Source organism: Podarcis pityusensis, assembly GCF_964106645.2.
Source record: "Podarcis pityusensis genome assembly, chromosome: 9".
In the NCBI taxonomy this organism is placed as follows: domain Eukaryota; kingdom Metazoa; phylum Chordata; class Lepidosauria; order Squamata; family Lacertidae; genus Podarcis; species Podarcis pityusensis.
In genome coordinates this window covers 6590271-7117592 of record NC_138034.1, presented here as the reverse complement: position 1 = coordinate 7117592, position 527322 = coordinate 6590271, and the positions used below count along the sequence as shown (strand labels likewise).

Below are 527322 nucleotides of genomic sequence, written 5' to 3'. Positions count from 1 at the left end.
CACTTGCCTGTGAGCGCTCCAATTGGAGAACAGCCTTCACCAAAGGCTTTGAAGACACTCGAACTCAGGACGCAAGGGAGAAGCGTGCTAAGAGGAAGGTACGCTTGGCAAATCCACACCATGATCAACTCCCACCAATGTCCCCACTGTGGAACAGCCACAGTCACTTGCGGACTCATTGTTAAAACCGTGTTTATGGAAGACAGTCTTACTTAGCTACGAGCGATCGCCAAAGAAGAAGAAGAAGAAGAAGAAAACAGCAACCCAACCCAACTCTGATCAGCTCCAGCCAGTGTGGCTGTTTTAAACTGCAGGGGATGGCTTGTGTTAGCAGAAAACATTTCTACCCTTTCAAGACTTAAGTTATTTCTCCTATCTCTCCAAAATTTCAAATAAAATTTCTACATTAACCACATTACAGTGGTACCTCGGGTACCACTTAATTCGTTCCGGAGGTCCGTACTTAACCTGAAACTGTTCTTAACCTGAAGCACCACTTTAGCTAATGGGGCCTGCTGCTGCTACCGCGCTGCCGGAGCACGATTTCTGTTCTCATCCTGAAGCAAAGTTCTTAACCCGGGGTACTATTTCTGGGTTAGCGGAGTCCGTAACCTGAAGCGTATGTAACCTGAGGTACCACTGTAGTTGGTTAATACATTGTGAGCAAAATAGATCAAAACAGAGCCATAGTTTTCAGACATTGCACTTTCATGGACTCTGAATTGGGTATGCATTCATAAACAGTGCTGGCCAAGATTCTCAAGTTGCATTGCATTGCCACTTTGTATGCTCCATGTGCATGTACTACAATGCATCTAATAGACTGTAGGATTCTTGTGTTGAATTTTATTGCATGCTACATTGTGGATTATATTCCTCACATGCATGCACATGGTACCTTTAGTGTAAATGCACTTGCCAGGATTTCAGACTATTGGTGCTGGCCATTGCTGCAGTACCAGAGCTCAGCTAACTTAATTTCATTATTTTATGATTGAATTGGTTGTAAACAGCTTGCTTGGCTCCGTGTATAAGACAAACCACTAGTATTCATGTCTTCAGAGTAAGTCCCGCTGATGCCAACTGGACTTCTTTCCAAATAAGTGTCCCTACCACCGAGACCTGAGCTTCCTTCATATCTACAGTTTCTCCTTTGCAAGAACGAAGCAGCTGTGTTCAATTCAGTCCACAGGGCTTGCCTCTGGCTAAAGAGTGGGGAGCTGCATTTAGTCGGCCTATGTCAAAAGAAAGCCAGCCTCTGTACCCTTAATCAGGGAAACAGAAATCCAGATGATTTGACTGCTCTGGCCTTACATGTGAGCACAGCTGCTCATGTGTTTGCCTAGTGAACCGGCCAGCATTAGCTGCAGGTCCACAGCTCACTTATATAGACCTCAGGCAAGTGATTCATGTTGGACAGCAAGCCTGGGTTGACTTGATTGCCAGGAGGAGGCGACAGAAAAAAATATATATACCGAAATACAATTCCTAGGTTTTCATGCAAGACTGGGGTCTCTTCCCTACCCCCACCCCTTTTAAGGGGTGACTGAAGCTTTAGCACAAGTCTTTTATTATTTTTATTTATTGGAATGGAATCTATCAGTGCCCACTTGCCTTTGATTACTACAAATCAGTTTGAGCTCCTTGTTCACATGCAGTAGCCTTGCCAGCAGCCCCACAAGTCTGCATGCCAGCGGTGAACACAGATTGCACAAGCCTTAGCGATTGTGTTGAGAAAATGCTGGTACAATGAACATCCTACGGTCTTCCCTTTGTGGTTTGGGCAAAGTTCAATTCCCGTCCCTCACCCGCAAGCAAATTGCAATTGCAGTATAACTCTTCAGATTTAGATTGAAGGTGGGGGCAATTGAAAGACTTTGATTCAAAGTCCTCTTTGTAACTATAAATAATGCACCTTTGTGTCCCAGTACAAATAGTTTCCTATTCACTTGACCCTATGCTGTAGTAAGTAAATGGTCCAGTTACATCCGCAGATTCATTTTAGAAGATGATACTCTGTTTCTTCTCATGGCTATAATTGAGTTTCCACATTTTGTTGTTGCAATTATGATACCTGGTGACAGATGAGGGAAGGATGAATTCTGTATCAAATATGCCACGGAATACTTTTTAAAGGAAGATTGGGGGTGGGAGGTATAATGTAACAAACTTGATCTTCGGGGGGAGAGATTTCACATACAAAAGTCCAGCTCATAAACAAGATAAATGACAGTTGCTTAAAAGATTTTGCTGGATAAGGAATAAAATTCTAACTCTCGTACTCTTTCTGGGTCATTTCAGCCCCACGCTAGAGAATTGTACAATATGCTCCAAAGCTAGACCCAGGTGTTAGTGCTATTCCTCAGTGTATGTGTGTAGAATGGCAGCTTAAATATCGCCCACTTAAATAAGCATCAGGTTTGAGTTCAATATATTTGCACCTATGAGCTCAACAGCAGTGGTTGAATGCAGCAGCAGCTACAGTAATATAATACAGTAATTATTTTCTGACCTGTCTGCATTGCCAACTCAATAGGAACACCCAGTTGAGCTGCAGATCTTAGAGGTTTCCTCCACAGTGACCCACTTGATTTCATTAGGATTTAAATGTAGCTAACTTGCTCTGGATTGGGGAACTTTGTCTTAAATAAAATCACTGCTTCCTTCAACAGAAGATATTTGAATGAAATCTTCGACTCCAAATGACTCAAAGTCAAAATTCTGATAGTTCTTCCGAGTAGAAACAAGCATTATATTTATAACACGACACTATGGTTTAGAACTGTTGGCCACTGGGGGTAGATTACAGATTACAGTATATATTTCCTGTGCGGTAATTTAACATGGTTGTCTGGTAATCACTTGGCAGATTGGTTGTGTTAAGTGGTGAAGGTATTTTATTGCTCTCCTGATTTGTGAGTGACTGTGGGGGTGTGGTAGAATTCTAACATGTTAAAACACTGCTGGTATATTATGCACAAACCCGGAAAGCTGTCTGTGGACAAACACCAGCTCCCTCAGTGTGAGATGAGCGTCACACCCCATAGTCGCCTTTGACTGGCCTTAACCATCCAGGGGCCCTTTGCCTTTGCCACAAACCATAGTGAGTGACTGTTAGTTGGCAGACAACTATTTGGTGAACTGCTATCTGTAGCCACCCAGTGTGAAACTAAGAGTCCAGACTGAGGGCCAAACTAATTAGAGCAGTTGATACTTTCCATACTGGGTGTTGTGACATGTTACTGTGTTGGCCGCAGTGTTTAGGTGTATCATGCGAAAGCTCTTATAAAGGGTTGGTTTAACATTTGATTTGCTAGTACAGTGGTACCTCGGGTTACAAACGCTTCGGATTACAAACTCCACTAACCCGGAAGTAGTTCCTCGGGTTAAGAACAGGATGAGAATGGAAATTGTGCGCTGGCGGTGCGGCAGCAGCGGGAGGCCCCATTAGCGAAAGCGCACCTCAGGTTAAGAACAGTTTTGGGTTAAGAACAGACCTCTGGAACGAATTAAGTTCGTAACCCAAGGTACCACTGTAAAACTGAATTACTGTGTCGTGAAATGATGCGTGTCTAAAAGTGTGTCACCAACATGAAAAGTTTGGAAAGCTCTGCTTTATTCAAATATCCTCCCCATTCTCATATGAAGAAAGATTTCATTCTTGTGCCTGGGCTGACAGGAGGTGACTTCATGATGTCACAAAGGCCAGCCAACCATTGCTGTGCACAGCTGGCTTCTGCTGGGAACTTTCTGAACCAAATTTCTCTTGACCTTGATCCTACAGTGGAAATTGACCAAAACAGGGCGAGTGCAGGTCCACAATAGCTTGGTATCTCAAATGAATTTTGTCTATGTGCGTTCTCAGCCAGCCAACCACCCAAGGCTTTGCTTTCTCAAGGTTGCTGTTGGAGAAAATAAAAGATGCAAGTTGAGGCCATTTGATATTGAACCATCCCTTCTCTTTACAGCTTCATTGAAATGCCAGGTGTCAGGGGCACTTCCCAGCCAAAGGAATGTGCACAGCAGATAGTTAAGTACAGTATTTATTGTCAAAGATAACACAGTTGCTCTTGTCTCTTGTCTAGTACAAGAGTTTCAAAAAGCATGGGGAAAATGCAGAGAATACTTCACAAAACAGTGCCCTAAAATACATACTTGGACTTAATGTCTGCAGGAGACTTTGTGAATATTTAAGTTATAATTAGAAAAATCTTAATAATGATTCATAAAGGAATAATATAAGAAGTAAATAAGGAGTCCACATACAGGATAAAGGAAGTCTTTTATTTGATTGTTTGTATTGTTGTATGTTATGATCACGTTTAATGAGGGTGGATTTGTGTATTGGGGGGTGGGGGGGTTGTGTTATGTTGTATATAAAATTCCAATAAAAATTAAATTAATTTAAAGATAACACAGTTGCTTCTACAGCTCTCCAGCACACCAGTCTAAAGGCTAGGCAGCTAATTTCAGGTCCATGCTCTATGGACCACTCTCTACCAGTTTATGTACCTTTTCCTGATGGGCTGTGTGCATGCAGCTGGAGACTGTGTCTGCGTGACAATTTCCTCTGCTCTTCCCTCTTCAGTCCCTTCTTGGTTCTGGGAAATAGTGGTGCAGGAGAGTGTGGGGAAGGACCCGGTCCTTCAATTGCCTCGCCTGTTTTTTCCTCTTCTTCTTCCGACCCATCCTGTGCTCCACCCTCCAGCCCTCAAGTCTCCACTGCCTCAGATTCTTGCCTCCTGGCTGGTACAAGTCTCCACAAACCACTGCCCCTCTCTCATGAGACAGACTCCATAAAAAAATTACTTCCAGTAGCACCTTAGAGACCAACTAAGTTTGTTATTGGTATGAGATTTCGTGTGCATGCACATGAAAGCTCATACCAATAACAAATTTGGTTGGTCTCTAAGGATGCGGGTGGTGCTGTGGGTTAAACCAAAGACTTGCTGATCAGAAGGTTGGCAGTTCGAATCCCCACAATGGGGTGAGCTCTCGTTGCTCAGTCCCTGACTAAGCCGCTTCTGGCGAACCAGAGCAGCACACGGAAACGCCGTTTACCTTCCCACCAGAGTGGTACCTATTTATCTACTTGCACTTTGACGTGCTTTCGAACTGTTGGTTGGCAGGAGCAGGGACCGAGCAACGAGAGCTCACCCCATTGCGGGGTTTCGAACTGCCGACCTTCTGATTGGCAAGTCCTAGGCTCTGTGGTTTAACCCACAGCACCACCCGTGTCCCCACCTGTAGCAGGAATCTACTGATAAAAACTGTGTCTTGAGGTGGTAAAATGTTGGCAATGATGTGAAAAAGCAGGAAATATATGACAGAAATTCTTAATCTGATAAGATGTGAATCTAGCCACAGAGTCATTTCAATTTCCATTCAATTTGTCAAATAAGGTAGTTTTATGCGTAATGGAAATTACAATGAAGTAATCTAAAAGCAACAGGGCATGTAACAGTTCTCTTTAATAGTACATTCTCGGCACAGGAGGAAACGGAGTCTTACTTCTTCCTGCCATTGTTCTGAGAACTAATTGCTTGCTGTGAGGCAAATGGATGGGGTTGGAAACTAGACCTATCTAATTAGGAAGAAAAATGAAAAGCTGAGACTATATTTGGCCTTTAAATGCCTACATTCCCTCCTGAGCTAATGTACGTAGCCTTAGCATTTCTGTTTAAAAGACCATTTTTGAACTTCAGGTGGATTTCAAAAGGAACCAATTTGCCTGGGAACATAAACGCAAGCCTATGCTAGCATCTGAATGGGAGCTCAAGAACGAGACAATGTCAAATCCCCACCCCTTTGTTAAATCACCTGGTAAATGACGCTGAAAACTTGCACATCTGTACAAGATCAGTGTAAGGTAAAGGTAAAAGGTAAAGGACCCCTGGACGGTTGAGTCCAGTCAAAGACGACTATGGGTGCTCATCTCGCTTCTGGTCTTGAGAGTCTGGGTTTTTACCTAGGTCAGTGTAGATAAAGGTAAAGGGACCCCTCACCATTAGGTCCAATCATGTCCAACTCTGGGGTTGCGGTGCTCATCTCGCTTTATTGGCTGAGGGAGCCGGCGTACAGCTTCCGGGTCATGTGGCCAGCATGACTAAGCCGCTCCTGGCGAACCAGAGCAGCACACGGAAACGCCGTTTACCTTCCCGCCGGAGCGGTACCTATTTATCTACTTGCACTTGGACGTGTTTTCAAACTGCTAGGTTGGCAGGAGCAGGGACCGAGCAACGGGAGCTCACCCCGTTGCAGGGATTCGAACCGCCAACCTTCTGATCGGCAAGTCCTAGGCTCTGTGGTTTAACCCACAGCGCCAGCACTGTGGACTTTCATAGAGATGTGGATCTGATTCAGATTAATTCCAAATCCTGTGGCAAAGAGGTAGGGGGTGTTCCGAAGAGATTTTTGGCTTGCCAGAGGTAAAACAGGATCCATATGAGGTGGCACATCAAATTGGGGACACTTGAAGCACTTCATGGTGCCTCAGCAACCTAAATATATGTGTATTTTAATGCCATAGACAAGCATTTGCCAAAAAAGCAATGCCTCATGTAGGGCTGGGCGATATCTGGTTTTCAACATTGTGATATATCATCAGCTAAACATGATATACTGATATATCACAATGTAAATAAAGGTTCACAATAATAACGGGACTACTTTTGTCCAGTAGTGAAAATATAAATGAACATTATAATCTGCTAAAAAAGGAAAAAATCAAAGATAGATATCTTCATTAAATGGCTCAAATAAATCTAGCAGCTGGTTAGAGCTGGATCTTGCATATCAGTTGTCCTAATTAGCCTTTTTATTGAGGGTTTTTCTCTCTCTCTGCTTCGTGTTTTAATTTGCTCGAGGACTGGAAATGAAGCGGGGAAGGGGAGGGAGAACCAGATTAAAATAAAAAGAGTTGTGCTTTGAAAGACTGGTCTGCTGATGCTGAGATTGCCTTGAGAAACCACCAACGCATTTGCCATCACAGTGATCAGTTTAGCCTTTATCCAGTGTCACCCTGTCACAGATTGAAACATTGAGGAGACACTTGCTGCATGCAAATGCCCATGGAACACCAAAGATTTATCATGAATAAAAATGCTAGTGTTCCATTATTGACCTGGCAACTGTAAAACATGTTCAATGCAGTTTAGTGGGGAGTCCTCTGTGAGGAGGCAGTAAACTTACCATATTTTTCACTCCATAAGACGCACCTAGTTTTTAGAGGGGGAATGCAAGGGGGGGGGGATTCTTTAAAGGGAGTGCTGAACAGAGCCTCTGTGCATCCCAGGCTCTGCTTAGCGCTCCCTTTAAAAAGCCGCGAGGAGCGTGTGTGCGGGGCTTGCAGGCTTTTCCCCAAGGACGGAGAAGGGCAGCTCATCACTGACTTGGGGGCTTTTCCGGGAGGTGGGGGAAGGGGCTGAGGGGCTGCCCTCTGTCCCTTCCCCCACTTCCCGGAAAACCCCGCAAGAGCCACGCTCCCTTTAAAGAGTGCGCTGAGCGTGTGTGCGGCTCTTGGGGGCTTTTCCCTGAGGAGGGAGAAGCCTGCAAGCGCCACACATAGCTCCACACGGCTCGTGAAAGGGAGTGCTGAGCACAGCCTAGGATCCATACAGGATCTGCTCAGCGCTCCTTTAAAAGAGCAGCGTGGAGCGTGTTTGCAGCTCTTGGGGGCTTTTCCCCGAGGGGGGAGAAGGGACTGACGGGCTGCCCTTCTCCCTCCTCGGGGAAAAGCCCCCAAGAGCCGCACACATTCACTCCATAAGACGCACACACATTTCCCCTTAGTTTTTAGGAGGGAAAAAGGGCGTCTTATGGAGCGAAAAATACGGTACCCACTTCTCGGGTAGTGTGGTGTGATCTCAGCCACTGGCGGAGGAAGAGGGGTGCGGGGGGAGGGCACCGCCCCCGGCAGCGTGATCCTGGAGGGGTGCCATCGCAGCTGCCCCCCGCCACACCTCTGCAGATGGTGTGCCATGCCCCCAGGACACGCTGCGGGCGGCACACCACGCCCCCGGGACTCGTGCCAAGACCGGGCTCAGGGTGGGTAACAACCAATAATAAAAACAAGTTGATTGAAATACAACTTAAAAAACAAGATTAAAATACAACATTAAGACGTTAAAATGCAGCCTCATCACAGGAGGAGAAAGAGGGGGGGGGAAGAGGGGGAGGGAATAAAATTGATTCCAAGCCAAAGGCCAGGCAGAACAACTCTGTCTTACAGTCCCTGCGGAAAGAAATCAGATCCTGCAGGGCCTTGGTCTCATGAGACAAAGTGTTCCACCAGGCTGGAGCCAGTGCTGAGAAGGCCCTGGCTCTGGTTGAGGCTAATCTGACTTCCTTAGGACCCAGGACCTCTAGGGTGCTGCTGTTTATGGACCTTGAGGCTCTCCGTGGGGCATAACGGGAGAGGCAGTCCCGTAGGTACGAGGGTCCTAGGCCGTGAAGGGCTTTAAAGGTCAAAACCAGCACCTTAAATCTGACCCTGTACTCCACTGGGAGCCAGTGCAGCTGGAAAAGCACTGGGTGAATATGCCCCCATGGCAGAGACCCTGTGAGGAGCCTCGCTGCAGCATTCTGCACCCGCTGGAGTTTCTGGGACAGCTTCAAGGGCAGCCCCGCGTAGAGCGAATTACAGTAGTCAAGCCTGGAGGTGACCGTCGCATGGATCACTGTGGCCAAATCAGGGCAGGAAAGGTAAGGGACCAACTGCTTGATGCAGCGAAGGTGGAAAAATGTCACCTTGGCTGTTGCTGTAACCTGCGCCTCCATGGAAAGGGAGGCGTCAAGGATTACACCCAAACTCTTAACAGAAGGCAATGGTACTAATTGGGCCCCCGCAAGAGAAGGGAGTTGGTCCCTCATCCCCATGCCATCCCGACCCAGCCAGAGGACCTCTGTCTTCGAAGGATTAGATCTATTCAGCTCCAAGTACTCTTCTATCTTCTTTTTACAAAAAAAAAAAAAGTTCCTGTAGCAGAGCAAAGAGAGCTAAAAGTTAGTAGAGGTGTGGGAGTTGGGAAGAGGAGGATTTGATTTTCCCAGGGATGATGTTCTTGGAAAGGATGCAGCATGTAGAAAAACACAACAAACTATTGTGTACGGTACAATTCTGATAGCATAACAAGACAATGGGTAAAACTGGTGGGAACTGGAGCCCTACATTATCTGGAAAGCCACATATAATGAATTCCCATCCTCCCACCTTGTGAGAATTTGCCTTGTTTTAACCAAAGCCAGGTTAGTTCTTTGTCACCATGTTATGTCTCCTTCCTTTTGACCCATAAAAAGCTTCTCCCTATCTTTACCAAGAAGTAATTGCAGCATTCCTTGCAGTATCACACAGGAAATACTAATCCATTTGGCCAAAGAAAAGGTTTGTGTGCTTTTCTGATTTGCAAATTCTCTTCAATTTGAGATTAACGAAGAGGGAAAATTCCTCCAATTAGGCTAATAACACATAAATTAGCCGGTAGATATTTTCCCTTTGGAGACCATTTGGATCAAAATAATTGCATAATTCCACTGCCATCAAAGCATTCATAAATCTGGACTATATTTTGTCCTAGCCAATTACAAGGAGTGACATCATCAGATCTTAGAATGCAACTAAGGCAGTATGTATATGAAGTTTAAATGAGACAGATTAAAAATTAGCTCCTGTAAACCTCTTAGTGCTGTTCAAAAAGCTAATCATGAATGACATTACAGGGCTTCCCGGAATGGACTTGGGAGGCAGACAAACTTGCAAGAAAAGTTTGCAGGGAAGTTTTTAATGACTGATGTTTTAATGAATTTTAAATATTTTGTTGGAAGCTGCCCAGAGTGGCTGGGGAAACCCAGCCAGATGGGCGGGGTATAAATAATAAATTATGATTATATTATTATACCTAAATCCTGTGATATTTTATTTTATAACATGTTAGCACTACTCTGAGCTGCGAAACCAGAAAATTTCCAGTTAATCTAGTCTCTTTCAGAAGTCAGCGTTGTAGGGTTGTTACTGTTCCTAAGTCTCAGCTTCAGACTTACAATGTGGGATAGGATCTCTGAGCTATCTTAAAGGGCTGTTTCTTATCATTCCATATTTTTTTTTACTGAACTTGCAAGGTTCAATATCACCCAGTGGGGCCACCCATAAAGAAGGTAACTGATTCTATATAGTGAGAAGTCTTCCCAGACACAGAGAAGTGTATTACTGTATTTTCCTGTGTATAAGACTATATTTCCCCTCAATTTTTTTAAGTTTAAAATTGGGGGTCGTCTTATACACGGAATGTTGCAATTATTTCTTAATTTGGTTCTCAAAAAATAGGGGTCATCTTATACTGTACATGGGAGCGTCTTATACGTGGAAAAATACGGTAGCTTGCAAATTTAAAGTCACAACCCTGCATGTGTTCCTGAATGCATGGCACCTGACTCCCACTGCCATTGTGCCCGCTGTTTTTGCCCCTTGACCTCCTCATGGAACATCTGAATGGGAAACCTGTGTACCTGACAGTTGTGTGTGCATTAGCTATTCCATGCACATTCAGAAACCAAGCAGTTGAGGTTCCCAGTTGGGTGGAGGAGCCAGGGCTGTCCCAATACATTTTGGCACAAAATGGTGCTCCCCTCCTTGCCAGGGAAGAAAGGGTGAGAGAAGATCTACGACAGGAACAAGGGAGGAATAAATATCTGCATTGGGATCTGTTGCCCCTGTGGATCTTGCCGTCTGAAGCAGTCATCATCATCATCATCATCATCATCATCATCATCATTTTTAATTTGTACAGTGGTACCTCGGGTTACAGCCGCTTCAGGTTACAGACGCTTCAGGTTACAGACTCCGCTAACCTAGAAATAGTACCTCAGATTAAGAACTTTGCTTCAGGATGAGAACAGAAATCATGCTCCGGTGGCACGGCAGCAGCAGGAGGCCCCATTAGCTAAAGTGGTACCTCAGGTTAAGAACAGTTTCAGGTTAAGAACGGACCTCCAGAACGAATTAAGTTCTTAACCCGAGGTACCACTGTATACCGCCTTTCTATCTTACAATACTCAAGGCGGTTTACAAGCTGAAGAAACAAAAAATGTGCATCTTATAACGATCTAATGCAATACAAAAATGTGATAATAAAACGTAACTTTAAAATAGGCAACCTCCATCAAAAAAGTATCATTCAACAATCATTAGAATAGTATAAAATAATAATATCAACATATAAAAGTTAAACAGAAATCCACTCAACAGTTACAATAAATAATTTCTAAACTATAATCAATAAAACACCAGCAAGCCACAGTACATAAAACAATACAATACACATTGAGAAGCAGAGACTAGAGGGTGGGGGAAGGCAGGTGCAAGGAGGCCTTGCCTGATGGAGTCTCTCCCCTCACTTTGCCTCAGGTGTGGGCCGACCCTGGGAGGAAATTAAATACGTTCATCTGCACGTAAGTTAGCTCCCCATCCAGATCTTTTGCACAAAGCACGGAGGAGCTGGAGGGAAAGTTGTTGTTGGTGTGGGGAAAGTGGAAATCACCTCACTTTCTTCTCCATATGTTCATAAAAATGTGTAGGGGGAATTCTGAAATGGTCTATACTAAACTATGAAATGACCCTAAGATAACCCCAAGCTTTTAATTCATTCTAGTGATTGAAAGTGTAGAAAAAAATGAGGCAGGGTTAAGATGAGCGTTTATTAGTTTTCAGTTTGTGCAGAATAAGAGTGTAAATTTATTTATCTGTTGCAACACTGTAACATCTGGCTAAGTGCTAATTAGGATGTAACTTCCTCTAAACTCAGTTATTTTTACTTTCTAACTGGCAGTCTACCCAGGTATGAAATGCAAGGCACATGGGCTATGTTAAGAAAAAAGGGGAGGGGGGAAATGGAGAGGAAGACAGTAATAAAAGCTGTGCCCCCCAGGAACAAGGAGTGAGGCTGCAATTCTATACACATTTGGCTGAAAATAAGTTCCACCTAATTTAATGAGGCTTATGTCTGAGTGGCACTGTGGTCTTAACCACTGAGCCTTGGGCTTGCCAATCAGAAGGTCGGCGGTTCGAATCCCCATGACGGGGTGAGCTCCCATTGCTCGGTCCCTGCTCCTGCCAACCTAGCAGTTCGAAAGCACATCAAAGTGCAAGTAGATAAATAGGTACTGCTCCGGTGGGAAGGTAAACAGCGTTTCCATGCACTGCTCTGGTTCACCAGAAGCAGCTTAGCCCTGCTGGCCACTTGACCCGGAAGCTGTACGCGGGCTCCCTTGGCCAGCAAAGTGAGGTGAGCGCCGCAACCCCAGAGTCGTCCGTGACTGGACTTAACGGTTGGGGGTCCCTTTACCTTTACCTTTATGTCTGAGTTGGCATGTGAAGAATTGTTTTGTCCCTTATTGCCACTGAACAGGAAACAGTCACGGGCCGGGGGGAAACATGAGGAAGCTTATAATTAAAGTTATAGGGGATCTTAATTGAATAGGACTTATTTCTGACTAGTGATACAGCTGAAACTTGAAGTGTATCATTTTTTATGTCAAGCCTAGTAGCTTTCTATTTCTTAAATGTATAACAAGCACTGGCTACAATCCCTGAAATGTTAATATTTTCATAATACAAATCGAGATTACAAGTTAATTTATATTTTCTATGCCTTTGAACTCTGCGTGTGTGTTCTTAGAATTTATCATTAAAATAATATTTACAACTTGCCTACCTGAAGCTACAGTTGGTGAAAATGGCATTTTCGTTTGCTGCTGACCTATTGGCCGTTCTCACCACAATGCTTTTCGTTCCCTGTCGCACTGGTAATGCTACAATGCACACTAAGCTACTGTATTCCATGCAGGGCTCCAGTAGAGAAGTAAAATGCATATTTGGAGAAAGGTCTATGTTGTGAGACTAGAGAGGGGTTAAACTATGCTGGTTTTGGTAGTAGGGAAGGTTGGTAAAATACAGTGTGAATTTTAATTGCATGGTGCTTTTATGTATGCGTTCAGGGACAGGTCCTAACCCAATTCTGTTGAACAACAGGGGGGAAGCGTGCCTCTGCAAATCACAGTTCAAATTACATACAATTCCTTGAGTTTCTCCAAAGCTTCCCCAGTCCCAGAAGCAAATGTTCTCAAAAGAATGCTCAACTAAAATGCATTACGTTTTGCTGTGTATCAGATTTAGGCAGCTCACTCCAGGAGCCTCACACGGCTGCTGAAGTTAATCATAGAAACTGATGCTCAGAGAGGCCCTGTCAGGTTAATCCTACGATATGTCGGCCAATCTTGAGTTACTTCTTGTATCAGTAAATCTGCTCTGCATGTGCTACAGAGGGAATCCATGGGAGACTTTATCCCCCTGCACTCTTCAAAGATAGTGAATAAATTACTCCAATTGTTTGACTTTATTTATTTATTAGGCTTCTGCCTTCTAAACCTTTGAGGACTTGTTTGTATTTGGCACAATGATGCCTGAATCACATTCTGAGTCCTGTCATGAAAGAACATGTAACATAAAGCTACTGCTGCATTAGAGTCCAGGTTTCTTGGTACTTAACCAGGCTCGGGCTTTCCTCTGGGAATGAGGCACAGCAGAGGCTGTAGTGTCTTTATGGCATATGGTTTAGTTACACAAATATACAACCTGAGTCTGCTTATGGAAGGGCTGACAGAAGCAGCATCTCAAAACGCACCAGCTTACTCCATAGTAACAGCATCAGTGTAACAGCACTGTCAGGCATGAAATGTTCAGAGTGAGGAATTAATACTTGATTTTCAAAAGTAGACTTACAGGTTAAGTTTGACATGTCTATCTGTTCTACATCTCTCGGCTACTTCTAGGTTTTCACCCAATGAGGCAATTGTGGACAGAAAAGGTGTTGAGCTTTTCTTTGGCAAAATCGCAAAAAAACAAACCATTTTTGAGCTGTTTTTATGGGGAAACGGCACTACCGACATGGGTTGCCATATTGGATTTTAATAATAATAATAATAATAATAATAATAATAATAATAATAATTTATTTTTATTCCCTGCCCATCTGACTGGGTTTCCCCAGCCACTCTGGGTGGCTTCCAACACAATATTAAAATAAAGTAATGTATTAAAAGTTTCCCTGAACAGGGCTGCCTTCAGATGTCGTCTAAAAGTCTGGTAGCTATTTTTCTTTTTGACATCTGGTGGGAGGGCGTTCCACAGGGCGGGTGCCACTACTGAGAAGGCCCTCTGCCTGGTTCCCTGTAACTTGGCTTCTCTCAGTGAGGGAACTGCCAGAAGGCACTCGGAGCTGGACCTTAGTGTCCAGGTAGAACGATGGGTAGAACATTATTTAAATGTTGCAAATGGTCCTGAGGTCTCTGGAGTCAGGAGGCAGGGCACACATTTGAAAACAAAATAAATCTGACAGGCATAAAGAGACCGGAAGAACTGTCAAATCTGCTTTGAAATACAGTTATATGTTTTTGAGATGTAGGAAAACGAGAATGTCAGGTAAAGGGGCTACTTTGTTTTAAATGGTTTGGCCACTGACGTCCTTATCACTCCTCGCATGAGCATTACGAAATAGGATGGTCCGTTTTTCCATTTGGGTCTTGTTGTTTCTGCAGAAACCAAATCTAGCCCTGGTTGCTTCCTACATCTCCACTCTTGCATCACAAGAGGACATCCCTGAACTGGGAGGGTTTCAGGTCATATGCTGAAGACAGATGCTTGTTTGTTATGGCATGACTGGGCCACCAGTTTGGCACTAAGAAGGCTGCATTCTACATTATTATAATATCCATCCTTTTTCATCTCTTCCAGCTGCCCAGCTAAGAAAAACAGACCTTGTAGAGGACATTGACATCTGGTTTGCTGCAGATATATGTGCTTCCCCTTATTTAATTCCTATTTTCTCTGTTTCTGATGTACCAATACGTCAGGATGTCAAATCCTGCCGGTGGAAATAAAAACACAAATTGCCGAAAATCACGAGGGGAGAACAACTCACAATAGCGTACATGTAATCCCTTGTCATTTCACATCTTTATTTAGCTGTGAAGCCTGAAGAACAAGCTGTGGCTTTCACTGAATATGAAAAACAATGAGTATAATTTTAAATCTTCCATGATGAGTTGTCATTTTTATCTTGCCTGGTTCTGAGAGGGCAAAGAGAGCCCAGCCTAAAAACAAGGCCCGTGTGGGATGACACTTCCCAAGGGATTACAAAGTGATATTCAGCTGGGTAAATTTCACTCAACATGAAAGCATTCCTTGCTAGTGTGTGTGTGTGTGTGTGTTTTGACACAAAGTGGACAAATGAAATGCCTACAGCCAAATGTTCATTTCTCCGTCTGAGGTCAAATGAGAAGCTGATCGTTTTTCTTCTGAAAGTTTCCCTTTCCCACCCATTTTGCACTTACTGAATTTTCAGTTTTTAACGAAAAGAAATAGGATTAGGAAGCTGGAGTTGTCCAAATGGAATATACCTATATTCATTCTGCCACTTCAGTTTATTTAGTTTATATATTATTTCGTTTATATTCTGCAGACTCTAGACCAAGGATGCAAGTTCCTTCAGATGGTCCAGGGCACATCGGTAAAAATACAATTTAAAGTCATACGGCATCTAGCACAGCTCATTACAACTTCTACAACAGGCAAAAAAATCATCGTTGTCTGGTTTATCATGCAGTGGTACCTTGGTTCTCAAACTTAATCCGTTCCAGAAGTCCGTTCCAAAACCAAAGCGTTGCAAAACCAAGGCATGCTTTCCCATAGAAAGTAATGCAAAATGGATTAATCCATTCCATACTTTTAAAATACCCATAAAACAGCAATTTAACATGAATTTTACTCTATAACAAGACCATTGATCCATAAATGAAAGCAATAAACAATGTACTGCAGTCACACAATCAATCAATCAATCAATCAATCAGTAGCCGAACTGGGTTCCACACAGTCACAAAAACAAAAAAAGAGAGCCTCAAAAACAAAAATGCAAAATAAATCGCAAAAGCAGACAGACGCTCAAATCGGAAGTGTGACACTCAAATCGGAAGTGAAACACTCAAATCGGAAACGCAATACTCAAAATGGAGCATATTCGGCTTCCGAAAAATGTTTGCAAACTGGAACACTTACTTCCTGGTTTGCAGGGTTTGGGTTCCAAGTTGTTTAAGTACCAAGGCATTTGAGAACCAGGGTACCACTGTATAGCAAAATAAAGTATCCAAGAGGCAGTACCAACACAGGAAACCAGCCAAAGTATGATAGGCTGTTTCACCCAACCCAGGCTCCACATTTTACCCCAGCGTTCAGCTCTGTAGACTCTATTCCCCTCTCACTACATCAGGGCTAACAAACCGTGAGCCATCAGTGGTACCCCCTGCCCTACCAAGGGATCCTGACAATGCAGTTATCTCAACAACAGGATGCAGGAGCTTGCTTGTTTTCACAAAATAAAGACGAAAACCTCTAATGCAGCTCACCAATAATGCTAGGTGAGTGTTTGTGAGCGGCATTTGTGCTCTCAGCCCAGGTGCAATTCCACAGCATCCCACCTCTCACCTGGAAGTCAGGTTGACACAAGGGGTTCTGGGTTCGAAAACACCCATTCTGTGTTTCAATGTTTCCGGCTGTTCTATTTTCCCCTCTCTCTCATGAGTAAAGATAAATATATCATAGCTGTCAATGTTCCCCGTTTTTAAAGGGAAATTCTTTTATTCCGAATAGGATTCCTCGCAAGAAAAGGGAAAAGTTGACAGCTATGAATATATGGATGTCTTAAGCACTCAAATACTATGGCAACCAGTTCACAGAAAAGCCCATGAGGAATCTAATAATTTTGTATTTAGAGCAGTGTCAGGGCAGCATTTGCAGTAAAGAAGACATGGAGGTGCATAAAATGAGATGAGATTATTATATGTTCTGTTTGGAAAATATATGTAAAAACTAATAAAAAATGTATATTAAAAAAGAAGAAGACATGGAGGTAGAGTACAGGCTCACAATGGGAAAAAGCAATGTTCAGTTGATGGGCACTGGTGATGATTTTTATTTTAGCGAGTAAGAACATTTGTGGAAATAATAAGCAATGCTACCCTTTGTGCTGGATTACTAAAAAAAAACCACACACACAAAAACCCACTGAATTCAAATTTCAAGTTGACACCGTTCATCAATAGCTTTCAGCTACTGTCCTGAAAATAATTACGCTCAGTCTTTTGTTCCTAATTTGAATCAAGGTTTTCAATGAATGGGTTATTGCTGAGTTTATTCCAATAAATTAACGACAAGCATTTTAAACATTATTTCTCAGACTCTCAGACAGCTGCAAAGTATGCTCCCTATGGTTCTTTCTGTTCATATTCATTACATGATAAATGCTAACCCCTAATTCAAGAGTCAAGGAGAATGTAATGTAAACCCATGAAATGACTGTCTAAATTGGCATATTCCTGAAATCTTGGAGGTCTGGTTTTTATGAACTATTGCCTGAGAATCCAATCCAAAGCACACTTGCTTGGGAGTAAGCCCCAGTCAACTCAGAAGAATTTATTTCTGAGTAATGCTTAGGGACGTAGGTGGCGCTGTGGGTTAAACCACAGAGTCTAGGACTTGCCGATCAGAAGGTCGGCGGTTCAAATCCCCGCAACGGGGTGAGCTCCCGTTGCTCAGTCCCTGCTCCTGCCAACCTAGCAGTTCGAAAGCACGCCAAAAGTGCAAGCAGATAAACAGGTACCGCTCCAGCGGGAAGGTAAACGGCGTTTCCGTGTGCTGCTCTGGTTCGCCAGAAGTGGCTTAGTCAATGCTGGCCACATGACCCGGAAGCTGTACGCCGGCTCCCTCGGCCAATAAAGCGAGATGAGCGCCACAACCCCAGAGTCGGCCGCGACTGGACCTAATGGTCAGGGGTCCCTTTACCTTTACCTTTAATGCTCATGGCTGGGTTGTGAGGCTATGACCCTAAGCATATTTACTAGGGTGCAAGTCTAACTGAATGCAGTGTAAAAACATTAAAACTGAAGCTTTGTGACATTATTTATCCGAAGTATGTCCTCGGCCACAACATCCATCTGTCATGGATGCTCTAGCTGAGATTCCTGCATCACAGGGGGTGACTAAAAGACCTTTGGGTCCCCTCTATGATATAAAGGATAAGTTAAGAATCCAGCATTGGTGCCCCAAGGCAGCCACCCAGACATAGCTGTCAACTTTTCACTTTTCCTGCGAGGAATCCTATTCGGAATAAGGGAATTTCCCTTAAAAAAAGGAAAACGTTGACAGCTATGCACCCAGATTGTCCACCCCCAGCCTACATGATTTCATTGTTGCTTCACAGTGACTGGTAAAAATTATTTTGTATTTTTTTTATAAATAAATAAAAAAGATAATGGACCTTGGTCAAATTTACCAACAACAGGTTTTATTATCCACTTGGTAAAAGAAATAAACCAATTACTCAGAAAGTAACCTATATGTATTCCTTAGCCAAAGCCCATGTGAGTTAAAATCTTTTGGACTGTGCACCATATCAATGTACATTTTTATTTGTAAACTGTTTATAGGGATAAGATTGACTTCCCTTACAATATAGATAACACTGACCTACCTTATAGTAATTGCACAATGTATGTATAGCACTCTGGACATATAAAAGCAGCATCAAACTATTATTATTATTATTATTATTATTATTATTATTATTATTACCCAAACCACATTGTGATCATCCTTTGCCTCAAATGTAAGAACTAGTCTACTCAGATGTAACACCAGCTCCCTAAAATCACTGTGCATAGATGCATGTATGTAAAGTTTCTCCCTTCCTGACCACTTCCTTGCAAGGGTTTCAGCTGTAGTCTGGATTTTAAATTGAGGTTTGAAGTGGAGTGGAAGAAAGAACCTGATTAGCATTATTCATTGTCAGCATCTGATAATGGAGAATTTTGTAGTGGGGAGCGGGGCAGCCAGAGGAGAGGGCTTGCTCAGTATGGCCCTATGGCTTGTTTCCCATTTGCAAACCAGACTATATGTCTGCACTGGGCAGCTGAGTGGATTTATGCAGATTTTGTATGTACAACTACAAGTGCAGGCATGTTCCAGCTTGAGCCACAGTCGGTGCTCCTCAGTTTAGCAATGATGCAGCAGGCAAGAGTTTGCTACTGTATGCTGAAAACTAGTGAAGTTGGGAAAAGGAGCAGCATGGTTTAATTTGTTGTTGTTGTTTAGTCGTTTAGTCGTGTCTGACTCTTTGTGACCCCATGGACCAGAGCACGCCAGGCACTTCTGTCTTCCACTGTCTCCCGCAGTTTGGTCAGACTCATGTTTGTAGCTTCGAGAACACTGTCCAACCATCTCATCCTCTGTCGTCCCCTTCTCCTTGTGCCCTCCATCTTTCCCAACATCAGGGTCTTTTCCAGGGAGTCTTCTCTTCTCATGAGGTGGCCAAAGTATTGGAGCCTCAGCTTCAGGATCTGTCCTTCCAGTGAGCACTCAGGGCTGATTTCCTTAAGAATTGATGCGTTTGATCTTCTTGCAGTCCATGGGACTCTCAAGAGTCTCCTCCAGCACCACAATTCAAAAGCATCAATTCTTCGGCGATCAGCCTTCTTTATGGTCCAACTCTCACTTCCATACATCACTACTGGGAAAACCATGGCTTTAACTATACGGACCTTTGTTGGCAAGGTGATGTCTCTGCTTTTTAAGATGCTGTCTAGGTTTGCCATCGCCTTTCTCCCAAGGAGCAGGCGTCTTTTAATTTCGTGACTGCTGTCACCATCTGCAGTTTAATGGTTTAATACAATGTTATTAAAACTTAACTTGCAACTCAATGCTATGCAAAGTAAAGCATGCCAAAAAGTTTAGAAATCAATGGTCTTTTTTCCAATTTTTTTTAATTGATTTTCCAAGTTTATAACAAACAAAACACACAAATAAAGAAAAAAGACATTACAATACTATAAAAGGCAACAAAAACAAACATGTAAACACCTAATACTTTAAGACCTAGTTTAATTTTCATTGTTAACTGACTTCCTCGAACCCCTCCTTTACTGAGTTTCATTGAATCACTTTTTAACAGCTCTCCAATATCCTCTTTCTAATCAAATTGACACCTTTAATTTACAATCTTCTCTTTTCATAATTATCTAAATCCATAGTATTTTACAATTCATTCTTACTCTAGTCCTAGGCCCATTTGATACTTTCAAGTAACTTCTACTTATTGTATGTTACAATAAATAGTCTTTCTAAATTTCTTCCAATCTTTTGCTAAATAGTCTTTCAATTTCTTCCAATCTTCTCGATATTCCTCTTTTTTCTGATCGCGGATTCTTCCAGTCAGGTCGGCTAGCTCCAAAAAGTCTAACGTCTTCATCTGTTGAAATCAATGGTCTTAGGGAGGCCTAACCCCACACAGAGTTCAGACTAAGTATGCATTTGCATTTCAGGAAAGGAAAAAAAGGGGGGAAGGATGCCACAAACTCTTCTGGGTATATGTAGTATTTTATTTTTATTTTTATTTTTAACGTCATTGCTTAAGGTTTAAAGAAGCAGCTTTGTATGCTGGCTTTCAGACCTAAGCAACTTATTTCAAAGTAACTCTGTGAAAGCAACTATCACGTTTGGTTTATAAGAAAAGGACTAGCTGCTCTGATTACCTGTCAAGATTACAGCTGCAAAACTCCCCTGGCTGCTGTTCCCATTTCTAACCATGACTTGAGTTTGGAAATCAGTGTGACTGCCTATAAGGTTGAACAAACAGCCAGGCAGAGACGAGCAACGCGCCTCTTCGTTTTCCTGAGATACCTTTGTGTAAAGAATTGGGAAAGTACATATTTGTTGCTCCTCATCCATGCTCTGGCTGTTCTGTCCCCCGTTTTTTAAAGCTTGGCTTCCTAACATTTATTGGTGTTTGACTCAGGGTTAATCCTGTGACTGAAGTGTAAAAGAAGGTGTGGCCTTTTAAAATTTTATTTTAAGGGCACATCGTAGTGGTCTTTGGGAGGTTACAAACATCTTTTGGAAACCGTGGCAGTGGCCAGTAAAAAAGAGTTTGGTTTTTTAGTACTACATTTTTAAAGAAATGGCAAATTGCTGTGGGACAGAGGAGTCACCGGAAAACTTTTGGCATCACCGTATCATAGCAGGGAACATACAGGAGCAGGCAGTAAAATAAAATAAAAAGTTAGTAAAATAATAATTTGAGGTGTCTTGGGGGCCAACGAAAACCTTTTGGCATTATGACATCACAGAGGTGGGCCCACTGGAACAGAGATATAGATGATAGATAGATAGATAGATAGATAGATAGATAGATAGATAGATACCTAGATAGATGATAGATAATACAAATTGAGTAGGGGTTTATGTGGCCTTCAGTTTGAAGCTTAGGAAACCCTACTTGGAAAGACAATTTGTAAGATCTTTGCTGCACATATAATGGAATGTGGAGAGAGAGATCAGACCCTCTAGGCAGTGTAGTGTAGTGGTTAGACTGGGACCTGGGATTCCTACCTGGCCATGAAGCTCACTGGGTGGCCTTGGGCCAGTCACTGCCTCTCAGCCTAACCTACCTCACAGGGTTGTTGTGGAGATTAATTGAGGATGGGGAGAACTATGTACACCACCTTGAGCTCCTTGAAGATGCAAGGTGGGCTACAAATGCAATAGTTACATATCTGGACATCCAAACCTCTCCCATCAGCTTCCCCAACCTGGTGCTCTCCAGATAGTCCAGCTGGTTAGAGCGTGGTGCTGATAATGCCAAGGTTGCAGGTTTAATTCCTGTAAGGGACAGCTACATAGTCCTGCACTGCAGGGGGTGGACTAGATAATTCTCTGGGTCTATGATATCTATGATAGTAGGGTGTGCCTATTGCAGAATTTCTGGGCATTTGATAAGATGAGAATGACAGTTTGCATTTCTTAGTACAGAAACTATTGATCTGATGTGTAGAGATCTTTCCTGTTCAGCTTAGTTCAAGAGGGTTCTGGAAGGTTTCTTCTCTATGTGAAAGAAGGTTCTTGTTTGGGTTATTCCTTCTGAAAAGCAGAGTACAGCTGGCTTAAACTTGTTCGGTTATCTCTTTCTGTCAAGGTCATACTGATTATAATAGCAAGGGCAAAAGGAACCTGGATCTTTACTTGCCTTCTATTTCTATCTCTTTGTTCTGATGTGATGTTTTGTTCTGTATATAGTGTTAAGGTTTAGTCTTATTATAAGTTATTGCAAGTTTAAGTTAAGTCTGCTGCAACTGGATTTCTTAAGGACAGTGCCAATCATGAATGTATTGGATTTGTGACCATTATGCTCATTTGCCTTCAGTAGCAGTAAAGCTCTGCTGGATGAAATACAATGGCCTCTGGTCTATTGTTGGGAACTCTACAACGTGTTTAAGATTTTCCTCCACACACGCGGCAGAGAACCCATTCTTCAGATGTTTTGGAGCATAACTTCCATCTGCCCCAGCCAGTGACTTTGGTCAAAAACACATCTGGAGGCATCAGGTTGGGGAAGGATGCTGCACATGGTTTAGGACTGCATAAGAGCCTAGGACTTGCCGATCAGAAGGTGGCCGGTTCGAACCCCGTGACGGGGTGAGCTCCCGTTGCTCGGTCCCAGCTCCTGCCAACCTAGCAGTTCGAAAGCACGTCAAAGTGCAAGTAGATAAATAGGTACCACTCCGGCAGGAAGGTAAACGGCGTTTCTGTGCGCTGCTCTGGTTCTCCAGAAGCGGCTTAGTCATGCTGGCCACATGACCTGGAAGCTATGCGGGCTCCCTCGGCCAATAAAGCGAGATGAGCTCCGCAACCCCAGAGTCGGTCACGACTGGACCTAACGGTCAGGGGTACCTTTAAAAAGAATAAAGACACATGAAGCTTCTTTTAAAAGTAATAAGAAGTTTACTCACATTCAGTTCACAGCTGGATCCCTGAAGGCAGGCTTTAGCTTGTAGTTACAGACAGTGTAGCCTACATCCTTGTAAGGATGGGCCCATGTGCTGCTGGCAGAGAGCCAGCAGTGTAGTCCAAGAGAAGAAAAGGCAGCAAAAGAGGAAGGTAGCTCCGTGACTGGCCTTTTGTGGGGTCTGCAAGGGTCATGCCCACCTACCTGGTCACATGCAGGGAGAGGATGCTCCAGACCAGGTGTAACAGGAAGTTCAACTGGCTGGATCAATATCCTCCTGTCTGCGTCCACTCTAGGCAAACAGGAAGTGATGTACTTGACTGCTTATGTTACATCCCACAAAATCAAGCACTAAAAAGCAGCCCATTGGATCAAGTGGTTTCTGGTGCTTCTGGTGAGATCTCTCAAGAGGTCTGTGGGACCTCGCTGGAACCTGCAGTTGCTTCTCCTTGCTTCTCCCCCTGCCAAGGAAGAAGAGCTGACAGTGAAATTTGAAGCATTCAAGGGTAAATACGGAAACCAAGGAATGGCAAACACGGGAAATTGATGGATAAAGTAATTTATGATCTATGTTAACATCTGCTCCCCTTCCCAGGTTGAGCACACAATAAATGAACTATTTATTGCCTTTTGCAGTTAGTCGCGGTCCTTTGTGGAGATCTCCAGGGGGATCAATCCTTTGAACTGCTCCTTGCTTGCTTTTAAGTTTGCATTCCTGGCTGGGGTTTGGGACTGGACTCCGCAGGGCTCCCTTCTGAGCAAACGCACACAGAAGCAGCCTGCCAGGCGCCTTCCCCATCCACTTGCAACCAGCGACGGACCTACATTTTAGGATCCCAGAACTGATATGGGGCTTCCCTTCACAACCAGCAGCAAGGTCTGGGGAACCCCTGTTGTTTCTTTCTATGGGGTTGTTCCACGACAGATCACCACATTTATTTTTTTAAGTAAAAAATTAGCTACTACATCTCAGATTTTGATTAAAATGGCTGCACTGGATTATCTCACATGTCAAAGTCACTGGTGTGAATAAAAACGTCCCATGCATTATAGTTTTCGAGTTATGAGGATGGATGAAAATTATGGAAAAATAGGGAAATGTAATATACATGCATGAAGGGACGTGGGTGGCGCTGTGGGTTAAACCACAGAGCCTAGGACTTGCTGATCAGAAGGTCGGCGGTTCGAATCCCCATGACGGGGTGAGCTCCCATTGCTCAGTCCCTGCTCCTGCCAACCTAGCAATTCAAAAGCACGCCAAAGTGCAAGTAGATAAATAGGTACCGCTCCGGCGGGAAGGTAAACAGTGTTTTTGTGCGCTGCTCTGGTTCGCCAGAAGCAGCTTAGTCATGCTGGCCACATGACCCGGAAGCTGTACACTGGCTCCCTCGGCCAATAAAGCAAGATGAGAGCCGCAACCCCAGAGTCGGCCACGACTGGACCTAATGGTCAGGGGTCCCTTTACCCTTTACCTTTTAATATACATGCATGAGGCACTTTTTTAAAGCAATTTTTTAAAGCGATATGGCCTAAAATTAATCCGGGGCCCCTCTGGGATTAGAGGCCCTGAAGTTTAAGTTTCTGCCTCTACTTGCAACCCCACGTGCACTTGGGAAATGCCTGTGCTCACCCCCTCCCAAGAGAAGCACATATAGGAGCCAACTCCTAGGGACTAAGGTCCCTTCAGCCCCCCCCACTAAAATATTTGAGGTGGCCACCTCCCCCCCCCCAAAAATTGATGGGTATTCCCATTCAAACGTCGTGTGTGCACTGCACCATGTGATCCATTATGTGGGGCGGGGCTTACCTGGGTCCCCACAATATTTTATTAAAGTTGGCACCCCTGGCATGGGGGGGCAGGGAGGAGCATCTTCCCCCCCATCAATAAAAATCAATAAAAATACATAGCTAACTGAGGTTCTCTCCCACCAACAAAAGGCCTGGTGATGTGAAAAAACACTTAGAATTTGGGTTTGGGGCCTCACAGGGGTCCGCTACGGTTGGAGAAGACGGGTGATTTCCAACCAAGGATTGAAAGAAACAAGTGGCTTTTCAAAAGCACAGATCCTTTATTCGGTTGCAACTGGGTTCCCCACGCAAAGGTGAAAAAGCGTATGAGGACCCCACCCAAAGCCAAGTTCAGAATACTTGGATACAATTATAAAAACAGAGATAGGGTAAATTGAGGAAATAGAGTAATGGGCATGCAGGGAGGAAAGAAAAATGCTTTATTTGACAATAAGGGGGGGGATTCGAAGGAGGGGAATAACGGGAGAAGCGAATTAAAAGGAGAGCAGGCTAAAGGCAAAATTGAGGAAAAGGTTTATATATGTCTCTTAGGTTGCCTTCATTTGGTTTATTTGGTCTTGGTTTTCAGCTTCTTTAGCTATTTTTCTACATCACTGGCTACGCCCACGACCCCTGGTATGCAACCTGCGCCCGCAGGGGCCCCAATCCCGCTCATTTCCACGAAGCTCCTGCTCCCCACCCAGGAAAGCTGCCCGCTTTGCGCCAGGAATTGCGCCCCGGCCTCCTTGCGCCCCACGGGCTCTAACTTCCAAGCCTGCCCGGTTCTCGCTTCGCATCCCTCGAACACCCCAGCTCGACCCACCCGCTTTCCCAGGCGCGCTCCCTGCGCAGGTGGCTCGAGCCCGCAACGCATCGGAGAGGGGCGGGATCGCGCTCAGGCGAGCGCGCGAGCGCGTGGCGGGGAAGGGAGGCCCGGAGGCGAGCAGATGCCGCGCGCAGGGGGCGGAGAAGCTGCAGTAGCAGCGGCAGTAGCAGCGCGGGCGCGGCAAGAGCGAGTTTTTTACGCGGCTGGAGCCTCGCTCGCGGCGAAGGGGCGGGTGCCTGCGACCCGGGTGAGTAGCCTGCGCCGCGCCCACCCCCCTCTCCGGATTGCGCGCTCGGGTTGGATGGGGGACCCCCCTCTTCATGCCCAAGCACGGGCCGGTCCCGGGGTTCCTAGGGCGGTAGAGCTTCTCCTGGGGAAAAGGGCGCAATTCTCGGGACTTTGCGCGCATTCCCTCCCCACCCCCAAAGAAAAGCGAAGCTGTGCAGCCCCGAGGGCACATACCGTGGGGAGCCTCGAACTCGGCGGGGCTTACTCCCGAGTAAATGCATGCGAGGCTCGTGCTGCAAAGACACGCTTCTTCTTGGGAGATGGAAACAGGCGCACCCCGAGGCTGCCAGGGCGCTTCCTTTCTTCCAAGGGGCAGCGAAGGGGTCCCGGCAGGAGTTAATTTCCCCGGGCAGGGCGCGCGCCGCTGCTCCGTTTGCTTTAAGGCGAGGATTCCCGCAGGGCTCGCTTGCCCAGAAGGTGCTGCTGCGCCCTTAGGCGGGCTTGCGCTGCGCAAGTGAGCGCCGCTGTCGAGGGAAGGACAGGGACCCGGGTGGAAAGCGCCGTGGAGGGGCTCCCATTTCTCGCTGCAGGCTGAAGCCTCGCGCAGAGCCTACCCTGGGCATTGCGGGAAGAAGAGAGCTGTTCGACAGCGCAACTGACTGGTAGTCCTTCCTTGGCGGCTTTTAAACAGAGGTTGGATGGCCATCTGTCATGGATGCTTCAGTTGAGATTCCTGCATTGCAGGGGGTTGGACTAGATGACCCTTGGGGTCCCTTCCAACTCATAATTTCCTTTCACAGCACCTTTTGGAGCGCATGGCAAATGTGTGACATTGACTGCCTTTCCGTGCATGTTTAGAAGATTGCTGCAGGTTGTGATTCACCAGTGCTACACGCGCGGTGTTAGAGGAATTCATAGAATCATAGAATCATAGAGTTGGAAGAGACCACAAGGGCCATCGAGTCCAACCCCCTGCCAAGCAGGAAACACTATCAGAGCACTCCTGACATATGGTTGTCAAGCCTCTGCTTAAAGACCTCCAAAGAAGGAGACTCCACCACACTCCTTGGCAGCAAATTCCGCTGTCGAACAGCTCTTACTGTCAGGAAGTTCTTCCTAATGTTGAGGTGGAATCTTCTTTCTTGTAGTTTGGATCCATTGCTCCGTGTCCGCTTCTCTAGAGCAGCAGAAAACAACCTTTCTCCCTCCTCTATGTGACATCCTTTTATATATTTGAACATGGCTATCATATCACCCCTTAACCTCCTCTTCTCCAGGCTAAACATGCCCAGCTCAAAAGGTTGGGACTCGCTGCCTGAGAAGGGTTAGATTTGAGCTGTTATCACTTAGTACGGGAACAAGCACAGGAGTGAAAGGGAGAAGGGAAGGGACTTGGAGATCTCCCCTCCTTTTCTGCTTTGCAAATTGTTGCCCACAGTGAGGTAGTCAAGAATTTGAATGTGTTTGGGTTTCATAAATTCTCCTAGGTCAAACCCCCCCCACAATCAGCCTTGGCCGCTTCCAGATGACCTGTTTACTGAGCATTCCTTCCTGATATGCTGGCAGGGGGATTAGAGGGCAACTGCTGTTTAATGATCATTCACTCTCATTTGTTTGTGGGGAGGTTAAACAGCGTTGCATCAAATCAAGTGCATTCCCTTCACTTTCCTCATTGCAAAAAGTTTGATCTTTTGAGGAAGTGGGTTTGTTCCGCGGGACATTCAAATCCGCTTTAATCACACAACCTGAATTTGCCAGTATGTGATTGAATCTCTCTCGCAAATTGTGACAGTCACACTACTGGGTTCACATCAATTTTTTATCCAGAGACTCTTGAGTGTCGTGCAGCAGGTTGCTTGTGGAAAGGAATTTCGAAGTTGAGCAATATCCAAGGCTAGTTTAGGTGAGTGTCTTAAATGCCTTAGCTGGAGATAAGGTTAGTAGGGTGCTAGTCTGTACATGGAGTAACTTTCGGGAAGCTGCTGTTTTTTAGATGGAAAATTTTCAGTTATGGCTTCCACTCAGATAGCTTTGGAATTGAAAAACTGGGTGTAGGAGCACTGGGTCAATCTGAAATGTTAGTAAGTACGCATGAAGTCGCTTTAGATCGTGGGTAGGCAAACTAAGGTCCGGGGGCCGGATCTGGCCCAATCACCTTCTAAATCCGACCCGCGGACAGTCCAGGAATCAGTGTGTTTTTACATGAGTAGAATGTGTCATTTTATTTAAAATGCATCTCTGGGTTATTTGTGGGGCATAGGAATTTGTTCATTCCCCCCCCCCAAAAAATATAGCCCGGCCCCCCACAAGGTCTGAGACACAGTGGACCGGCCCCCTGCTGAAAAAGTTTGCTGACCCCTGCTTTAGATTAACACTGTTTCAGTACCACTGTTATAGGGTAGGAGGACTGCGTTTGGAATCCTGTTTGCTTTACAGGAGGTGCCAGCCACCCCAGCTCTCTGTGGGATGAGCATGTCTACCATACTCACAAATACGGTAAAGCTCTTGGGAGCTGACATGAACTGGTTAATGCATAATGGGCAGGTACAAATATTGCTTTCCCTTGGCAGCAGAGAGGACTCTCCCACCCTTAGCACCTACTCTGTGTGCAGGTGTGTTGGTGTCCCTTCTGAGCTTGGTGGAAAAAGGGAAGAGATAAGCCTCTTCATTCCTTGGTGCTGCCTGCGCAGTGAGAGTTAGGCTTCCTCGCCCTTGTTAGCAGTTACGAAAAGGTAGATAGGCAGTTGCCTGCTCCTTATCTTAAGCTTATGCCTTTTTGGCTCATAGAAGATGGACCCTGTGTATAGGTTAGTAGTATCTATTTTCTATTCTCTGTCTATTCCAGCTGTCTAATTAATCATACCAGGGATCAAATCTGGGGCCTAGGGCTTGCAAATATGTGCTGACACACTGAGCTATGGTCTCTCCTAAGTACCTAAGTACAGGAGGGACGCGGGTGGTGCTGTGGGTTAAAACACAGAGCCTAGGGCTTGCTGATCAGAAGGTCGGTGGTTCGAATCCCACGACGGCATGAGCTCCCATTGCTCGGTCCCAGCTCCTGCCAACCTAGCAGTTCGAAAGCACGTCAAAGTGCAAGTAGATAAATAGGTACCACTCCGGCGGGAAGGTAAACGGTGTTTCCGTGCGCTGCTCTGGTTCGCCAGAAGCGGCTTAGTCATGCTGGCCACATGACCCGGAAGCTGTAAACCAGCTCCCTCAGCCAATAAAGCGAGATGAGCGCCGCAACCCAAGAGTCGTCCGTGACTGGACCTAATGGTCAGGGGTCCCTTTACCTATGTACCGTTATCCAGTTTGGTACTTGATAACAAAGAACATCTACTTTCCATGCACAACTTCATGCTGGATTTCTCAAGTTTGCACCTCACTTGTTATGGAGGAGCTACCCTTTTAGCCCAGCCACTTGTTTTTATTAAAGGAATGTATCCTCTTCCTCCTTGTTAAATGTGTATTAGAGTGTTCTCACCACCTTAAGTGTTGGCCAATTTCTCCCAAACCCCAAGGTTATTAAACTTGGTACTTTTCCTGCTCTTTGCCCACCATAATTGTATAAACAGAAGTCTGGGTTAAGGCCCAAACTCAAGTGATAAATAATAACTAATTTAAGTTCTTAAAAGCATTGTTAAAAATGTTTGCTAGTTTGAAAGATAAACTACATAACATTTACGTTAACCACTCCTCTTACCTGTGGTACAAAAGAAAAAAAAGATTTCGTTCAGAAAAATTATTACCCTTGGATCTTAACCTTATCTTTTTTACTAGCTCTGGAGAACTAATGGAATACTTATTACTGCTACCAATGTAGTTGCTCAGTCCCGGTGATATATTTAATTTTAATTTTGTTATGTTTATGGCGAAGGCTGTGACTTTGTTTCAACTTTATTATTTCATCAGACTGTCAGAGATGTAGTTTTGGGTCTTTGTTTTATTTTGTTTGTTTGTTGTAAAGCTCTATTTAATACCGCTTAGGCGTAGCGTACTTACGGTAACCAAATTTGTGTCATTGTGAGAGCAATAGTGAACTTTTGTCTCTAATTCCAAAAATTTAATTAAAATTGTGATTTATTTTTATTTTTTTAAAGTGAGGTGGCAGTTGCTGTGCTGCTGACTGGCCAAAAGTAGTCCATAAGAATCGCCAGATCTTCTCTCCACTCTTCTGAGTTGAATTGTCTTCATGTTACTTCATTATCCAGCTTCAGTTCCATCTCAGCTTTTCGGACTGTAAGCTACTTGCAGGGCAGTGACCTCTCTCTATTTTTGCCTGAGATTAGCACACTGGCTAATTGACCAGGCAAGGGCTGTCAATTGACCACCTGTTATTTAACCATTGTCACATATCCCACAATGCCGAGAATGCTGCAGTGTTAATGGAAGCTTTAAAAATTTTTCCTTGTAACGCCACACAATAGCAAGGCCCAAGAGCAGGGGTAGGCAACCTAAGGCCCGTGGGCCAGATGCGGCCCAATCGCCTTCTCAATCCGACCTGTGAATCAACGTGTTTTTACATGAGTAGAATGTGTGCTTTTATTTAAAATGCATCTCTGCGTTATTTGTGGGGCATAGGAATGTGTTCATTTTTTCCTTCAAAATATAGTCTGGCCCCCCAAAAGGTCTGAGGGATGGTGGACCGGCCCCCGGCTGAAAAAGGTTGCAGATTCCTGCCCAAGAGCAAGGGTTGAGCCCCCATAGTCATGCGAGAGCAAACTTAGCAGCCAAACTATCCACAATAACAGCAATCTTCTCCCAGCAGAAACAGAATCTTTGAACAACTGAACCAACTTTGCTGATTCTTTATAAATTCGATTAAAACAATTTCATGCTTTTCTAATATGTTACACTAACTGCAAGCACCAGCGTTTTTCTTTTTGTGCTAATAAAATTAATATTTGACCAAATCTTTCTTCACAAGTCACTTGAACAAAACCCTATTTTGACTGATGAAATGCCCAATCCCAGGGCGTTTATTTTTTCCCCAGGTGGAACTCAGTTCTGGCTCCTCTCAGGTGGGCACCATTGCCATTATAAGAGAACAAGGGAGGTGTTCATGGTGAGTTCTGGCACCTCTTTTTCTAGAAAAATAGCACGACACAATTCTATTGTCTCTTTTCATCCGTGGCCCATGCAATGTAATTCCTTCATGACACCTAAGTCAAGTGGAAACTGAAACAGGAAAGTGGGTGATGCCTTCAAATTGCAAGGCCAAATTGGGCGTAATAAAGTGTTGTAAATTCCCCAAAGTTACTAGCCTGTGATTTTGTTTTTTCTAGCCATCCTGCCACCCAGTCCATATAAAAAATGGCAAGTCTTTTCTTTTAAAAAAGTTTTTATATTTATTTTTAAAAGCAGGATAAGCAACAACAATGTCTAGAGGCATTTCTTACTGCCAATTGGCACGGGGCTCTTTGAGAAGCCTTGAGAAAGAGGAGGACTGATTCACACAACTGAATTTGTTTTCTCCTCGAAGTCTTTCGTTTCTTTTCTCTCTCTCCCTGCCCCATCTCTGCTCCCCCAAGTGAGTTGAAAGCCCTCCTCCTGTTTTCCCTCTTGACATTTTCTAGGGATGATATTATGTTGCTTATTAATGTTTCCTCACTTGCTTCGCAGTGCCCTCATGGGGTGTGCTTTATAAATAATAATTGACTTTATACCAATTAGCAAAACTATAATCCCAAGAATTTTGGAAGCTGACTGAAATTCAAACCAGCTGCCAGTCTGGAGATGGCTGAATCTTGCTTCTGGAGATTATCACTCTTTTGATGCTTTTACCGTGCTTTAATAAGCCAATTATAGCGCAGCTCATCTTTTACAAAGAGGGGCTTCCAGTCTTAACAGAGACTTGAATACCATTTTTGAAAACGTCACCCAGCTCCTAATCATTCTGTTAATTCTTCTAAAGCAGGGGTCAGCAAACTTTATCAGCAGGGGGCCGGTCCACTGTCCCTCAGACCTTGTGGGGGGCCGGACTATATTTTGGAAAAAAATAAAAAATGAACAAATTCCTATGCCCCACAAATAACCCAGAGATGCATTTTAAATAAAAGGACACATTCTACTCATGTAAAAACACTATGATTCCTGGACCGTCCTCGGGCCGCATTTAGAAGGCGATTGGGCCGGATCGGGGCCCTGGGCCTTAGTTTACCTATCCATGTTCTAAAGTGATCTCCAGCAATGCTTGATCACTCAGCTGAGAGGCGACCAGGTACCCTCAATTATCATTTGTCATTTATTTACTTATTTGATATTTATTCCTCTCTTTTGATAAATTCCCCATGGCCCAGGCTGATGTCAAAAAATTAAAGTTACACCACCACAATATGAAAGAGCAGTAAAAACCACCACCACCCCACATTATTGCATTGTTTTCAAGGCTAAATTCTCCTTGTATTCCACAAGTTGCAGCTTCTTGAATCTTGGGCAATCCCAGGAAGAGGTTCTGTTAGTTCAAGATGCATTTGTGTGTGTGTGGGGGGGGGGTGATTTCCCAGTCTACATATTTATTTTACTTCTTTATTATAAATGAGTGCATAGTAAATGGACTTGTAAAGCCACAATTCTTCAAATTGCTGATTTTGTGGTGGTGTTAGTTTCCTGAAATGAGTTTCCTCATCTTAATTAATCTGTGGCGATGTGGGTGTAAACCACAGAGCCTAGCACTCGCCAATCTGAAGGTTGGCGGTTCGAATCCCCACGACGGAGTGAGCTCCCATTGCTCGGTCCCAGCTCCTGCCAACCTAGCAGTTCGAAAGCACATCAAAGTGCAAGTAGATAAATAGATACCGCTCTGGCGGGAAGGTAAACGGTGTTTCCGTGCGCTGCTCTGGTTCACCAGAAGTGGCTTAGTCATGCTGGCCACATGACCCGGAAGCTGTACGTCGGCTCCCTCGGCCAATAAAGCGATATGAGCGCCGCAACCCCAGAGTCGGCCACGACTGGACCTAATGGTCAGGGGTCCCTTTACCTTTACCTTTATGTGCAACTACATCTCTGAAGATGCTAATTCAACGCAGATGATAGCCATTATAGTGGTCATGAAGCTGACTGAGGGTTAGGAAAAAAGAGGGGAGCATCTTATACTAATACTAATACTTTACCTTTTTTTTTTTTTTACTACTAATAATATATTATTTATACCCCACCCATGTGACTCCAGCCACTCTGGGCAGCTCCTAGACTAGGGGTCAGCAAACTTTTTCAGCAGGGGGCCAGTCCACTGTCTCTCAGACCTTGTGGGGGGCCAGACTATATTTTGAAGGGGAAAAAAGAATGAATTCCTATGCCCCACAAATAATCCAGAGATGCATTTTAAATAAAAGGACACATTCTACTCATGTAAAAACACGCTGATTCCCGGACCATCCACGGGCCGGATTTAGAAGGAGATTGGGCCTGATCAAGCCCCCGGGCCTTAGTTTGCCTACCCTGGCCTAGACTGTGAGTTCCTAGACTTGCAGTGTTTCTCAAACTTGGGTCCCCAGCTTTTGTTCGACTACAGCTCCCATCACCCCTGACCACTGTTCCTGCTAGCTAGGGATGATGGGAGTTGTGGTCCAACAACAGCTGGGGACCCAAGTTTGAGAAACACACTTACAGAAGAATGGCAGGATGAAAGCGTAGCAGTTACTTCTTAATATGCCTTTACTCTCTCATCCCCGGTCCATATTTAATTCCTAAAACTTGCTATCCTTCATTTGTTCTATAAAACATAGATGACTTACTCTAAAGTAAAATAAATGCTGCGGGGCTGGATTCTGTCTGTTTTGCAAAAGCATGCCCATGTGATTTGAGAATTCCTATGCCTACATTTGATCCTTCTTGGTTATCCTTGCATCTCCCATTCTCCCAGGGCTGAAGCGTAGATTGTAAACTCCTTGTTGAATTATTGATTGTGATTAGGGCTGGGCGATAAATCAGTATATCGTCCAAAACCAGTTTGAAGCCCATATCGTGATATTGGCTTCATAATTTTTGACCCGGCAATATATTGTGAACCTTGGTTTGTGTGTGTGTATGATATGCAAAAAACACAATGTTGGGAAAACCATGAAGCCAGCCAATGTTTCTCTCGATTCCTGCAGCCCCTGCTAATTCTGCCGACTCAGCTCTCCCCTGCCTCATACAGGGGGCAGCCAATCACAAGAGCAGGCGCCGGCAAAAATCACGATTCAGGGAAAATCATGAAGCCAGCCAATGCCTCCGTCCTTATTCCAGACCTTTTGATGCTATCAGTTTATCACTGTTTAGCTGCTGATATATCATGTTGTTGAAAACCAGCTATCACCCAGCCCAATTGTGATGCAGACCAGGAAGCCCCTGGTTTCAAATCTTGCCTCTGCCATGAACTCACTAGGTAGCCTTAAGCAAGCTGTTCCCTTTCTACTGCCCCCTCCCATGTAGTATGAGGGATAATGATGCCAACGGGACTGCTGGTTGGGTGATAACAAGATAATGCATGAGAAGCAGCTCTGAATCCTTGGAAGCTCGTTTGAATGTTAAGTGTGCCTCAGTCTGGAAGCAGGGCCATCTTCACCTGGGGTGCAAGGGGTGCGGGACACTTGGGCGCCGAATTCTGTGGGGCACCAGACACCCTGAAGCCACCTAAGCTTTTAACTATCTAGGTATCTGTGGTGCTCATCTCGCTTTACTGGCCGAGGGAGCCGGTGTACAGCTTCCGGGTCATGTGGCCAGCATGACTAAGCCGCTTCTGGTGAACCAGAGCAGCGCACAGAAACGCCGTTTACCTTCCCGCTGGAACGGTACCTATTTATCTACTTGCACTTTGACGTGCTTTCGAACTGCTAGGTTGGCAGGAGCAGGGACCGAGCAACAGGAGCTCAATCCGTCGCAGGGATTCGAACCGCCGACCTTCTGATCGGCAAGTCCTAGGCTCTGTGGTTTAACCCACAGCGCCACCCACGTCCCTTTTTTTAAACTATCTACCTGTTATGAAATAATAAATAATTTTGATCAAGCTAGAAAAACAAAATACATATATACCTAGGTATTTCCAAAATGTATACCTACTAAAGGACTTTCGCCTTTGTGTGCTCATTTACCAAAGATGCGCCACGCTAGTGGCGGCGCTTTTCATTCATAACCGCGGCGCTTGACTCAACGATGACGCTTGTCATTCTCAACGGCGCCGTGCACGCCAAATTAACTCTTACATCAAAATATTATGTTACGTATTGTATTGAGCTGCTATGCGGCAGCAGGGTCAGTGGCACCTTTGACACGACTGATGTTTCTCCTACGTAGGTGCCTAAACAATACTTATAAGTTTAAGTGTGGTGGTGTTGTATACTTAAATATAAGTGTATTGTAAATAAATGAGCAAATTAAAAAGTTTGTTTCTTTTTCCTCCCTTCTTTCGTAAACAAGAGATCAGGCGTAAGTGTGGTGTCTGACATAAGCATAATAAAAGTTAATTTGGGGGCTAAACTAAATTTGGGGGCGCTGGGCGGATCTTTGCACCCCGGCAGCACATATGCTAAAGACTATGGTGTCTGGAAGTGAAGGCTGTGTGGTCTTGTGTGATATATTAAGATTGTTTACATGCTTTAATATTTCAGAGGACTTGTCTGATATTATGGAATTTAAAATTGGTAAATTAACATTTGCTCCAGAGCTCTGTTATTAAGACTCAGTGTGACTCTGCAGCTGCTAACTTTATTCTTAGCTACGCTTTCTCAGTTTGTAAAACAGTGTACCTGCTATGCCCTCAGATCTTTTGAAGGTCAATTAATGCCTGCTGGTATGGATCGAATGTGCTTTGCATCTAGGCAGAAGTAAACAGGAAGTGTTATCAGCATGTTGTATAAAGAGCAGTGGAATGTAGGTGGAATGTTTGTAGCAGAGACACAGACCCTCCAAGAGTCCCTATTTTCCAAGGACATCCCGAAGTTTACAGAAGCCGTTACGGTTTCTGAGTTGATCTTGGATGCTTTTCCTTAAAAGGTAAAGGCACCCCTGACCATTAGGTCCAGTCGTGGCCGACTCTGGGGTTGCGGCGCTCATCTCGCTTTACTGGCCAAGGGAGCCGGCGTACAGCTTCCGGGTCATGTGGCCAGCATGACTAAGCCGCTTCTGGCGAACCAGAGCAGCGCACAGAAACGCCGTTTAGCTTCCCGCCAGAGCGGTACCTATTTATCTACTTGCACTTTTGATGTGCTTTCGAACTGCTAGGTTGGCAGGAGCAGGGACCGAACAATGGGAGCTCACCCTGTCGTGGGGATTCGAACCGCCGACCTTCTGATCAGCAAGTCCTAGGCTCTGTGGTTTAACCCACAGCGCCACCCGCGTCCCTTTGCATGCTGAGTTGCTAACTATTCTTGAGGATAAGTTTGATACTATTACACTGGCTGTAGCAAAATTCCTCTCAGAGGCAGTAAATATCAGAAATCAGTATGTACAGGCTAAAGCTCCTCTGTTGGCTACCAAGGCTGATCTTACACCTTAGTAACTGTTGAGATTTACTATTGTTGTACTGTGTATTTTGGGCCTACGGACCACAGTAAAGCTCTGTGTGTGAACTAAATACATTGTCAGTTAAAAACATTATTTATATAGCAAAACTACCCCCTTTATTTTTGCTGTCATGAAGTAAGCATGCTGTTGTTTTCTGCTTCTAAGAATTGATTACTCTTTGTGCATTGGTCAGACACACTAGAGAAATATGCTCTTTTTATTACAGGTTTATCTTTACACTTGGGAAAAGAAAGTACACATTTAATGGCTCGAAAACCTTATTATCCAAGTAACTGGAGAGGCTGGGTAAGTAGGATTTTTATTTAAGAAATTAAATGCCAAAAATTGAAGCTCAAAATTACTCTTATGTTGTGTGGAGGTTTAGGTACTGAATACGCTGGGTAGATAACCTTTTCATATGTAATCAAGTTTAATTTCCATTTGAAAATAGTCTGGGCTATGACTATCTTGCCTTATATACTGTACATATAAAAAGGTAAAGGTTAAGGACCCCTGACAGCTAAGTCCAGTCGCGAACGACTCTGGGGTTGCGGCGCTCATCTCGCTTTACTAGCTGAGGGAGCCTGCGTTTGTCCGCAGACAGTTTTTCCAGGTCATGTGGCCGGCATGACTAAGCTGCTTCTGGCGAAACCAGAGCAGTGCATGGAAACACCATTTACCTTCCCGCTGGAGTGGTACCTATTTATCTACTTGCATTCCTGCTTTCGAACTGCTAGGTTGGCAGGAGCAGGGACCGAGCAACGGGAGCTCACCCCGTCGTGGGGATTCGAACCGCCGACCTTCTGATTGGCAAGTCCTAGGCTCTGTGGTTTAACCCACAGTGCCACCTGCGTCCCTACTGTACATATAGTCAAGGGATTATCTCTACTAGATCATATGTATTTGAGAACTTAACAACCTACAGGGCAATCCAAATTCCAGTCCACTAAACTTGGAGGGGGTTAGAATGCAGTTGAGCTATCTTCTCATGAGTGAAAGCTACTGCAAGCAGTAGCTGGTGTAAACAGGACAGGTGGAGCTGAGCCAGCCAAGGACCCACTGGATCCAGTCCAGCTAGCCGTGAAAGACCAATTTGGTTCTCTCTTCTGTGCCAGCCTGGAGGTGATTCAGCACCCAGCCCTCCACTTTCTGCCCAGACCAGGGTAAGTTGCAGTGGTGACTCTGCTGCTGTATTCGGCCCTCCTGCTCCCAGCTGCAAGGCAGGATTGCTTTAGCAATGGGAAGAGCATTTGATACTAAAAAGAATTCTAAAAGAAATGCTTAAAATAATTACAGTGATATCAGAATGGCCATTTCATAGCCTATATCTCTGCATATATGAGCTATATGGCCTAGGCCCAGTAGACCTGAAGGAATGTCTCCATCCCCATCGTTCTGCCCAGACACTGAGGTCCAGCTCTGAGGGCCTTCTGGTGGTTCTCTCACTGCGAGAAGCGAAGTTACAGGGAACCAGGCAGAGGGCCTTCTCGGTAGTGGCACCCGCCCTGTGGAACGCCCTCCCATCAGACTATCTGACTTTTAGAAGACATCTGAAGGCAGCCCAGTTTTTAATGTTTGAAGTTTTATTCTGTTTTTAATGCTCTGTTGAAAGCTGCCCAGAGTGGCTGGGGAAACCCAGCCAGATGGGCGGGTATAAATAATTAAATAAATAAATAATAATAATAATAATAATAATTATTATTATTATTATTAAACATTTGGGTTTTTTGGCATAGGAAAAAAATATTTTCAGCCAGTTCTATCTCTGCCACAACCAAACATCAGACAAAGCAAAAGAGAGAGAGGAAAAGAACTGGTGGTGATAAAATGACTGATGCTGTGGCCAGGCTTGAGAGTGCCCTATGCAACGAGCGTCTGAGCTTCTCCCTCTTTTGTTCAGGCAAGGTAGTGGCTTGAAAGATTTCTGGTTTCTGTATTTTTGTCTGTTGCCTGTCATGGACTGACCGGAAGCAGAGAAGTGGTGGGAGGCAGTATCTGGGGAACCCCCAAGGGAAGAAGGCTCAGAGCCCAGGGGGTGGTGTTGGTGGGACATCAGTGAGTGGAGAAGAGGGAGCAGGCTGGGAGGAAGAGGTTGGAAGCTGAAGGGGTAACAGGACTTAGTGAGCAGGAAGCACCTGTGGCAGAGAACAGTCCAGAAGCAGAGGCTGGAGAGGATGGGGCGAAGAGGCAGAAATGAGCCAGGCTACTGAAGAAATCACCTTCTCCCTGCCCTGGTCTCCCAGCACCCACTGCGGGTGGAGCAAAGAGACAAGGAGAAGAAAGAAGTCTCAGTTTGCTTGGGAAGGACCTAGGGGAGGAGAAGCTCACTTAGCGTGGTGTTCACCTAGCATTTACTCCTTTGAGTTCAGTGGGAAGGGGTCCGTAGTTAGGCAAACCATTAGGATACAGGGGAAGGACATTTGCCTCTAAGCACTTCTCTCTTCTTTTACTGGATTAAGAAGAGAACCTTTTAATGAGGGTGAAAGAGGAGAGCACAAAATATGGTCTGAAGCTCAACATCAAAAAACTAAGATCATGGCCACTGGTCCCATCACCTCCTGGCAAATAGAAGGGGAAGAAATGGAGGCAGTAAGAGATTTTACTTTCTTGGGCTCCATGATCACTGCAGATGGTGACAGCAGTCACGAAATCAAAAGACGCCTGCTTCTTGGGAGAAAAGCAATGACAAACCCAGACAGCATCTTAAAAAGCAGAGACATCACCTTGCCAACAAAGGTCCGTATAGTTCAAGCTCTGGTTTTCCCAGTAGTGATGTATGGAAGTGAGAGCTGGACCATAAAAAAGGCTGATCGCCGAAGAATTGATGCTTTTGAATTATGGTGTTGGAGGAGACTCTTGAGAGTCCCATGGACTGCAAGAAGATCAAACGTATCCATTCTGAAGGAAATCAGCCCTGAGTGCTCACTGGATGGACAGATCATGAAGCAGAGGCTCCAGTACTTTGGCCACCTCATGAGAAGAGAAGACTCCCTGGAAAAGACCCTGATGTTGGGAAAGATGGAGGGCACAAGGAGAAGGGGATGACAGAGGACGAGATGGTTGGACAGTGTTCTCGAAGCTACCAGCATGAGTTTGACCAAACTGCGGGAGGCAGTGGAAGACAGGAGTGCCTGGCGTGCTCTGGTCCATGGGTTCACGAAGAGTCGGAAATGACTAAACGAATAAACAACAACAACAACTTCTCTCTTCAATCAATTGCTTGCTTGAGCCAACTGCTGGTGGAAAGGGGGAGTGTGATGAGATGTTTCAGTTGTTCTCACTCACAAAGGTTACCCAAATATATATGCCGTCCAGATAAATTTTTGGCAAACCAGAAATGGACTGCCTGCCAACTGGAGCTTAATTTGCCCAGCTGTGTATTAGGAGAGAACTTGAAACTGCTTTTCATGTGCTGGATTAGAGCTTACTAATATAAAATGCATATGGTTCTTGGCTTTGCTGTTAAGGTTAGTAAGGTTTCCTCTCCTGGGGGCATTTTGGAGAATTTAAGTACTTTGATCTTTAACCGGTAAACTAGCAAATATAGTTTACCATTTAGAATGGGGGGCAATTATGTCCAGCTTTGAAAAGAAAGCAATGGGATGAATGAACTGTGAAGCTGAATTCGATTCATGATTCTTGTCTACTTCCAAAGTCTACTTTTGGAGGAAACTTGGCAGAAATTGGAGGTGCTGGATAGGGACCCAGTGAGACAGAAGGGACCATATTAGGGCTCTTCAGTGTGTTTAGCCTGACTTAAGCTTTGACTCAGGCAGGCACTCTGTGTGCGCTGGGCTTGCTTTTGGGATGAACTGGAGGAGGGCATTAGATTGGGATATATGTTGATGCTTAATGATTGGGTTCATTTCTTTGCAAAGAGAGCTTATTACAAATGCATCTTTAACCACTTCCCTTCCCCACCTGGCCCCCAGGAGACTTTGAATGTCGTGTGTGGATGTCTAGTGAAGGTTGGAGGATGGATAGTTGTCAATGGATTGAGGTTGAAACCCAACAAGATGGGGGGACGAGGGGCAGGTGTAGAGGACTCCCTGCTCCTGAATGGGGTAACTGTGCACCTAAAGAACCAGGTGCGCAGCCTTGGGGTCATTCTAGACTCACAGCTGTCCGTGGAGGTGCAGGTTAATTTTGCATCCAGGATGGCTGTCTACCAGCTCCATTTGGTACGCTGGCTGAGAGCCTACCTGCCTGTCTTGCTAGAGTGGTTCATGTTCTAGTTATCTTCTGCTTGGACTACTGCAATGCGCTTGGAAACCACAACTAATCCAGAAAGTGGCTGCTAGACTGGTGACTGGGATAGGCTTCTGGGACCATATAACACTGGTCCTAAAGGATCTACATTGGTTCCCAGTACGTTTCTGAGCACAATTCACAGTGTTGGTGCTGACCTTTAAAGCCCTAAACGGCCTCAGCCCAGTGTAGCTGAAGGAGAGTCTCCACCCCCATCGTTCAGCCCAGCCACTGAGATCCAGCACTGAGGGCCTTCTGATGGTTCCCTTGTTGCGAGAAGTGAGGTTACAAGGAACCAGGCAGAGGGCCTTCTCGGTAGTGGCACCCGCAATGTGGAACACCCTCCCACCAGATGTTTAGGAGATAAACAGCTATATGACATTTAGAATACATCTGAAGGCAGCCCTCTATGAGAAAGTTTAAATGTTTTGATGTTTTACTGTGTTTTTATAATTTGTTGGAAGCCACCCAGAGTGGCTGGGGCAATTCAATCAGATGAGCAGGGTACCAATAGTAAAATCATCATCATCATCATTAATGGGAAATGCTGCTTTAAATTTTAGTTTTTCTCTTTCAAAGACTCAGTGTTGCACAAAACAATTCTGAGCAATCTTTACCCTCCCTCTTTACAGTAGTGGAAAGCCCCATCTTTCAGTGTTGCACAGATGTTTAGTTTTCCAACAGGGCAGTGTGTTAAAACGTTACAGGCGACTGCGTGTGTTTCACACTGTTATTAGGCTTCCTTGTGGGTTGAAATGCCATTTAATAAACAACTGTTTTCTCTCATTGCCAGAGATGGAGCCCTAACTGAATCCTGCGAAGAGCTGCCAAAAAAGCCTTCGGAAGCAAGTGCGCATTCTGGATTGAGGAAACAGCCGAGGAAAGACTCCTGTTTTGCTTGGCGGATCTGTGCAGAATATTTGAGCCCCGCTCCCCCCCAACCTCTACCTCATTTTATGCATTTTGGTCAGTCATGGCTGGGGAACTGTGTCTACTGCTCCTGTTACTGTTTTGTGGAAGAACGATTTCCGAAGTGCAGCCTTTATACCAACCGCCTTCCGAAACTCTGGATTTTGGGTTTGTTCCTGCAAAGACTTATGACACCGCAGCGTACCACGAACCTGGAGCAATAGGGATTTTGTTTCGATTAGTCCATACTTTCCTCTATTTAGTGCAACCAAATTATTTTCCTCAAGGTAAGTCTTTAATATTGAACTGTCCTAAAGCATGTGTGCTGGTTGAGGCTTTAGTTTAGCATGGCAGCTCTTATCACAGACTATGGTTTGTGAGCGTACCTTCAGAAAATAATAATAATAATAATAATTAATAATAATAAATTACTTTTTATTAAATTTGTATAGCACCCTATACCCACAGCTCTGAATGCGCTGGAACTGCAGTTGTCTTTTAATAATAATAATAATAATAATAATAATAATAATAATAATAATAATAGATGAGGTGAAAAAACTTGCAACGGGAATGTAGACAGCCCTATAAGTCAGCAATTTAGAATCAACATGTGATGGGCAGTCCATTAAATAGTACGAGTGTGGAAGTTTCTTTAGTCTGTTGCAGATTTTTTTTTCTTGTAGACTTCTCAATATGTAGATGAGAGCAGTGTGCTTTAAACTTCCTAAACTGGGGGAGCCAGTTGGAGTGGGTGCATAGACCTTCTTGTCCATAGGTGTAAACCTTTTAAAATAAAAATATATTACACTAATGATAGACTTATGTATTGTGGAATTAGTTGGTCACCTGAAAGCCCATTCTAGAGTACAAATTCTAACTTCTTTTGCCATACTTCAGATGTTACACTTGTCTGCACCATTATATTCTCCTACATGGGTTCTCAGTGACCTCTGCAGCAAGATTGCACTATAGAGCAGTAGTGTGAGAATCTTTTGGACTGCAATTAATAGATTCAGAAGATTGTCAGTGATGTCTCTTCCTCCAGCTGGTTAAGGGTCAGGCAAGTGAGAGAGGAGCAATTAGATCTCTTTTGATTTCTCTTAAAAGTAGTTGTAGGGGTTGTGGAATTTGAACAAGAGTGTGGTACTAAGGAAATGGTGTTGTACCCTTTTTATCCTTCAATGTTCTCCCCCTCCCCTGCCCTGCTTTTTGTTCTGCTGGGGGGAAATCATGCCCATATGTTTTCCATAAAGGAGCAGCTGGATTTGGATCTAGATTGTGAAACTGGGGAGAAAGGATCACCACCACACAGGCACATTCCTGATCCACTTTGAGAGGTCCATGTTGCTTCTTTTAAGAGATATCTTGGCATCTCGTCTAACTTGAACTTAGGTAGTATACAACAACAATAACCCAGAAGTTGTTTGAGGGATCAATATGGCTTATGTTCATCTTCTAACAATGGCAGACCTTCCCAGAGTTGTGTTGGCAGCCCTTTTAAGGTATTGTGCAACCTCCTCCTTCTGCCTGTCCCCTCGCCCAGATTCTGATCCATAGCACGAGAACCATCCCATTGGCTTAAAACATGGTTCTGTGCTTCTCTCAAGGTTCTTAATCTTTTGCTTTCTTCCTTCAAATTCGAAAGATAGGCCCTCTGGAAATTCCCACCTAAAAAAAAGGTTCTTTCTCCTCAGAATATCTGTCAGGTCCCTATACTGGGATCTCAGGTTCAAAAAATGCCTAGGAACCTCTTTGAAGAGCACAACGGATTTATCGAGGACTTTGAGGCCTTTTTTATAATGATGCCCCAGAATGATATCTCTTGGTTCCCTGGTCTTAAAGACCACAATACAATCGTAGGTTATTTTAGTCTCTTTTTTTAGGACCAAATCTGTAAGCTTTCTCCACCCAGTCTTCCACTTCCTCTTTTTTTCAGATCCCAGAATTCCACAAAATATCCTATCAAAGATTCTCTGAGTTTATCCTGATCCAGATAAGGGAGCCCTCAGATAAGATTCTTTCGCACTCAATTGGAGAAACTGCAATCTCCTCCCACCCAATGCTGGTCAATGGGGCAAGGGACAGGGGTGTTGATTGAGTGGCTGTCTGCCACTGATGGAGTGACACTACACTTGGTGTCACTCGTTTGATGCAGACCTCAATGGATGGAGCTGAGCTGGATCCCAAGCCACTCTCTTAGCCAGCCCTGGCTGACAAAGGGCCAGGGACCAACCTGAAGCTGGTGTTGGGAACTATGCTGATGTGCCTGCCCTTCCTGACCTCCCATAGCTGCTGCCAGGTTGTAGATGCTGCAATAACTCCACTGCTCTTCACAGTCTTGGTGGTGGCAGCAGCAGGTTAGCATTGCTTTGCGCATTCTTGTGAAAGTGCTTGGCACAGAGCGTTCTCAAATTATAGAGCAGGCCCTAGGGATGTTGATATGTTGATAGTGGCACAGGCTGCCAAGGACAGATAGGATCTCACAGCAGGGCAATGCTAGAGACCACTTACTTCCTACAGCATCTGGTATTCCCAGGCTGTCTCCCATCCAAGTACTAACCAGGCCTGACCCTGCTTAGCTTCCGAGATCAGACGAGATTGGGCGTGTTCAGGGTAGTATGGGTGGCCAACTAGCTAGGCGAATCGTGGGAGCTGAAGAGAGGCAGAGAGCCTATGGAAGGACTGGTCAACCTCATTCCTTGGCTGGCAGACTTTAGCAGGGAATCTGGTGTGCCCTGCTCCCCTTCCTATGGGATTAGTGCTCCAAGCCAGGATCCTGGACTGCGCGGAGCATTTTGCCTGCAAAAGAAATGACTACCAGGAAGTTGAGTTGATGGGTTCATAGGGTAGCATGTCTTTTTAGAAAGGGAAGGGGGAATTGAAAACATTTGAGCAGGAAGTACAGCAGGAAGTCGGGGTGAACAACCTGCGTCCCTCTATATGAACTTGGACTCCAGAGTCCCATTAGTTTCAACCAGCATAGCTGGGGATTACAAGAATTGCAGTCTAGCAACATCTGCCGAAGGGAGTGGTTCACCAGCCCTAGCATAAAAGAGAGTCTGCCATTCTTGCCATTCCATTTGCTGCTTTAATGTGTTTTCCTTTGGGTTTAATTCTCCTTGGTTGATTCAGCTAATATTTAAGATTTCTCCTTGAAAGATTGCCCTTGCATGCTAATTACTTGAGCAAGCTTTTAATTCATTTGCATCTCTTTGAAGACTTCTATATAACGAGCCATGCAAATATTGCACAGAGGGTTCCCATTCATTTTTGCTGGTCTCGATCCGGGGCGTTTAGCTCTGCAGCATGTTGTGCAGAATGTTAGCAGGTGAGACTTTTCTTAGGAGGGATATCTTGGGTGAGGAAAGCTTCTGCCAAAGTGCCAAGCTAGGGTTAAGGACGTCGGCAGGGTTAGTTAAGACCCGGCCATCTTTACTGCAGAAAGCAAATAATGGCAATTAGTTGTTTGAGCTAGCATCAACAGCAAACACAATACCTTGCTGCATCCATCTCCCTCCATCTTAGCAGTCATGTTGGAAGTAGTGGACAAATGTTTGCATTGTAGGTGGTTTCCGCAGCCCTTCCACTTTAACAAACTTCAGATGTTACAGGAATACAACTGGCCACCTGCTCTGACCACCGGCTGAGGGCAATTGGTCTGCAACAATATCTGGAATGCACCATGTTAGCTATCTCTAGTGCAGACACAGTACTGAGCTGGCAGGACAAATGATCTGACAGCTGGCATATTTGATCAGATTTTGTGCATGGTGGCATTCTCAATGTGCCCTTAAATCACAGGAGGCCTTAACTGGCCGTACAAAACACTTGTGACGCATCCTTTCTGTTTTAAAGTGCTTCCTTGAATTATTTGGTTGCTTTTCAATAAATCCTATAAGATTGACTTTAATGCATTCAAAGTGCATGCCTGGATCACCTGCAAATGTTTTAAATACAAATGAGAGGATTTGAAGATATGAGCACTCAAGTTTATTATGCTTTCAGTGTGACTTGAAGCTGACTTTGTAAATTGTTAACTGAGTGCTTTAGTTGCGGTGCATGCAGATCTCATGATTCATGGTTCTCAACCTTTTAAACATATTAAGAAGTTTATGGTAAAAGGGTTAAAATGGAAAGCCTTCAGCTGTGATTTTAAGACCACAAGTAGAAGCATTTATTTGGCAAGGGAGGGGTACATACAAGTGATGATGAGGTGTGCTTTCTATCTGCTTCTGTTTAGCTATGCATAACTTTGTAAGAGAATTGAAGTACAAGAAACAGAATACATGGAGTTCTGTGTCTTTATTTTCATTTATCTAAGGAGTTTGTGTAAAAGTTTTGCAGCAGTTATTTTTTTAAAAACCAAGCAATTCAAGAAGGATGCCTGCCTGAGTTGAGGGCAGCTGTGGAGAAGCTGCTTAACTCTTTCCTCACTGGTCATTTTCCAGTTCAAAAGCTCCTCTTTCATTTCAGGGTGGGGGAAGATGGCTTTCTTGTATCCTTTCTGCAGTGGGTGGAAAGCAAGTTGGGTAGCGTTTGAGTTGAGAAATGACTAGTGCGTAATCTTTTTAAAATAGATTTTTGGATATCATGACATTTGCAGGATGAATCCAAGAGTGAGCTCTAACAGCAAGTTGCTAAGTAAGAATTTGACAGACTTACTTAGGTTTGAGGTTCCAATAACTGAAAGGAGTAAATCTAAAAATATATCACGTTTACATCATTCCTTATAGCAAATTTGGTGTGTGAGTCCTGACAGGACAGAAAACCTGAGTGGGTTGATCAAATTGGCTTTCTTGAGACTTTCATAGCTAACTGTATTCTGGAGAAGGACCTAGCTGGTTAAAACTCTGGACAGGAACTCTCTTGTTTGTGGGTGAGATATGCTGAAATTCAGGCATAGGCAAACTTGGCCCTCCAGATGTTTTGAGACTACAACTCCCATGATCCCTCGCTAACAGGACCAGTGGTCAGGGTTGATGGGAGTTGTAGTCCCAAAACATCTGGAGGGCCGAGTTTGCCTATGCCTGCTGTAAGTCTTCAGGTTTCATCATCTGAGCCGTGGACCCGCTATATATCTTGTAGTGGGATCATGAAGTGGGTGATATTCTTAACAAGGTAGCATGGAATTATGCATGGTTGTTCCCAACCGTAATCTCTTCATCTTTAAATTCCTGGCTATGTAGTATTTAGCGCCAGATGAGCTTTGTAAGGCGTTCTGTGTTGGAAGAGATGTGATCATGTTGGCACGTGATGGCCATGCAAGGTTTGGGGAAGGTAGTAAGTAGATAGTATTAACAATATCATTGGTTAAAGGTAAAGTTAAAGGTACCCCTGCCCGTACGGGCCAGGCTTGCCAGACTGTAGGGTTGTGTGCTCATCTCACTCTATAGGCCGGGAGCCAGCGATGTCCGCAGACACTTCCGGGTCACGTGGCCAGTGTGACGAAGCTGCTCTGGCGAACCGGCACCAGCGCAGCACACGGAACGCTGTTTACCTTCCCGCTGGTAAGCGGTCCCTATTTATCTACTTGCACCCGGAGGTGCTTTCGAACTGCTAGGTTGACAGGCACTGGGACCGAACGACGGGGATTCGAACCGCCGACCATGCAATCGGCAAGTCCTAGGCGCTGAGGTTTTACCCACAGCGCCACTCGCGCCCCTCTCAATACTATTAAACTATTTTGAACCATGGACAATCATTGTATTAAAAAGTCCAGTTATTAATAGCTGTCAGATACAAGCTGCAAAAGCATTGCAATGTGGAAATGATTCAGGGCTGGTAGGAGCAAATATGGGAAGTCATTATGGAGAAAACTTCCTCCAGTTAAAGGGAATCGCATTGCATGGTGCAAAGTATTATTTCATTTTTAAGGAGTGGGTCCTTACCTTGATCTTCATAGACACTTCAAAATCCTTATGTAAGTGACTGGCAAACCTTTGGCTCATTTCAGGATATCAGTGGATAATGTTTCTTCTCCAAAGATCAAGATCTCTCCTAATTATTGTAGCAATTTTGAAAGCAAAGTTTTAATTTTGAGTTACCTTTTTTATGTGTGTGTGTATTTCTTCGTTTTTCGCCTCACTTTATTGAGAAACGTGTAAAAAATTGCAGAATTTAAAAGGTTTCAAAACATACAGTGCTACCTTGGGTTACATATGCTTCAGGTTACATACGCTTCAGGTTACAGACTGCGCTAACCCAGAAATAGTATCTTGGGTTAAGAACTTTGCTTCAGGATGAGAACAGAAATCGCGTGGCGTCAGCAGGAGGCCCCATTAGCTAAAGTGGTGCTTCAGGTTAAGAACAGTTTCAGGTTAAGAACGGACCTCCGGAACGAATTAAGTACGTAACCAGAGGTACCACTGTATTACTGTTTCGGACTCGGATAACAGTTATGCAACTTAGAGCAGAATTATAACAGCAAGCGGCTGAACAGTTGAAAGCTGGGGCTGATTGCCTTTGTGCCAGGCTCGCTCTTTCAAAGGCCTTGAGCAGTGAAAAGATCTTCATCTGGTGCTAATAAGACATGCACTGGGATCAGGTGAGCATCGTGCAGAGAGTATTACAAAGGCCATGTATATGGGGGAGCAGGTGATAGTGCAGAGTACAGGCAGGTTCATGCAGTGGCGTAGCGTGGGTTGTCAGCACCCGGGGCAAGGCAAGTAATTTGCGCCCCCTAACCCGTGGATTTTAGCACCCGAGTGCGAGCGCGCCCCCCCCCATGTTGCACCCGGTGTGGCCGGCACCCTTGGCACCCCCCACGCTACGCCACTGTTCCAACGTTCAGCTTCACTGGATGCCCACGAGTTATATTGTACAGAGAGAGGGATAAAAACTTTCCTCTCTGTCCACTCTCTCCTTGCCATGCCTTAGTTTTGCAGGCTTCTCTCCTGTCGCCTCTTGCTTGCCGCCTTTCCTCAGGGCACCGGCTCCATCCCCTTGCTTAGATTCCCTCTACCAAAGCTGAAAGCAGCCTGAAGTTCCTCCTGATCGTGAATGGGAAACAGCTGGCGAAGCCGGCGGCCTGCCAGGGAAGGGATCTCTTCCTAACCTGCTCCACGGAGCCCGTTCCTTGCAAGCGCTCCGTCTCCCTCGGATGGCGAGCGCCTTTGGAAACGCGGAGCAGGCGCTTGCCGGCGAGCAGCCCCCCCCGCCCCTTCCCAAGCTAATCCTTTTAAAACCGAAAGCCCCTTAACCCGCTGGTGAGAGGCTTAGCCGGGCCTTGCCCGCCCACTGGCTTCCTCTCGGAGGTTTTTGGGGAGCGCAGGGCGCGGCGAGGCCCGGCGGCGCGTCGGGGTGCGGAGGCTGCCCGTGCCGGCCAGGCGGCGGCGGCGGCGGCGGCGCTGCTGCAGCGGCTGCTCCTCCTGCGAGCAGTGAGTGGAGCGCAGCCGCAGCGGCGGCGGGGGGCGCGCGCGCGCTAGGGCGCAAGGCTGGCGGTGGCTGCGGGGAGCCCGGCGGAGGAAGGAACTTGTCCCTTCCCTCTGGATTCGCGCCCCCCCGATGTTGCGCCCGGTGCGGCCGGCACCCTTGGCACCCCCCACGCTACGCCACTGGGTTCATGTGAGAGAAGGCAACCCCTCAGGTGCCCAGCTCTCAAGCTGCAATAGAGGATTTATTTTGTAAAAGCAAGCACCTGCCCTCTGAGTTTTTCTCAGAGATGGATGAGCCACCAATGAAGTTGTTTTAAGAACCAGCACAATCTGTTCCCACCACCAGTTTTCAGCCAGCAGCCCAGTAGCTACGTTTTGGAAGAGTTTAAGCTGCCTGTGCCCTTCTGCTTCCCAGTCGTACCTCGGAAGTCGAACAGAATCTGTTCCAGAAGTCCGTTTGACTTCCGAAATGTTTGACTTCCAAAAGGCGGCTCCTGATTGGCTGCAGGAAGCTCCTGCAGCCAATTGGAGGCCGTGGAAGCTTCCAGAAGAACATTCAAAAAAACAGAACACTCACTTTCAGTTTTTGAATGTTTGGGAGCCGAGATCCGACTATAGTCCACCTAGGCTGCTTTATATTAAAAAAGAATCACCATTTCTGATGACAGAATTAGCAAACCCCATGGAACATATATTTTTAGCCTCAGGCTTGCATTCTGAATAAAACATTAGAGACAAGTCTCTAGAATTTTTATTCAAAATGAAGTTGGAAATGAAGGCAATGAAGAAGAACACATATTACAACGAAGCAAGATCTCTAAAACCCAATGATTCCGAGGCTTAGTGTATCATGGATATGCTAACTGCTGGTGGGAAAACTAGAGTAAAATGGCGCAAGGAGAAGCTTGCTGTTTATGAAAGATTGGCATATGTAAATTTTCATATGCCGGAGGCAGTGTTAGTAACTCAGATATATAATCTAGGTGCCAAATGGCTCTTTAAACCAGGGCTACAGTCGCCAAAGGGACATCCTAAGGTGGCGCTGTGGGTTAAACCACAGAGGACTTGCTGATCAGAAGGTCGGCAGTTCGAATCCCCACGACGGGGTGAGCTCCCGTTGCTCGGTCCCTGCTCCTGCCAACCTAGCAGTTCAAAAGCACGTCAAAGTGCCAGTAGATAAATAGGTACCGCTCCGGCGGGAAGGTAAACAGCGTTTCCGTGCGCTGCTCTGGTTCGCCAGAAGCGGCTTAGTCATGCTGGCCACATGACCCGGAAGCTGTACGCCGGCTCCCTCGGCCAATAAAGCGAGATGAGCGCCACAACCCCAGAGTCGGCCACGACTGGACCTAATGGTCAGGGGTCCCTTTACCTTTACAGTCGCCAAAACAGAATGCCTCGTTGCTATTTTTTGTTCCAGAAATTCATTTTGATTGTGCAGAAAATATAACCGATAGAATTCTACAGGATGTGTTGCTAGTGTGTGAAAACAGTCAAGATCCAAGGATCTCCAGGCAAAGCACCACCAGGTGATGGGGACAACAAGCGCCATCCTGTGCTCAGGCATCTTCACTTGGTTGCAAGTGACCAATAGCCAGGTGCAAAATGCGCCTGGCGAATTTCAAATGCTGGCAGGGGATGCTCTGTACTTCAGAAATTGATCTGAAGCTTGAAGGGCTTAAACGCTTGGTGGGGGGAGGGGGGAGGAGAAATGGAAACTATAATGTTTGTGTGTGTGTGTGTGTGTGTGTGTGTGTGTGTAAAAGGTTCCTTGCTTGCTGCACTTTCTGAGTAAGCATGAATAAGTTAACTTGCCATTGTGACTCCTTGATATGCTAACATCTGCAGCCCAGGGCTCCTTCAGGAAGAAGAGTGGGATATATATTTTTATATAGAATAAATAAATAAAAATTGCTACCAGGCCCTGCAGTTCCTTCCAGTCTATGAGTAATCCAATTAATAATTTTGATAGCAATGAATAGGATGAGAGCCCAATAAATATTGATTTTGGACTGAAGCTTGAAAGTGCGATCTTAGTGGATATTGAGCTGGCTGCTCATTCAATAAATTATGTGCTTAATGGCGCTTGGGGAGTAGCAGGAAAGAGAAGTGAATGAGACTTGGAGCTAATAACTGCTTTGATGAAAACTTTTCTTGGCATGTTTTAACATATTTTGCTCTTTTAGAGGGAACTACTGGAGTTCTCAGTGGCCTCTGCCTTCCCTTCCCTTCCAACCCCAACCCGGATCATGTGGATTTGAGCAACGTCACTTAATTGGCTAATCCATAATCTCTCTTGCCATATGTTGCTCTGTTTTTCTTTCTAAGTGTGTTAGTGACACAGAGGTATTTTTGGACTGCTTTCTAAATGAAGTCTGATGTCCAACTGGGTTTGAGCGAAATAATGGAGATCTATTATACACCACTCTGAAAATTAAGGCGACTCAGCCCTGCAAGAGGTTTGCTGCTGTGTCTGTGGGCAAACCATGTCGGAGCAAGCAGGTTTCCACGGTGGCAGTGTGAAATGAGAGCAATCTGGGATTCTGCATGCATTATTTGGTTGTTAGGTGTGCCCTTCAGGCTTCTGTGCCAGACTTAGGCAGCATTCTTAACCATGTCTAGGTAAAGGGACCCCTGACCATTAGGTCCAGTCGTGGCCGACTCTGGGGTTGCGGCTCTCATCTCGCTTTATTGGCCGAGGGAGCCAGCTTATAGCTTCTGGGTCATGTGGCCCGCATGACTCAGCCGCTTCTGGCAAACCAGAGCAGCGCACGGAAACGCCGTTTACCTTCCCGCCGGAGCAGTACCTATTTATCTACTTGCACTTTGACGTGCTTTCGAACTGCTAGGTTGGCAGGAGCAGGGACTGAGCAACGGGCGCTCACCCCGTCGCGTGGATTCGAACTGCCGACCTTCTGATCAGCAAGTCCTAGGCTCTTTGGTAAATCCCACTGAATTACATGGGGCTTAATCCCAGGTAGATTAGGAGATCATCATTCGTTTATCAATGTGCTGCTTTTCTAGTAATCAGCAAAAGCAGTTTCCAATATTAGACAGCATGGTGAACAAAAATAAAACACTAAGAAGAAATCAGCAACGGCAGTGGTGCAGCAATAAAACTGCCAGCACATTTGCAAAGCTAAGCAGGGTCTGGTATGATTTCAAATTGGATGGGGAACCAGATGTTGAGATTCCTGCATTGCAGCGAATTGGACTAGATGACCCCCAAGGTCTCTTCAAACTCTACAGTTCTATGAATCTAATTATCATCAGAAGTACAGCTAGAGATGGAAATGTTTGTTGGTTGAAGTTCTTTCAGTTCCTCATGTTTCCAATTTTCAGTTCTCTATATTTTGAAGCAGTTTGTGGTTTTTTAAAAAATCTTCATGAAAGTTGATCAGCATTTTAGTGCATTTTAGGTCTGTGTATGGATGAAGACTATGGAAAGCGGGTAGACTATGGGATGCGGGTGGCACTGTGGGTTAAACCACAGAGCCTAGGACTTGCCGATCAGAAGATTGGCGGTTCGAATCCCCGCGACGGGGTGAGCTCCCGTTGCTCGGTCCCTGCTCTTGCCCACCTAGCAGTTCGAAAGCACGTCAAAGTGCAAGTAGATAAATAGGTACCGCTCCAGCAGGAAGGTAAACGGCGTTTCTGTGCACTGCTCTGGTTCGCCAGAAGTGGCTTAGTCATGCTGGCCACATGACCCGGAAGCTGTACGCCAGCTCCCTCGGCCAATAAAGCGAGATGAGCGCCACAACCCCAGAGTCAGCCACGACTGGACCTAATGGTCAGGGGTCCCTTTACCTTTATGGATGAAGACATGTAGCATTCTTATAAGCTACCTTGAGATAGGTTCATTTTCAGAGTTCTTCCTGATGCTTCTCAGAGTGACAGGTGCCATTGGCCCAAGGTGTTCTGGATCACGGCAGTGATGGAACAAATGTATTTGCCTGCGTGTGACCATTTCAGTAGCCTTCCTGTCTCCTGATTGCAGTCTCATATGCCATGATATAGAGTTGGTACATAAGTCAATTGACCACCTAATAATTATGATTTGACCATTGCCAAATAATTATTGTTTGTTTGTTTGTTTGTTCCCCGCCCATCTGGCTGGGTGGCTTCCAACCGAATATTAAAAACAATACAGCATCAAACATTAAAAACTTCCCTAAAGCCTTCGTTGTCTTTTAAAAGTAAAATAGTTGCTTATTGCCTTAACATCTGCTGGGAGGGTGTTCCACAGGGCTGGGGCCACAACCAAGAAGGCCCTCTGCCTGGTTCCCTGTAACCTCACTTCTTGCAGTGAAGAAACCACCAGAAGGCCCTCGGCGCTGGACCTCGGTGTCCGGGCTGGACGATGGGGATGGAGACGCTCCTTCAGCATTCCAAGAATGCGAAATTTCCTTTTATAAAATGTCATTAGCTCTCCAGGGCTGCTTTGTATGGCCCTGGGGCAGGGTCAAGTCTAGCTCAGTCAGTAAAGCATAAGACTCTTAATCTCTGGGTTGTGGGTTCGAATCCCACATTGGGCAAAAGATCCTTGCATTGCAGTGGGTTAGACTTGGTGGAGCACGATGCCTCTCGATGCGGACATCCGCATCAGGCATGTGAAGAAATTTCCAAAGTGTGCATTGCAACTCTGCAGGGATTTCTTTGAAGTGAGAAACTAGTACCGCTGGCATGAGATGAATTGGAAACTGTCCGTAGGAACCTGGGAAGAAAAGTGTGGCAGAGGGCACAGAAAGGAGAAACTTAATGTTTCTAGGTTTGTGGGGTGGGGCTTGCTGTGGATCTTTTGTGGTTGGAAAAGATTTGTGGTTTCATAAGCTTGAGAAACACTATCCAAACACAGCGACGGAGCAAGGGGGGGGGGCGGTCCGCCCCGGGTGTCATCCCTGGGGGGGGGTGACGTTCAGCGCGCCGAGTGCCCATAACTCCCGAGCCGTCGGGAGAAGGGGGGAGCTGCACTGCTTTGCCAGCGGCGTCCCCCCCTTCCCCCTTCATTTTGACACCTGGGGGAGGCTGGGGAATTGCAGGCGGGCTGGCGGCACACCAAATGTCTGCTATTGGCGGCTTGCTCCACTCCTGTGGGTGGCTTGCTCTGCCCCCAGCTGCAACGCACAAACACTCCTCCGTGCACCCGAGTGGCTATCCCTCGCCTAGGAGGGCACCCTCTGCTCCCCTCGGGAGTGCGCTCGCCCTGGGCAGCGCGGGCATACGCTCTGCCGCTGTCCAAACACTTTTAAGAGAATAGCATTTCAGAAAGTGTGATTTAATCTTCATCGGAGTTGTTGTCATTGGTAAAAGCAGGAGAAGACCTAGACCCAGTGCTTTTTTTCAAAAAAAAAGGTTTAGCGGTACTCTCACTTCCGTCTGAGATTCAGAAAACACTGGGAAAGGAAATTAAGCCACCATCGGGGGTATCAACGGAACTGACCTTGCTAGAAATGAAACTTTTTTTAAAAAAAAATAGTTTCTTCTCCCATTAGATTCACAAAATGTTTAGGGGCATGCGTACCCCTGGGTCCCCCCAGAAAAAAAGTGCTGCTGTTATGTACTGAGTTGAATAGGATCCAAAATGCAGCAGTCTGATTGGTCCTGGAGCAATGCAGCAGTATGATTGGTCCACAGGAGCCACCCAGTCCAGCTCCAGATGGAAGTGAATCCACAACCCGGTTGGCCTACAGGTTCCCATTGTGTAAATAATTTATATAAAGCAGATATTGTGGGGGAACTTCCATTCCTCCTCACCACTATGAGCTGAATAAAGAGCATGAAATCCACTCTCGACTCTGAGTATATTTCACCTGCCTAGACCTAAATCTAAACCAACATCATTAACTAGTAAAAAATAATAATGCCTGAAGGGAATTATTTTGGAACGGGGAATATTTAAAAGGATACATTGCTACCATTTCAGAAAAACTCTTTAATAATGGCTTCCATTTACACTTATATCATTCCACCTCTTCCAGCACCCAAGTGCCAACGGAGGTAGAAGCAGAATCTCTGTGCTAAGTAAATGTTCTTTTTAGTATCCCATTGCCTCCTGAGATATCAGAGCAGTCGAGCCACACTGGAAGTGTGCCATGCTGAAAATGTACCAGCCATTTATTGCCACAGGAGTTGTATTCAGGAAGAGCCATCCTATCTGTAACTCCAGATGATACAAAAATCATAGTTCTTGAATTTACATTCTCAAGATGAAGGATCGCAAAGCGTGGGATATCAGAGCAAAGCTGTCGCCTAAGAGTTGCTGAAATGAATGCGTGCCTTTATACTGGCAAGTTGGCTGTAAGAGTGAGAACAGGCAATCTCTGGTTCAAACCACACCATAATGGGCCATGAACTCTCTGGAGGCTAATTCATGAGCCATGTGTATGAACCCAAATGTTCATTGTGTCCCGTCCCCCCGTCATTGAAAGTGCTTTAACCGCCCTCCCCCACCCCCCATTTTCTGAACTACGTCAGGTAAGCTCAGAAACCTTTGCTTGTTATTTGCTTCCTGTAACTTTATGCTTTGGCTGTTCTTTGGAACAATCGGGAGATATTGTATCTCTGTTAACTCACACACCCCTTGGCCAAAGATCTGAGCACAGCTGGAGAGAGTATAGTGCTGGGGTGGAAGGAAAGGAGGAAAAAAGAGGCTTCAGTTCTTTGCTGGTACCACTGTGGGGTAGGAAAGGCAATTGTGTCCAGGGCAGCTGTGTCCCAGCTTCATCTGGTACGCAGGCTGAGACCCTACCTGCCCACAGGCTGTCTCTACAAAGTGGTGCATGCTCTAATTATCTCCCACTTGGACTACTGCAATGCGCTCTACATGGAGCTACCTTTGAAGGTGACCCGGAAACTACAGTGGTACCTTGGGTTAAGAACTTAATTCATTCTGGAGGTCTGTTCTTAACCTGAAACTGTTCTTAACCTGAAGCACCACTTTAGCTAAGGGTCCTTCTGCTGCCACCGCACCGCCGGAGCACGATTTCTGTTCTCATCCTGAAGCAAAGTTCTTATCCCGAGGTAATATTTCTGGGTTAGCGGAGTCTGTAACCTGAAGCGTATGTAACCCGAGGTACCACTGTACAACTAATCCAGAATGTGGCGGCTAGACTGGTGACTGGGAGTGGCCACCAAGACCACATAACACCGGTCTTGAAAGACCTACATTGGCTCCCAGTATGTTTCCGAGCACAATTCAAAGTGTTGGTGCTGACCTTTAAAGCCCTAAACGGCCTCGGTCCTGTATACCTGAAGGAGCGTCTTCTCCACCCCCATCGTTCTGCCCGGACACGGAGGTCCAGCTCCGAGGGCCTTCTGGTGGTTCCCTCCCTGCGAGAAGTGAGTTTACAGGGAACCAGGCAGAGGGCCTTCTCGGTATTGGTGCCCGTCCTGTGGAACACCCTCCCATCAGATGTCAAGGAAATAAGCAACTTCCTGACTTTTAGAAGACATCTGAAGGCAGCCCTGTTTAGGGAAGTTTTTAATGTTTGATCTTTTACTGTGTTTTTAACATACAATTGGAAGCCGCCCAGAGTGGCTGGGGAAACCCAGCCAGGTGGGCGGGGTATAAATAATAAATAATAAATTATTATTAACATTATTATTATTAAGGGCCCAGGTGCAATAGACAGGGAGTGAGTTAAGGAGCTCTTGAGGAATACTGCAGCACATATTATAGATCAGCAATGAGGAAGAGGAGGTGGGGGAAGTGGTAGGTGGCAAAGCAGGCAATTTGAAGCCGCCATTTGAAAATCGCATTTTGCACCTGGCTATTAGTCTCCTGCTACCAAGTGAAGATGCCCAGGTGCCAGGATGGTGTCTGACCTCTCCACCATTTGGAGGTGCCTGCCTGGGGATCCTTGGATCTTGATTGTTTTCACACACTAGCAACACATATATAACATATAGTGTTATATCCCTTATATTTTATCTGCAGAATCAGAATGAATTTCAGGAACCAAGAAGTATTGAAAAATAAGACTTTTGAGCCATCTGGCTCAGAAATGGCAACTAGGCATTCTGTTTGGGGGACTCTAACCCTGGTTTAAGGAGTCATTTAAGGAGTTTCTATACCTGAGATACCCTGGTTGTATACCTTGGTTTCAAGGAAACTGGTTTAAGGAGTTTATATACCTGAGATTCTAACACTGTGTGAAGCTGAAGTGACCTGCTTTCCTGGCAAGGGAATTTGTTTAGGAATGTGGGGCAAACTTAGAGCGGGATTTGGGTGGAAAGAATGCCTGGAAACCATCTTACAGGGTCAACATGGTGGAGTGTGTGTGTGTGTGTTTGTGTGGAATATATGAGGAATTCCCATTGCAGACTCTCTTCCTGTTAGGGAGAACAACCATGTCCCAGACAAACTGTGCAGTGATGGTTGGAGCTGTTCATTTCTTTCACAAAAAGCAAAAGCCCATGGGGTATTGGGGAGGTTTCTGTTGGTTTCTATTTCCCTCACTGAGCAGCAACTGCAGTCACAAGACATTGTTTTGCATTCCACAGTCAGAGTTACTGTTGGATTCCCACGGGAATGGGAGACTGGATGTGACGTACACTGGTTTCCTGTTTTTCACTGTTCTCTCGGTTTCTTTGTTAGAGAGACAGTTGCTTCTCTGCTCTCACAGAGGCAAGATGCATGTTTGTATTCTTTCAGCATAGAGTGGAAATAACGTTAAGAATGTGGCACATACTGCTTATCCTTCTGCTGTGTGGACTACTCTGCTTGGGCTCAAGATAAGACGAGCCTGTATCAGCTTCAGATGGGCCGAAGCTGGTCAAAATCTCACAGTTTCCTTCCACAGAAGTGCTTGCTTCTTCTGATGAAACAGTGGGGGTGGGCAGCTTGTGGGGACTGCTGGTGGTGTGTGGGAACAACTGCATGTGCAGTCTCTTGTCACTCTCACTACCCAGCTCTCTCTGTTTGTCTTTGTCAGGGGGCAGCAAACTTTTTCAGCAGGGGGCCGGTCCACTGTCCCTCAGACCTTGTGGGGGGCCGGACTATATTTTGCAAAAATAATAATAATAATAATAAATGAATTCCTATGCCCCACAAATAACCCAGAGATGCATTTTAAATAAAGCACACATTCTACTTGTGTAAAAACACGCTGATTCTTGGACCGTCTGCAGGCCTGAATTAGAAGGCGATTGGGCCGGATCTGGCCCCTGGGCCTTAGGTTGCCTACCCATGGTCTTTGTGGTTGACACCCCTGCTGATGGTTTGCAGCCCCCAGAAGGGTTGCAATTGGGCAGTGCAACCCTTAAGCTGAAAAAGGATAATAAACCCTTAGGCTCTATGCAGCCAAAGGAAAACTACTGTTCTATGAGTTCTTGTGCGTCTGCAGGCTGTTGACCTATACATGCTAATGGTAAAGGTAAAGGTAAAGGTAAAGGTAAAGGGACCCCTGACCATTAGGTCCAGTCGTGACTGACTCTGGGGTTGCGGCAGTCATCTCGCTTTATTGGCCAAGGGAGCCGGCGTACAACTTCAGGGTCATGTGGCCAGCATGACTAAGCCGCTTCTGGAGAACCAGAGCAGCGCACAGAAATGCCGTTTACCTTCCCGCCGGAGCGGTACCTATTTATCTACTGGCACTGGCATGCTTTCAAACTGCTAGGTTGGCAGCAGCAGGGACCGAGCAACGGGAGCTCACCCCGTTGCGGGGATTTGAACCGCCAACCTTCTGATCGGCAAGCTCTAGGCTCTGTGGTTTAACCCACAGCGCCACCCGCGTCCCATAAGCCAGTATACCTCTGCTCTAATAATGTTGTGTCAGCTAGGAGCAGGGCCTCTACTGCTCTAGGCGCCACGTTAGGGAATGATTTCTCTATTGTGCAGAGATTTATTTAATTATGTATAGCCACCCAGGAATAAATATTCCCTGGGCTGTTTACAAAAAAAGATCCTTGTAACAGTAGGCTGTAAAACAATTTTCAGCCTGGATTTAAAATGCAATATAGTGGTACCTTGGTTCTCAAACTTAATCCGTTCCGGAAGTCCGTCCCAAAACCAAAGCATTCCGATACCAAGGCGTGCTTTCCCATAGAAAGTAATGCGAAATGGATTAATCTGTTCCAGACTTTTAAAAACAACCCCTAAAACAGCAATTTAACATGAATTTTACTATCTAACGAGACCATTGATCCATAAAATGAAAGCAATAAACAATGTACTGCAGTCATGCAATCAATCAATCAATCAATCAATCAGTAGCTGAACTGGGTTCCACGCAGTCACAAAAACAAAACAAAAAAGCCGCAAAAACAAAAACCCAAACTAAATAGCAAAAACAGACAGACTTCAGTGTAACACTCAAAACAGAAGTATGGCACTCAAAACGGAGCACGTTCAGCTTCCGAAAAAAGTTCACAAAGCAGCAATGGTGGAGAGCAGGCGGGGGCAGGGCTAGCGCGCGTCCCGGGGGCGTGGCATGGTGCCCATAGGAGCGGGGCGCCCAGCGCGAGCGGGGGAGCAGCCGCGATGGCACCCCGCCAGGATTACGCTGCTGGGGGCAGTGCACTCCCCCCGCACACCTCTTTCTCCGCCAGTGCAAAGCAGAACACTTACTTCCAGGTTTGCAGTGTTTGGGTTCCAGGTTGTTTGAGTACCAAGGTGTTTGAGAACCGAGGCACCACTGTATAAAAGCATGGGTGAATGAAAAGGTATTCACCTGGCACTTCAAAAGACCACAGAGAAACACCAGGTGAGGCTTTATGTGTGGAACCTATTGTATTACCTGGGTACAGTACCAGAAAAGTCTTCTCTATGGTAAGGTTAAGATTTTTTTCAATGAATCCAGGGGACTTTTCAACTTCAATTGATTTTGTATGGGGACTGATTTGTAAATCCGGGAACTGTCCCCAGGAAACGGGGATGTCTGGTAACTTTACTCTATGGTGGTGAACCATAACACTTCACTTGGGGTGGGGAACAGAGAGCAGGCTCCCCAAAGAGGATCTTAAATTCTGGGTTCACATATATGGGATGGATCATTCAGGTAACCTGGTCTCTCGCTATTAATGTAGGTTAATACCTACACGAGTCCCATTTAAAGTGCCTGGTTTTAACCATGAAGCAAAAAAATTAACCCACTTTTTGAAAAGGCTGCAAAACATCTAATCGCATTTGGCTGTGTTCTTGACATGTTCTTTACTGCTTTACCTATTCTGGTGATGTAGAGGTATGTTTTAAAATTATACATATGTTCTGTGCATGGTGCTTTGGGCATGCTTCAAAAAGCAGAGTAGAAATGTGCTGGACTGAACCATCAGCTATCACTGCAAAGGTTTCTTGTTTCCTACATTGTACATATTAAATCCCCTTGACTGTCATGATGGTGAAACTACAGTGAATTTACAGTAATCCCATGAAACATTACCAATATTGTGTTTACTAGTCACTTAGATGCATATTTATAGCAAATCCTATCAGTGACATGCAAATTAGAAGCAATGTGGCACTGTGGTCTAAACCACTGAGCCTCTTGGGCTTGCCAATCAGAAGGTTGGTGGTTCAAATCCCCGCGACAGGGTGAGCTCCTGTTGCTGTGTCCCAGCTCCTGCCTACCTAGCAGTTCGAAAGCACGCCAGTGCAAGTAGATAAATAGGTGGTGGGAAGGTAAATGGCGTTTCCGTGCCCGCTGGTTTCCATCATGGTGTTCCGTTGCACCAGAAGTGGTTTAGTCAAGACAGGGGTCAGCAAACTTTTTCAACCGTGGGCCAGTCCACTGTCCCTCAGACTTGTCGGGGACCGGACTATATTTTGGGAAAAAAATGAACAAATTTCTATGCCCCACAAATAACCCAGAAATGCATTTTAAATAAAAGGACACATTCTACTCATGTGAAAACATGCTGATTCCTAAACTGTACACGGGCCAGAATTAGAAGGCAATAGGGCAGCATCCAGCCCCAGGGCCTCTGGTTGCCTACCCAAGTCAAGCAATGTATGCTGTTTGTGCAATTGCTGAGTGGGTGGAAAGTATGCATAGTCTCCCTTGACTATTGCAGCTTACTATGAGTTGAAATGGGATGCGGGTGGCACTGTGGGTTAAACCACAGAGCCTAGGACTTGCCGATCAGAAGGTCGGCAGTTCGAATCCCCGCGACAGGGTGAGCTCCCGTTGCTCGGTCCCTGCTGCTGCCAACCTAGCAGTTTGAAAGCACGTCAAAGTGCAAGTAGATAAATAGGTACCACTCCGGCGCGAAGGTAAATGGCGTTTCCGTGCGCTGCTCTGGTTCGCCAGAAGTGGCTTAGTCATGCTGGCCACATGACCCGGAAGCTGTACGTTGGCTCCCTCGGCCAGTAAAGTGAGATGAGCGCTGCAACCCCAGAGTTGGCCACGACTGGACCTAATGGTCAGGGGTCCCTTTACCCCTATGAGTTGAAATAGTTATTTAAGAAGTGAGGCAAACTTCATCTGATTCTTAGCTTGCTTGGAATGTCTTAGTGGTTTCTGCTTTGTCACTATGGAAACCAGGTGCTCTTCCAAATAAGATGATGCTCATCTGGGATATATTTTTTTTACAGTAGGATTTGCGCAGCAAGTCCTCAGCTCTACTTCATTTCCTGTAGCTGAAGTGTGAAGCATTGTTAAGGGGGGCGTGTGACAGGATGAATGCTTTGTTCCATATATTTTTCTCTCTGTTTAATATGTTCCCCCATAATAGAATTAAACCTTCTAGGTCAAACACCTGCAGGATCTTGAAGTCAACATTCAAAGGAGAATTTGCCTGTGTGATTCAACATTAGTTGAACCTTTGCGTGCCCAGGCAGAGAATCCCCCAGCCCCAAGAGACCGCCAGAAAGAATAATAACTTGTGACGTGTTATGGGATTAAAAATTGGCCACAACTTCATCAAACCTTTCAGATGTAGGAAGACCTTGGCTTAGGCATTGGGTGTGTATCCCTCCCAGTCCGCAGCCAGGGAACTGGGGCTCCTCAAGGTGAATGGGATATGGGAGGGTGCACTGCAAGATGCTTGTGTATGTAGGCAGCCTACCCCATATCCCTGCAACACAGGAGAGTTCATTGACAACCTTTCAGTGTATGGCCAGTGACTCCCTATTTGCAAACCCCTTTAAGAGCAGACCCTGGAATTGCTGCTGTGGGGTGTGTGTGTGTGTGTGTGTGTGACCACTTCACCACACCACCCCCCATTTAGGGAAGATAGACTCAAGGATTGCCTTTACCTTCTTTCAAACTAAATGACAAAATAAATAAAAATTATTCAAGTCAACCAAGGGTGACGATTCTAATGGAGTGTTTGTTATAGTCAGTGTAGTTTACACATTAGTATTAGGCATACTGGGATGCGGGTGGCGCTGTGGTCTAAACCACTGAGCCTAGGGCTTGCCGATCAGAAGATCGGCGGTTCGAATCCCCACAACGGGGTGAGCTCCTGTTGCTCGGTCCCTGCTCCTGCCAACCTAGCAGTTCGAAAGCATGAAGTGCAAGTAGATAAATAGGTACCGCTCCGGCGGAAAGGTAAACGGCTTTTCCGTGCGCTGCTCTGGTTCGCCAGAAGCGGCTTAGTCATGCTGGCCACATGACCCGGAAACTGTACACCGGCTCCCTTGGCCAATAAAGCGAGATGAGCGCCACAACCCCAGAGTCGGTCACGACTGGACCTAATGGTCAGGGGTCCTTTATTAGGCATACTAAAGTTTTAAAATGTTGTAATAAGACATGCATTAGAAAATATCGTTAGCCTAAGACTTTGAAGACTTATTTAAATCAGGATTCAACTGCTATTGCCTTCAGCATCTTAACAAGGGACATTTTCCCTGGCTGTTCAACATTACTGACCTAAGGGAACACAGTCATCAAATTTACAGATGATGAATATCTTGAAAGGAATGACAAATACCGAGTATGGTGCAATTTTAGCATTAAGATTAAAATTCTGAAACAATACCCAACTCAGAAGATAAATCACAATGAAACTTGATCAGAACAAAAATACCATTTGGCATGCAGGAAAGAAGGGGCAAAAACACAAACCCCACATGCAAAGCAAGATAGTTTCAGGTACACTGGGGGCTGGGGGAGAGAACATATCTCCCCCAGGGGCTTTCTGTCTACACGGGTGAGATAGTAATCTCTTCACTTCATTGGAGGATACTAGGGGCCTGCCAGGAGTATTTTTAATGTCGGGGCATTGAATAGGTGGGAGTGCTCTTGACCTCAGACTGGCTTAAATTGGATATAAACGACGGGCAAAATGCATGCTTGCATCCAATCCATATTCATTAAAAGTACCGTATTTTTCGCTCTGTAAGACACACCTTTTCCCTCCTAAAAAGTAAAGGGAACTGTGTGGTGTGCGTCTTATGGAGCGAATGCAGGATACGCAGCTATCCCAGAAGCCAGAACAGCAAGAGGGATTGCTGCTTTTGCTGCGCAGAGATCCCTCTTGCTGTTCTGGCTTCTTCTTCTTTTTTTTTTTAAATAATATTTATTATTTTTCCAAAAACTTAAACACTAAAAAGAAGAAAAACAATACAATACAACACATCAAATTAACAAAACAAAACAAAGACAATAAAATAAATCAAACAATTTCATTATCCCATCTTTCATTCACTTATTTCCACGACCTCCTCACACCTCCCTTTTTGTATTCCACTTCTGTTAATTATTTCAGCAATTCCTTTCCATCTTCCTCTGTTTTCTACCCTATAATTATCTTAACTCATTCTAACCTTATTTTTTCCTTTAATGCTCTATTAACCTATCTGTACTTAATTCCTTATAATATTTCTACTAAAGCCATATATCTTCATTCCAACATTTTTCTAGCATTCATTAATTTTACAATATTTCTGTAGATAGTCTTTAAACTTTTTCCAATCTTCTTCCACCGACTCTTCTCCCTGGTCTCAGATTCTGCCAGTCATTTCCGCCAGTTCCATGTAGTCCATCAGCTTCATCTGCCATTCTTCCCGGGTGGGCAAATCTTGTGTCTTCCAATACTTCGCGATGAGTATTCTTGCTGCTGTTGTTGCATACATAAAAAAGTTCTATCCTTCTTTAACACCAATTGGCCGACCATGCCCAGGAGAAAGGCCTCTGCTTTCTTCAGGAAGGTATATTTAAATACCTTTTTCATTTCATTATAAATCATCTCCCAGAATGTCTTAATCCTTGGGCATGTCCACCAAAGGTGAAAGAATGTGCCTTCAGTCTCATTACATTTCCAACATTTATTTTCGGGCAAATGGTAAATTTTTGCAAGCTTGACTGGTGTCATGTACCACCTATAAATCATTTTCATTAAGTTTTCTCTTAGGGCATTACATGCCGTAAATTTCATACCTGTGGTCCATAACTGTTTCCAGTCAGCCATCATTATATTATGTCCAACATCTTGTGCCCATTTAATCATAGCTGATTTCACCGTTTCATCCTGAGTGTTTCATTTCAACAGCAGGTTGTACATTTTTGACAAATTCTTAATTTTGGAATCTAGCAATTCTGTTTCCAATTTTGATTTTTCCACCTGGAAACCAACTTTTTTGTCCAAATTATATGCCTCCATTATTTGGTAATAATGGAGCCAATCTTGCACTTTATTTTTCAATTTTTCAAAGCTCTGCAATTTTATTCTGTCTCCATCTTGATCCAGAATTTCCCAATATTTCGGCCATTTGACCTCCATATTGAGTTTTTTCTGTGCCTTCGCTTCCATTGGTGTTCTGGCTTCTGGGATTCAGAATATTTTTTTCTTGTTTTCCTCCTCCAAAAACTAGGTGCGTCTTATGGTCTGGTGCGTCTTATAGAGCGAAAAATGCGGTACTTGTCAAACATTTGTTGCCATCACGAATGGCAAAATTTAAATGTGAACCTGCGTTGCCAAGGCAAAAATTGCCAGTGTTGCTTTGGGTTATATTAATAGATATACCATATCTGAAACTTAGAATCATTGAATCATAGAATTATGGAGTTGGAAGGGATCCCAAGGACACTGGAGGAGGAACTGGGGTGCGGAGGGAGCGGACCGCCCCCGGCACCACTATTCTGGTAGGGTGCCATCGCAGTGGCCCCCCAGGACACGAACCGTGCACCCCCCCACTTGCCAGGCGCCACGTCCCTACAGACAGCACGTCATGCCCCCAGAACGTGCGCCATGCCCCTGCGGGCAGCGTGCCACGCCCCGGGGCATGCACCACACCCCGCGAAGCGCCAGCTATACCCCCGCCTGCTCTCCGCCCCTGGTAGCAGAGCATGCAGCTTCGCCACTGCCCAAGGATAATCTAGTCCAACCCCCTGCAATGCAGAAATCTTTTGCCCAACCTGGGGCTTGAACTCACGACCTTGAGATGAAGAGCCTCCTGTTCTACCAATGGAAAAAGAAGAAGAAGAAGAAGAAGAAGAAGAAGAAGAAGAAGAAGAAGAGTTTGGATTTGATATCCCGCCTTTCACTCCCTTTAAGGAGTCTCAAAGCGGCTAACATTCTCCTTTCCCTTCCTCCCCCACAACAAACACTCTGTGAGGTGAGTGGGGCTGAGAGACTTCAGAGAAGTGTGACTGGCCCAAGGTCACCCAGCAGCTGCATGTGAAGGAGCGGAGACGCGAACCAGATTACGTTCCCCAGATTACGAATCTACCGCTCTTAACCACTACACCATACTGGCTCTGTAAGAACGTGCTCTGTACATTCAGCACGTTCAGGGTCTCACTTGAAATATACTGGGTGCAGTTTGAGATTTTTGTCCTTCCCTCTCTCTCTCTCTCTCCCCCCCCCCATTTATATTCAATAAGCCCGCAACTTGCGCACATTTAACTTGTGCACATTCAGCTTTGTGCACGTGGCAAAGTGATGAAAAAGGGGGCAGAAAGGGGACGGGGTTCCAGGAAAATTGGCGTTGGCAATCCCACTCACCATGGAACCCAATGGGTTTTGACTATATATGATTTTGGGTTTATCCGTGGTCCCCAGAACATAACCCTCGCATAAATTACGAGCCTACTGTACCAGCCTTAATCAAAAAGCTGCAAGGTGCTTTATATATACAGTGGTACCTCGGGTTACATACGCTTCAGTTTACAGACGCTTCAGGTTACAGACTCCACTAACCCAGAAATAGTACCTTGGGTTAAGAATTTTGCTTCAGAATGAGAACAGAAATCGCGCAGTGGCAGATTAGCTAAAGTGGTCTTCAGGTTAAGAACAGCTTCAGGTTAAGAACGGACCTCCGGAACGAATTAAGTACTTAACCTGAGGTACCACTGTAATTTTTTTAAAAAACCAGTTGTATCAATGGAGTTCACAATAATATGCAATGCGCAGTAATTCATAATACAGTCGTACCTTGGTTTTCAAACTTAATCCATTTTGGGAGTCCATTCGACTTCCAGAATCGTTCAAAAACCAAGGCGCAGCTTCCGATTGACTGAAGGAACTTCCTGCAGCCAATCGTGAGCCGTGTCAGACGTTCAGCTTCTGAAAAATGTTTGCAAACCGGAACACTCACTTCCAGGTTTGTGGTGTTCAGGAGCCAAAACGTCAGAGTATCAAGGCGTTCAAGAACCAAGGTCCAACTGTGTAATATAGTACGTAATGAGAAACAGTGTCATGTTACCTTAATCTTCTGTGAAATACAGGAGTCAGTTATTATATATTCATCTCAGGAACAGCTATAAAACATTATTATTATTTATTGAATTTATATACCGCCCTATACCCGGAGGTCTCAGGGCAGTTCACAGAAAAGAGCAACATAAAAACCACAATATATATAATCAAAATAAAAGCAACAACCCAATAACACCCCCCCCCAAAGAGCCACATTTTAAAAGGGTATAGGATGTCAATCAGATCAACCTAAGGCCTGGTTAAAATATAATATTGCTGCAGCATTACAAAAAATAAGGGGGTAAGAAAAACAGGCAGCAGCATAAGCAACATCAGCAGTAGAAACCACATGCAAAATGCACATACCTCTCTGTATACAAGATTAGCCCTTAATCTAAGGTTACCAGATTTTTTCCAAAGAATCCGGGGACTCTTTTTTAAAAAAAGATATATATATATATATATATATATATATATATATATATATATAGTAATATCTTCTCTTCTGTGGTCTCCTCTGTCACGCGGCCTTCCTCTGGGTGCCACCCTGCTCTCTTGGAGCGCTACCTGCCATGGAGTAGGTTCGGGTCAGGCCTGGGCTTGGCCACGTGTCCTTGCCCTCCCGGTGCTCTCCTGCCTCTCCTCAGTAGTGGCGGTGAGGCAAGGTTAGGGCTCCCCTCTTTTTTTCTCCTTCCTTTTTCTCTCTCTTCCTTCTCCTCCTCTCCTCCTTCTCCCTGCATCAGCTCCGGGGTTTTTACTGGCCTAGGAGCACACTGGGCAGTTAGCCAGGTGGCCGGGCGCTCTCACTCCCGGCTCGATTTGGGTAATGGGGGGTGTCAGCAGTTCCCCCAGTTGATGCGCCAGGCGTCCCCGGTTCCCCCTCAGCAGTGGCAGCAGCAGCGGCAGTCTCAGCATCCCGGAGCCAGCCTGGTAGCGCAGTTGGCTCTGGCTGGCTTCAGGAGCTGCTCGCTGCCGTGGCGCCCGCCATTTTGCCTTGCTGGAAGTCCCCCATATGATGTGTCTTGTGCTGTTGAACCAATCACGCAACATTCATTCCCTACTAATAAATCGACAACACTTAAAATATAAATCCGGGGACATTAAATGAAATCCAGGGACATTCCGGGGACGGATTTGTAAATCCGGGGACTGTCCCCAGGAAATGGGGACGTCTGGTAATCATACCTTAATCACACCCTCCCCCCACAAAATGACAGGTGCTTCCAGTTCTCAAGGGAGCTGATTCCCATTTCCCAGTCTGTCACCTCAGGAGATCTCCACTTCCCTGCTCCTTCCGCTATTGATTTTCAGCCTCTGCCCCCAATGACTTCCAGAAGGTAGGACACCAAAGGGAAGTTCTTCCTCACCTGACATTGGCCGGCAACTGGGTGGCCTGCTGCCTGAAGCATGCCTTACTGACTTCTCCCGATCCTGAACCATGTGCTCAGGGTGGGTAGAGTCCAGTGGGCCCACAGCTTCAAAGGCGTTAACTGGTACCGCCCTACATATCAAATTAAATTGTCTCATGCTGGCATCGCACCTCTGAAGGCCAAGAAGTTCTAGCCTGAGCAAAGAGATGGACACCTCTCTGCTCTCATCAGCATGGTGATGGGGCTCCAACACCACCATCTGCTTGGCATTGTTGTTTTAAGTGGGACACAGCAGTCAAATTTCTGGGAGGCTTTGGGGGTTGCTGGAAATCACTTGGGGGGCCAGATGTGGCCTGTGGGCATTGAATTGGCCACTCCTGCTTTTGGGGAAATGCAAATGTATCCAGAATAGTTCATCCCCATCTTCTTGAATGAGAGTAACCACCACAAACCTCTATTTTGACAGAATTGAGTTTTAGTTTATTGGGAGGGTGGGGAACTGCTGAATGTATAGATTAAAAATCGTTTTATGGTTCTGGAGAGAGAATCCAGGGCAATGAATAGTGAAAAATATGCTTTTTGAAACTTTAACCAGTTGAGACTGGGCATCCTGAGTGGCACCCTCATCTGAACTCTTGCCCTTAATCTATTGCAAATCCCTACCAGATGGTGGCTTGCAGAAAGAACTTTGGATAGCCATGATAAGCAAAATATAATGATGGGGGAAACTTACAGAAGTGTAAACAATATGGAGTGGCTATTTCTAAATATGTGTTGGCTGTCTTCTTCAAAATAACGCTTGAAAAAGAGGATTGTAAGGACCTTGTATTTAATGCTATACTTAATTTTAGCTAAGCAAGCATATTGTAGAATACAGTCATACCTCAGATTACAGACTCTTCAGGTTGCGTTTTTTCGAGTTACGGACCGCCGAAACCCGGAAGTACCGGAACAAGTTATTTCCGGGTTCCGGCTATAGCACATGCGCAGAAGCGCCGAATCGCAACCTGCGTGTGCGCAGATGCACCGCTGCAGGTTGCAAACGTGCATCCCGCACGGATCACGTTCGCAACCCAAGCGTCCACTGTACTGGGACAAGCTTTGTCTGTCTGTTCTCAGCTTCAGTAGCAGTGGGAAAATAACCTGGTTGATGGGGGCAGGCAGGCAAAAAAGATTTGTCTTTCCACATAAGTGCCAGCTCTATGACACCTCAGCCCCCTCAAAGTATGTGGGGATGGGGCAGAGCGCCCCCCCCCCATCTTGAGGGACTGGGCTTCCCTCTGATGGCAGGCCCCACTGGGCCTCCTTCTGACGCACATGACATCACACGTGTGACATCACACACACATGACAAGGCCCCCCTCCCAATATCGGGCAGATAGTATGTCTTTCAATCAAAGTAAAACGCTGAATCATTTGAAGCAGTCTCTCCCCACCCCACCCCCAAATTTTGTAGCTGTGCTATATTCCTCTAGTACCAAGCTGAAACATATTTGCAAGTTCCCCTTTTGTTCTGCAAATTGCTTTGATAACTTTTTATTGAAATGTGGTATATAAATATTACATATTAATGTAGGGAGAAGAAATGTGGGAGAATAATAGGCTTGGATGTGTTCAAGGCCTGAGATGGTTAACCTACATGCAAAAACTGTTGCCCACACCCAGAAAAGTTAGCATGTTAAGAAGAGATCTGTGTTCTAATTCTCCTCCAAGTGGTAGCTTTCTACTTGCAGAGGATTATCTGCATAGAGTACTGTTCAACTCAATGTGAGCCCTCACCTGAAGTGTACATTCCCAATTCAGTTTTATCATGTAAGTGAGAAAGAAGTTGGCAAAATTTAAAGTGCAGACTCTCTATTGGCTGTTTCACATGTTATATGGTTTGTCATTGAGCGTACGCTCATCAAGGAGCTGAAGGCAATCCCAAAGTATCCCAAGAGTCAGTGTGGTGTAGTGGTCAAGAGCGGTAGACTCGTAATCTGGTGAACCGGGTTCGATTCCCCGCTCCTCCTCCTGCAGCTGCTGGGTGACCTTGGGCCAGTCACACTTCTCTGAAGTCTCTCAGCCCCACTCACCTCACAGAGTGTTTGTTGTGGGGGAGGAAGGGAAAGGAGAATGTTAGCAGCTTTGAGACTCCTTCAGGGAGTGATAAAGCGGGATAGCAGATCCAAACTCTTCTTCTTCTTCTTCAGTTATGCTCAAGTATCCAACAGGTTTGCCATTTTATACTCATGTTAGATATGTAAAAAGGTACAGGACCCCTTACAATTAAGTCATCATGAACGACTCGGGTTGCGGCGCTCATCTCGCTTTACTGGCCGAGGGAGCCAACGTTTGTATGCAGACAGTTTTTCCGGGTCATGACTAAGCCGCTTCTGGCGAACCAGAGCAGCGCACGGAAACACCGTTTACCTTCCCGCCGGAGCGGTACCTATTTATCTACTTGCACTTTGACGTGCTTTCGAACTGCTAGGTTGGCAGGAGCACGGACTGAGCAATGGGAGCTCACCCCGTTGCGGGGATTCGAACCGCCGACCTTCTGATCGGCAAGCCCTAGATTCACTGGCTTAGACCACAGCACCATATTAAATATATGAACTGGACCTTTTGAAATTTTCAGTTATAAAGGCAAAAGGCTCTGCAGGATTATGGGCTGTCCAGTACTCCTGATGACTTGAGGCTGTGCTGATGAGCGTTCAAGGGTCTTGTTTATCCTGGACTCTTGCTTTCACAGTAGTGAGTTGTTTGAAGTTTCCAATTCTTCCTGATAAGGTTGAGTGTGCAATTTCAGGTCCATATTTACTGGCCTACCCTTGTAAGAATGACTATGGATAGGAAATGCTCCAAACACTCTAAACCAGGGGTCAGCAAACTTTTTCAGCAGGGGGCCAGTCCACTGTCCCTCAGAAGTTGTGGGGCGGGGGCCGGACTATATTTTTTTTGGGGGGGGGAATGAATTCCTATGCCCCACAAATAACCCAGAGATGCATTTTAAATAAAAGCACACATTCTACTCATGCAAAAACACCAGGCAGGCCCCACAAATAACCCAGAGATGCATTTTAAATAAAAGAAGAAGAAGAAGAGGAGTTTGGATTTGATATCCCGCTTTACCACTCCCTGAAGGAGTCTCAAAGCAGCTAACAATCTCTTTTCCCTTCCTCCCCCACAACAAACACTCTGTGAGGTGAGTGGGGCTGAGAGACTTCAGAGAAGTGTGACTGGCCCAAGGTCACCCAGCAGCTGCATGTGGAGGAGCGGGGAAGTGAACCCGGTTCACCAGATTACGAGACTACCGCTCTTAACCACTACACCACATTTTACTCATGTAAAAACACACCAGACAGTCTGGATTTAGAAGGCGATTGGGCTGGATCTGGCCCCCGGGCCTTAGTTTGCCTACCCATGCTCTAAATAGTACCGCCTAAATGCTAAGATGGTTGCTACTTTTAATTATTTTTTTTAACCCTTATTCCTAGTTTCTTGTCATCCTGACCAGTTTCCTCTGGTCCATGAGAATCAAAAGTATAGTGCAGCTTAATGTCTCTTCCCCAACTCCAGCTTAGAAGTATCTTGGAATGCAGGATCCTGTTTCAACAGGGTGACGTAACCTTAAACTCCAGGGCAAGAGGGGTTTAAAAAGCTTCTTTGCTGATGTAAGCCCATGGCACATCCAGATGGGAGAATTTGTATACCCTGAGAAGACATTGTTTATTAGCTAAACTGTTTACCTGTCATCCATTCCTGTAAAGCTCTTTTGGCAGAGGAATGACAAACCAATTTTTTTGTTGGTGCTTAATGTCTAGAGAGATTATTGCTAAGCCCTTGCTCTTTCTTCCTATCTCTTAGTCTCTGAGCGATGTGGTGTGGCAACGCAAACCTTTTTTAATTTATTGATGTCCCAGTTCTTCTGAGTGTTCGAACACTGAGTGCAATTGTTAGTTCAGATAAAGTTTTCTTTAGCACTTTATCAAAGCGATTCACACACATGTATGCATATATGTATTCAAAAAGTATCAGTACTTCATTGGGAGCATTGTGTCTGATCAGGCAGATGGCATCCTTGAAAACGCAAGGATACCAGGAAAGCAACTGAGTAAAGAATTAATGTAATTAGTCCTTCCAGTAAGCTCTAGAAGATAAATCCCTTTTAACCTCTGTTATAAGAACATGTGCTGTGTCAAAGCCTTGGGTTATTAGTCTTTCAAAACGAGCTCCTACTTCATCTGTGGCATAGAGCAAAAGTAATTTAGTTAATTAGTAAATATATGATGTCATCGTCCTCACAATAAAGCCATTTTTGGTTTCCAGCTTTTCCGACAGACCTGGTTCTGACCTGGTTTTTGCACATAGCAGAATGAGATAGTAAGTAGACTGCAGGTGGAGGGTTATAATACTCTCTGTATAAACACCCTGCTAGGAGAAAAGTAGCTTAACAGGGAGACATTTTAAGCATTTCTCTCTCTGATGAGATAGTCATTTCAGAGAGTCTCTTTTCATGTTTATGACCATTCAGAAACGTAGTCTTCTACTCATTCCAGCTCATTCCACAGGGTTTCTTCCACCTCATTCTGCTACATGTATATATCTAGCTTCTATTATTATCACCCAGTCAAGTGGTCAGTATTGGCTTCTACTTTGGGGCAATGGGAGGAGCTCTTTTTAATAATAATAATAATAATAATAATAATAATAATAATAATAATTTTATTAAGTTTTCAATTTTACATTTCAAAATAAACATTTTACAAACTTTAAAGGATCCAATGACTTTCCTTCTTCTCCTTCCATGGTTCATTTTACATATCATACATTCCTGAATATTTTACTATAACCATTCAAATCAGTTTTCCACTTTAGCATCAAGCACAAATTATTTATTCTGTTGAATTTATCTTAGTGCTGCCAGCATTTTCAGTTGTATACCGTCTCTCAGCTGTATAGAGTCTCCCGGACTCTATATCAATTCTTCCTAAGAATGCGGTTCATGTCCAGGTGGAAAGATCCAAATTAGAAACAGAATTGTTAGAACCCAAAACTAAGAATTTGTCAAGAATGTACAACTTGCTGCTGAAATGGAATACTCAGGATGAAACGGTAAAATCGGCTATGATTAAATGGGCACAGGACGTTGGACATAATATTATGTTTGCTGACTGGGAACAGTTATGGACCACAGGTATGAAATTTACGGCATGTAATGCCTTAAGAGAGAATATTATGAAAATGATATACAGGTGGTACATAACCCCAGTCAAGCTTGCAAAAATCTATCACTTGCCCGATAACAAATGTTGGAAATGTAAAGAAACTGAAGGTACATTTTTTCACCTTTGGTGGACGTGCCCAAAGATTAAGGCTTTCTGGGAAATGATATATAATGAATTAAAAAAGGTATTTAAGTATACCTTCCCTAAGAAACCAGAGGCCTTTCTCCTGGGCATAGTCGGCCAAATGGTGTTAAAAAAGGATAGAACTTTCTTTATGTATGCAACAACAGCAGCAAGAATACTCATCGCAAAGTATTGGAAGACACAAGAACTTCCCACACTGGAGGAATGGCAGATGAAACTTATGGACTATATGGAATTGGCGGAAATGACTGGTAGAATCCGTGACCAGGGAGAAGAGTCGATGGAGGAAGATTGGAAGAAATTTAAAGACTATCTTCAGAAACATTGCAAAATTAAGGAATGTTAGAGTGATGTTGGACTGAAAATAAGCGGTTTCCAGCTGTACAGGTTAAAGCTAATGATAGACTAAGATTAAAGATTAGGTTTAAAGATGTTTAAAGAAATGGAAATTTGATATTAAGAGGAAAAATTTTAACATTATATGATACTAAGACAAAAGATCAGGTTTAAAGAAGTTGAAGTTATATATTTTAATATTTTATTAAAGCTAAAGATTGGGATTAAAAAAGTGGAAAAGAAATTGCTGGACAAACAATTTGGATTGGAATACAAAAGAGGGAGGTATGAGGAAGTCCAGAAAATAAGTAACTAAAAAACGGAAATGGAAAAGAGATATTGTTTATAATTGTTATCTTTTTTTTTGTTTTTGTTTTTGGTTTTTTTTATTGTTGAATTTTGTTCTGTTTTTCGTGTGTGTTTTTGTTATGTATTGTGTATGTTTTTCTTTTCTTTTTGTTGTTGTTTAAAACTTTAATAAAAATTATTTTTTAAAAAAAAAGAATGCGGTTCATGAAACTTTTATAGATTTTAGCCTTCCCATACCAAAGACATGCATGCCAGCCAAATTTAAAATCATGACCTTCTAAATCTAAAATGTCTGCATTGTCCAATACAATCCATTCTTTTAACCAACACAAACAAGCTGCCTCATAATGCAATTGCTAATCTGGCCTCCTCTTTCTTTTGTATCTGTCAGAATTTTATATTTGATTCTTGGCCTTTTTCCCTGCCAGATGAATTTAGAAATATAGTTTTTCCATTCCTTGAAGCAGTTTGAATTATTTACAATCGGGATTGATTGGAATAAAAACAGTATTTTAGGGAGTATATTCATTTAAATGGCTGAAATTCTACCTAAGAGGGAGTTTCATTCTCCCCTATATCTCCAACTCTTTCTTAACCTTTCCCCACAATTTAATATAATTATTTTCCAATAGGTTGAGCTTTCTTACTGTCAGCCAAATTCCCAAATACTTTTTTGCCTATTTTTAAACCAGACATCCTTTCTAAAAAAATTTTTGACTGCTCATCCATGTATTTAACCAAAATTTTGTTTTAATCTGAGTTTATTTTGAAACCCACCACTTCTCCAAACCTTTTAATTTCTTCTAATGCTTTGGGAATGTTCTCCAAAGGTTGTTCCAGGGTCAACACCACAGCCCCCACAACACGTCAGTAAATGCCCTTAATTTATAGACTCTGTGTCCCACCTCAATACCTTTAATTTCCCCATTTCGCCTTATATTCTGAAACAGTGTTTCTAATGTTATAATAAACAAAAGTGGAGATAAGGGACAGCCTTGTCTCTATTTGGCATTTGTCTGAAAGAATATTGTTTACTAATATATTTGCAGATTGATCGGTATAGATTGCTTTCATTCCTGCTAGGAAAGAATAACCTATTTCCATTTTCTCTAAAACCTTAATCATAAATGACCATGAAATATTGTCAAAAGCTTTCTCCACATCTAGGAAGATTAATGTAGCCCGTTTTTCTTTTTTTTACTTCCAGGTACTCTATTAAATTGATTATATTTCTTATATTGTCTTTCATTTGTTGGCCTGGTAAAAATCCACACTGGTCTCTGTGGACTGAGTCAGTCAGTGTCCTTTTCAATCTATAAACCAAGATTGTAGCAAATAGTTTGTAGTCACAATTCAGTAATGAAATAGGTCTATAATTTTTTGTCTTTGTTAAGTCTTGTTTGGGGATCAATTCTGTTTATGGTGTCCTTAAGTGGTTCTGTAAGTGCTTCCTAAAACTTTTTATAATAAATTGCAAGAAGTCCATCTGGCCCAGGTGCTTTTCCCATCTTCATTTGGTTTATTGCCATTTGCAATTCCGATATCTATATGGGTGCATTCAAAATTTGCCGATTTTCCTTAGATACTCAGGATATATTACAATTACCTTAAGAGTCCATTGTCTTAAAGTTCTCCTTCTCACAATGATATAATCAAGTATATTAAAAAAATGCTTGTCTTATCTCTTTTGGGCTAGTCAAATGCTTATCCTCATCTACAATATTATTTATGGTCCTATTCTTCCTTTCTTTTTTGAGCTGCCATGCTAAAAGTTAACCCAGTTTATTAGCAAATTAAAAAAAATTCTGTTTCATCAATTTGCTGTATTTTTCGCTCTATAAGACACACCTTTTTCCTCCTAAAAAGTAAGGGGAAATGTCTGTGCGTCTCATGGAGCGAATGTGTGGTCGATCGCTGGCTCCCTTTCCGGCCCCGGCCCCTTGCCCAGGCCTCCATTGTTGAATGTTCTGCAGATGGAGGCTGTTTGTTTCCCCAGTGACATGTGACTGGCTGATTAGATTATCTGTCTGGAAACTGTAGAAATGGCTCCCTTTCCTTTCCTAAAGAAGCTGCAGACCTGTGAGCTGATCCCCCCAAAATGGGGCTTTCCCCCTTTCCTCCTCTAAAAACTAGGTGCATCTTATGGTCAGGTGCGTCTTATGGAGCGAAAAATACGGCACTTTTCATCTCTTGATTAGCTGACATTGAAAATTGTGCTGCAATAGCTAAAGAGCTCTTAATGCCATCGACAACGATAAACGTTGGGCTGAATCTTTGTACTAGCCAAACTGTAGGGATTACTTTTGGATCAGTAGCGATGGGTATGAACTTAGTTGATTCTTCAGGTTAGTCACCATCTAGTCGCTTAGACCTGGCCTACATATGTGACAAAATGAGCTGGTAAAATCCTGAAGTGAAGTGTACTATTCCAGATGTCAGGAGCTTATCAAATTTTTGAATGCTCTCCAAGTAACAAAAGGCCTCCCTGCAAATAGAGACTGGCATAACAGGGAGGGAGTTGAGCCACAGCTTATCTCCGTGATATTTTAATTCTTTCTTCCCGTGTATGTGTGTGCACCTTGGGCCAGTCACTATCTCTTAGCATAACCTATAAATGGAATAAATAAATAATAAATAATGCCTATCTATATGTTTCAGAAATACGACACGCATCTCTATGGTCCGAGTGGTACAGTCCACTCTAGCACTTCATTTTCTGCTGTAAATAGGGAGTTTGTCGAAAGACCTCCCAAATTTCGACAAAGTCAAGCTGATAAAGGCTGGGTAACACGTCCCATAAAATGCTTACCTCTAAACATTTTAGCAAAATTTATTTCCCTATGTCTCCAAGTGTAAAACTGCATATGTAAGCAGAGACTCTTGTATTTCATCAATAACCACCAATGATATTTGATCAGCATATTTTGTTTGAATGGTTTTTAAATTTACAAAAATCTTGAGTTTATTCTCTAAAATTTGGAAATGTTCTTGCTTTTTTTCAGATCTTATCAAAAAACTAGCACAGCAATCGTTTGGCAAAAACCCTGATGATTATCAAAAGGTAACTCTTTCACTTGTATTTATTATGGTTTGCATATGACTGTGTGTCTGCATTTGTGAAGCTGATCTTTTTAACAACAACAACAACAGAGCACAGTATGTTAACTTTGCCACATCTGCTTCTTGTTTATCTTTTAAATAGAAAGTTTCCAGATGCAAGTGTGTCAAAACTGCATGATAAGGTTTCATTTTGCTTAGCTTCACATCAAATATTTTCCAAGAAGATTTTGGGGGATATTTTTGATCAGTGTAAACAGAAACTCTTGCTTCCTTTGCATAGGGTTTTCTGTGACATTTCATCTGAACGGCTGATTAAGATACTGATGAGTAAAGATTTTTAGGCAAACCGAAATATATGAACACGTTAGTATTTCCCTTTGTGGCGTAGATTTTATTTATGTAGCCCATGTCTTCCAGTTCTGGAGACTGGATATTAAGCATCTGATATTGGTCCATATCTTGTTCCCCATTGCATTATCAGCTCCAGAAAACACACACTACACACTGCACTCCCCATTTTAAAACAACTACTCCTTTTCAGGGAGCATCTTCCAAGTAGGGGGGAGGGGGGTGTGCCATAGGCACAGGCAAAGATAGGATGAACGTCACTGAATGGCTTTCAAACTGTATTTCTTGATTATACATTCAGGAAGGGTAGACGACTGTCTTTGAAAGACAGCTTGCCCACTACTTCCAATCTTTCCCTGTGATTACTGGCTACTGGGTCTGTTCCCGAGTGCATGCTCAGTTCATGAAGGGTGACAGTGAGGTTCAAAGCTGGCTGTGCCCTCTAAAACCTATTCCTGCATCCTTTGCAATATGCAGGGTTGGAATGGAAGACTGCAGAAAGTGTTCCCTAAAGGCGGAAATCTTGAAAACCCACTGGCATAAATTTATTTAAAAGATTAGTTGATTCTAACTTGGTGATTAGAATAAGTGCTGTGGGTTTATGCACCTCCTTTAGTTTCTGGTTTGTAGGCAGTCTTTAGCTAGCAAACCATTGTTTGTTCAATTTTGCCTTCGCAGCAAACTATGGTTATCTCACATGGTGGTAGGGAGGGGAGATGCACACAGAGGTCTTCTGATCGCCAAACCATGGTTTTTGATTGGCACAGTGACTTCTGAACTGAACCAGTCCTTTTACCTTTTCAAAGAGCATTTAAGTGCTTGTTTTGGGTGAAATGCTACCTGTAATTTTGGAAGCCCACAGCTGTGGATGTATTCACCCATTCTGACTAATCAGAACATAGTAATTATGGCTTCAGAAAGGCATGGTCATGAGCAGTGGCTGCAGCTTGCAAACCTTTGAGGGCTTTTTTGTTATTTTGGAAAGAAGGCGACTCGAATTGCGTCATGCAAAACAAAGAGAGAAAATCACTTGATAAACTTAATAATGCTGGTTGTATCAATCACAGCATCATTCAGGTGCTTTTAACCATCAGTGTTGGAGTCAGTAAATCATGGGCTCCTTTTGAAAAGTTTTGTAGGTAGGAAATAGTAATAGTCGTGATTCCTTCAGGTTGCAGTATTTCAAAAAGTATAAACCAGGAGCTTCTTAGAAAACAAAAATGCCCCCCCCCCCAAAAAAGGCGAACTTTCAATTGACTTGCCAGGACAAAGCACCGCCTTTTGGAAATCCCAACTGGACATCAATTCCACCTTTGAAATCCCGGTAATGTCCTTCTTTTGACAGTCTATCTCCTGATGACCTCTTTGCTCAAATTGCATTGGGGTTTGTACAACTGGCCAGTAGCAAGCAGTGCAGTGGGACAGAGAGGCTTACCTGACCTCCAGGCAAATCAGTTGCTGCTGCTTACCAAGAGACACAAGGTGGTGGGCAGTATCAGCATGCCATCAGGACCACCAGATTGGCCCTGCTGCTGTGTTTGCACCATGCTGACCACTGGCTTGCTGCTGCCTCTCCCAGTAAGCACCAGTGGCTTACCTGTTTGAAAGTCAGGTAAGAATCTCTGTCCCATTACAGTGTATGCTGCTGCAAATAGCTATAATATACTTGTCTCCTGTGTGGTTGTGCTTTGTTGAAAAGAAACCATTATCGGAAGTTTCCCAATATCCAGGCTTGAGACAGACTTCAGAAATTTGTAAAAGCCTGCATTAAATGATAAGTGAGGTTGTGAAGTCATTGAATTCTCCCAAGCTTGGATAAACAAATAGAGGAGGAAAGTTTGTCTCTTTGCTCCTTCTTTTTTCCTGATGCACTGGGTTTCAGTGCTGTGTGGTTTAAAACTCAAGGAATCATGGAAGAGCAACATCAATCCTAGTGTCCAGGCTTCGTGCCCTGGTGCACTATTCCAGAGACAGAAGGGGACAAATCACCCTTTATGCCTTCATCACTACCACCACGACTGGGAAGGGAAGGGGGAGATTTTCCCAAGCCAGACAATAGGGTCAAACACAAAAGATGCCCTTGATAAAGAGTGACTTTCTCAAAACATGTTGGGAACATCAAGACCTGTGCACATGTGCTCTTGTGTGTGTGTAGCATGCTGCTTGCACAACTGAACATCACCCTCACTTCAAATTCTGACTCTTCCTTCTACTTAACACTTCTCCTCATGCAAGGTGATTCCTTCCCTGGTTTGAGGCAAACAGCAGTTTGCTGCTCCATTTGCCCAGCTGCTTCGATTAAATACCACAGGGAATTCAATTCCCTAGATAAGGTTGTGCAGTTTTAAAGGTGGTAAACAACACGTCTTACGTAACCGTGTTTATTCAGAAGCAAGTCCTGTTGAATTCAATGGGACTTACTCCCAGATAAATGGGGTTAGGATTGCAGACTTAAGTGTAACGTTCTTCAGGGTGTAAAAATAAATAAATTCCACCCCTTTTGTGATGGAAAACAGTAGTCCAAACAGTAATAAAAATGTTTTGTAGTGTTCAAGTCAGAGGAATTGGGAAGAAAATGCAAGCTATTCTGCATCTGGCCCTCTTTAACAGAACACAAAGTGTAATAATAATAATAATAATAATAATAATAATAATAATAATAATATTTTTTATTTATATCCCGCCCTCCCCAGCCGAAGCTGGGCTCAGGGCGGCTAACAACAATAAAATCGTACAACATTCTAAAATCATTTCACTATAAAATTAATTCAACTCAAATTGATGGCAACCATTAGGCTAAAGTTCTGTGAAGATTGCCAAAGGAGGGGGTCAGACTGTGCCCTGACCAAAGGCCTGGTGGAACAGCTCTGTCTTGCAGGCCCTGCGGAAAAATGTCAAGTCCTAGGGTCCTAGTCTCTTGTGACAGCGTTCCACCAGATCAGAGCTACAGCCGAAAAAGCCCTGGCTCTAGTTGAGGCCAGCCTAACCTCTCTGTGGCCTGGGACCTTCAGGATGTTTTTGTTTGTAGACCGTAAGTTCCTCTGTGGGACATACCAGGAGAGGCGGTCCCGTAGGTACGAGGGTCCTAGGCTGTATAGAGCTTTAAAGGTTAAAACCAGCACCTTAAACCTGATCCTGTACCTCACAGGGAGCCAGTACAGCTGGTATAGCACCGGGTAAATTGAATACAAATAAGTAAAAACCATGAAAATCCTAAACCATTTGATTTTGCAAAATTGGCAAGATGCCTCTGGAACTACACTGCATCATGGTTTTGTGTGTGAATACCTGATGTGCTAAACTGCTTACTGACCTTGTACATTGTTTTTTACTTTGATGGGCATCATACACATTATCTTTGGGTGCTTAATTTATTGCTCACCTGCATTCTTTTTATGCATGCTGCCTCTGCATCATATATACTTTCCATCTGCCTTGACTTCCACAGCCAGAAAATGTTGTCCTCACCCTTCAGGTAAAACCTCTTATTGTTTCCGATGCACACTTTGTTTGGAAAAAAATATATTCTCAACTAGGGTTGCCATATTTCAAAAAGTAAAATTCCTGACACCCGCAGGTGTTGAGCTTTTTCTAGGAGACCACCAAAATTGGGGGGGGGGGGGGCAAACCCAAATTGTTGAGCTTTTGGGGGGAAACCTACCCTCCCAATAGTGATTTTAAGCTTTTGGGACTTTTTCTGCTGCTTTTTCCATCGCGATGCCAGACATTTCACCAATTTGGCAAAATTCCCCCCCGACGCCATTTTTAGATCCGAAAACCAGGACATGTCAGGAATTTTCCTGACGTATGGCAAGCCTATCTTAACTAACATGTAACCTCTTCTGATCATGGGTTCTAACGTTCTAGGTGGAGTATTTTCAGAATTGTTAATTTGGTTAGTTGATATATTTTGTTGTGGTTTACGAAAGGAACCTAACATTCCCATTTCCCGCTATCTAACAAAAACCCTTAACTCTCCTTGTTACTGTAATTAGGTCACTGGTATAAATGGCCATGTGTTGCAGTTGTTTGCACTTAGAGCTATTTTCATTGAGGAAATGGGGGGATCTGAAGCAGATTCACTGAGAGTAGAACTGGAGCATGAGTAAATGTAGCTGGTGGGAAACTGGCTTGCAACGAGCCCTGGAGGAAGGTGTCCGACTGCTCTCCCCCCCCCCCCCGTGCTTTTAATAGGCGGGCACTCACAAATGTGTAATAGCAGTGGGAGAGAAGCCAGCTAATCTACAAAACAAAAACATTTTCCAAGTTGGTAAATGAAAGCGATTCACATAATAGTCACGAGGACAATGCACTGCCCAGCTGGCATCAAAAATCAAGGAAGGGTCTTCAGAACATGCAGGTTTCCTGCTAGATCAAAGGGTTGTCTAGACCAGGGGCCAGCAAACTTTTTCAGCAGGGGGCCGGTCCACTGTCCCTCAGACCTTGTGGGGGGCCGGACTATATTTTGAAAAATATATATACTGTATGAACGAATTCCTATGTCCCACAAATAACCCAGAGATGCATTTTCAATAAAAGGACACATTCTACTCATTTAAAAACATGCTGATTCCTGGACCGTCCTTGGCCAGATTGAGAGGGCAATTGGACTGGATCCGGCCCCCGGGCCTTAGTTTACCTACCCATGGTCTAGACCATAGCTGTCAACGTTTCCCTTTTTTAAAGGGAAATCCCCTTATTCCAAATAGGATTCCTTGCAAGAAAAGGGAAAAGTTGACAGCTGTGGTCTAGACCAGCTTCAAGGTTTTCAGCTGTGACCAGCCTGATGCTTCCACAAAGTCTACAAGTAGCATATGAAGTCATTGGCTTTGCTCTTTCCTGCCCAGAAACGGAAGATCCTGAGTTTTGCTTCATTCAAGGAAAAATAGGTATATAAAAAGGAGAATTCAGGAAAAAGTATTCAGCAAAGTGTGGAAATATAGACTGTAAAGGGGCCCTTTAAAGTGAGTTCCAAAGCTTCCCTCTTCAAAGGTCAGATTGACGTGCTTCAGAAAGTTGCACAGGCAGTAAAACTAGGCTTAGTTAGATTGGTGAAAAGTCCTAAATTATTGGTATAGGAACTCAAGAGTGGCTTGTGAGAGCCATGTAGTGTGAGCTTGGAGCAACCAGCTCAGACCTCCTCACATGCTGAGCTTGTCAGGTAGACTGAACGTTGAAAAAATAAGCCAGATTGCCCATTTCCTCCCAAGGCCAGGGGAAGTGAGCTCACTAAACCGGGCAGAACAGCTTACTCTATGGTATGAGCTCCTTCATGCATTATTTAGATTTCAACATGTTAGTTATATGAGGTTGGTTATCTTACAAATTGTATAGTGCTGTCATAGCTGACAGCAAACAATGTCTAGCCCCTTTCATAAAGCTACAGTGGTACCTCGCAAGACGAATGCCTCGCAAGACGGAAAACTCGCTAGACGAAAGGGTTTTTTGTTTTTTGAGCTGCTTCGCAAGACGATTTTTCCCTATGGGCTTGCTTCGCAAGACGGAAACGTCTTGCAAGTTTGTTTCCTTTTTCTTAAAACCGTTAATACAGTTGCGACTTAACTTCGAGGAGCAACTCATAGAACGCGGTGTGGTAGCCTTTTTTGAGGTTTTTGAAGACTTTGGCGATTTTTGAAGCTTTTCCAAAACTTTCCCGACACCGTGCTTCGCAAGACGAAAAAAACCGCAAGACGAAAAAACTCGCAGAACGAATTAATTTCGTCTTGCGAGGCACCACTGTACTAAGGCAGAGGTCACCATCACGTCTTCCAGTTGCGAATTCCCCAAGTTAATTGCATTGTGCGAAGTTTATTCCCTTCTGACCTTAAGATGAGCTTCTTCTGTGACCCCAAGTTCTTCCCAGGCATTCTTATTTATGTGTGCAAGACGTGCACACCGGTGCTTGGCTTCAAGGCATCCAGCTACCTTTCCTCATGGTTGCATTTCAATTTGTAGGGATATTTCCATTCCTAGTGCTTAAACTGCAGTACTCTTGAGTTCCTATTTCTGTCTCTTACTTGGAAATCCCTTCACGCACTGCTGAGCTGTACTAGTGTGGCTCTTGCTACCTCTACAGTTGCTTTCATGCTGTTTTAGGTTATTTCTAAAAGTGCTGATCTGGATCCTGTATTTACATACCACATAAGCAGGTGGTATGTAAATAGTTAGTTTAAAATTACTGTTAGAGGACAAGAATCCCAAGACTACATTAAATGTAGCCAAATTCTGTGCGTCTGCAATTAATCGCAGGAAGCAAGTGGTATCCCATAATGACCAAACCCCCAAATGCTAATTATAGGGGGCACGCTAATAATTAACTTTAATTTTTTATATTTAAATCCTTGTTATATTCATATTGTCCTCTGTATTTCTGATATTTTTTTTATTTTTATTTTTTTATGATCTGTGATATTGTGTGTGTTGACGCTGGTCTGTGACTGTATTAATAAATTCATTCATTCATTCATACCACATAAGCAGTGTACCTCTAAAGGCAGGTACCGTATTTTTTGCACCATAACACTCACTTTTTTCCTCCTAGAAAGTAAGGGGAAATGTCTGTGCGTTTTATGGAGGGAATGCCTACGGGTGGCATGCCTACGGATTTTCCTCCTCTAAAAACTACGTGCGTGTTATGGTCGGGTGCGTGTTATAGAGCAAAAAATACGGTAAATGCCAAAGAACGAGCCATGTGGGTGGATCCATTTACACCTGAACTGATGTGGGGGGAAACTGCAGAGGCAGCAACACCCATGCTGGCTTAAGTTTATGTTGAAGTACATTATTGCAATTGTGTGAAATGTCAGAAAACAGCCTAGAGTGGTTTCAGTGTGCAGTTCTGCTCTGCAGCGCTTTTCCTTTCTGGAGCTAATTTACCCTTAACATTTTATTAATTAACTCCTCAATCACATGCGTCCATGTGAGGTTGCTTCAGAGGAAACAGGCTTGAAGGAGCAAGGGAATGTTCACAAGTATGAAATAAACCAGCCCTATGTCTTGCATTAAGGGACGCGGGTGGCGCTGTGGGTAAAACCTCAGCGCCTGGGCTTGCCGATCGCATGGTCGGCGGTTCGAATCCCCACGGCGGGGTGAGCTCCCGTCTTTCGGTCCCAGCTCCTGCCCACCTAGCAGTTCGAAAACACCCCTAAGTGCAAGTAGATAAATAGGTACCGCTTTATAGCGGGAAGGTAAACGGCGTTTCCATGTGCTGCGCTGGTGCTGGCTCGCCAGAGCAGCTTCGTCACGCTGGCCACGTGACCCGGAAGTGTCTCCGGACAGCGCTGGCCCCCAGCCTCTTAAGTGAGATGGGCACACAACCCTAGAGTCGGACATGACTGGCCCGTACGGGCAGGGGTACCTTTACCTTACCTATGTCTTGCATTGGGACGTGGGTTAAACCACAGAGCCTAGGACTTGCCGATCAGAAGGTCGGTGGTTCGAATCCCCGCGATGGGGTAAGCTCCCATTGCTCGGTCCCTGCTCCTGCCAACCTAGCAGTTCAAAAGCACGTCAAAGTGCAAGTAGATAAATAGGTACCGCTCTGGCGGGAAGGTAAACGGCGTTTCTGTGTGCTGCTCTGGCTCACCAGAAGCGGCCTAGTCATGCTGGCCACATGACCCAGAAGCTGTACGCCGGCTCCCTTGGCCAGTAAAGTGAGATGAGCGCCGCAACCCCAGAGTCGGACACAACTGGACCTAATGGTCAGGGGTCCCTTTACCTTTACCTTTTTATGTCTTGCATTGGTCCTCATAACCTGGGGAGGGTTGCTGACTAGGATCGCCAGTGGTCAAGGATGGCGCTGTAGTGTGTCTTGCTACAACTAGCAGAAGCAGAATAAATTAGGCAAAATAAGAGAAATTGTGTTAAATCTATGATTGAGTAGAATCATATAGTTGAAAGTGACCCAAGCATCATCTAGTCCAACCCTCTGCGATGCAGGAATCTTAGCTAAAGCACCCATGACAGACGGACATCCAACCTCTGTTTAAAAACTTGCAAAACTCAGGGGGTGTTTTTTTAGTGCAGAAAGCACATAGTCTTGTATCAGTCAAGAAAGCCTTTAGGCATGACTCCCTTTGGTTTAATGTAGGATTTTCCAGACTGTGTCCCTTTTTGCAGCGCTACAGTGTGCACTACAAGAACTCCTAACACAGACGACTTTTCAAAGTGTATTTTAGGGGGGACGGGACGGGACACTTAGTGCAGCGGTGTCCTTCCTGGCCTCCAAATTAGAACTGCCAGCTCGCTTCTTTCTTGGACTAACAAATGTATTGTTTTTATCATTTTCCAGAACAATGGGAAGGATTCTTCTTTGCAACTCCAGGATATCCTAGTTAATAATTTTCTAGTACCCCATGTTCCAGTTTGTACAGTTGCAGCACAAGGATGGGATTATGCTGCTGCTAGACTTTTCCTGCCCCTCTCCTCTGTAGCGTGGGCTGCATCCGGGAATGTGCATCATTCACCCCTTGGGATGATGTCAGTTCCTTTAGCTGAGAAAGCCGGATCAATACTGCACAGTGCCTCTCCAATCGGGCAAAAGTTGTACTTCCATCCAGCGTGCTGACTTAGTTAGTCAGCCCCTTTCATCGCACAGTTCTTTTCCTCCAGCATGTAGTCTGAGTTCGGTTTTGAAACTATGTCTGTAATGTGAATCTCAGTTATAATATATCTGCTTTTGCTATTGTTTCTGTCCGCATTGCAGGCAGTTTACTATGAGATCGGTTTTATAGTCTCTGCTGCTCTGGGAGTGCTGTTTGTTCTGTTGCTGCCTCTGGTGGGGCTTTGCTTCTGCATGTGCCGTTGCTGTGAGAACTGTGGTGGGGAAATGCACCAAAGACAGAAGAAAAACGCAGACTGTCAGAGGGGCTGCTTTGCTACAGTACTTTTCGTTGCCGCTTTAATCATCAGGCAAGTATAGCCAAGCTGCTCACAGTGTGAATTTTGCTTTGCCATATAAGCAAGGTGGGTTAAGTCTGGTTTATTATTTATGGAGTTTTTATTGGGCTGGGAATAATGTGCACAAGTTTAAGGGAGATAAAAGTCACTAATTAAAAGAGAGCCGCTCTGTTTGATGACCACAGGCTGACTGCATAACTATACTGAAAGATCTGGAGCCAAGCTACAGGATCAGCAGGCCCATTGGATGTGTTTAGTTGTTAGAATGTACCACTTTGTACTAATGATAGTTGAGGATATAGAATATTGTTACAAAAGCCACTCCCCCACACTCTCTGCCAGATTCCAGGGGGTTCCAGGCACTCACCCAGGGTCTGCGTTCCTTTGGAGAACTGAGACACGGCAGAGACTGTCATGCTTTAAGAAATATGGTTTACACCTTCAGTCTGCACGGAGGGAGTCCAGATCTTACAGCACGGTCATTTCAAAAGGAGCTTGTCTCCCACAGCAGTGAAGCCCTGGAGTCCAAGCCATCTTGGAGTCTCAGCCAGCCTTCAGCCAGCCTGCCCAAGATGGATCCCATTCTTTCTTCTTCCCGGAACACGTTACTGAAAGACTCCCTTTTCCTGTCATCTCACACCCAGTTACCCCGGCCCCATCAGTCTCCCCAGGCCAAAGTATTCCTCTCAGATGGCCCATCAACACCTTTTGTCATGTTAACAGATTTGCTCTTCAGAAGGCCAGCCAGGCTGGTTTGCATAAGTCAGGGCTGGGATTCCTTGTCTGACAGAGCTCTGGAGCTTGTACTTTCATCCATATCCCAATTAATCAAAATCCTACAGTTTATTAATTTCCAGGGTTTAGTGGGGTCCCCCTCAAATCTATCTTTTAATACATTCCCACTCTGCAATAGCAATACCAATACCAAGGAAAAGGTTCTAGGATAGCTAATGTTGTTTATGTAGGATTTGAATGTGAGGAGACGGTAATTCAGTCAGTCCCCCAGGTGAAGCCTACAGTGGTACAATACAGAAGAGAATAACATCATGTGAGACTGCTGACCATACAGCTTCTCTCTATGATTGATTATTGTTCTGGAACTGAGCGCGCAAGGCTTTTGCCCTTTTTTTTTTAATAAGAACTGCCTGTGCTAGCTTTTTCACTGCAAAATCAATGTATCATACCTGCATCAATTTTAATTTTGTATGTCATAGCTTTCTTGAACAAAAGGCTGCTTCCGTTTTCATTCTGAATGTATCCGTTTTGTTGCTGAGGATGGGCAATGCGAAACTTGATCCTGCTTTTTCCTTATGAGCTAGAAGCGGTCGGAACCCCTGGCCCCTTCATGACTAGACTGTACTCTCTAACATAACAAAACGTGTTTCCCAGTGTGGGCAACACAGCCTAACTTACCAATATATAGCGCTTCATGGTTGATGGAGCTGACTCAGGATTCCAGAATTAAACCCTGGTTTGAGCTTTCAGTCACCTTGAGTCATGTGGGCAGAAAGTAGATTGTGGTCCACAGGTGACCCACAGGCCATATTATGTTGGTTCACCTAGCATCCTGTTCAGTGCTGGACTTAAGGTGATGAACCAAACTGTTTACCAGTTTTTGGGTAATGGTCTTAACTCATTTCTGAGCCAGTCCAATAGGAACCAAGGATAGCCTGTCTCTAAAGGAAATGAGCAGCTCTGCTCATTTTGTCTCTTAACACAATTGATTCCCATTAGCCTCTGTGGGTTACCTCTGTCCAGGGCTGCAGTCGGGAACATTCCTAAAATGTCCTCTGTTCTTGTCCTTTCGTTCACCAGAGTTTTGGAAACAGATATCAAGGGTTATGCATGTATATGCACACAATCCTCAACATTTTGTCTAATTGTAGCTCTTTGTTTTCACCTAAAGAAGCAAGTGGTTTCCATTATCTTGTATGGAAGATGTAATGGATTTAGGGGTTGCTCGTGCGTAAGTTGCCGCCACTGCTGGCGAGGTTACCTGGTTAAACCCTTTCTGACTGAACAGCCTCCAGCATCGTGACTGTCTCAGTCGCTGGCAGAATCCGTCAGTGGGCGTTTCTTAAACTTCTTCCAGCACAAAAGTTCCTTGACGCCTAGTCTCCGCCTAGACTCCCTGCGCGGAAGCCTTCTGCGCAGGGAGGGTGTGGGCAGTGGAGGACCTGTACTCTCTCCGCTGGTCTCCGGCAAGGAGTCTTGGAGCCTCCTCTCCGATTCCCCCATCTGCCCCCCTTCTCTACTGGTGTTACGCTGATTTCCTTCCCCAGCGGACAGGCTGCCTCTCTCCCTACTGGGACCCTCTCCGCCATCCCTCTGGAGCCTTCCCTCTGCCTCTAGCTCCGATAGCAGTTCCCTGACAGAAGAGAATAAAGGGTACATTTGTGGTTGCAAGGACCCATGGAAAGGGGGTCTTTCCAATTGTAGCCCCATAGTCTGCTGTCTTTGAGTGAGTAAACACACATGTAGGAGCCTTTGGCTTCTGGTGGAAGAGAGACAGAACCCTTGAACATTAAGCAGGCTTATCTAAAATCTTTTGTTCCCCTTCCACGAGGGCAATTGTTGCCAGAAAAGAGGCTTCTGGGTATGTCTTTCCTTCTGAATCCTGCCCTTGTGCTGATTGTGGGAATGTTCAGGATGTCAGGAGAGGATATATTATTTATTAATATCCTTCCTAACTTGCACTAGCAAGTTCCTTTATGGAGCAGAGTTACATTCCCCTTCTTACATGCACAGCAGATAGCTGGTTGCAGGCTCGTGTGAGCCTCTCACTATTACACAGTTCAATCTGTCTCAGATTGAATTGTACGTTCCTGGTAAATTCCCTTGAATCCCTCTTAAAAGAATAAAGACACCACAATCTTATTCCAAGTCAGTAAAAGAAGTTTACTGACATCAGTTCATAGTTGGATTCCTGAAGGCAGACTTAGTTACAAATATGTACATGTGGATCTACCTCATATGGGGGAATAATCCCAGTGCTTCTGCTAGCTGAGAGCTAGCAGAGCAGTCCTAGCTAAAAGCTGGTCAAACGAAGAAAGAAGTCAAAAAAAAGAGGGAAGTGTGCTGCGTGACTCGTCCTTTTGTAACCTGGACAGGTAAAGTCACGCCCACTTTCTATCACATGCAAAAGGAAGGATGCTCCAGCCAGGAGGAACAGGAAGTTTTGACTGGCTGGACCAAACATGTCTTCTCTAGCATTACAAGGAATGTTGTACTTGACTTCTTCTCATGGATCACATCCCACACCGATTTGGGGCAGAGGCAGGATTTCTGTCTCTCTCCACCCCCCACCCCCCAGTAATTGGCACTTGGGTCGCCATACCAAAGTATGTGCACCCACCACCTCTTTGCTGAACATGTACTGTATATGGAAACATTTTTATATATTTAATGAAATCTTGCACTTGTGCATGGGCCAGTTGGCTTCTCAGAGTGTGATTGAGTAGCACACTCTCCTCATTTCTGGGAAAGCAAGGTCTCTAGTCATCGCTTTATTAAGGAATGTTAAGCAAAAGTTTGCTTTTCATATCACCAAACATGAAGGAGAAGTCTGTTTAATAGTCTTCATAAATGTGATCAGTGGGGTGACTGGTTTTCCTCGTTTTTGTAAAGTGTTTTTCCCACTCTGTCGGAGAGGCTCAAAATGAGAAATTATCAAAGTTTTGCAAACAGAAAACCTTCATGGTGCATTGAGCTACTGACCTTTTTGTAGTGTGAGCACAAAGACCGAAACAATCGCCTCCAAAGAACATAGTTGTTACTGTAATTCTAGCCATGTGAATTGGAAATACACTTTTCATCTGACTGTCCATTGTGAAATGTTTTCCTTTTTAGAGGCAGCCAAGAATAGATAATAACCCCCAGTACAGACTGTGCAGGCAGCGAAACTGGAAAGCATTGCTTACCCTTGTAGGTGTCCAGTTCTGTGCCCAAGTCTCTGCCTTCTGCCAAATCATCTTGAGATAGTGGCATCCGCAGAGCACAGCCCCACGTAAGAGTCTTTGCTGAATCTTACCAAAGTCTATCTATTGCACCATCATTTCCAACTGTTAGAAGCCCACAAGCTGGATAGGAGGTTACATGAAACACTGTGAGGCAGGTCTAAGCAGCTGATGCCACGCAAGCCAATTGGACAGCTTTTAAAAAAATAAAATCCTGGGCTAATCCGTGGGCTTTAGTTCATAGCAAGTTGTACCCTGTTAGATTCAAAGTACATATGAGAAGCTACAAAATCATGTCAAGGCTTTTTCCAGAGGTGACTTCTTTTTGCAACTCTAGATCAGAACGTAAGAGATGTCTTCATCCCCATCCTGCCAAGCTATATCAGAGAGAGGGATAAGCTGTTCATTTTCTTGTAACCCTTGACCTATGGACACAATTTCTCCACTCACCTGAAGATGGGAGGAATCATTGTGATTAAAAATAAATGGGTTGAGTTGGCCTAAGGGCACAGGCTTCTCTGCTATTCTGTACCTTGAGGGCTTACAAAGGAATTATTAAGCTGAATTTGTGGACCACTACAAGTCCATATTTTAAGTCCCTATGTCCTTTAAAAAAATAAAAGCTTACTTATTCCGGATAGCAAAACATTTCCCACTAATTTTGTTGCTGTTTATGTATAGCTCTCAAGCTTTCCATTTGAGCGAATGCTTTAGTGTGTGCCCAGATTGTGACAAAATACATCATGGAAAACAATTTTGCAAAATCTGGTTGAATATATCTGGATATGTGCATGTTGAGCCCATGTTGTGACAGATCCCTTGAGAAGTGGCAGTTCATGTTGACTTAGCACAATGAGAGTTGTTAGGAGAATCATGGCAACTTCCCAGTTGTCTTAACTTCCTCTTTTAGTTTGCTAGTCTTTAGCCTATGCATTCTTGGGAACAGGAAATATAGACATATGTCTGACAAGTTGAAGTTAAAACTATTCTGGTTAAATAATTGGCACGAATGTCCAGTTAACTCTGTCCCAGCTACTTCTCTGACCCACATAATGGTTAACAATCGATTGTGTCTTGGAAGTTTGAATGTGCATTTTTATGTTCTTCATCAGATATTGTTCTTTTTGTGAATGTTAATAGTTTTACTCTGATTTGAAACTAGAACTATTTGGCAACAGTAAAGTAAAATCTTTGCTTTCCCTCCCCTTTTACACATAGTATTGGTGTTCTTTTTGCTTATGCTGCTAACCAGCACCTCACAAGTCAAGTCAGAGGAGCAAGGAAGCTGGTGAACAGTAATTTCAAAGACCTGAGGATTTTCCTGAATGAGACACCTGGGGTAAAGTGATACTTTCTTCGTTATAGCAATTAAGAAAGAAAGTGGGCACAGCAGTAATGCACATAGCAAAATTGCAGATTTCGGACATTTTATCAAACAGCGGCTTGTGCTCACGGTATGGTAGAACCCAAGCCATCATGAGTAGGTTTGCAAGTAACACCAAGCCAAACAATTCCTTAGTGTGAATGTGCAAATGTATGGGCTCCCAGAAATGAACATGTCTGTTTTTCTTCTCCTCCTGGTTCTGCTGCTAGTGCTCTTTTGTGAGCCAACTCATGGTTTGGCTTAGTGTTCTGTCTGAACCTGGGTTCACAGTTTGTCTCGCACCAGGCAAGCTGTAAGCTCCCTATCCAAGAACAAACCTTATTTACAACTCGCAAAAGGGCCTGGGGGAATGTGTGGGTTGACTCCACCCTCCTGATGCTGCTGCTGCACACACTGACAGCACCCCCAAGCCAACACGTGATTGGCTGAGTCAGAAAGGAGTACCACTTCGTTCCAACATGAGGATGGGAGCCTGACCAGTCCTTCACAGAATGAAGGTCACCCTCCTTCAGACAGAGCTTGGGACCATTTCTGATGTCCACAGCATCATTAAAGGGGTTGAGTTCACCCTGCACATTCCAGAGGAATCCTTGCCAGCAAACACCAGATGCAGAAAAAAGATCAAGCTTTTATTTACCTTTCTAAAAGATTGTATATGCCCATGGCAACTGGAAAACCAATACAGCTTGTTTTGGTGTGGTGTACATATGTTGGACATAGCTGTCAACCGTCCCTTATTTGGCAGGAAAGTCCCTTATCCCAGCGCTCTGTCCCGCTTCTCTCCCTGATTGATGATGTCCCTTACATTTCCCGGGTTTCAAAGGAAACAGCTCCTCTCCCTCCCTCCCTGCCTGCCGGCCAGGGAGGAGGGAGGCTCCAACTGTGTTGCTTGGCTGCGTTGCTCACCCAATAAGGAGTCTAAGAACGACTGGGGGGTGGAGCTTGCATGCCTTGTGCCGATCAAATCGGCCGCATTGCCTGGGGACTCGCCTTTGCTCAGCGCTTCCCAGCGGAGAGGTGACGGTGGTTTTCCTTGCTGCATCCCCTTTGCTGGGTTGCTGCTCTGTGGGAACCACCACTTGAGGCTTCGTTTGGCTGCTGGCTGGGCTTTCTGCCTTTGGCTCGGAGGGGCTCAGAAGTTGAACATACCTGTGCTCCAAAAATCCCTTATTTTGGCTGCTGATCCCTTATTTTTGAAGCTGCTGGTCCCTTATTTTCAAATCTGTAAGTTGACAGCTATGATGTTGGATAGAACTATATAGTTACCGTATTTTTCGCTCTATAACACGCACCCGACCATAACACGCACATAGTTTTTAGAGGAGGAAAACAAGAAAAAAAATATTCTAAATGAAACAGTGGATGTATGATTTTTGTGGTTCATGCTATGGCCACAGACATGTGATCTGACGGTGAGTTTGGGGTAGCCCAATGCAAAAATCCTGAGGATCCATGTGGATCCATGCTTTGTAACCGCATTTTTGCACCACTGCAGGCCCAGGCAACAGTGGGTGCGTGATTTTTTTGGTGCAAGCTGTAGCCATGGACATGCTATGTGATCTGATGGTGAATTTGGGGTGACCCAGTGCAAAAATCCTGAGGATCCATGTGGATCTGTGCTTTGTAACCACGTTTTAGGTGGGGAGGGAAGGAAAAGCACTCAAGGGACAAGGAGCACACGTGGGGTGTGTGGAGAAGGATGCTGCTAATAATGCAGGCGAGGGGTTTAAGGGGAGAAGGAACACGGGTGGGGTGGGTGGAGAAGGATGCTGCTAATAATGCAGGCGAGGGGTATAAGAGGAGAAGGCTCCTCTCTCCCATTTTGCTCCTTTGAAGCAAGCAGGCTCTGCTTCTCTCCCACCTCCCCGGCTTAGCAAGCTGAAAAACTTTGCTGCTATTTAGCAAGCTGAGTGGGGAGGAGAGAGGGACAGAGAGCCTGCTTGCTTTAAAGGAGCCAACCGGACAGGAGCCGCTTACACTCGTGTAAGCGGCTCCTCTCCTCTCCCGCTTTGCTCTTTCAAAGCAAGCAGGCTCCCTGTCCCTCTCTCCTCCCCACTTAGCGGCTCTTCTCCCGCTTTGCTGTTTCAAAGTGAGCCGCGGAGGAGGGAAGGAAGGGGAACCATGGATCCTCTGCTCACGACTGCAGCAGATCCCCCCGCCATCCGTAGGCATTCGCTCCATAACACGCACAGACATTTCCCCTTACTTTCTAGGAGGAAAAAGTGAGTGTTATCGTGCAAAAAATATGGTAATTGAAGCTTACTGCATAAAGCAGTTATTCTTGGATGTGTTTTTAGGTTGCAGAATGCATTTCGAAAATCGGACTGGTTGTTGTAGGGGACAACATTTTTATAGAAGCCAAACGTATAGTTGTGCTTGATTTCTTGCCACCTCTTCAGGTGTTCATTCAACAGGCCACTCAACAGAATAATCAAGGCTGTCTAATTAGTACATACATTAGAGAACACCTTGTCCCAAAATGGAATAAACTGTAGGAAGGAGCTTGCTGCTGATATGTATTGGGGTGTTCTTCTATATGTATAAAAAGTAGCATTTAAAATATTTATTATTTTATCTTGCAGCAAATTGACTATTTGGTGAGTCAGTATGACACTACCAAGAAGAAAGCACTTTCTGACCTTAATAGTAAGTATAATCAACAGCATTTCATTGGCGTACTTAAAACTTTCCTTAGGGAAACCACTGTTCTCTCAATCTCAGCTCCCCTGCATGAAATTTGGAAACCTTACAGCTGAAATACATCATATAAATTCTAAATACAAGTTATAATAACCAAGAAAATACTGAAGTATTAAACAGCAGGTTTATGTGTTAACAGTTATTACCAAGATCTGAAACAAACTTGTGGTTGTAAGTGGATTATGTTAAACACCAAGAAAAATTATTTGGGTAATATCCAGCTAAGTTACCTGGAGTAAACCCATTGAAAACCCATTGGACGTAAAGTTACTTGAGTCCATTGATTCCCGTCAGTCTATTCCGCCTATGACTAACATTGAATATCACCCTTTATAATGAAACAACATTAGCATTGCTTTGCTCCAGTCGTGCTCAGTTTCAGCTAGAAAAGTAAATTCTTATCTGCTTTTTAAAGAAGGGATTCTCTGTGTGTTCCTTAGGGAATTCTCTAGCACAGCATGAAAGTCATACCTGAGCTCTTGAAATGGAGCGTATGCAGGGATATTTTTCATGCGAGATAACAAGCAGAAGAGAACCACTAGCTACTGTAATTTTTATCGTTTATTAGAATTTAGAATGCAAACCCTTGCCATTTTATATAAGCATCTTCAAGGTGACTTGCAAGCATTAAAAAAAACCCTATTAAAATAAACAACAATAAAACCGTTGGGATAAAAGCCTTCTTTATGGTCCAGCTCTCACTTAGACGATACTAAGGCAGCCAATACTCAACTGTCTTTCAGCTGCAAATTGTGTCATAGTTGCAAATAGCACTGCAACTTTTAAAACTTTTAAATGACAGCGCTCTTCCTGCTTCCAGTTTTCATTCTTGATTTTTTATGGGGGGGGGGGAGAATATAAAAGATACCAGCTCTATGCAGTGTAAAATGTGCTAGTCCAGTCCACTAGCATTTAATCATTGCATGCCATGTTGGTGATGCCTGTGGTGATCACACAGGGTCCCCGGATGTTTCACCGTCTATTGATCCCTGTGCCACCACTTTATTTCTCGCTGCCACGACCCAGGCCCTACCTGGGACAATACTGAGTCCAGTCAGGGTTAAATTGAAACATAAACTTTTGTTTATTTATTGCAGTTTAACAAGCGTGTGGTTTCATAAACAGTATCAGTCAATTACATTCATGGGGTGCCTATCCAGACCTATAACTTCCGCTACCTGCTCTCCCTCACTCAACCACCTCTCAGATATTTACTCGTCTTCCTAGCTCCTAACTGTTCCTGACTCAGCCTATTTCACTACACTAACTCAACCTACCCACAGACTCTGTCCCAGTTCACTCCCACTCCAACCAACTCCCAACGAACTCTTCCACGAACTCCCCCCAGAGCTGGTTTTATAGTCCCTCTGACTCCACCCCCCTGGGTCCTGATTGGGTAACTTGTTTAACTATTTCACCTCCAGCACTCTCATGTTAACGTCACAATGTCCAACTGTATCAAGCAGCCATTTAGATCGGATTATTTCTTCCTGTGTCCCTTTCTAACAGATGTTGGGCCATTGCTTGGGAGAAGAGTGCAAGAGCAGCTGGCAAAGGAGGTGCGCCCTGCGCTCGATGGAGCCCTAACCATGGCAGGAGGTAAAGAGACCACTGTCATTGCCAATCCCCTTGTCCACTTCATAGGTTCTGATGGGAGCTTCTGCAATACGGCCGGGATCAACTCATTTTATGCTCCCCGGGCTCCCAAGTTGGTTGAATGCCAGCCCCCCATGCAGCTTGGACTGCACGCACTTCGAAATATTTCTTTATGTGTTCATAATGTAGTCCTTTGGGTTAAAAATCCACAAGACCGTCATTTATTTATTTTAATAAATTAAACTTTTAGGAGTGTGCAGCTGCTTAACCTTGCTTCACCTTTCCCCTGAATGGGATTCTGGAGGTGTGACTGTCACATCATGGGTTAAACCAGGGGTAGGCAACCTAAGGCCCGGGGGCCAGATCCGGCCCAATCGCCTTCTCAATCCGGCCCATGGATGGTCCGGGAATCAGCGTGTTTTTACATGAGTAGAATGTGTCCTTTTATTTAAAATGCATCTCTGGGTTATTTGTGGGGCATAGGAATTTGTTCATTTCCCCCCAAAAAATATAGTCTGGCCCACCACATGGTCTGAGGGATAGTGGACTGGCCCATGGCTGAAAAAGGTTGCTGAACCCTGGGTTAAACCCAGTGCTTTTTTTTCCTTAAAAAAATCTTTAGGGGTACAGTGGTACCTCTGGTTAAGAACTTAATTTGTTCCAGAAGTCCGTTCTTAACCTGAAACTGTTCTTAACCTGAGATACCACTTTAACTAATGGGGCCTCCCGCCGTGCCACCACCACACGATTTCTGTTCTTATCCTGAAGCAAAGTTCTTAACCCGAGGTACTACTTCTGGGTTAGCGGATTCTGTAACCTGAAGCGTTTGTAACCCAAAGCGTTTGTAACCCGAGGTACCACTGTACTCTCATTTTGACTCAAGAAAACCACCATTTTATACAGTGGTGCCTCGCAAGACGAAATTAATTCGTTCCGCAAGTTTTTTCTTCTTGCGAGTTTTTCGTCTTGCGATGCACAGTTTCCCATAGGAATGCATTGAAAATCAATTAATGCGTTCCTAGGGAAACCGCTTGCCAGGCTGGCGGTGCGGAGAAGGGCTTTTCTCCCCACCGCAAGCCTTCAGGACAGGTACGGGAACAGAGGGGAAGGCGCGCAGCGCTTTCCCTCTGTTCCCGGGGCTTGCGTGGGAGGAGGGTTTTTCCTCCCCACCGCCAACATTCAGAACAGCATTCTGAATGTTGGCGGTGGGAAGGAAAACCCTCCTCCCACCCCAAGTCTTCAGGAAAGCCATCCGATGCCGGGCGGCGGGAGAAGGTGTCCCCGCCCCCCCGCCCGGCATCGGAGCTTCATTCCGATGCCGGGCGGCGGGAGGAGGCGTTTCCCCCCGCGCCCGGCATCGGAGCTTCGTTCCGATGCCGGGCGGGGGGGAGGAGGCGTTCCCCCCCCGCCCGGCATCGGAGCTTTGTTCCGATGCCGGGCGGGGGGGAGGAGGCGTTCCCCCCCCGGCATCGGAGTTTCGTTCCGATGCCGGGCGGCGGGAGGAGGCATTTCCCCCCCCCCGCCCGGCATCGGAGCTTCGTTCCGATGCCGGGCGGGGGGGGAGGCGTTCCCCCCCCCCCGGCATCGGAGCTTTGTTCCGATGCCGGGCGGCGGGAGGAGGCGTTCCCCCCCCCGCCCGGCATCGGAGCTTTGTTCCGATGCCGGGCGGCGGGAGGAGGCATTTCCCCCCCCCGCCCGGCATCGGAGCTTTGTTCCGATGCCGGGCGGCGGGAGGAGGCATTTCCCCCCCCCCGCCCGGCATCGGAGCTTTGTTCCGATGCCGGGCGGGGGGGAGGAGGCGTTCCCCCCCCCGCCCGGCATCGGAGCTTTGTTCCGATGCCGGGCGGGGGGGGGGAGGAGGCGTTCCCCCCCCCGCCCGGCATCGGAGCTTCGTTCCGATGCCGGGCGGGGGGGGGGGAGGAAGCGTTCCCCCCGGCATCGGAGCTTCGTTCCGATGCCGGGCGGGGGGGAGGAGGCGTTCCCCCCCCGCCCGGCATCGGAGCTTCGTTCCGATGCCGGGCGGCGGGAGGAGGCGTTTCCCCCCCCCCGGCATCGGAGCTTCGTTCCGATGCCGGGCGGGGGGGAGGAAGCGTTCCCCCCCCCCCGCCCGGCATCGGAGCTTCGTTCCGATGCCGGGCGGGGGGGGGAGGTCCGAGGACAGTGGGGAAGACGCGCTGCGCTTCCCCGCTGTCCCGGAGATTTCCCTATGGGCTTTCGTCTTGCGAAGCAAGCCCATAGGGAAATTCGTTTTGCGAAGCGCCTCCAAAACGGAAAACCCTTTCGTCTAGCGGGTTTTCCGTCTTGCGAGGCGTTCGTCTTGCGGGGTACCACTGTAGTTCAAATCTGGAAAAGTAAATACAGTAAATGGACAAAAGTACAGAGATTCACAAAATGTTTAAGGGCATGCTTACCCCTGCATCCCCAAGGAAAAAAACACACTGGGTAAACCGTTCTGAAACCTCTGGGTTTAGGGTGGTATATAAATTCAAATAACAATAACAATAATGGCAGTTTTGGGGTAGGTGGAGACAAAGTTAGGGCTGGGCAATATCTGGTTTTCAACATTGCAATTTATCACCAGCTAAGTGTTGCCATATATTGATACATCACAATGTCTGAAATAAGGATGGAGCTGTGAAGAGGCTGGCTGGCTTCATGGTTTTTCCCACATCATCATTTTTGCATAGCGCGCGCACACATGCACACCATGACTCGCAATATATTGCCAGGTAAAAAATTATGAAACCAATATCACAATACAGACTTCAAAACGGTTTTGGACAATACACTTTCAAGGTGTTTGGAAGCTTATGTTCCCAGACCTGGTTCTGCTGCCAAAACCATAGTTTCAGATATGGTGTGTAATAATAATAATAATAATAATAATAATTTATTTATACCCCACCCATCTGGCTGGGTTTCCCCAGCACCTCTGGGTGGCTTCCAACCAAATATTAAAAATACATTAAAACACCAGACATTAAAAGCTTCCCTAAACAGGGCTGCCTCCAGATGTCTTCTAAACATCAGATAGTTGTTTTTTCCTTTGACATCTGGTGGGAGGGTGTTCCACAGGGCGGGTGCCACTACCGAGAAGGCCCTGTGCCTGGTTCCCTGTAACTTCGCTTCTCGCAGTGAGGGAACTGCCAGAAGGCCCTCAGCGCTGGACCCCAGTGTCCGGGTAGAACGATGGGGGTGGAGACGCTCCTTCAGGTGTAGTGGAGCGAGGCTGTAATTAGACTCTATTCTGTATGAAGGTAATGTCCTGGTACAAGATACCTTAAATGGTTTTGTGTCAATGGAGAGGCATCTCTTTCTCTCTATGATTATTATTATTTTGCTGTGTGTTGGCAACTGTGTTTGCATACCTCACCAAAACCTTTTCTCATTCTCCGCTCTTTGCTTTATTTCTCTGTTTGTCTTGAAGTCAAAGTGGAAAGGGCCATTAAAGGTAAAATATCACAAATGACTCGTGTTAAATGTCTTCCTTGCTTAATCCCCCTTGTGCAGTTTGTTTCGTTGTCATCTTTCTTTTTTGTTCAACCCTTTATTGTTTTGGCTCCATAGGACGGATCCCAAAAGCAAAGGCTAACCAGTTATCGGCTGCAAACTATAGCTAATATACTCTGGGAAATAACTCTGATGTGGAGTAAGCAGGCTGTGGATTGAAGCTATAGGACTTGTAGTCTGTGGGTAATAACTTGTACACCAGAGCTTTCCAAACTGTGTGTCGCAACACGTTAGTGTGTCAGATGCAGTGTGAACGTGTGTTGTGTGAAGGCTCCTTGCACTCCTCACAGGGCTGGAAAGAGGTTAGTTTAACCTCTGATTTGCTGGTAAAACTGCATTACTGTGTCACAAAATGATGCATGCCATTAACGTGAAAAGTTTGGAAAGTTATGTTGTACAGTGTCAGTTCAGCATAGCAGATACAGTCGTACCTTGGTTTTGGAACAGCTTAGTTCTCGAACGTTTTGGCTCCCGAATGCCGCAAACCCAGAAGTGTTCCAGTTTGCGAACTATTTTTGGAAGCTGAACGTGTGACGGGGCTTCCGTAGCTTCCAATTGGCTGCAGGAGCTTGCCGCAGCCAATCAGAAGCCACGCTTTGGTTTCCAAATGTTTTGGAAGTTGAACAGACTAGTGAAACGGATTCCGTTTGACTTCCAAGGTACGACTGTATATGGATAATGGGAGTAATGGCAAGCTAGCTAGAGTTCACAGTCAAGTACACTGGTTTTGTTTCTCTTGCAGTAAGCAAGTTGGGTTTTGGCTGGCAATAAATTGGATGAACAGGAATGGGAGGAAAAACATTTTTAGGGTAACAAAAAATGGGGGGATGTTGTTTCCCTTCTTCGTGTTTTTCCCGGTGCAGACAATAGTCAGCACTTAACAATGGTTGATGGCAGTCATGGCTTCTTGCTGCTTTAACCCTGATTAATATTGTGAAATGTCCAGTGAAACCATTTATTTTTGGACGAATCCCAGGGGGCATGCAAAGGAAGTGAGACTTGCCTGTCACTTTGCAGCCAGAGAGGCTAGAATGCTGGTTAACACAACTACAGTTAATAAACACACTTCAAACCATTGTTTCATGTGATCAGTTGTTAATTATGGATTAGATATTAGATATGGTTATAAAAGGGTTGTTCATGTTTCTGATTCCAATAAACGTAGCTTGCAATAATATGTTTATTTCAGTGGAAGTTGACATTGTAGCTTATTTGGCATCTAGAAGCTCCTGAACTTGTTCCGCTACCCTGAAAAGAGCTTGCTTGGCCCCATTTAGCAAGCAACCAAGAAGCAGAAAACTGCAGGGACAGTTTACTTGCCAGCAGACAAATTCAGGAGCAGGTCTTGAGGCTCCAGTCCACCATCCCTTACTTGCTTTGTAAATGGCCGTCCTAGAGAAACTGGTGCTAACTGGGGCTCTAGTGATAGAACATGATTAGAGGACTTCGGTAACAAATGTGGCTTGTGAATTTCAAGCTCTCCTTCCAGAATTGTGTTGTTCTCTTAATTGTAGTATTGGTACATTGATCTGGCAGTAGTCCTTTCTGTGTAGCTAGATGATGCACAGAGCTGGTGTCTAAGCCATATGGTAGGGTTGCCAAAATTGGAGAGCAAAAAAGAGGACAGCCTGAGTCAGGGAAAGAGATGTGCAGGCGCGCGAAGCCACCGCATCTTCATGCCTCTTTTCCCAGCTCGGGCTGGCAGCTGCTATAGCATACAGAGCAGCCCCAGCCCAAGCTGCCCAAGCCTGAGCCCACCCCCCAAATTAAAAAAACACCCTGTACATTTCCTTTAAAATGTAAAAATCCACCCGGATTGGAATGTTGCCCCCCCCCCCAAAAGAAGACATGTCCAGGTTTTCCCGGACGTATGGCCACCCTACCATATGGCTAAAGTTCTTGGGTGTTTTTTTGTTTTGTTTTGTTTTGCATTCAATCATCGCAGCTATTCGAGAAACAAAGGAGGCTCTGGAGAACGTGAGCGTGTCTGTGGAGGTCTTGCAGGAGGGCACTGAGAGGCTACATGCCAACCTGACAGATGTTAAAGAGCACCTGGTCAACACACTCGGGGATTCTGCTTGCACAGCTGCCCAGGCAGCATCCACCTGCAACGTCATCAGGAATTCCTTAGATCAGCTAAACATCAATGCCAACTTCAGCAAGGTAAGGGAGATATTCCATCAGCATTCCACCAGTTCTTCTCAGCGGCCTAATTCTCACTCGGAAGCCAGCCTTTTTTCTGGCCATTGAATGAATGAATGAATTTGCACGTCACCCTTTGTCTGAAGTTCTCGGCATCAAAAAAATACAAAATAAAAAAACAAAATGCTTAGTAAAAAAATTGGAGCAACAACAAAACAATCGCACCTCCCAGAAACACATTTAAAAGGCCATAGAATGTCAGTCAGCCAAAGGCCAGGCTATGGAGAAACATTTTCACCTGGTGCCTAAAGATGTATAATGGAGGCATCGGGCAAGAGAGAGACTTCCAGAAATGGGGAGCCACTGCAGAAAAGGCCCTCTGGATCTCTAATGGGGGAGGCACATGACGAAGGGCTTCTGATGATGATTACAGAGTCCAGGTCAGTTCACTCAGACCGAAGGTAGGGCCTCATGTGACCAAGCACCTTTCCAGACAAAAATGCTCATTGGGACGTGGAAAACAAGGTGCTAATGAGTAGGGGTGGTTCTCGTCTAACCTTCTCTCTGGTGTGCAAGTTTTTCCTTGACCAGAGAATGTTTTTTATGTGCAGGAAAACTCATGTGAGCCCCTATTTGCAGTCTGATGTGGTACACCATGGGTTTACCATGTCAGTGAGACCTAGGCCAGCATAAAAAAAGGTAAAGGTAAAGGACCTCTGACAGTTAAGTCCAGTCACGAACGACTCTGGGGTTGCGGCGCTCATCTCACTTTACTGGCTGAGGGAGCCAGCGTTTGTCCTCAGACAGTTTCTCCGGGTCATGTGGCCAGCAGGACTAAGCCGCTTCTGGTGAACCAGAGCAGCACACGGAAACGCAGTTTACCTTCCTGCCGGAGTGGTACCTATTTATCTACTTGCACTTTGACGTGCTTTCGAACTGCTAGGTTGGCAGGCATAGCACCTCCTTAAAAACACTCCACCCTTTAGAAACCTCTTCCATATTGATTTGCCTTCTGTGGAGCCTTTCTTCCTGGATAGCTCAGTCGGTAGAGCACGAGTATCTTGATCTCAGGGTTGTGGGTTTGAACTCCATATTGGGCAGAAGATTCCTGCAAAAGATTCCTCACGGTCCCTTTCGACTCTAAAATTCTGTGATTCTATGTTGCAGCAGACTTGGGATCATATTTTAGAATGTATTCTCAGCACATGCAGGGCAGCTGCCACGTACACAACATGCCCAGTGCTTTTCAGGGGCTGGATATTGTAGGGGAAGGTTGGTTGTTGTTGTTGTTTGCCATTATTTAACCATTTTTTGCGGGAGAGGGAAGCCCACAGGATGATATTGGGGATTACAGTGAAGCTGAACAAATGATGCAAAGAACAAAGGAAGACTTGACTTTACAAAAAAATGATGCACAGACTAAAACTAACTTTAACATCTCTTTTCTTCCCTTCAGTTGCCGGGAGTGAATGCTCAACTTGCCAAAGTCAATGAAGTCCTTAAAACAGACCTCTCTAGTCTGGTTCAAAAGGTATGTTACTAGAAGGTATAAATCCATTTACTCTAATTACAGGGTAACACCTGGTGCTCAAGAAGCTGTCGAATTTTGCACCTTAAGAAAAGGTGTCAGCAAATAGATGCTCCGGGTATCTTTGTGTACCAAGGAACATAGGACAAGAGGAGGTGCACAGCCTCTGTGCCAATGTTACACTTTCCTAAAGTAAAATTGGAGGCATGCCTTATTTATTAAATTTCTATCCCACCTGCTGATTCAGAAGGACTCCCATGGCAGCTTACAAAAAAACAAACAAAAAACACTATATTGGGGCTGTTTTACCTGCTCTGGTACTTACAGTGAGGGAAAAAAGTATTTGATCCCCTGCTTAATTTGCTCATTTGCCCTCTGATGATGAAATGACCATAATTTTAATGGTAGGTTTATTGTACCTGTGAGAGACTGTGAGGTCCCCTTGCTCAAGACAGCACACGTACAGGCTCGTCTGCAGTTTGCCAATGCACATCTGAATGACCCAGAGGAGAACTGGGTGAAAGTGTTGTGGTCAGATGAGACCAAAATTGAGCTCTTTGGCATCAACTCAACTCGCCGTGTTTGGAGGAGGAGGAATGCTGCCTACGACCCCAGAACACCACCCCCACTGTCAAACATGGAGGGGTACATATTATGCTTTGGGGGTGTTTTTCTGCTAAGGGGACAGGACACCTTTCCCACATCGAAGGGACAGTGGATGGGACCATGTATCGTCAAATCTTGGGTGAGCACCTCCTTCCCTCAGCCCGGGCATTGAAAATGGGTCGAGGATGCGTATTCCAGCATGACAGTGACCCAAAACACAGGGCCAAGGCAACAAAGGGAGTGGCTCAGGAAGAAGCACATTAAGATCCTGGAGTGGCCTAGCCAGTCTCCAGACCTTAATCCCATCGAAAATCTGTGGAGGGAGCTGAAGGTTCGAGTAGCTACACATCAGCCTTGAAATCTTACTGACTTGGTGAGGATCTGCAAAGAGGAGTGGGACAAAATACCTCCTGAGATATGTGCAAACCTGGTGGCCACCTACAAGAAATGTCTGACCTCTGTAATTGCTAAGAAGGGTTTTGCCACCAAGTACTAAGTCATCTTTTGCAAAGGGATCAAGTACTTATTTCACTCATTATAATGCACATCAATCTCTGACTTTTGTCTTCTGGGTTTCTGGGGTTTTCCCTGTTGTTATTCTGTCTCTCACAGCTACAATAAACCTACCATTAAAATTATGGACTGGTCATTTCTTCGTCAGAGGGCAAACAGGCAAATTTAGCAGGGGATCAATTCCCCGCCCGCCCCCTCACTGTAGCATCAGACCTGGAGCCAGACGCATTTAAATCTCCCACCTGTAGACAAGGGATGTGAATGGCAGGGCAGACACAATTGTGGATGCCTTTCTGTTGATGTTTAGAGTGTCAGTGCAATTGCTAGGCCTCTAAGTTATCTCTGAAATCCCCCCATGGGTTGCAACAAGGCATGCCAGCTTGACATACGTTTCCATAATCCACATAAGCAAAAATATGCATTCCATATAATACACAGGCAGTTCAGGGCAATGAAGCTCATAGATTCTTCAAAGAAGCATTATCCCTACACACCTCCAAGAATGCGTAAGCCAAGTATTCTATAATGATGTCTACTCATGTGATACCACCCACCCCACTGTGAAGACATGCTGGGAGAGCAAGCATGCACATGTCATTTGTGTGATTAGGCATCTGTGTGAGAACTGAGGTCTCCACATTGTTTGAAGTGTCTGATAGGAGAGAGAGGTGTTCTCTCTAGCACCATGGGAAGGCTGTCACTGGTAGCATGAACCAGACGTATAGTGAGTGTGCATCAGCACTATGAAAGCTTGTGGTACAGTCTGATAGAATAAACCCAGCTTCCAGGTTAGCCCAGCTTCCTTTGCAAAAAGCTAACTTTAAAATGTGGTGATACAAACTTTTTGGGTGTGTCCCTTTTAAAGGGTAGAAATAAGCATACTGATATTTTGTTGTCAAGACACTGTTGGACATCTCAGTTTTTTATTCCAGGGTTATGCAGCGTTTAATGACACACCTGATTTGGTGCTCAATCAGACAAGGAACATTTTATCAGGTAAGGAGGATGAGATAATTAGTTCTCCAACTGGATTGGTTAAAATTATTGGCATGAGCTATCATTTTAGTATTATCTATTTTTTAATTAGGGAAGTTCTTATCTAAATCAGAACTATTAAAGAGAAGCCATTAAAATATAGGTTGCTCCTGTCCATTTGGGCAATGCTTAATCATAATATTGACTACTTTTTATTGAAGAGTATTTCCTTGATTGCGGTGGGTTGAGGGAGATCTTCACTGCATCAAGGCTATGGCAAAGGCTTCATTCCAGGGAAAGAAGAAGGAAGAGATGGATGGGTGGGTGGTGGTGGAGTCAGTAATCCAACCATCACTTCTTAGTAGGTGACCCAGGAGCAGTGGAATGCCATGACCTGAAACACTCTCCCAGCTAGGAGAGGAATTCATAGTCTAATCTACTCACAAGTGAGGCTTTGTTGATAAGATGAAGGGAAGGGGCACCAAATTGTGGCTTAAGAGGGCTGACTGTGTCCATACAATGTAGGGAGAGGTCAAGGAGCTCTTTGGGTGAAGGCAATTGTGGAGGATGCTAAGTACCAGAAGGAACATGAATAATGTGGGAGGGGAGAGAGGGAAGGTTGGAAGAAGAGTATAAGGATCTTACTGTGGTGTGGCAGTGGTGAGGTACACTCCCCCCATCTTTGTACACTGACATAAGACCAAAAAAACACAATGGCTTAGCACTAGCATTCAGTCTTAGTGCAAGGTAAGGGTAAAGGGACCCCTGACCATTAGGTCCAGTCATGACCGACTCTGGGGTTGCAGCGCTCATCTCGCTTTAGTGGCTGAGGGAGCCGGCATACAGCTTCCGGGTCATGTGGCCACATGATCAAGCCACATCTGGCGAATCAGAGCAGCGCACGGAAGCGCCGTTTACCTTTCTGCTGGAGCAGTACCTATTTATCTACTTGCACTTTGACGTGTTTTTGAACTGCTAGGTTGGCAGGAGCAGGGACCAAGCAACGGGAGCTCACCCCGTTGTGGGGATTCGAACCGCCGACCTTCTGATCAGCAAGTCCTAGGCAGAAAGGTAAACGGTGCTTCCGTGCGCTGCTCTGGTTCACCAGAAGCGGCTTAGTCATGCTGGCCACATGACCCAGAAGCTGTACGCCGGCTCCCTCAGCCAATAAAGCGAGATGAGCACTGCAACCCCAGAGTCGTTCGCGACTGGACCTAACAGTCAGGGGTACCTTTACCTTATGCTCACAACCGATATTAACTTACCATGCTAACATTCAGAAGTTCATGGATGTTGAAAAGGTTTTCCAGGCGAAAACCTTTTCCAACTGGATCTAATGGTATGGGGTCCCTTTACCTTTACCTGGAGAGGAGAGACTGCCACACCAGCAAAAGAGGGCTGGCATTAGCACTCTCTGAGAGTTGAACTGTTGGCAAATGTTTTTCAGGACACAAATGCAAGACTGTTTGTCTATTTCTAGCAAGAGGGGGCTCATGGCTTAGGAACATGGGCGCCATAGGCACAAGTAGGCACATTTAGAAATGATATACACGTCACAAATAAAACCTGAAGAAATGTAGACTATCTCTTAATAAGTGCAGGTTTCTTCCTTTTCAGTTAAGCTCTGCACTAACCCATAAATGTTCCAGAACTAAGCCCCCAAGCACTATTAAAATAGCTAACATGCTAGCGTTTTCCAGATGGGCATGGGTTGGTGTATCCAGAGTGCGAAAATATTTATTAACCTCTCTCAATTTTTATTCTTGCATTGTGGACCTGTTCTACCAATATAACCAGCCGTACCTTGTAAGTTTGCAAAAAGCAATTCACAGTATGTATATATGCATATGGCATACTGTGCAACTCATCAAGAAATGCCAAGCTTTTTTCCCCAAAATGTCATGTTCCTCCTTAATTTTTCAACCTGGGGGACTTTCAAAGCAAGATCATTATTTCTCAGTTACTATTAATATGCATTAAGCTTTAATAATCTTCATGCTCCTGTACCTGAGAAGGGGAGTAAAAGCAAAGGGCAGAATTATAACAAAACTAAGCTTGTGAAGCACCACTGTTTTCATTCTTCCCATTGAAATTATTGGGACTCGAAACTGTTCAGCACTGGGTGAAGACAGACATGACCTGTATAGAGTGGTGGGAACAACGGTGGAAGTAGAAAGACCTACATTGGCTCCCAGTACGTTTCCAAGCACAATTCAAAGTGTTGGTGCTGACCTTTAAAGCCCTAAATTGCCTTGGTCCAGTATATCTGAGGGAGCGTCTCCACCCCCATCGTTCAGCCCAGACATTGAGGTCCATCTCCGAGGGCCTTCTGGCGGTTCCCTCATTGCGAGAAGTGAGGTTTCAGGGAACCAGGCAGAGGGCCTTCTTAGTAGTGGCGCCCGCCCTGTGGAACACCCTCCTGTCAGATGTCAAGGAAATAAACAACTATCTGACATTTAGAAGACATCTGGAGGCAGCCCTGTTTAGGGAAGTTTTTCATGTCTGATGTTTTAATGTATTTTTAATCCTTTGTTGGAAGCCGCCCAGAGTGGCTGGGGAAACTCAGCCAGATGGGCGGGGTATAAATAATAAATAATAATTTTTATAATTATTATAGAAGTTGACTCCTTGCGAACCCAGACGCACACCCCCTCCCCCAGGAGCCAGGCCTCATGTTGATAGGAAAAGACACGACAACATATATCTGGGATTAAAATGGCCACAACTTTATTGAATTCAGGTGTAGGAACGCCCTGCAAGGGGCATTGGGCAGGTATCCCTCTCAGCCTTCTGCTGGGCGTCTGAGGCATGACAGGGTCAGTTAGCAGTTTATGGGACCAACGCAAAGCGCGGGTTTATGCAGCTGGTCCCTCCCAAATCGCTGAAGGTAGCTCTGTGGCCCCTCTGCCGTGCACTTGTGGACAGAGACCACCCTCATGACCCCTCTAACGGGGTACCCTGTTATCACCGTCACAGGAAGTGGGTGAGTCACCATTTCACCCCTTCTTCAGATGTTTGACTAAAGGATTCTGCCCAAGGTCTAAAGCACCAAAGTTCTGACAATTGCTATGGGGAAGGCAAAACCTACAGAGCAGGGGAAGTTCCTCCCTGGCTCTGAAGACAGCAACCATTGTACGACCAGAGCAACGCCAGCGTGCCTGGAAAGCAAAGGTTAGCTTGCAAGAAAATAAGATTAGAGTGTGGGCTGGGTGGGTGACACTCTGGGGATGACTGTGTAGCTGAGAGCAGCACCAGCCCCTTTTTGTACTCCTGGAGCAGAGTGAATGTGCTCTGATTGGCCCGTCCCACCAAGGCCACCATGGATTGGCCAGAAATTTCAAAACTGGGTTTGGCAGGAACCCAGCAGGCACTGTGGCGGCCCAGGAGCAAATATGGCGTGGCTTTGGGAGGAGGGGGAACCGCCATGCCGAGTCGCAACTGCCACCGACCCCTTTACCGGGTAAGCGGCCGTTTCTGATTAACATACATTGTGTGCCATTTTCCATGTGGTTGGTTTTTAAAAGGGGGAAGCCAGTTGTACAGTCATACCTCAGGTTACAGATGCTTCAGGCTGCGTGTTTTCAGGTTGTGCACCGCGCTGAACCCGGAAACACTGGAACTGGTTACTTCTGGGTTTCAGTGCTCGCACATGCACAGAAGCGCTAAATCGTGCTTTGCGCATGCGCAGAATTGCGACCCGCGCATGCGCAGACACGGTGCTGCAGATTGCGAATACTGTGGGTTGCGAACGTGCCTCCCGCACAGATCACGTTCGCGACCCGAGCATCCACTGTAGTTGATATTGATATAACTCAGTCCCTGAAGCAGTTTCCCAGTTATTCACGTTGGTTTTTCATTAAAGGTGATGAATTGAACGCATGTGCACAGGTGCACATGCACACATGTGTGTTATATGAAAATACTGGAAGATATATGGATTTTGATTCGCTGGTGTTCTTCTACACTTCCCCTTAAATATGTCTGTCTGTCTTCACACTTGGTCTGACTTGTGTCCCACGCTTACAGCGGATTTAGTGCAGATAAATAAAATAAGTGAGAGCAGTTCCAAGTAATTTACTTCTCAAATAGAATTATTATGGCATGTTATCTCAGTGAAAAGAGATAAACCTCGATTTGGGGGGCATGTGAACTCTAAGATTTCATGTAGAGACACTAAATTTTTGAAATGGGGTTCATTTTGGCATATGTTGACACAATGGTTGGATTTTAAAATTCAAAATTACTTTTAATGCATATTGAAAGTCACGGTTGCCCATTCTTTCCATCATAGGAACTTTAAACAGTGTGCTTATACTCCTTTTGCATGATATTGTTTTTCCAACAAAGTGGCATTAGATAGCTTTAAAAATATCTGCTGCTACTGTGTAGGCATTAGGGATGAAATTTATCATGTTTGTTGCACAGACTGATTGAAATTATTAGTAATTTAAAAGCAGCCAATGTTCATTATTTCTGTTTTCTGAGGTGGGGCTTAACGCAGCGCTCACTCTATGGGTCCGGATTACTTGTTACTTCCAGACACAACTCTCAGCCCACAGTGAATCTCCCTGTCTTGCGGTCCCACCCAATGCTGGGTTGAGAAAGTGGTAAACTGGGCTATGCAGTGTTTGCATACGTTAATTGTTTTTATTACTATTATTGGATGCTTAATCAGAGATTGTGTGCAAATAAACATGGTACAACCCAGTTCATGTATTACATTCTAGATTGGGTGAGGATTGCATGCATATCCGAAATGTGGACCAGGTAGAGATTTCTCTCTAGAAAGTAAGAGGCTTATGGTAAATTGGGATTTGTTATGTACTGAAGTTCTCACCCTGGGCCAGCAGGGGGATACTGTAGATAGTTCAGATCCACATATGCAAATAAGGGATCGAAAGTGACGTTCAATGATTTCACTCAGTGTTTCAGCTCAGTGATTCAGCTCCGCTCAGAGGGTGGCTGCATCTGGCTCTGCTCTGTTGTCCATCCATCCCATCCTCGTCACCAGTGTTAAGTTGTGGGTGAACATATCAGACGACACAGCGATTCTTCAAACAGCTCTTGTTTATTCACAGGCCCGAACAGAACTGAACTGAAGGGTTCAGCCAGCCTGATTATATAGAGCTCCACTAGAACGCAACAGTAACCATTTTATGTAACTATCCAATCACTGAACGTCACTATCGATCCCTTATTTGCATATGTGGACCTGAACTATCTACAGTATCCCCCTGCTGGCCCAGGGTGAGAACTTCAGTACATAACACCTTTCAAGTTTTTAACCTGGCGATTATAATACTGAAACTGCCTAGAGAAGACACTCTATTCTTTGATCTGGTCTCACTGAAGTGAGAAATCTGTGTCTGGGCTGTACAACTTCAGGAGATTCACACACACACACAGCAAAATCTGAAGTGGAATATCCCAGACACAGGTTTACCAGTAGACCACAGTTTCAGTACACAGAAGCAGAAAACTGTGGCTTGCATCAACATGCGCTACATTTAGCACTACATTTGTATGTATGTTTTGTGTGTGTGTGAGAGAGAGAGAGATAGTGCACATTAAAACGCCATTTTACATTGAAATTGTGGCTTGCTTTTTTCAGTTTCACTCTTCTCTTCATGCCTTATTCTGTTGCCTAGAGCTGCAATCCAACAAGCTTTTTTTTAGTATGTGACAAATCGTTTTATCTTGTGTAGCCTTATAATAATCATCATGAACACACTCATTTATTTCAGATATTAAAAATGTACTGGAAGCTGTTGGTTCAAATATCACAAGCTTTACTAAAATGCTCCCCATCCACAAGATAATAGCAGACTTCACCCTATATCTTACTCAGGGTGAGACATATGCTCAAGAATATTTTCCAGTGGTGGAGCAGTATGATTTCTACAGGTACGTAATATTATCTGGATATTGATGCGCAAAGGGCCACACTGCAGTTAGTGTGCCAGCTCACATCCGCATCATACATCAAAACACTCTTCTACCACTTAGCAGGCATGACTTCTCTCAAAGTATCCTGGAAACTGTAGTTTGTTAAAGGTGCTGAGAACTGTATCCGTGTGTAGAGTCTCCTAGCAACTCTCAGCACCCTTAACAAACTTTTGTTCCCAATATTCTTTGGGGGCAGCTATGAGTCTTGTAAGTAGTAAAAATGCATAGTGCGAGCACTGGGGATTAACACCAGTAAAACAGATACTAAACAGCTGACTGACGACTCAGCTGTACCGCTGCAAATAAAACGTTTTAAGTGTGTTGTAAAGTGCAGTGTACAAATGTGACACCTGATGGCGATGGTGAGCTATGGCAAATTCAATATATTTTTCAAAACGTTTTTTTAAAAAAGCATTTTCACAGCGGTTTTTTATATGTGTGTAGATTCCACCTTATACACAGTGTGGTGAAAGTGTCTAGTAGGGTTGTGGATTGGCTCTGTATATATCCCAAATCACAAAGCAAATCTGGGTGTCTTAGGGAAGACTTTTGTGTTCCCAACTTGGATTGTGCAATGAACAAGATGTGTTGAAACAGTTCAGGGAGTCCCCAACCCTCTGAATAGCTTTCTTTCCTTGGTTTATCCAAAATTTTGGAACACACAACCTCCCTCCACCCCCAATTTTCCCCTTTTCTTTTCTGACAAACGAAACCTAGGTGATTGTGTAAATGCACATATCTCAATGAGGGTGTGGAAATCTTATTTTGGTGGATTTTTCCAGTGCATTCCAATCACAGTGATTAAGAAGTAGGGGGTGCTGAAATAAATAAACAAAGCAGATTCTGTCACCTTGTATATATTTTTCTTCTTTCCATCTCATTTTAGGGTGCAGGACTCCAATATAGGCTTTCTAAAGCTGGTTTGAGGCTAAATTAGAGTATTCCAGTACTATAAATTCAAGGATGTACCAGTGACATTTTTTTTAATGTTTAAATGTTTGCATGCCTTTTTTCTCCCAACACACAACTGCTTTCTAACTTGTAGGTTTTCTTATCCTGGATCTGTGTTTAAATTGCCCACTGCCATGCATGTTAATGTGACAATTGTATTTTTATTGATTTGTCTAGGTGGCTGGGTTGCTTAATTCTCTGCTGCCTGGTGATATTGATCCTTGTGTTTTACTACCTGGGGTTGTTATGTGGTACCTGTGGTTATGACAAAGATGCCACTCCAACAACGAGAGGCTGTATCTCAAACACTGGAGGAAACTTCCTGATGGCGTGAGTCCTTCTTGTTTATTTCAGAATCTTCCCCAGCCTTACGCTGTCTATAACATTAGTGTCTCGCATCAAATATAACTGATCTGTAGCAAAGATTCTATGAACGGAAAACAGAGACAGCATAAGTACTTTTGTAATAACGAGAAAAATCTTTAATGAAAACATAAAAACAAAGAATGTCACCAGATTAAGAGGGCTGCATTGACAGAATAAGTTTGGAGACAAAAAAAGAAAGAAAGAAAGAAAAAGAAAGAAAACAAAAGAAATCCTTTTTGTTGCATCAATGGATGTTCTCAATATGGCGTGTGAGCTTTTGAATTCCTTCCTGAGGCAGGATATTAAATTATTTTAAAAATTAAAGGTCTTTTAAGCAAACACCGTTGATCCTTTAGAGAGCTGACTGAATTCCTAAAAAGATGGTGAGGGAGCCCTCTGCAGTCTAATGACATTAAAACGTGAGCCTTTCTAAAATATCTGATCTTTATACAGAGCAATGGAGGATACGTTGGAGAAAGTTAGTGTGGGTTCATGTGTCACAAATGATATTGTTTAGATGTGCATGCTATTTATACAGTCCTAAACATGTCACATGTAAATGTGACCAATATTTGCTTGCAGGCGCTTGTACCATACAGGTATGCTTCATCCCAGAACTCCAGGTGACTGCTCCATGTATACTTGGTGAGAAAACCAAGTTTGCTGTTGTGTGATTTATGAAGGGGCCCTTAATTAGATGTGAAGAATTAGAAGAAAAAGGGGGGAAAGATTAGAAAAAGCTCTATAGTGTCTGATCTGGCTAATTTCTTTAATAGAGAAAAGAATATTGAATCCTATTGCTGTGATGAAACTGCCTTTGGCAGCAAGCAACTATTTTTAAACCATCCTGGGAATTGAAGACTTCAGAAAAGCTAATGCTAATTAGGGTATAAAAGGAGTGTTTCACTGCAGTCTCTAAAGCAAACCTGTTTGAAGCAGGCGTTTCAAAATCCCTCTGAAGTCTCAAAGGAGGAAATCGAAAAGTGGGTGGAAGAGAGAACTTTTAAGCTGTTCCTCAAAGATTATTCTAATGCTTCCCCCCCCCTTGGGGTCCACTTATGGGAAAGTACTAAGGCTGCAATCCTAACCCCATTTACCTGGGATTAAAGGTAAAGGGACCTCTGACCATTAGGTCCAGTCGTTACCAACTCTGGGGTTGCAGCGCTCATCTTACTTTATTGGCCGAGGGAGCCGGCGTACAGCTTCCGGGTTATATGGCCAGCAGGACTAAGTCGCTCCTGGCGAACCAGAGCAGCACACGGAAACGCCGTTTACCTTCCCGCTGGAGCGGTACCTATTTATCTACTTGCACTTTGACGTGCTTTCAAACTGCTAGGTTGGCAGGAGCAGGGACCGAGCAATGGGAGCTCACCCCGTCATGAGGATTCGAACCGCTGACCTTCTGATCGGCAAGTCCTAGGCTCTGTGGTTTAACCCACAGCGCCAGTTGAGTGGGATTTACTTCTCAGTAGACATGGCTAGAATTGCACTGTAATGTTGTCTTCTTCACTTGAAAGGACAGATTGCCACCAATTCCAACCCTTAGTCTGGAAGTTCTTGGTTCCTGTTACTCGAAAGCTACGCTTGCCCCCAAGGTTCTGATTTGCCTCCTTGTTTTCACAAATTCTCATCACAGTTGACACTCTTCCCCAAACTGGGATGGGTCTCTGTGTGTGACAGATACAACAAATACTTGCTCATGTGAGCTTATATGACAGCAATCTTTGCTAGGAATGCTATGGTATAAATTTGTGTGCCGTGCTTGTTTTATTAAGAATCACTTTGCTTGTCTTTGTTTTCCTTGTCACGATTCAGTAAGCTGATTTTAGTTGGTCCTTTTCAAATGGCTCTTAAACCAACTCATATGACGTATAATTATTTTTCCCTCGTTTTGTTTCAGCGGAGTTGGATTCAGTTTTCTTTTCTCCTGGGTTCTGATGCTAATAGTAGTGGTCACTTTCATTACGGGAGGAAATATGGAGAAGCTTGTTTGTGAACCATTTGAAGACAGGAGTTTATTCAAAGTAAGATTCCTCATATCAAGGCCTTTAAGTGATCAACAACAATGGAAAAACACACTGAAGTCAGCATTGCCTTAGATAGCATAACTTCAATGTTTACCTACACTAGATAATCATTTATATTTACATAGTGCTGTTTTTTGCTTAAAGCACTTCCTCTACATCTTGTTATCCCATCAGCAGCGCTATAGGGTAAATTAGTAGTATTATCACCCTGTTGCAGTTTGGTGAATGGACCTGTGTGTGTGTGTGTGTGTGTGTGTGTGTGTTGTTCCTAGTAGAGGTGAGATCTGAACTTGGACTTTCAGGTTCCTACTTCAGTCTCTTTATAGCACCCTTCAGTCACTGTCAACTCAGAAGTTAGTCTCATTGAATTCAGTGGAGCTTACTCCCAGGTAAGTGGGTATAGGATTGTAGCCTCGTCATCTTATACCATCATCATAGTATAATCTGGTATAAGATGCTTCCTGTGTCCCTAATTGGCTTCTAATTGGCCTCAGTGCACATCTTAGTGACTATAATCTAGTCACTGTCAATTCTAGGTCACACTTAGGATACATAACAGTGAAGTCAGGGCTACAAAATAAATCTAGATTAATAACACATTCCAGAGGGGTTGTTATAGACCATGTCCAAAAATTGCATTGTTTAAAAGTGCCAGTACAGATCGTATGACTGGTTATAATTTTAAATGGGGGCAAATGCAAGCGAAACTGGATTTCAAAAGAAGTCTTCTTTCAGGTCAGCAGAGGACAATTCAAAAATTACATTTCTCCAGATCTCCAAGTCCATTCTGTCATTTGTAGATCCTTTCCCAGGTTTTTCACAAAATTTTGGGGAAGCTCAACAGCAAAGAATAAATTTCACTTACCAGACTTTTCACCTAAGCTGAGGGTTTTCTCTTTCTCAAATTGTTAAATTTCCTAAACAACAATAAAATGTGTCTCACTTGGACGTAGCAAATTCTTGCTGGTCTCACGGCCTTCATATCATCTAAAACTTCTCATATCCTAAGACATTATTATTTTAATGAGTTCCTAATCAGTCTAAATTAGGTGATCAGATTATAGAAAAGGTGTGTGTTACCTATTTGCTTATAAAAGTTTGCAGCCTCAGGTGCTAAAACCAAACTCAGGATTGGTTTAAGTCTATAACCAATTAAGACATGAATAGATTGTGCATGATTTCTCTAACCTTAAGGTCCATGGTTTTTCTTGAAACCAAACTACATTAGACTCAAGAAATCACATGAGATGCTTCAATTTTATATGTAAAGCTCTTAGAATTGTGATATAGAGAAAAAGAACATTGGTTTTTTTCGTTGTTTTCCAGGTTTTGGATACGCCATATTTGCTGAATCAGCAGCTGAAATATTATCTTTCTGGAATCATTTTAAAAAATCCAAACATTGACTTGACATTTGAAAAAGTTTACAGGTAACTCTGCATGTCTTATGATATAAACAAATGCAGTTATGGCTTATTTGAAATTTTGCACTGCTACACGATTGAAGCTCATTGACTAAACTGAGGTTTACATGTTTCAAAATGTCACTAAAACTGCCTTTTTGTGAGACCTCCTCTTTTCCTGTCTTGGGCTGCAACTCCCTTGCCATATCATTTATTTTGTTATCACCAGGTTGTGCACTCTTTTCCTTTTGGGAGAAGACAGAGGCAAAGTAGATGTTGAGAAGTTCTGCCTTTTCTCTGTCACCCAATAGTATTTCTCTTCTTCTCCACGCAGATTTACTTACTTGTTCTTCCTCCGACTTCAAACATAGACAAAAAGCCACCATTTTTATTATTTTTAACCTCTTTATGCAAGTCTGGACTCGTTCTGAGCTTTAGCCCACCTGACCTCCCTGCAATTGTTGACTACATGTGTCTTCTCCTCCTTCGTCATCTTCCATTTCTTATAGATGCCCCCCTTTAAATCTCTGCTCTCTCTCACACACACAAAAGGAAGCAAAATCAGTCAAGTACATATAAGTCAGAAGAGTCTATCAATAATAAAACTAGATTTATTGCCGAATCTGATTTCCTCATATTATTTCAATATAAATTAGTAGGACTCCTTCGGGTTTGGATGGGAATCAGCAAGGACAGAAAAATTGGGGGTGGGGGGGAGTCTGTAGTGGACTGAAAGGAAGTCTAAGAAAATTCTGATTTTTCCCATAATGACTGCTTCAATGCTTTTTTAAAAAAAAATGTTGATTTTTTTTTTTAAAAACCCTCTTTTTGTGCACCTGCTTTGCTGGTGCCCTAAGCACATGCCTCTTGGATAATCCAGTACCGCTGGCAGACCTCCACAACATATTGCAAACTGATTAGCTCCTTTCTGTTTCAAAAGAGGTGGTATATGGGTTTTCGAGGGAGGTCTGGTTGTGGATGTTTGTGAAACACAAGTGTTCCTCAGCCACCTGGAAATAGTTCTCAAGGACACCATTATTTCTCACAAGTGCATTTGTATATCTGGCATCCTTATCTGAAAAGGAGGATTTTTGATGGCCAATGTTGCCAGCTATTTTTGTTAACCTGTTAGTGTTTATTTTACATGTGTCTTTAGTGACTGCAAGGAAAACAAAGGCCTTTATACTACCCTGCGCCTGGAAAACCTTTTCAACATCCATGAACTTCTGAATGTTAGCATGGTAAGTTAATATCGGTTGTGAGCATAAGGTAAAGGTAAAGGTACCCCTGACCGTTAGGTCCAGTCGTGAACGACTCTGGGGTTGCACGCTCATCTCGCTCTATAGGCTGAGGGAGCCGGCGTTTGTCCGCAGACAGCTTCTGGGTCATGTGGCCAGCATGACTAAGCTGCTTCTGGCGAACCAGAGCAGCACACGGAAACGCCGTTTACCTTCCTGCCGGAGCGGTACCTATTTATCTACTTGCACTTTGACGTGCTTTCAAACTGCTAGGTTGGCAGGAGCAGGGACCGAACAATGGGAGCTCACCCCGTCACGGGGATTCGAACTGCCGACCTTCTGATCGGCAAGCCCTAGGCTCTGTGGTTTAGACCATAGTGCCACCCGTGTCCCGGTTGTGAGCATAACCTATAGTATAATGGGTACTTTAGTGCTGAATGTCTGCAGTCTTCTTTTAAAAATAAATAACTTAGGTCTTACCTGGATTTAGTTTATTTGTTCAGCCCGCCCGCCCATCCACTCCTCAGCTGACGTGTTACTTTTGCTGCCCCTCCGGTTGAGCTGAGTGCCATATTGATGAAAAATCAGCCCAAGCCAGCAGATCATGGGCAGGAAACCTCTTTCAGCCAAAGGCCTTCCTTCCTTCCTGGACAGCATTCCAGGGGCTGCAAGCCTAAAGAACAGCCTTTCTCAACCTGTGGGTCCCCAGATGTTGTTGGACTACAACTCCCATCACCCCTAGCTAGCAAGGCCAGAGCTCAGAGATGATGGGAGTTGTAGTCCAACAACATCTGGCATGTCCAAAGTCTGCTCTGGGGGCCTAATCCAGCCCACCAGTTGATTTAATCCGGTCCCCGTGGCAGTATATGTCCTAGCGTAAAATCCTAAAAACAGCTAAACAACTTTCAGGTAAAATCGTAAAGAAAGCTCAACAACTTCAATCCTAAAAAAAGCTCAGTAACTTTGGGGTAACTTTGTTCGGCCCTCACGCATGTTCACTTCATCAAAGTGAACCTTCTCGGTAGTGGCGCCCGCCCTGTGGAACGCCCTCCCATCAGATGTCAAAGCGATAAATAACTACCTGACATTTAGAAGGCATCTTAAGGCAGCCCTGTTTAGGGAAGCTTTTAATCTGTGATATTTTACTGTATTTTTTGTTTCTATGGAAGCCGCCCAGAGTGGCTGGGGAAACCCAGCCAGATGGGCGGGGTACAAATAATAAATTATTATTATTATTATTATTATTATCAAATCTGGCCCTCTTTGAAAAAAGTTTGGGCACACCTGAATTTTATAGTGACGGCCATTTCTGGCCATTTCTGTACACTAGTTACTCACTGAATTTTGTCTGAAAGAGGCAGTAGAGTCCTGATTTAATTAGAATAGGGTCTGGGTATTTCATAGCATGTAGAGGAGAATACATTTTTACATACAGTAAAAAAATATTTGTTAATAGAAAAGAAGCGCCTAGCACAGCACTCTCCTACAGGAATAATTTAAAAATAATATGAAATGAAATGATGCATTCAGAAAAAAATATTTCCTATCTGCAGTCTCAAGTGGTGATATTCTGTTTATTCATTTCAGAATGTTTTGTCCTGTCTTTCTTCTATGAAACACTCAAGGCAGTTAAAAAAATCGATAGAACAGAAAATGACAAACAATAACTTTACCACACTAGTTCTGCTGCATGTCAAGATGAAAGCTGTGTGTGTCTCAAATGAGAAGCTGGCAGTAGGGATTTTTCCACTTGCTGTTGTAAATGTTCTAACGTTTGGTGAGAGCTGCTTCCTCCTGCTTTTGTCTCCTATAGTACGCAGAAGATGTATCGCTGAAAATCAAGCATATTAATATAAATCTAAGCAATATAGTCTTGCTTGATGAGAGGGGAAAGGAGAATTTGATGAATTTCAGTTCCTCGGGAATAAATGAGATAAACTTTGTGGCGTATCTGTCAGAGGTAAGACAATGAGGAGGTAACTTCTGTTTTCATGTGGTGTAGAGAGGTTCCCCCCCCCAACCCCTCACCCCAGTAAATACAGGTATTTGACACCAAGGCATGCCTTTTAAAGAGATAAGCGCTCGCCTGTATATACTCATCTCAAACTGCAATGAAATCACCATAAACCTTTGAAGCAATTGATTTAAGCTCTGTGTACTAGTGCTCCCTAGTGTGGCTTGAGAGAATGGCTAGTTCACCATGAGAAATAAATTCAGTATTGAATACACCTATTGGACTTTGGGTGTGCACCTATTAGACACCTGCAAGGTCACATCTCTCTCACACTGGGAGACCAAAACTTCATTCCCTCTAAGGAGGTCATCCGCTGTGTATTTGCTGTGCAAGATGTTGTGCACTTTCTTCCAGCCTTTTCAGTTGTAAGACTCGAGTGTGCCTGCAATTTTAATTCAGAACAACAATATTGCTCAACTACCAGAAGCCTAACAATCCTCATTCTCTCAGTGCTACAATGATCTGATTTTTGCTTCTGTCTTGTGCAGATCAATAAGAGTGTTACCAAAGTGGATCTCTTGTCCTTTGCTAATGATTTGGAAGCACGAGCAGACCAATTGGTGAGTTTTGATTGGATCGACATGAAACTGTGACCAGAACGTGTTTATTCTGAATGGACTCTTATGTATTCCACTTTCCGTTGTTGAGGCGCGGCTGTAAATGGAAGAATATATTTTTAAAGTAGATATCTTCTTAGCCAAGCTCACCTAAAGCATTCTGATGACTTCCCTGGAAGACATGAGTAATACAAGATGCCGTGCGTGTCCTTACAATGGGCCATATGAGCTAGCAAAGTAGGATGCCTGCGAAAGCAGAACGTGGGTGAATTTATCTGTACTTTATTTTGGCATAAAAATAATTGCTGGCAGTGGGCATTAACCTGAGTCAGCTTTCCATGTTCCACCTGGCCAGTGTTGCTAACATGAGGAATAATGTCTTCCTGCTTGGCACTCACAGAGAGATCTCCCTTTGACATCTCATCCAGGAAAAAGGGGCAGAAAGCATACATTTGCTTCCAATAAGTATTTGTCCATAATTAAATATCTCAGTGGAGGGCGCCATTACACCTTTTGGTCTACTGGAAAAATAATTGACTTAAAGGAAAATGTATTTATCCCAATTACTGAATAAAAATTAAAGTTTACCAGAACATATTTTTCAGTATTTGAACTTCGCTTTTTCAGTATTGCAAAGAGAAACAGCCGTGTGGGGAAAGTATCTAAACAACAACTCACAAGAATTGGTAGAAGGGCGTATATTTTCTTAGAACTTTAATGGCATTTTGCTGTTTCTGACACAGAATGAGAAATGACTTTGGAAAAGAAGACTTATTTATCTAGAATTGTAAGCTGTTTAGTAACTTGTTTGTTTGTCTTTGCAGCCTAAAGGAGCATTAGAAAATGCATTAAAAGGACATGCAAATAGTATTCGCGTGATACATAACCAACAAGTTGTTCCACTGGAGCAAGCAATGGTAAAAAAACCAAAAAAAAACTTTGCAGTTATTGGGCTAGGACATGATTGGGAAAGTGTATTCAACAAGCTACAAATCAGTTTGGGATATCAGTCAAGACTGCCTCCATTCATGCTATTTCTAGACTTTAACCAAGGATGCTTCTGGTACAAAGATTTTCTGGAGTAAAGTTTTAGTGTCCTTTTGTGTGTGTAAGCTAAACTATGGTTTTATGTTTAGTGTACTCCCCTCTTATTCCCTGGCACAGCTATGAGGAAGAAATCTGAAGCTTTCTCTCCCGTTTCTGCTTTTAAAACTAAGCAGAGTTTCTTTTAACATCCAGCATACAAGTTGTGTAAAGCTGAGTTGAGCCGGGGAGGGGCCAGTTGTGGCATTTCATATCTTTCTACACGTTAGGCTATAATTTGGCTTTTCTTGTGATTTTACTGCTGCTTCAGGAAGCTATATTTTGTTTTGAAATAATTTCCTTGCTGAAAAGTACTTGTTCGTGTTCTTGTCTTCTTGTTTCCTCCCTCCCCCCTCGCTCTTCTAATTAACTCTTAATCATTCTCAATATTTCTTTTTCCAAAAACTGACTGTCAAGAAATATGTTAGAGCTAGGGTAAGTGCTTTTCCTTTCTTACACTGCACGTGGGGGCTTTGGACACATTTCAGATCAGGGACTCCACATTCAGCCTCAGTGTGATACTTTTATCAACCTGATGATGTTATACGGTACATGGCACTTTGCAGAGAAACCTAAGCAAAAAACCAGAACAGTGGGGACAGGGACAGTATAAGACAGTGGTACACTTGGTTGTAGACAGATGCTGGGTCCTTGCATATGGGTCCATAATAACACCTTGCAGCTGCTCTGTTAAATGAATATGGCATGTTACAATCCAACATCATAGTACAAAGCTGTAAAGGTAAAGGGACCCCTGACTATTAGGTCCAGTCGTGGCCGACTCTGGGGTTGCGGCGCTCATCTCGCTTTATTGGCCGAGGGAGCCGGCGTACAGCTCATGTGGCCAGCATGACTAAGCCGCTTCTGGCGAACTAGAGTAGTGCACGGAAACACCGTTTACCTTCCTGCCGGAGTGGTACCTATTTATCTACTTGCACTTTGATGTGCTTTCGAACTGGTAGGTTGGCAGGAGCTGGGACCGAGCAACGGGAGCTCCCTCGTCACAGGGATTCAAACTGCCGACCTTCTGATCAGCAGCCCTAGGCTCTCTGGTTTAACCCACAGCGCCACCCACATCCCTGGGTGTAATTACATGTTCCAATAAATTACATGTTCCAATAAATAAAAGCTGAGTTGGGTGTAATTACATGTTCCAATAAATTAGGGCTGACTCCATAAACACCAGCCCAGTCCAAGTTTCTCCCCTTCCCCTCAACATGTTGTACAAGTTACAAGATGTGCAAGATGTACAATATGTTTTGGGACTACAACTGCAACTCCCATCATCCCTAGCTAACAGGACCAGTGGTCAGGGATGATGGGAATTGTAGTCTCAAAACATCTGGAGGGCCGAGTTTGCCTATGCCTGCATTCATGTCACTAGGTTATGTTTCGTCACCAGTGACAGCCCATGACATGGAGCAGGCACTGCGGAAACTCATAGGGTGTTGATATTGGGCAGCCCGTCTTTCTCATGACATGTAATTCTGACCTTGAACTTGCAAAGCCTGGATTTAAATTGGTGTGCCACCCATGACACTGAGTGACCTCTCCCATAGAGATCTGGAAGTGTGCATGTAATCTTAACCGTGGACACCTGTCCACACTGCAGAGTCATGGAATTATGAGAGAAGGGATGAAGAAGCTTGTGATCCTCATGTGCTGTTGACTACAATCTCTGCCATTGGCTGTTGGTCTTTCTGGCCAGGGCGAGTGGAAATTGCAGTTCGTTAATACCCAGAAGTCCAAAGATTAGCAGCTCCTGGCCTAGAGCTTTGTAGTCTATAAAATGGGAGGGAGGGTAGTTTCTTAATTTTTATGCACTCTCGTTTTCCATTGCCTGAACTTTGTAGCACTGAAAACAATTTGACACCGTAAATTCATGTTCCAGCTGTATTTCAAACTACATAAAACTACACCACAAGAATGGTTTCCATTCTACTTAAAATAGATACGTATTTACAAGGCTTTACGTTCAGGAAATATGGCTTTACAGATCAAGCTTTTCTCTGGAATATGGTATAAGAGGTTTGTGTGATAGGCTTCCTTTTGTTTTGTGTCTTTAACCAGAGCACTTTAAACCAGAGCATAAGGTTCCTGCAGAAAACATCATCAGAGCTTCCTGTAAGTTTTTGTTCATTTGTTTCTTCTGAAATAAAACCCCCGTTAGGGTTGTTTCTTTAAAACATTAACTACCTATTTTGCAACATATTTGCTAGGCAGTATTTTGTGTTCATTTTACTCTAGTGAAGAGATGGAATGCTGTACATTAAATTCACCTGATAACTGAGTTCAAACATTTTCAGTTCCATTCAGACAATGCTGAGTATAGTGGTCTCTCGGGTTACAGATGCTTCAGGTTACAGATGCTTCAGGTTACAGACTCCGCTAACCCAGAAATAGTATCTCGGGTTAAGAACTTTGCTTCAGGATGAGAACAGAAATCATGCGGCGGCAGCGGGAGGCCCCATTAGCTAAAGTGGTGCTTCAGGTTAACAACAGTTTCAGGTTAAGAACGGACCTCCAGAACGAATTAAGTTCTTAACCCGAGGTACAACTGTACTTGAAAGTCCACCAGACAAAATAATCTCCACATAGGAAACTACATGTTAGGCGAAAGTGTTAAAATTTAGTGATCTCTCTGATATGCTAGCTTGTTACACAAAGGGAATTCGTTAATACTAAGAAGTTTTCAGACTACAGATTTACCACCTTAGTGAAAATTAGGCCTCCAGCAGTGACTGGATGATCCTCCAGATTATAGTTTAGAGCAGGGGTCAGCAAACTTTTTCAGCAGGGAGCCGATCCACTGTCCCTCAGACCTTTTTTGGGGGGGCAGACTATATTTTGAAAGAAAGAAAAATGAATGAATTCCTTTGCCCCACAAATAACCCAGAGATGCATTTTAAATAAAAGGACACATTCTACTCATGTACAAACACGCTGATTCCCGGACCGTCCATGGGCCGGATTTAGAAGGCAGTTGGGTCGGATCCGGCCCCCAGTACTTAGTTTGCCTATCCATGGTTTAGAGGACTGGAAATCATCCCTGTGCTCCCACCTCCCCTTATGTGTGCAGTTTATGGAATTGCTTCCTTATCTGATGTTGTGGTGGAATGTAGCAAACCATGGTTTGCTCAAACCAGGAAGCAATTAATTAAGCTGCACAAAGGGAGGGACAGGAAGGGACCATGTGAGCATAGGGCCCATTCCCGACCCTCCAACTGTGGTTTATCTGCATGCAGCCTTCAAATTTTTAAGTGTACACTTAAATATCTTCCAAAACACCACAATGTATAGCGTGAAGCTTTCACAACTGGCTTGTTTATCTCATGATAAGGAACAATCATAGCAGTGTGGCAGCCACACACAAAGCTTTCATAACTTTTTGGATGTAATATTATAATGTCCTACGTGTAGCCATTTGCCTGTCTCTCAGGACCATAAGTGATATGGGGGAATCTATGGTCTTTGGTTAAAAGCAGCTATGGAGGATGGAAGAATTTGAATCAGGGCTGTAACCCTTTTTCTAGCATTGTTTTCCTGATTTAAGTTGCCCCTTTCTGCAAGCTGCTATTAGCTGTGGAGATGGAAAAGACTTCTGCATTGTCCCTTCTTTTGACTTGCAGCTCCTGGTCGGGAGGTGTTTAAGTCAGGGAAACAGTGCTGGGGAAAGCTTACATTCCCTCGCCTGCCCCAGTCCAAATTCTCCTGCCCCTCACAGCTGCTTTCACCCAAAGAAAAAGATACTGGGAGACTGAGTTGCAGACCTCCCACATCACATGTAGTTTGACCTACATTAAGGTCTGAATAACTGACTGACATCGCATTATTTATATCTTTCCATTTATGAATGACTTCGTATGAAATACTTTGAGGCTATTTAAAACATCAATAAAAATAATGAACTATAGAAAATCAATGATAATATAAGGCTGATAGAATTGGTTTCTGTTTTGTTAGCTGCGGCTAAGATAGTTTAGTTGGAAGTAGAAGGACTCAAATGTTCTTGTAGTATAGGAATGGTCAACAAAATGTATTCAATCGGCCATTATGAATCAACTGAGTGATCTAGAAGGAAGGAAGGAAGGAAGGAAGGAAGGAAGGAAGGAAGGAAGGAGTGGCAGATGTGATCTGCTAGAGGGATGGAACTGTTTTACCAACTATTGGAATCTCAACTATGGTAATGTGAGACTAGAAGGGTATTTATTCATATAGTATATACAAATTCTACATATTTTATACTTGGTTTTAAGGTATTAGGGGATGCCATAAATTTAGAGACTTCGTATCTGACTGGAAATGATCCTTATTTTATGTGGTCAAACTGTTCTTTTATTTTTGAAAGGTCATATGTTTGAATCACTGCTTATCTCATATATATATATATATATATATATATATATATATATATATATATGAATATTGTTGTGCATTCTGTGTTCTGTATTGTAATCTATATCATTCTTTTTTTTGAAATCATTCTCTCATATATGTGTGTGTGTGTGTGTGTGTGTGTGTGTGTGTGTGTATGTATATATATAAAATTACAGAGGTACCTCTACTTACAAATGATGCAATCTGTTTTGGGGTGCTGTTTGCACACCAAAAATTCCCAAAGTAGACTGCCACTACTGCGCGTACGCGAAGCACAATAGAGCGCTTCTGCGCATGTGTGAAGTGCGCAGATCGCTTCTGCGCACAGCGAACTCAGAAGTAAACACTTCCGGGTTTGCCGGGTTCGTAACCTGAAAAGCCGCAGCGTGAAGCAAACGTAACACAAGGTATGACTGTACTTGATGACACAGTGAATCTTAGTTTTGGATTTGAAACTCTTACATATGAATGACAAGAGTCTCAAATCCAAAGCCAAGATTCACTGTATCATCAAGTAATGAGCATGCATGTATGAACGAGTCATGGGTGTCTGGGCTGTTTGCTTTTTACTCCCCTTCGTGTAATTCTGACTGTGTGTTGGAGAAATAACTGTATAATGATTAGTGGTTTGGATGGTTCAATGGCATACTTTTTCTTTCACCACCCCATAATCTTCTTTTTCCTCCTCTTCCAGGGGAAAGTCAGAAGTGTGATCACGGCTGTTAATAGTGCACAACTTCTTATAAACAACAATGCTTCGTTCGTTATTGTTCAGGTAAGTTTTAATGTTTTTTTTTTAAAAAAACCAAAAAACCCACACATAGTGCATTGTATTTGGAATTCTTATGTGTGTAACTTAATGTGTCCATTTCGTTTTTCCCTCCCAAAAGGAAACTAAAAAGTATATGGATACTATAATCGGTTACTTTGAGCAGTACGCTGAATGGGTGAAGGAATCGGTAAGATATCTCCCCACCCCCACCTCTTGGGCAAAGGCCATTTAGAGAACTTCCATTTTTTTGGGGGGGGAGGGGAAATTAAACATATTGGTGTAACACTGCTACTAGAAACAACATAGTAAATTAGAACATAACATTAATTATCCTACCAAATATTCTTAATTCAAATTGGGTATCAGAATCATATGTGTATCTTTCCAGCTTAATACAAAATGCTTCTTCTTGGGAATTTTCTGTATCTAATGTTCAGCACTTGAATTCTTTTTCTGATCTCTTGTAGATTGCTATGGAAGTGGCACCTTGTAAGCCCATTGCCAATGTGGTCGATACTGCTATAGATATATTTCTATGCAGCTATATAACAGATTCTGTGGTAATAATATTTTGCATTCTTCCAAAAATAATAATAATAATAATTGTGAAGGAGGGAGGGTTAAATCTTTTTATTTCTCTGCTGAGACAACTTATTCTAAGACTAGAGAATTGGTACATTTGCATAAAGGTAGACTTGGGTAATAAGAAAGGTACATGTGTATTACACAGTAACTCCCAAAGAGTTGCAGTTCACATGTCTTTCGGGAATTTGGAAATCACATGTCCAGAAAGTACGGTAATCTTGAGAAGCAGCTTGTTGCGTGTCGAGGTCCCCAAGCCACCCCAAGAAAACACAATTCACACAGAATTTTTGTTTAAGGTTTTTGGCATAATTTTGGCCACAACGTTATTAAAATACAAAAAATGCGAGTGGTTGCTTAGGCATTGGTTGCGACTATCTGACCCGCACGGGGACAGACTGACATTTGCACGTCTGCGAAAGTCAGAAAGGGAAAGAATTTGGGGAGAAAGATGGACCTGGGTACCATGCCCTCACCTCTCCCCAAATGCTCCCAGGGGCTCTTGCGTGGCCCTAGCCCCTTGATAGGGGTTCGGAAAAAAGCACGGCGAGCCCCTGGATTCCTTTAACGGAATACCCTTGCAGCAGCAGCATTGGAGGGGCAGGCACAGCCAATCCATACCCCTCCACCAACCAAAAAATTAAACAATGCCTAACCGCAACCTTACAAGTTGTGACGATTTGCTACGCAGTAGGCAAAAACCAAATGGCACCAGCCAGTCAGCCAAATGGACAAAATTCCTACCAGGCCCTGCCCCCAAAGCAGACGACCCCATGACAGGCATGGCAAGGTCAATGTGAGCAACCCTAAATATAGGGAGGGGGGCAGGTGATCCGCTGCGCACAGCAAAAAGAGGAAGCTCAACACTGCGCACAGGGAATTTAACTCCTCTGGCTGTCAATCACAAAATGGCACATCGAAATCTCCCCAACGACAAGGGGAGCCCAATCGCAATGGTGGTCAACTAACTTTACCCGCCCAGCAACAGTGGGGTGTCTTGTTAGCCCCCCTCTCCACGAAGGATGACACGCTTTAGCATTTATAGACACCACCCTGGAAGAAAGATGAAACAGTTAGACTTTTCCAACACAAGTGGTCTTTTCAGTGGTTCTGTCCCTTCTGAAAATCAACCTGACATGCCCTTTCTGTTCTCCTGGCCATCTAAATTATCTAAGTGCACGGGCCACTTGCCCAGATGTTCTCCTAGTCACATGGAATCTGTTCCACAGATATGCTGCTTCCATGCGGATGGGAAGGCAGAAGGCAATATGCCTTTTTTGAAATAGCACTTCCATCTTTCTGAACTTTCTGCTGATTAATTTCATTGAGTGGCCGGGAATTTTAGTGCAATGGGAGATAGCATGCATAATTTTATAGGAGCTTCGATAACCCTGAGGAAAGACAGGATATAAATCTCATAACTAACTAAATCAATAAATAAGCCCTTACAATTTCATCTTCATTCATCTCTCTCTCTCTTTTTATAAAAGTAAAAAGGCCCAAAATTTGAGCTTTAAATTGGGTTTTCCATTTGCCCAGTCTGGAGACATATGTTTGGAGCTAATCATTTTATCAAGCAGCTTATAATGAAATTTACAGTATTTAAATGCAATGGGAAACTTTCTTCTGTTGACTTACAGAAAGACATTTTGGATGCATTCCTGAACAGTGGCAGCATTCACTGATTCCTTTTGTCCTGAAATGGCAACATCTGCATTTTCTAGTTGCCTTGAGAAATGCAGAAGTTGTATATTTGTGTGAGGAAAAAAATTGGCAAAAGACACAGAAAGGAATAAGCTAAATGTTCCTCAGAAATTTCATGCAATTACTGCTAATAATTGAGGGCACCTAGAGGACCATGAGTTGTTTTCTTTGCTGCTTAATTTAGGATAGGCCTGGATTTTTCATGCATAACTGGGTGAACAAGTTCAGACTGTCTCCAGTTCTGTTGAAAGCAAAGTGTAAAACCACCTTTTTAACAGCTGGAACTAATTGGGCTGGTCTGTGTAATCATTAAATTATTATTTCTTGTATAAACAATATTTCCTGACCCAGAAAATTGCACTAAGATACCAAGGAATTTACTCCACTGAAAGCAGGGATAAAGCTACATCTGTTGTTCTTTACAGAAGGAGGAAAGCCTGGCTAGGATATTAATCTTCTGAGGCCTACGCATACATTGCGGTTTGTTGTAGGCTGGTTGGAATAAAGCAATGTGCTTGTGTGATTTATTTATTTTTTTAAGTTGTTGTAAGGGTTTCACATGCATTCCGTGTCCATCCCAGGGTAGCGCTAGACTGATGGCACACTTCGGTTGAGTTTTGCTTGGCTTACAAGTATATTTTGGTTTGGCTGCTTACGTTATAGAGGGTGAGGTGTTTCCCTGGTATATTTACTTTCTGTAAAAACTGAGCATTTGCCAGCACAGGGCTTGCAGTAGCATCCTGGTGCCTACCACTCAAACACAACACAGCAGGCAGGGCCTCAGATATTTGGACGCCTGAGGCAGAAGATCCCGTCTCCAACCACACAATGTGTGTGCCGGGGGAATCTCCGCAAGAGCTTCCCTTGAAGGAAAAGCCCTTGCAAAGACTCACCACCTCCAGGCAAGCAAAGGGCAAGCTTCACAAGGGCTTCTGGAAATGCCGCCTCTTGCGTTTCTGGCGCCTGAGGTGGCTGCTTCACTCTGCCCAACTCCCAGTCTGGCTCTGCAGTGCAGGAGCCCTTCTGCATATACTGTAGGGCTATAGAGCTTGAAAGCTGCCCTCCAGCTCAGCGCAGCACAACTTGCCATGAAGGTCAGCCCGCTTTTCTGAGGAGAATAACCAGAGGCCTGTTAAACACTGAGCAGGCTCACAGTACATGGCCAATGGCTCACATTTAGCTTAAAGGTAAAGGGACCCCTGACAATTAAGTCCAGTCGTGAACGACTCTGGGGTTGCGGCGCTCATCTCACTTTACTGGCCAAGGGAGCCGGCGTTTGTCCACAGACAGTTTTTCCAAGTCATGTGGCCAGCATGACTAAGCAGCTTCTGGTGAACCAGAGCAGTGCACGGAAACACCGTTTACCTTCCCCCCGGAGCAGTACCTATTTATCTACTTGCACTGGTATGCTTTCGAACTGCTAGGTTGGCAGGAGCAGGGACCGAGCAACAGGAGCTCATCCCATCGCAGGGATTCAAGCTGCCGACCTTTCGATCGGCAAGCCCAAGCGGCACAGCAATTTAACCCACAGCACCACCCGCAACTCGCATTTAGCTTGTTCGGTTGCAAATTATGAGGCCCAGTATATGGGCTGTTCCAGTGAATGTGGGAAGCTTCCCTATACTGAGGCCGATCATTGGTCCAGCTACTTCTATCAGCCACACTGGCTGGATACTTTTCCAGCCTTAACCTGAGGTTGAAACTTTGAACAGCACATTCCGTTACTCCATTGTTGCTGCGCATAGTAGCTACTGTCGTAGCCCCACAGCTGACTGGTGCTCTGAAGATGGTTAACTGTTGTTTAGGATCTTAAACCACCATTTAAAGTTGATTTCATGCCAGAGCAAAACTTAACTATGGTAAAAACCTTGCTTCCAGCACACTGTTTAATGCGGGAGGAAAATTCAGTCAGAGGGCACTTGCTTTCCAAAACAGTCCAATATTGCTGCAAAGCGTGTTCTCCTTCATGGAGAGCACATGTTGCGGTGGGGCCCGCCAGGACACTCCAAAGTTGGGGGCGGGCTAATTGTTCGTTGGCCACTGATGCAATTGGGGCTTCCCTTGTTGTTGGGAAGAAGTTAATGTTGCCATTTGTTGATTGACAGCCAGAAATGCTAAAACTCCTTGCACGAGGCTAGGGCTTCCTCTTTTCGACCGTGCATCGGATTGCCCGTCCCCCCCCCCCTAGAATTAGGGTTGTTCGCTTTGACCTTGCTATGCCTGTCATGGGGTCGTCTGCTCTTGGGGCACGGGCCTGGTAGGAATTTTGTCCATCTGGCTGATTGGCTGGGGCCATTTGGTTTTTGCCTACTGCGTAGCAAATCGTCACAACTTGTAAGGTTGCGGTTAGGCATTGGTTTATGGTTTGGTTGGTTGAGGGGCATGGATTGGCTGTGCCTGCCCCTCTAATGCTGCTGCTGCAAGGGATTCCGTTAAAGGAATCGGGGGCTAACTATTGCTTGTCCACTCTGTCAAGGGGGCTCGGGCCATAGCAATGAGCTCCTGGTTGCATTTGGGGTGAGGGCAGGTTCCCTGCTCCGCGTAACCCCCAAGTGTATTCCCCTATTCTGACTTTCACATCGTGCGGAATGTCAGTCTGTCCCCCATGGTGGGGGCAGATAGTCGCAACCAATGCCTAAGCAACCACTCACAAATTTGTATTTCAATAAAGTTGTGGCCAAAATTATGCCAAAAATCTTAAACAAAAAATTCTGTGTGATGTGTGAGTTATTGGGGTGGCCCTGGGGACCTCGACACGCAATTCCACATTTGTTAGGAGCCATGGCTGTTGTCCTTACCTCACTAATGCTGACGGGGTTTGATGTTGTGTTTTAATCTTGTTATCTGAGATGCCTTGATCTCAAGTGACAGAGCATTTGTGGACAGTCCCAAGCAGCTTGTACAAAAGTGGCAAAGAGTTGAACTCTTTCCATTCTTGTCATCCATTTTATATCAATCCCAGTTGAAATTTGTTGTAGTTGATGGTTCTACAGACTAGCAGGGTCCAACATCACATCTACACTGGCTCTTGCCCCACCCCCCTTCTGAGTTGGGAAGAACTTTGTAGGAAATCCTAGAAAATGTGTGAGAAGGAATATGGATAACTGAGAATATATTAAGTGCCTCAATGTTGTTTCTTGTCTTCCCTAGAATGCCTTCTGGTTTGGTTTGGGGGGCTGTTCAGTATTTCTAATCCCTGCCATCATTTGTGCTGTGAAACTAGCCAAATTCTACCGCCGGATGGATACAGAAGATGTTTACGATGAGTAAGTAAGCAGAATGCTCACAATGGAAGACTACAGAAATGCAAGAAAGCACTTTATGTGAAATATGTTTATAGTTTCCTTTTCTGATTGCGTATAGTACTGCGAATCAGAGTGTCTCAGAGCAACTCAAAGGAACAGGTTGCATGGAATTCATTATTTATCTGGGGCCACTGACGTTTACAGGAGTTTTACAGTTTCAGGGGCAAGTAGCTGCCCATTTAAATTTCAACAGCATATGAGAAGACAGAGGGAGGGGAAATGGAGGCAATAAAAAGAGGGGGGAGGAATGCGAGAAACGTAGGCAAAAAGTAGTGAATTTGAGTCCGTGCAAGGATTTCTGCTTGCACAATAAGGCTTCCTTCCTCATTATTCTCTCCACATGCACCCTACCCTGATCCATTACAAAGGGCTGGGGAACCCCTAGAACAGATTTCAGGGTGAGGGCAAGGAGAATGTTCTGTTGCACAAGCAGAAATCCTTGCACTGATGGAATGTTCACTTATTGTTCCGTTGGAGTCTACCCAGTGTTATATAGCTTTCATTTAATTCAGCAGCAGTGATTTGCTCCCTAGACAATCCTAGTCTGCAGAGAGAACTGAAAAATCTGAAGGACCCTTTTTCCCTTACAGTACTACATTTCCCTGGGTATGCCAAGAACACAGATATATATATATATATATAAAGAGTAGAATGCAGAGGTTTTTATAGATTTGGTAGGTGGGTATTTTCTGCAATGCTTACTCCCCAGGCTTCAGCTTTGGCATGTATAGTGCACAGACACACAGTAAACAGAGAGAGACAACTGGAATGGGAGGGTTTGCCTGGTACAGAGCTCTGGAAATAGCGGTTCTTCCGGATAACTCAAGACAGTTGAGGGTTTGAGGTGTAGACAGGTCCTGTCAATTCAGGATTAAACCGTTAGAGAATAACCTGCACTTAAAACATTCCATAATGCAATAGATTGGAAACTTTGTGGTAGCTATGAACTTAAAACATATTATGTCTGATCTCATATTTTCCTTTGCTTTTGTCGTGTGTAGCTATTCTGCTTCCCCTAACCAGTCTTCTATTCTTCCATTTGCAGTTCCTCTGTCTCAGGGACTTGGCATTTTACTTTATGATAGCTATTTTTACTTATTTTTCACTTGTCTTCACTTTTACCTTTTTTAAAAAACAAAACCATTTCCCCGTAAGTCTGTCCAGTGCCTTTTCCTCATTTGTTTATTTTTATTGTGTACATCACTTTGACATTATACTTTTGCTACAATAGCAGTGAAAAAACAACAGGGAAATACTGCAAAGCCAAATATTTATCACGTACCATTACTTATTAACACACATGATAACTACTTCTTTTTTATATTTTGTAGTGTTGAAACTATGCCCATGAAAAAGTAAGAGATTTTAATTGATATTATAGCATGTAAAGTGGGAGGGTCTTTTTTTTTTTTTTAAATTCGTAGATGTTACATATTTGATATATATTGTATTTATTTTCTACATTTTTTGGCATATTGCTCACCATACCTATCACAAATAGCTTCATGCGGATCATGTTGAAGTAGAGCTTTCTGTAGAATTAATTCAATGTACATGACATACAGTACAGTCCTTGATATTCTACAGGCTCCAGACTATGGACATGACTAGTTAACACTGTTTTTTAACAATATATATACTGAGGTGTTTTAGTTGTCTTATATTCTTCTGTTTTTGTTGGCTATTCTCAGCTGCTTTAGGCAAAGATTTTGGAAGGGCAACTGATACCATTTAAAACAAACACCTTGTTAATTTTTTTAATTATCATCTTTGTAACCATAGTGTGTATGGAGTTGCATCTTATCATTAACACAGTCCTTTCTTGGTATATTTATTTTATTACAGTTTGGAAAATGGTAATAATGGTTATCATAAAGAGCATTTATATGGTATACACAATCCAGTTCTGACAAGGTAAACCAATTTGAAACTGCCTGCCTTATAAGCACTCTTAATATATTGTGTATTAATCACTCACTCCTTTTTTCTGCACATTTTTAAACCACTTTTTGTTTTGCATGGTTTCTCATTGCTTAGCTCTCTCTTTCAATATATGCCTTATATCGCATTATATGCTGGCTTGGTTTAAAAGAAACTATGGTTTAATGTGAACAAGCAGTGTGCTGGTGCACAGTGCTAAAAAAAATCCTAGCCAAACTTTGATATGTTGTGTTATCTGAGCCCAAACTTATGATTTGTCTTTTCCACATAATTGGTGACAATTGAGGTTTGTTCTTCAATTATCAATCATGGTTTGCTTGGGCAAAGCAAACCACAAACATGGTTGCAGATGACACACAGAGGCGGAGCAAGGTGGGGGCAGCCTGTCCCGCGTGACATCCCTGAGGGTGACAAAATCCTGGCGGGTCCAATCGCGGCCACGCTGTATTGTACCCCCGGCCAGGCCATCACCCCGGATGGTCGTCCCCCAGTCGGGCGCGATTGCCCCTCCCCCTGGGTCAGGAGTTGCGGACGGGCGGTTAAAGCAAATGCAAATAAATTTGAGTCTGGTCACGTAAAATTGCACTTCAAGAAAGCACTTGACCTGCAGAAGGTTGTGGTAGCATCTGTGTGAAAGTAGCAAAAATTGATTTGGGGGTGTTTTCATCTTGCAGAGTTCTCCTTTTTACTGATGAAATCAGGAGTGCTCTACGTTTTATATCAGGCTCCTAAGTATAATATCCTGGTTGTTCTCTCTCTCTCTCTCTCTCACACACACACACACACACACCCCAGCCAGCCTCCTGATGCCAAGAAAAAAAGCACACCAAGAACTCAGGCCAATGTAAGTTTCTTGGTGTGCTTTTTTCTTGGTATATTTAATAACAAGCCTCCTGATTCCCCCATTTAACTTGCATAAGTGTTGGTGTACCTTGAGAGAGAATACTAAATGACACAACAAAATTGTGTAGAAGGTTATTGATTTAGCGTGATTTAATTATTTGAAATATGCCGAGAAGCAAATCGCCAACTTTGAAAACACTTAGCTTTTAAAAGATCAGTGAAAATTGGTCTAACTGAAAAGCAGGCACCTTATTTTCTTTTCCCTCTCCAAACCTAAAACTTGAATAGGAGTGGTACCTGAGACAGAGTTTGGAAAACCCTGCCTGAACTGCTTTACCCTGCTTGTCAGTGTGACAGTCTAGTCGTCTCCACTTTGTTTCCTGCTTGGCCACGCTCCTCCTATGCTTTTCCACTTTCCACTACTGCTTTTAGTTGATTAAAAGGGGCCTTGTCTTCTTGCTGTTTAAAAAAAGAGACTAAGGTCTAGATCTCCCAGTGGATTTTCTGACTGCAAATGCACGTGCTACTTGTGCTGAACGTTAACGACCTGTTTGTATTTTTCAGACCTAACTTAGCAATTATAACAGAATTGCCTAAGAATTTATATCTAGCAGCCATTGAAAGGGTGGAGTAGGAAGGGGTTGGTGATCTGAAGAGCTTTCAGAAAAAGCAGAGAATTCTTATTTTGCTTTCTTTATAAAAACAACCACCCACAATTTTCTCCATTCATTCACTTTTCTATACTGAAGTTGCCCCAAACGGTTTCATATGTCTCTCTTTCTCTCTCACATATATGTATAGCTCTGTGGAACAGTGGTAGTGCATACTGGAAATGTGATGGGTAAGTGTCATTGTTTATTTATCTGCTAAAAAATTAGCCCATTTTAAAAGATGAGCAGCTTAGCTCATTTGACCTAGCAAGTATGGCCCCTCGTGGAATTAACAGTTGCGTGTTTAGACCTTTAAACCTCCCCCTTAAATAAATTCAGATAAGACTCGAATTTTGGTTTGGTTTTTGGCAGAATTTAGGCCACAACTTTATTGATTACAGCAAGTGAGTGGTTGCATAGGCTCTGGTTCGACTAGCTCCCTGCCATACAGGTAGCGCTGACCGAGGGCACCAGCATAGGTCAGCCAAGGGTGAACACCTGGGTGAGTGGAAAGCTGGGCACAGGCCAACTCCACCACCCAAATTCTTCCCTGGACTCAGGCACGGGCACAACCCCCTCACAGGGGTTGACCAAACCATCAAGTCCCTGAATTCCTTTAATGGAATACCCTTCACATAGGGATGGCAAAAGTGTTCTCCCATCCCTATCACCTGAACCAGAGCCTATCCGCAACCTTATAAGTTGTGACGATTTGCTACACGGCAGGCGAAACCGAAATAGCAACAGCCAATCAGCTAAATGGGGAAATTCCTGCCATGCCCCTGTCCCAACGACAGATGACACACAATGGCATAGCAAGGTCAAGCACACAGCCCTAAAAGTAGGGAGAGGTGGGCGGGTGTTCCGAATGCACGCGCCGAAAGAGGAAGCTCTGGGTCACATGCATAGGTATATATAGGTCCCTTGATCCGTTTAGCCTGCGTCCCATTGGCCTGATTGAACCCTGTATCAAGGGACCTACCAACCGAATGTTGTGGCTATCCAAACGTACCCACCCACAACACAGGGTTAGGTTGCCAGGTCTCACCGCAACACGTGCCCTCTTTAAGGGAGGACCTGATTTGTCAAATGTGACCCTTTAGATCATGAGTCCAGCAGCACCAAGGGCTCTTTTCCGAGGGTCCACAGAGCCCATGTCTGAACTGACCCCTAGTTCTCCGAAGGTCACTGCATTCTATTTCCGCTCTCTTGTAAATGTGGTGGTTAGGGGCATATTCTGACTTGTCTCTTGTGGCTTCATTTTCAGCCCCGGGAAATAATCCTGCAAGTAGCTCCTCTGGGAAGCACCTTTCGCGTCAATGCTGAATTCCGAATTCTGAGCCATCTTGTCTGGGGCCTGTCTAGTAAACTAATGTTGAATGGAAAGAGAACTGTGCAATCGTATGCCATGAAATGCCAAGCCACACAGCATCTATTTGTGTGTGTGTGGATTACATTAACACGTGGAATTAGTGGCTTCCATTCTTGTTTTCTAATACCATTTTTCCACTGGAGTTTCTGTCTCTCGTCACATAATATATTTATTTATTGTAAACAGACTGGTCTCTGGTTTATATTCGTTTCTGTGGGCTGTTGTTTTTCTTCGGATTCACTGCCCAGTCAAAATTAACTCGGTTCTTGTTATCATGTCCAGAGATGTTAATACCATGTATAAAATATGTGTTTACATGAAGAATACAACCTGTGTACAGACACTTTTTTGTATCTGTGTTTTTTACAGCTGTATTGCAGCAGATTTTTTAATACTTTTTGTTATACTTCACAAGCAACCTGTTCAGCATGACCAGTGTTTCCTTGGTGCTGTTGGGTGGCTGCATTTGACTGTGAAACGTATGGAAACCTGCAGTATATTTTGTGTGGTCTTCAGAAAAGTGAATGCAATTTGGCAGATTATTCTTCCCTATTTCTGAATTACCAATTAACGTACGGTGTCATTATGACCAGAAGCATATTGTTTTCCTGCAAGCGGTTAGCTTAAAAAAACAAAAACAAATTCTGCAGAAATGTGCAATGGGAAGATACTACAATTTTATATTTGTGACCTGAATCATCATAGCAAGGAGTAAGAAAAGTGGAAAGGGCCTGTTCAGACCTTCAGCAAATTTCCTAGAGGGTGTGTGTGAAGGATGCCAAACTGCACGCTTATTGGCCTATGTTGCTCTAAAACAGGCTTCCTCAACCTCGGCCCTCCAGATGTTTTGAGACTACAATTCCCATCATCCCTGACCACTGGTCCTGGTAGCTAGGGATCATGGGAGTTGTAGGCCAAAAGCATCTGGAGGGCCGAGATTGAGGAAGCCTGCTGTAACACCCAAATGTAACATATGTGCGTACATCCCTAGCTATACATGCCTAATATGCATAATCATTATTTTTGTACATACTTTTTTGAGAGAGAAAGCTTGTACTGAGCATATATGCATAGGGATGGCACACTTACTGACCTCATTTAGATGTTACAGCGGTGTGGAGATGAAATGGCTGTGGGGCCTAATCCCACTTTGCAGCTGCTTCACCCAATTTGCCAAAGGTGTGACTAGGCCTAAAGTTAATACACTATGGCCCTGAAGAGGTGTTCATAGGTTTAACTTGTAAACCATGTTATATATATAATAAAGAATTGGCTATATTTTGCTAAATAGGTGTAAAGTGTTGAGAATATATATGGAAGCTGTTGCACCCCACTGTCCTTTTACTTATGTGTAAAAGTTGTGACTAGTATTGATCTGCACAAAAAAGCTGCCAAGAGCTATCTATCTGATGATAACTAAAAGCTATGTGAGGAAATGTGGGCTGTTGGGGGCATGGCTTTTATTGCCAATAAATTGGGGAGGGCTTTTTATCTTTTAAGGCAGTGATGGCCAAACTTGGCCCTCCAGCTGCTTTTGGACTACAACTCCCATCATCCCTAGCTAACAGAACCAGTGGTCAGGGATGATGGGAATTGGAGTCCCAAAACAGCTGGAGGGCCAAATTTGGCCATCACTGTTTTAAGGCAACAGTCAGCACTGGGGAATATGGTGGGTCTTCTAAAGTTACACATGACTTGCTGAGTTTATTAGATGGTCTCCATTCATTTGGAAACCCTTTTGGTAGAATTTCTTGTAAAGATAATTTCTGGCAATCTTAGAATTGCTTAATTGCATGATGATGGCAAATTGTTTGCCCAGTCTGCACACTTGGGACTAAATGCATTATTATGTGCCTTTTCCCCCATATCTCAGTGGTGGGAAAATGACGCACATGAAGCAGCCCTCAAACTGAATGGGAATTGGTATTATATAGGGAATAAATTAAGTTTTTCACTAGGGAAACTGATTATTTCTACTAGGCAATGAGTAGAATACTGTACTTAAAGTATGTAAGTATTATATCTCAATATCTGACATTCCAAGTTGTAGATTTTAATAAGTTCCTATTTTTAATTTGATAATGTCCTCAAATCATTTAAATAAAATACCTTGATTAACGTTTGTGTAATTTTTAAATGCAAGAAGCTAGCGCATTGCATTAAAATCGCCTCTGACCAGAGGTAAAATGGATTTCTGCCTCTTTCCAAAAGGGAGTCATTTAATTTGGAATTATTTGATTTTGGCCTACAGGTGAACCTAGTCCATTTTAAATAAAGAACTGAGGTGCATTTTGTAGTAACTGGTAAATTGAGAAACAACTTGCTTGTAGCCACCTGCATTGCAACTTACTTGTAAGCCACCCAGAGTGTCTAGGAGAGCCCAGCCAGATGGGTGGGATGGGATAAAAATAATAAAATTACTACTACTACTACTACTACTACTACTACTTGTTTAAGTTACACAGCATTTTGCTCTTCCCCCTGCCCTGAATGGCAGCCCTGTACTATACTAGAAGTTGGTTTTAAAGCTCTCCTGAGTTTGAAAAGGAGCTTGCTCCTAAAGGCAGACAACTCACCAGACTTTGCAATGCTCTGGGATTGGAGGGGTTTGCAAACTTTGGCAGGAATCACCAAGAGAGCAAAGCTGACCTCACATCTCCACACTGTTTACATCACTTGCCTCTCCTGGAACTGTTCACTTGTTCATATGGTATCAGAGTTCCCCCACAGAATGTTTCTGGGGTTTTACTGATTTTTTTACCGGTTAGAATAATTTATAAATCGCTTGATCAAAGAATCCCCAAGCTGTGTACATAAAACAATGATTATCAATATACAAATGGAAGTCCACAGAATTTTAAAACAGGTACAGGCAGCGACCGTTTTAGGCGTGTCCAATTGCCACATGATCACCGATGCGCAGGTACTTTTGGACCTGGAAGAGGGCATAACAGGGGCGGAAGGAGGGGGGCATAATGGGGCGAGGCATGTTTATGCACACTCCACCAATGCACACAAGGAACAGTAATGGAATCCCCGTGCAAAATGGTCGCCACCTGTATACATAACTTGATTACATGTCTGTGTAAGGTTTCCGAAACCGAAAAGGTTTTGCATGTCGAGGTCCCCAAGCCACCCCAAGAAAACACAATTCACACAGAATTTTTGTTTAAGGTTTTTGGCATAATTTTGGCCACAACGTTATTAAAATACAAGAAATGTGAGTGGTTGCTTAGGCATTGGTTGCGTCTATCTGACCCCACCCGGGGACAGACTGACATTCACATGCCTGCGAAAGTTAGAAAGGGAAAACATTTTGGGAAGAAAGATAGAGCTGGGTACCATGTCCTCACCTCTCCCCAAATGCTCCCAGGGGCTCTTGCGTGGCCCTAGCCCCTTGACAGGGGTTCGGACAAAAGCATGGCGAGCCCCTGGATTCCTTTAATGGAATACCCTTGCAGCAGCAGCACTGGAGGGGCAGACCGGAAGCTCAACGCTGCGCGCAGGGAATATAAAACTTCTTGGCTGTCAATCATAAAATGGCAACATCAAATTCTCCCCAACGACAAGAGGAGCCTAATCGCAATGTTGGCCAACTTCTTTTACCCGCCCAGCAACAGTGGGATGTCTTGTTAGACCCCACCACAACATGTGCTCTCCATGAAGGAGAACACGGTTTAGCAGAAATGGCACAACAAGGATATCTGCCAAACGTCAATGAACAGGTACAGTAGTTCCAGAGCACAGGCCTCATCACACTTAGGACTAGACACCACACAGATGTGGAGTGAACATCTGTATTATCCCATGGTCTTGGTGAAGGACAGCTTCCATGGGCAGAGTGGTCAAGGTGAAGGACAGCTCCCCTTCTCACTGGGGGGGGAGGATGGATGGCAGCTAACAGATTGAGGTTGAATCCTGACAAGACTGAAGTACTGTTTTGGGGGGACAGGAAACAGGCGGGTGTGGGGGACTCCCTGGTCCTGAATGGGGTAACTGTGTCCCTGAAGGACCAGGTGCGCAGCCTGGGAGTCATTTTGGACTCACAGCTGTCCATGGAGGCGCAGGTCAATTCTGTATCCAGGGCAGCTGTCTACCATCTCCACCTGGTACGCAGGCTGAGACCCTACCTGCCTGCGGACTGTCTCACCAGAGTGGTGCATGCTCTGGTTATCTCCCACTTGGACTACTGCAATGTGCTCTATGTGGGGCTACCTTTGAAGGTGACCCGGAAACTGCAATTAATCCAGAATGGAGCAGATAGACTGGTGACTGGGAGTGGCCACCGGGACCACATAACACCGGTCCTGAGAGATCTGCATTGGCTCCCAGTACATTTCTGAGCACAATTCAAAGTGTTGGTGCTGACCTTTAAAGCCCTAAACGGCCTCGGTCCAGTATACCTGAAGGAGCGTCTCCACCCCCATCGTTCAGCCCAGACACTGAGATCCAGCACTGAGGGCCTTCTGGCGGTTCCCTCATTGTGAGAAGTGAGGTTACAGGGAACCAGACAGAGGGCCTTCTCGGTAGTGGCGCCCGCCCTTCAGATGTGAAGGAAATAAGCATCTATCTTTTTAAAAGACATCTGAAGGCAGCTCTGTTCAGGGACTTTTTTAATATTTAATGCTGTATTGTTTTTAACACTTGATTGGAAGCCGTCCAGAGTGGCTGGGGAAACTCAGCCAGATGGGCGGGGTATAAATAATAAATTATTATTATTATTATCGGGGAAACCAGCTCCGATGAGAAGCAGCAGCACAATGGCTGGGAAACGCTGCTGCGGCCACGTTTGAGTGGCTAAACCCTGCCCCCAAGCCTCCAGCCGATTGAGGAGGAGAGGCTTTCTCAGAGTCCAGCTGGTTGCTGGAGCTAGATCATGTTATAATTCACTTTCTGAGCAAGGTACGACCAGTAGTACCTATCACCTTGGGCAATGTATGAAATGCCTCATTACAAAGAATCACAGAATCGTAGACTTGGATGAGGGCGGGGTATAAATAATAAATTGTTGTTGTTGTTGTTTGTTATGAGGTGGTAAATAGTTACTGGTTACTGGAAATTCCCACAACACTCATGTGCAAGGAAGCCTGGTGGAAAAGTCTCTTGACTGTGGCCAGCTTTGCATGTCATTCTGAGCCATTGTTAGTATTAAATCATGGTTTCCTCACAAGCTTGCATCCTCCTGGTTTATTTCTGCTTACAAAGCCATCGTAGTCACGATTTAGAGAATACAACACCTCGCTTGCGCCATGTGAGCACCATGCAGGGACTGGGGTGGGTGAGGGGGTGGCACATTTATTGTTAAACCATAATATTCACATCCATAAGCTGAACAAGCTGGAAGTCTGCCATAATTACATGACCCATGTTTCCTGGTTGCATCCATCTCTGACTCAGTGATAACTGTGGCATCAAAGTCAAAACTGATGCGAGCTTTTTTTTTTTCATCCTAATTGGTCCCCCACCTTTGTGTAAATCAAGAGCAACATGAAGGCCATGTCAGCTACAGTCTTTTTTGGTTTCTCCACAGATCACTTGCCTGCAACTGAGTACAGAATGCCACATCTAGAGTATTTCCTGCTTCATATGTTGAGCCCAGTGTAATTTGAGGCAGATCCACGGTTGTCACAGTGACCAAGAAATTCAAAGCTGCTCCAACCAACAAGTGGCCTTGGCATGTATGTTGAACCAAAGCACTGGGGTTGTCAACACCACTTCCAAGACTGCTTCTGACAGCTTGGTGGCAAACTAACATAATCTTAGTTCTGCGTTAAGCTAATGCCAGCTGAAGACACTCAAAACTGGTATCCAATTTTGTGCCGTTCAGAGATTGTTAGACTGCGACTACCATCAGTGCCAGCCAGCCTGAGCAGTGGTCAGGAATATTGGTAGCTCAACAACTTCTGAAGGGCACCACATTGGCAGACGGTTTGACAGCAGTATAGCACCTCTGCCTCCTTGCCCCCCAGCTGAGACTATTACTGCACTCTGTACCCTGGAAATCACACCTGGAAGAGATTTAGAACTCCCCTTCTTTCCATCTACCGTATTTTTCGCTCTATAAGACGCACCAGACCACAAGAAGCACCTAGTTTTTGGAGGAGGAAAACAAGAAAAAAAAATATTCTGAATCTCAGAAGCCAGAACAGCAAGAGGGATCACTGCGCAGTGAAAGCAGCAATCCCTCTTGCTCTTCTGGCTTCTGGGATAGCTGCGCAGCCTGCATTCGCTCCATAAGACACACACACATTTCCCCTTACTTTTTAGGAGGGGAAAAGTGAGTCTTATAGAGCAAAAAATACGGTAGGTTTCTATTACAGTGGTACCTCGGGTTACATACACTTCAGGTTACATACGGTTCAGGTTACAGACTCCGCAAACCCAGAAATAGTGCTTCAGGTTAAGAACTTTGCTTCAGGATGAGAACAGAAATCGTGCATCAGCGGCGCAGCAGCAGCAGGAGGCCCCATTAGCTAAAGTGGTGCTTCAGGTTAAGAACAGTTTCAGGTTAAGTACGGACTTCCAGAACGAATTAAGTACTTAACCTGAGGTACCACTGTATACAAGCCAGGTCAGCATCCTTAATTCCTTGACCATACTTCTGGCTACTTCTGTGTAATCTGACAAGACCTGACATGGAAGGCAACTGGCGAATAGAAAAAGTCATCTGTTAAAGATCCAATGTGATGTGTGCATGTTAGACAGAAATATTTATTTTAGTTACACAGCTGCTGTGCTGTGCTGGAGCAGCAAGATTTGTCTTGTTTCCTTCCTGAATGTTCACAGGTTATTTGGCATTCCCTTGAGCTATAAATTACAGCCATAAGCTTGAACCAAAGGAGTTTGTTTAAAAGTAAGCTGGAGTAGGAAAACAGCACACACACACACACACACACCCTTGAAAAAGAAGAGAGACTTATTTCTACATCAGCCCATTAAAGCAGCCCAATTCATCTTTCTCTTGCATGGAGAACTAAGTTTCTCTAAGAATCTCACTCTGTGCTTCGCCATGAAGACGGCCACAATCTTTTTCGTAATTTTTATCAGTTTCATGGGAGGCTTAGGGAAAAATCCAAGGCCAAAGAAAAGGAGCAACGGTGACGAAATACATTTTTATACTAAAGCGAAAGATGCCTGCACGATGAATATGAGTGGAAATGGCGAAGTGAAACTCAGAATAGAATGCAGGAGTCAAGGCAAAATTTACTGGTGTGAATATACTGGGAATCCATCGCTTTGTCGTTCTTTTAATAACAACCAAAGGCTTTATTGGAATCAGATTGCCATGGACCGAAGGAAACAGACCAACGCCTGCCAGCCCAATGCGGTTCTGAAGCCTGCCATGTGCCAGAGGACTCCTCCTGAAGCTCACATGAAGCAAGTGGCTTCCAGCATAAAGCCAAACCCACAGGCAGATACTGTCAATCAAGCAAAGCCAGTCCCGAACCCCGCGACTTCTCCAAAGCAAGTTAAAAAAAGCCAAGCAGGGAAAGCCTTGCTGAAAAAAACAGGGAGACCCAAACCATCTCCTTTGCCTCCTACAAAAGCAAGCCAAGAAGGTCAGATGTCTGGAAACGATTCTGAAGCGATGAAGTTAGCGCGGAAGCATTGCTGGGAGTCCCTGCATGACATCTGTTCCTACATCATCAGCATCTTTAGCGGCTGAGGAGGAAAAGGTAATTTTGTCTCTGTCATACTAAGATGTGGTTCTCAATTTCTAAGCTGGATCTAGAACTACAGCTTGAACCCAGGAGCATGTCTTAACCCAAAAGAAAGAAAACGACAAGATTGGTTTATTGTGATAAATTAAGAGTATGGGGGGGGATGTATTAGCAAAATCCCACTAAATTAAGTGCTTCTATATCCAAATGGGATATTAAACTCATTAAATAGTGTGTTTAATGGGAACTATTTAAGCATGTGCACTTAATTCTCCATTTGAAATCACCGTGACAAAAGATTGGTTTATCTTTAGCTGGATAAAGTTGTTTAGTTATGAACCAGGTTGTTTAGTGACGAACCCAAGCTATTTAGTGATGAAACGAGCATTTTCCAGTGAGATATATTTTCAGTTAATAGTTTTGAGGTGCGCCGAAAGTTCTACCCAAGTTATTTCTACTCAAGTTATACATAAGACCTTATTAACTGGTATTACTCTAATGCTTTTCTTATAGGACATTTCCTGCTAAAGAGCTATTCCACCAGAATACTTTGAGCTCTGTTCCCCAAGAATATAGTATTTTAACTATATTTGTTGGCTCGTAAGTTTGTTTTGTTAGGTCATTCAGCCAAAGCAGTCAAGCCAATTGTGCCTAACAGGAGAACAGGCAAAAGTTCTGTCTTTCAGTGTTTTCAGTTTTATGAAAACTGTTTCCATTTTGGTGTCAAACTGTATTAAGGAACGGGGAGGGGGAGAGAATGAAAGAGAGAGTTTCTCTCTGGCAATGGTAATTTATTGTTAAACTATAGGTTGAAAGGCAGGTTGTTGATTTCCAAATGTATTCTTAGTCAATCAGCAAAGCAGATCATTAAACATCTAAAATGTATAGTCCTAATTTTATGGCTTGAAGTTAAATAGAAGAAGTATGCATTTTAATGTGTTAAATGAATATAAAAGAACATTTTACAGAAAACTATGCTGCCAATGGTGTTCACTAGATTGACTGGAAAAACGTAGGTTCTCATCTAAGTTTGACCGTGGACTTGGTTGGTAGTTCTTAGCCAGAAATCACCCTCAGCATCCATGCTATGGTTGAAGTAAGAGCCATTTCCTTCAGAAGGGGGAGGCACATGACCTCTATACCGGGAGCCTGAAAGTGATTGTCCAAGAAAAAACCCCTCTGCTACATGTATGCTTAGGAACTGTCTTTGCAGGTCTATTCTGGATAAATGTGTGAGTCTTAAAAAGCCTTAAATAGCACTTCCCTAGAATATATGATAGGGACGCAGGTGGCGCTGTGGGTTAAACCACAGAGCCTAGGACTTGCCGATCAGAAGGTCGGTGGCTCAAATCCCCACGACAGGGTGAGCTCCCGTTGCTCAGTCCCTGCTCCTGCCAACCTAGCAGTTCAAAAGCACGTCAAAGTGCAAGTAGATAAATAGGTACCGCTCTGGCGGGAAGGTAAATGGTGTTTCCGTGTGCTGCTCTGGTTCGCCAGAAGTGGCTTAGTCATGCTGGCCACATGACCCGGAAGCTTTACGGTGGCTCCCTCGGCCAATAAAGCGAGATGAGCGCCGCAACCCCAGAGTCAGTCACGACTGGACCTAATGGTCAGGGGTGAATGCTGAAACTTTTCGATCTAGAACCCAAAACATTGTGCTTGCTGGTAAAGGCTGAAAATGGAACGATGGTACCCAATAGTCAACATTCAGGACATAAGTGTCAGGGACCCCAGAGTAGAGCAAACAAAATCCCTCATTGGAAGAGATGTTTGACAGTGGAATAGACTCCCTCTGGAAATTATGGACTATCCTTCCTTGGAAATTTTAAAGCAGCGGTTAGATGGCCATGTGTCAAGGATGTTTTCGTTGAGATTCCTGCATTGCAGGGGGTTGGACTAAATGACCCCCAGGGTCCCTTCCAACTCTACGATTCTATGAATTATGCAGCTCCTTGGAATTGTGCATGCATGAATGAGTGTGTTTATCGATTTCTGATAGTTTCCAGAAACCTGGGTTTATGCTTACAAAATGCAAGCTGAATTTACTAGGAGATTCATGTGAAGCCTCCTTTGAAATCATCAATCTGCTGCCAAAATCTTGGTACAACTTCTGATAAAATATTTGTGGTACATGAAGTACAATGCAATATTTAAATTCTATGTATTTTTATAGAAAAGAAAGATCCCGTGTCTGCTTTTAAGGAGACAGCTTTCTAAACTATTTATTTCTTCTTATTTTGCAGGGCAAAAGCCTTACAGTTGCTGAGCTCCCGACAGCATTACTTTTTTCAGCTGGGTTTATATAAACACCATTACATTTTTGCAGCTGTTCTCTCTCCCCCCCCCCCATATCTCTGAGTATTTTAAACTATAGCCGCAAAGATCTCCAGGAGGAGATAGCTACAAGTCAGTATAGCAGATGCCAATTTAACGATACTGTGCACTAAATTGTACTATGTTGAGCACACTAATGGCTCACTGAACACCAAGCTATAAATATTGTTCCAGTTTGTACAACTAATTAAAAAAAATCCATGTGTGTTTACTGAAATTGTATAATATGTGCTAAGAAAGTCAATTTCCATTTAGACAAGTCTGTTAATTGAAGTAGCAAGAGGGTGGGAGGCAATGAGGAAGCGAGAAGTGAGCTAGAAAAACATTTTTCGCTCCATAAGACGCACCTAGTTTTTAGAGGAGGAAAACAAGAAAAAAAAATTCTGATGAAACAGTGGATGTATGATTTTTGTGGTTCATGCTGTGGCCACAGACATATGATTTGACGGTGAATTTGGGGTAGCCCAATGCAAAAATCCCGAGAATCCACATGGATCCATGCTTTGTAACCACGTTTTTGCGCCATTGCGGCCCCACGCAACAGTGGGTGCGTGATTTTTTTGGTGCAGGCTGTAGCCATGGACATGCTATGTGATCTGATGGTGAATTTGGGGTGACGCAATGCAAAACTCCTGAGGATCCATGGGCCTTTACCTCCCCCTCCCAGGCAGTCTCTGCTAGCCTCCCTTATCTTTCTCCCGATCCCACCGATCAGCTGCTACCTTTCAACACTCCCTTCCCTCTTGTTTGCCTTAGTGTCTTTTGGAGCAGTTTTTTTGTTCCTCCTTTTCTTCTAATTTCTCTCCTCGTTGATTTAGTCTTCCTGTCTCCCCTCCTTGCATGTTTGCTGTCTTTACCTCCCCCCTCCCAGGCAGCCTCCTTTATTGCTAGCGTCCCTTATCTCGCTTCCAATCGCTTCCGATCAGCGGCTTTGTTTCAACACCCACTTCCCTCCTTCAAAACAAAACCAAAAAAAGGATGATCTGCTTTTTGCCCCTGGCCAATTTGACTCCAGGGACCATACATTTGCTCCATAAGACGCACAGACATTTCCCCTTACTTTTTAGGAAGAAAAAAGTGTGTCTTATGGAGCAAAAAATACGGTAATTTGAGGTGCACTTGTAAGCATGTTGATAAAGCTATTGCTGATGCACATTCTGTCCTTACCCCCAATATATCAATGTGGATGACATTTGGATTCTATTGAAGGCAGTAGTTTTTGTCCCAGACCCCTAAGAACCGAACCTCTTCATAGGGTGAAACTGAGCAGCTTATTCCTATGACCAGAAGCAGTGGCAGACGTTGGAGACTCAAATTTCAGGGGTTGCCCAATTTTAGCATTGCCCAGAGGCTTTGCGCGCAGCATGACCGAACCAATCACACTTCTCTAAATCCAGCTCTGCCAAAGGCAAAGTTCCAGACCATGCAGGAAGGAACCCACCACTGTGACTCCTCCTGCTGACATAGAATTGCCAAAAAAGTGAATGTCGGGGTTTAGGGTGTTTTTGTTTTTTTAAGCAGGTTGCCCTCATCATTTCCTTTGGACATCACAGAGCTTTCTTTCGCTAGCTAGCAAGAACAGTGGCTGCTCTGGACACTTCTATATGAGAAAAGGTGCAAAAAAAAAAAAAAAAAAAAAAAAAAGCTTTGGCCATAGATGGCTATGGGTGAATTAAGCCCTTGGGCCAAAAATGGATAGCCGCATGCTGCAAACCATGAGGAAGGGGCTTTGTGTTCATAGAAGGGCAATTTAGAGCAGGGCTGCCAACTTTGAGGAATGAACAAAATGGTTTATTCAAGCACTGAACAACCTTTGGTAAGTATTCTGGGTGGGGTTAAGGTGGTGGTATATAACATTAATAATAATGATGATGATTTTTTATTTATATCCCACCCTCCCCAGCCAAAGCCGGACTCAGAGCTGCTAACAACAGTAAAATAATACAACATTCTAAAATCATTTCATTATAAAATCAGTTCAAATCAAATTAATGGCAACCATTGAGCTAGAGTTCTGTGAGGATTACCAAAGGCCTGGTGGAACAGCTCTGTCTTGCAGGCCTTGCGGAAAGATGTCAAGTCCCGCAGGGCCCTAGTCTCTTGTGACGGAGCGTTCCACCAGATCAGAGCCACAGCCGAAAAAGCCCTGGCTCTGGTTGAGGCCAGCCTAACCTCTCTGTGGCCCGGGACCTCCAAGATGTTTTTGTTTGAAGATCGTAAGGTCCTCCGTGGGACATACCAGGAGAGGCAGCCCCGTAGGTACGAGGGTCCTAGGCCGTATAGGGCTTTAAAGGTTAAAACCAGCACCTTAAACCTGATCCTGTACTCCACCGGGAGCCAGTGCAGCTGGTATAGCACTGGGTGAATGTGATCCCACAGCAAGGACCCCGTAAGGAGTCTTCTGCACCCGTATTCTGCATTCTGCACCCGCTGGAGTTTCTGGGTCAGCTTCAAGGGCAGGCCCAAATACAGTGGTGCCTCGCAAGACGAAATTAATTCGTTCCGCGAGTTTTGTTGTCTTGCGATTTTTTTCGTCTTGCGAAGCACGGTGTCGGGAAAGTTTTGGAAAAGCTTCAAAAATCACCAAAGTCTTTAAAAACCTCAAAAAAGGCTACCACACCGCGTTCTATGAGTTGCTCCTCGAAGTTAAGTCGCAACTGTATTAACGGTGTTAAGAAAAAGGAAACAAACTTGCAAGACGTTTCCGTCTTGCGAAGCAAGCCCATAGGGAAAATCGTCTTGCGAAGCAGCTCAAAAAACAAAAAACCCTTTCGTCTAGCGAGTTTTTTGTCTTGCGAGGCATTCGTCTTGCGAGGTACCACTGTAGAGTGAGTTACAATAATCCAGTCTGGAGGTGACTGTCGCATGGATCACAGTGGCTAGGTCAGGGCGAGAGAGGTAAGGAGCCAACTGCTTAGCTTGGGGGAGGTGAAACCCCCACCCCCATGCTTCAGAAGACAAGGAAAAGAAAAGGGACATATTTTTCCTGTCACATTCTCCTGAACTGAGTAGACCATCCCACTACACATAGCAAGGTTGGGGAACTTGTGGTCCTCCAGACTTTGTTGGGCTCCAACTCCCACCAGCACCAGGTGAGCCATAGGTGAGCGGGTTGCAGTCCAGCAACATCTGGATGGTCACAGTTTTCCCATCCCTGATACAGAGCATCAAAACAACAAAATACTTCTGTTTGGAAGAGAGAGAGAGAAAATATAGGGAAAAGACAAGAGAGAGCAGTACTTAAAAAGTCTGCTCCAGACTGTTTGAGGCCATGAACAGGAGCCCTTTTCATAACCCGTGTGTCTTAGAGGGTGGGGGATACATTGGAACATTTTGATGCGAGTCCAGTGAACACAGGTGACACTGAGTACCTATTCATCATCATCATCATCATCATAGACTTTATTGCGCTAACCATAGGCCATGGCATCATTCAGAAAAATAAAAGGAAAAACATCAATAACCATAAGAATCATTAGGCACCACGCATACAATATAAACCACTGTCACAACTACTAAGATTGTTTGTTGCATAAAATAGAATAGCAGAAGATTCTCTAGTAAAATGTGCCAAATTAAATATCCGAATCCTCTTTGCAGTTGTCCGCTATTTTATCTAGTTCTTTCCTCCTGATCTTCTTAGCTGCCAACGCATAGAGTGCTACTTTATAAGTTACAAAGTCATCAGTATCGCTCAGCACCCTTTCCACCCTTTCCACCCTATTCAAGTGAGTTCCATTCGGAAACGGGTTTTATGAATTGGTCTCTTGGGTATATATATAACGGGCACTGCAATAAATAGTGGCACAGGTCCTCCACACAGGGTTGCCCACACAGACAAAGTCTCTCTTCATACGGTATACTTTGCCGTAGCGTCCATCCAACACCACCGAGGGCATCTATTGGAATTGTAATTCTTTCAAAGCGATTCTAAGCACAGCAAGTGAGAGCTTTGACAGGTAACTGGCCCGGGCCGGCTCCATTTTAATAAGTGGAAACCATGGCGAACTCTTGGTAGAAGCCATCATGGTTAGATCCCTAAAGAGACAATCTCTTAAGTGCCTCTTGTCCATCTTCATAGTCACCTGAAATTGGTATTCGGACAAGAGGCGTTGGACACTCTCCTTCCAACAGTTGGTCTGTTTCTGTTCTGTGTGTGACATAGTGGGGAATCTCTCCTCCGAAAGAAATTGAAGTCTTTTCACATAATTTAAGCACAGGTAATCAATTCTAGCCTGTATTGTTGTCACGCCAGCTTCAACGCGGAGAAGAGCAGCTGGAGTCCCATTGAGGAGCGAGAGCACTTTCCTGAGGAATTTGTTCTGCACTATTTCTAAGGCTTTGTTGGCATTGGGTCCTTGCCCCATATCACTACTCCCTGAAGCATCTGGGAAACCACTTTAGTGGCAAAGATTTTCAATAGCTGACCACCCGCCATAAAGGTTCCAATAGCTGACCACCCACCATAAAATAGAATTTCATTAATGCCCCACAAGCTTTCTGCGCTTTGAGTTTCGTAGCCTTGATGTGACCTATCCATTTGAAAGCAATACGAGGCCACCCAAAAACAAGGGAGTGGTTTCTGCATACTTGGTTGCAGGCAGGGGTGACACACCTTAGACATGGAGAAATATATATGGAGAAGCTTACATGGTACACAATCAACATCTTGGAGGTCCTAGGACTTAGAGATTGTTGATGGCTGCTGAATCATTAGGGGAAGGGGGAAGGGACTGAATAATAACCGAGGAGTTGAGCAGACTATGAGTCCATCAGGGGTGCCAACTTAAATAAAATATATGGGGGGGCAGGTAAGCCCCACCCTGCATAATTGATCACATGACATGGTGCACACACGCCTTTTGAATGGCAATGCCCATCAACTGGGGAAGCTGGCCCCCTCAAATATTTTATTGGGAAGGCTGAAGACCCCTTGGTCCCTATGGAGCCATCAGTTATGTGCAATTCAGACATGGAATGTCAGGAGCACAGAAGAAAATGGAAGGGGGGGGGAGTAGAGCAGGAATTGGTCTGCTGAAATCCCTACATTGGGTTCAATTTCTCTGTCAATAAGTCCAGAAGGAACACCCACCATAGGGACAGCCTTACTGCCATTCTTGGATGACCAGCCTTGTAAAATGATTGCACCAAGGTTCATCTAAAGCAGGCATCCCCAAACTTGGACCTCCAGCTGTTCTGGGACTAGAGATCCCATCATCCCTGACCACTGGTCCTGTTAGCTAAGGATGATCGGAGTTGTAGTCCCAAAACAGCTGGAGGGCCAAGTCTGGGGGTGCCTGATCTAAAGGTTCGTCAGCCTGGGAAAGTAGCCCATCCGAGAGAAGGAAAACTATCTTAAATCTCTGCTACCTTATGGGATATTTTCTGGGGAAGAAAAGACTAAGGAGTAAACTGTACACAAATCTAGAGTAGGGACCCTAAGATGGTTGGATGGCGCCTTGTATGCATCCTTCCAGCAACTCCTGCAGCAGGTATGAAATGTATTGCTCTGCTTCCCTTTGGACCACATCAATGAGGCCAAGCAGGGGAATCATCTTATCATCTGAGCAGCTCAGGACCTTCATACACACTGCCCAGGCTTGCACCCCAAAGAGGTCACTTCAGTGCTGCTGGCGCAGTGGTTTGGCTTCACTTTCAGAGGTGCACTCCATTGTCTCACAAGACAGATAGATGCCAACAACAACATCTAAAGCAGCAGAGCAAAGCAGTCTTGGAAGTTTGTGGGTAAAGTGGTCATTAATGGGAGCACGGATATCAATAATGTGCCCAAAGGCTAGCTAACACACTGAGCAGAAACACAGTGGCATTTGCTTGGAATGGATCTGGGCTTGTCTTGAGACTGACCCATAGAATGTTTACTTGGTCTTGGTCATATTATGTTCTACGGTTGAGATTAGTACATGACCCAGATGCAAAGATTGGTAAAAGAGACCTTTGAAAGGATCTTGCCAAGTTACTTGGTCCTACTTTTGCCCACTTTTAGCACTTGCATAAATTTAATATATGGATGATTATTTTTATTTATTGAATTTCTATACCGCCCTATACCCAGAGGTCTCATGATGTGAATATGACCTACAACTTAGTGCTACTAATTCTGTTGCGTTAGTAGGCAGCAGATAGTGGTGGCTATCATATCCTGACTGATTGTGATTCCTTTTCTTTTTAAAAAATTGTGCTGTTTTTCAGCCAAAATTTTCTACAAAATCTTCTTGCATCAGTTAACGTTTAATATAAATAACAACATTCCATGCACAAGGGATCAGAGGTTAGGGGACTTCTAGATACAAATCAAAACAAAACTACAGTCCCTGACTCTAGGCTAACATTCTAGAAAGAAGGAACAAAGTGTTAAAAGTTAGGGGAAGGTTACTATGACTGATTTGAATCAAGCTGATCTTCCTTTTGCTGGGATGGAGGTATTGTAACTATGCTCACCATTGCAGCCACAGGACAGAAACATGGATTTCTGTTTGAGAGAAAGAAGGAACCCTTCTTTGTGGTGTTCTTCCTGGGAAAGAGAGTGGGCAACATTCAAACACCCCTGATCTGATGTTCAGAGGTAGCGCCCTTATGAATCTGATTTGGGAAGGGGAATCATTCAGGTAAATTTCAATTTCATTACAAGCCTGGAACAAGGAATATTAGACCATACCTGCAGTACACCGTGCATGCAGTAGAACTGAACGCCTAGGCAGAAATTGCTTTCAGATATTTTCACAGACTGGATCTTTTCAGGTAGCTCAGTTTGCCAGCAAGCTAGTTCAGAAAAGAAAGGCTCTCTGTTGTCCCTTCACTAAAACCACTGTAGAACTAAAGAAAACATACCACAGTAGGAAAAATACATCCTGTAGATTGACTAGCCAAAGGGCTTTTATAGCACATTTCTTCAAATGGTGCTGGGCCCTGGCCATAACTCAAACAGCAGCCTTGCTTCTTTGCCTGATGCTGTACAATGTCTGTTTTGAAAGCCAATAATGACTCTCTTGTCTAACGCTATGCTTTCTGTGCCACATGTGAAAGTGGCACAGAGCAATAATTGTTTGTCCACTAGGTGACACTGCAGCTGTTGGGAAACAGCCTCCCCATTGCATAGTGTGCATTGCATGGTGTCCCTTGCAAAACACATGCAAGATTATTGGCATCTTGAATGTCAAAGAGTGAGAAGACATGGCGGCTACATGCTAATACAGGAGAACATTTCCTTTCTTAAGAAGTTCATTATGTTGTTGTTGTTTAGTCGTTTAGTCATGTCCGACTCTTCGTGACCCCACGGACCAGAGCACGCCAGGCACTCCTGTCTTCCACTGCCTCCCTCAGTTTGGTCAAACTCATGTTAGTAGCTTCGAGAACACTGTCCAACTATCTCGTCTTCTATCGTCCCCTTCTCCTTGTCTTTCCCAACATCAGGGTCTTTTCCAGGGAGTCTTCTCTTCTCATGAGGTGGCCAGAGTATTGGAGCCTCAGCTTCAGGATCTGTCCTTCCAGGGAGCACTCAAGGCTGATTTCCTTAAGAATGGAGAGGTTTGATCTTCTTGCAGTCCATGGGACTCTCAAGAGTCTCCTCCAGCACCATAATTCAAAAGCATCCATTCTTCGGCAATCAGCCTTCTTTATGGTCCAGCTCTCACCTCCATACATCACTACTGGGAAAACCATAGCTTTAACTATACGGACCTTTGTCGGCAAGGAGGTGTCTCTGCTTTTTAAGATGCTGTAGAGCACAGTTAATGCATAAAATGTTTTGCAATTGGTTATCCTATCCCTTCTATTTCCTACTCTGTAATTGCTGAATGATAACTACAATTTCCTGGTCCAAACTGAGATAGAGTGAATTGCCTAAGCTTATCCATGGTAATGTATCATTTCTGAGCTAGGAACTAAAAACGAGTCTGTCCAAAACATTAACTTGATCAAAGGGAAGAGCGACCAATAGAGAGCACTCAAGCACTCCCTGGATTAACACTGTAAAGAAGAAGAGTTTCGATTTGATATCCCACTTTATTACTACCCTAAGGAGTCTCAAAGCGGCTAACATTCTCCTTTCCCTTCCTCCCCCACAACAAACACTCTGTGAGGTGAGTGGGGCTGAGAGACTTCAGAGAAATGTGACTGGCCCAAGGTCACCCAGCAGCTGCATGTGGAGGAGCAGGGAATCGAACCCAGTTCACCAGATTACAAGTCCACCACTCTTAACCACTACACCACACTGGCTCTCCTGCACCACACTGGCACACTGGCACACAAAGAAGCCAGAGCTCATCCCTCTGCCTTTTTCAATAGTCCCTTATTAGGAAGGGAGAAGAAATTCCATCCGGTTTGCATTTGAAGCCAAATCTATCAAGTCCACACTTCGCAAAACAGTATGGGAACCGAAGCACAGCCATTCTTCCAAATTCGCACTTATCGGAATTTTGCAAAGCAATCCCAAACAGTATTTACAAGAATGTACATATCAGAGAGGAACTGCATAAAAATGAATAGATTAGTGAAAACAACATACTAAAATGCATTATATTAGGAGAAATTGCTGACAAAAGTTTACTTATTAGGAGAAATTCACACTAAAACACTGAAGAATTTTCATGAAGATTTCAAAAAAAATTCTTTCTTTCTTTTTTACAAATGGCTGCAGAAATGTGAAGAACTGGATTTAGGTTTGGAAGGGTGAGAGACTGAGAGAACCAAAGACTGACAGAACCCACCTATGAACCAGTTCAGTACACCTTACAGATGTGGACCAAGCAAACTCCTCCAGCCTCTCTAGGTGTGATTGATAGCGAAAAAAACTAGCTGGCAGTGATGCCATATTGCATAAAATCTCTGCAGAAGATTACTTCTTTTCCACTTGGAAAAAGAACAACCCATAATCCCAATTGCATGAATTTGCTTTTTGCATATGCAGGGTTATTTCTGCATCACCCTTGCAACAAATTGGGCAAGTCTCTCCTTCGCATTCTGCCTTGGAAGGGTGCGTGTTACCCACTTTCTGTAAAATTGTGAGACTGCCCTCTATCAAGAAGGGGCTCATTTTAAGGACATACATTTTAAGGCAGTCAGCCCTTCAGATTTATTTGTAAAGAAACCTCTTTGAGTACAAGTGGCTTTGCTTTGAGCAAATATGAACAAGATTGCACATTGCGTGATGTGGGAGTGATTTAAAGACATAGTCCAGCCAGAGGCATTTGTTTTCAGGTAATGAATGCTTCTTTGAACCAATCCCACCCCACTTGCAATTTACATCTGTCACCACACAGGGTAGCCTAAACTGAGGTTGTGTGTTCAGCTGAATGCCACCCAAACTTCAGCAGCTTTAGTAAACAATATCTGGCAAGAGTGGTCTGATTTTATATTTGAAAACAGGTGGGTGAGTGAATATGTATTATTGGCAAAGTCATGAATGTAGTTTTAAGATTCTTATCTTTCTCATCACCACCCATATTAAGATTTGGGTGGCCTCCTCTTTTATGTCAGGGTGATCTGGGCAGATCTACGCTTCCTGCAGAGTTTGCTGCAGGCACACCAAACATGTGCACACGAGGGTGCTGTGTACTTAATTTAACACCTGAATACACGCCTTGAGGAGCTAATCAAGGTTCCCAGATGTTAAAGACAAGTTAAAAGTTCCCAGTTTGCTAAAGAGACAAATGCAGGGTCCAGGCTGATTCATTTGGGAAGAGTGGTCTTTGGGGTCCCAAGTCACATAAGGCTTTGACAGTAATGGATCCAGAAGCACACCCAAACTACATACCTGCTCCTTCGGAGGGAGTATAACCTAGGGTTGCCAGACATCCCTGGTTCCTGGGGACAGTCCCCAGATTTGCAAATCTGTCCCCAGGAAATGTGGCAGCAGCAGTCTCAACAGCCTGGAGCCAGTCTGGTAGCACAGTTGGCTCTGGCAGGCTTCAGTAGCTGCTCGCTGCCATGATGCCCACCATTTCCCCTGCGCCACAGCAGTGAGCAGCTCCTGAAGCCAGCCAGAGCCAACTGCACTACCAGGCTGGTTCCAGGCTGCTGATTGCCGCTGCAGAAGGGGAACCAGAGACGTCCGGTGGTACAGATCTCCTTCCCCCTTCCTCCTTCCCCCTTTGTTTTGACTGATCAGGGGAGGTTCGGGAGTTGTGGGCGGGCGGCCGTTGCCCAGGAGGGGTGCAGGACACGTGGTTTCTCTGCCAGGCAAGGCACAAAGCCCTTCTTTTGCACCCTGTGAAACATAAATGTGCAGAGTTTTTAAAAAACTGGGCAACGGCCACCCGCCCATGACTCCCGAGCCTCCCCTGATCAGTCAAAATAAAGGGGGAAGGGGGCAGGAGATTGGGGGAGGCTCGGGAGTCGTGGGCAGGTGGCCGTTGCCCAGTTTTTTTAAAAAACTCTGTGCATTTATGTTTCATAGGGTGCGAAAGAAGGGCTTTGCACCTTTATACAATATGCGTGCTTGGGCCCAGGGTATTTTGTCTCACCGTCCTCACTACTGACTCCCTGTTGCTACTCAGCTTCAAAGGACAAAAAATGTCCCCGGATTCATTGAAAAAATATCTGGTAACCATAGTATAACCCCATCCGTAGGCCAGACACACATACCCCATCCAGTATAGGGAACCAGCCACTGACAGTGCCTCAGCCTGGATTGAACTGTAGTTTATTGACTCTCATCCAGTTCATTATTATAGCTGGATACCAATCTAGCACATCCATTACTAGACTAAGGTTACCAGACATCCCCGTTTCCTGGGGACAGTCCCCGGATTTACAAATCAGTCCCCTGACAAAATCCTATCATTCCTACTGAAGTTGAAAAGTCTCCCCAGATTCATTGAAAAACAATCTGGTAACCTTATACTAGACTTGCAAATGTAAAGGGGAAGCAGAGCAGCTTATCGTCAGCATACTACTGGCAATGCGCTCTAGAGCTCAGGGTGATCTGACTTAGTGGTCTCATGTGGATGTTAGAAGAAGAAGAAGAAGAAGAAGAAGAAGAAGAAGAAGAAGAAGAAGAAGAAGAAGAAGAGGAGGAGGAGGAGGAGGAGGAGGAGGAGGAGGAGTTTGGATTTGATATCCCGCTTTATCACTACCCGAAGGAGTCCCAAAGTGGCTAACATTCTCCTTTCCCTTCCTTCCCCACAACAAACACTCTGTGAAGTGAGTGGGGCTGAGAGACTTCAGAGAAGTGTGACTAGCCCAAGGTCACTCAGCAGCTGCATGTGGAGGAGCGGAGACGCAAACCCGGTTCACCAGATTACAAGTCCACCGCTCTTAACCACTATACCACACTGGCTCTCCAGTAAACAGTATGGGGGACAGGTTTGAACCCTGCAGTGCCATATTCTTGAAGGTCCATGTGTCATGGACCACGCTGAGGAGGAATGGTGGGAACCTCCCCCTGCTCCTGACCAGGATCCTGACTCTTCCCAGGAGCAGGTGGACAGTATAGATTTGGAACAGTGGTTAGCAGAGGGACATAGTTCAGAAGGCAGACGCTGGGAAGTACTGGATAGGGAACAGCTAGGAAGAGAAGCACTGGGGGGGGGGAGAGTTAACAGATTCATTGTCTCTGGAAAGCATTCATCTGCTCATCCAAAGGTCAAGAAGAGCTGGTAATGTGGCAGCACAGAAAGCACAGTGGTTATGAGCTCAGGTTACCAGATGCTGTAGTGACATGGGTGACTAGGGAGGATGTGGGTGAAACCCTTAATTGGGAGCACCATCATTCCTAGGAAATGGATTCTTTGTTCTCTCTCTGTGATCATTAAAGTTTCTAACTGGTAAGAAAACTCCTTTTCCTTTTTTCTGCTTATCTACTGCCAAAGGGGGGAGGAAGCCCGATTCCCTGAAGCCTGACACCATGTGACCAAACAACACTCCACAAGCATCAGGAGAAAGCCATCCAAGTAGGATTGGAACCACCATAAAGCAGTGCCCCACAACCCCCACTTAGAAAGTAGCTCCAGAAGAATGCAATGGTTGATGGCATTCCAGGAGCAGGGATACCATGATGAGGAGCATCTCAGATGCTGAGATTTTAGATCCCAAACCTGAGACCTAGGAGTGGTCTCTGGTGATGTCAAAAAGGGAGGTCCTGGTGATGTCACAGGGCAGCCCCAGGGGACAGATGTTAATTGAGAGAGGGGAGCAGAGTAGGGTAGACCCCCCCACACACACACTTTGTGTCTATGCCATAATTTTCAGCCAGCTCCTGCCAGGCTGCAGCTTGCAAGCTACATGCACAATCCTCTTTTTAAAAGGAAATATTAAAGGCACTCTTGCCTGCTTGGATATACAAGCCTGACACCTGGAGGGGGACAGGTAAAAGAAGACAACAGCTCAGACCTAGAGGTCTGGCAACCCTGTGGATGATATTGAAAGTGGCTGAGAGATCAAGAAGAGTTTTCAGAGACACATAACCCTGTTTGCCGTAGCCATCAAAGTATTTCTGGCTAGGCGTTTTCCCTCCAGGTCATCCGGTGCAGAACTCTGGTGTTTCAGCCAACCACTAATTCAGGAGTTGGAGAAGGTTCAAAATGCATTTGTGAAGAAAATACTGGCTTTATCTGCTGGTATTCCAGCTACTTAGGCATGTGCCTAACATTGTCTTACATTGAACGTAACTAAAAGAGACTATGATCTGAATATGAAAAGAGACATTGCATGTTCTTTTGCAATTCCAGAAAATCTTTAATAAATTTTTTAAAAAATACAAGTTTGCTTACTAAAATTTACAGAATTAAGATTTAATCTCATGCCCTCAACTTTTTGGGGTGGTTGTTATAAGAAATTGCCCCTGGAGCAGCGTCTTGTATATTCTGTAAAATTGTCAAAGATTTTGTCCATTTTATTACTCAGAGCCCAATTTATCCCCATGCAAAATATTTTGTGGAGAGTTTGCTTGCTTGTTGCTGTCTGATATTTTATGTTTCTACGCATATTCCTATATTTGCACTGCTGGCCAGGAAATTAAGAGCTGGATTTGTGGCTCAACTCTGTATGCGGATTTTTTGCTTCTGTTTTGTTATGGCTAAACAAACAAAATTATTACCTCCGTCCCTTCCTACCAACCCCTTTGTCTTGACATAGGTGATCAAACAGAGTTGCCAAGGCTGGGTCCCAACCAGACCTAAATCCGGACTGAAATGAATCTTAAAAAACCAGTCTCATCCAAGAGAGCCTGGATCTGACCCAAGAACCTTGGCCAAGAAGGCTGCCCACATGAAGGCACAGGCAAAGAGCCAACTAAACTCCCTCACCCCCAAATTGAAGAACAACAGAGGTTTCAGCAGAGTTTCAGTTCCACATCTCAGGTAAAAGAGCTTTTGCCAGTATTTCACATGGGGTGAAAAGTAGCTAAAAGTGCATTTGGGAGTCACTGAGACGAGGAGTTACAGTGGCAGCAGGACTCTTCTTGGGCCGAAAAGTAAAGCAGACGGTTTTGAGAGACCGAACAGGAGATAAGACAAAGGTGGGAACTAGAGTTTCTGCAGGTCCCTAGAAAAATTTGATCATCCTTTTTTGGGGGGGAAGTGTCCCCTCTCCTGTTTGGACTTCAAACAGGATACCTTTTTTCACATATTCAAGCCCCTTTCCTCCTCAAAACTGTATGGGCATGGGGTGGGTCCAGTGGGAGAAGGAAAAAGAGAGGCCTTTTGTGCTCCCAGAGGAGGCAGGTCGGTCAGACTCAGAAAGCGATGGGGGGGGGGTGTTGCAAATGGGACTGCTCCAGTGGAGAATGGAAGAGTTTGCAATGCATGAGCAGCAAGTCCAAAGAGCAAGATTGGAAGGTGAAACACTCAGGTAAAGTACCGTACTGCCAATCGCCTGCCCTATTGCCACTGCATCACCCAATCAACACCACCCATTGACGCAGCAACCAATAACACGTACAATAGCCGCTAGCAACCGCAGCAGCAACCAATCAAACATCCACCCTATGCACTACCCATGTATAAGACGGCCCCCATTCTTTAGCATGATTTTTAAAGAAAAAAACATAGTCTTAAACACGGAAAAGTATGATAATTTTTAGCTTCCCAATTCCCCCCTGACCTGTCCCTTATTTTGCCTGACCAAAGGTGGCAACCCTAGCCTGGAACTGCTGCCTGAATGGAGATGTAAGTCTTCTACAGCTATTGGTCCTATCCCTGGGGTGGGGATGTCATTTGATGCTCTAGTTCAGACATCGAAACATCTTGGCCTGGCGCTATATACTAGGGGCTAGATTAGCCATCCTCACTTCCAGTTGTCTGTCACCTATTTTAAGAACTGAATTAGGAAGAGCTGCCTCATTTATACACACTCTAGAATGTGGTTCAGCCTGACGGCCAGAAAGAATAACGATAATGTTGTTTTGCTGCCACCTTGCCACTCAAATGGCAACTGGTTTTTTTGTCAAGGTGAAAAATTTCCAGTCTCTGTTGCCTTCAAGCCTCCCTCTTTCGCCATTTTAAAATACGTTTCTGTGGTAGAAATTTGAACTGCCTTAACTTGTTTACCAGCTGGCATGCAAGTTAAGCCAGAATTCCAGGTAATTCCATAATGGGAACTGCAGCAGGAATAACATTCATGGCTTCCACATTGCACTTCTTTCATCTTGAATAATTAAATTGGCAGAGGTATTGCTGGTAGTTAAAAACAAGCAGATTGTTCTCTTATGTAATTATGTAATTATGAAGGTTTGCTTTTTAATCATGCCCACATATTAGATTTATAGATGTTGATGATCCAAGTCATTCAAAGATCTCAGAGAGAAAAAAATCTTTTACTAAACAATGTGTGTTTTGTATTCATTTAACAAGAACTTCTAGCAAAACTATAACTTTCACAAGCCAGTTGGTACAGGCTCATCACAATGAGATGAAGATGGAGATTTTCACTGAAGTGTAATGATCTTCAGGCATGTCCCAGAAGCCAACTCCTATGTTCTCAATTCGATGGTTATGCAGGAATTCAAACAGAACCATTTGAGATATATGCACACACACACACACACACACACACACACACACACACTGCTTAATGCCAAAATAGGCTTCTAAGTGGTGGTAGTCAACATCAGTGCTTTTTTTCTAAAAAAAAATAATGTTTAGGCGTACTCTCATTTTGACTCAAGAAAATCACCATTTTATAGTTCAAATTGGGGAAAATAAATACAGTAAATGGACAAAAGTACAAAGATTCATAAATGTTTAGGGGTATGTGTCCCCCTGCGCCCCCCCTAGAGGAAAAAAATACTGGTCAAAATAATGGAGAGCTAAGGGATGGGGAACGATGTGAGGGCACAGGAAAATGAGCAGAGGTGGCTGAAGAAACAAGTGGTGATCAGAGTGAAGGTCTCCCAGTGAAGGGTGGTCCATTTGGGCAAATGGGGCATTGCCCCCAACAACCTCAAGCAGTCCCCACCTGCCCACCTTTGTGTTTACACCTAGTCCAGGGGGCGGCACTGGTTACCATCTTCCTCCTTCTTAGTCTCAATGTCCTTTGTAGAATTCTGCCAGGAGGAGAATGGGGACAAAATTAGAATTAGTTGGTTGTGCCTGACATTGCCTCTTGCCTTCGTCTACTGTTGTTTTCCCTTCCTTCCATTCTACCAATCTTCATCGGCACCAGCCAATACCAGGTCAAGACATTTTGTTGCCTGAGATGAAGGACGAGGTGGTGCCCCTGTCCCAGGCAGAGTGAGGCGGCTGCCTCTGGTGGTCACTATTGAGGGTCAAGGAGCTAAGATGGCTGCTGCTTTCGGGTGTGGTGATGGATGCTGTCTCGTCTCCAGATTCAACTTCTAGTCCAGCCAGTTTTTGTATGTGGAATGGAAGGTGTCATTTTGTTCTTTGTCTGAGGAACAGAACATCTTGGGCAGCCTTGACCCCAATTTGATGTTGAAAAACCAGGTGGGAGCTATATGAGGACTTTTCTCACATAAGATACAGTGGTACCTCAGGTTAAGAACTTAATTCGTTCTGGAGGTCTGTTCTTAACCTGAAACTGTTCTTTGCCTGAGGTACCACTTTAGCTAACGGGGCCTCCCACTGCCGCCGTGTGATTTCTGTTCTCCTTCTGAAGCAAAGTTCTTAACCTGATGTATTATTTCTGGGTTAGCGGAGTCTGTAACCTGAAGCATCTGTAACCCGAGGTACCACTGTATATATAACCTACATTGTGAGTGGTAGGGGGGAAACCAGATATCAAGCAATTGATTGCAACAAACTGTTGAGTGTGTGCAAATTATAGGGGGAATGAGACAATAAAAGTAGACGGTGGTCATTCATTCATATAGGTAAAGGTAAAGGGACCCCTGACCATTAGGTCCAGTCGTGACTGACTCTGGGGTTGTGGCGCTCATCTCACTTTATTGGCCGAGGGAGCCAGCATGATTTAAGCTGCTTCTGGCAAACCAGAGCAGCACACGGAAATGCCGTTTACCTTACCGCTGGAGTGGTACCTATTTATCTACTTGCAGTTTGACGTGCTTTTGAACTGCTAGGCTGGCAGGAATTCATATATGAACAAGCAAAATCCTAAACTGGCAAAAGCCTTCAGTATGGGGGTTGCATGTAACAAATGTTCTGCTGCCAGAAGAAATGATCCACCAAACACCAGCATTTAATAGACACCAGACAGACCAAGCCCCAAAGTGCTAAGTGTTAAGTGACAAGATGAATAGCTGGCAAGTAAGAACTGGGCTTTGCCAATGGCTTTGATGACCAATCCCAGCAACCAGGATTGAAAATTTAGCCAATATTGCTACTCTGCAAGTAAATGAAAGCAGTCTGCCAAGTGGGGATTTCCATCCTACACTTCCGTGTGGAGCTGGGTGGTGGGATGGTTGGGAATTCTGCTGAATGTATAATGTATTTCTTGGCACTTTCACCTTGCAGATTTTGCAAGGATTTCCATGAAGACAGCTTTAGTCATGTGACGGGCCAGATTCCCCAAAAGTCATTTACATAAGTAAGAAATGCACTGTATGGCATTTCTACAAAACCATGTAGGGGTTTTCCAAATAGCTGCTCACCCGCTCCTTGCAGCAATGGGAGCAATGGGAGCCAGCGTGGTGTAGTGGTTAAGAGCGGTGGACTCGTAATCTGGGGAACCGGGTTCGCTTCCCCGCTCCTCCACTTTTAGCTGCTGGGTGACCTTGGGCCAGTCACACTTCTCTGAAGTCTCTCAGCCCCACTCACCTCACAGAGTGTTTGTTGTGGGGGAGGAAGGGAAAGGAGAATGTTAGTCGCTTTGAGACTCCTTCGGGGAGTGATAAAGCGGGATATCAAATCCAAACTTCTTCTCCTCCTCCTCCTTCTAGCATTATTGAAATAAGGACATGGGAGGGAACAGATAGAAGAGCTCCCATTAACAGGCATTTTCAAAGCAACAAAATGCAAGCTGTTATTTCCATATTATCTATATTATATATTTTGAAAAGTTGTCTGTTCACTAGACACTTGGACACCTCTTAGGAGAGAACAAAACTTTGCAGACTTTCACCCATCTTTTGATACAAGTGCATTTTGAATCAAGACAGCAGACGGAACCTTTCAAAACTAACACTGATTTTAGACTTCCGGGTTGGCGCCATCGCCGAATGGCGGACTCCCTCCGAGCTCCGGAGGGAGTCTGCTCGGCAGGGGCTGGGTCCTACTGCGCCGGCGACGCGGGGACCCTTAAAAACCACGGGCACGGAGCCCGTGGACATGGGGACTCGGCTGGCACCGCTAGCGCCCTCCCGACTCATGAAGGAGCCTTTTTAAAGGCTTCGGATCGGGTGCCGGGGAGTGGCGTGGTGCTTTGAGTCCACTGCTTCCCCTGCCGAGCGCAGCCGCATGCCATTCGACGGAGAGCGCTGACTTCTTCCATTGGAAATTCGGACTATCAACAACAACCCGTGAGTAATTGGGAAACCGGGTACAAAAGGAGAAAAAAAGAAATTTTTTCGGATTCAGCACGAGCGGGGGTGATCTAAAAAGGAAGTCAGTCCCCCCCCCCCCCGATTGTAAACATTCTAAAACAAGGACTGGGTAACCAAGATTGAAAGAGAAGTTTATTGCTGATAAAAATCATTAATTCCACGATGGGAAATTACAAGAACTGTGCTGGAGGAGAAGAGTGGAGGGTGAGAGGGAAAATGCAACCCCCCCTGGGAACCGGGGCGATTCGTAGAGCCTGGCGAAGAGAGACGGAGACTTTGACAGCTGTCAAAGTAGCTGTCAAAGCTGGAGAATATAAAGAGGACTTTGTTACAAGGACTTTGCTGGCTAATTCTGTTACAATTTGACACAATATGGATATAAACTGTCGGAAAATAAGGAACAACAATTTGACTTTTGGAGTAGAGGATATAAAGTTACTACAATCCCCCTAGAGGGGTTTCGGGACATTACAAGTGGTCGTATGTGGAAAATTACTCTGAGATTCGCACAGGACTTATCTTCTGGGAAAGCAGCAAAACTGAAATAGTATTTTGTCTACAGAGGTGTTTACATTAAAAGGAGACAATAGAATTTTCTATTGAAGAAAGGAAGGGACTGGACGTAAGTTTTTGTTCCTGAACAACAAACCTCTGTAGAGATACCAGATTTCGGAATAAGAACGTTTTAGCAGCTGAACAAGACAAGAAACCTGAGAAAGTAAGGAATAAAAAGAATAAAGGACTAACTACGACACGGAAAGAACAATGGGAGGAGCAGCAAAGACCAAGGAAATTAAAGGCCTCTATTAGACTGGATTTTTGAAGTTAAACATCATTAAATAAATAAATTAAAAGAAAACCGGCAAGGTGGAATGGGAAAAAATCTGGCCATGGACTTGAAACCTCCAGGCTGACAATATATAGACTGATGGACATGGGGAATTCAAACCGGGGAAGGGAGGGGGGAGTTTTGGAATCCAAAGGCTATGTAACCATCTTTTTGAATCTTCTTATATTTTTTATCTTCTATTTCTTTATATAATTTTTGTATATCATGGTATTTTGATTTGACATGTTTAAAAAAAGGGAATTCGTGGAAGGAAATTGGGGTAGATCTTGGGGAAAAATCTTTTTTCTTTTTCTGTTAATGATGAGGGATGATGGTAAGATTGTATAATTTAAATTGGTTAATGGGTTAAATATATTAAGCTTTAAATTGGGAGTGAGAGCTTGTGGAATCAAATTAATGAAAGGGGAATATAGTCGGGAGGGGGAGGAGGGAGTCCTAGAAAGAAGATAACGAAAGTAAGGCTCTAAATATATTCTATCTTTTCTTTTCTGTTATATTTCTATATTATTGGAAACTCTAATAAATATGATTTAAAAAAACAAAAACAAAACTAACACTGATTTTAACCATCCATTTCAAAACTACATGGATCTTCTCATTTATTAGAATTCCCAAGCAATGCCTGGTACGAAACTGCTAGTTGTTCATGTGCAATAACATCAGTGTCCTAAATCTGTTTGGGGGTTGTTTTTTTCAGTCCCCGTGGTTTTAATTGTAGAAGAGCTCTTCGGGGACACCTCCAGAGGACAGATTTATTAAGCATTCTTCCTGATTTGCTTGCACAAACCTTACACAGAGGTGAAATTATAACCTTCCTGCAAACAAATCAGAACGAACTCTCGATTAATACTTGATAGAAAAAGATCAGCAGTCATCCTGATGTGAGGTATTTGTACATCTTCCTGTTAACCATTCATTCCACACTTTTCAATGCACTCCCCCATCGCTCTCCTACCCACAAAAAGTCCATTTCTTTTTTTAAAGGGAACTTACTGCACTAGGATAAGGACCACCAACTTTTGGGGGCCAATGGGGCACCTTTTGAATTTTGAGCATGTGCCATGGGTGCCAGTCACACAGTGGCTGCCAAGGGGTTGTATAAAATGACTGCTATATATAAAAGACCAGAAAAAGAGATAGGAACACAAAATGGCGCAACAATGCCCCCCCCAGCTGCCCCATCAATAGGGGGAAAGACTAAAGACTCATTCTTTGTACCACTCCCTTTTCTGCTCAGAAAGGGTGGGTTTCCAGTCCTGGCATCCCATGAAATATGAACATGTTGTGGGGAGGTGTTTAATGCAGGAGGGGTTAAATTAGTCCAAACAGGTTCTGAGCAGGAAGAGCAAACAGCCTCACAAATATTATGGGGTTTTTGAGGGGATATCTACCTTTCATAAGGCAAAGGACCCCTGACAGTTAAGTCCAGTCGCGAATGACTCTGGGGTTGCGGCGCTCATCTTGCTTTACTGGCCGAGGGAGCCAGCGTTTGTCCGCAGACAGTTTTTCTGGGTCATGTGGCCAGCAGGACTAAGCCACTTCTGGCGAACCAGAGCAGCGCATGGAAACGCCGTTTACCTTCCCGCTGAAGCGGTACCTATTTATCTACTTGCACTTTTTGGCGTGCTTTCAAACTGCTAGGTTGGCAGAAGCTGGGACCGAGCAACAGGAGCTCACTCCATCGTGGGGACTCGAACCGCCAACCATCCGATCAGCAAGCCCTAGGCTCAGTGGTTTAGACCACAGCGCCACCAGCGTCCCTTTCGTAGGCAACATAGATGACGGTACATCAGCACCCATGGGTGCCACATGGCAAACCTTGTCTTAGGGTGACAGAGTGCTTTAATTGCATGACCTGCAATTCCCGATATGTCACTTTGGCAAAATGCTGACTGACTGGAGACGCCCTTTATCAAAAGTTGTAGAGAACAGAACTTTTAACAATCAAAGGAAATAAGTGTGGTGACTCACGTCAACCAGAGAGCGCTCTCTTTTTCCCCCCTTCCGAATGTCATTCATGTCCGTAGCAATCATTTGCTACTCCTTCTTCCCTGTTCTGATAACTGCATATATCAAGAGAGTGTTTCGACTCCCTTTGTGAGGCAAGAAAGGGAAAGGAGTTGGCACGTTTTCCTTCTTTCAAACATATATCTGCCACTGCACTGTAACCGGTGGTTTTTTGTGTGTGTGCTTTAACTGTTGCAAATAAGACCTGGCATATTTCCAGAAGGTGTGTCTGGGCAGTAAACTTATAAGGTTCTAAAATGTGCTATTGTGGAGTAATACCCTTCCGAAGGCGTGTAGGTGTGTCTCTGACTGTATAAATAGGCAAGAAGCGTCAGTACTTTGAAGGAGACGGGGATCACCTTGAGTTTTACACTTGGACAAGCGGAAAAGACAGCAGGAGGTATGTGTAATAGCTATCTTGCAATTTGTCTGCAATAGAATGCTAATCTCTCAGAACGGAGCGGCTAAATTTCTTGGTTGCCTGCTCAAAGGCAAACTACACATTACCTACAGGAGTCTTTTTCTTTTTCATTCACATTTTTAAACTAAAAAGCAGAACCTTATTAACAGACAGCAGGAGGGCAGAGGGGGCAAAGGGGAACTGGAATGGCTGCTTACCCTTTTCCCTCCGTCTTCCACTATAAACTACATTTTACAGGCAGCTTTCCCCAAGATAGTGGGGAAAGCGGCTTGGGGAGGGTGATTGCGAGTGGGCAAATAGCAAGAGGCAAAAGAACTAAGCAGTCACTCCACACCAGTAGTAGAGCATCTGCCTTGTACCAAGGAAGTCCCAAGTTCCAACCCTGGCAGCTCCATATAGGGATGTGAAAGAAGTCTGTCTGAAACCCTGGAGAACCACTGCAAGCCTGTATGGGCAATACTGACCTATATGGCCCAATGACCAGTGGATTCCATATAAGGCAGTTTCCTACGTTCCTAGCATCCTTACTGCTCTTCTGTTCCTGCTTGAGATTTCAGAGGCTCCTTTTCAACAGCAACAGCAATTAGGAAAGAAAGATGCAACTGTGTGATCAATGCCAGCCAAGGTTCACATTACTGGGTTAGATGGACTAACGTTCCGAATTCAACAGAAAGGCTGCTTCCTATGTTCGCGTTATGTTGCTTAAATCTTATTGATGCCTGTGGGATGCGGAGCCCAGTTCTTTGCCTATTTCCTCAGACATAATCCTACTGACTTTAATGGGGCTTTATCCCAAGTATGCCCATTTAAGATCTGTGTGTGCTGGTCCAGTCTTTTGCTCTGGAATAGTTCCTCTGAAGTCTGTGGGCCAAGAACTGCAGTGTTAGATTTCTGTCCCCAACTAGGCAGCAAAGAGTTGGATAGGAGAAAAACCATTGGGTACCTACTTTTGCCTTTGGGTGAGCAGTATTCAGATTAAGTAGGGAGTCTTGCGCATGAGTAAATATTGCATTTTGCTAATGTGAATGCCTTGGAAATTGTCTGTTGGTGGAGGTGTGGTAGCAAGCACTGAAGATGTGGCCAGCTTTAATAATTTCACACTAACTGTGGTTACAGATCATGCAATAACTGTCAGTTCTTACATGTAATAAATGATGCTTATCCACTCAGGGTGGTTCACCAGCAACAAGGCTCAGGTTTGCAAAACGAGTTATGGCAGCAGAACAAATTCCAAATGTACATTTCCCTCCTATCATTTTTGACATGTATCTGCATTGTAAAGGAAACACATCCCCTGTTTTTTCCCCCTTAGCATAGCATCATATTTAATATTTAATATGCAGCTGACTTGTATGTATCTCCATTGGGTTAGTCGTAAGCACACAGAGGATTGCAGCCTTTTTCATTATTTTCAGAAGTCTAAGTTGGAGAGGTACTTTTACATGAACTTTTACTCCAGTAGAGCTTTGGTTCCTGCATTCCTGAACCTTTGCGGTCCCCTCCAGTTCTACAATTCTATTATATTATGATGATCAGAGGGGAATCTGAAACACGGTTTGATTATTCAATAATCAATAAGCACAGAGCTGCTGGACTAAATATAAACCAAGCCACCCAAATTGGCATGTGCAGCCTTAAGTGTGCGTGGCAGTCTCTCTCTGGATTGAGGCTAAGAGCTATTGAGCTTTGAATAAGGAATGGCCCTGTGCTTTATACACATGAAATAAATTTTCTGGAGGGGCTTTCCCATTTGAGGATAAAGGTTTTTGGTTTTTTTACTAATAAGCTCTTCCCATGAGCATAGAAATCTGCTGTACAGATTGCACTAACCCTGCCCCCAAGGAGCTCAGAATGTTGTTTAAACCTCACAACAAACCTATCTGTGCGAAGCAGGGACGTAACATACACACCCAACATTCTAGCATCCTGGAAAACGGTGGGTACCACTTTTCCATGGGCACTCCTACACATTAGCATCAGCTTTCTGTCCTAACTTCTGTTGCCTCTGGCAGACTTTTCATCCTGTTTGTGGCTCTTTCCCTGATCCTTCTTTAACTTGGATTTGGCTGAAATGAAAGAAAAGGGATAGTCAGAAAGGGCAGTGGGAGCCAGATGTGAAACAGCTGCATATCTGAATAAATTTCAAGTGATCTTAGCTGCAAGTGATGTTCCGCCGAAAGGGAAACTGTGGACTGAAGAATCAGTTCATCTAAGCTCTCAAACACACCCCTGTTTGCTTTCTGGCTGAGTGAAAGTATCATTTCCTAACCTATATTGTCTTCAGAGGTGGGTTCGGCAGTCAGACAGATCTAGGATGAGATTAGAAATTGATATCATCCTCAAGCGAATGTGGGAGAAAGGAAACAATTTCACGTTTTGCACAAAAGTTATCCGGGTGCTCTTAAAACATAGTGCCAAAGCCAATTTTACCTTTGGGGCAGTTTTGAGATTTAACCTTATAAAGACTGATTGTGGCAACAGTCAGGTAGTCACGATCATAATATGACTTCCTGGTCAAGAAACATCTGAGCTGGTCATTTTAAAATAATATCCTGTTTGGTCCTGGCCAAATCAAGACCGATTGATGTAATATTTATTTTAAATGAGGCACCCAATTCTGTTATTTAAGTCTTTTAAAATCCTATTTGCCGATTCCTGACAAAAGTATAGTACTTTTGGTTAAGGTGCCCCTAGTTTATTGACTTGCCCCCCCATTTGACTATATGGCCATGGGTTGTACCTGACATTGCACAAGCAGAAGGCAGTTCATGCAACTGGATTTTTATTTCCTCCTCGTCCACCCTACAGCCCTTTCAGAACTACCCCAAATCCAATTTTGGGTGATCCCCTTATCCCTCATCCCTGTAAATAAGAGCCCATAATATTCAGGAGGTCTGCTATACCCTCTGTAGAAGGATTTGGGGGTGTTACTGGAGGAGGGAAGAGTTCTGCTCATACAGTCCTGGATAAAGCCCAGTTATGTCCCTCACTCTGAAAAGCAGATACTTTGTACAGGTGTTCATGCACCACCTGACAAAATTAGAAAGATGAAGGGTAAGGCTCAAGCCTACTGGCTCTGGCTCTTACCTCCACCTGTTCAAGATCTTGTAAGCATGAGACTTAGAGACAATTAGTATCCTTCAGAAATGGAGGGGATAGATCATGCATAAGGTGTCTGCTTGCATTTTGGGCAATGAATACCTTGAATTTCCAGAGGCTAAGGCATTGCAACAGAGGTTAGCACTTTTTTTTTTTTTTTTTTACAGAGATAAATCCATGCTAGAAAGATACCATGATGTGAGACACTGATCATTGTACTGCTTTATGATCTTTGCTGGTGTCAGAGTATCGATAATGTTGATGCCAACATGGCTAAAGATGAAAATATGGATTGTCATAAATTCATTTTACTCTCCCAAAACAGGTTTCAAGAGAACAGCAAACCATGAAGATCAGACATTTCGCTGTTCTGTGCGCCCTTATTGTGTTCTCCCAGGTGCTACAAGCTGACTGTGAAATACAGAAAGAGAGGAGAAGAGGGAGGACCAACAATGGAAAAGGTGAGAGGCCACAGCCTGGCTCTGATGACCAGAATGGAAGAGGTCAGAAAACCCGAGGACAGAAGGGTTCACTTAAAGGCAAGTTCGTCACCAAAGAGAAGTCTGAGTGTACCTGGGCGCTGAATGAAGCTGAGATTGCTACCTTGAAAATTGATTGCAAAAGATCAGAGAGCACCTTCTCCTGTGAATTTTCAGGCAACCCTTCCAGCTGTCCCCAGTATGCAGAAAACAAGAAGGTGTTCTGGAAGCAAATTACTCGGTCTCTAAAGAGGCAGAAGAACATCTGTGAAGACCCAAAGAGTATCTTAAAATCTAAAATCTGTAGGAAAGGGCCATCAGCTGCTCACCTTAGAATGGTGACACCAACTAGTTCCAGAGAAGACAAGCCAGTTCACCATGGACAGGAGACCGCTCTGGAACCTGTTACATCTGGAACCCAGCCAGACGAAGCATCCAGCAATTGTGTTGAAGATGTTGATTATATTGATCAGAAAAAAGTGGCTGAAGAACACTGCTCAGAGTTATGGCGGTCTCTTTGCCTTTTCGTCATTTCAATGATACAAGATAAAAAGTGCAAATAGGAATACAACAAGGTTGGCAACGTTCCTTGAGTTACTACAGGCGCACATGTAAATCACATTGTAGAAGGACGAACCATTCAGAATAGCTCTCTAATACATTTGCCCAGGAACCAGTTTCCCTGGAGACACTCAAAGGTGATTCCTTTTTCATCTCCAAAAGGGGCTGCTGCCAAACCCCATGGCCACAACTACTGATCCCACTTGCACCCTCCTTATCGCCACATAACTGTGGGGAAGAGGTCACATGATGCAACTCATGGAGGGAGATTGGACTGAGGCCGAAATCGTGCTGATTTTCCCATCATATAAGGGTGACATCTTCAAAGTGAACATTTAAAGGTCTCCCCCTCCCCCAGAAGATACTGTTTTTCTCAGGTCATCAAAGATGCTATATATTTTATTTTTCTAAAGAGAGAAATTGATTTATATAGCATGCTATATAAATGTTACCATTGGATGTTACAAGCCCTCTGTAAAAATGTACATATTATGTTTCGTTGAATATCTCCTCCTTCGCTTGAGTATTTCTAGCCAAAGTGATTATTTCAGTGCTATGCACTTTTTGTACTTTTGCTTTCAGAATTGCAGAAAATTAATAAAGTTAAATATCTACTCAGGTTTGTTCTCTATGTGTTAAACATTTCTTTCTGTATGAGAAAATTGTGGATATCTATGGTTTTAACGATAAGGACGCGGATGGCGCTGTGGGTAAAAGCCTCAGCGCCTAGGGCTTGCCGATCGAAAGGTCGGCGGTTCGAATCCCCGCGGCGGGGTGCGCTCCCGTTGCTCGGTCCCAGCGCCTGCCAACCTAGCAGTTCGAAAGCACCCCCGGGTGCAAGTAGATAAATAGGGACCGCTTACTGGCGGGAAGGTAAACGGCATTTCCGTGTGCTGCGCTGGCTCGCCAGATGCAGCTTTGTCACACTGGCCACGTGACCCAGAAGTGTCTCCGGACAGCGCTGGCTCCTGGCCTCTTAAGTGAGATGGGCGCACAACCCTAGAGTCTGTCAAGACTGGCCCGTACGGGCAGGGGTACCTTTACCTTTACCTTTATGGTTTTAACAGCCACATTTCTCTCTGTTGTGTTCATGCATTACTTGCAGTGAACATCAATTTGTTTACTCGTAAGTTAATCACACTGTGACCTGGAATCGCAGATGGAACTATATAGATGGGCTCAGCTGTCGTAGATCCCAAAATAAATGGGATACCTTGGGAACCTTGTTGGAGTAGGGGCAAACTTATTTCTAAATTATTTTTAATTTACATTTTCATATATTTAAGTGGCTGACACAGGGGAAAATTTCAAGATGTTTTTCTCTCCTTCAGTCAAGAGAAGTCCATGAATGTTCCATATTCCCAAAGTGTGTGTGTGTGTGTGTGTGTGTGTGTACACAGGGGTACCTCAGGTTACATACGCTTCAGGTTACAGACTCTGCTAACCCGAAAATAGTGCTTCAGGTTAAGAAATTTGCTTCAGGATGAGAACAGAAATCTTGTTCCAGCGGCGCAGCAGCAGCGGGAGGCCCCATTAGCTAAAGTGGTGCTTCAGGTTAAGAACAGTTTCAGGTTAAGAACAGAACTCTGGAACGAATTAAGTACTTAACCCGAGGTACCATTGTAGTATGAAATTCTAATCTACAACCCAGACTAATGGTACTATACAGGATCTTAATGTTTTTTAATAAATAAAAAAATGGTTTTTGAAGGGGGACAATTCAGCAACGTCCAAAGGCAAATTATTGGATACTGTCAAGCTTGCAAGACAAATGTGTATGCTAAGAACATTTGCTGAATTTTCAATAGACTTAAAATCAATCAACGCAGGACAAACAGGGATGTGTGCCTTTTGCATGCATGTTGAGTACGTAAGTCCGTGTAATCATTTGTTAAAAAAACAACAGTTATTCCACTCATGATGGATTGGAAATATAATTTGACCCTGAGGGAGTCTGCCTCATTTTCTAATGTTCCTTTCACACAGCTACGTTACCTGCTATTGGCTTTTTGACCAATATCTCAGCATGTCACACTCAATTTCATCCACACCAGTGGGCCTGGAATGACACAACAATGATCATCACTGTATGCCACACTTTCTGCACATACATGCACTTGCTCTCCCATGAGCCACCCATGAATAATAATAATAATATAATAATAATAATAATAATTTTAAAAAAAATTATTTATATACCGCCCTCCCCAGCCGAAGCCGGGCTCAGGGCGGCTAACAACAATAAAACAGTACAACAGTACAACACAACACAACACAACACAACACAACACAACACAACACAACACAACACAACAACACCACAACACTCTAAAATCATTCATTATAAAATTAATTCAAATCAAACCAATGGCAACCATTGGGCCAGAGCTCCACGAAGATTGCCTAAGGAGGGAGTCAGGCTGTGCCCTGGCCAAAGGCCTGGTGGAACAACTCTGTCTTGCAGGCCCTGCGGAAAGATGTCATGAAAACAGCAGGGAAGAGCTGTATGCCAGGATACCACCCCAAATGTCAACACTTTACTCCCACAATTTTCTGGGTTAATGGCGTTGCAAGCATAAAAAATTTGCTGGAAGCAATTAACACACATATAAGCACAAAACACCCACTAGATATCTATAAGTGGCTTCTACATCGTGTGAAAACTCATATATAATGTGGAAATTAACAGTTAGGGAAATCTTGTGAAAACGGAATCAACTGTTGCATGAACACAGTCTCAGACTGCTATCTTAGAATACTTCTGGCACATTCCTAAGAACAAGATGACTATGCTACGACACAAGTCCCCAAATAATCAGACATATACGCATATGCGCCTATATACACTTTACTATAAGTTCCTTGACTCAGTCAGAAATGTGGAGTCTAAGTCAGAATTGATATGAGTGGTTTTATTTTGCAAATTGGCCAGAGTAGCCTGTCATGGGTTCTATCAACTCTCCTCACAGACCAAGCTGCAATACGACTTCCGCCACTCACAATGTGACTGACACTGAGCAAAGCAGTGGTGGAGAAACAGACTTTCATCCCTGCAGGCTAGACTCTAACGTCCGTTCTAGCATGTTTCCCATTGGATTTGTCACAAATTGCATACCATTCAAGCACCATTCCTCCTGTGCTATTGCCCCAGCTTCTCAGACAACCAGAGTGGTGGTGAACTCTACAATTCAGGAGAAGGCATTTGAGAGTGATTGTGTATACTACTACGCAGTCATTTCTATATTCCAGAGAACAACCAGAGCATCAGGATATGTCCACCAAATAGGTCAGTAGGAAAATCTATCAGAATCCATCAAGAGTAAGTAGATCATCTCCCCTGTCCTGCAGAGGTCAGGTGTCAGTGAAAGTCTCAAACTAGTCTGTCCATGATAATGGCACCAAAATAGCTGTCAAGGAGTTGGAGTCAGCAGCAGATTAGCAATAAAACACCCGGTGTCAGCGAAGTTAACACTTTATTCAAACAAACCACCTCAGGTCTGGTGATCACAGCCACGCTTCCCAGTAGATCTTGCCCCAATTAAGCTGTTGCGAGAACTTACGGTCCCCGCCTTCTCACAACTGCCAATGACTCCTCCTGGTCCTTCGCCAGCAACCAGAGGCTCTTTCATCTTGTCTCTCTTTTCTCCACTATTACATTCCTTTATGTGTTCTGGGAGACCAGGGAGAAAGGGAGCTGGTCACAGCAAGAGGGGGAGACTCCCTGGCTTCTTCCGCAGCCTGCCAGATCTCTGCGTCTTGGCCCCCTCTCCTCTCCAATCCCTGATTCTGGATTGCTCTCTGCCCCAGTCTCATCCTGTTCACCAATTCCTGTTACCTCTTCAGTTTCCAACACCCCTCCTCCCAGTCTTCTTCCTCTTCCCTCTCTGACCACTCACTGTCATCCCACCACCAACCCCAAGGTCTGAGCTTTCTTCCCTTGGGAGTACCACCCACACAGGAGTAAGGCAGAAGAAACCACCCCTGTGGTTCATCATGACAGATCACTTATAATGCTTGTCACATCTCAGCTTGTGATGAAGCACACAAAGCATTAAACTTGATGTGATATACATGGATGTCCCTGTATGTTAAATAATGTGCCAGCCCTGTTCACATATAATGCAGTGGCCGGGGGAGATGTCTAATTTGAATATCAAAAGGGATAGGAAGTCTAGGGAACTGAAAGTCTGCAACCCCATGTACTTTCCTCCCAGGAGTGATCTCAGCTGGGACAAATGTGGGGCAACAGAATATGGGGCGGGAAGAGGAGAGAGTTCAGTTCCCCTCCCTTGCACATCCCTTTCCATGCCAAAAAAAGACTCATCCTTGGCCCTGCTTATTACACAAGTGGAGCAGACTAAAGAAGCTTGATTGTTCATGTCCCTTCCAGTTTGGCCCGGAACAAAAGATACAGTAATGCTGTTCTTCCACCTGTTCTGCTGCTTGTGGCAAACTAACAAATGGCTTTAGCAGGGATGGGTAATCAGTGACTCCTAGGGTTGGGCGAAGGTCTCAGTCTCAGTTTCTCTCAGTTTCTCATTTTTCCAGTCTCAGTTCAGCTCTTTACATTTTCACATTGACGTGTGAGTTGTGTTTTTCTTTAAGTCATAAAAATTCACCAGCATTTTAGTGTGAATCTCTCCAAACGTACACCAAACTTTGTATGCAATTTTGCCTAATGTGCACATTTTTGCAAAGCAATGTCCCCAATATAATGCATTTTTGTTGGTCTTTCATTAATATTTGCATTTCTTTGCATACTTGACCCTTAGCATATGTATTTTTGTACACACTAGTTGGCCATAGAACTGCACTGCAAAATTTAGAGGTGCAAATTTCAAAGGATGGCTGCATTTCAGTTCACATGGTGTTTCAGAACGCGCAAAACAGGTAGCTTCACATTTACATGTGAACTGAATCAAATTTCTCCCCTTCCCTAGACTCCAGTTCTCACCAGTCTCTGCCAACATTGCCAGTGACCAGGATTTGTAGTCCAACAATATCTGGAGAACCACAGGTTACACAGACTATAAAGGTAATGGACCCCTGACAGTTAAGTCCAGTCGCATACGACTCTGGGGTTGCGGCGCTCATCTCGCTTTACAGGCCGAGGGAAACATCATTTGTCCACAGACAGCTTTCCAGGTCTTGTGGCCAGCTTAACTAAGAAACCAGAGCAGCGCACAGAAATGCCGTTTACCTTCCCCCTGGAGCGGTACCTATTGATCTACTTGCACTTTGACGTGCTTTCGAACTGCTAGGTTGGCAGGAGCTGGGACAGAGCAACGGGAGCTCACCCCGTCATGGGGATCTGAACTGCCAACCTTCTGATCAGCAAGCCCAAGAGGCTCAGTGGATTAGACCACAGTGCCACCCGTGTCCCTCCCAGACTATAGGCACCACTGAATTCTGATACTCAGGATTTATCCTATGCATGTTTAGACAGTAAAATGTTCCACTGTGTTCAACAGAAGTTACCCCCATATAAGTATTTTCCTCCCCCTCTAGCATAAATCTTTATGACTTACATGTCTGAAGTGTATGGTGTATATGGGGTGTTAAGGAGAGGCGTAGTATCTCTAGTGGGGAACATGTTGTGCTCCTTCTGGGGTAGTTTGTCCACCTTTGGTGTCCAACCTGTACTCAGCTCCCATCTATGGCTCCTTGAAGCTCTCAGCAGGCAACAGCGGCTGGGAACGATTTTGACTGGCTGGCTAAATCAGGTAAGGGTGGCCGATGGGTGTCAAACATTCAGTGAGTTTGGGACCTCCCCTGCATGAGAAGACAGGTTCTAGCAGACGAAACCAATAGTGGGCCCAATGGTCAAGAAGGTGGTTTCTGCATGTGATGCACATAAGGGCAGGTGGACTTCTTCCATTTCAGAACGTAGCTCATCTAGGAGAAGGAAAAGTCTGGTCCTAAACCTCTGCTGCTTTGTGTGAAGAAAAGGCTAAGGAGTAAACCATACACAAATATGGAGTGGAGTCCCTAAGACGCCTTGTATGCCTCTTTCCAGCAACTCCTGTAGACAAGCTGATGCCAAATGTATTGCTCTGCTTTCCTTTGGACCACAACAGTGAGGCCAGGATGGAGGTCTTGTCATCTGGGTAGCCCAGGACCTCCATACACACTGCCCTGGCTTGCACCCTCGAGAAGTCACTTCAGTGCTGCTAACACAGCAAAAACAATACAGGGGGGAGCAGTTACTGGTCTCTGCAGCCACAGCAGGCGCTGTGATTCCCCAGCTGTTTGACTTTACCCCCAGAGATGCACTCCATTGTCTCTTGAGACAGACGGATGACAACACACATCTCAAAGGAAAATGGACTGCTGAAATGCAGTCCAGTTTTTAAATAGAGGCGGGAAGTGTTCTTCATTTTAGGAACAAAAGACGTGAGACACTATTGTGAATATTAGCTTCCCCTGCCTAATGTGTTAATGTAGGAGGTGGTGGTGCCCATCAATGGAAGGAAATGGATATTCCACTGAGATCCCCATATCCCCCCCCCCCCCGGTTGAGAAACACTGTGATAGATGACCGTTGAGGAAGCTTATGGCAGGCTACTTTGTGCCAAGTGTAAAGATTCTCAGGTGCTAACAAAGCATATTGGGAGAGACAAGAAATTGCCACTCCTTCTTTGAATATATAAAAGCTAGCAGTTATTCAGATCTATTCCTAAAGCCACATGGAACACACAGGTACCTTGTAAGGCAGAGAGCAGAAGAGGGGGAAAGGGCACTTCTCATATCAGCAATGCCAGAGATTAATTTTAGATGTTGAAAAGAATCTGCAGAAACCAGAAAGAGTAGGATATAGAGGTTTGGAAGGTCTGTTGCTTCTACCACCATCATGAAGTGTTAGAAGGCACCAGTGTGGTTTAATCGATTCTAGATTTGCACTTGCTTTTTGCTGCTTCATTTGTTGTTGTTGTTTAGTCGTTTAGTCGTGTCCGACTCTTTGTGACCCCATGGACCAAAGCACGCCAGGCACTCCTGTCTTCCACTGCCTCCCGCAGTTTGGTCAAACTCATGCTGGTAGCTTCGAGAACACTATCCAACCATCTCGTCCCCTGTCATCCCCTTCTCCTTGTGCCCTCCATCTTTCCCAACATCAGGGTCTTTTCCAGGGAGTCTTCTCTTCTCATGAGGTGGCCAAAGTATTGGAGTCTCAGCTTCAGGATCTGTCCTTCCAGTGAGCACTCAGGGCTGATTTCCTTAAGAATGGATAGGTTTGATCTTCTTGCAGTCCATGGGACTCTCAAGAGTCTCCTCCAGCACCATAATTCAAAAGCATCAATTCTTCGGCGATCAGCCTTCTTTATGGTCCAGCTCTCACTTCCATACATTCCATACACTAGCTGCTTCGTTATCAAGAGGAAAAAACCCACTCTCTGGGAACAGCCCAATAAACTGTACATTAGAAAATAGGGACTTACCGTACATATTACCAATGAATCAGCCATCCAGATCTCCATTTAGCATTTACACTGAGTTTTTGGACGCTTACAAATGTTTAACAAAAATTGACTCGGGTTTCCTTGCAAACATCCTGTTAGGTAATGAAAGATCGTTAGACTACAGACATGGGGACTGAGGAACACGGTGGCTTCCCACTCCATCCCAATGGCTCCCATAATTGTACTTTATCTGACATTCCAGTAACCATGGCAAGAAAGTTTGGGAGCCTTGGGTCTCTGACCTTTTGCATACTGCAAACTTAGTCACCCAGTTTTCTTTTCCTGTTCACACTTTCTGGTGGAAATGTTTTGTGTGTGTGTGTGTGTGGTTTTTTTAAAAGAAATCTGTTTCCACTCCTTTCATGGCCTACCTCGCTCGTTCCCTTCCTTGGCACTGGTACAAGCGACACACCTATTTCATAATCTCATTGCCTAACAGCCTGCTGGGGATACAATGAATGAGTCAATGGTGCTTTCTTCAGATACACTCCCCTTCCCAGTTAGGGCCAATGACTGACAACCTCCTGATATGGACTCACCTGCTCATGGCCAACCACTGCGGCGGCTCGGCAATCAGTCACTGTGTGCATATTATGCATTCCCCTCAGTTTGTACGTACGGTTTATGTGCTCAGATAACAAGCTCCACGCCCTCTGCTTTGTTAAACCCCTCTGCTGATGGGGCCTGAGGCAGGGCAACTCCTTGCTTGTTTCTTGTCCTGCTCCTTCCGTTGGCTCCTTGGTGTTTTTGGAGTTATTTACTTCCTCTAGGTTGTCTCCAAGCATGGCACTCCTTTGATTTCATTACAGAAAGGGCGCAAATCAGAATCCGTGCTGGAAAACTGACAGGAAATGCTGCGAGTTTCGGCTTGCTGCGCTTCCTTCCACTCATCTCGGAGGGATGGTGCAGGGAGATGTATCACCAACACGGACCTCATCCCATTGTGAGAGCTACTCAGACAGTCAGGTTTTATCCAGAAGGCTGTTCTCAGGGTCGTTCTGTCAACTGTAAGCTACAGAGAGTGGGGAAAACAATGGGTTTCTGTAGGCAGGTGTGGGTGTCTACCAACTATAGACTTCCTACAGGCAAAAGAACAGGGAGTTGAAACACCTCTTGCCCCCTTTTGAGGACTGCACACCTGCATTCCTTTCAGGTTTTCAGATAATATCCCATCAGCAGCTCAGGCACAATTTCTGTGGCTACAGGTTCATGAATTCAGACTGTGGCTTGCTTTTTATTTAGTTAAAAAGGTAAAGGGACCCCTGACCATTAGGTACAGTCATGAACGACTCTGAGGTTGCAGCACTCATCTCACTTCATTGGCCGAGGGAGCCGGCGTACAGCTTCCGGGTCATGTGGCCAGCATGACTAAGCCGCTTCTGGTGAACCAGAGCAGCGCACGGAAACGCCGTTTACCTTCCCGCCAGAGCGGTACCTATTTATCTACTTGCATTTTGACGTGCTTTCGAACTGCTAGGTTGGCAGGAGCAGGGAGAGAGCAACGGGAGCTCACCCGTCACGGGGATTTGAACCGCTGAACTTCTGATTGGCAAGCCCTAGGCTCTGTGGTTTAACCCACAGCGCCACCCGCATCCCTTATTTAGTTAAGGATGCTCAGTTGCTCCAAGAGGCTCTAAAACAGTTGACCCACAGCTTGGAGAATGCCCAGCTTCTTCTGCACAAGTGAATGAGAGCTCACACTCATCTCAGTCCTATTTGGATGCCACAGATCTTCATCACCAGCTGGAAAGAATTACCGTACATCTCCTGTGGCCAAACAGATAGAGACTCAGGCAGGCTGACTGGTAAAGAAACCCCCATCGCCTAAAATCTGTGTCCAAATTAAAAAGGGCACGTGGACTTTTGAAAACAACATGAAGCATTAGCCTGACTGACATTAAAACGTGCAGTGAGAATAAATTAAAGGGAATATTAAAGGAAAACTAGCAAACAGGTTTGAATTGGATATGCAGTGATAAAAGATCTAACACAAGTAACCACAGAAAGGGGGGAAGGGGGTCAACATTTGATGTTTTAATTTGACAGTGTAATATTTTTGTTACAATATCTGTAAACTGAGAAAATGAAAAATATAATTTTAAAAAAGTAATTATTCATAATAATAAAAAATGGAAACTATATAGTCAGTGCTATTTTTCTAGAGAAAGAGGTGCCGGAACTCACAATGAACACCTCCCTTATTCTCTTAGAGTGGCTATGGCACCCACCTGAGAGGTGCTGGAGCTCAGCTTTGGCAAAATCTGGCTGGGGAAAAAGCCCTGGTACCACCCTATTCTTCCAATTGCAAGTTGTTTTAATTGATTTGAATATTGCATTTTTACATTATTGTAACTTGCCCCGGGATCTTATGGTAAGGAGTGGATAAGAAATCTGTGAGGGTCCTTGTAAGGGCCAAGAGGTGATATGCAAATATTATTATAGATAAATATGAAGGAGAAGTAATTATAAATAAATTATAAAGTATTATAAATATGTAGCAGTAGCAGAACAGACTCCCTTTGAAGGTGGTGGACTCTCCTTCCTTGGAGGTTTTTAAGCAGAAGTTGGATGGTCATCTGCCATGGATGCTTAATAATAATAATAATAATAATAATAATAATAATAATAATAATTTATTGATACCCTGCCCATCTGGCTGGGTTTCCCCAGCCACTCTGGGTGGCTTCCAACAGAATATTAAAATACAATAGTCTATTAAACATTAAAAGCTTCCCTAAACAGGGCTGCCTTCAGATGTCTTCTAAAAGTCTGGTAGTTGTTTTTCTCTTTGACATCTGGTGGGAGGGCATTCCACAGGGCGAGTGCCACTACCGAGAAGGCCCTCTGTCTGGTTCCCTGTAACTTGGCTTCTCACAGTGAGGGAACCACCAGAAGGTCCTCAGAGCTGGACCTCAGTGTCCGGGCAGAACGATGGGGGTGGAAATCCTCCTTCAGGTATACAGGATCGAGGCCGTTTAGGGCTTTAAAGGTTAGCACCAACACTGAATCGTGCTCAGAAACGTAATGGGAGCCAATGTAGGTCTTTCAAGACCGGTGTTATATGGTCTCAGCGGCCGCTCCCAGTCACCAGTCTAGCTGCTGCATTCTGGATTAGTTGTAGTTTCCGAGTCACCTTCAAAGGTAGCTCCACATAGAGTGCATTGCAGTAGTCCAAGCGAGAGATAACTAGAGCATGCACCACTCTGGCGAGATAGTCTGCGGGCAGGTAGGGTCTCAGCCTGCGTACCAGATGGAGCTGGTAGACAGCCCCTGGACACAGAATTGACCTGCGCCTCCATGGACAGCTGTGAGTCCAAAATGACTCCCAGGCTGCGTACCTGGTCCTTCAGGGGCACAATTACCCCATTCAGGACCAGGGAGTCCTCCACACCTGCCCACCTCCTGTCCCCCAAAAACAGTACTTCTGTCTTGTCAGGATTCAACGTCAATCTGTTAGCCACCATCCATCCTCCAACCACCTCCAGACACTCACACAGGACCTTGACCGCCTTTAGTTCAGATTATTGCATTTCAAGGGGTTAGACCCTTGGTGTCCCTTCAAACTTTACTACTCTGCAACTCTATGAATTGGTATCAACAGCAGCAGCAAATTTAGCTACCTCATGTCTTGCTTCTCCCTCAGCTCAGATCCAAATCAGATTCAGGCAGTAATTGTACTAATTTATATTGATTGTTTAATTCAAAGCAACAATCAATATAAAATAGTACAATTTGAGCTGTATCTCATGCTAATAGCAACTCACAGTCAATTCTGAGACTGTTAAGCAGCTTAACAGTAGAGCATTCCAATAACATTGTGCTAAAATACCCGCTGCCTACTTATTTTTTTAAACAAATATTGAAATATTTGCTTAATAGTGCTTGAACAAAAATGTATTTTAGTGCAAACGAAATGGGATGCACGAAGGACCCAGAGGTTCAAACCCTAAACTGTATGTCAACTGCAATTCCAACCTGTTTCCAGCCGCCTCTTGCCTTCCAGTGGAAAAATCAGCACACTGCAGTTTATAAAGCTGAAACTCAGTTCGTGGCAGCAAACGTTTTGATCTCACTCCAAGGCCAGCTTTGGTTGCCCTTAAGCAGCACTGGCTGAAAAGTGTTGTGATGAGGAGGTGCAAAGTTTACATGCATAGGAAGTTTGGAGGGCCGGTGCCACCTCACTAGTTTTGATTTAGATCAGCCTTTGATCGCGCAAGTTATCTTTCTCCAATTTTGATAAATGTAATCAGTCTGTGGGGTTCCAGTTGAACTCACCATGTGGATATAAAGTCAGAAGGCAGACACATCAGCTGGACTTTGCTATGCAAGTCACTGCAAAAGAAAAATAATAATGGACTGCACTTGAGCCTTTGGCTGAGGGGGGTTTGGAAAATGAGAGCAGGACAGGGAGGGGGCCCTGCTCTCAGGTCTTACAACATAGTCAAAATCTATTTTATCTGTCAGGTTAAAAGTGCACCCAGTTTGCAGACAAGTTTCTCCACATGTACCGGCCTCTTCATGTAACTGAGTGCCAGATTGGGCTTTGAAAGATGTTTGCAGGAAAAATAAGTAGACTGTTGTCAGTGCCGGATTTACGTATAAGCTAAACAAGCTATAGCTTAGGGCCCCACTCTCTTGGGGGCCCCAAAAAATTTAAAGGGAAAAAAACCCTGGATGTACATTTCTAAAATATAAGATAAAAAAACAAATAAAACAAAACCTACATATAGCAACAGTGTTTTGTGTTGTGTAGGCTCCTATTAGGTCCATAAGTTACCATATAGCATATATTCAACACAAAAACAGTGACAATTTGTTGTTGACAAAGGACAGCTGGACATATAAAGGGCCCCATTTCCTTCAGTAGCTTAGGGCCTCATCAAACCCCATCAAACCTTGACTGTTGTTGCAATCTGGGAGACACAGCAATTTTTTTGATGAAATCCAAACCAACTTTAACAACTTTTTTTTTATGGAATCCAAACCAACTCTGGGGACTCGGGAGGCAGTGTGGTGTAAACCACAGAGCCTAGGGCTTGCCGATCGGAAGGTTGGCGATTCAAATCCCCGCAACGGGGTGAGCTCCCATTGTTTGGTCCCAGCTCCTGCCAACCTAGCAGTTCGAAAGCACGTCAAGTGCAAGTAGATAAATAGGTACCGCTCCGGCGGAAAGGTAAACGGTGTTTCCGTGTGCTGCTCTGGTTTGCCAGAAGCGGCTTAGTCATGCTGGCCACATGACCCGGAAGCTGTACGTTGGCTTCCTCGGCCAGTAAAGCAAGATGAGCGCCGCAACCCCAGAGTTGTCCATGACTGGACCTAATGGTCAGGGGTCCCTTTACCTTTTTCACCATATATTATAAAGGCACCACCTTCTCCACTGTCTCTCATTCCAAGGATACTAAAACCCTGGAGGAGCAATTGGAACCGCCTGGAATCTTGCTCTGCTCTGAGATTGGGGTGCAACAATATCTTTTCAAGTGTGAGCCAGGAAATGGCCTGCCTGGATAATCAAATGGCTCTCTCTTCCTTTTTATAGCTGTTTCTCTTCCTCCATCCTACATGTTCCCAGTGTAATTGGCGTCATTCACCACAACCACTGACTCAACCCTCTATCAAGCTACGTAAATGGCATGTAGAAGAAGAAGAAGAGTTTGGATTTGTTATCCCGCTTTATCACTACCCAAAGGAGTCTCAAAGCGGCTCATAATCTCCTTTCCCTTCCTTCCCCACAACAAACACTCTGTGAGGTGAGTGAGGCTGAGAGACTTCAGAGAAGTGTGACTAGCCCAAGGTCACCCAGCAGCTGCATGTGGAGGAGCGGAGACGCGAACCTGGTTCCCCAGATTACGAGACTACCGCTCTTAACCAATACACCACACTGGCTCTCATGATATCCACAACTTTCGTGCCAGGCAGGCACAACTACTACTGTATTGGCCCAAGTATAAGCCGCACCTGAATATAAGCAGCACCTTTAACATTCAAAGAGGAGAAAGACAACACCCAAATATAAGCCACTCCCTTAAAATTCCGCAGGCACTCACACCTGTTCCGTTTTACCGTATGTCTGTTTCAGCAGCGATATCGTAAAAGCCCTTTTTTGTAAGGTCGAGAATTTCAGCCGCACTTTAACTTTTCATGGTCAGAATTTGGAGAGGGAAGTGAGGCTTATATTCAGGCTACTACGGTATATAGCCTGCACAGCCATCACTCACCCAGCTACCTATGTCCCTTGTCCTCGGATCACCCACTACCACCTCCCACCCTCTGCATGAGAGGACCACTGTTCATGTAACAAGGAATGGGTCCTTTCAAAGGGATCGTTTTGCGTAACACCTTCCATCCCTGAGACCTTTGTTCTCCAAGGAGGGACCTCAATCTTATCTTTGGGTGTTTCTGATTGACTGGCAGGCACTCAACCACCCAAATTTGCTATTAGAGGAAATGCTTTTGCAAATAAAAGTAGCAAAAATAGCGCACCATCGTAGTATCTGCTGTTGTTGCACGACTAGTCATATTCAGCTAGAGGTGGCTCAGGACCAAAATGAGGCCATTGTCAATTATTTTTCCCCCTACAAACGTAATATGTTTAGGGTTACGGGGTGCAAGTCCTGAAACCCTGGTACAGCAGCAAGATTCCTTTTCAGGCTTCTCACAAATGTGGTTTGCAGGGCCAAATCTTACTGCGTTATAATTTTCCTTCCTGGCTCCACGTTCATCAAACAGACGTTAAATGTTTTACAGCAACACTCAAATATCCTGTTTCCATAGAAGCATCTAAGGTAGTTCAAACACTACAACAAACTTGTTGATTGGCTTCTTTGCAATCACCTCACATTCCATTTCCAAATTGTGCAAGGAAACTGTGTAAGGAAACTGCTGCATGATGCTTAGCAATATCTTGGCAGTCCAAATGAGTTTCAGGGCAGAGCTTCACATTGCAAAGAAAATGCAGAGTTCCCAGGCCTATGTTTGATTTGTAATACTTACATGGGTTGGGACTGGAAGGCCTTTGCAGAGGATCAGAGGGAAGCATTCTTCCATACAAGTCCACCAACCCTACCACCACCACTCACAAATAATAGAATTATTATTGCCGCCCAGAGTGGCTAGGGAAATTACAGTGGTGCCTCGCAAGACGAAATTAATTCGTTCCGCGAGTTTTTTTGTCTAGCGAATTGTTCGTCTTGCGAAGCACGAAATCCCATAGGAATGCATTGAAATTCAATTAATGCGTTCCTACGGTCAAAAAAAGTCCAAACAAAGCCAAATTTGGTACAACAAGAGTTTATTAAGTGCTCTTTAAAGTCACACCCACCACATAGAAATTCAAATCCAGAAATTTTTTTAAAAAACAGCAGAGTGGCCCAATGGTCACAGAAAATCATAAAAATTCAGAAAAAAACCACACAAGCTTCCAGATTCTTGCAAACCCCTCCCCAACACCAAGTCCTTGAATTCCAAACACCCCAACCCAAAATCCAAAAACCCCCAAAAAAGTTTTAAAAGTTTAACTTACCAAATGGCTGCAAAATAAGTTTTGGAAAAGCTTCAAAAATCACCAAAGTCTTCAAAAACCTCAAAAAAGGCTACCACACCGCGTGCTATGAGTTGCTCCTCGAAGTCAAGTCGCAACTGCACCTCTTCAAGCAATGCACCCTGGGTATTAACGGCTTTACGAAAAAGGAAACAAACTTGCAAGACGTTTTCGTCTTGCGAAGCAAGCCCATAGGGAAATTCGTCTAGCGAAGCAGCTCAAAAACTGCAAAACCCTTTCGTCTAGCGAGTTTTCCGTCTTGCGAGGCATTCGTCTTGCGGGGCACCACTGTATTATGATTTATTTTATGGCCTGAAGACAGAAATAAACCCAATGGTGGGAGTGGGGGAATAGTAGGAACAGGTGTGGGAGAAGAATATACAGGCAAAGCGACTTCTCCCTTTCAAGTCTCCTCTTGCCCTTACTTGGCATGACCTCAGCAAATGTCGGTTTAGAAACAAATGTTTACAAGATTAATACATGACTTATGAAAGTCATGCACCTCCCCAAAGCAATCTGGACAGCTTCTACTTGAACAATCATTTTTATAGGGAAATGAGCTGGAACCCACAACAGCAATTTCTACCTCCTAGAATTAGTAAGGTAAAGGTAAAGGACCCCTGACCATTAGGTCCAGTCGTGGCCGACTCTGGGGTTGCGGCGCTCATCTCGCTTTATTGGCCGAGGGAGCCAGCGTACAGCTTCCGGGTCACGTGGCCAGCATGACTAAGCCGCTTCTGGAGAACCAGAGCAGCGCATGGAAACGCCGTTCACCTTCCCACCGGAGTGGTACCTATTTATCTACTTGCACTTTGACGTGCTTTCAAACTGCTAGGTTGGCAGGAGCAGGGACCGAGAAACGGGAGCTCACCCCGTCGCGGGGATTCGAACCGCCGACCTTCTGATTGGCAAGTCCTAGGCTCTGTGGTTTAACCCACAGCACCACCTGCATCCCCCTAGAATTAGTGGTAAGCTGCAAATTGCTTCAAGTTCCTTTCTTTCTTCTCCAAAGTCCCTGTCCACACTTTCTCTCCCCCTCCCTCTTTCTGTGTGTATTGACTCTGAATTTTCTTCAGGACCCCCCCCCCCCACACACACACACAACTTCTGAGGTTGTGTGAATAATAGTGAGAATTGGGGTTTTCTACAGCGGTGCCCTTGCCTACTTCACCTGCTTCCTCCTTTTAATATTAATATTAGTCATTTTTTCTGTTTTAGTGCATGTGTGTGACTGTTTTAAAACTTACGTGCTTCACATTCCTTGTGTGCAATAACGTATGCCAGGATGGTATACAAATAGATTAAAGAAACCATTGATTAGAATAGCTGAGCATTTTTTTCTTCATACAAGAAAATGTGGAAATAACTGACTTTAAAAGGTAGGGATGGGCATCTGCTTATTTACCATATTTTTCTGTGTATAAGACGCCCCATGTATAAGATGCCCCCTATTTTTAAGGGAGTCCAATTTAAGAAATGTAGGGGGGAGATTGCCTCGTGTATAAGACAACCCACAGTTTTTCACATAATTGTTAAGTAAAAAAACCTACACAGAAAAGTACGGTATTTATCTTAATCAAGTTAATGGAATAATTTAGAGAGGTCTGTCAACACCTGTTAGCCACTGTAGCTAAACAGAATGTCACGTGTGATATCTAAGGGGCTTGTCCGCACTTCTGTTTGTGCCGTGTTTAGAGAGCAGGAGTCTGAATGGTTTTTCCCCCTTTCCAAAACTGCTCTTTAGCAGTAGATCAGAACAAATGGCAAGCCAAATTGAGTTGAGCGCTAAAGAACAGTTTTTAGTTTTTAGTCCCACTGGATAAGCTGGAAGTCATACTCAGAGTATACCAATGGATTTCCATGAGTCTACCCTAACACTGAATCTTAGCCCTTTTCTCTAAATACAGATGAAATCACTGCCCTTTATGCCCTTTTTGAGAGCTTGTCGGCACCTAGAAAGGTCTTTGGCTGGATCCAGCAAAGCAATTACTTATGGGGCTTCGGTGAGTGAAAAACTTGTCCCATTTGCCCTTCTTTCTTTTGCATTTTGATATATGCTTGTTTTACGACTCCAGCCTTACCAATGTAAAGGAAAATATTTTGTGTGGGTGCATTTACTCTCTGGCATCACTACAGAAAATGCATCAACTCTTAATGTAATGTAACGTCACTACACTTTGAATTGCAGTCTATAAAAGCTTACACCACTCCTTATTTCTCATACTTAACAATGCTATTTTTAATTATATTATGCAGTGCTCCAGAAGCGACTTGGCATGATAAAGATAAAGAATTTGTTGAAAGTACATCTGCTGGGATTCAGAAAGTGTTCTGATAACCAGGGGTGAACGAAGGCGCCGTGACACCCGGCGCATGTGCAGGCTGCATGCGCCATACGTAGCAACGCCGCACATGCGCTGTACATAGAGGTTTGCCGGAGGCACTTCTCCAGCGCTGTATGGACAGCTGCAGCCGCGAGCAGAGGATCTTCTACATGCAGCTGTAGTGGCGATGGAGGGACCCCACCGCCATCCGTACGGCGCTCAAGTGGCGCCGGCAGCAAACCACTATGTACAGCGCATGTGTGGCGGCGTTACGTACAGTGCATGCATGTGATGCTGCACATGCGCCTTACATAGCGGTTTGCTGCCGGTGTCGGGATCCTCTGCTTGCAGCTGCAGCCATGAACGGAGGATCTTACATAACTTGAGTTTCATTACTTTATTCCATCCCATTCATTTCAGTGCAAAGGAATCACAGTGCAAATGGTGGTGGTTTGCGGCGGGGAACATTATTTCATTATCGTTTGCAGACTGAAAGCAACAGCAGCAGCAAACATCAGGCGTTTTCACTGGGTTGACAGGAACTGCCTTGAGTCAAAAAATTTGAAACATTTCTGTGGAGTGGGCTGAAAATGAGAGAGCCCAAACAATCAAACTTTGTAATTTGACATCCATTTGAATCTGAAATGTGAATGTTGATGTCCAATATCATGATTTGAGCATGTTAAGGAATTTTGAATCTGGTTCTGAAATTTCATTTCCCTCTAGATGGAAGTTAAGTCTGGAGAGTTGCAGCTTAGTGATCCTTTCTTGATCTCCCTCTTGTGGTTAGACTATGAATTGATGGATTCCTTCAATTGGAATTCCTTGGAACTCATAATTTATTTTTTCCTCTGGACACCTTAGATTCTTGGGGCTCAGTCGCTGGGTTCAATGTTGACACCTTATCTCCTTTTCTCTTCGGTATCTTATAAGGCGGTCTTTAGGAAGTTCAATTTATTTTGAACAAGTCGGGGAGCATGAGTTCCTACAAGGTGCATATTGATCTGGAGGCTGCAGGTGATCTGTCCCTTTTTCATTGCATTAAGTTTTCTAGGCAGCTTCTCAACTGAACTAGTCCTCAAGGTGGAATTAAAACCACATCATTCAGAATCAAAAAGCCCAGCTAACAGCTGAGGATAGTGGGTGGTTGGTCGCTGTAGGAACACAGGATTTTGGACTAAGATGAGCCTTTGGAATGATCTGGAAGGACCCTTCTTATCTTCTTTAACACATCCAGTTCCTTTGCCCTTTCCTCATTAATTGTAACTGGAAGCTGTGCATGAACGATGTAGACAAATGGGCAGTTCAGGTCCTGTGAGAAAGACCCTTGTGTTGTGACTCTTGCCTTTCATGCTCAGCACCCAGCCAGGTGGGATAGTATATGCCCCCCTGCCCCCTGAAACCCTTCCCCCCCAATCCCTCCCGGAAAAGATCCTTCCGTATGTCCCCTTCCCCCCCCCCAAGAGACCCTTTTTTGCCCCCCTCCCAGCTCCGACCTTACCCCTGATACCCTTCTACACCCCGGAACACTGGGCTGAGTTCGACTAAGCTGCAGTTGTTGGTAAGTATGACAGCACAATGGGACCAGTACCTGCATCACTACACGACTGTCATTGAGCTGCCAGACCCAGTTCAAGTATAGTTGGAGCATACAGCTTAAGGCAATTGGGGAAACATGGCTCCCTGCTCTTCTCCCTTCATATGGAGCGTTTTCAAATCCCCCTGCACCCTGAGGACCCCTCAGAAATTGTTCCACTCCTCTGCTCTCTCTCCCTTCAGCCCACCCTGGAATATGCCCCCTGAAACCCTCCCCGAATATGCCCCCCTGCCCCCTGAAACCCTTCCCCCCCAATCCCGCCCGGAAAAGATCCTTCCGTATGTCCCCTTCCCCACCCTCTAAGAGACCCTTTTTTGCTCCCCTCCCAGCTCCGACCTTATCCCTGATACCCTTCTACACCCCGGAACACTGGGCTGAGTTCGACTAAGCTGCAGTTGTTGGTAAGTATGACAGCCCAATGGGTTATTGTCTACGCAGCTAACTGAAGATGGATCCCAAACTCCTGCCCAATTCATCATCTCCCATGGACTGGGTGAGTGTGACGCTGGAAAAATGGCCTTGTGGGCCAAAGTTAAACAGACCTCTGGGTTATAGTGCCATATTTTACTTTATAAATTGCTTGCTGGTCATTGACCGTATTAAAGATATTTGATTTGACCCACAAATTGGAGGATCCGCGTTTGGTTGCCTGGGATTTGCAGCCATTTGTGTCACAATGGCGGGGTTCCAGTGTCCCTGGAGACGCCAGAGAACTCCAAGGCAGTTGCAGACGGATAGAGAGATATCTTGCTGCAGGCACCAGTGCTCCCATTGCCCAGGACCCAGACCATCCCTCCCTGCCCCCCTCCCCCAATCTGCCCCCTGCCGCAATCTGCTGCCCTCCCCCCTGAGATCTTCCCCGAAGAAATCCCCCTCCCGCCTTCCCCCCTCCCCGAATTTGCCCCCTCCCCCCTGAGGTGGCTGAAAACATCCCCCTCCCCTCTTCCCTGCTTGCCCCTTCCCCCCTCCACAAATATCCCCCTCCCCCCTAAAATCTTCCCCGAAGAAATCCCCCTCCGCCCTGAGTCCCCCTCGAACCTTGTCCCACTCCTCTGCTCCCTCTCCCTTCAGCCCACCCCTGAATATGCCCCCCTGCCCCCTGAAACCCTTCCCCCCCAATCCCGCCCGGAAAAGATCCTTCCGTATGTTCCCTTCCCCACCCTCTAAGAGACCCTTTTTTGCCCCCCTCCCAGCTCTGCCCTTACCTCTGATACCCTTCTACACCCCGGAACACTGGGCTGAGTTCGACTAAGCTGCAGTTGTTGGTAAGTATGACAGCCCAATGGGTTATTGTCTACGCAGCTAACTGAAGATGGATCCCAAACTCCTGCCCAATTCATCATCTCCCATGGACCGGGTGAGTGTGACGCTGGAAAAATGGCCTTGTGGGCCAAAGTTAAACAGACCGCCTGGGAGGTTGACTTTGACCCACAAATTGGAGGATCCCCGTTTGGTTGCCTGGGATTTGCAGCCATTGAAGACATCCCCCTCCCGCCTTCCCCCCTCCCCTGCGCCATTTCTTTTTTTGGGTGTGTGGGTGTGCTCTACAACCATGGATTTTAAAATAAACCTATCAGATTTGGGCAATACTGGAAAACAATTATTTTCCCAGCTCACACTATATCATTTCCCCCTATCCATTGCCATCTTCCTGTTCTGCAATGGGAAATTCCAGCTGTTCTAGGATTAAATATAAAGTAAACTGCACACCTACAACCTAGACAGCATTTTAAAAAGCAGAGACATCACCTTGCCAACAAAGGTCCGTATAGTCAAAGCTATGGTTTTCCCAGTAGTGATGTATGGAAGTGAGAGCTGGACCATAAAGAAGGCTGATCGCCGAAGAATTGATGCTTTTGAATTATAGTGCTGGAGGAGACTCTTGAGGGTCCCATGGACTGCAAGAAGATCAAACCTCTGCATTCTGAAGGAAATCAGCCCTGAGTGCTCACTGGAAGGACAGATCCTGAAGCTGAGGCTCCAATACTTTGGCCACCTCATGAGAAGAGAAGACTCCCTGGAAAAGACCTTGATGTTGGGAAAGATGGAGGGCACAAGGAGAAGGGGACAACAGAGGACAAGATGGTTGGGCAGTGTTCTCGAAGCTACCAGCATGAGTTTGACCAAACTGCGGGAGGCAGTGGAAGACAGGAGTGCCTGGCGTGCTCTGGTCCCATGGGGTCACGAAGAGTCAGAAACGACTAAACAACAACAATTAATAATAATAATAACGTAGGCCACTGATATGCACACTTTTTATCTACCCTTAGTTACTCATCCACCTCCCTCAAGTATAAAAGCAAAATCCATTTGTGTGATGCAGATGTCCTCTACTGGCAAGAGGCAGCACTGAGACCAAATCCATTAACTTCTCCCGAGTATGTACAGCACATGATAAGACAGGCAAACATTAGAGAGAGAGAATTATTCTAGAGAGACCAAAGAGGCGTAATTTCTCCTGATAGCCAACTTTCTCTTCTTTTGTGCATGTTCATCTCTTCCTGAACAGGCTTTTTTCCCTTTAAAAAAATATTTAGGGGTATTCTCATTTTACTACTCATGTTGAAATACTGCCCCTCATTGAGACCAAATTTAGATTCACAAAATGTTTAGGGGTATGTGTACCCCTGCGTCCCCCCAGAAAAAAAGCAACGGGTTTTTGAAACGCCAGACAAAACTGTGGAGAGAGATGACCGTTGCCCTTGCGCCAACTGCCGCCCGGGCCGCGAGAGCGGCGGTTGGAAGCGGGGCGCACGCGCAGAAGGGACAGCGTCTCTGGCCGCGGTTGCCGAGCGAGAGCGCCCGGGTCTCTTTCTGTATATGGAGGAGAGAAGATGGCTCCCTTCCCTGAGCAGGTGGATGTTTCCACGGCCCCGCACTGGCGGATGAAGCAACTCGTCGGGCTTTATTGTGACAAAGTATGAGGGGAGGAGGAGGTGGTTTCTGAGGCGCGGGCGGCGCGCCGGCCATAGCCGTGGCGGGGGCGCGAGGTGGTCGCGCGCCCCTCGGTACGTGAGGCGCCGATACACGCCCCTCGGGCCTCGCTCGGCCGGCGGTCGTTCGCTGCGTGAGAGGGGATGCGCGCGCGCCCGCTGAGGAGAGAGGTGCGCCTGCGCAGCTGCCACCGCTTGGCGCGCGCCGTGACTCCTCTCGGCCACCGTCGTCCGCGCACGTGTTTCTCCCCCCCCCCCCTTCCACTGCCACATACCTCCGCTTGCAGATTTCCCCTCTTTCTTCCCCGGTTTTTATGCGCTTAGTTGCGAACCTCTTTCCCTCGCTGCGCTTCCTTAGCCGGAGACGTGACGCAGCTTCTCCACGTGTTGTTGTTTTTCTCTCTGACGCGGCTTTCTCGCCACACGTGTGCACGCACGCACGCGTGTCCCTGGCTTAAGAACCTTTTCAAAAGGCGGCACCCCCGAACGAAGCGCGGGCCTAAGTGCATTAGCCGCCGACTTTTCCCTCCGACACCCCTCTCCACTATATAACCCCTTCTCCACTGCGATTCCCAGCTATGCAGAAGGCAGAAACTCTGTAGAAGACATGATTGGACTTTTGATGACATGAACCATGCGTGTCGCATATGGACAAAGAAGAGCTCGTTCAAAAATCCAAATGTCAAAAAACATAGGTGGTTGGCACCCCTCTGTGCGCCTCCGGGGTTGAAGTGAAACTCTAGGAGAGCTACAGTGCCTGCTGTGACTGTAGAGACATTGGCATTTCTTTTCTCTGCGCTTCTCCCAGCAGTCCTTCCTCCTCCGGTCACTGCTGTGGATGAACAAGGATTCCCACATGATGAGATTAATGTTGCCAGCCTTCATGTCACATTTGCAATGCAGAGTTGGTGTGTCAGCAGGCACAACGTAAAGGCAGATTTTCTCTCCCTGTATCATTTTAGAGTGCATGTTCCTTGAAGCAGGTGTCTTTGCTTTTTAATTTGGCAGCTTAACAAGTAAGTGAGAGCAAGGAAATGCTGGCAACATTAACCTCATCATTTGGGAATCCTTGTTCATCCACAGCAGTGACCGGAGGAGAAATGCCAATGTCTCTATGGTCACAGCAGGCACTGTAACTCTCCTAGAGTTTGACTTCAACCCCGGAGGTGCACCACCTATGTTTTTTGACATTTGGATTTTTGAACGAGCTTTTCTTTGTTCATATTCGACATGCTTGGTTCACTTTTGCACATTTTGTAGAACTACCAAGGTGGGAGAGAACCCCCCCCCCCCGACAGTGGGACACACCCATGGAGTGAGAAAGCACAAACTGTTCAAGATAGGATGTGGCAGCTTGCAAGCAGCAGCCGTCTAGGAAAGGGCAGTTGTGGGTGCCAGTTGAGAAACGAGAGTGCTGCATACTAGTGGCAGAGTTGGCATTGATCCCTACTTTGGGGGTCCCAAGTAAGGAAGAAGTCTTTGTTGTCAGGCCAGATGTTCCTGGTCTGGGTGATGAGGTTTGCCTGGATGTTGCCTCTGTGGTTGTGCTGGGGCTTGTCCCTTGACTTTGGTTGGGAACACTGATACCTCAGAATAGTCCATAGTCACATATTTCTAGAGTAGAAGGATGGTTGCCAACTTATGGTAGAAAAGCATCATCCTGGGCTTTACTGCTGAATGTAGGAACTGATTTCCTTGAACTTCTTTTTCAAGACACTTCATTTTCTTTTTTTTTTCTTTTTTAATATATATTTATTCAAGTTTTTCAATACATAGACATATTTAAACAAATAACATTAATTATTTGACATCTTTTCATCATTACTTTGGACTCCCCCACGCCTCCCGCACACACTTGCATCGTTAAAAAATTGTTTCCAAACAAATTATCATTTTGTTCGTAATCTTGGATTTGATCATTAGCATATAGTTTAAACTTAAATCTTATTTAGTGGTAGACAATTACTTCTACTCTGACATCCTAATCAACATTCGGCCAAATTACAATACTTTTGCAGATAACTCTTGAATTTCTTCCAGTCTTCTTCCATCCTCTCTTCTCCCAAGTCTCGAATTCTGCCGGTCATCTCGGCTAGTTGCATATAGTCCATCAGCTGCATCTGCCATTCTTCCAACGTAGGTAGATTTTGAGTTTTCCAGTTCTTAGCAATCAGTATCCTTGCTGCTGTTGTTGCATACATGAAAAATGTTCTGTCCTTCTTTAACACACTCTGGCCGACAATGCCCAAGAGGAAGGCCTCCGGTTTCTTAGTAAAGGTGTACCTAAACACCTTTTTTAACTCATTATATATCATCTCCCAAAAGGCCTTCACTCTCGGGCAAGTCCACCAGAGGTGAAAAAAGGTTCCTTCATTTTCCTTACATTTCCAACATTTATTATCAGACGAATGGTATATTTTGGCCAATTTAACTGGGGTCATGTACCATCTATATATCATTTTCATTACATTTTCCTTCAAAGCATTACATGCAGTGAAGTTCAGCCCAGAGGTCCATAACCTTTCCCAGTCTTCAAACATAATATTATGCCCAATATCCTGTGCCCATTTTATCATAACCGATTTGACCATTTCGTCTTGTGTGTTCCATTTCAGCAACAAATTATACATCTTTGAAAGTACTTTAGTCTTAGGTTCTAACAGTTCAGTTTCCAGCTTTGACTTCTCCACCTGGAATCCTAACTTTTTGTCATTTTTAAATACTTCTTTAATCTGAGCGTAGTGTAACCAGTCCCGCACTTTATCTTTCATTTTCTCTAAACTCTGCAATTTCCAATTGTTACCATCTCTTTCTAATATCTCCCAATATTTTGGCCAGTTGGCCTCCATATTGGCTCTTTTTCGGGCCTTAGCCTCTAGGGGTGACAGCCACCTCGGAGTTTTATTCTCCAATAAGTCTTTGTATCTTATCCAGACATTAAATACTGCTTTCCTGACAATATGGTTCTTAAAGGCCTTGTTTGTCTTAACCTTGTCATACCATAAATATGCATGCCATCCAAATGCATTATTAAAACCTTCTAAATCTAATACATCCGTATCTTCAAGAAGTAGCCAATCTTTTAGCCAGCAGAAAGCTGCCGCTTCGTAATACAGCTTTAGGTCTGGCAGGGCAAAGCCCCCTCTTTCTTTTGCATCCGTTAATATCTTAAACTTAATTCTGGGCTTTTTGCCCTGCCAGACAAACTTAGAAATATCTTTCTGCCACTTCCGGAAACACTCTGTCTTGTCTACAATCTGTAGTGTCTGAAACAAAAATAACATTTTTGGCAATACATTCATCTTGATGGCAGCTATTCGGCCTAACAAAGAAAGTTTTAATCTTGACCAACTATCCAAGTCTCTCTTAATTTCTAACCAACATTTTTCATAGTTATCTTTAAATAAACTCAGATTTCTTGCTGTTATGTTTACCCCTAGGTATTTCACTTTCTTGACCACCGTTAACTCTGTCTCCCTCTGAAACCGTTCCGACTCAGTATCTGTCAAATTTTTCCCCAATACCTTGGTTTTTTGTTTATTTAATTTAAATCCCGCCACTCGACCAAAGTTTTGAATCAGTTGTAATACTCTTTTCGTACTAGATTCCGGCTCCTGTAATGTCAAAACTAGGTCATCTGCAAACGCTTTAAGTTTATATTGTTTCGCTCCGACCTGGATCCCTTCCACCAGCCGATCCCCTCTAATCATATTCAGGAGCACTTCCAGAACCGAGATAAATAATAGTGGGGAAATCGGACAGCCTTGTCGTGTACCTTTTTCAATTTTGAACTCTTCTGTAACCACATTGTTAACTATCAGTTTAGCCTTTTGTTCTGAGTATATTGCCTCAATCCCATTCTCAAACCCCCGTCCCACTCCCATTTCTTTTAAATTCCCTTTCATGAATTTCCAGGATATGTTGTCAAAGGCCTTCTCCGCATCTATAAAGATTAAAACTGCTTTAGTATTTATGTTTGTTTGCAAAAGTTCCAATATATCTATGATGTTCCTTGTATTAGCATACATTTGTCTACCTGGGAGAAAGCCTGCCTGGTCTTTATGAATTACTTCATTTAGAACTTTCTTAAATCTACGTGCCAAAACATCTGCAAATATTTTGTAATCCACATTTAAAAGGGAAATGGGACGGTAGTTCTTTAATTGTGTCTTTTCACTTTCCGATTTTGGTATCAATGTGATAAAAGCTTCTTTCCATGATTCCGGCGCCTTCTTCCCCTCCATAATTTCATTGCTGACCTCCAACAATGGTTGTATCAGGTAGTCTTTCAATGTCTTATAGTAGATGGAGGTCAGCCCATCTGGCCCTGGCGATTTGCCCTGTTTCATGTTCTGGATGGCCTGCTCAATCTCTTGTCGTGTTATTTTAGCATTCAAAATTGTTTTGTTTTCTTCTGACAGCTTTGCTAATCCATTTTTCTCCAAAAATTGTTTAATCTCAATTTCATCTTGTGGCCCTTGAGTATATAACTTTTTAAAATATTTCTGAAAACACTTTCTGATCTCTCCAGGGTTCTGAATGCTTCTTCCTTCAATCTCTAGGTTTGTTACCGTATTTAGTTTTTGTCTCTTCTTCAACTGCCAAGCTAGCAGTTTTCCACATTTGTTAGCCGATTCAAAAGTTTTTTGCTTCATTATTTTAATCTTCCATTCTATTTCCTGGTTTATCAATTTAGAATATTGTGCTTGATAAAGTTTAATTTCTCGTAGAATCGGCTGGGACTTTGGGTTAGATCTTAACTTCTTCTCTAGCTCTTTAATTTTTTCCAAAATTTTGTCCTTCCTTTCATTCTGTGATCTTTTCTTTATGGTGTTCTGTTGTATCAGGAACCCTCTCATCACGGCCTTACTTGCGTCCCATATGGTTCTTTTTTCCACCCTGGTGTTCATATTAACCTCAAAATAGTCCTTTAGAGTTTTTTGGGCCTTCTTTACAATCTCTTGGTCTCTAAACAGGCCATCATTCATCTTCCATCTAAAGGAGCCGGTTGGGATCAGTGTCATATCCATTCTCAGTGCGTTGTGGTCGGAGCATGTCTTTGGGCAGATTTCCACCTTTCTAATCTTGGGTGCCAGACTTCTAGTTATCCATATTTGGTCGATTCTTGTCCAAGTCAGTTGGGCTTCAGAGAAGAATGTTCCTTCTCTTCCCAGGGGGTTTCTCACTCTCCAAATATCAATCCAGTCCATATTGTCAGTCATTTCAAAAAAGGTCTTTGGCAGTCTTCCCTCTTTAGTAACATTTTGATTCTGTGACTTATCCATATTGGTCGATACGACTCCATTCATGTCTCCCATCATGATGATGTTGTTGTAATCCAGATAATCCAGCATAGTCTCATGCAACTTCTTGTAAAAATCCGATTTTCCTTCATTTGGGGCATAGATTCCTAATATTAGAATTTTTTCTCCTTGATGTTGTATTTCTATTGCCAAAATTCTTCCATTTTCATCTTTAAACAGAAATTTAGGTGAAAGGCTCTCTTTTGCATAAATCACTACGCCTCTCTTTTTGACTATGTCAGAAGATATAAATTCCTGGCCGAGTCTTTTATTTATTAACACTTTTCTGTGGAGCCTAATCACATGTGTTTCTTGTAAACAAATAATATCCAATTGTTCTTTTTTTAAAATGTGAAAGATTTTTCTCCTTTTCTCCGGACTGTTGCAGCCATTTATATTCCAGCTCAGAAGCTGCAGAGACATCCTGAATAAATCTGGTTATTCTTGCTGGGGTGGTACCTTGTTCTCCTGTCCCTGAGGATCCGAGGGCGCAGGCTCCCCTGAAGGTTCGGGCCCTGGTACTCCAAGTCCTTTGTGAAGATCTTCTCCGTGTGCTCCCAGAAACTTGTCTCTATCCTCCAATGTTCTAATTTTGATCTTTTTCCCTCTGAAAGTAAAAGATAATCCTTGAGGAAACTCCCACCTGAAGATAATTGAGTTGCTCCTCAACAATCTTGCTAGTTCCGTGTAGTCAGATCTAAGGTCCAACAGTTGTTTAGGGATATCCTTGTAAATTTCAATTCTCTTGTCCAGGATGTCCAGTGACTTCCCGTAGTGCAGGCCCAAAATCTTATCCCTTTCCTCCTTGGATCTCAATATAGTCAAACAATCTCTGGGCTTCTCTTTCCTCCTAAATCTTCCAAGCCTGAAAGCAGATACTATTTTAAAATCTTTTTCCTCTAACTTCCAAAACTTGGAAAGTTCTTTGGTCAAAAACTCAGTTAAATTGTCTTCTTCTACTTCTGGTATTGACCGTATCCTCAAGTTGGCCTCCCTGTTCCGCAGCTCTGTCATCAAAAAGTGAATCTGATGTTCTCCAACTTGTTTGCTGAGTGGTCTAACTTCTTTCTCCAATTCTCCCAGTCTTTGACTAGTATCCTCAGCCAATTTCCGGTTTTCACCTACAGCCTCCTTCAACTCTCCAATGGATTGGACATTCTGTGCAACTTGTCCAGTTAATCTATTCAGACTTTCTGTATTCTGGTCAATTTTAGCCGTTTGCAAATCAGCCTTTCTATCCAAAGCCTCCAATTTTTCAAAAATTTTATCTAAAACAGAAGCACTCCCTCCTGAGGCCATATCTTCCAATTGTAATTCTTCCGTTTCTCCCTCCCCTGCCTGTGACAGGGAGGCCGCCTCTGTCTCAGGAGGCAAAGTGGAAAGCAAAGCAGGCACAGATGATCTACGCTGTGAGGCTGCAGATAAAGTTAAAGTTGTTTGTTTGGTTCTTCCCCTTTTCCTTGTTCCACTCATTCCAAAGTTATCTAAAGGCCAAGGTCAAACTGAGTTGTTCCCATGAGAATGTAGAAGCCCAGATGCAACAGTCAAACAGAAGGCCGGGAAAAGGAAAGTAAAACACAGTCACTGCTGTAAGTCCAAAATCCTCTAGAGGGAGCTTAAAATGTCTTAAGGGAGAAAGTCAAGTCCAATTCAATTATAGCTCTAATTCAACATCCAACGACCTCCACAAAGTTAAATTTTTACAGAGTATACGTAAGGCAAAACAGTATTTCAGACAGTGCTTAGACTGCAGATGTTTCAAAATAACAAGTTCCAGCTCAGAATGTTTCAAAGTCTAAATTCAAAGTATCCAATGTTGCAGACTGATGCTCAATTACTCAGGCAGCTCCAGCACCTGGGATTCTTATTTAATTTGTAATCCACTGGTTCAACAGAAGAAAGATATCCTTGTTCCCAAATAAGTCCAAAAGCAAACAGCTTAAAATCTCTTTGCCCTTAGCTATTTTAAATAGGTGCCAGCAATTGATTAAAGCATCGCTTTTAGTCTCCACTCCTCCTGTTCTTTGCTTTCAAGTTCAGTGTTAGCGGAAGACGGGCTTCCTGTTTATCGTCACTCCGCTTTCAGCCAAATTCAAGATTTTAAAGGTCTCCAAAAATTCTTAAAGTCCAAATTACTCACGAGTCCAAATTAGAGTCCAAATTACTTAAAGTCCAAATTACTCACGAGTTGCAGCTTTTCTGAATTTGAAGATTGCAGGAAGAAAGGTCAGCGCTGACCGGCAACAGCAACGCGGCTTCGCTCCGTTGATTGCGCAACGACCCACAGCGCCGCTACCCCCTCCGCGATCCGGAGCCCCTTACGGGGTCCCTTCAACGTTTTGGGGGCTGCTTCTGGCGCCCGCCGGGTCCCAAGACTACAGGCTGCTGCCGCCTGTAGTTTTCCTTAATGGGTCTCCGCTTCGCCGTAGCGGACGACCCGTTTTCAGCGGAGCTACCCTCTCCTTACAAGGATCGGGCAGCCATTGCCGATCGCGCCGCCTCCGGAAGTGAAGAGACACTTCATTTTCTGCCTGCACTGGTGCTAGCATTATAGCCTCGCTGGCACATCTTAGTGTAGTATCTTTTCTAAACTAATGAATATGTCCTGGAAGTCTCTGAACCTCAGCACTGAACGACAGCACAACCCTAAAAGCACTTTAAAAGCTTGTACTCTTACCAGATTTATAATCAAAACCTTTTTTCCATAATTACAACAAAAATAATGTAAATAGAATACATTTACTACTGAAGTTAAAACTGAGGTTTTGATATATTTGCCATATGTTAAAATAACTTTAAAGGACTTTTTACCTGTAATAATAATGTGTTGTCAGGTAGGTTTTGTTTTGTTCTTAATCAGAGTTAGAAACACCTGTGGTGGGGAGGGGAAACACATTTGACCAGGGAAGTGGGATGGTGTCAAATACCTTTTTAGAGGATAACATGATTTATTGAGTATTAGCCCAGAAAGAATTTGATCATTTTTTGTTTCTTCCCATCAGCTTTCTAAGACCAACTTCACCAACAACAATGACTTCGGGGCTCTCCTCCAATCCCTATATGCTACTTTTAAGGAATTCAAAATGCATGAACAAATTGAAGATGACTACATAATTGGATTACTTCAGCAACGCGGCTGGACTGTGTGTAGTGTACACTCAGACAATAAATTCTCAGAAATGCTTGGCCTCTGAGAAAGGGTTGAAGAATGTGAAGGTGAGCTTTCAGAAAGAAGAGTGTCTGGTTTCCGGGTGGTACAATGCAAAATCCCATTTCTGAGATCATGTGTGAATTTGTGCAATCTCAGTGTAGTTCTGGTACCACACGGCTGGTTGTATATATGCTTGCTTAAAAAGAAGCCATGCTACACTTAGTGAGGCTTATTTCCCTTTCTTTCCCAGCTGTGCTCCTAACTATTTCTGGTGCTCAGAGAAGTAGTCTTACTTTCTTTTCTTCCCTAAGATTTGTACAAACCCCCCAAAGTTTCCCAACCAAACAGTATTAAAACTGCGTGGAAAATTGACATTTGTCAGTGTGCTTTAGCGCACTTCCTGGGTGAGGAAAATAAATGAAATAAATTGGAAAACTGCTGACTCTGACCTCCTCTTGGGCTGCCCATTCCTCCTTGGCCACTGTGGTGCCTCCAGGCTACCAGCTCTGACAGAGTTTATTTTGGCCAACCGACCTCTCTTCTTTTGTCTTCTTCCAGTTTGAGACCATCCAGGGGGCAGAGCCCCCAAGAAGAGGCATCGCCTTGTGGGGAGGCCTTGCAAGTGAGTTTATCCTGAGTGGTGCAGGGAGGGGAGAGAGGTTACTAGTTTCCATAGAAACACATCACCTGTAGTTTCCCTAGAAAAAAGATGTTCCTAAGAGATTTGCCCTGTACAACAAACCAGGTGCTTGGGTTTTATTGACACCCAAGGCTCTCACTGGCCCCTTTTAAGATATGTAGGCACCCGGCTGTCTCGGGAGACAAAGGAGGAGTGAGGTGTGGGAATGTTCAGGGGTGCAGGAGAGGATATATTGTGAGATTATATCCTAATCCAACTTGTGCTAACAAGTTCCCAAAATATCAGCAGAGTTTATAGACATTCCCCTTTAAGTTCGCAACGGTAACGTGTGCACAGGTTCGCTAGAACCTCTATAATAATTACTCTGGTAATTTCCCCTTTGCTCCCTCTTAAAATACAAGACATGACACAGTCTTTATAAAAGTATAAAAGAGTTTACTCACGTTCTGTTCACAATATGATCCCAGAAGGCAGACAGCTTAAAAAGGTTACATACATTCAGAATCTATCTTGTAGCAAGATAGTCCTTATCTCCTCTCTTGGCTGAGAGCAAAGAGGGCATCCTTAGATGTTTCCTCATTGAAGGAAAATGGCAGAGAGAGAGAGAGATGGCTGCCTGCCCTGTGCTTTTGTCATTACCTGCACAGGTGAGGCCACACCCACCTCTGGTCACATGCGGAGGAAGTCCATCCCCAGGAAGTTTACCTGCTTGCTGGACAGACATCCCTCCCCATGTTCTAACATGTACACTCTAGGAATGTTGTCATTGACTGCTCCTGTGTTTACATCCCACATAAGGTCCTTTTGGGGGGAAGTCAAACTGCTGGAAGGTGGCCTGCTGTGGCCGTAGAGGCTGATAGGGGAGTGACATGTTCTGTTGCATCTGGGGCAGAGGTAGGCATCCGGTTGTGCTGCTGCATTGGCACCAGGGCATTTCATCTCTCTGCGCTCCTAGCAGTCATTCCTCCTCCGGTCATTTCTGTGGATACACGACTATTAGGCATTCATGCACTGCAACCCAGTTCATCTCAGGGCTATCCATAGCCAATTGGTGAGTGACACAGAGTCACAAAGCCTTAATCAGATGAGGAACAACCCCTGTCTCTTGTAAGAGAGGACATCAGTGGGAGCTGCAAAAGCATTTCCTCCTCCTCCTTGCACTCGAGATGTTGACTTCGGTGTTTCCCGGTCACCATGCCACATTTGCATCCGAGCGAGGGACAGGTAGCACACCAGTTCAGCTCAGGTTTTGAGACGATAACAATTATGGGTGTTAAGGTAGCCATTATTTCTCCTTTGGTCCATTGACCGATAGGTAGATGCAACTGCAGGCCACAGAGAGGGATGTCTGAAGAAGTGGGGATCCTCTCTTGAGAGGCAGCAGGAGGTTCTGCTGCTCTTGCTGCCCCACCAGCAGCCAAGGCAGAAAGGAGGCTGGGGAAACCCAGCCAGATGGGCAGGGTATAGATAATAACAATAAAATGCCAGGAGATTGTCAGGGGTGGATTTGGGAAGCAGGAAGCAGACATAGGCAAAGTGAGGATCCAGGCATGCTTCTAGCTCCAGAGAATTTAACCACAGAAATACTGAAAAGGTGTGTGTTTTTTGCTTTATTCCTTCTGCTATACACAGGAAATTGCACCAAGGAGCGAAGTGCATTGCCGGGACTTGTCACACCCTCTTTCTTCAAGCTCCACTTATACCTACACCCAAAAGCAAAAACATTCCTCCATCCCCCCTCAATAACACCTGCCCGCCCACCTCTCAGGTTTCTGCCTCCCACATCCCAAAAACATTCCTTCCCACCCCGCAAAAACCCATCATTCGTACCCCCCAAGTCTCCATCTCTCTGCACCTCTCAAGAACCCCCAGGGGGTTTTTAGTTTCAAGGGAGAAAGGGGCATATTCTGGGACAGTTTAAGGGGGCATATTCTGGCCAAGTTCCAGGGGGCATGGGGGCATATTTGGGGAGGGTTTCCGGGGGAAGGGGGCATATTTGGGGAGGGTTTAAGGGGGGCATATTCCAGGGTGGGCTAGAGGGAGCAGAGGAGTGGAACAATTTCTGAGGGGGACTCAGGGCGGAGGGGGATATCTTCGGGGAGGATTTCCGGGGGGAAGGGGGCATATTCCAGGGTGGGCTGAAGGGAGAGAGCGCAAAGGAGTGGAACAATTTCTGAGGGGGACTCAGGGCGGAGGGGGATATCTTCGGGGAGGATTTCCGGGGGGAAGGGTTAAGGGGGGTAGGGGCGTATAGGAGGGAGTGGGCAAGGGCGGAGCTGGGACGGGGGTAAAAACTTGGCTAGAATATGCCCTGTGAAACTTGGCTAAAATGTGCCCCATGGAACCTGGCCAGAATATGCCCCCCGTTCCCGGAACAGACAAAATATTCAGGATAAAATCAATCTAAAAATAAAAAAGGGCTGGGTGATTGCCTGGTGTTTTTGAACTTATAATTACTTAGAGACAATATAATACAGAAAAGCAGAAATCAAAGACTTGATGACAAAAACATTGAAATTATGAAAGAAATCCCAACTCGCTTACTTAAAAAAAGAAAATTACAAAACTATCGGCACAGCACTTTGGAAAAACAGAATTCCGTACAGATGGAATTCCCCAAGGGAATCACCTTCACGTATAAAGAAAGGAGGAAGACCTTCAGAACTGTAGACAAAGCAGGAATCTTCTGGAGAAAATACAGGAAGGACCTGGGAGGAGAAAGAGTTCAGGAATTGGAGGAAGAAGGACTGGAGTAAAGAAAACTAGGAAAATAGAAGCAAAAAAATCAAAGGAAATATGACGGAAAACTGATTTAAAAATTGTTTTTATTTGTAAGGTGATTTAATTAGAATAAAATTATATGACACTTATTTGTATCTCACAGAATGTTAATGGATTAAATAACAAACGTTTAAAAAAAGAATAGAACAAATACTCAAGGGGGGGCGGCATTATCTGTTTACAAGAGACGCACATATCCAGAAAGCAAAAAAAGGTTTTGAAAAAGAAAAGGTTAGGCATATAATTTATAGCCTCAGGAATGGAAAGAAAGAGAGGAGTGGTAATTTACACGAAGCAAAATTTAGACCCGAAAATGTTCAAAGATGAGGAAGGAAGAACAATAGGAGTGGAAATAAAACACAACAAATAAAAAATAATCTTTGTAGGAATAAACACTCCCAATAATAATAAATCAGAGTTCTACAAAAAATTGGAAGAAAAATTGTGGGATTATAGTAGTTATATTACTTATGGGAGATTTGAATGGGGTAACATCAATTGAGATGGACAGAACCACCAAAGATAGCATCTCAAATGAAGGTAAGACTACTACTACTACTACTTTCAAATGGTAGAAAATTTTAACTTACATGATGCATGGAGAATTAAGCACTCAAATAAAAAGGACATCACCCATTTTTCCGAAGCTAAAAAATCAGGAGGTAGAATTGATAGAATATGGATATCGAAAAAATTAAAAAAGCAGAAATTTTAAGTAGATTAATATCCAGTGAAAATACATATTACAGTTAAAAAAACAAACGAGGGGAAGGTGGAGATTGAATGACGAGATACGGAAGGATGAACAAACAGTTAAAAAAGCTAAAGAGACGTTAATAGAATTCTTCGATATGAACACAAAAAAGGAAGGGATTGACCTTTATTTTCTTATAACATTCCCCTTTGAGCTTGAACCAGGATGTCATCTCCCATGCACTCTTTCCACATGATGGCCATTGAATCTTCTCCTGGTGATACCCCTCTTTAGCAGAAGTCTCTTAGTGAACACCCACCAATTAATTGACAGCCCCCCCCACACACACACACCACGCCTGCTGCTCCTGCCCTGGGACGTGCCCCTTTGCAGCCCAGAATAGGCTCCCTGGCCCAGAAGGCACCCCCCTCCTCACAGAGTCCTCCCCCGAACTTGACCCACCCCTCTGCCCCCTCAGCCCACCCTGCAGGACGCCAACCCTAGGAATGCTCCCATCCCTGCAGTGCATTATTCCGCTGCCTCTATTGTCAGCAAGAGCAACCAGGTGAGTGAGGGACTTCTCCAGTTATTTCCACTATCCTTTATCTTGGGAGAAGCTTTCACAGACTGCTATCTCATCAGATGCATGAAGTCTAATAATCCTATCATTATCACTACATGTTATTTGTTCTAGGAAAATCCTTGGGCTCACTTGGATTACCAAGCAAAGACACCAGCAAGGAATATAGGACTAAAACAGCAGCCAGTAGGCCTGGTCTTTATTCAAACGACTGTTGCAACTGGACTTCCACCCACCCACCCCATAGAAGCAGCAGGAAGAAGCCCACAACAAAGGATGGCTCCCACTTTTATCAGTTTTATAAAGATACCCACAACACCCCTAAAATTACATCACATACATCACAAATACATCACACATTGGGAGGGTCTGGCGACAGAAACCTGAGCATCAGGGCTTGACCCCACCCTTCTCTTGACCTCCAACATACAGGTGAAACTCGAAAAATTAGAATATCGTGGAAAAGTTCATTTATTTCAGTAAATCAACTTTAAAGGTGAAACTAATATATGAGATAGACTCATGACATGCAAAGCAAGATACGTCAAGCCTTTATTTGTTATAATTGTGATGATGGCATACAGCTGATGAAAACCCCAATTTAACAATCTCAGAAAATTCTAATTTTTCGAGTTTCACCTGTACACCCATCAAGTGATACAAGAGATATTTACATGTCCTTGTTTCCCAACCAAGTTGATCACACCCTTTTGTCTTGATTGGGTTTGCTATTGCTTCTGGAATTGCTACACTCAGGTATTAGGATGCCAGAGATTATCAATCAGGCAGAGGGGCTGCTGAGTACCTGAGCTCAGCAGATTTAGGGATTATAGCTGCCCGCACTCATGTCCCAAGCTGCCCCTTGGTAGCCATTTCCTTCCTGAACAGAACAACTTTGAAAATTGGTGGTGGTGTGTGTTATGTGGTGCTCTGAGGAGACATTGTGTGTGTGAACAAAGGGGGGATGCATACTGCGTGCTGGAGGGGCAACCCCCCCCATCATTATAAAAAATCCTATAGCAATGAGAGAGAGAGAGAGAGAGAGAGAGAGAGAGAGACAGAGAGAGAGAGACCTGAAGCACCACTTTAGCTAATGGGGCCTCCTGCTGCTGCCACACCGCCGGAGCACGGTTTCTGTTCTCATCCTGAAGCAAAGTTCTTAACCTGAGGTACTATTTCTGGATTAGCGGAGTCTGTAACCTGAAGCGTATGTAACTCGAGATACCACTGTATCTGAATCATAGTCCAATTAAAAATAATAAACAAAAATAAACAAAAAACCTGATTGTAATCCAAATTGTAATTATTAATTTTTCCAGGCTCCACATAGTCTGGACCTCTGAAGCATATCTCCAAATCTTCATTCCTGCCTCTTTTCATTGCTTTCATGTTTTCCGCTTTCTGATCGTAACACTTTAAAGTTCTCCGTCCCTGGCTATGCGATTCTCAGTCATGTCAAAAATCATATATCTAAAGGGAGATGGAAAAGGTTTCTCTCAATATTTTCTGTGCTTAGAACTCTGTACCTAAGAAAGGTTGCTCTCAAATATTATCTGCAGTAAATTCCTGTGCTAATCCTGTGCTAATCTTACTTCTGCAAATTTTGGCCAGACAGTTAGCACACCGCCAGTGACTGCTTGCAAAATTTGGCTGACAGGTCAAAAGTTCGTTTCCTGCCTAGCCAGCTAGCAAGAAACCGCTGCTGTTAGCAATAACTAACCAGACCTGCTAAATTTGGCTGGCGGGTCAAAAGTGCAGATTTAACCAGGCCTGCTAAAGAGGCCCCTTTTCCTGTCTTATGCTTACTAATGCAAAGATGAGAAAAGACACGTGTACGAAGGAAAGGGGAGGAATGTTTAGCAAGCAATAAAATGTGTTTAGCAAGCAATATAGATGTGCCATGTAAGGGAATAATTTGAGAAGGTATGGGAGGGGGGAAGAGTGCTCAGAGAGTATAAGAAAGTTTGCTGAAGTGTCTTGCTTTACAGCCAGTATATTTTCAGGAGCTATCCAGCTGGTTGTCTCTGTGTACAGATATTGTCTCTGTGCACAGATTTCAATAAACTTTTTCTCCAAAGAAGATTTTGCTTTCCTGGTACTTTTGTTCCCTCCAAGGTCCGGGGATGGCGTGGCTGATGGATCCCTAGGTAAATAAGGCTTCATTTCTTTGGGGGCTCGTCCGGGATAAGCCCTCTCCCCAATACGGACCGGAGGGCCAGGCTCAACCAAGGTGAACAGCTCAGCAGCGTTTGCAGGCTCCCGTGCGCACCCCACCTGTTTCGTGGGGGGAGCCAGCCACACTGTCCTGCAGTGGAGACATCTTGTTGAGGGAGAAAAACAAAGAGGACGGCGCCGAGGGGACAGGTCCGCAGCGGAAAAAGGTAAGCCCAAGGGAAAGGGCGTGGGCCCCCAAGGAAAAGGGGGGCGAGGTCTGATCAGCCTCACCTGGTTGGGCAGTAGAGTGCCAGCCACCAGGAATAAGGGGATTGGTTGGGCAGTAGAGTGCCAGCCACCAGGAATAAGGGGATTGGTTGCGCAGTAGAGTGCCAGCCACCAGGAATAAGGGGATTGGTTGTGCAGTAGAGTGCCACCAGCAAAAATTTGGAACAGAAGAAGGAGGGAAAATTATTTTTGTGTGTTTTGTGTATTGCATGCTGAAATTATTTTGGTGTGTTTAGTGTGTTACATGTTGAAATTATATTGGTGTGTTTTGTATGTTGTATGTTGCATGTCAAGATACTCTAGTGGCTGAATTGTCAAGTGTGGGCCAGGGCTTAGTGTCCCCTTGGCCGAGCGATTGTAGGTCTGTTGTGTGTGAAGTATCTGGAAGAAATGGGTTCTGGCCAAAGTAAAAGTACCCCTTTGAAATGCTTTTGGGGATTCAAGCTGATGAGAGGGGAGGATGAGGAATTTGTAAAAAGATTAGTTAAGTTGATAGGTGATAATAAGAACAGGCAGAACGTTTGAGAAAGTATGTGCAACCTTATGCAGGAGAAGTGGACGTCAGTCCCCATATGTTAAAAACAGCGGGATGTGTAGGGGAACAGAGAAGAAAGTGGCAGAAAGAGTGGGGAAGGCAGTGAAAAGAGTGACCCTCCATAGGGCACATAAGGCACAGGAGGAGGGCGCGGCCAGAGTGATGCCTCTCCATAGAGTGTATGACCCTCTGGCCCCCACGGGACCTAACGGGGTGGTGCCCAATAGAACTTATACAGTTCAACATGTCCCCTTCTCTAGTGCAGATGTTTGTAATTGGAAGAACCAAAACCCTTCATTTGAAGAAAACCCTGCCAAAATCATTAAGCTGTTTGAGGGAATTTTTTTTAAAACATACAACCCCACTTTTATGATGTGCAATATTTGATGGATGCCCTGCTAGCTACAGAGGAGGATAGGCGAATTCATGCTGAAGCCCGAGCACACATGAGAGCGCAGGGGGCAGGAGATCAAGCTGTTGCAACAGGATATCCTGAAACTACACTGAATTGGGATTATCAGACCATTGAAGGGCAAAATACCCTCACCACTTATCGCCAGAATGTCTTAAATGGCATGAGGAGGGCAGCCAGAAAACTCACCAACTTTGTGAAGGCCAGAGAAATAGTGCAAGGAACAGAGGAGGCCCCTGGAGCCTACTTAAAGAAGCTGAAGGAAGCCTACCGCCAGTATATCCATGCCCCTATCATAAGAACTGCCTTTGTAGCCCAAGCAGCGCCCGATATTTGCCGAAAAATCCAGATGGGCCACACCCTGAAATGGATGTTAGAAAATAGCCCAAACCACTTATAATCAGAGAGAGGAAGAGGCCCAGAAGAAAAAAGGAGAAGTACCAGGCAAAGAAGTTGATGGCCCTGAAGACGGGAGGTCCACCATTAGAAGAAGAAGAGGAGGGCGAGGCCGCTTAGGAAAGAGTCAGCGTGCCATCTGCCGAAAGGCACCTATTTCCTCTCCCAGGCTAAAATGAGGAAATGTCAGATGCTACTACATCCGCGTTAGAAATTCCAAGTCACCACAACCCTCAACCCAGCTGCCCTATTACCGGTAGGAGTAGGTGAGGAGCCCACGCATGACTGCATTGAAGTAATGGATGAGGTGTATTCTAGCAGGCCTGACCTTAAAGATGAAGCAGACCCCCAGTGGCCATCATGGTTTATGGATGGAAGCAGCTTCATTGAGGCTGGACACCGGAAGGCAGGTTATGCAGTGGTAGCCCTGGAAGACCAGGTGATCGAAGCAAAGTCACTCCCGCCTGGAACATCGGCCCAGCTGGCAGAGCTAACTGCGCTTACCAGAGCCCTGAGCCTGGCAAAGGGACAGAAGATAAACATTTATACAGATTCTAAGTATGCATTCCTGACTTTACATGCCCATGGAGCCTTATGGAAAGAAAGAGGTTTGCTTACCTCCAGAGGAAGCCAGGTGGCCCACCCACAAGCCTTGTTGAACCTTCTGGATGCTGTATGGGAGCCCGAGGCAGTGGCAGTTATCCATTGTTATGGACACAAGACTGGACCAGGAGAAGTGGCCAGAGGAAACCGATTGGCAGACAGAGTGGCCAAGGAAGCAGCCCAAGAACTGGCCCCCGCCTCGGTTATTGGAGCACTGGTCCCAGAAGAAATTTTAAGCACCACTGACAAGCCAGCTTATACGAAGCAGGAAAGGGACACTGCAGACGCTCAGGAACTGACATTGTCCAAAGAAGGATGGTACCTTACCCCTGATGACAGGATATGGATTCCAGAGTCCCTTTCTCGGCAGGTTACTCAGAGATACCATGATTCAACCCACATAGGACCAGATGCTACAACCAAGCAGCTGGAGAAATGCTTCTATATAGCCCACCTCTACCAACTGGCAGCCCAGGTTTCCAGGAAATGCCTGCTATGTCAAAAGAATAACCCCAGAACCGGACCACTAGCTCCCCCAGGAGTTCAGCACAGTGGAACTGCACCTATGGAAGATCTTGTCGTGGACTTTACTGAATTACCCCATTGTGGACTACACCGCTACCTGCTGGTGGCAGTGTGCACCTACACCGGATGGGCCGAAGCATGGCCAACAAAGACTGAAAAGGCATTTGAAGTAACCAGGTGCCTGCTTAGGGAAATCATCCCTCGCTATGGATTGCCAAGGTCCATAGGATCTGACAATGGACCAGCATTTGTTCATGCAGTCCTACAGGGACTGGCAAAAGCGCTCCAGATCAACTGGAAGCTGCATACTGCTTATAGACCCCAGAGTTCTGGAAAGGTAGAGAGAATGAACAGGACTCTAAAGAATCAGCTGTCCAAGCTGACACAGGAAACCGGGTCTAATTGGGTGACCATGTTGCCCTTGGCATTACTCAGGGTCCGCAGTCTCCCGTCAAAGCGAACCCACCTGTCACCCTTTGAAATTGTGCTTGGGAGACCGGTCCCATATGTCAGAATGTTGTCCCCACATGCTGGTCAGGATATGCAATTGAATAATTAAGTCCAGATATTCTTCCGAGTTTTCTTTTGTCTCGACAGGTGGACCCAGGCTCGCAACCCCTGTGTGTTGGCTGCATCAGTTCGAGCCAGGTGATGAAGTGTGGGTAAACGATTGGGCACGGACGCAGCTACAACCGTGCTGGAACCTTATACCGTCCTGCTCTCCACACCCACCGCCGTGAAATTCGCCGGCATCACCCCTTGGGTCCACCACACCAGAGTGACCACTATAGATTGAACTGTGCAGTTAAAATCCTGATTAACCCCTTCGGCTGACCATCTCCAGACCCTCCGCTGATGACCGCTCTGCTGATATCACACCGGAAGCTGATATCTCAACGCACAGCTGAAGAAATGGATGGGAGGGACGCCCGCGGGCAGCATCCCCAACGTGAAAACCCGTGCCGGGACTGATCCAGGAAGTCCACCAGGACATCTAATACTTTCATAAGGACTTTCTCTTTTCCTTTTTTCTGTTATATTCTGTATTGATTTGCTCTATGCCCCACAGCCCTGACCCTACCGAGCCATACCGCCCTTACTGGCCTGCTGGCCTCTGCTACGACTGGTTCGTCTTGCCGGTGGTAAGAGATGGCGTGCTCATTGACTACTGGAAACGGGTTTGATGAGGTTACTATACCAACCTCATCTGATGGACCAGGTTCTAATCTTAATCCAGGCGTTAGATGGGACGGAACCTATCTTAATGCAAGTATTGCAGGGGTGGGAGCCTTAACCAGGTGTGCATTGAAATTGCTAAACAAGTGCCAGTAAGAATTGCCACCCCAGGATTTCAGCTTCCATATGCTCTGGTCAGTAGGGAGGCAGCACGAGAGTTCAATCCACCCAACAGGGTTAGTAGAAAAGTTGACCCACATAGTGGGAGCATCAGCTCACCGGTGGGCTCTCATCCTTGAGGCTCAACAGGTAATCGGGCACAAATATTAGTGGGCTCTTCAACAATGAGCACACCCCCTGAATATTGCTGGGAGGAACCATGGAGTGATTGGGGTGGTGGATGGGAGTTATTTCAACTGCCCTTGCCACATGGATGTGTCTCTTTTTCTGCTGGCATGAGCGTCATAGGCTCTGCGGGAGACGACGACCCGATCCTTCTATCCCCTTGATGATCCTCCTAGTGTTCCTCGTTCTCCTAGTTGCAGGAGACAAGGAAGGTGCTGCACCTGGTGAACATGGTCAGATGGGGACTAGATTATTGAGTAAAATATCACGAGGAGAAAATTATCATAAGATGTGGAAAGACAATATTTATATCAAGGATATGTTTAAGTTCACTACAATGCTAAATCTCTCCAATTGTTGGCTGTGTATGCACATGCCACCTTATGCTAAATGGCCAGGTTTGATGCTACATGGAATTCCCATTGGTAACATCTTCAACATAGAGAGGAGTTTGTGTGCTAGTTCATTTTCATTGCTGTATGTTTATCCCAGATAATAATGTCAGCATTTCGGCCACAATTGACCACATGGAAACAATGATAGCTGAAAACCCGCTAAAAACTACAGAAGGTGATCCATGGAATTGGTTATATTCTTGGTTGCCCGATGGTGGATGGATGGGGAGGATATTTACTATGGTGATAGGCCCAATAATGCTTCTATTGCTTTTTTGCTTTTGTATTCCCTGCTTGATGCAATGCTTGCAGAATATGATGGGAAAGATCATGTCTCGCATGATGGGACCTCGCGTGATTGCTGTAATGAGAGAATATAGACCCCTACCCCAGAACGAATCTAAGTAATAGATTGTTCAAAAGAAGAGGAGGGAGTAAAGGGAGATGGAAAAGGTTTCTCTCAATATTTTCTGTGCTTAGAACTCTGTACCTAAGAAAGGTTGCTCTCAAATATTATCTGCAGTAAATTCCTGTGCTAATCCTGTGCTAATCTTACTTCTGCAAATTTTGGCCAGACAGTTAGCACACCGCCAGTGACTGCTTGCAAAATTTGGCTGACAGGTCAAAAGTTCGTTTCCTGCCTAGCCAGCTAGCAAGAAACCGCTGCTGTTAGCAATAACTAACCAGACCTGCTAAATTTGGCTGGCGGGTCAAAAGTGCAGATTTAACCAGGCCTGCTAAAGAGGCCCCTTTTCCTGTCTTATGCTTACTAATGCAAAGATGAGAAAAGACACGTGTACGAAGGAAAGGGGAGGAATGTTTAGCAAGCAATAAAATGTGTTTAGCAAGCAATATAGATGTGCCATGTAAGGGAATAATTTGAGAAGGTATGGGAGGGGGGAAGAGTGCTCAGAGAGTATAAGAAAGTTTGCTGAAGTGTCTTGCTTTACAGCCAGTATATTTTCAGGAGCTATCCAGCTGGTTGTCTCTGTGTACAGATATTGTCTCTGTGCACAGATTTCAATAAACTTTTTCTCCAAAGAAGATTTTGCTTTCCTGGTACTTTTGTTCCCTCCAAGGTCCGGGGATGGCGTGGCTGATGGATCCCTAGGTAAATAAGGCTTCATATCCTTTCATCCATCGAATACAGCTTTATTTGTAAATACATATTTTTTGACTGTCTATTTAACAGCACAGCTTTTCCTGACTTCATTCCAATCTTCTAATCCCGGCTGATGTCCAAGTTTATCCTTTGAAGTTTAACAATGCAGCAACTTCCAAGTTGTTAAATGACTCCAATCCAGGCTGTTGTCCAAACCTTTCTTTTGAGATTTAATGACACAGTGCCTTCCACGTTGTTGAGTTGTTACTATAGATTGCTGGGCAGACTGTTTGCAATATTGCAATATAAATGAACTGTATTCCACAGATATAAGTCATTTGGCGATCGATCAGCCTCTCGGAGACCACACAATCCCCCCCTCCGGGCCCTAGAAGGCGGGCTGCTAGACATCCATTCAGCCTTCTCTCTCGCTCATAATGAAAAACTTCTGCAAACAGCTGCGCTATATGTTGTCCCAAATTGTTATCTCAAGTCATTACAAAGTCAGCCAGCAAATATTTCCTGCTTCCCTCAAAAAAGGGAGGATTTCTCATTTTTCTGTGCTTCGTCATATTAACAAGCGCCATCTTGTTTCTTCTTTCATCTTTATCAAGTTTTTCAAGTCCGAGTAAAGCTGCGCAGTTGAATAAAGGTAAAGGGACCCCTGACCATTAGGTCCAGTCGTGGCCGACTCTGGGGTTGCGGCGCTCATCTCACTTTATTGGCTGAGGGAGCCGACGTACAGCTTCCAGGTCATGTGGCCAGCATGACCAAGCCGTTTCTGGCAAAACAGAGCAGCGCACAGAAACGCCGTTTACCTTCCCGCTGGAGCGGTACATATTTATCTACTTGCACTCTGACGTGCTTTTGAACTGCTAGGTTGGCAGGAGCAGGGACCGAGCAACAGGAGTTCACTCTGTCGCGGGGATTTGAACCGCGACCTTCTGATCAGCAAGTCCTAGGCTCTGTGGTTTAGACCACAGCGCCACCCGTGTCCTCAGTTGAATACTTAATTATAAATCCATCTGTACTCTTTAAAAAAATATATTTAAGTTTCTTGATGGGGCTTGGCATAGAAAACCAATTGTAGATATTAAGAAGAGAAAAAGGACGTACCAAACACCCCCATAATCCAAACGCCATGATGAGAATCTCTTTGAAGCCCGAGCTTAAACACCAGAAACTGTACAGTTCTGCAGGTTTTTTCTTAGTCTTCTTCAGTCCAGACTATGTTTATTGTCCAAATCCAATTATTTTATCAAACAGATATTTCCGGCCATGAGAGTGACTTCACAGAGTGCCAGCCGGTCGTGCTCTGGGACAGTGTCCTGCTGCTTGCACCTTGATGCAAGCTGACAATCTCGGACAATCTGTGGGTCTACGAGACAGTCCTCCCCCACCCTGGGGAGTTTGCCAGGGCTAATTACCTCCATATCAGCCCTGAATTACCAGCATGGCTGGGATCCGATCGTATGGGAGTCAGCCATTTCTCACCACCAGAAACAGGAAGCCCGAGGCCTAGCTAAAAGCTTGAGGTGCGTTAAAGGGAAAGGAACTGAGGAGATATCACATCTGGGCAGGCAGGAGGTCTCTTGGTCCATCACTTAAAAAGGGAACCGGGTAGCAGATAATGGGAAAGGCCCCTGAGAATTTCTGGGTAGACAATTTTGGGCTAGATGCTCTGCCAGAGTGAACAGTACTGAACCAGATGTCTTACCTGGCAGGTACTGGCATTCCTAAATGTATTGCAGGCTTGCAGCACAGGTTTTTTTTTTGTTGTTTTTTTGTAAGCAAGATCCTGCTTCATTAAGATGATGGAGGCAAGCGCATAGCTGTCAAGTGTCCCTTATTTGAAGGGACAGTCCCTTATTCCAGCGCCATGTCCCGCTGCTGTCCCTTATTGATAGATGTCCCTTAAATGATGTCCCTTAAATTTCAAAGGAAGCAGCTCCTCTCCCTCCCTGCCTGCCGGCCAGGGAGGAGGGAGGCTCCAACTGTGTTGCTTGGCTGTGTTGCTCACCCAATAAGAAGTCTAAGAACGAATGGGGGGTGGAGCTTGCATGCCTTGTGTGTGGCTAGTTAATGCAAGCTGAGGGGTTTTTTGAATGCTGGACGCCATTTTGTTGCACGTGCTGCTGCAAACTTTGCAGTGCAAAGCCAGGCCGGGGAGCCATCTTAAGTTGAGGCTGCATAGGCCTTGTGGTGCATGTGATTCAGATTCTATTCAGTTGAACCTCTGGTTACAAAGTTGGTTTGACAGTGTTCTCGAAGCTACCAGCATGAGTTTGACCAGACTGCAGGAGGACAGGAAGACTGGAGTGCCTGGAACAGGTGAGGCTGCAGGTCCCTTATTTTGGCTGCTGGTCCCTTATTTTCAAATCTGTAAGTTGACAGCTATGGGCAAGCGTTGAAAAAGAGACAGAGAAAGAGAGAGAGAGAGAGAAGGGGCATTTAGAGAAATGGATTTAATATGTAAATGAATTCCTCAGCAGCCACAAATAATTGGATATTTAATGCACCAGCACTCACACTGTACAATTCATTGCATTTGTATGCTAGGGAGGTTTCTGTGCCTGATTTTAGATGCCATGTTAAAGAATGTTGTGACCTTTTTTATGTTCTGATATTTGCCTCTTTATCTTTAAATTTTGTCTCTTAGGCTGCACCCCGCCAGGCGCTCCTGCGGGCAGCTAGCCCCGCCACAGCAGCGAGATTGCCCGGAGGGCTCTGCCCGTGGCAAGTGTGTCCGGGGGGTGCAGCCAGTACTCACTGCCAGTATTTTGCATTCATTTCTCCAATGAAAATTGGGACGTCCTGTGGTTCTCTTCATGACTTCCGCGGCTGGTCTTGGGGAAAACCTTGCCGGCTCCGGGTGTCCCTGAAAGGCGTTTGCCTCCAAGGTGGGTCATAAAGGGTTAAAATGAGGGTGATGTGATTGGCCAGTGGAAACAGATAGGAGGAGTTAGAGTTAGAGTGGGTGTGGTGTGGAAGTCAGTTGATAGTTGGGAGTTGGAGAAGGAGGAGGGAGGATATAAGTCTGTGGGTTGGTCCAGTTGTGTGGTGAGAGAGTGAGAGGAACAGTTAGGTGGAGTCAGATAGTTAGTTGGGATAATCAGTTTGAAGTTGTTAGGAACGAATAGGACAGTTAAGGAACTAAGATTAAGAAACTGACAAGAAAAAATCAACTGAAACCATAAGCTTGTTCATGCCTATAAAATAAACTTGATTATTTGTTAATGTTAACAACTGACTGGACTCCGTGTGTACCCGAGGAAAACGGGTTGGTGGCAGCGAAGAGGCAATCACAGTGGCGGCACAGGGATCAATAGACCGTCAGACGTCCGGGGACCCTGTGTGATCGCCACAGCCACCATCCGACAGTGTCCACCCACACCCCTCCACTGGCAACCTCATCCCTGGCAAGCCTGCACAATGGGCAGGCTCCTGGAGCTGAAGGGCAACCAGTTTGCAGTCACAAATAGAAGCCAGCCCACATAAATTAAGTAAAATACAAACATCGCCACCCGCCCCCACCCACTTTCCACCCCTCCACCTCTTTCCCCCTTTTCTTCCTAATGTCTCAACAAATCAAACTGATCTGTAAAAAATGTTACGGGGGGGGGGGAGGGACATTGCACATACTTTTGTAAACCAATAAAATCTTTAATAATAATAATAATAATAAATAGAAGCCAGCTTCATTTGCCTTGTGGCATCTGTTGGCACCCACATTTGAAGTCCACTGGGTCCAGTTGGGCACCTCCATGGCTGTGCTGCGCAACTTCCCTCCTCGCTTTGGCCATCAATTTAATGTCGAGGGCTACAAATGTAAGCTAGCTGACACTCAATTGGTGAATGCCAACGAGTTTGTGTTCACAAACAGCAGCCAGTTTCATCAGCCTTGCGGCCTCCACTAGCTGCTGATAGGCAACTTCCCTCCTCACAGCTGCCAAGAGATGAATTTGACATTCACAAATATCATCCGGCTTTCTCTGCCTTGCGACTTCCCACTGGCATAATCTAAATACAAATGCCAATTCCTCTGGCTTCCGCCTAGGGACATTCCCCTGCTGTCAGCTTCCCTCCTCTGTTTGGTTGCCTGTTAACAAAGAAGGCTTCCTAACCAGTTTGCATCCACATTGGCCAATTTAACCTTGCGGCTTCAACCAGCACTGAACGCAAACTCTTCCAGCAACCATCCACCTCCTACAGCCACGCCAGGTCCATTGCCAGATGCCCACCTGCTTCAGAACTGAATTATCAGTTGCCTTCAAGTTGCGATCCCACCAGTAAGTAAACTTGAACTTGCCTTCTCCTTGCTCCATAGCATCCTAGCGCTGGGCGATTGCCTCCTTCTGCCAGCCAGCTGGCTGCCACGGGGCAGAGACCACCCAGAGCTGAGTGCCACCGCTGCTCCCCATTTCTCTCTGGTATGGGCAACTGCCTTGGCTTTTGCCTTGGCCAACATTTATACCCACTCAGCTGCCAAATGTTTTTGTGGCATCACAATGGCAGCAGCTGGGGAGGCATCACCATCACCCCCTCAGCCCTCATAGTGATGGGTGCAGCTCAGCAGTCATTGGCTCCTTGGCCTATTACCAAGGAGATAAATAGCCCCCCCCATCTGTGCCAATATCTGTGAAGGTCACACCGGCAACCCAGGGGAGCAGGAGGGGGGCATTTTTCAGCCCGGTGGTTGCATTTCCCTCCACACAACACGGGCAGGGCGGGGGTCAACCGCAAAAATGAACAGAGAAATCAAAGCGACCCTTATCTTTGCATAGGAAGCTTTTCAAGGAGTGGCATGCAGGGAGAAAGTAAGCATCTCAGGAAAAGATCACTTTTTCATCAATCAATCATTTATCGTATTTGACTGAAAGCCATTACAAAGCAGCAAATCCAATAAAACCTATTAAGAAAGATCCACAAACAAGCAACCGTTTACAATAAATCAAATTAATGAACCCCTTGCACAATCTACAGCATTTTCTTTTATGTGACTAGCACAAATACTTTTAGCGGCTTTTGCCAATACTGTAAGGCTGTTTCATATGTGACGAGTGGGTCGCAGTCAGGTAATAGCCAACATATTTTCACTTCAGGGTTCTGTCCCTGTAGTGGTGCCATCATCTAAAAAGGACAGGAAAGGGGTCATTTCCTTGTGCTGTTTAACCTGCGTGTGTTTTGTCCTGCACCTGCAGCTAGTTAAGCATGTCAGTCAGCAACTATGTGAGAAGGACTCAGCACAAACTACACTAGAAATGCTGCTGTGTAGGAAGGCAAGTTTGCTATTGGCTAGAGCAGTCTCTTTGCTGTAAGGAGACTCTACCCACAACAGAATGTAACTGAATTAACCGTCAGTAAAGAAACAAAATCTTCCTAGAACTGGCTTGGTGTTTCTCTGTTCTTTTTTTTTTTTTTTTAAATGATATTTATTCAAAGTTTCATCAATACATAAAAAATCCCCAACCCTAACCCAAAAGAGAAAAAAGAAAAAATAGAGAAAGAAAAAAAAAAGAAAAAAGAAAAAATACAAATCTCAGATTACAACTTTTCATTTGCTTAATTCTTGAACCTCCTCACACCTCCCTTTTTGTATTCTAGTTTAGTTCGTTATTTCAGCAAATTCTTCCCATATTTCTCAATTTTAATTTAAATAATTAATCTTCACAATCTATCTTATTTATTAATCAATATAACCTTTCCCTCTTTTAATATAATCTGTTATTCAATTTGCCTTAATCTCTTTAACCTTATCTTGTCTTAAAAATCTTAAAATTTCAAAATCAGATCACATTCATACTTTTCTCCTTAAAATCATTTCTACTAAAGCCAATTTAGTTCCTTTCCAGCATATTCCCTCAAATTTCATTAATATTACACTAATTCCAAAATTAATATAAGAATTTCTATGATTTTCATCCAACGTCCCATCTTCCTGGTTTCGGTCATATCAGTCCTTTCTGTCTGTTACATAGTCCATCAATCTGGTGTTCTGATGTCCGAGGCCCTTAAATCTCTTCTAGGCCCCTTCTGCAAATTTTTTTGTTCTTGTTTGTGCTTACGCAGTTCTTTGTCTATTGTTGGTTTCTGGGGGAGTGGGTCTCCGGAGGGTTCCATCCAGTGATAATTTCCATTTTCCTTCATCAAATTGTCCCCTTCCCCCCAGTCCCACTCCCAATGGTGTTTCTCTGTTCTTTTAACATACTCTGCTGGCACTGGGATGGGCATTCTGCACATGCCCCAACAGGGAGGTGGCCTAAAAATGTTTTTCATGTGTTTTAAGATGGGTTGAATCCTACTTCCCCCCCCAAGCCACTTTGAGCATGCTGCTCTTTGAACGTATGGGTGTAGCCAAGCAGGTGGCCGGTGGTTTAGCCATTCACTCGACTTCCAACTACAAGCCAAATTCCAAACATGTTCTAGGTCATGTTCCCCAGGACTGGGAGTTGTAGTCCCAACACCTGAAAGGCCCCACACTGACGATCCCTGTTCTAGAAAACAATATACTTTTAATATGATATGATTGAGGGTCAGGAGGGAGAGGTTACGAGACAGTATGTGAGCAACAGAAAGAGAGCTAACATGACAAGGTGGGGCGGCAGGAAAGGCAGGGGTTAGTTTTGCTAAGGTTGGGCAGTTTGCCTGTGCAGCCATAGTGGCCTCTTTGAAGTACTAAATTGGAAAGCAGGGATACAGCCGCTCTCTAAAAAGACTAAATTCCGTATTTTTCACTCCATAAGATGCACCTAGTTTTCAGAGGAGGAAAACAAGGGGGGGGGGGGGAATTATGAACAAAACAGTGGATGTATGATTTTTGTGGTTCATGCTGTGGCCACAGACATGTGATCTGATGGTGAATTTGGGGTGACCCAATGCAAAAACCCTGAGGATCCATGTGTATCCGTGCTTTGTAACCACATTTTTGCACCATTGAAGCCCCAGGAAACAGTGGATGCATGGTTTTTTTGGTGCAGGCTGTAGCCATGGACATGCTATGTGATCTGATGGTGAATTTGGGGTGATCCAATGCAAAAATCCTGAGGATCCATGGGCTTTTACCTCTCTCCTCCCAGGCAGCCTCTGCTAGGTCCCTTATCTCTCTCCCTATCCCACCGATCAGCTGCTACCTTTCAACACTCCCTTCCCTCTTGTTTGCCTTAGTGTCTTTTCCTTAGCCGGAGCAGTTTTTTGCTCCTCCTTTTCTTCTAATTTCTCTCCTCATTCATTTAATCTTCCTGTCTCCTCTCAGTGCAAGTTTGCTGTCTTCACCTCCCCACTCCCAGGCAGCCTCCTTTATCTCTAGCGTCCCTTAACTCTCTCCCTGATTGGCAAACGATCAGTGGCTTTGTTTCAATGCCCACCTCCCTCTTTCAAAAAAGAAAAGAAAAGAAAAGAAAAAAAGCATGATCTGCTTTTTGCCCCTGGGCCATTTGGCTCCAGGGACCAGACATTCACTCCATAAGATGCAGACATTTCCCCTTACTTTTTAGGAAGAAAAAAGTGCATCTTATGGAGCGAAAAATACAGTAAATACATACATACATAAATAGATAGATAGATAGATAGAGGAGCAGGGAACCTGCAGCTCTTCAGATGTCGCTGGTCTACAAGGCCCATTGACCCTGACCACTGGCCAAGCTGGCTGGGACTGATGGGAGATGTGAGTCCAACAACTGGAAAGCCACAACTTACCCACCTGCTACTTCAATCAGCATTACAAGGGATGTGACTGCTACACTTTTTACAGTATCAAATGCACATTATACAATCTGTGTCCTGGGGAAAGGTTAGACAGATGTGCTTGTGATTGCTACTGAGCCACTTCCCACCGTCATCCTACACCCTGCCGTTTACCAATGCTGCCTTCGAAAATCAGTAAAAATGCAGTCACAGACAATTGCAACTGAGAAATGGTACAATTTTCTTTATTAAAAATAATTTACATCCATTTTAACATTTTATGCACAGTTCTCATCAAATTGAACTTTGTAATATTTCTATACAATACTTATTAATGAATGTAAAACAATTATATACTGTTTTGTTGCAGTTGCTTAAGTGTGGTTAATAAAATGCATTATTTCACAGATGTATAATTTATATTAACAGCCTCCAAATTTGATAAAGGATTAAAGGTTCGCTTTCGAATCAGAACTGAAGAGAACTTGAAAACAAAATAGATTTCCAGCTCCCATTATTTTACCCTTCCTTAACTCACCCCAAGCCTTTCTGAGCAAAATATATATTGTGCTGCTGCTAAGCAATAAAGGTAAAGGTACCCCTGCCCATACGGGCCAGTCGTGTCCGCCTCTGGGGTTGCGTGCCCATCTCGCTTAAGAGGCCGGGGGCCAGCGCTGTCCGGAGACACTTCCGGGTCACGTGGCCAGCGTGACAAGCTGCATCTGGCGAGCCAGCGCAGCACACGGAAACGCCGTTTACCTTTCCGCTAGTAAGCGGTCCCTATTTATCTACTTGCACCCGGGGGTGCTTTTTGAACTGGTTGGCAGGCGCTGGGACTGAGCAACGGGAGCGCACCCCGCCGCGGGGATTCAACCGCCGACCTGACGATCGGCAAGTCCTAGGCGCTGAGGTTTTACCCACAGCGCCACCCGCATCCCTAAGCAATGGATATAGGTAATTTCTCTCCACCCAATAGGGCCATACAGGGAACTACTTTGCATGTCAAAAAAAGATGACGTATATCCCTTAGCTCTGGTCATTCAGATATGCTTTCTGCCTGTATCAGGAAGACAAGTCCACTCAAATCCACGAGTGTGATCTCGGGGGGGGGGGGGGCGGCAGTGCTCAAGTCCCACTAAAATGATTCCAGACCTGCAGCCCAACTTAAGGCATGTTTACTTTGAAGTAAATCCCACAGAGGTCAAGGGGAATTGCTCCCAAGTAAAAATACAAAGGACTGAGCCTTGAAAACAGAATATTTCAAGTTTGGAAGGGAAGATCCAAGTGATGGCCAAAACCATCAAGGCAGCTCAAGCTGTCAGTCACATACAGCGAAAAACCACAATGGGAAGCCCTGTACTTTTAAGGAAATGGCTACTACTGATTTCACAGACCAGGAAAATAACGGCATGCCTATCTATGAGAATGAAATTGGTTTGCTTAAAGAAGCATTTGAGTTTATCAGAACAAGGGCATTAATGAAGGCGTTTTATGGGTGGTGTTTAACTTACTCCCAAAGGCATAGGGCAGCAAGAGATGAGGGATCCTGTGTATAAGTCACAAACATTTAAATGTGTCTGCGCCTTCAGGCAGGCCTCACAAATGTCATGTTCAGTTTGCTATTAGGGAATGATGGGTGCATCTGATAAGACAAACCAGCTGCACGTCTCAAGGAGCAAGTATTTTTGAGTCTGGGTCCACTGATCCCTTACACTAACAAAGAAGATCCCACCAGACCAAAAAAGTTAGTTTAGATATTACTATTGGTAAGGTATCTTTAGTAACAACTACCTTGCCTTCTGCAATTATCAGGACAGAACTCTGATGTCAAGCACTTCAATCAAACACCAATAACGCAGATAAGAGACCTCTCTCAGTATATTGGTAGTAAAAAGGTATTATTAACCTTGAGAAAAGCACCTAGCACATCATATATCGTGGAGATGATGATGATAATAAATTAATAATATTACTTATACCCTGCCCATCTGGCTGGGTTTCCCCAGCTACTCTGGGCGGCTTCCAACAAGAGATTAAAAATACATTAAAACATCAGTCATTAAAAACTTCCCTAAACAGGAAGTTTAGACAATACCGGCCTGGTTCACCTGTAAGAATAAACCGTGGCTTGTCAAACAAACTAGAGCTTGCTTCTCCAAAGTTTTGTTTTGTTTTTCAGCTGTTCATGCCTTTCTAACTTGGTGAGCTTCTGGGATGGGGTAGCCAAAGGAACTATGAATAACGAAGAGTGATGGGTTTGTGTAGAACACGAAGCTACAGTTAAAACAAAGCAAGAGTCATAAACTAACAACAAACCTAGCTTCAGATTATGGCTTGTTAGCAGTAAGTAAGCAAAACAGAGTTAAGCCCCTGGGCAGAGATCAGGCAAGCAAGCAAACCATGGTTTAATTAACCATGGCTTAGTGTTACGTGCAAACCAGATTTTTAAAGAATGCCAACAGAACTCAATAAAACTCCACCAAACAAGGGCTAAGGTGTTTATCTCACTCATTCACTGAAAAGAACAGTGGTTCAAATGGGTTAGATTCATATGCATGCTCACATACTCTTTCCTGGTCATTTAACCTTTCTTTCCTCAAAATTATTTGCAAGGATACTAGGTTGTCATTGGAGATTTTCTGTGGTGCACTATTCACTTGGAACGTATTTTTTCTGCATGAGGATGTGTTTGTTCTTAAATTGCTCTTTATACAATAAATTGAAATGGACTTTAATTACTAATGACATTTTCGTGCAGTGGAAATTTCCAAAGAGCAAAACCAATTTTACTGTGTATATCTGGTGGACTAGGTCAATCTTAAAGGTTACTTCTTACTGTAGAATAATTGGCACAGACCATGTTGTTAACTAAAACTACTTTAAGGTACAGAGTATGTGAAAAAGAATCCGACACAACTCATTTAAAACCTACCAGGCCTCTGCTTTCCCTGCTGTGACACAGAATATGCTCAATTATATAAAGGAAACTGCTTCCAGTGGCAACACTGAGAGTCCAAAAAGCAGCAGCAGCAGCAATGTCCCTGTTTTAACAGGTGGTTTGGTCCAGAATGCAAGGATCTTTAAGAACTGATCCCGTCCTGTAAATGGGAGTACAAGGCCACAGAGCTGCCTCAGCAATGTAAGTGAGTATTTAAAATATTCTTTAGGCCAAAAAATTGCAGCTGTTTTTCACTGCATACTAAAAGCAGAAGAGAAGAAAACCAGAGAGGCTAGTTAAAACAGAACAAGTTGAAACCCACTGTTGCGGCTTCCGATGCTTTCCGCCATGGTGAAAAGCGGCTCCCACACTAGCGGAGATCGTTCGTGCAGCCAATTAAGGATAATTTGAAAGTAATTATCCTTGCAAGCCCCCCGTCCCTGGTCGGGGTGTGTGTGTGTGTTTCACTCGCAGATCGTCTGATGCCTGCCTCTAGTTCTGATGGAATGTGGGAGGAAGGGGACGCTGATGAACGTATCAGTAACTCTCCAACGCGGTCACTATGAGCGGAGGTTCTTCTGTTTCTTAGGATGGATTTGGTTTTGGATCTAAGTAACAGGCATGTTCTGGACTAAGGGGACAAGATAATTTGCTAAACTAATCAGCCACTGAGTGCCAAGGCCTAATCTGGAGAGGATTTTCATTGTAACCTGATTGGTATGTAGGGGGAGGGGAGCCTTTACCCTTTCTTTATATACATTATATTTGCTGTTTTATGATTTGGCAAACCTTCCCCAAAGTATTAATTGTTAATGGATTGGAAAAAATGCAAGAGGGAATTAACGAGAACTTCATAGTTTTTATGGATTAACTGCAAGAATTGAACTGTGTAAAACATCACAATGATTTGTGGCATTGACCTTCTACGGAATGGTAAAGAAGACTTTGGTTCTGACTTATCATGGCTTTGGAGAGATACCGGCTTGTTAACGGATGGGAGAGGGATCAAAGAAGATAATTCTGGAGATCTGCCCGGGGCTATAGCGAGACACCAGACCTCTCTTTGTCTTGGATAAGCAAAATGGCGTGTGTTGCAGTGAAAATTGCAGTCCTTGAGTGCAGAAAGCGCAAGTGAAGGGAAATGCTGAGCATGGAATAGAACATGAAGAGTAAAGATGAACGAAAAACAAACATTTCACACAGAAATTTACAGGATCAAACTCCCCTTGCAAAACTAATGGATATGGAACAGTTAAATGCGAATGAAATTAGTGGCTGTTAAAATAAAGGATCAAGATCGGAACTGTTGTATTTGGACTGAGAGTATTGGAGCAGGACAAAATAAGATCATCATTCCCTGAAATCCAGAACCCGGGAAGTCATTCAAAATTGTTTAATTTGGTATTGGATAATTGGCTTTTTAAATCGTATTATAATTTGGTATTGTATTAATGTGGCTTTTATTGGATTGTTATAAATGAAAATTCTTAAAAATTATTAATCGAAACCCATTGTTGCAGCTCAGTTCCTCAGCGATTGGTAGCCCAGGTTGCTTGTTGCTTCTCTCAGGATCATAGCGGGGGGGGGGGGGGCCTAGCCTGTTTTTTTGCCCCAGGTGAAGTCTCCAGAGGAATGCCATTGAAGCTCTCAGCCTGTGTGTTTGTGTATAGAAATGGGGGGGCGGCACGCACTGCCAAACTAAATCTTTGACCAGGAGAAATAAAGTCTAGTTTTGCCCCTGCTTCTCTACATTCATTAACTCCAAAAGGCAAATGGGGAAAAGAGATTGCTGCTGTTTCAGCAAAGGGGGAGTTGAGGCCAACCCTGTAAATATCCGTACTAGCTCCTTGTCAAAAATTCACCTAGTTTTGTGTTAAGACTGCTGCGCCCTGTGTTTGTAACTTGTGGCCTTCACGCTGACTTTTGCTTTTGATTTTATGGAAACCTTAATTAAAAGGAAACTACCCATCCTCATCAAGCCAAACCATGTGCTGCCCTCAAACCAACAGACAGCAGTAAGGAAGCTGAAGTGTCAAAACTGGGGTGGGGCCCAACGACAGATAGTCTTCTGGCTTAAAATCTTCAACACAATTCAGTTTCAGGTTTCATGTCACTTTATTTACAAAATGGTCTAAGACAACCCCCTCCCGCCCATCCCCATACTTACAGCTCTCTTTCACAACACACACGTCAATTTTTTAAGCAATGTCAATAGCACCATTCGAGTATTATTTTTAAAATCCAGGCGGATCTTGCTGCAGTCACTACAACAATTCACAATCTTTTACATCCATGGACGAAATTTCAGAGTGCAGCAGGACTGTACGCAGTTCCATCGATGGAGTGAGGCCTGTGCAAGCCATTGCGGGGTTGGCCCATTGATGCGCATAGTCCCCCAAGGTGTGAGCAGGCCTCTACAACAGCCTTCGGACCATGTAGTTCAGAATGCCACCATGTTTGTATAACGTTATGTCCATGTCACTGTCAAATGCGGCAACCACATGAAATACTTTCCCTGTGTTTGTCTTTAAAGAGACAGGAATGAGAGGCAAAAGCAAGAAATATGTTAGAACTGTGTCATTTCCTAACATCTCTATACAGTGGTACCTCAGGTTACATACGCTTCAGGTTACAGACTCTGCTAACCCAGAAATAGTGCTTCAGGTTAAGCGCTTTGCTTCAGGATGAGAACAGAAATTGTGCTCCGGCGGCGCAGCAGCAGCAGGAGGCCCCATTAGCTAAAGTGGTGCTTCAGGTTAAGAACAGTTTCAGGTTAAGAATGGACCTCCAGAACGAATTAAGTACTTAACCCGAGGTACCACTGTAGTAGGATATTCTGTAACAACGACAGCATATTGCAGAAACAAAAATCCTGAGACCCTCAAGTCTTGCTTTAAACTAAACTAGTTTTATTGCTTGTGGAAGTTAATGACTTAATAAAAATACCGGCAAAGTCTGTAATGTTGGGGATCTGGGACTGAGCATGCAGATCTGCCCGTAAGCAGCAATTTGGGACTCCTATGCTCTTCACAGCTCTGATTCTAAGTGTTTCTCCTTTTCCCGTAAGTTATAAAATAAAAACAACCCCTCTGTAAGGAAATAACTGTGGCAGATACGCAAGTCATACTCTGAGCAGACCCACTGAAATCAATGGATGTAAGCTTATCATGACAAACTTAAATTGGATACCACCCCACAATAATTGCATAGGTCAGCTTCACTGGAAGGGAGCTGCACAAGAGCACAGGGCAACTGCACAGCTCCTGCTCAGTCTCTGGGGCACCTGTGCAACCGAGGCGTGTTCAACTAAATCCTACCCATAGCAGACCCACTGGATACCTAGTGAGTCAGATCTCTGCCCCTGCCCCTCACTTTGCTGCACTCAAAAAAATTATTGCCTTAAGATAGTTGCCTGTGCCATGAGCCTCTGTGTAGCCCTGCATGTGTTTGAAAATATGTCTCTTTATGAATTCAGACAAGATTGCTCCCAATTATGTTTTTGCACCATTCAAATGACCTTGACGTAAGTCTTCCCTTTATCTGAGCACCTTTCAGGACACTGAGCTGCTTAGCACAGCTTGCTTTGCATATACCGTATTTTCTGCTCCATAGGGCGCACCGGACAATAGGGCGCACCTAGTTTTTAGAGGGGGAAATCAAGAAAAAAAATCTTATTTCCCCCCCAGCCCCAAAGAGCAGCGTACAGGCTGCGCGCAGCCTCTCCCTGCCGGAGGGGTTGCGCGCGGCTATGGCACAAGCCAAGGCAGTGAGCGGGATGGATCCCGCTCACTTTCTTGGCTTGTGCCATAGCCGCACGCAACCCCTCCGGCAGGGAGAGGCTGCGCGGGGCTAAAGAAGCCATAGCCGCGTGCAGCCTCTCCCTGCCAGAGGGGCTGTGCGCGGCTATCCCTGAAGACTTCCGAACGCAGCGCAAGTTCCCGCTGCGCTCCTCAGGCTTTGGGTTCCTTTTGCTGAAGCTGGGAGAGCAAGACTCTCCCGGCTTCAGCGAAAGGAACCTGAAGCCTCCAGAATGCAGCGGGAACTTGCGCTGCGCTCGGAAGGCCTTCAGGCGGCTAACCCTGAAGCCTGGAGAGCGAGAGGGGTCGTGCGCACCCACGCCTCTCGCTCTCCAGGCTTCAGCGAAAGCAACGCGAAGCCTCCGGAGCGCGGAGGAAGCGCTCCCTCTACGCTTCCGAGGCTTCGCGTTGCTATCGCTGAAGCCAAGGAGCCTGCATTCGCTCCATAGGATGCACACACATTTCCCCTCAAATTTTGGAGGAGGAAAAAGTGCGTCCTATAGAGCGAAAAATACGGTATTTGTGCCTTAAGAGCAGTTCTCCAAGTCTCTACAGGGTGGGGAAACTGCGGTCTTCCATGTGTTGCTAGCCCACAACTCCCAACAGCCCTCATCGCTGCCTATGCCTGTCCAACAACATCTGGAGGGCCACAGGTTCCCCATCCCTGATCTAAAGGCCAACTCTGGTGCTGACTTCTCACTCAAAAGGAGACACCCCCCCCAACACAGCTCATATTAACTTACTTTACACTTCCACCTTATGTGAAATGGTGTGGATACCATAAAACTGCATCATTAGCAGCTTGCAACAGAGGACAGACCATCACATTTGCTCTTCAAGGAAAAAGTAAATCTCTTCTATTACTAACACTTGCATTCAGAAGTCAGTCTGAGTTACCTTTACATCTAGGGAGATTCCAGGGGACAACTCATGAGGAAATGAGATTGAAAACTGTTCTTTGCCTGTCAGGCCCCAAAACGTTGCGTTTTCCTCGGGGAGGAACTGGAGCGGAGCAATGCCCATTCCAATCAAGTGACTTTTATGGATCTTCTCATAGCTTTCAGCAATAACTGCTTTCACACCCTGTAGAAAGAGTTGTATCTGGCTTAGATACCATCTGAACAATAATAAAAGTCATCTTCATACAACCGCTCAACCCTTCTGTTAATACAAAACGTGGAGAAAATCTCAAGACAGAGAAATCTAGTTTATTGGAAGGTGGCCAGGAATGCAAGCCAAGAGTCATGAGGGTAGTAACAATGTTAACTAGCTACTACTGTCCAGCACAGATAGGAAAACTGTAGTCCAGCAGCATCCTGAGGGGCCACAACTCTTACTAGCCCTAACCATTGCCCATACTAGCCAGGCACTTATGGGAGTTAGGAGTCCTAGATCTGTTATTGCCACTGAAATAAAACCTCGTTAGGTCTAGTTTACCAGGATTTCTGGTCGATAAGCAAGAAGCAACTATGTTAAATCGTTGATTCAGATGTACATTAACTCTAAACTGGTCCCGGTTTGTGAATTTAATGGTCAAAACCACAAACGGGCACTCTTTAAAGCTCAGTGAAAAAACTGGCTCATGCATTTTCAGAAGGCAAGAAATGGCATGCTTTAAGCTCTATGAAAAACAGGCAAGCAAAATCCTGTCAAGCAACCTGAAGTAATAAAACACCGAGGCTTCTTGTTACTTCGAAGTTAACACAATGGAAACATACCAGTAAAAAAGGTCCTTTTGCAGCCCAGTCTCTCGAGCTCCCCAGTCCATACTTCTTGCCTGCTAAGATTATCAGAGGGATATTCTCTTTGCGATACAACTCAGCTGCATCAAATACATCTAGCTGCAGGGGAGAGAGCAAGAGAGAGAAATAGACGGGGGGAAAGGACATGGGGACATTTCTAATATGCAGCAGCCCCCCATAGCTTTGAACAAATATGTCCTCACCGTCTGTCCAGTTGGAAAGTGAATTGTTTTAGGAGCAGGTTTCCCAATGAATTTATTGAAAAGTTTTATGTTTGCAAAGGTGCCTCTTGTCATCACTGCATCGTTTCCCCGCCGAGCACCATAGGAATTGAATTCACGGGGCGTGAGGCTACGAGAGACAGCAGAGCATGCTCAGTATAAACGTGCAACCTGAAAAGTGGACTTTGCTCACAAACATCCCTTAGGGAAGTTTTCCTGTGCCATAGACTGCTAGTCAGGTGTGGAACCCTAAGAATACAGGTCAAAGTATTATATCATGTGTGTGAGTTATAAATGGATAGCAGGCACTTAAGGCATTCTGACTACCTGTTAACCCTGCAGGGACCTGCAGCCTAATATATGGAGCTCTGCAGATGACACTGAACTAAGCAGAAGGTTCGCTATGAATAAAGGTAAAGGTAAAGGGACCCCTGACAATTAGGTCCAGTTGTGGCTGACTCTGGGGTTGCGGTGCTCACCTCGCTTTATTGGCCGAGGGAGCCGGTGTACAGCTTCCGGGTCATGTGGCCAGCATGACTAAGCCTCTGGCGAACCAGAGCAGCGCACATAAACGCCCTTTACCTTTCCGCCGGAGTGGTACCTATTTATCTACTTGCACTTTGACGTGCTTTCGAACTGCTAGGTTGGCAGGAGCAGGGACCAAGCAACGGGAGCTCACCCTGTCGCGCCGACCTTCACCCTGTCACCGCCAACCTTCTGATCGGCAAGTCCTAGGCTCTGTGGTTTAACCCACAGTGCCACCCACGTCCCTTTTCACTATGAATAGGGTCCAGTAAAAACAGGACAGATTATGCAGAAAATTCTGACTATAAGCCTGAAAGAAATTCAGTTAATCCTGCTTAGCAACCTACTTTAGCTATGGCACACACTGTTCATCTGGCCAAGCAGCAACCACCACAGTAAAGCAATTTGTGAGGACCAGCTGAATTCTTCAGTTTCTTTCCCTCACAGTTCCTCTGAAGTTTCTTACCCCTTGTTGGTTAAGTATCTGGCAGCAGCGCTGCCCCTCGCAATGCTTCCTGCAGGTGAGATGTGATCTGTCGTGACCGAATCCCCCAAAAACAACAAGACGTGCGCATTTTCAATACACTGGGGTGGAAGAGGGTCTTTGGTCTGCCAGATGAATGGACACAAAAGTAGATGAATACACCCCCTCTCCTGGTTAGTTGAAAACACACCCAAAAGGCACAAAATGGAGCTAATGTCAAAAGGTAGAGATGTTCAAAGTATGAAAGCAAGAACGTGTGCACAGCCCTGGAAAAGGAGACCATCTAGCAAAGGACCAGCTTCCCACAAAGGCAAAACTGATGTTTCTGAGAAATCAACAAGCAAAGCAGGTGCCCTCTAGCTTCTCGTATTCTAAGGCATACTGTTTCTGAACACAGAAGGTGCCATTTAGCCATTAAGACTAGTAGCCACCGATAGATCTGCCCTCCAAGAACATGGCCATTCTTCTTTAATATCTCTCTAAGGAAGCGGCTGTCACATATTGTGGCAGCAAATTCCATAAATTAATGTTGTGGTATTTGAAGAAGTACTTCCTTTTGACTGTCCTGAACCTAGTTCTAGTGTTATGAGAGATCCTTTCCATTGAGAAGGACAGCAGAATGGTGTTGACATCTTAAATTGTGGTCAGAAACATTCCCCTCACTTATTAAGTTCCCTTTCCTACAATACCTAGAACACCTCAAACATACAGACTTGGTGTTACCATACTTACAAGCTTATCAAAAAAGGAAGGACATCGGATGTATGTAGACTTCGAATCCCACGTAAATAAGACTGATTCAGGCGCTTCTAGAGAATTCCACCGCTTATTTCCTTTCTGCAAAGCAGGAGATATAAACTTCTGATCATCTTCTCCTGTCTTGTACCCAAAATGCCAGTTACTGAATATAATATAGTGGAAACGCCACAACAAAATGCCACATCAACATTTCTTTTCTTTGTAACTGATAACTTTTGTTAACTCAGCCTTCCAAAAATTTCTTGCTGTCAATAATAACAATAATTTATTTGTACCCTGCCTAATTTATTTGTATCTCAGCCTAACCTACTTCAAAGGGTTGTTGCAAGGATAAAACAGTGAGAATGAAGGAGACTGTCTGAGATCCTTAGAGGCAGGTTATAAACACAGTAAATAAATCAGGACATCTGGCTGTTTATGCTCTTGCTTTTTATATTTGCTATAGATCTGGCATACAGAAGTGCTAAAGGCTAACAAAGATGTTTGAACCAGTATGCATAATTTCATTTTAAAATTTACATACTACATTCCCTGCTAGGAACATGACACACTGAGTGATGCACAGGAAAAAGCGTTTCATTTGAGTCTTGCTGAGTCAGAAAAGGAGTAGGACACCTTTTTCACCCCAAAGGCCACATTCCCTCGGGAAATGCAAGTGACCTGAGGGACCAGATGCAAAAGTGGGCAGATCCATGTTTGTGACTGTTACCTTGTCTACAGGAGGGGACATTCCAGCCATGCAAAAAAAGGAATAGGTTTCCCATGCACACACCTCTCTCCAGACAGGCAAGCGAGCGGCATTATTACAGTTCCAGGGTACCTGGTAGGCAGGCAAAAGTGCCCGAGGGCTTGGAGCGCAGGGGGTGAGGCCAGAGAAGGAGCAAAGCCTCTGGCAGAAAGTGCTTGGCCCTGAGGATCCCTATCTCTGATTAATAACAATGCCAAACTACCTCCATTTTCCCCTTCAGCTCTTTAAACATGGATGATATAACGAACTCTTCTTCCACTTGCTGAAGTTCTTCTCGAGTGGGCCAAATATCATGCAAGAAGATTCTTTTGCCATCAGGACTGACCCCTACAAAGAAATTTTGATCATGGTGATAATTGCAGAAATTACTCCTCCGCCATTTCTACCCGTCTTAAAAGCATTACGAACACCCAAGAGCTTTCTTAGCTGCACATACTGCACATAATTCGCTCTATGACACACAATATTCCCCTTAGCTCACCTGAAAGCAAATCACTTTTGCAGAAGAGAAAATTGATGAACTGGTTCACAACGATCAACTTGGTTGCTTTGTTAGAAAACATAGGTAGGTTATTTTATGGCGTAGCGGAATCTAGGCCATAATGCGTCATACACTAGGTGAGGCTTCAAACAGCGCAAGAATGGTAAGCGTTGCTCTTAGAGCAAGTTAAATGCCCTGAGAGCATTACAGGAACAAGCCAAGTCCTGGATGAAATAGGAGCTGGAAGGAGAGGGATAGTTACCTAATGGCTCAGTCTGGAAATCAATATTCACAGTTCCTGCTATAGCATAAGCCACAACTAGAGGCGGGGAAGCAAGGTAATTGGCACAGATGCAGCTGCAGAGACGGCCTTCGAAGTTTTTATTTCCAGACAAAACTCCACAAGCAACCAAGTCACCCTGAAAGGCAGAAAATTATACATTTCTCAACATCTGCTTCATTGTCATGGTTGCTTGAATTTCTGTGAGAGTTTACAAGTAGCTATAAAGGAAAAGCTGAGGGGTAACCCTTGATGAAGGATACCCTCTTAGTGGCAAGAATGATTATTCACTTCTCATATTCCTAACCTCATATTGTTCCTTAACACTCAAACTACAGTATTTGCCTTTAAACCAGGGCTGGGGAACTTGCCGCCCTCCAGATGTTGTTGGGACTAGAATGGAACTCCAATACTGGTATTAAATTTCCTAGCGCATAAAGATATATACTCCAAGAGTGTTTTCATAACCTTATGGGACAGACAGACAGACAGAAAATACTTAAGTGCACGGGGGCAATTATAGGGAAAAGGGCCCCTACTTTCCTAGCTCTACACACTTCACAGAAGATCTCACCCTCCAGCCTAAACAGTCAGCAGGGCAAAGTCTGGACCTTTTATTTTTCCCAATTGGTCAACAGGAACAAAGTCCATTATGCTACAGTTGTTAAAACATTACCTGCACAATTGCATTCTGAATGGTTTCTGGCAAAGGAGCGGTATTCCCAACACATGTGGAACATCCATAGCCAACGACCTCAAATCTAGAGCAAAACCAGGATTTTAAGAAAATGTCAGTGTTTCATTAGTGCAACCTACCTTTTCACTCACCTTTGCACTGCAGTGAAATCTTTGAAGTTCCCCTGCACGTTATGGGATCAGCTGAAGAGAGCTGCTGCATGGCAGGGCCTCAAGACTCTCTACCTAACATACTGAAATCCTTTCTGCCAGTGGGAAAATGGGAGGTCATGAAAAAGTTTGCTGATTCAACCCCTGGTACCTCCAGCTTTAAAAAAGTAAGGGCAGCAGGTGGAAAAAGACCTCTGTATTGGATCCCACTATGTTCTACTTGGAGTAGACTCACAGAAGTTAATGAAGCTGTGTTTGTCACATCTATTAATTTCAGTAGGTCTACTCTGACAAGACCTTAGTGGGATCCAGCCCCATGTCTTGAGATCCTTAAGAGCTGCTGGACTAGATGGACTCTCTCTAGACCAGGAATGTTTCTCTGATAAGACAAATAGGTTGACCGCTTATAATGCAGCTTCCCATGTTTCTGTGTGCTTGACCAAATTTTCAATAAATAAGCATGCCCCCCCAGTAAATTATGATCTGTGGGTTTTTTAAAATAAAAAAATACTATGAGTATAAATACAGCAATGCTTAACATATGCCTTATAGCAATTATTTAGCTTCTGAATGCTCAGCTGGTCAGATGTGATGTGGCTAAAAACCATGAGCCGCAGAAACTTTAAAAATGAATCAAATGCCAGTGAGTTTGCAAGCAACACACTAATTCAGAAGCTATATGATGTCTGCATGTTACTGTGTTACTTCTTTTGGATTTGACCATGTCACTTTAAGCATGCATTTTAAGCCTCTACACAGAAGATCACAGAGTCTTTAAAACTTCTACATATGAGAGCAAAGAAGTTAGTACCCAAGTTTATTGAGGTATGGCAATACACCACTGGAAGTGAGATAGTGCGTGACCATTCCGCTGCCAGGCGATAAGCTGGTTCTTATGTACGGTTTAACAGTCAGACCAGCTTCAATGGCTTTTTTGGCCAACAGACCTAGGGAAGGATGAAAGCAGCAGTGAAATAACGGTACAAAAATTCTAAGGGGCAAAGTTATGTTGCCTATAGATAAATTACCACAACAGGTAGTACTGTTGGAGAAAAGTTTACTCTTTAGTTTAGAACAGATTATGTATATGCAGAAGGGTCTCAGGCACAAACCCTGCAATATCCCTTAAAAAAAGGTCTCCAGCTACTGTATTTTTCGCTGTATAAAAAGCACCCAGTTTTTAGAGGAGGAAAACAATAAAAAAAATATTCTGAATCAAATGTCGTTGAAGAGTCTTTGCACGGCTATCCATGAAGCCAGAACAGCAAGAGGGATTGCTGCGCAGCAATCCCTCTTGCTGTTCTGGTTTCAGGGATAGCTGCGCAGCCTGCATTTGCTCCATAAGACGCACACACATTCCCCCTTACTTTTTAGGAGGGAAAAGGTGCGTCTTATAGAGTGAAGGTGCGTCTTATAGAGTGAAAAATACGGTATGTGTTGAAGAATTTTTTGTCCACAACCCAGAAGAAATCTCTGCCCAAGTTGCCAGTTAGGATTAACAGTTCAGGGTAGATGGACCAATGTACGACTCTCTGTCATTGGAGGTTTTTAAGCAAAGGTTGGATGGCTATCTGTCAGGGATTCTTCAGCTGGGATTCCTGCATTGCAGAGGGTTGGACTAGATGACCCATGGGGTCCCTTCCAACTCTACAATTCTATGATTCTATGTACGACAGCTCTAGATATCATATTAACTTCATAAGCGGCGATATCAAGCTCAGGTGCAGCATTCCCTCCATTCATTTTGATGGGGCGTAGCGGATTATGACCTTCATCCTCTTTTGATAAGCAATTTCAGAAAGACGAAATTCTAACATTTATGCTTTTGCATAAATCCCCAGAAAGTTCAATCCTATGAGCCAGCAGGTTGACCACTTGTTTATATTAAGGCAAGACCAAAATCACAGCTTCACTGGCACAAGGTCACCATTAGCAATGCTGCTCTTGTGCTGGAAGCTAGTCCAGGACACTGCTGTTGTAGTACTGCAGGCATGACTTCAAAAACTACCACCACTTTTTCACAGGTAATGAACAGAACTTTAAACGCAATAAATAATAAAATACATTTTTTTTAAAAAAAGAACAGCTACTACTGTCAGGTGCAGAACACTGGGAACTGTGAAAAAGCTGCCGTGTTGCACCGGGTACTGCACAATCTGTGAAGCATTTTAAAGACACACTGTTCAACAAAAAACCACAATCCCAGTACAATTTCAGCTATCCAAATTTAATGGGATTATAACTAAAAGGCACCTCCACACATTTCAAGCTTCTGCTTAAGCTACACTGGCACAAACTCCTCTGTCTGCCTTCTATAGACATTTATAGGATGGCGGTTTGGTTAACTTGGCTCTATAATGCAATAGATAGAGAAGAAAACCGAAACCAGGCAGAGTATACCTGCTCCTAGCATTACAGAGGGGTTGCAGTTGTTTGTACAGCTGATTACTGCAGCAATGACGACTGATCCATGAGCCAGCTTGTACTCATTTCCTTCATACTCCACAGGAACCACATCCCTTTGCCTTTCAGCTGGAATCTGAAAGCCTTTAAAGCCAGCCTAGGGAATCAAAACAGACATTGCAAAATCAATTACACAACAAATTCAAAGCTGCTTTTAAGCAAGAGAGGGGACACTAGAATCCTGTGTTGGTGTATAGCCTTGGCAGCCAGGAAGCCAAAATCCAGTGGCAACATCTCCAATAAATTGGGGGAACGAACACAAACTATTTTATTAATTCTGATTGCAAAATCTGCATGGAATACCTCAATCTGTATCCTCCCATTCCTAATGGTTTCGTGCAGACCAAGACAAATGTTTGGTTTTCCGCAAAGTAGCACCGCAACCAGTGAAAGAGACAAGGGTTCTGCACTCATGTTTGCATGTTACAGTGAGAGCATGAGAGCATGAGAAGACATGCAATCTAGATGTGCCCTTTGATTTTCAAACATCACGACTGACAGGAAAGAGCTTAATTTTTGTTTTACAAAATGTTGTGACAGTGAAAGAAGCAGGCCTCTTTCCCACAGAACAGAGACTATATAATTCAAAAACAGAGGAATCCTAACAGTAGTTTTTCATTTCAACTGCACATACCTTTTCATTTAAGCAGGCCTGGAAATCGCTCTTCATATTCGTAACAGCCACTCTGTCCTGTGCCCTTTTGGGACCACTTACATAGGGCATTATAGAACCCAGGTTTATGCATATAACCTGATGGAGTAGAACATTTGTTAATAATGTTTCTTTCTACAAATCAGGCTTTGGCAATTTACGTAAGGCACATTTTACAGACAAGCTGAAATTATCAACTTTTCTTTCTAGCAAAAGATGGAAAACAACTTCTTGAAGCAACATATTATTGTGCAATTTTAATATTTTTGAAAAAGTTACCCTAAATTAGCAGTTTACAAAGGCCATTTTACTGAACATCAGTAATCCAAAATGCCAATAAAAAAATTACTAAGATTGAAATACTAAGAGCTAGCGATTGAAATCCCAAACCACTTGACATAGTCTGCTCCACCCAGTTCCAACAAGAACGCCCCGCGAATATCAGAAACTGCCAAAGAACACTGTAATTTGGGAGACATTTTGGGAAATCTTCAACCTGCCCAGGAGGTAAGGTTTGAGGGAAGGAACTAAATTATACAAATATAATGTGTGCTCTTTTGGCCAAGACGTGATACCATTAAAATGCACACAAATGCTTAACTGTAAAAGAGGCATGCACAGTAGAGTCTTCTGGTTTGTGGCAGTTGCAGATGGAAAGAGCAAGAGAGCTGAAGATGCTCAGTAGCTGACTGGTGGTAAAGATGCCTGTCTATAGCAGCTGCCCTCCTTTGATGCTCTGAAAGCTCAGAATGCTGAGCTGCCCCCAGTGGTCTCATCCAGGTACTGATCCAAGCTCTTGCAGCTTCAGCAATGTCACCGCATCAGTTCACCGGATCTTTATTGCCCAAGCTTTATTATATTGTAGATGGGGTAGGGTACAGGTGGGAAGGAGAAAGTTGGTTGGAATGAGGCAAGTATGGGGACTATATGCCCCTCAAGGTGCTGCAGGATTGCAACTCCCATCATCTTTGACCGTTAGGCCATGGCGGCTGGGGCAGACAAAAGCTTGATTCCAACAACATCTGGAGGGGGACATGCTCCCCATGCTTGGAACAGGGAATTGGGTTCTCTTGAAGGTATAGGAGACCCTATTGGCTGGTGAGGCAAGGTAAAGGGTCCAAGCAAGACTCAAGCTGCAAATATGAAAGAGGCAAGCCCATTTTGACATTACCTGGGAATATTCAGGTTCTTCTGTGGAAAGTTCATAACTTCGAAGTAGTTTCACAGTTTTAAGATATGTTTCCATCAACTTAAGCCTGGTCTCATCAAAGCCTGTGGGAAACGGTTAAATAATCAGGGGAAAAAAATGTTTAAGTAATGAACCTTCTGCTGATATTCAAATCAGTAAGTTGATTGTGCCAAAGGCCATGACAAGTACATTAAAATGTACCTAAATACAAAAACAGTAATCACAAGCACCAGCAACATAAAATAAGAAAAATCAGAACACCATCAAATAACTCAATTTCACATCAAACCCCATAGTCACCAAAACAATTTACAGCAACATTATTTGCTGATATAGCAACATAACAGAGTAGCTCAATAGAACCTTGCAACAAAAGGTTTGAACATAACTGCCTTTTCCTAACTCGAAATACCACAAGCCTCTGAAGAGACCCTTCCAGGGAGCACTTAACTCCCAATTTCCTGCATGCATTAGCCAGGAAAAAAAGACGGTAACCCGAGTATCTACTGCAGCATCTTACTTAAAGGAAGACAGAAGTGAACCAAATCAAGTCTCTCAGATATACACATTGAGCAGGAAGATACATTTTACACACACACACACACACACACACACACACACAGCATGTGTGAAGATCCTATGGTCTGGGGGCTGCATGCAACCTTGCAGACCTCTCCACTGACAGCCCTGGGCATCTCTCTAGGCCTTGCCTCCTCCATGCCCTTCTGCAGTATTTCCGCCTGACTGCAACGTGTCCCTGAACTGTGAGCCTCGTTTGACTTGATGGAGAGACATGCACGCTGGAGAGATCCAAGACTTTCACTGCATGAGAAACTATAACTCAAGAGTATGGTTTCTACCAAAATCTTTAATGCTCAGATCAGCACGACAGGCAGACAAAGCACGGTTCAAAGGCACAGCAGGTGCTATGTATGGCTAAGAGACCTAACACAGGCAGAGGCAAACTCAGCCCTCCAGATGTTTTGAGACTACAATTCCCATCAACCCTGACCACTGGGCCTGTTAGCTAGGGATGACGGGAGTTGTAGTCCCAAAACATCTGGAGGGCCGAGTTTGCCTATGCCATTGATCCAGCAAGTTGCACGACCCCCTCAGGTCCCATTATATGGGAATGGGGCAGGCATAACGTCAGCATGGCAAAGAAGTAAGCAAACCAAACTTCTTCTGGAGGTCTGGACCTGAACTGTCTTGTTCACACCTCGCTAGCTTCTCTGTGGCCTAACTGATGGAGGAAGGCTATGCTACAGGGCCTCTCCTTGGGATATGACTCCTTGTTCATACTTCCCTGCCACTTGAGGCCGTGACGCAGTCTGTCCCAAACTTCTGGGCCCCTTCCCAGTGTCATCAACCAGCAGCTTCCCCAACTTCCCCCACCCCCACAATGCCTTTGCTTTGGGACTCATGCCGTGGATGTTTCCAATTTCCATGTAGCTGGAATGCAGCCCCAAAGTTAAGGCTGTCACCTACTGCTCTATCCACTTGTGGTTATGGCCCTGCTTGCCACTGGCATGAGCCCCCAGAAGGCTGCCCACAACAGAATGCAGCCCCAGGGCTGGGAAAGTTTCCTCGCCCCCTACACATGGGAAAATTCCAATCCTGCAACAACATGTTGTGAAATATTACACCAATTTATTTTGTTTAAAATGCATACAACAGTTATGTAACAGAAAGCCTCTAGGTAATATATTGCTATGGTAAAGCTCTGGAGAAGCAGCTGTTTTAATTTCCATCTTACCAGTGTGTTTTAAGTGCTTTAATGTCACATTATCGATAGGGAAAAAGCTCAGGATAGCACCATATTCTGGACACATATTTGCTATTGTGGTCCGGTCACCTATGGAGAGCTGGGAAACTCCAGGCCCAAAGAACTCCACAAATTTTCCAGACACGCCTGCTTGCCTAAGTTGCTAAGGAGAGGAAAAAAGAAAAGAAAAATCAAACACTGCATGCAGAACGAGGCGGCATCTTATGACATAAAGGTTTCGAATGAACTACTAGCAATTCCACCAAGAGAAATATACAGGATCGTGAGGCAGGAGACTACTTAATCAGCAAGGAGCAGAGTATGGAGCATGGCATGCGGAGTGAGTGCACTTCATTGCTCTGCAAGATGTTTTGGGCAAGTGAGCCAAGCTACATGCCAAATTCTTTGAACACAACATCTTCTGGTGTCACCATTCTTCAGTGCTGCCCTTTTGTTGCACAGCAATTAGTTAAGGCTGTGGGGCAATGCTTCTGAAGGTTTCCATTTCACTACCCTCTGGAGTCATGGAGACAAGGGGGTGCCTACATCTAATACTACAAACTGGAAAAATAACACTTTTTCATTTGATTCAATGACACAACTAGTTAGTTTAACCCAGGGTGCATTTGAGTTTTATCAAATCAATTTAAATCACGATTTAAATCACTAGTCAGAAAGACTTGATTTAAATTGCTAGTCAGTAAGACTTGATTTACCGTATTTTTCGCACCATAGGGCGCACCGGACCATAGGGCGCACCCAGTTTTTAGGGGGGGAAATCAAGAAAAAAAATATTTCCCCCCCAGCCCCAAAGAGCCGGAGGGGTTGCGCATGGCTATGGCACAAGCCAAGGCAGCGAGCAGGATGGATCCCACTCGCTGTTTTGGCTTCCCCTTTAGCCCCGTGCAACCTCTCCCTCCTGGGAGAGGCTGCGTGGGGCTAAAGAATCCAAAGCCCCGTGCAGCCTCTCCTTGCTGGGAGACGCTGCGCAGGGCTTTCCTGGCTTTTCTGGGAGGTGGGGGGATTCCCTCACCTTTCGCAAAACCGGCAGAAGCCGCGCACACTTTAAAAGGGCTGCATGGCTTCTTCTGGATTTCCTGGGAGGTGGGGGGATTCCCTCACCTCTCGCAAAAGCCTGCAGAAGCCGCACAACCCCTTTAAAGAGATCGCGGTTTCTCCTGGCTTTTCTGGGAGGTGGGAGAAGGGACTGTGGAAAAGCCCGCAAGAGCACATGGAGCTTGTGTGCGGCTCTTGGGGGCTTTTCCCGACTGCCTCCCCCGTGCATTCGCTCCATAGGACGCACACACATTTTCCCTTGCTTTTTAGGAGAGAAAAAGTGCGTCCTATGGTGCGAAAAATACGGTAAATCATTTTTTACAGAAAGACTCAGCCTTGCTGGCATCCTCTTAATATTTACAACCAGATGCAGGTTTCATTTTTGGAATAATAAATTTTCAGAGTAGTTTTTACAGTTATAGCAAAAATTACTGATTTGGTTATACTGTTAGAAATACATAGACAGGTAATTATGAAATTATTGTGAGGTTTAATAAGTTAACTGTTTACATTCAGACAACTTTCTGCTGAATTTTATTGGAATGAGAAAAATAATAATTTCCTTAATAACAATTTAAACAATTTATTTAGCTAAAACAATAACATTATAGCATATGTTTCCATGTTTGTTAACTGATGTGGTTAAACCATTTTTTTAAAAAACAAAAACTTAGACTGTGTTAGAGCACACATGAAAAACTTAAAACAAATCCTTATTTCTTGATGAATAGCCTTTGGACTATAATGTAACTTAAATACAAAACTATCTTTAGAAAGATTTTTCTTCCAAAAGCATTTTATTTTAAAAATGATTTGAATCAAAAAAATCTGATTTTAATTTTTTTAATCTGATTTTTTATTTTTTTCAAAAAAAATCATTGATTTTTTAATCCACCCTGGTTTAACCATTACTGTATCCTTAGCGTGAAATTCTGCAGCAGGTTTGGGCAGAAAGCACAGTGCCGAGACACTATCCTGGTCATTGCAAGCTTTGGTCTAGAATGGATGAAGTATTCTCTTCCATATCCGCCTTACAACTAATAGCTGAAGGGTTGCTATCCACCCAGGGTCCTTCGCCCTCAGTATCTAGGAAGGGAGGGAATCAAATCAGTCCCTGAGTTGGCTTTCTTTTCTTCATAAACACTCAGCTGGAAGCCAACACACAGCAGTTTTTTTAGTGTCTACAGGAGAATAGGGATAGTGGAAGATTGGCTTCAGAGAGGAAGGGGGAGGAGGAGGTGATTCCTAGTTCAGCCCCAAGCAAATCCAAGCAGATGGGAGTAAGGGCCTCCCATCCAAACTGCAGCAAGAAGGGAGAAAGAAGACTGAACCATATGGACACTATGTTGGCCAGGCATGGTCTTTAAGGCTAGAGAGACCCTCATGTGGGGTTACCATGATGAGCTCCTTAGAAACTTGCCCAGAGACAGCTGCTCCTTGTCCCCAGTAAGGGGTAACCTGCTGAAAGAGCACCAGTTGCTTCACCACAAACTTCATTGGGTATCCACGGAGGTGGTGTTCAATTTCCCTTGTTTACCTGCCACTAAGTTTCTTAAGGCCTTGCCAAACCACTGCTAATGACACTGTAACCTTAGATAAAATCCTAGGCACTTTTATGTCACCTCCAGCAGAGCTAGTAGTACATGGCCTGCTTGACTTGGCAACAAAGAGAGCTCTAATTTACCTTTGTAATGCTCAGGACCACATCGATTGATGTGGCAAGCGGGCTGGCGGAGCCTGTCAGTTGACACCCAACCACCTCAGGCAGGGTGAGGGCAACTGGCAAGCCAAGCATGACAGCTTCGGTTTCAATTCCACCCACACCTGGAAGGAGACGTTACATCACTTAAAACAGCTTGGTAACTGGCAGATTCTTTAAAACTTCGAAGAGCATGCTAGAAGTATCTTCAGAAATCTTCTTTGTCAAAAGTCAAAACTGACTACTGTAAAAGATAACCCTGTATCGTCCCCATTTTAACCTGACTGGAACACACACACATGGAGCTGCCTTTTAGGAAATATGTTGGAAAATCAGATATAAAACCTCCAGGTCATACTGCCCCCCAAAAGTGCCTCCCCTCCACACCTTCCTAGATTTTAGATAGCACACCTAGTTCCAACATTGGGGTTTTCTTTCATTTCAAAGGAAAAGCCAGCAGTCATTACACTAGGTTGCAACAGCGGGAAGAGAAAGGATGAAGGACCAATGTGTTGGTACAGCCAAAAGACCAGCAACTTTGGACCTCTCCTTGTCTTCAACATTTTCACACCAGCTGGTGATTAGAACTAAGAACTTATATCAGAGTCTGCCTATTTCCTCTCCCCAGCCCAATCCATTTTCTTTTCGTGTTGTGCCTTTTTAGATTGTAAACCAAGGGCAATGATGAGAAATTTTATTTATTTTTATTGTTAGTGAACTATAAGCCATTATGGGGATCTTTTTTGGTTGAAAAGCAGGATAAACATTATTTAAACTAACGTTGCATTGATCATAAATAAAAACTGAAATGGAAGGTGAGGTCACCTTCTGATGGGTTAATGAAGAGTTTCCCATCTTTGTCTTAGTAAAAGAAAGGAAGCTTTCTCTCCTCTCAAACTGTCGGGGCAAAGGTTTCCTTCATGAAAATAACTTTAGATTACAGAAACTATAAGGATTAAGGCTGCCTGTACGCAGCATGATGTGCTGTGTATTATGCATAGCTTTAGCCTCCATTATGTCATGTAGTATTTTATACTTCTTCTCATACTTTCAAAAACGTAGCAGGTTACTCTCTCCTAGCCCCCAGGTAGCAGTGTCTATTTAGATTTATAACCCATTGTACCCCCACAGAAAATGGAACTAAAAGAGAGGGATCAGGAGTAAAACACAGAATTTCAAAATACTGAACAAATAAGCCTCGCCTACAGAGGGTGGAGGGGACGCGGGTGGCGCTGTGGGTTAAACCACAGAGCCTAGGACTTGTCGATCAGAAGGTTGGCTGTTCGAATCCCCGCAACGGGGTGAGCTCCTGTTGCTCGGTCCCAGCTCCTGCCAACCCAGCAGTTCAAAAGCACGTCAAAGTACCGCTCCGGCAGGAAGGTAAGCGGCATTTCCGTGCGCTGCTCTGGTTCGCCAGAAGCGGCTTAGTCATGCTGGCCACATGACCCGGAAGCTGTACGGCGGCTCCCTCAGCCAGTAAAGCGAGATGAGCGCAGCAACCCCAGAGTCGGCCACGACTGGACCTAATGGTCAGGGGTCCCTTTAACTTTACCTTACAGAGAGTGGATTAGTTGCTCTAAATACAAAAGCAGGGAAGCTCTCCACTGAGCCACAAACAGGTATGTACAGTGTCTTTGCCTGCCCTGCCCTTCCCTTCCCCCTCCTTACTCGTACAGGAACACGGATGTTAGGGTGGGTGAGGAGTCAGGTACAGCCAAAGCCTAATATTTTAAACAGTGAGTCTTATTTTTTAATTATTAAAGTAGTCTTTTTAAAAATTCATTGGGGGTCTGTTTAATCTCAAGACTGAATTAGTGAAGTGTGTTTTTAAGCACACAAATAAATAATAATAAAATAATAATAATAGAGCATCTTTATATTTTCTCACACTTGCAACTTTCCCCTCTCCACCCAACTATCACAATAGAAAATGTTAAGGAGGAAATTAAAATAAAGAGGAAGAAACTGAAAACTAGAGATGTAACAAGGAAGAACATTGTGAACTGCCAACTCATCTTACCCCATCCCAAGATTCCTAAGCCGTTCACCATTGTTGTATGGGAATCAGTGCCAACAACGCTGTCTGGATAGAGGAAGTCTTTAACATCAAATACTACTCTTGACAAGTACTCCAGGTTCACTTGGTGGGCCATTCCTGTTCCAGGAGGAATTACTGAGACATTCCTGAAAACTTTGGAACCCCACTAGAGAGAGATAAAAGGGGTGGGGAATTAAGATAAGTGATCTTCGCACTCTCTGAACCAAGCAAGCTTTAGCAATGGCAACTGTAAATGAGAAAAGGTACATCAGGATTTATTATTTTTTAACCAACGCATCCCATATCTACTGGGTAAAGAAAGGCAAACTGCTGAAAATAAGAGTGTCTCAGCAAGTATTAGCATAGGAGAGAACCTACATAGCTGTCACAATTCATAAGATAATGTGCCCCTTCACAGAGAAAAATTAGAGCTTCCTGCACAGGTTAAAAACTCTGCTGTTCTAGGCATGATCTGTCTCTCCATTATACCTTTCCTGAAGTATGTCAATCATAAACAGGAGTTAATTCGAGAATGAGTATGCCATTTCATGTTCAATACCAGAAGCCTCCTTTTGTTCTCTTAGTTAAATATTCTGAAAGAAAGGGGGAAGGTTCAAAACTGATTGCAGAACAGACCCAAGCAGATCTCCACCAGACCACTTTGTGCGGTTCTGCCATAAGGTTCTTCAAACCAACGTACCTTGAAAAACTGAAGTCTCTCTCTATTTCTACCAAATTCCATCTCCTGGTTTTTTAACACTGTTTCCGGCCTACAGGGAAAAAAAATCAAACCCATATAAACATTACTGCTTTCTCTCCTAATATTTCACTTACAGTTGAAAACTGAGAAGTCTGGAACTGGTTAGGAGAGGCATTTTAACTCCACATGAAATGGCACATGCCTCCTCCACATTCCCTCTTTTTTAAACAAGGCAAGGTCTCTTGTAAAGCATGCAGTGAGTGTCTATCATGTGGCAATAAGCACTGCTTCAGATCGCATGGGGCAAGCTGGCTTTAAAAAGGTTAAAAAATAACCTTGCTATTAGAATGATGCTGCCATAAAGGGAAGATGTCCTTTCTAGCTACTGTTCTTAGAGGTAAGTAACCTCGAGCAAGAAGCAAGTAAGAGTCATGTTATGCATGATAAGAAAACCGCTTATCTTCATATCTTGTTACTGCAAATTAGAAAACCAGTAAGGTGACAAGTCAGGCATTAAGAAATATATCTGGAGGTATTTCTACGATGCCTGTCCAACAATTGTCCTCCTATATTATGCTTTGCTTAATCCCTGGCAGAGACTGAATTTTACTGCATGTGGCCAATCATCACGTCTTTCAGAAGAATGTTAAATGGATAGACCGAATCTGGCTTCCTCTCGTGGTTTGAAAAAAAATAAACAATGATTGCTGGATCACATGTGAATGATAAGACAGTCCTCTGGTTCATTTCCTCCCGGTCAGGGAATGGAATAACAGCATGATTTGAGAAGCATGTACCAGCACACTTTCTTGTTCATAGTAAACAATAGTCTGTCTTACCATTCTATGTGAACCAGGCCTTCATGAAAGTTCTCCACTGAGAATATACACATATAGAAACTCAGCTAGAGCCAGTGTGGTGCAGCAGTTAAGAGTGTTGGTCTAGGACCTGGGAGACCAGGGTTCAAATCCTCACTCAGCAGTGAAAGTCACAGGGCGACCTTAGGCCAGTCACAGTCTCTCAGCCTAACCTACCTCACAGGGTTATTGTGAGGGTAAAATGGCAGGGAGGAGAACTACATACACCATCCTAAGCTCCTTGGGGGGAAAGGTGGGCTAAAGTGTAATTCATCAAAATTAAAAATAAGTATCTGCACTTTGGAAGCAGCCCTTACAATTCTTACATCTGGCAAAATGCCTTAGCAGAAAAGCAGATTAAACCAGGCATGTCCAAAGTCTGTTTTAGGGGCCTAATCTGTCTGACCCGCTGGTCGATTTAATCTGGCCCCCTTTGAAAAAAGTTTGGGCACCCCTGGAACAAACCCAAGAATGTCTAAATATGAGGATAACTTTGTAGCTTGATGGTACACTGTTGTGCTGCTGTGAACCACCCTGGGGTCGTTGGATGAAGGGCAGCATAAAAGTGTAATAATTATAAATATAAATAAATAACATTCAATAGGCTAGTAGACAATGTGGTTGTAGGATTCCACCATCCATGGCACCGTATGGACTGATCTGAGATGTTTTTAAAAAGAAATAAAAAAAGGGAGTGGCCTTTAGAATAAAAACATTATTGCCTTGTCAAGCATTCACTGTGGCAAAAAAAGCAAGACCTGAACTGTTATAGGCAGCCAACCTGCCAGTTTTTGATTGCCAACAAGTTACAACTTAAAGTATGGCAGTGTTTAGTGTTAGATAAATCAGTGCCTGATACTTAACATGCTCCATGTTAAACTTGAGGGATGTACTGTTATAGAGGAATTGGAAGAAAGCCCTAGCAATGGCATGGATGCTCATCTGCACAAAGAAAGCAAACTGAAAAAAGGAGAATTGGAGAAAAAAAAGTTACTCAGGCACTGGTTGAAGATGAAAAGGACACAGCGGAGGCGTGTTCTCAATCTGCACAGAAAGTGGCCCCGAGTTACGACCAGACTCTCCATCACATGGCCCTCTGCAGCTGGACTGGCCCCTGCACGGTAGCTTCCGAGGAGCTTTAAGTGGAGAAAGTTTTGGTGGTGGCCTCTGTGGATCACCACCTCCAGGATTGGGAGTGTTCTGTATTGCACTTTAAAAAGAAACAGAGAAAATAAACCGTTTTAGTTTATCAAAATCCTTTGAATTACTAGAGATAAACTAAATGTAAAACATATACATTAAAAACTCCAAACAAAGCAACACTAGAATAGTGAGACCACGTTTTATCTCTCAAGAGATGAGAGATACTAATGGTTTGGTAAACTTCAGCAGGCAGGCAATTTCAGCTAGGAGACATCCACCATGCCTCTGTGTCTCACAGAACTGGCACCTGGGTGGTACACTTTAGAGCAGGGGTGGGCAACTATGGCCCTTCATCTAATTTCACGAGGATGAGAAGAAGGAGGGGAGAGTGGAGGGGGTGGAAGGGTGGCAGAAAAGAAAGGAAGTGGAAAAGGGATTGCCCATCCACTTTTGGCTCTGGCTCTGCTTACCTCCAGTATGCAGCCCTCAATACAAGAGAGTCAGTGTGGTGTAGTGGTTAGAGGGGCTTGACTGGGAGCAGAGAGTAGGAATTTCACATACATGAAGCGACCCATATTACACTATAACTGCTACTCAAAAAGTAGAATAAAAACAAAACAGTTGTACAATAAATACCATTTACTGAAGTCAATCTGCAAAGAATGGTCCACAGTGAGATCTGTTGGGCAGGCAGGATGAACTTTTGTAGGATCCCCTCCAAGATTTTTCACAGCTTCCCTCATAGCGGCGAAATCCACTATTGCAGGAATTCCACTAATGAAAATGACCAATGTAAAAAATATTTAGCTGGCATACAGAATAAAGATCCTTTAGAGCCAATGGCATGGGCCCCATACTGGTTAACACAGCCTTAGTAGGTCCCACATGATAGCTCAGAAACACTCAGGAAAACTTTTATTTTATGCTACAGAATATCCTTGCACTGAATGACACATAGTTTGGAGAAATACAGTGGTGCCTCGCAAGACGAAAATAATCCGTTCCGCGAGTCTCTTTGTCTAGCGGTTTTTTCGTCTTGCGAAGCAACCCTATTAGCGGATTAGCGCTATTAGCGGTTTAGCGGCTATTAAAGGCTTAGCGGCTTAGCGGCTTAGAAAAAGGGGGGGAAAGCGAAAAAAATTGCAAGACTCGCAAAGACATTTTCATCTTGCAAAGCAAGCCCATAGGGAAATTTGTCTTGCGAAACGCATCGAAAAACGGAAAACCCTTTCGTCTAGCGGGTTTCTCGTCTTGCGAGGCATTCGTCTTGCGGGGCACCACTGTAGAAACAAACCACAGACTTGCACACTGCATCTTACCCTATTCACGTGCTATTTCAACTCTCAGTTTCCTGTTAGTCATAACATCTGTATCAGCAATTATTGCTTGTGGCTGCTTTCAAATCAAAACTGGAAACCCAATCAAACCTCCAGTTCTGGAGCGCATACACAAACAGATGTCATAACTCTGCTTTGCACTAAGCAGAAATTGCACAAGAAGGAAAATAGAAGTATGTGAGCCTGATTTGTTTCTACTCCTCTAAATCACTTTGGATGGTTGTTTGGTTGTATGTTAAGGTGCACATCGGAGTCTAATGAGACCTCTGTATCACCTTAATTCTCAGCACTGGCCAGCCAGACGACAATGTTGCCAGCAATTTCAAGACAAAACTGTCAACAAGAGGCAAATCCCTGGCAAATTGCTTGCATCAAACACCATCCTTAATACTGAGCCACTTGCTACATGAACCTAAGTTATCTAAACCTCCTCCTCAAGTCCAGTCTGATTAGGTCTGGGTACACTAGAAGGCAATGGGCACACCTACTCCCTGCATTTAGTACAGTATAAACAGATCAAGTGCATACCATCTTGTTGCTCTGACAGAGCTGAGAACATTGGGTCTACCTCTTGATGGAGTTTATTTTTTTACATGGGATTCTGAAGCACACCGTAATCCCTGCTAGTATTGATCCAGTGTTGATCCAGCCTTTACCATTAACATGCTCATGCTTGACACAGGCCCACCTATGGACATGTTTTTGAAGACCTAAATTTCTTCCTATGGTTTTCAAGTACTTACAGCAACATATTCAAATTCTTCCTGCTATGTCCATGCTGCTATAACCAATTTGCTAACTAGACATGCAAATGATTAAAAGCACAATTAATTATATGCCAACCGTGTTTTGCATTACACAGAATTCATGTCTGAGACAGAGACCAGATTAAAGGAGTAAGAATTAACTGCTACTGTTTGCTGCTGCACTTTGAAGGTTTACATTTTTAAAAAAATTGGTCGCAAGCCACCTTGATTTAGATGCAAAGTGATCAGGACACAAATCCAACTAACAGGAATAATACTGTCAACACACAACAAATAAAATGCTTAGGCAAGGGACAGTAGCACATCCTTTATATGCAGGAAGTCCCAATTCAAGCCTTGGAGCCTCTGGGTAAGGCTGGGAAAGACCCTTGTCTGGAAAGCAGCTGTCAGTTCATGTAGACCAAGCATGGGGAACCTCCGTCCCACGGCCTAATGAGGCCTAGCCAGAGTCCCAATTTGACCCATGAGGGTTTTCCCCCCATGCCATGCCCTGTGCCAGGTGTAGGGCAGGTAAAGATGTAGCTGCAAAAAGCTCAAAGTGTACTTCTGATCGTACCTTAAGGAAGCAAGGCACCTTTTAAAATTTGGAGCCAAATGCAAACCCTATTGGGATCAATTATACTCCAGAGTTCTTGACAGGGAACTGTGAAGTGGAGCCACTGGCTGGATCCTATTCCCCATGCCTACTGAGCTTGACAGACTAATGGCCTGACTTGATATAAGGCAGCAGCCCATATTTATGTATGTGGAAGAATGTCCCAATTGTGAAGAAACAGTAAAGTCATTAGTGTGAGATGGGAACTGAAGCAGAGATGTCCAAAAGTCCCTGCCGCATATGTAAGTATCTTGAGACATAGACAAAGCAGAGTCGTCAGTGAAATGATACCCCATTATTTCAATCACTTTTCCTAAAGAGACATTCATTATGTAGATCTGTTGCCAGTATAAACCTACATGATATCTGAACTTCTGACTCTCTAAATACTGTGTAAGTTCCACCCTGAACATTTAGATAAAGCCTGCAGTGCTTGAAGAATGCATTAGACCCAGCTAAAATATATAATGAGGAAAATGTGTCTTACGTAAAGTCTTGGAGAAGGACTCTGGCAGGACAGAAGGGCACTTCAACATTGTTCTGTTTTTCTTTCCAGTCCAAAATGTTCATAGCATCTTCTTTTTTCACTAGGAAGCCATCACAGTTGCGGACAGCAGCTTCCAACAGTACCCGTATGGAGTAAGGCAGGATATCTGCACAAAGATAAAGTAACTGAATTGGTCAAGTTTGGGACGGATTCACTTGTGTATAGGCTACTCCCCAAATGTGTTTTTCCCCTCCCTTCTGGGCCTTCACATCTCTAAACAGAGCCTTTAAAATGATGTTGATAGCTTTATCAAAATAGCACTACAGCTGAGTGCAAACTATTCTTGGTAGGAAAATTAAACAAATCAAAATAGGATACTTATTTGCACCAATCCCCCATGTAAGTGAGCTAGAACCCAACATCGCACTTTTATTATTGATTAACAACATGCATAAACTGATATATGGTGGTCAATTGGTGAAAGTAAATTAAACTAAACTCGTATATTTCAGGCTGTCCAGAGCTAGATGGAATTCTGGAAGTGGTGGTTAGTCTGTCAATTTCATTTGCTAGTCTTTGAGATAAAAGGGCTCCAGTTGGGGAAGGCTGAACTAGCTCAACAGGGTCTCAGTACCCCTGAGTGTCACAACAAAAGGCCAATAAATGCTAGGTAGCACGGAATAGTTTTCTTTATTGACAAAGATAAGCCAGCAAATGATGCTGCTTAGTTGTAAGACAGATCTCCTTGATATTGTGCTTCTGGGCTTTTTGTTGTGGCAAGAACATTAACTGACATCTTGAGGAGGCAAAGATTAGTACAGAGAATTGTTCCTCTGACAGATATGGCTAAACCAAGGGACTTGGTCTCACGTGGCCGGTAAAATTTTACTGCTTCAAATCCATGATGTTAAGTCCAGCATGTGGCAATAAAAAGATTTCATAAAAGTATTAGTGTCAGGGTAGGGTGAGGAGAGAGAAAAAATGATAATGAGACTAAGAAGGGCTCAGATTGAAAATCTAGGCAGATTAAAAGCAATGGGGGAAATGTTAAGATATTTCCCTTGGAGTGACCAATATTTTAGATGCTGTGCAGCACAGCTTATGTCTATTTTCCACCTTCAGGGAATACTTCATGCACTGACTTGCCCGCTGGAATCCGGGTGCACTTGCTCATGAACTCTTTCACACAGCAGAAATCAGGGGGTAAAGCACACGCTTTGTACTCAAGAGGTTCAATCCCTGGCATTCCTACAGATCTACTGCCAGTCAGTGAAGACAATGCTGAGCTGGACGGCCCAATAGTTTGATGCTGTATAAGGCAGCTTCCTGGGTCTTTATGATTCTGGGGCATGTTCTAACATGCATGTGTTCACAAAGGGCATTTGTGAGGATTTTACAGCAACCACCTCAGGAGATAGCGGTTACCCCATTTAAAAATAATTCACAATGTAAAGTTGCAATAAAGTAGACTGACACAGCACTAACTAGCAAGTTTAACAGGTCCGCATACTATTTTTTCAGCTCCAGAGAGCACAAAGTGCTGCTGCAGGGCTCACTAGCTTCATTCAAATTAGTTGGGCTTTACAAGGCAGACAGCATGATTTCACTCTCATTAGGTGATTCATCCGAAGGCTAACCATGAACCGGCAAATGTGTTTTAGATTCAAACGGCCAAAATTTTGTCCTTTTTGCAATTTCCTCCATTTAATTAAGAACATGGACTTTATGCAAGACTTTTTAAACTGAATCCCAAAGACTTTAATAATTATTTTCAACCTGATCAGTATCTACATACAGTTTGCCCACAAGCAACACTCAACTTTCAATACCGTATTTTTTGCTCTATAAGACTCACTTTTTCCCTTCTAAAAAGTAAGGGGAAATGTGTGTGCGTCTTATGGAGCGAATGCAGGCTGCACAGCTATCCCAGAAGCCAGAACAGCAAGAGGGATTGCTGCTTTCACTGCGCAGCGATCCCTCTTGCTGTTCTGGCTTCTGAGATTCAGAATATTTTTTTTCTTGTTTTCCTCCTCCAAAAACTAGGTGCGTCTTGTGGTCTGGTGCGTCTTATAGAGCGAAAAATACGGTATTTATATAGCAAAACCTCAGAATGCATCAGAACAAAAGGAGTCAAATGCAAGATTTGGCATCGATGTTTTATTGTGTTTTTAATATTCTGTTGGGAGCCACCCAGAGTGGCTGGATGTGCGGGATATAAATAAATTATTATTATTATTATTATTATTATTATTATTATTATTATTAAAGGCATGTGATGCAACAACCTGACTGAAGCAAAACAGGCCTGGTCCATGCCTGGCGGGCAACTGGTTGGAAACCCTATGCACATGTAGTGAGTTCCATAACGGAAGGCAGGATAAACATGAAAAACAAGTAATTTGAGCAATTAGTATATTTTTTACATTAATTACCAAAGAGAAAGCAGATAGAGAAGTCCCCCTCCCTTATAATACTAAATCCAGAGGTCATTCAATGAAGCTGAATGGTGGGCAGGGGTGCCAACTTGAATAAATATTGGGGGGGGGGGTTTCCAGGTAAGCTCCACCCCACATAATCTATCACAAGACACGGCACCCACCCCCATTTGAATAGCAATGCCCATTAACTTTGGGAGGCAGCTCCCTCAAATATTTTGTGGGGGGACAAAGGGGCCTCGGCCCCTAGGAGTCGGTTCCTATGATGGTGGGACATTCAGGACAGAAAAAGATGTGAAGAACTTCACACAGTACACAGTAAAATGGAATTCACTGCCACGTAATGTAGTGATGGGCACCAAGCAGGAAACAGCCAACCTCAGTACATCAGGTGCTGGGGAACACAAGTAAGGAGAGTGCTGTTGAGCTCATATATTGAGCTCATGTAAAAAAATTGGTCAGAATCCTGAACATGGCCTCTTTTTATTGCTCTTACAAGTTTCCTTGCTCAATAATCAGGGTTCTCATGTGCCTTGAGCAGCAGCAACCAGCAACAATCAACACTCGAGGACAGCACCTCGGTGTCTGGTAGACTAGCCAGACTGCAACCTAATTGCCTGTTTTGACACATAACAGGGAACCTCCTGAAAGGTGACAGCAGGCGTTTGGCCAGTTGCTTAGAAACCCAGTGCTGGGCTGCTGGGTCTCTGTCACCTAGCTTCAGTTTGGCTCTTGCACTGTTCTGTGTCTTGCCTAACTTCCCTGTCTCTTTTCCCCACAGCTGTTCCTGTGAAGGGGGGGGGGGGACATTGGAGACAAACCCTCCCCTGGGCACCTTGCTTATTCCTAACCCTAATTTTTTCAAGAGTCTGCCTAGTCTGAATTCCTGGTGAAGGACTATGCTCTCTTGATCCTGGTTGTCTTCTGGTAGCCAATACTGACCTAGAAGAGACCATGGTAAGGCAGCTTTATATGTTCATAAATCTGCTTTTCAAAGGCTATAAACAGCAGAAACTGTTTGCGTCCATGTTTTACACAAGATAACAGTTGCAGGCTAGCGACAGCCACGCTGAACAAAGTGATAAAACTCTGGGAATACGTATTCTGCAGTAAATGCCAATGAACTCGGCAAGACTTACTTCTGAGTAAACATACATAGGATGGCTCTATAAAACTAAGGCAATTTTAGAGCTCTGCAAAGGTACATCAAAAAAAGCACTGCACTGTTTAATATTTGTTTAAAGTAAATAAGAGATACTAGAGGCCTAGTAAGAAGAGTGGTTAAAAGTAATTTTTTATAAATATTTCGTATTTATTTCTTTATTAATTTTCTATACAGTGGAATCTCGGGTTGCGAATGTGATCCGTGCGGGAGACACATTCGCAACCCGCAAAGTGCGATTTAGTGCTTCTGTGTGAGCGCCGAAACCCGGAAGTAACCCGTTCTGGTACTTCCGGCACGGTGCTCAACCCGAAAACACGTAACCTGAAGTGTCTGCAACCCGAGGTACCACTGTACTGCCCTTCACCCGAGGATCACAGGGTGGTTTACAGTATAAGAACTGCTTCAGTAATATGTCTATCTGATCCACCTTGTCTCATAGGTTTTGTTTCTTACTATGTTATGTAACAAATAAAACCTATGAACCAAGCAGTGGTGTGTAGTCAGTGGACTAGGGGGACTAGGCTAGTCCCCTAAATGTTCCCAGTAAATTGGAGTATTACAGTACTGTACAGTATTAAAGCCTGGCGCCTCCTTCCTGAAGCCCAGGAAGCTTCTGCCTGGCTTACGGAGGGAGGTGCGATGCTCACACGCGTGACAACCTGCTCCACATCACCCTTGCAAGCTGGTGCCTCTGGCCTTAACTGTTCCCCTAGGAAAAATTTCGCTGCACACCACTGGAACAGAGGCGGATCAAATAATACATATTACTGAAGCACTTCAGGTGAAACACTTTTGTTTTGTAAACTTCACTTAAACTCTGCTTGAGTTACGTGTCCCAACTGCAGTTACCATGGAAGCTATGACATCCATCTAGAATTTTAGCAATATGCAATAAGGTAACTAACTGTGGAACCCCAAGTATGTTTACTCAGAGGTAAGTCCCAATATGTTTCATGGACTTAATTCCTATTAGGTTTGTTTAGGATTACAGCCAAATTCTGCTCAATTGTTCTTGTTTCAGAAAATGACAGTTAAAGGAAAGGATTTGAGATATTACCCAGTGAGTGCTAATTTTAATAAAATTTTGCAAAAATGAATGGGGCGGGGGGGCTTGGGAGTCATGGCTATTGGCCTTGTACGTGCCAGCAGCCCATCAATGGAAACCAAACAATGCATACAAAAATGTTGCTTTCCCCTACCCCACTTGCAGGAACGTTAACTATCTTCGCACCATAACTAAGTTGTATTCTAACAGAGCTGTGAGGAACTTCAAAGAGATTGCTCTGATTTATGTGATTTTCAACTAACTCAGTGATAGCTCTTGTCCATTAAGGCTGAAATCCAATAATGAGTTAGATGAGTTTGAACACTCTGAAATCAGTGGACATAAGAATTCTGAACTCTACATAGTATTGAGCTTCATGTTATACTGGATAACAGAATTTGGCCTCGTCTCAGTTTGTTAGAAGTGTAAAACATGGAAATAAATTCCTGAAAATAGCTAGTCTAGATTACAAATACGTGGAGCAAGGCCCAATCCTAACCCCACAAGGGAGTAAACTCCATTGGATTCAATACTGCTTGCTTCTGAGCAGGCAGGTTTAGGACTGTGCTATTTATGCATTAGATGTAATCATCTCCATGGCAGTGTGATCAGCATGTAATAGTGTCTTATATTAAGCCATATATTTCAAACAGTTCTGAAGAAAACCAGAAGTGCATGCCAACCTATAGAAAATCAGCATTTAAAAATCTTATGTAATACAATATTGCAGGTATCACATTATTAATGAAGCCATATTAACAAAAAGACAATTAAGTGTTACCGTATTTGGTGCCTCCCAGTTTAGCAACATTGTAGAACTTCTTGTCTGTTCTGTCATTCAGTGGTTCAATTAAGTGCTGGAAAAGGCGCTCTGAAAGACAAGCCATACTGATGATTAATATAATATGTTGTTATAATATATATAACTGATAATAGCACAGATATGGAACAGCAGAAGAAGGGAAGTAACTATTGACAATGACTTCTTGCCAAAAGAAGACAGGTATATATGATAAAAAACTACAGCTATAATTCTATTCACATTTACTCCTAGGTAAGCACAATAGATCTAGACTGAACAGGAATGCATATTAACCAGCACTGTTAGAAACTCACATATATAAGCTAGGTGCTAAATGGCTCCTTAAGTCAACGTTACAGTCACCAAAACGGAATGTCTAGTTGCCATTTTTGGGTAAGATGGCTCTAAAGTCTTATTTTTCAAATGATTGAATGGCTGTGACTGATTCTCAGTTAAACATCTATATAGTTCAGATGACAACCCTGAGCTAGGTAAAGAACTTTGAGAACTTAAAGAAGTCACTTTATCCAGGGACAGTCCATATATTGGCCTATTCCTACCTCTTTTTCTTATTCATAATGTAATAATATTCTTCACAACTGTGAGCAGGACAGTGGGGTGGGGTAAGTGAAGACAAGCGACAACAATTTCACTACTCCTGCACAGAAAAAGCATTTTGGTTCCTGAAATTCATTCTGATTGCACAGAAAAAATAGAACTGATAGAATTCTACAGGGTGTGGTATCGGTGTGTGAAAACATTCAAGATCCAATGATCCCCAGGCATGCACCTCTAGATGGTGGAGATGTCAGGCATCTTCACTTGGTTGCAAGTGGCCGACAGCCACGTGCAAAATTGCCCTGGCTAATTTCACACACTGTTAACCAGGTAACAAAAATAGGATGAAAACTATAAGGGTGGAGTTCTAAGTGAGAAAACTTGAGTACTGTACAATTTGACTGGCACACAAATCCACAAACTGATTGGAATAATGCATGAGATGTGTTATTCCTACTTAAGTATTTATACTGCATTTCCTCCCCAAGAATTGTTTGTAAGCTCCATTAATTTCAAGGGCCTGGTTCACACACAATACACTATGTGCACAAGCCTCAGAACCCATGCACTCCTTCATTGTGGTCAGGAGGAAGACAATGAAAGCTTTTGCTTCAGTTGTCAACTGTAGTTGTATTCAAAACTGGAAAACCTGTATTTAGTATTAACTATAGTTTAGGGAAACAAGTTAACTTTTAAAATGTGCTCTGTTTCCACCCCGCCCCGCCATTAGCAGTAACCACTGTTAGCGACCACTATTACTGACCACTCTTCTTCTCAGTTTGGATGAAATGAGGAACCATTCTGTTCCCTGCAAATAACTTGTGCTCATTCCCATAGCACTGAACTGTGGTTTTGTGTTATGTTTGAATGCATTCTCAACATGCAAGCTTAGGAGTGCAGCTTTAAACGTCAAAAATGTTTTTACATCTTCTATTGTAGATACGTTATTCAAATAATTTACTCAAGTTGTACTGATTACAATTCTAAGGAACAAACAGAGCAATTTAGAGTGGCTTTGCACAATTTACTGCCACTAATCTTTAGATAGTGTGTAATAGATTAAATGTATTCTGTCTTCCAATCCTCTCTCAACCCTCCATTCTAATTATTCTATAGCTACATTTGGAAGCAGCAACATCTGGATGAATAAAAAAGCTCCACTGTGATTTAACTGAGGGGATTTTCCCCTGAAACAGGAATACAGTATTATTCAATCAGTCACAATTCAAAGGTCAGCATGCTTAGGCTGCAATCTTAAATACAACGCACCTACAAGTTAGACCCACTGAACACAGTGAGATTTACTTCTAAAGAAACATACAGGAATTGTGCTCTATTTAAGCCCTTTGATTTGGGTGGGTTGAACACCAATAACAATGTACTTCATTGCTACAATGCCATTTTACTATTCCCTGATTGTATAAATACCAGAATCAGTTTCAAAGAGGCTTTATACTACTGGGGACTAAATTAAGAGTTTGCAGAACTTAGTTATGACTAAGTGATTTTTTTATTACATAACAAATATTTTTATTATAGCTTTAAATGGTGTTGACATGTTTCATAATGGGCATATATGTTTAATTTTCTTTACAAAAGTAGCCATACAAGTCTGATCATACTTCTATAAAATATTGTTCCCATTAACATGCTTCATATTATTCATCATATTTGAGTAGCCTCAAGCAATTTTGGGGGGGGGGGAATGTAAGGGTTAAGGCACAAGGTATACCTTCTTTTTAAAAAGTTATTTGAAGAAACATAAACAAAATATCTTTCTCTTTGAAGGTTTGAGCTGCATAGATTCCTCATGCTAGTAAACTGTGGCATTCTGAAAAATGCAGGAGGGGTATGCCCATATCTACTAGCATTGCTACTATTCATAACTGGCCTAACAGTTTTCAAGCTTTAGTAACCCAAGCCCTTAAAAAAAAATCACCATTCCTCTTAGTATGCTGACATGCACTGAATCCAAGGGGAAAGTTTCTGGCCATTTTGCAAGCTGGACTCATTGTCTGGCGAGGCCATTTTGCTGGTGGAGGCTTTTGCTCTTAACATGAAATACTTTTCAGTAAAGAGCATCATCCCCCAACTCAATCTTAACATTACTTGCATTTTCTATGCTGTTTGAGCATACCCATCTCCTGCCATCAGCTGACAGCTTTTACCGGGGGACAGAGGAATGCAAATATGCGGGGAAAATTAAAAGCAGCAGGGAAATTTAGGAGCTGGTCTGCCCTGTTGCTCCTTTTACATACTGATCTGCACCTGTCAAGCCACAAAAACAACCAGGCTCTTCTGGCTGAACAGCAAGGAGTGCAAAAAATAGAAAAAAATTAAAACACAACACAGAGAGCATGAAAACTGTTACATGAGGCACAGAGGACAATTTTGTTTCATTTTCTCAAAGGCGTAACACAAAAATCCTATCACGTTTATACCAAATAATATGGCCTACTTCTCACTTGAAAGAGGATGCATCTCAAACCTGTGTCAGGGCTGAAATAGAAAAATTCCTTCCTGTAGCACCTTAAAGACCAACTAAGTTAGTTCTTGGTATAAGCTTTCGTGTGCAAGCACACTTCTTCAGATACACATCTGAAGAAGTGTGTATCTGAAGAAGTGTGCTTGCACACGAAAGCTTATACCAAGAACTAACTTAGTTGGTCTTTAAGGTGCTACAGGAAGGAATTTTTCTATTTCGACTATGGCAGACCAACACGGCTACCCATCTGTAACTGTGTCAGGGCTGTGTGTGTGTGTGCAGACTGACATTAAAAAAATATATGAAGCAGCATTCAGTTAACTCCCTGCGCACAGATAACTAGTGTGTCACAGCTAAGACAAGTTTCTTGACACACTAGCTGTCTTTAAAAACAACTCCCTACACATAGAAAACCAGGAGTGTGACATGGCAGCCCCACCCCCCCTTACAGCACACCTGCACAAATGGAAAAGTAGTTTATATAGTGTACACAAAGCCGGAGGAGGACCAGAGGGCGTGTGTTTCTCTCCAGAACGATAGCCTTCGGTGAGTAGAAGATATTTGTTTTTAAGTAGGGCGGAATGTTCACTGAGGGAACAACCCCCCCCCCCCGCAATCGCTGCCACAACCAACCCCGCCCCCCCCCGCAACCTGAATCCGCACAGTCATGACGGAGATGAACCTCCCCACCCCACGAAAACAAGGCCTCTCCTATTCCCCCACATCAAGCGCCCAGAGGCGCAGTAAAAATATTTAACCCCACCCCATTCTTTGACTCCCCCCCCCCGCAACCTGAAGTGGCCCAGCCCTGACAGAGGTCAGCAGCCCCGCCCCCGCCTCCTCCGCTCCCTTTACACGGGGCTGGGGAGAGAAGATGGCCGACAGACCCCGGCCCCTCTGAAGACGGGGGGCTGGCGGGGGGGGGGAGAGGCAAGCACAAAGGAAAAGGGGCAGAAAAGACCGGGGGGGGGCTCTGAGGTGAAATGGGGCGGCGACGGGAGGCCTGAGGGGGGGGGCGGCAGGAGAAGGAATGCGCTTGAGGAGGGCAGAGGGGGCGCGGGGTCCTTCCCTCCGCCCGCCCGCCCGCCTCCCCTTCACACTGACCTGGCTCGGCCGGCTCCATGTCACTCCCTCCCGAGAAAGGCGGCGGCGAGGGAGGGGGGCGCGAGGGGCCAAGTGCCCAGGAGGGGCGGAGTCTTCCCTCAAACGCCGCGAGAGGTTATAAGCGCGGCGAGGAGATAACAGGCTCGCCTCGGCCCCTCCCTCTCGTCGCGGGGGGGGGGGCGGGCGGCGGGCTCTCGCGAGAGCTCGGCCGCCGGCAAGAAAGGAAAGCGGCCGGAAATCTCGCGAGGCTCTACTGCGGGGAAGGAATAGCGGCGCTGGCCAGCGGGCCGGCAGCAGCTCTCGCGACACTTGAGCCCCGCTGTGTTTGTCGAGGGAGGGCGAAGGGGCCGCGTGTGCTGCGGCTGTGGGCGTCGCTGCCGGGGCCAAGGCGGAGGGAGGAGCGAGGCTTCCCTACCAGGGGCCGGGCGGGGGCGTCCTTGCTGGGCCGGGCGAGGTTGCCCCCCCCTCCGGAGGCAGCCCCTGGGCGGCAGGGGGCAGCGCTTGCTGGGGCTGGGCTTCTTCCACGAACAAGCCCCTGCCATGTTCGAGGCGGCTTCCCCTGGTCCTAGCGAAAGTGGCTGCTGCTGGGGAGCCCACACAAGGGGAGTCCCCAGGCCTATGATTTGCACAGGCTCATCCGCAGATGGTCCCTCGCCTCGGCTTTACACCTGCGTAGAAATGAAGTCACATTCTCGGAGGGAAAGGATGCCCAGGGTCCATAGCTGTCAACTTTCAGACTTGGAAATAAGGGATCAGCAGCCTCATCTGTCCCGGGGACAGTCTACGGGATATCTAACAATCCGGGATAGCAGTGGGAAACGGCGCTGGAATAAGGGAATTTCCCGCAAAAAAAGGGAAGGTTGGCAGCTATGCCAGGGTCCGATTCACCGAGAATTAACAGGGCACCTGCTTTCTTTCAAGTTAGCTCAAGGCTGAATTTTCCCTGCACGTGCCTTGACATGCAGTCTTGAGTTAGCAGAGTCTCCTAACTCCTTTCTCTTGCACTCTCTTTTTTCATCTCTTCCTAATAAAGGCTATCAAAGCATGTGGCATAATTCCCACCAGCTCCCCTTGCTGAAGACTTCACAGGTTGCACCGTGAGCATAGGACGCTGACAGGGAGCAGAGAGAAAGAGGGATCCACAAGCAGACATCATGCATGCTCAGACCATTAAGGCAATTGCTGATGTCTCACTGCCCTGTGGCATTGGTTTGAATGGGCAGCAAGTGAGTGTCAGGCGGAGCAGCGGCCAGGTGCTGAAGGGCTGAGCTGGGTGTGGCAGCCACATGGATCTCCGAAGCTCACCTGCTGCCCATGGGTGTGGTAGAGGATGTTGCTCCCTTTGCACTAGTAAGATTTAGCTGCCAGGCTGGTTGGGTTCCTGCCCCTTCCATGTGACTTTTTTCATTCATGAGATTGGGTGGGAGCTGAATGGGGCTCAGCAGGCCCCCTTTTTTTGGCCCACTGGATCCTCCCCAGGCTACCCTCCTCACTGGTCCTGCTTCATGCTCTCCTTCAGTGTTCCTCAGGAGAGATGTGCCCTTGAACTTAGACAACGCCTCTTGCGTGCCTGGGGAGAGAGGGGTGTGTGTGGAAAGTACCTTGCTGTAGAAAAGTAAAACCTGCATTCATTGTTCCGCCCGCTTTTGCCTCTGTACTGCTGGCATATGGCCCCAGAAGGTCACCTAAAGAAGGTGTTCTGCTTCCGTGTTAGAGGCACTGGTGTGGTGTGTGTTGGGCTAGGAGCAGTCAGGCCTTGGTTAAATTTCAATTCTAACCATGAACCTCAGTGGGTAACGTAGAGCAAGGCACTACCTCTCAGACATGCCTACCTTGAAGGGTTGCTGTGAGAAAAAAGGCAAGAATAAATAACTATGTACAATACACCACCCTGAGCCCCCTTGGAAGAAGGTGATAAACAAATTACCACTGTTGCACAGGAGCAATGTATTTTTAAACTGTAGCCTTATTAATCCATGGGTCGGAATAATTGTTGCACCCGAGCAGAGACAAAAGGAGCCAAACGACACCAAGGGGTTAATCCAGAGAAAGAGCGTTTTATTCTGCCATCCGGGGGGGCAGAAGGCCACCTGTGTGATTCAGTTCACAAAAGACAGGCCGCACCGAAAACATTTTACAAGCAGGTTTTATCCTTTTTTCAAACCCCTTTTTTCCTCTCCCCCTTCACAGATTCTTACATAGAAATGTTGCTTTTCGTTCTCTGACTCTGTTCCCGGAAGTATGTTGCAAATCAATGTACCAGGACAAGGTTATCTTGGATCTGGGAAGCGAAAGCTTTACTGTTCTCAGCTCTGAGTTTGTTACAGCGTTTTTGTTACAGAGAGGACTGCTTAGCTCATGCTTTTTGTCTTAGAGGAAAATGCAGTTTTTAAAATGCGTACTCCGAGGCCTGGCTGGGGGGGGGGAATTCACAAACAGTTTTTAGGGCTTTCTGGGGTAACCCTAACTGTACCCCTTCATTCCATACCTCTCAATTTTTGGACAGCCTTTTTCTTAAAAAGGCTCGTCCCAGGAAGGCACAGGCTGATATTCTCGGGTCAGAGCTATAATCTGGGGGCGAAGCATGCGAGAAATCATATTGCGTGTCATTGTATGCAAGCATTGCAGGAAGCAAGGTACAGAAAAGCAAAAAATTAGCAAAATGAAAAGTGGGCCAAGCAGCAGCAAAAACAGGCCTTTTGCCCATCCTAGGTTTGGCAACCAGTCAAGCCATGACATGTCCCATCCCTCCCAGGTTTGGGTAGGAATATGGGCCACTGTTTCAAGTCCTGCTGCCAAATTGCGAATGGCCTCACCATGATCAGAGATGTTAAAGCAACAGGCCCCACCTGTGAGATTTAACGCTGCACAAAAGCCTCCATGTTGCGCCAGGAGAAAGTCCAATGCTAATTGGACTGAGAGAAACGCATTGCGTGTCTCATCCAATTGCGTGGCAATTAGCCTAAGGGCCGTGGCTGTCGTGTTAGCAACAATCTCTACCATTGCCTGGAGTCTGATTATGCGGTTCAAGTTATAGATCGGCCCCCTTGCCCCAGAGATTTTCTCTCCCCGATTCCATGAGGCTGGAGCATAATGGGCCAATATCCTTTCCGGAGGCCACTGATTTTTGCCCCAATTCTGGGAGCTGCCACCTGCAAGTGTTGCCAGGTCAGCCGAACGCCTCCTTCTAGGGGGTGCAGAGGGTATCTGGTCAGGAATCCACATGGGGAGTATTAAGTAGGCTGGAAAACAGACCCCATACCATCCTCTTGGGAGGGCATGATAGGCCTTCCTGCCACACACCCAGTAAACGTCCTGACCATGGGCAGATATGGTGCCTCTCAGCAAGCGGGCCAGGCATGCAGTCAAATTGGAACCAGAAAAAGTTCCTGTCTCGGACTCAGGCATGTTAGTTGGGGCTGGGAAGGTACGATCACAGTGGGAAGTGCCCACATAGGTCTGAGCGTCACTTGCGTCATTTGATTTGTTGACACAAAGGCAGCCAGTGATCCTGTGAACCTGGAAAGGGACGGAATGATTCCATAAAGAAGAATGGTTGCCCAGAGGCTGGAAGGCAACAAGTGGAGTTGTAACCAAGGATTCATTCCAAGGCACAGGGAGGAGTGGCATTCCTCCGAGAGCATCTACAGGGGCCAGAGTGCAGACGGCACAATTGGTCCGATTTGCAGAGAACGCAACCATCTCAGCAACCTGAATCCACTTATTATATGTGTGGTGGGCCCCCCACGATTGCAGCAGTTGTCTGGTCACTGTGAGTGGTATTGGCATTTCAAAGGTCAAATGCAGCAGAAATACCAGCACGGGGACCCACAGTCGCATTTGAGCCATTGTATGCATGGGGAGGGGCTTAGGTAAGTGCTAGAGAGTGGGCTGGGGTGTAATTACGCTGAAAGAAAAGACCCACTAGACACCCTCCTTTGCAGGGGTGGCGTAAAGCAAACCAGGCCCAGGTACCTTCAATAAAGTTCAGTTATGCAAAAGGAAAAGAAAAGAAAATGTCCCCTTTCAATCCATGCTGGATTCTTGAGCCGTGCAAAACGCCAGCGTCCAGGAGTGACGTTTAGCAGGGCTGTAGTCTGGTGGGCGTCGGGTCGTCTGATGGGCGTTGGGCATCTTGGGTCCCTTCCAACAAGGCTGGAGCGATGTCTGGGCGTCTGGGTCCTCTTCACCTGGTTCATAGGGATGCAGAGGTATCCTGGCAAAAGTCCACCTGTTAAGAGAAGAGAAAACAAAGACGGCAGCGATTGCACAGAACAAATTGATAGATAACATTTGCACATAAGGTATATTAACTCAAAGGGGATGCTTGGCAGGAAACTTTGCAAGGGGTTAACAGTTCTGTTCCTTGGGTTAAGTTTGCCAGCCGAGATTTTTAAAAGTCTCATTCATGTGCTCTAAGTTTCAGAGCTCTCGTGGCCTGTAAGCCATGTTGCAAATTTCAGTTGATTTGCCAGTGTCTGTATAAAGAACAATGCGCTCCTTGCTTCTGGCAAAGTTTCAAAATTCCTATGTTATGCTGCGGCTCCTTTTTCAGAGTAAAATTGCACCTTAAAAAGAAAAACTTGACAAAGTTCACAGAAAGCATTCACTTGCTTTTTTAAGAAAGTCACTTTTCCAGGTTAGTTCTTGGGGCAGGGGGGTGGGTAACCCTTGGCCTTCTGGTTTATGTGGCGAAACTGTAAATCCAGAAAGTGTGAGGTTCAGGGTAGCTGGGTGGTGAGAATGCAGCATTTTCCTCAAAAGAAGGATTTTGATTTTTCCAATTACAAATATTGGAGCTTGTAAAAGGGACATGTTGAATGGTAAAGGTCCTTGGAGGTCGAACACCCCGATCATTTGGCTGTTCCAAAGGATCATACACTTGCCTGAGAGGGGCCACCACAGTGGGTTTGGACAAAGCCTTCGATTTAAGTGTCTTTACATGTTTTGTTGCCCTGTCCCACGCTGTTCTCAAAACCTTTTGCTTTTTTCTCCGATTCTCATCCTGGCACTGGGCTGCTTCTAGAACCCAGGGGGCCACATCCAGTTCTGTTTTAAACGGTTCTACATACTGGAACACTCTGTCAAACTGCTTACTAGTCCATCTTATCTCTTTATCTAGAGTTTTTCTGAAGTCATCATCATCATCACTATCATCATCACCTTTCTCTTCACCTTCCTTGCTTGCATCACAAAGGGGTTGGGGAGGGGCAGAGGGGGGAATCTTCTCATTTGGGTCCTCAGTCTGGGCATTGGGCAGAGAAGCAGCCCTATTTGCTCCCAGATTTGGTTGTCTTGGCGCAGTTGCTGCATGTGGTGGTGGTGGTGGGGGGTAATTATCTCCTCTTCCAGGACTGGCAAAACTGGTGGCTTCTTAACTTGTAATTGTACTGAACACAGTTTGACTTGGGCAGTCACAATTCTATTTGTCCGAAGCCATGAGGGATTTTGATCCACATTGGCTTTCCAGATAGAAATATAGGGAATCTGATCTGTGTGGGCCTTGAAAATGTTACTCCATAAAATGTTGACCAAGTTTGGATCAAAGGATCCTCCAGTAGGCCATTCTGGTAAATACGAAGTCCAGTCAACTTCACATAAATGTTGGAGTCTGCTTTTTTTTGAGTTTACATCCCCACTCTTCTGCTTTCATGGCACTTTTCCAGTTTTCCAGAAAGCTCTGTAGTGGTGTCTCAAGAATTGTTTTACTGCTTTTATTTCCCATGACTCTGGGATCCTGGGGACACTGGGACACTCAGCCCTCCTAACGTTATTTTTTTTCACTCAGTCACAGGCCAGACGTTGCTGTCAACGTCTCACACACTCAAAACATTCACTGGAGTGTCCCCACACGCACATTCAGAAAAACCCATGTACCTCCCCCAATCCCTTTCCCCCCCCCAAAAAAAACCAAAACCACAACCGGCAGTGCTTCACAACTTCGACCGGGGCCCAAGAGCACCTTTTTTTGCTGCTTCTTCTGGGCACAAAACCAACAACCAACCATAACCGGCAGCGCTTAGACTTCGACCGGGGCCCTAGCAGCACCCTTTGCTGCTTTTTCTGGGCGACACCAAAACCAGTGGCACTTCTTCTACCCTGCTGGCGGAGCTGATCAGGCTCTCTTTTTGCTTGCACCTATCCTTGTGGAGCTTGCTCCCACCTATACCCTGTGGAGCTTACCTTTTTCCTCGAGGTACCTTCTTTCTGCACGGCCGTTGCTCTTTCTCTCCGTCACTTTGTCGCGTGTCCACTCAGGAACGGGTGGCCAGTCCCTCCCACGAAGTTGGCAGGATGCGCGCTGGAACTGTTGACCCGGTATCCCGAGCTGCTCGCCTTGCAGTGACGCCCTGGACCTCTTTGTCCCTCGATCTCGGGGAACGTGCTTTTCCCGGCCAATGCACCAGAAATATGTAGCCTTATTAATCCATGGGTCGGAATAATTGTTGCACCCGAGCAGAGACAAAAGGAGCCAAACGACACCAAGGGGTTAATCCAGAGAAAGAGCGTTTTATTCTGCCATCCGGGGGGGGGGGGGGCAGAAGGCCACCTGTGTGATTCAGTTCACAAAAGACAGGCCGCACCGAAAACATTTTACAAGCAGGTTTTATCCTTTTTTCAAACCCCTTTTTTCCTCTCCCCCTTCACAGATTCTTACATAGAAATGTTGCTTTTCGTTCTCTGACTCTGTTCCCGGAAGTATGTTGCAAATCAATGTACCAGGACAAGGTTATCTTGGATCTGGGAAGCGAAAGCTTTACTGTTCTCAGCTCTGAGTTTGTTACAGCGTTTTTGTTACAGAGAGGACTGCTTAGCTCATGCTTTTTGTCTTAGAGGAAAATGCAGTTTTTAAAATGCGTACTCCGAGGCCTGGCTGGGGGGGGGAATTCACAAACAGTTTTTAGGGCTTTCTGGGGTAACCCTAACTGTACCCCTTCATTACTAATTGTTACGTTATAAGCCACTGCTGGGCCATCTCACTGTGGGCCAGAAGTTGTGGTGGGGGCACATATTTTTTAATAAATAAATGCATTTTTGAAAAGGGGAGGGAAGAGCCTTGTTCTTTTAGAACAGCAAGCACACAGGGCTCTGTGTAAATTTGTATGGTCTTTTTCTCTGAAAAAAAAAATTTGGTGGTCAAAGCCTAACTATGTTAGACTTTGCCCTTTGGTGCTAACAGTGGGGGCAGGGGGCTGTGACTGTCTCGCTCACAGCAAGGCTGCCCAACTCCCTTACACGTTCTGTGCAGATTCTATTGCATTGTCTTGCAAAAAAAATCAGTCGTGATCTTTCACCGGATAAGCGCTTTCCACATCCGGTAAAGATGTACTGTACACGTTGGGGCTCAGAGGAAAAGGCAGTGCCCTCCTTCTGGCCACCAAGGGCATAAACTTCGCTGCTGTGGAAAGTGAAACTGAGGGGAAGGACGGAGACTTCGTTTCCTTCATACGCCTGCGCCTTAAAAAAGACAACTCCGCTTTCCTGTAACCCGAGAGTCGCGCATTCGGGACCCCAGGAGAGGCGGAACCATTGTGCTCAGTTGTCCTGTGCAGCGGATATATTTACGTGCCGTACCAAAGGGATTAATTTTTGCGTTTGGAGAGCCATGGCGGGGTCCGGGGCAGAGCTAAAACCTGCCGTATTGAAGCACCGGCGAACTACACTCGAACGGGTCGAAAAGTTTATCTCCGAGATATACTTCACGGACTGCAACCTCCGGGGCAGGTGGGCTTGTGTTGGTCCGACACCTAAAGCCTTCCCCATTCACCCCACCTGGCTTACGCAGCGCAGCGTTAAACTACGGAACTCCCTCCCACAGGAGGCAGTGATGGCCACCAACTTGGATGGCTTTATAAGTGGGTTACCGTCGCAGTTCCATGGAGGAGAGGGCTATGGACGGCTACTAGCTGCGATGGCTGTGCTCTGCCTCCAACAATTGGAGCAAATAACACTTGTGAATATCAGTTTCTGGAAACTGCAGAGGCGGGGGAATGTGCTGTTGTGCTCAAGTCCATTGGCGAAGCCATGCGGGGGGCAGGAAGGGGCAACCGCTCCCCCAAATCAATTCAAATCAATAAAAATGAATAGCTAACTGAGTTTCTGCACCCCCCCCAACAAAAGGCCTGCCCCCTCCTAACAAAAATAATGGCTATGCCCATGCTCAGGTCTTGCTTCCGGTTTTCCCACTGGGGCATCTGATTCCCCCCCCCCGTGAGAATAGGATGTGGACTAGATGGGCCATTCCATTCAGCTATTCCACCTGGCCTTCAATTTGAATTAACCTGATCCTCTGTTCCCATTTCCCTTTCCTTTTCTATGAAGAAACCCTTCTGGGACCCCACTTTTAAGCTCTTCCCTGGTCTCCTTGCCGGCCCTAGTAGGACCAACTTGGCCAGTTAGCCCTGGTGATCATTTGATGTCTACTGACTGGGTTTCTCCCCCCCCCCCAAAAAAAAATGACCCCTGAATTTTAGAATTTTATTGACATTGATATAAAAAAAATTCTTCCAGTAGCACCTTTAAGACCAACTAAGTTAGTTCTTGGTATGAGCTTTCGTGTGCAAGCACACTTCTTCAGATACACTGAAACAGAAGTTGCCAGATCCTTCTATATAGTGAGAAGGTGGGGAGGGGTATTACTCAGAAGGGTGGTGGGAATGGGAGATAGGCAGATAGCTGGGATGAGCCTGCTGACGACTCTTAACGACTGTAATGGGTCTTACAGGAAAAGGCAAGGGGTGAGAAGGTGAGAAATGGCTTAGTCATGTATAATGGGATAAGAATCCAATGTCTTTGTTCAAACCAGGTTTCTCCATGGTTTTAAGTTTGGTAATGAGTTGCAATTCAGCAGTTTCTCTTTCCAGTCTATTTCTGAAATTCCTTTGTAGTAAAACAGCTACTTTGAGATCTTGTATAGAATGTCCTGGGAGATTAAAGTGTTCTCCTACTGGTTTCTCTGTTTTGTGATTCTTGATGTCAGATTTATGTCCATTTATTCTTTGGCGTAAGGTTTGGCCTGTTTGTCCAATATAGAGAGCTGAAGGACACTGTTGGCATTTGATGCCATACACAATGTTAGATGATGAGCAATTGAATAGTCCCGAGATGGTATGTGTGATGTTGTTGGGGCCAGTAATGGTGTTGTCCGGGTGTATGTGGCAGCAAAGTTGGCATCTGGGTTTATTGCAGGCTCTGGTGCCAGTGTCCGTGTTAAGTCTGGTTGTAGTATTATTGTGGGTTAGGAGTTGTTTAAGATTGGGTGGCTGTCTGTAGGCAATGAAAGGTCTTCCTCCCAGAGCTTGAGAAAGAGAACTGTCATTGTCCAGGAGAGGTTGTAGATCTCTGATGATGCGTTGTACAGTTTTAACTTGGGAGCTGTATGTGATGACTAGAGGTGTTCTGTTATTTTCTTTTTTGGGTCTGTCTTGCAGCAAGTTCTCTCTGGGTATAAGTCTGGCTCTGTTGATCTGTTGTCTAACTTCATCTGCTGGGTATTTTAGTTCTGAAAAGGTTTGCTGTAGATCTCTTAGGTGAGAGTCTCTGTCTGTAGAATTGGAACAGATGCGGCTGTAACGTAGTGCCTGGCTATATACAATGGACTGTTTGGTATGTTTGGGATGGTAGCTAGAGGCATGTAGATATGTTTGTCGGTCAGTTGGTTTACGGTATAAGGTGGTGTCCATGCGCCCATCCTGTATTTTTATAGTAGTGTCCAAAAAATGTATTTCTTGCATAGATTGATTCATTGTAAGGTTGATTGTGGGGTGAAAATCATTAAATTTCTGGTGAAAGGTGTCCAGGGTCTGTTGACCATGTGTCCAGATGATAAAAATATCGTCAATGTATCGCAGATACAAGAGAGGTTTGAGTGGGTAGGAGTTTAGGAAACGTTGTTCTAAATCTGCCATGAAGATGTTGGCATACTGTGGGGCCATGCGGGTGCCCATTGCTGTGCCGCTGATCTGAAGGAACAGGTCATCACCGAATTTGAAGTTGTTGTGGGTAAGGACAAATTGGCAGAGTTTGGTGGCAAGGTCCGCTGTGGTTTTATCTGAAATGGTGTTCCTTATAGCTTGTAAACCATCGTTGTGTGGGATGTTGGTATACAGAGATTCCACATCCATAGTAGCTAGTATAGTGTTGTTGGGAAGATTATTTAAAGATGAATGATGCTGCATTTATGTTGTGTTTTTATGCTGTTTTTAAGTCGCACTTTAACCAATGTTTTATATTTGCTGTTAGCTGCCCTGAGCCCGGAATTTTAAATCGGGAAGGGTGGGGTATAAATAAAAAATTATTGATTGATTGATTGAATCCAGTAGACTCTTCTCATGGTTATTACATTCTTAAGAACACACAGTTTGGCCTGCATGGAGGATTTCATGTGACCATATTTGTTTTTAGAAGGTGGTTGTGGCCATGTTGGGTCCAGAGGATAGCACAATAGAAGTACTGTACAGTTTAAGAGCCTTTCGAGAGTCCTGTCTTTTGCTGTTAGAGGCTACATGAGACTTCCAAGTTTCAAAGTGGCCCTTGTAGCCCCATCCTCTTAATCATAGAATTGTGGAATTGGAAGTGACCCTGATGGTCATCTAGTCCAATCCCCTGCAATGTCTCAACTAAAGCATTCCCGGGTTTGGACAGTTTGATCTCCAGCCATTTTAACTGTTTGCTGTGAAACATGCCATCTGATTTCTACTTCCACAGTTGGAGTCAATGCTGCTTCTGAATACAGTGGTACCTCGGGTTAAGAACTTAATTCGTTGTGGAGGTCCATTCTTAAAAGGTACCACTTTAGCTAATGGGGCCTGCTGCCGCCGTGCGATTTCTGTTCTCATCCTGAAGCAAAGTTGTCAAGCATCTTTTTCTCCGCAGTGACCCATCAGATTTATTTTATTTATTTATAATTATACTTGTACAGTGGTACCTCAGGTTACAGACGCTTCAGGTTACAGACTCCGCTAACCCAGAAATATTACCTCGCGTTAAGAACTTTGCTTCAGGATGAGAACAGAAATCGTGCTCCGGCGGCGCAGCGGCAGCGGGAGGCCCCATTAGTTAAAGTGGTGCTTCAGGTTAAGAACAGTTTCAGGTTGAGAACGGACCTCCGGAACGAATTAAGTTCTTAACCCGAGGTACCACTGTATACTGCAATTTCATAAAAAATATCAAAGAGCTGATGACACTGAGGTGTGTGTTTCACTGCAGGTTGTTTGGTGCTTCCTGCTCGTTGGCATCTCTCTCTTGCTTTGAAACCTCACAGCGGATTCCATATGACGAAGCTGTCAGACAAGAATTTAGGCTTGTGAAGGTTGGAGACTGTTTTGGAAGCACGTAAGTATTCCCTTAGAGGCTAATGAATTAAAGGAACATATAAACTATCCTTTCTTCATGTGCCTCCTCCATGAGATGTCTGGAAGGCGGTAACATGAGAATGGCCTTTTCTTCAGTGGCTCCCCATTTGTAGAATGCTCTCCCCAGGGAGGTTCATCCAGCACCTTCATTATAAATCTTTAGGCACCAGACGAAAACATTTCTCTTCAACCAGGCCTTGGCCTGATTAATATTCTATGGCCTTTTTAATGTGTTTGTGGGACGAGGGGGTATTGTTTTGTTTTATCTATTTATTTTGTGCTTTTATCCTGTATTTTTATCTTGTAAACCTCCCCGAGATGGTTGAAGGATGATATATAAACTAATAAAATAAAAATATAATAGGAACACAGGAAGATGCCTTATACTAGTCAGACGATTAGTCTGTCTTGCTCAGTCTTGTCTACACTGACAGTGGCTCCCCAGAGTTTTGAGCAGGGAATTTTCCCCAGCCCTACATTCTTGAGTCACAGCTATGGAAAGCTATGGGACAAAGCAAACTTGAGCGGAGTGCCATTACATCACATGAGGCTGAATCTTTTTCCTAGGCCCTCATAAGTAACATCAATGGTGTGTGCTTTGGTTGAGCCAGGGATTTCAGGGCCCTTTTCTGATTGAAGTGTTGGGCGAACACTAATACATTTCTTGCCATCCTAGTGAGATAGTTATCCTGTGGAAATTAGAAGTATTGTTTGTATTTATTTATTTTTAAAAAGTCACCTGAAATTGTGCATGTCACTTCCCTAAGATGGAAGACCTGCTGGTTCAAAGTAGATCTCAGCATCCCCAGGGAATGGACAGGAAAGGAAGTCCACCTTCTTTGGGAAAGTGAAGGAGAGGGAATGATTTGGAGGGATGGCCAACCTGTGCAGGTAAGTGACAACCTCATCTGGATGTGCAGAGTGCTGATTAGCTAGCGCTCATGACCATATCAAAATCATGCATCCTGCCCCCTTGCCCAGAGTAGAATTAAAATAGATAGATGGGCTCCTTTTAAATGGTGCTGAATTTAACTAGAGATGAAACAAGCCAGGCACATGATTCTTTCTTTCTTTCTTTCTTTCTTTCTCTCTCTCTCTCTCTCTCTCTCTCTCTCTCTCTCTCTCTGAAAAAAACAAAGCTAAGTTCTTTGTTGGTGGGAGTTGGCAATGTCCACAAAGGGTTCAGAGTTTAGTACTGTATATATGTCAGGGTTTGTGAAGGGAGAAGCAGCAGATCTTGCCATGCAACTGAAAAGCCCTCACTGGCTTTGTGCAGCATTCAATAGTGTACATCTTTGTGCAGCATTCAATAGTTAGTGACAAGTCAATGATTGTGTTGGCACGTTATGCCACTTGTTCCATTTTAGACAGTGTTGTCCATTCTTGTGTTACATTTAAGTGGTTACCTCTGATCCCCTCTCTCCCACCCCCCAAAATCTGACAGGGTTTGACGCGGGAAGGTGAGAAGACCAGCTACATTCTGACAGATAATCTAAAGGAGACGGACCCCCACAGGTGAGCATGGAAGCCCTCTTAGCCATTCAGAGGGTTACTCTTTTGTTTTTCTAGGAAAGTCAGGTTGCCTATTTTTGTCCATTTTCTTTCAGCAATTGTTCATTTAAAAAGAAGTCAAGACCGTGTTGGCTGAGGGTGAAGAGTGTTGGAAGGCACTGTGTTTGTTACCCCTGGATTAAACAGTTAGATGGCTGATGAGCTTGCTGACATTTTTCCCTTCCCTAGCTTGACCCTGTATGTGGAGGTTGCCTGCAACGGTCTGTTTGGAGCTGGGAAAGGCAGCATGATTGCACCACCTGATCCTGACAAGAAGTTCTCCCTGCAGAAGGCAGAGCTGGTGGTCTTCAACAGGGAGGTCCATGAACTTCTGGTAGACTTTGAGATTCTTCTGGACATGGCTAAGGTAAAGCTTATGCTTCCTGGTTTGGTCTTCAAATGCTGACTGTGCACTAGAGGAAGTCGCCTCCCCCATTGCCTAATTTTGTTGTTCCTAAACTTTTTTGGGCCACCGCTCCCCTGGTTCCGTAAACTCACCCTCGGCGCTCCCTACTCTACCCTATAAGAAGCATAATAATAATAATAATAATAATAATAATTTATTTATTTATACCCCGCCCATCTGGCTGGGTTTCCCCAGCCACTCTGGGCGGCTTCCAACAAAACATTAAAATACCTATTAAACATTAAAAGCTTCCCTAAACAGGGCTGCCTTCAGATGTCTTCTAAAAGTTTAGTAGTTATTTTTCTCTTTGACATCTGATGGGAGGCCACTACCGAGAAGGCCCTCTGCCTGGTTCCCTGTAACTTGGCTTCTCATAGTGAGGGAACTGCCAGAAGGCCCTCGGCGCTGGACCTCAGTGTCTGGGCACAATGATGGGGGTGGAGACACTCCTTCAAGTATACTGGACCGAGGCCGTTTAGGGCTTTAAAGGTCAGCACCAACACTTTGAATTGTGCTCGGAAATGTACTGGGAGCCAGTGTAGGTCTTTCAAGACCAGTGTTATATGGTCTCAGTGGCTGTTCCCAGTCACCAGTCTACCTGCCACATTCTGGATTAATTGTAGTTTCTGGGTCACCTTCAAAGGTAGCCCCACATAGAGCGCATTGCAGTAGTCTAAGCCTGAGATAACTAGAGCATGCACCACTCTGGCGAAACAGTCTGCTGGCAGATAGGGTCTCAGACTGTGTACCAGATGGAGCTGGTAAACAGCTGCCCTGGACACAGAATTGACCTGTGCCTCCATGAACAGCTGTGAGTCCAGAATGACTCCTAGGCTGCGCATCTGGTCCTTCAGGGGCACAGTTACCCCATTCAGGACCAGGGAGTCCTCCACACCCGCCCGCCTCCTGTCCCCCAAGAACAGTACTTCTGACTTGTCAGGATTCAACCTCAATCTGTTAGCCGCCATCCATCCTCCAACCGCCTCCAGACACTCACACAGGACCTTCACCGCCTTCACTGGTTCACTTATTCAGAACAGCACTTTGCATGACCCGCTAAGGAAGATAGTAATGCAATAAAATTCGGAACAGTAGCAATCAATTGCACATTTATTCAAATCCAGTTCAAACTACTAGTTTAATTAATTCAACAAAAATGACAAAATTGATCAAGAGACACCAGCTTTGCAATGTCTGACAAATCATTTGCACCTCTAGCAGCCCCCTGCTGGCCCCTTGCCTCTTAGCACCCCCCCCCCCCAATAATCCCACTGCTACCCCAGGGAAAGGGGTAGCCCATCCAGTTTTGTTGCCTAAGGCAAAGCAGGAAGGTGCCGCCTTGTGTGTGTGCCCCACACCCTCCCCCCTTGCTGCCTCTGCTGAAGCATCAGTGGGGTGGGCTCAGTTCCTCTGTCTGCTTCATGGATGGACCAGCCCTGACCAGTACTGCCTTCTCTGGGAACCATTGCTCTAATCAGTTAGAGGTTTGTGAATGCCCCAAGCAACTGCGGGCATCTTGGGTCCATTCAGTTCAGGATGGTCTCTGATGACTGGAGGTGGCTCTCTAGGTTTTCAATCAAGGTACATTCCTACCTGTCAGGGAACTGCCATCGGAGCCAGGGGGAGAGCGTCCCGGGAGGGAGAGAAGCAGCACATCTTCTGGGGAAGGAAATCAGCGTAGCACCAGTAGAGAAGGGGGGCAGATGGGGTAATCGGCGAGGTGGCTCCATGACTCCTCGCCGGGGACCAGCGGGGAGAGCACAGGTCCTCCGCTGCCCACACCCTCCCTGCGCAGAAGGCTTCCGCGCAGAGAGAGTAGGCAGATGCCAGCGATTGAGACAGCCACGGGCGAGTGGCTGTCCGGACAGAAAAGGTTCACTCAGGCAACCCAGCCAGGTGTGGCGCTGATTTACGCACGAGCAACCCCTAGAACCATTACACTACCCCTACCTGCCAAGGATTGAATCTGGGACCTTCTGCATGCAAAACATTTGTTTTCTCCATATTTTGTGAATTCACACATCGCACATCAGCTTGGATTGGGTGTTTAGTTACAGTCTGTGTGTGTATGCTTGCTTGCACACAAGTCCCACTGTTTGCTTCTTAACATATTGAGCCATAGACTTAGAAAATAGTACACTGTGGTTTGGCATCTTTAGACAGCCTGCACCAAGCGTCAGAATATGGCAAGTGCTGCTGCCTTTAATGTTGTATTTGGGACTTGGTTTCCCTGAACAGCTCAGGTCTAGGGTACCTCAGGCCTGAACCTTTATATCTCAGCTCAGTCACTGAGATAATCTTTAGGAACATCCTTGCTCTTTCTCGATGTTGGCAAAGCTTGTTTGACAACAGTGGGAAACCAAGCCTTTAGTGCCACCGACCCCATCCTGTGGAACCATCCTGCCAACAAAGGTTCAGTGAGTGTCTTCTGTGTCAACTTTTAAATGCCTGCTGAATTTTTTTTTATTTTGCCAGGCCTACGCAGGCAATTAAGAATACTTCTCCCACAATGGTTTGTTGATGCTTACTTTTAGCCTTTCTTTTTTGTTGCTGTCCCAGAAACTCCAGCGGGTGCAGAATGCTGCAGTGAGGCTCCTCACGGGGTCCCTGCCATCTCAGTGCTTTTTCAGCTGCACTGGCTCCCAGTGGAGTACAGGGTCAGATTTAAGGCGCTGCTTTTGACCTTTAAAGCCCTTCATGGCCTAGGACCCTCGTACCTACGGGACCGCCTCTCCCAGTATGCCCCACGGAAAGCCTCAAGGTCCATAAATAGTAACACCCTAGAGGTCCTGGGTCCTAAGGAAGTCAAATTAGCCTCAACCAGAGCCAGGGCCTTTTCAACACTGGCTCCAGCCTGGTAGAACGCTCTGTCTCATGAGACCAGGGCCCTGCAGGATCTGATTTCTTTCTGCAGGACCTGTAAGACAGAGTTGTTCCGCCTGGACTTTGGCTTGGAATCAAATTGATCCCCTCCCCCTCTTTCTTTTTTTCCTTTCTCCTTCTATGATGGAACTCCTATTTGGGGACTTCCCTGGCTTTTTTCTGGCCCATGTAGGACCAGTCTGGATAGTTGGCCTTGGTGAAGACTTGATGTTTTCATCCCCCCAAAAGTTTTTGATTTGAGTTTCTACTGAAAGGAGGCTGCATTTTAATGCTGGATTTTAATCTTGTTTTTATATCTCATTTCAATCAATAAAAAAAATCAATTGTTTTTCTATCTAGTGTTAGCCGCCCTGAGCTCGGTCTTGGCTGGGGAGGGCGGGGTATAAATTATTATTATTATTATTATTATTATTATTATTATTATTATTGCTTTTAACTTAAATTTTTTTGTGTGTTTTTATTGTATGGTTTTTACCATTTGATGTTGTAAACTGCATTGATATGTTTTGTGATTTAGTGGTATATACAAAACAAATACCTAACAGTTCCTTGGTATAGGCTTGTGTGGACGACATATTTTGCCAGCACATGGTTAACGTTTTCCTGTTATGCAGCTTCTTGGGGAGGAAAATCAGCGGAGCTTCCAGGCACTTTACACAGCCAATCGGATGGTTAACCTGTGCGATGTTGCCAACCCATCGACTTTTGCTGCAGCACACGAACTTGCCTGCTCCGTCTTCGGTCAAAAGAATGGAGAGAGTCAGCATGTTATCCACGCGATGGGCCATTGCCACATTGATTCCGGTAACAAGAAGTGCATTTTGGCACAGCGTTGTAGGGAAGGCACCAGCAATAGTGGCTGGGATGGGTGGTGGCGGGTGGTTGTTCTGAACCGCAGACCCAACAGAGGGCTTGTGGGAGAGGTGGGATGCAGGGATACCAAATAAGGATGCCAAAAACATCAGAATGACCGGTTCTAGGTAAAGGTAAAGGGACCCCTGACCATTAGGTCCAGTTGTGGCCGACTCTGGGGTTGTGGCGCTCATCTCGCTTTATTGGCCAAGGGAGCCGGCGTACAGCTTCCGGGTCATGTGGCCAGCATGACCAAGCCGCTTCTGGCAAACCAGAGCAGTGCATGGAAACGCCGTTTACCTTCCCGCTATAAAGCGGTACCTATTTATCTACTTGCACTTTGACGTGCTTTCAAACTGCTAGGTTGGCAGGAGCAGGGACTGAGCAACGAGAGCTCACCCCGTCGTGGGGATTCGAACCGCTGACCTTCTGATCAGCAAGTCCTAGGCTCTGTGGTTTAACCCACAGCGCCACCCGCATCCCTATGGCCGGTTCTAATGCTTTACTAAAGAAAGGTGTAGACTTAAAGCACAGCAGCAGCCTGCCAGATCTCTTAGCCTTTCAGTCGCCAGATGGACATGGCAGCAGGGAGATGGTTTGTCCACACCCAAGCAAACGTGCAAACAGTCTTTATACACAAAGCAGCATACGTCACTTTGTCTAGTCCCACCGCTTCACCTGCTCAGATTAGGGCATAGAAGGCAAATACCCAAATCTTACAGGGAGTTTCCCTTTCTGGGTTCAGAGCCCAGCAGCCGAAGCCCGCAGATAAGGATAACATCAAAGCAAGCCAATTAGCTTATATTGAAGCCAGTGAATGTAAACATATATCAGCTCATTGCTACAACAGCTCCCAATGGCACCAGCAAAGCACCAGTTCTCCTTTGGTTCAGCACAGCGGGACAGAGGTGGGCTGCCCCTCTTCCTTCTTTCCCCACCCCCAGGTGCCACTGCTGGTGAGGGAGACGGGCAAAGGAGTGGGCAGCTTGGCACTGTGTGACTGCGGTGTCCACAGTGTTGGTTAGGGCATGCCAGTTTCGGGGCTGAAACTTAATTTTTTGCAAATTTCTTCAGGGGTGCTCTTTAAAATGTGTTTTGGGGTGTGGGGAATTCAAATCTACTATTTTTGTAATTGGACAACATGTTTATGTCTATGTCTATGTTTGACGAAGAAGCACATAAACTGCTTTTGGAAAGCCAAAGAATTTCAGTTTTACCTTCTGAACATGTCAGGTAATGCTGAAATAAATAAATAAAATATTAATATATAATGTAACGGCAAGTCCTGGGCAATCATTTTTAATGAATTCTATGCAATTTTACTTACTAAGCAGAACTAAATTATATTAATTTAACCAAAATATATATTTTGAATTCCCAAGTCATGTTCCAACTTTTTAGCACTCCTCATTTTTGGAATTTGAAAGTTGAGCTCCCTGCTGCCTTGGCCATTGGGGGTTTTGCCTTGGGTGGTGTTGGCGAATTAGGAGATCAAAGCAATGCCCCCTGGGCTACTGGATATATGGGCGCATCTGGTGCCATTTGACAAAATGTGTGTGTGTGTGTGTGTGTGTGTGTGATGAGGCGGCAAGTTCACATTGTGGAAAGGGTGTTTTAACCTCAGACGTTTGTGTGGGAGAGAGACACCTGCCAGATGCAATGAACTGCAAATCAGGCCAGTCTGTTTATGCTTCCTCTTGCATGGCTCTTTTCCCAACAGTTAGGTTTTTTTGTTTTTTAAATGGAATTATTTGGCAAGGACTGGATAGGAGGGGAATGGATGGAGGGGGCAGAGTTGAAGGCCATAGAATAGTGAAAGCTATGTACAGCTGCAAAGAGAATGTTGTAGAATCTCGAAAATGGTCAGGCTAGAAAACTGGAGACGGTTTAACTGCAGTTTTTGTGCAACTCCAATTTCATGTGCCCTGACATTTTTGTTCCTGTCTATATACTTAGACTTTTCTGCACAATCTTTTATTTTTCTTTTGGCACCATTAAAAGTGCATTTGTTTTTTCCCACTTGCTGCACACAGCTTGCATTTCTTCCTTCAAGGCCTCATTTCTGTAATGGCATAATTGCTGCACACTTCTGTCTCCATGAATGCCTTGCGCTGACCTCAGAATCCGGGTTTTCTGGCTGCAGAATCTAGCACCTTCATTGTATATCTATCTAGTCATGCATGCGACTGACAAGATTCTGAATTCTTCTGAATGCCATGTGAGAGGCTTATTTTCTGTCTCTTCTGCTATGGGGCCGGGTAAGCTCACGGAGCAATGGATCCAAACTACAAGAAAGAAGATTCCACCTAAACATTAGGAAGAACTTCCTGACAGTAAGAGCTGTTTGACAGTGGAATTTGCTGCCAAGGAGTGTGGTGGAGTCTCCTTCTTTGGAGGTCTTTAAGCAGAGGCTTGACAACCATATGTCAGGAGTGCTCTGGTGGTGTTTCCTGCTTGGCAGGGGGTTGGACTCGATGGCCCTTGTGGTCTCTTCCAACTCTATGATTCTATGATTCTAAGCTAGGATTGCGACCGCCATAGGCCACGTGGGCATCATAAATGAATAAACCAGCTCCTGCCTGCAATTGTCCTCTTAGCTTGGCTGTGGCCTTACGATGAGACGATCCGTAAATGTGCTCGCAGCTGGGTGACTGTCATACGCCTGATGGAGAAGAACCCGGAGTTCACCTTTGTTTGCTCACAGGTATTATTAATATGTCTATGCATGGGAAGGGATCTAGTTTAGGTCAAGGGCTGTGTTCCCTCGTGGGTCAGCTTCTGGGGACCACGTGCCAGTGGTGAGCAGGGCCAAAGCCACATACAGGCCCCCCACTCACACATATCCAGCCACAGCTTCCCAGCAGCAATGCGGATTACGACTATGTCCTGTTTGTGTGAATGGGATTCTTCCCCTGCTTACCTTAGCCCGATTGCCTTGTGTCGGGTGGGGCTGAGGCAGAGAGGCTGCAGGCTGGATCCAAGGAGCTAGTGATCAAACGCCCATGTTTTAGTTGATTAAATACAGTGGTACCTTGGTTTAAGAACAGCTTAGTTTATGAACAACTTGGATTAAGAACGCTGCAAACCCAGAAGTCGGTGTTTTGGTTTGTGAACATTGCCTTGGAAGAAGAACATGTTCCACTTCCTGTTGAGTGTAAATTGAGTTCTCCGCTGCTCTGGGAAAGCACGCCTTGGTTTAAGAACGCTTTGGTTTAAGAACAGACTTCCGGAACGGATTAAGTTCGTAAACCAAGGTACCACTGTATTTAATCAACTAAAACTTGGGCGTTTGTATTGCAAATGGTGGTGAATGTTCCACACAGATATTTCCTACCTGGTATGACTAGAGACATTATTGCTAATGAAAAATAATTTCTGATGAAGGAACTAAATACAAAATGAAACGCTGCTCTCCTGACACTACTATTCTATTGTCCTGGAGAACTTAAAGGGTTGCAAGCACTCTGACTGATCTATGTTTTGTAAATGAGGGGCACATTGATTGTTAGCTCAAATTTTTAGAGTCATGCTTCTCCAAATCTAGATGGTAGCACTTATTTTTCGCACACAAGTTGCAGGTGTGGGTACAGGATGACAACTTTTCATTATATTACATTCACATTACAGGTGCCACATAATACCTGTTTCACATTTTAAGAACATTTAATGTGGCAGCATTTACACTTCGGAATTTCCTGCCTATTGACATCAGGCAAACACTTTCACTTTCCTCTTTCAATGCCTCCTAAAAACATTTTTGTTTAGTAGAGCCTGCCCAGATGTGTAGAATGTAGATGCGTGTTCTAATCTGTTTTTAGTTTCTTGCTGATTTTGTTTTGGGAATGTTTTAAAGAGTTGCTTTTACTTGATTTTATTGCTTTATTCTTTTCCTAAATCACTTTGAGGATTTTTTTTTTTTTTTTTACAACAAAGCAGTGTGTAAATTAATGAAATAAATAAATGAATGTGTTTGCCATTTTCAATGCAGGCTCAGCAGTTTGAATGGGTGAAGAACTGGTACCCCGGGTTGTACTCTACAATTCAGAAGTTTGTGAAAGAAGGGCGTTTCATTCCTGCTGGGGGCACCTGGGTGGAAATGGTAAGAAGGAAAGCACCCTTCTCAGTAGCTGGGCCACGCAGGCGACCTGAGGCCAGAAAATCTCACCTTCTGCCTGCGTTGCAGATGTTGAACTGAGCTTCTTTTTACCTTAGAGTTATGTACTGAAGTTCTCACCCTGGGCCAGCAGGGGGATACTGTAGATAGTTATGCAAATAAGGGATCGAAAGTGACGTTCAGTGATTGGATAGTTTTAGAAAATTGTTACAGTTACGTTGTACTGGAGCTCTATATAAGAGGCTGACTGAACCCTTCAGTCAGTTCTGTTCTGGCCTGTGAATAAACAAGAGCTGTTTGAAGAATCGCTGTGTCGTCTGATATGTTCACCCACAACTTAACACTTAGGTTTCTAGCAGGGTAGCCAATGTGGGGACTGCAAATGTTTCCGTACGCCAATTCCCAGCAGCCTCGGCCAGCATGGCCCTTGGTCACTGATGATGGGCATTACAGTGCACCCATCTAGAGGGCACCACGTTGGCCAGCCCTGAAAAGAACCTCATTGTACTCTGTGGCCCATACTGCTTGACCTTCTCTTGGGCTGCCAGAGCCCAGAATTCTTAGATGGAGCACTAATTTTTCTGGGATGGACAATTGCTCCGGCGAAGAACGCTGCCAAACTGTGCAGGTGGAGGGGTAGGAAAGAGTGATGGGCTTAAGCTTCCTGCATAGGTTTACAGGCTTGTGATCTTCCCCCAGGACGGCAATCTTCCAAGTGGAGAATCCATGGTTCGTCAGTTCCTGCAGGGACAGCGGTTCTTCCAGCAGGAGTTTGGGAAGCTATGCTTGGAGGTAGGTGCTCCCAGCCGCAGACATGTCCTTTGGTCCCAGGGCGGGGGGGACTTCAGGCATGGGGGCAAAATGCAGCCATCAAAGGCAATGGTTCAAAGGTAATTAAATTAAAGGTAAAGGACCCCTGACAGTTACCGTAAGTCCAGTTTCACCTGTTTCTCTCCTGCACAAGCAGTTCTGGTTGCCAGACACGTTTGGCTACTCTGCACAGCTGCCCCAAGTGATGAACGGCTGCGGGATCCACCGGTTTCTAACGCAAAAGCTTAGCTGGAACCTCGTGAACACTTTCCCGGTGAGTTTTGCTGTTTTTCAGTCAAGAAAAAGTGTAATAGTTTAGAAATTTCAGGGGTCAGCAAACGTTTTCAGCAGGGGGTCGGTCCACTGAATCTCAGACCTTGTGGGGGGCCGGACTATATTTTTTTGGGGGGAATGAACAAATTCCTATGCCCCACAAATAACCTAGAGATGAATTTTAAATAAAAGGACACATTCTACTGATGTAAAAACACACTGATCCTCGGACTAATTTAGAAGGCTGTTGGACCAGATTTAGAAGGCTATTGGGCTGGATCCGGCCCCCGGGCCTTAGTATGCCTACCCATGGTTTAGATTGAACAAGGAATAGCTTTTCTTTGCATTGCTTGAAAAGGAGTGCCGGGGTGTGTGTTCTTCCTCAGTTGAAATCTGCCCAGTAGCATCATAGGATTATTCAAGCCATTGTTTATGAATCTGGCTCCCCCTGCTGCCACCACCAACAGTCGTTAAGATTAACCACAGTTTAGGGTTTGGGCATAGTGCTAAATCAGTGATTCCCACCCGCTTGGTTCCATAAACTCATCCTCAATGTCTCCCCTCCCCTCCAAAAAACATTATTCAGAATAGCGGTTTGCACGACCCACTAAGGAAGGTAGTAGTAACAGTAACAATTAATTGCACGTGTATTAAAAAAATAAATTTATGCTGTGGTATAATCTTGCAGCTAAGAAATATAACAAAGACTATTGCACGAAAAATATTATGTTGGGGAGATCTCACACAGGTGAAAGGAAGCAGTGGGGAGGAGGGGAGGGTTAGGTTGAATTTGGGAAATAAAATAATATATGGGACAGCAAAGCATGTAATAGATTCTTATAGAATAGTAATATATTGTAACCAGAATAGAAGTTCAAAAGGGGAGGTAAATGTATTTTTAGTATTTTCATTATTGTAATAGTTACTATTATTTCTCATCAGTAGAAGGCAATGTTAACTTAGACTTCTTCGTTTTGCTGTCTGTATAATTTTCTTAAGTCAATTAAAAAAAAAAAGACTATTGAACGAAAAATATTTTTTACAAAATCTTGCTAACGAAAACATACGGGTAAAGGAGATTTATAGCATAAAATGTTTATATATAACTACTTACCAAACACGCACAAACCTTTGCCCACCGCAGATGACCAGTAGCTAGTTTGTAAGAAAATCAATAGCTGTTACCAATAACGGGCTGTCTTGTGGCAACTCACAATTGAAAAGGGAAAAGCTCTGCGAGCTATAAGAATAGTAAATCATTAAATGCAGTGATCAGTGCCCCTTGGAGGGCCCCTACCCCCTGCAGCCCCCTTGCCTCTTAGCACCTCCTAGGTAGTCCCACCGCCTCCCAGGGAGCAGGAGCACCTACTGTGGGAACCCCTGACATTGACTATGGGCCATAATCTTCTCTTTCAGCACAACACCTTTGTCTGGGAAGGCATTGACGGGTCCCAGGTTTTAGCCCACTTCCCACCCGCAGATTCCTATGGGCTGGCTGGTTGTGTGGAGGAGGTGAGTGAGGGCTACTTGCCCCCCGGAAGAAGGAAGTGAAGGCCAAGTTGGGGTGGGGTTTCTAGCACTTCTGAAGACCGGCAACTGCAAGGAATGTATTGCAAGGGAATGGACTGAATGACCTGGAAACCATAGCTTGTCAAAGGTGCTGGGAATTGTACCCCTGTGTGGGGAGAGGGAAGCCATGCGCTTTAAATGTGCTTTGTAGGAATGATCGCTGGGTGAGGAGCACACTCCCCCTCACAGATAAAGCCACAGCTGTCTGAACATCTTGCCCTCTGTCTAACCTTTTGCGGTCTCAGTAGTCTGCGGTGTCCTGTCTGTAACCTTTGTCTCTGAGACCTTTTGTCTCCTTGTGCAATACCCTGTGCAAGGGGAAAATGACGCGGTGGAAACAGGTGCCAAAATAACTTTGTACCACCCCACGATCTCGGGACGGGAAGATGCGTAAAGGTCACAGCCCAAAATGTATCTGCCTGGGTTTGCATATTGTGTCAATAAAAGGAGCCTCCACAGAGCTGGCCGGCAGCTTGCTTGCAGCTCACCTGCGTTACCAACTCCTGCCTCATGTCCTTCACTTCAGTGCTTTGCGTGTGTGGTGTGTGTCAGGTGCTGCTGCTGGTTGCTCGCGAGTAACCAGGCAGGACTCCAAACCTGTCTTTTACAGGTTTTATTGTGCAAACTATTTACATTGCAGATCTACAAAGTTCATGTCCGTCTTAGTCATTTGCAGAATCCGGAAGTGGCCCCTTCCGGCTTCTCCCCCAACGTAAGAACTTAGACACCCCAAGCCTCCACCTCCCCTCCTTGCGTTTCACCCCTCTGCACAAGCTGGGCGACAGACGTGGCGTGGGTCCCTCCTGGCCAGCCCGGCTAGGTGAGGCGCTGGGGCTCTCAGCAGCATCCTCGAGCCCTTTCCTCGCTTGGCTGGCGTTTCCGCTCACTGGAAGAGGAACTGCTCCTCAGGAGCTTCGAAGGCTCTCTGTATCCCAACCCTGCCTCCCTCCCCTGTTCTGATGGCAGTCCCCTGACATGCCTCCTGGCACCAGGCAAGCAACCTTAATTGTACTATTTTCGTTGTTGTTGTTTAGTCGTTTAGTCGTGTCCGACTCTTCGTGCCCCCATGGACCAGAGCACGCCAGGCACTCCTGTCTTCCACTGCCTCCCGCAGTTTGGTCAGACTCATGCTGGTAGCTTCAAGAACACTGTCCAGCCAGTTCGTCCTCTGTTGTCCCCGTCTCCTTGTGCCCTCAATCTTTACCACATCAGGGTCTTTTCCAGAGAGTCTTCTCTTCTCATGAGGTGGCCAAAGTATTGGAGCCTCAGCTTCACGATCTGTCCTTCCAGTGAGCACTCAGGGCTAATTTCCTTAAGAATGGAGAGGTTTGATCTTCTTGCAGTCCATCTCCTCCAGCACCATAATTCAAAAGCATTAATTCTTCGGCGATCAGCCTTCTTTATGGTCCAGCTCTCACTTCCACACATCACTACCGGGAAAACCATGGCTTTAACTATACGGACCTTTGTTGGTAAGGTGATGTTTCTGCTTTTTAAGATGCTGTCTAGGTTTGCCATCGCCTTTCTCCCCAGGAGCAGGCGTCTTTTAATTTCGTGACTGCTGTCACCATCTGCAGTGATCATGGAGGCCAAGAAAGTAAAATCTCTAACTGCCTCCATTTCTTCCCCTTCTATTTGCCAGGAGGTGATGGGCCCTGTGGCCATGATCTTCGTTTTTTTAATGTTGAGCTTCAGACCATATTTTGCGCTCTCCTCTTTCACCCTCATTAAAAGGTTCTTTAATTCCTCCTCACTTTCTGCCATCAAGGTTGTGTCATCTGCATATCTGAGGTTGCTGATATTTCTTCCGGCGATCTTAATTCCGGCTTGGGATTCATCCAGCCCAGCCTTTTGCATGATGAATTCTGCATATAAGTTAAATAAGCAAGGAGACAATATACAGCCTTGCCGTACTATTTTCAGTGCCTGCTTAAAAGATTTTTATTTGGGAAAGCCTATCCAGAAATGTAGAAGATACGTGGGTCTTTATTTCTTTTTAATAATATTTTGAATAGTTAAAAAATGCCTGTTTTAACTGAGTTTTTCTAATGCAGTAATGTTGATGTTTTCTCTTATATTCTTGCAAACTTTTCTTTCACAATGGAGCTGCATGTGAATCTTGTGAATAAAATAAATCAATAAATATTCCCTTTGAAAAGAGGTCACATCATCACGTTGTTGCCTCTGCCCTAGATGTTAAAAACGGTGAAGAACAACAGGGACAGGGGCCGTGTCAACCACAGTGCCGCTCTCTTTGGCTTCGGAGACGGGGGAGGCGGCCCAACTCAGAAGATCCTGGACAGGCTGAGGAGAATGAAGGACACGGATGGCTTGCCAAGGTCAGTCTCCCTTTGCTACGCTGACAAGCCCACTTTAAAAAGGAGAAACGAAAGCCTGGCTTCCTGTGGTTAGGAAGATGGACCCACAAAGGTATGGGCTGAATAAAAGATTTGTGGGAAGCCATATACAGTCATACCTTGGGATAAATATGCTTCAGGATAAGTATTTTCGGGTTGCGCTCCGCGGCGACCTGGAAGTAACAGAGCGCGCTACTTCCGGGTTTTGCCGCTCGCGTATGTGCAGATGGTCAAAATGACGTCACGCGCATGTGCGGAAGCGGCAAAACGTGACCCGCGCATGCGCAGTCGCGTCTTACGTTCTATTCAGGATGCGAACGGGGCTCCGGAACGGATCCCGTTCGCATCCCAAGGTACCACTGTAAAAGCCCCATAAACAAATTGGGATGAACACTCATTAACTCTCTGCATCTCCCCCCTGCATCCGGATGAACATTTACCTAGTTGGAGTACACTTTCCTGCACCTCAGGAGGTGGCGCAGCAGGGCCAGTGAGGGGCGTGGCCTGGAGGAAAGAGGGTGTGGCCTTTTGAGCATCCCCAGGACTGGACGGAGAGGCATTTAGTCTCTGGGCCTGCAGCTCTCCCCACCCCTGCTACAACTCGTGGTTTCTCTTTCTCTCCTTCTCATAGGGTTCAGATGTCCACCCCTGACCGGCTTTTCACTGCCCTGGAAAAGGAAAAGGCTCAGTTGTGTACCTGGGTTGGCGAACTGTTTCTGGAGCTCCATAATGGCACATACACCACACACGGACAGGTTAGTATGCACAGGAAAACAGTCAGACAGTCCTCTGGCTGAGAGTCAAAAGGTCTGTCCTTGGAAGCTTCTGTTCCCAAAGTTCTAAAACCAGCATCACCTTAGAAGTTCAACTTGGGGGAAGTTTGTCTTCATAATCCTCCTGTCGGTTGCTGCAGCGTCTGCTTATCTTGCTCTGTGAGACAGGAAAGGACAAACTTCCAGGTGCTGTTGGACTCCACATCCCATCAGCTCCAGCAAGCAGAGCCAATAGTCAGGAATGATGGGAGTTGTAGTCCAACAAAGGTCCGGAAGGCGGCAGGTTCTGGGTACAAATACGTAGAGTTGCAATGTTACAACTTGCAATCTCTGCTTATCGGTATCTGATTATTATCATCATCATCTATTAAATAATTAATTACAGCATTGAAATCCACTACGAAAAACAATTTAAAGCAACTGGCAATCATAAAAAGCAATGTGTCTGATCATTTCCTTCCATTGCTGTTTTCTGTAAATGTTTTCTCCTTTTGAAACCAGATTAAGAAGGGGAATCGGGAGTGTGAGCGCCTGCTCCACGATGTTGAGATTCTGAGTAGCTTTGCTTTGGCACAGAAAAGCTCTTTCCAGTACCCTTCTGCTAAGCTTCAGCACCTGTGGAGGTACAACTTTGATGTGAATATTTGGTGCTGTTCAGAATATGGGATCTTGCTGGGCTTTGTTGGGGTAGTAGAAAGGGTGGCCAAATCCTAAGAAAGATCACCCACCACCTTTTCCCTCCCCACTCCTATCATGGATCCTGCCTGCTCTCCATCTGAGAACTGTGACAAGGTGGTGGAGCCCCTGACCCGCAAATGCTTTGTATAGATGCCAGCTAGTTCCTCTCTTCCTTTGGGTCTCCTGATTTTTTGTCCCCTTTTGGTGGCAGGCTCCTCCTCCTGAATCAGTTCCATGATGTCTTGCCAGGCAGCTGTATCCAGCTGGTAGCTGAGGATGCCATGAGATACTATTCAGGTATGAATTTACCCTGGCCCTTGAGAGAGACCTCAAGAGGCCCTGCTCCTCAGCCTGCTATCGGGATACATTAGATTGGTCAGCCCCAGAGGCGGGGCCTTCGTGGTGGCAGCCCCAGTCACATGAATTCACTTCCTAGGGAGACACATGTTGCCCATATTTTACTGGGTTTAAGAATCTAGCACTACTTCTCTTCAGGTATTGAGCTGTCAGAATGACTATAGCATGGAACAGGGGTTTCTGAACCCTGGTCCTCAGACCAGCAGTGGTCCAAAAGCTTTATTTAGGTGGTCTGTGGCATGTCTGTGAAGAACACTTAGAATCTGCATTCTGCAATAAAATACAGTATAAGAAATAAAAGCAGCAGTACACATACAATTTAAAACCATGCCGTATCTGACACAAGGGACGCGGGTGGCGCTGTGGTGTAAACCACAGAGCCTAGGACTTGCCGATTGGAAGGTCAGCGGTTCGAATCCCCGCGACTGAGTAAGCTCCCGTTGTTCGGTCCCAGCTCCTGCCAACCTAGCAATTCAAAAGCACGTCAAAGTGCAAGTAGATAAATAGGGAATGTAAACAGTGTTTCCATGCGCTGCTCTGGTTTCACCAGAAGCAGCTTAGAAGCAGCTAGCCACATGACTCAGAAAAACTGTCTGTGGACAAATATCAGCTCCCTCCACCAGTACAGTGGTACCTCGGGTTACAGACGCTTCAGGTTACAAACTCTGCTAAACCAGAAATAGTACCTCGGGTTAAGAACTTTGCTTCAGGATGAGAACAGAAATCGTGCAGCGGCAGCAGCAGGAGGCCCCATTAGCTAAAGTGGTACCTCAGGTTAAGAACAGTTTCAGGTTAAGAACGGACCTCCGGAATGAATTAAGTTTTTAACCTGAGGTACCACTGTACTTTATTTTATCTTGGAGGACGGGCACCCAAAGCAACCCAAGGAACGCTAACTGGCAGTTGGGGTGTGTGACACCAGGACAGAAGGCGACTCGGAACAGAGTAACCGGGAAGAGGGCAGGTTCTAGCTGTGGAAAGGAACCATCCGCACGGCAACATTTTGTTGCAGGTCCCACTTGCCCCTTTTCAAATATGTTCTACCGCTTTAGCTCACTCTGGATGGGCAAGTTCCCTTAATGGAAATCCTTTCCCCCCAGAAATTTGCAGTGCTGGATCTCAACTTCTGAAAGATGCTGTGCAGTCCCTGTTTGGAGGCCTTTTGTCAAGCAGTCAAGAGACTAACGGTGGCATCCTTGTGATCAACACGTTGCCGTGGAAACGAACTGAAGTCATCCCCAAAGCTGGACCAGGAGGATCCAAGACCTTAGGTGCCAACAGTGCTTCAGGCCTAAAAACCTTTTGATTCACAGATAGATTACTTTATAGCAAGTTCTTCTTTATTGTAGTGTGTAAAGTACTTCTAATCGTTACAGAGTCCTTGCAATATTCTTAAGTGAAGGGATTGTTGCATTCACAAGAAGAAATGCTAAAACCTATTTTAGTCATGCCCATTAATTTCAGTATGCATTGTGACCCCAGGTGGGAGTGAGATACAGTGCAGAGGATTGTAGAAGGACTCGACCTTAGCAAATGCACCTGTCTTTTGGCTGATTCAAAGTTAACCTGTCTGTTTTGTACCTCTTTAGCCTTGGTGACAGTTCCTAGCATGGGCTACTGTGTTGTTCAAGATTCCTTACCTCCTCCATATCCCGTGACAGTGACCAAAGAGGTGAGCTCCTCTGTGGCTTTTGCCAGGAAACCGGAGTTAATAATATATGCCGCAGGGCTACCAAATGGTGGGCACCTGAGGGCACATGTGGTGGGACTGCCTCAAGGTTGCGGAATTCTGGGCCACGACGTTCAAAGATATTTCTTTAATTACAAATCACACTCGTCCCTCCTTCATATCTGGTGCTTCAGAATTATTTTCTGAAGCTGATAAAGAAAAAATAAGGAATTCATTTGCCACCTTTTGATGGCAGCAAGGATGTCTGGAGCAATGTTTTGGGAAACGTTTGAGCTAGTCAATTTGGCCTACTGGTACGCAAGGGTTTGGCAGGTAGCCTTGCTGGAAGAAAAATCCCGTAAACTGTCTCTAGGTGGATTCGTTCAAAAAGACAAGTTTGATGAAGTATGGTTTGATTTCATATAGTTTCAGAACAAGGAGGCATGTGGATGGATGCCCCTCCATGGAATAAGTTACATGAAAGTGCAGCAAATTCCATGACTTGGGAATGGAGATCCCGTTGCCTCTCTAGATGTTCTGTACTACAACTTGCACCACCCCGGGGGATGATGGGAGCTAGAGCCCCTCTTTCTCTAGCTGATGGGTGAATCCAGGCAGCCTGTGTTTCCCCTTATTCTTAGGCATCAGGGTGTGACTGTTGGGATGCTGCCAGGGAGACGGGGGCACCAGGCAGGCCCAGAGCTGGCTCCAGCCACCGGCCGGCAGCCGGGCGATCTCCAGGTCACGGAACAGCATCAATCAATCAGCGACTCGAGCCTCAGTAGCCTTCTGAAGCTACCGAGCACGCTAATTAGCAGAGTGAATAAATCTCCACAATGGAAATGGCGGACAGAGACATGTGTAAGCATTATTTACAACATTTATTCAGCATAGTTCAGGAACAAAGGAAAAAACATGTCTGCTTCCCTTCGTCTCCAGCAAAACAGCAATAGCAAAAGCAATATACAAAACAGAAGTTCCCAGCAGACTGTGCTGGAAGTAAACAGGCATGTGACACACAACAGTCATGCCTGTTCCCTTTTAAGGTGGAACGGAACTATATCCTAACAGTGACCTTCTAGCGGCTCTTGTTCCTTTTCATTTATTTAGTTCTTAAATCTTCCTCTGCAGGTGGATGGCTCTTTCATCATGAAGAATGGTCTTGTCCGGGTCTGTCTGGATACTCTGGGGCGTGTGACATCGCTTTGCTTAATGCATCCAGAGAGGTACTTTGAGAACTGAACTTTATTTGTTCTCAAATCAAGCCATGCAATTCCTTGACTCCTTGAGGGTGTGCTTTTCTCCTTAGAGAGTCAGTTCCTGAAGGTTGCTGCGCTAACCAGTTTGTGATATTTGACGACGTTCCATTGTATTGGGATGCCTGGGACGTTATGGACTATCACCTGGAGACCAGGTAGGTTGCCTGTCATCGTTTTGGCACAACGCTGCAGCTTGAGATTTCTTGTATGTAACAAAAGGATGCTGAAGAGCTTCTCTTCGCAGCAAAGGTTACGGCATCCATTCGGTCTCTCTTAAGACAGAGCTGGAATTGCAAATCGGTCAGAGAGAATCACACACGCTTCGCATCAATGGCACAATTTACCGTATTTTTTGCTCTATAAGACTCACTTTTTCCCTCCTAAAAAGTAAGGGGAAATGTGTGTGCGTCTTATGGAGCGAATGCAGGCTGCACAGCTATCACAGAAGCCAGAACAGCAAGAGGGATTGCTGCTTTCGCTGCGCAGTGATCCCTCTTGCTGTTCTGGCTTCTGAGATTCAGAATATTTTTTTTCTTGTTTTCCTCCTCCAAAAACAAGGTGCGTCTTGTGGTCTGGTGCGTCTTATAGAGCGAAAAATACGGTAGTTTAAACCACTAGAGCGCTTCCAGGTGTTGTTAAAAAATATCCAGGTGTATCACAAGCATGTAGGGAGAAATGGCCATACAACAAGTAAGCAAAAGCAAGGGCTTATATAAAAAGAAATAGCACATTTCCTTGTTTGAGAACACTGCATGTTTTCAGCATAGCTCAAAACTCAAATCTATGTATCTCAGGGTAAGCAATGTTTACCACTGTAAGGAATGTTCTTGCATTTTGGAACCCTTCTCACTCCTGTTCTCCTCTCTCTGTTACATACTCATTTCTCTTGAAAAATCTTTAGGCATAGCCATTCTTCCTTTGCAGAGGAAAGCAAAAAAGGACTAAGGAGGAGGGCGCAGTGCAGACTTACCTCTTAGTGTGAGTGGCATGGAGGGAACCAATGAAAGTGATGGCCAACAGACTGAAAACAAAGGGAAATGGAATGTCTAATTCACTAATGGAGCAAATAAAGGAGCAGCCAGTAGGGAGCCTGCTTTGCAGGGTTAGTTGCCAGAACCTCCGGTTAGAAGGTAGTATGTGATGGTGGAGGGAACTGCCTGAGACCTCGGAGAACTGCTGCCAGCCAGTGTAGTACTGATCTAGGTGGAGAAATGTCTGCCTCTGTGTAAGGGAACTTTATTTGATGGGACCAGGTGGGCAGGCACAGAACGAAATGAAATCTAATCTGCTATCTGAAACCTTTTGGCTTTTCTAGGTAGTGTGGTGGATTTCTTCAGTAAACACACCATTGTGATGCTTAAGATGGCTTTATCTGGTCACAATAGCGGCCTCTGGGGAGCCCACAAAAGTGGAGTCCCAAACCTATAAATCACACAGGCTTACATAGAGACATTCCTTCACCTTAGCTTTGCACATGTGTGGAAGTGAAGCCACGTTCTCAGTGGGAAAGTGCGCCTGCATCGTCAGAGCTGGATGCCTGATTCACCAACAGGAACACGGCGCCTGCTTTCTGTCAAACTAGCCCAAGGCTGAGTTTTTCCTGCACAAACATTCTTGACACCTCCTTAATACAGTCTGAGCAAGCAGATTCTCCTGACCGTATCCTTTCACACACACTTGTTTACATCTCTTCACATATGGGTATTGGGCATTTGAAACATGCCACAGAGTGTGTGCAGAGTAGACCACACAGATGGAAACACTGAAGAGATGCAAAAATATCTTTGCATGGTTTAATAACAAAACTCCTCTAACATACATCTTACGTAGTGTCTATAATCATCACCCATCCATCCACCAAGGGAGAGTAAGGTGCATACTGCACATTATATACCATTCACAATTGCTGACACAGCTAATTACAGTGACTTATCAGCACCTGCTACACTGGTAAAGGTAAAGGGACCCCTGACCATTAGGTCCAGTCGTGGATGACTCTGGGGTTGTGGTGCTCATCTCGCTTTATTGGCCGAGGGAGCCGGCGTACAGCTTCCGGGTCATGTGGCCAGCATGACTAAGCCGCTTCTGGAGAACCAGAGCAGCGCACGGAAACGCCATTTACCTTCCCGCTGGAGTGGTACCTATTTATCTACTTGCACTTTGATGTGCTTTCGAACTGCTAGGTTGGCAGGAGCAGGGACCAAGCAATGGGAGCTCACCCCGTCGTGGGGATTCAAACCGCCAACCTTCTGATTGGCAAGTCCTAGGCTCTGTGGTTTAACCCACAGTGCCACCCGCGTCCCTATGCTACACTGCTACGCAGCTGTAAAAACTAGGTCAGGATATGCACCCTGGCTTTTAAATTGGTACACACCCTGTGGAACAATAATGAACCCTAACATTTAAACAAACTATTCAACAATGGGCTGTCTACGCTACAGTAGTCAGCAGAGGCAGCTCCCCATGGGTATCGGGCTTTTTGTGCTCCCTCTTGTGAGGAGAAGCACCATCTTCTACTCAGAATAAAGCTTCCCACAGCCAGCATTGGAGGCAGTGATGCTCCTGAATACCACTTCCTGGAAACCACAAGAGGGGAGAGGGCTGCTCTTGTGATCGGTTCCTGCTTGTGGGATTCCCATTTTGGGCATTTGGTTGGCACTAGACGGGCTGGACAAGACGGGCCATTGGCTTGATCCAGCAGGGCTCTTTGGATATTCTTCCCTTACAGCCTAGAACAGCGGTCCCCAAACTAAGGCCCGTGGGCTGGATAAAGCCCGAGGGACTCGTTTATCCAGCCTGCGGCAACTGCCGCTGCCCGCTCTTACCAGTGCTGCGCTGCGCGGCTGCCCACTTCCGGGTCGGAGGAGCACCGGAAGTTGGTTGTGCACATGCGCAAGTGTTATTTCCGGTGCACATTCGGGTCGGAGGAGACCCGCGCACAAGCTATTTCCAGTGCTCCTCCGACCCGGAAGTGCGCCGGAAATAGTGTGTGCACACGCGTATGGGCACGCGCTCCCCCACCCTCCGGTCCGCCGCGCAATCGGCGCTGGAGACACCGGCCCAAGGTGCAGTAAGTTTGCTGACCCCTGGCCTGGAACTCTGAGCCAATGATTTCCTTGTAAATATCCCTTTCAGGAAGACCATTGCACATCTCCTTAAACCCTTGGAAATCATCCAGCCAGGGGGACTGCGGGGCAGTGTGACCTTCTCCCTTCAGATCAGCGAGAAGAGCATCCTTACTCAAGAGGTCATTCTGGACGCAGCATGCCCTCACGTCCGCTTCCAGACTCAGGTTCGATATGCTTGTAATCTTCTCTGGAAGCTCTTTCCCCTCCTAAATACACCCACACCTGTGTATGTTTTGTAAATCTGTTTTTTCCCCTTTAAATTAAATATTTTTAAAATTACATTTCAAGAAAAGATCGTACAAGGTTATGCAAAATACAGTGTTAGCAAACAGGGTCTGGTGACAATATACATAGTCCATATACCATTACTGACCACTGTCAAACAAATACAGACATAAAATAAAACCAAAATAAATAAACCACAGGTATGGGAATGTGTGGAAGGTAGCAAGTGGAGCTATCTATAGCACAGGCATCATAGTTAAAGAAGACAAGGTTACAAAACATGGACCCTGTTATACCAAGGAAAATGATGAAATGTGCTGAGTCAGTGTATAAGCCATATTTGTTTGTAGGCCAAGGGAGGTCTTTGCTTACCATAGCTGTCAACTTTTCCCTTTTCTTGCGAGGAATCGTATTCGGAATAAGGGAATTTCCCTTAAAAAAAAGGGAAACGCTGACAGCTGTGCTGCTTGCAAGTGAAATAAAGTCAGACCAAACAAGTATGAAATCGTCCTTTTTCTTTGACCCCTCAAGACTTTCAGCTTACTACGTTTTCCAGCAAGGCAATATCCCACACTTTAGATGGGTCCAGTCTAATTTTTTCCACAACTGTGCGATCCTCATTCCAGCTGCTATAAGTAGGTGCACTATCAAGCCTTTCTTATGCAATGTTTAAAATCTATTGATTCAGAATGCTTGATATTTCTGATTAAAAAAATATTATAAACGAGGCCTGCTGTGCAAAATCCAAAGGTTGCTTTTATAACCTTAGTCTATGAAAGATTGCAGCGTTTTGGGACTTTTAGCTTAGAGAAAAGGTGAACAAGAGGCACCATGATAGTTTAAAAAAATTGTGCCTGGGAGGGAGAAAGTGCATATAGAAAAGTTTTTCTTTCTCTCTCATAACAATAGAACTCAGAGGCATTCATTGAAGTTGAATGCTGGAGGATTCAGGACAGGTCAAAGAAAGGACTTCTTCTCACAGCGCATAGTTAAACTGCGGAACTCCCTGCCCCTGGAGGCAGTGATGGCCACCAGCTTGTTGTTGTTTAGTCATTTAGTTGTGTCTGACTCTTTTTGACCCCATGGACCAGAGCATGCCAGGCACTCCTGTCTTCCACTGCCTCCCGCAGTTTGGTCAAACGCATTGTTAGCAGCTTTGAGAACACTGTCCAACCATCTCATCCTCTGTCGTCCCCTTCTCCTTGTGCCCTCCATCTTTCCCAACATCAGGGTCTTTTCCAGGGAATCTTCTCATGAGGTGGCCAAAGTCTTGGAGCCTCAGCTTCAGGATCTGTCCTTCCAGTGAGCACTCAGGGCTGATTTCCTTCAGAATGGAGAGGTTTTTGATCTTCTTGCAGTCCATGGGACTCTCAAGAGTCTCCTCCAGCACCAGAATTCAAAAGCATCAATTCTTCGGTGATCAGCCCTCTTTATGGTCCAGCTCTCACTTCCATACATCACTACTGGGAAAACCATAGCTTTTACTATACGGACCTTTGTTGGCAAGGTGATGTCTCTACTTAAAAAGTAGAGACATCACCTTGCTGCTAGCTTAGATAGATTTAAAAGAAGATTAGACAGCTTCTTGGAGGAGAGGGCTATCAAAGGCTACCAGCCACTGTGGGAAGCAGCAATGCTGCTGGAAATGGTTGCTGGAATTTGTAGGAGCGGAGAAATTGCTCTTGGGCACGAATCCTACTTGCCGGTTTCCCACTGGGGCTTCTGCTGTGAGAACAGGATGCTGGACTGATTCAGCAGCCAGGCTCCTCTTAGGTTCTTGAGACAAAACATCTACTGCATTTTAGTGTTAGTGTGCTTGGCTCTGTGATAGGCCTTTTGAACACTGCATCATTAGGAACTTTGCTTGCCCCACCCCACCCCAATCTGTCATTTCAGTGAACTCTCTTGCGTTCCAAAAGCAAGGAAGGATTGGACTCTGATTAATAAAATACACACGAGGCTTGACCAGCAAGACTCTGGGAGGAAGGGCCAATAATAATCTGTCCACCCCTTAGCCCAGGTCGTTTTATTCACAAAAGAACTTTTTTACACAGTGTTCATAAGAACCAATCAGATTTCCTCTGAGCATTTCAAAAAAACCCCACGTGGGACAAAGTCAGGTCAGAAGAAATCCTTTTAACTACAAAGAAACTATTTCCTACTTAAACATGCATACGTGGTTAAGCTAAATAAACAGGAACCAAGAAGAAATGCATTTAGTACCCCCAGAGGTCATAAATTCATAGGAAAGAAAGACACATTTACCATCTCCGTATAAACTCTGTTCCTGGCCCTTAAGATCTATCTAAAGATTAACAAAAGCTACACCAAAGCTACCTTTTATCTTTATGGCTTAGGATGCCTGATGAAGCAATGAGTCTGTGTTTTAGACTGCTTTAGGCGTAGAAAATGGACAGTAGAGAAGATGGGCAGAGATGGAGAGGCTTGTGGGATTTAATCAGAAATTATTCTCAATGACTCAGACCCAGTCAACGCAATGCTTTCACTGCGGACACAATGGCTTGCTCCATATTTTCATAATTCCTCATAGCAATCCCACCTGACCCCCACAAACTCTACCCTAGTCTGGTTTCACTTTCCTTTGCTGTTTGGGACTGGCCTGGAATAAGGAGAACTCATCAGCTTTAGTAGGTTGTGTAGATGTTATGACACTTCCTGGTGACCTGGAAGTTCCTAGAGCAGGGGAGCCTCCAAATAAACTTGGAGAATGTATGTGTTTTATATGTAAGTAAGTAAGTACCGTATTTTTTGCTCTATAGGACACACTTTTCCCCCTCCAAAAATTAAGTGGAAATGTGTCTGCGTCCTATGGAGCGAATGCAGGCTCCTTGGCTTCAGCGATAGCAACAAGAAGCCTCCGAAGCGCAGAGGGAGAACTCCCCCCGCGTTCTGGAGGCTCCGTGGTGCTTTCGCTGAAGCCCCCGGAGCGCAGCGGGAGTTCCCGCTGCGCTCCGAAGGCTTGCAGATAGCCGCCTGAAGCCTGGAGAGCGAGAGGGGTCGGTGCACCCCGATCCCTCTTGCTCTCCAGGCTTCGCTTCGCTGGAGAGGCACTGCACAGTTTTCCCTCTCTGCGCAGCGCCCCTTCAGTGAAGCGGGAGGAGAAATGGAAGGGGCTCTGTTTCTCCTGCTGCTTCTCTGAAGGGGTGCTGAGCAGAGAGAGGGAGAATTTTTTTTCCCCTGTTCTCCCCCTCCTATGGTCCGGTGCATCCTATAGAGCGAAAAATACAGTAAGTAAGTAAATAAATAAATAAATAACTTTGAGATTGGGGGCAGGGCGGAGAACAAGGCACCTTTTCTCCTCTGATACGCTACACTTCTTGCTGGATCCACAGGTGGACTGGAATGAGGCTCATAAGTTCCTCAAGGTGGAATTCCCTGCCAAGGTCCGGAGCCCCAACGCCACATATGAGATACAGTTTGGCCACCTTCAGAGGCCAACACACTGGAACACCTCTTGGGACTGGGCTCGGTTTGAGGTGAGAATTTGCCCACAGACTCCTGGCCAAGATAGGTATTGCTGGGTGGCTGTCAACCTTTCTGTTTATCAACTGTCTACACCGGTGGTTCCCAAAGATTTTTGGGACACCGCCCCCTTGGTTCCATAAATTCAGAAGAAGTTTTCAGCAGGCATTTCAAAGTTGGCACAGGAGACGCCTGCTAAATCTCTCATGGCAAAGAGTTCTACAGGACCAGGCCAATGCCACCAAAGGCTCTGTTTCCTGCTGTTGCCAAATGAGTTCTCAGAGAACGAGCAACGACGCTCTTGCAGATGAACTCAGTGATCAAACTGGGACAGAAGGGTTCAGGCAATCCCTGAGTTAGCTGGACCTAAGTTGTTCAGGGCTTTGGAAGACCCTTGAACTGGGCGAAAGGACTGTGAACTCAGGCCTGGCACTGAAAACACAATCCCTGGGCTGAGCATATGCTCAGAGGCTCCTTAATTATGTGTGTGTATGTCCACCCTCCCAAGTGCTTAAAAAAAAATAATAGTTCTGGTTAATATACCTTAGGAATTCTAGTTTTAAAAACACAGGAGACCCTGCAAGCCTGAAGTTTGCTTATAAGAGTCGGTGGAGAAGAGAAGAGTCGGTGGAAGAAGATTGGAAGAAATTCAAAGACTATTTACAGAAATACTGCAAAATTAATGAATGTTAGAATGATGTTGGATTGAAGTTAAGTGGTTTCTAGCTGTACAGGCACAAAAGAATATGGAAAAATTGGTTTTTAATATGTAAAATGTAAAATTTAAAGTTATAATATATCAAGATTAAAGATTAGGATTAAAAAGGAGGGAAAGGAATTGTTGGATTAACATATTTAATTAGAATACAGAAGAGGGAGGTAAGAGGAGGTCCGGGAAACAAGTAAACGTAAAAGAAGTGAGGAAAAGATGAAATTGTTTTTGATTATTTTTTCTTTTTCTACCTTGTATTTTTTCTTTTCATTGTTAATTTTTTCTTTACTAATGTGGTCTTTTTTTTACTTTTCTGTGAAACTTTAATAAATATTATTTTAAAAAAAAAATGAAGTTTGCTTATAACTGCCCTGGATTATGATGCTTGTCCTAATATCTGCTTGGTTATTCTTTTTCCAAGGTGTGGAGCCACAAGTGGATGGACCTGTCTGAGCATGGCTTTGGGGTGGCCCTGCTGAACGACTCCAAATATGGCTGCTCCGTCCGGGGCAACGTGATGAGCCTTTCCCTGTGAGTTTTGGCAGGCAGGCAGGAAAAGATTTCTGGCGGGATGGCTTGAGGTCTTTGGTATTCCAGAATTTTGCTGTGTTTTCCTGGCGCTTTAGAAGGGAGCTTGCAGGTGCCTTGTGTATCTTGGCTCAGTGCACATCTAATGTTTGCCTGTTTGGCTACGTCAGGAATGGAGTAACAGAAGTGAGTCTGGGAATGGCCATGTTGATAGAACTGCACAGTCAATAACACAAGCGTCCCGTGCAAAGCTCAGAACAGATAAAAAGAAAGAACTTAGGCAGCGCAGAGTTAAACCGTGGAACTTAGATGGCTTTAAAAGAGGATTGAACAGTATCATTTATTATTCCTCTGATACTTGTTTAGAAAACCCAGTTAAAAGTCATTTTTCTGAAAAAAAAAGAGAATTAGACAAATTGACGAAGGAGAGGGCAATCGATGGCTGCTAGCCTCAATGGCTACACTCTCTCCATGTTCAGCAAAAGGTTCTGAATATCAGTTGCTGGAAACCACAGGAGGGCAGAGAGCTTTTGTGTTCAAATCCTACTTGTGGATTTCCTTTCGGTGCATCTGGTCGACCACTGTGGGAACAGGGCATTGGACTAGATGGGCAATTGGCTTGATCCAGCAGGCCAATTCTTACCTTCTTGTATAGTAATATATCATTTTCATCTGCATGAAGGTTAAGAGCACCAAAGTCGCCTGACGCCACAGCAGATATTGGGAGCCATCAGTTTACATATGCAGTGATGCCTCATGTAGGTAAGAAGAGTTTGGATTTGGATTTGATATCCCGCTTTATCACTACCCGAAGGAGTCTCAAAGCGGCTAACATTCTCCTTTCCCTTCCTCCCCCACAACAAACACTCTGTGAGGTGAGTGGGGCTGAGAGACTTCAGAGAAGTGTGACTGGCCCAAGGTCACCCAGCAGCTGCATGTGGAGGAGCGGAGACGTGAACCCGGTTCCCCAGATTACGAGTCTACCGCTCTTAACCACTACACCACACTGGCTAAGTGGAGCTTTTTGAAGCAACTAAACAGCCGCCTACAGGCATGGCGGTGAGGTGACTGTCCCTTTCTTGCCTCTGATGGCAAAGTGCTGTCTTCTGAACAGGTTCATTCCAGGAGGCGGAGGTGATCCGTCAGGCATACAACTTGAATTTCCCTCTTCACAAGGTGCCGTGCGTCTCAGGGCAGCACTCAGCTTGGAGCGCCTTCTCTGTGCAATCCCCAGCTGTTGTCCTGGAAGCAATAAAGCAGGTACGGGGCCCAAGTCACAAAGTGGCTTCTCTCGATGGCTACTAGTCCCAAGGGAAGCTCAGCTCTAACTCCACGGTCACAGGCAGCAGTGCTTCTGTATACCGGCTGCTGGGAACAAGAAGAGAGAGAATTCTTGTCCTTGGGTCCTGTTTACTGGTTTCCCACAAGGGGCATTGGGTTGAGCCAGGACTCTTCTAATGATGAGCACAGCATGAGATGGTAGGCAGACCTGGGCACTGCCCAGGTGCCCTCCGTTGCAGTATGCCAGGGGTGGGGAGCCACAGGCCTGAGAGCAAAATGTGGCCCTTCAAATCTCTCTGGCCCTTGGAGTTGAAAATATCAATAACAAAGAAACCAGAGTCATATCTCCTTGGATTGATAGATGAAGAGATACCACGGGGGGGGGGGGATTTTTTCATATGCAAGTACAGCTGCTAGAATAGTGATTGCTGCTAGGTGGAAGTCACAAGCTATACCCACAAAGGAGGAATGGGTTTGTAAACTAAATGAATATTTAATTTTGGCAAAATTAACTGCTATAATAAGAAATCAGTCGAATCAAAAATTAAAAAAAGGAGTGGAAATGTTTGGATGAATATATGGCAAAATATTGCTGGGGAAAAAGATACGCTAATATGCATAGATTAAAATGTGAAGTACTGGATGGAAGAAAAATTAGTAAGGAAAGATAAAAAGAATATATAGGTGATTTGAGAAGATTGTAGAATGCAAAGGTTGTTGTAAATTGCATAATGTGGAGGAAATCGAGTGGGGGCAGAGGGAAGTGGGAGGAAGGAGAATAATATGGTGGATTGAGGAAATAGAAATGTAAATGGATGGGGGGATGGGGAGGAAATGGTGTTAGCTTTAGTACATCTGTATTGTAATGTAATATGTGAAAACCAATAAAAAAAGAAAGAAGAAAAACAACAACAAAGAAAAAAAAATCTCTCTGGCCCTTGGGAATTTCTCCAAGCGGTGCCCCCCTGCCCATGCCCCTCGCCACCTTTGCCCTTGGCTTTTGTGATGGAAGAAAGGTGGGATACAAATTTAGTAAGTGGTCAGCCATAACCAATGGACCACAAGGAGAGAGGAGTGGTTGCACAGAGCTGGAGAAGAGTATTGTGCTGACTATGGGCTGATTATGGGACGCTTGTCTGTTTCCTTCCCTCCTTTCAGGCTGAGGACGTGCCAGGTGTGCTGGTGATCAGGCTGTATGAGTCACACGGCAGTACTGTGGTCACCTGGCTCCAGACGTCTCTCCCAGTCCAAGAGGCCATCATGTAAGTGTGTAAATGTAAACACCACAAGGCGCTTCCAGGTTGCTGCTGTTTTCAGGTGGAGTTCTATCACATCCTGGCATTCCGCTAAAGTTTATTTGGCACCCCTGACAAATAAATGCACTTCCCCCCAAAATTTGGATTTTTTGTACAGTGGTACCTCGGGTACGCGGGTGGCACTGTGGGTTAAACCACAGAGCCTAGGACTTGCCGATTGGAAGGTCGGCGGTTCGAATCCCTGTGATGGGGTGAGCGCCCGTTGTTCAGTCCCAGCTCCTGCCAACCTAGCAGTTTGAAAGCACGTCAAAGTGTAAGTAGATAAATAGGTACCGCTCCAGCGGGAAGTAAACGGCGTTTCCATGCGCTGCTCTGGTTCACCAGAAGCGGCTTAGTCATGCTGGCCACATGACCCGGAAGCTGTACGCCGGCTCCCTTGGCCAATAAAGCGAGATGAGCGCCGCAACCCCAGAGTCGGCCACGACTGGACCTAATGGTCAGGGGTCCCTTTACCTTGGGTTAAGTACTTAATTCATTCTGGAAGTCTGTTCTTAACCTGAAACTGTTCTTAACCTGAAGCACCACTTTAGCTAATGGGGCCTCCAGCTGCCGCTGCCATGCGATTTCTGTTCTCATCCTAAAGCAAAGTTCTTAACTCGAGGTACTATTTCTGGGTTAGCAGAGTCTGTAACCTGAAGCGTCTGTAACCCAAGGTACCACTGTAATAAAGAAAGCAGAGGGGAAGCGTACTGGAAAGTGTGAGATAATACTTGTTGGTCACAATGCTGTCTAACCTCCCAGCAAACAAATCTGAACGGATGCTTAGTGAGTAGCCGATCTCATCTCGCCTCCCGAATCAGGATGAATGCCCAGTGAATGGGTTTTCCGGACTGTGCTCAAAGAGTTTCACTCTTCTCCTTTCCTAGGTGCGACCTCCTAGAGCGGCCTGATCCAAGCAAGTGCGTGCCACTGGAGGAGCGTGGCCTGCGCCTCTCCTTTACACCTTTCCAAATACAAACTGTCCTGCTGACTTTGAAACAACCAGGCAGCAGCTGATCTTCTGGAGCACAAACTGCAAGCTTGGGCCTGAAGCTATGGCAGACACGGGTGGACTTGAAAGATCCGCACCATTCTTCTTCTTCTTCTTCTAAATAATTTTTTATTATTTTCCTTTAAACAGCTTTCAACAATACATTGATCAACATAAAAACCCTTTTTGCTCTGCCGAGCTTACGACTTCCCTTCAATCGGTATCCCATATCAAATCCAATCGTGCAATCTAACTTTACTATATGTCTACATTGTAGGATTTACTTCAATCCTGCTAGTGTCTTCAAATTTTTGCAATTATCATAAATAAATTTACTCCAGTCTCTTTGGAATTTCTGATCATCCTGGTCTCAGATCCTGCAGGTCAGTTTGACCGATTCAGCAAAGTCCATCATCTTCACCTGCCACTCCTTTAGGGGCCATGCTAATCTTCTCTGTATCCTTCCAATTTTAGTATATCTGCTGCCAAAGTGAGCACATCCACGCCATTCTTCTTATTTCATTTAACTAGAGCACTAAGGTCTGCCAACCTGTGGCAAGTGCAAAAAAGCTGCTGTGCGATGCCGCCAATGCAAAATGGCGGGCTGGGATGGCACTAGTGGCCTACTTTAACCAGTGAACTTCTATTTCCTGGGATGACCTACCTATTCTAAGTCTAAATCGTAGCTGTGATTCCTGCATTGCAGGGGGTTGGACTAGATGACCCTCGGGTCCCCTTCTAACGCTACTGTTCTACGATTCTATGAAATCTACACCTGGGATTCTTACATCTTCATTGACTTTGTGGCAGAGTGGGCAGCTTCTGTGTTACTATTGATAAACAACTGGGAAGTCGGAAGCTTTTGCTTATCTGCTGTGAATCATCCTGTTTCTGCTCAAACCTCCTTTTTAAAGGGGGTAAAGGTAAAGGGACCCCTGACCATTAGGTCCAGTCGTGACCGACTCTGGGGTTGCGCCGCTCATCTCGCTTTATTGGCCAAGGGAGCTGGTGTACAGCTTCCAGGTCATGTGGCCAGCATGACTAAGCCACTTCTGGCGAACCAGAGCAGCGCACGGAAAAGCTGTTTACCTTCCCGCCAGGGTGGTACCTATTTATCTACTTGCACTTTGATGTGCTTTCAAACTGCTAGGTGGGCAGGAGCGGGGACCGAGCAACGGGAGCTCACCCCATCGCGGGGATTCGAACCGCCGACCTTCTGATCAAGTCCTAGGCTCCATGGTTTAACCCACAGCGCCACCCGTGTCCCACTTTAAAGGGATGCGGCAACGCTTTTCTTCTAGAAAAAAAAGAATCCCCAGAAAGAAGGACTGGGCTATGGTTATAAGGCAGAGAAATAGCTGTGGTGGGGAGGGATGGAAATACTCTTCCGCATTCCAGGTTAACATCTACATGGCAGCTCAGGCCTCTCCTTGTCATTCCCTTTGGAATGTGTGGTAGGACTCTCTTTGACGTGGGGAGGTGTCCCCCCAGTCCTTGACAGCCCTTGTGCCAAAGGGGCTCGGAAGGACGGTCCTTGCCCCCACCCACAGGTGGTGACTTTACTTACCATCACCCATCTGCACACAGCGGGAGACCATCTCTGCCTTGCCAGCAGGAGCTCCCAATGTTTAAAGATTGTGAGCTGGAATCAATGAGCAGAGTGGGGCACAAGAACTTAGGACTTTTTCTTGACAATTGTCTCGTCATAACACCACACCCTACAACACCATCATTTCTAGAAAAAAAAATCTTTATTTGCACCAAAAAGCACCGTAAGAATATAATCAAAGGAGAGATAGAAATATAATCACCAAGAATATAATCACCAAGGGTAGAAAGTATTTGACTGAGTAACTGTTAAAATGCACGTTTCTTTCAAATCTAGGAGGTAATGTAGCAGTGGATCAAATCCCACTCCTTGCTGAACAGAACTACCTCTAGATATCTTACTGATCAGCTGAAGTGTTGGCCTGAATTATCCATGTAGCTGCTGAGCCCCGGAGAAGATTCCTGTCAGAAGTAACGCTGAGAAGGAAATACTGCAACCGTTTCAGCAGCTGAGCTCTGCTCTTGTGCTCCTGATCCAAAGGCCAATCTAGACATGATGTTAAATGTGTCAGTGGTATTGTTTTTAATGCAAGTAGTATGAAGGTGTCATTTGCTCTGGGGGAAACTGGAACGGCTTAAACTTCATTCCCGCTGCAGTCCCCTGCTAGCTGCATCGAACAACCTGCACCTTAAATGCACAGGTGTATAATGGGCCCTCACCTTGTTCAGAAGGTAGAACCTCTGACATCTCTTTTCAGGAAGCAACAGGGCAAAACTCATTTCACCTAAAATTGCAGCGCCAAGAGTCCAGGTCTTGGAGGAGCTGGAGGTAATGCCATCAGCTTGTGGATTCTTCTTGCGGATTATACAACAGTGCAATTATACCCCAAACCAAGCGAAAACTATCTGCTGATGAGTTGAGCTAGATTTCCCCTACCAGAAGCCCCTGCAACAGCTCCCAGATTGGAGGAGGCTGAGCTATGTCATTCCTCTGTTGTGAATATACAGTCGAACCTCAACTTACCACCACCTCTTCTCACGGTCGTTCCAAGTCGTGACCGCGGCAAACCCGGAAGTAACCGGCGGGTTTGCCGCCGTTTGCGCATGCACAGGAGCGGCAAACCAAGAAGTATCCAGTGGGTTTGCGGCCGTTCGTGCATGCGCAGGAGCAGCAATAGCCGTTCGCACATGCGCAGGAGCGACAATCGCTGTTTGTGCATGCACAGAAGCGGGGAATTGCTGCCTGCGCACAACAGCGCCTCTCCCAGCGACCTGTTTCGAACTCCGGACAGACTCCGGAATAGATTATGGTCGCAAATAGAGGTTCCATTGTATCAAGAGAACCCTCTCTTTAACGCAGGCCTTGACACCCAGAGCAGAAAGATCTCTTCCAGCGGTGGTATACGCGAAGCCTACTCGCTGTTTGGAATCGGGGCTGAGACTGTGGCCTGAATCTACAGTGGCATTTCCAGGAAGCAAATCAGTGTATAAAAGGCCTCATAGTAGCTGCTCTGCTATATGTTCCTAGCAGGACTTGAAAAAGCACATAAGTGACAAAGCAGACAATTCCCACCGTGTTGCCTGTTGCCAGGCCAGGATCCAGAAACCAACATAAGGCAGCTATGTGAGCATCGTCCAGGAGTTTATACCCCCTTTTGCCTCAGCAGCACATGGCTGAGAAGGGGAGGAGGATGTTCTGCATCAGGAATGTTACTGTGCCTTCACCTGCCTGGGTCTTGTGGAAACAGCAGCAGTACCTGAAAAGGAATAGGAGTTAGTTAGACGGCTTGCAGGCCAGACATGTGGGCGTTCAGGGAGTGGGAACCTGCAGTCCCATGCAAACTTAAGAACCCCCCTGTTGGATCAGGCAAATGGCCCACCTAGTCCAGCATCCTGGTCTCACAGTGGCCAACCAGAAGCCCCAATGGGAAACCCACAAACAAGCTGAGCACAAGAGCCTTATAGTGGTTTCCAGCAACTGGTATTCAGAAGCATTGCTTCCTCTGCTCATGGAGGCAGAGCAGAGCCATCATGCACAAATTCTCCTCTATGAATTTGTCCAATCCTCTTTTAAAGCTGCCATCTAGGTCAGTGCCCATCACTGCCTCCTGTGGCAGTGAGTTCCATAGTTCCAACTCTGCGCTGCCCAGTTCCCATCAGGCATTGCAAATGGTCGGGAATGATGGTCGCTGGCACCCAGCAAGGTCTAGGCCAGTGGTTACCAAGCCTTTGGGGGCTACACACTGTTAGGATATTTCCGTTCCTCCTTAAAAAGGGAGCAGGCTGTTGTGTGTCGCAAGCCTGAGTACTTCCTGCTCACAGGAAGTTTCCTTTTTGTATATAGCTTTCGTTTTCCTTCTGTTGCCTCGACACGAAGGCAGGCAGTCATGTTTTTCCTTTGTTCTGACCAACGCTGAATAAAGTTGTAAATATGCTCTTCTGGGTGCACCTTCTGTTGCGGAGTCTGCTGAAAAGGGCGTGCACGAGTCCTGGAATGTGTCTGAGGCTCGTGTTGCTAACTGACTGATGCTGTTCTACGGTAGACCGATGGATCGTCTGGAGATGACTGTCTCCCTGGCAGTATCCCAACACACACCACCGGCCCACCCAGTTCCATTGAACCATCCCAGTGCTCTACCCCACCCTATCAAAAGCATTATTCAAAAGAGTGGTTTGCCCAACCTACTAAGGAAGATGATAACACAGTACAATTCAACTTGATAACGATTAGTTGTGTGTTTCTTAAAAATCCAATATAAATTATTTAATTCAGCAAAATTGATGAATTGGATCCAGTGATAGCAGCTTTTCAAAATCCAATAATCATTTCTACCTTCTGTGCCCCGCTTCCAAACTCTGAAGCCAGATCACATCTCTTCTTACCCCTGGTTTTCCGGGTTGATCCTCGCCTCTTTTGGGATTCAGCCACAGAATCTGGTGATGGAGATTGCTGCAAGGCAGAAACCTTTCTCCGAGTTCTGGTGTTTGGTACCTTGGCTTCCTTAACCATAGTGTGGTCCTCTGTTTGGGGGACAATTCTCTTCCCTTTCTTCCTTCCAGACTTCCTTGTTCCCACAACATCTTTCTGAGGAATACTGGCCACAGTCTCCAGTTTTGTGACCTAGGAGAGACAAAACAGAGCTGAATTTCACCTCCGCAATTCAAGTGTACACCTGTGAGATAGAATAATGGAATTGTAGAGGCTGAAGGTCTCAAACCCCACAATGCAGGAATCACAGAGCCAGACGGAGATAAAGAACGATGGGGGAAACTCATTCTTTGAATTCCTCTCTTGCTTCCCTATGGAATGTGAGGGCAGGCAAAGGCACTATAAAAAGTGAGGTTGGGAGAAACTGGATTAATAACATGAAATTTAACATCAAACTGGAACTGCATGTGTGAGAGGAATGGAATGGCGAGAGAGAGAAAGAGGGGGAAGTTTCACCCTTTGAAAGGACTATGTTGGAATACAGAACAAAACCACCCCCGTGCTCTGCTATTTTCAAAGGAATGCAAAGGAAACCGACAATTTGGAATGTAATCTAACTGGAAAGATAATGGACTATATTTTTTTCAGCTGAAAGGAGGAAAGGAGTCTGACAGCTGCAAGGTCAGAGGTTTTCCTATTAATCATTTGCAGTTTGGAATCAGAGCGCTCTTCCTAGGCTGGAAAAAAACGGCGAGGACAGTTTATTTGTTAGAACAGAGGGGTCTCTAACAAGCTCCTGAAGGACAAAGTGACACAGAGGCTTTTGGAAAACTGTGAGACAACTGCTTCCCCCAAGTCATGATGGGAAATATCAACAGTTGGAAGATTGAAGGGCACAACATTATATATGGTTAGGACAATATCATGGGAAAATTACTACATGCAGGAAAGAACAACAATTACAGCCTGAGTATCTCACTTGAAACTTTATGTTACTTAATATATTAACACCAATTGAAACCAAAAGACTGTAGTTGTTGTATAAGGGATTACTATCTTGAAGGGAATGTAACTGAAATTATTAAGATTTTGGAACGCAGAAAATTTTAAAGAAAGCAAAGAAGAACCCATCAAAACTAGAATGTGAGGAAGTCACTTTAACTGAATCATATAATTCAGTATATAAATAATTGGTTTTAATAATTGTTTTAATTGGATAAATTTGGCATTGTTATAATGAGGCTGTTATTGGAACAATATTGGAAAATCAATTTAAAAATTCTATTTTTTTTTAAAAAAAGAGCTGCCTTACCTTGGAGCTTGAGGTATCAGGATCAGGTTTTACTTTCAACTGTCTCTTGCGTGGCTTTCCTCCTGCAAAACAAAACAAAAGGTCCAGTCCCAGTTTTGCCAGCGTTATCTTAAAATGTCTCTGTTGCGTCCAAAATCATAGAAGAGAAGAGGAAGCTGCCTCATTTGCCGACTGGTAGCGGCTCTCTGGTGTCTTAAGCACAGAGATGAGTCTATGCATATCTGATCCTTCTACCTAGAGAGACCTGGGATTGAACCTGTGACCTTCTGCATTCAAATTAAGGACTCTGCAACTCAGCTATGGTTCTTCCAAAGATCCTCAGTGGGAAGATATTTAGCTCTCCCAGAAGCAGAACGCCTCTGCAAATGTAGTAAACAGGAACCTGATACTTTGGAGTGTATTTTATTTTCTTGCGATTTTGGCATTTATGCCAGAAGACAATTATTAGAGGCCTTACAACTTAACAGGCTCAATTCTATGCCACCAGTGGTTCAGGACCTGCTCTCGGACAGGAATGATCAAATTACTTTAATATTGGCTGAATTTTTGAGTGCTGTCCATGAAGAAAGACTGGGCCATTATAAAGAGATTTAGTGGTTCTTAATTGATCGGTGATGTGGCAGTGTTATATTGTATTATTTATGCAAATTGATTTTCTCTGGTGTTAAAGATCTGACTGGGATAAACCCTGTTATGCTGAATTCGTATTTTGCACAATTTGTATACGGTGTTTGTTTGATAATGTGTGGCTTGCTATGCCTAATAAAGGATTGACCTTTTAAAGATCCTCAGTGCAGTTTGGGGTTCGTAGTCAACTAAGTAAAGAATAGACCCATAAAAACTTAACAGCCCTATGTTAGTCATGCCTATGTTACACCAGTGGTGGTGTAGTTGGTTAGAGTGTCACACTAGGGCTTGGGAGACCAGAGTTCGAATCCACCACTTCGTCATGAAACTCACTGGATGATCGTTGGGCCAGTCATTCACTTCCAGCCTAAGCTACTTCACAGGGTTGGAGGGATTAATTTAGACTGGGGGGGGGGGAGCCATGTAAGTCACCTTGAGCTGCACGGAGAAGGTGGGATATCAATACAACAAATATTGACAGCAAAGCGTCTACTCGAGTAGCACCTCCACAACCTACCACCTTTTGCCTTTGAGCAACCAACCTACATCTCCCAATCAAGCACTGTAGAAGTTGGCCTTGTTTTGGAGGCACATCAGGGTATATTAAGATGAAAGACGTCCTCAAGGAAGAGCAAGGAGTCTCCCTGTTTAAAAGCCTAAATCTTTACTTAACAAGCCCTGTGAGAGGCTGGATCAAAAACTATTTGCTCCCTTCGCAACCCAATGTATTGGTATCCAGGAGAAATCACTGACAGGCGATCCAAGGGGCCCCTGATACTCACCTTTTGGGGCCATCGGTCCAGGATTGCCCTGCAAGGGAAGAAGATGGCCCAGAATGTAATCAGTACAAAAAACAAAAACCTCATCTTGAGTTTTGGTGCTGGGAACATAAGACACAAACAACTAGGTAAAGCTAAAGGTAAAGGGGCCCCTGACCATTAGGTCCAGTTGTGGCTGACTCTGGGGTTGTGGCGCTCATCTCGCTTTATTGGCCGAGGGAGCCGGCGTACAGCTTCCGGGTCATGTGGCCAGCATGACTAAGCCGCTTCTGGCGAACCAGAGCAGCGCACGGAAACGCCGTTTACCTTCCCGCCAGGGCAGTACCTATTTATCTACAGTGGTACCTCAGGTTAAGTACTTAATTTGTTCCAGAGGTCCGTTCTTAACCTGAAACTGTTCTTAACCTGAAGCACCACTTTAGCTAATGGGGCCTCCCGCGGCTGCTGCACCGCCAGAGCATGAGTTCTGTTCTCATCCTGAAGCAAAGTCCTTAACCCGAGGTGCTATTTCTGGGTTAGCGGAGTCTGTAACTTGAAGCATATATAACCTGAAGTGTATATAACCCGAGGTACCACTGTACTTGCACTTTGACGTGCTTTCGAACTGCTAGGTGGGCAGGAGCAGGGACCAAGCAACGGGAGCTCACCCCGTCGTGAGGATTCGAACCGCCGACCTTCTGATCGGCAAGTCCTAGGCTCTGTGGTTTAACCCTCAGGTTATTTCACGCTGTTTTCCAGATGCCGAGATTTACAGACCATGACATTTTGAAATGCTCACAGAGGGCCACATGTTCTCCAACCTTGAAGGAAGAGGGGCCAACACACTGCAACACCCCACCCCCAGGAAAGCAACTGGTGTCCTTCCCTCAGGCTCCTACCTGGAACCAGACGGTCCTGCCGTTGGCATCGCGCAGGGTCTGCATGCCTGGGACGAAATAGCACTGAGTCCACTCCAGGAACATGGTGTAATCAGACGTCCTAACAGGATCATAACCTTTGCCACCTATTGGGAAGAAGGCAAGGAGAAATGTGAACGCAGAACTGCGTTCCCACCCTATCAAGCTGTACACACTAACCCTGTACAGTAGTATCTTGGTTTAAGACTGTAATCCGGTCTTAAAACAAAGCGGACTTAAAACAAGGTGTGCTTTGCCATAGAAAGAAATTGAAAATGGATTGATCCGTTCTGGACAATGAAAAACACCCCCTTAAACAGCAATTTAACACGAATTTTACTGTCTAACAAGACCATTGATCCATAAAATGAAGGCAATAATCAATGTTACTTTACTATAAAATAAATAAGACAGTATTGTAGATGAAAAAAATTAACATTTTTTTTTTCTTACGTGCACTGATGATAGTCATTGTTTGGATGTGGGGCTTTTATCCATTTCCGCAGTCACACCACAATCAACCAGTAGCTGAACTGGGTTCCGCACCGTCACAAACACAAGTCACAAAAACCAAGTCACAAGCCACAGTCACAGGTCAGTGCCATAAAACGAAGTCACAGTCAAAAAACCGAAAAAGCCACACAAACCAAAATGCAAAAAAAGCAAAAACAAAACCTCCAAATATCACCTCTGTGTTGCACCCGGAGCACTCATTTCTGGGTTGCAATTGGACTTAGTCCAAAACGGACTTATAATAGACTGGACTTTAGTCAAGGTACCACTGTACATATTTACTTGGGAGGAGAAGCAACAAGTTGAAGGGTAGCAAAGTTTGCCTCCACCCCACCTCGAATTTCACTCCAACCCTGCAAATCCACTTAGATGCTTTAAAAAAAACAACTAGCAGTGTATAAATTTTATGAAATAAAAATCCATCCATCAATCCATCCACCCCCCTCAAACCTACACACTTTTGCAGCTCTTGAATGATACACAGAATATGGAGGGGAAGCATTTTGGGTTGTCCTCAACCTGGTCCTTACCCAGATTCACAACCTCCATGGGCACCAGGTGACAGAGCTCCAGCAGGTCGGGGTTCTCCTGTTTCGGCTTCACCTTTTTCCTAGAGGTTAGCCCAGGTGCCTGCAAGGGGAAGGCCAGCAGTCAAGGGAGGCCGAGCAAAAGAGGACCCAACTAAGGTGCTTCCCATACAGCCTTCATCCTTCCTCCAGGTTCTCTCATACATACACCCAAAGACTAATGTGCTAAAAATAAAACTCAATGGGAGTGCTGGGAAGCAGGGCTCCCTCCATTGGCGCCATCAGGCTTCCTCTCCCCTCAGCTCTCCCCTGGAGCCAGGCATCCCCCCAGGTGACCTCAGCAGGGCAGATAGGAAGCAGAAGGCTCGTGTCATCAGCTTTGCTGGAGGCCCAGCTCCATCGGTGTGATGGCTTGTGAATGCTCTTCGCAAGAAATGCCTCTGCTCACTCAGAGATACATAGAAACAGTCTTTATTTTACATATCTCTATGTGGGACAAGAAGCTACAGTTAGAACTGGATATGGAACAACTGATTGGTTCAAAATTGGGAAAGGAGTACGACAAGGCTGTATATGGTCTCCCTGCTTATTTAACTTATATGCAGAATTCATCATGCGAAAGGCTGGGCTGGATGAATCCCTAGCCAGAATTAAGATTGCCAGAAGAAATAACAACCTCAGATATGCAGATGACACAACCTTGATGGCAGAAAGTGAGGAGGAATTGAAGAACCTTTTAATGAGGGTGAAAGAGGAGAGCGCAAAATATGGTCTGAAGCTCAACATCAAAAAAACGAAGATCATGGCCACTGGTCCCATCACCTCCTGGCAAATAGAAGGGGAAGAAATGGAGGCAGTGAGAGATTTTACTTTCTTGGCCTCCATGATCACTGCAGATGGTGACAGCAGCCACGAAATTAAAAGACGCCTGCTTCTTGGGAGAAAAGCAATGACAAACCTAGACAACACCTTAAAAAGCAGAGACATCAGCTTGCCAACAAAGGTCTGTATAGTTAAAGCTATGGTTTTCCCAGTAGTGATGTATGGAAGTGAGAGCTGGACCATAAAGAAGGCTGATCGCCGAAGAATTGATGCTTTTGAATTCTGGTGCTGGAGGAGACTCTTGAGAGTCCCATGGACTGCAAGAAGATCAAACCTCTCCATTCTGAAGGAAACCAGCCCTGAGTGCTCACTGGAAGGACAGATCCTGAAGCTGAGGCTCCAAGACTTTGGCCACCTCATGAGAAGAGAAGACTCCCTGGAAAAGACCCTGATGTTGGGAAAGATGGAGGGCACAAGGAGAAGGGGACGACAGAGGACGAGATGGTTGGACAGTGTTCTTGAAGCTACAAACATGAGTTTGACCAAACTGTGGGAGGCAGTGGAAGACAAGAGTGCCTGGCGTGCTCTGGTCCAGAGGGTCACGAAGAGTCGGACACGACTAAACGACTAAACAACGACAACACAGGCAGCGTATTACAATAAGGCATCTGAATCCTCCGGCTCAGATTCTGGGAGTGGCTTACGCCAGCTTCTTCTCCAACAGAAAAAGCGGGGAAGTTTCACGTGATGCCTCTCCCCCCTCCTCTTTAACTCTCTCCTTTCCCTGGCAGACAGAATAGGCATTGTCTCACTGTCTGTGCCAGAACTTCCTGTGCGGTGCTGAGGCTCTGGTTCAACATCTGAGAGCCGTCCCACCTCCTGGCTCTCCCCTCCTTCCTCAATCGCCACTTCCTGCCCACCTCCCTCTGCCTGTTCCTGCTCCTCCCCTGCAATCTCTGGCAATACCATGACAACCGGGCACCTCCTGCCCCTGAACTGTGCCAGTCGCTCATGAGAGGAACTACAGTGGTACCTCTGGTTGCGAACGGGATCCATTCTGGAGGCCCGTTCGCAACATGAAAAAAGCGCAACCTTAAGCGCTGTATCTGTGCAGGTTTGCAGCGCAATTTAGCCCTTCTGCGCATGCATGAGCGGCAAAACCAGGAAATAACCCTTTCCGGTACTTCCGGGTCGCCGTGGGACGTAACCTGAAAGAACGTAACATGAAAGAACGTAACATGAGGTATGACTGTACTGTTTAGAAATTGGTGCCTGAGTTTGGGTTTTGAGTTTCCTCTTCCCTCCCTGTTCCTTTTCGTGTGTGTGTGTGTGTGTGTGTGTGTGTGTGTGTGTTTTAGATTGTAAGCTGCTCTGGGAGCCTTTTTGACTGAGGAGCCTGGCACAAGCGGCTCTAAATAAGTAAATTTTAAAAAGAAAAGCTATTCTCGTGAGTAAGCTGAATGCATGAGTGAAGCTACGCCAAGTAGCTTTGCCCCACATCCCCACACCGCACATGTCAGATAGTCTGGCTCCCTCATGTCCATGCAAACATCTGCAGAGATGCAGCCAAGGTTTCCATAATGTTTTGAGCCTTGCATGATCACAATTCCAGGTGGTATCAATATGAACACAAAGGTTTTCTCCCTGCAGGCATGCACACTGAAGAAGGGCGTGGGAACATACGCACAGCTTGCTAGATCCTGTTCTCACTGCGGCCAGCCAGATGCCTCTGGCAAACCCGCAAGCAGAACCAAGCAGAACCTGAACACAAGGGCCCTCTCCCCGCACTCCTGTGGCTTCCAGCCACTGGTATCCAGAATTAACAGTAGCCTTCAATAGCTCTCTCTTTATCTCATCCTCTTTCAAAGACATCTAGGAGACAGTTCCATAATTTAACTATGCACCATGTGAAATAGTACTTTATATTAACTGTCCCAAATCAGTTTCGTTGGATGTCCATGAATTCTAGCGTTACAAGAAAGGGAGAAAAATGTTTCTCTGCTCATTACAGTCATTCTGGACTCACAGCTGTCCATGGAGGCACAGGTCAATTCTGTGTCCAGGGCAGATGTCTACCAGCTCCACCTGGTACGCAGGCTAAGACCCTACCTGCCCGCAGACTGTCTCACCAGAGTGGCGCATGCTCTGGTTATCTCCCGCTTGGACTATGCAATGTGCTCTATGTGGGGCTACCTTTGAAGGTGACCTGGAAACTACAACTAATCCAGAATGCGGCAGCTAGACTGGTGACTGGGAGCGGCCACTGAGACCACATAACTACGGTCTTGAAAGACCTACATTGGCTCCCAGTATGTTTCTGAGCACATCTCAAAGTGTTGGTGCTGACCTTTAAAGCCCTAAATGGCCTCAGCCCAGTATACCTAAAGGAGCGTCTCCACCCCCATTGTTCTACCCGGACACTGAGGTCCAGCTCCAAGGGCCTTCTTCTGGTGGTTCCCTCGCTACGAGAAGCCAACTTACAGGGAACCAGGCAGAGGGCCTTCTCGGTAGTGGCACCCACCCTGTGGAACGCCCTCCCACCAGATGAAGGCAGCCCTGTTTAGGGAAGCTTTTAATGTTTAATAGGTTTTTGTATTTTAGTGTTCTGTTGGAAGCCGCCCAGAGTGGCTGGGGAAACCCAACCAGATGGGTGGGGTATAAATAATAAATTATTATTATTATTATTATTATTATTATTATTATTCTCCATGCTGTGCTTAATTTTATAAATGTCTTATCTTGTTGCCTCTTCCTTGCCTTTTCTCTAAACTAAAAAGTCCCAAACATTGCGAACTTCATTCGTAGGAGTGTCATTCCACCCCCCCCCGATCATTTTGGCCCCCCTTTTCTGAATCTTACCCAACTCTACAACATCCTTTTGGAGGTGCGGCTCCCAATTCCCCAGCCATTGGCTGAGGCAGCTGGAACCGATAGGAGCTGTGGTCCAGCGACACCCAAAGACCTAAAGCGGAAGGACAGTGACCTGTTCCACATGATGGGATGAGAAAGGCTGAGTAACAGAGCAAGAACACTCCCTCCTTGCTAATAGGAAGCCTGGAGTCAGGAAGCAGGGTGCTGACTGGACCTGTGGTCTGATCCAGTGGGATCCTCCTCGCGTCCTCTCACCTGTTCCCGGGGCTTCAGGTCCTCCAGAACAGTCCGTGCCTTCTCAAAGGGAGGGATTTTCAACCTGCAAGAGGCCACAGAAATGATTTCAAATGACTGCCAAAGAATTGGAACGGTGAGATTTCAGTGACACTGTGCAAATGTCATGAAATTTTATTTTTAAAAACCCTCAAAAACAGTTTACAAGAAAAATACAACAATGAAGTTACTAATAAGAATTAACAACAATTTAAGACTTGCGAAAAGTCTTAATAAACTAAAAACAGGTTAAATTTTGCATTATATGCTACCTACCTGAGCACAACCCACCCAAGGCAGCTCACGATATCAAACACAACGTAATTAACAACTGTTAAAGTAAGCCCCGGACGCGGGTGGCGCTGTGGGTAAAACCTCAGTGCCTTAGGACTTGCTGATCGTAAGGTTGGCGGTTCGAATCCCCACGGCGGGGTGAGCTCCTGTCGTTCGGTCTCAGCTCCTGCCCACCTAGCAGTTCGAAAGCACCCCTAAGTGCAAGTAGATAAATAGGTACCGCTTTATAGCGGGAAGGTAAACGGCGTTTCTGTGTGCTGCGCTGGTGCCGGCTCGCCAGTTGCAGCTTCGTCACGCTGGCCATGCGACCCGGAAGTGTCTTCGGACGGCGCCGGCTCCCGGCCTCTTGAGCGAGATGAGCGTGCAACCCTAGAGTCGGTCACGATTGGCCCGTACGGGCAGGGGTACCTTTACCTTTTTAAAGTAAGCCCCAATTGCAGCAATTTTTCAAGAAAGCACTTTTCAAAAGGTTAGTGAAAAACATGACAGGACAGCAATGTCAGAACTCAAAACTCTCCCTTTGAGGACAGCTCCTGAAAGGGCCTTGATGGTTGAAGAATATCTGCTTCCATTTTGCAGCACAGAGGTCGTATGCAGCTTCACGGGGAGGGAGTTGCACAAGGAGGAGGATACCACAGAAGAGGAGCCATCGCTTGTGCCCACAATTACAGAGGTTTCCAGGACCAGAGCGACCTGGGCAGGAATGCTCCCAGCCTGGCAGACTCTGCTCCCCGGGCACAAGCGAGAGTCAGACACCTGCTCACCTGTAGAGAATCTCAGCCCGGAGGTAATTGCCAACACCGTTGAAAAACTTCTGGTTTAGCAGAGCCTCGCAGATGGGCTTGTCAAAGGCCTTGTCCGAGAGGTTCCTCAGCACGTTTTCCCTGCAACAGAGGAGGGCTTGTTAAAAGGGCACCGGTCTTTTTTATCTGAAGGGCCACAGTCACTCATCACAACCTACCGGGGGGGTTGGGGGCAGAGGCAAAAGTGGCCTGGCAAGCAAGAGGCATTATCCCAGTTCAAGGGCACATTCCAGCCCAGCCAAAGGTCTCAAAGAGGTTGCTGAGAAGGGAAGCCTAGCAAGAGGGGCATGATTTGACAAGAGTCCCAAGGACCAGGTGAAGTGGGGGCTGCATTTGGTGTGAGGCTCCCCAAGCCCTGGGCTTAACAGGAGTCTAAAGCTTTGCACGAACACATGATGGAAACTAAATGGCAGTGTGACATAGTGGTTAGCGTGTTGGAGAGCAGGGTCAAATCCTCACGCAGCTATGAAGCTTACTGGGTGACCCTGGGCCAGAATAACAGCTATGGGGACAGCAGCAGTGGGCCCAGAGGAGCGTATGAAGTAAAGCCGGTTTTCCACATAGGCAAAGTGGTACTTCACACATTTTCATTTTGGGAACAAAGCACCTTCACAGCGAAGCCTAAGGGCTAAATGAGAGCCATTCATTTCCCCAGCCAATCACCAGTTAGAGCCTGCTGTTTCCCACACCAATCAAAACAAATCTATCTGATCCAGGCCCCACCTAGAAAGATGGAGATCTTTTATATACAAATATATTTTAATTCTATTACTATTTCATTGGGTTGTTGTTTTTTAAATAACTACGGGGTTGCCCCCCCACAATGTTTTCAGCTGCTTCTATTTTATCTGTAAGCCGTCTCAAGTTCCTGTTGGGGAAAAGGTGGGGTATAAATAAATAAAGTCAGAACAAGACCACCTCCCATTTTTGAAGGGTCTTTTCTTTTCCCAAGATGTCAGGAGGAAGCCAGTTGCTTTCATAAATGAATGAGGGGGGGCAGGCGAGAATTCTACCATGAGCCACCAATAATTTTCTTAAGTCAATAAAAAATAAATTAAAAAATAAATAAATGAATGAATGAGTGTGGATGTGACGAAAGGGGCAGCAGAGGAGGTGGGAAATTCACCCAAATTGAGGGGCCAAAACAACTTTACCAGCCCCGGATATTATGCCGCTTGAGGGGGGGAGGCAGGGGACACTGCTTTGCCTCAGGCGGCAAAGCGCCTTGGGGCAGCCGCTATGGGCGATCCTCACCTGAACTTCTCATACTCCAGCATCACACAGGGCCCTCGGTCCACCTGCCAGGAACTGCTCACCTCCCATCGGCCAAATCGGCGGAAGTCCACGAAGCAGAGGGCACGGGGCGGGCTTCCTCGGGTGTAGAAGCGCAGGTGCGCATGCTTTGGCATCTCGGACACGGGGACAAATTTGAAGTTGCCAGACATACCAAAACGGAAGATGATATCCATTGGCTCTTCAGCTGCCTGCTTCCCTCGGGCTGCGGAGACCCGCCTTTTGGAAGGAGCGGGGCTCTCCTGTTTGAGAGGCGTGAGGGTGAGTTTCAGTTCCTTGCCCCTCGACACGGCCGAGATCAGGTACCTGTCGCTCTCAAAGGGCACCTCTGGATTCTTGCTCACTTCCGATTTCTCCACTTTACCTGAGAAAACGAGGCCCCCGCACTCCTCGTTGATGTACCGGCTGTTTAGGAACAATTCTGGACCTTCCGGCATCCTAAAGACGTGGAGGAGCTGAGATAGGAGACACGGCTGAAGGAGCAAGAGGGAAAAGTTGAGTTTTAAAAATGTTTCTTAAAGAGAAGGGTGGAGAGCCTCGCACCTGGGGTCCCAATGCAGCCCTCCAGGTATCCGTATACAGTGGTACCTCAGGTTAAGAACTTAATTCGTTCTGGAGGTCCGTTCTTAACCTGAAACTGTTCTTAACCTGAAGCACCACTTTAGCTAATGGGGCCTCCCGCTGCTGCTGCGCAGCCGGAGCACGATTTCTGTTCTCATCCTGAAGCAAAGTTCTAAACCTGAGGTACTATTTCTGGGTTAGCGGAGTCTAACCTGAAGCGTCTGTAACCCGAGGTACCACTGTATGGCCCAACAGGACTCTTCCCAGGCCACAGTCCTCACTGGCCCCACTCTGCACCCTCCAGGAGTGTTTTTACCTGGCTGAAATGTGTCCTTCAATTCTCCTGCTTGCCTAGAATGCGTAGAGACTTGCCCTGCTGCACCAAAGTAAAAGGAAAGCTGTTGCTCCGCCCACTTCTGCCTCTGGCCCTGCCCACCACTGGCGTGCACCCCCCCCAAAAAAGGCTGAGAAGGGAATGTGGCCCCCACAGGCCCAGACAGAGGGGGCGGGGGCCATATGGGCCACTTGATTCCAAAGGGGGCCTCGGTCAGCATATTTATCTATATTTTCCATTTTGTCTTTACATGCAGATACGGTTCAAGCCTTGAAATAATGTTATTTGTCAGCATAACTTTTGTGAAAATTAGTTATATACTTATTTATAAGACTTATCCCCAGGGTAAAAAAGGGGGGGGCACATTATCTACCTGCCTGGCTCTGCAAGGCCCTGGGCTGGAAAAGGTTCCCTGGCCCTGATCCAAAAGGGTGAGATTCCCAGGTGGGAGAAGAATAACGAACATCCATTAAAATATGCAGTTATAAAACAGCGAAAAGTAAACAAATGCAAACAGGAAGTCAGAGATTAAAGTCGCAGAAGGGAAGAAACAGTAAACCATTAAAGGACTGAAATCAGAGGTTGGAAATGGAGGTGTAGCAGAGATGACAGGTGATAAACGGGGGTCTGGGAAGAGGCCACTCAGCCATCAATCTCACCTGGGGCCGCTGGCTGCCTCCCAGTCTGGGCATTAAGCAAAGAGGGAGGAAACCAAACACAGCACATGGAGCTCCTCGGAGAGAAAAGCGGGATAGAAACGCAGTAAATAAATAAAATTAATTGAGGAAATGGCCAGCATAGAAATGCAGTATAGAACTCTGGAGGGGTTCTGGGGGGGGGGGGAGACGCCTCTTTCCACTTACCGTGATGCGTTGCCAAAGCCTGGGAGGACCCTGGAGAATTCTGTGCTGTTTGCTGCTTTTAAAAAAATATTCTGCACCACCAACAGGGACGCCCAGGACTCCCTCTCCACGGGACACAGTGTCTATTTGGGCTTTCCTTGAGTCCTCTACCGTTGCCAACCTTCAATAAAATCTTAAAAATAAAGCTAGACGGAAGGACAGGAGATGGCGGCGTCGGAGATAGCTTCCCGGAGGAGCGAAGGGAAAGGCGCTCTGCGTATGCCCAGAGGCTATCTTTGCGGCTTCTCCTTGAACCACCCGAACGGCTGGTTGCGTAAGCGCAGCCCCGAGCGGTTCCAAGGACGCAGCGCCCGCGCGCTTTTAGCCGCCTCTCCCTTTTCCTCCGAGGGCGCAGATGCCTGGATGGAGCCCGGCTCCGACCCACGAGGGAATCCGCGCAAGAAGCGCCCCTCGGCGGGCGGAGAGGCGCGCCGCTTGTCCCTTGTCGCGCGGAGGCTGCGCTTGCAAGCCTCGGAGGGGAGGGCGCGCGCGCTTCCACGCCCACGCAGGGGAGGATCCGTGCCAGGACGGAATCCGATTAGAGCTGGGGCGCGCCCGGCTCTGATCTCGAATTTGGGTGCCCCCAGGTGGTGTTGGGCTACGCCCCCCATCATCCCTGACATTGGTCCTGGTGGCTAGGGATGATGGGAGTTGTAGTCCAGCGACACCAAGGGGTTATCCAAGTTCGAGGAAAGCTGGAGAAAGGGAACTTCTTCATCCTGCAGAGTCTATGGAACTCGCTGCCACTGGAGGTGTGCGGTGACGGCGTGAAAAGATTAGACAAGGTCATAGAGGAGAAGGCTAGGGAGGGCTACTAGCTAAAAGGGCAACCCTCTGCTTCCCAGTACCGGTTGCTGGAAGCCCCTGGAGGGGAGAGGGCTCCTGCTGGTGGGCTTCCCATCGTGGGCGCCTGGTTGGCCATGGTTAAGAAGAGAAGGCGGGGCCCCATCCAGAAGACTCTGCTTATCATGCTTTTTTTTTTTTAATAATATTTATTACTTTTCCAAAAAAATTAAACACTAAAAAAAGAAAAAACACATACGATACAAAACATTAAACTAACAAAACAACAACAGTAAAATAAATCAAACAATTTCATTATCCCATCTTTCATTCACTTGTTTCCACGACCTCCTCACACCTCCCTTTTTGTATTCCACTTCTGTTAATTGTTTCAGCAATTCCTTTCCATCTTCCTCTGTTTTCTATCCTATAATTAGCTTAATGCATTCTAACCTTATTTTTCCCTTTAATACTCTATTAATCTATTTATACTTAATTCCTTATAACATTTCTACTAAAGCCATATAACTTCATTCCAACATTTTTCTAACATTCATTAATTTTACAGTATTTCTGTAAATAGTCTTTAAACTTTTTCCAATCTTCTTCCACCGACTCTTCTCCCTGGTCTCGGATTCTGCCAGTCATTTCTACCAATTCCATGTAGTCCATCAACTTCATCTGCCATTCTTCCCGGGTGGGTAAATCTTGTGTCTTCCAATACTTCGCGATGAGTATTCTTGCTGATGTTGTTGCATACATAAAAAAAGTTCTATCCTTCTTTGGCACCAATTGGCCGACCATGCCCAGGAGAAAGGCCTCTGGTTTCTTCAGGAAGGTATATTTAAGTACCTTTTTCATTTCATTATAAATCATCTCCCAGAATGTCTTAATCCTTGGGCATGTCCACCAAAGGTGAAAGAATGTACCTTCAGTCTCATTACATTTCCAACATTTATTATCGGGCAAATGATAAATTTTTGCAAGCTTGACTGGTGTCATGTACCACCTATAAATCATTTTCATTAAATTTTCTCTTAGGGCATTGCATGCCGTAAATTTCAGACCTGTGGTCCATAACTATTCCCGACTCTGCTTATCACGCTCTTATGCTGTCCTTTTTAAAGTACCCCAAGTTTATTCAGCAAGGATTTTTTTCTCTTTCATTTTCTTTAAAGTGAGGCAAGGGAAGGGATAAATAATGACATGTTAGGCACCGATTCTGACTGGGTCCTTGTTCTTCTAATCCCCTGCTTGGAGGGAGATTGTTCAAGGAAGAGGGGGAACCAATGGCCCCTTAAATTGTTCTGATATTTTGATCTTGCTGTAACCTGCCTTGCGACCATATGGTGGATAAGAAATCCCATTATTATTATTAACCATAGCCTGGCGTTGGAGCATCACCTTTGCCCACAGAAGGCCCCGCGTTTTAACCCTGAGCATCTCAGGGGGGGGGGCTAGGAAGAACAATGCAGTCACCCTCTGAAACCCTGGAGAGCCACAGCCACACACTGTCAATGGTACGAGGTGGACCAACCCTGACTCCGTTTAAGGCAACTTCCTTTGCTCCTACTTGTTTCTTACTGCGAGCCAATCATCCTCATTGAGCCAAATGTGTATCATCCATGCACAAGTAGCAGGTATCTTCTTTTTGTAAACCACTTTGAGGGTTTTTTTACAATCAAGTGTAAGAAACTTGCTCTCCTCCCCAAAGCCTGGCGCCTTGCTTAGCTGGTTTGGGGAAGGCAGCGCAAGGGCGTCAAATTTTGGCCTTGCTCTCCGCCTCCTCCTGCGTGACAATGCAGTCCAAGTATTCTTGTGGCCCGCTTGGCATGAAAAGTTGGATTGCCTTGGTTCAGAGAACCCAAAAGTTTCCAAGTTTCCATATGGGCTACCTTTTCCTCTATTTATCTATTGCATAAATAGTTCCACAGATTGAAGCAGTTGGGAAGGCAAATTGGAGTAAGGTGATCTCACAGGTACATGTTTTCCTCCCATGCTTTCTCATCAAGCTCAAAAGCCCTGGCCTTCATTCGGAAGCTCAGCGGTTTCCCCCCCCCTATAGAGACAGGACCTTTTCAGTCACAGACATTGCACCTCTTCTGATTATTCAGGCTTCTGCTACAGCAATGTTCGTTTCTTACCAAATCTGCTTCTGCTTAATCTTTTTTTTTTTTTCCTGATGAAGCCATCTCAAGTTAAGTTTTCTTCCTAAACAACAAACTCTATCTATAAAATATTTGGGATTGCAGTCTTAAACCTTTGATAACTGAACAATTCCTTCTCTTGTCACCAGAAATACTGTCTCTCCAGAAGGACTCAATAAAAACAAAGAGTTCTGGGTGTAGTGAGATTTAATTTTCTCCCGTTCTGCAAAATATAGAAACAGTACAAAGAGCAACCTTTGGGATTTAACGAAATGAAGGTTCAACCACATGGAGAGATGTCGACACACATACCTTTCTCTTTCCTGTGATACAAAGAGCCTTCACAGGACAAAAAAAATCAAGAATCTGGCAAGAGAGAGGACAGGCTACTTTGGCCTTCCTTCCACAATCCACACACGGATGGATTGCTGGAAAACAGAAGGAACAGACCAGGTTTCTTCTACTTGGAGAAGAAGGGCCTGTAGCCCTCCTGGTGTTGCCAGCACTGCCAGGGATGATGGGAGTTGTAGTCCAACAACATCTGGAGGGTTACAGGTCAATGTCCCTGCAATAGGGGAAGAAGGCTCTAAGAAAACAGGAACAAGAAAGTCACGAATGGAAGTCTGTTGGGGCTTCCAACATTTGCAACAAAAGAACAGGGTAGGATGAGATTGATGTGCCTTCTCCTGAGAGAATGAGGCGGGGTGATTTTGATTCCCACAATGGTCTAGCGGCGCCACTGTCACAAGGGCCAAGAAACTCTTGGGGTTCTCTAAGCTGCTGTGGCTCTGAGTTGACAGGGCATGACTCAAAGTGGGAAGGTGGTGCCATTTCTTAAACTCTCTCCTGGCGGGGAACAACGAAGTCCAGCACATCAGGGACACAGGTTCTATTCCAGTCCACTCCCCACTGCACCAACTTTCTGACTGCGAAGAGCTTTCAGTGAAATAAAATGTTTAAACAAACATGGACACCCGTCATTTGCATTCAGAAATATTACCCACCCTGGCCAGACAACCAAACAACGAGAACAGCCTTAGGCTTTGAACACAACGAGTCAGAAGAGAGGGATGGATTCTGGTAACAGCCTCTTGCCCTGCAGTCACTGGGGAAAAACTTGCTGGACGCAAGGTCTCCCTCTTTCTGAAGCAACCGTCCAATTAAGATTTTTCAGCTTGCGGCAAAAGCTCATTCCAGCCACAGCACCACCCATCCTGGAAGCTCCTCAGTCGAGCGTCTTCATGACTGCTTCAGCCTGCTTCAGTTCTAGCAGCAGGAGAGGCAAAACAAAACAGGAAGGGGCAGAGGGTGAAAAAATACATTATACATGGGGCTGCCTCTGAAGACTGCTCAGAAACTTCAGCTGGTGCAGAATTCAGCAGCCGGGGTGCTCAGTGGGGCAAGATTGCACTGGCTGCCAATTAGTTTCTGGGCCCAGTTCAAAGTGCTGGTCTTGACCTTAATGGTCAGGACTGCAATACCTCAAGGATTGCCTCTCTCCATATGGACTGACCCAGATCCTGTAATCATCACCCAAGGCCCTTCTTCGTGTGCCTCCTCCACGAGAGGTCCAGAGGGTGGCAACACAAAAACGGGCCTTCTCTGCAGTGGCTCCCCATCTGTGGAATGCTCTCCCTAGGGAGGCTCACCTGGTCCCTTCATTACATATCTTTAGGCCCCAGGCAAAAACATCCCTCTTCTCCCAGGCCTTTGACTAATTAAACAATCTATGACTTTTTAAGGGACGCGGGTGGCGCTGTGGTCTAAACCACAGAGCCTAGGGTTTGCCGATCAGAAGGTTGGCGGTTCAAATCCCCACGATGGGGTGAGCTCCCGTTGCTCGGTCCCAGCTCCTGCCAACCTAGCAGTTCAAAAGCACGTCAAAGTGCAAGTAGATAAATTGGTACCGCTCCAGCGGGAAGGTAAACAGCGTTTCCGTGCACTGCTCTGGTTTGCCAGAAGTGGCTTAGTCATGCTGGCCACAGGACCCAGAAGCTGTACGCCGGCTCCCTCAGCCAATAAAGCGAGATGAACGCCACAACCCCAGAGTCGGTCACGACTGGACCTAATGGTCAGGGGTCCCTTTACCTTTATGACTTTTAAAACTGTGTGTGGTGGTGGGGCATTTTGTTTGCTTCTTACTATATGTTATATATTTTTTGTGTCTTTATATTGTAAACTGCCCTGTCATCCTTGGGATGTCGAGAAATTTAAGAAATAATGAATAAGTTGAGTGAAGATGCCAACATTCCCCTGGACTTGCCCAGCCCTTGCAAATAGCCTCAGAATCCCTGTCGTGTGTCCCCCTCTACCATCCCCTCGTGAGTTCAGGCAGAGAGTTACAACACGCAGGACCTGGTTGCAGAAAAGTGCCCCTGAACCCAGTCCTTGCTCCCCTGATGATGATTTCTGGGATCTCACCTGCAAGCAAGACACGGAACTTCTCTGCCGACAGCATCATGGCAACAGGCTCCTGTACCCCACGGTCAACATCTTTCACGTTCAGCTTGAGGTGCACGATGGGCTCGTTGACCCGCTGGATTTCGCTGGAGCTAAGGGTGTAATCCACTCTCCAGGAGACAGAATCCAAGCGGTTCACTGCAGACAGAGGTTGCCGAGAGATCAGGAATGCGCTCCGCAAGGCCTGGCACCCTCAGATTCATGAAGCACATTGCTAATAAATGAATTAATCTAACTGCAAATCACACTCACTTCAGAAGCGTGCTGTGTTTACTTCTGCTTCTATCAAAAAACTTTTTTTTTTAAAAAAAAGAGTGAATTAAAACAGAGATTCATAGCACGGAAAGAAGCTTAGGTGCCAGAAAGCAAGTAAAGGAAAGTTATAAGGAAAACAAGAGAATGCACTCATCATTGCAGGGGGGAGTTACATTAAAATAAAAGTGAAAGGCATGTATTTATGTAAAAAATAGTTAAAAGTATAGAAAGGTCATATTTAAAGGAGCATTTTTCCCCCACTCAGATCTTTCCAATTCTGTTTAGTCTGATAGGTGGCAATAGGATTCAGCCTTGATAGGTAGGTAGGTAGGTAGGTAGATATTCAAATATATGAATATATATATGGCTATTCCGATGGCTTCACTTACACCTCAGGCTGCACCCCCTAAGGCTGTCCTGCAGGGGGCTTTGCTTCTCCTCATAGGACCGGCACAGCCCTGTGGCATGTTCTGCAATGCAAAGAGGGATGGGGAACAACGAAACACGTGCAAAAGTGAGCTCTCACTCTAGACCAGGGGTCAAGAAGCTTTTTCAGCCGTGGGCTCCATCCCTCAGACCATGTGGGAGGCTGGACTATATTTTTTTTTGGGGGGGTGAACGAATTCCTATGCCTCACAAATAACCCAGAGATGCATTTTAAATACAGTGGTACCTCGGGTTACATACACTTCAGGTTATGGACTCTGCTAACCCAGAAATAGTACCTCGGGTTAAGAACTTTGCTTCAGGATGAGAACTGAAATCACGTTGTGGCGGCGCAGCAGCAACAATGGGAGGCCCTATTAGCTAAAGTGGTGCTTCAGGTTAAGAACAGTTTCAGGTTAAGAACAGACCTCCAGAACAAATTAAGTTCTTAACCCGAGGTACCACTGTAAAAGCACACATTCTACTCATGTAAAAACACCAGGCAGGCCCAGAGATGCATTTTAAATAAAAGCACACATTCTACTCATGTAAAAGGACGCTGATTCCCGGACCGTCCATGGGCCGCATTGAGAAGGCAATTGGGCCGCATCCGGCCCCCGGGCCTTAGATTGCCTACCCCTGCTCCACACCTTCCCACCATTTTAATGTGATGTAGCACCACTGCCCAGAAAGCAGGCTGACTGCCAGTCTCCCAAGGGCTCAGGTTGTTGCAGGGGAACCTGTGGTCTTTCAGAGGTTGCCGGACTACAGCTCCCCCCTTCTCCCATCATTCCTGACTCTGCTGGCCGGGGCTCATGGGAATGGGAGGGGCAAAAGATCCCCATCTCAGAGGCTTCTGCACAGCTGGAATGCAGCCTATATTGCAAACTCACAATTGCTGCTCTGCCCACATTTGCCTCTGGCTCCACCTACCGCTCCCACGTGTCCCTCCCCGGAAGACTGCCCACAAGGAAATGTGGCCCTTGGGCTGGAATAGAGATCCTCCTTCGCCCTTCATCACTGCTTCCCTTTCTGTCTCCTCTGCTCACCTTTAGGCAGCCCCAACTGCTGGAGCTCGCTGGAGAGGGACTCGCCATCAACGTTGTGTTTGGCAGCGCTGGAAAGGATGAAGCCTAGAACAGCAATGGTAGCCTTCACATCCCCAGACTCTGCCGAGAGGAGAAAGAGAGACATGCGCAGCAGTTGTGAGAGCCTGCGGGATCAGGGCAATGGCATTTTACCATTGTACTGTGGAGAGTGTATTAACTTATGGTCTGTGTGTGTGGTTTGGGAGCTGCACGGCCAGGGAAAAAACAATGCTGTCCAGGGTTGTAAAGACTGCGGATCCCACCTTGGATCAAATCTATGCTTCCTGGTGCCATAAAAAAGCTGCAGAGATAGTGCAGGATAGTACGCACCCTGGAAATGATCTCTTTCAGCTTCTGCCTTCTGGAAGAAGATAAGGTAAAGGTAAAGGGACCCCTGACCATTAGGTCCAGTCGTGGCCGACTCTGGGGTTGCGGCGCTCATCTTGCTTTATTGGCCGAGGGAGCCGGTGTACAGCTTCCGGGTCATGTGGCCAGCATGACTAAGCCGCTTCTGGCGAACCAGAGCAGCGCACGGAAACGCCGTTTACCTTCCTGTCGGAGCGGTACCTATTTATCTACTTGCACTTTCACGTGCTTTCGAACTGCTAGGTTGGCAGGAGCAGGGACCGAGCAACGGGAGCTCACCCTGTTGCAGGGATTCGAAACACCGACCTTCTGATCGGCAAGCCCAAGGCTCTGTGGTTTACACCACAGCGCCACCCGAGTCCCAAGAATGTTTTTAGCAGGCGCCAAAAAGTGTATAGTGAAGGCAACCTGCTTGATCTCAAGAGCCAAGGAGTTCTATAGTGCAGACACCATCACATTAAACGACCGAGCTCTTACAAATGCAGAACAGATATTATGTAGTAGTGCCAATTCTGCTGATCAAAGCAGTTGGTCAATGAATTCAGGCAGGAGAAACACATGACTCAGTCATACTGGGAAGAGTAGAAAACGACACTCACCAAGCTTGGCATCTGACGTTAGCTTTAGAACCTTTTCATACTGCAAGAGAAAAAACCAGATCAGACCACACTTAACTTTGGGACATCTGCACCACCTCTGAGTCTTCCAATGCAACGTGAAGTCCCAGTTCCTCCACAGGCACAGAGTCCTATTTGCGGCTCAGCTTCCACTGCAAAACCACTTCCCGGCGTGACTCCTGAATCACGTCAACCATGTGTAAATTGCGCTAGGGACAGGCAGGGTGGTGTTGGGGCTAAGAGTCTTGGGCTAAGACCAGGGAGATCCGGGTTCAAACACCTGCTTAGCCACAAAAGTCAATGGGTAACTCTGGGACCATTGCTGTCTCTCAGCATAACCTACCTCATAAGGTTGTTGTTGAAAATATAACTGGGGGGGAAAGCGGAACCAGCCCAAATATGTAACGCTTTCGAGTGTGATCTCCAGTTTTGGGGTACTCTATCACGACACACAAACACTTTTCTGGAGGAAGAACTGGATTGTGGGGATTCCAAGTTGGACATGCCCCTAAATTTCTAGGGCTGCAGCTACAGTGCAATGTTGTTGTTGCTTCTGCTGCTCAGGAAGCATCAGAAAAGATAAATGCAGTTGGCCTACGCAGATGAATCTGGAGTGGTTTACTCTTCCTGACCTCTCAGGAAGTCATGCAAGGGCCCATTCAAAAACAGAAGCCTGAAAGTGTTGGCCATACAAATATCCGCCTTCAAGAAGATCTCCTACCTGCTTTAAACCAATCTTCCCCAACCTGGTGCTCCCATCAGCTCCATCCAGACCAGTTAAAGGTCAGGGGTGATGGGAGCTGCAGGTCCATCAGGATGACCCCAGGCTGGGGGAGGTCAAAACACCAGAAGTTGTATGATGGAAGATCAAATCTCAGAGAATTGTTGGGTCTACACAAATACGCGTCAAACAAGAGAAAACTGGCTTACGTCAATCCCGTCCCCAAGCAGATCCTTCAGCACCTGGGCGCAGATCAACTTCAGCTTCACTGAGGACTAGGAGAATAACATGAACAAAAACGCACCTGATGATTTTTTGCCTGTAACACCAGCTTTTTCATAAACTCCACCCAAAGCTGATCAGTCCCCACAACAGCCTGGACTTTTTAAGCAACAGTGGATAATGCTGTCTTTGATGGGGTAGCGTCCAACTGTTTCTGACCAAGAAAACAGAAGCACTTACACCTCCCCACCAACACTCTGACTTTTTCAAGCTTGCTGGATATATAGTGGAATATTGCAGCAGGTTCATCCAACAACATTTATTTACTTATTTATTCTATAAACTTTATACACTGATTGTAAAAAAACAAAACGAAAACCCTCAAAGTGGTACACAAAAAAGATAAAACAAAATTATCCATAAGAAAAAAATTATAATTAAAAAGCTTTGGAAATATAAAATAAAATATAGACTAAAAACCTATTAAAATTCCCACCAACTTTGTAAATATCTGGGTAGGCTTGTCTAAACAAAAATGTTTATAGCCGTTGGCCAAAAGTATACCGACAAAGCACCTGCCTGATATCAATAGGCAGGGAGTTCCAATGTGTAGGTGGTGCCACGCTAAAAGATCAATTTCTTGCAGAGGCAGAATAGGTAGGTATGTGGCACATGTAAGAGTGCCAATTCTGCTGATCAAAGTGGCTGAGTGGGCACATCTGGGTCCCCAGATGTTCAGGGCTTGATATACTAATAGTTCACTGGGCCCTGAACTCAGCCCAGTAGCACGTTGCCAACCAGTGCAGTTTTTTGAGCAAAGGAGTCACAGGCTGACAAGGCCTCGCTGTTGGTCAGCCATGAGTTCTACAGAGATCAGAGTAAGTACAGCAAGCAACCAGTGGTCAAGTGTCATCGCCAACACGTCCTTACAGAAATGGCATGCACTTACTATTTTAGCCAATGTGCTGATTTCTGCCAAGACCCAATCAGGGCAGTCTAAATCGCCGCAGAACCGAAACCTCTGGGTGGAAAAAATAACATTAGTGCCTGTGACCAGTCAAGAGTTTGTTTTAGCAACCCACTTTTCAGCCTGTAGCAGAAAACAAGAGGCTATCCAACCCATGGAGAAGTGAATTTGAACGAGACTTTACATGCTTTCCCCTTTCAGTAGAAATTTCAGTGAAAAAACTCAGAATACAGCCTCCTATACTCTTGACAGCAGAAAACCCGAAAGGTAAGGCAGACATTTCCATAGCCCAAGGGCATAGTGTATGTGTGTGTCGGGGTGGATGTGCGGTCCCGGGCACACAATTTTCGAGGGGGAGTGAACCAGGCGCCCCCACCCCATCCCAATGCTCCTGGCTGCGTCTGCCAGCGTGTATGTGGCACCGCGCCCTCGCCCAGAGGCCGGTGCCAAGTCATAGCTGTCAACTTTCAGATTTGAAAATAAGGGATCAGCAGCCTCACCTGTCCCGGGGACAGTCTAATCCCGGGGATATCTAACAATCCGGGATAGCAGCGGGAAGCGGCGCTGGAATAAGGGAATTTCCCACAAAAAAAGGGAAGGTTGGCAGCTATGTGCCAAGTAGCCCGGGGCTGTGCGCGAATACGCAAAAGCGCCGCACGGCAACAGGATCGTCAGCACTCGGGCTGCAGCATCCCGCCGTGCCAGCTGCCGCTTCCGGATCCAGCGCGAGGGAAGGCACGCATCCAGGGGTGCCCATCTCTGGCACCAGCCTAGTTCGGAACCTCGCCCGAGAACTCGTGCTGCAATTTCATGAGCCCACGCTGGAGCCCGGGAGCCCCTGCCTCGAAGCCAGGGGTGCCAGCTTGGCCCCGCCACCGTGGGTCCCCGGGGCCGTGGGTGCCATGCAGCGTGCGCGGCCCTGGCACCGAAAGGTGTGGGTGCTCGGGCACCCGGGGCCCCAGGGCGTTGGCACCCGTCCTCCAGGCGGCGCAGCAAGCCCTTTTTGGGCACCCGCGCGCCATGCGCCCCCGGCTCACCATGGTGCCCCGCGCGCGGCGCCTGCTACTCGCTGCCCTGCAAGGCTGGATCACCTGACTTCTTCCTGCCACCCAATCGCGGAAGGGATCCAGCAGCACCAGCTGATCCCGCCCGGGCGATCAGCTGATCAGCCTCCCGGCTCCTCCTCTGGTGGGCGGGCGGCGGGGAGGGCGAGTTTTCCGGGGAAGTTGTTCTCGCCGTTGCTGCGCCAGCGCGTCCGCTTACACGTGGCTTGGGGAGATTTACAAATTTAAATTTAAACAAATTTAAAAAAAGAAACAAAGCAACGCTGGGTTGCAACAGCAAGAGGAAAAAGGGAAGTTGCAGCATTTCCAGAGGTTGCAGTGCCGACACAGTTACACGGGAGTAATAAGGCCCCTTGAGCACTAAGGGGAACTGTGGGCGCGTGTGTGAGAGATTATATTTATTTCATTTTATAATATGTACGAGACGGAGAGAATAATTATTATAGCAGACGAATGTTGCAGGAATTTATGTATAGGTTTGGGGGGGGGGTTGCCCCTCCAGCAGATATCATGCACATGCAGCCCACTACCAAAACCAGCACAATCACTTTTGTGATTTGTCCTCACAAAACACTTCATCACAGTTTCTTCCTATCTATTCAAAGGGCCTTTGCGGCACGATACCAAATGTAAGAATTCACTGATAAATGTATCTATGTACTGGCTCACTGGAAAACTTCAGAAATTCATATAGACATGTGGGCTCAGCTACTCAGCAGCCCCTCTGCCTGAGTGATAATTCCTGGCATCTTGATACCTGAGTGCCGGACAGGTAGCCATTCCAGAAATAATCACACCCTTTTGTCTTCATCTGGGTTTGTTAACTTGGCCGGGAAACAGGGAAATATAAATATCTCTTTTGTTGCACTTGTTGGGTGTTTGGTGGAGGGCAAGGAGAACCATGGGGCAGGGTCCAGGATGCTCAGATTACTTCCACCAGACCTCCCCTTTCATGATGTAACCGTGATGCATGAGTGATGTAGTTTGGGGGAGTGTAACATGGGGATTAGCAGCTAATAAAAGTTTGGGGGCTCTTTTTGTTCGGGGCTTCCATCTTGTTCCACCTTGTGGCAGGTGGGAGTCCTGTCGGGACAGTCTTCAGTAAAGACCAAACCTACTGGCTGCTGTTTTGCTCTGGTATTCCTGGCTGGAGTCCTTGTTTTTTTGTCCAAGGGAGCCCTCAGATTTCTCCGTTAACATGAAAAACAAAACTATAAATCAGGCAGGTAGCAAGGGCACAGTTGCACGTGGGTGAGAATAACGAAGGCCAGTGTGTGTTGTACTCCCAAGTGAACATGCACAGGGGCTGAGCGAGTTAAGCTAAGTAATATTTTGTTTCTTGTTCCTGCACGTTGTTCCAGACGGAGATGTTGATTCTGTTGAGTCCGTCATTTGCCATGGTTAGAATACTGGACCCCAGGGGTAGAATTGCAGAATTGGAAGGGGGGGAAACAGCCATCTAGTCAAGCCCCATGCAGTACAGGAATCACATTGCTGGTTACTTAAAAACAACTCAGGACAGAGGCGCTGGATGCAAATTTGCTTGGGCAAATTAAGACTGCAAGTGCCTGGACCCTCTCAGGCTTCGCAGAGCACCCAGCTCTGTTGTTAGCAAAGTAAAACAATTGTGTGGGGTTTTTTAAAGCAAGGGATGTGGGAGGGAGAAACTGGGTCTCAGTGCGGAAGACCCAAGGTTCTAGCACCCCAATATCTGTTGGAACAGAGAGAAGGTTGCAGATCTCCACTCCTTGGAACTCCGGTGACCTCAATCAGGACTAGCCACACTGTTAGCTTAACAAACACCACACCAAAGATATTGTGATGATAAGTGAGTAGAACCCTCAAGCAAACTGCCCAGATCTTTGAGGAAGGGAGGGAGGGGCATACATATCAAACTAGGCCTGTAGGTGAGACTTATCTGCTTGTATTTAAAAATGTTTTAGATTTTGAATGTTATTTCTAGAGAAGCAAGTGCAATCCCAAACATACCCTACCCAGCCAAAAAGCCCCATTCCCCAAATCCCATCACCAACAGCAAAGATTCACCTCTCACTGTGACGCAACTCAGGCTTTATATATATCATATATAATTTCTCCCCATATATAGGATCAGCCACCAGCCCTTATTACCCTCTTTCTCATTTAAAGGTGGGAGGAAGCAAGAAAGCCATTTGTATCTCTTTATTTAGTTTTTTTTCCACATTGAGATACGTATTACATTACATTTTAATGGGACCCCGGGCACTTTTTGAGCAGAGGGACCCCAAAAGTAATCAGAGCGAGAAGCAGAGCCAGAGACATCAAGACAAGTCCAGCCAGCAGCCCAGGCGCTGAGAGGAATCCTGCAAATGGGGGGGGGGGGGAGAGAGAGAGAGAGAGAGAACAAGTTCAACTTACATCAAAGCTGTCATAAGGCTGCAAGCTCTTTTACTACAGTGGTACCTCGGGTTAAGAACTTAATTCATTCTGGAGGTCCATTCTTAACCTGAAACTGTTCTTAACCTGAGGTACCACTTTAGCTAATGGGGCCTCCTGCTGTCGCTGTGCCGCCTGAGCACAATTTCTGTTCTCATCCTGAAGCAAAGTTCTTAACCCGAGGTACTACTTCTGGGTTAGTGGAGTCTAACCTGAAGCGTCTGTAACCTGAGGTACCACTGTATTGATTTAGGGAACTTGCCTCCAAATAAACCTGGAGGGCTTCATGCTGCAATCTAACTTACATTTTTGGTCAGTGTTAGACTTGCAGTAAGCATCTTAGAGCGCTGTAAAGCCCTCTCTGTAAAAGATCTGATGTGAAAGGAATGGGCTCTTGGTTCTCTCTACAGTGGTACCTCGGGTTACATATGCTTCAGGTTACAGACTTCGCTAACCCAGAAATATTACCTCGGGTTAAGAACTTTGCTTCAGGATGAGAACAGAAATTGTGCTCCGGCGGTGCGGCAGCAGTGGGAGGCCCCACTAGCTAAAGTGGTGCTTCAGGTTAAGAACAGTTTCAGGTTAAGAATGGACCTCCAGAACGAATTAAGTACTTAACCCAAGGTACCACTGTACTTATATCCAACTTGCATTTTTTGTAAATAAAACACAAACACCCGCGAGCCTCCAGTAATCTCTTCCTAAAGGAAGTCCCTGGAAGTTCTAAGCATAGCAGGTTTATGTGGGATGTTGGGGGAGAAGGATTAAGCCAGGAGGAGGAGAGACCCTCCAGCTCAAAGCCCCAAAACCTCACCCTGAATGCTTTTGCCTAGAATGCACCCCCCAAAACACAGCCTGGAGAGTCACTTATTCCCATGCTGTGACCCAATTCCTTGTTTCCAGACAAGCTATCCAGGTACTAACCTTTCAGTGCAAAAAGAAGCCATCCCTAACTAATCACACATTACTATCACTAGCCCCAGAATTTTATTCTAATTTGGTAGCTAGATTCCTGAATCAAATTCTCACTCTACCCTGACCTGCATTCTTGAAATATTTGCTACTACTAAAAAGGAGGAGGAGGTACTACCGTGTTCTTCTGGAGATTCCGTTGTTTCACTTTGCTGGGCCGAAAGACTCCTTGAGCCCATGTATGCATCACGGACGAAAATAGGGCCAATCATCACGTCAGTCTCTAGTTCCTTCACCAGCTGACCTGCATTTTGAGCAAGGTTAAACTTACCTATCAGTAGGTCAGCCTCACCCCTCTCATTTTGGAGACCCCTGCACAGAACAGATTGGCTTCCCCACCAACATGAATGGAACGCACCATGCTTTGTGGATACATCTCTGCCAGATCTCCTTCCTCTTGCCCACCTATCCCAGGGGTTGAGCCTCCTCGGCTGTCCTCCAGTGACACCACAGTGCCCAGTCTCACAGCAGGTGCAGATCCCCTGGGTACCCTCAACCGGAATCCACCTGGAGGGATGGGGAAAAGGAAGAGAAAGGCCTATATTACCTGCAGAATTGGTTTGCTTGGGCAACAAGCTCAAATACTCGACATAATTTTGTTAGACGCCACACCACAATCTCTGGATAGTGAGATTATGAGTGCTGTAATGTAAGCTGCTTTGAGACTTGAGTGAAAAATGGCATGGAAAATAAATGGAATGAAATTTTTAAAATGATGTTACTGCCGGGTTGGGTGGGTTGGAGGGAAGCTTCTGGAAACATCACTAGCTAGTTGTTTCTTTGACAGCCAACTATTTAGTCCTGTAGAAAGGTCATTGGCAGGCTTAAAGGTAAAGTAAAGGGACCCCTGACCATTAGGTCCAGTCATGGCCGACTCTGGGGTTGTGGCGCTCATCTTGCTTTACTGGTTAAGGGAGCTGGCGTACAGCTTCTGAGTCATGTGGCCAGCATGACTAAGCCGCTTCTGGCGAACCAGAGCAGCGCTGGGAAACGCCGTTTACCTTCCTGCCGGAGTGGTACCTATTTATCTACTTGCACTTTGACGTGCTTTTGAACTGCTAGGTTGGCAGGAGCAGGGACTGAGCAACGGGAGCTCACCCCGTCGCGGGGATTCGAACCGCCAACCTTTTGATTGGCAAGCTCAATAGGCTCAGTGGTTTACACCACAGCGCTACCCGCGTCCCCTTCATTGGCAGGCTTGGCTAGGGCTATTAACATAGAATCAGAGAACTGTAGAATTGGACGGTTCATCTAGTCAAAGCCCCTGCACGAATCACAGCTGAAACATCCCTGACCGGTGTGGCCACCCAACCTCTGTTTAAAAACCACCAATGAAGGGGAGTCCATGCTGGCTCACTCACATGTTATTAGCTTGGTTGAAGGAGCAAGCCTTGTTTTCAGGATCAGGGGCCTGGCTGGCTGCAGTCACTTTCAGGTGGCAAGTGATGTAGATCTGGAGAAGCCAAGTAGACAAAAGAAAACTCCATTAGACATTCTAGGTTTCAGCTCAAGGAAGGCTGTGCAAGACGAGGCTTCTCACCAGCTCTTGAGGATGTCCTGTAAATCTGAAAACGTCCACCGTGAACTGGAGCAAATCCTCCTTGAGCCTTGGAGACACAAAGGCGGAGCTGGAATCTGACCTCCCATCAACAAGGCAGCTAAAACACAAGGAAAGGAAAGGGAAGGAAGGAAGGAAGGAAGGAAGGAAGGAAGGAAGGAAGGAAGGAAAGAAAAGAAAGGCTGTCAGAAGAGAAGGGCAAATCTGTATTTCAGTTTCTTCCTCGTTTTTTTCTTCCACTCTTAAGTTCCATTCACATTTCCCCATCAGTTTGCAAGCTTTTATATATATATATATATATATATATATATATATATATATCCCTCATGAAAAATTGCCAGCATTTTAGTGACAATTTCTTCTATTAAATATATGCCTTTGCATCCATTTTCCATTAGTATACATGTTTCTGCAAAGCAATTTTCCTGGTATTATGTATGTCAATTCCTCCAAATATATGTATTTTTATTCACACTTCACATGCATTTCTTACACATGGAGATGGATAATTGCACTGTAAAATTCAGAGAATAGTGAAGTTCTCAAAGGATGTCTTGCTTCAGGAAAAGCAAGTTCGGCAGATTTGCATTTAAATGCAAACAGAATTAACCCCTCCGCCCATCCCTAGCTGTCAGCAATACAGTGGTACCTCGGGTTAAGAACTTAATTCGTTCCGGAGGTCCGTTCGTAACCTGAAACTGTTCTTAACCTGAAGCACCACTTTAGCTAATGGGGCCTCCCGCTGCCGCCGTGCCACTGGAGCACAATTTCTGTTCTCATCCTGAAGCAAATTTCTTAACCTGAAGTACCATTTCTGGGTTAAAAAGGGACCCCTGACCATTAGGTCCAGTCGTGACCGACTCTGGGGTTGCGGCGCTCATCTCACTTTATTGGCCGAGGGAGCCGGCGTACAGCTTCTGGGTCATGTGGCCAGCATGACTAAGCCGCTTCTGGCGAACCAGAGCAGCGCACGGAAACGCCGTTTACCTTCCCGCCAGAGCGGTACCTATTTAACTACTTGCACTTTGACGTGCTTCCGAACTGCTAGGTGGGCAGGAGCAGGGACCAAGCAATGGGAGCTCACCCTGTCGCAGGGATTCGAACCACCGACCTTCTGATTGGCAAGTCCTAGGCTCTGTGGTTTAACCCACAGCGCCACCCGCGTCCCTATTTCTGGGTTAGTGGAGTCTGTAACCTGAAGCGTCTGTAACCCCGAGGTACCACTGTACTTCCTGTAACATGAGGTTCTTGGCTGCCCTAGTCCAAGGGTGGGGAACTGGCGGCCTCCAGGCCTGGCTCTGCCCACATGGCTTCCCCTTTCTGCTCTTTGTCTCTTCTCCCTCACAGCTGCTGGCCTGCCCAAGGGCATAGTGACTGGCAGGGACAACCCTAGAGAGCTCCTACCCGTTGTGGTCAATGATGGGATATTGGGGCGTGGCATCCCTGCTTGGGCTCAGCGTGGCGACACAGTGGTTGACAAACAGCCTCAGAGGAAGGTGGTTCTCTGCGTTCACTTCAGCCTGGATGTACATCACGTCTCCCAGCTGGTACGTGCCGGAAGCTCTCTCAGCGCTCCAGTCATCTGAAAGACAAGAGAGTTGCAGAATCTTACCTAGAGGGAAATAAAGATATCCAGTACAGACCTCAACACTGGTTTGTCCTGTCCAAGGATGCACCATCATCATGGCAGCGAAGAGTTAGACTACGGAACTCCCTCCCACAAGAGGCAGTGATGGCCACCAATCTGGAGGGCTTTAAAAGAGGATAATAATAATAATAAATTTTTATTTATACCCCACCCTTCCCAGTTCAAAAACAGGGCTCCGGGCGGCTAACAACAAATTTAAAACACTTAATTGTAAAAGCAGCATAAAATACAGTATAAAAACATGAACAACAATAAAATTCAAAATTCAGAAATCAATTTAGGGGAAATAAGCATTAGGCAATCCCCAGGGCTAGCTGGGTGAATTGGTCCTACTTGGACCAGCGAGGAGACCAGGGGAGAATTAGCTGTGGGGTCTCAGAGCGGGTGATCGTCATAAAAGGGGAGGGGGAGGGAAGAGAAGGGAAATAAAAGATTAGGCTGAATTCAAATTAAAGGCCAGGCGGAATAGCTCTGTCTTACAGGCCTGACGGAAGGAGGTTAAATCCTGAAGGGCCACAGTCTCATGGGACAGAGCATTCCACCAGGTCGGAGCCATCACCGAGAAGGCCCTGGTGGAGGATAGTCTGAGTTCTTTAGGGCCCAGGACATCTAAACTATGGGTATTCTTGGACCTTAAGGTCCTCAGGCAAATTCATGGAGAAGGAGAGGCCTATCAATGGCTTTGATGAGCAGCAATGGCTAGGCTCTGCCTCCTGAGTCAGAGGCAGCAATGTCAGCTGCTGGAGGGAGAGAGAGGACTCTTGGGCTCATGTTTAGCTCCCTGAAGGGCCATAAGACTATTTTATAGTCTATTATTTCCTTTTTTTATATCCAACGCTGCTTTTTGCCTTTTATCCCTGAAGCTTCTTCCTTCCTTCATTGATGTCTGTAACAGAACAAAGGCCAGTGGGGCCTCTTTGCAGGGAGGTGTCAAGATTGCTACAAGGCCATAAAACAATAAATAAACTCTTCTTTTAGCAGAGCAGGGCTGTGAGAGAGGGCTGTAGGTGGCTCAGGCAAAGAGAGAGAACGGGTTGCTATGCCGACTCCTGAAACAGGAGGAGGGAGGGACTGGAAATACGTAAAATGAGGAAGTCAGTCCAAATATGGAGAAACGAAAGCTAAATTCTATGCCATTTCTCGTAAATCACATGTTTTCTTGGAAATCAAATGACCATCCATCCTAGAGGGTATAAAAAGGCTGGCAAGCCCAGAGAGGGAAGGCAGGGCAGGCAATGAGCATTAGCCTGTCTGTACCTTTTTTGTCATGGCAAAATAAATGATTATTTTACTGCTGTCAATTGACTCTTTGAAGCGACTTCTGACTGCTCTTAGGATCACAAGGAACAAAAGGGAAGGCCTTTCATCCCTAGTATCCCACCAGCATCTAGTTGGCTACTGTGAGAGCCCATGGCCTCACAGCAGGTTCTCTTTATATTCTTAATAATACAATGTATAGAACAGAAATATTTCTAAGCTCTAAAAAGATTACGGTCACATCTGTGCCTAAAATTTAAACTCTTGTTTATCAGAAGATAAACTCTTGTCCCAGGCCTTTATTTATTACATTTAAAGCACACACACACACCCCAATCCTGGGAACTATAGTTTAAGGGTGCAGGGAATTGTAGCTCTATGAGGAGTCACCTACAGTTTCCATGATTTGTGTGGGGGAGAGGATACAGCATAACAAGGCTCAAAGCTATGAAAACCGGCTCAATTAACAACATTTGAATTGTATTTAAATTGAAAAAGGAACAAAAGTAGGTAGTATGTCAGCTGCATTGATCAAAACCAGGAACAGAGGAAAAGGAGGCAAGTATGTAAGGTGAAGCAAAAAACAAGGCTATTCAGGAGCAAAGTTTCAAGGGGGAGTCTAAAAGAAAGGAAGGCCTGCAGCGAAAAATATTTTTTTAAAAATAAAGATTGCCAAATAAAGTTACACTTCACAGAGGCCAATGGCTTTCAGTTCAGTTAACCACATTAGACACCCCCAGATCCAGACACCCCTCAGGAGCAGAAAAGGTAGAACCCATCACAAACAAGTGACCAGATAAAAACCAACAGGGAGTTAGGACTAGATGGCCATTGCACTGCCAGCTTTCAGGGGCTCCTTTGGTGTTAGTGGCCCCTGCTTGGCCCGGCTGGCAGGCTTGCCTGGCTATGGTCACTGCACCCAGTAGCCCTGGGCAGCCCTGTCTAGCTACCCTCTTTTGATTCCCACAGAGTGGTGCTTGGCCAGGGATTCTTAGATCATGGACTGCATTTTCTTGAAGATGGACTTCTGGCAAGCGATGGGCTGCACCTCACAACGGTTGGGAGAAATGTTTTTGCCAAAAATCTCAGAAACCTCATCAGGAGGGCTTTAAACTGACTAATGTGGGGGAGGGAGACAGTGCTCCTGAAGGTAGGAGTCTATCAATTGATGAAGATGATCATCCAAATGTCATAGACCAAATGGAGCAAACAGCACGCAGACCTAGTGGTGGGAGGAAAAAATCCTTAAAAAAGAGACATGGGGGAATGATTAATGGACTTCAATGTCTGTACACTAATGCGCAAAGCATGGGAAATAAACAAGATGAGCTTGAGCTCTTGGTACAGCAAACTAAATATGACATAATAGGCATCACTGAAACCTGGTGGGATAAGTCCCACGATTGGAATGTAATAATGGGGGGATACAATCTATTTCGGAGAAACAGACCAGACAAGAAAGGAGGGGGAGTGGCGTTATATGTCAGGGATGTGTATACCTGTGAAGAGATCCAAGATTTAGAACCTCAAAGCCAAAGTGAGAGCATTTGGGTCAAAATTAAGGGAGAGAAGAATAACAGAGACCTCATTGTGGGAGTTTACTATAGATCCCCAAGCCAAACGGAGGACATAGATGATGCCTTCCTGGAACAGATGGCCAAGCATGCAAAAGGAAGGGAGATAGTAGTAATGGGGGACTTCAATTACCCAGATATTTGTTGGATGTCAAACTCAGCCAAGAGCATAAGGTCAAACAGATTCCTCACTGGCCTTGCAGACAACTTCATTGTCCAGAAAGTGGGAGAAGCAACAAGAGGAACAGCCATTTTAGATCTGGTCCTAACCAATGTTGATGACCTGGTTAGTGGGGTAGAAGTGGAAGGATCATTAGGCGTGAGTGATCATGCTCTTCTGAAGTTTACTATACAGCGGAAAGGAGCAGCCAAGCATACTAGGACTCAATTTCTTGACTTTAAGAAAGCCGACTTCATAAAACTTAGGGAAGTGCTGGGTGAGATCCCATGGACAGTAATACTAAAAGGAAAGGGAGTTCATGATGGCTGGGAGTTTGTTAAGAGGGAGATAGTAAAAGCACAATGTCAGGCAATACCAATGAGACGGAAACATGGAAGGTGCCTAAAGAAGCCAGGGTGGCTATCTAAAGAACTTTTAACTGAGTTAAGATTAAAAAAGGATGTGTACAAAAAATGGAAAAGGGGGGAAACCACCAAAGAGGAATTCAAACAAATAGCCAGCACGTGTAGACACAAAGTCAGAAAAGCTAAAGCACAGAATGAACTCAGGCTTGCTAGAGAGGTTAAAAGCAACAAAAAAGGCTTTTATGGGTATGTTCGTAGCAAAAGGAAGAACAAAGAAACAGTGGGGTCACTCAGAGGAGAAGATGGTGAAATGCAAACAGGGGACACAGAAAGGGCTGAACTCCTCAATGCCTTCTTTGCCTCAGTCTTCTCCGATAAAGAAAACAATGCCCGACCTGAAGAATTTGGAGCAAATGATTCAGCAAAGGAAACACAGCCCAGAATAACTAAGGAGATAGTACAAGAATACTTGGCTAGTTTAGATGTATTCAAGTCTCCAGGGCCAGATGAACTGCATCCAAGAGTATTAAAAGAACTGGCAGATGTGATCTCAGAACCACTGGCAGTCATCTTTGAGAATTCCTGGAGAACAGGCGAAGTCCCGGCAGACTGGAGGAGGGCAAATGTTGTCCCTATTTTCAAAAAGGGGAAAAGAGAGGACCCAAATAATTACCGCCCAGTCAGTCTGACATCAATACCAGGGAAGATTCTGGAGCAGATCATTAAGAAAACAGTCTGTGAGCACCTAGAAAGGAATGCTGTGATCACCAATAGTCAGCATGGATTTCTGAAAAATAAGTCATGTCAGACTAACCTGATCTCGTTTTTTGACAGAATTACAAGCCTGGTAGATGAAGGGAACTCAGTGGATATAGCCTACCTTGATTTCAGTAAGGCATTTGACAAGGTGCCCCATGATATTCTTGTAAAGAAGCTGGTAAAATGCGGTCTTGACTATGCTACCACTCAGTGGATTTGTAACTGGCTGACTGACCGAACCCAAAGGGTGCTCATCAATGGTTCCTCTTCATCCTGGAGAAGAGTGACTAGTGGGGTGCCACAGGGTTCTGTCTTGGGCCCAGTCTTATTCAACATCTTTATCAACGACTTGGATGATGGACTCAAGGGCATCCTGATCAAATTTGCAGATGACACCAAACTGGGAGGGGTGGCTAACACCCCAGAGGACAGGATCACACTTCAAAACGACCTTGACAGATTAGAAAACTGGGCCAAAACAAACAAGATGAATTTTAACAGGGAGAAATGTAAAGTATTGCACTTGGGCAAAAAAAATGAGAGGCACAAATACAAGATGGGTGACACCTGGCTTGAGAGCAGTACATGTGAAAAGGATCTAGGAGTCTTGGTTGACCACAAACTTGACATGAGCCAACAGTGTGACGCGGCAGTTAAAAAAGCCAATGCAATTCTGGGCCTCATCAATAGGAGTATAGCATCTAGATCAAGGGAAGTAATAGTGCCACTGTATTCTGCTCTGGTCAGACCTCACCTGGAGTACTGTGTCCAGTTCTGGGCACCACAATCCAAGAAGGACACTGACAAACTGGAACGTGTCCAGAGGAGGGCAACCAAAATGGTCAAAGGCCTGGAAACGATGCCTTATGAGGAACGGCTAAGGGAGCTGGGCATGTTTAGCCTGGAGAAGAGGAGGTTAAGGGGTGATATGATAGCCATGTTCAAATATATAAAAGGATGTCACATAGAGGAGGGAGAAAGGTTGTTTTCTGCTGCTCCAGAGAAGCGGACACGGAGCAATGGATCCAAACTACAAGAAAGAAGATTCCACCTAAACATTAGGAAGAACTTCCTGACAGTAAGAGCTGTTCGACAGTGGAATCTGCTGCCAAGGAGTGTGGTGGAGTCTCCTTCTTTGGAGGTCTTTAAGCAGAGGCTTGACAACCATATGTCAGGAGTGCTCTGATGGTGTTTCCTGCTTGGCAGGGGGTTGGACTCGATGGCCCTTGTGGTCTCTTCCAACTCTATGATTCTATGATTCTATTCTATGATTCTATGCTGCAGATACATTTAGGGTGGCCAGATCCAGCTGCCTGGTGCTTGCTTGGAAAAAGGTGAAAGTGCCTCCTGCCCCCAAACTCCCTTGCCTCAGCAGTGGGCCCTGCCTGGTGCTGCCACCCTACACTGAGCCAATGGCCTGTTTTGTAATTTTCATGTACCGTTCATTAAGCGCAAGGAGAAGCCCAGCCTGTGTTCTGCGGAAATGGTGGAGCTGAAGGGAGCCCAAGTTGGCTTGATGGCGTCACTGCTCACGTTGCTTCTCCTGGAAAGAGAAATAAATAAGGTGAAAGGCCCCTACAGATGTGGTTCTCAAAGTGGTCAAATGACTACTAGACCTTGTATAGCTGGTATCACTGGATCAAGTTCATCACTTTTGTTGAATTAATGAAAGCTTTAATTGGATTTTGAAGAAATGAGCAATAAAAATTCAGAACCGTAACTATTATTGCATTATTATCTTCCTTAGACCAGGGACGCGGGTGGCGCTGTGGTCTAAACCACTGAGCCTAGGGTTTGCAGATTAGAAGGTCGGCAGTTCGAATCCCCGCAGCCGGGTGAGCTCTCTTTGTTCAGTCCCAGCTCCTGCCAACCTAGCAGTTCAAAAGCACGTCAAAGTGCGAGTAGATAAATAGGTACCACTCCAGCAGGAAGGTAAACGGCATTTCCATGCACTGCTCTGGTTTCGCCAGAAGCGGCTTAGTCATGCTGGCCACATGACCTGGAAAAACTGTCTGTGGACAAACGCCTGCTCCTTCAGCTCATAAAGCGAGATGAGCGCCGCAACCCCAGAGTTGTTCGCGACTGGACTTAACTGTCAGGGGTCCTTTACCTTTTTAAAATCTTCTTTAGTGGGTCGTGCAAAGCATTATTCTGAAAAGTGATTTTCATAGGGTATGATAGGGGCACTAGGAATGAGTTTATGCAACCGGGGGGGGGGGGGTAGCCCAAAAATATTTGGGAGCCACTGCCTTGCTGTGAATGTGAACGGCTCCTAGGTGCCTGCCATTGCCGCCATCTCCCCAACTCACCTTGGATAGTGACATTCAATAGGGACTTCGGCTGGGCTGGTTCGCATGACAACTGCATTGGCGCTGGGACTAGGCTTATAGTATAAGCTTATGCTGTAGACCAGGGATTCTGGAGTCATCTGGAGGAGGGAATGCAAGACGACCCATTGAGCCTCATTGTGTACTTTTAGTCCAAGGATAATTTAAGACCACAGGTGGGCAGAAGTACTGCAGGAGCTTCAGGAAAATTGTCTAGATGCTGGTACCATCATTATTAGAATGGCAAAAATGACGACAACTATTAGAGGCCATTCAAATCAGAATTAAAGAGTGGGAGGGAGTGAAGGAATGTATGAAAAAATATGGTTCCGGAACTGGAATATTAATAGATAACGTGTAAAACATGCAGGAGTCAGCAAGGAAATAATAAAAGAATCAGCTGAACAATGATTAAATTATAACACCACAACAAGATGGAAGAAGGAAAAAAAAGATCACACATGGGTGAAGGGGAACGGGGGGGTATAGGGGAATTTGAAATAATATTTATAATATAAAAGCTTTAATATAAAATTTCTAACTGTTATATTTGTATACAGCAAAGAGAAGTTTAGAGTAATTAGGTATATTTTAATTTCATTAACTATGTAATAGGTTTATGTTAGAAAATGGATATGGATGTTGAATTTGTTTGCAATTTTTATTTTTTTGGTTTTGGATTATTATTATTTTTAAAGAAGATTGTCTAGATGCTTTGCGGTGGATTAGAGAAAGTTTGACTACCCAATGTCCAACAATAGCAACAAATAAAAAGCCTTCCCCCTCCCTAGAAAAAAAACTGGCTTGCTGAAAAACAAACACTTGGGAGAAACCAAGCATTTTGTGTCATTGGCCCAGTCCTGTGAAATGCTCTGCTAATAGCAATTCAGAAGATGTCCTAGTTGGAAAACTTAAACATTTGCTGATAGGCTAATGCAGAAAAAATAAGAACGTTCTGCAAAAGTCAGCTTGTGATTTGTGACTTTGTATCTATCCTACTGTTGTAAACCAATTTGATTTTTTTAAAAAAGTAGCAGTATAAAATATTAAAATAAACACAGGAGGGAATTTTTGTGCAAGAGGACTTTTGAGATTGTTTCAGCTACTGTTTACAAACACCTGGACCAAGGATGTGTAAGGAGTCCGTTGGGAAGATGTCAGGCCAGAATGCTTCAGACAGATAATGATCCACAGAGCCTAATCTAAGTCTCCTAATAGAGTCCTTTTATCTAGATTTCAGGGACGCGGGTGGTGCTGTGGTCTAAACCACTGAGCCTTGGGCTTGCCAGTCAGAAGGTCAGCGGTTCGAATCCCCGCGACGGGGTGAGCTCCCGTTGCTCAGTCCCTGCTCCTGCCAACCTAGCAGTCCGAAAGCACCTCAAAGTGCAAGTAGATAAATAGGTACCGCTCCGGCGGGAAGGTAAACGGCGTTTCCGTGCACTGCTCTGGTTTGCCAGAAGCGGCTTAGTCATGCTGGCCACATGACCCGGAAAAACTGCGAACAAACTCCAGCTCCCTCGGCCAATAAAGCGAGATGAGCGCCGCAACCCCAGAGTCGTCTGCGACTGGACTTAATGGTCAGGGTCCCTTTACCTAGATTTCAGTAGCTAGAAAGCCTTGTGCAGTTTATATTCTCCCTTTCAAATTTGCATGCCAAAACCAGCTAACAAGCAACTGCACAAAGTGAAATAGCTGTTGGCTGAATCCAAAGATTAAAAAAGGGCGAACCTCAGGACTAGCCCTCAGGTGATGTAGAGGAGGAGGAGCAACAAGGAAGAATTTGATTCATTTCACATGTGAAGACATCTGAGAGGGCACCATGTTCCTACACCCAGGTTTAAACTTTTCAGGATCTCGGCATTTCACAGAACCTATTGTAGTTTCAAAGAACCCAGGGTAGCCAGTGTCACAATAACCTGATGGGTAAGGATTAGGCCTCTTAACTGGACCCCAGGCAAAGCCATTTAACTAGCCTGGAAACAAATGCAGAAGCATGCATAGGATAGGTCAACATAGGTAATTAATACAGAGTTACCTGCAGGATGCTGCCACACTGATGGAGCCCAACGTCGAAGATCACTACATCCCTGGCAGCATCATAGGAGGTGTAGTGGCAGCCCGAGGAGCCCAGGCTGAGGTCCGTTGCCTGGATGAGCCTTCCAGTCCCAAACAGGTCCCTGTTCACTGTTACTACCACTTGGGCCTCTCCACACTGCACAGCCACAGGGGCGAAGTAGGACAACGCTCTCACCTGGGAAGCATCAACCCAAGCCCAGGGAGAGGAATCAGGCCAGGAGGGAGCAGGGGACACAGGCCTGGCAGTTCTCCAAATTGAGTTCCTCGGAGCAAACTGCCAGGGGTCATAAGAAGCAACCCCCCAGCAGAGCAAGACAACAGCCAAGTTTGCCCCAAACCCCATTTTGCTTCTTCAAGAAATCCAGCAACAAACACGACTGTTCTCTGCAAACCTTTATATCCCACCCCCAAAGTCCACTCTCACCTGACTCAGATAATGAGGAACCCAAACACACCTTTTGCTAAATGCAAACTCTGGAGGAAAAAAGGAAGGAACTAAAATTAGTCTCAGGTGCAAGTCAGTGCTTGTTGGGGAAAGCTGTAGCAGACAGCAAATGGAGGTCAACTAGTCCCTGAATTTATTATTATTATTTTTGTTTATTAAATTTATATAGCACCCTTCATTTGTAGATCTCAGGGCGGTTCACAACATAAAAATACAATATAAAAAACACAGAATGCAGAGTAAAACTAAGAACAATACGAAACTAATAGCTCCACCCGCCACACACATTTTAAAGGGCTCTGAAACTGAAACCGTTCTGAAACTGCTTTTGAACTGACATAGTCTGGAGCTGCGATATTAAATTGGGTTGGCTGCTATATCTGCATTAGGGTGATCTGTTGCATGGTAGAATTACCGAACTGTAGGGCTGGAAGGCAGAGAAAATCAGCACCTCCTGAAATTCTCTCATTGACAGCCCACAGCTATTACTGCCTGCCAGGAATCAGGAATCGCAAAGCAATGGGCAAACGATCTGGTTGTGCTCTTCAGATGTTGAGAGACAACATTTAGGCTCCAATCCTGCACACACTTACCTGAGAGTAAGTCCCATTAAACTCAATGAGCTTACTTCCGAGTAGACGTGTAGGATTGCCCTGTGAGCCATTTTCTAGGATGGGGTAGGAAAGTTTGGGGACCTGAGGTTGTTGGACTCTCAACTCCCATGAACCCTGCCCAGAGTAGCCAGTGGTCAGGGATGGGGGGAGTTTTAGTTCAGCTACATCTGGGTGGCCACAGGGGCCCCAATCCTGTCCTAGAGGACAAAGATAGCTCTACTCAGTGGCGTAGCGTGGGGGGTGCAGGGGGGGCCGGCCGCACCGGGCGCAACATCTGGGGGTTGGGGTTAGGGGGCACAAATCCACGGGTTAGGGGGCGCAAATTACTTGCCTTGCCCCGGGTGCTGACAACCCACGCTACGCCACTGGCTCTACTCAAAAGGTTTCAGCTGGACTTGCAAATGAAACTCCAGTGCTGAGTTGAGTCAACCCCAGAGCACAGCTGTCAACATTTCCCTTTTTTTAAGGTAAATTCCCTTATTCCGAATAGGATTCCTCTCAAGAAAAGGGAAAAGTTGACAGCTATGGCCCAGAGGTTGGTGATAATGACTGACCCTTATCAACTCACGCAGCTGCATGGGACGATGTTGCAGGTTGACTGAGTTAATTTTCCTCCCTTCTCTTTATGCTTGGGCCAGTTTGAGTATTTCTATTATGGTTCCCTGATTGCATTTTGATTGACAAATAGTTGTCTAGGTACAAACCTGAAGAAAAAAACATAGTTTACTTGTGGATATTAATTGTTTAACTGCAGAATAAAGATGTGCTTTAGTAAAAAAAAAAGTAAAAAAAATTAGTACTTATTTCATTAACATGGTAGAAGCATAGAATTGTAGAATCTGCTGTTCTGGAGGGTCGGACTCGAGGCAATGGCTTCAAGTCACAAGAAAGGAGATTCCGACTAAACATTCGCAAAAACAATAAGAGCTGTTCAGCAGTGGAACAGACTCCCATGAGAGGTGATGGACTCTCTTTCCTTGGTGGTTTTTAAGCAGAGGTCGGATGGGCAGGGATTCTTCAGGTGCGGTTCCTGCATTGCAGATGGTTGGACTAGATGACTCTTGGGTCCCTTCCAACTCTAAGATTCTATGAGGTTGCTTCCGGCAGCAGATGCCAAGCTGCCGACTGCAGTTGTTGGAAGTAGAAGCGAATCTTGCTCAGCTTTTGGATTTTCTCCTCCGTGTCCTTTCGGTGGCGATTCAGGAACCTGCACAACTTGCTCAGCCCCCTTTCTGGGTCTTCTTGGTAGATGTGCTGGAGCATGGTAAGACACACATTGTGCAGTGCCAAGGTCTTTGCAGAGGGCTCAGAGAGGAGCTTCTGCGACAGGAGGGGTCGCAGGGAGGCGTAGGACCGTATGTTGGAGTAGGCAACGACTGTCCTTTTCTCCATCACAGGGTTAACCTCCAAGACAGTACACAAATCCTTCAGGGCCTTGGCGCAGTCGTCGGCCCGCGTGTCGTTCAGGTCGCCCCAGCGATATGTGTAGTCCAGGCTTTTCAGCGTGTAGCTGGGCAACTCTGGGAACTTCTCCTTAATGAGGGGCAAGGCATCGATGAAACCAAAGATGGAGGCTTTGAATCGTTCCTCCTTGTTGATAGCTTGCAGGGCGTCAACCAGGGCTGGGAGATGGTCCACAGACCAGATGTCATACCCCACCAAAATGGGCAGGGAGAGGGAGCAGACGTAGTCGAGGAACCCCTCCAGCCCAGTCTCGGAGAATTTGCTTCTTGCGTCTCCGCCAGAGGAAGGCAACAGCGGCCGGATCATGACAGAGCAGCAGTATGCTTCTTCTGCTAGGGCAACCAGATGCAGGATATCTCCCGCTGAAAGAGCAGTGAGAGGAGGTTAGTCCAGATTGACCACAGAGGCATGTGCATCACAAATACAGTGGTACCTCGGGTTAAGAACTTAATTCATTCCGGAGGTCCGTTCTTAACCTGAAACTGTTCTTAACCTGAGGTACCACTTTGGGTAATGGGGCCTCCCACTGCCTCCATGCAATTTCTGTTCTCTTTCTGAAGCAAAGTCCTTAACCCAAGTTACTATTTCTGAGTTAGCAGAGTCTGTAACCTGAAGCGTTTGTAACCCGAGGTACCACTGTAAATAAATATTACTCAAGGGCCATCAGGTTATTTCAGGCAAGAAGCCAGGCCAAATGGGTTGCTGATTTATTTATTATCATTTATTTATTGCATTTATACCCTACCTTTTTTCTTCATGGTTCTCCCCCCATCTCATTTAATCCCACACAACCCTGTGAGGTAGGTTGGGCTGAGAGGCGGTGACTGACCCAAAGTCATCCAGAAAGCTTCATGGCTGAGTTGGGGATCAGTGGGAAAGCGCCTCCAACTATGGCATGAGAAAGTGAATAGAGAGAAGTCTTTCCCCCTCTCTCATAACACTAGAATTCATGGATAATAATAATAATAATAATAATAATAATAATAATAATAATAATTTATTATTTATACCCCGCCCATCTGGCTGGGTTTCCCCAGCCACTCTGGGCGGTTTCCAACAGAACACTAAAATACAATAACCTATTAAACATTAAAAGCTTCCCTAAACAGGGCTGCCTTCAGATGTCTTCTAAAGGTTTGGTAGTTGTTTTTCTCTTTGAAGTGGAATGCTGAAAGATTCAGGACAGAGAAACGAAGTCCTCCTTCGTACAGCACAGATTCAAACTGTGGCACTTGCTTCCTCAGGAGGCAGGGATGGCCACCCATTTCAGTGGCTTTTAAAGAGAACTGGACAAATGCATGGAGGGGGAGGGGGCTGCCAATGGCTACTAGCCAGGATGCCTCTGGCGCTGTGGGTTAAACCACAGAGCCTAGGGCTTGTTGATCAGAAGGTCGGCGGTTCAGATCCCCGTGATGGGGTGAGCTCCCGTTGCTCGGTCCGTGCTCCTGCCAACCTAGCAGTTCGAAAGCACATCAAAGTGCAAGTAGATAAATAGGTACCACTCCGGCAGGAAGGTAAACGGCGTTTCCGTGCGCTGCTCTGGTTCGCCAGAAGCAGCTTAGTCATGCTGGCCACATGACCTGGAAGCTGTACACCAGCTCCCTCGGCCAGAGTCGGCCACAACTGGACCTAATGGTCAGGGGTCCCTTTACCTTTAGGATGTCTCTGCTCTGTCTCTACTGCTGGAAGCAGTGATGTTTCTGAATCCCAGCTGCTGGAAAGAGCAGGAGGGGAGAGTTGCTCTTGGGCTCAAATTCTGCTTGCAGGTTTCCCACAGGCATCTAGTTGGCCACTGTGAGAACAGGATGCTGGACTGGATGGGCCACTGGCCTGATGCAGCAGGCTCTTACGTTCTAGGTAGCCATATGCCATTGATAGACTGACCTCCTCCCCCCGTGCTTTAAGGGTATTTTTAGAAGGCAACACTGTGTGTGTGTGTGTGTGTGTGTGTGTGTGTGTGAGCACCTGATCTCCTTCCGCTTCCCCACAAACATATTCACTGTGGTTATCCAGTTTGCTCAGAGGCCAAGCAACGGGTGCACATTTGTGTCATGAACCTGTGCTCCTGCATCTTTTAAGTGCCTTGCAATACCCTTGCTACTCCACCCTTAGAAACCACCTAAGTTAGTGACCATCAGCACACCTTGTAGCTGGAAAGACCGTAGGTAAGCTCAGATCACCACCATGCATTTAAAGTGCCCTTATAAAAAGGTAAAGGTACCCCTGCCCGTACGGGCCAGTCGTGTCCGACTCTAGGGTTGCGTGCTCATCTCGCTTAAGAGGCCGGGAGCCGGCGCCGTCCGAAGACACTTCCGGGTCACGTGGCCAGCGTGACGAAGCTGCAGCTGGCGAGCCAGCGCAGCACACGGAAACGCTGTTTACCTTTACGCTAGTAAGCGGACCCTATTTATCTACTTGCACCCGGGGGTGCTTTTGAACTGCTAGGTTGGCAGGCGCTGGGACTGAGCAACAGGAGCGCACCCCGCCGCGGTGATTCGAACCGCCGACCTTACGATCGGCAAGTCCTAGGCACTGAGGTTTTACCCACAGCGCCACCCGCGTCCCTTAAAGCGCCCTTATACCTCTTTATTAATTCAGAATGTGGCAGCTATAGTAGATTGGTGACTGAGACTGCAATGCGCTCTATGTGGGGCTACCTTTGAAGGTGACCCAGAAACTACAACTAATCCAGAATGTGGCAGCTAGACTGATGACTGGGAGTGGCCACCGAGACCATATAACACCGGTCCTGAAAGATCTTCATTGGCTCCCAGTACCTTTCCGAGCACAATTCAAAGTGTTGGTGTTGACCTTTAAAGCCCTAAACGGCCTCAGTCCTGTATACCTGAAGGAGCGTCTCCACCCCCATCGTTCAGCCCGGACACTGAGGTCAAGCGCAGAGGGCCTTCCGGTGGTTCCCTTGCTGCAAGAAGTGAGGTTACAGGGAACTAGGCAGAGGGCCTTCTTGGTAGTGGCACCTGCCCTGTGGAACGCCCTCCCAGCAGATGTCAAGGCAATAAGCAACTATTTTACTTTTAAAAGACAACTGAGGACAACAGGATTCCCTGTTTAGGGAAGTTTTTAATGTATTTTTTTTAACATTCAGTTGGAAGCCGCCCAGAGTGGCTGGGGAAACCCAGCCAGATGGGCGGGGTATAAATAATAAATTATTATAATATTATTATTTATCTATTTCGTAAAATTTACACACTCCTTGATTGGAGGAAACCTCAAAGGGCCTTACAAAAAGACTTTAGCACTAGCTGTAGTCCCCAAACTATCATCAAGGGTAGTCCAACGTAAAGAACATCACAGTAATTTAACCACAAGGTGGCCAGGCTATCCCTTTCCACGAAGTTGGGGAAAGGGGCTCCCAATGTCGGAGCACCCCAGACTTTCAAGGGTATGTGCATGACAAACACACCCACCTGCCGGAACAGGCCACCTGCCACAGGACCTGAGTCTTGTCAGGATTCTGCTTGCCCTGACTGAGCCTCCAAGTCAAGGTGGGTTTTTGGTATCATCATGTACTTGTGGATTTCTCCTGTGGCCCCTGGCTAGGCACCACTGGAAAACAGAAGGCTGATCTGATCTGATACCAGCTTGTGCTCTCATTGGAATGTATGTTGGAAGAAGAAAAAGTTGGTAGCATCTTCCCTGCTGGTGAGCAGGGGCAGCAGCTGAGCAGCCCCTTTCCTGATGCCCTTCTGATACGCCTGCCTCTCCCTTCACTCCCAATTAGGGATGGGAACATATGCCAATTTTGGTTTCTCTCTGTTTCTCTTTTTCCAGTCTTAGGTTTGGTTCTCCACAGTTCCACATCAGTTTGTAGTTTTTTTAAAAAAGAAACTCCTCATGAAAAGCCACCAATATTTCAGTTCAAATCTCTCCTCATCTACACATTTGTGTGCACAGTTTTGCCCAATCTGCACATTTCTGCAAACCAGTTTTCCCTAATATAAGACATTCTTGTAGCGGCTTTTGATACAATTGATCATAATATCCTTCTGGACCGTCTAGAGGAGCTGGGGGCACTGCTATACAGTGGTTCTACTCCTTCCTCCTAGGCCGTGTCCAAAAAGTGGTGGTGGGGGATGAGTGTTCAGACCCCGGGCTCTCACTTGTGGGGTGCCTCAGGGTTCTGTCCTCTCCCCCATACTTTTTAACATCTACATGAAGCTGCTGGGAGAGATCATCAGGGGGTTTGGGCTGGGTGTCCATCAATATGCAGATGATACCCAGCTCTACCTCTCTTTCAAATCAGAACCAGTGAAGGCGGTGAAGGTCCTGTGTGAGTGCCTGGAGGCGGTTGGAGGATGGATGGCGGCTAATGGATTGAAGTTGAATCCTGACAAGACAGAAGTATTGTTTTTGGGGGACAGGGGGCAGGCTGGTGTGGAGAACTCCCTGGTCCTGAATGAGGTAACTGTGCCCCTGAAGGACCAGGTGCGCAGCCTGGGAGTCATTTTGGACTCACAGCTGTCCATGGAGGCACAGGTCAATTCTGTGTCCAGGGCAGCTGTTTACCAGCTCCATCTGGTATGCAGGCTGAGACCCTACCTGCCCGCAGACTGTCTTGCCAGAGTAGTGCATGGTCTAGTTATCTCCTGCTTGGTCTACTGCAATGCACTCTATGTGGGGCTACCTTTGAAGGTGACCCGGAAACTACAACTAACCCAGAATGCGGCAGCTAGACTGGTGACTGGGAGCGGCCACTGGGACCATATAACACCAGTCCTGAAAGACCTACATTGGCTCCCAGTATGTTTCCGAGCACAATTCAAAGTGTTGGTGCTGACCTTTAAAGCCCTAAACGGCCTCAGTCCTGTATACCTGAAGAAGCGACTCCACCCCCACCATCCAGCTCAGACACTGAGGTTCAGCGCCAAGGGCCTTCTGGCGGTTCCCTCGCTGCAAGAAGTAAGGTTCCAGGAAACCAGGCAGAGAGCTTTCTCAGTGGTGGTGCCCGCCCTGTGGAACGCCCTCCCATCAGATGTCAAAGCGATAAACAACTACCTGACATTTAGAAGACATCTGAAGGCAGCTGTGTTTAGGGAAGTTTTTAATGTGTGACATTTTAATGTATTTTTAATCTTTGTTGGAAGCCATCCAGAGTGGCTGGGGAGACCCAGCCAGATGGGCGGGGCACAAATAATAAATTATTATTATTATATATCCTTTTTAGCAATATATGTGTGTTTTTATGCACAGTTTACCCTGGGATATGCAATTTTGTGCGCGTGACTTGACTGGATAACTGCACTGCCAAATTCAGACTGTGCAGAAGCGCAGACTTTGCAGGATGGCTGGGTTTTGGTTTATGCATTGTTTTGGAAATTGCAAATCAAGTGGATTTGCCTTCAAATATAAATTGAACTGAATTGCTCCCCCACCCCTTCTTCCCAAGCAATAATTTTGCAGTATCTGATTTCAAAAGTGGCTCTCAGCCCCTTACGTAGAAGTTTCAGGTCGAAGAACACCATGGTCCCTTGCCCCAACTGAAACTCCTGCCTCAGGCGTTCTTCCTGGCTATTCTGTGATCTGTTCCTGATGTCCTGTAGCAAGCTAGATTCCTGGCGAGAAGACAGACAAGTGGGGGGGGGGGACACTTCAGAGATTATGGGCCACTGACTCACCTCCCTCCCCCAGCCACAACCACTGCACTGCTGCCTTGGGGAGGGGAGGATTCCACGACCCAGAAAAAAGAGCATTGTGACAACTTAAAAGACTAACAAGATTTTATTCACAGAATCACAGAACTGTCAAGAAGGAAGATACCCCCAAGCAGGGCCAGATCTAGGTTTGATGAGGCCCTCAGCTAGTGAAGGTAATGGGGTCCTTTATAGGTCCAGCTGTCCTTTGTCAACAACAAATTGTCGCTGTTTTTGTGTGGGTTGAATATATGCTATATGGTAATTTATGGACCTAATAGGTATCTAAAGCCATTTGCACATAACAAAATATGTATTTTATCAAAGCAATTGTTGAACTGAAATACAATTAAGAAGTATATTAACAGTGAAATACAATTAAGAAGTATATTTGGGGGGGGGGGCCAAGAGAGTGGGGCCCTAAGCTATAGCTTGTTTAGCTTGTACATAAATCTGGCCCTGCCCCCAAAGGTCATCTGGTCCAAACCCCTAGGAATTGCAGTGAAAATGTCACGAGTAAGATTTTTGTACTCAAACATCACTTTTCGGCTGATTTACAAAGTGGACCATTAAGATGATTCCTCATCATCCTGGAAAAAAGTGACATATGGGATGCCGCAGGGTTCTGTCCCGGCCCCATTGTTGTTAAACATCTTTATAAATGACTTGGATGAAGGAATTGAGGGGGTGCTCATCAAACTTGCAGGTGACAGCAAACTGGGAAGGGTAGCCAATGCCGCAGAAGACAGACTCTGGATTCAAAAGGGCCTTCACAGACTGGAGACCTGGACTTAAAACTTACAAAATGAATTTCAATGGGTACAAATGTTCTACACTTAGGCAGGAGGAACCAGATGCACAAATATATGATGGGGGGACACCTGGCTTACTAGCAGTACATGTGAAAAGGATCCAGGGGTCTTAGGAGACCACAAGCTTCACATGAATGAACAGTGTGATGCAGCAGCAAAAAAGGTGAATGCTATTGTAGGCTAGTGCCCAGATCAAGGCAAGGAACAGTTCCACTCTACTCTGCCTTGGTCAGACCCCACCTGGAACACTATGTCCAATTCTGGGCACCACAATTTAAGAAGGATGTTGACAAGTTGGAAGGTGTGAAGAGGAGGGCCACCAAGATGATCGAGGGTCTGTAAACCAAGCCTTATGAGGAGTGGTTGAAGGAGCTGGGTATATTTAGCCTGGAAAATAGGAGACTGAAAGGAGATATGATAGCCATCTTCAAATATTCCAAGGCCTGTCACATGGAGGATAGAACAAGCTTGTTTTCTCCTGCTCTGGAGGGTAGGACTCAAACCAGGGCCGGATTTAGGGTTGATGAGGCCCTAAGCTACTGAAGGTAATGGGGCCCTTTATAGGTCCTGCTGTCCTTTGTCAACAACAAATTGTCACTGTTTATTGTGTTGAATATATGCTATGGTAATTTATGGACCTAATAGGTTTCTAAAGCCATTTGCACACAACAAAATATGTACGGTATTTTATCAAAGTAATTGTTGAACTGAAATACAATTAAGTAGAAGTATATTAATAGTGAAATACAATTAAGAAGAAGTATATTGGGGGGGGCAAGAGAGTGGGGCCCTAAGCTATAGCTTGTTTAGCTTATACGTAAATCTGGCACTGACTCAAATCCATGGCTTCAAGTTACAAGAAGGGATATTCTGGTTAAACATCAGGAAGAACTTTCTGACAGTGAGAGCTGTTTGACAGTGAAACAATTTCCCTCAGGAGGTGGTGGACTCTCCTTCCTTGGAGGTTTTTAAGCAGAGGTTGGATGGCCATCTGTCATGGATACTTTAGCTGAGATTCCTGCATTGCAGGGGGCTGGACTAGATGACCCTCAGGGTCCCTTCCAACTCTGCAATTCTACGAACATCGAAGGTTTGCTTCGCTGCGCCTACGTCACAATCAGGTGCAAGAAAAGGATTGCTTTTTTATTATTCTGTATAGTTGAAAAGGGCCACCAACGTGCTGTGAGACCACGGCCTTCACAAGGGACTCCGTTGTCCAGGGGGCAGTGAGGAGGGCACCATGCGACAGCGTGGCAGCACCTGGGTCTCTGCACTCACCACAGATTCGTCGTCGGTGACTTCGTCTCCCGAGGAAATGCTCACAGGAGCATCACCTGCAAGAGAAAAGCCGGACATCCAATGAAGGCTAGCCTTTTGCACTGGCCTTTCCCACTGCCATGTGGCTCTTAATATCAGAAAGCACTTTCTAATGTTAAGTTACAATATACAGTGATAGCTCGGGTTACAGACTCCGCTAACCCAGAAATAATACCTCGGGTTAAGAACTTTGCTTCAGGATGAGAACAGAAATCGCACAGCAGCGGCACGGTGGCAGCGGGAGGCCTCATTAGCTAAAGTGGTGCTTCAGGTTATGAACAGTTTCAGGTTAATAATGGACCTCCAGAACGAATTAAGTTCTTAACCTGAGGTACCACTGTACACACAAACAAACACATTATTATTTTTGGACGAGGCACACTTCTTTCACAGCTGGCTCCAGTTTAAAAGAGGCATTCCTGTCTTTCTTTCAACCAGGTAATGCTTCTTCCGAGATTTGTGTATGTACCTGTATTAAAAATATATACAGTGGTACTTCGGGTTAAGAACTTAATTCGTTCCAGAGGTCCATTCTTAACCTGAAACTGTTCTTAACCTGAGGTACCACTTTAGCTAATGGGGCCTCCCGCTGCCGCCGCACAATTTCTGTTCTCATCCTGAAGCAAAGTTCTTAACCCGAGGTACTATTTCTGGGTTAGTGGAGTCTGTAACCTGAAGCGTCTGTAACCTGAGGTACCACTGTATTTTTGAAAACCTGATTTATTGTGGGTGTTTTTTAATCAATAGAGAAGGTTTCAATCCACTATGTGACCTGACTGATTAAACTGGGGGTGGGGAGACCACACCCCTCCAGAGTGGCCAATGGTCAGGGATGCGGGTGGGAATTGTAGTTCAACGACATCTGAAGTGCACCAGGTTCCTTACACTTGGTGGCCAAGTCGTTCAGGTGATGGATTAGAAATCCACTGGGATCTTGCCCCATGGGTTCAAATCCTGCTGACGACGTACCAATGTTACTATTTGAGAGCTAGCGTGGTGTAGTGGTTGGTCAGACGATGACCGGGGAGAGACCAGGGTTCAAGTCTCCACTCAGCCATGAAGCTCAACGGGTACCTTGAGGCCAGTCCCTGCCCCTCAGCCTAAGAATGGGGAGGTGCGGAGCTCATTGGTGAAAAAGGTGGGGTATGAATGCCACAGATAAATAAAAATACCTGGATTAAACAATTCAGCCTTCTTTAGGCTGTCGATTTCACAATGAGAAGCTCACTTCTCACGATGAGAAGCCATTAGTATCCCGCCCCCCTCAAAAAAGATATCAAAAATGTGTGACTGGGTCTTAAGAATCCCTGAGTAAAACAGCAGCTTCTGTCTGTACCTGACTCAGACAGCTCTGGGTCAGACCTGGGGGGCCACTTTGAGCTGTCCATGCCTTCTCCTGCCTTGTCCCTGCTCCCTGTGGAAGGGGAGCATCCTGGAGATTGAGAACTGGTCCAAGTTTGTTCCAGCCTCCTGTTGCTAGGCAGCTGCCTGGATCTGGCACCATCCTCATCATGTTCCATTTTCACCACTTTTGTAGGGGTCTGGACAGCCCTTTCCAGGTAGGCACAGTTCCTCTTTGCTGGCGACTTCGCGAGGCGGCCCTAGGAGTAGGAATAGGATGATATGGCCATTAATTGATTAATTCCTTTGTGCAGCAAAAGCCACTACAAAGTGAGATACAAAAAAAAACCCAAAACCACACAAACAAAAATATTACGCAGTTAAAATAATCGTTAAAGTCAGGCTTTCCATCTAATAAAAAATTCCTCTTCTGAAGAATTCAACTTAGGCCCACAAATATTTCTCACTGAAAATGCCACTCTAAAGACAATGCAGGCCATCTTTGTCAGAAATGTTAAGGGGACCTGTCCCCTAATAAAAAGTGTGGGGAAAAGAAATGAATGATTCTGAGACATTTGAATTTAAAAGAAATGTTGTTTAACAGAAAGTGGAGAAGATGGATGCTATCATGGAGTGCATATCTTAAATAACTTCTTTATGTAACTGGCAGATGGAAAATCAGAAGTCTGTTTTATTTTTATTTGTTGTTTCTTTTTCTTTTCTCCCCCCTCTCTTTCCTTTCTTTTTCCTGCTTCTTTCTTTTTATCCCCCCCCCCTTTCTCTTCTTCATTATTTCTTTCGAGTCCTACATCTGGGGTCTTTATTAGGGTCCAGGGACTGCATGTTCATGGGGTGGAAAATGGTTGATGGAGGACCCTGGATGGGAGACTGGGAAGTGCCGGTCTCCCAGGGGAGAGAACTACTTTTAAGAGAGGGCTTCGTATTCTATTTTTACTTTGGGTAGCTGTTTCTGTTTTTTATTTACATTCCTTTTCTATACCTTATTGTATCACAACAAAACTTTAATAAAAATCTTAACTGATTTTAACAAAATCAGGTATTGGACCCAGGATAATAAATCAGTACAGAATATGGTTGAGATATGAATCCAGGGGAAGTATGGATGAGCCCTCAGATTCTTCCACATCACATAGTGTTGCCATAAAATCCAGACACAAAAGTTATTGAGCTTTGGGGGGGCGCGGGGGGGGGGGGTTGCCTGAAGTTGTTGAGCTTTAAAGCTAATTTAAAGAAAAGTTGCCCAAACCAACACTGCCAACATGGGTTGCCATACGACTGGCATTTTTGCAATTTCCACCTGGAAACTGCTTCCAACTGCAGTATTATGCGTATGTCCAGGGACGTGGGTGGCGCTGTGGTCTAAACCACAGAGCCTAGGGCTTGCAGATCAGAAGGTCGGTGGTTCGAATCCCCATGAGCTCCCATTGTTCGGTCCCAGCTCCTGGCCCACCTAACAGTTCGAAAGCACGTCAAGTGCAAGTAGATAAATAGGTACTGCTCCAGCAGGAAGGTAAACAGCATTTCCGTGTGCTGCTCTGGTTCACCAGAAGTGGCTTTGTTATGCTGCCCACATGACCCGGAAGCTGTCTGCGGACAAACACCGGCTCCCTCAGCCTATAGCGCAAGATGAGCGCACAACCCCAGAGTCATCTGCGACTGGACCTAACGGTCAGGGGTACCTTTACCAGGAAATTCCAGACGTATGGCAACCCTAGCATTACCCCACATTTTTACTGTTCCAATCTCTCTCCCTCTCCCTCTCCCTCTCTCTCTCTCTCTCTCTCTCACACACACACACACACACCCCTAGAAGGAAGCCCCCTTCCCACATTCGTCACAACCAGAGAATGCAGGACAGTGGGAGGGGAACAGAGGGAAGGGAATTGTGTTTTCTGACTTACCAGATTACTGGTGCTTGCGTTGCTGCTGCTGCTGCTGGGGCCATCTGAGTCGCTGGCATCTGTCTTTCTGGCCACCGCATTAAGGCGATGGCGGGGAGGCTGTTTTTCAGACCCTCCCTGAGGATGGGTAATGCAAACAGTTTTATGAGTGTTTTAATAGAGAAAACTCCCCCTATCATCACATGAATGCTCTGGAGTTAGCTATTTGTGGTAGTGTTTATAATAAAACAGTAGCAAGGTGAAGGCTCGACTCATTCCCTCCCCAGAGGTCCAAAATGTGAGGAGTCACCTCCAACTTGTGTATCTAATTGTGTTCTGAACACTCTGTGAAGGTTTCCACCGTGAGGCACGAAAACTTAGTTCAAGACACACACCGTTTACAGAGGATTTTAAGCAGCCCAATTTGATGGCAGGCAAAGACTCTCTTGTTCCAACAGGCTTTTGGGAACTGCCTGTTTTTAAGGAAAGGAGTAGTGCTGGGGTGTTTTTATTGCAAAGATCTGTATATCTTAATAGACATATGCTTAAATGTTTTTAAGGATGTTCCCCTCCCCAGTTTTTAGCTGTTTCTGTTTTATCTGTGAGCTGCCTTTGACTAGATGACTGAAAATACTCAGAGTTGAGAGCGGATTTCATGCTCTTTATTCAGCTCATAGTGGTGAGGAGGAATGGAAGTTCCCCCAGGATGTCTGCTTTATATACATTATTTACACAATGGGCCCCATGTGATTGGCTAACTCCAGGATTCAACTGTAGGCCAATCAGGTTGTGGATTCACTTCCACCTAGAGCTGGATTGGATGGTTCCTGTGGACCAATCAGACTGCTGCATTCTGGGTCCTATTGTTCTAGGACCAATCAGACTGCTGCATTCTGAATCCTATTGTTCTAGGACCAATCAGACTGCTGCATTTTGGATCCTATTATTCTAGGACCAACCAGACTGCTGCATTTTGGATCCTATTATTCTAGGACCAATCAGACTGCTGCATTCTGAATTCTATTATTCTAGGACCAATCAGACTGCTGCATTCTGAATCCTATTATTCTAGGACCAATCAGACTGCTGCATTCTGAATCCTATTATTCTAGGACCAATCAGACTCCTGCATTCTGAATTCTATTATTCTAGGACCACTCAGACTGATGCATTCTGAATCCTATTGTTCTAGGACCAATCAGACTGCTGCATTCTGGATCCTATTGTTCTAGGACCAATCAGACTGCTGCATTCTGAATCCTATTGTTCTAGGACCGATCAGACTGCTGCATTCTTAATCCTATTGTTCTAGGACCAGTCAGACTGCTGCATTCTGAATCCTATTGTTCTAGGACCAATCAGACTGCTGCATTTTGGATCCTATTCAACTCAGTCATGACAATGACCCTCAGGGGCTTTCCAACTCTAGAATTCTAATTCTATGAGCATATTTTCCAAGCCACTCAGCCCCTGATAGGATTTCACTTCCGCTCAAGGATTCGAAAGCAACTTGCCCTGCCTATCTAACCCCATTCGCTATCCAGTGGTTAAACTGTCAGCTTCTCCCTTAAACTCTCTCTTTTCTCTCCTGAGTGGCATCTCTGAAAAGATCCCTTATATATGCAGCTGGAGTTTGTCAGTGTGGAGATGCCAGTTCATGATGAACACCAGAGATGGGGGAACCTTCAGCCCTCCAGAATTTGTAGGGCCACAACTCCCATCATCCTTAGCCATTGGCCATGCCGCCTGGGACTGATGGGAACTGGAGTCCACTAGCGTCTGGAGGCTCACTTGTTCCCCAGTCCCAATGTATGCAAAAGCAGCTCTCACCTGGTTGGGTGCAGTTTCTGGTCCACCTGGGACAGCTTCTGAAAAAGAGTGAGGCATTATTAATTAGAAAATGGAGCAAATTGGTCTGTTCCTATTCAGAGACAGAATCACCAAGTATTTCAATTCTGCAGCCATTACTGGCATATCTCTGTTAGTTTTCCATCTTCCTATTCAGTGCACAAAGCTTTAAGGAATGTATTTCACTTTGAAACTTTACTGTTCTATAAAACTGACCATCCTTGCACCAGAAAGCATTAATGAAAAGACCTTTTTAACTTTTGCCTGTCAATCATCCTTATTGTTCTATATAATCATAAATCCTACAGACTCCCACTTCTTAGGACCATCTCCATTTTGCAACAGCGCAACCTGTAAGAGGCAGCTTGCTTCTGAGCAACAGTAGGTGGGAGCTGCGGTTGAGGGGAGGGCTACTCCTGCGCCCGGGTACTGCTCTGGGGGCTTCCTGCAAGGAGCAGCCAGTTGGCTGACGGTGAGAACGAGATGGCCAGCAGTCTTTTCTTATGACTTTGCATAGCTGACCTGGGGGCATCCAGCTTTTGTCAAATTGTGGGCAGGGATGAAGTATCAGCAAAATATTGCATCCGCGTTTGTCACCTAAGATTAGGTGACAAATTATATACCGAGTCGAACCACTGGTCTGTGCAGCTGTGTGTTGTCTGCTTTTGCTGGCAGTGTCAAGATGCCAGGATTTCAACCAGGGCCAGTGGTGCAGTTAGGGAAATTTTAGACTATTATAATAATTTATTATTTATACCCCGCCCATCTGGCTGGGTTTCCCCAGCCACTCTGGGCGGCTTCCAACCGAATATTAAAAACAATACAGTATCAGACATTAAAAACTTCCCTAAACAGGGCCGCCTTCAGTTGTCTTTTAAAAGTAAAATAGTTGTTTATTGCCTTGACATCTGCTGGGAGGGCGTTCCACAGGGCAGGTGCCACTACACAGAAGGCCCTCTGCCTGGTTCCCTGTAACCTCACTTCTTGCAGTGAGGGAACCGCCAGAAGGCCCTTGGCGCTGGACCTCAGTGTCCAGGCTGGATGATGGGGGTGGAGACGCTCCTTCAGGTATACTGGACCGAGGCCGTTTAGGGCTTTAAAGGTCAGCACCAACACTTTGAATTGTGCTCGGAAACGTACTGGAAGCCAATATAAGTCTTTCAGGACCGGTGTTATATGGTCTCAGCAACCACTCCCAGTCACCAGTCTAGCTGCCGCATTCTGGATTAATTGCAGTTTCTGAGTCACCTTCAAAGTTAGCCCCACGTAGAGCGCATTGCAGTAGTCCAAGTGGGAGATAACTAGAGCATGCACCTTTCCATTAAGTCCAGACTCTGGGCTTAATGATCTTATGGGCGGCACTTTTTAAGATGGGTCATGTGCATTCCTTCACCTGTGGTCCTGGGGGCCACTCCTGCTCATTCTGTTGATGGGGGTCTCTAGACTTCCACCCTGAAGCCTACCAGCTAAACAATTCTCCTTCACTCAAAAGTTTGTCACAGTGATGGCCACATACAAAAAGTATGACCTCTTACAATCTGTGCAAATCTGTCACAAAAAAAGTGGGCAGCAGCTGCGCAGATATTTTTGTTCTGCCTATCTGGAGACGAGCTGCAGAAAGTATTCAATCTAGATACTCTGAAAGCTGAAATCTCTCTGCACATGAGCTATGACAGTATGTTGAGAGCTTCTGACTGGCGGGTGTGTAAGAGGAAACACCAACAAGGTGGCTCTGATTATTTCTTTGCTCTGGCAAAGAACCAGTGTAGAAGTCCTGCCCTGGTGCCACCACTGGGCCTAGGCCTTTCCACACACAGAGCAGGAGGTCTGCCACTGGGCTCACTTCCTCTCCTACCCAGTCACACCAGCCAGTCATTGCTCTTCAAGACTCTCACCTCTGGCCTTTGTCACTCTTTCATACAGAGCCTGGAGCTGGGTCTTGACCTCTGCAAAGTCCCTCGCTTGGATCTGGAAATTGACAGCTGGTGGCTGGTTATCTCTGAGCTTCTCCAGCGAACATTTGATGTAGGGTTGCATCTCCAAGACCACCTGATCAGAGGCGTAGAGCTGCATCTTCTCCACCAGCTGCTCGCTGGATGCCATCCTCTTGACCAGGCCTTCCACGTCCTTGAGCCCCCTCTCTACATCCTTGACTTGTTGCTGGTGCTGGTCCTCCACTTCTGCTAGGAACTTGGCCTCCTTTTCTTGCAGCACCTTCACCATCTTGGCAATCTGTTGCTGGATCAGCTCCCTCGTCTCGTTCCTCGTCTTCTCCATGCTTGCCACCAGCTCCTGGAGGCTGCGGTAGGTTTCGCTGTGGTTGCTTTTCTTGAGCTCTCTTTGCATGCTCTGCAGCTCGTTTTGCATGCGCTTGATTTCGTCCGGTATTTCGCAGTGCTGGCTCTGGTGTTTGCTGTCCAGCGTAGCGCAAACCACGCACATGGGCCGCTTACACTCATTGCAATAGACTCTGTAAATCAAACGCCATTGGCTTTGTTATTGGGACTGCTGCTCATAGTTATTATTATTATTAATAGTTTTTTCATTATGATTATTTTAAATTCTAGTAACACCGAAAATTAGTTCTTTTTAAAAAGATAAAGCTAAAGGTAAAGGGACCCCTGACCAATAGGTCCAGTCGTGACTGACTCTGGGGTTGCGGCGCTCATCTCGCTTTATTGGCTGAGGGAGCCGGCGTACAGCTTCCGGGTCATGTGGCCAGCATGACTAAGCCGCTTCTGGTGAACCAGAGCAGCGCACGGAAACACCGTTTACCTTCCCACCGGAGCGGCACCTATTTATCTACTTGCACTTTGACGTGATTTCGAACTGCTAGGTTGGCAGGAGCTGGGACCAAACAACAGGAGCTCACCCCGTCGCAGGGATTTGAACCGCCGACCTTCTGATCGGCAAGTCCTAGGCTCTGTGGTTTAATGCACAGTGCCACCCGCGTCCTTTTTAAAAAGATAAGTTGTCACAATTGCCAATATTGATGCACTGAGTTGATCATAAAACATCCAGAGAGGGAAAGAATGTTTACTGAACCCAGACACTCACATAGACCTGCGGTACTGGCTCATTTTGATTGTATGTAATCTGCTCTGGGAGTCTTTCTGGCTCAACCACAGGGCACAAATGCTCTAAATAAATACATGCAACCTGATGCTTCTGAGCTGCTGTATTTGTATATAAAATAAAATTAGACCAAACAGTCAAGAAGGAAACCTCATCCTTAGATCCATCTGAATCCAGGAAGTTGGATTCCGTTGGAGGCAGCCCACTGGATCAGGCCAATGGCCCATCTAGTCCAGCATCTTATTCTCACAGTGGCCAACCAGACACCCATGGGAGGAAACCCACAAGCATTCAGGCAGAGGATGGGACAGTGGGCTCAACCCTGGCACTCAAAATAAGAGCTCAGCAGAGCCGTCTTTCCTATTGGGCTTAGTGGTGCATCGTGCCAGGGCGCCGGCCTCTCAGGGGCGCCCCAGCGAGTGGGGGGGGGCTCGCGGGAGGAGAGTGATCCCCGCAGAGGCTTGGGTAAAGGTCAACATCCCTGGAAATGGGGGGGGGGGGTGCCGAAGGGATCTTTGCACCACGGCGCAGACGGCCCTGGATCTCAGACTGAGAATGAAGCGCTGACGGACCACCTACCTTGCAGCATCGTTATTGTGGGTTTTTTTGGGACAGTTCATGACACTTTGCTTTCTGGTCTCTGCAAGGAACTTTGCGCTCGACATGCCCTGGAGATTCTTCAGTGTTCTGACTTCATGGAGGCTGTTCTTCTTGACTCTCTCGTGGTTTGTGAAACACACGCCGTCGCAAAAGTGCCAGTCACATTCGGAACACCAGAACACCGCCTCTCTCTCAGAGCTACAGCTGCAGGCCAAATCTTGGCCTTGGCTGATCTTCTGGAAGATGCTCAGCTGGGACTGAAGGTTTGCAAAGAGCATGTTGGGCTTCAGTTCAGGGAGAGAGTATGGGGATCTGCATATGGCACAGTGACCACTGGGCTGGTTTTCTTTGAGGCACTGGGCGCACAGGTTGTGAAGGCATGGCAGCAGTTTGGGGCTCTGAACTTCCCCGTGGCAACTCTCACACAAGAGGAACTGTAATTCACCCATCTCCTGTTGTGGAAAAACAAGGATAAGGGGCAATAGTTTGGAAGATGCCCATTAAGCTTCAAGTAGGGATAGGAAAATGGGGGGTGGGGGAATCATCAGCATTTTGCTGCAAATTCCTCCCAGCTTACACATTTCTGTATGACATTTTTTCCGTAACTGCATGTTTTGGAAAGCAAAGGTGAATCTACATTGTCTATCAGAGATCCCACAAGCCCCACTTTGCAGCTGAATCTCCTGACTCGCAGGTTTGCATCCTCTTGAGCCAGAGGACACGGCTACCTACTACTTTGGAGAAGGGAAGCCTCTCCTGGCTCTTGGCCTCTCAGCTGCCACGGTTGCCAAATGCACAACTGGCTCAAACACAGATCAGGTTACAAGGTACACAAGCCAGCAGTTGTATCAGAGCACTAAGGCACATGGCTGGGCATAAGATAAGATGCTGTCCCAACACCTTATATGCCCCCTGAGCTCTCCTTTTTACAGTTTCGGGTTGAGGCAGGCCATTAATTATTATTTATAACAGAAACTATGTACTTAGCATTGCCTAACACAATTGCAAGGAGGCAGAATGAGTTAATAATTACTCATTTCCTGATAACTTCCAGCTTCCTGCTGAGTTAAGAAAAGGACCAAACCTAGATGAAGGTATTCTTGCAAGGACACACAAGAACGTAAGATCCGGCCCATGGTTCATCTAGCCCAGCATCCTCTTCTCAGGGTGGAAGACCAGATGCCTTTGCAAAACCCACAAGTAGGACATGAGCACAACTCCCCCAACCCTCTGTGACTGGTATGCAAAGTCTTACTGCCTCTAACAGCGGACATGAAAAATGCCTTTTCCCAAAACACTTTTAGATGGGGACAAATCCCTTTCCTGGGTAAGACAGAGTATTTGCTGGTTCCACTCTGGTGACTGTGATATCGATGCTGTTCAGAGCCTCTTAGGGACTCTGGCCCCTCTTCACTCCCACCACGCCCTGTATTACAGATGGAAGCCAATTTCATTTCCTTCAGTTTCTCATTTCTCCCCCCATCTTAAATCCAGTTCTCTACATTTTGCAGGAATTTGTGGGTTTGTTTGTTTTTTTGAATTGTCGTGAAAATTCACCAGCACTTTACTGCAGTTTTCTCAGAATAAACACATCTTTAGATGCAGTCTTGACTAATGCACACGTTTTTGCAAGCAATTCCTCCCAGCATATTGCATTTTCACTGGTAAAATATGCATTTCTGTAAACATTGCAAAATTTGGACAACTGGAAATTTTAGAGAATAGCTTTGTTTTGGTTTGAATATTGTCCAGAAAACATTAACTTGGTAGATTTCGCTGTAAACAACAACAACTTACTGTATTATTTATACCCCGTCCATCTGGCTGGGTTTCCTTACTGAACCGAGTTTCTCCCCCCTGCCTGTCCTTAATTCTCTATCTCCCCCCCCCTCCTTCGCTTTCACCCTCCCCTCCTCTACTTTTAACATACACACAAGTTCCTATTTTAGAGCTTATGACTTGCAGGACCAGCGCCAGGGCTGGGGGGGGGGGCGGGCATCGGGGTCTCCTGCTGGGAAACAGCTCCCTCTGGGCTGCAGTAGCTTGAAAAGGAGGGGTGGGCGCACTGAGGACCCCCTAAAAGCTGGACCCCCTAAAAACTGATCTCTTGTCACGGCACGGAAGTGGAGCAAATCTGGAAAGAGCTTCCGAAGGATGCCCTGGCTGTAAATGCCCCCGAGAGTTTCCTTGTTCCCTGAAGCTCAGCCGAGTCCTCCCAGGACAAGTCCAGGGTCCTACCTGGCTCTCGGAGAGGGATGCTGAGGTCGCCTGAGCCATGCTTGTCTTCCCACGAAGCTCTTTCCTCTTCCAGAGGAGCTCTTAACCGAGAAGGGAGGCTGCCCGGATACTTCTGCTTCTTAGCTTTCGTTTTCACAGAAACGGAAGGTCTTCCTGATTGTTGTGTGCGCCCGTGGGCGTAGCCAGAATTTATGTTGGGACATGACTGTCAACTTTCAGATTTGAAAATAAGGGATCAGCAGCCTCGAAAATAAGGGATCAGCAAGGAATTTTCCGCAAAAAAGGGAAGGTTGGCAGCTATGTGTTGGGGGGGGGGGGCGAGGATTTATTGGTGGGAGGACCAGAACGGAGCTATCTGCAACACGACTGGTCAGTTAGTTAAGTACAGTGGTACCTCAGGTTAAGAACTTATTTCGTTCTGGAGGTCTGTTCTTAACCTGAAACTGTTCTTAACCAGAAGCACCACTTTAGCTAATGGGGCCTCTTGCTGCGATTTCTGTTCTCATCCTGAAGCAAAGTTCTTAACCTGAGGTATTATTTCTGGGTTAGCGGACTCTGTAACCTGAAGCGTCTGTAACCTGAAGCACCTGTAACCCGAGGTACCACTGTATTTGTACAGTGGTACCTCAGGTTAAGAACATAATTCGTTCTGGAGGTCCGTTCTTAACCTGAAACTGTTCTTAACCTGAGGTACCACTTTAGCTAATGGGGCCTCCCACTGCCACTGTGCTGCCACCACACGATTTCTGTTCTCATCCTGAAGCACAGTTCTTAACCCGAGGTACTATTTCTGGGTTACTGGAGTCTGTAACCTGAAGCGTATGTAACCCGAGGTACCACTGTATTTATTTCCTTGATTTAGTGGGGAGCTGCCTAAAATAGCTGCTCTATTTATCTTCTCTTAGCTTCTGTGCTGGCATTGCTGGTTTCTGTCCTGCCCGGCTACTGTCTCTCATCTTGCTGCAATTGGGTGTTAATAATTTCTCTGTTTCCGTTGCAAGAGAAAGATCACTCACCACAAGGATTTATTCATACTGGGCACCATCAGTGGCGTAGCGTGGGTTGTCAGCACCCAGGGCAAGGCAAGTAATTTGTGCCCCCTAACCCGTGGATTTTAGCAGGGGGCAGAGAGCTGCGAGCGCGAGCACGCCCCCCCAGATGTTGCGCCCGGTGCGGCCGCCCCCCCTGCACCCCCCACGCTACGCCACTGGGCACCATTCATTGTTGTTCCTTTTGAAATGCTACCTGAGAGTGTTGTTGTTGTTTGCATACTCCATATACCCATAGGTCTCAGGGCGGAGCACCGCACAACGTTACAATATGCAAAGCACAAAATACATAATAAAAATAAACAAAACATCCTGATGGCCTGAGGTGTTGCTCCATGGAACAGACTGTCTCAGAAGGTGGCGGGATGCCGTGGCAGTGGATCTCCTGCTTCAGCAGGGGGTTGGACTAGAGGACCTTTGGAGAACCTTCCAACTCTAGGATACTATACTTTGCATGCCGGAGGCTTCGGTTCTTATAATCTCCTGTTAAAAGCAGGTAATGGGAAAGTCTTCTTCCTGAGACCCAACCGGCATTTTTTCTACCTGCATTTTTTCTACCTGCTCTGCATTTGATGAACCGCAAACTACAGTCCAGGTGTGGCAGCCACAGATAGGTTGTCATGAGGTGACAGTTGGCAGAGACTGTGCGAGAAAAGAGCAAGTTCATAACCGGAGTCATCAAGTGTAGAGAGCGATGACAAGCCCAGGGGGCAGGGGAAGGCTCACCACTTGTACCTGAGATACCTGCCCTGAGAAAGGCACCTGGGGGTCTGTGACGGCAGCCCTCAAAGATGGAGTGGAGCCAGATACTCCTCCTCCCTCATAGAATCATAGCACTGGAGAGTTGAACCAAGGGCCATCCATTCTAGTCCAACCCCCTGCAATACAGAGATCACGGCTAAAGAAACTCTAGCACAGGGGTAGGCAATCTAAGGCCCGGGGGCTGGATGCGGCCCAATCGCCTTCTCAACCTGGCCCACGGACGGTCCAGGAATCAGCATATTTCTAAATGAGTAGAATGTGCCCTTTTATTTAAAATGCATCTCTGGGTTATTTGTGGGGCCTGCCTGGTGTTTTTACGTGAGGAGAAGGTGTGCTTTTATTTAAAATGCACCTCTGGGTTATCTGTGGGGCATAGGAATTCGTTCATTTCCCCCTCAAAAGCCCACCACATGGTCTGAGGGATGGTGGACCGGCCCCCTGCTGAAAAAGGTTGCTGACCCCTGCTCTAGAAGATCTCTCTCTCTCCCCCCCACCTCTGTTTAAAATAAGGTTACCAGATTTTTTTTCAATGAATCCGGGGACACTTTAAATAAATGAATAAATACATACTACATGTTTGGGACGTTGATGCTTCAGCGATGGCGGTGGCAGAGGGGCAGCCGCTGCCTTGACCTCAACCGCTATGTTTCCTCTTCCTCTGAGGTTCCTATCTGCTTTCTCCATGAGCCTGGGCAGCCCCTGAGTTGTTGGTTCTTCAGTGGTAGTGGTGGTGGTGAAGCAGTGTGCGGTCAGGCATGGAAGGTAGAAGAGGGCCAAGAGTGGCATTCCTACTCGCGTGCAAGCCGGAGGGCCGGGGATCCCTCAGCTGGGAAGGGAGGCTTCCCGTTGCTTAACTGACTGATGCCCGCCCCCTCCTGCTTGCACTCCAGCTCTGATAGGCAGCGAAGCGTCCCTTTGCAGCTGAGAGATCCCCGTCCCTACTCCTGCTTACACACAAGTAGGAGCTGAGAGTTAGTGTGGGTGTAGTGGTTAAGAGCGGTAGTCTCATAATCTGGTGAACTGGGTTCGATTCCCCGCTCCTCCACATGCAGCTGCTGGGTGACCTTGGGCCAGTCACACTTCTCTGAAGTCTCTCAGCCCCACTCACCTCACAGTGTTGTGGGGGAGGAAGGGAAAGGAGAATGTTAGCAGCTTTGAGACTCCTTAGGGTAGTGATAAAGCGGGATATCAAATCCAAACTCCTCTTCTTCTACTACTACTCCTATAGGCAGCATGAAGCTGAGTTGCTGGGGTCAGGGAAGGTGGAGGCAGCCCGGAAGCTCCATCTTAGAGGCCCTGCACCAACCTCATATGGGTACTTCTGAACAGCTCCTGAAGCCAGACAGAGCCAACTGCTCCGGGCTGCTGAGACTGCCGCTGCTGCGTTTCCTGGGGACATTAGATGAAATCCAGAGACGTTCCGGGGATGGAATTTGTCCAGGGACTTATCCGCAAATCCGGGGACTGTCCCTGGGAAACGGGGACATCTGGTAACCCTAGTTTCAAAACCTCCAAAGCAGGAGAGCCCACCACCTTCTGAGGGAGTCTGTTCCACGGTCAAGCAGCTCTTACATCCTCCTTAAACTGGGGTGCCCAGAACTACTCCCTTGGAGAAGCCAGATTGCTATTACTGTGTTAATGAGCAGCCCTGCCAGGAGCTGTGGGATTCCAGTTCCCATGAGCGTACAACCACCCACCCCGGCACGGTCAATAACCAGGGAAGATGGGAGTTGTAGTCCTGCAACTCGGGAGTACTCTCGCCCCTCCCTCACCGTCCTATAGTAAGTCAACCCCAAATGGGCAGGGTGGTGACTCAGATGGGTGTGTGTAAATAAACCCAGCTCAGAGAAGAACCGGCACTGTGAGGACTTTCCCGTCTCTCCCCAATTCCCAAATTCAAAGACAATACATTGTTAACCAATTCCACATTTATGTGAATCAACAGAAATTGAGTTGGTTTAGTCATGACGAACACGCAGGAACATGTAGGAGACGTCTGCCTTTTTTGGCGTTGCTTTTAAAAACTCAAAATGTTACTGGGATAACAGAGTTGGAAGGGAAACCCCCCCCCCTGCAGATATACACATACGGACGGACGGACATTACACACCCTCTGTTCTTGAATATAATTGGTTTTAACTGTTTTTAATATTGTGTTTTGATTTTTCCCAGACTAGAACTTTGGGACATCTAATGAATGTTGAGAGGGTTGAGGACAGCTAAAAGAAAGGACTTCTCCATGCAGCACAAAGTTAACCTATGGAACTCACTCCCACATGAGGCAGGGATGGCTGCCAACGTGGATGGCTTTAAGAGACAACTGGAAAAATTTGCAGAGATGGCTCTCAATGGCTACCAGCCATGAAGGCTAAGCTCTGTCTCCACATGCTTCTGCATACAAGTTGCTGGAAACCACTAGAGGACAGACTATGGCTCTTGTGCTCAGATCCAGCCTGCAGGTTTCCCCTTGAGACTGTGAGAACAGGATGCTGGACTAGATGGGCCATTGGCTGGATCCAGCACGATGCTTCTTAGCTTCTTCTGTTCTAAAATTCATGAAACCTGCACTGAGATCACTTCCTGAAGGGCATATAAGAGACAATTAATAATACCAATACTACTAATAGGTCAGACTTGTACAGCAAAAGGTGGCCCTTCCAATAGCCAGGCCCCATGTCTTTTAGGGCTCTGTAGGTCATAAGCAGCACTTGAAAATACACTGGGGATCTTGCACAATTGTTTCCATCACACAAAACACATGATCCCCATACCTGGATCCAGTCCACAGTCTGGTTGCTGCAGTAGAACTAACTCAAATAACTACACAGGCTTTGTTCTGTTAGTAAAGTCACTTCAACAACGTAGACAGAGGCCAGAGAGAAAAGTCTTGATGACACTTTACTGAGCAAACTGAAAAAACCTGGGTATCATTTGTGGAGAAAGGAAGAGAGGCTGTGTCTTTCTTAGTTCAGGCAGGAAGACGCTTAACTAACATACAGAGTTAAAACTCCCTCAGAACTGCTACGCCAGTAAGCATCATGCCACTCTGTCTGGTTGCTAAGCAACTCCTTCCCGCCCCCTAGGGTAAGCTGGCTTCCTGAGGACAGAATTAACCCTTAGGCAGCAAACTGAATGATCCCTCCTCTTGGACTCCCAACATGTTCATCTTCGTTGCTTCATCACTTTGAAGAGCTCTTCCAGCTTGAGGGCTACACTCAGGTCTCCATGGACCTGAAGCCTCCCGCAGACGTAGGCATTCAAAGGATGGAGCTCCCCCAGAATGAAGGCCTCCAGGTCACTCTCAGACACCTCCAACACCACGTCGGGACTGTGGTCGGGCGGCCCAGGGCCTATTCGCCCACGTCCTGCAGGAAAAAAAAGGGAGGAAGACCAGTAGGCCTAGGAATTCAAATCAGGACAGCAGCTCTTGAAACTGGTGTTCACTAAATAATAGAAAAGGAAAATTTGTTGGAGGTTTGCTAGTCCAGGGCAGGAACTTCAGGACAGCGTTTTAACTACAGCATCCCTGACTGATACCACTCTGCTAACATGGAATTTTGGTTAAATCCATTATCTGTGAGGTGGGTGTCACATATTCAAGAACGCTAGCTGGCAAGAACTAGCTTAGGATGAACCTAACAGCTAAATGCTAAAGTGAAAAACAACTTCAGTTCTAACAGGAGTCAGGCTGAGTCAGGGTTGAGTCAGGGTTTCCAGGGACTCTGGTTGGATGGGGAGCTGGGGCGGCAGAAACGGTTGGAGAGAGGATGAACAGCTAACATGATATATATTTTGCCAGATTAGTGCCTGTCCTAACAGAAATGCTCCCACAGGATTTTTGGACTGTGTCCAGTAATGCTTTACTGAATAAACTTGGAGTTTGCTGTGGGCCTCTGTGTTGTTGTTTGTTTGTTGTTGTTGTTATTTATTGAATTTATATACCGCTCTATACCCGGAGGTCTCAGGGCGTTTCACAGAACAAAATCAAAATACAAAACTTGAACCCCCCCAAAGAGAATTTCACACCGCTTTAACTACTTAGAAATTAGGAGTTTCGAAATTACTTATTGTAACCGTTGAGTGGATTTCTGTTTAATTTTGAAATGCTGATATTTAATATTATTCTATATTGTTTTAATGAATGTTGAATGTTATTTTATTTGCATATTGTATATTGTATTATGCATATTGTCTTATTTATATGATGTTAGCCGCTCTGAGCCTGCCTTTGGCTGGGGAGAGCGGGATACAAATAAAATTTATTTATTATTTATTTATTTATTTACTTCCAGCAAAGGAGAGCCCATCCTGTCAAACAGCTCTCACTATTGGGGAGGTGTCTCTATCATAAAATCATAGAATTGTAGAGGTGGAAGGGACCTTAAGGGGCCATCTAGTCCCACCCCCCACAATGTGGGAATCACAGCTGAAGAACCAGGCCACTGCCTAATGTTTAGGTGAATTCTGTTCCTCTGACATTTCCACCCGTTGGTTCTAGCCTTCCCCTCTGGAACAGCAGCCAAGAAAGTCTACTCTGCCTTCTGCAGAATGCACCTTTAAAAAAATACAAAACCCACAACGTCAAAGTTAGGATTTGCACATTCCCTCTTTTACCTGAGCAGTGAACACTGCTCTGTTCTGGCAGCCCTGTTTAGGGAAGTTTTTAATGACTGATGTTTTAATGTATTTTTAATCTTTTGTTGGAAGCCGTCCAGAGTGGCTGGGGAAACCCAGCCAGATGGGCAGGGTATAAATATTATTATTATTATTATTATTTATTATTAAACACCCAGAGCACTGTTACGCCCAGACTCTATGATCCCAACTCCACCCCACCCTGACAGGTCCTGAGGACCCAAATGGCCACCTCAGATTGGCCGTTTCTCATGTGATGTAACTAACAGGTGGGCCCCCTGGGGTTTGCCAAACATGGCTGTTTTCAGAGGCCTGGTAGACTTTCTCGGTGCTGTCGGTGGAGAAGCCCAACGGCTGGATCCAATGTACTGCCTTAGGGCCACCTACTTCCCAAAATGTACACATTGCTTGATTGTAAAAACCAACAAACACCCAACAAAGAGAAAACAATACAGTGGTACCTCAGGTTACATACACCTCAGGTTACATACGCTTCAGGTTACAGACTCCGCTAACCCAGAAATAGTGCTTCAGGTTAATAACTTTGCTTCAGGATGAGAACAGAAATCGTGCTCCGGTGGCGCAGCAGCAGCAGGAGGCCCCATTAGCTAAAGTGGTGCTTCAGGCTAAAAACAGTTTCAGGTTAAGTACGGACCTCTGGAATGAATTAAGTACTTAACCCGAGGTACCACTGTAAAATTATCAACAAGGAAAAATTAACAGCACCAAATTAAGGCTTTCAAAAAGTTAAAATGACAATAGGCTAAAAACAGCTTAAAACTCACATCAACTTCCTAAGCATCTGGGCGCAAGCTTGTCTAAACAATAATGTTTTTGGCAGATGCCAAAAGGAGACAGCAAAGGCGCCTGTCTGGTGTCAATAGGCAGGGAGTTCCAAAGTGCAGGTGCCGCCACACTAAAAGGCCAATTTCTTATGAATGGGCATCATGTAGCCCCGGCAACAGGGCCCTTCAAAGCGGTCAAGTGGGCATATGTGGGGCAATGAAATCTCGTAGGTACTTGCCCCACTTGGCCCAACAGCCAATCAGCAGGCAGTGCAGATCTCTGGGCACAGGTGTTCTATGCTGGCAAGGCCTCCTCACACCTGTCAGCAATCGTGCTGCAGCATTCTGCACTGACAGCACCTTCCAGATGTGAGTGAGGGAAGACCCACAGGAGAGGGCCTTTGTCAATGGCTTCATTCAACAAAAGAAACTGACCTGCAGAGAGATCAATGAAATAAGTAGTAGTCTTTGCTCCACTGGCCAGCCGGACATTGATCTGGTAGCAAGCCTTGACCTGGTTCACTAAGGATTCGGACAAGCAACGCTCCAACGCGGAGAGGTGCTCCTCAGCTTTAAACCTCCTTCCTTCACTGCTGCCGCCTGGCTCTGTGTGGACAGCGTGCAGTGGCTCCTCCATCTCGTTCTCTACTTCCACATGTTCAGCTGGAGAAAAAGGGCAATTGGTACGTAGGTTATAGCAGGCGTGGCCAAAGCAGGGCCCTCCTCCAGCTTATAATTATTTGTTGCATTTATATCCCACCCTTTCCTGCAAGGAGCTTGAGGCTGCATACATGGTTTCCCCCTCCTTCTCCTCCTCACTGAATGCCCATCGCAACCCTGGGAGGTAGGTTAGGCTGAGAGGCAGGGTTTGGCCCCAAGGTCACCCACTCATGGCTGAGTGGAGGATTGATTTGAGCCCTGGTTTGTCCTGGGTCCTCAACCGACACTCTAACCCAGGGGTCAGACAGTGGTATTAATGAATTATGATCCTTATCATTATCGAATCCATATCCCGACCTTCCTCGGGGGTTTTCCACACACAAGTGGCACATCTAAAAACAATTCCGACACATACTGGGAAAGATCTCTTCTTTAAAAGGCTTGTTGAAAAGGTGGTAGAGCTCATGTCTCCACTGTTGAAGGCAGTAAACGCGTCTGGGTACCAGTTGCTGGAAACCACAAGAGTGTCAGTACGCCTTTGAGCCAATGCCAACGACTGGGCTCAACAACTGGTTCTGCCCCGACTGGGCTGGGCAAACTGGAGGAGGAGGAGTTTGGATTTGATATCCCACTTTATCACTGCCCGAAGGAGTCTCAAAGCAGCTAACAATCTCCTTTCCCTTCCTCCCCCACAACAAACACTCTGTGAGGTGAGTGAGGCTGAGAGACTTCAGAGAAGTGTGACTAGCCCAAGGTCACCCAGCAGCTGCATGTGGAGGAGCGCGGAATCAAACCCGGTTCACCAGATTACGAGTCCACTGCTTTTAACCACCACACCACACTGGCTCTTCATCACACTTCCAGAGACCTTCCACTTTTGGAAAGCAGGTCTTAAGTGCAGTGGACCCACAACTGTGAGTTGTAAGCACCAAACTCAGCAGAGTATGAACAACACGGAAGAAAGCTGTGAAGCATAACTTCTTTATTTTCTAATAGCTACCGCAAACTAAAACTAAAGAGCTACAGGCATACCTCGGGTTGAAGTAGCTTCGGGTTAAGCATTTTTGGGTTGCACTCCGCGGCGACCCGGAAGTAACGGAGTGTGTTACTTCCGGGTTTCGCCGCTCACGCATGTGCAGATGCGCAAAATGATGCCACGCGCATGCGCGAAAGTGGCGAATCGCGACCTGCGCGGGTTGTGTTCGCTTCAGGATGCGAACAGGGCTCCGGAACAGATCCCGTTCGCCTCCAGAGGTACCACTGTACTGGCTTGCACGAGTGTTACAGCTCTCACTCAGCCATCTAATCACTACATAGATAACACTCAGACTCCCAGAGAGTCAGGCAGGAAGAGCAGTTTCCGCCCCCTCCTTTCCAAAAACATTGTCAGGAGATTCTTGCAATGGGAGGGGGTGAAAATGTCCACAAGGAGGGGAGAGGGCTCTTGAGCTTGGAGCCTGCTACAGGCATCTGGTCAGAAAGAACTGATGGGGCTAACCTTTGAAACCTTTACCTGCCCTTAAGAGGCCAGGGCACAGGTCCTATGGCTGGCCCCTGTGAGAACAGGATGCTGGACTAGATGGGTCACTGGCCTGATCCAGCACGCTCCTACAGTCTTTTGTTGCAAGCTGGTTGAAGGTTGCCCCGTGAGCTTCATGACCCAAGCAAGGATTCCAGTTGAGGTCTCCCTAGTCCAAGCCTAACACTACACTGTTGTATTACAATGGTATTACACCAAGGAGTGACTAGGGATAAACAGTAAGGACTGACTGCCCTAAGAAATTATTAATATTATTATTTTACTAAGTCATGCTTGGGGAGCTGACATGTGGTCACCTGTCTCAAAATCTCCATTTGGACGGGTGGCCACAGCCGCCAGGGTCTTGCCAAAGAACTGAAGAGCCAGCTGCTGAATGGTGCTGTCCAGACCTTCCAGTCCTGGGATTGAAGGCCTTGAGCCCGGCGCCTGTGGGACAGACTCCTGGGACGCCTGGAGGACGCTTCCCAGTATCAGTTCCACCCTGTCCACCTCAAGGCCCCAAGACCTGGTGATGTCATTGATTTCCACCTAGAAAGAAGAGAAGGCAGGGAATTTAGATCAAGGGCATGCGAAAATTGGGACCCTGCATATCTTCATGGAATTGTAGAATTGTACACAGTGGTACCTCGTGTTACATGCACTTCAGGTTACAGACGCTTCAGGTTACAGACTCCACTAACCCAGAAATAGTACCTCGGGTTAAGAACTTTGCTTCAGGATGAGAACAGAAATTGTGCAGCAGCAGCGGGAGGCCCCATTAGCTAAAGTGGTGCTTCAGGTTAAGAACAGTTTCAGGTTAAGAACGGACCTCCGGAACGAATTAACCAGAGGTAACCAAAGGTACCACTGTAGTTGGAAGAGAACTAAAGGGTCATCTAGTCCAGGCATGTCCAACACGTCGATCACAACCGAGGAGTCAATTGCGGGATTGTTTCTCGTGGATTGCAGGCCGAGAAAGAAAGGCCTTTCTCCACAGCCTTAGATGCAGCAGCAGCAGCAGCCGAGGCCAGTCTCAAAGGCCAAGCCTGAGCAGTGCCATCTTGTCCTCCTCTTCCTCCTTTTTCTCCAGCCAAGCTTCCTTGCCTTCCTTCCCGCTCTGTGCTGTTCTCTCGGGAGTTAGAGTGCCGGTGGTGGGGTGAGTGGGACGTGGCTCCCTGAGAGAGGGCTGGGGTGTTTGTGTGTGTGTGGTGTTCTTGCCTGGGGATCTGGGGAGCATGGTCTCAGCAGGCGAGGGGGTGCAAAATCTGCTCCCTCACGCAGTTGGCAAGGGAATGAATGGGCAGAAGGGCACGTGGGAGGGACGGAGAGAAGAAGGTGTCATCTCAGAGTGGGGCTACGGGAGCCAGGCAAAGGGAACCACAGGGGAGATGAGGCAGTACCCGAGCACGCTTGAGACCCCTCTGGAAGGATACGGAGGGGCAGCGTATAATACCAACCGCGCCCCATTTGCGGCTGGGGCAGCAGCCTCTGGGAGCCCCAGAAAGCAAAGATATATGCCGTATTTTTCGCTCTATAAGATGCACCAGACCATAAGACACACCTAGTTTTTGGAGGAGGAAAACAAGAGGAAAAAAAAATCTGAATCCCAGAAGCCAGAACAGCAGGAGGGATTGCCGCACAGCGATCCGTCTTGCTGTTCTGGCTTCAGCGAAAGCAATGTGAAGCCTCTTCAGGGCAGTGGGAGGAAGGCTCCCCATGCCCTGAAGAGGCTTTGCACGGCTATTGCAGCGATCCCTCTTGCTGTTCTGGCTTCTGGGGTAGCGGCACGAAGCCTGCATTTACTCCATAAGATGCACACACATTTCCCCTTACTTTTTAGGAGGGAAAAAGTGTGTCTTACAGAGCGAAAAATACGGTATTTTTTAAAATCAGAATTTATCAGAGTGCCTCTGACCATGTGCAGAGTGTTCTTCCCCAAGCAGGAAGAGAGGTCCGCCTCTTGCTTTTGGGAGGAGGGTGAACAGTTCCATCCAGGGCAAAGGGGGCGGTGAGGGGATGTGTGTGGTTCCCCACCACCTGGTAGCCTTGGGATTTCTCGCCGTGGCAGAAGGAGCCATGTCTCTTGTGTGTGTTCTGCCCCTCATATTTCCTCCTTCACATGACCTGCTGTCCCTGCAGATATTCCTTCTGCTCACTGCCACCCCCAGCATTCCCCTCCCTCTCTCCCCACAACCCAGCCCACGTTGCTAGGGAGCGAGAGGCGGGCGCCAGTCAAGCCAGCCCACAGGAAACACCAACACACTCTCTCTTTTTTAAGCAGAGTCCCAGCCTCACCTCTCTCTCTCTCTCTGTGTGTGTGTGTGTGTGTGTGTGAGAGAGAGAGAGATAGATTAGCAGATATTATTACCAGGAGCTGGTCTGCGATCCGCAGCTTCTCTGTTTGAATCTCCCGCAGGTACTTCTTAAATACAATCTTGCTCATGGCATTCTGGGCCGTCATCCGTGTGGCAATGTTGAGATCTTTCACCATCATGACTGACAGCAGCGGATCCCAAACACGGAACTGGACATCAGCCCCCACAGAGACCCACGCTCCATCCCGAGACATTAGCTGTAAAGGCCAGAGACAGTCGCAGTGAACTTTGTGATCCTCACAGGGAAACTTTCCCTGAGCAATTCCTTCGAGCGCAGTGGAAATAAATAAACCGCTTATAGCAGCAGTTCTCAAACTTTTGGGGGGATGCTGTCTCTTTGCTTCCATAAACTCATCCCCGGTGCCCTTTCCCCACTCTAGAAAAACATTATTCAGAGCAGCGGCTTGCACAACCCACTAAGGAAGATAATAACATAATAAAATTCAAAACAGTATCTATAAGTTGCACATTTGTTCAAAATCCAATTTAAACTATTTAGCACAATTAATTCAACAAAACTGATAAACTTGATCCAGCTGTTCAAAGCCTGGTAATCACTTGCACCTCCTTACCTGCCTCCCCCTGGGACCCTACTGCCCACTCTGGGGACCACACTGCTCTAATAGCATCCTTCATCCTAGAGCTCCCATCAGACCCAACCAGCATGGCCAAGAGTCAGGGATGATGGCAGTTGTAGTCTCACATCTGGAGGGCAACAGGTTCCCCACCCCAGCACTGATGGGCTGATTGGAGGGAGGCAGTTTCATTTTCCACTGTTGCTCCCCCCCCCCCCTTCTCCTGCACTGCTCTGAGCTTTCACCCCAACCGGCTCCCTTGGGTGTCCAGGGCAGCCTCGCTCTTTGGAGAAGCTTCTTTCGAGGTGGCAGCAACTCGCCTTGCATGGCGGGATGCTGAAGGCCCGTGTCCGGAGGTCCACCAGCTGCCAGTGATCAATAAAGGGCAGCACCAAAACCACCCCTGGCCCTTGGGGGGCTCGGATCCGCCCCAGACGGAACATGATCATTCGCTCATAAGTAGGCACTATCTGGAAAGGAAATAGAAAGAGAAGAGAAGTACTGAGAGGTGCAAATGTAAACGAAAGGAAGGCTCTTTCCATTCCCACCCTGCGGAGTAGACAATACTGGGCCCAACATATAAATAGTCTGCCCTGGTTTAAGGCAGCTCCCTGTGATCTAGTAAAGTCAAACTTCTGCTTGAAAAATATTTCAGGTGTTTCTTGTGAGATTGTTTAGGGATGCGGGGGGGGGGGATATATTGTCTAAGATATCCTATCCCAACTTGTCTGTACAAGTTCAACAAAATCAGCAGAGTTAACATTCCCCTTTTAAACACACACACAGCAGATAGCTTGCTCAGACTCGTCAGAGTCTCTGTAAATATTTCCTGGTATTTCCCCCGTTTAATCCCTCCTAAAATAAGACGCTACACAGTCTTCTGCAAAGTATAAAACGTTTACTCACAAATAATCATCTGTTCACACAAAGATTCCTGGAAGGCAGACTTAAAAGGTTAGAACATAGTTTAAATGTGGTGACTATCTCCTTATGGGAGAAAGCCCCCCTTCTCTTCTCTCGGCCTGGAGCCAAGGTGCATTTCAGTACAGTCATGCCTCGGGTTGAACGTGCTTCAGGTTGAGCGCTTTCGGGTTGCGCTCCACAGCGACCCAGAAGTAATGGAGCACGTTACTTCTGGGTTTCGCCGCTCGCGCATGCGCTCAAAATGACGTCATGCACATGTGCGGAAGCGGCAAAACACGACCTGTGCACGCACTGTCGCGTCTTACCATAGTTGTCAACTTTCAGATTTGAAAATAAGGGATCAGCAGCTCTAGTAAGAGATCAGCAGCTCTAATAAGGGATCAGCAGATCTACGGGATATCTAACAATCTGGGATAGCAGCAGGAAACGGCGCTGGAATAAGGGTATTTCCCGCAAAAAAAAAGGGAAGGTTGACAGCTATGCGTCTTACATTCTGTTCAGTATGCAAACTGGGCTCCGGAACGGATCCCGTTCGCATCCCGAGGCATCACTGTAGTGCTGTTGTTAAGATGGCATCGATAGAGACAAGAGAAGACAAGATGTTCGCCAGCCTGCGCTTCTGGTTCTTTCTACTTCAGGAGAGGCTACGTCCATCTCAAGTTACACATCGGAAGTTTCGTCTCAGTCCTAGAAAGCAGGAAGTTCTGGCTGGAGGACTGAGACAACCTTGATGTCTAATCTAGCCATGTTATGTTTGACTACACCTGATTCTTACATGCCACATTTCTGCCTTAGACAAATGGAGGAGAGGGCTCTCGATGGCCACTAGCAATGTCAGTGACCTGCATTAGGGCTAATCTTGCAGAAGAGAGATTTGCAAGGGAGATGAAACTGATTGGTTGGAACCTCCCTCCCACCCACCCAAAGCAAACAGGCTTCAGGTCTCCCCATCTCCAGTTCCTACCTTCAGAACAAACCAGGCCGAGATGGGGAAGAGGAGGATTGTGACCAGAAACACAAAAGTGGTGACCACCCCATGGCAAACCCATGACAAACACTCTTGAGGGGGATCTGAGGAAAACAAAGAGAAGCAAACTAATTAATGCACATTCACAGAGCACCCCCCCAAAAAAATCCTGGGAACTATAGTTTACCCCTCACACAGCACCATTTCACCAGTTCCCAGGAAGCTATGTGCTGTCAATGTGTGGTGTGGGTAGAGGAACACAAGAAGGCCGCATCCTGGACCCAGCCAGTGGCCCATCTAGTGGCCCTTCCCAGTGCCTCCATGGGAAGCCCAAAGGCAGGACCTCTGAAGGGCAGTGCAGGGTCTCCATCTGGTCAGCCAAATGTAAAAGGTAAAGGTACCCCTGCCCGTACGGGCCAGTCGTGTCCGACTCTAGGGTTGCGCGCCCATCTCACTTAAGAGGCCGGGGGCCAGCGCTGTCCGGAGACACTTCCGGGTCACGTGGCCAGCGTGACGAAGCTGCTCTGGCAAACCGGCACCAGCGCAGCACACGGAAACGCCGTTTACCTTCCCGCTATAAAGCGGTACCTATTTATCTACTTGCACTTAGGGGTGCTTTCGAACTGCTAGGTGGGCAGGAGCTGGGACCGAAAGACGGGAGCTCACCCCATCGTGGGGATTCGAACCGCCGACCATACGATCGGCAAGTCCTAGGCACTGAGGTTTTACCCACAGCGCCACCCGTGTCCCTATTATGTAGGGATGCATTAAATTTATATACCTCCCTTCATCCAAAGATCTCAGGGCTGTTCACAAGATACAGGATAAAAGCACAAATAAATACAGTGGTACCTCGGGTTACATAAGCTTCAGGTTACAGACGCTTCAGGTTACGGACTCCATTAACCCAGTAATAGTACCTCGGGTTAAGAACTTTGCTTCAGGATGAGAACAGAAATCATGCTCCGGCAGCGTGGCAGCAGGAGGCCCCATGAGCTAAAGTGGGTGCTTCAGGTTAAGAACAGTTTCAGGTTAAGAACAGACCTCCGGAATGAATTAAGTACTTAACCCGAGGTACCACTGTAGTTTAAACAAAAACAAAACAGAACACAACCCCTGCACAAAAATATTTAAAAGGCCATAGAATATTAACCAGCCAAAGGCCTGGTTTGAAGAGGAGCGTTTTCGCCTGGTGCCTAAATGTGTATAATGAAGGCACCCGCCAAACCTCCCTGGGGAGAGCATTCCACAAACGGGGAGCCACTGCAGAAAAGGCTCTGTTCTTGTGCTGACACCCTCTGGATCTCTCGTGGAGGAGGCACACAAAGAAGGACCTCAGAGGATGATCTCAGGGTCCGGGAAGGTTCATATGAGGAGAGGTGGTCCTTGAGGTTTCGTGGCCCTGAGCCATTTAAGGCTTTATAGCAGGGGTCAGCAAACTTTTTCAGCAGGGGGCCGGTCCACTGTCCCTCAGACCTTGTGGGGGGCCGGGCTATATTTTGAAGGGGAAAAAATGAATGAATTCCTATGCCCCACAAATAACTCAGAGATGCATTTTAAATAAAAGGACACATTCTAGTCATGTAAAAACATGCTGATTCCCGGACCGCCCACAGGCCAGATTTAGAAGGCGATTGGGCCGGTTCCAGCCCCCGGGCCTTAGTTTGCCTACGCATGCTTTATAGATCAGAACCAGCACTTTCCATTGGGCCCAGAAACTAATTGGCAGCAACTGCAGTTTGGCCAAGATTGGTGCAATATGCTCAGACCATATTGCTCCAGTGATCAAGCTGGCTGCTTACTTCTGCCCTGGCTGGATTTTCTGAACTGTCCTCAGGGGCAGCCCTACGTTTAAACAGGTTGCAGTAATCTAACCTAAAAAAGTTACCAGAGCACAGACAACAGTACAGTATCTCCAATCCACACCACATAATCATAGAGTTGGAAGGGACCCCAGGGTCATCTAGTCCAACCCCCTGCAACGCAGAAATCTCAGCTGAAGCATCCATGACAGATGGCCACCCAACTACTGCTTAAAAACCACCAGGAAAGAGAGTCTACAACCTCTCTAGGGAGATCATTCCACTGTTGACCAGCTCTTACTGGTATTTAGTTGGAATTTCTTTTCTTGTAACTTGAAGCCAATGGTTCGAATCCTACCCTCCAAAGTGGGATCAAACTAACTTCCATGTGACAGCCCTCTAAATATTTGAATATCATATCTTCTCCCAGTCTCCTCTATTTCAAGCTAAACCTACCCTGTTCCTTCAACCATTCCTCATAAGGCTTGGCTTCTTGACCCTTGATCATCTTAGTCACCCTCCTCTGAACATGTTCCAGCCTATCAACACTCTCCTTAAATTGTGGTGCCCAGAATTGGACACAATATTCCTGCTGTGGTCTTACGAAGGTGGAATGGAGGGGTACTATTACTTCCCTTGATCTGAACACCATACTTCTGTTGATGCAGCTGAGAATAGCATCCGCTTTTTTTGTTGCTGCATCACACTGTTGGCTCATGTTAAGCTTGTGCTCTCCTAAGACCCCTGGATCCTTTTCACTTGTCATAGTAAAGAGTAAAGGAGGGCTCTCGCTTGCATGCTCTCCCTGTAGGCTTCCCCAGGGCATCTGATTAGCTTATCTGGGACAGGGCTGATGCAGACCTTTGATCTGATCCAGTTGGACTTTTCTCCTATCTTCAAGCCCAGCCACTTACCTGTTCCCTTCTGCATCAGCTTCAGTGTGTTCCATGTGCGACCGGGTGGAAAGAAAGCCTTCCGAGGTTCATCTGGCCAGTTGCCCGACTGCTGGTACTGGTCAGTGTCTCCTAATGGCAACGCTTGGTATCCTGACCGGCTGAACATGTTCTGGTTAGCTCCCAAGTTACCGGTAGCTCTCTTAGTTTTCCCCCTTTACGTGCATTATAAAGAGCCCTGCATCCTTTAACTCTGCAAAGACAAAGCATCAGAAGAAAGATGTTTGCATGCAGTTTCTGCTTGGAACATACCTCCTTGTTTTGACGCCTCTTTTGTTTGCACGAAATGCCCTGTTTTATGTTTTCAGAAATGCTTTTTGTACTGCTGTAAACATCAGCGCTCCCACAGCCTGAACATTAGAAATAGAGGGAACGACTGCCCACTTATCCACAGGAAAAAGCTCCAACATGAGCGTTAAAGCCCGAGTTGTAGCCATGTCAACAAGAAATCTCAAATCTTCATCCGCTCTTCTTTCGGATTTTCTGCCCCTGAGCAATCAGCAATTGCACTGTGTTCAAGAAATCACACACTGGCACTATGAATGCATTTTGCACCTCAGTTGAAATTGTTTTGCATTAGAAGCACATTTGCACTCAACACTTTTTCTCTGATCACAGGAGAGCAGATGGTGCTTCTCTTCTCCTTCCTGTTTGATCAGTTACACTGGACAAGTGACACAAACAACAAGCAGAGGAAGGAGGCTGGCGTGTGAGTGCTTTTTAATTCCAGGGAGCTGCAAGACTTACTCCCTCTGACATCAGGAGGACTTTGATGCATTAAGGGGTCAGCAACCTTTTTCAGCCGTTGTCCCTCAGACCTTGTGGGGGGCCGGACTTTATTTTTTTGGGGGGGGGAAATGAACAAATTCCTATGCCCCACAAATAACCCAGAGGTGCATTTTAAATAAAATCACACATTCTACTCATGTAAAAACACCAGGCAGGCCCCACAAATAACCCAGAGATGCATTTTAAATAAAAAGACACATTCTACTCATGTAAAAACATGCTAATTCCAATCGAGAAGGTGATTGGGCCGCATCCGGCCCCAGGGCCTTAGTTTGCCTACCCCTGCATTAAGAGCCTGTGGGAAGCACATGGGTTTCTAAAGTCCGATGCCAACTTTTGAAATCTCAGCGTCCCCTTGCAAGCTTCTGCCAACAAGCTATGAAAGGCAGCAGAGTCAAAGAGCTGTAGGATGGGAAGGGATCTCAGGGGGTCATCTAGCCCAACCCCTTGCAGCGCAGGAAAAACAGCACAGAGATCATTGTGTATCAGTAGCCTGGCCTGGGTTCCAAACATGCTAAGGGGTTCACCCTAAAGCTACAGTGCAGCGTTTCTAAAGCAAACCTGAGGCACCCACTTTCTGATTCCGGGCTCCTCTGCAGTTTACCCTTCCCTGACTTCCCATCCCCACCAGCCCTTAAACTACAGTAGCCAGAATCCTTCGCGATGAAAAAAAATATGCTTTAAAGCCATCGCATGTACACACAGCCTTGTAGCGGAGCCGCCGGACTCTGCGCTGCACGGGCTTGACGTTGCAACAGCAGCTCCCTGGGATGCTATGCAAGTCCTGTCGGACGCAGCGCGGCCTTTTCCTATTTGTTACTGCCGGGTAAATGCATGCACGGGACCGGAGAAACCTCGAGCTTGGCCCCGAGGAAGGACCTGAAGCGGCGCGAAGAATCCCCGGGAGCCGGATGCCGCTGCAGGCGGGCCGAGCCAGCGCTGCTCCTCCCTCCCGGAGGGCCCTCCTTTCCCGGCAGCCCCGCGCTGCTTCCTCCGCCGCCTCCTCGCAGGGACAAAGCGAAAGTGAACCCAGACGCCTCGCAGCCGCCGCCGCCATCCCCAGACGCGGTTGCTGCTTCGCGATCCGGACACCGCTGCAGGTCGCGCCTTTCAGCTGAGTTCCTTTGAATTGCGTGCGTGGCTGTGTTTTATTTATGCATTAACTTTTATTCATGCATTAACTTTTATGTATGCATTGCGTCGATACGCCACGTCTTGACTCTCCGGGGAGCGCCCCATTTCACCCCCCCAACAACCGCGTGAGGTCGGTTGGACTGAAAGAAGGAGGGACTGGCTCCCAAGGTCACCCAGGGAGCTTCATGGCGGGGGGGGGGGAGGATTTGAACTCTAGAATCGTAGAGGCGGGAGGGACCCTGAGGGTCATCTAGTCCAACCCCCTGTGATGTCCTGATCTCTCCGACCCTCTAGATTCCTTTCCCTCCTCCGAAGAATCGGGGGGGGGGGCTAATGCCTAAGCGCCTTGTGTGAGGGGGCGGGGGGGGAGTGGATCTTGCTCGCTGTGCCAGCCCCTCCCATGCACACACACTTTATCTGCTTTTTCTGGACGCAACAGCCTCTTAATGTGCAGCGGGGTGACGCCTCCTATAGATCAGGGGGGAAAGGAGACCTTTGGATACCCAGGTGCTGTTGGACTACAGTTCCCATCAGTCCCTGCCAGTGTGGATAAAGGTCAGGAACGAGGGGGGAATCCTCCAAAAGCAGGGGTCAGCAAACTTTTTCAGCAGGGGGCCGGTCCACTGTTCCTCAGACCTTGTGGGGGGGGGGGCGGACTATATTTGGGGGAGGAGAAATGAACGAATTCCTGTGCCCCACAAATAACCCAGAGATGCATTTTAAATAAAAGCGCTAATTCTACTCATGTAAAAACATGCTGGTTCCCGGACCATCCGCAGGCTGGATTTAGAAGGCGATTGGGCCAGATCCGGCCCCCGGGCCTTAGTTTGCCTACCCATGTCCAAAAGGGTAAAGATTCCGAAAAGGCCACCAAAATGACCAGGGGGTCGGAGTGGCGCCCTAGTGAAACCTTTGGCTCATCTCCTGCTTGCAGGTTCCCACAGTCAACTATTCAGACACTAAGAGAACAGGATGCTGAACTCAACGGGCCACTGGCCTCATCCAGCAGCCTCTTCCCCTGCTCTTAGGAATTGTCATACACGTTTGTGACTGGGTGCCTGACTTCACTTACTCTGAATTGTGGTTTGCAAAAACCCTTTCCCACAGCTGAGCCCCTCCACCTGGACGTCTGCCCCACAGGATGGCCCTGAGAGCAGTGTATGGGGCAGCTTCCTAGGTTCCTGGGGCTGGGGGGTTCTGTGGCCCTCCCAGCGTTCTTGGACTACTCTGTGCATGCCCACCATTCCCTAAGCACCAGCCATGATGTCCGGGGCCCAAGGGAAATGGAGGCCGACAAGATCTGGAGGGCCACAGCTTCCTGGTTTGTATTCATATATCAATCCATCACTCTTGTTTGTCAGTTCTTTCGTCTTCTCTTCCTCCTCCTCCTCTTCCAGTTCATTAGAAATGCAGCTATATTAATATCCCTCTTTTCCAGGTTCCATTCAGATTGCACACAGAGTCTATCCTTTTTCACCTGCGCCTCCACTCCTTGTTTTGCTTTTGTTTTTCCAAAATCAAAGCTCCAGTATTTGGCACCTCTGTTCCTTCAAGCCTTTGCACACAGATTGGCAACTCTGCCATTGCGTTCTGTCTTCTTAAAAGCCATCCATAGTTCCATAGTTTAACTGCGCTGCCTTAAGAAGGACTTTCTTTGATCTGCCCAGAATCTTCCAACACTGAGCTTTGTCCACAAGATCCAGTCTTATGACAGAGGGAGACAAATCTTTCTCTGTCACTGTGCATTGTTTTATAAACTCCCATCCCAAACTCTTACTTGGCTGTGAGCCACCCTGTTGGTGCAGCCGAGATAGGGCACTAGTCCATGTTGACAGATTCCCTGGTTTGTGTATATGTGTGTGTGTGTGTGTGTGTGAGAGAGAGAGAGAGAGAGAGAGAGATAGAAGCGATTCTGAACCTTAACCCTTTCTTCTGCTGGGTGACCTGGGGCTAGTCACACTTCTTGAAGTCTCTCAGCCCCATTCCCCTCATTCCCAGAGACAGACCAGATTCTTTGAGTTGTAAATTTAGCCTGATAACCTTTTCACGCTGAATCTAAGTTAGAAACAACCAGTTGTCAAAACTACTAATCAATTAGGAGCTCTCTTCCTGCAGATGAAGGAGATAACCCAGTTCACACTTTTAAAGACAGAAAGTCTGTAATTAAACCCAGATACGCATTCCCAGCATTCTACAGCTTTTGGCTCTCCCGTAATGCTCTTTTTCTGCATGAACCAGTTTTAACTTGCTATGATTTCCCAATATCACTGCAGCAGTAGTCTCGTCCAGGGTTCTCATCTCTGCTCCTCCACATGCAGCTGCAGGGTAACCTTGGGCTAGTCACACCCACTCACCTCACAGAGTGTTTGTTGTGGGGGAGGAAGGGAAAAGGAGAATGTTAGCCGCTTGGAGACTCCTTTGGGTAGTGATAAAGTGGGATATCAAATCCAAACTCCTCCTCCTCCTCCTTCTTCATCCTCTCCTCATAATTTTTTTTTTTTTTTTTTGCAGGAGATGGAGGAAGAATTTGAGTTCTTGCTGTGCGGAAGGTGCCAGAGAGAGGCCCCAAACCCCAAGCTCCTGGCCTGCCTTCACACCGTCTGCATAGAGTGCCTGGACGAGAACAAGCCCGTGGGCCAGTGTCCCGTCTGCCGGTTTTCCTTCGCGCGCGCCAGCGGGGTCCCCTTCCAAGATAACGTGCTCTTTTCAAGCCTCCAGGCCAAGCTGAACACCTACCGGAAGATCGCCGGTGACAGGGATTTGGTGTGCGATAACTGCAAAGATGCGGCCGAGTTCTGGTGCTCCGAGTGCTCCGAGTTCCTCTGCCTGAAATGCTACAAGTCTCACCAGTGGTACTTGAAGCAGAAGAGCCACGAGACCCAGAAACTGGCCGATCTGAAGAAGGATACTGCCCAGAGCTTCCTAGAGGGGGCAAAGAAGTCCAGCAACCTTTTATGTTCGGAGCACACCCAGGTTATAAGGTAATGCTACTGTGGGCGGGAGATGCATTTGTTGTTGTTTAGTCTTTTAGTCATGTCCGACTCTTCGTGACCCCATGGACCAGAGCACGCCAAGCACTCCTGTCTTCCACTGCCTCCTGCAGTTTGGTCAAATTCATGCTGGTAGCTTCGAGAACACTGTCCAACCATCTTGTCCTCTGTCGTCCCCTGCTGGCTTCTTTGGCAGGAAAAAGGTTTGGGCTTCGGTTGCCGTAATTCTCTGTCGCCCTGTCCCACTGGTTGTGAGAATGAATGTGAATCACAGGGCGCCTTTGATCATTGAATCTTGGTTGTTGTTGTTATTTAGTCATGTCAGACTCTTTGTGACCCCATGGACCAGAGCACGCCAGGCACTCCTGTCTTCCACTGCCTCCCGCAGTTTGGTCAGACTCATGCTGGTAGCTTCGAGAACACTATCCAACCATCTCGTCCTCCATCGTCCCCTTCTCCTTGTGCCCTCCATCTTTCCCAACATCAGGGTCTTCTCCAGGGAGTCTTCTCATGAGGTGGCCCAAGTATTGGAGCCTCAGCTTCAGGATCTGTCCTTCCAGTGAGCACTCAGGGCTGATTTCCTTCAGAATGGAGAGGTTTGATCTTCTTGTTTGTTTGTAAAAGAAGTGATGAAAAGACGGAATTGTTTTTAACTGTTTTTTCTTTTCTTCTTTTTGTATTTTGTATTGTGTATTTTTCTTTTTATTCTGAAATTCTTCTTTTTTATTAATGTGATTCCTTTTTTGTGAAACTTTAATAAATATCATTAAAAAAAAAAGAGAGGTTTGATCTTCTTGCAGTCCATGGGACTCTCAAGAGTCTCCTCCAGCACCATAATTCAAAAGCATCAATTCTTCGGCGATCAGCCTTCTTTATGGTCCAGCTCTCACTTCCATACATCACTACTGGGAAAACCATAGCTTTAACTATATGGACCTTTGTTGGCAAGGTGATGTCTCTGCTTTTTAAGATGCTGTCTAGGTTTGTCATTGCTTTTCTCCCAAGAAGCAGGTGTCTTTTAATTTTGTGGCTGCTGTCACCATCTGCATTGATCATGGGGAGATGCATAGTTTGCAGGAAACTACCAGGCCACTGCCTGTGAAGGGGGAGAGGGGATACCAGCCCTCATCTGGGCTGTGCCCACTCATACGACACGCGTGCAACTTCATTTTGCATTGGCAGCCACCTGGGACCCCACGATCAGCAGGTGAGGCCTGGGTGGGGGACAGGGGAAGAGGGCCTTTTCGGTGGTGACTTCTCACAGGCAACTTTGGAACACCCTTCCCAGAGAAGCCAGACTGGTGCCTTCATTGTAGGCCTTCCGCTGGCAGCTGGATTTCTTTCTTACGCCAACAGGTCTTTGGGAATGGACTGCTTTTTAAGGAAAGGGCTTTTAATAGCGCTGTGCTGTTTTTATTATCTGTATTTTAATAGCTTTGTTTTTTTATATGGTTTTAATTTTTCAAGAGTTGAATCACTTTTTAACCATTACCTTTCTGTTTTTCGTCTATGCTTGTTCTAAGTTTTGTGAGCCACCTTGAATCCTACTTGTGGGGGAAAGGCACAATATTATGATCATTGTTATTACCAACAGTAAATTGATGTTTACAGTTTAAATGCAGTGCTTACAGTTTATACTTACAGTTTAATTAGTACTTTCATTTAAATGCACTCTAATGCTTACAGTTTAAATGCAATTTTTTTCAAGCATGTTGTTTTTAAATCTGGAAAAAATTGGATCGAATAGACCTGTGGTCCATGTACATGGAAAACTTATACAGTGGTACCTTGGGTTAAGTACTTAATTCGTTCTGGAGGTCCATTCTTAACCTGAAACTGTTCTTAACCTGAAGCACCACTTTAGCTAATGGGGCCTCCTGCTGCTGCCGCGCCGCCAGAGCACGATTTCTGTTCGATTTCTGTTCTCATCCTGAAGCAAAGTTCTTAACCCGAGGTACTATTTCTGGGTTAGCAGAGTCTGTAACCTGAAGCGTATGTAACCCGAGGTACCACTGTATTGGGGAGAAACAGGTTGATCTGTCCCTCCATAACTTTCCACTTCCTTCCCCTTCTGTTTTAATTTTCCTTTCTTCCCAGTGTTCTCCCTCCTTCCCCTTCCAGAGAGAAACTGATAGCACAAAGCCTGGTGTTGCTTATCTATCTATCTATCTATCTATCTGTCATCTATCTATCATCTATCTATTATTACACTTATACAGTGGTACCTCGGGTTACATACGCTTCAGGTTACAGACTCCGCTTCAGGATGAGAACAGAAATTGTGCTCCGGCGGCGTGGCAGCAGCAGGAGGCCCCATGAGCTAAAGTGGTGCTTCAGGTTAAGAACAGTTTCAGGTTAAGAACGGACCTCCGGAATGAATTAAGTTCTTAACCCGAGGTACCACTGTACCTTTTCTCCAGGGAATTCTGCTCAGTGAGGGAGGTGAGCCGGAGAGATGGTGACAGGACCAAGGCCGCCCAGGGGGCTTCGTAGCTGAGTGGGGATTTAAACTTGGGTCTCCTAGGTCCTAGGCCAGCACTCTAACCACTGTGCCACACTACCTTCCTGTTTAAGACTCTAAGGAAAGCCTCCTGGATCAAGCCATTGGCCCAGCTAGTCCAGTCTCTTTTTCTTGCCGCGGCCATTCATTCATTCCTTGAACATTGTATTTACGTCAACAGCATCTACTGCCGCGGGTGCCACAAGCCCCTCTGCTGCTCCTGCGCTCTGCTTGATGGCGAGCACTATAACGCCAAGCTGTACTGCGACATCCGCGCGGAAATCGAAGGCAGGAAGGAGGAGCTGGGCAGGATAAAGGCGGAGCTTGGCGAGAAGAGGAGGAGCTACGAGAAGACGTGCAGCGCCGTCCACGAACGGCTGCAGCAGCTGGAGAAGGTGCGCAAGGAGACCCGAGACGAGATCCAGGAGAAGGTGGAGGAAATGGTCCAGTGGATCCAGAGTAAGGGGGAGGAGCTCCTGGCGAAGGCGGACAGCCAGCTCCACCAGGAGCGCGAGGACGTGCAGAGGAAGCTGCAGTGCGCTGAGCGCATTGTCAAGAGGTTTGCTTCGTTTTTATTTGGTTTAATGTTTGTGCAGCCCGTTTGCCTCTTACGTGGGGTTTTGGGTCCAAGGGTTTTGCATATGTGCAGAAATGCCTATGCCCAGGTCCTTGGAGCTGCCAGTTTTCTACTAGGCAAAGTTCAAGGCAATACTCTCAGTATATAAAGCCCTTTTTTATTTTATGTTTTTATTAAGAATTCCAACATAACAATTTTAACAGAAATACACCATACACATTATTTCCCCCCCATTTCCCCCCTCCCCCCAAAAAGAGAAAAAAGGAGAAAAAAACCCTCCCACCGCACCCCCAAGACTTCCCTCAGCTCCTCTCTCTGGTTTCTCACAATTAATATCTGCATGTTGTAAAATTGTAAAGATCCTTAATTTATCTATCTATATATTACTGATGAAGAGTTTGTGAATGTTTATTCAAAACCTGCCAAGGAGTCCAGTTGATTTTGTTGTTTCTTCAAATACTTCGTAAAAGGTTCCCATTCATCTTTAAAGTCACAGTTATCCTTGTCACACATGTTTGTGTGTCAATTTTGCCAATTCTGCGCAGTCTGTCAGTTTTTCTTACCACAGTTCTTTAGTCGGGATTTCCTCATTCTTCCATCCTTGTGCTATTAAGACCCTTGCCGCCGTTGTCGCATACATGAAAATGTTTTTTAGTTTCTTTGGCAGGTCTTTTCCCACAATCCCTAACAAGAAAGCTACAGGCTTTTTCACAAAGGTTAAATGGAACATTTTCTTCAACTCATCATATATCATTTCCCAATTTTTTAAAATTTTGCTACAATCCCACCACATATGATACAGTATATAAAGCCCTTAACAACTTGAGACCAGTCGGCCCACAAAATCTCCTTACCTGTCGTACGTCCACGCCATCGTGCCACAGATGCCCCATAATCTCCATTCCGCCTTTGTAAGGACTCGGTCATTTAGTGTGACGTCATGTACACTTTGGAACTCCCTGCCTAGTGAGACAAGCAGGCGTCTTCACTGTATTCCTTTCGGGGCCTGCTGAAAACATTCTTGTTTAGACCAGCCTACCTAGATGCTTTAAAAAGTTGAGGTAATTTAAATCTGTTTTAGTATTTTGACTTTTTGTATGTTTTAAAGCATTATTTTAAAGTTTTTATTTTATTGTTTTCTCTCTCTGTAAACCGCTTTGAGGGTTGTTTTTTGTTTACCAATCAAGAGGTTTATAAATGTTATAAAATAAGTAATAATAATTTAAGAAACAGCAAAACAGTGCCATCGATATGAATGTTAAAACACAATAGCATTTAACTGAAGCAATGCACAGCAACAAATTGATCCGAGCAACCAAGACAGTTCCGTAAAGCGGTAATGATTCAGTGAGAAACCCAGCCAGGTGGGCAGGGTATAAATAATAAATTATTATTAAATGATTATAACCACGGCAGGTTGGAGTCCGGCGAGCGGCTGGTGGAGAAGATGAACCTCTTTGCTTCGGACCAGGAGGTGTTGGACATGGCTCCCTTCGTCAAGGAGTCCCTGGACGATCTCCGCAGGGAGAAGGTACTGGCCGTGGGTTTCCGGGTCCAGGCGGATAACATCTCGGAGGTCAGAGGCGAACTCCACGCCCTGTTTAACAGGGTGAGAGGCTGCGAAGGTGAGGCACTTCCTGCAATCCTGTTCTCTTCGACCCTCCCTTGCCAGGGGGCCCTGCTGGCTTCTTTGGCAGGAAAAAGCTTTGGGCTTCGGTTGCCGTAATTCACCCTGTCCCGCTGGTTGTGAGAATGAATGTGAATCGCAGGGCACATTGGCCATTGAACCTTGGTTGTTGTTGTTTAGTCATGTCTGACTCTTCGTGACCCCATGGACCAGAGCACGCCAGGCACTCCTGTCTTCCACTGCCTCCCGCAGTTTGGTCAAACTCATGCTTGTAGCTTCGAGAACACTGTCCAACCATCTCATCCTCTGTCGTCCCCTTCTCCTTGTGCCCTCCGTCTTTCCCAACATCAGCATCTTTTCCAGGGAGTCTTCTCTTCTCGTGAGGTGGCCAGAGTCTTGGAGCCTCAGCTTCAGGATCTGTCCTTCCAGTGAGCACTCAGGGCTGATTTCCTTCAGAATGGAGAGGTTTGATCTTCTTGCAGTCCATGGGACTCTCAAGAGTCTCCTCCAGCACCATAATTCAAAAGCATGAACCTTGGTTAGTCTTGTCCATTAACGTCAATGGGTCTACTATGAGTAGGACTAGCACTGAATGCACCAGAAGGGGATAAAGCTATTGATGGCTGCTAGTGATAGGGGCTCTGTTCTGCCCCCACCGTCAGAGGTGCCTTTCTTCTGCATGCCAGTAGCTGCAGAGGCACAAGGGGGCGGGAGAGTGCTCTTGTACCTGAATCCTGCTTGCAGCCTTCCTGGAGACGTCCTATTGGCTGCTGTGCAACCAGGATGCTGGACTAGGTGGGCCACTGGCCTGATTCAGCAGGCTCTCTTTTGGTCCTTACGGCTAGCGGCCAAGGATGGTGAGAGCTGGACTCCAGCAGTACCTGGAAGATTACAAGCTCTCCACCCTGGACCTGTGGTCTTCATTTGCTGACTTGAGCTCTGTGCAAAGATAGATAAACTTTATTTGCATTAGCCAACGGCCATAGCAACATAAAACAAGCAATAAAAAAGGTAAAGGGACCCCTGACCATTAGGTCCAGTCGTGACCGACTCTGGGGTTGCGGCGCTCATCTCGCTTTATTGGCCGAGGGAGCCGGCGTACAGCTTCCAGGTCATGTGGCCAGCATGACTAGGCTGCTTCTGGTGAACCAGAGCAGTGCACAGAAACACCGTTTACCTTCCTGCCAGAGTGGTACCTATTTATCTACTTGCACTTTGACGTGCTTTCGAACTGCTAGGTTGGCAGGAGCAGGGACTGAGCAACGGGAGCTCACCCCGTCACGGGGATTTGAACCGCTGACCTTCTGATCGGCAAGTTTAACCCACAGCGCCACCCGCGTCCCTTCAAACAAGCAATATATACAATTAAAAAGACAACAATGGGTAAAAAGGGCATTCAAATGACCAAGATTATCATTCAGATAGTGGCCCTTAATCTGCTTGCACCCTGATAAACCTAGCAACCTTTGCTGTTGTCTGATCATTTTGATCTGATAACAGAAAGAACAATGTGGCCACAGGTGGGCGGCCTGGGATGGTGAGTAGGAGTGGGGTGTTGATCTCATTCCTCAGATCTTTATAAAGGGAACAGGACAGGAGAACAGGAGCCACCGTTTCCAGATTGCACGGGGGCAGAGTCGTTTCTCAGTTGGAATCTTTTGGTATCTGCCCTCAAGTACGGCAGAGGGCATCACATCCAATCTGGCCAGTGTGAAGGCACGTCTGTATTTTGGGATAGTTAATTTATACAAATATGGTGCCAGGAAATCAAACTGAGAAGGGGGGGAAAAGGCATACCAAAGACAGAGTTTCTTTATAATGGCCAGATTGTTCTGTTGCTCTAAGTCCTTCAGCTGCTGTCCAATTGGCCTTTTTGCTTTAATAAAGCCCATCGTGAGAAGCTGATGTGGGTGGAGTCCACAGGAGAGGAGTTTTTGGTGCACAGTTTTAGACCATGCACTTTTATGAGCTCTGCTGCTGGTGCTGAACAGCTGAGTCCATTCCGACTGAGCTAAGAGAGAGACTAGGACCTGGGAGAGACCAGGGTTCGAATCTCCACTCAGCTATGAAGCTCACTGCATGTGACCTGGGGCCGGTCACTCGCTCTCAGGCTATCCTACCTCACAGAGTTATTGGGATTAAATGAGGAGCGGGGGAGAGTCATGACCTCCCTGGAGAAAAAGGTGGTATAATATGGGGGAAATGAAATGCAATGAGCCCTCCAGAAACCTCTTGGGCAGGGGCCTCATCCAAACACGTTGGAACACTCTGCCCTCTTTCCTTTCTTGCAGATGCTGTCGGCTGCCTCCCTTCTGTTTCTCGGCCAGTTGCCCCAGCGGTCAGTTCGGTAAGCTGTGATATGAAACGTGGAAGTGGACGCAGAGAAACAGGGAGCTGAGAGGGGAACAAAATGTAGAAAGTACCAAGACAGTGGAAATTAGCGGTGGCCGTTCATGAAACAGTTGCTGTTGAGAACACAGATATCCTGGCACTGGTAACATGTGGTGGGATAAAAAATAAATAAAATCATTCCCTGAGTTCAGTGCACAAGCAATAGGACTGAACCTCTTGATGTATTGTAATTTAGCAGTTTCATATTGATGCAAATTTCCTTTGTTCTGGTATGAACACTTTAAGGACACCTCTTTTGAAAATTAAACAGAAGAATGTAAGGTTAGTTGGTATGTGAGGTCACAGTTTGCCCGGGAGAACGATGTGCTTGTTAGGTTTTTTGAAGCACAGGATCAGCCTGTTTCCTTGGTCTTCAAGGTTCACTGTCAGTCGCCCCCTAAGTGTTACAGCGCTTTAAAAATTCTGCCTTTGTCACTTTTGCGTACAGAAAGGTCTTCATAATGAGAAAAGCCAGCCAAGGACCCAGGCGCCCACGTACACCCTCAGTCTCAGAAAGACACCTCATGGATTTGTAAGTTCTCTGCTGCTCTGTGTCTTCTGTTCTTTTGATTCTTCTCTCTCTTTGCTGACGGGCTGTCCCAGCTCCTTCTGAGCTGATGGGCGCTGTACTTTCAGCCAAGGGAAGATCATAAAGTTGTAGAGTTGGAAGGGGACCCCCAAGAGACATTTAGCCCACCCCTCTGCAATGCAGGAATCACAGCTAAAGGATCCCTGAGTTGTGAATTAATATTATTATTAAGAATGATTTCCCTCGTTGCCATTACTAACAGCCCAAAAGTGTGGTATCAGGGTGGTAAAGGTACCCCTGACCATTAGGTCCAGTCGTGGACGACTCTGGGGTTGCGGCGCTCATCTCGCTCTATAGGCCAAGGGAGACAGCAGACAGCTTCCGGGTCATGTGGCCAGCATGACTAAGCCGCTTCTGGTGAACCAGAGCAGCACCGGAGCGGTACCTATTTATCTACTTGCACTTGACGTGCTTTCAAACTGCTAGGTGGGCAGGAGCAGGGACCGAGCAACGGGAGCTCACCCTGTCGCAGGGAATCGAACTGCCGACATTCTGATCAGCAAGCCCTAGGCTTTCTGGTTTAGACCACAGCACCACCTGCGTGTTACTTCTTGTCATATACAAAACAAGCAAACATATAATAAAAGAAAATGGTTACCCACCAATACCAATTGAGGCATCCATATTTCTCTGTGGACGAGGATATGAAGGGTATCTTTAAGTCAAGTATCTTAAATCTGAAGCTCAAGAAATAAAATCCCACCAGGCGTCATAAAAAGTGTTTTGGAAACACACAGCTCATCTGCCGTTTTTTCCGCAGTCGCCCAAGCGCACAACTTCTTACGTTGCACAAATGCAGATTTTCTGAGGTTCTCCAATGGATTTACTATTGATAATAATTTATTATTGATTTATTGGGAATAAAAAGAGCTGGTCTCGTTTTTAAATTTGTGTTACTCTTGCTTTTTAGGTCTCCTCGATCAGCTGCCCAGTGAAACGGCTGATGGGACAGACAGAAAAGTCCATTCAGGCTTCTCCCAAGGCGATGAAGCTGGAGGACCACTACCATGACGACGGGCAGAGCTCCGAGATGCATGTCCAGGATGTTGGGCTGAGTTCCTGGTCCCCTTCCCCCCGCGAGTCAACCCCAGAGAGGGAGCAGTGTGGGGCGGTCAACTCGGTGGATCTCCTGGAGAATTCTGTGCACGAGATCTGTGAATCGGGTAATGTCCCATCTTGCCCGGCCTCCTCTGCTCACCAGATGCCCCTTGTGGCAAGGGTTAAATAAGTTGGAGTTCTTGTTATTAAATATACCAAGAAAAAAGCACACCAAGAACTCAGGCCAATGTAAGTTTCAATAGTGGGAGTGGTCCCTGCTCACAAATCAATAGTCAATAGTAACAAAAACTGATCCATTCAAAAGTATGTATTCTATTAATGAATCTTAGAAGGATGTTGGATAGAAACTAAGTGGTTTCCAGCTGTAATGCTTTAAGAGATATGAAAAAAAGGTTTACAAGTGGGTAAAAGCTTAATGGTAAGGATTTGCTGAACTAACAAACTGAACTGGAATACAAAAAAGGGAGGTACGAGGAGGTCCGGGGAAATAAGTGTAAGGAAGATATGCTATGGAAAATTAATGTGTTTTTAACTGTTTTTATTTTATTTTGTATGTTTCTTTTTATTTTTCATTTCTTTGCTATACCTTAATAAGGGTTTTTTTATTCTTTTTGCTGTATTTTGTATTTTCTTGTATTTTTATTTTTTGTTTTTGTGTAATTCTTGTATTCTTTGAAATTTTAATAAATATCATTAAAAAAAAAAGTATGTATTCTGACAAGGATTACAAACTCAAATAGAGATTACAAACTCAAACTCATAAAGCTGTGTATAACACAATAATTCGTTACAGAATTAGGGATAAGAGTTTATGAGTGGAGACAAGTTCATGTTAGTCCATAGTCAGATTCGACGAGAAATGTAGAAAATAACAGGATACATTTATCCGAAAGTCTTCAAACTTACACGACCCTTTAAAAATTAGCTGATGAAAGTGTATACATCGAAACAGGGCCCTGTCCTGGTTTCTGATCCATAATTGACTTCGGACTTCGGCTCAATGAATGAAACTAAGACCTTCACGTCGAATCTGACTATGGACTAACATGAACTTGTCTCCACTCATAAACTCTTATCCCTAATTCCGTAACGAATTATTGTGTTATACATATCTTTATGAGTTTGAGTTTGTAATTTATGTTAGAGTTTGTAATCTCTATTTGAGTTTGTAATCCTTGTCAGAATATATACTTTTGAATGGATTAGTTTTTGTTACTATTGACTATTGATTTGCGAGTAGGGACCACTCCCACTACTGAAACTTACATTGGCCTGAGTTCTTGGTGTGCTTTTTTCCTTGTGGGAAGGGAGCAAGCAGGACCCCCGAGCACAAGAGCAGCTCTCTCGGCTCCTGCCGTCTCCAGCAAGTGGGGGGGGGGCAGAGCAGAGCCCTGCTGGCTAGGAAGGAGTTCCACGGTTTATGCACTCTGAGGTGTGGGTGACACATTGTTTGTCCTCCCATCTTCTTGCAGAGGTCGCCAGCATCCTGATCAGCAGCTCCGAGGACACCGAAGACGACATGATGGTGAGTAGGCCAGAGACCACACAGCAGGCTCCGTGGAAAGGAAAGCTGCAGCCTGCACATTTCAAGAGGTCCCGTGACTCCTGGGGTGACAGGAGTTAGAGGAGGCGAGGGGCATCCTCTAAGTGGTGCGGGGCACAGGTCTTCTCTGCAGGGTTCCAGATAGGCAGCTGTGCCCTCTCCCAGGCTACTGCAGTCCGTCTGTTTTTGGGTCCCCCTCTTTCCCTGGACACTCAGCATTGCATTCTCTCCCCCCCCCCAATTCCTGCAAACCTTGAGGTTCCTTCAAGCCTGCTGATTTCTCTCATGCCCTTTGTCCATTGAGGGTCCATTGATGGCTACAGAACGACGGGAACGACATAAAGATGGCCATCCTGCCTCTCCTTAAAAGCCTCCCGTAAGGAAGAAGAGCCCACCACCTTGCAAGGTCATAGAATCATTCATCATCATCATCATCATCATCATCATCATCATTTATTACCCGCCCATCTGGCTGAGTTTCCCCAGCCACTCTGGGCAGCTTCCAATCGAGTGTTAAAAACAATACAGCATTAAATATTAAAAACTTCCCTAAACAGGGCTGCCTTCAGATGTCTTTTAAAAATAAGATAGCTGCTTATTTCCTTGACATCTGATGGGAGGGCATTCCACAGGGCAGGCACCACTACCAGAAGGCCCTCTGTCTGGTTCCCTATAACCTCACTTCTCGCAGGGAGGGAACCGCCAGAAGGCCCTCAGCGCTGGATCTCAGTGTCTGGGCAGAACGATGGGGGTGGAGATGCTCCTTCAGGTATACTGGGCCGAGGCCGTTTAGGGCTTTAAAGGTCAGCACCAACACTTTGAATTGTGCTCGGAAACGTACTGGGAGCCAATGCAGATCTCTCAGGACTGGTGTTATGTGGTCTTGGCAGCTGCTCCCAGTCACCAGTCTAGCTGCCGCATTCTGGATTAATTGCAGTTTCCGGGTTACCTTCAAAGGTAGCTCCATGTAGAGCGCATTGCAGTAGTCCAAGCGGGAGATAACCAGAGCATGCACCACTCTGGCGAGGCAGTCCGCGGGCAGATAGGGTCTCAGCCTGCGTACCAGATGGAGCTGGTGAACAGCTGCCCTGGACACAGAATTTGAGCCTATGTTTGGTTATGGAGAGGGGAGGGGGTTGAGGATTTGGCTGTAACATCTACAGACATCCCTGTCAGTATGCATTTCTTAGTACAGAAAGTATTGATCTGGTGTGTAGACATCTTTCCTACTCTAATTAATTCAGGAGGGTACTGGAAGCTTCTCTGTGTGAAAGAAACAAGCAGACGGTTTGTGGTGTTTGGGTTATTCCTTCAGAGCAGCTGAGTACAGCTGGCTTAAACTGATTCTGTTATCTCCTTCTGTCAAGGTCATGCTGACTATAAGAGGCCAGAAGGAACCGGGGGTTTTGCTTTCTCTTCTCTCTTTCCTTCTGGTGTTCTGTATGCTTAGTGGTAAGGTTTAGTCTTACTATAAGTTATTGTAAGTTTAAGTTGAGTCTCCTGCAACTGGACTTCTTATGGACAGTGCCAATTCTGAATGTATTGGATTTGTGACCATTATGCTCATTTGCCTTAAGTAGCAGTAAAGCTCTGCTGGATGAAATACAATGGCCTCTGGACTATTGTTGGGGATCCTGCAACGTGTTTTAAGTTTTTACTCTGCTAACTATACATTGGGTTCTGCTTAGGATCATAAGAGTAGAATTCCATGACAATTCCTTCGTTTCATTGTCCATTTCTTACAAATTCTTGTTTGCTCCTTATATTGTTATCCTTATTTAAAAGGTAAAGGGACCCCCTGACCATTAGGTCCAGTCATGGCCGACTCTGGGGTTGCAGTACTCATCTCGCTTTATTGGCCGAGGGAGCCAGCGTACAGCTTCTGGGTCATGTGGCCATCATGACTAAGCCCCTTCTGGTGAACCAGAGCAGTGCACGGAAACGCCATTTACCTTCCTGCCAGAGGAGTACCTATTTATCTACTTGCACTTTGACATGCTTTTGAACTGCTAGGTTGTCAGGAGCAGGGACCGAGCAACGGGCGCTCATCCCGTCGCGGGGATTCGAACCACCGACCTTCTGATTGGCAGGTTCTAGGCTCTGGTTTAACCCACAGCGTCACCCGCATCCTTATTTAGTTGCTAGTTAAAGAATATATTCCTAGTGAGAAATGAATAACAGATTATCTTTCTTTGTTTCCCAAGTTCTAACTTTATCTTACCATCTTTGGCGATCCCTCGTAGCCGAGTAAGATTGTCTTCCATAAACACAGTTTTAACAATGAGTCCGTAAACGACTGTGGAGGCCAATTCTGGACCCACACGTCCTTCCACAGTGGGGACATTGGTTCCTGGACGGGAGTGGATCGCGGTGTGGATTTGCCAAGTGTGCCTTCTTCCTAGCACATTTCTCCCTTGCGTTCTGAGTTCGAGTGTCTTCAAAGCCCATGACACCTTTGGTAAAGGCTGTTCTCCAACTGGAGCACTCGCAGGCCAGTGTTACCCAGTTGTCGGTGTTTATTCTACATTTTTTTAGATTTACCTTGAGACAGTCTTTAAACCTCTTTTGTTGACCCCAGCATTACGCTTTCCATTTTTAAGTTCCGAATAGAGTAGTTGTTTTGGAAGACGATCATCAGGCATCCACACAACATGACCAGTCCAACGAAGTTGATGTTGAAGAATCATTGCTTCAACACTGGTGATCTTTGCTTCTTCCAGTACACTGGCATTAGTTCGCCTGTCTTCCCAAGCGATGTGTAAAAATTTTCAGAGATGCCGTTTATGGAATCTTTCGAGGAGTTGGAGATGGCTTTTGTAAGTGGTCCATGTTTCACAAGGTTGGTAGTAAAATAGATTTGTAAACAAGCATTTGGGTTTCCTTGCAAATGTTCCGGTCCTCAAACACTCTGCACTTCAATCGGGAGAAAGCCGCACTCACAGAGCTCAGGCGATGCTGGATTTTGGCATCAATGTCTAACTTTATCTTACCATAATCAATGCAGAAACCATCCTTTTTATTACCATGCTGACCTTTACATATAAAGACTTCGGAAATCATAGAACCACAGAACTGTAGAGCTGGAAGGGACCCCAAGAGTAATCTAGTCCAACCTCCTGCAGTGCAGGAATAACAACCAGAGTATCCCTGGCCATCCAGCCTCTGGTCAAAAATGTCCAAGGAAAGAGGGTCTTGTCAATTTCTTCCAGGATTGCTCCTTCGTTCACTGAAGGATATATTTTACATCAAGTTTATGCCCTCCCCACTGATGCCATGAGCTACAATAACAAGCCATAGAAAAAGTTTCGAACTCCCCACCTATGGATATCAAACAGGTGCCTTCAACAGTATTCCTGTCCATGCCTGCTAAAAGCATTTAGGTAGCTAAAACCTACCCAGGTGCTTAGAAATACTGGGGAGAATTTTAACCTGTTTTAGTATTTTATCTTTTTGTATGTTTTAAAGTATTGCTGCATTTTCATATTGTTTCACTTTATCTTTTTGTAAACCGCTTCGAGGTTTTCCCCCACAATCAAGCCATGCACAAATTTTATTAAAGAAAGAAATTAAAACAAAAAGTTCAGATTGGCACCTGCCATTACACCGCTGCACTTGTGTTTCCTCCTGGTCTGCTGGACGAAAACTTTCACTATGGTCTGTTTCCTTTCAGTGATTGCCCACCACCGCTGGAATGTCCGCCCGAGGTGTGAGGGGGTGTCGACAGCAGCAGAGCAGAGGTGCCTTTTCCAAAGCTGACCTCGAAACCCCAGCCATGACATCGCTTGCCAAGATGCCCACATCTCTCTTGCTCCGTCCTTCCTTCCACTGGCTGATTGATTCTGCAGAGAACGTCTTTCTCACAGTTCGTTTGCACACAGACAGTCCTGCTCGTCCCAGGGTTGCGTTGAGCTGTGCCACTCTTGACCCCAAGGCTGTCCACTCCTCATTCCTGCCCGGGCAGCGCAAGTGCCTTTAGGTGATGCTGCTGCAATACCTTATGAGTACTTAGCATCCACCAGGAGCAACAGCTGATCACAGGCAGATCACAGGTAGCGGTCTTCTGAGAAGGAACACGTGTTTCCCTGGTCAGCAGTGAATTTTACCTTGGCCCATTGGCGGGCCAAGGCACCGCCCATTGATTCTCCCCAATGGTTTGCTACCCCTCTCCTTTTATCTGGCAGGGGCTGGTGGCAGTCTTAAGGCAGCTGAGATTTGGTCTGTGCCATCCCTTCTGTCCAATTATTAGCTTAGGAATTTTGTAAGCTACTATTGTCATGAAACATGTTTAATGTGGAAAGCTGACTGTTTGCTACATGCACCCCCTCGGTTAATTTCTCTCCTGCCATGGGAACAGATGCACCCAGGAGGCTTGAAAAAATCAAAGAGGGTTGGCAAGACTAAACGTTATGCCCAGTTTTTGTATGGGGGACTAGAAATTCAGGAGCGCAGTGCTGGGTCAAAGCAAAGGCCCCGCCTGTCTTCTAGCCAGACGTTTAGAAGAAGCGGGAGATCAATAGCCCCACCTGGATTCTGACTCATTTCAGAAATTCACTGCTGCCAGCTGGTGCCTTAGAGGGCATTAACAGAGAATTGGGCACATTGATTTCATTTCTCGATTGCTACCCATGGCAGAACATCCCAAAGAGATTAACTGTAGAAATAGATTTTTTTTAAATAGTTACAGTCATACCTCTAGCTGCGTTAGGTTTACGTTGTGTTTTTTCTGGTTACGAATGTGGCAAACCCGGAAGCGTTTACTTCTGGGTTCACCGATATGCGCAGGAGCGATCTGCGCGCTTTGCGCATGCGCAGGAGCAATTTGCAAACTTCGTGCATGCGCAGGAGTGCTCTATCACGTCATGCGCAGAAGCGGTGCTCTACTTACGGACTTTTCGGTTTGTGAGCGGCACCCCGGAACAGATTGCGTCCGTAAGTAGAGGTACCACTGTATACAGGTACAGACTGGGACATAGATACCCACTTAAAAGACTGGAGGGAGCAAAAAGGCAATAGAGGCAGTGCCTGTGAGCAATGAGGATGTCTTAATGTTGGCCTTTAGGCATGACACTCTTTACTGGTTGTTGGGGGGAAATCTAGAAGACGAGGGCCATTCCCTCCACGTCTTGCTTGTGGGTTTCCCATTTGAGGCATCTAGTTGGCCACTGTGAGAACATGAGTCATGGGCCTCATCCAGCAGCCAGGCTCCTTTGACACACTCAATTTTTTTAGGGACCCTCCAGCCTGGTGGTGTGGGCTTGCTTTTGCTTTTCTTCCGCAGCAACTCATTGACGCAGTATCAGTGCAATATTACGGATTGTCCCTAGATCAGTCCACTTCATTAGTTGTTCTAAGACGCTTTCCCTGCGTTGCCGCATTATTGCTTTCTGGATGGACATTCCTGCCCTGTAGCACGACAAAGGGGGGGATGTTAGAAAAAGCCTGCAAGATCAGTGGTATGAAAAGCTAGCAGGATTTCAGCAGGAAGTTGTGGGATCTGCACTAACTGGAAATTTGAGCTTGAGTTTGAGTCATGTCCGTTGCTGGTTGATTTCACTTTTTTTTATTTAAAAAAAATGACAATTTATTGATTTTCCAAAGATAACACACACAAAAATAAAAGCAACAACACTACAAAAGACAAAAAAAAACCAGAAGTAATTGACTTCCCTCTAGTCCCTTCCTTGGTTCCGTTACTTATCAATGTAGCGCATGTCTATTGTCCAGTTTGAAACCTGTTTAAATTACTTATTATCCATTTATAACAAAATTACATGTAATTTTAAAACCCTGCTAATGTATTAACCTGTGTGCAATGCTTCTCTATATATGCAATAAACATTTTCCATTCTTCTTTAAATTCATTTATGTCTTTTCCTCTTAGTTTCATTGTCAGTTTTGCCATTTCAGCATATTCCATTGTTTTCACTGCTGAGTTGCTGAGGTCTGTCACGCAACTGCGCTAACTCTGCGGATCCCTAAGTGTGCCAGTATCAGTTGGCATCAGTCGCTGTGATGTTCGGGCATGTGTCTCTGCCAGCGTCCTACTCGTGTGTAGGCTGAACTCCTGACAGGGGGCTCTGTAGAGGAGGTGCCCCATGTCAGGCTGCAGATGAGCAGAAACGGGACAAATTCATGGTGGATCAAGCTATCGGCAACTAGCCAAGATGTCTCTGCTCTGCCTCCATAGTTGCTTCCCAATACCAGTTGCTGGAAGCCCCAGGAGCGGGGAGAGTTGCTCTTGTGCTCCGGTCCTGCTTGCAAGATTCTCATAATGGGCATCTGTTTGGCCCCTGTGAGAAGAGGATGCTGGACTAGATGGGCCACTGATTCAGAGAGCCAGTGTGGTGTAGTGGTTAAGAGCGGTAGACTTGTAATCTGGTGAACCAGGTTCGATTCCCCGCTCCTCCACATGCAGCTGCTGGGTGACCTTGGGCCAGTCACACTTCTTTGAAGTCTCTCAGCCCCACTCACCTCACAGAGTGTTTATTGTGGGGGAGGAAGGGAAAGGAGATTGTTAGCCGCTTTGAGACTCTTTCGGGTAGTGATAAAGCGGGATATCAAATCCAAACTCTTCTTCTTCTTCAGCAGGTCTGTTCTTGAGTTCTTATGTTTGAATGATTTTCAACCAGGCATAGGCAACCTCCGGCCCTCCAGATGTTTTGGACTACAATTCCCATCATCCACGAGCACTGGTCCTGTTAGCTAGGGATCATGGGAGTTGTAGGCCAAAACATCTGGAGGGCCGAAGGTTGCCTATGCCTGGTTTAAACCATGAACAGACTCTGCTCTTTTCCGGTACAGTGGTACCTCAGGCTAAATACTTAATTCGTTCTGGAGGTCCGTTCTTAACCTGAAACTGTTCTTAACCTGAGGTACCACTTTAGCTAATGGGGCCTTCTGCTGCCGCCGCGCTGCCAGAGCACGATTTCTGTTCTCATCCTGAAGCAAAGTTCTTAACCTGAAGCACTATTTCTGGGTTAGCGGAGTCTGTAACCTGAAGCGTATGTAACCTGAGGTACCACTGTACTTCTTTCTTTTTCTTGTGTTAAATATTTGAAGACTCCTATTCAAATGAGACTTCTTCATGTCAGGCAGCAGGTGTCGCCCTTGGACAATAATGAAAGTAGCTCTACTTGCGGCAGCAAAGGCACAATTCAAAGAACTGCACGGGCTTTGTGAATATTCCAGGTCCTGACAATGGTTTGTGGAAACGGGGATTACCCACGTCCCACAAGAAAAAAACCTTGAAGCATACAACCCTCCCTTATTTATCATTTCATTTATATCCCACCTTTTTCTCCAAGTGGGTTCTCCCCCTCATTTAATCCCTGCAACAACCCTGTGAGGTAGGTCAGGCTGAGGGACAGTGACTGGATCTCCAGGTCGCCCAGTGAGCTTCAAGGCCGAGGGGGGATTGCAGCCCTGGTCTCCCGGGTCACATTCTGACACTGCAGCCTCCATCCTGCACTGCTCAGCCAAAGGCACCTTCAGAGCTTCCCACTTAATGGAGCAGACGAGGACATTAGAGGTCTGGCCAGGGGATATGGACCCATTCCTCAGATGCCTAAACAAGGCCAGCATTGGATCATTCAATGTGATTCCTGCATTGCAGGGGGTTGGTCTAGATGACCCTTGGGACCCCTCCACCTGAAATTCTATGAATGTGATAGCATTGCTCGACTGAAATTGCCAGGGGGCACTGAGCCCATTGTGCAAAGCTGCTTGTTGCCCCCACCCCTTGGGCAGGGACATACTGTCTGTTAGGGCCAGCACAATCTGCAAACCTTACCTTCAACTCCCCACCCCCTGCTTTTGAAATAAAAAGCTTAAGATCAATTGCCAACTGGGGGTGTGAGTTGGACGGGGACCCAGGCCACAGACCCACCTGACATGAGTTCAGCCATGGTGCATCCCCACTCGGACTCAGCCTGCCTGGTTCTCCCCCCCCCCCCATTTTTTTATTGATTTTCCAAATTTATAACAAACATCATCAACAACAAAAAACATTACAATATAAGAAACAAACATACAAACATTTATCCTATTATAATCTCACTTATGTGACCATTGTTAGATGACTTCCTCAAATCCCTCTAGCTGAGTTTCCATATGAGTCATTGTAGCAGTTTTCCAATACTAATTTTTAATAAAATTAACCTAATCAATTAACATCTTTCTTTCTCATCATATTCACATATATCCATAATGTTATGCAATTTAAAACATTTAACTCCTAAGCCAATTTGGTACTCACAAATAGTACTACTTATATTATCTTAGAATATTTTACTAAATAATCCTTAAATTTCTTCCCTTCTTCTTGGTACTCCTCCTCCTTCTGTTCACGGATTCTTCCGGTCAGGTCGGCTAGCTCCAAAAAGTCCATCATCTTCATCTGCCATTCCTCCACTGTTGGTATTTCTTGTAATTTCCAATATTTGGCTAACAAAATTCTTGCTGCAGTTGTGGCATACAAAAACAGTCTAACATCTTTATTGGGCAATTCCAAACCTGTTATTCCAAGTAGAAAGGCTTCTGGTTTTTTAATAAAAGTATATTTCAACATCTTTTTCAACTCATTATAAATCTTTTCCCAGAAGTCTTTCACCTTGGGACGCACCCACCACATATGGAAAAAGGCAGCTGCTCTCACCCACTTAGCTTGCAAGTCTGTTGTTCTTAGAGAAAACTAATTTTGCAACCTTGCAGACTCTGGCTAGTAGTTTCCTGCTATTGTCAAAAGTACTGTGCTCCAGAGGGAGGCGGTCAAGGCAGCAAGCAAATTTCAGAGGAGCCAAGCACCCAAAGCCAAGCTGGAGACTGACCTTCGGTCCAGTAACCGGGGCAGGGCTTGGACTGAAATCAAAGGTCTGGGACAAGGAGGGAGGGAGAGCTAAGGAACAGTCACTCCCCAGCCCAGGGGTAGGCAACCTAAGGCCCGGGGACCGGATGCGGCCCAATCGCCTTCTCAATCTGGCCCATGGATGGTCTGGGAATCAGCATGTTTTACATGAGTAGAATGTGTCCTTTTATTTAAAATGCATCTCTGGGTTATTTGTGGGGCACAGGAATTCATTAATTCCCCCCAAATATAGTCCGGCCCCCCAAAAGGTCTGAAGGACAGTGGACTGGCCCCCTACTGAAAAAGTTTGCTGGCCCCAGCCCCAGCCCATCGCCTCCCCCTCTTTTAGTTTCTCTTGTCCTGGCCTCCTGTGTTGAAATATCTGGGTGAGCAGAGACATCTTGCAGAGAACACAGCGCCCCGTGCTATTAATATCGGCCCTGCAGAGCTTGGTGTGAAGGGAGTTTGCTTGCAAGGAAGCCATAATACCTTGGAGCTGTACCCTACTGTGGAACGATTAGCTGCTTCCAAGTGGAAGGCTGCCTTTTAAGATAAGAGGTCTTTTGCAAGGGCGACTCATTCAGCGTCTCCTAATCCAAGACTAGGAATTACAGGATGGGATGAAAGAAATCAGACCTTGAATTGTGCCCCAGGAAGAACAGTGCCTCATCTTAGTTTCTCAATTCAGCAAAGACAGTGGGAAATAATCAAGGCCACCCCAAGACATTTTGCTGCCTGAGCCAAAGATGGCACCCCTGCTTCCACCAATTCAATACAGTGGTACCTCTGGTTAAGTACTTAATTCATTCTGGAGGTCCGTACTTAACCTGAAACTGTTCTTAACCTGAAGCACCACTTTAGCTAATGGGGCCTTCTGCTGCCACCGCGCTGCCAGAGCACGATTTCTGTTCTCATCCTGAAGCAAAGTTCTTAACCTGAAACACTATTTCTGGGTTAGCGGAGTCTGTAACCTGAAGCGTATGTAACTTGAAGCGTATGTAACCCGAGGTACCACTGTACTGTATATGGGAGCTGGGGATGGAGGCGAGAATTTATTTCATAAAATCACAGAATGGTAGATTTGGAAGGGACACCCCAAAAGTCAAATAGTCTAACCCCTGCAATAAAGGAATCGCAACTAAAAGCATCCCTAACAGATGGGATCTACAAGAGTCACACTCTCCCCCAAAATCAAGGGAAGTAATAGTGCCACTGTATTCCGCTCTGGTCAGACCTCACCTGGAGTACTGTGTCCAGTTCTGGGCACCACAGTTCAAGAAGGACACTGACAAACTGGAACGTGTCCAGAGGAGGGCAACCAAAATGGTCAAAGGCCTTGAAACGATGCCTTATGAGGAACGGCTAAGGGAGCTGGGCATGTTTAGCCTGGAGAAGAGGAGGTTAAGGGGTGATATGATAGCCATGTTCAAATATATAAAAGGATGTCACATAGAGGAGGGAGAAAGGTTGTTTTCTGCTGCTCCAGAGAAGCGACACGGAGCAATGGATCCAAACTACAAGAAAGAAGATTCCACCTAAACATTAGGAAGAACTTCCTGACAGTAAGAGCTGTTCGACAGTGGAATTTGCTGCCAAGGAGTGTGGTGGAGTCTCCTTCTTTGGAGGTCTTTAAGCAGAGGCTTGACAACCATATGTCAGGGGTGCTCTGATGGTGTTTCCTGCTTGGCAGGGGGTTGGACTCGATGGCCCTTGTGGTCTCTTCCAACTCTATGATTCTATGATTCTATGATTCTATATGCAAACTGGAACACAGCCATCCTTGGAGACTGGCACTTCTCTGTATGTTGCAATGCAGTTCTCTAACTGGTGTCTACAAAAATCCAAACATTTGAGCGAGGCATGCACAGGAATGAAGGCAGGTGTGAAAATAGAATCCAAAATGCATGGCATTCAGGAAAACGGCTTGCAGAGATGTGTGCCTGAGTCAAGTGCCATACGAAGGGCCTCGGGGATTCATCAAGAACACCACCAAGCCTGAAGTGAGGACATCTGTCCTGTTAGGGGAAAGGGACAAATTTGTTAATTTCAGTTTCCCTCCCCCCACATCCAAAATCCAGTTATCTACCTTTCTACAGCAGCTTGCCAATTTTTCTCGGAAGTTCTCACAAAACTTCATCAGCATTTTAGTGCCAGTTTCTCCCAATAAACATATTTTCTTTGTATGCAGTCTTGAGCAATGCACATTTTTGCAAGCACTTTCACTTAATCTAATGCATTTTTGTATGTTATTTTCATCAGTATAGGCGTGTTTTTAATGCACACTTTCCTGCGATACACGCACACAAATTCGGCTGGAGAAAAGTCCGGTTTCCTTTTGGCACTCTGCTTTGAGAAATATGAACCAAGGTATTCCTAATGAAAATGCAAACCGGACATAGGCTCCCCTTTTCTTTTCACACGATGTACCTAACATAGCAAAAAACAACTTTGGTTTTTAATGTACCATATAAATTCTGGAATTTATTTTGAACTCAGAGAGAAATGGATTACAAGCTTACCTGCCCAGTTGATATGTTTTGGATATGGCTCAGGACCACAATACCTCAAGGACCACCTGTCCCCATAAAAACTGACCTGAACTCTGCACTTACCATTTGGGACCCTTCTTCACATGCCTCCTCCATGTGAGGTTCAGAGGGTGGCAACATGAGAACCAGCCTTTTCCGCAATTGCTCCACATTTGTGGATTGCTCTCCTTTAGGTTGTCTTTGTCTATGGAGTTTTCTTGGCAGAGATACTGGAGTGGCTTGTCGGTTCCTGCTCTAGGTGGATCACGTTTGGTCAAAACTCTCCACTATGACCTGCCCATCTTGGATAGCCCTGCATGGCATAGCTCATAGCTTCTCTGAGTTATTCAAGCCCCTTCCATGAAGGATCACTGCAGTTTTGACCAAAATGTGGGAGGCAGTGGAAGACAGGAGTGCCTGGCGTGCTCTGGTCCATGGGGTCACAAAGAGTCGGACACGATTAAATGACTAAGCAACAACTCCTTTAGGTGCCAGGTGAAAATGTTCGTCTTCAGCTAGGCCTCAAGGTGATTAATATTTTACAGCCTTTTAAATGTGCTTGTGGGATAGAGGGAGTTAATTGCTTTCTTGTTTTCATTTTAACTATTTATTTGTGTGTTTATCTTGTGTTTTTATATTGTGAACCACCCTGAGATCTTTTGGTGAGGGGCAGTATATAAATCTAATCTAATCTAATCTATCTACAGTATCTATCTATCGTTCTATCATCTATCCTCTATCATCTATCTATCTATCTATCTATCTATCTATCTATCTATCTCTACCTATCATCTGTTTGTTTCTTTGAAACTGCATTTTTTTCTTTCCTTTTTATGTTTTTTTAATTATTATTCAGTGAAGATTTTTCTTTTTTTTAAATGTGAACAGGAGCAAAATTCCCTCCCCTCCCTACATCCTGAGCCAGAAAATTGGCCCTTCAAATCCTTCCATGTCTCTCCAAGGTTTCAGGCTGTGGACTTTCCTGCCACATGGCAACCGAGCCTTTTCAGTGGAGAGACCGGGAATCAAACCTGGTTCCTGCTGTGTGCAACACACAGGGCTTGGCCACTAAGCTGTGGTCCCTATGTGATGCAGAAGCGTCAGGGAGCATGGCCAAGGGCCATTCCTGGCGCACGTCCACCACCTCTCTCCCAGTGTGTTTGAAGACGTGCATTTCCCCTTCACACTTCGCAGCACACACAGTGAGCACACAAGACGGACAGCTGCCATGTCAAGGCAAATTGGCAAGCAAGTATTGGGGAAGACAGGAAGGCCATTGCCAGATTGAAGAAATCTTAGCTGATTCATCAAATGAGTGTTTAATCATTTGACACATATATATTTGCGCATGACTAAAAGCAAGAGGCTTGTTTGTGGGGGAGGAATGGAAAGATGCTATTTTGTTGGTTTGCAGATGGTGCCAAGATGGAGCCATTTTCAGGTATCTGAAGGGCTGTCACCTGGAGTCATATCATAGAATTGTGGAGTTGGAAGAGACCCCAAGAGTTCTCTAGTAAAACCCCCTGCAACTCAGGAATCAGATGAAAGGTGGAGCCAGCTTGTTTTCTGCTGATCCAGAGGAACTGAACCAGCGGATCCAAATGACAAGAAATGATTGAGACTCGGACCACGCATTGGGAAGAACTTTCTATCAGTAAGAGCTGTTTGACAGTGGAATGGACTCCCTTGCAAGGTGGACTCTCATTTGTTAGAGGTTTCTGAGCAGAGGCTGGATGCCCATCCGGCATGGATGCTTCAGTTGTGATTCCTGCATTGCAGGGGTTGGAGCTCTACGATTCTACGATTCTGCTGTCTTACGGTGTGCGTGTGGGTTCTTTAAGTAGCAAGTGTGGGAATGTTCAGGGATGCAGGAGAGGATATATTGTTTGATTATAGCCTTTCCAACTTGTGTAAACAAGTTCACAATTTAGCAGAGTAACATTCCCCTTTTTAAAACTCACAGCGGATGCGTTTGTTCAGGCTCGCTAAAGCCTCTATAATAACTGTCCTGGTATTTCCCCCTTATTCGCTCATAAAAGATAAGACATGACAGTCTTCTATAAAAGTATAAAAAGAGTTTACTCACATTCTGTTCACAATCGGATCCCAGAAGGCAGACTTAGCTTAGAAAAGTAACATACACCTGGAAACGATCTCATAAGGAGACAGTCCCTTTGTCCTCTCTTGGCTGGAAGCATCTTTGGCTAAGCAGATGTTGCTTCTTCGATGCATGTAGTCAAAGAGGGAGAGATGGCTGCCCTGCCCTGTGCTTTTGTCATTACCTGCACAGGTGAGGCCACGCCCACCTCTAGTCACATGCAGAGGAAGTCTGTCCCTGCCCAGAAGGAAACAAGAAGTTTACCTGTTGGCTGGACAAACATTCCTCCCCATGTGTAAACATGTTCACTCTAGGAATGTTGTACTTGACTGCTCTTGTGTTTCACATCCCACAGCAAGGTGTACTGCTTCACTTGCTCCCAAATGTGGTAAGTCAGTTTTGCTGTGTTCGGGGGGACCTCCTGCTCATTCTTCTGAGCCTTCTGCCCCCAAGCCCTTCCCTGGGTCACAACTTGGCCTCCCCCAAAGAATCTTGGGAAACATAGTTGGCCAAGGGTGATAGGAACTCTAGCTCTGAGAGCTCTAAATCCGAGAGCCCATGTGGCGTAGTGGTTAGAGTGTCAGCCTACAACCTGGGACACCAGGGTTCAAATCCCACCCCCTCAGCCATGAAGCTCACTGGGTTACCTTGGGGACCAGTCGCTGCCTCTCTCAGCCTAACCTACCTCACAGGGTTATGGTGGGGATTCAATGAAGGAAGAGAGAACCAGGTTAGCCACACTTACGTCCACAGAAAAGTTGGAATATAAATGAGATAAATAAATATGCATGGGATTTGAATGCATATGTGGGAAGCATTGAAACAGCAATTCCATTCTACCCCAGGGAAGGGTAACCTGTGGCCCTACAGATGTTGCTGTGGACCCCAACTCCTATCTCCCTAGTCCATTTGCTTTGCTGGAGTCCAATAACACATACTGCCCACTCTTTCTCTGCACTGTGGCCATACAGAGCTGTTGTTGCTGTTGCTGTTTATGTTGGTCCAGCCCAGGCTTCCTCAACCTCGGCCCTCCAGATGTTTTGAGACTACAATTCCCATCATCCCTGACCACTGGCCCTGCTAGCTAGGGATCATGGGAGTTGTAGGCCAAAAACATCAGGAGGGCTGAGGTTGAGGAAGCCTGGTCCAGCCAATCCTGGTGAAAATAAAACATGAATGTTTTAACAGCCTGTGAAATAACATTTACTTTTTGGACCAATATATTGCTTTGCTCATTTGAACTAATCTCCCCAAACGCAGTTCAATATGCAGCTTGCCTGATTCAGCGTTATCAATAATGTATTTCTTAATTTAAACCATTCATTAAAAAATATCCGCAAAAGCCTGTGGCAGAGTCTGTTTCAAAGAGTGCAATGACCACCCGCTCTGTGCCATAATGAAAGACAAAGGGGCAGTTTTGTGCTCATTTAAGCTGTGCATGCTGCAGTGAATCGGCTTGGGAGGTTAGCTCAGGGAGGCCAAAAATTACTGGACTGGATATCAAAGGAGCCTGCTGAAACCAGCCAGTGGTTCACCTGTCAGCATCGCCCTTGAGCCAGTGCCACCAACTGGACTCATACACTTCAGCCTGACTGGGCTAGTTGAGCTGGGTAGCACTTCCAGAGACCACCTTCTGCACAGGAACAGGTCAAAGTTCTGTGGACTCACACCTTAGAGTTGTGAGCATCGGATTCACTTCCACAAGAAGACAGTCGTCGCACAGCAGAGTATAGCAGAGCATAAATGACTCGGAGAGCAGCTCTGTAGAATATCTTCTTTATTCTATCTACAACTATAATACACAGCTATATACAGAACTAAATGAGGTCTAAACGAAAATGCTGAACTGCACTGAGTGTCTGCAGCTGCTCTTAGCAGCAACCTTATCTATACACACGATCTCTCTCTAACACTCAGTCTTTCTCTCCCCCCCCCGACACTTTGATGTGAGGCTGGAGCGGAATAAGTAGAGAGCAGAAACCGCCCCCTCCTCTCTGGAGAATCAGCAGAGCACATCAGCAGATTCTTGGATATGGGAGGGGTGAAATCTCCTCACCACCTAGTCCAGCATCCTGCTCTCACAGTGGCCAACCAAATGCCCCAGTGGTCAGCCCATAAGCAGGACCTGAGCACAACAGCATTTAAACTAGTTCTGGGGATCATATTTTTAAAATACTCACACTATATCTGGGGAGAGACTGGCTCCACCCACTCCCAGCTTTGGCCCCACCCAGCGTCAACATGTGGCCCTAGACAGGACACACACACAGCCCAGTGAATGTGGCCCCTAATGCAAAATATATTCCACAGTGGGATACAAGGTTCATAATGAACGCTCTGACACAAGTCCTTCAGTGTCGTCATGAAAAAGAGCACACAGGGGGAAATGAACTGCACACCAGAAGCAAGTCTGGCAGTCTAAAATCTCCATATTGTTCATTTAACAATGAGCAATCCCTTGCCATATTTTTGCCTTTGGTTGGAATACAGAATTTATATGGTTTCAGTACATTGTGTCTATACCTGAACTGGTCTGTTTATGTCTTGGATGTAATATTGTTCTACAATTAATCGTTTAAACCTTTTCATACGTTACTTGCTCAGATAAAATTGCACGATGTTTTTGTCTGCAATTTTATCTGCAGTACAGTTTTGCTGCATTATGTTGTAATGTGGTCTATTGATGAAGGGCAGCGTATTAATTTAATAAATAAATAAAGTAAAGTAAAATCTATTCATAAACACCATCAGATAAAACCATATGGAGCAAGAAGGTGTCAGCCATGAGGTTATTGCGTCATATTAATCATGAACAGCCCCACAAACAGAAGCAAAATCTGTGGGGTCTGCCTCACCCCCTGGGGACCCGTTTTTCAGAGATGGTGAGAAACATGACTTTTAAAAATCACAAGTCCAAAGAGTAGAAAGATGCCTCCTCCCATCTTCAAGAGATCACTAACCTAGTGGTGGTCAGCAGATATAGAATTGCTGACAAAAAATATTGGCACTTGCACCATCAAAAATGGACAAAAGACATAACTCAGCATTCAAAGTGGTTTTAGAACTCCTGAGCACAGTTACATCCCCACCACATAGGCGAGTATGTTCCTCACACCTTCCGACCCCACCAGCATAAGGGGGAACCAGATCTGAGCTAGTTGGATCTGGGTTATAAACCAGTGATGGGCCACCATCAAAGAACTGTGGACTGTGAACTGGTGTGCACGACAGACCCTGGGGTGGCACTGTGTTCATGTGCGGAGGTGTAAGTGACTTGCTGACTACCACCGGATCAAGTTCATCGTTTGTGTTGAATAGCTTAAAATAATCAGTTTTACTGGGAGTGTGAATAAATTAATTGCAATTAATAGTTCTCTTAGTGGGCCATGCAAAGTGCCCTTCAGAAAGAGTCTATTTCAGGGGTCAGCAAGGTTTACCTTGCCTGGGCCAGTTCACTCCAGTGGAGATCCCTCTGTGAGTTGGATTGTGTACGTGCAAGCGAGCGTGCACACCCACAATTTCCTGTGTCTGCGCAGATGCGATTTCCAATGTCTGTGCCTGTGCAGATGCGATTTTCAGCAACTGCGCACACACAAGCATGATTTTTGGCACCACGGAAGCGAGTCCCTGCGCTGGTTTAGTGCAGTGCATGGGGACTCGCCAGGAAGGCGGCTCGGTTCGGTGGCGGCTCGTGGGCCGGTTAAATGACCCCCGTGGGCCAATTGTGGCCCATGGGCCTTAGGTTGCCTTGTTGTTGTTGTTTAGTCGTGTCCGACTCTTCGTAACCCCATGAACCAGAGCACGCCAGGCCCTCCCGTCTTCCACTGCCTCCCGCAGTTTGGTCAAACTCATGCTGGTAGCTTCGAGAACACTGTCCAACCATCTCGTCCTCTGTCGTCCCCTTCTCCTTGTGCCCTCCATCTTTCCCAACATCAGGGTCTTTTCCAGGGAGTCTTCTCTTCTCATGAGGTGGCCGAAGCCTTGGAGCCTCAACTTCAGGATCTGTCCTTCCAGTGAGCACTCAGGGCTGATTTCCTTAAGAATGGATCGGTTTGATCTTCTTGCAGTCCATGGGACTCTCAAGAGTCTCCTCCAGCATCATAATTCCAAAGCATCCATTCTTCGGCAATCAGCCTTCTTTATGGTCTTTCTTTAGGTTGCCTACCCCTGGTCTATTTTGATTGAGTAAGGAGGAACACCTGCTCTGCCTTCACTTGTGGGGTGGGTGGGTGCATGACTGCTGACCTCTAGGCCTCGAGACTTTCCCCAGGCTCTGCACCTCCGATGCCACCCGCCTCCCCAGCCCTGTTCTGCCCTCTCCTTGAGCGCCTTCGCCTGGCTAGGAGGTGCCTTTGAACTGCCACGATGCCTCGCTTGCCTGAAGCTGCTCGACAGGGGAATGGACTGCACAGGAGGTTTTTAAACAGAAGTTGGATGGTCATCTGTCACCGATTATTGATTCCTGCATGACAGGGGGTTGGGCTAGATGACCCTAAGAGGTGCCTTGCAACTCTGCAATTCTGATTGCAGAGGTGGGTTCTATAGAGCGCATCCATAGAAAACCACCGGCTTTCGCGCGGCGCGCACATAGCTTACTGCCAGGGCTGGCTGGCTGGCTCGCCCATGAGGTGAGGTGAAGCGACTGCCTCGGGCGGCAGGATCCGCGGGGCGCGGTCAGATCCGGGTGGCCCTGGCGGCGGCGGCTGCTATGTCTGCCCCAGCAGCGGCTGCAGCTGCTGCAGCTTCCCCTCCAGTTGCCGCCCCTTTCCGACAAGCAAGCGCAGCGTTACTTCCTGGCGTCACCCGCACCCTGCTCGCCCACAGGGCGGAGAGGGACCATCGAGCAAAGCCTTGCAGGTGTTTTTTCTGAGTCCGCCCCCCACCCATCCCGACCGCCCGCGTTCGTGCTCAGCTTTGCTTCCTGGTTTTGCGATCAGGAAAGGCAATTTGCATTTCTCACTTCCATTCCCGGGTGTGTTTACTCAGAACAACGAGACTTACTTACACAAGTAAGAGTGTGCACCAACTTCAGTCCTCATTTTCATTTATTGCCTCGCTTTGGCCTTCTGATTCCCCTTCTCTCCTCCTTTGGAGACACCCTCACTTGCAACCAAATCTCCGGCTTTTCGACAGAGTTACTTTCAAAAGCGCCGGGTTTCTCGCGCGAATGGGGCGCTTTCACAGCTCCCTGGCCCGGTTGCTGCTCCTGCACAAAGCACAGAAAACTAAGGTAGGCATTCACAGCAGCACCACCTACTTTCCTCTCCTTGAATTGTGTATCGTTCTGAACTGCGTTTTGAGTGAGAGAAACACCGTATGCCAACAGCGGTGCGATTTATGCCGTGGCCTTTGCTATAAAAAAGAGGCGCGTCTCCTGCGCCCGCGCGCGTAGGACCCTTAACAAACGATTATTCTTGCGGGAGCAATTTTCTAATTCGCCTCAGGTTCCCGAATGCCTCGGGCCAGCCCTGCTTACTGTTCAGAGAGGTCAGAGTCCATTGCTCTGCCCACTTTTTGTTCCCGACAGGCTGGTGCAAGAAGGGTCGCCACAGTAAGATGTGGCCCTTGGGCTAAATGTCCCCCCGCCAAGGACAAATGTCACTTCCAGCACTCTGCCCCGCAACACGTTCCCTTCTTTAAATTATCAACTACAATCTGAAAAACAGCCTGTCAAGCTTATTCTTTTAGTGTGCGGGAGGCTGGCGCAGGGGTCCAGCTCTGGCAATTAAACACTTGGGAGATTTTGCTGGAACTGAGTTCAGGAGGAGGTGGCGAGGAGAAAAAGGAGGAGGATTTGCACCAGGACCCTTCACGAAGCTTCTTGTTGCAACAGCTGATTTTCCTCTCAAATGTCAGGATCGTGTGAATTATTGTGCCGCGTGGGGGTGATGGAGGTTGTTTTTACTGACGGCCTGAGTTTATTTCGTGTTTTTATAATGAATTTGCACTTTGTACTTAAATCAATAAAAATATTAATTAATAAAGGAAGCGGGAATAATGGGGTGGGGTGGGGGTGGGGCAGAGAGGAGGCAGTGAGAGTAGGTCGGGGAGGGAGGATCAGAGGGATCTCGACGGCTCCTGCCTTCCATCCGTTCTGATCTCCTCCTGGATCCCCAGATACAATTCTCTGCTCAGCTATTTGCTTCCAATTTGCGCCTCAAAGGCGGATTAAATAGTAATAATATTAATAATCATAACAGCAGCAGCCCACCTGCCGGCTGGATCGCTGCGGAGTGGCGGAGGGCGAAGGAGGGTGACTTGGAGACATATTGACGTGATAAATATTGCATGGTCTTTACTTGGGGGTGGGCATAGGCTGCGATTTCTACATCCACCCAAGGAGGTGGGATAAGCGAGGCGCATCCCCGGGCGCCTCGGGCGCGCGCTTGGCCTCTCCTAGTAATAGAGATTGCGATTTTTTTTATTATTTTTTTTAAAGTGGGTTGGAATTGAGGAGGTGCGGGAGGAAGGGAGAGGAGGGGGCGAGCTCAGCGCCGCCGCCGCCGCCGCCGCTGCCTTCAGGCAGAACCAGGGCTAGGAGGCATCTCCGGGGCCGGGGAAAGCCTCTCCGCCGCTCTTCTTCGCGCTCGGGACGGGAGCCTCCATGGCGGCGCCTTCGGTCCTGCGCCGGGAGTTCCGCAGGACTCGTCCGGTCGTGGGGTCCCTCCTGGTGATGCTGCCGCCCTAGAAGGGACCCTTGGGAGCCCAGGATGGAACGGTAAGGGAGGCGGGCACGGCTTAGGCTTGCGTGAGAGAGGGGACCTACATCCCGTGAAGGAACCTGGGGAAGATGGGATGTTGGTACCCAAGGCGGCTGCATCCGGGGAGCTGAGCGAGGAAGGATGCGCTCGCTCGCTCGCTGGCGCACGGCAGAGTCCGCTGTCGGGGCTCGGCGGACTGTAGGGGAGGGGGCTGGGGGGGCGCTGAAGCTGCTCCCCCCGGTTTGCAGACCAGAAGGCTCTCCTAAAGCGCAGAGTAGAGGCTTGGGAAGGGACATAGCAGAGCCAGGCTGGGAACACAAAGATAAACCGCCGTGCACCTCCCGAAAGGAGTGGCTGGGTGTGTGGTGGGGCGGGGGGGGGGAAGAGGTGTGAATCTCTACATCTCTCGTGGCTTTAGAAGAGGATGGGACCCATTCATGGAGAGGAGGGGGCTATGGAGATCTACTAGCCACGATGAGCACGCTCTGCCTCCACAGTCGGAGGCAGTGATGCTTCCGTTGCTGGCAACGCCGCGAGGGGAGAGTGCTCTTGTGCTCGAATCCTGCTGGGGGGCTTCCCATAATGGGCACCCGGGGGCCAATGTAAGAACAGGATGCTGGACTGGATGGGCCACTGGAAAGGACCCCTAGGGGTCATCTAGTCAACCCCCTGCAATACAGGATTACATTATTCTGATAGTCTTATCTCCATATAGAGGTTAGGTTGTGTAGAGGGTGGGGTGACGTCGAGGGGCTGCCGTCGGGGATAGAAACCGGAGGAGGTCTGCGCTAGGATCTACGGGGGTCGATCCGTGTCACCTGGAGGACAAGCGGGGCTAGCTGGTGACAAGGAAGAAGGGGTGTCTCGGGGCTGATCTGCAAGTTGGACGGAGAAAGAGAAGGAGCGAGGCAGGAGAGGAGCGGAGGGGGGCTAGCTAGAGAGAGAGGGTATCATTTCGAAACCCCTTATTTTTCTGGGCGCTGGCAGTCAAACAGAGCGAGCGGGAAAGCGGCTGGGTGCTCCTTTTCTCCTGAGAAGCCCCTCTCTCATTTACTGACTTTTCTGCCCCCCACAGAAAGAGAGTAAGGTTGCAATCCTGGGAACAAGCCCCGCTGAATCCGCGGCAAGCCACGGTTAGGGCGGCAGCCTCAGAGGCACCCTGAACGCTCTGGCGAGGGAACCAGCGTTGCGGAGCTGGAGGGGCTTTGCTTCCCAGCGCCCGGGAAAGGGTAGCCTCGCAGAGAGAGCGCGGAAAGGAGGGAGGGGCCCGTGGCTCAGCGCCAGAGCCCCTGCTGGGCATGCAGAAGGCATCTCCAGGTAGCGCGGGGAGAGGCTCCCTGCCTGAAATCCTGGACAGCCGCTGCTACCAGCCAGTATCGACAATACTGGGCTATATGGATTAACGCTGGCAAACGGAGAAATAGGAGGAGACGCCTGAGGACTCCCACTGCCACCAGCCCCAGCACGCGTGGCCAATAGCCATGGCTGATGGGAGTTGTAGTTGAGGGGCCGCGGTGGCTGACGGCGGATGGTTTTGGAGGTAGGAGACCGCCTGCTGGCTATGCTGTAGACCAACTCTGACTGTGGTCCTCTGCTTTCTCTCCCCGCACCCTTGCAGGGCTAAGATGCTGTCGGGGGCGTCCCCGCTGCTGCTGCTGCTGCGCTGTTGGCTGGCGGCGACCTTCCTGTGGGCCCCGATCCGCGGCTGCCCGGAGCCCTGCGCCTGCGTGGACAAGTACGCCCAGCAGTTCGCTGATTGCGCCTACAAGAACCTGGAGGCGGTGCCGTCCGGGCTGCCGTCGAACGTGACCACCCTGAGTCTGTCGGCCAACAAGATCGCTGAGCTGCGCAGGGGCTCCTTTGTGGAGGTGACGCAGGTGACCTCCCTGTGGCTGGCGCACAACCGGATCGGGGCCATTGAGGAGGGCACCCTGGCCATCCTGGTGCAGCTGAAAAACCTGGACGTCAGCCACAACCAGATCGCCGACTTCCCCTGGGGAGACCTGCGCAACCTCAGCGCCCTCCAGCTCCTCAAGATGAACAACAACCGGATGTCCCACCTGCCGGGAGAGGCGTTCCGCACCCTGCGGGACCTGCGCTCCCTCCGCATCAACAACAACCGCTTCTCCGAGGTGGCCGAGGGGACCTTCGAGGCGCTCACCTCCCTGTCCCACCTGCAGATCTACAACAACCCCTTCAACTGCACCTGCCAGCTCATGTGGCTCAAGAACTGGACCGAGAACACCTTGATCTCCATCCCAGACCGCAACGCCATCACCTGCGCCGCCCCGGAGCCCTGGAAGGGGCTCCCTTTGGCCAAGGTGCCCTACCTGCACTGCGCGCCCCCTAGCGTCCGCTTGAGCTACCACCCTAACCTGGACCGCACCCGGCTCTCCTACGGCTTGGCTCTGGCCTTGCACTGCCACGCCCTGGGCCTCCCGCAGCCCGAGGTCACCTGGAGGATCCAGGCCGCCGGCGAGACCCTGGAGATCAAGGCACCGGCGGCGGAAGGAGAAGGCAACGCCCTGCCCTCCGACGGCTGGTCCAGAGGAGACCGGGAGAGATTCCAGGCCTTAGCCAACGGCACGCTGCTCATCCCGCACCTCAGCAAGAAGGAGGAAGGCACCTACACCTGCCTGGCTGCCAACGAGATGGGCAGCAACCAGAGCTCGGTCCACGTCGCCGTGGCGGACGCCCCCGCGAAGGACTCGGCGGGCTCGCTGGGGGACCGCAAGGCCCAGCCCGGGGATCGGAAGCCGGAGGGCAAGACCTCCAAGAACAGCGTCATGAAGGCCGAGGAGAGGACCAAGCTCCTTCCGGAGAGACCCACGCCCAGGAGCTACCACGCGCCCGGGCCCCGGAACGCCAGCGGGCCGTCGGGGCCGCCCGTCTTGGCCAAGCAGTGCGGCTCGAGCGAGGCCCCCCAGTACGTCTCCAACCACGCTTTCAACCGCAGCGGAGCCCTCAAGCCCCACAGTTTCGACCTGGGGGTCATCGCGCTGGACGTCTCGGAGAGGGAGGCCAAGGTGCAGATCACCCCTTTCTACACGCAGCCAGAGAAGGTCCACCTGAGGAGGCTCTACCTGTGCGAGGCGGGCCGGAGGGGCCACTCCCTGGTGCAGTGGTCCCAGATCGAGGAAGGGGTGAACTCCTACTGGTTCCAAGGCCTCAGCCCCGGCACCAACTACTCCGTCTGCATGAGTTACGTCGGGGAGGACTGCCAGGTCCAGGTGGTCTTCACCACCAAGCGGGAGGTGCCCTCGCTGGTCATCATCGTGGTGGTGAGCGTCTTCCTCCTGGGCCTGGCCACCATCCCTCTGCTGGGCGCCACCTGCTGCCACCTGCTCTCCAAGTACCAGGGCAAGACCTACAAGCTCATCATGAAAGCCCAGAACCCGGACCAGATGGAGAAGCACATGGCGGCGGACTTCGACCCGCGGGCCTCCTACCTGGAATCCGAGAAGAATTACGACCCCAGTGAGGTGGGGGAAGGGGAAGGCGAGGAGGAAGAGGAGGAGGAGGCGAGGGGGGAGGGAGAGGCGGAGGGGCGGAGGGGGCTACCTGGGGGACGACAGCTGGAGAGAGACGAGAGCCTGGCCGCCAGCTCCATCCCGGAGTCCCAATCCAAAACAAACCCGGAGGAATTCGAGGTGGGCTCCGAATACAGTGACCGGCTCCCGCTCGGAGCGGAGGCTGTGACCATCTCCCAGGAGATCAACGGCAACTACAGGCAACCGCCCCGTTGAGGCTTCCCTCGGGCGGTTCCCGGAGCTCCGGGCGCGCAGAAACCGAAGGGAAGCGCCCTTCTTCACTGGGGCTCGGGCACCGCTTGCCTGATCGGCTGCGACCTTCTCTGGAAAGGTGCTCCTGCCACCGGGAAGGGACGTCTCTCCCCAACACCGAGAGAGTCCAGCAGCCGGCGCCTAAGGCTGGCTTTGTTCAGGGGCTGATTTTAGGAGGGATTCCCCCCCCCCCACGGATTTATAGAGATGTCCTAAATATTCGGGCAAAAGAATGGATTGAGTATGGGCAACACAGCCTGGAGAAATTCATTCCCCCCCCCTTTCTTGAAAACCCTCTACTGCATATGCTCCAAACACAAAAGCTTACGTTTTCCACCCCACCCCATCACCTGTCTTCTAAAACGCACCCCGTTTCCCACGCACTCCCTCCGCATTTTCGTGGATTTGATAGGCTGGAAACTAAACTGGTTAGGGTCCGCTCCCGCACCAATATTCTGAAATACGCACCCCACTTTTCCCACGCGCCTCCGCGTTTTTGCAGATGCAACTTCTTTTCTAAAATTGAAATTTACAATTGGTTATGGTTTGCTTTTTTGTTTTGTTTTTTTAAAAAGGAAATTAACGAAAACACGACGACGACAACGCATTAAAAGTCGTTGGCCCTAATCTGGGAACGAGAGTCTCCCTTGGCGTTTAGGGAAAGGGTGTCCATTTCAGTTCAGGAGGTTAATGGTGCTGGACAGCTCCCGAATCCCCACCCCCGAATTGCCTTCCCCTCTCCAGCCCCTTAACCCCGTGTGAAGGAGCTTGCGGTCAAGGAGGTCAGTGAAATGAGGATCCGTGCCAGGCAGCGGCCCAGATCCCCAGCTTGTCTCATCGGCTGGTCAGGATCATCTGTGTTAAATAATTGGAGCCGTGCTGTAGATAAATGTGTGTTATGTCTGTGCGTGACTTTGGACCGCTGGTGGACGCGTGGAGTTTGAGTCCTAAGGGCTCCCAGCTCCTGGTCTGGATACTGACCCCCTCCCCCCCCTTCCTGCAGCCCTGTCTGAGTCATGTCACCTCCACGAAGATCCGTATTTGCTAAATGTTTATTGGGTAGAGTAGTCTTGCTTCTAGAGAAACGTGCTTGCCCTTGATGTGGTTCTGTGATGTTCAAAGGCAAAAACGATGGGAGGTCCCGGTGGGTTGATTTTTTTGCTGTGTTGAGAGTGGAAACAATTTAAATATCGTTTGCAAAGGATGCAGTCGTGCTTGGCATGGAATGATCATGGTGGTTTTTGCCTCTGTTAAAGTAGAGAGAGAGAGATATGCAACCCAATGTCAACTAAGAAAGCCAGCGCAATCATCTCCAGGGCGGAGAAAGAGAAAAATAACGATGGTATCACTAATGTGTGATTGTTAATTATTATTGTGCAAGGAATCCTTTAGAAAGGAACAGGCTGAGCAACGATAACCTTTTTTCACCGTGCCTCTGTATGTGGAAAGTCAAGAATAATGATAATAAAAACAGACTTAAAAGTGGACATTTGGAGCCTTGTTTTGTAATTTGCAAATAGGCAAAGTGTGTTGTGTTAGATTTCAGAGCCCAGAATGAAAGCGGCGCTAGATCGAAAGGGAATGTCTGAGCAAATCTCCCCAGGATCCGTTTAGCATGAAACGGAGCTGGCGATCAAACGTTGCACCCAGATGCCGTGGCGGCTTTGAACATTAAAACAGCTGCGCTGAGCAAACCGCATCTATTTTTCAGGCTCCCCACCCCCGGCCCACCCCGGAGTCTTTAATACCCAAATCATTCCCTTTTTAAAGGATATGGGATTCTCTAGGATGCATCTACCTGCTATGGATTTTTATGGACAGGTGAATGGTATGGATGGCCTTTTATGGGCGAGGAAGAATGCAAAGTCCGCAGTTCCTGGTGGGCGGAATGTACAAAAGAAAAAGAAAAACGCACGCACTTGTTCGCTAAGAAACATAAGGCTGCCGCAATCATACCTGAAAGTCTTACCTGAAAGTAAGCTTCAGTAAACGCAATGGGACTTACTTTCGAGTAGTCATGCATGGGAACTGCGATGTAAAACACGGGTTGTAGTCAACAGACTTTTACTCAGAGTAGACCCATTAAGGTCCATTGATAATTGAGATCCATAAATTTGAATGGGTCGACTCTGAGTAACCAGCAGTTGAATACAACCCAACGTGTCTTCCGCTGCAATTCCCGTGCATGTCTACTTGGGAGAAACTCCGTTGCGTCCAATGGAGTTTACTCTCAGGTAAGGGGATATACCATTCTTTTTCTTAGGGAAGAAACTGCCATAAATGAGGTGTCAGACTGGACACGACATTTTGTTTGCGGTGTTTTGAAAAAGGCAAAGTGGAAAGACCCCTAAAATGAAAATACCCCTCATCGCTTCCTATTCTCACCCTAAAGGGGGGGGGGTCCTGTCATCTGGACACCCTGCCCCGGCCTACGCCCCACGAAGGGCACTCTGGCTTTGCGTTACTTTGAGTTTGAAAAAACCTGCCTGGGCCAAAGAACAAAATAGGGTGGCCACCACGACCTGATCCCAGTCTGCCGCCTAGAAAAGCAAAGCGACGTAAGCCCCCTATCATAGAATCAGTTGTAGAGTTGGAAGGGGTCTTGGGGGTCGTCTAGTCCAACCCCCTGCAATACAGGAATCACGGCTGGTTCAGGGAAACTCTCAGCCAGGCAAAGGGTTCGTCGCCCATCCCAAAGCTGCAGGATGTTGGTCTATTAGGGTCAATGGAGCCCCCACCCCACCAACCTCAGCTGCCCTCTGCCAGGACCCACCTGCCTACCTTCTCCCAATCCCTCCAGCCTAGAGGGATGGCTCTTCCTGCCACCTTCTTCAGCTCCCTTGCGGAACTCAGCGAGGGGGAGCTGGGCAGGGACGGCGATAGGAATTCGTTGGCTCCGCGTGTCCGTTGGCTCTGGCGCCACCTGCTGCTGGCCTCCTTCGCCATCTTAGTTCCAAGGAGCGCCCACTAAGCACCACCGCCCAGAGCAGGCCCGAGCCGAGCCACGCAGCTTGCGGCAGGTCTCTCCGCTGCGCGGAACAGCTTGCATATGGCGCGCGTATTTGCGCAGGGCTGAATTCCAGCGCGAGCGGAGTCTCACGCTTGGGACCACGCAAAGGGAGCGCGTCCTTCACGAAGCGCAAAGGGGCTTTGAGGGTGGGGACCCCCGAGCCCTCCGAACCATCCGCATCCCACCTGAGGCTCGAACATGCCTCTTTCAAGACAACAGTTAAGCACAAGTGGCAATGCTGAGCATATGTGCAGCCAGCCTTGCCTTATGCACCGGGACTATCGGTGTGCTCTGCCAGGTCCCACAAACTGACCCGGCCTATGCCTTTTTCCAAACTGCTTTTGGGTGCAGGAAAAGCTCATAGTCCGCAGGGGCTGCAGCACAATCCTGTGCCCGTTTACGCGGAAGTAAGTTCCATTGTGTCTGCAGCGGGTCTTTCTCGAGTGTGCAAAGGATTGCAGCCCCGTGCATGGAAAGGGATGGCAGGATCAAAGCCACAGAATTTCCAAATAGGAAAGGAGAGTGTGTGTGCAACACCGTTGATGTGTGCAACAAAATGCATGTTTATTTGTTGCTGTGCATGCACCCAGCAAAATATATATCAAAATACATATCTTGGGTTATATCATGCATTTTCTTGGACGGAAGTAAAATCCAAATACGAACACATGAGAAGCAGCCAGAACCAGATCCTTGAAAGGTATGTTTTTTTTAATTTATAAAAATATTTATATACCACTATATCATCAAAAGAAAAATATCAAAGCAGTTCGCAGCAATAAAACGAAAAAATATACGATAAAAGCCATATATAAAAAGGTTTTTAAACCCAACATCTATTAGCCATTGTGGAAAGATGGATTCTTAATTGACTACGTAGGCAGTCTATGCCTGTCTGGCACATATCGGTATATGATTAGCACATGTTTGTATCATGTGCGCACAGCTGCCGTTGTGTGCATTTAGGTAATTTTAGATTCGAGACTTAACAGCACAATCCTGTGCACGTCGACTGAGAAGTAAGTCCCATGGAATTCAGCGGGGCTTTCTCCCAAAAGCGGGCATGGGAGTTGCAGCCTTAATGGTTACACAGTGCAAATTGTACCTTACTTAATGCAAAAGCCCTACTGCATTTGGGGGTCCTCCTCCTGACCATTCCGCCGCGCAAAGCTCTGGGCCCCCAAATCCTCTCCTGCCCAGACAGCTGGGTCTTTATAAGAGAGGCTTCTCCAGGGCCAGGGCAGCGAAAATGGACGGATAGCGAAATGCCTTTGGATATCAATTACTGCCAGACAAAATTAGCAGGATGGTGGCGGAGCAGAGCAGATGGGCCTTGGCTCGGATTCCGCATGGCTCCTGGGATCTCATGGGAAGGGTGTGGCCGCTTGCCAGAAACACGGGGGCGCTTTGTGCGCGGCCCTCGTTTCAAATGAATTGTGTGTGTGTTTACCTAAGGACGGGGCTTGCATGTGCGCGGAAGCAAGCTTTTAGGGTTCACGCTACTGTGAAGATTTACAAGCACACGCATCATGTGCATAAGCAGCAGTTTTAAATGCAGGCGTGGTGTGTGAGTTAGTTAGGGAGCTGGGCGTTTATGCAGAAGTAGGCTTGGGTATTCCTGCTCCCATAGAATTGTGCGCGTGCATGCAAGAGTTTTAAATCATACAAACACACAACTGTATATCTACCTGCATGTATAGCTACCTGCATGTACACGCTCTCGTAAAAAGCTGCACGCGCACACACTCATGTTTTAAATGCATCTGAGGTGTGCGTCGCGGGGGGCTTGCATATCAGCAGAAGTCATTTTATTCAAGCTCCCGGGGTGTGGGTGTGCTCCTCCCCGAAGCTAGGGCACCTTTGTGATTACAAAGAAGAGCTAAGTGGGCACGATTCACATTCCTTCCTTCTTATGAAATTTAATCTGGGTGCTTGAAATTTCTACGGAATCTTTCCGAGCGGTCACCTCTCTCTACTCTCTCGGTAAACATGCCCTCCCCCGACAGTTGTTTGGCGAGTTCCTGGCTCACCGAGCGGGATCTTCTCTCTGGGATAAGACCCCCACTGATGCAGGATCACGCCACCCCTCGTCCCCTTTAAAATTGGTTTAACCAAAGTGGAATAAGCTCTTGTGCACACGTTAATACAGATGAAAGAATCCCTTCTCCGACAAAGCATCCACTGGAAAAGCTTAAAGCAAGCTTCCTCAACCTCAGCCCTCCAGATGTTTTGAGACTACAGTTCCCATCATCCCTGACCACTGGTCCTGCTAGCTAGGAATCATGGGAGTTGTAGGCCAAAAAATCTGGAGGGCCGAGGTTGAGGAAGCCTGGCTTAAAGCATCTTTTGGCCTAGCCAGTCTTGAGCTGTGCAACCGCATCTCTCCGATAAGAACGTAAGAAGAGACTGCTGGATGAGGCCAATGGCCCATCTGGTCTGGCACCCTCTTCTCACCGTGGGCAAATACCCCTAAGAACCTAGGAATCTCGATAGACTGCCCCTGGACCTGGAGGCTCCATCAAAACCTAAGAGGAGCCGGCTGGGTGAGCCCAATGGCCAACCTAGTCCAGCATCCTGTTCTCACAGATGCCAACCAGATAAGCAGAGCCTGAGCACAAGAGAAACTCTCCCTTCCTGTGGCTTCCAGCAACCGGCATTTAAAAGCATTTACTGGCTCGTTTGCAATGATCGTTTGTAGCCACAATGCCAGGGTTTTGGCACGCCCATGTGTGTTTTAGGGGCAGAAACTGACGAGCCGCCCTTCCAGCTCTTGGTCCTGGCACGTGGCGCTTCTCCATCGGGGCGCTGGTGGAGGAGGAGCCGAAAAGGCCGTGCATGGGTTGGGGCAGCCGCGTCTTCCACCGCAGGGGTAATGATGTCATCTCCTGGGCGCTGTTGGCCAGGCGAATAAATCTGCCATTCACGAGGGCGGAGGGGGGAGGGGAGTCCATCAAATATACCGAGAAAACAGAGCTACCTTAGCACGCGGGTTAAACGCCACTTACTCCCCCAAACAAAAATCAAAGCCCCTTCATTAAGAACAGCTCAGATGTCACAAAACAGCAAGCAAACTTTTGCATCCACCAGAGCTGCTTGTCCATCAGGCTGGATAGGAAGTCTGGATGCTGCCTTAGACCCCGGCAGACCAAGTGGTCCATTTAACTCAGTATTGTCTCCAGGGTTTCCGACAACGAATATTCCCAGCCCTACCCGGAGACCTCCGTCTGTCCTGCGCCAGAGACCTTCTCCCACTGGGCGATTGCGCTTCCCCAGTCAGCTATCCTTGCTTTTAGATAGTTTGTGTATGTGTCCGACCGACCACAAACCTTCTTAGACACAACCCCTCCTGCCAGGGAATGAAGGCTGGGGGGTTTAGGACCTACAATTCCCAGCAGCCTTCACAAACTGCAGCTCCCAGGAGTCTTTGGGTCAAGCCATGGCTATTAAAGGGGGAGAAGAGAGCTTTCTGTGGATGGTGCAGATGTGACCACTGGCCATGCTTGCTGGGGCTGATGGGAGATGAAGCCCAACAACATCTGGGGTGGCCCCAGGCCTCCTACATGCAAAACAAGGGGCTCTGGATGTTGGGCAGGGTTCAAGGAGGGGGAGGGGAAAATGCTGGTTTGGAGTTAAAGTCCTAATGTCTGCACAGGTCTTGCACTGAGACAAGCAAGAGGTGTTATCAAACTTCAGAGACTCATTCCAGTCAGGCTGAAGCAGTGATAGTGAGCGGGGGTTGCAGTGGGAGAGAAATTTCCCCCTCTGCCTTAGTATTTCACATTTTGCTTGTACTCAAGGTGACATACATGGCTTTCTGGGTCAAGGTCACTCCAGATGAGTTTCATGGCTGAGCAGGGATCTGAACCCTGGTCTCCCAGGTCCTAGTCCAAGACTGCAACCACAGCACCACCACCACCTTACTTCCCACCTCCATCCAGATAATGCAGCCCCATGGCCTGCGATTCCCTCCCTCCCCCAAGGTAGGGAATCACTGGGGCAGTCGTTGAGTGTCTACCTACCTCACAGGGTTGTTGCGGGAAATAAATGGGGGGGAGACCCATGTATGCCACCTCAAGCTCATTGGATGAAAAGGTGGGGTGTAAATGCAATGCAATAAATAATAAATAATAACATATTGACGCTCAAGGATTTCGAAAATGCAATATCCTTTGCCAAAGGATGTCTGCTGGACTATGGAAAATGCATGAATTTTTTGGAATCATTGACTTTCCCTTCAATCCCTCTCAGGATTCCCCACCCCCCACCTCCATGCCTTAAAAGCTCAGCTTTTGTCAGCGTGCATGAAGTCATTGTCTAGCTTTTATGGAAAAGAAGGAGTATGAAATAACAAAGAAAAGAAGAGTGGAGAAATGCAAAATGCAAAAATCTTGCCAGACATGCAGATGATGGATACTCGTCAGGCTCTGAGGCAAAGTTGCACTGGTGCCAATTTTGTAAAACTATTGAGGCTTATTCTGATTTACATCCCTATGGAATCAAGATCAGAAATGAGATGGTGCTTTCTCTTTTCTATCTCCTTAGCTGATAACAATATCAACATTTTAATGCGCATTAGAAATGTAGAATTCTCATTATGGATAAATGGCCTCTTGTGAGCACATTTTAATTGAGTTTTATGCTTTAAGACATACAAAGACGAGAGGAAACGCAGCCCTCTCCACATCCATTTAATTAAGAGAGTAATAGATTTCTTTTCCTGTGCCCCCTAATATTTCTACCGGGAATCTAGTTATGATGAGTTATTGGAGTTGGATTCTGCAGCGCCATTTCTTCTGAGCCTGGGAGCGGAATGGAAATAGGCAAATAGAGTGAATTTCTGTCTCAAGAGAGTATTGAGAATATATAGCAGACCACATCCTGTGGATCTGAAGAGTTTCCAACATCATTTGTTGTGGGTTCTGCCATATGTGCCAGTAGCAATCTCAATCCTGTATCCAAGGCAGGACCACTCATGCAAAATAAGGAGGTACTATCAGACTTTGGCGCATTTCAAGGTTTGCGGAAGAAACAGTGGTGTGCAGTGGCTAGAGTGTCAGACTAGCACCTGGGACTGGGAGAGACCAGGGTTCAAATCTGCACTCAGCCATGAAACCCACCGGGTGACCCTTGGCCAGTTACTCTCTCTTTCTCTCAGTCTAACCTACCTCACAGGGTTGTGAGGCTGAAACAGGGAGGGGGGAGATTCATGTGTCCTCCTTAGAGAAATAGGCGGTATTTAAATGTGACCTAGGGATGCGGGTGGTGCTGTGGATTAAATCACAGAGCCTAGGGCTTGCTGATCGGAAGGCTGGCGGTTCGAATCCCCGCGACAGGCTGAGCTCCCGTTGCTCGGTCCCTGCTCTTGCCAACCTAGCAGTTCAAAAGCATGTCAAAGTGCAAGTAGATAAATAGGTAAACGGCAAGTAGATAAACGGCGTTTTTCGTGCGCTGCTCTGGTTCGCCAAAAGCGGCTTAGTCATGCTGGCCACATGATCCGGAAGCTGTACGCTGGCTCCCTCGGCCAATAAAGCGAGATGAGCGCCGCAACCCCAGAGTCGGCCACGACTGGACCTAATGGTCAGGGGTCCCTTTACCTTTACCTTTAAACATGACCTAGCTCCCAATGATAGGGACGCGGGTGGCGCTGTGGGTAAAACCTCAGTGCCTAGGACTTGCCGATCGTATGGTCGGCGGTTCAAATCCCCACGGCGGGGTGAGCTCCCGTCTTCGGTAACCAGCTCCTGCCCACCTAGCAGTTTGAAAGCACCCCTAAGTGCAAGTAGATAAATAGGTACCGCTTTATAGCGGGAAGGTAAACGGCGTTTCCATGTGCTGCGATGGTGCTGGCTCGCCAGAGCAGCTTCGTCACGCTGGCCATGTGACCCGGAAGTGTCTCCGGACAGCGCTGGCCCTCGGCCTCTTAAGTGAGATGGGCGCACAACCCTAGAGTCGGACACGACTGGCCCGTACGGGCAGGGGTACCTTTACCTTTACCTAGCTCCCAATGGGATACAGTAAGCTTTGGAATCGGCTCTCTCTCATCTGCCTTGTTTTCCTTCCCTTCTGCTCCACTTGCACGTGGCTGCACACCAACCCAAGTTCTGAGCAGGGTGAGATTCTAGGGGTTACAGGTGCTCACCCAGGGCCCGTGTTTCCATCTGGAAATGAGGCATGGCAGAGACTGTGGTATCTTTAGGACAGGTGTTGAGTACGAAAGTAGGCAGGTAAGGAAAGATCTAAGAATGTTGTCCAGGGCAAAGGCAGACACAGAAACCACTGCTCCTATTTTGACCAGTTCCTACAAAGGTTTCTCTTCTCCCTTCTCTCTCCCCCCAGTTCTCTGTTCTCCCCCTGCGAAGCTCAGATAATTGAGGTCAGCCAATCGTGCCCCCCAAGCTGTCTGCGGCCCCCTCAGACAGGCCTGGGAGTTGAATCAAGAGCTCTTGGGCAGAGGGAGCAAGAAAAAGCCAACCATGAGTGCTTTGTTCAAAACCTGCCATATGTCCCTCGCTTCCTCAAGTGGTGAGAAGTTCCAGGGGCATTTGCTCTGTCAGGGCTCACATTCCATCCGAGAGCATGAGATATGTGGCATTCTATAAAGTTCTTTTCAAAATATTGCTATGAGTTTGTGGGTGCCAGACCTTTTAACCCCTAGACCTTGCAAGGGTTAAAATATAATCCAGCCTAGCTTCCCAATGAAGTGCCGGGGTAATGGTTCTTAACCCGAGGTATTATTTCTGGTTTAGCGGAGTCTGTAACCTGAAGTGTCTGTAACCTGAAGCGTATGTAACCTGAGGTACCACTGTAATTGTTTATTTCCTTATCATCTGATGGGAGGGCATTCCACAGGCACCACTACCGAGAAGGCCCTCAGCCTGGTTCCCTGTAACTTCACTTCTCGCAGTGAGGGAACCGCCAGAAGGCCCTTGGCACTGGACCTCAGTGTCTGGGCTGAACAATGGGGTGGAGACGCTCCTTCAGGTATACTGGGCCGAGGCCATTTAGGGATTTCAAGGTCAGCACCAACACTTTGAGTTGTACTCGGAAACATACTGGGAGCCAATGTAGGTCTTTCAGTGTGGAATGTAATCCACTGGGAGCAGTCAAATACAACATTCCTTGTTTTCCTAGAGTGGACATGCAAGGGGGTGCTTGGTCCAGCCTGTCAAAACTTCCTGTTCCTCCTGGCCTGGAGCATCCTTCCTTGCATGTGACTAGTGGGTGGGCGTGACCTTTCCAGACCTGGTAAAAGGCCAAGGCATGCTGCCACTCTCTCTCTTTTTCCATCTTACTTTCGCCCTCTGAACTTCCTGGAATGAACTGCTGGCTGCCAGCCAAGCGGTCCCCCAGGACATCTCCCTTATGGGGTAAACCTGTCTGTACATGTTTGTAACTTTAAGCCTAAAGCCTGCCTTCAGGAATCACACTGTGCTCTGCCTGATCATGAGTAAACTTTTTTTTTATTGCTTATGAATAAGACTGTGGTATCTTTATTCTTTTAGGAGGGATTTGAAAGGGCACCTTACTGCATCTGCCAAATTCTGGATTAGTTGTAGTTTCTGGGTCACCTTCAAAGGTAGCCCCATGTAGAGCGCATTGCAGTAGTCCAAGCGGGAGATAACCAGAGCATGCATCACTCTGGCGAGACAATCTGCGGGCAGGTAGGGTCTCAGCCTGCGTACCTGATGGAGCTGGGAGACAGCCGCCCTGGACACAGAATTGACCTGAGCCTCCATGGACAGCTGTGAGTCCAAAATGACTCCCAGACTGCGCACCTGGTCCTTCAGGGGCATAGTTACCCCATTCAGGACCAGGGAGTCCCCCACATCTGCCCACTCTCTGTCCCCCCAAAACAGTACTTCTGTTTTGTATGGATTCAACCTCAATCTGTTAGCCGACATCCATCCTCCGACCGTCTCCAGTACACACGCCGTATGTTTAAAGCACATTCAAAACACCCCCTCAGAAGAATCTTGGGAACTGTGGTTTACCCTCACGTAGCTACAATTCCTAGCACACTTAACAAACGACAGTTCCCAGGATTTTTTGAGGGGAAGCCATGAACTTTAAAGGCAGGGTGTGGATGCCCCTTAGGAGTGGGGAGTCACACATTCAAATCACCACCATGCTGGCCACATGACCTGGAAGCTGTACGCCAGCTCTCTCGGCCAATAAAGCGAGATGAGCGCCACAACCCCAGAGTCGGCCACGACTGGACCTAATGGTCAGGGGTCCCTTTACCTTTATCTCATAAGGAAACAGTCCCTCTGTCCTCTCTTGGCTGGAAGCCAAGAGGGCATCTTTGGCTAAGCAGATGTTGCTTCTTCGATGCATGTAGTCAAAGAGAGAGAGATTGCTGCCCTGCCCTTTTGTCCTTACCTGCACAGGTGAGGCCACACCCATCTCTAGTCACATGCAGAGGAAGTCTGTCCCAGCCCAGAATAAAACAGGAAGTTTACCTGCTGGCTGGACAAACATTCCTCCCCATGTGTAAACATGTTCACTCTAGGAATGTTGACTGCTCTTGTGTTTCCCATCCCACAACGCTTACCCTTCGATAGGAGGCTGCATTCCGCTACATGAATGCCAGAGGTTTTTATACATGCCATCAAACCATCTTCCCTCCAGGATGGCAAGAGGCATGGATGCAATTCGAAGGCACATTCCATCCGGACAATAGTGCTTGGGGAGGGTGCAGTGCAGGGCTGGCAAGGGGTGTGGCTTGGGCAGGATGCCATTGCTGCCATACATTTTACTCGGAAATAAGTACCACTATGTTCAATGGTATTTACTCTTAGGTGTGCCTAGGATTGTGCTGGTTTTAAAGCCCAAAATGGCCTTAGTCTGGCGTATCTGAAAGCGCTCCCTTGTCCTTGCAAGCATCTTCAGAAGAGAATAAAATAGTCATTTTACAACAAAGGAGACCAGGATGGACTTCTTTATATACTTATGGAGAAATTTTCGGCTGGAACGAGAAATGACTTTAGCCCAAAGTCTGCCCCTGGTGCGCATCTTAGGCTGCAGTCCTGTATCCATTTACCCGGGAGTAAGCCGCTTGAACTCCACAGGACTTCGCAGCCAAGGAGAAGTGTGTCCAGGAATGTGCTTTTAACAGGGTCTTGCTTCATCAGTTATTCACTGGGGAGAAAAACAATCACCGTTTTACTCTTTCTCTCTGCTCTTCACAGCCTGGAGGAGACAGAGAATGTGTGAATTATTAAGTGAGTTTGTGCAGTGAAAAAGAGAGAGAGAAGGTGAAACGAAAACCCGCCATGGATTTGGAACAAGCTGCAGACTGAAGCCTCTGGTTGAAAGTGTAACACTGCAATCCAATAATGTCTACTCAGAAGTAAGCCCTGTTGAGTTCAATGGAACTTATTTCCATGAAAATATTTATAGGAATGCAGTGTTAAAGCAAGAAATCAGCCCTGCCTTTGGGATGATTGACTGACTACATTTATATCCAACTTTTCTTCCAATGAACTCAAGGTGACACACATATTTCTTCCCCTGCAACCTTGTGAGGTAGCTTGAGTGACCTGCCAAAGGTCACCCAGTAAATTTCTTGGCTGAATGGGATTTGAATTCTGGTCTCTCAGGTCCTAGCCCATCACTCTAATGACTACTGGCCCATGCTTTTGTTTAGCCGTAGGCTCCTAGAGTGAGCTCCAGCCAAGCCTCAGTGGTAATGGCTGTAAAATGGAACCAAGTACCCTTGCATGTCATGTGCAGCAGAAAGCTCAGGGCAGGATGCTGCAGCCTATTGTGGCTCTTACCTGAAGAGCACACCTGCCTGAAGCATGCATTTCCAAACCCATCCCAGCCTTACATTTCTTGGTGTGCATTTTTCAAAACCAAGAAACCTACAGTAGCTTTTACTCATCCTAACTGCACTCTGTGTGTTGCCATTGGCTGTCTCTTTAAGAAGCCGGCAGAACCCAAGCCAAGAAGGGAGGGATAAGGAAGTTTGGGGAAAACACCACTGTTTTTATTAAGTGTAGGCTGTTGTTTTAGAGAGGCAGGTCTTTGCTACTCATAAAAAATGTATTCCCAGGTCTCTTGAAAACACATAATCAAAGGGGGAGGAAATTAAATCAACGGACTTTTGTGAGGTTTCTGGCAGAGACAAGGGTTGGGGTCTTGATCCAGTGCAACCCCCTCCTCAAAACAGAAGATGGGCAGTTTCTAAATCAGTAAATGTGTCAGGAATTAGGGTCCGTTTCAGGACAAAACCAAAGCAAAAATGAAAAACAAAAACAAAACAAAACAAAAAGAGAGGGATTTTTTTCTTTTTTCGAGGCCTGTGACAAATCAAAACCACTTTTCTGGCTCCCTGAGCGTCGGAGGCTGGACTTCGTCTTTATTAATAACATTTTTGGAATGCATGAGTCTGTCAGGACCCGACACAATGTTTACACAGTTTTCTGGCTGAAACCCTCGCGTGAAGAAAGGAGGAGAGTCACGGGGAAAAAGAGGTAATGAAAAGAGAACTTTCATCCCTTGTCTTTTCAGGAGCATTTAAAAAAAAAAGAATATATTTGAGCTTTGCCGATCCCAACCTGATGCCCTTTCTGATTCTGCAGCCAGTCTTTGTCTCCCTGCCTCCGCTCCCTGAAAGCGTTTGCTATGCATCTGGGCCTGTGATATAGCGAAGGCCAAAGAAAGAGAGAAAGGGCCGGCTCTCCTGTTAGGCAGGGAGATGAGGCTGCTTCAGGTGCTAAAGTAGGGGGGCAGCAGGAAGGGACTGGCGGACAGAGCTGTGCGAGGGTCATGCAGGCTGTAGCCCCCTAAGCTAGTCTGCAGCTCCCAGAGTTGGTGGAGACAGAATAAAAACCAGCCACCCCTCCAGCTGGATTCTGTACATGGAACCAGTGAGTGTGTGTGCTGGCTTCTTCCGTTTCAGGGGGGTATGTGGGTTAGATGACCCTGAAGGTCCCTTCAGCCCTACAATTCTAGGCAGAAAAATTTCTCAGGCCAGACAAAATGTGTGGGCACCAATCCACATGGCTTCATAAGAAGATGAGGCCAGGAGGCAATGATGTTTCTGAATGCCAGTCACGGGAAACTGCAGGTTTCCTACAGGGCCATCTGGTTTGGTCACTGTGAGGACATGATGCTGGACTAGATGAGCTGCTGGCCGGATCCAGCAGAGCCCAGGGAGTGTCTGTGGGAAGACAATGAGTGGTCAGAGGGAGAAGAGGGGGACAGACAGGGAGGAGGAAATGGGGTCTTCTGATGTTTGTATGGTCTACGGTTGTTATTTCCCCCTAGAAAGGCCTTAGCAGGGAAGGTGGTGACCGCCACAGAATACAAAACCCTGACCTGACCAGGCGTTTTCTGGAGCAGCCAGACGAGAGAACTGTTTGCCCTCTCTGTGCACAGCAGTGATTGACAAGTTGACAGGGGCAGAGCAGCTGCTTTGCATGCAGATGGTCCCGGGTTCAAGAGTCTGGGTGTGTGTGCCAGGAGCAGGTTAGTATAATATATAAATTCAATAAAGAAATAAATATTTCTTTGAACAAGTTAACTTTACTGGCGCCATGTGGAATATTTATTTATTTATTGAATTTATATACCGGCCTGTACAGTGGTACCTCGGGTTAAGAACTTAATTCGTTCCGGAGGTCCATTCTTAACCTGAAACCGTTCTTAACCTGAGGTACCCACTTTAGCTAATGGGGCCTCCCGCTGCCGCTGCACCGTTGCTGCGAGATTTCTGTTCTCATCCTGAAGCAAAGTTCTTAACCCGAGGTACTATTTCTGGGTTAGCGGAGTCTGTAACCTGAAGCGTATGTAACTTGAAGTGTCTGTAACCTGAGGTACCACTGTACTTGCAGGGTCTCAGGGCGGTTAACAAATAAACAGCTCAGGGGGCCAGGCCTAGTGAGCACAGCAACTCTTCCCGGCAGATCTGATTCTGGACTGCTCTCTGCCACAGACTCTCCCAGCTCACTAAGGCCTGTTACCTCTCCAGCGTCCGACATTTCCTCCTCCCCGTCCGCCCCCTCTTCTCCCTCTGACCACTCATTGTCTTCCCACTGCCACTCCCTGGGCTCTGAGCCTTCTTCCCTTGGGGGTTCCCCAGCTGGTGCCTCCCACCAGCCCTCTGAATCCAGCCAGTCCATAACACCCACTGACCTGCCTACATAGGGCTGAGAGAGGACCCTGCATGCTGCCAGTCAGTGTAGACAATACTGGGCTGGATGGACTCAGTCAAAGGCAGCTTCCTGCCTAAGGATCTGTAGGAAGTGGCCAGCCGTGATATTTCATCTACACAACAGAGTGTTTATCTCTTTAGCCTGGCACTGCCTACTCTGGAAGGAGCTGTCCAGGGTCTCATAGCAGCAAACAACCATAGAATTGCAGAGTTGGAAGGGGCACCCAATGGTGATCTAGTCCAACCCCCTGCAATGCAGGAATTTCAACTAAAATGGCCTTCCAACCTCTGCTTATGCACCTCCAAGGAAGGAGAGTTCACCATCACCTGAGGGAGTCCTTCCACTGTCAAACTGCTCTTAAACTGTCAGAAAGTTCTTCCTGACATTTAGTTGGAGTCGCCTTTCTTGTAACTTGAATCAAGATTTGGGTTTGGGTCAATCAAGAGAGGCTTCCCCTCATCTGCTACCTCTTTCATTCAACTGGAGGTGTTGGGTATTGGAGCTGGGATCCTTTTTGTGCAAGACACAGGCTGCTGCCCCAAAAGCCCTGCCATGCTAGCAGTCACTATGTGTTCCACCAGCAGAAAACGTTAGTTGAGGTTAATGCAGGGGTCAGCAACCTTTTTCAGCTGTGGGCCGGTCCACCGTCCCTCAGACCATGTGGGGGGCCGGACTATATATTTTTTTTGGGGGGTGGAAATGAACAAATGCCTTTTTTAATTTATTTTTTATTAACACATAAAACACAAACATATAAAGGTAAAGGTAAAGAGACCCCTGACCATTAGGTCCAGTCGTGGCCGACTCTGGGGTTGCAGCGCTCATCTCGCTTTATTGGCCGAGGGAGCCGGCGTACAGCTTCCGGGTCATGTGGCCAGCATGACTAAGCTGCTTCTGGTGAACCAGAGCAGTGCACGGAAACGCCGTTTACCTTCCCACTGGAGCAGTACCTATTTATCTACTTGCACTTTGATGTGCTTTCAAACTGCTAGGTTGGCAGGAGCAGGGACCGAGCAACGGGAGCTCACCCCATCGCAGGGATTCGAACCGCCGACCTTCTGATCGGCAAGTCCTAGGCTCTGTGGTTTAACCCACAGCGCCACCCGTGTCCCACATACATATACATTTACACAACACACGTACACAACACACTACCTTATTTTCATAATATAAAACATACCTACATTACTCTATATAATACCTACCTATACTATACATATCAACATATCTACACACCTACCCCACACGGACACCCACCAAGTGACTTGACTTCCAGCCATTCTTGTTACGCTACTTTATTTTTCCAACTAGCTCAAACACATTTAATTATTTATTTAATCTCTTCTTCTATCTTAACTTTACTCTCCTTTCACTCTAATCATTTTCTGGATTCATTCAGTATCTGTCAGAAATTCTACTTTTTCCACATCAATTTTGATGTATTCCTTAAAGATAGCCCACTCCTTATTCACTTTTTGTACGTTTTCTCCTCTTATCCTCCCGGTTAGTTCGGCAATATGGAAGTATTCCATCATTTTAGATAACCAGTATGTTTTAGTTGGGATGCTGCTGCTTTTCCAATTTTTGGCAATCAATACCTTTGCTGCCGTAGTTGCACACATAAATATTGGTCTGACTGTTCAAAAAAATGAATGAATTCCTATGCCCCACAAATAACCCAGAGATGCATTTTAAATAAAAGGACACATTCTATTTATGTAAAACACGCTGATTCCCGGAACGTCCGTGGGCCGGATTGAGAAGGCGATTGGGCTGCATCTGGCCCCTAGGCCTTAGGTTGCCTACCCCTGGGTTACTGCCTTGCATAAAGTTTATTCTAGCCCCACAGCAGCCTTTGATCAACTTTAACCAAACATCCAGCCCAGACCCAGCGCCAGCAGCACCCAGCCTCTTGGGTCAGCTGCTAGAGAACCACCATTTCGGCCTTTATAGGTTGCCAGCCATGAACTGAGCCTGAAAGGAAGCAGGGCCAGTGCAGACATTGGACACTCTGACGCCGTGTGCTCTAAGTCAGGCGGGAGCTTCTGAACTGACAACCAGGGCAGCCCCATAAAAGGGAATTGCAGTAGTCTAGCTTTGCGACGTTGGCGGTATGTGTGTTTGGTTGCTAGATATGCACCTGCTGCCTTCTCACAGCCGGCAGAAAGCAATCCTATTCCAGGAGTGGCAATGCAATTTCAAGACAACAGTGGGAGTCGGCTCCAGAATATGGTTGCCTCCCTACTGCGGCCAAGAATACTCTGTGCACAGCTGCAATGCTCATCCACAAAATGGAGGGTGGAACTTCAGGGCAAGATCCTGCCCTGCTGACTGCCTGCTCCAGCTCCAGCTCCATGTATTGGGATGAACTCGTGCGCATGAGTTCACTGACCCTGGGGAAAGTGAGATCAGGAATTGACTGGAAAGCTGGTGTGGCGTGATGCCTTGACTTCGGTCAATGAGACTTTTCTTCCTCTTTTAGAAATGTGGTCATCTTTCAGGAAGACAACGTCTTCACAGAACTTCACAGTAGCCTGTCGTATTAGCTGTAAAGGACATCTTGTCAAGGATATGTAGGATGTTTTGGGAGACTAGACTGAAACTATAGAATTGCAGAGTTGGAAGGGACCCCACGGGTCATCTAGTCCAACCCCCTACAATGCAGGAATCTCAGCCACCCAACCTCTGCTGTAAAACCTCCAAGGAAGGAGATTTTAGATAAAAGGAAGCTATCTTGCCTGGCTGCCTGGTTCTAGTAATCCATCCCCAGTGCCTCCTATTCTATAAAAAACATGATTCACTTTGCACAACCCATTGAGGAAGATAATAACACATGAAAATTCAAAGCAGTTGCAAGTTAATTGTACATTCATTCAAAAATCCAATTAAAACCATTTAGTTTAATTAATTCAACAAAATGGATGAACTTGATCCAGTGAGACCAGCTTTCAAAGTTTGATAGTCATTTACTCCTCCAGCGGCCCCCTGCCACCCCCTTATCTCTTGGCACCCCCCCCTAGGCAATCCCAGGGGACAGTACCACTCCCTTTGAGACTCACTGACCTAGACCTATTGCAATCTGGGTCCAGGCCTGGCACCTAAGGAGCCTTGGTCCCTCTGGCGGATGACCTCTGTGGGAGAAGGTTCTTGCTTGAGTGGCTCCATGGGTTGGAGTTGGGGGCCCTGCGTTGCAGTGACTGCATAGGGCTGAGCAGAAGTCCCTCAATGCTCCTCTCTTGGGGGAGGAACCCCCCAAATAGAAGCAGAACTATTGCAATCAAGCCCCCAATATCCAGTTCATCAGGGTTCTTTGTCAAATCCAGGCCTGGACCCGGGCTGAAATGGTTTAGAAACTGAAATGGGGCTCGCTCATACATAAAAGGTAAAGGGACCCCTGACTGTTAAGTCCAGTCGTGGACGACTCTGGGGTTGCGGCGCTCATCTCGCTTTATTGGCTGAGGGAGCCGACGTTTGTCTGCAGACACCTTCCGGGTCATGTGGCCAGCATGACTTAGCCGCTTCTGGCGAACCAGAGCAGCGCACAGAAACAATGTTTACCTTCCCGCCAGAGCGGTACCTATTTATCTGCTTACACTTTGACATACTTTTGAACTGCTAGGTTGGCAGGAGCTGGGACCGAGCAACGCGAGCTCACCCTGTCGCGGGGATTTGAACTGCCGACCTTCTGATTGGCAAGCCCTAGGCTCTGTGGTTTAGACCACAGCGCCGCCCACGTCCCTCAGCTCATACATGCACATCTGCAAATTACACAAGCAATAAGATGCAAATGCACATAAATTATATCCACACTGAAACAATCCAGTAGATGTTAAAACACGGAAGTAAAGTATTCCATGAAACAACCCCATAAAAAGGCCATAGCATTTATAGCAGCAGATGTAGGTTAAGAGATTCAAGGGCCTACCTGTGTCAACAGGGGCATATTGAAAAGCCGTGGGAATGCCAGTGTAGATGGGGCCTCTCACATTTAATCAGGGAGGGCATTTAGCAACACCAGAGCCACTGGCGAAGAGATCTGCCTACACATCAGCACAGGCTGATAATCAGTGGGTAGCAACAGGAAACAAGTGGTTTGCAAGGCAATGATTTCCTGTCTTTCTTTATTTCTTTCCTGCAGCTGAATGGGGAGAAGCAATGGGTCCATGGTTCTGCTTTTTCACTGCTCTGCTCTTGGTGGAGACTCAAAGCTGCCCCGAGATCTGCAACTGTGTAGCCAAGAAGAAATATGGCCGCCACATCGCCGACTGCTCCTACAGAGACCTCCGGGCCGTTCCCCTTGGCCTGCCCTTCAATGCAACTACTCTCACCTTGTCCGTCAACCACATCTCCTCCCTGCAGGAAGACTCCTTTGCGGATGTTGTCGACCTGCAGGCCCTGTGGCTGTCGCACAATGAGATCGGTGCTGTTGCCCAGGGCACCTTTGCCTCCCTGGTGCAGCTGAGGGCCATTGATCTCAGCCACAACCGGATTGCCGTCTTCCCCTGGGGAGACCTGGTCAACCTCACTGCCTTGCAGCAGCTGAAGCTCAGCAGCAACCGGCTGGAGAGAGTCCCCCCAGAGGCCTTCCGCACCCTCAGGGATCTGAGATCCCTCTGGCTGAATGACAACAGGATCTCTGTCCTCGCCGGAGGGACCTTCAGCTCCCTGCCCCTCCTGTCCCAGTTGCAGATCAACCACAACCCCTTCAACTGCTCCTGCAAGGTCTGGGGACTGAAGAGGTGGCTGGAGGAGACTCCAGTGTCCATCCCAGAGAGGGACTCCATCACTTGTGCTGCCCCAGACAACCTGAAGGGCTTCATCCTTGGGAGAGCCTTGAAGCTGGACTGCATGCTTCCTTCCATCCAGTTAGCATACCACTCCAGCTTGGGCAACAGTGTGCTGCACGATGAGCTTACTCTCCGGTTGCACTGCAGTGCGGTGGGAAGGCCGCCGCCGGAGATCCAGTGGAAAATCCAGACCTCCACTCGGGAGGTGGTGATCAATGGACCAAACGTGGGAGAAGAGGGCAACTGGCTGGCTGCCGGGAGCTTGGAGCAGCGCATCCTGGTCTTCAAGAACGGCTCGATGGCCATCCCTGAGTTCAGCAAGGCTGACGAGGGTATCTACACCTGCCAGGCCTTGAATGATGTGGGATCTCGGGAGGCCTCGGTCAACGTGGCCTTGGCCGGTTCGAAGAATCCTGCTGGGGACATCATCCGGAACAACATCCAAGCCAGCAAGCCCCAGACTGAACCTTGTGAGAAAGAGGAGTCCCCCAAATCGGAAGACAAGTTCGTGGTGATCTACCTTACACCTGTGGTGCCGATGACCAGCAATGAGGGAGCGACCCTGTGGGAGCCACAGGCCTGGGCTGGCGTCCTTCTGCTTCCGCTGCTCACTCTTTATGGCTGAGACACGTGCAGCCCGGTATCATGCGTAGGAATGTAGTGCGAGGCTGAGATATTATTTATTGCATTTACCGGTATATCCCACCTGTTTCTCCCAGGAACTCAAGGTAGTTAGTTCTCCCCCGGCCCATTTTATCCCTACAACAACAACATCCCTGTGAGGTAGGTTAGGCTGAGAGGCAGTGACGTTAATGGCCAAGTAAGAGTTTGAAACTTGGCCTCTGTCAGGTCCTGCTCCAACACTCTAACCACTATGCAGCACTACACCACTGGTTGCAAAGCAGAGCTGCCAAAGTTAAATCAGCCTAATAGTCATTCCTCCTTTCCAGGAAACCTTGAGAACTGTAGTTCCCCATGTACGGATTGGAGTCCACTAACACAGAATCCTCTGCAGCTGAGAAGGAAGCCATGGCATTGCAGTAGGAAAAGTGATTGAGTTTGTAGTAAACATTTAGTCTTTGTGGGAAGGACTTGATTTCTTCCATTTTAGTCTCATAACTGTAATTAGTTTTAAACTCACCCCCTAAAGTGTATGTTTAACTGCTGTGACCAGCAAAGGGTGAGGGATAAATCCTGATCTTCGTTGTAGTCAATGCTGTGTTCACAAACAAGAGTCTAACATTTTCAAAGAGAGGCTCACCATATTTCCAGTCATTCTGCTTAACATTTGCAAAAGAGAAGGCAAGATTGCAGTTTATTCCAGCTATGACTAACCACACTTTACATATTCAAAGAAATCTGTCTTCTGCATCACCACTGAAAGGCCAAACAAGACAGAACATTAAATGCATCTTTTCATTTAACATTTGTGTGTGTGTTTCAGTACAACATGTATCAAAGTGGGACTGAAATTTAATGGGATCAGAGCACAGGTATAGAGAGATGTAACCATTTCCTTCCCTGCTATGGCCCTCAGAAAAGTCCCTGTTCTGAAGCTGGCATTTGCTGTGTGTGTGTGTGTGTGTGTGTGTGTGTGTGTGTGTGTGTCCCATGGGTCTCCAGAGGAGATTCCCTGCCAGTGCAAATAGCACCTCCAGGGCAGGCATTAAATTCAGGGGGAGGAAAAGGTTAAATTCCTTACCTATTCCTTATTCTGATATAACATCAGTCCCTCCTCTCCTGCACGGATGCTATTTGCATTTATAAAAACCCTGCAGGCATGGCCACTCTTCTGTGCAATGGTTAGAATTGTGGTTTGGTTTTTATACAGTGAGTAATGAGAAGGATATGGGACGTGGGTGGCGCTGTGGGTTAAGCCACAGAGTGTAGGACTTGCCCATCAGAAGGTCAGCGGTTCGAATCCCCGCAACAGGGTGAGCTCCCGTTGCTTGGTCCCTGCTCCTGCCAACCTAGCAGTTCGAAAGCACATCAAAGTGCAAGTAGATAAATAGGTACCGCTCAGGCGGGAAGGTAAACGGCGTTTCCGTGTGCTGCTCTGGTTCGCCAGAAGCGGCTTAGTTATGCTGGCCACATGACCTGGAAGCTGGACGCCGGCTCCCTCAGCCCATCAAGCGAGATGAACGCTGCAACCCCAGAGTCAACCACGACTGGACCTAATGGTCAGGAATCCCTTTACCTTTTAATGAGAAGGATATAGGACTCTGCCTTTTCCTGGACTTCCCTAACATGGCACAGAAAAGACGAGTAAGAGGTAATGTGATAGAAATGTATAAACTTATTCATGGCCTGGAGAAAGTGGATAGAGAAATGTTTTCCTCCCTCTTATATTGCTAGAACTCATAGATATCCAGTGAAGCTGAATGTTGGAAGATTCAGGATGGATAAAAAAAGGCCCTTCTTCACACAGTGCAGAGTTAAACTGTGGAACGCCTTGCTGCAGGGGACTTGGATTGCCACCAACCTGGATGGCTTTAAAAGAGGATTAGACAAATTCATGGAGGAGGAGAGAGCTCCTGGCCCCTGTGAGGACAGGATGTTGGACTAGGAGGGCCATTGGCCGGATGCAGCAGGCTCTACTAAAGTTCAGATAATAATAATAATAATAATAATAATAATAATAATAATAATAAATTTTATTTATACCCCGCCCTCCCTGGCCAGGGCCGGGCTCAGGGCGGCTAACACCAGTAAAATTACAATAAAAACATAATAGGAAAAAACCCCACCAATTTAAAATACAGGTTAGAATGCTATTTAAAATGCAGCCTCATTTTAAAAGTAGCCCATAGGGAAACATAAGGGTCAGACTGAGTCCAAACCAAAGGCCAGGCGGAACAGCTCTGTCTTGCAGGCCCTGCGGAAAGATGTCAAGTCCCGCAGAGCCCTAGTCTCTTGTGACAGAGCATTTCACCAAGTCGGGGCCAGTACTGAAAAGGCCCTGGCCCTAGTTGAGACCAATCTAACCACCTTGCGACTTGGGACCTCCAAAGTGTTGTCATTTGTGGACCTCCATGGGGCATACCAGGAGAGGCGGTCCTGTAGGTATGTGGGTCCTAGCCCGCATAGGGCTTTAAATGTCAAAACCAGCACTTTAAACCTGACCCTGTACTTCACTGGGAGCCAGTGCAGTTGTTAAAGCACTGAATGAATGTGATCCCGAATGTGATGTCCTCCAAACAGCCAAAGGTTAGGGATTATGGTACTGGGGTGAGTTTTTGCCCCAAGTGAAGCCTCCAGAGGGGAACCAGCCTGTGTGAATGTGTACACAAATTCACATGGGGGTGCCAAACTGGTGAAATAAAGCCTAGTTTTGCCCCTGGATTATGGGAGCTGCAGTCCCTAAACGCCAGGAGGGCCAGAGGTTCTCTGCCCTGAGTTTAAAAGTTTCCTTCTGCAGCGTGGGAAGAATCTTGGCCTGGCTGGAAAAGACCCATGCGTGAGATCTGGAGAATTGATAGGCATGTTGGAACAATTGGCTTCCTCAACGTGGTGCCCACCCCCCAGGTGCTCTTGGACTCCAACTCCTGCCATCCCTGGCCTTTGGGCTTTCTGGCTGGGGCTGATGGGAGTTGGAGTCCAACCATGTATGGACAGCCACAGGTTTCTGCATCCCTGCTGTAGAGAATGGCGCTGAGGGTTATCTATTTCTTCAGACATTTCCAGGCCACCTTTGAGTCCTCATAAGGCAGCTGAAACAAATATAATATCCCTTAAAACACACGCGTGCGCACACACTCTCTCAAAGCAGTGATAAAACACCAGCTGCCCCAGTCATAATGTCTAGATAAACAGCCCCCTCAAAAAAGGGTACCAGAGATAAGATGACAAATTTGGAATGTTAAGGAATCAGCGGCTGCCTTGTATCACTTAACAGTCACGGTTTTCACCCCAAAATCATGGGAGCTGTAGTTTGTTAAGCAAACTGGGAATTGTAGCTCCTAACAACTCTCAGGAAGGTGGTGGCGTAGTGGGGAGGGGGCTGGGGGCACATTTTTTTTTTCAGGGGGCACAACCAGCTGCCCCCACAACAGGCTCCCTCGTCGGAGCCTGGCTCTGGCACGCAAAGGAACTGCAGAGACGGCTTTTTCGTGCAATGGCCCAATGTCGCCAGCAGTAGCTCCATCCCTGGGTCAAAGCTGACCTGGGGGCAGAGAGAGGCTGTGGCATGCTTGTGCCCGGCCTGGCAGCTCTGGCAGTGAGGAGAGTGGGCATCCTGCCTGCCCCTGGCAGCGTTGACATACACTCCACCACTGCAGGAAGAATTGCCTCTAAGACAATTCGCAGTTGTTGGCTGCATACACAGAATATCTAAAACCAATGTGTGTGGTTTTTTTTGTTCAAAGTTAAATCGTGTAGCTTAAAGCAAATTCATGCAGATTTAATTGCTTGATTAAATAGAGTGAAGCTTAATCAACTTAAGGATTCTTTATAATCAGGTGATAGCTGTCATTCTTTGAGGAGAGATGGTAAATCTGCAGAATATTCTATTCCCTTTGGCAGCAAAGCAAACCATTTGGATTGAGTATGTTTGTTTTGTCACAACAAGGTAAATTGCTCAGCGGCTGACAGGTGCTGGTTGCATCACAATTCTGGTTATTGGCAATATCAAGGCTGCATCATATTCATAAACATGGAACCTGGCCAAATGTACAGCTCCACTCACTGCTCAGGCATCATCCTGGAACGGGTGGATTAACCAGCAGCCAATTAAGCAGCAGAGCAAAGCCCCAGCTGGAGTCTAAAATGATCACCAAAACCATCAAGAGGAGGGAGCGACTCCCCTGTGAGGAATGGTTGCAGCAATTGCGACTTCTTAGTTTACAGAAAAGGTGAGGAAGAGGCAATACGATGGAAGTTTATAAAATTTAGCATATCATATAGAATGTGGATAGGGAAGAGGTTTTCCTCTTTCTCTCATAACACCAGAACTCAAGGACATCCCATGAAACCGAATTAAGGGCAAATGGGCCCAATTCACTTTCCTGCTTACTTAAGTTGGCAGCCGTCTGTCTCGAGAGACAATAGAGTACATTGGCAGTGACCTCTTTGGGGCACAAGGCTGGGAGGTGTATGGAGGTCCTGGGCTGGCCAGATGATGGGACCTCCCACTTGGCCTCACCGATGTGATCCAAAGGATAGCAGATCAATATATTTGGCACCAGCTTGGCTGCAGGAGTTGCTGAAAGGAGGTGTACAGGGGGCCACCCAATTGTCTTGGGGACTCCAGATTTGTTTAGGGTTTACTCCTTAGCCTTTTCTTTTCCTGAAGATATTCCGCAAGGCAGCGGAGTTTCAGCACCAGAATTTTCCTTCTCCTAGGTAGACCACCTTCCCAGGTTGATGAGCCCCATCTGACCCTCACTTCCCTCTACAGCACAGGCAAAAACCACCTTCTTGGCCATAGGACCCATTCTTGGCTTTGTCTGCTCAATGCGCCAGAGCCTGTCTTCGCATGCCGAGGAAGTCCCTAAGTCACCAAGGGTTTGAGACCCATTGGATGCCTTCACCTGGTTTAGCTGGCCAGTCAAAGCTGCTCCTGGGATAGTGGTCACTGTTGCCTGCGAACAGCTTCTAGGAGCCATAGGGGAGAGCTGTGTGCAGGGTGGGGACCAAAGGTGGACAATTACCCCAGAAGGAGCACGACATGACCTCCCCATAATACCTGATACATCCCTTTTAATTCTTTGAATTGTGGAATTTATGTAATTTATGGAAAAGGCTACACAACTGAACCCAAATTAATGACCTTGAGAAGTGGCTTTGGTTTCATCTCTGGATATAGGATTGAATAAACTGATGATGATGACGGGAATATGGTCGAGGTCATGTCATTAGGATCACCTACCATTTGCCTCACCATGAATGCTCACATGGAGGATGGATGCATTTAAATACTTATTCTGCTGGATATGCCATCCATGGACAGACTAGATAGGTATATATTTTCATCACAAAATATGTTAATTAAACACACATTTTATTTCAATATGCATATTTCTAAATTATCCTAAAGGATGCATTTGGAACACATACTGTTAATTTTTATGCTACAGACTGTATTACAAAATTCCAAAATCTAGGGCTAACCTGACAATTTCAGTTATTCTCAGTTTCTCCTTTTCCCACTCTTAAGCTCTGTTCTCCACGTTCCACATCTCACTTTGCAATGTTTCTTTTTAAAAACCCTCATGAAAATCCATCTGCACTGTTGCATGAATTTCTCCTACTATACATGTTTTTATATGCAATTTCCCCTAATATACAATTTTTTTGCAAAGTAATTTCCCCTAATATACCGGATGTTTGAATGCAATTTCCATTATGTGTAGGTTCTGACACACACTTCCCCCATTGTATACTCACTTTTGTACGCATTACTCTGTTGGCGAATTGCATTGCAAAATTTGGAGAAGTGCCGCTTCTGAACGAGGGCTGCCTTTCAGTTTTGTACCCAAGTATGAATTTGGTAGGTTTACCTGGAACTGCAAACTAAATTGAATTTCTTCCCCATCTGATCTGCACATTGGCCGTAGATGTGTGGATCCAGCCTATTTGCCCATAAATTGAATTTCAGAACCAGCCTCACCAGGAAGGAACACACAAACATCGATAGACAAACCAGGCCTTCACTGGAGTGTAACCATGAAATTTTGTTTATTGTTCTTACCAGAGAGTCCAACTCTCTTTATACTATGATCTGTCCTACCTTAGCAGGCTCTGGGAGTTGACCTTGCCAGCTTCCACGACACAAGGCCTGAGGAGTGGCTTTACGAAAAGGGTGAGAAGTGATTAGTCCTCAAGGAGAATAGAAGGGGAGGCAACGGCACGGGGGGGGGGGTGCAGAGTAAATAACAGCACATTGTCTTCCTTGAGAGCAGGGGATTACTAAGCAGAAAGATTTGCAGGGGAACCTTAGGCGGATATCTGACAATCCCCTCGAAGACATCATCTTGGAGAGTGAAAAGCTGTGTCCAATTCTGTGCACCACAATTTAAGAAGGATGTTGACAACCTGGAATGTACGCAGAGGAGGGCAACCAAGATGATCGAGGGTGTGGAAAACAAACCTTATGAGGAGCTGGGTATTTTTAGCTTGGAAAAGAGGAGACTGGAGATATGATAGCCATCTTCAAATATCTGAAGGCCTGTCACATGGAAGTTGGAGCAATCTTGCTTTCTCTTGCTCTGGAGGGTAGGATTCGAACCAATGGATTCAAGTTACAAGAAAGGAGATTCTGACTAAACACCAGGAAGAACTTTCTGACAGTAAGAGCTGTTCAACAGTGGAACGGTCTCCCTTGGGAGGTGGTGGACTTTCCTTCATTGGAGGTTAAGCAGAGGTTGGATGGCCATGTGTCATGGATGCTTTAGCTGAGATCCTGCATTCCTTCCAACTCTACAATTCTATGGTTCTATGAAACATTTAACGTGCCCCCCCCCCCGCATTTAGGAGCTGCACACTCGTTTGTCCATGGGAGAAAGATGCCCAGGAAGAACTGGGAGGGCCATCAGACGAGCAACATCTTTGGGTCAGCTCGACTGACCGCTTGCCCCCACTCTGAGCCAACACCACTTCTGTCCCATCTTTGGCCCTGGAAGGAAAGGCGGTAGCCTCAGGGCAAGTAGGCTGGAGCCTCTTGAGGAGACTACGGGAGAGGCACATGGAGCGCATGGGAGAAGGACAACACAGGGATTGGGGTGGTGAAGAAGGCACAGGGGATTCATTCTTCTCAACTGGTGGAGTCCATCATTTCCAAGAAGCTTTGTCCTGGGTGGCTAAGGTTTTGCCGGATTGGCCTGCATCCCATTGGCGGTGGAGTCCGAGAGAGCCCCCTTTCGGTAAGGCAGGAGGGAGGGGTTGTTGAGCAAGGTGTAGGCCAAGAACCACCGCGCACGGCTGCGCTTGCCCTTGGACCCTTTCGATGAACATGCCCTGGTCTTCATGAGCTTGACTCCTGCCAACAAAAGGGCCACTGTGAAGATCCAGGAACCCCCACACACTTTCCCTCGGGAGTCCAGAGGGAGTCTCAAAGGCCATTCCACCATTGAGGGGGGACCTTGCACTCAGCTAAGGAGGGGCAAATCTGCCCTAGTTTCCCACAGTTTCGCTAGCCACAGTGGAAGGGATCAAGCCTTCATTCTGCAAACCTTAAATTTATAGTTTAAGTGCTGCTTTAAAAACGTCCCATCTCAAAAGTGTTCACTCTTCCCTTGAACACAAAGGTGTAGGAAGGCAGGCAGGCAGATGGAGCCCAAGAAGGTGCTTGCCCAGAACCTTCTCAGGCTCTGCCTGCCTGCCTGCCTGTCTAGGCTTCTGCCTTTTCCCAGGCGGGCAGCTGCCTCTTCCTCCTGGTTGGTCACTCCTGGAGTGACCGACCAGGAGGAAAGAGACAGCCTACCTAATCAGGTGAAGGCGGAGGCAGGCAGGTGGATGGAGCCTGAGTAGGTTGTGAGTAAGCACCTTGGGCTCGGTCTGCCTGGGTGTGTGCACCTTTGAGGACGCATCGCCCCTGCCCCTCCTCCTGGCACAGGCTGGAGTAGTATGGGGGCTCACTCAGCTGTAGGGCTGGGCAGTGGGGAGGAAGCAGCAGCCAAGATACATTTCAGACATTGCGATATATCAGTATATCATGATATCTAGCTGCAGATATATCATGATGTTGAAAAGCAGATATCACCCAGCCCTAGCTGGGAGCTCCTCCATCGAGGCTCAGGTTGCATATATGTGTAAATAAACAATATTTATTATTATTATTAATCACAAAGACACCAGTCTTCACTGTGCCTTATTATCTGCAAGGAATCACAGGTAAGCGCACCTGATATCCCTGGAAGCTCACTCAGTTCAGAGATTGGGCTGGCATGGAACAATATCACACACCCTTGGAACCTTAAATATTTATGCTTGGTTATAAACAAAGCTTTAAAATAAATAAATTACCCTGCCCCTCTAGTGCTCATGCACCACATCGGGCATCATTTGAACACAGCGCTTCTCTCCTCTGGGGCGTGGGTGCATCAGACAAAAACAATGTGGATGCCAAAGTCACTTGTTCTTTCACAGATCTGACCTCCCCACCTGTACTCACCAGAAGGCCTTTGGAGCAAGGAAGCAAACCCACAGCTGGCTCCTCCCTCTGCCCCCCCTCCCGTGTTTCCCATGAGAATCTATACAGAGAGACAGAAAAGTGATCTTTCCATACATGATGGAGGAAAATCATCTCCCTGACTGGCCACAAATGACAGAGCAAGCGGGTGAGTGAGCAAGAAGCTGGATGTTATCTGTATCCATTTTGTGATGATGAGGCTGGATGGGGGACCGGGACTGAGAGTGCTCACCTTCTTCCACATCTCTTGGCTGGGATCCCTTTGTGCACACCTGGAGGAGCAGGAAGCAGAAGGCTTTCATCACAGGGTGCGATTGGCTGACCTCAATCTTCAAGTAATGGCAATACGTTCGGTAGCCTGGAGGGGGAAGAGGAGGAAGGGGCAGGGGGAAGACCAAACAGTTGAAAACATTCCTGTTGACCAGGTGCCTTTGTCTGCTGCAAAAGACTGTTCCAGGCAACCCCAAGATCACTAGAGGTTTTCAATATTTCTAACTCATTTTCTGTGATTTTGCTTATGCTTGATTTTACATTTAATAACACGATTTTTTAAGTCAGGGGGTGGAGGCGGGTCTTATTGTGCAGGACTGCCAAATAAACTTTAATTGTGCAATGCAATACAGCGGACGCTCGGGTTGCAAATGTGATCCGTGTGGGATGCACGTTCGCAACCCGCAACGGCGCGTCTGTGCACGCACGGGTTGCGATTCGGTGCTTCTGCACATGTGCAAAGCGCGATTTAGTGCTTCTGTGCATGCATGATCCCCGAAACCCAGAAGTAACCCATTCTGGTACTTCCAGGTTTTGGCTGGTCCATAACCTGAAAAAACGCAACCTGAAGCGTCTGTAACCCAAGGTATGACTGTATTGCCAGCACATGAGTGAATCCTATCTTGAAAGTCTGCAAGTGCCCTCAGGGATGAAGGGGAAATCCATCCAATCTGTATTTTAAAGTGCAAAGTGTGTTGTTGTAAGTGAGCTTCCGCAGCCAATCTCAACTTCCTGAATTAGGTACATACAGCCAGAAAGAGCATGCAATGCAGGACAGAAGGAAAGAAAGCAGACGAGGAAAACAGAAAGGGGATCAAACCACTTGCATTCCGCTGACCTGGATCAAAGACTTCCACGCCGTGGCCTAGCATGCTCACATCCAGCCGGCAGAAGTGGACGACATTGTACAGTGCAGACCCCACCATCCTCCAGACTCCTGCCAAGACCCCCACGAGCACATTGATGGGGAACAGCAAGAAGGTCACAATGTACAGCGCCCGTCTTCCCAGAGGGGAAAAGTGGAAAGAGTGCAGACAGATTATTATTTTTGCACAAACGGCACCTGTATAGCCTCAAAGGAGCTTCTTCTGTTCATGATTCCCACCCGCCCACCACGCCTTCCCCTGAGAATTCTGGTGGAAATGGAAATGGTAGCAGAAGCTGATGATGTTCACTGATTCATCCCATGTCCAAAATGGAGCTCAACCCAGGGCATAGAATTGGGAGTCACTCTTCTTGTTGCTTTCGGTCCACAAATCAATACATAATTGATTGTGACTACCCCCTCTGCCCTGGATTGTGTTTCCTCTACACTGAAACATGGGGGAAGAATGTCATGACAGTGTAAGTTACCTAAGTTGTGTCAGTTACACAATTTTGCCACAGTTCACAGAGAGGCCAATCATGTCATTTTAGGTGGAAGACGAACTGCAGCTGAACGGAAATGGTGTTGCACATGGCGAAAAGTGAGTGGAAGGGGAAATCGTGCCTTCTTATGCCCCTAACCTCTGGGTAACCATAAACCAGTTTAGAGGCTCAATCAAACCAATTCACTCTTCCCATTCTGATTCTGGAACGCAACTCATTGGCCATATCCATGCTAAACATTTAAAGCAGATTCATACCACAGCCATGGCAATCCTGGGAGCTGTATTTTGTTAAGGTTGCTGAGAGTTCCTAGGAAACCCTTCCCCCCTAGACCTATAGTTCCCAGAGTTATATAGTTCCCAGACTGATTGTTCAACCACTTTGGGAACTGTAATTCTGTGAGGGGACTAGGGGTCTCCAGACAACTCCTAGCACTCTTAACAGACTACATTTCGCAGGATTCATTGGGGGGAAGCCATGATTTTTTAAAGTGATATGATACTGCACATGTGTAGTGCACATGTGGTCATTGCCTACATCACGGCTGTGGTCCATATTCCATCATCTGGACCCTGAGATGTTAACAAGCACAGCCGTTGCAAGAGGCAATCCAAGAGACAGTGAGGTGCTGCTCTCTCATGCTCTAGCTGGGATGAACAACTTCCATAGTCACCTGTTGGTCAGCTCCCTAGGGAGGTGGCCACGCTCCAGAAAATAGTAGTGAGTCAGCAGGTTCTGTGCAACCACAGCCAGCACCAAGGTCAACCAGAAAGGCCTAGACAAAGAAAGCAAATCAGAAGTGGCCAGTTTTGCTCAGGGTATAGTATTTGCATGACAGTTTTAAACTGGTGCAATAGTCATGGTTCCACTCAAGGGATCTGTGAAATTGCAAGGGTGAAGAGGAATCTTCAGTCTTAGAACCTGTCCAGATGAATAATGCTCAGTGATCTAGACATCTTCTGTAAATCAAAGATTTCAGTGGTTGGGTGAAATATACTCGGGAGTCGAGTGTGGATTTCATGCTCTTTATTCAGCTCATAGTAGTGAGGAATGGAAGTTACCCCGAAATATCTGCTTTCTATACGTTATTTACACAATGGGCCCCATGTGATTGGCTAATTCAGGGATTCTCCTGTAGGTCAATCAGGCTGAGGATTCACTTCCACCTGGAGCTGGATAGGGTGGCTCCTGCGGACAATCAGACTGCTGCATTCTGGATCCTATTGTTCTAGGACCAATCAGACTGCTGCATTCTGGATCCTATTGTTCTAGGACCAATCAGACTGCTGCATTCTGGATCCTATTGTTCTAGGACCAATCAGCCTGCTGCATTTTGGATCCTATTCAACTCAGTATATAACAATGGGAATTCTTTTCTTACTACTCAAGTGCAAAGGGCCTGCCTTGGGTTGTGGTGGGGCATTTAAACTGGGGGCTTACACAGAGCCTGGAGAATCATGTATTTGGGATGCTGCAGTTGGACAAGTTGACCTCCAAGGTTGCTTTCCATTCCAAAGTTCTATGAAAAAAAGACTATTCAGTACTTGGCAGCGTGGTGGTGGCAGGGGCAGTGGGGTGGATGGGTGCATTCAGAAATGCCACAGTTACCTAGATTTCTGAGAGTCATGTGGCTACTTCATGTGGTGGGGTCCAACTCCCATTATCCCTGGCCAGCAAGGTCAGAGGCAGGGCCAGTAGGAGCTGTGGCCCACAAAATCTGGACAACCACATTGGCTGGTCGGCAATTGTTTAAATGTGGCGGGACAGCATGGTAGGAAAGAGTTAACACCTTCTTCTCTGCATGCCACAGTCAGGATCTTGTCATTCTTGTGGCTGCTACGTTAAGAGGAGAATAAGAGAAACAGACACTCAGGGGCCAACTTCATTTTCAAATGCAATGCCAGTGTGATGGAAGGAGGCCCTGAAACTTATCCTTGCTCCAAAACCAAAGGCTGGACACTTGCAGAAGTACCTTCCACCTTGACTTGAGCATCCTCCATCCAAGGGAGTTTTCATTTGGGTTAACATTTTCGATCTTGGCATTTTGCAGATTTAAGCTTGGGTATGTCGCCCATTAGGCCTATAGAACTCTTACCACATGTTCTCCATGATTTTAAAGAGGAGCATGTTGCTGCCAGATTGCAGAGGGATGACCACAAAGAAAGTGAAAATCACAGTGCAGACGAAGAAGACGATGTGCTGGATGAGCAGACCTGGAACAGGGGCAAGAACACACCGTCACAACAGAGGAAGTGGCCAGTGTGGACAGGCTAGACAGACCATCTAGCTCAGTACTGCCTGCTCTTCCCCTTCCAAACAGTGGCGGAGGAACCCTCTCGGGCACCCGGGGTGGGACGCCGAGGGGTGGGGCAAACTGCCTAGCGGCGCATGTGCAATGTCTGAACAGACTGCGCATGCGTGGCAGCCTGTACGGTCGCCGTGTGAGAGGCAGCCCATACGGACGCCATGCTAGCTGCGCCCAGACTAACTGCGTGTGTGCCCTTGGCCGCTCTACAGCTGGGGGGGGGGGCAGCGGGCCATCTTGTCACCCCCCGAGTGGTGCCTGGGGTGGACCACCCCTCCTTGTATGCCCCTGCTTTCAAAGAGGCTGAAGTTGGGGTGGAAAGGGGAGATTGTCATCATCATCCGTCAATAAATTCATATTCTGCCCTTCAGCCAAAGATCAAGGGGCCATTCACAGGATAAAAACACAAAGTACATCACACACACTCCTCTAGCCTGGAGGTTACCAGAGCATTGAATGCCCCTCCTCCTGTGTTTCTCCCCCCCCCCCCTGCATCAGAGAATGATCCCGATAACGCTGTGGGGCTCAGGAATGAAGAATGGGTCTGAGGGCCCCCCAAGGTGGGTCATTAGCAACATTTTGGAGTAATCACACATACAGTGGTACCTCTGGTTGCGAACGGGATCTGTTCCGGAGCCCCGTTCGCAACATGAGCAGAACGCAACCTGCATCTGCGCATGCGCGGGTCGCGATTCGCCGCTTCTGCGCATACGTGTGATGTCATTTTGAGTGTCTGCGCATGCAGCAAAACCCGGAAGTAACCCTTTCTGGTACTTCCGGGTTGCCGCGGGACACAACCTGAAAAGATTTAACCTGAAGCAAACTTAACAAGAGGTATGACTGTACTGGTCTTTGCCTAAAGTCCTTCCCCAGTGGAACAGGACCACTCAGTTGCTCTAGCATGAGACTCTTAATCTCAGGGTTGTGGGTTCGAGCACCATGTAGGTTGGACGAGATGACCCTTTGTTGCAGGTTTTATTGCGCTGGTTTCCATCGCAGTTATCCTCTGTTTTTCACAGATTGGTCGGGAGCACCTTTCTCTAACACGCCAGCACCTCCGCCCCAATCCTTACACAAAAGGTACAAATCAGCATATCGTTTACCTAAGCAGGCAAATGCAGTTTGGAAGCTGGCAAAGAACATCCAGCACACCAGAGCCTGCTGTGAAGGCTGAAGCTTGCGAGAGCAATAGAAGACGTCTGTGACTGCCCCTTGGTACAGGCGCTGGAGGTTGATCCTGAAAATGGAGAGGGAGAAACCGGGGGGGGGGGGGGGAGATGCAGTCAAGTGGAATGTGAGAGCACCTAAGGAGGATAGATGAAAACTTAGGAACAGTCTGCTGGACTAGACCAAAGGGGGCTCCTCATCTACTCCTGCAGAAACCCCTCCTGTGGTTTCCAGCAACTAGTATTCAGAAGCTGGAAAGAAACACAAACCCCTGTGTTGCAAAATGTGACAAATCTACAAAAATGCAAACGCAACACGCTGGCTAAGAACTGTTAGTAAATATAGAATCGGTATGATGTCATTCAAAATAAACGAATAAGTCACTTCAAAATTATATATATCTCATACAACACATCTCACAAAATATACAAGTTGTTAAGTGTATCAGAGTCAAACAAAGGTTCAAACAACCAATGAATAGTGAGGAACGCCAAACCGTCTCTCAAAGGAAGAAGTCTCACACAAGTCTCAAAGGAAGACGTTTCTCCGAAGTCTCAAAAGGACAGTGCATCCGGAATAGTTCAACTGTTTCGAAATAAAGTCTTGATCAGTGAATAATTATCAATGAAATATACATACTAGTGAATATCATACTAGTGGATCAGTGCTCACTGGATAATGTAGCTGCTGAGACGTCTTCCTTTGAGAGACGGTTTGGCGTTCCAGCAATAAAGGTTGTTTGAACGTTTGTTTGACCCTGATACACATAACAACTTGCAGTCACTTGTATATTTTGTGATATGTGTTGTATGATATATACCCGTATTTTTCGCTCTATAAGACGCACCAGACCACAAGACGTGCCTAGTTTTTGGAGGAGGAAAACAAGAAAAAAAATATTCTGAATCTCAGAAGCCAGAAGAGCAAGAGGGATTGCTGCACAGTGAAAGCAGCAATCCCTCTTGCTGTTCTGGCTTCTGGGATAGCTGCGCAGCCTGCATTTACTCCATAAGAGGCACACATATTTCCCCTTACTTTTTAGGAGGGAAAAAGTGAGTCTTATAGAGCAAAAAATACGGTATATTATTTTGAAGTGGCTTATTTGCTTATTTTGAATGACATCATACCGATTATATATTTACTAACAGCTATTAGCTAGCTTGTTGTGTTTGCATTTTTGTATATTCCCACGGTGGAGGCAGAGCACAGCTATTGTGGTATCGCAGTAGCCATGGAAAGCCCTCTCTTCCTCCATGAATTTGTCCAATCCTCTTCTAAGGCCATCCATGTTGGCGGTCATCCCTCCCTCCTGGGGGAAGGACTTCCATAGATCAACCCCTCATTGCGAAAGAAGGACTTTTAGGATGGTGGATGCCAAGTGAAGGCATTTGTTCTCAAAGCAGGGATGAGAACAACAGTGGAAGTGGCTTGATGCACAAACCACGGAGCTTCTTTAATGCTAGATTGGGCTTTTCAGCTGGAGCACTTAATGCACGCAAAGTGAAATGGAGCAGGAGGAAGACGAAGGGAATGCCATGCCATATCTCTTGCCAGTTAAGAAGAGAAGCAGGAGGGGGCTGGCTTGGGGCAGCCTGATTTGGGTGGGGCAGAGCCCCATTTGCCCTGATGGACCTCCCTTCCCTGCCCCCGGTGGAGTCCAGAAGGACAAGGCTCACCTGTGCTTCCCCATGGACTTCATCAGCATACAGAAAGTCAGCAGGCAGGAGACGACCAGGGAGGAGACGAAGCAGACTGCAAAAAACAGGAGTGGTTTCACAACCAGTCCCTCTTTTCACAGGGAACTCTGGGAATTGCAGCTCTGGGAGGTGAATCGGGACTTTCTAGCAACTGTCAGCAGCACTCTTCACAAAGCACAGCTCCCATAATTCTTTGGGGGAAGCAGGGGGTTGCTTAAAGTGGTATCTTGGTGCAGATGTGCTCCCTGACTCTCACATGCATTACCTTGGTTCAGGTGTGCTTCTGCCATTCTGCTATAGCAAGAGGGAGGGTCCTTATCACCAGGGAGAGCTGACAAGACAGGCAGCAGCCCATTTGTCTGCCTGTCTGCCTGCCTGCCTGCCTGCCTGCCTGCCTGTCAGTCAGCCTGTCATCGGCTATGCACACCCCCTCCCCCTCCTCCATGCAGCATCTTTTCCATCCCATCCTCTCTGTGCCAAATGCAGGATCCTACCACTTCCTTCCCCCCGCAAGCCTTTGTGAGCACTGCACTACCATCTGCGGGGTGAAATTGCTGCCTGTATTTCACTCCCCCATTGCTTCTTGGCATTGAGCGCTGCTTTTAGCTTGCTGGCAAATGGCCCAGAAAGAAATCAGGGAATGAGGGCGAATCCGCATAAAGGAAACCCCCAACGGACCCCACAATGACAAGGATGTTTGCATGCCATAAGACGCCCCTCAGATTAGGAAACTTTGACCACAGACCCTGATCCCGTCTGCAAGGTTTCCCTACATCCAGAATCCATCCCCTCTGAACTTCAGAAAGGTCTCTGCACGCACAGCGCGAGGGCTAGGAACTTAGGATGTCAAAAAAGAAAAGAAAAACATTTGGAGAAACATTGAAGCACGTGGGGCAGGCAGCCAACTTGATAACTACACAGCCGTATCAGCATCCCTGTGTTTGGAACTTGCCCTCTTCATCAGATGAAAGATACCCAGGTAGTAATTGGGGAACGCCCTAACCATCCTTTCGACTTGTAGCAACAGTCCAATTTGAGGACAATAATGCCATGACCATGACTAAGGATGGAAGGATTGGGGAATTTTGGTTCTCAAAGTCCTCGTCCACATTCCTGCTTTTCCCATGCCTAGAAAGCAGAGGCCTTTATGCTTTCCCCATTCTCCCACTCCTTTCTTGGGGAAAACCCAATGTTTAGTGCACGGGCAGCTGCCCCCCTAAATCAAGTTGATCAATACAAAATACTTAACTAGCTGAAGTTCTACCCCCCCCCCACATAAAGCCTACCCCCTCCCCATAAATCCTGGCTACATCCATGGTTTAGAATGAAATTGGAAGAAAGGCCAATCCAGAAAAAACCAAATTGCCTTTTACTCTGATTGAGTGCTAAAGAATGGTTCGCGTCCCCCCCCCCTTAAGGGGAAGCAGAGGGGCAAGAGGAGGATGGAGAAGCCCTTGGTTTCTCATTGTTACCATTTAAATTCTATTGTCCCCCTTTCTGCAGCCAATTTGTGATTTTTAAAAAACAATAAAAAGCCCTCATGTGCATTATAGTGTGAATCTGTCCTTTGCATGCAATTTCCACTAAGGCACACATTTTGTAAGCATTTTCTCCCAATATAGTAAAAGAACCATAGAGTTGGGACCAAAAGGGTCATTTAGTCTAACCCCCGGCAACGTAGGAATCACAACTAAAGCATCCTGGCAGATGCATTTCATATGCAATTTTCATTGATATAGTCAGTTTTATGCACCCTTTCCCCAAATGTATGTATTTTTTTTAAGCATTGGTTTGATGGATGGCGAATCTCCTCTTTTTCAGGGGTAAAATTTCTGTCCGGGTGGATTTTCAAATTTGCCAAAATATCTCTGGCTATAATTTCTGGATGAGACGTAGGTATAACTGGTGGCTGAAGACTTGCTTTCCTCTTCTCTTCTCCTGCCCCCCTCAGCAATATATTACAGCTTCTATAGTTTACATATAGTAGGGTGTTTAAAATGAGAGTCACCATAGCGTCCTCTTTTTTTGCTCTTCAAGATATGGCAGCCATAATATAAACTCAAAAAATGCACAACATAGTAAGAAACTAAAACAATACAACACCACCAACCCCTGCCCTTGTTTAGAATACCATAGATTGTTTAATTAGGCAAAGATCTGTGAGAAGAGGAATTTTTATGCCTGGCGCCTAAGGATATGCAACAAAGGCTCTAGGCAAGTCTCCCTGGAGAGAGCATTCACCCAATGGGGAGCCACCACAGAAAGGTCCTGCTCTCATGTTGCCACCCTCCGGACCTCTTGTGGAGCAGGCACACGAAGAAGGGCCTCAGAGGATGATTGCAGGGACTGAGTTGGTCCATATGGGGAGAGGCAGTCCCTGAGGTATTGTGGTCTCCTATGGAATGTAACCTATCACAAGAGTCCAATTGCTAGCCCTACCCACTCTGGCCTCTGGCCCAGCCCATCATTGGCATGGAAGGTTGTCCCCAAGGGAAGGTGGCCCTCAGGCTAAAAGAGTTTTGCCACCTTTGGATCTGGGCCATAACTCCTTACGAGATTGTCTTGCCCCTCCTGGGTCCCCTTGGCTGCTTCACTTGACGGAACTGGCCCTTCTGCAGGTGCCACACAAGACCCACAGCACATTGGTAAGAACTTGATCATTTAGTGTGACAGCAGCGACAGTTTGGAACTCCTTGCCTATTGATCTCAGGCAGGTGCCTTCACTGGAATTAAAGACCCTTTTAATGAGGGTGAAAGAGGAGAGTGCAAAATATGGTCTGAAGCTCAACATAAAAAAAGAGAAGATCATGGCCACTGGTCCCATTACCTCCTGGCAAATAGAAGGGGAAGAAATGGAGGCAGTGAGAGATTTTATTTCCTTGGGCTCCGTGATCACTGCAGATGGTGACAGCAGCCACAAAATTAAAAGACGCCTGCTTCTTGGGAGAAAAGCAATGACAAACCTAGATAGCATCTTAAAAAGCAGACGCATCACCTTGCCAACAAAGGCCCATATAGTTAAAGCTATGGTTTTCCCTGTAGTGATGTATGGAAGTGAGAGCTGGACCATAAAGAAGGCTGATCGCTGGAGTATTGATGCTTTTGAATTATGGTGCTGGAGGAGACTCTTGAGAGTCCCATGGACTGCAAGAAGATCAAACCTATCCATTCTGAAGGAAATCAGCCCTGAGTGCTCACTGGAAGGACAGATCCTGAAGCTGAGGCTCCAAGACTTTGGCCACCTCATGAGAAGAGAAGACTCCCTGGAAAAGACCCTGATGTTGGGAAAGATGGAGGGCACAAGGAGAAGGGGACGACAGAGGACGAGATGGTTGGACAGTGTTCTCGAAGCTACCAGCATGAGTTTGACCAAACTGCGGGAGGCAGTGGAAGACACGAGTGCCTGGCGTGCTCTGATCCATGGCGTCACGAAGAGTCGGACACAACTAAACAACAAAAAACCATGCTAGTTTAGACAAGCCTGACCAGGTGGCTAGAAAGTTGATGTGAGTTTTAAGCTGTTTTAGTACCGTATTTAAAATTTTGTCTGTTTTAAAGTAAACCACTCTGATGGTTTTTTTTTAAAAAAATAAGCAGTGTATAAATTTTATGAAATAAAGTAAACAATGTAAATTGTTTTGGAGGTAATAGTTGCATGACGCCTTACACTTGAAATAAAAAAGGTAAAAGGTAAAGGACCCCTGGATGGTTAAGTCCAGTCAAAGGTGACTATGGGGTGTGGCACTCATCTCACTTTCAGGCAGAGGGAGCCGGCATTTGTGCACAGACAGCTTTTTGGGTCATGTGGTCAGCAGGACTAAACCACTTCTGGTGCAACAGAACACCATGACGGAAGCCAGAGTGCATGAAAACACCGTTTACCTTCCCGCTGGAGCGGTACCTATTTATCTACTTGCACTGGCATGCTTTCGAACTGCTAGGCTGGCAGGAGCTAGGACAGAGCAATGGGAGCTCACCCCGCTGCAGGGATTTGAAAAGAAACATCAATAATGGGTTGGATCCAACAGGGCTCTTCTTATTTTCAATTTTAATTTTTTATCCAGAATAACTGCTTCTGGAATAAAGTACAAAAGCAACCTGACAGATGTTTTCATGCTGCTAGATCCTGTGCAGAGAATTCTAGGAGATTTAAAAGATCTTGGCACTAAGCTGAATTCATTATGTATCTGTTAATTGACATTTTGATAGCTCAGCAAACTTGGGAAAGGGGAAAGGTCACTTCAATTGAATTATGGGAACGATGACTAAAATGCTGGCTCAACATTTATTATCATTATTTTTAGCTTCTCAGTTAGGGGGCCAACCAGCTCTGGAGAGGATATATTGATCATTAATGTGCTTAGAGATATGCTCCAAGATAAATACAAAAGACTAGACTGTATTCTTGGATAACTGGGCTTGTGACCCAGTTCTTGTTCCTACAGTTTCGGTTTTTTGTGTTTTTTTGGGGGGGGAGGAATAATTGAAAAATAAAAATGTGGGCAGGGGGCGCAGCCAGGAATGGGCACTCTTATATCCTTGTGTTTCTTTAGTTCTTCAGAGCCATTTCTTGGGGATGCTCCAGTTGTGATTCCTGCATTGCAGAAGGTTGGACTAGATGGGCCCCCTTCCAACTCTGCAATTCCACGATTCTGTGACCACCTCCAGAGTTTGCTTTTATCAGGGGCAGAAAGGGACATTGTCAACAAGACCAGGGCCCCAAATACTCACCTTCTAGTGACCAGATGTAGTGCTTGAGGGTGGCTAACTCTTTGTCTCCAGGGATCCCAGCGGGATTTTCAGAGGGGACTAAACCAAACTGGATGAAGAGTGCAGTCAGCTCCTTGGTCATCCCAGACCTTACTATCTGGATGCTGGGGACGAAGACTGCCAGGAGGAGGAGGGCCACCTGTAAACCAAGAGATGGTTCATCTGGGTGGCCACTGAGAGAACAGGATGCTAGACTAGATGGACCACTGGCCTGACCCAGCAGGCTCTTCTGATGCTCTTATGTCTCTGGGTACCAGTTGTTGGGAGACATGTGCAATAGAGCGCTCTTCCGCTTGTGGGCATCCATGAGAACAGAATCCTGGGCTGGATAGGCCATGGGTTCTTAGGTTCTTACCTGATAGACAGCAATCACAGATGTGGTGAGGGAGAGAACCAGCTTCAGAGGGATTTGGAAGCCTGCAATTCCACACAAAAAAATCACAATCACACATGGGTAGCCCCCAACAGTTCCACAACATTTTCTGATGTCATTAATGAAAGAAGCATTGGTGGGTCAGAGTCTGCTCCCCTGGTTGCAGGGAACATGAGACTTAAGTTGTCAGGTTTATACGGTGCAAAGAAGGAAATGTAAAAGGGGGTGGGAGTTAAACATAAATGGAATGCAGAAATGCAGTCTGTGGCCATGGATGGAGAGTAGCTTAAATGAAATGAGTGAAAACACAATTGTGTGTTTGTGTGCGTGTGTGTGTGTGTGTGTGTGTGTGAGAGAGAGAGAGAGAGAGAGAGAGAGAGAGAAGCTTTGGTCCAAACAACTGAAGTATTTAATCAAGAGATGTGTCCCAAGATTCCACAAAGAAATCCAACAGCCACAAACACACATTCACAATTGCTGGTTCCTAAGGCAAATTCAGCTCATTAGCTAAGTAGGGTGGTCTGCCAGGAATGATAGTCATTGCTTCCAGCGGGGAAGGACATTCTGTGGGACCTCCAAGGAGTGTGCCTGCCTCCTCCCACTCAGCCGCCCTATAGCTGAGGGGGAGGTGGCGGGCGGACCGTTTGGGGTAGCGCGAAGCCTGCGGGTGCCCAAGCCACTGCATCACTCCCAAGAGAGAAGCGTGGCTTGTGCGCGCTGCAGGCCCTACGGTGAGTGCTGCCCGACACTTTGTCACCCCCCTCAGTGGTGACACCTGGGGCAGACCGCCCCTACCGTCCCCTTCCTCCGCCCAATTGCTCCGTAGGGCTGTGAAATGGGATGAAAACACTTGCTTATTCAGAATGAGGGCAGAAAGCACTACTCTCACTCTGATTTGGCTTTATGAAGCTATCATTGCGACACTGGCAGCATCCCTTGACGGAATCGTGTTGCCTTCATAATCCCTGGTTGCCAGGACCCGCTTCAAGAAGAAACACCCACGGTGGCTTTCATTTCTCCACCTGTTTTGTGCACCTGCAGCCTCTTTTGCGGGTGGAGGATTTAAGAACAAGCCAAAGCAACAATGGAGCCTTTCGAAAGATCTGTGCATGCAGTACCTTCCTGAGGTGCGTAGAGGAATGAGCAGACATAGGAGCGGATCCTTGACAGCAGGCTTGGCTTGGCTCTGCTGATGCTAGAGAGACAGAAAGAAAGTTTGGCTCAGGCAGAGAAGAAGAGGCACACACACAAGCACGCCAAGACACGAGGACAGGGCCAGGGGACCCTTTTCAGGCTGAGGGCTGCAATGCCTCATCAACAACTTTTGCTGGGCTTAAGCAAGCTAGCATGCCTCCAGCCAGCAGAAAGCAAGGTTGGCACTAGCAGATAGTCTGGGAAAATACACTTTGTGCTTTCCCACTTCACACCCAGGCTGCACCCCTTTCTCCTGCTCGCTCTCATTCTCTCTCTCTCTCTCTCTCTCTCTCTCTCTCTCTCTCTCCTGCACGAGGCAGCCATAACACTACCTCTCATGGCATATTCTTAGAATCCAAAGCCATTCTTGGGAATGTGAAGTACATAACTGGAAGCAAAGAACCTTTTTTTCCACTTTACCAATGGGACTCCGGTGCATTTTATGTTACTTTTTTAGCAATGCTAGCAAATGAGAGAGGCAGTGGACAGTGGGTTAGCTCCAGCCTCCAAGCTATATTATTTACTCATCTATCTATCTATCTATCTATCTATCTATCTATCTACAATGGTACCTCGGGTTAAGAACTTAATTCGTTCTGGAGGTCCATTCTTAACCTGAAACTGTTCTTAACCTGAGGTAACACTTTAGCTAATGGGGCCTCCTGCTGCCGCCGTGCCGCCAGAGCACGATTTCTGTTCTCATTGTGAAGCAAAGTTCTTAACCTGAGGCACTATTTCTGGGTTAGCAGAGTTTATAACCTGAAGGGTCTGTAACCTGAAGCATATGTAACCCGAGGAACCACTCTATCTATCTATCTATCTATCTATCTATCTATCTATCTATCTACCTACCTACCTACCTACCTACCTATGAACTATAAGCAAACCAATATTATTTTTCAAACCTAGCAAAAAGTGGATGTGGCAGTTCCAAAGTTTGGGAGCTTGATTTAGTAGGAAAGGTGACCAACAAACCACACAGTTCCAACGGATAATGTAAAAAGGATAGATTTCCAGATGTCTGCTTTGATTTTACTACTTATGCCAATAGGGAAGAACAGGGTACATCCCCCCTCCCTTTGCTTATCAATAGATTTGATTGATTCAACAATATATGATCCATTCCACCCATGACAGCAATGGGCTTTATTTTACCATAAGTTTAAAATTATATTCAGCCTTCTGTTTTTATCATACCTGCTTGTTGTGTGTCTGTTGTTGTTAACCTAATAATGTGTTGTCTTTAATTCGCCTTTCTTGCTTCATATTGATTAATTTATTTAAAAAGTGGGTGGAGCTACTGTTGCCTTGGTATAATAGACTACTGTCCAGCCTGCAAAAGCCAGAGCTTTCCATGCTCATGGCTCCATCCAGCCAATCCAGACGTGTGATCATAGGTCAAGCTCTCTGGGAGGGAATAAGCACTTGAGGAGGGTGTGGATTGGGGCCAGCAAGGAGCGTGGCTTGAGCCAGATAGAGAGAAAGCCACGTTATTCTTATTTTTATTTATGTCATAGAATTTACTCATGGCTTGGTGTGTTGTTGTTGTTGTCTTTAAAACAACAACCCTAAAAACAGTTTACAAAAAAGATGAAACAAGATACAGGGATATTCTGGGGCCAACTTGCCCACCCACCCCCATTCCAGTTCCCATTCATCTCCAGATTTTGGGATGCGGTTTTGCTGAATGAAAGGCAGGCTGTGTGTGTGTGTGTGTGAGAGAGAGAGAGAGAGAGAGAGAGGTTTTACCTTTTATTTGGCATCCTTTTTGCCAGGATATTCTTCAGATAGTCTTCATAATAGCCACTCCCTGGCAGCTTAAAACAGACACAAAAGACTGATTATTCCACATGAATTTTTGGTGCAAGGTCGCATCTGCCCCCACCCCCACGGAAAGTGCTCTAATGCCACTTCAATTGGCATAGCTTCCACCCCAAGGGTGTTCACCCAACAGAGCTAGAGTTCCCAGCACCCATGACTGTTTTACTAGTACTAGAGTGTTTTAAAGGTATTGTGTGAATGTGACCACATCTCCAGATTAGGCCATGCTCTCTTAGCTGTGATTCCTGATTTTTGTGAAGGGGGGGGGAGCAGGACCTAGATGACCCTTTGGGTCCCTTCCAATTCTACAGTTCTACAATACTTAACAGACAGCATTTGAAATATAGGGGGAAAGTAGGAACCTTGCTAAGGGACGCGGGTGGCGCTGTGGGTTAAACCACAGAGCCTAGGGCTTGCCGATCAGAAGGTCGGCGGTTCAAATCCCTGCGACAGGGTGAGCTCCCGTTGCTCGGTCCCTGCTCCTGCCAACCTAGCAGTTCGAAAGCACGTCAAAGTGCAAGTAGATAAATAGCTACCGCTCCGGTGGGAAGGTAAATGGCGTTTCCGTGCGCTGCTCTGGTTCACCAGAAGCGGCTTTGTCATGCTGGCCACATGACCCGGAAGCTGTACGCCGGCTCCCTCGGCCAATAAAGCGAGATGAGCGCCGCAACCCCAGAGTCGGCCACGACTGGACCTAATGGTCAGGGGTCCCTTTACCTTTTAGGAACCTTGCTGCGTACTTAAAGGATTTGGGGTACAGCTTCATAGCACAAATTTGCTAATTTATAAGTATGGAAGTTCCAGAGAAAATTTAGGATAGGGGGTGGGAAACATTTGCAGAAACATCTGCATTTCACAGCATGCCCGGCCCACCACGTAAACCATGTATTCTTTTTTTTTTTTTTAAGTGTCTGTGTGTTTAGGGAAAGGGGCAAGGGATCTGGGACTCAGTTTAACACAGAAGACCTAGGCTGGCACAATTGACATTTCCTAAGCCATATTCAGCTCGCCAGCCAGCCAGGGTGGTCTTGAAAGCCAGACCACACCAAAGCACGGGCTGCAAAACACACCTCCAGTTTGGCAGTTGCTCCGCAGGGCTGTGAAATGGAATGAAAATGCTTGCCCATTCAGAGTAATGGCAGAAAGCATTGCCCTCACTCTGATTTGGCTTTTAAGACATTGTTGCGTAACTGGGCCTTGGACACACCCCACTTCCGCCCAAAAATGCCCCTGCTGAAAAGGTACAAAGGTCTCAATCAATCCATCGGTTCGACTCAATTTTCACATAGCTAAAGGGGCTGTTGCAAAAATGTAAGAGTCCGCTTTGCACATTAAAAGAATATTAGGTGCACACCTGTAAAAGCCATTAATTATGAACATGACAAACATGTGCAGTTTTGCAATTTGCAAAATGAATAGTTAATTAGTTGGAAAATGAATTAACTGACAGCTCTAATAATCACCCCTGCTGCACATTCTTGTTAGGTACTTGGCCATCATTGGCTCAAGTACTGCTTAGGTTTATAGCAGGCCTGGTATAGGAAACTGGCACCCTTCGACAGCTGCGGGGGCATCCAGCTTTCTCTGCCCTGATGCCTGCCCTGGGCTCCTGGCTGTGGGCACACCCAGTGGCTGCTGGAGCAAGCAACCCTATAAGCCCAGTGCAGCTTTGTGGGAATTGTGGAAAATCAAAGTGGCCATTTGCACCATCAGGAAAACACTTTGCCAAGGGCTACCGCAACCCAGAAGCCAGTCTGAGTCTGAGCTTGAGCCATGGAGTACTAACGTGACAAGCCCCATCTTGAGATTCTGCTGGCTGTCTGGGGCCAGAGAGAAAATGCAAGCAATTCATCCAAGAGATATTTGATGGCAGACACCACCTGGGAAATCAGGGCAAGGAAGGAGGACGAGATGAAGAATAAATTAAAAAGCAAAGGGGGCTGGGGCAGAGACCACACAGGATTCTCCAATTACTCCCTTGAGGACCAGAAGGACCAGAAAATATGGTCTCCAGGGAATGTGGTTCAAGTAAAAAGGCTCTTTGAATTAAAGGAGAAGACCACCAATTGTACAGGAGGATTCACAGGCTGCCTGGCCAGATGTCTCTAGTGCTGTAGAGGAAATTTTTTAGGGAGGCTTGCCCTTCAACTGCAATGTGGCAAATGTGCTTTGATTGGGGATAATATGGTAGGAACTGCATCTTTTCAAAAGGGCAAAATAAGCCAGTGATGCTGCTGAGAGAGAAAACAGGAGGAAGCACACCCAAAAGCTCAGTCCATTTCCATCCTGGCTCTCTCTCAGGTGTGCTCAGCCAGAGCTCTGCTTCACTCCATTTTTCAGGGAATCATTAAAACCAGCATGGAGGCAAGGCTGGGGTATCTAAAAGGCGCATCTCCACCCCCATCGTTCTACCGGGACACTGAGGTCCAGCGCCAAGGGCCTTCTGGCGGTTCCCTCACTGCGAGAAGCCAAGTTATAGGGAGGGCCTTCTCGGTAGTGGCACCCACCCTATGGAGCATCCTCCCACCAGATGTCAAAGAGAAAAACAACTACCAGACTTTTAGAAGACATCGGAAGGCAGCCCTCTTTAGGGAAGCTTTTAATGTTTGATGGACTATTGTATTTTAATATTCTGTTGGAAGCCACCCAGAGTGGCTGGGGAAACCCAGCCAGAAGGGCGGGGTATAAATAATAAATTATTATTATTATTATTATTATTATTATTATTATTATTAACAATTTATTTATTTATTTATTTTTAAAAACCTACACTAAAATACCGCCCCATACAAACAGGTGATAAGACACTTAAAAGCCGAAGGTCTGATTAAAAGGGAATGTTTTTGTCTGGCACCTAAAGATATGCAATGATGGTGCCAGCTGAACCTCCTTGGGTTCCCAACTGAGGAGCCACCACTGGAAAAAAACATTTGCCTGTTTAGAATTAGTATACCGTAATTATAATTTATTGCATTTATAACCCACTCTGCCGCCCAATGAGCTCAATGTAGCACCCAAGGCTCTCTCAATCCGCATAAAAACTGCAAGGCAAGTTAGGCTGAAAGGCAGTGACTGGCACCAAGTGGGTGATTTGAACCCTGGCCTCTTCCAGGTCCTAGTCTGACACTCTAACCACTACACCACACTGTCTCTCCAACGAGACTCTCCACTAACTTGCCATGACTCTCTAGCATTCCAGAAAGGATTCTTTCCTGGCCCTGCATGAAGATACTGGGGATTGAAGTTGGGATCTTCTACATGCAAACCACGTTCTCTGAATTCTGAGCCCCTCCAGAAATGCTACCATCTGCGCTGATTAATCTGTGATGTCTCATTCACACATTCAAGTCACTATCTGACGCTACAGTCAGTGGGCAAGGACTGGCACCATGGTGGGTTGGCAAGGCAGTGATTCAGGAAGAGGCTCATAGCTGATTGTTCCAGCATCTTCCTGCAGGAAGCAAAACCATATTGTGAAAGGCTACCCACCAACATGCAGGCTGTGATATGTAGCAAAGACACCCGTGATATATTTATTTATTGCGTTTATATTAGATCTACTTTGAGTGAAGCTCTGTTGGTGACCTCTCTCTTTGCCACTGACAGTCAGGGTATGCTCTTGCTTGCGCCAACCCAGAAAAGACCCAGCAAAGGGATGCTGCGCCTTCAGACAGTTTCTGCAACATCCTCAGCACACTTCTTATATTTTTAAAGAAGCACCCGACTTCTGCAACCTATTTAAAAATGCCTTGCATAATTCCCATATGCCTCGCCAGCCTTTGTGATTGCAGTTGCGGAGGTGCTAATTATCGTGGGGAGAGGAGTGGGTCTGTCACTACACAAGGTTGTTGCAGGATCCCAGCTGGAGATCTGCACAAACATCTGAAATGGAATAAGAAGGAACGTTCTGTTCCGACTCCTTATCCCAGAGTTGTGGATTGGGCTAAACCCTAAAATCCGAGTGCAGATTTGGGCTTCTATCGATTATTTATTTATTTTTAAATAGAGCTTTCTTTCTTAAAACAAGGACCTCTGTGCCAGTCGTTTGGATTATGATTCTGTTGCCAAACACTCACTCTCCTCCTTCCACTGTAAGGCTCTGAATAGGAAACATTCAGAAACTCAAATCTTCTTGAGCTAAGTGGTTTAGATTTCAGCAAAAATAAAAGCAGATTATTGTCCCCCCCCCCCAAAGAGCCAAATTGTCTTTCCCACACACCCTGTAAACTGAGGGCACCTCAATTTAGAGTCGGCCTTGGGAAGGAAATCACAGGATTGTAGAATCAGAAGGGACCCCAAGGCTCATTGAGGAATCACAGGGGAAGCATCCCTGACAGATGGTCCTCCAGCCTCTGCTTAAAAACCTCCAAGGAAGGAGAGTCCACCGCCTTCTGAGGACTGAGTGAATATGGTCCATTGTCAAACAGCTCTTATTGCCAGGAAGTTCTTCCTAAGCTTTAGTCGGAACCCCCTTCCTTGCAATTTGAATCCACTGGTTTGGGTTCTGCCTTCCAGAGCAGCAGAAAACCAGCTTGTTCCATCCTCCTTTTAGATATTTGAAGATGCCTCTCCTTTCTCCTCTGAGTCTCCTCTTTTCCAGGCCAAACATCCCCAACTCCCTCCATTGTTCCTCATAAGGCTTGGTCATCTTGGTTGCCCTCCTTTGCACACATTCCAGCATGTCAATATCCTTTTTAAACTGTGGTGGTCAGAACTGGACACAGGACGCCAGGTGTGGTCTGACCAAGGCAGAATAGAATGGGACTATTATTATTATTCAGATGCGGGTGGCGCTGTGGTCTAAACCATAGAGCCTAGGGCTTGCCCATCAGAAGGTTGGCGGTTCGAATCCCCACAACGGGGTGAGCTCCCGTTGCTCAGTCCCTGCTCCTGCCAACCTAGCAGTTCGAAAGCACGTCAAGTGCAAGTAGATAAATAGGTACCACTCTGGTGGGAAGGTAAACGGCATTTCTGTGCACTGCTCTGGTTTGCCAGAAGTGGCTTAGTCATGCTGGCCACATGACCTAGAAGCTGTCTGCGGACAAACGCCGGCTCCCTCAGCCAGTAAAGCGAGATGAGCGTGCAACTCCAGAGTCGTCCGCGACTGGACCTAACGGTCAGGGGTCCCTTTACCTTTATTATTATCATTATTAAATAAAAAAATTCCTTCCAGCAGCACCTTAGAGACCAACTAAGTTTGTTATTGGCATGCACACGAAAGCTCATACCAATAACAAACTTAGTTGGTCTCTAAGGTGCTACTGGAAGGAATTTTTAAATTTTGTTTCAACTATGGCAGACCAACACGGCTGCCTACCTGTAACTATTATTATTAAATTAGAATTGTATATTGCCCTTCATCTGTAGATCTCAGAGCAGTTCACAGCAGCAAAATAAAAGATAAAAACCAAAAATACATAATAAAAACAAGAACTTCCCTTGACTGAACATGAGACTTCTGTTAAAGCAGCCGAGAACTGCATTAGCTTCACACTGTTGCAAGACAACAGCTTTTTCATAGTCCCTGAGGCTTGGTCAACAGCCTCTGGATGGCCACAAGGTTTTCCCCACTCCTGAGCTAGGAACTTAGAAAGCTGTTTGTTCCCAGGCCAGACAATTCCTCCATTTTGTTGTGTCAGCTTAATCTATTGCCTATCAAGTAATTGCAAGAGCACAGCTCATTCCTCCCCACCAAAAGAAACTCTGCACCGCCAGAACTTCATGGAGCGGAAAGGTGTGTGAAAATGAAACACTTGTTATTTTTAAATGCGCGCAGGCATGGATGTCACCTTGACATTTCAGGAACTGCCAAGTGGGTCAGGTTCCATTTTCTGTTTCTGTACGGCATCTACAATTTGTGCTCACTCCAAAAATATGCACCACATATTGGCAATGCCTTGCATAATTTGCACCTGCTTCGTAATGGAAGCAGTTGGGAGTCGGAAACGTTAGACAGGTCCACATGCTCTGCTGTAAAACCTTAGTGCCACACCATCTCAGAATTCCTGCCTGTATTTTTCCCCGCCAAACCCCAATTCAACAAGGGCAAGTCCTGTTGTATTTTTTCCCTTAACAAGTTGGTATATTTATATGCAACTAATCATAAGAACGGGGACGCGGGTGGCGCTGTGGGTTAATCCACAGAGCCTAGGACTTGCCAATCAGAAGGTCAGCGGTTTGAATCCCCGCAATGGGATGAGCTCCTGTTGCTCAGTCCCTGCTCCTGCCAACCTAGCAGTTCGAAAGCACGTCAAAGTGCAAGTAGATAAATAGGTACCACTCCAGCGGGAAGGTAAACGGCGTTTCTGTGCGCTGCTCTGGTTTGCCAGAAGCGGCTTAGTCATGCTGGCCACATGACCCGGAAGCTGTACGCTGGCTCCCTCGGCCAATAAAGCGAGATGAGCGCCGCAACCCCAGAGTCGGCCACAACTGGACCTAATGATCAGGGGTCCCTTTACCTCTATTTATGAGAACAATCAGAGCAGTTTACAACAGGAGCATGTAAAACCATACAATGAAAACCGTATGAAAAAGTTAAAATCAGTAACCAACTAACAGTTGTGGAAAATGTATTCTTCATTGCCTGCTTCCATCAGGAATTTAAAAGTTGAAACAGAGGGTGCCAGCTGATGTTCCCAACACTTCCTTACCTGAGAATTATTCTGTCCTTCTGACTCTCAGCTCCCTTCAGCCCAAGCCAGCATGGCCAATGGTTAGGGAAGATGGGCTCTGTCCACTGCTGGCCTCATGACAAAGCCATGCACACTCCCCACGTCCCAGGAATAAAGTAAGGCTTTTGCTTTGCAGCATGTCTGTTTTCTTGTGCTAAGGTCCTTTCTGTTCCAGGGATGAAGAGGCTGAGCCTGTGGCCCTCCAGGGATTTGTTGGACCACAACTCCCATCACCCCTGAACCTTGGACATGCTAGAAAACCAATGGGGGTTGGAGTCCCAGAATTGTAGTTCACACGTAAGCCTTGAGGCTGAACTACCACAATGCACCCTGTGTGGAACTGCCCTTGGTCCTGGTTCAGATGCTCCAGCTGGTGCAAAATGTTGTGACCAGATTGCTGACAGCTGCACTAGCTGCCCATCTACTACTGAGACAGGTGTAAGGTCCTTGCGTTAATTTATAAAGCCCCAAACAACTTAGGTCCAGGGTTTGCCTGAACCCTTCTATCCCGCTGAGATCACCTGCAGGAATGTGGTTGGCTGTTCCCCAAGTTGGTGAAGCTCACTTGAAAACAAGAAGCGACAGAGCCTTTGGCCCTGTGGAACTCTCCACCACTGGAGAGTCAGCAGACGCATTCTGTGCCAACTTACTGGAAACTTTTCTATTCTGCTGGGCAAGCAATTAAGAATGCATCTTTCCACCTTGGTTTATAGTGGTCTGTTTCTAGCCTTTTGAATGTTTTTAACTGTGTACGGCTTTTGTGTTTTCATTGTTGTGTAAACCATATGTGTGTTATATATTGGTATACAAGTACTCTTATAATTAAGCATCTGGAGGAGATGAGGTTTCCCATCCCTGCTCCACTCAGTCTACACCAGCACCCGGAGACGTATCTTCCTCTTGTTTGACCCAGTGATGTTGCCATGCCTTACCTCCACCGTCACTTTCTTCCTCTTCTGCTCTCTGAAGCTCTTGACAAGCTGTGCAGGATACCAAAGGCTCAAAACCACAAGGCACAGGATGATGGGGAGATAAGAAAGCAGGGAATAGTACCTATAAATCTGAGCAGAGACAAAGAGAACGGCTGCAAGAAAGACAAACCTGTGTTCAACTCATAAATCCCATTACAAGCGACAACTCTCCCTCTGCTGGATAACTCCAGCAAGTTTCTACAACCCTTGCAGAACCCAGCAGGGAGGAAGAGGAAGGTAGGGACAATACTAGAATTTGCTGATTGCCTGTCATTGCCTCTGGTACCACCTGCGGGTGGGCCCTCTGCTTTCACGCCCTATCAGTAGATCCTGAGCTGAAAGCCCTTGAAGAGGCTCCTTGCCTCACCGACCTCCTGGCTCCTGATTCCCAGCAAGCCCTTTCTTTGCCAACAGTTGGGTCTTGAGATCTGCAAAGATGGGCCAGGCACACACAGCTATGGTGCCATTATGGGCATCATATATTGCTGAGAACACGGACAGGTGTTCTTGCCCACCCCTCCTGCAAAGCAGCAGCCAGTCTCTCCAGGAACGGGCTTCCTCCTTGCAGCCATTTAGAACTGGCCCGTGCCAACCAAACCTCAGGGCCTTCCAGCCTCCCCGGTTGTCTTTACCTTGGGCGACTGAGGGCATTCCACCTTCTGCCAGAGATGGACCACGCAATGGCACCAGGACAGCAGGCAGCCCAAGAAGTACCCAGCTCTGTGTCTGACCGTAGCACATGCAATTAAGGGGTAGTAGAAGGCAGGGTAATAGAGCAAAGCCATGATCTTCCAGTACTCTGGAGAGGGAGATCAAGGGGGAGAGAAGGGCAGAGGTTAAGAGCCTCAGCTGGACAACAAACAGAGGCAATTCAGCAAGGCAGGCCATGCCGAGAGCATGCAGGGTGGAGTCAGCGATGGGGCTCCCACAAACGTCCCTTGAAGATGCTGCATCAGTTTCCCCCATGCAAAAGAGCTCCTTGGAAGCTACTCCCTTGGAAGAACGACAGGTGCTGGTGCATAAGCTGCCAAGGCAGTGTGGCTTCTAGTTTAGGGGTTCCTGCATTGCAGGGGGGTTGGACTTTGACTCTGCAGTTCCAGGACTGTATGATAGGGATGGGCAAATTTCTTACAGGTCCACTTTTTAAAAGTTTAGTTCAGAAGTTGCATTTCTCTCAATTTTGGGCCATTTCTGCCTGGAGGCAACTGTTTGGCCACTGCAAGAAGCCGGATGCTGGATCTTGGCTCTGATACAGCAGGGGTCTTCACATTCTCCACATTCTCAATGTATAAATCTTGCAGACACAATGCAGCTTTGGGAGCCCTGAATGTCAATACACAAAATTAAAAAAGATGGTGTGGACCAGTGGTGTCCAAACTTTTTCCAAAGAGGGCCAGATGTGATGAAGTGAAGGGCCATGAGGGCATGAGGGCCAACCAAAGTTGTTAACCTTTTTTTAGGGTTGAAATTGTTGACCTTTTTAAAGGATTTTAACCCAGGAAATAAACTACCACAGGGGCCGGATTACACCGACCGGCAGGCCCCCGAATCAGTCTTTGGACATGCCTATGCCTGGTGTAGAACACTGAAGAAGGGCTCTCTACTGTGCCCATGGAAGCAACCTGGTTATGACTATACAGGGCTATAAAGTCCTATACAGCTTAAAGACTGTATTCTCCGTTATAAACCTGCCTGGGCTCTGAGGTGGGGCGGGGCGGGGTGGGGCGGGGCAGGGGGGCTTCTCTTGGTCCTGCCACCCTCACAGGCATGCTTGGTGATGACATGGGGCAGGGCCTTCTTGGTGGCTGCTCCCAGACAACTTTGGAAGTCCCTTGCTGGAGAAGCTGGACTGGCTCCCTCCTTGTGGTCCTTCCATTGGCAGGTGAAGATGGCTCTGTTCTGACAGGCTTTGGGGAATCAGTTGTTATATAAAGGAATGGGCTTTTTATAGCGCTGTGCCAATTTTATTATCTGTTTTTTAATAGATTTGGCTTTATATCACTTTAATTCTATCAGAGTTTAACTACTTTTAAACAATTCTCTTGTGTAAGTTTTTAGCTTTCTGTATTTTATCTGGCCAGTAGTGATGTATGGAAGTGAGAGCTGGACCATAAAGTAGGCTGATTGCCAAAGAATTGATGCTTTTGAATTATGGTGCTGGAGGCTCTTGAGAGTCCCATGGACTGCAAGAAGATCAAACGTATCCATTCTTAGGGAAATCAGCCCTGAGTGCTCACTGGAAGGACAGATCCTGACGCTGAGACTCCAATACTTTGGCCACCTCATGAGAAGAGAAGACTCCCTGGAAAAAACCCTGATGTTGGGAAAGATGGAGGGCACAAGGAGAAGGGGACGACAGAGGACAAGATGGTGGGACAGTGTTCTCGAAGCTACAAACATGAGTTTGACCAAACTGCGGGAGGCAGTGGAAGACAGAAGTGCCTGGCGTGCCCTGGTACAGGGGGTCACGAAGACTCGGACACGACTAAACGACTAAACAACAACAACAACAACATTTTATCTGGGCTGTTTTGATTTATGTAAGCTGCCTTGAGTCCTGCTCTAGTGAAAAGGAGGATATACCGGTAAATAATAATAATAAAACAAGAACTCTCAGTGTTACCTCGATTCTGGGTCGAGGAGCCGGAGATGAAGGGCAGAGGGTCGCTATCCAGAACCAGGATGCATAAGGAGGAGAAGAGGATGCCAAAAACTGCCACAGACAGCCCCTTGTGACCTTCCTCTTCCAGGAAATGCACAGGGCTTAAGGAGGAACAAAGACGAGAATGATTAAAAAAAGGACCCATTTGCACCAGCGGAACATCTCTGCAGAAGGGCTGCCCTCCGCACAAACTCTGCAGACTTGCAGACACACTGCAGGCCCAGAGTGGAGACTGAAGTGCATCCATACCATTTCCGTGTTCAGCTTTTGCAACGATGGGGTGTGCTCAATGCATTCATGCTGTGCACGGACAAGAATCTGCACAAATGGCTTTGGTTGTTTCCAAAAATTGCACCTAGGTAGGAGAAGCCAAATACACCTGAGCTTTTCTCACTTGCTATATGCAGGTGTGAATGGCTGAACTCAGGTGGCTTAGGAAACTGCCCAATAGCCGCTTAAGCGATTAACCCAGCTTTTGCAGCGTTTCCTGCTCTAACTGGCAGTGACTGTCCAGCGTCTAGAGCAATGAAGGGCCCTTACGTGTCACCTGTGACCTGACCCTTTTCCGGAGATGACCGCAGTTGAGACAGGGACCTTTTGCATGCAAGACAGATGCTCTACCGCTGAGCTGTGGGCTGCCCCTTCCACCAAAGGGCACAGAGAGGTGCAACACTGCAATCCTGGGAAGTGTGACCATGCCATGGTCCCTGTTGCCACATCCCTCACAGAGCCTGCTATTCCTCTGGCAATACCTCTTGCTTCTCTAGTATGTGGCCCCTGGAAGGCTGTCCACAAGAGAATGTGGCCCTCTGCTTGAAGTAGCCTCCCTACCCAGATGTATACACATCCATTTTACTAGTTGCGTAGTGGTTAGAACGTTGGACTAAGACCTGGGAGAGACCAGGGTTCCAATCTCTACTCCAGCATGAAACTCACTGGGTGTGCCCGGGGGGGGGCAGTTCCTGCCTCTCAGCAGGACCTACAACACAGAGTTGTTGTGGAGATTAAGTGAGGACTAGGACCTGGGAGAGACCTGGGTTCAAATCTCCCACCCAGCCATGAAGCTCCCTGGGTGTGACTCTGGGGGCCAGTTACTGCCCCTGAGCCTGATCTACCTCACAGGGCTGTTGTTATCAGATTAAACAGGGGGGGGGGGCGTTTCATATGTGCCGTATTGAGCTCCTTGGAGGAAAGGTGGCATAGAAATGTATAAGCAAGCCTTCCACAACCTGCATACATTACATTGTGCTCATTAGCCCGACCCACATAAATCTGCTTATTTTTGCATAAATTGTTCACCTTCTACTACATGGGGAGGCAGCAAAGAACTATGTAGGGCAAAGCTCATGCAGCCTACACACATGCCAGGCAATGGGAAGCACCCCTTGGACCTGCCTCTGCCTTTGATGGTCCTACCACAATCACACGCCACCCGATTTGCCACCTTAAGAACTCACAACCTGATGAATGACAATTGTCAATCTTAGCTCAGAGACAGCAAAAGACCACGTCCTCCCTCCCTAGGCTGCATCTGGGCTGTGGAGGGTACCTTAGCAGTCCAGGGGCTCCATCCCAACAATTTTTATAGAGTTTCTTCCGCTTCACCAGCAGAGAGAGAATCAGCAAGACAGCCAGCTGCAAGAGAGGAAGTGGTGTGGATTCAATGAGAGCAACAAAGACTGTTGTTTGCACAGCTCCATCCCATCTTGATAAATATAAAATGTGGCAGCTCCAGGAGCCAAGGGCTTATGGGTTTATAGCAGGGCCCTCATGAGACTGCCGAGATGTTGATTTCTTTTTACTTTTACTTGACTACGAAATACATTAGAGTGCTGACTTGAAAACAGACATTTTCCGCTGTTTCTCCTACACTCTGGAAAGCCCTTCTCTCCATTGTACATGAAGCAACTTCAGTTACTCACTTTGCAGAGACAAACCGTTTGGATTGGCTTTGGTAGTTGGGTATGGTACTTTTAAAGCTCTGCTTCATTAGATGATTTTAGTGTCTTGTTATGTTTCGTACTGCCATATACCCCTAACATTTTTATAAAAAAAATATTAAGCAGTTTAGAAATATTTTTGAATAGATCAATAAGTATCCACCATTATGCTTCAGCTCTATGAAATAATAACAATGGAAGACCTTTTACATAAACGAGAAACATGATACACCAATGCTATAGAAAATAGTTGACATAACATTTCAGTTTAGTTTCACAAATGTCACTTGCAAATGAAATTAAACTTTGCAGGCAAGTTAGCCACACCTCTCCTCTTCTCTGCTCACAGTGATGTCTCCAGTATGACTTCATCTTCTTGAAAAATTGTCTGTGAGCTTCATTAGCAGGAGACGACTTGGGAAATACTTACTGATACTGGAGCCATGCAGGCGTGGTAGAGGTCATAAGGGATGGTGGGATGGCAGTCTGGGATAACTTCAGGAGTCATGCTATATGAAAGAGAAATGCAAATGTTTAAAATAACATTCACTTCAAGCGGTGCACAGTTAGACTATGGAACTCCCTTAAAGAGGGCATGTATTGTGGTGAGACCTGGACAAGCAACACCCTGGGTTGTGGGTGGGTACAATTGGTCAGCCACAACACCCGACTGGTAGGTCCCTCGAAGCTGGGTGCAATCTGGCCAATGGGACGCAGTCCAAATGGTTCGAGAGACCTATTTATGCCCATGCACGTGACCCAGAGCTTCCTCTTTCAGCGCATGCATTCGGAACACCCGCCCACCTCTCCCTACTTTTAGGGCATTTTGCGCTTGACCTTGCTATGCCGTCGTCTGTCATTGGGACAGGAGCACGGCAGGAATTTTCCCCACTTGGCTGATTGGCTGTTGCCATTTGGGTTTCACCTGCTGCGTAGCAAATTGTCACAACTTGTAAGGTTGTGGATAGGCTCTGGTTCAGGTGATAGGGATGGGAGAACGCTCTCACCATCCCGATGTGAAGGGTATTCCGTTAAAGGAATCCAGGGACTTGATGGTTTGGTCAACCCCTAAGAGGGGGTTGTGCCCGTGCCTGAGTCCAGGTGAACATTTGGGTAGTGGAGATAGCCTGTGCCCAGCTTTCCACTTATCCAGGTATTCACCCTTGGCTGACCTATGCTGGAACCCTGGGTCAGCGCTACCTGCATGGCAGGGAGCTAGTCAAACCAGAGCCTGTACAACCAGTCACTTGCTGTAATCAATAAAGTTGTGGCCTAAATTCTGCAAAAAACCAAATAAAAAATTTGAGTCAAGTGTGAATTTATTTAGGGGGGAGGTTTCTGGGTCTGAACACGCAAACGTGTAAAACGGAATCCAATAAGTTGTGCCCAGCTAAAAGGAGGATTTTGCACAAAGATTCCACCCTCAGGGGGTAAAATACTTATTCTAGGAAACCTCTGGTATATGTGTGCCACTATATTAACCAAGCAGGGAGATAAATCTATGTCATGCATGCAAAGCCATTTTCTGGTTCCTTGGAAAATAGGGGTTTGAGGGCAGAGCTTACATATCTTATGTTAATGGGAGGCAATATATATTAAAATTAAAGGGATTTTTTTTTAAAGGAGCAACCAAATTAACCGAAGGGGTGTTAAAAGAACTGGTTTTGTGAGCAAGAGATTAAAGGCGCTAAATATGCATAACACGGTTCAACTAAGGGAGATGGAGAACCGTGGAAATTTATTTGAAGAGCTGGGAAATGCACCATGGCGGATAAGGAATTAGTTCAGGTGGGTCCCAAGGGACATTACTGGAGGGAGGGAGGGAGGGAGGGAGGGGACTTTGCTAAGCAGCGGGGGGCTGAAAAGGCTGGAGAAGTTGACCCTGGCACCTACCATGTTGTCAGAGAAAAAGGCTGGGTGGAATCAGGAGATGGAGCCAAGCATCTATTTGCAAACAATGAGCAAAGGAGCATCAGGGCAGCTGGAGCATAGCTGTCAACTTTCCCCTTTTTAAGGGAAATTCCCTTATTCCGAATAGGATTCCTCGCAAGAAAAGGGAAAAGTTGACAGCTATGAGCTGGAGCCCCTTGGGGGGCATCAGAGGCAATGGCAGGTGGAGCCCGCTTAGGCCAGGCTCATGCCCTCCATGGAAAGTGCTATGACACCACTTTAGACCGTCATGGCTGCCCCCAAAGAATGCTGGGAGCTGCAGTTTGTTGTGGGTGCTGAGAGCCCCGTTCCTCTCACAAAACTACAGTTCCCAGAGGGGTTTAACAGTCAGCCTCTCTTCATAGGGCGCTCTGGCAGGGCCGGCCCACCCATGAGGCAAGGTGAGGTCACCGCCTCAGGCGGCAGAATCCACAGAGGCAGCAGATCCCCATGTCAAACTACAATATCCCCCTTGTTCCTGGTGTAGATCTTCACTCACCCCTTCTTTTCTGGTGGGGAGGAGGATTGCCTTTTATGGGTCACCTCAGGTGCCAAAATGTCTTGGGCTGGCCCTGCGCTCTGGGAATTGGGAGGCCTTAGAAGAAGGCGGAGATGAGGAAGCCCTCTCATCTCAGGGGCCACAACTTGTCATGGACAACCTTCCAGAAGCTACAGAGCGGGGGTGGTGGACACACGCAAACGTGGTCAGAGGAACGTAAGTGGCCCTTACCGTGGGTCCCTGCTCTAGGGACCCACTAGAGCAGGCATAGGCAACCTATGGCCCAGGGGCTGGAAGCAGCCCAATCACCTTCTAAATCTGGCCCGCGGACGGTCCAGGAATCAGCGTGTTTTTACATGAGTAGAATGTGTGCTTTTATTTAAAATGCATCTCTGGGTTATTTGTGGGGCATAGGAATTCGATCATTTTTATTTTTATTTATTTATTTATTATTTATTTATTTATACCCCACCCATCTGGCTGGGTTTCCCCAGCCACTCTGGGCAGCTTCCAACAGAATATTAAAATACAATAGTCTCTTAAACATTAAAAGCTTCCCTAAACAGGGCTGCCTTTAGATGCCTTCTAAAAGTCTGGTAGTTGTTGTTCTCTTTGACATCTGGTGGGAGGGCGTTCCACAGGGAGGGCGCCACTACCGAGAAGGCCCTCTGCCTGGTTCCCTGTAACTTGGCTTCTCGCAGTGAGGGAACCGCCAGAAGGCCCTCAGAGCTGGACGATGGGGGTGGAGACGCTCCTTCAGGTATACTGGACCAAGGCTGTTTTTCAAAATATAGTCTGGCCCCCCACATGGTCTGAGGGACAGTAGACCGGCCCACAGCTGAAGAAGGTTGCTGACCCCTGCTCTAGAGAGGACTTGAGGGTCACATGGTGGCTCTGCTCAGCCTCCACAGTCGGAGCAGGACTGCGTCTCAATGCCAGTTGCTGGAAGCCACAGGATAGGAGACTCTTGTGCTCGGGTCCTCCTTGCTGGTTTCCTGCATTGCAGGGGGTGGGTCTAGATGACCCTTGGGGTGCCTTCCAACTCTATCATTCTACGATTCTATGATCTGGCTGGCCGCTGTGAGAACAGGAAGCTGGACTAGATGGGCCACTGGTCTGACCCCACAGGCTCTTCCTATGTTCTTATTTGGCCCACCTGGACCCGAGGCTCCCCAGTCCCCACCCTGGGAAGAAGCCAAGAACTGGGAAATTGGCTTGGAAGAAACCAACCTATCTGAAACCAGGGACTTTGCTAGCCACTTGTTGTTGCTGCGGGCAAGGTTGCTTTTTGCCAGGATTGTGGCCCAGAGCAAGAAACTCACCTCTTTAGAATGGTCGCTTTTCCAAGATACCACAGTCGTGGCTGTTGGGGTGGCACAGGTCGGATAGTGTTTCTTTCTGGGTTTCCCAAAGCTCTGCGTAGCTGCCTCTTTCCAAGAGGGTGGGGGGTGAGCCGACCCAAAAGTCCTGCTGCTGCACCCTGTTCCCTGGCCTCACCCCTGGGTAACTGCCAGCCACACAGAGCACTGGGAACCCAGCTGAACTACACTGCCCTGCCCTCTGTGGTGCAATGGCAAGAGTGTCAGACTAGGACTTGGGATCCCCACTTGGCCACTTGGGCCAGTCACCCGCTCTCAGGCTGACCTACTTCACAGGGATAGGTAAAGGTAAAGGGACCCCTGACCATTAGGTCCAGTCGTGACCTACTCTGGGGTTGCGGCGCTCATCTAGCTCTATAGGCCGAGGGAGCCGGCGTTTGTCTGCAGACGGCTTCCGGGTCATGTGGCCAGCATGACTACGCCGCTTCTGGCAAACCAGAGCAGCGCACGGAAACGCCGTTTACCTTCCCGCCGGAGTGGTACTTATTTATCTACTTGCACTTTGACGTGCTTTCGAACTGCTAGGTGGGCAGGAGCAGGGACTAAGCAACAGGAGCTCACTCCATCGCAGGGATTCAAACCGCCGACCTTCTGATCGGCAAGTCCTAGGCTCTGTGGTTTAACCCACAGCGCCGCCCACATCCCTTATAGGGATAAGGTGGGGATAATTGAGGACTAGGACCTGGGAATCCAGGGTTCAATCCCCTACTCAGCTAGGAAACTCATTTGGGGGCAAACAGCCTCTCAGTCTAACCTACCTTGCAGGATTGTTGTGGGGATTAAATGAGGACACGTAGGCGGGGGACAACCATGTATGTAACATTGAGCTCGTTGGAGAAAAACATGGGATATAAATGTAATAGTAAGCCAGCAAACAAAGAAATATTTCACGCCACTGTTTCTGCAGCATCTTGCAGATACTACGGTGCACTCTGTGGCAGTGCTACTGGTCGGATTTAAAGGGCAGGGCAAGACTGGGTCTCTCTTTTCTTTTTGCAAGTCTAGGGCTTGCCGATCAGAAGGTCGGTGGTTCGAATCCCCACGATGGGGTGAGCTCCCGTTGCTCAGTCCCTGCTCCTGCCAACCTAGCAGTTCGAAAGAACATCAAAGTGCAAGTAGATAAATAGGTACTGCTCCGACGGGAAGGTAAACGGCATTTCCGTGCGCTGCTCTGGTTCGCCAGAAGCGGCTTAGTCATGCTGGCCACATGACCCGGAAGCTGTACGCCGGCTCCCTTGGCCAGTAAAGTGAGATGAGCGCTGCAACCCCAGAGTCGTCCGTGACTGGACCTAATGATCAGGGGTCCCTTTACCTTTACCTTTTACCCTCCCTGGTAAAGTCTAACAAGAACAAACTTTCTGGAGAGAGGAGCAGCAGGATGCTGACCTAGAGAAAGGGACAATTTGGCTCTTTGTTGTGACTTTGCAGTGCTTCTGGTTTCACCCAAACCCAAACAGGGATCAAGTTACGGCCGATGAATGAAGCTGCAGTCCAAGTCTTCCTGGGATCTGAATGCAAAGAGGAGCTTTGTGCCCACTCCTGGTCATGCTGTTTAGCAAGGCCCAGCTGACTCACTCGGCACCTCATTTTAGGAACATAGAATTGTAGCATTGGAAGGGATCCCAAAGGCCAACCCCCTGCAATGCAGGAATCATGGCTAAAGCCCCCTTGACAGGGGTCCATCCCACCTCTGCTTGAAAACCTCCAAGGAAAGGGAGTCTACAACCTCCCAAGGGATTCTCCTTCCCTGTTGAACAGCTCTTGCTGCCAGCAAGTTCTTCCTGATATTTTGCCAGAATCTCCATCCTTGTCATTTGAATCTGTTGCTTTGGATCTTCCCCTCTGGAGCAGCAGAAGGGAAGCTTGCTCCATCTTACATGTGACAGTCCTTTAGATATTTGAAGATGGCTCTCAGGCTACATCTCAGTCTTCTTTGCTCCAGGCGAAACAGCCCCAGTTCCCTTAAAGGGTAAAGGGACCCCTGACCATTAGGTACAGTCATTACCAACTCTGGGGTTGTGGCGCTCATCTCGCTTTATTGGCCGAGGGAGCCGGTGTACAGCTTGTCAGTCATGAGGCCAGCATGACTAAGCTGCTTCTGGCGAGCCAGAGCAGCACACGGAAACGCCATTTACCTTTCCACCAGAGCGGTACCTATTTATCTACTTGCACTTCGTGCTTTCGAACTGCTAGGTTGGCAGGAGCAGGGACCGAGCAACGGGAGCTCACCCCGTTGTGGGGATTCGAACCACCAACCTTCTAATCGGCAAGTTCTAGGCTCTGTGGTTTAACCCACAGCGCCACCCGGGTCCCCCCAGTTCCCTTAATGGTTCCTCAAAAGGTCTTGGATTCCAGACTCTATCATCTCAGTCACCTGCCTCTGCGCATGTTCCTGCTTGGCAATAGCCTTCTTACACTGGGGTGCCCAGAACTGGACACAGGACCCCAGGTGTGGTCTGACCAAGGCAGAATAGAGTGGCACTACGCTTTCTCTTGATCTGGACACTAGACTTCTGTAGATGCAGCCTAGAATGGCACTGGCCTTTTTGCTGCTGCATCACAGTTGACTCACTTTAAACTTGTGGTCTACCAAGAACCCTAAATCCATTTCACATGGCCTGCTGTTAAGCCAATCCATCCTACATTTGCACATCTGGTGATTCCTGACGCCTGTTTCAAGCTACGGTTTTTGGTTCAGGCTCAGCTGTGATTCTGGTCTAGTTCTTGAATCCAAGCCAGTAAAAGATTCTGCAACCTGTTTAGCCCACCTGTAGTGGCTGCATGGGACGCGGGTGGCGCTGTGGGTTAGACCACAGAGCCTAGGACTTGCCGATCAGAAGGTTGGCGGTTCGAATCCCCACAATGGGGTGAGCTCCCGTTGCTCGGTCCCTGCTCCTGCCAACCTAGCAGTTCGAAAGCACGTCAAAGTACAAGTAGATAAACAGGTACTGCTCTTACGGGAAGGTAAACGGCGTTTCTGTGCGCTGCTCTGGTTTGCCAGAAGCGGCTTAGTCATGCTGGCCACATGACCCGGAAGCTGTACACCAGCTCCCTCGGCCAATAAAGCGAGATGAGCGCCACAACCCAGAGTCATCTGCGACTGGACCTAATGGTCAGGGGTCCCTTTACCTTTACTAGTGGCTGCGCAGCTGTTCTGTGAATCCAGTCCAGCCAGCAGCCAGAACTGAAAAGGATAATAAACCAGGAGTCAGGATCAAGGCGGGAAGTCAGGAATTAAGGATATAGGAACACACAGGACTCAGGGAGACCTGGATGCTCAAGCAAGGCTCAACTGGAACAGGAAGCCCACCTACACGTCTTCCTGTCCCGGAGGACCCAGAGGCCAGCCTGGGTGGGAGGAGGGAGCCCAGGGCTCCCTGGAGAAGCTGCCATGTGCAATTCAGTTTTTTGCCACCCTGGGGAGTTGCTCATGGATCCAGCAAGATGCCACCTTCAGACCCATTCAGATCCAGTTCATGGGAGGAACAAGAAATATTATGATTATGATTATGATTATGATTATGATTATGATTATTGTCATCCTTCAGGAAGCAGGGCTTTTTCCGTTGTGGCTTTGGAGTAAATTGGGGTTAGCTGTGATTCCTGCATTGCATAAGGTTGGACTAGATGACCCTCGGGATCTCTTCCAGCTCAACAATTCTATGATTCCCATAAATGCTTTCTCCCTGAAGTGTTATTTCACCTTGTTTTTCATTTTGTAGAAAAGTCAGCACTATTTCATCCTGTTGCTATGTTCCTGTTGTTTTATGATTATTCTTTTCCAAACGTGTTTATTAGTTTTAGAGGTTGTGTGTCCCCCCCCCCCCCCATTTAGGATGGATTTTACAAAACTAAACAAAAAGAAACATGTAAATTGCCCCATGAACAGCTTTGAAAGGCAATCAACTAACATTATGAGACAAACAAAATAATTAAAGAAAATGAGAGCCTTAACAGGATGCCATGTTGTGTTTTTAAACAAAAACAAAAAAAACAGCATTATTTGAATTTATTAAATCTTCATATCAAAAATCACAGTTGACTTTGACAGAAGGTTTCAAACCAATGAGTAAACCCCAAAGAAAAACAAACAGCCCAACTGAAGAGCCAATTAGGTGCAGCAGTTAAGAGTCTTGGACTTGGAACTGGGAGAGAGCAGGGTTCAAATGCAAACATTGGGCCACTCTTAGCCTAGTGTACTGCACAGGGTTGTCGTAAGGATAAAACGGGGAGGAGGAGAACTGTGTAAGTCACCTTGAGCCCCTTGCACTAGGTGGGCTACTGGCCTGATCCAGTCGGGCTCTTGTTATGTTTTCATTCATTTTGGAGCAAGTGGAAAACGAAACTGAATGGAGCCCATTTGGTTCAAAACAAATGCTCAGAGGAACAAATGGGAGTCCCACTGGAGACCATTTCCTTTGGCGGCCACATTAAAGGGCTATTTTGGGGTCAACAAAATGCACCCGCAAAGGACCCTGTGGTGTAGTTGTGGGTCTTTATTTTATTTCCCTTTTTGTTGTTGAAAAACTCTATATAACATCGCATAGACTTAGCATTCTTATTGGTACCAAATTAATTGTGAGAGTGATATTAAACTTTTGTTTTGCCTATCATTTCAAAAATCCAGTAAAAGAAAGAAAGAAAGAAAGAAAGAAAGAAAGAAAGAAAGAAAGAAAGAGGACTTTGTTGCTCCCACAGCAGAAGAAAAATAAAAATAAGCTATTAAAATAAATGAAAATGAAATGGGAATATTGAAACAAATATAAAGCCATATTTGCTAATCTTTAGACTGATACAAGCCGATAGAATCTACAGTTCACATCTATCCATCAAAACTGATGTCTAATTGTAGGGGTTTTTTTTGGGGGGGGGCCAATGTTACCACTTTGTTCATAGGCTGTTTGGTGGGTATTTAGGCTAATGAAGTGACACTGCAGCCATGCAGGAAACATTCACAAAACCATATCCGAGTGAGGGCAGGATCAGAAACGAATGATTCCCGCCCTCACTCTGAATTGCGAGGGAACAGTCCTGAGCTCCATTAAGGAGCAGAACCACCGTCAGCACCAGATTGCATGGATCACTGGCCACAGCCGCCACAAATAAATGAAAAAGCTGTATTCCGGAGAGGGGGGGCAGTTGTATGAAATGCACCCCCCCAACAAAATGCCTTCGATTTGAGGAGTGAAAGTTCTCAAAATACAATTTGCTTTGGGGCTGAACTGAAAAGGCTACTTCCAAAAACACATTAATAGTAATACAGAATATGGATATGATGATATGACATGACATGACATACGATTATATGATTTCTGCCCCAGGAGGAGACCATGATAAAGTAGTAATATAAATGGGGCTACAGGAGGATTAATAGATTACAGAAAAGGCTGGCATAGGGACTTTGCCAAGGAGTGTGGCAAGGTGGTGGTGAAAGACAGATCATGGCTTAGACCTACCTAAAGCAAATATGCTGCTACTTCACCAAAATGTATTCTCCCCCTCCCCCCAGTGAAAATTTGAGTACTTTAGATCTGTTGGCACCTACTCATGGTTTCGGCAGGCATTGAATATGAAGGTAAGGTACTACCTACCATTGTATGTTATCTCTCAGATACTACATACCTTTACATGTCAGGCAATCAAATGTAGTCACATGCCATTGCAGGCCCCCCAAGAAAACACTCTCAAAACACCCTCCCAAACCAGCTATGAGATGTAGTGGTCAAATAAAGTACAATGCTGGACATAAAGGTACCAAACATTCAGTAAATGCTGGCGTATCCTGAGCAGATAGGAAACCGAAATTTGGAAAGAAGGGAAAGTTTTTAGGAGCACATTCATTTCAGACCTGGAATTCCCCCCACTGAATCAGATTCCCCACTCAGTGACACACACATCATACTTGGGAAACAAATGAATTAGCAATACTCACTCATCCTGGTCCCCTTTTTGGTCATATATATACCAGTTATCGTCATAAGCAAAGTTGCCATCCATGGAAAGGTCGTCGGTCACCAGCCCTTGGGAAGACATCCTGTTTGCTTCTGTCCGGCAGGATAAATGCAAAGAATAACGGGGGGGGGGGGGATGCTGATTCAGGTCAACTTTCTGAGTTTAAACCCCCATTGTGCCCAACTCTGGCAGCTGTGAGGCTCAACACATCCGACTCAACTCTTTCTTTCCTTTCGCTCCTTCTGCCTCTTTCTCCCTCCCACTTTACTCTGTAGAACTTGGCTCCAAGTGACTCCTGTTTCAACAGCTGATGAAAACAAAGGAGAATAGAGAGCGTGGCCATAAAAATCTCGCTTGGGAGAGTCTGGGTCATGACATGAGACAAGGAGATTAAAAGGAACCAAGGGCAGGTTGAATTGGGTTCCTGCCCACCAACCCTCCACTGCGGAGAACGCCAGACCCAGAATGAACCAAACCAATTGTTTTCTTTACTTAACAGAGGTTTATGGGAATCTCGGGAGCAGGGCGGAGGAGGGGGCTGAAGCAAAAATGATTAAAGATGGCTTTAAAAGAGGACTGGGCAAATTGGCTCTTCTTACATGGGAGAGGCCTCTTGGGCTCAGATCCTGCTGGTGGGCTTCCCCTGGGGGGAATATGGTTGGCCACCATGAAAACAGGATGCTGGAGTAAGTGGGGCCAATGGGCCTGATTCACCAGGCACTTCTTGGGTTCCACGTCCCAACTCCTCCCAATTTAAGCCAAACCATGCTCTCCATTTCTAAAAAACAGTAGCTAAGGAGGCAAAGGTCCATATAGTTAAAGCTATGGTTTTCCCAGTAGTGATGTATGGAAGTGAGAGCTGGACCATAAAGAAGGCTGATCGCCGAAGAATTGATGCTTTTGAACTCTGGTGCTGGAGGAGACTCTTGAGAGTCCCATGGACTGCAAGAAGATCAAACCTATCCGTTCTGAAGGAGATCAGCCCTGAGGGCTCACTGGAAGGACAGATCCTGAAGCTGAGGCTCCAGCTGATGGCCCAGCTGAAGGCAACGAGGTAATCCCCGCATCTGGAGCCAGGGCAGGCTCAGGCCCCTGACTCGGACCAGCTGGTGCTTGTTGCAGGGGAACCTGTGCAGGCTGGGGCTCTTCAGGATCAGGCCCCAGACTCGGTTCAGATGCTGCCTGAGGCAGAGGATCCGGTGTGGACCGAGACTCCACTGGTTTCCGAGTCTGAGCCCAAGTCCCAGGCCATCACACAGGGGGAGCAAGTTCCATAGTTTAACTGTGTAGCTTGTGAGGGTCCAGAACACCAGGAAGAACTTTCTGAGAATGAGAGCTGTTTGACAATGGAATGGCCTCCCTCAGGAGGTGATGGACTCTCCTTCCTTGGAGGATTGTAAGCAGAGATTGGGTGGCCATCTGCCATGGATGTTTTAACTGGGATTCCTGCACTGCAGGGGGTTGGACTGGATGACCCTTGGGATCCCTTCTACAATTCTATGATTCTATGAATTCGGATCACCAAAATCAAAGGAGATGTACAAGGAAGGATTTCAGAATTTCTGAGGGGGGAGTCACACAGGCTGTTGGTGGCACATTCAGAGCCAGAATCTACACCAGGCATCCCCAACCTCTGGCCCTCCAGATGTTTTGGACTACAATTCCCATCATCCCTGACCACCGGCCCTGTTAGCCAGGGATCATGGGAGTTGTAGGCCAAAACATCTGGAGGGTCACATGTTGGGGTGCCTGGTCTACACCTTCACCCTTTGGACTGGAGGGATCCAAGCCACCACATTCCCATCTGTACGGTCCCCTCGTCTCCCCGCAGACCATGCCAAGCATGAATGGGGCATCTCACAGTGGTCGCCTTGCGAGAGCCAAATTCTTGCTTGCTCTCCCAGCATGGAGTCCACACTCCGCCCTGCGTTTGCCCGAAACTCGATCCCTTTGCTCCTCTGCCTAACCTCTGCCTGGGAAAGCAAAGGCTTTGATCGGGACTGTGAGGGAAGAGATTGATGGCTGCAATAAAGCCCCTGCGTATTCTTCATTTCCCACTATCCATCACTCCCCAGAGAGCATTTTGCCTTTCGCCAAAATGAATAGCACAACAGTGAATTGGGAAGTGTTTGAGGGGTGGGAGGGGATGGAGGAGCAGAGAGTGCAATGAGAGCATATTGCATGTGGCTTTTAATAAAAACGATAAGAGATCTGACTCAAGAACAGCTTTTTGATTTCTTTTAGCGGGAGTTAATTCAATTCAACTGAACTTCGCGCAGGAGTTGCAACAAGAAGGTAGCTCAGCTGAGTCAGGAATCTGGGCTTGAAAGTCAGCCTGGATGGTGGCTGCCATTGTTAAAACATGTCTGACTCAGAGTAGACCCACTGAAATTAATGAACCTAAGTTAGTTGGCTCCATTCACTTCAAAGGGTTTGTTCTGAGTAAGACTGGCAAGTGAATCTAAGCAAACAGAAACAGGGTCCATTTTGCAAGCGTGGGCGGGAGGCAGGCAGAGCACACGTGATATTGGGGGTCTCTTGGAATCTGGGGCTGCAGCAATGGGAAGAAACAGGACCCTCTTGGGATGTGAACGCTCCACACACTCTCCATCCAGACTCAGGCTGTATACATGTGTAAATGAACCATAGATCATAAAGATGCCACAGACGTCTGTGTCTTATTGTCCTAAAGTAAACTCAGTCCCTGGGAAGACTGATACCCCTGGACTCTTGCACCACGCAAAGATTAGTGAGGAGGGGGCGCCATATAACAAGACGTTTCATTGACAAACTGGCCACATTCCCTAGATCTGAGAATGTAAGAGGAACCTGCTGAATCAGGCCAATGGCTCATCTGGTCCAGTGCTCAAGCAGGATCCGAGCACAAGGGCCCTCTCCTCTTCTGTGGTTTCCAGAAAACGCACTGTGACATTCAGCTATGGAGACAGCATAGCCATTGTGGCTAGGTAAAGGTAAAGGGACCCCTAACCATTAGGTCCAGTCGTGACCGACTCTGGGGTTGCGGCGCTCATCTCGCTTTACTGGCCGAGGGAGCCGGCGTACAGCTTCCGAGTCATGTGGCCAGCGTGACTAAGCCGCTTCTGGAGAACCAGAGCAGCGCACGGAAACGCCGTTTACCTTCCCGCCGGAGCGGTACCTATTTATCTACTTGCACTTTGATGTGCTTTCGAACTGCTAGGTTGGCAGGAGCAGGGACCGAGCAACGGGAGCTCACCACGTCGTGGGGATTCGAACCGCCAACCTTCTGATCAGCAAGTCCTGGTCTCTGTGGTTTAACCCACAGCGCCACCCGCGTCCCTTTACCATTGTGGCTAGTAGCTGCCAATAACTGTCTCCTCCATGAACTGGTCCACTTGCTTCCAATATTTTGATCCGTTTTGTGGTGGCCACATGTCCTGATTTACAGAGGACCATCCTAGTCTGTTTGAAGGCTTCCTCTAACTGAAGGGCTGTCTTGTTCACGCCCAGTTCAGTGATACAGATCCATTAGAAAATAAAGCAAGGGCCTTGGAGAGGCCCACCTGCAGTTTGCCCCTGGAAGGCAGGCTGGGCAGACAGGCAGCTCCCCGTCTCGCTCCCTGGGGCAAGAGGGCTTGTATTTAAATCTACTTAAATCTGAAGCTGCATTTATACATCAAAGCACATGCAAATTCTATGCCAATCTTCCTCCTCTTTTTTAAGGCAGTGTGTTTAAAGTAGCTACCCTTCTCTAGCAGAAAAGTTTTCCAGGAATATTTCATATGAATTAAGTAACCCCCAAAGAGTATTTTGTTGACGTTCAAATGATAACAGCCATTGCAGTAAGTTCCAGGGTAGGTAGGTAGGTAGGTTGGCAGGTATACAAAATCAACATATCTACAGAAATGTATGAAGGACCAAGATGCAGCTCAGCAATCAACACCTCACCCTTTAAAAACAAAAGAAAACTCTCACACACTCCTCCTTCCTGCAAAGAGCTCAAAATCACTTAATGCCCCCCTCCGCTTTATCCTACAACAACCCTGCAAGGTAGGTGGGACTACTTCTGCACTCCACCCCAAGAAAAGCTGAGTCTTGTTTTCCCCTGCTCACATACCAACCAGTTCCCATTCCAGGATGCGGAGGGGGGATTTGGCAAAGTGTCTCAGAAGGCAACCTGACCCGCTTTGGAAGAGCTAAAGGCAGCTGCAAACGTGCGAGGGATTATTAAGGCAAGATGCAAGGCTATTCAGTTCCAGCAGCACCTGTTGCAACTGAAAGGTGGACCTGGGGCTTTGTGTACACACAGGACAGCTTTGTTCTCCTGGTCTGGCTACATGGTGCTTTGCAGACTTAATACAGATCAAGCCACACTCTTCTGTGCCCAAATTCTCTATCCTTTACCCTCACTCCACTCTCTCTTCCTCTCTCCAGGGAAACAGCCTGAGGAAAAAATTTGCTGCTTGCAAATTAAAGAGAGGCAGAAAGAAGAATCCAATTCATGCATGGATTTTTATTTTCTTCTTCAGATGGAAGCATCCTGCTGGTACCTGTTTGCCATCTGAGGTGGGGGGGGGGGGCCAGACACAGGTTTTGCGTCTCAGTGAGGACAGGGTCTCAGACTCACCACGGCTATGTGCCAGCAATTCCAAGGGAGGGCCAGAAATTAACAGATGCGTTCAATCAGATATATTATACTTCCATAAGAAAAAAGGTAAAGGGACCCCTGACCATTAGGTCCAGTCGTGGCCGACTCTGGGGTTGCGGCGATCATCTCGCTTTATTGGCCGTGGGAGCCGGCGTACAGCTTCCGGGTCATGTGGCCAGCGTGACTAAGCCGCTTCTGGCGAACCAGAGCAGCGCACGGAAATGCCGTTTACCTTCCTGCCGGAGCGGTACCTATTTATCTACTTGTACTTTGACGTGCTTTCAAACTGCTAGGTTGGCAGGAGCAGGGACCGAACAACGGGAGCTCACCCCGTTGCGGGGATTTGAACCGCCGACCTTCTGATTGGCAAGCCCTAGGCTCTGTGGTTTAACCCACAGCGCCACCCACGTCTCTCCATAAGTACTGACTGTAACCAAATGTTTGTTCTGAGTACCTGACAGCTATTTGAGAATCCAGGATGCTCTAGCTTTCATCTGCAACTTGCTGCACATCAGTTTGAGCATTTTGAACTGCTGTGGTGTTGTGTAGCACCACAAATCCACACAGTAGCATGAAAACTAGACCTGAAGTGGGAAATAGATGGCCCTACATTGTCTGGGCTGACTGGAGTGCCTAAAAAATACAGCCATGTGGGAAGTTGCCTGAAAGCAGTCAAACCATTTGTCCATCTGGCTCCATATTTCCTACCAAAGGCAGTTTCAGACAGCAGTCTCTCCTGCCTGGGACCTTCTGTTCTCTGCCACCAAACTATGGCCCTTCTCAGATCTCATATGAGGCAAGTTCAGGTAGAGAGTGAAGAGATGACTCACAGGCCCCATCCACCATTTAACTAGACTGCAAAAATCCAATATATTCCAAACTGTCACTTCTCCATTTAACATAAAAGGATGCTCTGCATCTATGCTTAAACTAGAGGCAGCTAACCTGCAGCCCTCCAGATGCGGAGTGATTCCAACTCATTCCTGACAAATGGTTGGAGGGCCACAGGTAAACCAAACTCTTGATTTAAACAGCTTTCTTCCCTGTGACTGAGATGTTTTCAAGAGTCTAACAAATGGGGTGGGGGGCAAAGAACAGTGGCTTATATGAGACCCAAACGAACAAGCATTATGCCCTGCTGGGTTCATGAAGACTGATCAAGAATTGCTTGAAGATGAAAGCATCACCACCAGTGGAGTCTTCCTGGCATCTTCTCCTGCTGAACAGGTGAAAGGTGGGCAGGAGGAACAAACCTAGCTGAATCAGTGGCTCCCAAAGCCATTGGATGACTGAACAGGGCTGCAAAGCCTTGCCAGCCTAACACCTTGCTTGCCTGACCTAGATTAAGAGCAGTTGGTGTGATGCTCTCCAGATGTTCAGTTCCAACGCCCATCAGCCCGGCAAGGACAGCCAATGGTCAGGGATGATGTTGCAGTTGCAGTCCAATTACATCTGGAGGTCATCACTCTGCCCCCAACCTCAGTAAAAGGAGGGTGTCACCATCAAAATGATTAAATAATGAATCATAGTGCAAACAGCAGTTTTGCAGCCTGTCTGAGTCTGGGAAGCTTCCTGTTAAGAACATGTTGTGGCCTGCAGTGGGATTGCGATAGGGCACTATCTCTGTGTTCTTGTGGTATTGGAACCTTGGCCATTATCTGCTGCTATTTCCTCGTGTCAAAAAGGCCTTGTCCCTTATCTGCCTGCTTCCAGGGGCTGGGGAGGAGAAGCATGGCACCAGCTTCCCCAGAAGAAGAAGGGGTGAGGGAAGATCTACATCAGGAACAAGGGAGGGAAGAAGAATGGACATGGGGATCTGCTGCCTTGGTGAATTATGGTGCCTGAGGCAGTTGCCTCACCTTGCCACATGGGTGGGCCGGCCCTGTTGGTGGCAGAGCTCATGCTTTATGCACAGATGGATGGAGGCTCAATCTCTGGCATCTCCAGGTAGGGCTGGTGTTATGTACTGAGTTGAATAGGATCCAAAATGCAGCAGTCTGATTGGTCCTAGAAAAATAGGATCCAAAATGCAGCAATCTGATTGGTCCTAGAACAATAGGATTCAGAATGCAGCAGTCTGATTGGTCCTAGAACAATGCAGCAGTATGATTGGTCCGCAGGAGCCACCTAATCCAGCTCCAGGTGGTAGTGAATCCACAACCTGATTGGCCTACAGGAGAATCCCGGAATTAGCCAATCACATGCAGCCCATTGTGTAAATAATGTATATAAAGCAGATATTGTGGGGGAACTTCCATTCCTCCTCACCACTATGAGCTGAATAAAGAGCATGAAATCCATTCTCGACTCCAAATATATTTCAGCTGGGAAAGAAGGAAGCCTGATATTCTGACAGAGCAGAGGCCCAAAGGCCAAACAACATTTCAGTTGGCCCAGGCCAGAAGTAGTAGAAGCAAAAGACAGCACTTCTTCAAGCAGTGCATAGTTAAGCTACGGAACTAGGCAGTGATGGGCACCAACCTAGATGGCTTTAAAAGACAATTGGACAAATGAATGGAGAAGAGGCCTATGGATGACTCCTAGCCACAATGGCCATGCTCTATCTTTGCAGTGGGAGGCAGCAATGTGTCTGAATTCTACTGGTGGGGGGTGGTTCTTGCGTTTGGGTCCTGCTGGCTGGTTTCCCACAACCACTCTGAGAACAGGGATAGCAGGCCAAGCAAAAAGGCCCAATTCCCCCTCACCCCCTCAGAACTGCATCGTCATATTATGGCAGATGAAGATGATAGACTATATGGAACTTGCCAAACTGACTGGGAGAATCCGAGACCAGAGAGAAGAGACGCTGGAAGAAGATTGGAAGAAGTTTAAAGAATATCTGAAAAAATATGTTAATATTTAAATTTTAGAAGATAGTGCATTTTAAAATAGTATTATTTGTAAGTGATAAAATGTGAAGATTTTTATGGTAAAAGTAAGCATGATGAAAAAAATGGTTAAAAATTATGATATATGTAAACTCCTACAGATGAGGTAAAATGAAAATCAGATGGGGGGACTTGGGGAAGCTCATCTAACAATGTTTAGAAAAAATAAGACAATAATTTGTTTGTATTGTTTGTTTTTCTGTTTGTGTTGTTTAGTTGTGTTATAAAATGAATAAAAAATTTTTGAAAAAAAAGAGAGAACTGCATCGTCATATTGGGAAAAGGTTTACCTGTTGGACTGCGGCTTGCCATCCACATTGCAGAGGAAAAGTCTTGCCATAACCTGCCCATTCAAATCAACCATCTCTGCATCATCTCGTTGTTGTTGTCATAGAGATTAGTGCAGCCCTCACTGTTTATTTAGCAAAAATTCATCAATGGCTGTGAGCTGACCTCGGTTATGCGCCCCTCAAGCCAAGGATAGGTAACTATACAGATAGGTAACTATACAACCGTAAGAAGACATCTGAAGCAGTGTTGCCATATGTCCAGAATTTCCTGGACATATCTGGCAATCGGCTGTCGGAAACAGTGTGTGAGCGTAAATCGCTGACATCCAGGAAAATCGGCATGTATGGCAACCCATGTTGGCAGTGTTGTTTTTGGCGATTTCCCTTTAAAATAGCTCAACAACTTTCCCAAAAGAATCTCAACAACTTTTCTGTCTGGATTTTCACTCTATTGGATTTTCACCTATCCGAAGGCAGCCCTGTATAAAGAAGTCTTCTAAATGGCTTTTCCTGTGTATGTGTGCGTGTGTATGTTGGAAGCTGCCCAGAGTGGCTGGGGCAACCAGCCCCAGATGGGTGGGGTGTAAATAAAAATAAATAAAAATATTATTAGTAGTAATATTAGTATTATTATTAGTATTATTATGGAATAAAGGTAAAGGGATCCCTGACCATTAGGTCCAGTCGTGGCCGACTCTGGGGTTGCGGTGCTCATCTCGCTTTATTGGTCGAGGGAGCCGGCGTACAGCTTCCGGGTCATGTGGCCAGCATGACTAAGCCGCTTCTGGTGAACCAGAGCAGCGCACAGAAACGCCGTTTACCTTCCCGCCGGAGCGGTACCTATTTATCTACTTGCACTTTGGTGTGCTTTCGAACTGCTAGGTTGGCAGGAGCAGGGACCGAGCAATGGAAGCTCACCCCGTTGTGGGGATTCGAACCGCCAACCTTCTGATCAGCAAGTCCTAGGCTCTGTGGTTTAACCCACAGCGCCACCCACGTCCCATTATTATGGAATAGGATGCCCTTATTTTCATCAGAGAAATGTTGGAGGCTTTGCATCTAGGCTTAGAGTGTTTAACCTCTGGGTGAGAGGGAAGGGCTGGAATATGCTTAGGGTACATCAAAGGAATGGACAGGGTGGGTGATGAAGGCTGGTTCACTAATCTTCAGGGGGCCCCCACCAAGAGGAGAGGTCAACCAAACAAGAATCACAGCCTTCCCACAGTGATTCAGGTTTAATCTCTGCTTGGTGGGAGTCCTGTCCAGAGTAGGAAGAGAGTTTGGAGTTCAGCCCTTCCTGGACAAGGAGGCTGCTTAACAAAACCACGGCCACTGGCGAAGGCTGTCCGTGCTTCAACCCTGAACACACAATAATAATAATAAAGCTCTGGCTCCAGAAGGCCCAGAGTAAATGCAGAGTAACACGAGAGCAATAAAAATACAGATTTAGAATGGAATTAGATGAGACACCATCCACACAATTGCTAAATGCACAAACAGGTTTTTTGAAAGTAAATTGCAAATGTGGAGCATTTAGCCTTTTGCTCTTACATCACCTAACAGTGATGTACCCTGCCTTTGATACTTGAGACTCACACTATTGTTTGGCTGTAAATTATCTCAGTTGATTTTCTGTGGTTGTAAACAGCCCTGGGACCTTCAGGTGAAAGGGAAGAAATCTAATAGATAATAATAAAGTACTCCTTTCCCCATTCACTCCAATAGAAGCTGCTGCAAATAGCAAGTGCAGGGGCCCAATATGGATCAGGACCACAACAGGGGCGACAAAGAGTTAAAGCCCCCAACCTCTCATGCCAAGGTTCGGATTCAGATCAGGCCCCCTTTGCATTGGGGCGGGGGGGGGGGAGAGCTTCCATTGGGATGAATGGGAAATTGAGGAAATCACGGTGACTGAGGAGCTCGTTTTATTTTAAAAAGTACATTACAATATAATTTATATCCACTTTGTATTGGTTAGCAAATCTGAAATACAAGCATCATAAACAATTCTTTCTTAAAACAAGAAAACAAGCCCATGTTAAAATCTGATGCTTCACCTGTTTTGAAGTCCTGCCAATGAACATGTCTTTGTTCAAGCAAAAGCTCCCCCAACTTTCCCATAAATATTCCGGAATGCCTTTGAAACTTTACTCTGGAGAGTAGTCATATTGATAATGACAGCGTGGGGTTAAGTGGAAGTTGGCAGAGCTCAAAACAAAGCATCCAATTTTTAATGTGTTTGAAGATTTAAATTCCAGCAACTACACGTAAATCCCAGCAAATGCGTAAGAGAAAAAACTCAGGAACTCCAGAAATTAAATTATACTGAACAGAAAAAGTTACAATTCTTGTTTTATTCTCTCTCTCTCTCTCTCTCTCTCTCTCTCTCACACACACACACACACACAAACAGAGAGAGGGAGAGAGAGAGACTTCTTAACAGGAAAGAATTCATATAATACTTCCTGGTTCTAATTAAGACAAATTCTAAAGAGGATTTGAAAACAAAACTTTTGTACTTTGGATCACCAAGAATGCTGCTTTCATAAGAAAGAAAACGGCCAGCTTTCTTTGTACAACAATCCCCACAGGTTGAATAATTGGGGATTTTAAAAGTTACTGTTCAGTACGGTGGTTACATAGAACTTTTTTTTGCGGCTTTTTTAAAAGGCTAACCGTTTAACACATGGCCAGCCCAAAGTTCATTGGTAAAGAAAATAAGATGGTTTGAAGGCAGAGCAGGTAAAACAGAATATTACCTTGTTTGCAATCAAGATCTCCAAAGGCAGGCTAGCAGAGAGAGAAGGCTAACTTCTCCCCAGCAGGTAGACAAAACAACTTGATGAGAGGAGTCCAGATTGTTCAAAGACATGCAAAATCTGCTGATTTCCCCCTTCCTCCCCAGAGGTGCCCCCTTGGAACCTGTTTTCCTTAAGAGCTCATTGCCTGGGGTTCAGCCTTGAGAGGCAAGGGAACTCCGCAAAGCCCATCTGAGCCCAAGTCTCCCCTCATCTGACCAGGGGATCCCGGGAGAGAGGCAGCCCCAGGGAAGCACACTTGGGAGGCAAAGTTCAGCTGGCGGGCAAAGAGTGAAGGATCTCCTCCAGGCAAAGAACTTTATCCCCTTCACAGCTAAAAGGGCTTGGCTGGGGGCCAGCCCAGGGATCAGAAAATTGAAAACAAGCAGCCCTGTGATTCTCCTCCTCCACGGCTGGTCTAGGAAGGCAGCAGAGAAGCTCTTCGGCCCACAAGGATTTTGTCCATCCCTCTGTTCTATTCTTAATCCCTCTGGCCTATAAGTGTTGTGAGTGTGGAGGGAGTTATTCGTTCACTTCTTTATTTAATGCGTTTATATTCCATCTCTTCCTTCAAGGAGCTCAAGGAGGCGTACATGGTCCTCCTTCTCCTCATTTAATCTGCGCAACAACCCTGTGAGGTGGGTTAGGCTGAGAAAAGACAGTGATTTAGACCACTAGTAGCATATAAATGAGGGATGCGGGTGGCGCTGCGGGTTAAACCACAGAGCCTAGGACTTGCCGATCAGAAGGTCGGCGGTTCGAATCCCCACGGCGGGGTGAGCTCCCGTTGCTCGGTCCCTGCTCCTGCCAACCTAGCAGTTCGAAAGCACGTCAAAGTGCAAGTAGATAAATAGGTACCACTCTGGCGGGAAGGTAAACAGCATTTCCGTGCGCTGCTCTGGTTTGCCAGAAGCGGCTTAGTCATGCTGGCCACATGACCCAGAAAAACTGTCTGCGGACAAACGTCGGCTCCCTCAGCCAGTAAAGCAAGATGAGCGCGCAACCCCAGAGTCATTCGCGAGTGGACTTAACTGTCAGGGGTCCTTTACCTTTACCTTTAGTAGCACCTTTAACATAGTAACTTCAAGGCACCTGGATTTGGTCCTTGACCACCCATTTAAGGACCTTCGCCAAGAAGGGGAGATGGGCAATTGGCTGGTAATTGCTTAGATTTTTCCAAATCCAGGGGTGGTTTCTTTCTACTGCCTCCTTCAAGTAGGCAGGGACCACCCTCTCTCGCAGGCAGGCTTTAACCACCTCCCTGGCCCAGCTGGCTGTCCCCTCCCTGCTAGTTTTTTATCAGCCAAGAGGGACAAGGGTCCAGAATACAAGTGGTCGCCCTGACTGATGTGAGCACCTTGTCCACATCCTTGAGCCCTACTAATTGGGTGCCACAATTTCAGAAGGATATAGACAAACAGGACTCTCCAGGTTGGAGGAGGGGCTGGCACATGACCCAGAGCTGTGTGCCCCTTATCTGGCCTGCCCACCTCCCACACCTTAACTCCCCCTACCCTGAACCGCTGCAATTGGGACCCCCCTCCTCTCCTCAGCTCCTCTCCTCCCAGACACATATCCCCTTCCTCAATAAAAAACAACAGCAGCAAAATACCCATGCAAATTAAAAACAGCTACAATAGTGTTAAGCTTTAACACTGAGTGGGTTCTCTGTCTTTCTTCATAATGTAAGAATGAAAAAAAGTTATGAGCCGTACTAGATTTAGTAGCTGCTCTGTTTGTACACTGATTTTTTAAATCTTGGATATCTCGCTGACCCCACCCTTGCTTGCTACGCACGACAACCATTGTTTACCTGAAGGCAAGTGACACTTCTGCCCTGAGTTGCCAAGGCTCCATTCAAACAAACTTCTCTCTGCCATCTCCCACCTATGAAATTTGTTGGACAGGTGTCTTCTTTTCAGCGGCTCCAATTGCAGAGAGTTTTTCACGGCTGCTGAAGGAGCAACTGCTTTCTTAAACTGCTCCCCAGCCAGGGGTGGTATTGTGGTTTTTCTTTTCCCTCCCTGAATGCGCAAGTTTCCAGCGAATGGGCTGTGGATGCAGCGTGGAGCATGAAGCACATGGAGAAGGAAACTGGGCGCTTTGGAGGAAATTTTAGGGCCCATTTGGGGCAATAGAGGAAATCTGCTTTGGAGAAAGCCCCTTTCGCCGAGCTGTGGCAGCCCTTGCTGATGGTATCTGCCCCACATGAGACAACAGCAGCTCCTCAATGACGGTGCCGTCTACATGGTCAAAGGAAGGACTGATCCATGGGGGAGCACAGAGGCAGTGTTACTAGTAGGCCACATCCAAGCGACCGCTAGCAGTCTCTGGATTCCTCACGGCCACGCTGACATTTTTCGTCCTGCGGCTTTGGCGAGCCATGGCTGGCAAGGCAGCGGAGCCCCGCGTCCCTGTGACTTTGCAGAAGTCGCGGCTGAAGGCGGAGGAGAAGGTCCTAGACTTGGACTTTGAGCTGGTGAGCGTGCAGTTCAATGAGGCCGGGAGGTATGCTCTGAGGCTCACGGTGGAGAATCCACTGCTGGAGGGATCTGGCGCTGGGGTGCAACTGCGGGTGAACGAGGGGGACCCCCTTTACACCAACACGGCCATGACCGACATTGTCGAGCAAAGCAACCTGAATGAAGTCTATGCGTTTGAGAAGAGGCAGTTCCTTTTTACCTTGCCCAGAGGTAAGAAGTCAGGGTGGATAATTAACAGAAGTGGAATACAAAAAGGGAGGTGTGAGGAGGTCGTGGAAATAAGTGAATGAAAGATGGGATAACGAAATTGTTTGATTTATTTTATTGTTTTTGTTTTGTTTTGTTAGTTTAATGTATTATATTGTTTTTTCTTTTTGGTGTTTAATTTTTTTGGAAAAGTAATAAATATTATTTTTTAAAAAAAGAAGTCAGGGTGGATGGGAAGCAGGAAGAACATGGATGAGTCCTTCGCCACCTAGGAGAGATCAGGAGGATCAGATCTCACCCTAACCCAATGCCACAGTAGTGAGATTCCTGCATGGGTGGGGGGTGGACTAGACGACCTTTGATGTCCCTTTTAAAACATTTACTCATTTAGTAAAATTTATACAAAGCAGTTTACAAAAAAGATAATGCACTGAAATTATCACTAAGAAAATGTAACGATGGTTTAAGATGACTGAAAAGTTAAAATAGACTAGAAACAGATTTGGGTGGAATCTAGACACATAAAAATGTTGCAAAATTGCTTTTTTAAAAAAAAAGTTTTGGAAAAAATATATTGAATTTGCCATAGCTCACCATTGCCATCTAGTGTCATATTTACACAATGCGCTTTACAACACACTTCAAACGTTTTATTTGCAGCTGTATTGCTGAGTCTTAAGACTCGTTTCAACTTTCTAAACATCTGAGCAGCCTTGCCTGGATAAAAAATGTTTTTAGGAGGCGCCTGCCTGATATCCGTAGGCAGTGCTTCCCCCCCCCTAAAAAAAATGTTCAGGGGTACTCTCCATTTCTTACTCATATTGAAGTACTGCCCCTCAATGAGGCCAAGCTTAGATTCACAAAATGTTTAGGAGTATGCGCCCCCCTGCGTCCCCCCAGGAAAAAAGCCCTGTCCGTCTCCACCTCCATCGTTCTGCCCAGACACAGAGGTCCAGCTCCGAGGGCCTTCTGGCAGTTCCCTCACTACAAGGAGCCAAGTTACAGGGAACCAGGCAGAGGGCTTTCTCGGTAGTGGCACCCGCCCTGTGAAACTCCCTCCCACCAGATGTCAAAGAGAAAAATAACTACCAGACTTTTAGAAGACACCTGAAAGCAGCCCTGTTTAGGGAAGCTTTTAATGTTTAATAGGTTATTGTATTTTAGTGTTCTGTTGGAAGCTGCCCAGAGTGGCTGGGGAGGCCCAGCCAGATGGGTGGGGTATAAATAAATTATTTTTATTTATTTATTTATTTATTTATTTATTTATTTATTTATTTATTATAATATTTGATAGGGAGCATTGAGTGGGGTGTCTGCCACACTATTTTTTGGAGGTAAGGGGTTGGATTCGCTACGGATGGCTTGCATGTTACCTCAATTTAACAGCTGTTTGCCCTGGGCTCTCCCCTCTTCACCCACCCAGGCTTCTGCAAAAATGACAAAAACCATGACGCCCGGCTGCGAATAGAAGCTCTGCGCCTTCGCGGTTCCTCGCTGAGGACCAGTGTCCGGGCCGGGGAAGCTTTCTTCGCCATCTACCCCCGCACCAACCAGCCCCGGATGAATCTCTTTGCCAGCAGAGACGAGGACCTGTACCGCTATGGTGACATCTTGGTGCTGCTTCGGGTGGGCAGCGATGAGCTGGCCATGCATTGTGGGAGGCTGGCCTACGCGGTGTCGTTCCATGAGCACCGGCCTGTGGCCAAGAAACAGGCACCCACCAGTCCTCTGCCACCCCCCAGGCTGAAGGAGAGGAGCCTGCCGGCTGGAACCAACTCCCCAACACCTTCCCAGTCGCTGCCCGTCCCACAGCAGATTCACTCTGCACCTGAGCTACACCCTTGGCCCACTGAAGAGTCCTGCACACCCGGGGTAAGAAATGTCAGAGCAAGGGCCAGGTCTGCTTCTGCGCTGCAATTTGTTGCATTAGAAATGACGGAGGGAGCAATCCACGTGAAAAGAAAATAATGACCCGCAGCTTGCCATCACGCTTTCTAGTGTGTTATTTGTATATTGCAATTGTTTGTCTTGAAACCAATAGAAGAGTCTTACTGGCTCCTGCAGGGCTAATAAATTTGTACAGAGCCTAGGACTTGCCGATCAGAAGGTTGGCGGTTCGAATCCTTGTGAATAAACCCTAGCATTCCCCTTTTCAAACTTGCAGCGGATGCGTTTGCTCAGGCTCACTAAAGTTCTGGTACTTCCCCCTTATTCCCTCATAAAAGATAAGACACGACACAGTCTTCTACAAAAGTATAAAAAGGTTTACTCACATATCATTCTGTTCACAATCAGATCCCAGAAGGCAAACTTAGCTTAGAAAAGTAACATATACCTAGAAACTATCTCATAAGAAGACAGTCCCTTTGTCCTGTCTTGGCTGGAAGCCAAGAGGGCATCTTTGGCTAAGCAGATGTTGCTTCTTTGATGCATCTAGTGAAAGAGAGAGAGATGGCTGTCCTGCCCTGTACTTTTGTCGTTAACTGCACAGGTGAGGCCACACCCACCTCTAGTCACATGCAGAGGAAGTCTGTCCCTGCCCAGAAGGAGACAGGAAGCTTACCTGCTGGCTGGACAAACATTCCTCACCATGTGTAAACATGTTCACTCTAGGAATATTGTACTTGACTGCTCTTGTGTTTCACATCCCACAGATGTGATGTGTGTGTGTGTTACAGAAGTTGGCCACCACCCCTAGTCTCTGCCAAGTGGTAGCAAAATTCCACAGGGTTCCAGGTGCTCCCCCGGGGTTTGTGCCCCTTTGGAGAATTGAAGATGCCGGGTAGAAATGTAATCCATCCATCCATCCATCCATCCATCCATCCATCCATCAAGGAAGCATGACTCCTGTGCTTTCTCTTCCCCTCAGGTGCCCAGCCTACCTGAACCTCAACAGGAAGCATCTCCTAGAGCCATTAAAGAGTTTTCTGATGAACAGCTGTCATCATCTCTGCCATCCTCTTCCGCCTCCTCCTCACCAGCCTCACCAAGGCGATTGCCAAGTGATGCCAAACTCCACCTCCCTTCGCCAGGATACAGCCCTGAGCTGCTTTTTGAGAATATATTTTCAGGGGTGCTGGTAAGTCAATGACTTTTGGTCTGTGCCGGGAATGGAGGACCTGTGGCCCTCCAGATGCTGCTGAACTCCAGCTACCATCAGCCCCCAGCCATCATGGCCCCCAGTCAGGGATGATGGGAAATGGAGCCCAGCAGCATCGGGGGTGGGGCGCAGTTCTCTGTTCCTGGTCAATGTGGTGGGAAATACATACCTTAAAGGTAAAGATAAAGGGACCCCTGACCATTAGGTCCAGTTGTGGCCGACTCTGGCCCAATGGTTGCCATTAATTTGATTCTGAATTGATTTTAGAATGAATTGATTTTAGAATGCATTTCAATTAATTGATTGTGATTTTATGAAAACTGTGTTACTTTTATTGTTGGTAGCCGCTCTGAGCCCGGATTTGGCTGGGGAGGGCGGGATATAAATAAAAATAAAAATTTGTTGTTGTTGTTGTTGTTGTTGTTGTTATGTTTAGCCTGGGAGAGAGGAGAGTGATACAAAAGCCATCTTCAAATGTCTAAAGGGCTGTCACATGAAGGACGGAACAAGTTTGTTTTCTCCTGCTCCGCAGGGTACAACCCATACCAATGGCTTCAATTATAGGAAAGGAGATTCAGAAATAATTTTCTGACCGTATGAGCTGTTTGACAGCAGAACATCCTCCCTTGGAAGATGGTGGACCTTCCTTCTATGGAGGTTTCTAAGCAGAGGTTGGGGGGCTATCTGCCAAGGATCCATCAGCTGTGATTCCTGCATTGCAGAAATAAAAACCTGACCAAATAGGGACTTGTCTCAGAGAAAGCACCAATCATATTTTATTCAAAAGCACTTATTTCCAAGATCCCTGTGTTCTTATTGTTATGTACTGAGTTGAATAGGATCCAAACTGCAGCAGTCTGATTGGTCCTAGAACAATAGGATCCAAAATGCAGCAGTCTGATTGGTCCTAGAACAATAGGATTCAGAATGCAGCAGTCTGATTGGTCCTAGAACAATGCAGCAGTATGATTGGTTGGCAGGAACCACCCAGTCATGCTCCAGATAGAAGTGAATCCACAACCTGATTGGCTTACAGTAGAATTCCGGAATTAGCCAATCATGTGCAGCCCATTGTGTAAATAATGTATATAAAGCAGATACTGTGAGGGGACTTTCATTCATTCCTCCTCACCACTATGAGCTGAATAAAGAGCATGAAATCACTTTCACTTATCCTGTAGCATTTGACAGGGAAGATGTGTGCTGGAGGAAGGGGCTCCCTTCCCCCCTTTGTGTCGCTAGAACATGTGCATGCCTCTGTCTGCAGATGACGACGATAATTGCGGAGGCCTTGATTGAGTTTGCCTGGCAAACGTCTCGACGCAAAGGAAATGGTGATCGATATTAATCAGCCGTGAGCTGTAGTTATTGTAAAGGGCAGTTAAAGCGTCAAGGCAGAGCAGCAGCTGAGGGATGGGGAGACATTAGCCAATGCTATTTATAACAAGTCTTGGGGTTTGAGGGTGAGCACAGCTGCCTAAAGTGGTGATAAAACTGCACCCATCCTGAAGTCACTCTGGAAGCACAAGACAACTAGATTGAAGGATGAAATGCCATGGGTTAGCTCTGCGGATTTTGCTGTAAGCGAGAGGCTGCTTTGCAAAGGTTCTCTGAAAGGCTATCCAAGCAGTGCCGTGGGCTTCTGCCTGAAGAGCTATTTAATGCAACGCTCAGCGGGCATTAAGTGCAGCTTGTGTGTGTGTGATGCAAGTAGAATCTGTCAGTTTCAGTTCTCTCAGCTTCTCATTTTTCCAGTCTTAATTCCAGTTTCCCACATTCCTCCTGCAATCTGCAATTTATCTAAGAAGAGCCTGCTGGATCAGGCAATGGCCCATCAAGTCCAGCATCCTCTTCTCACAGTGACCAATAAGATGTCCCTTTTGGGAAACCTGAGTCAAGTGCACTCTCCCCTCCCATGTTTTCTAGCAATTAGAATTCAGAAGCATCGTTGCCTCTGACAATAGAGGCAGAGCATTGCCAACATTATCGTTAAAAAATTGTTAGAGCTTTGGTGTGAATTTCTCCGAAAAAATACAAATTTTTTGCATGTAGTTTTGATGCACATTTTTGCAAGCTGTTTCCCCAGTGCAATGGATTTTTGTGTGTTATTTTCACCAATATATGTGTTTCAGGCACATTTCCCCCAAAACACCCATTTTTTGTACGCTCTGGTTGGAGAACGGCATCACAAAATCCAGAGAAGTCCAAATTTTGAAGCATTTCTGCGTTTCCACATTGGTCCAAGAAGTGTGAATTAGTTTCTCACTAAAATGCAAGCAGAATTGAATCTCTCCTCTGTCCCTCTATTGAAGGCATTTCTGCTCCAAGGGGTCATCTAGTCCAACCGCCAGCAATGCAAGAATCTCAGCTGATGGGGAACTGATGGACCTCCAGATGTTGTTGGACTCTAACTCACTCTTAGGCTAGCCACTCTGTTGTGCTAACTCCTTTCCAAAATGCATGTTTACTAATTGCACACATAATCAATCTGTAGTGTCATTCATGGAGCTGGAGTTAGCAATTGTGTCAGTGAAGTGGACAAGTGTTAACTTAGTACAGGGATGGGGGACAGGGGCCCATCCAGATCTGGTTGGACATCAACACCCACCAGTTCCAGGCAGTGTGGCCAGTGGTCAAGGAGGAAGGCAGCTGCAGTCCAACAACTCCTCCCAGAGGGTCACAGGTTCCCCATCCCCACTACGGAAGATGTTCACTGCTGCTGGCGTGGTGCCTTTTAAGTTACAATCCCCAGGCTTTGCTTGCTTGTGAATTACCGTATTTTCGTATTTTTTGCTCTGTAAGACGCACCAGACCATAAGACACACCTGGTTTTTGGAGGAGGAAAACAAGAAAAAAAATATTCTGAATCCCAGAAGCCAGAACAGCAAGAGGGATCTGGCTTCTGGGATAGCCTATTGCTGTCCTGGCTTATAGGATAACCATGCGCAGCCTCTCCCAGGCAGCGGCATGAAAGCTTCCCCAAGAGCCACGCACACACGCTCCATGTGGCTCTTTAAAGGGAGCACTGAGCAGAGCCTCCTGCCTGCATACTCTCCATAAGACGCACACACATTTCCCCTTACTTTTCAGGAGGGGAAAAGTGAGTCTTATAGAGCGAAAAATAGGGTAGTGTGTAAGAGTGGGTGTGGACTACAAAGAACACCCTTCCATTACATTAAAACAGAGTTTGGGTGGCCATCTCTGTCAGGGACTCTAGCTCTGGTTCCCTTAGATACCATTGGCCAGGGAGCAGCAATGGCTGAGGGCTTTCAACTTCATTTCCTCTTATTTGGCTGCTTCCTCCCAGAGAAAATCCCTCTTTAGCACTCAGGTGGAGCAAATGGCAACCAGGTTTTCTTTGGATTGCTGTTTGTCCTGACTTAAAGCTAAAGAGTGGGTTTTCTCTGGGAAAGGTGTGGGGCACGAAGAGAATCACTTGGGCCTGTGCTTTCTAAGACTAGCCTTCGTGTCCTCAGGGGGAGCTTGCTGGAGGCATCTGGCGAAGCTCTGGGAAGGAGGGGCTGCGTTAGATGACCCTCTGGTCTGATCCAGCGGCTTTCTTCTTAATGTTCTCAGTGCCACCGGGAGGAGGGGAGGGACAAGACCTGGGCAGTCACCCAATATATGTTTTGTGCCAATCCTTCCTTTGTGTAGTAATGTCAATGAAGTTTGAGGATTGCAGTCCTTAAATGTTGAGCAAAATGGGCTTTCTTCCACCTTGACTTCTTCTGCAGAAAGACCTTGTTTGCCGCATGGCCTATGGGTTGCACAGGGTTAAATTCTGCATGTTGTGAGTGGGGGTGAGGTGTTTATGGGATATAAGGGGGTTTGGGAGAACTGGACTGAAAAGGGGAGGGAGTGATTGATGCTGAATTGATCAGCATTCCTAAGCAGGTGGTGGAAGTCCTCCTGGGGGTGAGCAAGTCAATTGATCGGAGCGATGCTCTTATTGCATTTCAAAAGCAGCCGGTCATATGTAATGGAGCGTTGGCTCTGGGCCCAGTGAGCAGTAAATGCAGCTTCAGGGACCACAATCCCTCCTAGCCATTTGTATGCCTTTTGCTTGAACAAACATGAGGCACAGAACCCCCCTTGGCTGCACTCTGTCATGCTCCTGAGACACGGTGCAAGCGTAGAGGGTGTGTGCATGCGTGTGTTTACCCAAGAGACCTTCCTGTTTCCTCCTTTGCTGAGAACGTGGCTGCAGATGCAAAAGAGCCAGGTGCTTATGCTAGCACGTGCAGAAAGGAATTAGAGGTGGATTATGCAGGTCCGCTAGGACAGCTAGACATTGTTAACAATTTTTGACTTCTTTATCCATCTCGGCTACATAATGTATTCCCAGGCACGGGTGGAGCGGCTCAGCTGTCTGCCTTTCATGAGCAGGAAGCTTCAACAGCTTCAGTGTATGCAGTTGAGATCACTTCAGCATTATGGGGAAGGGAAAGAGCTATGCAGGGAGGGCATTGGGTTCCCCCCTCCCTCCATGCACACAGGAAATCCTCCTCTGCCTTTTCCCGGGCCTCATTTATTCAACCTAATTTTCACAGCGAGGAATTAATGGATCTGTTTGTTTCTGGTTCATGTTGATTCATAAGTTTATTCCATCCTGTTTCTGAATTTATCTGGTTTCTTTGAAAAGCCGCGTGAAAATTCATATTTAAATTCATATTTTCTCTCATCGGCAGTATTTCTATTTATATAAAACAAAATTTTAGTAGTGCCTTTGGGTGGATCTCTCTCTCTCTCTCTCTCTCTCTCTCTCTCTGTGTGTGTGTGTGTGTAGATGATAGATATTTACAACAGATGCACAAAATCAACAGATGCACAAAACAAGCAATGGAAAACAAAAGGCCATAACTGCAAGCGTAATTGTGACTAAATGAAGTACAGAAGTTGTTTACATCCTCGTCAACATTAGGAAATAAATATGGAGCAGTGGGTCAGAATTTACAGAATGAAGTTAAAGCAAAAGCTACCATCACCACACACACAAAAAGAAAAGAAAAAGAGAGAGATTTGTTTGTTTTTGAGCTGAGAACTGTATTACTGTTTGGAGAAGTGTGGAATATAAAGTATAATTCCTTTCTGATCCACACATTAGAGGTGCAGATCAGACCAGTTACCATTAGAATTTGTAGAAATTGAATACCTGAAGCACCCAAGTCTAATTTATTATTATTATTATTATTATTATTATTACCCCGCTACCCCACCCATCTGGCTGGGTTCCCCCAGCCCAGGGGTCAGCAAGGCTTACCGGGCATGGGCCGGATCACTCCCGCAGAGATCCTCCGTGGGCTGGACTGGCAGAGATCACGTCTGCGCATGCCCAGACGCTGAAAATCGCGCAGAACAATGGGGGTGGAGATGCTCCTTCAGATATACTGGGCTGAGGCCGTGTAGTCAGTACCAACACTTTGAATTGTGCTCAGAAATGTACTGGGAGCCAATGTAGGTCTTTCAGAACTGGTGTTATATGGTCTCCGCAGCCGCTCCCAGTCCCCAGTCTAGCTGCCGCATTCTGGATCAGTTGCAGTTTCCAGGTCACCTTCAAAGGTAGCCCCACGGAGAGCACATTGCGGTAGTCCAAGTGGGAGATAACCAGAGCATGCACCACTCTGGCAAGACAGCTTTCACCTTTGTCCCTAGCCCACTGGAGATCATCGACTATCGTGACCAAGGCAGTTTCAGTCCCATTTGTTAAATGTGAAAGGAAAACTGAGGTTCTTAGGATGCTGAATTCTGGGCCCTGGATGGAGTCATTATGAATGCCACTATTTTAGGTCCTTGAGTTTTCCTGCATTATCTTCTTAAGTGTCTCTTGTACTCAGCTGCAAAGTCCAAATTGCTTTTAGCTAGAATGAGGTTATCTTTGTCCATCTGGCAAAAATCGGGATTCCTATTATGTGACAGAGAAGTACTCAAGTAATTGAGGACGGAGCAAGAAAGAAAATTGGAGGAAGCAGAAATGATCTTACATTTCTACATTTCTTTTTCATTTGGGGGTTATGTTCTTGATATTTCCCATGTGTTTTTTTAAACAGCAAACACATGGAATCAAATTTGTCTTATTTTGTACTTGTAATTTTTGGCTAATAGTTAGCACCCTGATATTCCTGGTTTTGAGTGGTGTCCCCCCCCCCCCAACTTTCTGATCTGGTGAGTAAGAAAGAGAGAAAGAGGGAGAATTTCTCTAGCAGTTTTAATTAGAATATTGTCCTACTTCTCAAATGATTTTATTCCAGCCCAACCCCCCTGTTTATATTCTTGGGCTACCTTAAACAATGTTATGGTGGATGAGCATTTGAATGATTAGTTCCTGTTTTTGTTTTTAAACTGGCACATGATGGGTTTATTGCTAATATGTGCTAATGAATGAATTTATTAGTCCACATGGCTAAAGATTTAGAGTGACAGGTTGCAGCTTGGATCCTGCTGACGTGTAGAATCAGGATGTCTGACAATATCAATAACTTCTCCCTGCTCATTGCTCACTCTCTCAGCTCCCCCATGTGTGTAAGTGTGTCAAAATAAACACTTGAGCATTTTTCACTCAGATATAGCCGTGGACACAGTTTCAGTAGGCACCCATATTCCCTAACTAGGAACAGACAAATCTATCCATTTTTCCAACCCTAAGTAAAGGGCATCCAATTTCTGCATCAGTATACTCCCCCCGCCCAGTTCATATGAAAATCTGTACTGATTTTCAACACATTTATTAACAATTTTGCACACAACCTTTCCTAAAGCGTGCATTTCTGCAAGCAATTTCCTGCAATATAATTGTTGCTTTGGTGTATTGTTTTTCTATCTCTCTCTATAGATATATACAGTTTTGTTTGCACTTCCCCCTTTAAACACTCATTTTTATTGCTTGGAGAACTGCATTGCAAAATTCAGCAAGGTGCAAATTTCAAAGGATAGCTGTGTTTCCATTCGTGCTTTGGTTTGAAATGTGTGAATCACACAAGTTTGTCTGCCACTTTCTCTCCTACCTCTCTCTCTCCCTGCAAGTTCAGTTTAGCATTAGTGCAATTAATGGGCCTTCAAAAAGCTAAAAGGCTTGTAGAATGAATGGAAGGCCAGCATTGAAGAAAATGTACTTATTTAAAAATACTTCCCTTTAATTTCTATCCTGCACCAACCCAACTAAAAGTTTCCCCAACCTGATGTCCTTCAGTCCAAGCTATTTTAGTTTCTCTCATTTTCTCATTCTTCCACTTCTAAATTTAGCTCTCCACATTTCTTCAGTAATATACAGTTATTATTAATTTTTAATCATTTTGAAAATCCATCAGCATTTTACTGCAAATAAATGTACTTTTGTGTACAGTTTTGACTAATATACACATTCTATTGCAAGCAATTTCCCCATGCATTTTTGCACACTATTTTCATGAATGCATGCATTTGTATGTATGTTTCCCCTTAAAGGTAAAGGTAATGGACCCCTGACAGTTAAGTCCAATTGCGAACGCCTCTGGGGTTGCAGTGCTCATCTGACTTTAAAGGCCAAGGGAGCTGGCATTTGTCCACTCTTCAGACAGTTTTTCCAGGTCATGTGGCCAGCATGACTAAGCCGCTTCTGGCACAATGGAACACCAAAACCAGAGCAGTGCATGGAAACACCATTTACATTACTGCCAGAGTGGTACCTATTTATCTACTTGCACTTTTGACATGCTTTAGAACTGCTAGCTTGGCAGGATCTGGGACCAAGCAACGGGAGCTCACCCCGTCGTGGGGATTTGAACCGCCGACCTCCTGATCGGCAAGCCCAAGAGGCTCAGTGGTTTAGACCACAGTGCCACCCGCGTCCCACATGTTTCCCCTTAGTAGAATGCATTTTGTACATATTGCTTGGTCAAATAACAGCATCACAAAATTTTCTAAGGATAGCTGTGTTTCTGTTTGTGTATTGGTTGAAGAAGTGCAAATTAGGTAGGTTCCCATCAAAGCTACACCCAAGCAAATACGTTTCTGCCTGTGTTGGCTGGTTGGACTGGTTTGTGCATACAGCTGCACACCTGTATTACCTGCCTCCAAGGGCAATTCTGATGTACCACCATTCATTGTGGTACTTGGGTCCAGTTTACCTATGAGATCACCTTACCTCCACCTTCCACACCCCCTTGACCACTTGGATTGGTGCAACTGGCACTAGTGCAGGTGCCACATAAAACCCGTTCCTCATTTTAGTGTGTGCACTGCCTATTGATCTCAAGCAGGTGCCTTCACTGTACACTTTTCGACACTTGCTAAAATATTCTTGTTTAGAAAAGCCCTCCCAGATGTTTAGAAAGTTGATGCAAGTTTTAATCTGTTTTTTTAGTCTACCATTATATTAACTTTCTGAAAGTCTGAAATTATTGTTGTTAATTTTTCTTGGTGATGATTTTATAGTTTTATCACTTTTGTAAACTGCATTGAGGTGGGGCTTTTTTTTTACAATGAAGTGGTGTATAAATTTTATGAAATAAATATATAGTAGTGTGAACACTGGAAAATGATTCACAGAGTAAGGTGGAATTCATTGTATTAACCGGAAGGGAGGGGGAGATTAAAATCAACAGCATTTTATTTTATTTTCAGCTGAAGGCAATAATAATAATGAAAAACCCTTGCAACTGATATAAACGTCTTTGCTGCCTCTAAGGGCCCATCAAGGCAGACGATGTTTCATAGGCAGTTTTAAAATAATCACCCAATTGGGGAAAGAAGCTTTTTGTGGAGACTGGATTCCTGATTCTCTGAAAAGCCTTTGAAAAAAGACTGAGCCAACACAGGTGCAGACAAGGGGAGGGGGGGGGGGAACCAAGACACCAGAAATTAAATCTTATGCTGAACTTTGTCACAGCTGTATTTGGTGTTGCCATTTAAAAGAAAAAATGATGTAGGAATTCTCTGCTTGTGGCTGCAGCCGCGAACGGAGGATCCTCCCCATGTGGCTGCGGCGGCGAGATGGCTGCTCACGCCACCACAAGCCCCCTCGGGGTGCCTTCTTGTCACCCCCGCAGACATGGCACCCGGGGCGCACTGTCCCCCAGCTCCGCCGTTGCGATGCCACTGCTTTCACCTGCCGGCAGAAGGACAGCAAGGAGGGAGCCTGTCTGGCTCCTCTAAGGAGATCCAAAGTCTGGGAGCAGCCACTGAGGCGGCCTTGTCCAAGAACAAGGGTTTGGAGCCTCAGGCCTTGGGCCTTGTGTACCCCACCCAGGCTACTTTATCTGGCCCTCAGGAACCTCTCCTATGCCAACCACTCCTGGAGACATTTTGCCTGGCTGGAAAGCATCATTGAAGTCTTGACAACGCCTCTTGCTCCCCTGGATGGAGGATATAGAGGGGTGTGTAAGTGTGGGCAGAAACTGACCTGCTATACAAAGGGGAAATTGGCCCTCTGAAGGTTTGCTCAGAAGGGAATGTGGCCCTCGGGCTGAAATGCTTCCCCCAACGCTGACCTCAGTGCTGCTTTCCTGATTCCTCTTCTCCATGATGGTGCCCCACCAGCCATCTACATCTTGAAAGTAGCCATTGTCAAGATGGAAAACAATTCTATCTCCCAACGTGTACCCCACCCACCGTAGTGGGTGTGGGAACCCCTCTATGGTGAAAGGCATTAGGATAAGGTAATACAAGTCGTGCACTGTTTGATTGTTAAAAAATAATAATACCTCAAAGTATTTTGCAAAAAATGATAAAATTATCACAAAGAAAAATTAACAAGAATTTAAGATATTTCAAAAGTTAAAACAGTAAACTAAAAACAGATCAAGACTCATATCAGTTTTCTAAAGTCCTGGATGGTCTTGTCTAAACATGAACGTTCTTTGCAGGCACAGAAAAATAGTGCAGTGAAGACACCTGCCTGGTGTCAAGAGGCAGAGAGTTTCAAGGTGTTGGTTCTGCCACACTATAAGATCCAGTTCTTATAAATGTGAAACGGGTATTATGTGGCTCCTGTAACAGGGCCAGTTACTGGTTGAGTGGGCGTAAACAGATCCCAAATTGTTAAGGGTTTTATATACTAATAGTAACAGGTTTCAAATGGGTCCCGAGTTGGTTAAGTGAATGTTTCAGTTTAGGGCACACTTGGGTTTAAAGAGGGACCATAAAGGGAGCTGGAATTAATGCCAGATATTACTAGCTAACTGGCAGATTGATGGGATAAAAGCTGCAAGACAATGACAGATGGTGTGATTGATTCATGGCACCTCCGAGATGCTTAAAGCTGGAGGGGAATTTTTAGTGCACCAAGGATCTTTCTGGACAGCTCTGTGGCTGAGCTTGTGATGGAACCATTAGCCAGAGAGAAATCCCCATTAGGCCTGTGATGGATGGTGACCCATCTCCCTCATTCCCCAGCCAGAGTCGGCCTGTTGATGGATCTCTCCAGGCTGCGCTCAGTGTTTATCAGGACTGTCGTTGGGCCGGCAACACGACTGGCCTTGCGGGAAGGCTGGTCCTTTCTCTGTGCCCTGCCCGTCAGGGTCTCGGTTGTGATGGGGTGTTGGTTTCGGGGCTTGGCGGTCTGGGCGGGGGAGCAAAGGAGGACCCTGTCAATTCACTGAGGAACCCAATGAGGCTGAAAAACAAACTCTGTTGTCAGAGCAGGCAGGAGCCCCCTCTCCAAGCTGTGGAGGCATATAAATGCTGCTCACCAGAGCGTGAGCTTGCAATTTGTAGAGCTTTTGAACGACTGTCAACTGGGTTAGGGGGAGGGAGGTCCTGATGGATTTATCAGAAGCAGCTGCAGAGGCAAAAACATCCCTGACAGATGGCCATCCAACCTCTGCTTAAAAAACTCCATGGAAGGAGAGTCAACCACCTTCTGAGATCGTCTGTTCCACAGCTGAACATCTCTTCCAATCAGAAAGTTCTTCCTGATGTTCAGTCGGAATCTCCTTTCTTATAACTTGAATCCATTGTTTAGGGCCATACCCTCCAGAACAGGAGAAATCAAGCTTGCTCCATCCTCCGTGTGACAGCCCTTTAGAACTTTGTAGATGGCTATCATAACTCCTCTCAGTCTCTTTTTCAGCAGGACTCCAGGTGTGGTCTGACCAAAGCAGAATAGAGAGAATACAGAGGCAAGGGAAAGCTGAATGGTAGTCGGACATGCCCTCTGGACTTTAAAAAGACCTATTTCAAAAAAGGTTAAGGGGCTACTGGGTGAGAGTTCTATGGTAAGAAATACTCAAAAAGAAGGGAGTCCAAGATGGATTGGAGTTTCTGAAAGGTGAAATACTGAACGCAAAAAGGCAGACAATTCCAACAAGATAGAAAAGTGCGAGATGTCTAAAAAAACCCCATTGTGGTTGCATAAGGAGCTTACAGATGTGCTGAGATTTACAGTAAGAAGGGCAAGTATAAGAAAAGGAAGAAAGTGGAAATCACAAAGGAGGAGTATACACGAGAAGCCAGCAGTTTCAGGTAGAGGGTCAGGTGAGCCAAAGCTTGCAAGAGAGGTTAAAAACAATAATAAAAGGTTTCTCTGGCTATGTTTGAAGCAAGAGGAAGACCAAGCAAGTGGTATGTCCTCTGCACGGAGATGATGGAGAAATGCTGTAGGGTGACAGAGAGAAGGCGGAACTGCTCTTAACTACTTTGCCTTTGTCTTCACCCAAAAAGAAAGCAGCACCCAACCTGGTGATAACAGAATAAACGATGTTAGGAGGGAGCTGCAGCCCAAATTAGAACAAGAGGTGGTAAGGGAACACCAGACTACTGTAAATGAATTCAAATGTCCAGGCACTGATGAGCGGCACTCAAGGGTGCTAAAGGAGCTTGCGGTTGTAATCTCAGAGCTTCTGTCTATTTGTTGACATCTGTGTGTCTCGGGAGACAATGGATGAGTGCGCCTTGGTGGCTGAAGTCAAACTGTTGGAAGGTTGCAGCAACTTCTGTGGGTGTAGAGACTGATATGGAAGAGATATGTTTTGGTGCAGCTGGGACAGATGAAGGCGTCTGGTTGTGTTTCTTCTTTCTGCACTCCTTCCAGCGGTCATTCCTCCTCTGGTCACGGCTGTGGATATACGACCTGACTGTCTGTCTCCAGGCACTGTGGTCATCTGCAAGGGATTTCCCTCACGGTGGGGTTGATGTTGCCAGCCTTTATGTCCTGTTTGCAAACATCTTGGTAACACAGAGTTGATCTGCCAATGGGCCCAGTGCCTGTAGCCAGCTCCCCATAGAGCATTTGGAGATGGAATGCCATCTTCCATTCTGTGGACATGACCAAGCTGGGAATGTGGGCTTGAGACTCTGTTGTGCTATGTGAGGCCCAAAAACTTCCTGATGAAGGGCATGTGGAAGGCCTTGAGTTGCTCCTAGCAGTTCCTGTGTGACTTTGGGCCAGTCATTGTCTCAAAGCCTTATTATTATTATTATTTCTAAAGCCGCTAAGCTTTATAATTTTTTTAAGCCGCTGAGCTTTTATAAATTTTTCTCCCACCTTCCTCTCAGAGGAGCCCAGGGTGACAAATGCCCAAGCACTGAAACAATACCATGAAAAACAGAATTGTGTTGATGAACACTTTTATTGTGTAAATAAAGTTGTCTTGTCTTGTCTTTTCCTCTTTTGATTTTTTTACTTCGTATCCTTGTCATTTCTTTATTTTTTTTCTTTTCCTCTTTTTTGTTCCTTTATAAATTTTCTGTTCTCTACATAATTCTCTTTTTCTTCATATGTAAAGAGATAGCATACAATGTTTGTATAGATATGTAGATTTGTAATCAATAAAGAATAATTAAGAGAAAAACAGAATTTAAAAACCATGTTTAAAACATTTTAAAATGTCCACAACGCACTCACGTAGCCTCACAGTGAATGTTTTCAAGGTTGCCAGACACAGTATTGCTCAACCTCGCAGGGCTGTTGTGGGGAGGGGGAGAATCTTGCATGCTGCCTTGAATTCCTTGGAAGAAAGATGGGCTATAAATGCAACGAGACATACAGAAAATAAATAAGAATTGCTAATATGGGGTCATGCTAAGCCAGCATAGGCTTCCCAGGGAAACGAATGCGCCTCTTGATTGATTTAAGACTCCAGCAAAAAAATACTAAGGAATCAGTGGCGAGAAACAAATCTGACATTAGGATAAGGTAATTATTAGGTATTCACCACTGCCAGCTCCTTCCCTCTGTAATAATCGCTCAGCGCGTGTCAAGTGTCTGCCTTTACAAGACAAGTAAATTGGCTTAAAAGGGGGAAATTGCTTTTCTTTTATACGTACTGAAAAGAGAGGAGTGTGTGCTAGTGCGACTGACAAATGCAGAAACTGCAAAAACTCACTTTAATGGAGCTCACAATGACGGCACCAGCCAGCCTGCTGCTTTAATTATTCACCAGGTGAACTGGGTTTATTTTATTTTATTGCATAAGCGGAATGGAATGAATTCAGCAAATGTTGGCCCCTAAGGGGGTTCCAGGATCATTGCTGCTGTTGCATTCTAGGATCCTACCTGCCTATTGTTCTAGGATCCAAGCTTAGTACATAATAGATGGGAATCTCTTTCTTTTTTTCTTTTTTCCCTTTTGGCTATACACATTGTTTTGTTTTGAAGTCACAATGATACTTGGTAATTTGGGAGAATTTGCATTTATTAGAAAATAAAGAAATTATTTACATGATGGAACAGAACCATTTGAGCACTTTTTGTGGAATAAAAACTTAATGATAACGGAGCAAGATGTTCAGTCCACGTATTTCCCAAGAATATCACCATCTCTAAATATGAAATAGTCCTTGTCATCCAGTACAACTTTTATTCCACCATACTCCAGTAGCAGAACCTTCTCACCAACCTTTACACTAACCGGATGAGTGTCTCCCTCCTTGCTCTTAGAGACTGTTCCAGCTGCCACACCAGTGACTTGTAACACTTTTCCTTGTGATTTTTCTGGAATCATAATGCCTCCTTTAGTTACTGTCTCAGCTGCACACCTTTCCACCAATACAGGGTCGAAGAGGGGAATAAATTTTTTCAATGCCTGTCCTGCCATGGCGCGCGCTTTACAAGGGCTCCTGCTCCCGCTGCGAGGTGAAATGTTGAAGGCACAAATGCAGAGGATTCCAAAAGAAAGAAAAGTGAGGGAGCTGGGTATGTTTAACGTGGATAGGAGGAGACTGAGAGGAGTTACGTTAAAGCTAAAGGTAAAGGGACCCTGACCATTAGGTCCAGTCATGGCCGACTCTGGGGTTGTGGTGCTCATCTCGCTTTATTGGCCGAGGGAGCCAGCATACAGCTTCCGGGTCATGTGGCCAGCATGACTAAGCCGCTTCTGGTGAACCAGAGCAGCGCACGGAAACACCGTTTACCTTCCCGCCGGAGTGGTACCTATTTATCTACATGCACTTTGATGTGCTTTTGAACTGCTAGGTTGGCAGGAGCAGGGACTGAGCAACGAGAGCTCACCCCGTCGAGGGGATTCGAATCACGATCTTCTGATCAACAAGTCCTAGGCTCTGTGGTTTAACCCACAGCGCCACCCACGTCCCTTGGAGTTACGATAGCTGCCTTCAACTATCTAAAGGGCTGTCACACAGAAGATGGAGCAAGCTTGTTTTCTCCTGCTCTGGAGGGTAGGACCTGAACCAATGGCTTCAAGCTGTGAGAAAGGAGTTTCTGTCTAAATATCAGGAATAATTTTCTGAAGGGAAGAACTGTTTGACAGTGGAACAGACAATCTCAGAAGGTGGTGGACTCTCCTTCCTTGGAGGTTTTTAAGCAGAGGTTGGATGGTCAGGGATTCTTCAGCTGGGATTCCTGCATTGCAGGGGGTTGGACTAGATGACCCTCAGGATCCCAACCACTTACACAGTTCTTTGATCTTCTTTTAAGCTATACTTTTTACACAGCCCTTCACAATATGAACAGCTCTCTTTTTAACCAACCAGTATCCACTGATGTTCTATTGCTACTTTGCATTCTGTTTTCTGGATATTTTAAATACTGATTTTATTATATTTTGTATGTTTCAAGCCATCTTGATATACTTTATAAAAGTGCAAATGATAAATATCTAAACTGCAGCACAGCTTTGGATGTTCGCTATAGATGGGCATCCTTGTATCAGTCTTTAACCACCTTGATCTCCAGTACAAAAAATATGGTTAAAGTCCATTAAGGGTAACTAATCTGCGTTAAATAGTCCTGGCTCCTCGCCTCAAGCTCTTCACCGACATGGGGCCCAATTATATGGCGTTAATCATCATTCTACTGTCACTTCTCTTTTCTGAGCCTGCATGGATAGGAGGCATGGATGTTTTATTTATGTGTTATTTAAAACAACATTGATTAAAATTTCGTTTCCTTGGGTCAGGCAACAGAAAAGGGGGAATGAGCATGTCAGCCTGCTAATTATTTTCTTTGAGGAAGTGCCTTGCAGTCATATTTTAAGGGCCTAATCCTTGGCGTCTGTTTTGCTTAGCTCAGTGGTCCAGCCCCGCTCCCTGAAGATGGGAGATGGAGGTCAGGGAACAAAGGATGGCACAGGCATTGTCTTAATCTCCATCCTAAATATAATTGCTTCCTGATTCTTCCACACCTCCTTCCTTGGCCTTTTCTGGGAGATGGATTTTCCCAGGTGAAATTGCTTCCCATGTTTCAGTCGGCGGAGACAGGCTGGGGCCTGTGTCATTCCAGCTATGCATTAATAGACCTTCAAATAAGATTTCATAGCCTCAAATCAGATTATTTATATGGCTTGGGTTACTCCAGAGAGCAGAGATGGACGGATCATGGAAATGGAGAGGAGGAGGAGGTGGAGGAGGAGGAGGAGGAGGAGGAGGAGGAGGGTCACCGCAAAGGAGAGCTTTGCAAAATCGAACCAAATATCCCTGTAGACCAAAGTTGCTTTTTTTTTCTTTTTAGTGGGAAATGTGAGGCAAATGCTAATTTTGCTGATGTGGAGATTGTCAGGAACAAACAAATAGGAGACTGTGAGAAATCTGGGATAAGTATCCTTGTTGAACATATTAAAATCAGCTACTGTAGCAAAAGGACACGGGTGGCGCTGTGGTTTAAACTACTGAGCCTTGGGCTTGCTGATTGGAAGGTCAGCGGTTTGAATCCCTGCAACAGGGTGAGCTCCCGTTGTTCGGTCCCTGCTCCTGCCATCCTAGCAGTTTGAAAGCACGTCAAAGTGCAAGTAGATAAATAGGTACCACTCCGGCGGGAAGGTAAACGGCGTTTCCATGCGCTGCTCTGGTTTCGCCAGAAGCGGCTTAGTCATGCTGGCCACATGACCTGGAAAAACTGTGTGCGGACAAATGTCGGCTCCCTCGGCCAGTAAAGCGAGATGAGCAGCGCAACCCCAGAGTCGTTCGCAACTGGATTTAACTGTCAGGGGTCCTTTACCTTTACCTTTTACTGTAGTGAAATGGTGGTACAATATTTTGCTACCAACATTGGGGATTATGAGGATGGGGAGCTACACATGAGGATGTTGGAAAGGGGCTTGTGTGTGTTCATGCCCCTTCTGCCACCCCCATGCCTCCACATCCAGTACCACCACTGGCACCAGATTTCACCCCAAGTCTCTTGAGATCCCAGGAATGTACATAGGAACATAGGAAGCTGCCTTATCCTAGTCATGGCTACCAACCACGATGGCTCAGCTCTGCTTCCACAGTTGGAGGCACCAATGTTTCTATCAGTTGCTGGAAACCTCAGGGTTCTCCAGACCAGACTGCAATGCTGTGGTGGGTAGAACAGGCCAGTGCTGAGGCAACACACTCCCTCTTGCTCTCAGCTGTCCATGGTCCTGGAACTCTTGCTCTCAAGTAGTCCTGAGCCTGGAGTCTCTCATCTTGACATTGACAAAGATGCTTATAGGGATCTTCTGGCTTGTATGACCTCTAGGGACGGGGAGATTAAGTGCTTTATACATAAGTCATTATTATCAGCAAATGACAAATAGGAACACTAAGTGAAATTAATACTACTTCCTGATTATGATACAAAAGTCCCCAGTCTGCTTTTGCTTTTGCTGTTTGTGTGCTGGTCCTGGGGGGAGGTTACTGTGAGGCGTGGTCAGAGTCCGGTCCTGGGTCGAGGGTCTGGAGACTGTCCACCAAGGGCAAAGCGGGGTCCAAAGCAAGAAGCCAGGCGTGGTTGGGAACTCTGGAAGAACAGGTCTGGGTGCTGGCAGAAACAGGTTTCCAACGACGTTGCTCCCGCAACCTGGGACTGGGCTGACTGGCCTTTATTTCCTCTGAGGCCAGGGGTGGTCCCGGCCCACAGGTGACCCGCCTCTCCTGGCCTTAAGGCGAGCACTCCTCCTCAGAGAACTTAGTTCCCTCCGCCTCTCTGCCCTGAGCCTCTGCAGCTCAGGAGAGGCTGGAGGGTTATTGGACCCAGGGGCAGCTTCACTTCCCCTGACAGAAGAAGAGAAGAAGAAGAGTTTGGATTTGATATCCCGCTTTATCACTACCCGGAGGAGTCTCAAAGTGGCTAACATTCTCCTTTCCCTTCCTCCCCCACAACAAACACTCTGTGAGGTGAGTGGGGCTGAGAGACTTCAGAGAAGTGTGACTGGCCCAAGGTTACCCAACAGATGCATGTGGAGGAGCGGAGACGCGAACCCGGTTCCCCAGATTACAAATCTACCGCTCTTAACCACTACACCACACTGGCTCTCAGGGCTGGGAGAGGCGCACCTGCCGGCAATGGGCCCTCAATCACCTCCGGAGCCAGAGTGGATACATCTGGTGTCTACTCCTGAGGATCCGGCACAGGTGCAGGCCCTTCAGATTCAAGCCCCTGCCCCGGCTCAGCCGGCCCTGGAGGCAGGGACTCCTGTGCAGGCTGGGACTCCTCAGGTTCAGATTCTGAATCAGATTCCCAGGCCATCACAGTTTGTTTCACTTCTTTGTGTTTAAACCTGTTAATGGCAGCCAGCAAATATACCGCACTGTAATGTCCTCTATCATGTAGTTTCTTGGTAAATGCAAAATAGTAAGTGTTGAGGTGACTATCCTATCATCCATCCCTGTTCTCCTCAGCACACGAGTTCTTAGAAATTGTTATCAGCCTCCCATATCTTCTCTCTGCTCCCAGGACTGTCCCATTTGCTAATGAAATCTTTGCACTCTCTTGTTACACTGCTGTTATGGACTGTAATGATGCTGTTTAACCCTTGTCCCTCTGCCTAATGGGTTGTGAAGCCAGATCCCAAGTTGCCCATCCCTGTTCTCTTCTTATTGCTGCTCATTATCAGATGCATCAATCATTAATCGGATGGGGCAAAGGAGGAGAAAGGCAAGGCGTCTTCCGGGGAACTGTGGAACTGACCTTTGTATTCCACAACATTCACAAACAGGCCGAAGAAGCAAAGCCTTGGTCAGCCTTGACAGTGGCAACTTTTGAGGATCAGAAGAAGGTAGCCTGAGGTGGCCTGGATCAGGGTTAATGGGTAATCTAGTCCAGCTTCCTATTCTTACAGTGGCCAACCAGCTGCCTCAGTGGGAAAACTGCAAGCAGGATTCAAGCACAATAATCCTCTTCAGTAAGAGCATAAGAAAAGCCTGCAGGATCAGGCCCATGGTCTGTCCAGTCCAGTATCCTGTTCTCAAAGTGGCTTCCTGTGGGAAGCCAGAAAGCAGGATCCAAGCACCAGAGCCCTTTCTCCTCCTGTAGTTTCCAGAAGCTGGTATTCGGAAGCAACTCTGGAGGCAGAGCAGAGCCGTCGTTGCCAGTACTCACAGACAACCGTCTGCTCCAGGAATTTGTCTAATCCTCTTTTAAAATCCTCTTGGCAGCCATCACGGCCTCCTGTGGGAGGGAGTTCCACAGTTTAGCCACGCAGTGTGTGTGTGAAGGAGCCCTTTCTTATGTCCTGAATCTTCCAGCATTCAGCTTCATTGGACGTCCACATTGCTCCTCTCCCAGCCTGGAAGCCTCACTCCCTTTCACTGTGGCTCACGTGTATTTCGCTGGCAGACAGAGAAAGTGTAATGCAATATTGCTCCATTTTCTGGGGCTGCTCTCATTCTTCCCTGTCACAAATGGGCTCTTTCCTCATTCACTCTGCCGTCGTTAGCCTGCATCCTGAGGTCTCCATCTGGTTTTAAGGGCACCCAGGGAACTATTGAGTTAGGGAAAGCTTACGTCGGTGATCAGTTCATCTTCATACCACCGAGCCCACTATTATTTTATGAGATCTCAAGAGAGGGATAAAGATGGCATGTTCCAACAACTGCTCATAAATCTCATGCGGGGAAATCTTCGATGTCACTGTGGGGCTCTGGGAAGTGTAACAGCTCCCTGCTTTGAGTATGTTAAGCAAAGGGGTTGACGGTGGAATGATCAGGGGAGGGGAGGGAGAATCACCTATTTCAAGAAGCCCATACATGCGTGTGTGTTGGGGGAGGAAGGGAAATAGGAGGGATTCATTGTTGAACACTGTTAGTACACCAGTTTCGGAAGTTTTAATTCGACAAGCCAGAAGGACACCTGACGGTCTCATTTTAGAGTCTGGTCTTCATGGTCTTATGAGGACTGGCACTCAGTGGTTTCCCAATATTGGGGGTGGGGATGTGACTGCCTCCTTGGTTCCACGAACTCATCCACAGTACCCCCTACCTTACCCTATGAAAGGCAGTATTCAGAACAGCAGTGCATGGCCCAATAAGGAAGATAACAATAAGGCCTTAAATTTCAAAACAGTGACAATTAATTGGACATTTCTTCATTAAAACTATTAAGTTTAACGAATTCAGCAAAATGGATGATACCGGCTTTTCAAAGCTTGATAGTCACTGACACCTCCAGTGCCTCCTGTTGCCCCCTTGCCTCTTAGCAACCCCCAGGTAATCCCACCTCCCCACACCAGTGGGTGGAACCTCCCATTGTGGTTTAGGTAGTAACACCTCGCAATGTGATAAACCAGTGCTACTTCATTTGGGGCCCTCTGATGAATGGGGCCCTGAACGTCTGCTTCAGAGTCCTGATCTGATGGATCTGATGGTGCCACTAGGCTCTGAATTCCAGTTTGTGGTGAGCGACAGCAGGAGAGATCTGTTGCCTTTATGCTGGTGAGCTTCTGGTAGGCGTCTGGTTGATCATGGGAGGAAACAGACAAGGCTTTGGGCCTGATCCAGCAGGATTCCTATCATTATCTGACATCCTAAAGTAGCCCTGGGTGGCAAGCATTTCAACAATATAAAACGCAAGAAAGCATTCTAAAAACATTTAAAAGTGATTTTTGTATGTTCAC

General features: G+C 46.0%; 14 protein-coding genes, 4 long non-coding RNA genes and 1 pseudogene across 39 annotated transcripts; 9 read left to right on the top strand and 10 right to left on the bottom strand.

The window, feature by feature from the left end:
- Window positions 1–25596: 25596 nt before the first annotated feature.
- PROM1 (prominin 1) lies at window positions 25597–138151 on the top strand. 9 transcript variants are annotated; one of them, XM_081019877.1, is made up of 30 exons: window positions 25597–25744; window positions 36437–36516; window positions 41252–41654; window positions 76689–76747; window positions 80543–80569; window positions 85799–86004; window positions 91167–91287; window positions 93915–93978; window positions 95542–95631; window positions 101084–101301; window positions 102737–102811; window positions 104860–104923; window positions 110647–110806; window positions 111977–112129; window positions 114066–114189; window positions 115519–115622; window positions 116752–116836; window positions 118647–118793; window positions 119336–119407; window positions 120229–120321; window positions 120905–120922; window positions 122558–122611; window positions 125559–125639; window positions 125755–125823; window positions 126104–126196; window positions 131073–131188; window positions 132559–132582; window positions 133073–133141; window positions 134813–134852; window positions 135929–138151. In XM_081019877.1, exons 3-29 carry the CDS (start codon window positions 41432–41434, stop codon window positions 134829–134831), a joined length of 2628 nt encoding a protein of 875 aa, XP_080876003.1. In that variant the 5' UTR covers window positions 25597–25744; window positions 36437–36516; window positions 41252–41431; the 3' UTR covers window positions 134832–134852; window positions 135929–138151. The 9 variants fall into 9 exon arrangements, with proteins under 9 accessions (XP_080876003.1, XP_080876004.1, XP_080876007.1 ...); XM_081019878.1 differs by lacking the exon at window positions 36437–36516; XM_081019881.1 differs by lacking the exon at window positions 80543–80569.
- Window positions 87670–88841, top strand: LOC308485010. Its single transcript, XR_013990294.1, has 2 exons — window positions 87670–87932; window positions 88373–88841. It is a non-coding gene; the product is annotated as an uncharacterized lncRNA (long non-coding RNA).
- Window positions 138152–142954: 4803 nt separating the features above from the next.
- Window positions 142955–146212, top strand: FGFBP2 (fibroblast growth factor binding protein 2). Its single transcript, XM_081020199.1, has 2 exons — window positions 142955–143709; window positions 145938–146212. Exon 1 carries the CDS (start codon window positions 143043–143045, stop codon window positions 143697–143699), a length of 657 nt encoding a protein of 218 aa, XP_080876325.1. The 5' UTR covers window positions 142955–143042; the 3' UTR covers window positions 143700–143709; window positions 145938–146212.
- Window positions 146213–166982: 20770 nt separating this feature from the next.
- Window positions 166983–171977, top strand: FGFBP1 (fibroblast growth factor binding protein 1). 2 transcript variants are annotated; one of them, XM_081020196.1, is made up of 2 exons: window positions 166983–167199; window positions 170653–171977. In XM_081020196.1, the coding sequence occupies exon 2, from the start codon at window positions 170666–170668 to the stop codon at window positions 171359–171361; it is 696 nt and encodes a 231-aa protein (XP_080876322.1). In that variant the 5' UTR covers window positions 166983–167199; window positions 170653–170665; the 3' UTR covers window positions 171362–171977. The 2 variants fall into 2 exon arrangements, with proteins under 2 accessions (XP_080876322.1, XP_080876321.1); XM_081020195.1 differs by having other exon boundaries at window positions 166989–167199; window positions 170645–171977.
- Window positions 171978–189059: 17082 nt separating this feature from the next.
- Window positions 189060–192364, bottom strand: LOC308484950. 2 transcript variants are annotated; one of them, XR_013990207.1, is made up of 2 exons: window positions 192024–192364; window positions 189060–189989 (listed from the first exon to the last, which is right to left on the bottom strand). It is a non-coding gene; the product is annotated as an uncharacterized lncRNA (long non-coding RNA). The 2 variants fall into 2 exon arrangements; XR_013990208.1 differs by lacking the exon at window positions 192024–192364 and adding an exon at window positions 191681–192017.
- LOC308484938 lies at window positions 190514–204255 on the top strand. Of its 2 annotated transcripts, XR_013990191.1 has the most exons (6): window positions 190514–190767; window positions 191468–191631; window positions 192545–193192; window positions 201513–201726; window positions 202220–202283; window positions 203934–204255. It is a non-coding gene; the product is annotated as an uncharacterized lncRNA (long non-coding RNA). The 2 variants fall into 2 exon arrangements; XR_013990192.1 differs by lacking the exon at window positions 190514–190767 and having other exon boundaries at window positions 191496–191631; window positions 192545–193129.
- A 19365-nt stretch (window positions 204256–223620) lies between these two features.
- On the bottom strand, window positions 223621–261293 carry IREB2 (iron responsive element binding protein 2). 2 transcript variants are annotated; one of them, XM_081019866.1, is made up of 22 exons: window positions 261134–261293; window positions 256966–257055; window positions 251540–251705; window positions 248990–249127; window positions 248205–248420; window positions 246354–246423; window positions 245636–245819; window positions 243601–243740; window positions 240852–241023; window positions 239078–239178; window positions 237889–238005; window positions 237192–237351; window positions 235603–235738; window positions 234622–234706; window positions 233928–234084; window positions 233387–233511; window positions 232410–232514; window positions 231660–231802; window positions 230651–230798; window positions 230424–230546; window positions 229603–229788; window positions 223621–227433 (listed from the first exon to the last, which is right to left on the bottom strand). In XM_081019866.1, the coding sequence occupies exons 1-22, from the start codon at window positions 261150–261152 to the stop codon at window positions 227323–227325; spliced, it is 2892 nt and encodes a 963-aa protein (XP_080875992.1). In that variant the 5' UTR covers window positions 261153–261293; the 3' UTR covers window positions 223621–227322. The 2 variants fall into 2 exon arrangements, with proteins under 2 accessions (XP_080875992.1, XP_080875993.1); XM_081019867.1 differs by lacking the exons at window positions 246354–246423; window positions 248205–248420; window positions 248990–249127; ... (1 more) ...; window positions 256966–257055; window positions 261134–261293 and adding an exon at window positions 246143–246230.
- A 7039-nt stretch (window positions 261294–268332) lies between these two features.
- Window positions 268333–304539, top strand: MAN2C1 (mannosidase alpha class 2C member 1). Of its 2 annotated transcripts, none has more exons than XM_081019857.1 (26): window positions 268333–268858; window positions 272342–272467; window positions 273255–273378; window positions 273932–274002; window positions 274228–274405; window positions 277942–278131; window positions 280777–280883; window positions 282168–282278; window positions 282993–283085; window positions 283261–283377; window positions 284793–284888; window positions 287139–287284; window positions 287934–288057; window positions 288577–288698; window positions 288965–289050; window positions 290211–290381; window positions 290700–290782; window positions 291911–292005; window positions 292089–292193; window positions 295174–295330; window positions 298745–298888; window positions 300008–300117; window positions 300797–300876; window positions 301229–301374; window positions 302554–302657; window positions 303578–304539. In XM_081019857.1, the coding sequence occupies exons 1-26, from the start codon at window positions 268740–268742 to the stop codon at window positions 303705–303707; spliced, it is 3135 nt and encodes a 1044-aa protein (XP_080875983.1). In that variant the 5' UTR covers window positions 268333–268739; the 3' UTR covers window positions 303708–304539. The 2 variants fall into 2 exon arrangements, with proteins under 2 accessions (XP_080875983.1, XP_080875984.1); XM_081019858.1 differs by lacking the exon at window positions 268333–268858 and adding an exon at window positions 268949–269087.
- An 882-nt stretch (window positions 304540–305421) lies between these two features.
- On the bottom strand, window positions 305422–321453 carry NEIL1 (nei like DNA glycosylase 1). 2 transcript variants are annotated; one of them, XM_081020117.1, is made up of 10 exons: window positions 320927–321438; window positions 319130–319641; window positions 317837–317956; window positions 316761–316824; window positions 312816–312915; window positions 311755–311879; window positions 310880–310907; window positions 309471–309532; window positions 308113–308350; window positions 305422–306986 (listed from the first exon to the last, which is right to left on the bottom strand). In XM_081020117.1, the coding sequence occupies exons 2-10, from the start codon at window positions 319603–319605 to the stop codon at window positions 306940–306942; spliced, it is 1260 nt and encodes a 419-aa protein (XP_080876243.1). In that variant the 5' UTR covers window positions 319606–319641; window positions 320927–321438; the 3' UTR covers window positions 305422–306939. The 2 variants fall into 2 exon arrangements, with proteins under 2 accessions (XP_080876243.1, XP_080876242.1); XM_081020116.1 differs by lacking the exon at window positions 305422–306986 and having other exon boundaries at window positions 306993–308350; window positions 320927–321453.
- A 2946-nt stretch (window positions 321454–324399) lies between these two features.
- On the bottom strand, window positions 324400–332178 carry COMMD4 (COMM domain containing 4). Its single transcript, XM_081020203.1, has 8 exons — window positions 332055–332178; window positions 331000–331071; window positions 330038–330103; window positions 329090–329129; window positions 328086–328205; window positions 327000–327080; window positions 326317–326493; window positions 324400–325161 (listed from the first exon to the last, which is right to left on the bottom strand). The coding sequence occupies exons 1-8, from the start codon at window positions 332055–332057 to the stop codon at window positions 325121–325123; spliced, it is 600 nt and encodes a 199-aa protein (XP_080876329.1). The 5' UTR covers window positions 332058–332178; the 3' UTR covers window positions 324400–325120.
- A 2069-nt stretch (window positions 332179–334247) lies between these two features.
- Window positions 334248–347706, bottom strand: LOC308484850 (zona pellucida sperm-binding protein 3-like). 2 transcript variants are annotated; one of them, XM_081020099.1, is made up of 9 exons: window positions 347152–347706; window positions 345099–345217; window positions 344229–344332; window positions 338431–338608; window positions 337009–337126; window positions 336830–336921; window positions 335827–335975; window positions 335584–335712; window positions 334248–334423 (listed from the first exon to the last, which is right to left on the bottom strand). In XM_081020099.1, exons 1-9 carry the CDS (start codon window positions 347533–347535, stop codon window positions 334308–334310), a joined length of 1389 nt encoding a protein of 462 aa, XP_080876225.1. In that variant the 5' UTR covers window positions 347536–347706; the 3' UTR covers window positions 334248–334307. The 2 variants fall into 2 exon arrangements, with proteins under 2 accessions (XP_080876225.1, XP_080876226.1); XM_081020100.1 differs by having other exon boundaries at window positions 335587–335712.
- A 1250-nt stretch (window positions 347707–348956) lies between these two features.
- On the bottom strand, window positions 348957–368766 carry LOC308484771 (protein PML-like). Of its 3 annotated transcripts, none has more exons than XM_081019919.1 (9): window positions 368499–368766; window positions 366240–366712; window positions 364481–365055; window positions 362568–362602; window positions 360759–360875; window positions 358832–359096; window positions 357457–357512; window positions 355171–355288; window positions 348957–350077 (listed from the first exon to the last, which is right to left on the bottom strand). In XM_081019919.1, exons 1-9 carry the CDS (start codon window positions 368535–368537, stop codon window positions 349338–349340), a joined length of 2418 nt encoding a protein of 805 aa, XP_080876045.1. In that variant the 5' UTR covers window positions 368538–368766; the 3' UTR covers window positions 348957–349337. The 3 variants fall into 3 exon arrangements, with proteins under 3 accessions (XP_080876045.1, XP_080876044.1, XP_080876046.1); XM_081019918.1 differs by having other exon boundaries at window positions 362568–362605; window positions 368499–368764; XM_081019920.1 differs by lacking the exon at window positions 360759–360875 and having other exon boundaries at window positions 362568–362605.
- A 4423-nt stretch (window positions 368767–373189) lies between these two features.
- STOML1 (stomatin like 1) lies at window positions 373190–387279 on the bottom strand. 2 transcript variants are annotated; one of them, XM_081020119.1, is made up of 8 exons: window positions 387173–387279; window positions 385466–385697; window positions 382747–382853; window positions 381179–381328; window positions 380277–380480; window positions 378226–378457; window positions 376165–376392; window positions 373190–373674 (listed from the first exon to the last, which is right to left on the bottom strand). In XM_081020119.1, exons 2-8 carry the CDS (start codon window positions 385611–385613, stop codon window positions 373472–373474), a joined length of 1272 nt encoding a protein of 423 aa, XP_080876245.1. In that variant the 5' UTR covers window positions 385614–385697; window positions 387173–387279; the 3' UTR covers window positions 373190–373471. The 2 variants fall into 2 exon arrangements, with proteins under 2 accessions (XP_080876245.1, XP_080876246.1); XM_081020120.1 differs by lacking the exon at window positions 387173–387279 and adding an exon at window positions 386997–387134.
- Window positions 387124–406264, top strand: PML (PML nuclear body scaffold; the record flags this gene model as incomplete). 2 transcript variants are annotated; one of them, XM_081020008.1, is made up of 9 exons in its annotated part: window positions 387124–387393; window positions 389939–390408; window positions 393099–393476; window positions 394911–395119; window positions 397413–397468; window positions 397961–398044; window positions 399012–399264; window positions 400633–400685; window positions 404374–406264. In XM_081020008.1, the coding sequence occupies 9 exons, from the start codon at window positions 387124–387126 to the stop codon at window positions 404374–404376; spliced, it is 1776 nt and encodes a 591-aa protein (XP_080876134.1). In that variant the 3' UTR covers window positions 404377–406264. The 2 variants fall into 2 exon arrangements, with proteins under 2 accessions (XP_080876134.1, XP_080876135.1); XM_081020009.1 differs by having other exon boundaries at window positions 387283–387426.
- Window positions 406265–421298: 15034 nt separating this feature from the next.
- On the top strand, window positions 421299–446033 carry ISLR2 (immunoglobulin superfamily containing leucine rich repeat 2). Its single transcript, XM_081022215.1, has 3 exons — window positions 421299–421474; window positions 422491–424613; window positions 443961–446033. Exons 1-3 carry the CDS (start codon window positions 421455–421457, stop codon window positions 445232–445234), a joined length of 3417 nt encoding a protein of 1138 aa, XP_080878341.1. The 5' UTR covers window positions 421299–421454; the 3' UTR covers window positions 445235–446033.
- Window positions 425693–428172, bottom strand: LOC308484947. The gene is made up of 2 exons (XR_013990204.1): window positions 427436–428172; window positions 425693–425901 (listed from the first exon to the last, which is right to left on the bottom strand). It is a non-coding gene; the product is annotated as an uncharacterized lncRNA (long non-coding RNA).
- A 4596-nt stretch (window positions 446034–450629) lies between the features above and the next one.
- STRA6 (signaling receptor and transporter of retinol STRA6) lies at window positions 450630–501680 on the bottom strand. 2 transcript variants are annotated; one of them, XM_081019978.1, is made up of 18 exons: window positions 501269–501680; window positions 490685–490796; window positions 481376–481454; window positions 480555–480640; window positions 478967–479106; window positions 476976–477142; window positions 476305–476433; window positions 468630–468697; window positions 466805–466881; window positions 465669–465730; window positions 465275–465452; window positions 460523–460598; window positions 458783–458916; window positions 457470–457587; window positions 456048–456149; window positions 454845–455008; window positions 453969–454094; window positions 450630–452584 (listed from the first exon to the last, which is right to left on the bottom strand). In XM_081019978.1, the coding sequence occupies exons 2-18, from the start codon at window positions 490783–490785 to the stop codon at window positions 452406–452408; spliced, it is 1986 nt and encodes a 661-aa protein (XP_080876104.1). In that variant the 5' UTR covers window positions 490786–490796; window positions 501269–501680; the 3' UTR covers window positions 450630–452405. The 2 variants fall into 2 exon arrangements, with proteins under 2 accessions (XP_080876104.1, XP_080876105.1); XM_081019979.1 differs by lacking the exon at window positions 501269–501680 and having other exon boundaries at window positions 490685–490831.
- Window positions 501681–503203: 1523 nt separating this feature from the next.
- LOC308484898 (coiled-coil domain-containing protein 33-like) lies at window positions 503204–506692 on the top strand. Its single transcript, XM_081020182.1, has 3 exons — window positions 503204–504000; window positions 505421–505869; window positions 506652–506692. Exons 1-3 carry the CDS (start codon window positions 503691–503693, stop codon window positions 506655–506657), a joined length of 765 nt encoding a protein of 254 aa, XP_080876308.1. The 5' UTR covers window positions 503204–503690; the 3' UTR covers window positions 506658–506692.
- A 13944-nt stretch (window positions 506693–520636) lies between these two features.
- LOC308484932 (10 kDa heat shock protein, mitochondrial pseudogene) lies at window positions 520637–521140 on the bottom strand (annotated as a pseudogene). Its single transcript has one exon. The product of its transcript is annotated as a 10 kDa heat shock protein, mitochondrial pseudogene (transcript).
- Window positions 521141–527322: the final 6182 nt, after the last annotated feature.

Excerpts from the sequence above, each read along its gene's own strand:
- PROM1 (XM_081019878.1), top strand. The coding sequence starts at position 41,432 with ATGGCTGGGGAACTGTGTCTACTGCTCCTGTTACTGTTTTGTGGAAGA. Across the intron at positions 41,655-76,688 it reads ACCAAATTATTTTCCTCAAG|ATCTTATCAAAAAACTAGCA; the intron begins GTAAGTCTTTAA and ends GCTTTTTTTCAG. Across the intron at positions 122,612-125,558 it reads AAACATCATCAGAGCTTCCT|GGGAAAGTCAGAAGTGTGAT; the intron begins GTAAGTTTTTGT and ends CTCCTCTTCCAG.
- FGFBP2 (XM_081020199.1), top strand. The coding sequence starts at position 143,043 with ATGAAGACGGCCACAATCTTTTTCGTAATTTTTATCAGTTTCATGGGA.
- FGFBP1 (XM_081020196.1), top strand. The coding sequence starts at position 170,666 with ATGAAGATCAGACATTTCGCTGTTCTGTGCGCCCTTATTGTGTTCTCC.
- IREB2 (XM_081019866.1), bottom strand. Across the intron at positions 239,179-240,851 it reads AAAGCACTTAAAACACACTG|GCTTTGATGAGACCAGGCTT; the intron begins GTAAGATGGAAA and ends CGTTTCCCACAG. Across the intron at positions 230,547-230,650 it reads ACTTTCCAACTGGACAGACG|CTAGATGTATTTGATGCAGC; the intron begins GTGAGGACATAT and ends TCTCCCCTGCAG.
- MAN2C1 (XM_081019857.1), top strand. The coding sequence starts at position 268,740 with ATGGCGGGGTCCGGGGCAGAGCTAAAACCTGCCGTATTGAAGCACCGG. Across the intron at positions 284,889-287,138 it reads TGGCTGGTTGTGTGGAGGAG|ATGTTAAAAACGGTGAAGAA; the intron begins GTGAGTGAGGGC and ends CCTCTGCCCTAG. Across the intron at positions 290,783-291,910 it reads CCGTGACAGTGACCAAAGAG|GTGGATGGCTCTTTCATCAT; the intron begins GTGAGCTCCTCT and ends CTTCCTCTGCAG.
- NEIL1 (XM_081020116.1), bottom strand. The coding sequence starts at position 319,605 with ATGCCGGAAGGTCCAGAATTGTTCCTAAACAGCCGGTACATCAACGAG. Across the intron at positions 311,880-312,815 it reads CATGGAGGTTGTGAATCTGG|GTGGCAAAGGTTATGATCCT; the intron begins GTAAGGACCAGG and ends TCTTCCCAATAG. Across the intron at positions 308,351-309,470 it reads CTGATACCTCAAGCTCCAAG|GTCACAAAACTGGAGACTGT; the intron begins GTAAGGCAGCTC and ends TGTCTCTCCTAG.
- COMMD4 (XM_081020203.1), bottom strand. Across the intron at positions 327,081-328,085 it reads GCAGTTGGGGCTGCCTAAAG|AACATGCCACAGGGCTGTGC; the intron begins GTGAGCAGAGGA and ends TTTGCATTGCAG. Across the intron at positions 326,494-326,999 it reads TAGGGGGTGCAGCCTGAGGT|TGAACCGCTTGGATTCTGTC; the intron begins GTAAGTGAAGCC and ends CTCTGTCTGCAG.
- LOC308484850 (XM_081020099.1), bottom strand. The coding sequence starts at position 347,535 with ATGGGGTTTGGGGCAAACTTGGCTGTTGTCTTGCTCTGCTGGGGGGTT. Across the intron at positions 336,922-337,008 it reads CAGGACATCCTCAAGAGCTG|ATCTACATCACTTGCCACCT; the intron begins GTGAGAAGCCTC and ends TGGCTTCTCCAG. Across the intron at positions 335,976-336,829 it reads TTCAACCAAGCTAATAACAT|GTGGATTCCGGTTGAGGGTA; the intron begins GTGAGTGAGCCA and ends CCATCCCTCCAG.
- LOC308484771 (XM_081019918.1), bottom strand. The coding sequence starts at position 368,537 with ATGGCTCAGGCGACCTCAGCATCCCTCTCCGAGAGCCAG. Across the intron at positions 365,056-366,239 it reads CACAATAACGATGCTGCAAG|AGTCTATTGCAATGAGTGTA; the intron begins GTAGGTGGTCCG and ends TTTGATTTACAG. Across the intron at positions 362,606-364,480 it reads AAGAGTGACAAAGGCCAGAG|AAGCTGTCCCAGGTGGACCA; the intron begins GTGAGAGTCTTG and ends ACTCTTTTTCAG.
- STOML1 (XM_081020119.1), bottom strand. The coding sequence starts at position 385,613 with ATGTTCAGCCGGTCAGGATACCAAGCGTTGCCATTAGGAGACACTGAC. Across the intron at positions 382,854-385,465 it reads GCTGATGCAGAAGGGAACAG|ATCCCCCTCAAGAGTGTTTG; the intron begins GTAAGTGGCTGG and ends TGTTTTCCTCAG. Across the intron at positions 376,393-378,225 it reads AAATGGAGATTTTGAGACAG|CTGAACATGTGGAAGTAGAG; the intron begins GTGACCACATGT and ends CTTTTTCTCCAG.
- ISLR2 (XM_081022215.1), top strand. The coding sequence starts at position 421,455 with ATGGGCACCCGGGGGCCAAT. Across the intron at positions 421,475-422,490 it reads ATGGGCACCCGGGGGCCAAT|GGCTAAGATGCTGTCGGGGG; the intron begins GTAAGAACAGGA and ends GCACCCTTGCAG. Across the intron at positions 424,614-443,960 it reads CAACTACAGGCAACCGCCCC|CTGAATGGGGAGAAGCAATG; the intron begins GTTGAGGCTTCC and ends TCTTTCCTGCAG.
- STRA6 (XM_081019978.1), bottom strand. The coding sequence starts at position 490,785 with ATGTCTTCCCAAGGGCTGGTGACCGACGACCTTTCCATGGATGGCAAC. Across the intron at positions 455,009-456,047 it reads CCTAGGGAGCTGACCAACAG|ACGGGCGCTGTACATTGTGA; the intron begins GTGACTATGGAA and ends CCCTCTGGGAAG. Across the intron at positions 454,095-454,844 it reads CGTGGAAGTCTTTGATCCAG|GCTACCGAACGTATTGCCAT; the intron begins GTCAGCGGAATG and ends TTCCCCCTCCAG.
- LOC308484898 (XM_081020182.1), top strand. The coding sequence starts at position 503,691 with ATGGCTGGCAAGGCAGCGGAGCCCCGCGTCCCTGTGACTTTGCAGAAG. Across the intron at positions 504,001-505,420 it reads CCTTTTTACCTTGCCCAGAG|GCTTCTGCAAAAATGACAAA; the intron begins GTAAGAAGTCAG and ends TCACCCACCCAG.